The sequence below is a fragment of the Molothrus aeneus genome, chromosome 5 (assembly GCF_037042795.1).
Source record: "Molothrus aeneus isolate 106 chromosome 5, BPBGC_Maene_1.0, whole genome shotgun sequence".
Lineage (NCBI taxonomy): Eukaryota > Metazoa > Chordata > Aves > Passeriformes > Icteridae > Molothrus > Molothrus aeneus.
The window spans coordinates 19,381,473-19,929,995 of NC_089650.1; the positions used below are offsets into that span (position 1 = coordinate 19,381,473).

The 548,523-nt window shown below is 50.1% G+C and overlaps 36 protein-coding genes and 1 non-coding gene across 70 annotated transcripts in view; 14 read left to right on the forward strand and 23 right to left on the reverse strand.

The window, feature by feature from the left end:
• The first annotated feature begins 735 nt into the window (after positions 1–735).
• Positions 736–15,443, forward strand: TRIOBP (TRIO and F-actin binding protein). Its single transcript, XM_066549910.1, has 14 exons — positions 736–762; positions 4,395–4,451; positions 4,799–4,867; positions 5,285–5,374; positions 7,010–7,119; positions 7,500–8,055; positions 8,649–8,759; positions 10,725–10,872; positions 11,372–11,483; positions 11,959–12,118; positions 12,449–12,562; positions 12,856–12,942; positions 13,812–13,969; positions 14,648–15,443. The coding sequence occupies exons 1-13, from the start codon at positions 757–759 to the stop codon at positions 13,965–13,967; spliced, it is 1,776 nt and encodes a 591-aa protein (XP_066406007.1). The 5' UTR covers positions 736–756; the 3' UTR covers positions 13,968–13,969; positions 14,648–15,443.
• A 5,421-nt stretch (positions 15,444–20,864) lies between these two features.
• Positions 20,865–21,813, forward strand: H1-0 (H1.0 linker histone). Its single transcript, XM_066550574.1, has one exon. It carries the CDS (start codon positions 21,025–21,027, stop codon positions 21,646–21,648), a length of 624 nt encoding a protein of 207 aa, XP_066406671.1. The 5' UTR covers positions 20,865–21,024; the 3' UTR covers positions 21,649–21,813.
• A 2,115-nt stretch (positions 21,814–23,928) lies between these two features.
• GCAT (glycine C-acetyltransferase) lies at positions 23,929–28,666 on the forward strand. Its single transcript, XM_066550568.1, has 9 exons — positions 23,929–24,199; positions 24,286–24,416; positions 25,001–25,102; positions 25,623–25,769; positions 26,055–26,209; positions 26,726–26,808; positions 27,187–27,358; positions 27,768–27,889; positions 28,294–28,666. Exons 1-9 carry the CDS (start codon positions 23,929–23,931, stop codon positions 28,443–28,445), a joined length of 1,335 nt encoding a protein of 444 aa, XP_066406665.1. The 3' UTR covers positions 28,446–28,666.
• Positions 28,667–31,285: 2,619 nt separating this feature from the next.
• Positions 31,286–32,849, reverse strand: LOC136557044 (noggin-like). The gene has a single exon (XM_066550573.1). The coding sequence runs from the start codon at positions 32,432–32,434 to the stop codon at positions 31,403–31,405; it is 1,032 nt and encodes a 343-aa protein (XP_066406670.1). The 5' UTR covers positions 32,435–32,849; the 3' UTR covers positions 31,286–31,402.
• Positions 32,850–33,035: 186 nt separating this feature from the next.
• On the forward strand, positions 33,036–36,790 carry GALR3 (galanin receptor 3). 3 transcript variants are annotated; one of them, XM_066550572.1, is made up of 5 exons: positions 33,038–33,432; positions 33,960–34,037; positions 34,654–34,765; positions 34,904–35,025; positions 35,615–36,790. In XM_066550572.1, the coding sequence occupies exons 3-5, from the start codon at positions 34,676–34,678 to the stop codon at positions 36,510–36,512; spliced, it is 1,110 nt and encodes a 369-aa protein (XP_066406669.1). In that variant the 5' UTR covers positions 33,038–33,432; positions 33,960–34,037; positions 34,654–34,675; the 3' UTR covers positions 36,513–36,790. The 3 variants fall into 3 exon arrangements, with proteins under 3 accessions (XP_066406668.1, XP_066406667.1, XP_066406669.1); XM_066550570.1 differs by having other exon boundaries at positions 33,037–33,432; positions 34,654–35,025; XM_066550571.1 differs by lacking the exon at positions 33,960–34,037 and having other exon boundaries at positions 33,036–33,432; positions 34,654–35,025.
• Positions 36,791–41,082: 4,292 nt separating this feature from the next.
• Positions 41,083–50,632, reverse strand: ANKRD54 (ankyrin repeat domain 54). Of its 2 annotated transcripts, none has more exons than XM_066550575.1 (8): positions 50,377–50,632; positions 50,023–50,070; positions 45,619–45,717; positions 45,118–45,189; positions 44,666–44,713; positions 44,427–44,551; positions 43,511–43,618; positions 41,083–42,846 (listed from the first exon to the last, which is right to left on the reverse strand). In XM_066550575.1, the coding sequence occupies exons 1-8, from the start codon at positions 50,630–50,632 to the stop codon at positions 42,772–42,774; spliced, it is 831 nt and encodes a 276-aa protein (XP_066406672.1). In that variant the 3' UTR covers positions 41,083–42,771. The 2 variants fall into 2 exon arrangements, with proteins under 2 accessions (XP_066406672.1, XP_066406673.1); XM_066550576.1 differs by having other exon boundaries at positions 45,619–45,712; positions 50,377–50,488.
• A 312-nt stretch (positions 50,633–50,944) lies between these two features.
• Positions 50,945–60,512, forward strand: EIF3L (eukaryotic translation initiation factor 3 subunit L). The gene is made up of 13 exons (XM_066549648.1): positions 50,945–51,028; positions 51,118–51,166; positions 51,276–51,486; positions 52,075–52,154; positions 52,408–52,469; positions 53,742–53,811; positions 54,515–54,588; positions 55,438–55,609; positions 55,868–56,022; positions 56,799–56,969; positions 57,980–58,477; positions 59,449–59,529; positions 60,270–60,512. The coding sequence occupies exons 1-13, from the start codon at positions 50,996–50,998 to the stop codon at positions 60,306–60,308; spliced, it is 1,695 nt and encodes a 564-aa protein (XP_066405745.1). The 5' UTR covers positions 50,945–50,995; the 3' UTR covers positions 60,309–60,512.
• Positions 60,513–63,497: 2,985 nt separating this feature from the next.
• On the forward strand, positions 63,498–84,112 carry MICALL1 (MICAL like 1). Its single transcript, XM_066551030.1, has 16 exons — positions 63,498–63,666; positions 69,772–69,820; positions 71,836–71,977; positions 73,088–73,191; positions 73,833–73,963; positions 76,172–76,752; positions 77,289–77,352; positions 78,011–78,393; positions 78,670–79,148; positions 79,609–79,743; positions 80,071–80,197; positions 80,554–80,644; positions 81,014–81,087; positions 81,498–81,612; positions 81,947–81,993; positions 82,292–84,112. The coding sequence occupies exons 1-16, from the start codon at positions 63,521–63,523 to the stop codon at positions 82,411–82,413; spliced, it is 2,790 nt and encodes a 929-aa protein (XP_066407127.1). The 5' UTR covers positions 63,498–63,520; the 3' UTR covers positions 82,414–84,112.
• A 674-nt stretch (positions 84,113–84,786) lies between these two features.
• On the reverse strand, positions 84,787–88,430 carry C5H22orf23 (chromosome 5 C22orf23 homolog). The gene is made up of 6 exons (XM_066551031.1): positions 88,299–88,430; positions 88,011–88,073; positions 87,469–87,645; positions 86,861–86,995; positions 85,425–85,525; positions 84,787–85,130 (listed from the first exon to the last, which is right to left on the reverse strand). Exons 1-6 carry the CDS (start codon positions 88,387–88,389, stop codon positions 85,026–85,028), a joined length of 672 nt encoding a protein of 223 aa, XP_066407128.1. The 5' UTR covers positions 88,390–88,430; the 3' UTR covers positions 84,787–85,025.
• A 33-nt stretch (positions 88,431–88,463) lies between these two features.
• Positions 88,464–92,359, forward strand: POLR2F (RNA polymerase II, I and III subunit F). The gene is made up of 5 exons (XM_066551032.1): positions 88,464–88,548; positions 88,686–88,755; positions 88,901–89,031; positions 90,528–90,599; positions 92,172–92,359. The coding sequence occupies exons 1-5, from the start codon at positions 88,529–88,531 to the stop codon at positions 92,260–92,262; spliced, it is 384 nt and encodes a 127-aa protein (XP_066407129.1). The 5' UTR covers positions 88,464–88,528; the 3' UTR covers positions 92,263–92,359.
• Positions 92,360–95,429: 3,070 nt separating this feature from the next.
• Positions 95,430–105,839, reverse strand: SOX10 (SRY-box transcription factor 10). Of its 2 annotated transcripts, XM_066550545.1 has the most exons (4): positions 105,706–105,839; positions 104,043–104,499; positions 98,294–98,559; positions 95,430–97,891 (listed from the first exon to the last, which is right to left on the reverse strand). In XM_066550545.1, exons 2-4 carry the CDS (start codon positions 104,450–104,452, stop codon positions 97,176–97,178), a joined length of 1,392 nt encoding a protein of 463 aa, XP_066406642.1. In that variant the 5' UTR covers positions 104,453–104,499; positions 105,706–105,839; the 3' UTR covers positions 95,430–97,175. The 2 variants fall into 2 exon arrangements, with proteins under 2 accessions (XP_066406642.1, XP_066406644.1); XM_066550547.1 differs by lacking the exon at positions 105,706–105,839 and having other exon boundaries at positions 104,043–104,477.
• Positions 105,840–129,736: 23,897 nt separating this feature from the next.
• Positions 129,737–139,379, forward strand: PICK1 (protein interacting with PRKCA 1). 3 transcript variants are annotated; one of them, XM_066549863.1, is made up of 13 exons: positions 129,737–129,795; positions 130,634–130,725; positions 131,308–131,419; positions 131,892–132,020; positions 132,147–132,213; positions 133,478–133,567; positions 134,000–134,053; positions 134,153–134,215; positions 134,592–134,725; positions 135,479–135,571; positions 136,412–136,462; positions 137,697–137,841; positions 138,093–139,379. In XM_066549863.1, exons 2-13 carry the CDS (start codon positions 130,685–130,687, stop codon positions 138,332–138,334), a joined length of 1,221 nt encoding a protein of 406 aa, XP_066405960.1. In that variant the 5' UTR covers positions 129,737–129,795; positions 130,634–130,684; the 3' UTR covers positions 138,335–139,379. The 3 variants fall into 3 exon arrangements, with proteins under 3 accessions (XP_066405960.1, XP_066405959.1, XP_066405961.1); XM_066549862.1 differs by lacking the exon at positions 129,737–129,795 and adding an exon at positions 129,940–130,157; XM_066549864.1 differs by lacking the exon at positions 129,737–129,795 and adding an exon at positions 130,297–130,398.
• A 2,553-nt stretch (positions 139,380–141,932) lies between these two features.
• SLC16A8 (solute carrier family 16 member 8) lies at positions 141,933–146,756 on the reverse strand. Its single transcript, XM_066550297.1, has 4 exons — positions 146,528–146,756; positions 145,894–146,037; positions 144,492–145,355; positions 141,933–142,324 (listed from the first exon to the last, which is right to left on the reverse strand). Exons 1-4 carry the CDS (start codon positions 146,754–146,756, stop codon positions 141,933–141,935), a joined length of 1,629 nt encoding a protein of 542 aa, XP_066406394.1.
• A 4,905-nt stretch (positions 146,757–151,661) lies between these two features.
• BAIAP2L2 (BAR/IMD domain containing adaptor protein 2 like 2) lies at positions 151,662–163,049 on the reverse strand. Its single transcript, XM_066550318.1, has 14 exons — positions 162,939–163,049; positions 161,903–161,978; positions 161,536–161,622; positions 160,395–160,456; positions 160,019–160,090; positions 159,295–159,411; positions 158,769–158,915; positions 158,146–158,298; positions 157,568–157,709; positions 156,583–156,811; positions 155,590–155,661; positions 155,091–155,271; positions 153,221–153,261; positions 151,662–152,394 (listed from the first exon to the last, which is right to left on the reverse strand). The coding sequence occupies exons 1-14, from the start codon at positions 162,975–162,977 to the stop codon at positions 152,319–152,321; spliced, it is 1,494 nt and encodes a 497-aa protein (XP_066406415.1). The 5' UTR covers positions 162,978–163,049; the 3' UTR covers positions 151,662–152,318.
• A 991-nt stretch (positions 163,050–164,040) lies between these two features.
• PLA2G6 (phospholipase A2 group VI) lies at positions 164,041–179,379 on the reverse strand. 4 transcript variants are annotated; one of them, XM_066550163.1, is made up of 16 exons: positions 179,016–179,379; positions 178,291–178,506; positions 176,874–177,054; positions 175,522–175,709; positions 174,254–174,350; positions 173,105–173,287; positions 172,812–172,920; positions 172,063–172,215; positions 170,473–170,563; positions 169,561–169,724; positions 168,915–169,065; positions 168,602–168,738; positions 167,840–167,994; positions 166,926–167,093; positions 165,771–165,844; positions 164,041–165,271 (listed from the first exon to the last, which is right to left on the reverse strand). In XM_066550163.1, exons 1-16 carry the CDS (start codon positions 179,222–179,224, stop codon positions 165,130–165,132), a joined length of 2,418 nt encoding a protein of 805 aa, XP_066406260.1. In that variant the 5' UTR covers positions 179,225–179,379; the 3' UTR covers positions 164,041–165,129. The 4 variants fall into 4 exon arrangements, 3 of the variants coding, with proteins under 3 accessions (XP_066406260.1, XP_066406262.1, XP_066406261.1); XM_066550165.1 differs by lacking the exon at positions 173,105–173,287; XM_066550164.1 differs by lacking the exon at positions 172,063–172,215.
• Positions 179,380–179,834: 455 nt separating this feature from the next.
• MAFF (MAF bZIP transcription factor F) lies at positions 179,835–183,207 on the forward strand. Of its 5 annotated transcripts, none has more exons than XM_066549850.1 (3): positions 179,835–179,973; positions 181,074–181,119; positions 181,206–183,207. In XM_066549850.1, exons 1-3 carry the CDS (start codon positions 179,858–179,860, stop codon positions 181,617–181,619), a joined length of 576 nt encoding a protein of 191 aa, XP_066405947.1. In that variant the 5' UTR covers positions 179,835–179,857; the 3' UTR covers positions 181,620–183,207. The 5 variants fall into 5 exon arrangements, with proteins under 5 accessions (XP_066405947.1, XP_066405942.1, XP_066405944.1 ...); XM_066549845.1 differs by having other exon boundaries at positions 179,861–179,963; positions 181,063–181,119; XM_066549847.1 differs by having other exon boundaries at positions 179,865–179,963; positions 181,066–181,119.
• Positions 183,208–184,164: 957 nt separating this feature from the next.
• On the reverse strand, positions 184,165–214,427 carry TMEM184B (transmembrane protein 184B). Of its 2 annotated transcripts, XM_066549737.1 has the most exons (10): positions 214,324–214,427; positions 201,685–201,945; positions 199,233–199,398; positions 195,885–195,975; positions 195,279–195,354; positions 192,046–192,137; positions 191,589–191,758; positions 189,441–189,635; positions 188,546–188,569; positions 184,165–187,507 (listed from the first exon to the last, which is right to left on the reverse strand). In XM_066549737.1, exons 2-10 carry the CDS (start codon positions 201,883–201,885, stop codon positions 187,266–187,268), a joined length of 1,257 nt encoding a protein of 418 aa, XP_066405834.1. In that variant the 5' UTR covers positions 201,886–201,945; positions 214,324–214,427; the 3' UTR covers positions 184,165–187,265. The 2 variants fall into 2 exon arrangements, with proteins under 2 accessions (XP_066405834.1, XP_066405835.1); XM_066549738.1 differs by lacking the exon at positions 188,546–188,569.
• A 1,739-nt stretch (positions 214,428–216,166) lies between these two features.
• CSNK1E (casein kinase 1 epsilon) lies at positions 216,167–239,755 on the reverse strand. The gene is made up of 11 exons (XM_066549700.1): positions 239,543–239,755; positions 235,362–235,449; positions 228,929–229,039; positions 228,616–228,764; positions 227,693–227,921; positions 221,270–221,440; positions 219,637–219,785; positions 218,932–219,124; positions 218,688–218,827; positions 218,238–218,303; positions 216,167–217,700 (listed from the first exon to the last, which is right to left on the reverse strand). The coding sequence occupies exons 2-10, from the start codon at positions 235,435–235,437 to the stop codon at positions 218,271–218,273; spliced, it is 1,251 nt and encodes a 416-aa protein (XP_066405797.1). The 5' UTR covers positions 235,438–235,449; positions 239,543–239,755; the 3' UTR covers positions 216,167–217,700; positions 218,238–218,270.
• Positions 239,756–252,265: 12,510 nt separating this feature from the next.
• KCNJ4 (potassium inwardly rectifying channel subfamily J member 4) lies at positions 252,266–271,079 on the reverse strand. 2 transcript variants are annotated; one of them, XM_066550367.1, is made up of 3 exons: positions 270,750–271,079; positions 258,244–258,419; positions 252,266–257,047 (listed from the first exon to the last, which is right to left on the reverse strand). In XM_066550367.1, the coding sequence occupies exons 2-3, from the start codon at positions 258,279–258,281 to the stop codon at positions 255,718–255,720; spliced, it is 1,368 nt and encodes a 455-aa protein (XP_066406464.1). In that variant the 5' UTR covers positions 258,282–258,419; positions 270,750–271,079; the 3' UTR covers positions 252,266–255,717. The 2 variants fall into 2 exon arrangements, with proteins under 2 accessions (XP_066406464.1, XP_066406465.1); XM_066550368.1 differs by lacking the exon at positions 270,750–271,079 and adding an exon at positions 267,442–267,485.
• LOC136556588 (golgin subfamily A member 6-like protein 7) lies at positions 260,887–262,098 on the reverse strand. Its single transcript, XM_066549896.1, has one exon. It carries the CDS (start codon positions 262,096–262,098, stop codon positions 260,887–260,889), a length of 1,212 nt encoding a protein of 403 aa, XP_066405993.1.
• Positions 271,080–276,556: 5,477 nt separating the features above from the next.
• Positions 276,557–282,670, forward strand: KDELR3 (KDEL endoplasmic reticulum protein retention receptor 3). Its single transcript, XM_066550375.1, has 5 exons — positions 276,557–276,647; positions 277,608–277,708; positions 278,216–278,374; positions 278,703–278,955; positions 281,864–282,670. Exons 1-5 carry the CDS (start codon positions 276,557–276,559, stop codon positions 281,902–281,904), a joined length of 645 nt encoding a protein of 214 aa, XP_066406472.1. The 3' UTR covers positions 281,905–282,670.
• Positions 282,671–283,945: 1,275 nt separating this feature from the next.
• Positions 283,946–302,384, reverse strand: DDX17 (DEAD-box helicase 17). The gene is made up of 13 exons (XM_066550374.1): positions 302,049–302,384; positions 297,866–298,016; positions 295,799–295,898; positions 295,527–295,660; positions 294,867–294,932; positions 294,423–294,564; positions 292,690–292,850; positions 292,429–292,601; positions 291,997–292,107; positions 291,480–291,541; positions 290,946–291,005; positions 286,458–286,697; positions 283,946–285,797 (listed from the first exon to the last, which is right to left on the reverse strand). The coding sequence occupies exons 1-13, from the start codon at positions 302,090–302,092 to the stop codon at positions 285,274–285,276; spliced, it is 1,968 nt and encodes a 655-aa protein (XP_066406471.1). The 5' UTR covers positions 302,093–302,384; the 3' UTR covers positions 283,946–285,273.
• A 2,133-nt stretch (positions 302,385–304,517) lies between these two features.
• On the reverse strand, positions 304,518–316,934 carry DMC1 (DNA meiotic recombinase 1). Of its 3 annotated transcripts, none has more exons than XM_066550128.1 (14): positions 316,850–316,934; positions 316,663–316,760; positions 314,939–315,026; positions 314,274–314,318; positions 311,526–311,608; positions 310,864–310,916; positions 309,943–309,984; positions 308,686–308,758; positions 307,954–308,045; positions 307,375–307,448; positions 307,170–307,284; positions 306,291–306,351; positions 305,643–305,759; positions 304,518–305,199 (listed from the first exon to the last, which is right to left on the reverse strand). In XM_066550128.1, exons 3-14 carry the CDS (start codon positions 314,996–314,998, stop codon positions 305,130–305,132), a joined length of 885 nt encoding a protein of 294 aa, XP_066406225.1. In that variant the 5' UTR covers positions 314,999–315,026; positions 316,663–316,760; positions 316,850–316,934; the 3' UTR covers positions 304,518–305,129. The 3 variants fall into 3 exon arrangements, with proteins under 3 accessions (XP_066406225.1, XP_066406226.1, XP_066406224.1); XM_066550129.1 differs by lacking the exon at positions 316,850–316,934 and adding an exon at positions 311,911–312,057 and having other exon boundaries at positions 316,663–316,693; XM_066550127.1 differs by having other exon boundaries at positions 307,170–307,448.
• Positions 316,935–333,516: 16,582 nt separating this feature from the next.
• On the forward strand, positions 333,517–336,793 carry CBY1 (chibby 1, beta catenin antagonist). 3 transcript variants are annotated; one of them, XM_066551155.1, is made up of 5 exons: positions 333,517–333,644; positions 334,292–334,401; positions 335,099–335,204; positions 335,288–335,403; positions 336,232–336,793. In XM_066551155.1, the coding sequence occupies exons 2-5, from the start codon at positions 334,324–334,326 to the stop codon at positions 336,310–336,312; spliced, it is 381 nt and encodes a 126-aa protein (XP_066407252.1). In that variant the 5' UTR covers positions 333,517–333,644; positions 334,292–334,323; the 3' UTR covers positions 336,313–336,793. The 3 variants fall into 3 exon arrangements, with proteins under 3 accessions (XP_066407252.1, XP_066407251.1, XP_066407250.1); XM_066551154.1 differs by lacking the exon at positions 333,517–333,644 and having other exon boundaries at positions 333,673–334,401; positions 335,294–335,403; XM_066551153.1 differs by lacking the exon at positions 333,517–333,644 and having other exon boundaries at positions 333,678–334,401.
• A 137-nt stretch (positions 336,794–336,930) lies between these two features.
• TOMM22 (translocase of outer mitochondrial membrane 22) lies at positions 336,931–338,846 on the forward strand. Its single transcript, XM_066551156.1, has 4 exons — positions 336,931–337,081; positions 337,182–337,300; positions 337,599–337,716; positions 338,120–338,846. Exons 1-4 carry the CDS (start codon positions 336,971–336,973, stop codon positions 338,192–338,194), a joined length of 423 nt encoding a protein of 140 aa, XP_066407253.1. The 5' UTR covers positions 336,931–336,970; the 3' UTR covers positions 338,195–338,846.
• Positions 338,847–339,066: 220 nt separating this feature from the next.
• Positions 339,067–349,571, reverse strand: JOSD1 (Josephin domain containing 1). 2 transcript variants are annotated; one of them, XM_066551151.1, is made up of 5 exons: positions 349,555–349,571; positions 348,348–349,155; positions 343,020–343,148; positions 342,714–342,908; positions 339,067–341,497 (listed from the first exon to the last, which is right to left on the reverse strand). In XM_066551151.1, the coding sequence occupies exons 2-5, from the start codon at positions 348,530–348,532 to the stop codon at positions 341,398–341,400; spliced, it is 609 nt and encodes a 202-aa protein (XP_066407248.1). In that variant the 5' UTR covers positions 348,533–349,155; positions 349,555–349,571; the 3' UTR covers positions 339,067–341,397. The 2 variants fall into 2 exon arrangements, with proteins under 2 accessions (XP_066407248.1, XP_066407249.1); XM_066551152.1 differs by lacking the exon at positions 349,555–349,571 and adding an exon at positions 349,421–349,439.
• A 984-nt stretch (positions 349,572–350,555) lies between these two features.
• GTPBP1 (GTP binding protein 1) lies at positions 350,556–369,606 on the forward strand. Of its 3 annotated transcripts, XM_066550501.1 has the most exons (13): positions 350,556–350,750; positions 355,920–356,031; positions 358,250–358,430; positions 359,495–359,843; positions 360,280–360,403; positions 362,346–362,460; positions 362,917–363,061; positions 363,204–363,386; positions 364,186–364,321; positions 364,881–365,059; positions 365,560–365,757; positions 366,875–366,916; positions 367,348–369,606. In XM_066550501.1, exons 1-13 carry the CDS (start codon positions 350,556–350,558, stop codon positions 367,438–367,440), a joined length of 2,052 nt encoding a protein of 683 aa, XP_066406598.1. In that variant the 3' UTR covers positions 367,441–369,606. The 3 variants fall into 3 exon arrangements, with proteins under 3 accessions (XP_066406598.1, XP_066406599.1, XP_066406601.1); XM_066550502.1 differs by lacking the exon at positions 366,875–366,916; XM_066550504.1 differs by lacking the exon at positions 350,556–350,750 and having other exon boundaries at positions 355,179–356,031.
• Positions 368,929–381,995, reverse strand: SUN2 (Sad1 and UNC84 domain containing 2). Of its 2 annotated transcripts, XM_066550500.1 has the most exons (18): positions 381,892–381,995; positions 381,374–381,530; positions 380,625–380,797; positions 380,343–380,477; positions 380,057–380,152; positions 379,774–379,867; positions 379,539–379,609; positions 379,202–379,329; positions 378,639–378,860; positions 378,482–378,559; positions 378,352–378,395; positions 377,133–377,298; positions 376,821–377,048; positions 375,413–375,497; positions 375,210–375,325; positions 374,896–375,063; positions 374,384–374,476; positions 368,929–374,268 (listed from the first exon to the last, which is right to left on the reverse strand). In XM_066550500.1, the coding sequence occupies exons 2-18, from the start codon at positions 381,499–381,501 to the stop codon at positions 374,155–374,157; spliced, it is 2,139 nt and encodes a 712-aa protein (XP_066406597.1). In that variant the 5' UTR covers positions 381,502–381,530; positions 381,892–381,995; the 3' UTR covers positions 368,929–374,154. The 2 variants fall into 2 exon arrangements, 1 of the variants encoding a protein (XP_066406597.1); XR_010783725.1 differs by lacking the exon at positions 368,929–374,268 and having other exon boundaries at positions 374,896–375,059.
• Positions 381,996–384,111: 2,116 nt separating this feature from the next.
• On the reverse strand, positions 384,112–389,211 carry LOC136556879 (extracellular serine/threonine protein kinase FAM20C-like). Its single transcript, XM_066550295.1, has 10 exons — positions 388,733–389,211; positions 387,092–387,267; positions 386,928–387,006; positions 386,353–386,445; positions 386,051–386,166; positions 385,576–385,756; positions 385,351–385,460; positions 384,600–384,681; positions 384,428–384,487; positions 384,112–384,346 (listed from the first exon to the last, which is right to left on the reverse strand). The coding sequence occupies exons 1-10, from the start codon at positions 389,209–389,211 to the stop codon at positions 384,112–384,114; spliced, it is 1,611 nt and encodes a 536-aa protein (XP_066406392.1).
• Positions 389,212–393,852: 4,641 nt separating this feature from the next.
• DNAL4 (dynein axonemal light chain 4) lies at positions 393,853–398,027 on the reverse strand. 5 transcript variants are annotated; one of them, XM_066549680.1, is made up of 4 exons: positions 397,967–398,027; positions 396,694–396,905; positions 395,904–395,987; positions 393,853–395,019 (listed from the first exon to the last, which is right to left on the reverse strand). In XM_066549680.1, exons 2-4 carry the CDS (start codon positions 396,763–396,765, stop codon positions 394,855–394,857), a joined length of 321 nt encoding a protein of 106 aa, XP_066405777.1. In that variant the 5' UTR covers positions 396,766–396,905; positions 397,967–398,027; the 3' UTR covers positions 393,853–394,854. The 5 variants fall into 5 exon arrangements, with proteins under 5 accessions (XP_066405777.1, XP_066405778.1, XP_066405776.1 ...); XM_066549681.1 differs by having other exon boundaries at positions 396,694–396,908; positions 397,967–398,019; XM_066549679.1 differs by lacking the exon at positions 397,967–398,027 and adding an exon at positions 397,801–397,954.
• Positions 398,028–404,126: 6,099 nt separating this feature from the next.
• Positions 404,127–414,925, reverse strand: NPTXR (neuronal pentraxin receptor). Its single transcript, XM_066549903.1, has 5 exons — positions 414,157–414,925; positions 407,142–407,364; positions 406,757–407,001; positions 406,261–406,440; positions 404,127–405,872 (listed from the first exon to the last, which is right to left on the reverse strand). The coding sequence occupies exons 1-5, from the start codon at positions 414,727–414,729 to the stop codon at positions 405,648–405,650; spliced, it is 1,446 nt and encodes a 481-aa protein (XP_066406000.1). The 5' UTR covers positions 414,730–414,925; the 3' UTR covers positions 404,127–405,647.
• Positions 414,926–424,195: 9,270 nt separating this feature from the next.
• Positions 424,196–436,318, reverse strand: CBX6 (chromobox 6). Of its 2 annotated transcripts, none has more exons than XM_066549902.1 (5): positions 436,211–436,318; positions 436,013–436,056; positions 435,801–435,866; positions 435,526–435,592; positions 424,196–427,488 (listed from the first exon to the last, which is right to left on the reverse strand). In XM_066549902.1, exons 1-5 carry the CDS (start codon positions 436,277–436,279, stop codon positions 426,571–426,573), a joined length of 1,164 nt encoding a protein of 387 aa, XP_066405999.1. In that variant the 5' UTR covers positions 436,280–436,318; the 3' UTR covers positions 424,196–426,570. The 2 variants fall into 2 exon arrangements, with proteins under 2 accessions (XP_066405999.1, XP_066405998.1); XM_066549901.1 differs by having other exon boundaries at positions 424,196–427,542.
• A 473-nt stretch (positions 436,319–436,791) lies between these two features.
• Positions 436,792–456,916, reverse strand: CBX7 (chromobox 7). Of its 4 annotated transcripts, none has more exons than XR_010783746.1 (7): positions 456,776–456,916; positions 455,437–455,480; positions 451,357–451,422; positions 450,765–450,831; positions 449,829–450,168; positions 447,115–447,830; positions 436,792–436,885 (listed from the first exon to the last, which is right to left on the reverse strand). XR_010783746.1 is itself a non-coding variant. In XM_066550902.1 (7 exons), exons 1-6 carry the CDS (start codon positions 456,842–456,844, stop codon positions 447,682–447,684), a joined length of 735 nt encoding a protein of 244 aa, XP_066406999.1. In that variant the 5' UTR covers positions 456,845–456,916; the 3' UTR covers positions 440,982–447,532; positions 447,642–447,681. The 4 variants fall into 4 exon arrangements, 3 of the variants coding, with proteins under 3 accessions (XP_066406999.1, XP_066407000.1, XP_066406998.1); XM_066550902.1 differs by lacking the exon at positions 436,792–436,885 and having other exon boundaries at positions 440,982–447,532; positions 447,642–447,830; XM_066550903.1 differs by lacking the exon at positions 436,792–436,885 and having other exon boundaries at positions 440,982–447,827.
• A 21,191-nt stretch (positions 456,917–478,107) lies between these two features.
• On the reverse strand, positions 478,108–500,531 carry PDGFB (platelet derived growth factor subunit B). Of its 2 annotated transcripts, XM_066549813.1 has the most exons (8): positions 500,464–500,531; positions 494,593–495,468; positions 487,840–487,936; positions 484,551–484,634; positions 483,837–484,042; positions 481,950–482,091; positions 481,375–481,544; positions 478,108–480,168 (listed from the first exon to the last, which is right to left on the reverse strand). In XM_066549813.1, exons 2-7 carry the CDS (start codon positions 494,746–494,748, stop codon positions 481,408–481,410), a joined length of 822 nt encoding a protein of 273 aa, XP_066405910.1. In that variant the 5' UTR covers positions 494,749–495,468; positions 500,464–500,531; the 3' UTR covers positions 478,108–480,168; positions 481,375–481,407. The 2 variants fall into 2 exon arrangements, with proteins under 2 accessions (XP_066405910.1, XP_066405914.1); XM_066549817.1 differs by lacking the exon at positions 500,464–500,531 and having other exon boundaries at positions 481,379–481,544; positions 494,593–495,552.
• Positions 500,532–528,828: 28,297 nt separating this feature from the next.
• On the reverse strand, positions 528,829–535,891 carry RPL3 (ribosomal protein L3). Its single transcript, XM_066550184.1, has 10 exons — positions 535,831–535,891; positions 534,671–534,863; positions 534,014–534,182; positions 533,022–533,157; positions 531,642–531,828; positions 531,098–531,258; positions 530,701–530,802; positions 530,129–530,224; positions 529,570–529,689; positions 528,829–528,938 (listed from the first exon to the last, which is right to left on the reverse strand). Exons 1-10 carry the CDS (start codon positions 535,831–535,833, stop codon positions 528,894–528,896), a joined length of 1,212 nt encoding a protein of 403 aa, XP_066406281.1. The 5' UTR covers positions 535,834–535,891; the 3' UTR covers positions 528,829–528,893.
• Positions 531,432–531,524, reverse strand: LOC136557393 (small nucleolar RNA U83B). Its single transcript, XR_010783766.1, has one exon. It is a non-coding gene; the product is annotated as a small nucleolar RNA U83B (small nucleolar RNA).
• A 2,424-nt stretch (positions 535,892–538,315) lies between the features above and the next one.
• Positions 538,316–548,523, forward strand: part of SYNGR1 (synaptogyrin 1) — an 18,921-nt gene continuing 8,713 nt past the window's right edge. The window contains exon 1 of one of the 2 annotated variants that reach the window (XM_066550294.1): positions 538,316–538,470. In XM_066550294.1, coding sequence (XP_066406391.1) covers positions 538,372–538,470 — 99 coding nt within the window. In that variant the 5' untranslated portion in view covers positions 538,316–538,371. The remainder of the gene's footprint in view (positions 538,471–548,523) is intronic. The other variant, XM_066550293.1, reaches the window with a different exon arrangement.

Genomic DNA, 548,523 nt, shown 5'->3' on the forward strand with positions numbered 1-548,523 from the left:
AGACCCTCTCTAGCATTTTCCTTTCCCGAGGCCAGCTGGCATGGCTTTCCAGGGGCACTAGGAGTTTCCCCATGACCTCCTACCACCCCTGCCACGAGCCCAGAGACGTTCAGTTGGTTGGATAAAACCGAGCAGCCCCAGGATCCAAGGCGAGGACTCCATTGTGTGCACTGCTGAAAATCCCTGCCTTCGAAAAATCCCAGCCTGAGAGCAAATCCTGCCTGGATAAGGGCTGGGCTCCTGGCAGTCCCGTCCCGGGGCAGCAGCGGCTGAACCCGTCCCTCCCAGGGCTTCACCTTTCCCGGGCCATCGGGGCGGGAAAGGGACACAGCTCAGCCCCAGCATCGCCCCCGTCCCGTCCCCAGCGCCGGGGGCCACCGCCCCTTTCCGTGCGGACCGGCGGCCTCGCCCGCCCCGGCGGCTCCATTGGCTGCGGGCGGTCGGGGCGGCGGCGGCGGCTGCCATTGGCCTGCCCGGGTCCTCCCAGGAAGTTCTGGGGGGAGGAAAGAAAAGTTTTTTGGGGTGATTTTCTTTTTCCCCCCTCCTTTCCTTTTCCTTTTCTTTTGAAAAAAAAAAAAAAAAAAAAAGAAAAGAGAGAAGGAAAGCGGCGGGCGGGATCGCGGGGCGGGCGGCGGAGCGGGCATGGTGGGGCCGTGGGAGCCGCCCGGGCGCTGAAGCCGCCCCGCCGCCCTGGCTGCCAGCGCCCGGCCCCGCCGCGACCCCGGCCCCGGCCCCGCCGGCCGCGGCGCCCCCGCCATGACGGTGAGTCGGGACTCGGGGTTCGGGCTTGGCGGGCCGGGGTCGCGGGGACTCCTCCACCGGAACCCGGGGACAGCCCGGGGCTGGGAGGGGGCGGGGGACGCCGGCTGTCAGCCGCCGCCTCCGGGGGTCTTTGGAGCCGCAGTGCCTGGGGCACTCTGGCCCCCTGACTCGCGGATGGCGGTTCTTCCTTGGTTCCCTTCGCCATCCCCGCCGGGGTCCCCCCAGCTCCCCGTGGCCGCTTCGGCCCCGGTGGGCACCACCGCACCGCGATAAACGTGAGCGTGGACCGGGCTGAGGCCAGGCCAGCCCACCGCACCTTTGACCGCAGTCGGATGCGATATTGGTGTCCCCGCGGGCGTGGGGAGCTCCGGCTCCCCGTGGGAAGCAGATGCGGTTTGGGGCAGGGAGCATCCCACCCCTGGGGCGAGCTCTGCTTGGCACAGGCGGCTGCCGGCCGCCAGCGGGGTAATGGAGGTGACAGGCTGGGCTGTGCCCGCCGGCGCTTCGCACGGGGGCGGTGGGAAAGGGAGAGCCCGTCGTCCGCTGGCTCTTCTCGCTGCACGTGTAGATTCGGGAGCTGCATGTGTGCTCCAGGCTGGGAGTGATTTTGCTTTCACCCAGCTGAGCTGGAGCGGTTTTGCTTTGTGTTTTGGCCTGGGGCCCACGCCTTATGAAGTGGGTTCCCTTTTTAGAGGAGAGGAGACATTGTGTTTTCCGGGAGGCTTGAGAGCCCCTTGCACCATTTCCCGGAGGTGGGAGGAAACAGTGCCTCAGAACCTGCATTGCTGAGGATATTTTGGGAGAAGCAGGAGGCAAGGTGATGACAAAGGCTGGTGATGAAAGGACACACCTGACTATCCTGCTTGGACACTGAGCTTTCTCAGCCTCCCGCAGCCTCTTCTCCACTTCTCCATCCTGGCGCCTCAGTACCAGCCGGGAGCAATTCCTTTGCTCCCACCCTGTCCCTTTTCCTTCTTTGGTGTTTACATTCTTTGGATACTTACAGACTGTTATCACCTTCCCTGTAGCCCTTCTTCAACCAGAGCAGGCAGCTGCCGCTCCTTAACCTGCTGTTACAAGCCAGTCTTTCCAGAAATCACTTATGTCCCCAGCTACCTGAGACCCCCTCCAGTGCCTTTACCTGGCCAGCTGTGGGGCTGAAAGTAAAACTCTGATGGGTATGGATGCAACTGGGCAAAATCACTGCCACCACCTCCCAAGCCATCCACGGCCCCGAGCTGCAGGGCCGTGCATTTTGCTGGGGGTGCATCCTGCCACATCATTGCATCTCTGGCACCCGGATCTCTCGCAGCAGCTCGGCTTTCCTGGATGTTTCCTCCTCCCACTGCTGGGCCATTTCCTCTGGATGAGGGGTTCTATTTGAGCCCCACACTCTTCTCTGAGCTTTTTATGCTGAGGGAGGAAACTGGATTTGCTTGTGGGGAAGGGAAGAAAAGTGGCTTTTAGCACTTTGTGTATCGACTGAGGCCTCTACTTATGGTACTGACCCCGCTATGACAAGAATAGTTCCAAGACAATTCTATAGAGCTGCAGCTTCGAGTCTAAGGCTGGCAGGGAAAGCAGAAACCCTGTGCAGTTTGCCTGCTTGGGAAAAGCCCTCCAGGGGAATTTTCTGGCCCCAGCACTGCATTGAGGGCAGCAGTTTTGGCAGCACTTTGTGGCAGTTTTTCCAGCAGCATGCATCCTGTTAATATTAATTATTTTGGCACCTAATGCTTTGGGATTGTAAATCCTCAATAAGATGAGACCCAGCTGATCTGTAAAACAGCCCCACTGTCTTCCTATATTGTTTTTCTGCCTCCATGGAGCCTGCCCATCTCTCTCTCTCTTCTGTTGAGTGCACGTGTGTCCCAGGAGGGGGGTGGTTGTACTTTGATGTTTTGTCTCCTTTCCTTCCCTCTCACCACTCTGAATTCAGAGCTGAAGCTTAAGTCACCAGACTGGAAGGAATAACGGGAAAAAGGGTGGAGCTGCTGCCGCAGAGAAAGAATTAAATTTTGGGGTGCGTTCTCAGGGCAGCAGTGGAGCCACCACAAATCTGGGTTGATGGGGGCGCATTAATCCCCCTTGTCTCCTAGGTGCCAGCAGTGCCTGTCACCTCAGCAGGAGGTGAGGTTTGGGAGCCCTCCCATGTCTTTTTGCTCTGGTTTCCCTCCCTTCCTAGGGAGCCCAGGACTGCCGGATGCTTCTGGCCAGGCCTGAAGCTGAAGTGACCTCCCCTTGGCAGGACTCCTTGCTCCTGCTTGAGCCAATAGCCAGAGCGCCAGGGTGGGCCGGCACATACTCTGCTCCTGCCGCCCCATAACCTTGGGTGTAACCCACGAGCAGCAGCTCAGGGAGATGAAAGCAGGGACAGGCTTGGCCTGACTGGACAGCCAGGGAGCTGGGCTTGTGGGGCAGCTGTGGCTGGCCACTGGGCTTGTTCAGGGCATGTGGAGGGGCCATCGGCTGCTGAGCCACCTCCTTCTCTCCAGCTCCATCTCAGCTGGTGGTTGTGACATGTGGGGACTGCTGGTGGCTTCCACAGGACTGGCAGGTCTGGTGCTGGACCTCTGGGAACTCCAGCTCTGGTACCGTCACTTCTCCAACACTGTCCCTGCCTGCTTCGGCTGTCTGAGAAGGGGCAGGTTGGCAAACTGACTTCCATGGGAGAAGAGGCGTTGGACTGAATTCTTTGATGGTGCAACTTCCTGGGAGCTGGCAGGGGTGGGAGGAGGGACCAGCTCAAGCCTGTTTGGCTGAGGGCAAAGCTAGGGGGAGAGGTTCCCCTGAGTCAGCTCTCTGGTGCTCCACCTTGGGAAGAAGATAAACTGGTTGGGATGCTGCAGCAGCGACATGAGGTTAGGAGGAGGCAGAGAGTGCACAGAAACTTCTTTGTGGCACAGGGTAATCTGGGTGAAATTCTCTTCATCCTTATCTCCTGTAGCTGTGGCTGGGCAGAGGGCAGACTCTGTAGTGGGAGGGAGCAGGCAGAGCTGGGTAAGAGAAAAGCTCAGAATCTCAGAAAGGGTTGAACATTGGAGGGAGAGGGGAGAGGATCAGGCACTGACTTCATCTCTACCCTGGGGCACATCGTTTAAAGTCAACATGTTTTCACAGCTGTTGAATTGCCTCCTGTAGGTTTTTGGTGAGAGCTGAGCTACTATGTTTTTAATAAATGATTGGTGGTGAAGTTACCAGAGGGACGTAGCTCTGGGGCATGGACAGCCAGGGCTGGGACAAGGCGTGTCTGGTTCTTTGTGGCTTTGTCTCCATCTCTGAGGCAAGCCCCATTGGTGGTGGTGGAGCACTTCCTTCTGCCCACTCTCTTTGTCCTTGCCTCCCCCTCTATGAATAAATACCTCTGAGGCACCTTGTGGAAACCTCTTTGCTGCATATTTTCCTTTACTTTTTTTAAACCTCTTCCCTTATCTCCTGCTTCCTCTTACAGGACTGACTGCTGCTGAGAGCTATGCCCAGTTTTCTTTTGCCATAGAGTTGCATAGCCCCAAGAGTTTCCTAAAAGGCTATTCCCATTTTTGTTCTGCCACAGGGTACTCACCTTCCACCCCTGGCACGGAAAACCCTTTTGTGGGTCACTCCAAGACAATAATTCTCTATTTTTTTTCCAGCCGGATCTTCTCAATTTCAAGAAGGGATGGATGTCAATCCTGGACGAGCCCGGAGAGGTAAGCCTCAGATGAGAGTCTTCCTCTTCCCCTATCCCCTGTTGCTGGAGAGCCCTGGTGAGCCAGCTGATTTCCTTCCTCCTTGTTTACTGAGATCTCCCCTGCTGGGAAAGGCAGTGGGAAACTTTTGGGAGGTGCCTTGCTCGGTGTGTGGACACAGAGGTTCATCGAGCACCTCTCTCCCAGCTGAGGGTCACGAGGGGGATCTGGGAGGGAGGAGGGGGAAGAGAAGGCCAAGAGGTCATAGTGCAGAGCGTCCCTCCTTGTTCCTACACTTTCCCTGGTAACTGCCTATCCATTTCCCTCCTGTCTTTTCCCTTCCCTCCCCCTGCCCGACACGCCTGCAGTGGAAGAAACACTGGTTTGTGCTGACCGACTCGAGCCTGAGGTATTACCGGGACTCGAACGCAGAGGAGGTAAGCGTGGCCAGCCTTCACCAGCCCTTTCTTCCTTCCTGGCCAGGGGGCAGAGGAGCACAGCTCTGGTGTGACCAGGGACAAGCAACAACACCCTGTCCTCCTGAGGGATGGCTGAGGTGCCAAGCTGCCCTTTGCCAAGGGGTGATGAAGAGGACGAAGGCAGGGTGGCAAAGTCGGGGGGGGCTGTCAGTGGTGGGAGGTGGGGAGAAGGGCTGGTCCTGTGCTGGGTACGTGGGATGCTCTCCATCCATGCTGCTGGCAGCCCTTGGGTTAGAAGAGGCTGTGCTGTGCTGGGGAACAGCCTGTTCCCAAAGAGCTGAGCCTGCCTCCCAGGGAACTGTGGGGTGAAGGCAGAGGTGGCCTTTTTCAAAGCTGCCTGTGCACTGATGTCCCAGCGGGTGGCTATGCTTGCAGGCTGATGACCTTGATGGAGAAATCGACCTGCGTTCCTGCACGGATGTGACGGAGTTCGCGGTGCAGCGCAACTACGGCTTCCAGATCCACGTGAGTGCCCGGCACCGCGCACGGAGCCACAGCACCCAGGGCCACGGGGGGATGTGTGCTCCCTGCCGGTGCCGAGATGCTGAGAGGCAATTCGTACAGATCCTGTGCCAGCTTGGTGGCCCAAGGTTGTTTTTTTGGCTCATGAGTGACAGTGCTCTGGGGCATCAGGGCTGCCTGCCTGCAAAGGAAGGAAGGAGGAGGAGGAGGCTTTGCAGGGCTGGCTGAAGGCTGTACTGGAGGCAGTCCAGGAGCCAAGCTAAATGCCAGGAGTGTCTGAGTGACATGTTGGCCAAGGCAACTTTTCCACAGCTGCAGGGGGGTGGTGAGCACTGCAGATCTCGATGTAACCTGACTGACCATGCTCTGAGTGACAACCTGCATCCTGGATCCAGCCCCAGTACAGTTCTGTCCTTGGCTATTTGTTGTAGCAGCAGGAGGTGGCTGCTAAGGCAGCATGAGAAATTATATTTCTGTGGGTGTGCAGGGATGGGCACTTCATGGTCTGGGTTTCCCTGTGCCCTGCTGCTGTACACCCATGCTGGCAGCTGACTCCTGGCACCTGAGCATTTATTGTACAAAGCCTCTGGAAGAGCTGGGAGTCTTCAGCCTGGAGAAAGGATCTTGTGTGTATCTCTCTGTCTAAAAATACCCGATGTGGGTTGGGCAAAAGAGAAGGAGCCAGACTTTTCTTAGTGGTCCCCAGTGACAGGACAAAAGGCAATGGACACCAGCTTGAACACAGGGGATTCCACCTCAAAATCTAAAGAACTTTTTTATCTGTGAGGAAGGTAAAACAGTGACCACAGAGACTGTGGAGATCTCCTTAGAAATATAAAACTCTTGCTGAATACAGGCTAAGACCAAGCTGCTGTAGCTGACCCTACTTGCAGGAGTGTTGGACTGCTTGGTCTGCAACTGGATTGCACCAGTGCATGTTTGGCCTAGTATAGTAGATATTTTTGCCCCTGACGAAAGAGGAAGAATGATGAGGAGGAGTCCATCTCATCAGAAGGTTAATTAATTACTTTATTATACTATATTATTCTATACTATATTACGCTATATTACATTGCATCTAAACTGAATCTGCCAAGCACTTAATTGCACTCCACTGCACTGAATCTCATGACTGTCAGCCGACAGTCCCGACACACACACTTGGATTCAATTGGTCAGCGAATCAAAACACTCATGCCAGGATCTAATTATCAATTCCTTTCAGGTAAACAATTTTCTACTTTGTATTCTACTTGTGAACAACACAGGAGTAGTAAATGAGATAAGAATTGTTTTTTTTTTTCTCTGAGGTTCAGAGAATGTGAAACCTAGAAATATTCTTGGGAAGAATTGTGCCTTGCTTTTCTCTGTGAAGAGAAATGTAACTACAGCCCAGTGTGCTAGCAAGGTTTCTTTTGCCTTTGCTTGGAGATGGTCTCATGAAGGATCCCCCTCAAACACCCTTCCCACCTCTCCTCTCTCATCCCTCCACCTGTCCCCGAGAGCCTGAGACAGAGGGTGGCCTTTCTAACAGCCCAGCACTGCTGTATGCGAGTGGCTGTCGGTCTCAGGGAGCAGGAGGGAGCTGCTGCACATCCACTGGGTGATGAGAGGGCCTCTGTCACCTCCCTGTTGCAGACAAAGGATGCCGTCTTCACCCTGTCAGCAATGACCTCTGGCATCCGGCGCAACTGGATCGAGGCCCTGAGGAAGAATGTGCGCCCAGTCAGTGCTCCAGATGTCACCAAGTAAGAGCTGCCCAGTGCTGCTTGTCCTCTTCTCCCTTGCTGTCCCTCTGCTTCTTCTGGAAGTGGTTTGGTTACATCAGCCAGTGACAGGGGTTGAGAACCTGATGTCTCCCTTTCTAGTACCTGCTTTTTGCCTCACCACATAAGTTTAGATTGGTTTCTTCACCAGCCTAGCTGGAAGCAGGGTGGATCCTTGCTGCCCGGTGGAGAAATCCATTTCCCTGGGGGATGGGATGCTACAGGCCCAGCTCTGCACTCAGGGTGGGGTTTTGTAAGGATGGGCTGAGTGAGGGTCTGAGCCTTGAGCAGTTGGCAGTGCCTCTGCTGGCATCCTTTCCCACACGGTGCCTCTCCTTCACCAGTTCTTGCTCTGCTTCCAGGCTCCCTGACTGTGACAAGGAGAACTTCCGGAACTGCGTTCCCCAGAAAGGCTCACTCCGGATGGAGGAGCAGCAGCGGCCGGGCTCGGGCTCCGAGGGGAACTCCAAGGGCAGTCACTGGAAGGCGGATGGGCAGCGCCATGCCTTTGACTATGTGGAGCTGTCTCCCTTGCCACAAGAGCCTGGAAGTCAGGGGTCCCTGCAGAGGACGAAAGGGAGCTTGAAGATCTCGGAGCGAGCTCCCAGGTATGAGGAGCTGGAGCGGGATCTGGCCATCCGTTCGGAGGAGAGGAGGAGGTGGTTTGAGAGCCCCGATGGCAGGGTCCCCAACAACGATGGCCCTGCAGGAGACCCTGCCCGCAGGGCTGGGGAGCAGGACCTCCCTACCCCTCCGCTTTCGGAGGAACAACGGATTCGTCTGAGTGAGGAGATAGAGAAGAAGTGGCTGGAGCTGGAGCACCTGCCCTTGAAGGACTTGCAGCGGGTGCCCTTGACAACACTGCTGAACCAGAGCAAGGGGGGCCAGGGAGACACCAATGAGGCGCTGAAAAAGGAGGTAAGAGCATCCCTCCTCTCTGAAATCTCTGGGATTCTGGTGGCCCCTAATGTGGTACTTGGCTACAGGAGGCTCTGCAGAAGAGCCTCCTGCAGAGGTGCAGGGAGATGTTTGTTCTTTCTGGCTCCTCGAGTGCATGGAAGCTTTTGGAACCTGGTAATGCAAGGCTAGAGGCCAGCTCTCAAGACACCCAGAACATGTTTTAGTCCAGGATAATTTATTTGGTGGCACTACTTGTGTGGAATCTATGCTTCCTGGGAGTACATTCACAGCCTTTCTTCTCTGGCTATTCCCAAGCCTTCAAGCTCTTCACCTGCCAGCCTTTGAAAGGAGCCATGCTGTGGTGGTTTCCTCCAGCATGGATCCACCTCTGAAAACTGGGATGTCTCCTCCCTTCCTTACGGGCACTAACCAGGCTGGGGCTGGCTTTGCCAGCGTGGTCTCTTGGCAGGCTGCTGGGGAAGCAGAGGCCTCCACTGACTGTGTGTTGTCCTCCCCATCCCTAAGCCCAGGGTTTGGATGTGGCACATTGGTCAGGCCATGGCACTTTTCCACCCTTGGCTGAACATCTTTCTCTGTCCTCCCTGGCACAGATCCAGTCACTGCGGGCACAGCTGGAGTCCTGCCGGGCCAGAAACGAGAGCCTTCAGGAGGCAGCAAAATCCCAGGGGGACAGCCATGTGCCCCGAGGCTACATCTCACAGGTGAGCAGAGTGCCAGACCAGGCAGGGCTTGGGGGGTCACTCCCAGTACCAAACTGGGAAATTCTGGCACACAGCTTACTGCCGAGCAGGTATCGCTAATCATTGGGTTGCCATGGTGACCCTAACCAGGCCCATTTGTAATCAATGTTAATTACATAAAGGCTGGTGCATGTTGCCTGGCCTTAAAGGGGCCAGGGTTATAAAGGGAGAGAAGGATAATTTGGGGAGAGGTGCAGGATCTGTGTCCCTCTTTGCGTGTGAGCACAATGCTGTCCTGGGCCATGGGGGTGAGCCATCCCCCAGCTCAGGAGTGGGTCAGCAGCTTCCTGCTGAGCCTCTGGTGGTTGGTGCTCACCACATGTGGTTCTTGCTAACTGGGGCTCCCGCGTGTCTCGTTAAAAGCAGTCAGTCAGTCAGTCCCTGGGGACAGCCTGAGCCCTGAAGGTCACTTTGACAGCACAGCCCATTCGTTTGCTGGGACAGCACGTGGGAGAGCCAGCAAAGCAGAATTTTTTCATGCTTCATCCTCTCACTTCTCTTTGTTTATTTATTTTCCCCTCTCATGGACTGATCCAAAGCAAGCAGGGTCACATCCCGCAGGGATTTCCTGTGTGGAGGCTGCTGTTTGACTGTAGAGTGGGATTTTCAGGATGGGCCTTATGTGTTGGAAGATACTGGGGCAGAGGGGATTGGCAGGGCAGGAAATTGGGGCTGGTGAAGTCTGTTCCAGAGGGTTGGCTGTACCTAGCAGAGATAAAGAAACCCAGAAGCCTTGTAGCACCCAGCCCAAACAGCCCTTACCAGTCTCTGTGTTATCATGATTTAATATTTGCAGCTTACAGGCCTCTTTATGGTCAAAAAAAAGAGCAAAAGCAGTGGGGAGGAACTTCCTTATCTTCCTAATAACTTGGCTCAAAAAGCCAGCATTTCACATCTGAGGCCAAACTTGGCATTTCCCCAAAGGATTCTCTCTCTCTGTCTGCCAAGGGTTGCAGCTGGTCCCTGCATAGATCACCAAATTATTCCTCACCTTTTCCTCTGTTGTTCTGTGAAGCTTCCTAGCTTCCCTCATCACAGTAGAGAGGAGTAGCCAGGAAGGGTTTGCATTCACACAACATGTTCCAGTGTCTTTTGTATGAGCCTTAGTCCTCAGTGGGGAAGTAATGGGATGGCAAGGAGCTGTTGGGGGATGTGATGACGTCTTAGCTCTCTGCTGATGTCCTTGAGGCCCAGGCTATTAATCATCATGGCACAGTTTGTTGGTGAACAAACCCTTCCTGAGAGGCTCAGGGAGACATTGCCAGCATCTCGAGGGGGAGTGAAGGCATAGTGCCAAGGTGGGAACCCCTTTGCTTTGCTTTAATCTGAGTTAATCATAGCACTCAGCATAGAAAGGACCATCCCCTTGGTCTCAGAGCCATCAGAAAGGAGGGAGAGCTGTGTGAGGAGGATTCCTAACCACTAGGCTGTGGGGAAGGCTCTTTGGCAGCCTCCATCATGTCACAGGGTAGTGCAGGGTGTCACTTTTCAGGAGAGGAGGCTCGGTTTTCATTGATTCCAGGGGATGTGCTTCATTTAAAAGGCAGATACTGAGATGCAGTTCCCACTGTTGATCTCTTCCAGCCAGGCAGTGCAGCCTGGTGCAGGGTTGGGACTCTGGTGTCAGGCATGTTATACCCAGCTCCTGGACCAAGAGGGATGTTCCTGTCTTGCTGCATTAATTTTAAGAGCTAGAGGAACATTCTTCCTCTATAAAGCACAAAGGGCTGTTGCAAGATGTGTGTCCCTGTAAAATGGTTGTGTTCATGATTAAAGTGCCACCTCACTTTCAGAAGGGAAAGACCCTCCTGGGAAGTAGTCTCACTTCTTTCAGAATGTCCCTGGACTTGCAGCCAGGTGCCTGTCCTTGCCCAAGCCCTTCCTCCTTCTCTCCTGGTCTCTCACCTCCTTTCCTCCTCTCTCCAGGAGGCCTGTGAGCGCAGCCTGGCTGAGATGGAGTCATCCCACCAGCAAGTGATGGAGGAGCTGCAGAGGCACCACCAGCGGGAGCTGGAGCGGCTGCGGCAGGAGAAGGAGCGGCTCCTGGCAGAGGAGGCAGCAGCAACAGCAGCAGGTAGGAGCAGACACCAAGCTGTGCCTCTGCTCAGCTGGGTCCCTCCTGCCTCTCCCCAAATGCCTTTTGCCAGAAGCCAGACATCCCAGTCATCTGGAGCCACACTGCTGGCTGTACTGGTGTGAGGCTGGCGCTCCTTGGAGCACGAGCTTTGGTGCTTCTTGCTCCTGTGGCACTGGTGGAGATGGGGTGGTAAAGATCCTGAAGGAAGTGGGGTCATGCCTCTGGATGGGTGGGAGAAGACCAGAACTTTATTGTAGATGGGCAAGGCAGAAGTAGTAGAGAGCTCCCAGAGTGCCCTGTGTTAGTCCTCTTGGCAGCATGATTATCCTGGAGTGTGGAGATGGTGAGGAATACCCTGAGGGAAGAAGGGAAGAGGAGGAATCTGCAGAGACGGATCTGGGAACCTGCAGTGGAGAGAGCTTAGCCAGTTCTCCAGTGTGTTTTCCATGAGGGTGGCACAGCCTGATCCCCCATTTCTCACTGTCCCCCTCTGCAGCCATTGAGGCACTGAAGAAAGCCCACCGGGAGGAAATGAATAAGGAGCTGGGCAGGACACGGAGCTTCCAGCAATGTAGCTCGCTCCCAGAAGCCCTCCAGAAGCAGCACCAGTAAGAAAGCATCTCTCTCACTCCCCTTGGCTGATGATGCCGCCTTGTGCCGCTGTCGCCACACTCCATCTGCAGCTCTAGTCCTGAGCTTTTCCTCCTGCCACTTCCCCAGCTCCCTCCTCAGAGCTAGTGGGTGCCCAGTAGTGGGTCCCAGGGCTGCTGCAGCTGTAGGGAAGGGAAGTTTGTCCCCTGCTTGGCTCTTTTCCCTATAGCACCTCCCTCATACCTATAGTTATTTCCCCTCTACTTTCTTTATGGAAAGCTCCTCCATTTCTTCTGCATGGCTTGGAGCTCCAACAAGCACCACGCTCATGTGCAGGAGTGTGGGAACTGAAGCTCGGGTTCACAGCGAACATTGTCTTGTGCTAATGACTGATGTGGGCAGAGGCTGGCCATGGCAGGGGGGAAGGCAGTGCCAGGGGCCAGGAGCTGGCAAGGGGTTTGGGGCAGCAATGAGCTGGTGCCTCTTTGGCAGGTTGGACGTGGAGTCGCTGAAGCGGGAACTGCAGGTGCTCTCTGAGCAGTATTCCCAAAAGTGCCTGGAAATTGGGGAGCTCACCCAGAAGGCGGAAGAGCGGGAGCAGATATTGGAGCGCTGTCAGCAGGAGGGGAAGGACCTCCTCCAGAAAAATCAGGCAAGAGAAGGGCTTTCCTGCCAGCAGAGAGGAGCATCGGAAATGTTCCTCCTTCACACAGCACAGCCCCTCTGTTAAAACTCCCCTATTTGTTCATATTTCTTCCCTTCTGAGATTTTATCATCAGAAATAAAAGGATTAAGAGTTAGAGGCCATCTTAACTGTGGTGTTAAATATGGCGAGTGTACTCTGCTGGATGTAGATGCTGACAGTGCCTGTGGTTACAACATGGTCTCCAGGCTGAACAAGGGCTGCCATGGGGATGGAATGGTCAGGACAGTGAGAGCTCTGTGCCCCGGCTACTCTGACATCTTTTGGCTTTGCCTGCAGGAGCTGCAGACGCGCCTCTCGGATGAGATCGGAAAGCTGCGAAGCTTTATTTCATCGCGGGGCTCTGGGGACCGCGCCTCGCACAACAACGAGCGCAGCTCCTGCGAGCTGGAGGTACGGGATCCCCCTGGCTGCCCCCTGCCTCCATCCCCGCCTGTCCCGGGGCTCTTCTCCTCCTGATGGCTTTGGCTTGGAGCAAGTGGGAGGGGGTGACGGACAGAGCGGTGCAGGAAGCAGATCATGAGGCTCCCCTCTGCTGCTCTCTCTGGCTGCTTGCGCTGTTTCCTGCCCCAGCCCTTCTAGCCCTTCCTTCCTTCCCCACCGCTGCGCTTGCGCCAGGGCCTGCTGGCCTTTCCGAGGCGGTGGCTCTTGAGTCACCTCTGGTTCCTCTCCCCCTCTCTGCCCAGGTGCTGCTGCGGGTGAAGGAGAATGAGCTCCAGTACGTCAAGAAGGAGGTGCAGTGCCTCCGGGAGGAGCTGCAGATGATGCAAAAGGTCAGTGTTTTCCGGGAGCAATTGGGAAAGAGCAGGAGAGGGAAGGCAAGGAAGCAGCAGGGCTGCATATCAGCGGGCTCAGGCTGGGTTTGATGAGACAAACTCTCCTGTTGCCTGTGCTGCTTGTTCTTGCTGACTGCAGAGCACAGAGCAGCTCCAACAGCATGGACTGGCATAGGCTGACCGTGTACAAGGGAAGAGTCACAGAGCTGCTGGTTTTCCCAGGTGTATGCACACATGAGCACGGACAAGACAGGAGGCTGCTTTCTGCAACTGGGAAACCTGGATGAAGGCTGCCTGGCATTCTGCTTCCCCTAGTTGTCCCCTCTCTCAGTGGATGGGTTTCCTTGGGCACTGTTTCTGGGTGTGCTGCTCCCTCCACTGGCAGCAGCTCCTTCAGAGGAATTTTCAAATGCTCCTGCCAGAGGGGAACCTGAAAGAGGCTTTGGACTTCAGTTTATAAACTCCAGGAGTTTATAACTTACTCACATAAGTTTTTGGCCATATAAGCAGCTGCACCCACCTCTCTCAGTGGTCTGCATTCCTGGTGGGGCTATGTTTCCCATGTGGCTGCCCCACACGCACACAAGCTGTGTTAAAGCCCACATTACCTCCTCAACCTGGTGCTGTACATCCCTGCTGCTGTGGGACCAGCGTCTCTGCGTTCTTCCCTGGCCTGGTGTTTGCAAAGTGGTTCCTCCATGCTCCACTTCTGAATGGTTTTTGCCTGGCCCAAATTGGGATGGGCTTCAAATCCGGAGCTAGCTCTCCCTTCCTCACCTGCTGGCTCTTCTGCTGGGCTCACCTTGCTGCCACCCTCCCTAAAATCAGCCCTGCAACCTGCCTGACCCCTCTCCCTCCCCTGGCAGGACAAGAGATTTGCCTCAGGGAAATACCAAGACGTGTATGCAGAGCTGAATCACATTAAGGTGCGCTCGGAGCGAGAGATCGAGCAGCTGAAGGAGCACCTGCGCCTGGCCATGGCGGCTCTGCAGGAGAAGGAGTCACTGTGCAACAGCAAGTAATGGTGAGCCTGGGCATGCTGTGGGGGCAGGTGGCTGAGACAGGCTGCTGCAGGGACATGGAAACTGCCAGTTTCTCCTGCTCCACTCCGTTTTGAAACCTTAGGCTTAAACTCATCCTTCTCTTCTTCTCATGTCCTCTTGGCCTGCACTGCTGGCCCTCCTGCTGCCCCTGATGTTCTCCCGAGGGCTCCAGCCCCCTTTTCATGGTGCTCTTGATGCAGCCAGCACCAATCACTCCTCAGCCAGGCTGCTTGTGGGAGCCAGGCAAATGCTGGCCTTCGCCCTGTGGCTTGGGTGACAGCGTGGGTGGTTACACATTCCCTGTGTAGGCAGTGTTTCTGCTCCCTTCACCTTTGAAGTGGTTTCCCTATCGCAGCACGATAATTTTAGCTCTGCATCAAAGCAGGCCCGACTAGACCCAGCCCTTCTCCCACACTCACCTGCAGGCATCTCTGTCACAGATGGGGGGAGCAGGGGGACAGGAATGAGGGTATCCTGTGTCCAGAGTGCTGCTTCCTGCTTGTATTGGGCGCTGCTCCCCCAGCGCTTGCTGATGGGTGCTGAGATGAGTGGGGGTGCAGCAGGGCACCAGACAGCCACCTCCCCAGGGAGCTGAAGGGATGGCATTTCTGCACTCACTGGACTCTTTCTAAACCATGTCTGGTTTTGTCTCTCTCTAGGTCTGCTCTACATTCGTTATCTGTTCTTGTTTTGTATTTGCTCCATTCCTCACCTGTGGGGAGAGGGAGGTGGAATCCCTATCCATTGCCACCTTGGTGAGGAATCCCACACACCCCCAACCTCCTCACTCCCCTCCCAAAGCTTTTTTGATGAATCCTTTTTGCCTGCATACCTGAGCACGTTGTTTGGACTGGCTCCTTACATGCACCTTCCTCAGGATTTTATATGTGAAAATTATATTTTATAGAGGAATTTTTTTCCCCATGGAAAGGAGGGGAAGAGGAGGAGGAAAACTTTTACTACATCACCAGCATTTTTCTAACCAGAAAAAGAGAACCTGGTTTTTCCCCCTTTCCTAGCTCCATTTCCCCTGGCCACACACAGCCACCTTTGGCACATATTCCCTCTCTTCCAAATGTCTCCACGGTCCCCCTGGGATGTAGGGCAAGGACCGTGCTCCCCCTCCCCGTGCCATCCCCGGGACCTGCGGAGAAGACACACAAGCCATAGGGGGAGCCGCTGGGGCTGTCTGCCGTGGGTGTGCTTGCCCGAGGCGGCTGAAAGAGGACACCTTGGCAAGAATCCACATGACCGAGCTCTCTCTCCGTGGCTGCCCTTTTGGCTCCTGCAAGAACCTGCATTGGCAGGAGCCCAGAGCCCCGGGGCTTCTCCTTTCTGGGGAAGAGGAGCTGTGAGGCTGCTACTGCACCCGCCCGAGCCAACCTCCCCAGGGTGACAGCTGCTGCTGCTCCGCTGTGCCCTTCAACTTTTAACTTAATAAAATCTTCCCCTTTCGCTGAGAAAAATGTTTTCCTTGAGAAGAAGTCTTGCCATGTGGCCCTAATCCAGTGGTGAGGGCTGTGTGTGTGTGTGTGTGTGTGTGTGTGTGTGTGTGTGTGTGTGTAATTTTCTTTGAGGTTTTAGTGTATAGTGACCAGTTGCTTCCTTTCTTCAGGATTTGGTGAGGGAAATCAACAGGAGCACCCCTGGCCAGAGAGTGAGAGGAGCCTTGCAGTGCTGTTATCCAGCAGTTTGCCCCACCTTTGGATTTGAGGGAGAAAATAATATGCTTCACTGCACTGCTCCCAAAATTCCACATGGGCCCTGAGCCTCATGGAGTAAGAGCTAAGCCTGGGCTGCATTAGTAAATCCAGTATTTGAAGGCTACATTGCACTGCAAATTGCTGGCAGAGTGAACAGTATATAGAGATCCTGGGGAGATGACAGAGATCATTAATGCTTTCCTCCTCCTGTTTTTTGGTGAAGCATGTTGCTTTTATGTCAGGATGGAGGACCTGGTGACTACTACTTATTCAGCCCCATCCCAATATAAATAGGAGCTGTTGTTCTACAAAGAGATCTAATTGTGGTCACATGCTGGGGCTGGAGATGGCATCTGATGAAAGAAAGACAAAAGGGGTCAGGAAGGATTCTTGGATGGAGGTGACGTGTATGTGTTGGCTGAGAGACTGGAGTACTGTGAGACCTGGGGATGGAAGCAGGGTGTAAGAATGCAGTGGCAGCTGAAATGAGGAGTATTAGGGTGGCACTCTTTTGCTCTTTTGCCATGGTGTTGGCATCTCCTAGGGCAAGAGGGTGCAGGCCTGCCCTTCCCTTGGGAAGGGCTGCAGGGACTACTTTCCCTAGGAAAGGCAGATCACTTTGTTAGTCACAAATTCTGGTAAAATTGGGTTGCAGATTTTAGTCACGTGCACAAGGCCCTTGGGCAACCCAGTGGATGGTGCAAGAGTCCAAGCAATGAGCTCAGCTCCCTACTACGCCTGTCAAGCACCAGGGCTTGCTGTTGATGGTTTTTGGCTTCCTGCCTCTGGCCTAGAAACCCTTCTGTCCCTGTGCTGCCCAAGGTCCAGGCTTTTCCCTCTGCATCCCAGCAGGACATGGCCATTTGTCATCGAGTTTGGAAAGGGGCGAGCATTTGGGGGATTTGTCCATGGGATGGCAAGAGGTGAAAGAACAGCTCAGGGCAGCTGTTTTCAGGCTGCAGAGCTTGGTCTTGCCATGGGGATTTATAGTAGCCAAAAGAGGAGGAGAAAAAAGGGTTCAGGACACAGTGTGTTTTTTAGAAAAAATAACCACTCAAACAGCAGTCTGCGTAGTTGTACCTACTCCTGGGGGAGGAAACTCCCAGAAGTGGGGACTGGGGGTAAGCAGAGTAAGCAAGGGGTGAACTGGACACTGGTCTTTTCACAGTGCTCAGCAGCCTGCTCACCCCTCTCTTCCCCAAAGAGTTTGGTATCTTGTGTTTGGGTTGGTTTGTTGGGGTGGTGTGTTGTTTTTTTCTGCCTTTCAGATGAGGGCTGCTCAGCCCGATAAGCGCGTGGCGCAAGCACAGGCGAAATGTGCGTGCCCCTGACATGTGGTGGAGCTGCCCTTCCTTGAGGCTCTGTGGCTGCAGATCAGCCCCAGCAGGGCAGAGCCATCCCCACATCCCGGGGCGATGGGGGACGCGCCTCCGAAATTGGCGCGGCGCTAATCGGGCAGAGCCTGTGTCGCCTGCGTCGGGGCGATATGCTCACCCGGCGTCTCCACGTCCTTATCTCCTGGGAGCAGGCAGCCTGGGCACGGGAAGAGTGGCCAGGAGAGGAGATGACCAACATGCCCGCGGGTGACAGGCGTGATGGCTGGCAGGGCCCAAAAACATCCCAAAGCGATGGCTGTGCCCCTTCCGCTTGCTTGCAGTCGGGCTGTGAGGAACATCCCAGCCTCGAGCACAGGGAAAACCCACAGCTGTGCAGCACCGTGGTGGTATGAGAGCCAGCACCCCAGCTCACATAGAGAGCTTGGCCTTAAAAAACAGCCCATAAATCTTTTAAAACAGTAATCAGTTCAGCAGGCAGGGGTGATGCCCCTTTGCCATTTATTTGTATCCTTCAAGCCTGCTCTGCCCCTAGCAATGGCCAGGCTGAGTGGCTTCATGCTGAGCTGACCACACTGCATTGCACACTGGGGGCTCAGAGCTGAAACTCTTATGAGCACAGCTGGAACTTCAGCTAGATTCCCTGTTTTGCTCTTAAAAAAGCACAGAATCACTTGAATCTGACTACCACCAAGACCAAGTTCCACCACTGGGGATTTTGAGTCTCTCTCTGAAATGGAAACTGGGTAAAGTGAAATGTTATCTCTGACATTAATTGCCAGAAGTGCCCTGGTGCTCCCAAAAGCCTATGAACAGCTGTCCTGCCCCTACAAGGCAGGGGCTGTTACCCCATGGATCTGTAGCACAGCCATAGTGGACACGGTTTGACCATTTAAGACGAAATCTGCAGCTGGAAATATGTAAATCCCCATGGCGTCTGGTTGAACTCAGTGCAGGCAGGGAGGAGAAGGTAAACAGGATTACAGGGAGGATTCTTCTGCCAGACTCTGTCCTCTGGGATTTGTTGGAGATGTGGGATTTCCCAATTTCTGCAGAATAATGCCAGAAAGGGAAGGCTTGGGAGGCTTGGAGTGGCTGGGTAACAACTCCTGAGGAGAAAAGTGGATGCACGGAGTAACCCACCCCATCCTGGGCATGGTGGCAGGTACCTGTGGCCAACAATACAGGCATGAACCCAAGATGGCCTTGGTGGCATGGGTGCCTATGGGAAAAACTCTTCCTTCTGGATGAGCCCCCTGTGCTGCCTTGCAGTGGGGTGCCAAAAGCACTGGACCCACTTCCCAGAGGCATCAGGGCTTGCATTGCTTGGCATCTGCCCTCCACCTCCAAGCCTGACATCCTGCCAGGGGCTGGAAAACCCTCTCATCCTCTCAGTCCTGACCAGTTCATGTTAAATATGCATTGTCAAAACAGTGCAAAGTTCAAGGGGTGCATTCCAGTATCAGCTGGGGTGCTTGGGGGTTTGCCTTGACCAGGTTACCTCCATGTGCAAAGCCAGCAGCAGCCTGATGAGCTGTGACCCCTGTGTGCCTTCCCTCCAGTGAGTTGCCTGGGGGCACGGGATCTTCCCTAGTTTGACTGACTGAAAATAGGGATCTAGAGAGTACGAAAGAGCCAGAACCTCCATGCACAGGGGAGAGCATGTTTGTTTGCCAGCAGCGGCACCCGCCGGAGGAGGACGAGCAGCCCGGATCAGCAGCAGGAGCTGCCCAGGTGAGCCAGTGAGATTAGACCCCTAAGGTGGCCAAAGTTAGGTAAAGCATCTGCCCTGTCCCTCCCCATCCCTGCACTGGATTGATAATTGCTGCCTGGCTTTTAGGGCTGGAGGCTCTGCAGGCAGCCCGTGGTGCTGTGCCAACCCCAGGGGCCAGTTCCTAAAACCCCCCTAAACCTCCTGGTGTCCCCTCAGAGCCTGGCGCGGGCAAGCCACGCGCGACGGTTGCAAACTTGGATGCAAATAAAACCAGATGTGCCTTATCTGCATGCCTGGGTTTGCCTACGTGCAGCAGCCAGCGCCCGTGGTTCATTCCCAGATAGGAAAAATGGCAGGTCCCTCGGACGGTCAAAGTGTTGCACAGAGGTCACCAGAGCTCCTGCGCTCCATAGGGGATGGAAAGCCATTTATTTATTACATCCTAAACAAAAACAAACCCCAAGGGAGGCAGGAGGGTGGTTATTCCTCTCCACAATTAGGAGCAGTTTGCTCCTAATTAAATCAAAAAGTTTGCAGGTGCTGAGAACCTTTCCCACTCCCCACATGGAATAGAGCATGTGAAGAAACTCCATCAGGGAGGAAGGCTCAAGGAGATGCACTTGGTCCTTCCATCTGTGGGAAAGCATCAGGGGCCTGAGTGTCTTCTGCCAGGCCAGGTCTTCACATCAAAGATTCCTATTTCTGTTTAAATGTAGTGATGGGACAAGGGGGAATGGCTCTAAACTGAAAGAGGGCAAGTTTAGATTAGATATTAGGAAGAAATTCTTTACTGTGAGTGTGATGAGGCACTGCAACAGGTTGCCCAGAGAAGTTTGGATGCCTGAAAGTGTTTAAGGCCAGGCTTGATGGGGCTCTAAGCAAGTTGGTCTAGTGGAAGGTGTCCTTGCCCATGGCAGGGAAATTGGAACTGGATGATCTTTAAGGTCCCTTCCAACCCAAACAATCTATGATTCTATGATTCTGTTTCTATCATCTCAATTTCTACTATTTCTATTATTTAAATTTCTGTATTTATATTTGGATTTATGTATCTATATTGATGTTTTATTGATGCACACTTCTGTGTGTCCCTGGCTGGCGGTTTTCATGGTCCTGGACACCCAGGGCACTCAGAGGCTATTGAGAGGTGCTCACTGTGTATTTTAATGATAAACTGAAGCACGGGGAGGTTTGGCTCAACTCTGAGCCCAGCATGGCATGTTGGTGGGCACCAGGTGGCTACACCCACATGTTTTTAAAAAATAAGGGGAAAACATCATCTAAATCCTACAGGCAAGATGAAGATAGTGGCTATATTTAATCTCCCAGGAACAGCCGACCGCTCACCCAGCAGGGAAAGGATGTCTGGCTGATTGCCACTATGTCCCTGCTCTGTCCCTGCACTAAGGGCTGTGTGTGTCCCAAAACAAGGGGACAGCCTGTTATTTGTGACCCCTCACCATCCATGTGCAAGGGCTGAGCTGGTGTTCCTAAAGCACCTGGTGGAGGGCAAGGGGGCAGAAGAGGGAGTAGTGGCACTTGGCCATGTGGTATTGCTGCTGAGCTGACTTGTGCCCAGTGCTCCCCGTTTTCTCCTTGGTGCTGTGCCCAGTGTCTTCTCTAGTGTCCCTTCTTGCTCCCTTAATATGTTCCATAGTGTCTTTCCTTGTCCCCTGATATTTTTCCAGCACATCCCTTGTGTTGCCCCTAAATGTCCCTGTGTCTGCCCTAAGTGTCTCTCTGCATCTCTTGATGTTGCTCTGAATATCCCTGACATACCAGTGTCTCCAGTGTCCCCCCCAGTGTCCTTCTTTGTCCCTACACGATATCCTTCCAAATGCACCTTGTACCTAAGTGCCCCACTAAATGTCCCTTACAAGTCCTCGCTGTTCACTGTCCCCCGCTGATCCCGCCGGTGTCCCTCCTGGTCCCCACCACGTATTCCCCCAAATACTGTTATTTATTCCACAGTGTCCCCGCACTGTCCCTGCCGGTGGCTCGGGTCAGGGCGTGGCAGGGGACACGCGGGGACACGGGCGGCGGGCGCGGGGCAGTCCTCCCCGCGGTCCGCACCGCGGCTTTAAAGGGAGCCCGCGGCGGGCGCGGCCGCAGAGGCACCGGCGGGGGCACCGGCGGGGGCAGAGCGGCACCGGCTCTGCTGCGGCTTCGCGCACCCACCGCTCCCTTCCAGCCTCTCCCCGCCCCGGAGCGGGGGTCCCAGGCCGGGCGGGCCACGCTTCCAGCCGCGAGGGCATAGCGGGGCATCGCGGGACGAAGCACTCGCCATGAGCGACAGCCCGATCCCACTGCCACCGGCTCCGGCCACCAAGCCCAAGCGGGCCCGCTCAGCGCGGCGGCCGGCGGCCCACCCTGCGTACTCGGACATGATCAAGGCGGCCATCCGGGCCGACAAGAGCCGCGGTGGCGCATCCCGGCAGTCCATCCAGAAGTACGTGAAGAGCAACTACAAGGTGGGCCAGAACGCCGACGTCCAGATCAGGCTGGCCATTCGGCGCCTGCTGGCCACCGGAGTCCTCAAGCAGACCAAAGGAGTTGGTGCCTCCGGCTCTTTCCGCCTAGCCAAGCGGAAGAGGTCTCCGTCCAGGAAGAGGTCTCCGTCCAGGAAGAGGTCTCCGTCCAGGAAGAGGTCTCCTTCCAGGAAGAGGAAGAAGACAGCCAGGAGATCCACTTCTCCCCGGAAGCCGGCTAGGTCCCGGAAAGCCAGGTCTCCGGCCAAGAAGCCCAAGTCTGCCGCCAGGAAGGCCAGGAAGAAGTCAAGGAGCCCGAAGAAAGCCAAGAAGCCAAAGACTGTTAAGGCCAAATCCCTGAAGGCGTCCAAACCCAAGAAGGCAAGGCGGTCGAAATCCAGAGCCAAGTCCGGTGCCCGCAAGTCGCCCAAGAAGAAGTGAGAAGTCTAGAGGCGTTTCGGTACTCTCCCCATTGGTTCTGTAAATAGCTGTTGCCTTTGTTCTTACTCCTTTCTCCTGCATTTTATAAAGAATTGCTCTATTCATAAATTGAAATAGCTGAAACAAGGCAGTTGATGAATGAAAAAAAACAATTTTAAAGTGTTACTGGTCTGGGTTTTTATTCTTCTATCTCAGAAATTTCTTGTGTGTGTGTCTGTTGGTTTTATTAATGCTGGACTGCTTGCTGTGCATTGGGAGTGATGGTGACTCTGTGTGCCTGTTGGGGTTGTGCAGGATTTCAATTCCTGGTCCTGCCCCAGCTCCTGGGGGGTTATGTGTTTGTTGGGGCTGGACAAAGAAATGGGCAGGGAAGCCAGAAAAAATGGCTGCGAAAGCCCTGGCCTTCCCCCGAGGAGGAAAAGAGGTCCCTGTTCCCTCATCCAATGCTGCAGATCCCCACCATGGGGATGCAGTGAGGAATGTTGGGCTGCTGGGTGTGAGGTCAAGCTGGCGCTGGAGATAACTGGGCTGCCCGCCTGCCTGCGGAGCTGCCTCAGCACAGCTGGGTGGTGGCAGGGACTTTTGGGGCAGGGATGGGACAGAGGAGATGGAGTGGGGCCAGAGTCTGTCCACACTGGCTTTCAAGGAGTTGAAGGTGTCCATGAAGTGGGAAGTGGGATCACCGTGGAGAGAAAGGACAAACACAGCCATAAGCATCTTTGCTCCCCATGGAGGAGCACCCTGAGGCAGTGGACAGCTCTGCAGGTGGGATGTGGTGGGCAGCCAGGGCAGGGTGAGGCAGAGCTGCTGGGCTCAGCCCTGCTGTGACCCGAGGGCTCTGGCTTTGTGCCCAGTGGGGGCTGGCACAACTCCAGGGCCTGTCCCCTGCCAGAGCCCCTCCCTGGGCTGGGCTGGTGATCCTGACAGCCAGGGCTGGCAGGGAGCCTGTGGGCTGGCCTCACTGCTCAGTGAGGTCTGAACCTCAGGCAGGGGCTGCCTAATCCCTCTTGGCTAGAGACAGATAAACTTCTTGATCATCAGATCCCAAACCACCTGGGCCAGGTGCTCCGAAATCCCTGGGGCTCTGGGTGCCCAGAGCCCTTGGACTTTCTATACCTAACTCTCATAAGCCCAGGGTCTTCACCCTCTCCTCATGGCTCCCAAATCCTTTAGCCTGTTCTTCCTAAATCACTTGGGCAAATGGTGCCTGAGTCCTTTAGCCATTAAGGATTCTAAACTCAGTACTGAGATCATTGGCCTGGATGCACCTAATCCCTGTGGGCTCTTGCTCCTAAGACCCTTGGATCAAAGGCTACCAGAACACCTAGACTGAAGCCTCTGAACACCTTTCAAGAGCCTGGTACCTTAGTCTCCTGGAATGAGTGGTCTAAACCACTCTGACCACAGAATTCCCCCGTCAGCTGTAGTAGAGGAAGGAGATACCTAATCCACACAGAGCAGAGAAGTTGTGGATGCCCTATCCCTAAAAATACTCAGGCTGAGTTTTGATGGGGCTCTGACCACCTTGGTCTAGTGAAGGCGTCCCAGCCCATGACATGAGCTTGGAACTAGATGATTTTTAAGGTGCCTTTGAACCCAAACCATTCTATCATTCTATGACCCTTTGTGTCTAAAGCCACTGACCCTATGGTTTACAGACACATTTGGCCAGAGGTGCTCAAATCCCTTGGATCTGGGTATTCTAATTTTCACCTGGTAAATCCTAAACCTCTCTATCCAATGGATTATTGGTCACCTCAACTGGATACACCCACTTACCACAGACCTGTGGCTCATTATCCCCAGTGGTGGGGATAAACCACAAACCACCTATTGCAAGGATCCAGGTCAGCTATGCTGAAGACCCCTAATCCCTAGGCAGAGGCACCTAATCCTCCTGGGTTTGTTGATCCTTGAGGTCCGTGATGCCCTGTTGCTATAAAATCCCTCAGACCCTAGTACATGACCCCATTATGGTTCCTAAATCTCATGGATGGCGTACTCCCAAAACCCCTCAGACTCCGGGCATCACATATCTGGCTCTGCGGTACCTAAACCCCTTGGGACAGATCCTCTCCTCAAAGAGGACGCCGAACGCCTCCTAGAGAAGGCGCCCAAGCGCTCCGAGCCGCTGCAGCTGCGGCGGCGCTCGCCCCGCCCGCGGGGGGCGGTGCCCCGGCGGCCAATGGGCATTGGTCGGTAATTAACGCGTGGTTCATTAGCGGCGATGGGGTGCGGGGGCAGGGGGTCGCGCCCGGGCGTGCGGGGCGGAGCGCCGGGATGTGGCGGGCGGCGGCGGCGGTGCGGGCGCTGCGCGGGGCCGGGGCCGGGGCCCGGGCCCGGGTTCCCCGGGCCGCGTCGGGAGCGGCGGGGGCGCTGCGCGGGGCCGGGGCCGGCGCCCCCCGGGCCGCGTCGGGAGCGGCGGCGGCGCAGCTGCGGCGGCGGCTGGAGAGCGAGCTGGAGGAGATCCGCAGCGCCGGCACCTGGAAGAGCGAGCGCATCATCGCCTCCCGGCAGGGTCCCCACCTCCGCCTGACGGGCGGCGGCGCCGGTGCGTGCGGGGGGCGCGGAGAGGAGGAGGGCTCCCGGTCCCTTCCCTCGGTGCCATGCCCCTGCTTTCTCTTTCTGTTCCCTCAGGGATCATCAATTTCTGTGCCAATAACTACCTGGGGCTCTCCAGCCACCCCGAGGTGATCCGTGCCGCTGTGGAGGCCCTGGAGAAGTTCGGCGCCGGGCTCAGCTCCGTCCGCTTTATCTGCGGTACCCAGGTACCGGGACATCCCCTTCCCCTGCCCCGCGGGCCTTTCGCAGGGTGCCCACGTAGACTCCCCTCTCGGCATGCGTGCACAGCGCTAGCTTACACGTGGCCCTGTGAGAAAAGGAGCCTGCCAAATCCCCACTAGCCCAGCATTTGGAAATACGCTAATTTAAACCAATATAACACCTGAGAGCAAAGAAACTGAACATCCCTCTGAATTCAGAAAATAAATGTCTTTCTCTCTCTCTTTTGGGTCAAAATTACGGTGAACCTGACTTGAAGTGGCTCCATCAGCCCAGTTTATCTGTGCTGGAGCCTTTTTTGAGTGCTGCCTGGTTAAGTGCAAAGAACAAGCAGAGCTTCTCCCTTGTGCATGGGGACCTTGGCGTCTCCCTGCCGAGCTTTGGCGTCCAAACCCGTAATTATACTTTAGGGCTGCATTTGCTGAAAAGAAGTAGCTTCTCCCACGCACACACACTTTTTCTGGATAAAACCTGGCTGTGTCCTCCCCTTTCAAGTCAGCATTTAACAGCAGTGGGCAAGCAAGGACTTGTGCTGCCCCACTGTTGGCTCCTGCTCCTCTCTTCTCTTTAGAGCATACACAAGGACCTGGAGGAGAAGATTGCACGTTTCCACCAGCGGGAAGATGCCATTCTCTATGCCAGCTGCTTTGATGCCAACGCTGGTATCTTTGAGGTTCATGAGGCTCTCCTTGTGTTGTGCATGGAGGAGGGAGGTGACAGCAATGTGGCTGCCATGCCTTCCAGAGGCTCTGCTGTGAGCTCTATGCACCAGAAAGGATGGCAGTGGCTGGTGGTGAGGAGCCTGACTTGAGGCCCTTGCACCAGGGAAGCCATGCAGAGGCATTTAACCACCATCTCCTCTGCTGGCTCCAGCCAGCTCCAGCTCTTGGGAAGGGCTTCCATTTCTCATGAGGTCTGTACTCCCCCTTAAAGTGTAGGTGAGGGGCAGGGGTGATCTCACATGTTAGGAAAGGGGGAGGGAGATTTTGAGCTCAGAAGCCACAAGCAAGAGCCTGGCATAAAGAAATCGGGGATAAGGTGACTAGGAAGGAAATATAAAGTCTAGCAGTGTCAGGAGAGATGTGGCAGCTGGAATCAATCACAGCCTTGTTCTCTGTACTGAGGGAGGCTGGGAGATGTCGGTGAGGTGGCATCCAGAGCAAAGGATGATCCTTTCTGTTTGGCACGGCCAGGCCCTGCTGACCCCAGAGGATGCAGTGCTGTCAGATGAGCTGAACCATGCTTCCATCATCGATGGGATCCGCCTGTGCAAGGCCAACAAGTACCGCTACAAGCACATGGACATGCAGGACCTGGAGGCCAAGCTGAAGGAAGCTCAGGTATGGAGTTCTGCTCCCACCCCAATGCAAGGGCACTTGCTTAGCTGTGCTGCCTGTGCAGCAACCAGTCCTGGGGGTGAGCTCTGCCCTTTCCCATGCCATAGGCATTGTTCTTGCCAACAGGCATGGATAGGCAAGGTGGCAAAGCAGCTGGTTGTGATGCCAATCCCCTCTATCTCAGTTAGGTACATCCTCTCCGTACAAGAGTTTGAGTGTGTCCCTTTGCCAGCCCCTCTCCTCAGGGTGACATCTTCACTCCTGGAGATGCCTTTTTCCCTTCAACAGAAGCATCGGCTGCGGCTGGTGGCCACTGACGGAGCCTTCTCCATGGACGGTGACATTGCGCCCCTGAGGGAGATCTGCCAGCTGGCCCACAAGTACGATGCCCTGGTCTTCATTGATGAATGCCACGCCACAGGATTCCTGGGACCCAACGGGCGGTGAGTGACTGCCTCAGCCCTGCTTCTTCCTCCTACCCTGACTGGTTCTGAAGCAAGGACCAAGGTGCTGATGGCCATCATGTTTTTGTGTGGGGACTCCTTGAAGGCTTTGCACCTCACCTTTGGATTGAAAAGACGTACTTCAGCAGTGATCCATCCCCAAGTGACAGCTGCTTCTTTGTGTGTAACAGATGGTGTGACCATCTCATCTAGGCACCACCTCTCCTGGCAGGTGCTTTGCTTGGATTATTAAACTTCTGTGTGGGAAGTTTGAGCACTTTCCCATCTCTAAGGGATGAAGAACCCATGCTCTTACTTGATGAGGTCCCAGCTTAGGCTTTCTGCAGGAGAGGAAGGTCATCACTTGGGTTGAACTATTAAAGGGGCTGTTCCTCCTTGTCTAGAAGGAGGGATGCCAGAGACCTGGCTGGCAGTGCTTTGTGTTCCTTGAGGTATCTGGCAGCTTCCCTGGTGCATGCTGGCAGAGCTTATAATGTGATGTTCCTTTTCCTACAGGGGTACTGATGAGCTCCTGGGAGTGATGGACAAAGTCACCATCATCAATTCTACCCTGGGAAAAGCTCTTGGAGGAGCTGCAGGTGAAGGCATTTTCCTGTCCAGCATCTTGCATGCCCTAAAGAGCTCTACAGCATCAGTCTTACATTTCCTTCCTCTGCCTAATGATAGAGTAACAAATGCACGTTATCTTTTTCCACTGGTGGCATAAGGCTTGGTTTGTGATGTTGCTGCAGGATTAAGGGAGATCCTGCCATGTGCTCCTTACACTGTCATCTTTTGCATGTATTTGCTTTTGGGGTCAAGGTGGAAGCTCTTGGTCAAAAGCATCAACTGTGATGGTTAGACCTGGTTTATACCTAAATTCCTCCTATGAGTGCCTGGTTGACTTTATCAAGAAGCCTCACTCTAAACAGGTCACCCTGGGCTGCCTTGTCCAATTCTGTCTCCTCTGTCTGCAGGTGGGTACACAACAGGTCCCAAACCCCTCATCGATCTGCTCCGCCAGCGCTCCCGCCCGTACCTCTTCTCCAACAGCCTGCCCCCTGCCGTGGTGGGCTGTGCATCCAAGGCCCTGGACCTGCTCATGGAGAGCAATGCCATTGCACAGTCTATGGCTGCCAAAACCCAACGGTGAGGGGGCTGTATGGGGGTGGGAGCCAGGGGCAGCTTTGTCAGGAGTGAGTTGTCTGTGATTTATTCACCCCTCCTTTCCCAGTGATAACTGTGAAGACAGTTGGCAAATCAGGGCTCAGGGAAAGCTGCAGGATGTGCCTGTCTGTGTCAGGTAGATGTGTCACATCTGGATGCTCCGTGAGCTGGGGCACATTGTCCACTCAAGGCTCTGCAGTCCCATTATGCTGAGCAGGACACGGTAGGAGGTCACTCCAAGAGGAGAGATCTCTTCTTTGCACAAAAGATGAACAGTGGAGCAAACCTTACCCAGTTCTCAGTGGGCAAGGCTCCCAGGGGAAAGAAAGGCAGGGGTCTCCAAGGACAGGGTTGTTGAGGTTTTTACTCATCCTGTTGTTCCCTTCACCAGGTTCAGAAGTAAGATGACGGCGGCTGGCTTCACCATCTCGGGGAAAGACCACCCCATCTGTCCAGTCATGCTGGGGGATGCTCGGCTGGCCTCAGTGATGGCAGAGGACATGCTCAACAGAGGTGATCTGGGGAGGGAGCTCAGTATGCAGACACATTCCCTGAGGGAAGGGACAGTTGGTAGTGGTGCCATGACAAGCCCTCCTTCAGAGGATGTTCGTGTATGAAATCCAGTACTCCTCCACCCTCCAGCTGCAAATGTCCTCATGGTCTCCCTCAGATGTTGCTGGCTGCACCTTCTTTCTCTGTTAGGGAAGGGATTTACATTAATGCTCTTTTCCTTGTCTATGCTGGACTCCATCCCCATTGCTGGCCATTAACCTCATTTCCATGCTTGGGAGCAGATGGCACTTGAAAACCCTGAAGGCTGGCAGTGGTTATTGGGAGGAGAGCCCTTCTGTCACCCCGTGCACCTCAGCCTGCCTCCATCCTAGCCAGCTCTGACTCTGCCTGTGCTTCCTCCCTAGGCATTTATGTGATTGGCTTCAGCTACCCCGTGGTGCCCAAGGGCAAGGCGCGCATCCGGGTGCAGATCTCAGCCGTGCACAGCGACGAGGACATCGACCGCTGCGTGGAAGCCTTCACCCAGGTGGGACGGAAGCACGGAGCACTGCCCTGAGGGGCCAGAACCAGGAAACACCTCTTCAGCACCATCCCTACCCACAACCAAGTGCCTCTGATGGGGGAAAAGGCCTGAGCAGCACACTGCTGAAAGCAGGACTGTTCCTCAAGGCATCACAGCCTACATCATGAGTTAGCCAGCTGCTGTTGCAGTGTGCTGGCAGTAGCACTGGCAACCAGCACGTAAAAGTGTCATTAAAAGTGTCCTGCAGTGCAGCAGATATTTGTCTGCCTCCTATTTCCTCATCCAGGAGCTGCACCCTATCCCCATCGTCTCACTCTGTGACTAGGCTCTCTGCTACGCCTTCCCTGAAGCCTCAGTCCAGATGCTGAAGCGCTGCAGTTCCTGCTGTCTCCTGCTGATGGAAATAACAGCATTGCTGATGTTGCCTGCTTCTTCTGTGCTGTCCTGTGTGTCCAGCACCATCACCCTGACAGATCTGACTGCTGCAGTTCCCCACTGAGGCAGGGGTGTTTCCCAAGCCCTTTGCAACCTGTGTCACCAACAGCTGGTTAGGGGAAGAGGACATAAGCCCACCAAAGCTCCGGTCCTCCTTTCTCTCCTTCTCGCTCTTAGGTGTTAGATGTGAGGCTTGCTTGGTCCCCAGCTACCAGGCTTTGCCAGTTGCTTCAGTGGTCCCAAACTGTCCTGGAAAAGACATTCTTGCCCCAGAGAGGCCATCAGGCAGTGGGCAAGCTGAGGTGGCAGAGGCCACAACAGCATGGTGAGAGGATCTGCATCTGACTAAGGCCAGGGGCAGAGCAGGTGACAGAAACCTTTAATTTTCTTCCATATGGCAGGAATCTCTGGATTTGTTCCTCCAAGCTGTGCTGTAGTATTTCAGCATTCAAAAAGACACAAGTGGGACCTGGGCATCTCTTAGGATTACTTTGTTTGCATCAGTTTTGTTCTAGATTAAAAACTGTGTCCTGCCAGCTGCCCATGTGCTGAATGAGTAGCTGCAGCCAGGGACAGATTCTAGCTGAAATGGAGTGTGCTGTGCCTGAGTGCTGGAGCACTGGGTTGTATCAGCAAGGACCTGCTCTGAAGTCCTTATGTGTCACTGGGCTGTCAGGGAGCAAACTACAGGGCAATAATGTCTGACCTGAGCCAGAGCAACTGCAGAAGAATACAGGTGTTAATCCAGGATTGTAGGGCTTTACAAGGATGCAAAGGACAGGGGAGAAGTGTGTCTTGTAGATTCAACAGCAGTACAACCAAACCCTTTTAGAACAGCTGGTAGTGTAACTGTATGCTGATTTTGTTTAATTTTCCATCCCCACAGGCCCCGAGCTCAGCCTGCTGATAGACTGATATGGAGTTCCCTTTCTGTGGCACCAGGCTCTTGCAGTGCTGCAAACCTTTTTCAACAGGCAGTATTTTGGCATGGGGAAGGCAGGGAGATTGCTCTCAGGCCCCTTGTGCAACCTGGAAGAGATGAAAGTTCAGCCAGATGGGCTCAGGGAGGTTTGAGACCCGAAACTGAATAATTGCTGGTTTGAGCCCAATGCATGTGCATCCCTTGCTCCCCCTACCTGCACAGCTCCATTGCACACCTGTACCACCCTCCCTCACATTTCTCTCCTGCTGGTCCCCAGCCCTGGTCTCCCCCTCTCCCCTGGCCCTCTGCAAGCATCCCTGCTGATGCCTCTGCTCCACTCAGGGCAGACAACCCAAGCAGTTTAACCCTGCTCCAGCTTTCAAGTCCTCCTCATTGGCAGAGCAGCCCTACAGGTCTCTGCTCATCGGCAGGCTGGAGCAGCAAAAGCAGCCTCCCTCCTGTGATGCTCACAGTTGTTTTTGCATGCATGTGTGGGCTTGCCCTTCTGCCCCTCTTCTCACCAGACACACTGACCTCCCTCTCCCCTCCGTATCTCCCGGGTGCCTCAGCAGCCAGCTCCCTGCACTCTGCCTGCCTCAAGGCCAAGCTCAGCAGCAGGCTGGGGAACTGTCTGGGGAACAGACTGTAGTGCTGGAATCCCAGGAAGGCAGGAGGGTCAGATGATGGCACACTGGTAATGAATAATGCCATACTCATTGACTTGGAGGCATCATGTTAACGTTGAATTGAGGCACATCCTCCTGCTCTTTATTGCTTCAAGGCCTTCCAGCCTAGGTCTGATCTACAGCTGTAGGCAGCTTTTAGCCCAGAAAGCAGAGGATTGTTTTGCTGAGTGGAACGTAGAGGCAGATGACAGTTCTTGAGGATGCAGGTCCCACCCTGGGCTCCCTGACCTACCCCATACCCTGTATGCTGCTCAGGCAGTCCTGAGTTTGGAGCTGTCACACTCTGCACTGTGGGATAGGTGGGAGATCCATGTGTTTCACCCATTTTACCTCAAAGTAGGGGACTATCCTATCCCATCCCATTTTCATACACACCTAGTCCCAGAAATGTTTCCAGCCCTGGGCCATGGCCCACGTCCCACTTCTACACTCACTAGGCTGCCTTGTTGCAGTCCCAAAATTCCCCACTGCCCTATGATTCCCTCCAGCCTCTCTCCACATTGCTGTTTCCACCCTGAGCAGTGACCCACCTCTACCTTCTGCTGGCATTCCCTGGCCCTGGCTCCCTGCTTGCAGCCCCACGCAGGCAGGGGAGCCCCAGCTTGGACTGAGCCGGCTGGGGCTGGTGCAAACGGGGGTCTGGACCTGCTGTTCAGTGCCATAATTTTTCCATCCCTCGTCCTTTGCTGGAGATAAAAGCTGTACAAGGGCCGCCGCTGGTGCTAATGCCTCTCAGAACTGGTGGGTGAGGGCAAAGCACCCTCACCCCCACCCAGGGGTTTTGGTGAGACACAGCAACGACCGCAGCCATCCCCGCTTCCTTCCTGGAGGTTTATTTCTGTTTGGGGGATTTTCCCCCAGCTCCGAGGGTGAGTCCAGGCAGATATTTGCCTTTTCAGGCCTTTTGGCTGCAAGAGCAGGCGCCGGGAGGTACATCCGCGGCCCCCTCAGCGGCAGGAGCACTTGCAGGCGGCCACCACGGGGTAGGGGATGTGCCGCCAGGTGCAGCTGGGGGGCGCGGGGGGCTGCGGGCTCCAGCAGTGCCAGGCCAGCAGCTTGATGCGGGTGAGCTGTGCGGGCCGGCAGGCCATGCCGGGGGGCCAGGAGCAGCCGGCGGGGCCGCTCTCGCACGTGGTGTGCCGCACCCAGCGGGGCCAGAACACGGGGCCCAGGTCCACCCAGGCGGAGGTGAGGCGGCAGGCGGCCCGTTCCACCAGCCACTGCCGCAGGCGGCGGGCCAGGGCCCCCGCCAGCTCGGGGGGCAGCGCCGGGGCGGGGGGCAGCAGCGCGGGCAGCTCCAGCCCCTCCACCTCTCGCCACAGCTTGCGACGGTACCGTCCGGCGCCCTCGGCCAGGTCCCTGCTCATGGACTCCAGGTTCTCCTCGAGGATGCTCCCGTTGCGACCGCGGGGCTGCTCGGTCGCCATCCAGAAGGGGTCGAAGGCCGAGCCCAGGAGCCGGCGCAGCCGCCCGGGGCGCAGGTGCCGGGGCCTGGGGGCGTAGCGATAATCCTCGGGGGACAGCGACAGGCTGTAGGGCCGCACCGGCGCCGAGGGATGGCCGCGCAGCAGCTGCGCGGCAGGGTCCGCGGTGCTGGACGGCGGCAGCGGCGGCTCCCGAGGCTCCTCCAGAGGCGGCGGTGAGCCTGGGGTGCCCGGCGGTGGGAGCAGGCAGAGGAGGAGGAGGAGGAGGCAGCTGCGGTGTGCTTCCTCCATGGCGAGCAGCGCTGTGACAGGCTGTGCCCGGCTGCAGGCTTGCACTCTGCCGCATCCCCCTGGGTTATCACCGCGTCCCGAGGCATGGCCTTCCCCTTTTCCCTGGTTACAGAGGCTGATAGGGAGCTGGCGGGGACACCTCGCTCCTTCCCACCAGAGGGGCAGGTGGGGGAGAGAAGCCGCATGGTCCCTCCTGCCACTGAGCCAGTGGGGATAATTTGGGCTGCTGTAGAGGGGAAGGGGCCAGTGCCTCCTTCTCCACATCCTGCACCGTCATTGGAAGAGGAACTCACAACTTTCCCAATGAAGGGAAGCTGGTGGCCTTTGATCTTCTCTCAGCAAGACTCACCAAGCTGTACTCAGTGCAGCGGGAAGTCCTCAGGGCACAGGTCCTGTCACCAGGATGGACATGGCAGTAGGGCTGTATGCGTCACTGTCCTCTTCCGGCACATCAGCCAGCCCCCAGGTGTCTCCAGGCAGCTGTGATGAAGCTGGACCTCTGGAGGTGGCCATCCTGGAGGTTTTGTCCTCCCTCCCATACTGTAGTACTGGTGGAATGGAGACCTGGATTGGATGGAATCCAAAACTGGCTTTCTCCTCCTTCCCCAGGTCAGACATTGTGAGAGAGGCTCAATGTGCTCAGTGCTACTAACAATTAATTAATAACATCTAGTGACAGCAATTAATTGCTCATCCTCCAGAGGGTTTAGTACTCTGTATTTGAGGGACAGAGTAGGGAGGAGGCTCACAGTTGTGGGATATTTACGTTCCCTGGAGGTGTTGGAAAACACATCCTGAACACCCAGCATTGAGAAGTGGCTGCTGAGGTCCAAGGGACCCTTTCCCCCTCCATCCTCCCTTTTCCACCAGAGAGTGGTGAGCTTTCTCTCTGCCACCCCCTTCTCAGCAGGAGGAGCAGGGAGCAGCTGAGCCTGCAGGAAAGCTGGGCAGAGAGGAGTTAACTCCAAACCCAACCTCAGGGAGAGGGGAAAAAAAACAGCAGAGAACTATGGATCAGCAGCAAGAGCAGAGGGAGGGAAAAGGGGGAGTCAGAGAGAGAGGAGAGGAGCTCCAGAAGAAGAGAGAGCAGTGCTGGTGGCGGGCAGGGGGAGGCAGCGAAGCACCAGGCAGGAGTGACTGGGATAACCGAGCTGCCCAGATAAACTCCTCCGTGGTCTGCCTCCTCCCGCTGCCGCTGCGTGGGCTGCACTGGACGTCTCTCCCTAAGCGTGTGGCAAAGCTGCAGGCCCTTCCTCAAAAAGGTGAGTACCGGCTTCCAAAGCTGAAAGGTGGCCTCAGGCTCCCTGAGCAGAGACACCCTGGTGCATTTTGCATGCCCAGAAGGAGACCGGGCTCCTCTGCCTCAATGAGGAGATCCATCCCCCATGGGGCCAGATGGATAAGCGGGAGGGTAGCTATCAGTGGGACAGAGGGGACCAAAGACACAGAGAGGCAGGGACGGTCTCTCGGTGTGGTACACAAAGAAGCTGGGAAGCAGAAGTGGCATGAGCTGAGGGATGGGGGAGCATGGAGTGAAGGAGCTTGCATGACCCAAAACCGAGTTAATTGCTTGTCAACAGTAGCTAGATAAGTGTCTTTCCTTCTCTGTTTTTGCTCAGAGAAGGACAATTTGTTCTAATGATAGCATAACAAGGAGAAGGCTTATTCAGAGATAGGCTGTTGGTGTTCCCTGCCTGAGCACAGTGTTACTCAGGGCTGGAGGAAGTTTTGCAGCAAATCACAATACCTTGAGCTGTCATAATAACAGGCTCATCATGTTGTATTTCAGGTGGCTCCAGGGTCTCCTCCCCATCCTCACCTACCTGCCACCATCCAGCCCTTGATCACCTCTCAGCATCAGGAAAAGGTGCATTTAGTTGCATTTTCTCTGTGGAGCGTAGCTACTGCACAGGGAGCAAGGAGCAGCCAGCTCCAGGGTGGAGGGGTCCCAGCTTAAGGAGTTCCCTTGGGGTGGGAATGCATTGGGGTGCTGCTGCTGTGGGGTGTGATCCAGGCATTGGGTCCCTGCTGCAGGAGGTGGCACAGCCCTGGGCTGAGTGTGCTGGGACCACTTAGAGCCCATGGGAGCCTCCTACCCCCTGGCCCTGTGGCCAGACCCTGTTGAACACTAGCCAGGGTTTAGACTTGCCAAAGCAAGCAATCCCTAGGGGTTCAGCAGATTTGGGAATGTAGGAGGAAGGTGGGTGAGGCCAGGTGGCAGGGCAGGAGGGATCCTTCGGGTGCTGGGAGCACAGATGTTCTGATGGCAATTTGAATCTGGGCAGGAGAAAGATGCTTCAGCTCTGCTCAAGCCAGGCAGCTGTGGGCTGACTGACCACAACTGCGTTCTTGCCAGTGATGTCACAAGGGTCTTGGTGGCACATTTAACCAGCTGGTTGGGACTGGCATCTCTGGGAGAAATGTGAGTGTCAAAGGCTGGGGTCAGGCACCTTGTAGCCTATTATCCTTTTCTCCCAATGCAGGTCCCTGCAGTCTGATAGGAAGATGCCAGGGGGATTGGACATCTCTTCTGACAGCCCAGAGCTACGAGCAGCAGGGATTATTGTGCCCATCATTTTCTCCCTCATCTTCCTTGTGGGTACTGTGGGAAATGGGCTGGTGCTGGCAGTGCTGCTGTGGAATGGCCAAATCAAGTACTCCACCACCAACCTCTTCATCCTCAACCTGGCTGTGGCTGACTTGTGCTTCATCATCTGCTGTGTCCCTTTCCAGGCCACCATTTACACCCTGGATGGGTGGCTCTTTGGGGCCTTTGCCTGCAAGGCTGTGCATTTCCTGATCTACCTCACCATGTATGCCAGCAGCTTTACCCTGGCTGCTGTCTCTGTTGACAGGTAAGTGTCCCCTTCCCTTTGAGTTCTGCAGCTCAGGGACATTGTGTTTGCCACTCTTGAGCTAAGGGTGGGAGAAAGGCCACTACTTACCCTGTTGGGTGTCCTGTAAGAAGCAGGTTGGGTCTCCCCAGAGGTAGGGCCAGCAGAGCCAGTCTCCCTAGCTCCCCATGCCCTCCCCCTCTAACAAGCCAAGCTCTCAGCCTAATTACTCAGTGCTCACTTGGGAAGGAGGGGAGTCCACCATGCATAAGCAAGAACAGCAAAACCCCAGGTCAGCAACACAACTCAGAAGGAACAGGAGAGTCCTGTCCTGCTCCTATCCTTCTCTTACCTGGTTCAAAAGATACACTGCTTGCCCTTCCTGAGCTAGCACAGCAGAGTGGGTGATAGAGATCCCAGGCACACGGTTGGAATGACCCTGATAGTTTTGTGAATTCACTGTAACCCTCCCTCCCAAAAGATTTGGGAGGGAAGAGATGGGTGGCTGCATGGGAAGGGGTATACAGATGGCAGCCCCACAAGGCAGGAGGAATACCTCATCTCACCCATGTTGTGTTTTGTCTCTCCTTCTCCTTCCCCTCCTTGCCAGGTACTTGGCCATTCGCTATCCCCTGAAGTCCCGGGATCTCCGCACATCCCGAAATGCAGGAGTGGCCATTGTGGTGATCTGGTCACTGTCGATGCTCTTCGCAGGGCCTTACCTCAGTTACTACCAGATAATCCATTACCATGGGGTGCCCATCTGTGTCCCCATCTGGGAGGACCAGCGCAGAAAGGTTCTGGACATCCTCACATTTGTGTTTGGGTACCTGCTGCCTGTGACCGTGGTGAGCCTGGCATACTCTAGGACCATCAAGTTCTTGTGGACTTCTGTAGACCCCATAGAAAGAATCTCAGAGTCTCGGAAAGCCAAGCGTAAGGTCACCAAGATGATTGTCACAGTAGCCATCCTGTTCTGCCTCTGCTGGCTGCCCCACCACCTGGTCATTCTCTGCTTCTGGTTTGGCCACTTTCCCTTCAACCGGGCCACTTACGCTTTCCGCCTGGCTTCCCACTGTCTCTCCTACACCAACTCCTGCCTCAACCCCATTGTCTACGCCCTCATCTCCAAGCATTTCCGCAAGCGTTTCAAGCAGGCCTTCACCTGCCTCTTCTTCCAGAACAAGATCAGGAAAAAGAAGAAGAAGAGAGTTGGAAGGAAAGTCCATATGGTCAACGTGGAAGGAGGTTTTGCCAACAGGACAGAAGATTTCTATGGAGGCAACACTGAGGTGACCCAAGCCCCAGAAGGGAACACCAGGAAGAGAGACCATGAAGGTGCCAGTCGTGCCAGAGCATGGACTCAGCAGGTACAAGATGCCATGGTCTCTGTTCAGAAGGAGCTACTGGAGGAGGAAATTTTGGCAACAGCTGGCCATTCCCTAGATGTGACCCCTCTAAGAGAAACTGCTGGACAAGACCAAGAAGAAACCCTAGAAAAGGGCTAGAGAGGCAAGAAAGAAGTCTCTATTTGCATCACATTTTCTGACCACATCACAGTGGTTTTGCTTTCCTCTAGGATTCTAGGATCATCATGCCCACGCCTTATCCCTGCTGAGATGGTTTTATGTTAGCAGTAAGAGATGAGCTCACACATTCAGACCCATTAAGTCTGAGTTCAAGTCCCCCAGAACTCCTCAAACACCTCCTCCATGATCCTGTAGTCATGTCTGAGACCTGCCATCATCCCAGCTCAATATTCACAGTAAACTTTAAGTGACTGCAACAGCTGTCCTTTTCTTTAATTACGTATGGTGTTTTATTAGTGCTGTGTGGGTCCTGAATATGTAATCCTTAATGTGAGGCAGGTCTGCACCTGTAATTTCTTAAGAGAAGGTGAAAATTGGGAAGCTTAGGAGAAAGGGGAAAGCTGTGACACTGTGGGACACCCAGACTTCCACACTGAAGCTGGGAAACAATTACAGGTGGTCATGGCACTTATAGGTGTCCTGAGCCCTGTGTGGGCTACAAAATCCTCTGGTGTCCTCACTTGTCCCCATGCATGGTGCTGGAAGTTGTGTCAAAAGTAAAGGAGTTTTGGCCTCAGCCAGTGCTGTAGGCATTGTACAGTGGGGCTGGGTGGCATCAGGCAGCTCGCAGAGCTGTGATGTTCATGAGCAGAGCCATGATCTCCCCCTTATTTCTCTTTTTCTGTTTGTTCCCTACTTCTGTTTGCGTAAATCTTTCCTTTTTGCTTTGTCCTGCCCACTCTTAATTCCCAGCTGGTATGGTATTTCTTACACTCACTGAAGCTGTTGTTCACCTTGCTAGAGCTCAGCTCCAAGGACATCCCTTTTTCTGTGTGGAGGCTAACTGAAGAGGAAGGCCAACAGTGCTGGGAATTAGTTTTCTTTTTCCATTCAAGTGCTTGATGTTGCTTTCTGCACTTTGAGCCTCCCTTGCCTCTCTCCCTATTTCTGATTTTTCCACCTCTCTCCTTTTGTGGTGGCTGCCACTTCTCTACAGTGAATCTCTTTCAGAAACGTGTCCAGTGTGCCTTCCTGGGAACAGTGAGTTCTGCAGCCACCCTCTGCATGTTGTGCCATGGCTGGTAGCCAGCCCACATGGTCTCATCATTTCTTCAGGTGAAGACTCACTCCACAGCCCAAAGTGTTGGAGGGAGAAGGGAACAGCAATCAGGAGCAATGATGTGGCACATCTGGACACTGCCTGTTCTTGCCTAGAAGCAGCTGGGCTGTTGCTTACCCCTGATCCTGTTCCTCCTGGTCCCAGATTGCAAATGGGGCAGATCAGATCAAGACTGACTGCTGCACATTGAGGTGAAGCCTAAATGAAACAGGACAGAGAGGACAGGGAAGATCTTGGGGAGAAGGTGCATTTAGCATGACAAGTAGCTGCAAGCCCTGGGCCCCTTCACTGTGTTCTGCTTGGTGCTAAGCCCCAATTTTGGGGACCATATAAGCAGGAAGGGCAAGTGCTGAGCCTGGGTTGGGAAGGCTCTGGAGCCAGAAGTGAATTCCTGTCTATTCAGTACCAGTTTATGTGCTCCAACTGGCTTCTCAGCTCAAAAGCAGAGGTTAAACAAAGATGTCACATCCTTGATAGAGAGACAGGTTTAATTAAAACTGAAGGAGTTTGATTACTGCTTTCCACGCAGCCTTCCCTCCAGACTGATTGGCATTCTGCAGTCTCTGCTCCCAGCTTCTTGCCTTAATTAATTACTCTTTTCTCTTATTTTCTATCCTACTTTTCATCACTCAGGCTGACAAGCTCCTCTTTAACCCTGCAGAGACTGGTTTGCCACATCAGTAGAGTGCAGCTGTTCCAAGATCTAGAACAGGGTAGATGAAATGGGAGAGGTGTGAGCAGGTCAGGGTTTTGCATCTAGTGGTAAGCATCAGCTCTTCTCTGTGGAGTAACTTAGTCCTGCCAACTGTGTGCTGATTCTGGTGTCTGGCATCTCCCTGGCATGTGTAACAGGAGCCTGACATACTGGGAAGTGCCAGACCCAGTGCCAAGAAGCTCATCCTGCTTATGACCCTGTGTGTAAATCTGGCAGCCCTGGGAAGGGAATTCTCGTTATTTGCTTTTGGGTTTAGCTGCTGGTTGCTAATCTATGACCAGCACTAGCAAGTTGCCAGGTGATTATTTTAATTCTTCCATGTGCTCTCTTCCCCTCTGAGAGATTTCATTAAAAAAACCCAGAGGAACGTTGTTTGCCATACGTCCTTTATCATCTTCCTAATCAAAACTTGCTGATTCCTTCTCCTAGTCACCCCATGGGCCCTGGCCTGCTCAGGGCTGCTCCCCAGGCTGGTCAGGCACAATGCATGAAGAAGGCATCTTTGTAAGTATCTTTTTCTGTGATGGAAGAGACCTTTGCTCACAGAGTGAGCAAAGGAAATGCATGAAAGGGTGAGAAATTTGCCAAAGACGCTTCATGGGGCTTCCTTAGCAGCACAGATAATTGCTGTGCTGGATTTGAAGTCTGCTAGAAAGGCAAAGAGGGAGAAAGTAAATGAGTTTAGCTGTTGGAGATTAATTATTTTGTCTGCTGAAGAGCTGAACAAATTCTTGATGTTCACACACATTGCAGTGTGTGCTTTGCACTCGATTGTGTGGGTGAAGTGACTGCTCCAGAGAAAGGTCATTTGCTTAGTAACATCCATGCAGCTTTGCTGGGAGGCCTTGTCAGAGCTGCTGCTTCTGCTATGGCACCTCTGTGAGACACAAGCAGGTTCTGAGGATCTGCTTTCGCTTGCTCAAGGCAGATCCTCAGTCTGGCTGGTTTTGGCTGCATCTTACAGTACAGCAGCAGCCTTAGAGCCAGGGAAGTTGCTGCTGGATTCAATGGCTGGGAATTCTGCAGATCCCATGCTTTGAATCAGGAGAGGAGATTGAGTGTATTTGGAGGTCAGGTAGTGGTGAGAGGGAACCAAAGCCTAAAGCCCCAGTTGATATGGCCCTGAGAATGGGGACTTATCATTGCCCAGGAAGAGATCTGGGGGATGCATTTGATGGTGTAGCACAAAGAAAATGAGGAGTTTGGACTGATTCTAATGGCAAAATAAATAGCAGAGGGAAACCTGTGCTGTTGTTTCTATTCTCCATTACTGCAGCAGACATCTCTGGGAGACACAGAGAACTGCCACCAGCCTCACAGGTTGTGCGGGGAAACCTGTGGCACAGGGTGCAAGGACAGAGAAAAGCTGCTGGGAGGAGCTTAAGCCTCTAGGCCAGAAGCAGAAAAAAAAAACAGGCAGTGCCAGTCTACAGCTCCCAGCACAGTGGGAAGCCATGTTTTCTCCTTCCCTGGAACAGCTTCTTTCCTGCCCAGCACCTAATTCTCATTCTGGATACAGCTGCTGAGCATGACAGGGTGGTTAAGGCTCTGGGTATGACTGGCTGATGCAAAGAAACCTAAAACTTTTCTCCATCCAGTGCCAAACACATGATAAGGCTCAGGGCAGCCCACAGCTTCAAGCCCTGAGGCAGGAAAGCAGAACTGACTGTGGTGATTCATAGAATACAATTCCTATGTGATACATTTTTTTTCTCCACTGAAAACCAGATGTGCTTTTCTCTTTCTTACCTGGTGTTACTGCTAAAACAGTGGCAAAACTTCCTATAGCCATTTGGTTTTTATTGCCTCTCCTGCCATGGTGGGAGCAGTGTGGCAAAAGCAGCAAGACAATTGCTCCTGGCTGGCTGCAGCACCCCCACCTTTCCCCTCTGTCAGGAGCTGTTAAGAAAAAACCCAGCACTAGGCAAGAAAAAAACATGAAGATCTGTTGACAACATCACGTGTGCCTAAAGAAGACTAAAAGCTTCACTCAGAGTCTCAGCTAGATGTGTTCCTGGGTTTGAGGAGAGCTTGCAAGAGGTGTCTACTTAGAGACAACATCAGCAACTGAAGTAACTGCAGAGATAAAGAGCATTTTAGCCACGTGCTCTTCAGGCACCTTAATGGTCTCCTCAGCAACAAGGCTGCTGAGGGCAGAAGCGCTGGCAGCTGGGTGTACGTGGACATCAAGGTTGGGCTGTAAAGATGGGAAGAGACAAGGTGAGTAAAGACTGGGCATGAAGGTCACCTGCTCCTCACATAGGGGCCACGCTGGAAGTTCTCTACCCTGCCCAGATGTCCCTCCCCAGCCCCTCATCCTTGCTGTCTCTTCACAGCACAGCCATTTTATTCAGCATGGGGCAAGGCATGACTTCTGCTACTGGGCAAGGCTGCTTTTCCTCTCTGCAAAATATCTCATCTTGCAGCTTGAAGCACCCCTGCTGGGATTCCCTCTCCTCTGTTTGTACGGTTTCACAGCAACTACATAGATTTTAAATTTGGATTTCTTGGCTGTGGAAGTCAGGATCAGAAAAGGTCAGCCAGCAACCCTGTACTTCGATCTGCAAACAGTGGTGATTGAACTCAAACAACTTTGTGTTGTCACTTCTGATTTGAGAGTAGCGTTTAGCAAGTCCAGTGCTGTGCATGGGGCCTGGAACAGACATAAAGAAAGAGGAATGGGTCGCTTTGAAAAAGAGAACTTGGCCAAAGAGTCACAAAAGGCTGACAGGATTTTATTGAAGTTGAATATACAAAAAGGTCAGATTGTCTCCCACCCTCTCGGCATCCTTCCCATCCAGCATATCGTAACGAATATGCACAGTGACAGCTCCAGCCCAGCCATGGGACTGCTGCTCCCAGCTGTGTCCTCCAGCAGCTCACAGAAGAACCCATCTAAAAGCCATGCCTATTTCTGGTATCTCAGCTCTGAACAGAAGTCCACTTAGCCTCCTCCTGGACAAGAGGCAGGTATCAGAGAGCATGCTGACCTAAAGATCTCTGAGGAACTCTGCAAACTGTGGTTGCTGCGTATTTAAGGTGAATCTTAATAAGAACCTCTTTCAAACCAGTGACTCCCAAGCTGTGGGATAGGTGTGGCTACCAGCACACCATGTTGTGGTACACAGGTGGGAACTCAGATCACTATTGACATGTTCCTATCTCCCTGCTGCTGTTGGTGCCCTATCAACGAGATTTCCTGGATCTCTGCTCCACAACAAAGCAACCTAAATCTTCATTGCTAACCACAGTGGGCAGAAGCGAGAGAGCAGCAGGAGCATCTCCCTGCATCCTTCATAGCTGCATCACTTCAGGCTCCCAGCATAAACCATAATTCGTTTCTCACACTGCACTTAAGGTTCTCCATGACAAGCAAGAGATACAGAATGGCTGAGCAATGGGTTTGGTGCTGCTGAGGCAGAGGTAAATCCACCTCCATCCTAGCCCAATACAGCTGAGTGCACAATATCTCCTGTCACAACTGGACCTCTTGCCTGAGACTGCCAGTAACAAGAAATGTTGGTTATGGTGGGGCTTTTTTGCAAGACGTAGGTGTCTGACTAGAACTGCGTTGTCACCCTCCTGTCCTTATTCTCACAACACGGCAGCTCTGACCTGCTAGCTGGGTATTTTTTGGAAGTGTTACACTGTAATATTTTAGCACTAACTTGCAGCAGACTTAAAAATGGGTCCAGTGAAAGGTGTTAGTCTAGCCATGAAAAACTTTGTATCCCATTTGTAACCAGACACATTCTCTGCTGTCTGATAGCAGGCAATGGGGAAGGTGAGGATTAAGCCTCATTAAGCTCTGACAAGGCCTCCCAGCATGTTTCTTAAGGCAGAATGTTTGCTCAGCTTTTAGCATGCAGAATTAAATGTGCGTTCTTCTCACAGCACAAAGCCTTCTGCTGTTCAAGGCATTCACTTTCTCCCTCATGCAATTGAGCAGTATGGAGGGGGCAAAAGATGCCTTTTCCAAGCAGGAATGTTCCAAGCTTTTCTGTGATGCTGGCCAGCTGCTGAGTGCACTAGTAAGAGCTGGTAACTGCACATGGCATTGGTCACCACCTACATTGAGCTGATGTACTTAGGAGAAGGCAAAATATCTCTGGAAAGGGTACCCTATTCATCGCCAGCCCCTCTGGTAAAAAGTAGAGCAGCTCTTTTACCCCAAAGTCACAGCTGCAGCGTTCTTGTCTGTTGCCTTTGTTGTGCAAAGCCTGCTGCCTTCCTATGAGGCAGCTGTGGCAGCACCAACAGGAACAGTGCACCACTGGAGAGTCAGTCTGGGCAGGAATGCCTGCTGGCAGCAATGTTTAGTCAGTGATCTGAGAAGCAAACTTCAGCTTCCTTTTCTCTCTAAGGCTTCTCCTGCTGCTTCAGGAAGATGATTTGGCAGCCCATTACCTGTTGTCCATCTTCTGCATCTGCAGGCTGAGTGACGTGAAGCTGGCCAGGAGGTCTGTAACCTCATCCACCTGACAGAATACATGGCTATCAGGGAGGGGAATGCAGCTGTGCAACCACCCAGCCCCACAGAAGAAACCCCCATGCAGCAGGGACCACCCTTGCACTAGAATTGCCAGTAATGCCCATGCTGAACTTATACTAGGACAGGATCCTTTTGGTGCCAAGAATCATGCAGAAGGGCTACTGTCCTCATCATCAAACAAGCCCTAATCTAAGGCAATAGGAGTTTCTCCCCATTCTTCAAGAGGTGATGCTTGACTTCCCTTCTGTATCATTTGGCCAGTCCTTAAAATACCAGCATGTTGCTACATTACCCAAAATTCAAATATGATATCAGGGCTATTTCCTCTAAGCCTGTTTCTAGGGGCCAGTCTTTTGTAGGAAAAAAACCCCAGGCCCTGCAACCCTGTGCACTTGTGCTGATCCTGGCCTTAAACTGACTGTCCTCAGCCCATCTGATCCTCAGCTTCCCAGCTACTTGGCACTATGATGCTTTCTGCATTTTGAGTTTTCACCTAAAGGAGTACCATGAGTCATCATGTAACTTGCCCACTTGCCCCAGTGTGAGCAATAACCATGTCTGCAATGCCCCACTGCTCATGCAGTTGCATTCTCCCAAATGCAGGAGTCCCAGTGCAAGGAGGTGAGTCAGAGCAGCTCAATGCTGCCTACCTGCTCCTTTGTGCTAGTCATCTGTAGCCTGGAGCAGAGGTCATCCAGCTGTTCCTTTTGCTCATGCCTCCCCAGACGGTCCAGGTATTCCCGCAACATCTGGATAATCTGAAACAAACGGGCATAAGAGGCAAACATCAGAAAGCTGCACCGGGCTGGAGTGTTTCTACAGGAAAAATTAAATTGCCAAACATACAGCCTTAAAGCTGCAAAATACACGACCCCTAGAGACAAACCCAGGCAAAGCAACTACATGGCACTAATGGCAGCATCAGAGTCCAATGAGTCACCAGTCACAGATGGGCTAGCTGTGATCCTTGTGCCGGGTTAAGAACAGGGAAGAGAGATAAGCCCAGCTGAAGCAGCACAAGGTCTAGCCCTGAAAGCACCAAATTTTCTTTATGGCTAGTGAGCTTCCCTCACTGTGAGGAGCAGGGACTTCTAATTCCAGCAGGATCTGCTCATGCACAGAGGATAAAAATACTTGTGTCTATGTGGCTCCTGAAGTGAGGCCCACGCCCCATGCATTTGCAGGCCCAGGAGTGCTTTCCTATTCCATGCCTCTACATACTGGAGCAGGATAGATTGTGTTAGGAATACAGAGAATGTGTACAGCACAGCTACAGCCTCGTGCCTTGTCCCTCTCCAGCCACAAGGCATCTCTTACATCGTGGTTGAAGAAAAGAGTATGCTTCATACAGCCCCAGAATCCACTCAATGCATCCTTAGCTTACCAGAGCCAAGGGAGGCCCTGGAAAAAATTAAAGTAGAGGCTGAGAAAAAGGAAGGTCTCTGAAAATGGAAGTCAAACTTTCCCACAGCAGTTAAGAGCCTACCGACAGGCATTTAAGTAAAGGGGGCAGGAGGCTGCCAGGGGCTGTACCCCATTACCAGAACATGGGGCTGTTTCTTTTACCTGTTTCACTTCAAGGCGTACAGCCTCCAGGCTGTGGGAGAATCCTTCCTGCAGGATATTCAGCTTTGACTTAGCCAGGTGCAGTGGGGTTCTGCCAGCTCGATCCAAGGCATCAACTCTGGCCCCTGCAAGATGCACGAGCAGGGACAGTGAGGTCTGTCACCAGGATTTGGTGTCCCTGGAGAGTTTCAACCGGTCAGGAAGGGAACAGGCTATAACTGTTATAGAGGAAACGTTACCTCCGCGCAGCAGCGTGGTGATGACAGGAACGTGGTTCGTGCAGGCAGCTGGGGAGGGAAAACACAGGACACACAACTCAGAGGTACAAACAAAAATGAGTTTCTGCTCTAGCAAAGAGCTTGCTGCTTCCCAAAGGGCTTCTCTGCCAGAGGAAAGAAGAACGGCCCAAATGCTAAGGTACCCACCCACTCAAGCCTGAGTACTCTATCTGGAACAGATCTTGCACTCCTTGGGGTTGGCAAAGGGAGGGAAATCAATTTTTTCAAGCCTTTTCTTTGACTTTAAATCTTTGTGAGGAGTGAATCTAATGAAATGCAGAGTCCCTCCTAGGTCCTTAAATTTGGGGATGCATTCTATGAGGCACAGGCAAGAGGAAGGTGGAGAGGAAAGGAACAGTAAGGAGGTTCTCACCTCACTTTTCTGCATGCAAAGCTCATTCTGTGGCACTTACCCAAGTGTAAGGGAGTATTGCCCAGCCCATCTCTCTGGTTTGGATCAGCCCCATGGTCCAGAAGCAGTTGGACTAGAAACAAGGAAACAGAGACACATCAGTCCCTTCCCTTTGCCCCACAGGTCCATGTGGCAGCCACCAGGCTGCCCTACAGGTGCTTCTGTTCAGCTCATCAGCTTCCTTACTGAGACAGGGACAGAGGTTTGCACAGCAATGCAGAAGGACCCAGCACAAGGCCATGCAGTGCCACTGCTCCTGGGCTCCCTGATGCGAAGAACTGGGAGGAAGGACACCCTTCCCTCGCCACCAGTACAGTCCTAGATCTGGGACTGCTCCCCTTCCAGCAGGCACACATGGCAAATCCTGAGTCCAGAGTTGGCAACTTTGACACAAAAGGAACAGAAAAGAGCAACCTCTGACAGGTGCTGAAGCAAAATAAAGAGCACCCTTCAAAATTCCCACCACAGAGAGGCTGGAAGACAGAACTCCCCCTCCACTCACCAATGTGATCGTTGCCATTGCAGGAGGCAAAGTGCAGGGCTGTCCGGCCTTTGTCGTCCGCAGCACAGGGGTCAGCTCCATCCTCCAGGAGTTGCTGCACTGACAGAACCAAGGAGAAAAAAAGCAGGTAAGCTGGAGGGGCACCTGATCAGAGAGGTGATGCTATCTGCTCTTTTGGGGGTAGAGAAACATGCTGTCAGCTGCTAAGTCAACTGGACTTGAACCAGTTCCCACTAGTATCCTAGCTCAGCAGAACCAGCAGAACCTCCACCCTGTGATTCAGCCTTCACCACCTTCCACATGTTGCCATGAAAGATAAGCCAACAGCTCTAATGGCTAAAGATCCACCTAGCCACATTTTCAAGTTCCAAGGACAATCAGCAGCAAATACCTAGAGAAGAATACAAAAGGATAGGAAGGACATGGGGCTAACTCTTGGCTTTAGTCAGCTGCATCTCAGGCACTTCCCAAGCTGGAATTAGCATCCTGTGCTTACTACAACCCCTCCATAGGCTTTCCCTGTGGATTTACACAGTTATTTTCTGCACCTGTGTAAACTTTTGATGTCAACGTGGACCCATGGTCAGAAGTTTCACAGTGTAAGCACAGGTAGTGAGAAAAGCCACTTCTTCACACCTGTTCTGATTATGCCCTTTCCTAACCAATGGTGGCTACAGTTTGGGAAGCAGGAAGGGGAATGCACCGACCTGCCAAGAGCCGAGCAAAGAGATCAGTAAAGGGTGGAAAGATTAGGGGCATAAAAATAGCACCTACACAACATGTGTTAGGGGCATCTGTAAGGGCTGTTACTTCTGCTGTTTTGAGATCACCCTGATATACTACCTGGTGTGTAAAATAGAGCTCATTCCATAGCTGTTAAAAATGCTGACAGGTTCACTACATTTTGAGATCTTTAAACAGCATATTCTAGAACAGTCGAGACCGTTTCAGGCCACTGAAAGTCACCATTCATCTCAGCTTCCAGAAAGTGAATTATAGCCACCTTTGAATCTCTTCCAGTACACATCCTACTTCAAGTGGGGTACAGAACTGAAAAGAACACCTAAAAACATGGAAGTGGTGTTAACATTGAATGTTTGATACTTCAGAAGAAAGAATGGGAAACTGACAGTGCCCCAGTGAGAACCATATAGGAACAATTTAGCTACTCTTTCCCTGAACCAAGTAGGAATGACATAACCTCTCCACCCAGTGCCACCACAGGAAACAGCAAAGATGTTTACTTGTTGATGAAAAATAAATTAACCATAGCACACTTCCTCAAGTTGCAGAGTAAACAAGAGACAAGAGGACTGTAAACATGGGAACCTGTCTATCAAATCCAATGTGGATTGAAACCAAGACTTCCATAAAACTGCATTCTTTCATCTTCCTGTTGGAAATTATATAACTTTTTAATAATTTTAGTTAGTGATTTAAATTAACTTTTAAATTAATTGCTTTAGTTAATCATAACCTGTATATGCAATTATAAAGTGTGTGTGATTCCTAAATTATTCTTAGCCAGTATTTAGTAAAGCTGTCATAACGTACTTTTGTAGGAACACAGCCTGGGGAAACTACTGGAACTTTAACTTTTGATAAACTGATTCTGATATGCTTCAATGAACAAAACCAGAGAAAGATGTATGGTTGAGGTTGGACATGTGGAATGTAGAATTTATGGACCACAAGGACCTTGCAGAAACCAGAAGATAAAGAAGGGACTAACAAAGACTCAGTGTATGTGTTGGAAAATCCCTACCAGAGGAAAAAGATACTAAAACAACTGAAAATATGAACTAACTAGCATGAGAAGTGAGAAGTCAATAACCCACAGAGGACAGAGTACTAATTAATAAGAGAGAATTATGTAATTTATAACCAACAAACATTAATTTCTTTGTTTGCTAAAAAGTATAAATAAGTGAAGAAGCTTTATATCCGTGTCTAAGTGGAGGCCAGAATTTGTGAGCCACACAAATCCCTCCTGGCCAACAACAAAGTAACATCTTATACACTAACACTAAAAAGAAAGTTTTAGAGGGGTTTATTTACCCCAACAATTTTGAAGGATTTGGTAACAATTTACTGGTGACCCAGGTGAGACAACACATTTGATGTTCCACAGACTTACAGGAACAAGGACTTTGGTGCACACTGACAGACTTTTTTCAGGGAATTTTTTCAATCCTCTGATCCAGGTGAGTTCAAGGCAAAAACCCCTGGGACTTTATTAAGATATTACTGAAGGTTTTAAAAGGTATACCTAATCATAAGCTTGCACTCTCTAACATATTAAGAGTTAAGAAAGTGATGATATAATTGGCTATTTCCTATTAAAAGTTAGTGTAAAACTCTGTAAGTGAATATTAATGGAATTGTGTTTGAGTCCCACTGCCTAGCTGGAAAACTGTATTTGTAAAACTATATAAGTGACTAACAAAAGGTGTGGTTTGAGTCTTCACCGTCTGCTTTGCCCACAGATTAGTCAGACAGTGCTGCTTGCGCAAAGAGCCACGCTGTGGAAGGGCTTTGCCCAGATATTGCTGTGTTTATTAAAGCCTATGGTATCTGTTAGTGCTGGAAAATGCAAGTGTGTGGTAATGTGAGTGTGTCATAAGTATAAATTGAGTTTGTATGAAAATTCGTTGGCTGTAAGAGTGTTGAAGCCATTGTACGTGAATTTTAGGATATTTGGTGTGTACTAAGTGTTTGGGTTTGGGAAATGTAAATTGTCAAAGCAAGGCTCGTTTGCTCAGAGCTCTCTGCTGGCGTTAGCTCAGCGGCTGCTACTGCTCCAGCGACTGGAATTGGTGTGCACAGAGCGCTCTCTCGTGTCCGTTTTAGTCATTGCTGGAATCCTGATTTACTGTGGGCTTCCCTTCTTCTTCTCGAGCCCAGGAAGAGGGGAACACCCAAATGTTCACCTTTAGGTTGTATTTTGCAGCACTGGAAAGAATTTAAAAGCAATTCTTTAACTTGTACACAGGTAATAGAATATTGTATTCTCTGGTGGCTAGATTATCTATTAGATAATCAAGAAAAATGGCCAGTTCATGGTATTTTACACCAAAATGGTATTTTAGAGTTGATGTTATGTTGCCAAAAGAAAGAGAAATGGAATAGTACTTCAAGCAGTGATGAGACAAGTAGCCAAAGATAAACACAGAGAAACACATTGGGGAGCAGAAGCTATTAGAGATAACTTGAAACATCAAGTAATTAGTGTAAAAAAAACAGGAATCTAAAGTGTAGTCAGCAAGTGTAAAATATATTTGCAACACAATAAACATCCAAGGATGTGCCCTACAGAGCACATCCTTGAGGGACTACAAAAAGAGGAAACTGTCCTGGAGTTTACAGGCAAACAGATTTTTCTGAGTTACCTTGACAAGAGGGATATTGATAACCTATTGGCTTTAGCTGACACATTTTTTGGATAGCTGCTTGCACCAACAAAGCAAGAGAAGTTACCAAGGTATTGTTAAAAGAGATAATACCCCAATTTGGAATGAATGATCTATGATATCTTATTACAAAACACAAACAAAATTTTTGTATTTTAATGGCTTAAGTTTTGCTAGATACTCTATGATTTAAGTGGAAGTAATCTTAAAGGAAAATTAAGATCACTTCCAAAGGGGGGAATTGTCAGAAATGTCAGAACTTTTTAGTAATTTTAGTTAATGGTTTTAATTACCTTTTAAGTTGATTTTTAGTCATTTATTTATTTATTTATTATATATTTATTAATTATAAATAGTGTGTTATTCTTTTATTACTCTCAGCCAGCACCTAGCAAAGTTGTCATTAAGTTATTTTGGTAGGAATACAGATTGCAAAAACTACTAAAACTTTTAAGTTTTTATGAACTAACTCTGATATGCTTCAATTACCAAAGCCTGAGAGAGAAAGATGTAGTGTTGAGATTGGACATCAGGAAAGCAGAATTTATGGACCATAAGGGAATTTTGCAGAAACCAGAAGAGTCCAGCTCTGGCCCTGGTTCTAATCTACTGGGTCATGCTGCCTCATTATACAGGGTATGGCTTAGATAATTGTAACTTTTCCACCTAAATCAAAACATTATTCTCTTGCTGCTAACAACTGGGCAAGAGAACATACCAAAACAGCTGGGACAGTGCAGTGCTGCTTTAGCTCCAAGCAGATAGAAAACTAACACTATGAACCAGGTGCAGTGAAAAAGTGAACACAATAATGAGCCCCACTCTGCTCAGAGAACAAAAGCTGGGCTTTAAAAAAGCATTTTCTAGATCTGAAGCATCTAAAGCATCCTGTCCACAAACCATCTGCACTCACTTCCTCCTCTCCAAAAGTAAGAGTCCGAGAGACACTGCCATTCCAAGAAGAGGTCCCAAGTGGGACTGACAGAAGCCTTACCTGTGTCCAAATCATTGCTATTGGCAGCTTCACGCAGCCTTTTCAGAGCTATGGAGGAAAGAAAGCAATTACTGGAAAGCACCGAGGAAAAAGGCACGTTTCCCTACTGAAACATTCCATCCCGGAGCACAAGTGCGGGGCCAAATCACGCTGGTACCGGCTCCAGAGAACGGGAAGCAGATCAAGGCACCAGGTAAGGATGGTTCTCCCCGTCTCCTCCCGAACCGCCCACTCCTGACGGGCACACTCCCCTGGCAGCGCCAGGGGCTTCCCCAGCCGCGCACCGAACAGAGCCCACCTCCCTCCCGCAGCCCGTGCGGAGCCGGCCGCAGGAGGGGCTGTTCCGCCGCTCACCGTGCGCCTCCTTGCCCGTGGGCCCCAGCCGGCGGTGGAGGCGGGCGGCCCTGCGCAGGCGGCGGGCCGGGATCTTGCCCGCGGGCTCCTCCCGCTGCCACAGGACGTGCAGGTAACCGAGGGGTGCGCCCGGTCCCAGTGGGGGCAGCGCGATGCGCGGCTGTGGCTCCGACTCCGGCCCCGGCCCCGGCTCTGACTTCGGTTCCGGTTCGGGCCCCGCGCCGGGCGCCCCGTCAGCCCCACCGCCGCCCTCCATCCCGTCACGGCCCGGGCCGCGGAGAGGGCAGGGCGTCGCCATGGCAACGGGGCGGGCCGCGTCCTCTCGACCAATGAAAGGCGACACAACCCATGCATGCAGCCAATGGGGAGGAAGCGGATAGGAGAGAGGCGGGGCGGGAAGTGGAGGCTGTGGGCAGGAGAGCCTGACGGGCAGTTGTTTTCTCCAATCAGAAAGAGGAGGAGGCCACGGCCGGCCCGTGGCGGCTCAGCAGGCTGAAGACAGGCAGTTGCTTTAGCCAATAGAAAGGCTCAGCCCCCGCCCGCCCCGCCCCGCCCCTGCGCCCGCGCCGCGCCAGTCCCGCGTTTCCGGCCGGAGCCCTTTCCGTGCCGTGCCGCCGCCATGGCCTACCCGGGGGAGGACTACGACAACGAGGTACGGCCGGGGCGCCGGGGGCGCGGGGGTCGGGTCCGGGTCTGGGTCCGGGCTGTTCGCGGGGACTCACTGCCGCCCTCTCCTCATAGGCTGCCTATGACCCCTACGCGTACTCCAACGACTATGATATGCACACGGGTGAGTGTGAGGGCCCCACGCGCGCCCCGGGCCCGCCTGCGCCCCGCCGGGTCTGTGGGGCCGGGCCGGGCCGTGCGGCCGCTGCCTCACTGCTCCTCTTTCTCCGCAGGAGACCCCAAGCAGGACCTGGCCTACGAACGCCAGTACGAACAGCAGACCTACCAGGTGATCCCCGAAGTGATCAAAAACTTCATCCAGTATTTTCACAAGACGGTGTCAGATCTCATTGACCAGAAGGTGTACGAGCTCCAGGCCAGCCGTGTTTCCAGTGATGTTATTGACCAGAAGGTGTACGAGATCCAGGACATTTATGAGAACAGGTACAATACTATTCTTCAGCAGATGGAAATCGCTATTTTAACTGTGATGCTGTTAAAAAGAAGGGCTCACTACCTCTGCTGTTCCAAATTTGGGCTTTCTCTGAAACAGGTTTGGTTTGTTTACTGTGGGAAAAAAACTCCTAGGTATTTCCAGCCCATGAGGCTAATGTGAGTATACACGAGTTGTGATCTGTCTGAAGGGAGATGTCAGCCCTGGCCTAACAGGAAGGAAGGCTGCAGAGAGGGCAGTGGTGCTAGTCAGGCAGTTTGCAGAAAACTGTCAGGTGTAGCTTTGCTGTCCCTTCCCAACAGCTACTTCCATTCCTGCTTGTAGCTGTGTCAGCTTGACATAAAGGGAATGTGGAAGTAACATAGGTGTTTGTTTTGTGCCTGGGAGATAAATTGAAGTCTCACTGCTTAGTTTGTGATTCTAGTAATTTGCTTCAACATTGGACTTACTAACAGGGGTATGTTGTGCCCTCAGCTTTCACCAAGTCCAAGACCTCTCTCTGTTGTCATCTCTGACTCCAGCACTGTCATACTGAGTGAGATGTGGCTTTTCTTACCACATGTGTGTCTGTTTTTCAGCTGGACAAAACTGACTGAAAGGTTTTTTAAGAACACTCCATGGCCAGAGGCTGAGGCCATTGCTCCTCAGGTTGGAAATGGTGAGTCTTCCACTTTCCCTTGGGTTCTCAGGGAGAGAAGGAACTGAATCCCTCCTGATCCTGAGTTGGCAGGTGCACAGAGTTGTTGCTGCCTGAGTCAGTTGCCTTTGTTCACTGTGGCAGCTCCTTCAGCAGATGCCTGGCAAGAAGTCAGACTTGAGCAAAGTGTCTTTTTGTGCCTCCTTTCATTGTTGTGGCAGGAGGCTCTCACGCCTTGTGGCTTGCTAACGTTCTCCTCTGTGGTCTTTTCCAGATGCAGTTTTCCTGATCCTATACAAGGAGCTGTACTACAGGCACATCTACGCCAAAGTCAGCGTGAGTGTTGGCCCTGTGTCTTCTTGTGGGTTTCGTGCTGGCTTCTCTGTGCCAGCAAACTTGACAAGTCTTGCAGCCACTACAGTATCAGTGGTCCCCTAATCTTTGCAAGGCAAAATTGGGTGGGTTTGTGAGCTCTAAGTCACATTGATTTTGGGGAAGCTTAAAATTCTTGCTTTTGTTAGTTTAGTAAGGATTCACTGATTGCTGAAAAGCAAGAAAGACTTGACTGTCTATTTGAGGCTCATTAGCTGTCCAAGCTTGGCGGTGATGAGTGTACAGGTTTCTCTGGTAGCTCAGATGAATCAGGAGACTGGATCTGAGTGTTCAGGAGGCTCTTTGTTGCTAACAGTAAATGTAATGGTTAGTGAGTAAGGGAAGAAGGGGGTGTTGGAAGGTAATTGAATTTTCCTTTTTATTGCTTGTGTGTGGTTCTTTGTGGCTCCTCTTCAAACGAGCAAGCAGTGAGAAGGGGTGTCACAAGAGGAAGGTGCATTATTTGTCATGAATAACCTCACATGGAATCAGAGTTCCTTGTGAAAAGGGAAATGTGGATAGCATAAAGGATGGAGAAGAAGGAAATGAAAGGAATAATGCTCTGTGAAACAAAACAAGCTGCCTTTTTTAAAGCCTCTTTAATCAGTGAGAAAGTTGTAGTACTTTGTTCTTAAAGAAAAAAATCTCAACAGATGCATGACTTAATGGGTGAATAAGTAATACCTGCAGTTTTACTGTGTACCAGAGGGTGGAGAAATGGGCACTGTTAAAAGGCTGCTGTGTTAACCCAAGCCAGGCTTCAACAGGAGAAACTGGTTTCTCAGGCTGTGCTGTTAGTGGTTCTCAGACTCAGTGTCTCCAGCTGAAACAAGAGCCAGTAGGTCAAGTGTTTAGAAATGATGTCCAGAAACAGAATTGTTGATCTATTAAGAATTCTCATGAGCAGAGAAGGAAGGAAAGCTGGTGAAGGTAATGGGAAGTTCTTGAATCTGAACAGCAGAGGGGAAGGGAAGGTTAAATGCAGAATATTTACAGGAGGTTTGACATCCTGGGAGAAGCTGTCTGTCTAGGAAAAGTCATCCCTGTTTTGTGGGACAACAGTGCTACAATTTCTGGTTTTCTGGGTGATGTTGGTGGGTGTGCTGGTTGAATACTGCCTCTAGCACTCCTGAACTAGACCTTCTGCTACTGTGCTTGTCCTTCTTATGCCGTTGCCCATGAGCTCCCTCCTGCCCTGCTTGATTTGAAGCAGACTCTGCTGACTTCTCTTTGCAGGGGGGCCCCACGCTGGAGCAGAGATTTGAGTCCTATTACAATTACTGCAATCTCTTCAACTACATCCTCAGTGAGTTGCTGCAATTAATTTCTGGTTTGTGAGTTTTGGAGAGAACGATCAGATGGAGAGGGAAGAGCTGAAGAAAGGGTCAGGATAACTGCAACATGTTTGTTTATAAATAATAGAGAGAAAGGTAGTCTGTGAGCTCTCTGCACATTTGAGTTTGTTGAATGAAGAGCAATTTATATCCATGGATTTAAAACCACAAAAAGCAGAAATAGTTTCCAGTGCTTTCTGAAGTACTGTAAAGAATAAAACTTAATTAGCATTCTGTCTTGCTGAGAACTGTTCCATCTATCTTTATTAAAAAGTAAAATGAAACAGTAAGCTAAAGAAAACCTGCAGTGTTTCATGACGGTTTACTGTTGTTCACTCCCCTTGGAGCAAATGTTAGTGTTTGTGACTCCCTGCCAAGCCTCATGTGGAGAATGGATCAGTTAGGATAAACCCCTGCAGTCTCTGTGCAGCTTCTGAGAGCTGATGCTGCTGAACAGTCACACTCCAGTGATTAACCATGTGCATGTTCATAGTCTTTGAAAGTGAAGGCAGTTGAGGCAGTCAAAGCTGCATCTCAGCCCTACTGAAAGCTTCATTCATCTGCTGCTCCATCTCCCATTTCAGGGAAATTCTTATGTCCTTTAATTTGTCTGTTCCTCCAGTTCTGACAATGCTCTTGCTGAAGGTGTTAACCCTCTCATCTGTTCTCCTGCAGATGCTGATGGCCCTGCTCCTCTGGAACTGCCCAACCAGTGGCTCTGGGATATCATTGATGAATTCATATACCAGGTATATGATTATAAAACTGGGCCATTTTGCGGTGGCCTTGCCTTTATTAGTTGTATAAATTTTCCATCTCTTCCCTTGTTGTGGTTTCCGTAACAAGGAAATCCATGGCAGGTTGAAAATCTTTGGTAATCACTGTTACTCTTTTGTTACCAGGTGGATGAAGTAGTTGTAAATGTACAGATTTTTAAGTTACAAGGTGCTCTTTTGGGAGTCCTGAACTTTTGTGCCTATTTCTCTTTCAGAACAAAATTTCTGTCTTTCTTAGTCAGTAGGGCCTTTATGTGTGCACCTGATTTGAAATAAGCTGTGGTCAGAGATCTTGACGTTAAGAAATATTTTTCCACTTACTGTTCTGAGTGCAGCAGTACAGATCTGAAATGCTATTGGTTTTTCTCTTTAGAGAATATATTCCCTTCTCTGTAACTTTTTATTATAGAGCTGCCTGGAATTCTTCGAGTGTTGTCTGGTCAATCTTGAGAACAAAAAGGATGTGTGCATATAAGGGGAAAAGATGCATGTATGCAAACGCGTCTTATAATTTGGTCATTCTTCTTTCTACCAGACAGCAAATTTGTGTTTAGTTGCCTTTCCTAATTGTTTAAGAGATCCTTTACTGCTTCGGTCTGTCTCCTGGCCTTTACCCTCTGTACTGTATAATTCTTTTAGGTGCTTTAAAGGTGGTATAATGTGCCATTTTGATTTCCATGTGATCTCATGTGAAACTTTTTTTTTCCGTGCAACTTGTAATTTCTTGTAATGCATTTGTGTGAGCAAATTGTTAGCTTAGTGCACTTACCTGAGCATCTCTAGACAAGCTGCTCATCACTGAATCTCTGCTTTTTCCTGTAGTTCCAGTCTTTCAGCCAGTACCGCTGTAAAACGGCCAAGAAGTCTGAAGAGGAAATTGATTTCCTTCGTTCCAACCCCAAGATCTGGAATGTCCACAGTGTCCTTAATGTGCTGCACTCTCTGGTTGACAAATCCAACATTAACCGACAGCTGGAGGTCTATACAAGTGGAGGTGAGCTTTGGGAGGTGCCAAGCAGCACTGGTGTCTGTGCTGCCTTGCTTTGATTTGACCCAAGCTCCTTAACTTTGTTTGGGAGCTGGATCAAGCCCATAATCAGTGGATGGATTGGCTGGGAACTGGTTCTGTTGGCCTTAGGTGAGAAGTACCAGTGATTACATTTCAGGCTTTGCTCCCTTTGCTTTAAACAGAAAATACTGAAAGGGAAGCTTGCTTCCTTGAGGATGGCATTGTGGTTCCTTTTTTCCCTAGGTGACCCTGAAAGTGTGGCTGGTGAATATGGGCGCCACTCCCTGTACAAGATGCTGGGCTACTTCAGCCTGGTTGGGCTGCTGCGTCTGCACTCTCTGCTGGGAGATTACTACCAAGCCATCAAGGTGCTGGAGAACATTGAGCTCAACAAGAAGGTAATACAACATGTTTTAACTCTTCTTTTGCAGTCTTCTAAATGCCTATGTTGAAGCATGCTGGTGAAAAATTGCTGTACTGAATCTTCCAGCCGAGGAACTGTTTGTATCTGCTGTAGTTGTCAGGAGTTTGTGGCTGGGCACAGCTGGAGCTTTGGCATTAAATCAAGCCATATGATAATGCCAGATGCTCTTGCAGCACAATTGCCCAGTTTTTTTAGGAGGTTTGCTGTGTTGTGCAATGCAGTGTTGCTACAGAGAATACTGCTGGAACTACAAGTGGTAGTGTAGTGGTAACTACCTGAACACACCATTCTTACTTTTGCCAGTGGCTCTTTCTTGTATTTTTGACTTCTATTCTCACTGTGTCTGCTCCCACCTGGGCTGTTTTTGCCTTAGAATTGAATGCTGGTTGTGGCTAATAAAAGCTCAGCTGCAATGGGTTTGGGCCAAGGCTTGGCACAGATCTACATATGTGCTGTCTGGCACAGGATGTGGAGTGAAACAGGGGGAAAGGGAACTGAGCAGAGCAGTGTTAGGCACAGAGCAGGAGTCCTCTCCTTGCAGGAAGCTGAAACTGGAAAACATAGGAAATGGGATGATCTAATAAAACAGTGAGGAAGCTGCTGCAGGGATGGGTGGAAGGTGAAGTGTACTCAATTAACCCTTTCCTTTCTGTATTTGGGATGGGATTGAAAGCAGAGGTGGCTGAATTGTGGCCAACAAGCAGTGTGGATTGCTTCCCCTAACATAGCATGTTACTCCTTCCTTCTCAGAGCATGTACTCTCGGGTGCCTGAGTGCCAGGTGACCACCTATTACTATGTGGGCTTTGCTTACCTTATGATGCGGCGTTACCAGGATGCAATCCGTGTGTTTGCCAACATCCTCCTCTACATCCAGAGGACAAAGAGCATGTTTCAGAGGACAACCTACAAGTACGAGATGGTAAGAGATAGAATAGACTACACTTCCCCAAAGAAAAAAACACTGTCTTCTTTCCTGTCCCTCCTCTATCACCTGGTAGCTTGTGTCTAATAGTTCAGCTTTATTATCCTGGACTTTGCTAGTGATGATGACTGGGGATCCTCTGAACTCCTTTGCCATGGGTGACAATATTTTCTCTTAGCTATGTTACAGGTTACTTTGGGTGTTCCCCATACTGTTGTCCCAGATCCATCTGCACTCTAGCTCTAGGCAGGGTTGTTAATGAGTATGAGCTGCTGATGATACTCTTGTTGATGCTTCCTTCTTCAGACTTAGTTGTGTTTCTAGTCCAGTGCTGCACTTCAGGTTGCTGCCATTGCCAGATGAATTTCCATGATCTGATAGTCATTCAAAGACATGGCTGTAGCAAAGCTCCTTTCTCTTTTTACCTAAGCTGTCTTACCTCCTGATTTTGGTGCCTGTTTTACCTGCTGTCTCCTTTTTATCCTTATGATTAATTCCTAACTCTTTGTTTAGCCAAATCCTGCCAGTCTTAATTCCACAACACTTCAAAAAGTTGGTTATGTCTGTTTCAGCCACACAGCTGTCCATTTAATCCCTCACTCATATAAATCTTCTTTCTCAGTCTTTTCTTCACTGACCTCCCTGACAACTGTCCCTTGCCAAAAGATGGTTGTTAAACTATCTGTCTTCCCTTCTCTGCATGTTCTTGTACCAAAACAGTCAAACATGTTTCTGGCCCTCTGGGTTCTGTGTGGCTCTGGATGCATTTACTCTGCACCTTCCTCTTGCCCACCCTCTCTTTTATTTCTAAGAGCCTTGGTGTATGGTTCATCCATTTGCTTTGCCCAGAGGCACTGCTTCTTTGTGCTGTCACCCTTGAGCATTAGGACCATCAGTGCTTTGTGTAAAGGATCTTCCTCTACAAAGTGCAGCTGCCAGCTCCCTTGGGCACCCTAAAGCCTGAGCACACTGTGGTGTTGACAGGGTCTCTCTCCTCTCTGTGTCAGATCAACAAGCAGAACGAGCAGATGCATGCGCTGCTGGCCATCGCGCTCACCATGTACCCCATGCGCATCGACGAGAGCATCCACCTGCAGCTGCGCGAGAAGTATGGCGACAAGATGCTGCGCATGCAGAAGGGCGACGCCCAGGTCTATGAGGAGCTCTTCAGTTACGCTTGCCCCAAGTTCCTCTCCCCTGTGGTGCCCAATTACGACAACGTGCACCCCAACTACCACAAGGAGCCCTTCCTGCAGCAGCTCAAGGTCTTCGCTGATGAAGTTCAGCAGCAGGCCCAGCTCTCGACCATCCGTAGCTTCCTCAAGCTCTACACCACCATGCCTGTGGCGAAGCTGGCCGGCTTCTTAGACCTCACAGAGCAGGAGTTCCGTATCCAGCTGCTCGTCTTCAAGCACAAGATGAAGAACCTGGTATGGACCAGTGGCATATCTGCCCTGGATGGAGAGTTCCAGTCTGCCTCTGAGGTTGACTTCTATATTGACAAGGTTGGTATCTGCCACTTACTGGCCGGGACATTCTTTCACCCAGGAAATTTTGGATTGGCAGCACCTAGTTTTGTTCCATTCTGTGGGAGACGTTCCTTCTTCCTTGCCATTTATAGAGCTTGCCTGCCCACAATGCAGTTCTAGCCCTGCATGAAAAGAGTGTTAGTGGAAGAAGAGTGATGGAATATCACAGGCAGCTTTGTCAGTCAACATACCTAGAAAACAAGCACTTCCCCAGGACAGAGGGAGCTGCTTTTCAGTGTTCTGGGAGGTGATAATTGAGTGACAGATAGTGCTGCTATTTGTGTGTCTGGTGGGATTGTCCTTCTGGTGTCCCCCACATCTCTCCTTTGTTTGACAAAGCAGAGATGTTGCTTGGTCATGTTACAGGTCTGCTTTGCACTGGAACAGCATTTAGTTGTGGCTGCTCTAGGAGGAATCTAAACACAAGGTGTGGAGCTGTCACCATCTGCCCTGGAGCTCCAGCAGCAGGAAGCATAGCAAGGAGTGTTGTAGAACTGTAGTCAAAGAAGACAGCAGTAGCCATTAGGTTTCTTGCTAGGAAGGAGATCAGGTTACTCTGTGTTCTTGGTCCTTGTAGCAGACCTCTTCTTGCAAGGTGTCATGCCATGTCTCAGCCCAGCTGTCGTGGCATATAGCATGACTGAAAAGAGGGAAGCATGAACTGGGGTTGGAACTATCAAACTGCTGCAAGGAAGACAAAACCAGTGTGTAAGAATGTGGGAAGCAAATACAACGTGAATGGGGGCCCATCCCAGACAAAGGTATGAGGGAAGGCAGCCCAAGGAGAGCTGGATGGGTACTGTGGGACTAGCACAGGTCAGGCATGTGTGGTGCTGAACTATGGCTGGGGTGAAGCCCCTTAGGTTGATCTTTATGTTTGGCAGTTCTTGCTGTCTCCCTGCTAGTAGCATGGTCCTTTTCCTAATCTCATCCTGTTCTCTTCCCAGGACATGATCCATATTGCAGACACAAAGGTTGCTCGGCGCTACGGGGACTTCTTCATCCGCCAGATCCACAAGTTTGAGGAGGTGAGGCCTGGGCAGGAGAGCTGTGTAGCTCTGTAGGAAACATGGGGCAGTCACTGGGGCTGTGCAGGCCCTCGAGGGTCCATATTTGTGTGAGACAGCTGTGTAATTCCATGCTGGACTTAGCCCTGGCTCTGCAAGGCACTAGGCAAAGGCAGATGTTCTAAGCAGCAGCTGCTGACCTTTGAGGAATGGCATGTTTTTGTGAGAAGTACTTAGTTGAGCCACAGTGGAAAAGGAAGAGAGTTTTACTATTCAGGAATGCTGATTCCATTGTCTCTAGATAAATGTGTCCCTGTCAGTAACACAACCAAAATCATATCTCTAACTTCATAACTATAGCTCTAGAAAATGGCCTCAGAGATTTCTGGAGCATAGATGGCTTCAGCATTGAGCTTGGCCAAGAGGTGACATTCTGTCTCCACTCTCTCCCAGGGGAGGTTGTTCTGCACTGGAAACTCAGAGGGCAAAATTCTGAGATTTGGGGACTTAATTGAGGGTTGTGATACTGCTGCTACAAGTTTGCATCCTCTCTTCTCCCCACATCTTCCTCTGCTAGCTTGGAAAGGAGAGAGTTCTACTTATTCCCCTTTTGCTTGACACACTGTGAGAGCTCAAGAGCTCTCTTGTCAGAGAGTTGGAGAGGAAGGAGTTAAGAGGCCTTGGATAAGGTCTGCTGAGGGGAGCAGCAGTGTGTATCAATCACTGTGTATTTTTCTGACCTTTGCTTTCTCTAATTCCAGCTGAACCGAACATTGAAGAAGATGGGCCAGAGACCCTAATGTGGATGCACTGCAGGCCTGGGCAGAGAAGTGGGTGGGAGAGATTATTCTCTGTGTCGAGGGAGGGGAGCTCAGAGTTCTGGCATTTCTGGAATCTCCTGTGACTCAGAAGGTATTTTGTATTTAAATATGCAGACTTGTTTGGCTCAAACTATCCTACAAAGGACAAGGCATCTAATAAATTAGTGGAATTTTCCTGATGAACATTTGTACTCATTTATTTTTCCTCTGTATAAGAATATAACTGCATCTGGAGACATGGGCAGCTGCTCTTGGCTTGGTGCTCTTGTTGGTCCATGTTGCAGGTAACAACAGGGAGCAGATCTGTTTAGGTGCTCTGTACATTCACCCTGCACAGCAAATGGGAAAGGCTGATTGACAGGAAAAAAATGAGCTGTTCTACAGTGTCTTCACAGGATTTTGGAAAGAGATGTAAGCTAATGCTGTTCCTTTAGCTTTTACCCCATACAGTGAATAGACCTGAGTTGTAGTTACATTCTTAGAAGGTTACCTTTTTGCCTTTCCTCCCCTCTATTTTATTTTAGTTGCTATGGAGTAGAAATGCTCCAAAGTGAATGTTTTTAAAGGAGAGGGGAGAATTTTTGTAAACATTGAACCAATATTAACTAGTCATCTGATGAAATGTCCTTGCTGGAGGATGTGTTTTATTTCAGCAGAAGTGATGCCCAAGACCTGCCCTTAATTTAATTGAGTTCAGTTTCTCTGGAAAACTCCCTAAGGGCCTTTAATTTATTAAAACCCTTTAAATGCAAATTTTCCCCGCTCTCCAGCTGCAAATTTGTAGTGCCTTGAAAAATGGGGAAAAAGGTTGAAAACAAGTCAAGGGCCTGCAAGTATTGGGGAAGAGAATGCAAAGAATGGATCACATCCCTCCACAGCCTCTCTCCTTTTGCCATCTTTAAATAGTTTGGTGTTTGAGTGGTAGAAACAGGTGGAAGAGGAAAACCTGCATGTGTAATAGAAAGCTACACAAAGTGTATTTCAGATACACCATCTGCCTCTTTGTACCTCTCCCTCTCATTCCTTTCCAGAGAGGTGTCCTAGCTGTCCAATTTGGCTCTGTGTATGATTCCGTTTAAACAAAGGGAATAATTAGCCTTTGTTGGATTATATTCTGTGTTTGAATGAGGGTCAGGTTTCCAGTGTCCTAGATACTGCTCAAAAGTAAACTCTGTTTCCCATCACAAAGTAACTCAGGCAGTACAGGCAACACAGTGAAATTAAAAGAGCAATTCCTGTTGGCTGCCTAGCTGCTGGAGTTGGTGTTATGGATGCTAAGAGCTCACTGTCTCCAGTTCTGGAGGGTTTGAGGCAGCCATATCATTAAGAAATTAAAGGATTGAGATGCCACTGCATTGCAGCAGCCCATGGGGAGCTGTGTTCATATCAAGCAGAATCTGTTCCTTTTTGATTTTAGGGCTGGCACTTTTCCTTCTGTGTATTTGCTAACAGCAGCACAGTAAGCATACCTGTCAACAGCAACTGCCCTACTTTCTTTCTATCCAAAGCCCAAATCTTTCCCAGGAAGTGCTCAGGTGAATGTGGTACACAACATGAGAACCCTGGCAGGTATCTCCATGATCAGTTCTAGTTCATAGCATAGCAAAAAAATCCAGCATGTTGCTGGGATTTTAATATCTGCTTGGCATGTCAGAATTACAGATTTTTAATGCATATCTGTATCATCTGAAACACTCCAGTGGTTACAGGCTGTTCTCAGGTCTGTGAATATGCTGCTGCTTTGTTTCCATCTGCCAGAGCAGTTTCCAAAGGGTGCACAGAGCCCATGCACTCATGTCCCTGGCTCCGCGCCTCCTCTGTGGGACTGCCGAAGGTTAACTGAGCAGGACTGGCACTTGGTGGAACAAAGCCAGGAGGAGCTTGCAGCTCTCGCTGGGTGGAAAGATGGGCTCAGTGAGCTGCGGTGCCTGGCACTGCTGGAGGCTGGAGGGTGTTCAGCAGCATCAACAGAGTTCCACTGGTGCTGGGAAGGCACTCCAGAGGGAGGTGGGGGTGGCTAGAGCTCCAGCCTCGCCTGCTGCAGCAGTGTTTGGTGAGTGGAAGTGGTTCTGCACAAAATGGTTTTGTCAGAGGGAACCACAGTACAGGGGCATGTGCTCTGTGTCTGTCTCTGACCTACAGTTGTGAAGGGGTGAGTGTAATTATGGAACTTGGAAAATTCAAGAAAACCTCCCTCATCCTGCTGTCCCTTAGGATACATCAGGAAGACCCTGTCAGGCGGCTTGGGGGATGCTGAATAGCCAGCACAGTAATTACAAGACTGACACAATGTTTCATTTCCTTTTTTGCTTACAGAGTAGTTTTTCTTGTGATTTACGCCACAGCTTATCTCGGGCACGGAGTGGGGAGATTGTACAAACCAGTCAGAGAATTTATTTTTCACTTGTTACAGTTCTGGGACCATAGAATGATAGAATGAACAGCAAAGTAGAGGAAAGAGGGTACTACTAATGAAATCTGAGTGAAGGAAGGAGTGTAGAGCCCATACAAAATAATTGCAGAGAATGGACTCTTTAAGATTTGGAACTGGCAGCAATAAGCTCAACATCAGTGTGATGGTTTGGTCTTCCACAGAGGTAGCTGTTGGAGGTGAAAAGAAAGCTAAGCCCAATAAAGTAGCCTTTAATAGTGTGCTTCCCCGCCTTGTCAAGCCATCGCCCCCGAGCGTGCACACCAGCTCTCGTGACAATCCATCGCCTTGATGTTGTTCCTGAGATTGTATCGCACTCTTCCTCCACGTCTTCCAGGGCTTCCTGTGAAGCACTGCCTGTGACTCCAAGTGTCTTGATCTTCAAAGCTCTCCTTGGCCCTGAGCCTACCCTGGGAGCCACCTACGTCCCAGATGTACTCCACTGCTTGTGCCCCTAGGACTGCTGAGAACTGCTTCTGCCTGGAGCAGCCTCTGTCTAAGCCTGAGAGGGTTTCAGCAATCAGGCTGCCGAGTGGTTTTTAATCTCGTTGAATTTAAGTTGTGTTCAGGCCCAACTCTTTCCCCGAGGTGGGAGAGGGTGCTCTCCCAGCAGGCCGCCCTGCTCCCCGGGAAGCGCCGGGCCTGGGGGCGCGGGAGCTTCCGCGGCGCGTGCGGGCCCCGCCCCCCGAGCCCCGCCCCGGGAGGCCCCGCCCGGCCCGGGCTGGCGGCGGCGGCGGCGGTGCTGGGAGCGGCCGCCCCGATGTCGGGTCCGCGGGGCGCCCTGCAAGCCTGGTGCCGCCGGCAGTGCGAGGGCTACCGCGGCGTGGAGATCCGCGACCTCAGCACCTCGTTCCGCGACGGACTGGCCTTCTGCGCCATCCTGCACCGCCACCGGCCCGACCTCCTGTGAGTGCAGGCCGCGCCTCGCCGCCGCTCGGACGGGGCGCCGCGGGGCCACGGCTGCCGCCCGCGGGCGCTGCTGGCAGGAGGAGCGGGGTCGCGGAGGTTTGGGGCGCGGGACCCCCGGGACCTCCCTTTCTGGAGGGGTTGGGTCGCCTGTGCTCAGGAGCGATCACGGGGGGACTCACGGGGGTTTGGGGGGATGGAGGAGCTGTGGGAAGCGGCTCCAGGCTGGCTGGCAGGGAAGCTCCCTGAGCGGGGACATGAGGGGCTCAGAGAGCGGATGTGTCTCTGTTGCGCTGATGTGCTGGTAGGGGATGCACTGAAGAAGATGCTGTCGAGAAATAGTTGGGTCCTGGGAATGAAGAATTCCACATTCCCAGGCAGTGCTGAAAGCCAGATTGTATGGAGCTCTGAGCATCTTGGTCCAGTGGAAGGTTTCCCTGCCCATGGCAGCAGGGTTGGAATTAGATGATCATTCAGGTCCCTTGCAAGCCAAACTATTCTATCACTCTGTGTTTCAGCAAACGACCTCCTGACCTGGTCCTGCAGACCTGTCAAGGTCAGGGTTAGCAGAAGTCATGCAATATAAGGGTGGTGAGAGCACGGAGGTGGACTAGGTCCATGTGCCCTAATGGGAGCGGTGCCTACCGGAGAAGAGACGTGGTGTTGGTATCTGGGTGTGGGGGTGTTTTGCCTCAGCAAGACGTGAGCTTTCACACTTCAGGAGGGCCAGAGGCCTGTCCTGCACAGGGACATTCCCAGAAGCAGCCACTCTGAAATCTGTAGAGGCCTGGACCAGGTTGCTGCTTGCATTTGCTTCTAGCTTGCTTTCTCTGGATGCCACAGTGAAAGAAGGAGGCAGCAAAAGCCAGCAGAGGTGTTGAGCCTCTCTAGCCTCCCCCAGCTTGGGTATCTCTGGGGGGGAATGTGATTTTCAGGAAGCAGACAGTGAGTTTGGGATTGCTTGGGGGCGCTGTGTCAGGCTGGAGAAACTGGCTGGGCCGCTGGAAGGAATCTGCCCCGACCTGCGCTGTAACCCTGTGTGCCCCGGTGGTGCTGGGAATCCGGCGCCCATCTGCTCTAATCCCTGGAGCCCTTGCAGGGCAGGTAGGCATCGCCCCAGCTCGCTGTGCCTGCGGCATGCACACACTCCTTGGCCTGCCCTAAAGCCGGCCAGGGTGGTGTGTCCGTCACGTTCTGCTCTGGGGTTGGTGGTTCTTCCTCTGAGGCTGCCCATACTGACCAAGTTCTCTTTCCTGAGCTGGCCTCAGGAACGCCTTTTGCCGTGACAGCAACCTCTGTCAGGCAGAGGGTTGGCCGTGACTCCACTGTGGAGCTGTGGTGTCCACGAGAGAGTGGAACAGGCCGGTGTCCTTACAAGCTAAAGCTGAGCAGGTAGGCTGGAAACTGAGCTGCTGCCTGCTGTGTTTCAGGTGGCTGCCCCAAAACCCTCAGCATGGTGTTCTGGAATGATTGAGAGCCAAGGCATACAGTGTCTTTGCATCAGTCTCTGGGTCTTGAAGGAGCTGTGTGGTCTTGTGTCCTGCAGCTCTTGGATGGTATGGCTCACTCTGACTAGCTAGAATGGAACCTCTGAAAATGGTCCCAGTGACAAGGCTGTTGGGTGGGAAGAGGCAAATTAAGGACAAGAACACGTGCAATTATTATATTTTTTTGTAAATGGCACAGCAGCTGGGAACTGAAAAGGAGAGGTTCAGTAAAAGCTTATGATAAACACCACTAAAACCACCTGATGGTTTCCCATGAACCATATTTGCCATCCATTAAGGCAGGGGCCACTGCTCTTAAGTTGTCAGTGGGCTTAAATCTGCTCCTGGCAGATGTCCTAACTATGTGCTTCACAGGTCCTGTGCACGAGCTGCATTGTAGAGACAAGGCCCAGGGCCTTACAAGGACATGGCATGTCGTAGAAGGATTTTCAGACCGTCAGGAGAGCAGCATCATTTCATCTGATTCCAGCTTCTTCAGCCTGTCCCAATTTGGAAGTGGGAAGATTGGATCAGAGGCAGTAAATCTCCTGACGGCAGAGGAAAAGTGGTTGCCCTTCTTTTCTTCTAAAGTGCTTTCAGTCAGTGCAGTAATGGGACTTGGCAGGGATCTGCAGTGCCTTTCTGACCTTGTGTGGTGTTCCTTTGTGCAGGGCTCTCCTGCCTGCGCAGGCAGCTGTGCTGCTCCCCAGGGCTGGAGTTCCTCTGAGCTCCACAGAACTGCCAGTTCCTCTGCTTCCCTGCTTCCTGCTGGCTTTTCCTGGGATTGCAGAGAGGAGGAATGGGCACATCCATAGGAGAGCTGAGCTGAAGCTCTTCTCTACCTGTGTGACACCACTCCTCTGCCACCCTGATTCCCTGGGCAATGCTGCTGTGGTGGCTGTCAGCCTATCCCAGTTTTCTGACCTTGCCTGGGTGCACCCCTGTTGTGCTGCTGTGCTGGGAGGGAGCACGCTGAGGAAGAGGCTGTCATGAAGGACCACATGGGTAAGTGAGACTGAGGACAGTTTTCTGCATGACTCCTGATTTGAACACAATCACCGTGGAATAAGGCAAATTGGCATCAGAGGGATGTGCTGCCCTGGAGAGCTTTGGAGCAGCTCCTGCAGAGCTCTTGGAAACACTATAGATTTGGGCTTTTTGAAAGAAGTAGACTGGAATTCCTCAGTGTCTGCTGAATTCAGCTAAAGGTGTCTTGAAGTGACCACCAAGAACGAGGTGCACACCGCCAGGACCTGTGTGTTGAACCATGCAGATACAAATCCCTGACTCCATTGTTGTAGGCACTTCACTTGGCTTTGTTACCTCGCTGTCTCAGTCAGGGAAATGGGAAACTTGGATTTAGCCTCTGTGCTGCTGGCTGTGTGATCTGGAGATGAGACATTTAATCTCTTCTCTTCCCTTTTCAGTTAAGCTGTCAACAGCCAGACCAACTTGACAGTGGACTGTGGGGATTAATGAGTTTGTTTGCTCAGTGCTCTAGAAATCTGAAGCATGAAATTAGTGTTTACAAGGCATTTGCTACAGATTAATGAAGCAAAGAGCATCTTTCAGCATCTCAAGCTGTACAGCCTCCCTGCCATGCAGGGAAGGATCTTCTCATTCAGGGGTTAGAAGAATAAAAGGAGTATGGCACATGCCTTTGGAGTGTTGGGAGAGATGGAGGCTTGAGGATAACAAGAGATGAGAGCTGTTTTAGAAATGCTGTTTTGTGTCCCTAGAGCCGTGGGTTTGGTTACAGGCAGGATCACAAATCTTGTTTGTTCCTTCCCATGTACTGCCTGCATTTCCCTGACAAGACCTGGAAAGCTGAATGGCTTATTATGTGGCACTGCCTTTAAGTGCTCATGGTTTATATTTGAGGAATCCAGGAATTTGCTCTGGTTTTAGCTGTACAGCACACCCTCCCCCCTTCCCTGGATCTGCTGTACTCCCTGGCAGCTGCCCTAAACCCTGGAGTGCTTAGTGGCTCTGCATGTATCTAATTAGGTAAGTGCTTGGGATGTTATTTGCATAGAAATATTACTCCACGATATGGTACAACACTGGGGTTTGCTGAGTCAAGGCAGTTGTTCAGCTGGGATAGCCAGAGTCTTGCCTGTCCTTACATCCAGTCCCTTGGATGAGTATGTTGGCAGGAGAGGAGCCTGAGCAGAGCTGGATGAAAGACTGCTGAGATCAGGGCAAGGAAATAATGTGACATGCAGCCACATGTCACAGAGCTGCGAGATGGAAAGTTCTGGGCTCGCTGCAGAGGAGTCAGTTTATAGAGGGGAAAGGGGTGTGTCTGGAGTGACTTTTCCCCATTCCTGAGAAGCCATGCTCCTTGCACATTGGTACTGGGAGCTTGCCTGGAGCCACAGGGATGGCACGTGACCAAATGGCATATGGGAGTGCTCATGTCAGGAGCAACACAGGTCAGTGTGGTCCTGTTTGGCTTATCAGAGAGGGAGCTGGAAAATGGAGAGGAACTGAATAAATTGATCCCTGTGACCATGTACTGATGGACTTCAATGTCTCAGATAAAGCTGAGTCTGCAATCCTACATTAATGGAAAAGAATCTTCTATTCCCTTGCTGCTTGGTAACCCCTCGATACCTCTTGAGCTTCACATCCTCTCTGCTGGCATCTGCTTTTCCTAATGGATTTGCCTTGGTATACTAAAACTAAAACAGCTTTGGTTTGCTGGGGCAGAGTGGAATGGACACGATGTTTTGTCTGTCAGAAAATACTCTCCCAGCCCAGCCCACCAAGGAGTCTTCGAGCTTCCAGCTACACCACTCCCATATCCTGAAAGCAAAGGCATTCAAAATGGAGGTCATGAATGTTTAGAGGGCAGTTGATATATAACTTTGCTGTCATTGCTTCTCCTCTGTTCCAAGTTGGCATTTTCTTTAAAAGGAAAAAAAATACTGCAAGGTTAAAGGACTTCTCTTGGCAAAAACAAAACAAAAACTTAGGGAAAAAACATCTCCCAGTGGAGACTAGTTATAATTATAAATATGGCAGTGGTTTTGACATTAAAGCATAGGCTGCAGCTGAAACTTTTGCTGACCAGCATGTAGAGAAGAAAAAGTTGTGGTATTTTGAGCAGTCTGAGCTGTGTACATGTATTCGCATGAGCTTTCAGGATGGTAACAGTGCTGAACATCCAGCTCACCTTTCTGTGTGTCTGCTGCATTTGCTCCTGCAGCAGTGAGTGGCTGCAGCTTCGTTTGTGAGGAAACGGCACCAGCAGCCTCTTGCTTTTGAAGGGAGGAAGTGTAATTTTCTGGTGGTGTAGGCAGCCGGGAAAACCTTCCTGAGCTCATCACAGACTTCCTCTGCAGCTTTGGGAAAGCTGCATGAGGGGCTTTGAGAAGGGGCTGGCTGCTCTGCTGTGTGGCACCAGGACAGGTTGTGTCGGTGTTCCAGGAAAAGGCAGTAAAATCCAGAGGAGGATGGAGAAAGGAGGTTCATGCAGCCCCTCTCTGCAGGTGTGTGGTGCCACCTCACCTGGATCCTGGACAGCACCTTCGGGATGGGGAATGCATTCCCTCCTCTAGTCTGAATTGTCCTTCTGTGTTGGTCTCCCAAGCTTTGGTCTCTGTGGTCCATTGGGGTGGCTTTGCTTGACCCTAGACCTCTCTGGAGCGCATCCTCCCCTGAATCCAGCTAGCAGGCACACCAGGCTGCTGCATGAGGAGATTTTGTAACAAAGCTGAGGTCCTTGGCAGGAAAGAGCTGTAAGCAGTGCAGCGTGATGCTGTTTTCACACGTTGTACCCACACGCACATGCAAAAGGCATAACTAACTCCTTCCTGTATTTCTCCCCCTCTTTTGAAAGCCTGCAGACTTCTCTATCTTTCTGCCCTCTGCTTCCCTGGTGAAGACAGCTAATCAGTCCCTGTGGCCATGTTGAACCCCCAAAGGGCTCCAGGGGAACAAGTGAAATGGGTTGGAACAAATGGATCCCCTGAGTTGGAGACTTCTGAGATTCCTCTGTGTGCCCTGAGCACCTTGCATTCAGCTCCAAGGGCTGCAGCTGAGGACTCTTTCTTGTGCACTGTGAATGTTTGGGGAAAAGCAAGGACAGAAGTGCAGTTGAAGATGTTCTGTGTCACCCCAGATTCCTTAAGGTGGTGCAGGGAGGTTTGTCTAAGGATCCTCATAGAGCCACCTGTATATGTCCCTTCTTTCTCTTGAGGTAAGGGATCTGTCTCCCCATCCACCACTGTTGTGCCAGTGGCCTTGGAAAAGCAAGTCTGGGGTCATGTCGTGCAGTGTTTGGTGCCGCAGTGTGTGGTGCTAATTGAGACATGGCCCTGGTGTTTCTGCAGCCTTTAATCTCCAGGGCAGAAGTGGGTAACGAGAGACAAGAATGACATTTTAATTTCCTGGTCACCACCCATTTGGGACTCGCTTTCTTTTTTTAATTGCAATTTCCCTTTGGTTTTCTGTCCCGTTACAGCCTGAAATCTGCTTTGCCAAGGCTTTGTTTATCTAGGGTCTTAGGTGTTGAGTTGTTGTAAGGTTGACTGTCCTTGGACTCTACATGTGATGGCATAGGGGCACTTTTCTTCTGCACTTCATGTGGCTATTTTGTGCTTTCTCATTTCAGAGACTTTGATTCTCTCTCCAAGGATGACGTCTATGAGAATAATCGCTTGGTAAGTTCCTGTTCTGCAGTGCACAGAAGGAAGAAATGGAGTGAGAATGACTTGATGGAGGTCATGTAGTGTGGGAGGAATTTGTGACAGTGCTGAGGATATAAGAAAAATCTGTGTTTGTAAGTAACAGGCAGGAGCTTCTCTGGAAACGAGGGAATCTGAAACATCAGCTTCCAGCCTGTTTATCCTAATGGTTGCCAAGACAACATCTCAGGTGAAGATTTGAATGGTGCAACATCTTCACTTCAGGTGTTCCAGATTTGCAGGCAATGGAAGCAGGAAGCTAGTTTTACTTCAGGCATCAGCAGAGAGAAAGGTCATGCTAGACCCTGGTCTGCAATGTTCCTTTCCTGCTTGGGACAGCTGGAGCCCATAGCAGAAGCAGGCAGTGTGGAATGGGGAGGTGCCCAGCCCCAGGGGCTAGTGGTAGGACAGAGCAGCAATAGCCCTGCTTTTTTTAAATGACAGAAAGACCTAGTGGCTGCAGGCTCCATCTGATAGTCTGTGGAGAAGCATGGCCCTTCACCTGCTACATACAAATATCTTAAGGGTGGATGTTGAGGATGAGGCCAGACTCTTCAGTGGTGCCCAGCAACAGGAGAAGGGGCAATGGGTACAAACTGAATTACAGGAATTCCTCAGCTGAATATGAGGAAAAACATTTTTTTACTGTGAGGGTGACAGAGGACTGGACTAGGCTGTCCAGAGAGGAAGTGGAGTCTCTTGCTCTGGGAATATTTAAACCCCAACTGGATGTGATTTTGTGCCACCTTCTTTAGCAGGGGTTTGAACTAGGTGATGTCTGAGGTCTCTTTCAACCCCAGCCATTCTGTAATTCTGTGATTTGGGATTTACAGGATTAGGGCTGTCCAGCTGTGTCCTGGCACGTCCTTTCCTACACCAGTTGGCCCCTTTCAGTCATTAGCAGCTTTTTCCATTCAAGACCCATGCAATGGGTATCTTGTCCTATTAGAGACCTCTCAGGTGGGATCTCTCTTCTCTCCTTGCTCCTTGCAGCCTTGTGTTTAGTAAGACTCAGTCTGGACAACTGACTTAAAGCCAGGCTGAGCAAAGCAGGATGTCCATGGGGGGCACTTTTATGCCCCTAATTACTGCAAATATCTATTTTCTTTTGTTTCTCCATTACTTTCCTTTATAACTCACACCCTGCACAGCACCTTATGCCCCAGAGACTAGGCACCTTCAGTCTTTACCCACACCCAGTACCTTTACCTGTGCACCTGGTACCTCACCATTCAGTGCCCAAACCACTCTCATCTCTTCCTGACTTATTTTTCCTCAGTCCCTGCCATAGTCTTGCACCCCTGTGCCTGGGAGACCACTGGGGGTATGCTGCCCTTGGCTCAGCAGAGGGATGGCCAGTGTAGAGACAGTAATCCACACATACTGACAAGTGGGAAACTCTCCAACAGATTTTTTTTCTCTTCCATTCCTTCCTTTTGTAGCTGCGTTTGCAGTTGGAGGAGATGGGTGCTTCTTATCACAGTGTCCTTGTTTCTGCTTACTCAGACACAGAAAAGTACTGGAAGTACTGGCTTGTGCATGGCAGGGTACTGGATGTGGAGCTGGGATGGCTCTGCTGATTGTGGGAGGGGAAGGTGAGGCACCCCAGAGCATGAAAGGATGAGCAGTCAGTGTTTCTGTGGGGTGAGCATTTGGGGTGGCTGGGGACACTGCTCAGTAGAGCTCAGTGTCACTGGAAGTACCTGCCAGCCCTTGGCCCTTTGTGGTGCCAGCCAAGACTCTGCCAGTTCTTGCATGAGGGCACTGCTGGTTGAGCTGAAAAAACACTGGGTTTTTTTCAGTGAAAACTTGAAGGGAACCTTGCTTCTGTTGCTTCTTTTTTTAGTCAAGCAGCATGTCTGGAAGCCTCTGTCCATTAGGGATGCCATAGGCTCAGTATTTAACCTCCCTTGTGGTTCTTCCAATTTGATATTTCTTTTACTTTTCATGAAGCATCAGTTTTCTTCCCTTAGTGCCTCTTGTTCCTGCAGGCCTTTGAGCTGGCAGAGCGGGAGCTGGGCATCCCAGCCCTGCTGGATCCCAATGACATGGTCTCCATGAAGGTGCCCGACTGCCTCAGCATCATGACTTATGTGTCTCAGTACTACAACCATTTCAACAACCCCAGTCAAGGTGAGTGTCCTCCCACCCCTCAGGCTTCCAGTTTGTCCCTGTTTGAGTACAGGAAACCCAGCACAGCCTTGTGCTTCCTCCTTCCTGTGGCAATGGGGAGCTGTGTTTGTGGGGAAGGGGAGAGGAGCAGGTGGTACCTGCCTCTCCTGCATCTTGCTGGTGCCCCTGAGGAGGGCCTGGAAGAGAGAGTGCGGTGGGGTGAGGTTTCACAGGAGGTGTGGGATGATGTAATAGCTCAGGCTGTGGAAAAAGAAACGCCTTTCTCCTCCCTCTGCACTGCATTCCTGCCAACTTGGGTTGGGCCACCACCCCTGATGCTCATCAAAACTCTTTGTGATCTGCTCTAACCCACTAAAATAGGAGAAAGCTAAGTAGGAGCCCATCTCCCACAGCTAATCTTTATGACATGGGTACATGTAAAGTGACTGGAGGACATAGGGAGTGGAGCCAGGCTGGAATGTTTCAAATCAGCTCATCTGTCCCTGCAGCTGCGGCCTGAGCTGAGTGCTTTGAGACAGCTCTTCCCAGGCATCCTTTGGCTGGGTGGAGATGAGAGCTCCATGTCTCCCCTATTTCAGTAGCCACAACATGAGATAAATCTCTTCCACTTGTATATGCTTCTCCAGGGATGCTGGTCTCCCAGACAAGGAATCCTGCTGGGGACTGTTGTGTGAGCTCCAGCCCTGACAGCAAGAGATGCTTCACAGACATGCTGACAGCCTGGAAGCCCTGGAGCCCAGTGGGTCACCACAATACATCAGCAGCTGCCCCAGCTGCTCTGGGCTTTGAGCGTTGCTTAGGGAGGCAATTACAAGGAAGCCAAGTAACACGTGATGAGTAAATAAAATCACAGTGAGAGGCTGGCATCCCTGGGCCACAGAAGGGGATCCAGAGCAGGCCAGGCGCTCTGGCAGCCTCACAGCTGACCCATTATTAGATTGTGTTTGTCTCTTCCACCTAAAATAAGCACTGAAGTTTTGGGAGAGGCAGGTCTCATCCTATGTCACAAGGCTGGATGATTTTATTTTTTTTCCCCTCCCCTTCCCGCACATGGGTGGTGTGAGTCACCGCTGCTCTCCACGCCTGATCCTCCTTCCCTCTTGCCTCCAGCCAGCGTCCCTCCGCCTATGAAGCGACCAACTGCTGCCTCCTCTCCTTCTCTGCTGTCCCACAAGACCCCTGTGGCTGCAGCTGAGAGTCCTTCAGCACCACAGGTACCTGATTTCTTGGTAAAGTTTCCAAGACAGCCTGAGGCAGTGGTACCCCTTGTGCTGCGGGTGAGGAGATGGGGAAAAGCCTGTCACAGAGCCATGTAGGGGCCTGTCTGTGTATTTTGGGAGGGGTGTTTGGGATTTTGTTTCCTTGTGGGATCCAGCTGAGACTGATTTTTCTCTGAGTCTGTGGACTGTAATTTGTCCATAGCAGACAAGAGGTTGGGCAGATTAGTGCTGGGTGTCCTTCCTATGTGGGGATAACCCTGTACATGAGGAAAGAGCAGGAGTGTGGAACTAGAAGGGCAGAAAAGATGCCTTTTATTTCAGTTTTTAGCAGTTGTCTGGGATAGGACCTTTTTCAATATTTCACAGGATCCTGGTGCATGGGGTATAGATAAGTCCCTTCCACCTTAGACCTTTAGCTGTAGATACGGCCAAGGCACCTTTGGAAGTGGCCCCTTCTAATTTGGGAAGAGGCAGCCTGCCTATGCCTGGGCTTGAGGGCAGCTGTTCTGTGCATTGTCAGCCCCTGAGGTCAGGCCCTGAGCCGTGGGCCTTGCCCAGAGAGCAGCTGCTGTGGAGAATGCGTGCTCTGGGGAGCAGGCTGTGGCCCCGTGCTGAGCTCCTGTGCTGTGTCCCAGGAGGAGGCCCCCTCGGAGCAGCGGCCCCAGCGCAGCGCGCTCAGCAGCACCTGCGCAGCCTGCCAGCAGCACGTCCACCTGGTGCAGCGCTACCTGGCCGAGGGCAAGCTCTACCACCGCCAGTGCTTCAGGTAGGTCGTGGCCAGGCCAGCTGGGGCAGCCTCTCCTCGGCACACGGGGCCTGCTGCACCCCATCTTTGAGTGTCTGCATCCCTGGGCAGCATGGAACATGAACAACAGTGCTTGAAATGAGAGTGAAGATGTTCCATTTGCCTGCCAGCCCCCTGTCCCAGAGGTCTGACTAGCCCCTTGTGTCCCTGTGCTCCATTCCTGTCCTGCTCCCTGCCTCCCTTGCTGACTTGTGCTCTCCCACTTCATTTACTTGGAATCCCAGCCTCTTGAGCTTCTCCCACCTCCATAAAAAAGGATGCTCTACCTCTTTGCCACCTGCCTACTCAGGACCACCCCCCATCCCCTTCCATTGAGGTCTAAGCCATGACATCATCCTACAGACCTCCTTCCACCTACACTCCACATCCTCAACTGGATATACAGGCTTCCATGCTGCCTGGGTGGTGCTGAGCTCCCAGGGAGCATGTGGAGAGCTGCAGACTCTTAACAAACTGAGCAATGAGCAGCTCTCTGGTTACTTCCTGAGTACAGGTCCTTACCTGCAGCACCTGTGAAATCATTTCACTCTGCTTTCCCTGCTGTGATGATGAAGAAATGAGATCTCTCCCATGGGCCACAGGACAAGGGTTGGCATCTGGTCAGAAACATGGAGCCACTGGGTAGATGTGGGAGGCCTCATTCACCTGCCTAAGCTAGTTGGCAATGTGCTGTAGAAACAGTGTCACAGGAGGGCAGCTGAGCTGAGGTCCATCAGGCTTCCCATCTGCAGCTGGGACGAAAGCAGGAGTTTTGGGGTTCAGGTGCAACCTGCACTGTCCTCATGGGCCAGGAAAAGGAGAGGTGCCATGTCTGCCGTGGCACAGCTCATAGCCCTTCAGACTGAGCAGGGAGATCCCTGTAATTTAATCCCAAATATTTTGCCTCCTGATTTGTTTTCTTGTCTATTTTCTGTTTCGTTTGTTTGGTTTTTTTTGTTTTTTTTTTCCTGTGCTGATTCATGGACAGTATTTGGTCAGAAATGTCCTGTGGCAGTGGTTCCTGTGGGCTGATGGAGATAAACCCAAAGCAAACCACTTTCTCCCCTTGTCTGAGCTTTCCACCTACTCATTTCATCCTACCCCTTCTCTCTAGAGTCCCTCTGCACTCCATTTTAAAGGAAATCCCTGTCAACTGGATGCCCAGAGCAGAATTCCTTGCCAAAATTATCTGCTGGCAGTGTAGGGCAGCCAGCTGCTGCAAGCACCAGGTATTCAGACAAGAAGGAACAAGCTTGGTTTTCATGGGAGTGCTTGATCAGCCCCTTGCCTTTGGCTGTCTTTCATGTATGCTATCCACCTCTCTTCCCAGGTGGAGAAGGACTGACTTGCTTGCCAGTGTTTGTGCCATCACGCTTGTGCCTGGAGGGATTCATTAGGAAGCATTCAGAGGCTCAGTGGGGGAAGAGTGGATGATCCAGGGAGATGTGGCAGACAGCAAAGGACAGGGAAGCTATTAGCTCAATTTCAACAGGCAAGGCAGAGTGTAAGAATGGCCCTGCTGCCTAAGGCCCTTGTCCTTCCAGCCAAATGCTGTGGCCCAGCTGGATGCCATGGTCAGCATTACTGAGGCTGAGCATGAGACCAGGCCAGGCTCGTGTGTTCCTTCTCCTGAATACTCTGGAAGCCTCCAATGCAGGAATTTCCCGAATAGAAAGTGATGTAATTTTATTTAATAATCAGCATTGGGGACCGGTTGTTTTTACAAACAAATGTGTATGATGGCTCTTTAATGTGCCAGGACCCTTGGCCCCTGCAAGGCAGCCCGTAGCCTCCCTGTGCCAGTTCTGAACCAGTTGCTCCCTAATTCCAGTTGATTCACTGTTTCATGTCTGTGAATGGTTGATCCCTCTCCCCATTCCAAATGTGGAAACCACACCATATCCCAATACCAACTGTCACCCTTGCACATCTGTTAAATCTTTTCTGAGATGAAGGAAGAACTGAAATGTGTGCAGTATTTGAGCTCTGAACTTGCCATGGCTTCCTACAGTGGCCTGCTTACATTTCTCTACTTATTTTCTGAATTACTTCCCCAAGGGCACTCTAGGATTTAATAGCAGAGGTAAGAACTAACTCCGTGTCCCTACAAGGGTCTTCCAGGTGTGTTGCCTTCTGTGAAGGGCAGGATGGCATCCCCCATCTCATGGTGCTCTCTCTTCTCCTTGGCAGGTGTAAGGAATGCTCCAGCACGCTGCTCCCAGGGTCATACAAGCCTGGGTCAGAGGCAGGGACTTTTGTCTGCACGCAGCATCGTGGTAAATTTGCCGTGAGTGGGAAGGCAGAGAGGAGACCCAGCCTAGACCGACAGTCACCAGAGCTAAGAACTGAGACTGGGGCTGACAGCATGGGAGAGAGTGCCCTCCCGGCAGGAGCAGAGGTGGGGAAGGATGATGCTGACTCCCAGGAGAGTGTGGCAGAGACCTCTACGCCTGCAGAGGGCCTTGCTGGCCCGGCAGAGAAGGACAGCACAGCCAGTAAAGCAGAGACACCGACAGCCCCTGCTCATGCTGGCAGTGGGGCACCTGTCTCCCAAACTCCCCCCAGGCCTCCAATCCCCAGCAAGCCTGCAGGGCTCACCCAGGACAAAGCCAGCTCGCTGGATGGACGGCTCAGAGACCCACGTCCCACCCCAGCCCCAAGGAAGGCCACCGATGCGTCTGCCCTGTCCCCTCCAGCCTCCCACCCTGTCCCCCGGCCCAGGTCCACTCTGCAGGGCGAGGGCAGCGAGTGTGGGCCTGGCATGGTGAATGGTAAGAGGGCAGGATGGTGGCAGGGGTTACCCTCCACATCCTCGGTGGCTGAGGTGCTTGACTGCAGGTTGGCTGAGTTCCCTTCCTTCTCTGCAGCCTGACACTCTTTTGCCTCCAAATAAATCTTGGGCTCAGACACCAGGTCTTTGGTTGTCAACAATTGCCAGCCATCCCCATAGCAAGGAGAGCAGAACTAATTTTCCTGCCTGTCTGCTCCCTTGTACTTCTCCAGAGCTCTTCAAAGGCAGCAAGACAGTGTGGAGGGAAGTTGGTAGAGCTGGAGGAGTTTGCGGGTGTGGGAGCAGAGGGGCATGTCAGTTCTCCAGGTGCAGCTCCCAGGGAGAAGTGGGGAGAAAAAGGCAAAGGGGATGTTTGCAGTTAGCTGGCTGCATCGACTGTGGGAGAAGTGCCATGGGGTCTTCAGTGAGTGGGAATAGCCACCTTCCTGTGGGAAGGTATCTAAGGTGCCTCATGTTGGTTTAACCTCTTTCTTCATGTCCTTTTGGTGTTGTGACAGTCTGACTATGTCTTTCTAGGTCGGGTACCTGAAACCAGCCCCCCAGTCCCAAAACCTCGAGGGAGACCCTGCTCCTCTGATCGGTACGTCCCTCTGCTTGCAGATCACCTGAGAACTCCATAGCAAGGCGGGGCTGTGGGGACAGCACAGCTGTGCTCTTCTCTCTCACCTCCATCAGCTCCTGCTCTTAGGAGCATGTAGGCTTTGACCAGGTTCCTTTTGCAATAGGAGCTAGCCCAGCATGGTCAGACCAACAGTGTTCATCCATACCTCCCAGGCATTTTATTGTAAAGAGTTTGAGAGCTTCAGAAAGGTGTTTCTGTGGCACAGGCAGATTGCCAAATGTCTTCTGAAATGGCCCTGCGTGTGGGTGCTGAGAAGGTGACATTTGTCTGCCTTGTGGAGGGTTTGTCCTGGGAAAGGTGGGAAGACTAGCTATGCCCGTAAAGCTCAGCCTTTACCACTGCTTAGCAGATGGAGGCTGTAATATTTAGACACCAAAACACTGGGCCCAGCAGGCAAGTCAGGCAGGCTGTGTTTCCCTAAGGCCTGTGGGTTTGCCCACAGAAAATGAGACACTGTGTCTGGGGAAGCCTAGGGCCATCCTTGGATGAGAAAGCTCCTTCTGCATGGGAGACATCCTGCTCCATCTTTCCTTTCCCCCAAGGGCAAAGTCTCTCTCCAGTGCCTTGCCACCCCACCTTGTCTCTGCCATCTTGATTTCTCTTTCTCTTCTGCCAGTGGTGGAGCTACTGCAAGAGCCAAGGACCCACCATGGATGGCCTTAGTGCAAGCAGAGCCCAAGAAGAAGCCAGCTCCCCCTCCCCCAGGCAACAGCCATGAGACTCCAAGTAGGACTTCAGAGGAGGAGGATGGGGAGGAGGTGGGGAAAGCCAGGAGTGAGGAGAGCAGGTCTGATACCACAGAGCCCAAACCGTACAACCCCTTTGAGGAAGAGGATGAGGAGGAAGTGGAAAGTGCTGATACCCAAAAGAGCACCCCTGAGCAGGAGCAGAGTGAGACTGCTGCCAAACCTCTCCACCCCTGGTATGGCATCACTCCTACCAGCAGTCCAAGGGCAAAGAAGCGGCCAGCTCCACGAGCCCCCAATGCTTCCCCGCTAGGTGAGCTTCCTCCCGCTCCTTTATCCCTCCTCTGCAGTCTCTGTGTATCCCCTTGGAGGTTCCCCCTTCCCAGGTGCCTCTGCATCACCCTGGCAGGCCAAGCCTTTATGCTGTGATGGTTGCATTAGTTTGCATTAGCCATGTCCTCTCTACCCACTGGAGCACAGCATCTGCAGGCAAGATTTTACGCTGACCCTTGTGTCCAGTGTATGCCACCCTCCCCTTCTGTCCTGGCTGTCTCTTCATTCCTCCCTGAGCTCTCCCTTTGCTTTGCAGCCCACCACCCCATCTCCAGGTTGTCACACTCTGAGCCATCATCCTCCACCCCATCTCCAGCCCTCAGCCTCGAGAGCATCAACTCTGAGAGTTCAGCCAAGGTGCTGGGAGACACCGATGAGGCCTCAGTGCCCAAAAGCTCCTCTGAGCCCACTGTGCACGTGCCAGCAGCCGCCAAGAGTTCCAGCGCTGATGTACCGCTGGCCAGCGTCTCCTCCGGGGAAAGCCCTGCTGTCCCAGCCAGCCTCTCCACCAACTCCCCCTTCTCCTCCTCCAGTGAGCTGGCCAGCCTCAGTGGGGAGACACAGCCCAGCACCCTGCACAACAGCAGGAGCATCTCCACTGGCAGCCTAAAGACCAGCCCCAGCCGGCTGCCCCCCAAGCCTCCAGCTGGGGCTAGCCCTACACCAATCCTCTTGGCTTCAGATGGGGGTGCTGGGAGTCCCAAGACATCTTCCTCACCCAAACCACAGCTGAAGGTGAGATGATGACCTTCTCCCCATCCAGATCACAAGGTTTTTCTTCCCCATCCATCACTCGGTCACAGGGGATCTGTGGGTCCAGGCTTGCCCCTTTGCTTGATGTGTGACCCCCTGAAAGCAAACTTCAGGCCTGTGTCAAATAGTGGCTCTGCTTTACTCTGCCTACCCCGTGTGCTAGAGAAGAGGCAGGATGTCATGTAGTCTGAGCAAATAGGAAGGGAACCGTGAAGGAAAATATTTCAGCATGCTTGTGAGAGAGAGGCTGGGAAACTGATGTCAAACAGGAGCACAGCTATTTTTTTGACTAGGTGCTTGTGGAGATGAGTGTTGTGTTCCTCCTTTAGGAGGCTGTGGGGCAGGACAAATGCTAGCACTGCCCTGTCTATTCATTGCTACCTGTTGGGATCACTTCCCTTCCCTGGATGCTCATGTATCTGCTTTTGTCTGCCCTCTCCAGTCTTCCTGCAAAGAGAACCCATTCAATCGAAAGCCATCGCCTGCTGCCTCCCCCTCAGCAAAGAAACCGCCCAAGGGCTCCAAGCCTGTGCGTCCTCCTGCACCAGGCCACGGCTTCCCACTGATCAAACGCAAGGTAAAAGGGCCCTGGGGAGCGAGGAGGGAAAAGCCGGCTCTGTGCTATCCCCCAGGGCTGCAGCAGTCCGCAGGCACCCTGCTGAGGCATGTGTGGGCAGGGATTACAGCAGGTGGCTGGGGCTGGGGAGGAGGGGGTGTAGGCAACACCTTGTTCATGAAAGCACAGTCACCTTCCTTTGCTCCAGAGTGGGGTGGGATTTCAGATCCACACTTCGATGGAATATTCTGTTGTCCCTCTGCCCCTGCTAGTGTTGACCAATCTCTGGATTACCCCTGGAAACTGGAGTCTGGTGGTAATGAAAGTGTCTGATTTATGGTTTGGCAGGTGCAGACAGATCAGTACATCCCTGAGGAAGACATCTATGGGGAGATGGATGCCATTGAGCATCAGCTGGATGAGCTGGAGCACCGTGGGGTGGCCTTGGAGGAAAAACTGCGCAGTGCTGAGAATGGTATGTGGGTTGGGCTGTCTGTGGGTGTGGGGCAGGACAGATCCTAGGGCTGCCCTCTCTCCAGTCGAGGAAATAGCAACAGTAACTTCTTCCCTGCTGATGCTGGGGTTGAAAGAGCACAAGAGGCTGTGCTGGCCTCCAAGATTAGTCACAACCTTACCCTGAACATGGAGATGTCCCTAGAAAGGAAACAGGTGGGAGAAGAGATAGGGTCTCTCTGAGCCTCAGAAATAGCCTGAGGTTGGGTTGGCTCCAGCCCAGTGCCTCTCCCCTGGCTAGGCAGAGCCCAGCCTGTTGCAGGGTGATGGGATCCACCAGGGCTGGGAATGGCTCTGAACTGCCCCTTTGCTTGGCAGACAACCCTGAGGACAACCTGCTTGTGGACTGGTTCAAACTCATCCATGAGAAGCACATGCTGGTGCGCCACGAGTCGGAGCTCATCTACATGTAAGTGTGTGCAGGCGTGTGGAGAGGCACTGACGCTTTCTTGGGGCCCTTTCTCAGCCCTCCTGAAATGGTGCTTCCAGGGGAGATCCTGACCTGGCCTTGCCTAAAAAGGGAGGGAGTAAGGGCAAGCAAATCTGTCCAGATGTGCTGAGACCTGACCCACAGTGTGTCACCAGAGCCTCTGCAGCAGCTACCCCAGGAAGGCCTTGAGCAGTCAGAGCTGGTCCTTACTGGTCCTTGGTTCCCTGGCTATACAGGGCAAGATCAGCATCTTGATGGTTCTTTCCAAGCTCACCCTGTACTTTCGGATGACGTTCCACCTCTCTGGAGCTTTGCAGTGCTTCCCAATATTTCCCCCTTCCTTTGCAGCTTCAAGCAGCAGAACCTGGAGCAGCGGCAGTCAGATGTGGAGTATGAGCTGCGGTGCCTCCTCAACAAGCCAGGTAAAGCACCACTCTGGGTATGCTTGCCCCTTTTTTCATAGAACCATAGACTATATTGAGTTGGAAAGGACCCACAAGGATCATTTTTCCCCTGGGCATCATCTCCCCTCTCTCTAGGTGGATCTCAGGTGAAGAGAGGCAGATCTGTAGGGATGCTAGTGCAATCAGCTGGCTCTAGAGGCTCTGTCCTATCTCAATATATGTCCCAGTCTTGTGCAGGGATGTGCTCTTGTTGTCCCCAGGGAATGCCACATGCAGGGCTCTGTCCCCATAGCACTGCTAGCCCAACTGGCCCTGTAACACGGCAGGGTAGAGGGGATTGTGCTGGAGATCTCTGCCCCAAAGCCCTGAATTTCAGTGCTCCTTCAGCCATCTAACTGCTTGTCCTTCCCTGGGGTTTGGCTGGGTAGAGAAGGACTGGACCGATGAGGACCGAGGGAGGGAGAAGGTGCTGATGCAGGAGCTGGTGACCATCATTGAGCAAAGGAACGCCATTGTGAACTGCCTGGACGAGGACCGGCAGAGGTGAGTGAGGAATGGGGTGAGCTGGGGGAGAGGGGAGAAGCACAGCCTGTCTGACTCAGTGCCACATGAGTGCTTTGTGGGGGTGTCTCAAGATGTCCATGTTGCTGATGTCCTTCCCAGGCTTCCCAATCCTTGTCTCTTTGAATGCTTTGTGTGGGAAAGACAGGACAGCATGTGCAGCCTGAGGGATTTATCCTGCTGGTTGCAAATGCTCACAAGACAGTGATGGATCTGCCCCTCTATGGCTTCTAAGTAGGAGGCTCTCTAGCCTTAAACAATACAGCAGCTGTTTTCAGGGCTGAATTCCTGACCTCTTTCCCATTCTTTCTTTCAGAGAAGAGGAGGAGGATAAAATGTTGGAAGCCATGATTAAAAGAAAAGGTAAGAAACAAATGCTTTTTGGAGTGATGTTTTCACTGCTGACCCCAGTAAGGGGCAGCACGAGCCATTTGTGATATTGTATGCAGGAGAGATTGAATCTATTCTGTATAGACTGGGGAGACTTTCCTGTAGGGCCAATAATGTTAGAGGCACAGTTGTTCTGCACACCTCTGTTATCAGAGAAAGTGTGCATGCAGTGGAGGGCTTTGATTCATGGCTGTCACCCTTGCTTATTGTCATGAGTGTGTCTGTACAACTATTGACATCCCACAGTAACAACCTCCCTTTGCAACCCCAGAATTTCACAAGGAGACGGAGGCAGAGAGCAAGAAGAAAGGCAAATTCAAGCCCATGAAGGTGCTTAAGCTGCTGGGCAACAAGCACGACTCCAAGAGCAAGTCACCCAAGGAGAAAAGCTAGAGCAGGGGAACACCATCAGTGGGAGGGAACCCTGACTCGCCTCTCCCTGGCCCTGGCTCGCCTCTTCCCCTGCTCCCTCCCCAGGCACCTGAGCTGCTGCCCCAGGGAGATGCCAGCCCTCAGCCCAGAGTGGGTGAGAATGACCAAAGCCCTCCTCTTCCCAGGCTGTAGGGGAGCATGGCCATACCCTCTGTGAAGCCTTGTTAACAAAGTGGGGAGAAGACGGATTTGCTTTTCAGATACGTTACCCAATTGTGTGCTCCTGTCAATAACTGAGTTATTGACAAGCAAAGGAATTTTGTATTTGAGGGAAAACTTGCACTAACTGCACACTGTCCCTTCTCCCGCTCTAACTGTGACAGTTCCACGTGCCTCTGACTTCTGCCAGGAGGGGACTGGGCCTCCCTGTCCCTCCCTGCCTACCCACTCTTGTCCCTTTTCTGTTCCATTTTTAACTTCAGGAGAAAACTGACATTAGAATCAGGATCCTTTGGGTTTTACTGGCCTAAACTAAAAGGTTAAGAAAATACTCCTGCATCACAAGGCTCTAGAGCCATAGCCAAAAAAACAACTGGTGCCCTATTTATTTTGAGCCATCCCCTCCCTTGAGCGCCAGGGTGGGTGGCTCTGTCCCAAGGCTGAGAGGACCCAAGGGGATGGCGTGCAGCTGCTAGGATGTAGCTCACATGCCCTACTCAGGAACCCCACTGCTGCTAAACACTGCTGACTCTGCTGCCTTCCTGGGGAGGGAGAACCTGTTCCTTTTCCAGGCAAGGGCAGAAAAGCTCAAGACAGACTGAGTGCTGGTGAGGGGCACCGAGCTTGTGTCCCTGCTCACCAGTGCCACCCTTGAGCGGCAGGGGAGAGAGGCGCGGTCACAACTGACCTTTACCCAGCTTCAGTTGTGTATACTTTAAAAGTGTGCAGATGTGGCTGGTTGTTTTTTACACCTCCTTTACTAGATGAATTCAAACCTATCCTAAAACTTTAAACCTCTTATTTTATTTGTCATGTGTGTGCGTGTGTGTACATCAGAGGAGGGAATGTGGGGGGCAGTGTTTTTCCAACCATCCCTTCTTCCTTCCATTTTTGTTTCCTGCCTTCACTTCCAAGATGATAAGTTATTTATTGAATTATTGGATCAGTCTCAATGAGAGTTTCATGGGTGTTTGGTTGGTCAGCTGTTCATCATGCCTTCTCATTAGCAAATTAGACATAACCAGCCCTGAGCCATCTGCTGCAGTCTCTTCTAAAAACCCAACAGGCTTTAGCCAAAATGCTCTTGGAGCAGTGCCTTGCAGGGTGGCTGGTGTAGCATTCTGGAGAGGGATCCTCATTTCCCAAAACCAGAGGGACCTGAACCTCTCCTCAATCCCAGCATGGCCCCCGTGGCTGGGAGCTGGCCAGCTCAGCCCTGTGCTGGTAATGCCATCTCACCCTTGCCATACCCAGCAGGCTGATGAGGAACAGTGGTAGGGGAGGGGAGATCCCAAAGCACAACTCTTCTCCAAGGAGAAACAAATCTGCTTTAGAGCCTGCTGCCACATCACTGTTGCCAAAGGCCACTGGGATCACTGCAGCCTGACACCCCTTGGCCCTGTGCCTGGCCAGAAGTTTGATTTGTAAATTATACTGTACTAACCCCATGACTTCCATTCACCTGAACAGAAATAAAAGAAACATTGGATTAAAAAAATGATTGTGGATTAGGTTTCTGATTCCTTTGTGCACTTGTGCTGTCCCAGGGCCAGGGCATGTTGCCTGGCTTTGGAAAGTGGCTGAGTATTGCTAAGAAGCAGAGGATGAGATCTTAAGGAAATTGGAAACTGGAGGTTATGCTGGGATTTCCACAGGAAAAGTTGGACATCATGCTTCAGCCTGCTGGAGGACAGAGGGGCGGGTATTTATGAGGTGAGCAAACAGCCATTTCCAGTCTCTGTGGGAATAGAGTGGCTATTCTGCATACCATGCTTTCAGGAACCAAAAAAATCACAGCAAAGAGCAGCAGGCACTGGGGTGAAATCCCCTGTCCCTGCTTGGCACAGCTGTGTTCTGAGCCCCTGCCCACTGGGCTGCCACCAGAGGTTTGCTGATGCTGCAGGTCATAGTCACAGTGACCTGCCACAGTCACGTGCAGCAATGCCAAGGGCTTGTGATTGCACAAGGCTGTGCAGATGCATTTCCTCCAGAGGCATTCCTGGAGTTACAGGGCCAGGAGCCAGCAGGTTACAGGTGTGGTGGCAGTGTGTGTTACCATCATGCTGTCACGAGAAACTTCCATCTCTGGGTAGATGGGAAGGAATGACATTTCTATGGATGGATTGCTCTACTCTGAGGCACTGCAGAGGAAAAAGAAGGCTCTGCTTTGTCATGTTTTGGGAGCCGTTGCTCTGTGTTTTCATGTCTTTAATATTATTGAGCAAGAAGGGATCCAGTGTGTGGGAAGGATTTACAACTTCTGTCGCTGTGTATGTACAAATTGGTCCTGCCTTCTAGTTTCAGGCAACAGATGGTGCTGCCCCCTCTTTGGAAACAGACAGGGACCAGCGTCCGATGCCCAGAGTCTGGGAAGAATAGCTGGGAACAAATTGCACCTGTGTTTTGCCCTTGGCTTAGTCTTGGAGATTGGATTTGTTCCCAACAGGGAAGGCTTTTGTCATGATATTTCTCATTTCCTCACTTCTTTTCTTGTCAATGATCTCCATCTCATGCAATTTCTGCAAAGTAGAAAGAGGGAGAGCTGAGCAGGGAGAAAGCCAGCAGCTTTTTTTTTCTTCTCTTGCCAATCTCAAGAATAAAAACTCTGTTTCCCTGATTAAGTTACATGCAGAGATGGAAAGAAAGCTGGAAAACAGCTATCCACCATTCCCCAAATTCATGCCTGAGCTGTGCCATGAAAGGAAACAGCTCTTTGCCCCCTTCCCTGCTCAGATACTGGAAAAGACTCTGCTTTATGATCCCCGATACACAGGATTCCCTCCATGCACTGTTCAGCCAAGGCCCTTGCATACCTGTGAGATTTCAGTGAGGATGATCCCTTGATACTTCTTACCCTGTCCTAGAGCTTCCATCTCTGTCAGGAATTCCCTCCTCTCTTGAATTTCATTCCTCACTGGTGGATAAGAGAAAAAACTGTGGACACAGCATCCAGCCAAAAGGCAAGAAACCATGTTTCTGTCTAGATCTGAACCCCCCCCCCCCATTTCCTGGTTCTGCTTGAACAGCAGTCCCATCAAGGCAGGGTGATATCTGCTGTAACACTCACCTTGCACAACCTGTCATCACAATACCTCAGCAGTCCCTTACATAATGGGAAATGTTCCCTCTGCCCAACTTCTTACCACTCCCTGACTCCCAGGAACACTAGTTTTGTAGTTTTCTTTATGTAGACAATTCTCTTTTGCTTGTGGGCAATTTAACCAGTCTGTGGATGGAGACAGAACCTGCTGGTGAGGTTCATTAGTTGATATGCATCACCCAGTGACTGCAACCATCCAAGACCAGGCATGGATCATCAGCTGCCGCTTTGCAGCACAAACCTGCAGCCAGCTGATCCAAATCCTGTCACAGATGTGTCAAGGACAACATTCAGCCTGTGACAAGTGTTGGAGGCTACCAAGCACGTGTAAACTCAGCTGCCCTGGCTCCCTGCAGCAGGGATTACCCCTTCTGTACACATGATTCTAGCAATGCCCATCTTTGTGCTGCCCTGGCTGGCAAAGGGCTGGCAGGGCTATACACATACACTGAAGATTCAAGCACAGAGAGGTATTAGGCAGGGTTTTGCTATCCCAGTATACACTGCAGGCCAAAGTCTTTCATTGCTTCAAATTCTGCTCGATATTCAGGTTTTGCTAGTATAACAGCTGTGATCCTGGAGTGGAACAGCCCAAACTGTGGTCAGGGTAACAAGCAACCTGGTCTGTGTTGAGTCATGCTTGCTGGGAAAAGGACCAGCAGTACCTGAGCCTGCTTCCCAGGTATCCCTGCACATCCCATGGCTATTCCCCTGCCAGCAGGGTGCATTTTGTGTGGGCAGCCCAGAGAGCCATCTGCCAGCAAACCTGAGCGGTATAAGCTCTGTGAGGATGGCTGGATCAGAGTGTCACAGCAGCGAGTCCTTTCTCTTGGAAACTGGCCTTTGTGGCTCCTCCTGTCATTGGTTTCAGGTTACTGGCAACACAGCCTGCCACCCCAGCCCCAGGAGGGAGCTGGCTTCCCAGGCTTCCTGCCTGCCACCCCAGCCCTAGGAGGGAGCTGGCTTCTCAGGCTTCCTGCCTGCCACCCCAGCCCTAGGAGGGAGCTGGCTTCTCAGGCTTCCTGCCTGCCACCCCAGCCCTAGGAGGGAGCTGGCTTCTCAGGCTTCCTGCCTGCCACCCCAGCCCTAGGAGGGAGCTGGCTTCCCAGGCTTTCTGGCTGCCTCCCTCCTGGGGACATGCAGACGTACACTCCTCAAACCGGTCAGGCTCAGCTATCTCCTCTTCTTTTTTCCGAACAAACACCTGCTCCACCTTGTCCTCCACCTCATCCTTCCCTAATGCTAAGATCTTCTGAAGTCTTCTCTTCTCCTTTTCCAAATCTCCTGTGAATGCCAAAGGAAAAAAACATTATTATGAGCATGTCTCCTCATGGAGGAGCCTGACCACACTGCTTCCCTGCTAAGTGTGCCAGAGGGAGTGTTTCATTAATGTCAGTCCATCCCTGGACTGTGTGCAAGCACCTTGTACACAGGTGTACAGAGCCCACCAAACCAACACCAGAGGTGTGGTTCACATTTATGTGCTAGAAAATGATGTAGTGCTCCATTCTTACTCAAGGACAGTGCAGGTCCCTATCACCTGCCACCCCCCAGCTGGCAGGCAGAAGTCAGTGAGAACTTGCAGCAGATGTTCCCTCAGAGATCCATTTCTGAAGCGTCTTTGCAGACTGAGGGCGTGAGGACGTGGAGCAATTCAGATACACTGCCACTGCTGGGATTGAGGCAGGGGAGGGACAGAAGGGGAAGAGAGGCTCCAGGCATCACCGTGTATTTATTAGCAATGTTTGCTGACTTACTTGTGGGCTGTGGCTTGAATTTCTCTCGGGTGTAGGCATCTCCTGCCTGGCAGACCTTGGCAGGTCGGAGAAGCGGTCTAGCTGGAAGCCTGCCCGGCTGACAGGCTGCTGCGTGGGGAACAGGCACTGGCTGTTGGCTGGATGGGGGGAATCTCTGAAGGGGCAGGGCATCTCCGCCTGGGGGACGAACCAAAAATAACAGCAAATCAGGCAGCGGGGACTCTGAATGGATGGCTCCGGGCCATTGCCAGCAGATCTACCTGTTGATCTATAGCAGCATCACAAACGAAGACCCCAGTGCCCCAGATGTCTCACTCTGGTCATTGGGCACGGCAGACTGCGGTTCAAGTCACACCGCGTCGCCTTGTTTCCTAGCTTACCCGTGGGGACAGCTCACCCCGTTTGTCCCCATGTGTCAGCAGCTGCTGTGCTGCTGCTTTAAAGCACTCGCCCATCCGAGCAGGCTGTGGGCGAATGCCGAGATGCTAAAGCTCCTCCCCACAGCCCAGCAGCGGGCAGGAGAGCCAGGGGGCCTCACTCACGTGTCACATACGCCATCAGGTATCGCTTCTGGGAATGCGTCATCTGCAACTCCTCCATCATCCCTGAAAAACACAACATGCCGATTAAGAGGCATCCGAGCCGGGCTGGGGAGCCCGCCCTAGGGTCCCCTCCCCTCACAACCCCAGCCCGAAGGGGAAGATGCGGGTTTGGGAGACTCCAGCTGGGGTGGGACCGCGGTAGGACGCTCTGCCTCAGGGAGAGGCACGGTGCGCGGAACCCCGGCGCCGCGAGCAGCTGAGCCCGGCCCCGGCCCGCTCCGCCGTTACCTCTCACTAACTCCCGCGTGCCTGTGCTGTACCGGGCCGGCCTGCCCGCCGCCGAGACCCCGCCGCGGCCCGGGATCCCCGCCGCCTCCATCGCGACGGCGGCGACCGGGCGGGCCGGGGGAAGCGGCGGCGGTCGCCACGGCAACGGCACAGGATCACTTCCGGTGGCGTCACGGTAACGGCCGGAAGTTGGTCCCGGAAGTGCGGGTCAGGAGGCACCGCCGGGCAACATGTCTGACAACGAGGACAAGTGAGAGAGAGAGAGAGAGAGAGAGAGAGAGAGAGAGAGACCGAGGGCAGGCAGGGAGGGAAGGCGGCGGCGTGTGGCGCCTCGGGGCGGGTGGGGGCGGCCCGGCCACAAGTGCGACGCGTGTGTCTCTCTCGCAGCTTTGACGGGGATGACTTCGATGATGTGGAGGAGGATGAGGGCCTGGAGGACCTGGAGAACGCGGAGGAGGTGGGTGCCCCGTGCGCCGCCCGCAGGGCCGCGCCGCAGCCTGGCCGGGCTGCTGCTGTGGCTGGGGACGCCTCAGTGGCTCCCTCCGCACCTCAGGGCCTCCCTCGGTGGCGGCTGAGCAGCGGCGCGGGTCTGTTTCCACCAGGAGGGACAGGAGAACGTGGAGATTCTGCCCTCGGGAGAGCGGCAGCAGGCAAACCAGAAGCGCATCACGACCCCCTACATGACCAAGTACGAGCGAGCCAGAGTCCTGGGCACTCGTGCCCTGCAGATAGCGTGAGTATTGCCCACTGTGCCCCAGCATTGCTGCAGCTGTGCCTCCCTTTACATTGATTAGTGCTTCCCTCTTCCCTTAAAAACTCCCGGGTCTTCTGAATGCTTTGCATGACTGCTGAGCTTGTGTGTCCTCCCCCCCCCCCCCACCCTGGTCAACCTGAAGCTGACTCTATTGCACGTGAAGTCTGTGTGTCTCTCCTTGCCTGAAACTGTGCTACTTGTGCATAAAGAGGGAGCTTTTAGTAGCCACAATGACTTTTCCTAGATCACAGACAAAATTATTAGGAAATGGGACGAGACAGTTCTGGTTTCTGTCTTTCCTAAGAGAGCCAGCATGGACTTGGACGTTCATAACTGGTTTGTGAAAAGTAATGTTGGAGGGAGAGATGCTTCAAATCAGCTTCAGTTGATACCAGAGGGCTGTAGGAATTGGGAGTGAAGAAACCAACCTGAAATTCATTCTAAATGCAGTTGCACTGTGGAAAGCTATAAGTTTTAACAAGTATTTGCAATAATAAGGCCTTATTTTTACTAGACAATTACATTTAGAACTTACTTTAAGTGCTGTCAAGGCTGGCTGCTCTTAATCCATTCACCTTTTTGGACTTGTTTTAATAATAAATATTAAAAATATTGTGCTTTTTGAAAAACTATCTTCTGAGAGAGATTGTTAGACAGTGGCAAGGGTTTGAGTTTCATCTTGGTTAAATCCATTTTCATAATGAGGCTTCTCTTGTGCATCATTTAGAAGCTCACAGGCAGGCAAGCTGTTCTTTGCACAGCCTGTGAAGATGTTTTGTGCATGTTCTTTCAGCTGATGAGAGACAAGAAAAATGGGGGTGATGAGATGGGCCCATGCCAGGCCTCTAATCCAAAACACTCTGGTTCTGCCTCACCTGCATCTTCTACTTCCAGTGCTGAACCCAGGCCAGCAGCAGCTCCCATGGCCTCACCCACACATAGTGTGAGCTTTCTGTGCCACCACTGTCCACTGGATGGGTGTAGTCACAGTCCTTGGCAAAATGCTGATGTTTTTTTTTCTGAGAGGTAAAATGCTCTGTAAATCCAGCCCCTCTCTTCCCCTGATCAAGGCCTGGAAGAATGAGCAAGTCAGAATGTAAGAGATGTGTTGGAGTTGTAGGAGGCCCGCTCATTTTACAGCAGTTGCACCCTTTTCATTGGATTAATGTAGAACCATTCTTTTCTGCATGTTTAAATACAGCAGAGGGCGACTAGGAGAGTGTGGATGTGACCAGTCCTTGAGCACCAGCTGGTTAGCAGAGCCCTAGGGATGGGACAAGAAGAACATGGAAGTAAAAGTTTGGTCTGTAACCATCTGGGGGAATTTTCATCTTGAAGTGCACAACAGAGCAAATCAGTTTTGCCAGGGTGGTGTCCCACCCTCCTACTTTATTGGCTGTTGTAGAGGTGACACAGGTAGGCAGGTGTTGAGCTCTCTGTGTTTTTGCTCAAGTGGCTGTTCATGTTTTTCCTAGGATGTGTGCCCCTGTGATGGTGGAGCTGGAAGGAGAGACAGACCCCTTGCTCATTGCCATGAAAGAACTCAAGTAAGTCACAGATTTTGTACTGATTTCTCTAAAGCCAGCAGTCCCCTCCTCATCCCAGCATTTAGCAGTTTGTTCTAAGACAGCCTTGTTTTCCCTCAATAACAGTGAGCACTGTAGTTGCCTTTTCCTTTTTTCACCTTAGAGTTTCTCCACAGTTGCTCTCTCCCAAACTACCTGCTCCTGCAAAGGCTGATGATTTGGACTGCTCTGGACCTCTTCTACTTCACATTCCCAGTATTCTTTATTTCTATAATGGGATCCCAAGGTCCTCCTCTTTCAGAAATTGATTTAATTCCCCAAATAGAATTATTTCAAAGCAGGCATCTGAACACACCTGTGTTCAAATGAAGTGCTGGCAAAAATTAAAATAAGGGTCAGGCTGGTAAGAATGTTTGTTTCCTGCACCCTTGTGCTTTCCCCTGCTTACAGAAAGGTAAATCCTTTCTGATAGCAGCAGAGGCAGCTTTTGGATGACCACTTGCAGGCCCACCTTTCCACAGCAGAGCTCCCTGCTGTCCCACAGTTTTCCTGCACTGTCCAGGTCACATGCAGATATCCTTCAAGCAGCTGGACTCTATTACTGATTAAGTCCCTGTCCTTGAACAAAATTGTCCCCCTGCTTCCCTGTTTCTCAGTGCACAGAAGCTGCTCTTGCAGATTTTTTATCTGTGACAGCTCCCTTTGCCATTGCTGAAAGCTCTTGAGGGTATATTCCTGTAAGATCTCCAGGCTCAGACTGAGTTGCTTCTGGTCACTGCCTGTGTGTGAGCTCTGGAAAGTAAGTCAGGGTGGTGTGTCCTGTTCTGTGCCAAAATTCAGTTGTAGTTCTTGGCATCGGGGAGTTACTTTACTACTGGAAAAACAACCTCCCTGAATGTAAAGAAGTTGTGTTACATTTCAAGTCTGATACAGTTAAACCTGATGCCCTGGCTAGATTCCAGACTGTCTGATTATGCTTTGCTGACTTCAGTCTACTTTCATGAAGTTAAATTGTATTCAGCATTTTCTTGCTCTCTAATGGGAAGCACTGTGAGCACGTGCTGTGCTCCACCCCAGCTGTAACAGCTTTTGGTACCTGAATAGTCACTGTTTTATGTATCCTTCTTTAAGATGTAACTGATGCTCTCAGGGTGCAAATTTCTCTGTAAATGCCAGTTTGTCCTGGAAGTTCTCAGAATTCTGCCACCTTTTTAATGTTGTGTGGGGAAAAACCTTCTGTCAAACAAAGAGTGGATTTGTTCTTCAAGTCCCTTGATTTATATTTTCCCCCTATATCAGGGTTAGGTGCTTGGTGTTGTCTCTTAGTGGGTTCAGACCGCCAGGCTCATTTCCTGCAGGAGCGTCAGAGGTCTGAGAGTTCTTTGGTGTTTGTAGTCTGAGGGTGCTGAGTGCTTTGCATCTACAAATGAGGGAAGGTTGTTGGGACTTTGCTACATAATATCAAATCACTGGTGCTGCCCTCGCTTAAATCTGATGAGCTTATTGAAGCCGCCAAGCCCCTCACTTCCATGGCCTACTGAAGTGATACAGTGCAGATTCTGACATTTCTGTTCATCTGTCTCTTCCCTTCAGAGCACGCAAGATCCCCATAATCATCCGTCGTTACCTTCCAGATGGGAGCTATGAAGACTGGGGTGTGGATGAGTTAATTATCACAGACTGATCAGATTCCAGCCATTGGTTTTGGTTTTGCATTTCCAGGGATGTTTCTAATTTTGGTTAGTGTTTGTGTAAATAAATTCTAGATCTCCCTATTTTAAGTTAAATGTATTTGGGGTTTTTTGCCCTCTGATTTTTCTCTTTCAGTCCTATGTGTCTGAGAGATTACTTTCTTAGCTGTTTCCACCAGTTTGGGTATTATTTTTTTCTCTGTGTGTCATGTACTGTATTAGTAAGATTAGGGAGCCAAGTGCAATGCTGTTTTTTCAGCTTTCTTGCACTGTTGAAGGCCTCATCTTTTAGCTAGGCCAAAGTCTGCAGTAACTCCCTCCTCTAGCACTGCTCCTCCCTCGTTACAGGACTGATACCCAATTAAACTCCTGCTGTACAGAAATGCTCTGGCAGGTACTTTGGGTTCTGAAAGACTCCAGCCTTCCACCACTGTCCCTTCTTAAAGCGGGAGTGCTGAGACACCTCCATTGCTTCCCCCTAGACAGTTGGGCCTTTGTGCCCTGAACAGGTTGCTGTGGAAACCCCCAATTTCCTCTTTGGCCAGTGCTGACTGTGGGGCTTCTCAGGAGTATCGTAGAGCAGCTCTCATCAAGCCACCTATTGTTTCCCTGCTCCCTTGCTGCTTATCAGAAGTGGGGATCCCCTTTCAGTGGCACTGCCCCAGCCGGAAGCGTGGCCGCCCCTCGCTGTCCCAGCAGCTCAGCAGGTGTGGGTTGTTGTTGCACTTGCTCCTGGTGCAGCTGTTCTCTGACACAGTGGAACTGAGGTCCTGGGGATGGACAAGCCATCTCAGGACTGGTGATTCTTACAGTGGCACAGCTGCAGCTAAATCCTAGAGTTCCTTTGATCTGTATTGTGGTGAAAGATCAGTCATCTGTCCCCTTCAGATACCTGCACTCTCACCTCTGATGTGCTGGGAGGTAATGTGCTCAAGAGTTGGGTGGATGCCTTACAATTTGCAAAGGCTTCCAGCCAGCTGCAGGTTTTCATCAGTTCACCTAGTTTTTGTTTCTTGATCTGTGTACTTCAAGGTTCTTTCTCTGCATGCAGAAGATCTGAGCTTGGGCAGAACACACCAAATCTTTCTCAATTATCTTACTAAAAAGAGCTCTCAGAGGTTTTGGCTTCTATTTTTAAAGAGAAGAAGGAGGAAGGCACACCTCACCTATGGTTTCTGCTTTATATTTTTTTGTAGTCTGGTCCAGAAAGAATATTTCTGATTAGTTTGTGTTAAAGCTTGTGCTTAATATATAAGCAATCATTCTGCATGCTGTATGTGTGGTCAGTGCCTGCACGTGAGCATCCATGTCACAAAGAGAGTTTATACCCACCTGCCTGGGAACTTGGCTCATGTAACAGCCACGAATGTCATTCTCTTACTGCTCCCTGTAAAAGTCTATCCTTCCTCTCTTGGTGTGCACAGGAGGGGCTGGTTTTAGAGGCAATAATGCAAGAGCTGAATGGGTCCCTGGGTGAAATGATAGGTCAAAGGGGATGTGGAGATGTTTGCAGGTGCATGGAGGGGGTTGACTGTGAAGAACCCAAATGCTTCCTGGTCCAGGCCATCCTTCCCAAGAAAAGGTTAATTTGCAGCAGTGTGGCCTTCAGCCTTCTCCCCCCACCCTCCATGGAATCCTTTAATCACGTTGGTGCGGTGAAATTTCAGCCCTGAAATGGTGCCTTTGTGCAATCGTTTTGGCGTCTGCCATGGAGCGCGGGGTCGTTTTCTTGTCCTTTTTTTTATTTTTTTTAAATGGCTTCTTTGTTCCCTGCCGGACTCCCCTCCCCAGCCTTGCATCTGTATCAGATACGATTAAAGGGATAGAGAAGGATGCCAGGCCAGCTCCTGCTAGGCTGCAGGAGGAGTGGTTAACCCCTCTGTTACCAGTGGTATTCTCAGTACTTTACTTGCAACAACCCCCCCTCTGTGAGAGGCAAATGGTTGAGGCAGAGCCCACTCACTTTCCTAATTTGCTTCTTGAAGAGCTGGAGTACTTATGTAAGATTAAGAACTTTCTTCTCCCACTCTTCTGTTCATCCAAGCTCTGTCACTTCTTTTTCCCACCCATGTGATCAGCTGTCATATCTCTAATTCCACCATGGCTTCCCTTCCTCCCTACCTGTGTTCCAGATTTGCTCAGCAGTGCCCTTCTGGGCTCTTCCCACAGCCTGTGATTTGGGGTATAGGTTTCTCCTCCTCTCCATGAATGGTCAGTCCTATTTTGCATGGAACTCTTTAGCTGGCATCACTATTATTAGATTAATTAGGCCATCCTGCTGTGGATGCTCTTGGCCCTATACAGAACTATAGTGCTGTGCTTTTTAAAAAGCTTTGACCATTCCACAGTTCCTAGATGTTCTGCTTACTCTACTCACCCATAAAGTGTTTAGTGAACAGGAGGAACTCACTGCACCTGCTCACAAGCACCAGCATTGAAGCCCTTTGGAATGAACTTGTAATTATTGGGAGTGTCTGTGGTAAATGGGCTCCTACCGTTCTGCCTTGAGAGATGTTCTTAAGCAGAGTGATACCCACTACACTTTTTTCTTTCCAGACAAGTTCAGATACCCTCCCAGGACCTGACTATATACAGAATATCGTCTTCAACAAGTGAGGAAGTGTATACATGTGTTCTGGAATATACTCTGTGTATGAGTGTTTGTGTTTGGGTTCTTGCTTGTGGAAGGCAAGAGGGTGAGGGGTTGAGTTTTTACTGAGAAATTAATGGCTGCTTCCAAAATACACAAATTTGTGTATGTGGGGAAGGTTTTTTTTGAAGGTATGTCACCTGCTACCTGGTCATGAGGACCCAAGATGAGAAACCTCACACTTCTAGAGAGCATTAGCAGTCACACTAAGAAATTTTTGGGTGAGGCAGGTGCAAAATAGTACTCTTGATTGCATGTGCTCTATCTCAGATGAAGCAGTGTTAGTGCTTTTCTCATGGAAGAAATGGCTGCAGGTGAGGTGTACAGAAGGTGAGCCTCATCTCCATGAAGGAGTCTGGACAGCCAGTCAGAATTGCACCCGTGTCCTCTTCCTGAGAGGCAGAGGAAGGCTGTGCACAGGATCTGTGTGGTGACGCGTGTGACCCATCATACATGTACTGGGGGAAAAAAACAGACTTGCAGGGAAGAGGTCAAAGAAACCCAGACATGTGAAAATGAAACTTATAAGTTTATTATTCCATATGTTTAACGCAGAGTTAATGGTGCTAGGATGGCACAGAGACTGAGGAAAGGGAGGTAGGGGAGGAAGGTGCTACTTGCATAAATAAGGGGACAGGGCTGGAAGAGGTTACATGCGTACAGGGAGCAAACATTCTACATGATCTTTTCAGACACCACAAGGATAAGTCATCTGTAGCTAAGGGAGGCAGGAAGGGCATCTGACAGTCATATCAACAGAGGGATACAGCAGCACCCATCACAGTCCACATTTGGTTAAAGTCTCTTTCTAGACTAGCATATGCATTGGGAAGTCCCACAGCATGTCTCTGCAATCACCTGTCAGGAATCATCTTTTCCTGTGGCAGTTTTTGTGCCAGTTCACTCCCTGGCATGACAAACCACCACAGTCCTGGAGGTGACAAAGGAGAAGCAAGCAGACTGTCCTCAGATGTTGGGCTGAAAAAGAGGTTGATCTCTAAGACATGGTTGCTTCTAGTTTGAAACCCAAAGGCAAAGAAGATTACTTTGCACCTAAATAGGCTTCTTTCATCATCCAAGATTGGGTCTGTATCTACCTTGCTTAAAGCCACAGGAGTATCTTTCCATTCTCAGCATAGATGGGAGGGAGGTGTTGGCTGATTGGGAGACATGATGGACGAATGAGTTCAGCCTGGGTTTGGAGTGGGAGCTCAGAGAGTACTGGAATCAACTTGGGATGTTGGCAAGTGCATCATAGCTTTCTTGGTGCCTCTTCATTTCATGCAGGCACTGTCAAATGTGGAAGAGCAAGGGCCAGGTTTGCTCAGAGGTCGTTTGGAGTTCTGAAGAGATTAGAAGAGACTGGGAGGCCAGAAATGCCAGACATAAATGAATGATACAGAGTAATTTAAAAAAAGGAGGATTCACCCATAGCACCGTAATGATTCATTGGTCCTTCGCCACCTCTCCTCCACCTTCATAGATGAACACGCGCATGCACACAGGCTGTGATATGAGTAATGCTAAGGCTGGCCACGCTGTTCCCAAATCCCATGTACTGTTCAGGCAAGCCTTCAAACCTCCATGCTGCGAAGAGTGTGGGATTAAATAGAGACAGGAGGGTGGGGAGAGGTGGGGAGAAAAGCTAGGATGCAGCTGTGGAAATTGGCAGGGAAGCAAGCGTAGGTTGGTCTTCCAAGGGGTTCAAGATTCATGCATGTGTGAATCTTAGGCAGGACTGCTGCACAACGCTGATTGCAAGGAAGCCGGCCATGCCATCCTCCTTGCTGCTCCTCCTGGGACATGTCCACCGAGGCTGAGCGGCCACCCAACACCTGCAGCAGGTGACAAAATGTTGGCCATTGTGGCCTGTTGGAAACACTTGCAAACTCCCTGGAGCAGTGTGGGAGGAGAAGGAAAGGACAGTCTCTCTCATCATACAGTCCAGGGTGTGCACAACAAAACCCACCACAGACCAGTCACTCCATGTCTAGAATCCTCCTCATCTAGAAGGCCAAAAAGGCATTGCAAGCCAGTCATGTGGCCTGTGTGAAATTGGTAAAGGGCAAAAGGATGACAAACCTTCCTCTAGGTGGGTGTGCCAGCGAGAGCTGGGATCAAGAAAGGCACTTCTGTATGCTTGGTGGGTTCTGGTGGCTGGATGGCACTGAGTGACCTTGGAGTTCGGAGGCTCTTCTGCCTGTGCTGATTCTTCGGAGCCTTTCCGTCGCTGCTTCGGTCACTGTTCCCCATTCCCTATGGTCTGGAGAGAGTTGTGTACACGGGCTGTTCCCAATGTGTGGGGCTATGGGACTGTGGCACGGAGGGTGCAGGGTCAGAGATGGCAGTGTAAAGGGGACGTTGAGAAGGTCCCATATAGGAGAAGGCAGAGTAAAGGCCAGAGGCTTGGGTGGAATGGCTGTAGTAGGGTCCCGAGGGCTGGTGGTCCGGGTAGTCAAACTGCGGCCTGGAGATGGAGGGGAAGGCCGAGCCGTAGTGGGGCAGACTCAGGGACGTGTAAGCAATCTGGGAAGTGGAGGGCTGGTCAGTGTAATGGCCTCCAGGGGTGGACCCCTCCGTTTTCACCTGGGCCTTTGAGTCCACCATCGATGAGGTGGCAGTGGACAAGGAGACTCCATGCTGCTTGGAGATCCAGGCAGAGTGTCCGCTGGCCGCAGCCAGGGCACTCCCAAGGCCATAGCCAGCAGCAGCCGCTGCCGCATAGCCCCCGACGTGGCCTGGGTGGCCGGCGTGTCCGTTGGGCGGCAGGTACTGATCGAATTCATTGACATCAAAGGTCTCCATGTTGGACATCACCTCATGGCTGATCTCCCCAATGTCCACATTTCCAAAGTCAATGTGTGGCTTTCCCCCTTCCCCCAGGGAACGCCCTTCTCGTTTGGAATCGGCTTTGCCTGCCTGCATCTCGGTCTTAGGGGTGGTAGGAGGTGTGGGGGGCCCATGGCTCTGACCTGCAATGTGAAGGATATTTTGAAAAGGAAGAAGAGAGAAGAGGTGAGTTACAGCTTTATGACTTGCTCTATACACAATCCATCTCTGTTCTTCCCAGTATGCCAGCAGCTGTCTAGCTGGAGGCTTTGGTGGAGGTAGAAAGAAATAGACAAAACCAAATCTCTTTATGTCATTTTGTGGAAAAAAGGGAGGATGCAACGATACCTTGCCTGACCAGAGAAATGCAAGTGCCTCTGAAACTCAGGCATGTCCCTGCTGGGAGACTCAGGCATGTGTACTGCTGACACCAGCAGTCTGCTGGGTCGTGAGTAAGGTGTGAGCCCCACCACGATGACTTGTCTTTTTTGAGCCTCTGGCTTGGCTGTAGTCTGTCAAGAGATTCACTGAGACCCAAAACTCACCTGAGGAGTGTTCCGGATGACCGTCGGACATGGGTGACCCTTCGCCAGGATGCCTGTGATCCAGGTGGGCATTCTTGTAGTGGGCCTGGATAGCAGCAGCCCCACCAGCATCCCCTTCTACCTGTCCTTCACCCTCGCCCTGTGTGGCCTTGCCATTTTTCCGCCGGCGGGGCTGGTACTTGTAATCAGGATGGTCCTTCTTGTGCTGCATCCTCAGCCGCTCCGCCTCTTCGATAAAGGGCCGCTTGTCGCTTTCATTCAGTAACCTGCAGAGACCAAGGTGGGAAAGAAGAGAAGAGGGAAAGCGTGGGGTAGGTCCATCAGAAAAAAAAACCTATGCTCAATATTGTGGGACAGGGTGTGTAAATCCAAATGCCAGGATGTTGCCCCATGGAGGGTACTCCCCAAAACAACAGGAAGAACTTGGATTGTTTCCATGGAGACAGCAATGCTTTTCTTCTTCTCCTTAGACATTAAGCCCTGCCACTGGTTGGTGCTGGTGCTGGGTCCCCCTTCCCCACTTGTGTGATGCTTCTCACCTCAGTAAATTCAATTTACCCTCTCTTCCATTGCCAAAGGGCGAAGTGCAGCCTTTTGTAGCTGTGTTAAATAAGGGTTGATGAGCTGCTTTTAAAAACTTCGGGCAAATTAAGGGCAGTTGCAATTGTCCTTTGGACAAAGGTGTTGTACTACCTGTAGTGCTGCCTGCCCCATGTCTCTTGCTCTTCCCCAGACTGTATTTATTAACCTCCCCCCTTCTATAGGCTTTGATCCTAGCTTGAGGCTGTATGGAGCACCAATAGGAGCTATTGATATTGGCTCCACAGGAACCATGTAAAGCAACCTTTAGTCATTTTGCAATATTCTAAAAGGGAATTTGGAAGTTCGGAAAGGGCTAGAAACCTTAGCAGAAAGAAAATTTGGAAGGGCTAGAAACTGTATTCTACTATTCCTGGAGCTCCTGCTCACCTCAGACATGGATAATGCGAAAGTCTGAAGCACAAAGGACCAGCCTTCCTTGAACTTGGCCAAGCAGTTGAAAAAATTTAGCTGCTATTTTGCTAGCTTTGTAGAAGTAGATGAGCCGTGGTTTCTGGATGAAAGGCACTGCAGAAATGTAAGCTCCTTGTTTGTATTCCTGCCAGATCATGGGCTGCTCTAGTTAAGGCTCTCTGAGGAAATGGTGAAATGCACAGGCAGGATGCCTCAGAGCACTTGAAGATAAGATCAAACTCATTGCTCAAGCCTTTTGCAGCATTTCAGCTGGAAGCACTTCAATTTCATATTATGATTTTCCTCCTCATATTCTTGTGACTCGAGGTCATCCTGCCTTCAATCAAAACCCAGTACTGTCAGAAGGGACCAGTCTTCTCATGACTGGGAACTCAAAACAGCCATTACGAATGGCAGGGCTTAGAAACAGCCAAAAAAAATTATGTTACGTCCCCACCTTTTTCTCCTCAGCAAAAGAACTACATGGGGATGGGACTGTGCCAGCACCTTAGCACCCCCGAAGCCCTTAGCACTGAAATGTGACCAATTCTGTTTAGCTGTACGCTCTGGGGAAGATATAAAGGCCTGAACTGACCTGAAAAACTGAAAGATGAAGTGGAGGTATGGCTCAAGGAGTACACAGGTAAATCTGGTGGGCAATCAGATTGGTCACCAGCAAGTAATGGGTTGGTCCCTAAACACTCTTTTCCTCCCCTGCTCCTTGTGCATTGCCTCAGCTGGTAGATGGAAGGTGTGTGGCATGTTGCTGACCTGGGTTCACTCCAGTCAGCCTGAGCAGGTTGTGGCCACACACCACATTCCTCCACTGCCTTAATCCTGGAGATTAAAGCAACTGAGCCACCATGAATCCAGCACCAGCTTTCCTGTCTCCCTCCTGACACTGTATACTATGCTCACAAGTCCCAGAGGGTTCTAATCCCTCAGCCTGTGCTGCTCCAGACAGCCCTCTAAGGGTCAGCCCTTGTAGGCCTTGTGGACTGGGAGCTACTTTGCCTTGGCAAAATCTTCATCCTTATGGAGCATGGGATATGGAGAATAGAGACAGAACCTGCAAAGCTCAGCCTTAGAGATCTGCCTTGTGGATGCTGTGAAACAGAGACATTGGAGGCTACACGGGTGTCAGACCCCTGCCCTCTGAGCTATGCTGAAGTGCCTCACCTCCTCTCCTCTTGACAGCAGCTCGTGGGTAGTGCCACCAACAGGACAGAGGCAAGTCCACTCCCCACATCTTCTCTTCTCTCCAAGGCTGCCTGCTCCCTCCTCCCTCCCACTGGGATCAGAATTCAAATCAGCTTTAGCAAAGTGAAACTGGTGCGAGCAGGCAAAGGCCAGGAGATTTGGGGGGATTTGGATTTCACTTGCTTCCTGCCCTCCCCCTCCTGCCCCCCACGCTCTCCAGGCCATAATGCAAAGGAGTCTCGCACGGGCAGAGAAGTTATGGATCACAGAGCAAAGCCCTTCATGGGGCTTATCCAAGCCTGACACCAAATGCTCACTCCTGAGCCAAGGGGAGAGCGACAAGCACCCAGCACCGTGCTTTGGGAGGAGAAAGGAGGGCTAAAACCTTCCTGCTCACCTCTCAGAGCCTCTACTTCTGCCACCTGGCATGGCACAGCTCCGTGTGCCATGCACCTGGCTCAGCAGCCAGAGGCCTGACCCTGGCTGGGGCTCAGCTGCCAATGGGTCAGTGCGGTGATGGGCTTGGGCACTGGGGCTGATGCAAGGCGAGAGCTGTCTGGGAGCAGAAGGCAGCCCTCCTACACGTCCATGGCCCTAGATTTTGTGGGCATGAACCAATTGCCTGGGTGTTGCCACCCTCATGCAAAGATCCGTCCATCGGGGCCCTTTGCTCCTCCCTACCAAGCCTTCCTCCCCTTCTTCCCATGCCTCCCTTGTTTTCAGCCCTGGAGGTGGTGCTGGCATTTTGGCTGGGAGTCATGCTGACATTTTCAGCAGCCAGCCTCCATTTGAGAGCTGCTCCGTGTCCCACCCTGGGAAAGGAAAGCATTCAAGGACAGATTTCATGACTGTCAAGCACAAAAAGTCTCCCTTCTTTTTTAGTATGTCCCATTTGTTGTCTACACCCATCACACACCCTAATGGGTACAGACTGGGGAAGGTGGATGGGGCCGTAAGCCCCATGGCACTGTGTTTGGGGTCAGGCAGGTAAAGTGGCCATCAGGGCATATCCTGCAGCCCCTTCCAATGAGGACTGGTGCCTGTGGAGGACATGGCGATGCAAATTCTGGGCTTAAAAATAAATCCTGCGCTGTTGCATCCTATTTTGCAGGTGCCTCTCAAGATTTCCATCCTCTTCCATCCCCACCCGGTGCCAATTGCTGGAGATGTGCTTGGTTTAATGGTGGTCTGCAGGGAGTCCCTGTGGTCACCAGCCTTTGCCTCTAACCCACCTTTTATCTGTAGAAGCTCAGAACAGCCAACATTTTCCCAAGTGACAAGCCATAGCAGTAGGGTTTTGGTGGCTGCCTTTGCAAGGACATTCATCAAAAGTTTGAGGCTAAGCTGTCCAGAAAAAATCCTGTCTGCTTGCAGCTGTAACCATGTGTAGGAGCTATACCTGGGGGACAGTGTAGATAAGGCAGTGGGAACCTCAGCAGAGCAAGCCCAGCCATACCGTGGCTGGAAGGCAAGGCTCTGGGCTACTATCCTGGTAACATTTGGGCCACCTCCCCTGGAGTTTTGTGGTTGATATTTCCCCACAGCCTCACAGAAATATACACACATATGGCCAGATACTGACTGTACCCATAACCCATCTTGCTGCGTTGTGTGATCTCCATAGGGGCTGGCACAGCTCGGAGATCCTCAGCACGCATGAGGAGAGGAGACATTCAAGAGAAGCACCCAGGTGGCAAACTCAGCAGCTTATAACAACCCCAGGCCTGACCCCGCAAGCTTCTCATCTGAGCAATGCTTCCTGGCTGTATTGTGCCCTAAGAAACACACGGGGACCTTGACCATTGTCTGGCAGCAGTGTCCTGCTGCTCTGAGTCCCGTGTGGCCAGCAGCGGGAGCCATGTCCTGGGAGCGGGGAGGCATTTGGGTACATGACTGTGGCTGTGGGCTGGGGGCTCCGTCTCCCTGCACTCTTAATGCAATTCCTGTGGAGGTTTCACTGCTCTGCTATATTTTCAAGGAAAATACAGTGCCTGGAGGGAGACACCATTGCTCTAAAATCTGGCAAAATTTTGCAGTAAAGGAATGATGTCTTGAAATCAACATTTCGGGAACAAAAAGGATAGGTCCCCCCACACACCCCCTTTTCAACACAGCTTCACAATCCAGAGGCTGGCAGCAGAGTCCCAGGTGAAAGCAAGTGCTGTGGTAAAGGGAAAGCAGAGGAGATCCAAGCAGGAAAGAAGATCAGAGGAGACATTCACAATCAATGCTGTGCCTTTGACTTCCCAAGGAAATCCCTTTGCTGGGGTTACATTAGACACTCAGGAGTAAGGTAAACAGGCTGACATAGCAGAGGGAGAATCTAATGCCCATGGGGTTGGTTCCTTGAGAGCTAGGCTGTTTGAAGCTAGGAATGAATAGCTGCTACAGAGAGTGTGTTTTGAAGCTTCTGCTTCAAAAAATGTGTCTTGGCTCACCCAAAAGGGAGGGCTTTTTCTATGAAATGATGTCAGGGTGTGAGAATGAGAGGGCTGTTTGCATGAGCCTTGGTTTGCCTAGATTGGCATGAGGCAGGGGACTGTGCTGGGGACTTGTGGCAGAAAGTAACAGGTTACTCTCTGGGGTTATCAGCAGAGAGCGTCCGACGGGAAGGATGCGGCACAGCCAGCCTGACACGTTTGGCTTTGGCACAATGGCTCTCTGCACACTCCTGGGCTGGCTGCAGTCAATGAGAGCAGCCTATGGACCTGCTGGAGGAAGGAGGGGAGGCTACCCAAAGGACCCAGGATCTGCACAAAGTGAAAATAGCTGCACAAACTGCAGTGCCGAAGGACAAGTGTATGTGTGCTAGTGAGAAGGGAGGGCATCTCTCTGTTTGCAAAGGAAGATGGGGTTTGTTTGAGCCAGCATATTCCAAGAGAGCCTGCTAAGGCTGGAACTCTTGCAGGTCTCTTCCTCTCTGCTAAGCCTCAACCCCTATTTCTACCTGTGTCTCTCCTTGTCCATCTCACTGCGTCTGCATGGCCTGCCAAAAGTGGGACCATCCTAGGAAGGATGGGTGTCAGGCTCTGACTGCCTGTCTCCTTTCCCCTGACATTCTTCCTCAGCTGTAAATCCCTCTGCTTTGTGGCACTGCCCGGAGAAGAAACCCTGTTGGTGCTGGGATCTGAGTTCAGACAGGCTTGAGGCAGCCACCTGTGACTTAGCTCTTAAAAGACTTGAGCTCAGCCAGTTTACTGCTACTGCACAACTGAGCCCTACAGGGAGGGTGAGCCAAGAAAACAAGATCTCCCTAGGCAGTCAGGCAGGGAGGACCAGATGAGAGTGTCCTCATCAGGAACAATAGGGAAACTTAGTTGGAAACAAATGGAAAGGGCTGCTGCTCAGGACAGAAGTGAGCTCTGCTGAGAAAACTTTCACTACATCCAACCACCTCTCTTGCTCCAGTCAACAACTGCGCATCCTGTGAGGGGGCTCACTGTACAGAAGTCCCCTCAAGGGACACCCCTTCCATCCTTCCACATGACCACACAGTCCTCTAGAGGACACCTGCAGACCTCAGCCCTCCCACCCCACATTCACCGCTCTCCCTTACCTCCAGAGCTTCCCCAAGGTCTTACTGAGCTCGGCATTGTGCAGGTGCGGGTACTGGTCAGCCAGTTTCCTCCGGGCAGCCTGTGCCCACACCATGAAGGCATTCATGGGCCTCTTGACGTGGGGTTTGCTCTTGTTACTTCCATTGACCCGGACGGGCATGGGAACCAGGGTCCAGTCGTAGCCGCTCAGCACCTGGCTGACTGCCTCGCGGATGCACACTGGGAACTTGTCATCGTCCGCCTCCGAGTCCTGCTGCTCCTTCTTCACCTTCCCCATCTCCCCATTCCCAGAGCCAGTGAGGTGCGGGGAGTTGTCTGCTGCCATGGAGGGTCCTGGGGAGAGGCAGTGGTGGTCTTCAGAGCCCACTGGGCTCATCTCCACCTCTGAAAGGTCTTGGTCGTCAGCCATCCTTGCTCTCAAGCTTTCCCTCTTCCTTCTTGCTGTCCTTCTTCTCACTGGGGAGGGAAGGGAGGAAGACAAAAACAAAGGAAAGAAAGGAAAAAAAGGGGAAAAGAGAGAAAATGAGAAGCAACCACCAAATCTGAAAGGGACTCCAAGGTCTCTGAAGAACTGACCACGAGACAGGGGCTGCTCAATTAAAGCGCAAGCAACGCAATTGCCGTGCACACCGCAGAACCCGTGATCAGTGGGGGTGGGGATGGGTCAGGGCCCCTGATTAATTGGGATATTGCTCCCTATCTCTGCAATCGTGTGGAGCTGACATGTGGGGAAGGGCCTGCAGCAAGAGGGATAATGAAAGTTGGGGATCTGAAAGGGGAGAGACATGCACCATTCTGCCTCAGCACAGCATCCCACAGAGGAGGGGAATGTGGAGGAGAGTCACCAAACTTGGGGGGGGAAGTGCCCCTTTATTTCAAAGACATGCAGTGAAATGTCTGGAGGGAGGCATGGGAGGGGAAGCACCAGCAGTCTGGCTTATAGACTGGTAGGGACTGATACCCCAGGTGCCAGGGAACCTGAGCGGGTGGCACCACCATGCAGAGAACCAGCCCAGGCCCGGGATCCACACCCAGATCCCAGCTGTGAGAAAGTGCTTCTGCTGGGACATCTCATCCCTCACTCTCCTTTCACAGCTGATAAACCAAAGGCTTAAAATACATCTATGCTTCGTCCACACACACCCTCCAGTATACGTGTGTGTGTGCATATGCATACTCACAGTCATGTATCTGTATCTATATCTCTATCTGTATCTATATCTATATCTATCCAGACAAAAACACAACCAAGTTTAACTTTGAGACAAGTCATAGCTTTGGGTTGCCTGTCCCACACACTCTGCCTTTCTCCTTCCGTCTGCAGTCACCTCTAAAAGTCCCTGCTGCTGTGCAGCAGTTCCCCCCTAAGAGAAAAAAAAACCACTCTAAAAATAAAGGCCTCTCTATCCTCCCCATCTAGAAATTAAAAAAAAAAAAAAAGAAGAATAAAGAAATTTTAAAAAAAAGTGATGGAAAAGCGTGCCGCTGGCTTAACTGGAAAAAAAAAAAGCCAGTGCATAGCAAGAGCTGCTGTCCCTCTAGTTTCAGAGGGCAACACAGACTCTTGTGTGGAAAAATGAAGAAAGTAAGAGAAAGTAGAGGGGGGAAAAGCGCGAACAAAAACGTGCGCGTGTGCAAGCAAGCTCAGGTAGGAAAACTTACATTGCTGGCCGGTGTGCCGGGCAAATCCTGCAGGGCTGTGATCCCAATAGCCCCCCTGCTCTCTCTCTAGCCCCAGCGGTGTCGGGGCGCGCGGCACAGGGAGGCTCTCAAGCGAGTGCCATTCCTGGAGGGAGGCTTGGTTTTTACTAATACCCCGGCTGCATGTCTCTAGCTGGCTTTGCTGCTTAGCACCGGGGGAGGGAAGGGCGGAAGGTGGAGCCAAGCACTCCTCAGAGCCAGAGTACAGTCGGCCAGGGACGGCGGGGAGGGGACACAGGCAGCCCCCCACCCCACCTCAGCCACCAGTACGTTCCCTGTTTTCCATGGTGCCAGCTTCTTCATGGGAATTATTGGCATTGCTGCTCTCAGTGGCATGGCCAGCCCAGAGATGGTGCTGGAGGATTCAACCCTGGCAGGTTGGGGCGGTGGGATGCTGGAAGGGGTGTGCGTGGTTTGGGGAGAAGGGTGTGCATCCTCAGGATGGGGGTCCCTCTCCTTCTCCCTGATATCATGGTTACTCCTGAAGGATCTAGCACTCCCCATGTGCTAAATGAGTCCCTAGTCCTCATCACACAGTCACATGAGGATTCTTCTATGCTGAAACAAGTTGTCCTGGGACCCTGGGGTCAAGGCACTGTGAAAAGGGCATTATTCAGACCTGTATCTGCAAGGTAGGGAAGGGGATGCAGGGGATCAGAGGTGTTCTGAGAGTGGAGAACATCAGGTCCAGGGAAAATGCCATGCTGCTGGATAGTAGATACCAGCTTGAGCTTTCTTAAAATTTTTGTACTCTAGGGGTGGGCTCTGTGGGATCTTGCCAAGATAAGCAGGCTCTGCTTCCTCCAGCAAGCTGAGCTGCTCCTATAGGCAAATGTGGTCTCACAAGGAAAGTGGGGTTTCCTAATGAGAAGGACTCTCACACTCACCCTCATTCTTGCTGCTTGTGCACTGGGACACGTAATAGATCTCAGCTCTCAATGGTTTAGAATGTTCTCCCTCACATCTTCTGTTTTCCGGCTCACTTTCCTTCCCACATGCCTCTGGTAGTTGGTTTCTTCAATTTCTTTTGTTACCAGGGCTCATATAGACCAACACCAACTCTGTAACCATGAGAAGTCACCCACAAAATTTCTGATGATCTCCTATGGTAGCAATGAGATAAACGAGCTCCTGCCCCAGCTCCCTGCTGCAGATCCAACCTAAAGACATTTCACTGCTAAGTCAGAAAATACAAAGAGATTAATGCCTTTGACCCAGGAAAACAGCCTGGAGGGATTTCAAAAACATTTTCAACTCCTATAACAGATATTCACTCTCCAGAAACTTTGTGTTAGAGAGACCCAGAAAACCACTGGCTGGCACCACATGGACTGTGAGGTGCCACAGGAAACCCCTGCAAACTGGCTGACAGCTTAGGGCTGTTTCCCTGCATGCCTGGTGTTGCCTGGAGTAAATAAAGCTCTGAAACCATAGGGGGCTGCAGGGAAAACCTCACTAAATCCCAGTGAGAAGCCTTTACTGCACAGAGCTGGGAGGGGGAAATGACTACATGCCATTGGGATCAAGCAGGCATCTCTGCTTAAACAGGCTGCTTGCACCCCACAGAAAAGAAAAACTGTCAAGGGATCATCTCATACCTTTCCTCTCTTCAGTATTACCTACTCTGGAAAAGAAGATGGATTCAAATACTTTTCTTCACATGATGCCTTTTTCCCTTTGGAAGAGAGGAATCTGAGTGTCTTTTTGATGACAAGAAAACCCAATGGAGAGTCTCACAAAGTAGCATTAAGGCCCTGCTTTCTTGGCCAAAATAGCAGCTCAAGTCTTGCCATTTGGGATGAGTTCTCTCACCAACAGACACCCCAGTTGTGGCTGGCACAAGAAGAGGACTCACAGCACAGACAGGCAATTTGGCAGCTCACCCTCTGTCTGGCATGCAGATGACCAGCAAAAACAAGTGAGGCAAGGTCAGTTCGTGCACAGTTTTCTGTGGCCCACTGGATCCAGAGTCAGTGGTACTGCGGAGCTCATGGCACCTTCCCCAGCCACTAAGGGTCATCCTTAATCTACAGGGGCCCTGCATAGGAGTGTGGGAGAACTGGAACTGGAAGTTTGGTCTCCTGCCCCTCAAGAAGGCAGCCTCTGCTGAGAAACACTGCCCTGCTTGTTTCCCTGGCTGCAGCCAACCTCCAACCTGGAGCAGGGAGGGAGAATGACACAGAAAATAGCCAGAAAATGGTGTTTATTTGCTCTCCCTTCAGGTAGCTAGTTCCTGTGGATTCCATGGGAAAAAGGGGGTGTGAGTGAGATTTCTTGTTTTCCTCTGGAGTGGGGATACTGGGTGCAGAGCTTCACATGGTATGAAACAAGAGGCCGGGGATCCTCTAGTGCTTTTCTGGAGAGGATCCCCAGTCAGGAGACAAAAACAAGAGCCCCACAAGGCACTGAGTGAAGTTTACAACCTGCTCAGCTCACACCCCGAGTGCAACAGGTAAATTCTGCAGGGAGAACAGCTCCCAGCTGGGCAAGAAAGGAATCAGACCCAGAAGGGATTCCGGTAACCTCCAGGGCACTGGACCAGTGTTTTTCCCACTGCTCACCATCCCTGTCAGAGCCTGCTGCCACCAGCCAGCTCAGCCAGGAGCCAAGTCCAATTTGTGCCTTGCTGCAGAGCTATAGGTGGCTCAGCTGCAGAGAGGGATGTCCTCAAAGGAATGTGTACCAGCCACACAGTGTCTGCTATCTCAGCATCTCCTCGTATTTAAATGTTGAGGAAGGGGCTTTTGCCCTTCAATCAGCTTTTCTCCAGTTCTTGTATTTTGTCTCCTTTGGTCCGGCCTCCACTTTTTGAATTCTCTTTTATTTTGCAGTCTGTTTACTGCTTTTTTCAGCACCCTCTCAAAGCACTGAGTGTTTATATGTCCTTGTCCAAGCCTCTTCCGTCCACGTGTCCTGTGTCCATAGCCTCCCAAGGATGATAGGGAAGACATCCTGCTCCAGGCTGGCTGCTCGGTGCACAAGGAGCATCATCGCAGTGGCACCTGCTTGGTAGGGTTTCAGCAAGGGGACCACATTGATGGGACAACTCCACCAAGGTGGGACCACGGAGGTTTTGGGGGAGGGGTTTTGCTAGGTGACACCTATCCCTTGCACCTGTGACAAGGGAGGAGTCACAGGGAGAGCCTGTCCACAGCAGAGAGCAGCAGGATCCCCAGCACGAGAGCCAGCTTTTGTCCCCTGCCCAACTCGGGGGCACAGCACTGGTATTGTCCCAGAACTGCCTGGGAAAATGGGAGGGGTTCTCTGTGAAATCTTTCCATACAGTAAAACAGCGTCACAGCTGGGGAGCAAGGAGGGGACGATACAGACATTCGAAAAAATACACATACACACCCCCCAGCCAAACAATACCCACAGTGTGCTGAGGGAAAGGGAGACCCATGAATTGGGAGTTTGATAAGGATTTTCTCCAGCGTGCGCCTGCTCTCTCAACGGCCCCTTCAGTTTTCCCAACAACCCCCCCTCCTTTCCTTTTTGGCTTTCTTGTTTGGGCCTTAAACAGTGCACAGTCTTTGTTCAGGATACAGGTGAATGACAATCATGTGATTAACACACACTCGCACACACACACGCACGCACATAAAAAGCTTTTTAAGAGCGTCCAGCTTGCTCCAGACCCAAAGACGGGAGAGGAAGCCTGGTCTAGGAGGAGCTGAGGCGGCGGCAGTGGCCAGGATGGGGACAGCCACTGGGATGGATGAGCGGGCACCACCTCCTCTTTGCAAAATTCCCTTCACGTGGAAGTGGGCACGTGAGACAACGAGGGGCAGGTGGTTGGGGGGGTGGGGGCATGGTCTGGGATTTGGGGGGTGGGAGGGGGTCTTGCCCCTGCTGCCTTCTTGCCTGTGCCAGGTAGGTTGGTGTGGATTTGCTGTGGCTCTATCCCCTCTGTGATGCTGTGGAAGGGACAAGGAATGGGCATACCAATATCATGTTAGGGAGGGAAACTAGATTTCTCACACCAAAGCCAAACCCTTGTCCTACCCTATCTCCAAAGTGGGATTTGCATCTTTGACAGTATGAAGCTTGCTGCTGTTGCCTGACATGGCTGGTGGGCATGGCTTGGTGAGGAAGAGGAGGGGAACAGCCCTCCTACTGGAAAGGGGGTCTGTCTCCCTGCCCATGAGGGAGAAAGAGGGAGGCAGAGGACCAGGCAACCCAGATGGTGATGGGAGGGTTGAAGATGTCAGGTACAGCTGACCCACATTGGAAGTCCCGCTATGCCAGTCAGAAATAGTATACCAAACATCCACAGTGCATGCATGTCCCCTACGGTGTGAAGATGCCACTGGGCCTTATCACACCTCATCATCATGGCCATGGGATAGCTGGGAAGCTTGTTACTGAGTCCTAGGGGCCAGTGGAAGCTAATGGCCAGGTGGCCATTTGACCCTTGGTCAATTTTGACACAGAGGAAGTCATGAGAAAATTGGAAAAACTAGAAAGGTTTCAAAATGTTACCCTTTTTATTTTATGATTGCATAAATGTGATGCTCTGAGAAAAAGCAGGGAGGAGCAAAGGGAAAGACCACTATAATGTCTGGAAAACCTGTGAGTCTGCAGATGGTCTGACTCGTGAGACATCATGGGACATGACTGATGACAGCCTGAGAGAGATCAGGACCAGGTCGTACCCTTTGCTGGAGCATCCAAGCCCAGCCCTGTCTCCACCACTTCCTCATGCCCTTCTCTCCAAATTCCTCTCCCATCCAGTGTCATGACTGCTCTCCCAGGCTCCCAGAGTGCGGGTCATTTTCAAGGCTTGTCCATGAACGAGAGGAAGCTGAGGGTCCCTGAAGGCCATGTTTGTGTCACCCTCTTCAATTCTGTGTCTGCCACACTCTCCAAAGAGCCCTTTGATTTGCCTTCTGCCATAGGCAGCCTTCCAACTGAGAGCTGGGCACAGAAACCACTGCTGGGCTCTGATCTTCACCACCCCTCACTGTTCTTGGCTGAAGCTCCCACTGTTTGTCCTAGACCCTTCCAGGTGCCTCTGAGCTTCCAGTCGTGGGCATTGATGCACTGGTTGTTTGCAATGCAGCCTGAGGAGAAAAGAAGCAGTGTGGGTCAGTCAGGAAATGCAAAGAGTTGCCTGCAGCCCTACCTGGGTTTTGGCAGCACCATACAGCATCCATGTGGTTACAGGACAGCTGCAAGGACTGTGTAGGAAGTTTTGCCATGGATATGAGGGGAAACACAAGGCAAGCAGTGCCTGGAGTTGTTTACTGGTGGACTGGGCTGTTTTGACAATCCAGTGTCCTGTGCAGGCAGCTAAAGAAATGTGACAGTGGCTGCTAATCTCCTCCAGGATTATCATTCTGCATGGGCAACAAAGCCTGGATGGTGCTGGTTGCTGCATAACTCTGCATTCCCATCACCTCGGAAGAGGGTGGGAGTCCTCAGGAAGTTCTCTGGGGACTGGGTCTGGGATGTGGTTGTAGAGTCCTGCCTGGCTCCAGAGCAGGAGTAAAACTTGTTCCCTCTCCAAGGGATGGTGTGGGATGCCACAGGTACAGGATACCACAATGTTGCTGCCACTGGTGTATGGCCTTGATGTGGCCAAGCAGACTTTGCTCAGCTGCATTTTTTGTTCTAAAGCAGTGGATAACAGTGCCAGCTGCTCCAGAGAGGAGGTGTAGGGAAAACCTTGTGGAAAGTAGGGAGGAGAATAATTTCTGAACATTGCAAAGACCCCAGGCAGCTCCTGGCCTGTCATCTTGGCCAGTCTAATGTTTCATTGGCAGGGCAAGGACCTGTGATGGCTAAACAGGACAATTTTCCTGCATTACTCAGGTCTGGGAAGATCAAAGAGGAGTGGGGCAAGCATGTCTGTCTGCTACCTGCTTTGATAGATGGCACAGAGCCTGCCTGGCTGTTAACCCCTGCATCTCCTGCTGGAGACGACAGGTGCACTTCCAAAAGGCTAACCCCAAAAAGCATGCACTGAAGGGGTAGAGCTGGGGGAGAAAGACCAGGTCGCCTGTTCTTGGATGAAGCCTGGCATATCCAGTGTTATGTAATGAAGGGAGCTGGATGCTCTCGGTCTGCACACCACATGAGAGATACCTAGAGGGGAAAAGAAGGGAATTGTACAAGATTGGGCAGAACAACCAGAAAAGGGGATCCTTCCAATGGGACCAGTGTCTGTAGCAGTGCTGAGTGACCCCAGTGGGCTCACTCTGTGGTGGTCAAGGTGGCTCCAGGGTGATCTTCACCTCTGCTAGTCCCCTGGATGCAGGGAAGCTCCTGGGGAGCCGGGGGAAGGGTTAAGTCGGGAAGGCTTCAGCCTGCTGCCTTGGCCCCTGTAATTCCTCCAGAGAGTAGGACTGGGAGAACAAGGAGCCCTTTCTGTTCACAGGAATTAATAGCAAAGAGTCATCTGGGGTGTCATTCAAGCCCTGATCAGCTCCCAGAGGAATGTGAGGGAGAATGAGTGAGGGAGCACGGCCTCAAGGCACCAGAGCTAGGGCAGGAGCAGTTTGGCTGGTGACCAGAGTTACAGCCAGCATTTGGGCAGTGGGGCCGTCTTCCTCTTTACCCCAGCCTCCATGTCCCTTCTGCCCTGTGCAGGGGTTCACCCTGACACCCATATTCAAAGGGCTCCCAAGTTTGTCCCTTGTTACCCATCCCTTCATCTCGGGGAGGGGTGAGATATCCCAGCTCACCAACACAGCCTGCCCTCTGCTGAGCCTGGAGGGATGGGCCAGGCAACCAGGGGCCAGCACAGCCCCATTGCTCTTACAGTAGACATGAACTCCAGCAGGCATCCCCTCTCCAAGGCTCTCTCACCACCCCCAGCCTGTGATGGCAATGTTGTTGTCCTCCCAAGCAAGCTTGCCTATGGAGAGGGTCTCCAGGGAACCCTCAAGCACAGCCAGGAATATGGGGCTGTACCTCAGGGTTCAAAGTTCACTGCTGAAGCCTTTGCCACTGCAATGGCTCACTCAAACTCACCTGGTCAATTTCAGGAGAAAAAGATCAGCCTAAGGATTTGTTATTCTGCTGTTTCACGATGCTGCTTCATGGCTACACAGGAAGGCTTGAAAATATTGCATGATGACACTGCAGCTTTGCCTGTAATGGTAACCAGCTCTGGTGAGCCAAGGAGAGATTTTGGGCACATCTCTACTTTCCTGAGAAGGAGACCTTGGAGTGATCCTCTGCCATGACCCCCGCCTCCTCTGCATCATGGGCAGCCCATGTCACAACACCTGGTAGCACAGGGTGATTAAGGCTCTGGTGGTGCAATGTGGTCAACTCTGCCATGTGAAATACAGAACCTCCAGGTCAGCTCTCAGTGTGTGCATGGACACAGCATGGACAGCAACCTGAGCTCACCAGCCTGGCAGCAAGTGTAGGTGGGGCACAGGGTGACCTGCATGCAGTGCAAACAGAGCTGTGCTGGAGTCATGAGTTGCTTTTGCTGGCCAGAACATATCTCACCAAAACCTCCCCTCCTCCCCCCAGCACCAGGTCAGTGTAAAATCAGGCTTAAGCACCAGCCCATGTCTCAGCATCCTCTGGGAGATGCATGATGCCACTGGGATGGACTCTGCCTGTGCCCCGCTCCCTGTGCCACCACCACTGCCACAATGAGCACGCCTTGTCATAGAGGGGTTAATAAATGATGCAAGAAAGAAGCCCTTTAATGCACAGTGACCTTTGGCCTTTCATAAATCACAGTGTTGGGCTGCAAGTGCGGGGGGCACGAGGCGTTTGGGGGAGAGGATGGGAGGGGGTCCATGCAGCTGCGCCACGGAGTTGACATTGTTCCCACCATCACTAAAGTGCAACAAATCCCTCTATTGTGTTCCTGGTTTATCTGGTTCCTCTTGTTTATTAGCAGAGGTTGTTTGGCTCTGGCTCCAGCCCTGGGCGGGTGGAAAGAGTGTTGGCACGCACCAGAGAAGGGGAGGGAGGGAGTGGGGGGGATCGGGACTGGAGGACGAGAGCAGTTCATCAATGGCTGTATTGTCCCATCTTTTTTGTTGCTCCTGTAATGATATGTTCGAAAAAAGGGGATTAAAAAAAAAAAAGGCGGGGGTGGGGGGAGACGAGAGAGGGAGAGAAAGACAAACTGCACAGAAGGACTGGATAAGAATGGCCGGTCTGGGCCCAGCGGATGCTGTTGCAGCTGGGGAGGATGGGTCGGGACAGAGCCGCGACGGGGCTGCTCTGTGCCTTTATGCTGCTTATTCAGGTCGGGAGCCGTGAGCCCCAGCGGCGCAGCCTGGACCCACCCGTGCCAACTCTATTCATGGCCAGCAGGCCCACGTGCGCATGACAGGGAGGCCGGGGCAGTGGGGGTGAGGAGTTGGGGCTGGTGAGGAAGGGGGAGGAAGGCTAAGCCTCACGTCCCTCGAGACTGAACTTGGCTTTGTACAGAAGAGGGAGTTGGGGGGCACAGCATCTTCTCAAAACACTGTCAGTGTCCTTCGTCCTGCTTGGTTGTTGTCCCCCAACATACCCACCCATTATAAGAAGGAGTAGGGCCACTTTCCAAATTAGCAGGGATTTTCTTGCACCCAGACTTTGCTTATGCTTGCGTTTTTTCCCTGGAGGTGCCTATGGGCACATGCCCATGAAGAGCTCCACTGGTTTGCATGGAGATCAGTGGGACAGTGCTCCCAGAGACTGAAGGAAAATGGTAACATTTTGGTTGCCACTTTGCTTAAAGGTCATTGCCTGTAGAGTAAAACTACCATAGGCACAGGGGCTTTGCTTGTCATTGCTCTGCCTGTTGCTACCAATGGAGCTGAAGGAATGTAAACATCCCTAAGAGGAGCACATCCCTCTGTAAAGAGCCTCATTGAGATCAAAGTGAAATTTATTGATAGGAGAATGAAATTCTGTCCAGGATGCACAGGGACATTTTTTAGTCCATTTCAGGCCACTACTGGCTGGTTTTATCTCAACCAAACTGTCTATTCCTGCTCCAGTGACTCCACCACTTCAGAGGTATCACATAGGGCCATGTTGATCTGAACATGCATAGGAGCTCTGTGGTGATTTTAAATTTTTATTTCAAATGGCATAACTCAGAGATTGAAACATTATTCTGAACTTTAAATAGCAAGTTTTATTTCATTGTTTTAGGGTCTTGTGACTGACCTCTCATCTTTCAGCCTGGGTCAAGTTTTAAATGCAAAATGCTGGCTTGAAACAAAATGTCAGAAATCCACTTTGAAAATGTCCATTCACAGCATTTTGGCATTTAGAAAAGAATAATTCAGGAAGATTGCCTTGAAATGAAATGTTTTGATATTTTAAAAATCTGTCTCCCACACTCACTTTGCACTCAAAAGTGCTTGCTGAATTATGTCTGAATTTGCAACTTCATTCCCTTGAACTCCCATTTCTTAGCAAATTATTTACCAATAAATGCTTCCCTGGTACCAGTCATTCCCACCCAATGATGCCAGATCCTTGCTGTAACTGGGGGGTCTCAGGGTCTCCACAAAGTGGTGGAGCATGCTTGGATTCCTGGTTTCCCTGAGGCCCACCTTGGCACAAATGATCTCAGAACTCACAGCAGGCCTGCCATCAGTCTGTGTCACCCACTCCATGAAGGTCAGCCATGAAACCCAGCACTGGCACTGCCCTTTGTGCCCTTGTGGCCTTAAAAATGTAGCTTAAGTTCATGGAAGGTGGTCACAGAAGTTTGTGTGGTGGCAGCTCAGGGTGTTTCTAGAGAGACATATGAGGAGTGGCAGGGATGTGAAGGTCTGAGAGGATGGAACAGGACAGATCCCCCTCATCACAGGGATATATGTCAGTGCATGCAGAAGAACCTCTTTCACCTGAGTGGAAAATGAAGTGTGTCAAAGCCAAGAAGGATTGCAGACTTGATTAAAGTTAACATTTTTCATCCTCCCTTCTCCCATGCAAACATAAAATGAGAGAGTGAATGGCCATAAAGAAATGTGCAAGATAGTGACAACAGGATTAAACTAGCTGCCAGCAGCTTCTCAACCCTTCATTGAAAGGGTGGTTCAGCTCCCCACCCCCTCCTCTGCTCATCACACCTCTTCAAGAAAAGTTTGATGAGCTTCTCCACTATAGGAAATTCTCAAACTGGATTCTGGCTTCCCTCATCAGATCCTGCTTTGTATCCAGCAGTTACTTCCATATTCAGTGTTAACTAAAGCATCTTCATGAAGCCTCTGAAAGAAAAAATGAGTAAGCGAGATTCAAAGCATGAATAGGCAATTGTCCAAGCAACTGGACCAGAGGGAAGGGGCAGAAACTGATGCACAGGAAGTTCCACCTGAATATGAGGGAGAATTTCTTTACTGTGCAGGAGACCGTGCACTGGAACTGGCTGCCAAGGGAGGCTGTGGAGTTTTCTCACATTCCAGAACTGTCTGGACACAATCCTGTGCCATGTGCTCTGGGATGAGCCTGTGTGAGCAGGGAGGTTGGTGCAGATGACCCACTGTGATCCCTTCCATTCTGATCCATTCTGTGAATCTGTGAATAATTCTCAGCAGCAGTGGATATCACTTCTTGTTCAGATAAATCATCCAGGTCCACTTATCCTTCCCGTCCTCCAGACCCGTGAGAGAGGACTTTGCAGGACTTCTGGATTACAAACCTGAAGAATTCAAGGGTTTTCCTTGAAAATATTTGGTCACATGATGAGTGTTACAGCAACCTGGAAATAGTTTTCCTGGACCAACTTGAGCTGGTGGCAACAACAATCCTACACCTGAGCTGGACAGTTGTGGGAATGTATTGAAACCAAATCCCATCTGACATTCTCATGTCTCTTTTCTCATGGGCAGTCTAAGCTTGGCCTAACCTAAGGCCACCTCCCAGTCTCACCAGCCCTCACAGCAGGTGGCACTGGCAACTTTGAAGTTAGGGTCTGCCCAAAATAGGTCATGACATGTGGCAGAAAGGACAGAGCACTGGGACCTGGATTGATGCAGGCAAGTGCACCCCTGAGTGTCCTCAAAGGCAAAGCTTACCTGAGCTGCTTCTTCTGCAGGCAGCATCTCGATCACTCTGCAGATGTGCCCAGGAGCATTCAGTCAGCAGTGGTGAGGACAGGTCAGGCTGCCTCAAGGCTGTACCTGCAAAGTGCTGTAGTTTGCAGCAGGGACCACCTCTCTGACCACATCGGCAGGTAATGGAAAATAAAATAAATGCATGCACGTGAAGAGGATGTCTCATCCCAGACCATGTGGAAGACACTCCCTGGATTCTGAGGTCTCAGCTGTGCTCAGGGTAGGCCTGACTACCTCCAAGTGGCATCCCTTGGGGCAGGGACAAGACTGTGACACTCACCATGAACTTCACAGTCCAAGCTGTTGTCAAGAATCTTATCACTCGGTTTTCTTTCCCAAACTCCAGGGGAATACAAGGAATCACTTTTCTGCCAGCAATGGTCTGGGAGTTTTTAAATGGGTATCAGCATCAAGCTGGAAATTCTTAACAAGCCCAGATCAATTTCCTAATCAAGAGATACATTTGGGATGTTTTAAACCTAAGTGCCACCTCTTGGGAAGAGCACAGGCTCTGCTCCTCACAGACAGTCGAGCCCTGTGCACTTTGCTCGGGAGCAGGAGAGGAGTCCCAGCCCCAGCACGCATGACACGGTGACTAGAGGAGCATGGCACTGCTGGCACCCCGGCCCAGATGGCCCAGCTGAACCTGCGGGTGGCAGGGGTGGCAGGGCTCCCCGGCACCAGCGCCTGCTCCCACGCTGTCCGCAGCACAGCTGTGGGCTCCCCTCTTCTCCCTGCCCCCCGGGAGACATCGTGGTACCCTGACCACCAACGTAGCCCCTCTCTCAGGAGTCCCCTGGCTCACTGGTCAGCTCTGTTTGAATGGTGGCATGAGAATTTCTCCCTCCTTCGCACAATCATCTTGCCTTGCCCCCCCCCCCCGCCCCCAGCCATCAATATCCTCCTTCCCTGCCTCCCTCCTCCTTCCCCGCCGCCTCCCCCTTCTCTCCCTGGAACTTCCCTGCAGCTGCAGAGCTGGCCAGACAATCGGGTGTTTTAGAGAAATACATTTTTGGGCTAATTTGCCATGCATAAGTGTTTCTCTTACCCTTTAAAGGCAGGGAACAAAGAGCACATTCTCTGGGAGCTCTGCCCTGTTGTGAGCAGCCCTGCAGCTGTACAGCACTGTGCTACCCTCCTCTCTCCTGCTCCACTCCCTGCTAGCTGTGTAAGGAGATGGGGCTCTGCTTCTCCGGGGGGGACCACAACATCTCCTACTCATCACTACACATTTCTTTCTGCTTTGGTTTCTTTTTTTTTTTTTTTTTTTTTTTAAAGCAGAGACAGAACAAGTGCAGAGGGAAAGGATTTGGCAGCACTGTGACCCAGACTAATTTGCCAGATCCTCCAGGTAGAATCTTTTATGTTGAGACATCATTTATTTGGAAACACTCTTAATTTTCCTTTATTTGGGGTTTAATTCTATGTCAAAATATTTTACTCCCTTCATAGGTAAAACTGTGGCAATGTCTTACACACTATATTAGACTGGATGAAATTTTCTTCTATTGAGGAAACCTAGTCAAAGTATAAATCCTGTGAGAGGTTTTCAGGTCCTGTTTTCTCACTTCAATCACTGTTTGCCATCCCTGCCCATCCCTGGAACTGTTTATGGTCAAATTAAGTGGACTTTGAGCAACACGGTCTAGTGGGTGGCATCCCTGCCCATGGCAGGGGAGGTGGAACTAGATGATCTTTAATGTCTCTTCCTGACCACAACTTTCTATGATTCCATGATTCTATTATTCCTGTCTAGGGAATTTCTCAGACAGGATGATTTTTCCATTTTAGGGCTTGTAATTAACAGATTTGGCCTTGTGGATCAAATTGGGAAGAAGATGCAGATGTTCTGCTATGAATCCCTCACAGGTTATGGAGAAGGAGATAGCCTGGAGCAGCTGGACACTGAGGAACTAAAGATTTTTGTCAGCTTTTTGGGAATCCCGTTTCAGCACTTGCTGAATAATCTTTTTCCTGTCCGTGGAAGGCTGGTCCAGCAAACAGCTTGCCAAGAGGTAAGAAAGCTCTGGTATAAGAGAAACAAGGCTTTTAAACCAGGCATAGTGAAATTACTCACACCAGTTCAGCAGCACTGTATGGAGGCAAACTCTTTCCATCAAGCCCACTCCCATCTGCTGTAAATATTAACTCAGTCCAAACCAGTCCCATTTACAGATTCAGATTCAACACACCCTAAGGCAGCTAACAGGGAGAAGAGAAGAGAAGAGAAGAGAAGAGAAGAGAAGAGAAGAGAAGAGAAGAGAAGAGAAGAGAAGAGAAGAGAAGAGAAGAGAAGAGAAGAGAAGAGAAGAGAAGAGAAGAGAAGAGAAGAGAAGAGAAGAGAAGAGAAGAGAAGAGTGCAGGCAGCAGAGGTGCACAGGGAGGAATGCATAATGCAAGAAAAGGTAAAGGTCTTACGAACTCTGGATTCAGATCCTGAGCTTCTAAGCTAGGAAAAGGCAACTAGAGGAAATGATAGCTAGAGGAATATATAGTAGAAGAAAGTGTAATCAACAACAGCACCCAAGTGCTAGGACAATGGGACAGGTTGAGCCTCACCTGGCACAGCTCAATAAATCCCTCAGTTCCTTCCTGGCTCTGAGTTCTTTGCACTCAGCAAGGTTGGTTGGCATATGCACCTAAGACCTCAGTCACAGTAGGAGGCCATGAGTGGAGCCAAGGTTCAAGGACCTGCATGAATTGACAGCGTGTAGCGTTTTTTGTTCACAGAACACCACCTGCTCTTAGCTCAGCTGATAACTCAATATTCTGAAACTCCCACTTTGCTGTGCCATTGTGAATGAGTTAGTTGTATGAGGGAGCAGTGGAGAACTTCAAGTTTTTTAGTTTAAAAAACTCCAGAACTCTCTCTTCTGACCTTAAAAGTAACTCCAGTAAGTGCCCACCAGGTATTAAAACCGTACTGCCAAGAAAAAGACAATTTCTGCCAGACTCTCCTGCAATAGTGAAAATCCCATTGAGCAATGACTTTAATCACATTTAACATCCCCTCTGGGTAAATGTCCTTCAATCCCTTTAGGAGACTGAATTTGCAAATTTCCCTGGTGGGCTTGCAGGGGACATCACACAGCACAGGCGGTCTGAGTAGCACAGGTAGGTTGAATGCCAACACCAAGTGCCAACACATGTACCCCAAAGCCCTGGGTGAGGTTAGTGGGAGCAAAATCTAACTCCAGCTTTTGAGGTTGCCATCTCAGTAAGACAGAGAGAGAGAAGGAAAGGGATCAAGAAGATTAGGGAGTGGGGGAGGGCTGGGAGCCTGCAGACTTCTGTTACCACATGATTTTCCTGGTTTCCAAACTGCTGTTCCAACAGACATGCACGAGTCCCATGTGATGGCCTATTTACGAAAGCACAATTGTATGGCTGTTTGCATCTCATATCCTCTTGGCAGCCCACCTGACCAGGGGCTCCAGGGGCACCCACTGCATCCTCCCCATCTGCACCATCAGGCTCCTGAGCTGGTGAGATGATGAAGCAGAGAGGAGAAATGTCTTTCAACTGCTTTTTGCACCCCTTTGCCTGGCACTGTGTTAGGAGGTTCCAGAGCCAGGGTGCTGTCCCTCCTGCACTTCTATGAGGGAAAGAAGCTTGCTTTGAGATCTATCTCACTCCTTTAGAGCACCCAGAAGGAAGCTTGCAGTCAAACTGACACAGCATATGCTGATATTCCATGTTTATCTTCAAATAGGTGCAGATTCTTTTTCCTTGAGTGAAGCTTTTTCTGGTATCTTCAGCCCAGAGTCTTCTTTCACCCAAAGATCCACTCAATTAAAGAGGAAAATTCCTTATAAATAATGTGGAGGAGGCTAAGGGAGAGAATGATGACAATGAATTAAAGATGGTTGTTTCTTTGGAAATCGATGATTTGGCATACTTTCAATTAGTTTGTACAGAGAACCCCTAACTCCAGTAAAATTGTTTTTCTCAGTCAAAGAGAGGACCTAGACATGAGCAAGAGAGACACAATGTGTGAGGAGAGAGTTTTTGAAGGCCAGCAATGGAACCTGAATTCACAGAGGCTGTGATGGGACAAGATAATGCTGCAGTAAGCCATATATTTTAGGGTGTTTTCCTTACTCCATAGCATCCCTAGGAAAAACATCAACTGAAAAGTCATCACCTCATATGCTGCAAAAACCCCTCTGGTGATCTCTTCCAAAACCAAAGTTCCAATGAAGAAAGGATATCTGACATTTTAAAACTTCAGTATGGTCAAAGCACCCAACATCATCCCTAGCTCCTCTTCCTGGGCAACCAACTGTTTTAAATTGCCCAAGAGCCAAGACTGCTATCTCTCCACACAGATCATATCTCCCGTGGCTATGCCTCTTTCCTTCACATTCAGTAAATCGCCTATATGAAGGGTTAATTCAACCAGGGCCTTTTACTCCAAGTTGTTTTCCAAGTAGCTGAGAGAATAGGTCTCTTGTTACAAACATGGCTTCTGGGCATTTGGTGATGCTTTCCCTTTTCTCTCTCTCTGTACCACAAAAGAATCTTTTGTTCTGTCTCTCTGTCTCATTTACTCTCCCCCACCCTGCTCTCGCCTCTTCCCTCCATTGGCTGCCAAGTGACTAAGGAATGACAAAAAATGACCATAGCTTGGTCATGGCAAATATTTCTTCACCTATTATCTGATAGAGACCTTGAGCATCTATGTGAAGGCCCCTCTGCTTCCACTGGGCTTCTCTTAGAGATGGGGAAGAATGAGTCAGACACAAGGGGCAGGATATAAGTTGAATCAGCCCAACATGCTAATGGAAATATCTTGCAAATTGACTCATGGTGCCTGTTTCAGGAAAATCAAATGATAGGGACCCAGAACTGGCAGGAGTCGAGTGGCAGCTACAATGGGTCTAAATTTTTATGGGAACTCAGCATTTATTAAAAAACACATGGGAGGCACAAAAAAATTCTCTTTCTTGCCTCCACATTTACTGATTCAGTTGATTGTAAGCTGGAGCTGACACTCTCTGTTGGATGGGTTGTAGTGTCACATAGTTTCCCTGAACTGTTGCTGTAAATCTTCTTGTGCATGATCTCCCATCACAGAAAAGTTGTGGCAAATCCCCATGAACATCATGTCTTCCCACACCACATTGAAATTATACTTCAGGCATTCCCACAGGCATGCTTCCAGCTGTAGTCTCCTTGCACATACTGCTCCACTGAGTCACCTTACACGCACACAGATATGTAAAAGATCACATGATGCCAAAGTCACTGCAACTTCTACAATAACCTTTCTGCAACAGAAACAATTCCATAGCCAAATTCCCACCTCCCCTCCTTTCATAGCATTTGAGTATATACTTCACTGATACTGTGTTCTGCAACAAAATAAAATTCTTCATTCTCACCTGATGCAAATCTTTCTGCCTTTTTGCTCACCTTCTTCTCTACTGACCCTCTTCACTGCTCTGACCACCCTTCGTCCTGAGTCAATCTCAGTCCATGTCATGTGTTAGATGAACATGGCATATGCTGCCTGTGTCCCTCTGCCAAGCTTTCTGTACTCTTCTCCCATTTAGTGCCTTCACTATTTTGGAAGGTCCTTGAAGCAATCATTAAATTTCAGCCTTAGCCACATCCCACACACACACACACAAATCTGTGGATGTAAGGCGTTATGCTGAGCATTTTTATGCCTTAGAGAAGGGGAATGGACTACAGATGAAAGGCCCATTATATTCCCATATTAGAAGGACTTCTTGTCTGGTGGATTTTAACCAAGCTGGTTAAAACATCATGAAAACGATGCACTGACCAACTCTTTATATTCATACAGCTCTGCCCACAATAAGGATTTTTGCTTAGTCAACCATACTGTTCCAAAGCAGCATGCAGCCGGGCAGCTTTCACTGGAAAGCCTCAAACTCTCACACAATATGTAACAAGAAAGGAGTATATAATAATCCTTTCTCCTGCCTCCTGGCTTGATAGCATCTAAATGAATCCCAATAAAGATGCAGAGATTCTTCCTGCAATCTCAGCTGTGCTCCACCGCTCCCACAGGAGTTCTATCATAGAGGGTGCTCGCCAGGACACTGATCATCTCCATCACTAAAGACAACCAAAGCACCCTGAAATGAAGAATTTTGCCCTTGTCAAAAAACCAAGTCCCTGGAAGATCCAGAAACTTGTTAATTCCAATGCTGTGCATCTAATGCTGCAAATTTAAACCTCCCCACCACCAAGCAGTGCCCCTGATGAAGCAATGTATTGCTGGATAGTCTTGGAATTGTCCACTAAACAATGGTGAAAGTTTAAGGAAAAAGCTTTGCTTCTCCCTGCTTCAATTCTCCTTCACATGGTGGGATGCCCCACTCCTGATACAAGGTCTCTAATCAAAGGCATTACACTGTCTAGAGAGCCCCATCAGGGTCATCTTTGCACCTTGTGGAGACCAAGAGGTGAGCTGTTGGAGTCCCTTTGGAGAAAAAGAATCTACCACCATCTCTTTCACAAATGAGAAGCCCAAGGATGGATTATGGATTCTTTCTTAGATAATTTTGGATGAATCAAGAAAAGAGAGGAGGGATAGATAGCTGGCTGTCTAAATAAAGCCAATGAGATCACATGTTCCGCCTTTTTATCTGCTTTTCTCTTTCTGCTTTTGGACAACAAAGCTTCCTTTGATACAGAAGAAGAGGGGGGTAGGGACAGTGGGGAGCAGGGGTGCCAGAGTCACCCCAATGGCCCCCGGTCACTTATCCACGCTCCTTAATGTGATGTTCCCACTGACAGGGACAGAAAAAACCAGTGATCTCATGATTCCAGAGACGATTCATGCAAACAGCCCTGGGAGATCAGGGTGAAGGGGAAAGGAAAGAGGGATAAAGGATGAGTGAGGAAAAGCAAGAATGGGAGAGGAAAGGGTAGTAGTGCTAGGGAGAGCGAACATGGGAAGCAGAACCTTGGGGGACAACTATGTGTGGAAGTAGAAACTGAAGGTCAGACTCCAAAAGAGAACATGTGATAGGGGTTGTAGAGAAAAGCAGAAGAAAGAGAAATCTTGAGACCAAGGGTAACAGGACTGGTGGAAGAAGATTGTGTGTGAGGTGTGACACTGTATGGCAGAACTTGAGGGCAGGGTCAGGGATATGAGTTGACTTGAGTTGTCTAAATGTGGGAAAAGGGAGGCTGGGCTCAGAGACAGTATGGTGGGATGAGGAACAAGGGTTTGATATGAAGATGAGAAGGACAGGAGGCAGAATTACCTATGGGATTAGGAGCAGAAGAATTAACACTTGCTGAAATTTGCTTCTTCTGCATATTGCTACACAGAACCAGGTCACCAAATCTGCCAAGAGAATAAAACTGGTCTCTCTCAGTCCCAGACCAAACAGATGCCAGACAGATTTATTACCTTAGGCATTTAGCCATGTCCAAAGGAGCCAGCCTGGTTTGCACTTTTGTTGGGCTGATCTCACTGAAGGAAACTTCACTCCTGCACAGAGTAGCATTATCTGTGTATTACACCTCACCTGCAAGCAGCCATTTCATTCAGCCTTCTTCCTTTCCTTCCCTCATGTGCTTTCATTAGTCCTTCCCTTCTCCCCTCCCTCCATCCTTCCTTGCCACAGGGAGACAAGAGATTGCCACAGCTGGCAGGAGACATCCCTTCTTCTCCATCCCCCCAGGGGACCTGCACCCCAGCAGCATCTTGTCCCTAACCAGCAAAGCAGCCACGGCACAGCAGGAGACTTTTTAGCCCACAGGACTCCTGATGGAGCTGGGACAAATAGTGGGATGAAAGACCAGGGAAACAACTAAAAGAAAAAGTGTCTTTCACAACAAGCTGCCATGTCCATGTCTCACAGCTCTCCTCAGCACTGGCCTGTCCCAGGGGCTCATCACATTTCCCCCCTCCTCTGTCTGCTCTGTGGCAGCTAATCAGTGACCCACTGACAGTCTCTGTCCATCACTCGTCTCTGCATGCAATGGGGTAATTAAACCCTGACCCTGGGCTCCTTTTATCCATTTCCTCTGCACAGTCACTCCCCGAAATGGCAGAGGGGAGGGCCTGCTCTGGAGGCTCCTGCCCCAGTCTCCAGCTCTAATGAAGATGTGAAGCACAGAGGAAGGACTCGTTATGAAAAGAAGATGCTGAGGGGGCAGCCAAAGAGGTATTGAGTGGTACAAGGCTTCCTACATGATTGTGCTGAGCTCTGCTGACCCACCTCCACCAGGCAAGGCTTTGTAACCCTTCAATTCTTTATCATCATGCCCACAGGTTGTCCAGCATCCTTCCCCTGCCCAAGCACACCTACAGAAAACCTACCACTCCTCTGCATGTCTTCAGGGCAGTGCCAGGTGTGGTGCCCAGATCAGATCTTGCAAATAAAAAGCTTTCCAGAAGTCTCAATATATCCAGCCCTAGGCTTGCACACCCACAAGATCAACACAAAGTTTCTGTCCTCCCTGGTGTGAACCCATTGCCTCCACTTGGACTAAGCCAAATGTCTCAGGCCTGACAAAGGACTTTCCTCATTAAGTACCTGTAGAAGGGCAGAGGGAGGTCTCAGTGATGGGGTGAATCCCATGGAACACAGTGGATGGACACAGCAGCTGGCTGGGACAAGGTGATGTTGCTCTTGTCCGCACAGAAGGACAATGGAGGATACATCCAGTGACAGACAAGAGTCACAAAATGTCAGGAAATCCTTTTTTTTAACTTTATTTCTCTTTCTGCTTTCTGGCACTCTGCAAAATTTATGACACAGATTGATAAACAGCCAGAAATTATCCCAAGCAATCCAGGCTCTGCTTCCTTCTCCTTATCCTGAGTGGGGAAGCTGCTTCCCTCCCACGCATGAGCAAGAGGGCTGGGGCCACCCGGGGAAGGGCATGATGGGTAAAGCAGTGCCCCCAAACAATTAAGCACTGTCCCAGGCACTGCACACCCTTGTCCTGGGAACAAAAGAGTCACACACAAGAGACCTGACTGTGAAGCCTCCATCCGCTTTCATCACTGACCCCCAGAGCAGTCAGGGCACAAGGTCAGCCCACTTAAACTCCAAACTCGGCCAGAAATAGAGCTGGGAAGTGGGCAAGGGTGGCCAACTGCAGGGGTCCCCAGCCATTTGAGGGCTTCTTTGACTGAGCCATTTAATTTCATCAAAGACACATTTTTTTTCTGGAAGGAAAATGGAGAGCAGTGGGTGTGAAAGGAGTAAGGGGGAGGCAGGGTGTTCACCATGAGTTATGACCACTCTCAACAACAGTCTTTCACATTGCAGAGGTGAGGAGAGGATGGGGTAATTGGCCATGTTAGACCCATGCATAATGAGGGCAACTCTGCCTGTTTCCCACCCCTCACTCTGCCACTGCTCATGAGATGTGATCCCCCCTATGCCCTGTTGCTATTCCACTGTGGAGCTCAACATAGCTTTGATAGCACCTTGCCAGAGCAGTAGTGCCTCTGGAATGTGCAATAGAGTGTAGTCATGCCTCTGGATTGGAAAGGCTAAAAGCTGCCTTGCAAATAAAAACTGATCAGCCAAGCCAGAGCTCATGCTTTCCACCTGCAGGGTCTCAGAAAACCCATTAGCTTTATGTTCCCTTTAAGGTTTTTCAGGTTGCAAGTACTGATTTTATGAGTAATGCTTTCATAGAGGTAACAGCCCCTGAGCCCCTGAGACCTGTCTCCTGGTCTGGGAGAAGAAATCTGTGGGGACAAAGTGCAAGGGCACTGAAACATGTTTGGTGCACGTGGAAATAAAATGCATCTGCCACAGAGCATTGTCCATTTCCCCCAATTTCCCTCTGGATAAACCTTGGAGAATCCTAAATGCAGGAAATTTCAGAGGAAGGACAATGAAAACACCCAGTGAAAGCAGTCCCCTATTGCACCCCAACAGTCCCACCTGCCCCTATAGAGGCTGCTGCAAGTGTTGGCAGCACCCAGCAGAAGTGGGGTAGGGATAGGGCAGGCAGGCTGTGCAGTGATGGGCAGGAATACAATGCCCACACTCACTCACTGAAAGTTCCCCCCAAAACAGACAACACAGCTCAAGGGACAGCAATCAAGGAGGATGTTAGTGCAGAGTTAGTCATGTTGACACTGAAAACAGTAGCAGAAAAGCAGCCAGAAACATGAGATTCAGCACAGCCCCAGTACACAGAAATACATCTAAGTGCCAAGAAGCTAACCAGTCATGCAACGTGTGATCTGCTAGCAGACTCCTTATTACATGTGGTGAAAGACAAGCAGAAGGGAGTTTTGACTCTCAGAGTCAAACTTTTCATGGGTTGTGTAACTGTGGATAGAAAAATCTCTGTATGTGCAAACTAAGCCCTCTTTATTAAAGCTGTACTGGTAGACTGTAAGCAGTGCACCCAATTTTCAAGAGAAACCTGCATTTCAAATTTTTGATAAAATTAATCAGACCTATTCTTGAAAAGGAACAACTTCCTGGGATTTCTTTAAATGCTGGCTAACCTTACTGTTTTGGATTTTAGGTAACCATTTTCATCAGCAATTAATTACTTCTCCCTTTGGGAGGAGGCGATCAGGCAATGGATTTCTACTATTAGACAGACATGGCTTTAGGGCACACGCAGATTCTTTCTCCATCTCACACAGAGAGAATCCAATCGATCTTGGACACTTTGGGGCAGCTGTGCACAAAAGGCAGGGTCAGCCAGCACACGTTTACAAAGGCTGATGCTTCAGGGATATACTGAAGGACACGCACGACGCGCACACTTCACTGGAGCAGCACAAAACAAGGCTCATCAGACCTACAGGCTTTGGCCTTGTCAGTATCAGCAGGTCCAGTTTTTCACCTCGGGTGAGTTCTGCTTATTGTCTTTCTTTTGAATGGCAGGAACTGCCAGCAAAGGAAACATTCACTGCTTGTTCATCTCCCTTGCAGCTCTAGTAGCAGAAGTGGGCAGCAGGAGAAATGAGGTCCTGCAACTTCTTTTAGCCAGTCTGACACCCAGCCAATGCCCAAGGCTCTAAGCAATCCCGTTGGGCGCAGGCAAATGATTCACGTTATGCAGGTGTTCTCCTGTGTGTGTGAAAAACCTCTTTTTTCCCCTTTGCAGTAAAACAGGAGAAATATCCCAGCTTCGCAAACCCTGAATCCAGGCCCCTCCTGCAGCAGCAGTTCCGGGCACTGACCACACGGCGGCGCTCCACCCTTAGGAATGGAGCCCGGCCGGGGGCGACCCTGCCCGGCCTCGGGCGACAGCGTGGGGACAGCGCGAGACACACGGCCCGACCCTGCACAGCCCCCGGGGACAGCGCTGGGACACACGGCCCGACCCTGCACAGCCCCCGGGGACAGCGCTGGGACACACGGCCCCGACCCTGCACAGCCCCCGGGGACAGCGCGGGACACACGGCCCCGCGGGACGCACGGAGCAGTCCTGCCGGGGCGTGGGGCGGATAGCGGGCTCGAGTTCTGCCTGTGTGACATTTAATTAACCAGCTCTCAGCTTTGGGGCTCAGGAGGGTTCTGCGGGGTGACCTCTTTGCTTGCGTTGCAGGGTCTTTCTTAGGACCGCAGCATCACAGAATCTGTCCAGATAAATTGTCACTGTCTCTAGGGATGGATATTCCACCACTTCTCTGGGCTGATGTAACACTGCTTACCCACCCTCACAGTGATTTTTATTCCTTTTTGTTGCACTGTAATTCCATCCTGCAACTCGCAACCCCTTCCTCTTGTCTTTAGCTGTGCAAAAATGCTCAGAAGAGTCTGGGTCCATTTTCTCTGTATCACCTGCAGCCACAGCCAGGTGCTGTCACACTGCCGAGCCCTAGCAAGCTCTCCGTGCAGAGATCGGGGTCTGGCCCATCAATTCTGGGGCTCCACCGATGTGAATCTCCTGTCAGTGGCCAGGGTCAGGATGTCAGTCTCTTTTCTTCAGAGAGCTCCCACCTGAAGGACTGCATTTCTCATTCAGCATTCCCTCATAAATAAATCACATCTTAGACCCAGGACTATAAAAAGATTATTAACAGCACACTCTTGCCCCTTGTAGTCCAGCATTGTGGGTGGCTTCAGTCAGTGTTTTCATGTATGCAGACAAGAGGCTGCATACTGCAAACACTAACCACCCTCTCAGCCAGCAGCAGAGGTCATCACCATGGCCAGCCCTCATTCCTAGTCACAGAGGAGTTTTCAGTTCAAAGAGCACAATGTTGGGGTTGGGGTTTTTTGATCTGTGTCAGTAATTCAGGTTTGGAAGCCTGGTAGTTGCTCAGACGCCAGGAGCAGCTGGAAAAGATGACACAAAATGCGACAAGGCAACCACATTTCTCTGGGAAATCAAAGCATTCTCCCAGTGGTGGTGCTGTCATGATGGAGGCAGAAAACCATTTGAACAGCCAACCACTGCCCCCACACACATGGCAGAGAAGAACGTGTGGAAGCGTGGCGATCCTGCAGCACACATGGCGGTGCAGTGGCTCTGCACACAGCTGTGCTGACTGGCTCCCATATCCGCTGGCGTCTGATGCTTCCTCAGGTCACTGCTGATCGTGACTGTGCCAAGCAATTTCACAGAATCAGCGAATCAATTAGGTTGGGGAAGACCTCTGAGATCATGGAGTCCAACCTGTGACCGAACTCCACCATGTCAACCACACCATGGCACTGAGTGCCGCATCCAGCCTTTCCTTAAACACCTCCAGGGACTGTGACTCCACCAGCTCCCTGGGCAGCCCATTCCCATGTCTACCACCCTTTCCGTGAAGAAATTCCTCCTGGTATCCCACCTAAACCTCCCTTGCTGCAGCTTGTGACTATGTGCTCTTGTTGCCTGGGACAAGAGGCCGACCCCCACGTGGCTACGGCCTCCTTTCAGGGGTTGCAGAGAGCGATCAGGGCACCCCTGAACCGCCATTTCCCCGGCCGAACCAGGCCCCGCTCCCCCGGTCCCCATGGCAACGCGGCGGGCGCGCGGGGGGCGGCGCTCGGGCGGGCGCTTCCGGGCGGTGACGTGGCCGGCAGGGGCTGACGGCGCCGCGCGGCCGCTTCCGGTGAGCCTGGGGGCCCCTGAGGGACGCCCCCCGGCGGCTGCCCCCGGACGGTCCCGCCGGGCAGGCTGGGGCCGGGGCTGGGGCCGGGGCTGGGGCTGAGGCGGGGGTGGGGGCTGCGCTCGCCCCCTGCCTGCTACCCTTGCCCTGCCCGCAGCCCCTGCCCGGCACTGCCCGCAGCCCCTGCCCGCTGCCCGCTGCCCCTGCCCGGCCCAGCTGAGCTGTGGGTGAAGCGCGGGTCCCTCAGGGTCGGGTGTGGTGGAGGCGCCCACCCTCACGGCGTCGCCGTGCCTTGGGTGCTGCCGAAGGGTGGGCGGAACCCAAACGTGCCAGCTAATTGCTGTCCGAAATTAAATGGAAACGAGGTTTGTGCGTGGGGAAATAATGAGGCTTTCGGTGGGAAGCTTGAGCACGGCCTGCCGAGGCAGGCGGGGAATGTCAGAAAGTGACGTGACTTGCTGTGAAGTCAAGAGCACGGAGATGTGTGATGGATGTCGGGGATAAAACTGAGTGTTTTAGCAGTCGCGGTGCAAGGTCGAGCGTGGAAAGAAGCAGCTGCGGGAAGGGACCACGTTTTGTTCTGTGCTTTGGAAACGCTGCACGTGTGTCAGTGTTGGGTTTGGAACATGCAGCATTCAAATTCGAGGGATCCATCCTCTCGCATGCAGAGCAGAGAACCAGGGACACTTGACTAATATTTCATCTTTTGATATAAGAGCAGAGACCACAATGTGGCATCCTGAAAAAGAAAAAGGAGATTGATAAGGGTGACAGGCTGGTTCTATGTTTTTTTCTATTGCAATCATTCTTTTATTTGGTTTATTCTGTTCTTTCTTCCTAGGGATTTTGGAATAAGCAGCTTCAGACAAACGGACTCCACTGAACCAAAACAATGTTTGCAGATTTGGACTATGATATTGAGGAAGATAAGCTGTGAGTATTTCATTTGTCTTTTCCTGGTGTTTCTTAAAATAGAAGTAGGCCTCGCAAGCAAGACCTAATGAGAGTTGATAAATTTACCTGTGTGTGACACTGTGTGCTGAGCATCAGCCTTCCTGTTCAGTGCTGATTTCTTGCTCCCTCTGGAGAGTGGGGATGAGGCATCGCTGTGCTGACAAGCAGAGAAGAATATTTGTGTTGCTCTGTAGTGACTGCCATGCATTTAACATAGAGCACTTGATTTGCATCACGTTTATGCTGTGCAAGTTGTCCTCTCACCCCAGCACTAAGTCCAGGTGAAACACTGAAGCATGATAGTGTTTCTTCAGTGCCTAGCCATAGATGAGGGTGTCTCTTCCACCTCTAATCCTTGCATGCAATCCCAAGAAAAAGATGGCACAGAAGGTCTCCCTGCTCGCCCATGCTGATAGACCTTGTGGCAGAGGTGAGGAGGTGAGGGAATGACTTCAGACGTGCAGTGCCCATGATGTTTTCCATTTGTACTGACTCAGATACCAGAGTTGTTTCATATGCAGGCAGCTCTGCCTACGTTCAGTTATTCCTTTCTCTTTGTAGGGGCATCCCCACTGTACCTGGTACAGTGACCCTGAAGAAGGACTCTCAGAACCTGATTGGGATCAGCATTGGAGGAGGAGCACAGTACTGCCCCTGCCTCTACATCGTCCAGGTGGGCACCTGGGGAGGAAAAATAAGCCATCTTTTTAAAACAGAGTTGGCCTGAGAGATGGGAAGTGTGGAAAGACAGCACTATGCTGTTTGTTTTTCTCAAAGTGGGAGATGACATCTCACTTTCCCGTGAAAAGATTTCCTTACTCTAGCACCTAGTAGGTGTGGAATAATTAAATTAAGACTGCTGGAATTATCGTTCTCCTTGGAGAGCATGTTAGAATTCACAGGGGAGCAGTGTGACACTCCCAACACCAGGAAATCCTGTGCTTGAGGAGGCACATCCTAGGCGCAAGAACTTCCTGAGAGAACAAGATGGTCAGCCCACCTCTTGGTTTGGAAAGGGGGAAAACTGCAGCTTCACCGTGGACAGAGCAGAAGTGGATTAAGAAGGAGGAGTGCGGCTGTTTGGTGTGTGCTCTTCAGCTCTGCCCTGCCCCTCTCCTGACTGCAGGTGCCTGTCTCTGCCCTAGGTGTTCGATAACACTCCAGCAGCCTTGGACGGCACCGTCGCAGCCGGGGATGAAATCACCGGGGTCAACGGGAAATCCGTCAAAGGGAAGACCAAAGTGGAGGTGGCCAAGATGATACAGATGGTAAAGGTGAGAGGTAGGAGGGGGCCACTGGAGCTTCTGGGTTGTAGTTGGCAGCTTATTGTCCTTGGGTAAAGGGAGCTGCTGCTGCTGCCTGCTTCCAGCACAGCAGTTTGGGGTTTGCTCTCTCTGCAGGGAGAAGTGACAATACACTACAACAAGCTTCAGGCTGACCCAAAGCAGGGCAAGTCTTTGGATATTGGTAAGACTGGTTTCTTTCTCCCTAGAGTGTTAAAATGATGCAGGAGGGTGAAAGATTGGTCCCAGCTAAAACCAAATCTGTTTCCTTTCTTGCTCTTAACTCAGTTGTTTTCAAATGGATGCTATCAAAGAGAGTTACAGGTTTAAAAAAAATCCTTCCCTGACATTTTGAAATAGGCTTGAAAGTTAAATCAAGACTTAATTGTAGTTGTGGGAGGCTTGTTTTTCTGTGCTGTGTTTAGTACAGATGATGAATCTCAACTGCATAATAATTTAATTAATCTATTTTTAATACATGTAAGTTAGGCTGACCTATTTTGAGATGTACACAGAAATGTGTCAATTGAAAGGCATTGGTGGGGATTTGTAACCATGGAGAACAGTGATGAAATACCTATCTACACTGAGTTTTGTACAAACATAAATTTTATGAGAGACAGGAGAGCCTTTATTGCTAAAACAAAGTGTCTGGTTTTGAACTAAGCCTACACAGCTATCTCCTTTATGTGATCTGCCTTTCTCACTTTCAGCAAAATGTATCCATTCTCTTTGCTCTCATTTATTTTCCTGGTGATTATGGTGCTAATAAATTGACAGAAATTCTGGAAAATTGTGAATAGTGAGATGGATTTCTGGGAAAACAGAAGTGTGATGAGAATATGGTATTTTCCAGAACACTGTGGCTTCAGCTGAGTTCTTGGGATCTGCAGGCAAGTCTGCCTGTAAATAAAGGTGACTGAGTCATCTGGTTCCAAGGAGGGCATAGATGTCTCTAGTAATTTGTAGGGTATGACAACCAAAGGCAGAAATTCCATTAAGAGGTGGCAAAAGGGTTTAATTAGGATTCAAAAGGTAAAAGTAAGGAAAGAGACAGCACTGAGCATTAAATCCAGATTGTCATTCAGCCTCATTACTTCAGCTGAAGTAATACAGCAGATAGCATAAGCAAAGTTTAGTTCCAAATATAAGTGCTTTGCTTATAGCAGAGTGATTGATTGGGACAATCTTCCAAAAGAATTGCTGGAGCTCTTATGATTGAAGTATTTAGGATGTGAGATCAGGGCAGATAGGCAAGTTAGAAAACGTGTTAGGCATGGCTGGACCAAAGTGCCCTGTTTTTGCAGTATTCTTTCTTCTTGCTGCCTCAATACTGAGTTAAGTGCAGTTTATCCAGTGCCTGGAAAACCAGTGGAATGTGCTGGTGAGCTTTTCTTGCCCATGGAAGTGACCCTGATGCTGGTTTGTCACTTTGTTTTGGCCTTTAGTATTGAAGAAGGTAAAGCACCGGCTGGTGGAGAACATGAGCTCGGGGACAGCAGATGCCCTGGGGTTAAGCCGAGCCATACTTTGCAATGGTGGGTATTGTCCAGGAGGACATTTTCCTAATGGAATGCTTACTCTCCTGTGTTTGCTTGCTTTTTATTGTTGTTTGCATGGTCCACACTCTTTTCTTCTGCTCTGCCTTGCTGTTGTGATTGTCTCTGCCCTTCCTGAGTGATACAGCCTGTCCCTGTGGCCACTTGAATGTTATCTCAGGTCAGATTAATTTAAAGCAGGGACCATCTTAGTGAATGCCAATAGATGATGACCCCACACTATAAAATAAGTTTGCAGTCATTTTAAACAGGACAGGCATTAAGGGGCGAGGGAAATTTGAACCAAATATATGAAACTGGTATTTTTCCACCAGTTTCTATATTTCATATCCACATGTTTAAGATCAGGTCCTAAACATGTCCTGAATGTGACTGTTATAATTCTTTATTCTGATTCTTGTTTCTATTTAGATGGACTAGTGAAGAGATTAGAGGAGCTGGAGAGGACTGCAGAGTTATACAAAGGTAAACTTGGTATTCCATCAGACAGCAGATGGGAGAGAAGGATACTTTCATTGTGTTTCAGTGAAGTGACTTAAATGTTTTTTCTGGCTTCCATCACAGGCTTGACAGAGCACACCAAGAGTCTTCTCAGGGCTTTCTTTGAGCTATCTCAGACACACAGAGGTAAAGAATCTTAGCAAAGGGAGCACAAATCTTTGACTTCCAGTTTCAGGAGTTTTTGTCAGTACTTAGATATGTGATTCTCTCACTCAAAAAAAAACAAAACAAGGGTTGCAGAAATGAGCTGTGAAGGGCTGCTCTCCTGTATTACCAGTCATAGTGCTAACACAGGCCCTGTCCTTCACATGAGACATTGGGGAAATGCCCTGCCAAACTCTGGTCTTCAGGAAATATGTAGCTTACCTTTACTATTTCCTACATGTAACATCATCCCCCAGCTAATTGTAAGGTTATGGGAGAGACTTCTAATACTGGAGACAAGATTTTTTTCAGGGTTCACCTCTTTATTCATCTGTCTGTATTTATTCTGCTCATGCAGCATTTGGAGATGTTTTCTCTGTCATTGGTGTACGGGAACCACAACCAGCTGCCAGTGAAGCCTTTGTGAAATTTGCTGATGCCCATCGCAACATTGAGAAGTTTGGGATTCACCTTCTGAAAACAATTAAGCCGGTAACAAATTTAACCATAGGAGTAAAGGGTTTGGAGGAGAGGGGAATCTAGAAAGGCAGAAACTGTCTTTAAAGGTGTGGTCTTAAAAGTTCATATATTAAGGGAAGAAGGATCCTTGTCTGCTTTCCTTCAGGGAATTCTCTTCATAATGAAAAGAACCTGAGAGGTAACATAATGAATATATCAACCTTGTCCCTGTGATTTCTGCATATGGGTATATTCCTCTCCTTCTCTTTTGGGAATGAAGGAGTTGTCTCACTGACCAGTGTAGTACCTGATATTGGTACCCATAACTGCATTGTGTCACTAAAAGAGTTCAGACAAGCAACCCAGGAACAATGTAAGAATTTCAGTCATTATATAAGAGTGAGAGTCTCCAGGGGATCTCTGCACTTAGTTTAGCAATTTAGAGAGAATTTAAGTGTTGATTTGGGCACCACTTTCAGTGCTGGGCCATAAAACTTTGAAACAGGGAGAGCTGTTTCCAGAACCAGCTGAAAATAAAATGAGTCAAAAGCAGATGAATCCATGCTATAAGCGAGGCAAGCATTTCTAGCACTGGAACCACTTGCTAGTGACAGTAGAGGAAGCTCTAACCATTCTGAGCCATGGTAAAACATTTTCTTTCAAATGTGCTGGAGTTCAAAGAAGAGTTTTGAGGCATCCTCATGGCCTGTGCTGTGGAAAAGGTTGCACTTGAATTGTAGTCATGTTTTTTAGTCTTAATTCAGCAAGAGGGTGTTTCTGTTGCAGATGCTCACTGACTTGAATACCTATCTGAATAAAGCCATTCCTGACACAAGGCTGACTATCAAAAAATACCTGGATGTCAAGTTTGAATATTTGGTGAGCTGCTTTTTTTTTTTTTTCCTAAGTGTTGGTCAAAATTAAGTTTCCTAGAATCATCCTGAAAGTCACATCTAGCCTCTATGATCACATATCCATCCTTGCATAATCCATGAGAGAATGCCGGTTTTTTTCTAGTTCTTTGTTTACTGACAGATTACTCAGATTCAGATACTTGCTTTTAACTTAACACTTCTCACTGGTAAGAAGGATCTTACAGTACCCATATGACTTATTTCCTACATGATCAGAATTATTTCCTGATTTATTTCTAAAGAGTTTCTCTGCAACTTAGACTCTTGAACTCCTCTAAAGAGCTCCCCCTTACATATTTTTCAGGTAATTTTGGACACTCTTTCTTTAGCCAAAGTAAACAACTGTCAAGTCATATTTGCTCTAATTTAGATCTTGCCTTTTTTACCTCCTTCATTCCATTCAGCCTTCATTTTCTACCCAAAAAGGGTAAGATTGCTCAGTTCTCCTGTTCTCTAATTGTAGGAATCTATTTCCTTTTGCCTGTTGAGAGTAGTACTTGGAGCTGCAGCCCTAAGGCAAGGGAATATGGTAGAATCTCTTCCTACATCAATCCTCCCTCCAATTAATATTTTTGTTTTCCTTCTTATTTATTCCCATCTCATACTTCTCTTGTACTGTCTTTTCCCAAAGAGTAGATGAACACAGGATTTTTTCCCACTGTGCTTTCTTCAGAGTCTGTCCACTGAAGAAAGGCTTGGAATGGTGCAACCTCATGGGTATGGGTGATGATAAAGTTGTTTCTAATTTTTAATAGTTCCTTCTTGTTTTGCTTTTTTTTTTTTTTTTATCTTTAATTCTGCAAAGTCTTACTGCCTGAAAGTCAAAGAGATGGATGATGAAGAGTACAGCTGCATTGTGAGTATCAGTACAATTGCAAAAGCATTCCTGTGCCTGTCAGCACCCAAACAAGTGAATGCATCCTAAGGAATTACATACATTTATTCTTAATGTATTAGAAATAGGGGATCCTTAAAAGCTACCTGGGGAGCACTGCAGCTTGTTTGCTCAGTGGTTGCCTTTCTCAGTGTTTAAGTACTGTTAGGTTATGTAAGGAGGATTAAGGTGTTATCTTCACAGATTCCATTTGTGTGTAGTGTACAGCTTATCATTAAGACTTGTTTCTTAGAAATGGAGATTTAGCTTCTCTGTAGCAAAATGCATGTGAAGCTGCATTTATAAGTGAAGGAAATTGATTAAAGGATATCTGTTAACAATAGGGGGTTTATAGTTTAGAGTTTTAGGACTTTAATCCTTAACAGCTCTGTTTAAAATAGCTAAAGGTATCCCATAAATTCCAGTTTCCCTGCATAAGAGTAACATCTTTTTTTATCCTCGGTATCAACCTCAGAGCAGACATTTGATTTCTTGGAATGTCTAATTCCCAAGTGCCAAGCAGGAATCAAACTCCTAACACAATCTTTCATTATACATTTCCTTCTAAATGGGAAGGAAAGAATCCCAGTCTTGCCCAGCAGAGCAGCACCTTTGGGTTTGGCACACGCAGGGTGTGTTAGGGAGCCGTAGTCTGTAGCACAGATTTTTCTGTATGTTGTGTTCACAGGTGCAAGGGAAGGATGCTTCATTGCTGACAGAGCTAACCCCTTTCCAGACTTTTGCAGGACAATGTATAGGTCCCTCCCTGTTGGTTTCCAGTATTTTGTCTGGATGGTTGTAGATACCAGAGGGTTCCCTTTGTAGATATGTAATTCATTATGCAATCCATACAGGGAAAACCTTACAGAGGAGGGCAGAATTTTTGTGTGCTTGATATAAACTTGTTCTTAATGCCTGTCTTGCTAGTCCAGGTAAGAAGCCATGTCACCTCTCCCTGCTGGGCTGAAAGGTGCCTGTCCTTTTGTATTTGCTTAGTAGTGATGCTTTACCATGGTTGGTGTGTTTGGCCTTCAAAGTGGCCCCACTGACTGCCAGTTTTTGACACGGCTCAGTGTTCCTCCTGCTTCCTGACAGCAGTTCCCATGTGCCTGAGAGGTCCGTAATAACCCAAGGCCATTGTGAGTCCACTCTGGTAGGCAGACTGTGTGCAAGCACTGCTGTGGGAGTCTCTAGCATGGTGCTGTGTTTTTGGCAGGCTCTGGGTGAGCCTCTCTACCGGGTCAGCACTGGGAACTACGAGTACCGCCTCATCCTGCGCTGCCGTCAGGAGGCTCGCACGCGCTTTGCCAAGATGAGGAAGGACGTGCTGGAGAAAATAGAGCTCCTGGACCAGAAACATGGTGAGTGCCACTGCTGAGTTCAGCAGACATGACTTTGGCCTCTCTGTTCCTCCTCTGTCTCAGCTCAGAAGACAGCTCAGTTCTTCTTTGCTGAAGAGCTCCTTTGTGGCTGTACCCGAGACATCAGCTCTGAGGGGCAAAATGTGTAGGTGATGGTATCTAAGACTGGTAAGGGAAGCTTGATCACAGCCTTCACACTGTTCGGAAAGGAAATTTTTACACTTTTTCCCCCCAACATGTCTCCACTGCAGTGCAGGACATTGTGTTCCAGCTCCAGCGTTTTGTCTCCACGATGTCCAAGTACTACGACGACTGCTACGCCGTGCTCCGGGACGCAGATGTCTTTCCTATCGAGGTGGACCTCGCCCGCACCACTCTCAGCTATGGGCAGAAGGATACCTACACAGATGGGGCGGAGGAAGAAGGCGAAAGCGAGAGAGAGGGTAGCGGGAGGGAGGATGCAAATGGAGAGAAGCTCATTGATGATGCCTGAGTGTGTCAGCATGGCCAGAGGGAGGACTCTGCAGACTTATGAAAACATGTATTTCACGTGGCCATTCATCCTCCACCATTTCTCTGTGTGTCCAGCCTGGGATTCCTTCTCTGCTCTGGGTGGGGTAGCTGGTTGGATTGGGACCAGCCTCTGCTTTCGTCTCTTTTCTTTTGCCTGTTTGCCTGGATAATTCTTTTTGCCCCTGGAGACTTCTGGTACCCAACCTGGGTACTGCAGTGTGGGGAGGAAAAGCCACTCCTACACCCCCATGTGCCCCTGTGCAGGCAGGACTCTGCTGAGCACGGGGGCAGCACCACTCCTCTCTGGCACATGGAAGCCAGTTAAGGGTTTGGAGGTGATTACAGATGGTGAGGGCAGCCCCCTTCCATCCTCCCCTTGTGCTATGGGGAAGTGTTGGCATCACTGCTTGCTGTCTTCAAGCTCCTTCTGAGGATCCACCTTAGGACTGTGATGGAAATACCCTATCTTTAAAATAGAAAGGAGACACAAGCCCTTGTGGAGACAGGAAGAGGCTTTGGGTTTTTTTAGTATAAAGAATGACTAGTGTGCTCTCCTCTCTGCACAGCTATTTTGTGCTGCCTCTGGGCCAGCCAGCAGCAGTAGCTATCCTCCCATTCCCTAGCACAAGGGAAGGGGGGGAAGGAAAGCTGAGGTGAGAGTGCTTCTTTCCTCCTTCCTTTTCTCTTCCCCTCCCTCCATCCTTGTGGGCCAATCCCAGATGCAGATGGCACTTCATCTGTTAATGGGCTGCACAACTGCCAGGAGTGGTGGTGTTCTTGGGCCAGGGGTTTTGACTTCTCTGTTGTTACATTCTAGTAGTCATGGGAGAAGTTATTTAAGTGCATTAATTTATGATCAAGATTTTTCTTTTTTTTAGATTTGTGTTTCTCTTTGATTGTTTTTGCAGCTTCTACATCTCTGTGGGTGGCTGGAAAAAAACCATCCATGGTCAAGCTGCTCTGGAGAATTTAAACAGACTGGTGTAGTGACTATTGTCTGTAATAAAGAAATATGTGACATTTAATTTCATGTCCTTCATGCCTTTCTATGAAGGGTTTTTTTTGCTTATCTTCCATTGGTTTTAATTTTAAGGTATAATCTTGGGAAGATGGGTGTCACGTACTAGCCATTTTTGTCTTGTACTGGTGCATAATCTCTATAGCAACCTGTGGTGGTCAGTGCAGTGCAGATTTCCAGAGGAAGAGAGTTCTAAATGCTGTAGCAAGGCCAGTCCTCCAGGAACACCAGCTGCTCTGCATTTTAGCTTCCCAGGGGAGCACCAGCCTTCTAAAGGCCCCCAGGTGCCTTAGTCCCGCCAAGGTGGCATCCCTGTCCCTCTCCAGGCCAGCTTCTCCACACAGCTCAGCTGTTGCATCACAAGCTTCAGCTGATGCTTAAGTCCCTGATCCTCTTTCAGAGTTGTTTGTTGGGCCAAAACACGAAGCAGTTGGGGGGGAACTGAAAATGCTTCAGGGGAGTCTGCCTAAAAGCCATTGAAACCAAGTGTAAAGCAGCATAGCTGGGTTTTTTAGGAAGAGGTCTGGGAATCTTGCAGCACTGTCTGTAGTGAGACCTCGTACCCTGAGGGCTTTTATTTGCTTTTGTGAAAATAATTTAAGAGTGGGAGGCTTAGTGGGAAATGTTGGCTTGTGACAAGGAAACAGAGGGGACCTTGTTCTAGTGACTGGCCTGGCTGACAAGAGCAGTTGTTTTCATGCTGTGGACCTTGGACCTCTGGGAAGCTGTGAGCTCCTTGGAGGGCATACTAGTGAATAAGGGAAACCCAGCCTGGGGTTACTGGGGAAAGAACTGCAGAGCAGCTTGGTTGAGCAGAAACAGCGATCTTTCCTTGTTGGAAAGGGAAAACAAGCTTTGAGAGCACTGGGTGAATGCCTGCAGGGCCCCAGCACCCTTGCTGCTGCTCTTATTCTCCCAGAGCTTTGCATCTGGGGTTTGGTATGGGGTTTAGTCTTGTTTGGGATATTTCTAAGTGAGTTTGAGTAGGAAAAAGCCCAAAGTCACCACTGTGAATAGCTCAGTATGAGATCTAACAGTGGTGTTAGCTATGGTGGGACAGAGTACAGCCTCGTGGGGTTTACCTTCTCTCCTCCAATCTCCAGTTCTTCTGTCTTCTTAAACTGATATTCTTCAACAGCTTTATTTTGCTCATCATTTGCTGCTGTTTTTTGTTTGGGAGCACCTAGAATGAAACCCTTTCCTTTATGTCCCCACTCCCCTGCCTTGTTTAAATGGCTTTATGGATCCTGCCAACTACCCGTTAATTTGTAGTCAGTCTGGTCTGGAATGAAACATAACTTTTCGTGGCCCAACAAGCTGCCTTCCCTGTAGCCCTCTGCTTAGTTTTTGATCCCCTGTTATAGTCACAGGTTCCCCCAGGGTCTCTGAGGTGAAGCAGTTCAGGAAACCGGAAGAAAGAGCTTTGGCCAGGGGTGTTTATAAAAGATCCAGTCCTAAAGCAGATTAGAAGTGCTTTAAGCATGCCAGGGAAGGTTGTCCTCTCTGAATCTAGAAATCCACTACTGCAGCAGGGGGTGAGGGGGTCATGCCTGCTTTACCACGTGCTCCAACACCCTCGTTAGCAGCACTCGGGGACTGGGGCTTGTCCTTCTGCCTTACCTTTGATTCCTTTATGTAAGGAGGTTTTCTCTATTTAAGAGGAAAACACAGGCACGTCTGGTGCCATTCCTGCTCAGTGGATAATCGCTTGGGACACGGTTATTTACCTGCCTTGAAACCCCCGCCCCCACAGGGGCCAAGTTGTTCCCTTCACATGTCAACGGGGCTCACTTGAGCCTAGATAAAGCTGGCTTGGTGCTATTCCTGTCAGCGGGGCTCCGTGCTGCAGCTGCACACCTAATGGCATTAGCCTTTCTTAGGTGTCTTCTTCTTGTACCTCAGCAGCAGCCTCTGAGGCAGCGCTTCCCTACTTGGGGAAGCAGCATCAGGTGTCGCTGCCCCAGCTTTACCGTCCACAAAAGATGTGCCAGGCAGAGGTGCTTGGAGCTGGTGGTCTCCTGGTTCGGCAGTGCCTGAGGGAGGTGTTGCAGAGAGCCTGGTGTCTACCCCCACGCTGGTGCCCCTGGACCTCCTAAACGTGCTGCCAGTGAGACTGACACTGTCCAGACAGGGAAGTGGGGTGAAGGAAACACTGACACCAGAACAGAGCATACCAGATCTGATTACAAAGAGTCTCTAATTGTTTATGTTCGGTGTCGTGACAATGCAGAAGGAAAAGGAGAGTCCTTGGCAGCCTCTTCAGAAGACTTTCTCCGGGGCTGGTTTGAAAGTGAGGAAAGAAGATTATTATTTTTTCTTTTTGGTGTTTGGGCTGCTCTGAGCCTGTGTTGTACCAGCATGGGTGCAGGATGCAAGCAGACGTATCACTGGGTAGGTTGTGGACATATGTACATAGGGACCTGCTATTCTTGTACCTCTCCCTCTTATTTCTTACATCTGCCTTTGTCCCAGCTTTCTGCTCCCCGCATCCCACCTACCCTCCCATGCTGAGGTGCTTGCACACAAGGCCAGTTTTATACATCCCTGTTCTCTGCCCTGGCTAGAAACTGTCCCTCTCCACCATCTGGTCAGCGTTGCAGCCGTCCCGTGCCAGCACCTCCCCGTCCCCTGCGGGACAGCCGCCTCCCTCCCCTCGCTGCTCCTCTGCCACATGGTTGGCCTCCTCGCTGGCCACCACCACGGCGCTGTCGGTGCTGTGGGCCGGCTGGTGGTTGTCGCTGCTGTGCTCCTCGGCTTCCTGCACGTCGGACTCCGCTTCCTCGGTGTCGCTCCCCGCTCCCGCAGTGGGGTTGTTCTCGGGGGGAGGCTCCTTCTTCCCTCGGTTCAGGCAGCAGTAGCTGGCCACACCCAGGAAGAGGGCGGAGAGCACGACCTCTGAGCCCGCCAGGTAGAAGATCACCTCATAGTTCTTGAGAGCATCGACCAGGCGGCCTGATGGTTGGAGAAGACGTGAGATGGTTGGAGAAGATATGAGATGGTTAAATTCAGCCTACGCACTCCTGCATGGACAGCCCAGTGCAGGGGGGCAGCATCTGCATGTGGCTGAGGACCCATTCCTCAAGGGAGCAGCAAGAAGCCTGAATATCTAAAAATCACCCTGGGAAACAGCCACACTGTACTTCCAGGGAAAGTACGGTAACAGTGCATGGTTGGTGTTTTCCCTTGTTTGGACAAGCTTAAAAAATTGTGAGTCTTTCATGGTGGGCCATCTTTTCTACTTGCCAAAGTGGGAAAAGCCTCTCATGATTTGGATTGGCCAGTCTCAGAAAAGAAAGTTTGAGAGGCATTGCTATTTCTTAAGCTATTATGTCAGGAAAACATTCTGTAGGGAAGAACAAATTTTTTCTCATTGCTATTTCTTAAGCTATTATGTCAGGAAAACATTCTGAAGGGAAGAACAAATTTCTCTTTGGCAGACAAATCCCTCTGGTTGGCCCACACCTGATGATTTCTGTGCCAGAGATATTCTCAATATATTTTCTGTATCCACTGGGGCTAGCAATGGAGGAAGAGGTCCCAGTCCTTGGGGAACACAAACAGCTGCCTTGCTGCTGTCAGGATGCAGCCGTGGAACTGTGCTCTCCATCCCGGTCTCGCCTGCTTCCGAATGCACATGTGACCCCAGTCGCTGCTGTGCTACAGAAACCAGCCCCAGGACACGCTGAGGTGCCTCCCGGAGCAGTCATGGGAGGCACGTGGTGCATTCCTGGGCAGGTGAATGTGGCCCTGTTCAGCCAAGCCGGATGGCGAGCAAGGAGCCCCAGCGCGCGTGCGTGTGCGTGTGTGAGTGCAGCTTATCCTGTGCCAAACGCCCTCGGCCCCACAGAGCGGGAAGCAGCTCAGGAGGATTACACCAAACAAAGCCACTTTGTTCACCCCCCTTCTCCCAGCTGAGCGCTGTTCTCCCCGAGTCCGAGCCATCAGGATTGTCAGAGCGCTCGGGCTTCCTGTGCCAGGGGGGTCCTACAGCCCCCAACACGACCTGGCTGCCCCCAGCACGGTTCTTCAGTGACCCTGCACTGTCTGCGTGCCACTGTACGTGCTCACAGCACCAAGGCATAGCTGAGCTGAGGCAGGAGGGCTGAGGGATTCCCGTGTTAGCACCCTACTGGTGGGCCTTGCTCCTTGGGGCAAGGTGCTGTTAAATCCTTCTCTTCCCCAATGATCTCTCTGCAGCTGCCTCCAAAACACATATTTCTTGACCCTCCCTGGCTTGGGACTGCCAACTGCCCCACAGCTTATAAAGTGAAACATGAATTATTGTTAGCATATAAGAGGGTCCTCTCTTGGCTGCCAAATTTTACTTGAGAACTGGTTGGAGTTGCTGAGGGCAGGTTTTACTCATAACCAGTGGTTTGTGTTGAGGAAGAGACTATTCACACAAAGGTCTTCAATGATGGGCTTTAGCCTGTGTGTTACAGCTGAAGGAAGGGAGTGCAAGAAACAACAGAGTGGTTCCTGCCTGGGGATTTTCCATAGTCTTGTCCCTGACTCTTCCTTGCAAATCAGGAAACTGCACTTTGTTTGGAAATGAGCCTTGGGCATGATTTGGCTTTCTCACATGTGATCAGACACTTAACATTAATCTACACCAACCTCCATTCAACAGCCTGTTTTTATGGGCTGTTTGTGGGGCCTGGACCTTACCAGGGGCTGTGACCTAGACTAGACTGGCTGAAAAGCTGTGAGTGTCTTAATCCTCTTAGAAAAATTACCAGCAAATGCCTCAGGGGACTGTGCAAACTGTTTTGACTTGACTGACAGCAAAACACCTGTGCCTTGGAATTGGGATCCGAACAAATTGAGGTCACTTTTCACAGTGCCAATCAAAAGGCCATGGACACCAAGGAGCATTTGAGAGACACTTGCTTTGTCCTAATGAAGACTCTCAAAGGTTTGTCTGCAGCATGTGCCTGACCCTATCCTTAACATGATTCTATGCAACATTCGTAGTGAAGGCTGAGATCAGCTCTCAGCTTCTAGAGCAAACTTAAAGTTGAGAAATAGGGTCTTTCTTCAAGTGGGGTGTCCGTGCCCAGTACCTGCAATTCAGTGGAGCAGTGGCAGCCAAAAGAGGCACCTGCAGCAAGACACCTACCTGCAGAGGGTGGGCCGATGAGCACGGCAAAAGCCTCGATGAGCAGGACCAGCCCGATGGCGCTGGAGAACTTCTGGGAGCCGACGATGGCCATCAGCACCTCGAACTGCAGTGCCCCCACCATGCCGTAGGAGATGCCAAAGAAGACGCAGAAGATGACCAGCCCTGTGTAGTTGCTGGCCCTGGCACTGCAGATGTCTGTCAAGCCGTTGAAGAGCATGGAGAAGCTGAACAGATAGGCCACGTGAGGGCGGACCCACTTCAGCCCTGCCACCATGCCACAGGCTGGGCGGGCAAAGATATCTATGAAGCCGATGATGGAGAGCAAGAACGCGGCCTCGGTGTCCGGGACGCCTGTGTCCTTGGCATAGTTGACCAGCAGTATGGGGGGCACAAAGAGACCCAGGACCAGGATGAACTTTGAAATCGTGTAAATGATAAACCCTCGGTTGGAGAAGATACTAAAATCCAGAAGCTTCTTTCCTTTCTTGGGCTTCTTCTTGGCTTTCTTGCCTTTCTTGGTTCCATCAGTGGTGCTGATTCCCTCCTCTGACTTCCCTCCTATGGGCAGCATCTCCTTGGCTTCATATTTGTCCTGAGCCTTCCCCATCTTCCTCTTCATGCCCATATCCAGGGGTCTCATGACTGCTCCACAAGTGCAGCAGTTAAGCAGAAGGCCCCCCATGATAAGGAACCCTCCTCGCCAGCCAAACTTCTCCAGCAGCACTTGCCCCAGAGGAGAGAGGGAGGAGAGGAAGACAGGGCTCCCAGCAGCAGCCAGTCCATTGGCCAGAGGCCGGCGCTTGTCAAAGTAGGTGCCCAGCATGATCAGTGAGGGCTGGAAGTTCAGTGCCATACCCAGCCCTACATGGAAGTGAGAGCCAGAAGTGCAAAAACATGAGATGTGTTTTGCAACAAGCTGAAAACTCCCCTTAGACTATCCTAGTCCAGAAGTCCCATGATGGGATGAATGTACTCCTCACAAGCCTCTGTGTCTTCATGTTGGTGGATAGCCCCTGCAGGGGATGGGCTAAACCAGCCTGTCCATCTCAAGTGGGTTTGAATCAGGTAATTGTGCTCACACTTAGGCAGGACCTGAGCCTTACACAGGAATTCTGCCTCTTTCCCCTGCCACTCTGTACTGATGCTGCCTACCACAGTCACTGTGATCACTGAGCACCACCTAGGTTTCTTCTGTCTCTCAGCCACAGGCCCCTGCTGTTTAGATCCAGCAGATGCATCCCTCACAGGTGCAACATTCAGGACTAGGTGCTTCCCATAGCATGTGCAAATAGGCTGGGGAGACCTGATACTAGACATGGCAGTGCTAAAGGGAAATACGACATGGTTTTGGCTCTCCCCAGGTAAGCCTGTGTTGCCCTCCAAATCTCAGGGCTCTTACCTGTCAGCACACCAGCTGTCAGATAAAGCTCGATGATGTTGGTGGTGAAAGATGCCAGGATCATCCCAGCAGAAGCTAGCAGCCCGCCAATGAGCATCACGGGCCGGCAGCCAAACTGGTTCACCATGATGCTGCATACTGGTCCTAGGAGGAAGCAGAGGAGACAGAGGAGGTGACCAGGAGGGGACAGGACAGCTGGGAAGGGGCAGGCAGCCCAAGCAGGGCTCTCAGGGAGGATGAAGCTGTAATGATGGAGCTCACTACTTGGCTGCTTAGGTACACATCTGTTGGGCCTGGCCAAGGGAGAGGGGCTGGTGGTGTGGAGGCTTCTGTTCTGCCCTGCCTTTTCCCTGGCGCTTGGTGTGATAGGAACAGCACTTCAGCAGTGGGAGCAAACCCTGTATCAGTTGTCTGGGATGTAGGTGTGGTGACCCCTGAGGTCTCCTGGGGCAGAGGAAACAGGGATATGAGATGCAGCACACTTCCAGAAGAGAAGTGGGAGGACAATTGTATTCTGCATCGTGGTTCATGACCAGGCCAGCGAGCATGAGAGAGTCCATGGGGACATGGTCTGGGCCCATGGCAGAGTGGGAGAGGTGTGAGCTGAGGAGGGGGAAGTGTGTCCAAGCATCACCTGTCCCATAGAGCATGGCCAGCATGATGGAAGAGATCCAGGCTGTGTCACTGTAGCCCACGTGGAAATCTTTCATGAGCTCCTTGAAGTAGACACTGACGGCTTTGGGGAAGGCATAGGAGAAGCCAGTGATCACAAAGCAGCCAAGGAGCACGATCCAGCCCCAGCCACCATCCGGGGGCTTCACAGGAGCCGGGAGCTGCCCTTCTTCTGGGTCAGGTCTCCCCATCTTCTAACCTAGGAATGGAAAGGCAGGCTGGGAGGAAGTAGCGCAACACAGAGAGAGAAAGTCTGCTGGCACTGCAAGAAGAGAAGAGCAGAGCAGAGGAGCAAACATTTACTACAAGATTTCTCTCCATGCCCACCATCTCCAGGCTCTGAGAGGCTCATCAGGGGCCACATCTGCTCTTTGTACCCTGATCCTGCCAGGTGAGGTGACATTGCTTTGGGGTGTGAGGTCATGCCTCAGCTGGGCAGAGGTGGGAAGCTCCCCCTGAGACTGGGGCAGCCCAGAGCTCCATAACCCCTGGCCAAACATATACAAGCATTGTCACAGCTCCCAGCTGAGCCTGGAGTGCTGCAGCATCCATCTGATGCAGCATCAGGATCTGCAGCACCCCCCTTGCTTCATATCCAGCCTTGCCTACAGATGGGGCGAGACAAAGACCAGCAATGTGAACCCTTTTTGCTTCCTAAAATCTGCCTTTGAGCCTCTCCCATGCTGGTCTGCTCCAGTGGGGAGTCCTCCAGGACCTGCCCTGCCACAGAAACCTCCAGCAGTGAAGCAAGGAGATCCATTAAGCCCTCTGTTCTTCTCTCTGGAAGGCCCCAGTGCATGGCACTCTCCTTCTCCCTCCCCTCCCCACCCTCAGGGGCCAGATTTCCGAAATAGGTGAAGGGGGAGAGCACAAAAACCCGGTGGTTATTTGCATGCCAGAGAGATTAGGGCTCTGTATGTACACAGAAGGGCCGGAACAAAGCCTAAGTGGGGAGAAGGAGGGAATTAAAGGGGATGTCTTGTGAGTTGTTCTCAGGGCTCTTAAGCTGCCCAGGAATTTTGCTCCAGCTGACTGCTGTGGGTATGTTTTTCTTTTCTCCCTTAGGTACCAGGTTTCTGCCCCTTCCAGCACCATTGGCCACAGTTTCTTTGTCAGCCAGGATTATTTCCACACCTGCATGCAAAGCCATCACTGGACTTATGCTACAGATGCTCCCAAGTAGATTAGACAGGCATTCTGCATGCCTGAGCTGGGCTTTTTTGGTCTGGTTTGTCTCCTATCACTGTCTGGTGGCAGCACACTCCTGGCAAGGGTCCTCTCTCCTGCCCAGCTCTCCTGGCTGAAGGGCTGCAAGATGGCATCAGCGTCCTCATCCCTTGGCACCAGCAATTGTGGGAAATGCCAGGAGTCACAAATGGACTAGAGAGTGCTGAGGGGACAGGGACTGTCTTATGGATGTGACACACATAGCTACAACCCAGGATCTCTGGATCTGGGTGCATTTCTCAAGGAAGTCCCTGTTCTTGGTGTCCTCCATGCAAAGGGGGTGAGTTGAGCTGATTCCTATAGTTGCTGTTGCTCTGGATGTCAGAGAAGTGCAAATCCTTTAGACAAAAGTGTGGATGGCACGAGCTGGGGCAGACCCCAGGCAGAGGGCCCTTACTTGGCAAGAGTGGTCTTACTCCACAGCCACCCCCAGCTGTAGCCCTCCTTCCCCTCTCCAGGGGAAAAACAGAGTGCAGCACTCAGGTACCTGCCTCCACCATGGGTCCCTGCAGCAGAGTTCCCCAAACTTTCAGGATGCTGTGAGCCATGAAAAAAGGGAGCTGAATCTGGCTCTGAGCATGGACTGGGGCAACTCTTCTGGATGGCTGTTTCCTAGCAGCTCTTGGGTTGATCCACTGGGGCCAGCACAGGCTGCTCTAATCTCTCCCTCCCAGCCCAGATCTCAGGGGCTCAGGGCAAGAGACAGAGAGGCAATGAACTGAAAGCAGGGGGCTATGAAGATATTTTTAAGGCAAGGAATCCCTACAAGGACAAGAAGAATAATGATACCAGCTAGCCATAACTAGCTCCAGCTATCCATACCTCCCCCATCTCGCCCTCACTGGTATTTTCTGGATCACTGGCACCCTGACAGCCAGACTGAATGCCTCGCTCCGTTTCTGCCATTTTGCCCACTGCTCCTGTCCCAGCTCCAGCTGACTGGCAAGCTGGGTCCAGCTGTACAAAAGGTGACCAGCTGCCAAAGCACACTGATTTCTCAATCAGAGCTGGTGCTCCACCACTGCACCATCTGCTGCACGTAGCTACTTCAAGTAAGAGCTGCCACCAAATGTAGCCTGAGAATTGTTGTCCAAGCCCCTCTCCAGCCTTGCTTTTCTTGAGCTCATCCTGCACCGCAAATTAAATGAATCAATCAAACCATTGCAATCCATCTTTCCCTCAACCTTGCTGCTCCCTGCCAGCACTCTAGCAAGAAAATATTTGTCTGTCTCTGACATGCTCTTCAGAGATTTTGTAGCACTGCCTGTCAATGATGAGCCCATGGCATCTGATTTTGAAGAGCACATTAGACAAATGTCTGTGAGTACTTGTTTGAGTCTGGAGCTGGAGGGCACCTCTGCAGGAGCCACTTGCTCCATGCTACAGAGCTGTACAGCAAAGCATGAAAGCACTTTTACCTGCCTGCAGCTAGGTGTGGCTGCAAATGATGGGGTGCACCAGAGGAGCTCACCTGTGGAGATGCCTCCAAGGCCAATATGCCATAGCACACCTTGTAACACCTCTGCTGGAGGTTTATCCCAGCTGTGAGCCCGGCAGCTCAGAGCTGCCTCGTTCCTAACACCATGGCACACATGCTTCTCTGCTCACATCAGTCACACCATGTACCTGCTCCTGCCTTTGCACACTCTACAGCTCACTATCATTTTGTCCCCAGTTAAGGAGCTTTATCCACAGGTAAAAACACAGTTTGTGAGTTCACATGCACCTAAAAGCTCATCAACATGAGCACCTGCCCTTCCCCTTGCATCACAGGAAGGTGGGCCAGAGCAGAACTTGCTGCAGGTGGCTGCAAGAAGACTTGCATTGACCAGGAGGCACAAGCCCAGGCTGGAAGGGTGAAGACCACAGCAGGTTCAGTTGTGGCTGCCAGTCCCTGGACACACACAGAGCACAGTGCAGACAGTGCTGGATAATGCCCAGAAAATCCCCACTGTGCTAGACAAGCTGCACCCAGGAGGGTCCGCATAAATGCTCTTAGTGCCTCCATGCAGTACAGATAGGGTGGGGAGTCTATTTATTGAGTGCCAGGCCCACAGTTCATGCCACCAGCCTCTCCAACCCACAGACAACCCCCAGGAAAGCATTTTTTAGAGAATAAAATGAATGCAGGCCTGGGGTGAGTTGTTCCTCTTGGCTGCTGGAGCGAGGGTGCCAGCATCCCTCCACAGCACTGACCTGTGCAATGCAGCGATGGCCTCCGAGCACAAGCTGAGCCCCCAAGGGTTGAGCAGATCCCTCAGCAGCACTTCCTTCTCCCGCTGGCTGGCACTTCCCGGCTCTGGATGAGGGTGCCTGGTTAGAAGGTCCTGCTGGATCTTTTCTCCATGGTGGGCACAGGACAATGCCTGCAGGAATCTAGCACCTGTCGAGCAGTCTCTTGTGCTCCGTTCCTTCCTTTGGAGCAGCTACGTCCTCACAAGACAGCTAATCCCCCTCTCAGCCTGCTTCCCTCCAGTTCCAGTGGTGCCCAGCAGAGCTGTCTGTGGCAGATCTGGGGGCACACCGTGTGTGGGGCACTCCCTTGCCTCCTGTGGGTGCGAGCAGTGTCCCACAGCACCCCCAGTGTGGATGTGGGTCAGGAGCTGCTTATGGCTTCAGGTCGGCAGAGACTAGTGGGTGCTGAGCGGGCAGAAAGCACTTCTCCACTTTTAAGAGGCTTTTCCAGCCAATGGGGATGAGGTGGCTGCCTGCCACAGCCCGAATCCCCCGGTAATCCCGCTGCCCAGGGGCTCCTTGCATTTTCCCCAGCAGGGCAGGGCAGGCTGGCAGGGATGGATTCAGTCAGAGGGACCAAGAGAGGAAGAAGCAGGGTGGGGGGTGCTGGGGTGGGAGGCAGTGGAGGAGGAGACCATGTGCCCATGGTTCAGTAAGGTACCCAACAGGTAAAGCAGCTGCTTTTGAAGCTTCCTCAGCTGCCAGCCACAATGCAGAAGCGGTGGTGGGGTTTTGCAGGGCATGTGCCCAGCAGAGAAGTGAGACAAGGTGGAGCAGCCAAGGAATCACTGCCAGCTATGGCTCAAACTGCCAGATCCTGCCCACCCAGGGCAGCTCAAGAACCCCCCTCAAAACCAGCCTCCCCAGGGGCTGGCTCACAAGAGGAGGGCTGGCAGGCACTGGGACCAGCCAGTCTCTGGCTGTTTGTGGGGGAACCCTTTTACTTCCAGGGAGGGGGCTGGGGCTCAGCCCAGGTGGGCTTTTGGGGAGGACAAGGCCTGGGCTGTAAAGCCCTGGAGCCCCTCAGCAGCAGGGGGGTGGCGGGGGCCTGGCCCCACTCCCAGCCAGGGTTTAATGTCTATTAATAAGGCTAATCAGCTAAGCCCTGCCATCGCTGGTGCTCCATCCCTCGCTCACGCTGCTGCTCCCGTGAGGGCTCCCCCAGCACACACCAGGTATTCCCAGATTGGTGAGGCCCCCACAAGCCCTAGGGGAATGTTTTTCCCCTGCACTGAGCAGCCCTGGGGTGCCCAGAGCACACATTCCAGCAGTGGGTGAGGAGAAGGGGGACACAGGTCCTTGCTGCCCTCTGGCAACAGGACAGACAGGGGCACGCAGGGGGGCAGCCAGCAATGGGCAGTGCAGCCCTCCTGGTGCCCTCCACATCCACCCCAGACCCCTGGGCAGGTGGCGGCCCCATCTGGACTCACGGCACTGCAGTGTCCAACACCACGAGCGTGGGCATCCACCATGGCCCCAGCGCTGGTGTGGAGTGTCTGTCCTCCTCCCCTTGCATCCCGTGACTGAGGTGATGTCCCAGCCACTGAAATGGACACAGAAGATGCATTCTCCATTTTATTTTAAAAAACCCTATTTTTTAAAAAATCTATTTTCCACAGGACAGTACCTGAAGGAACAGGGCAGTGGTGCTGGACACTGTCACCTGCCCCTGTCTTGCCCCAGCAGTGCCCAGCAAGGTGAGGGGCTGCACCTGGGGTGAGAAGAGGCAGGTGCTGCTGCAAATGGACACAGTTTTCAAAGAGGCCAAGACCAGACCCTGTCAGCTGGACCACTGGATCACTGGAAGCCTTCTTGTAGCCTTCTCTTTTGGAGTTCATTCTTCTGGTGGCAAAGGAACTGTTTGGTGACAGTCCTTCTCTGCCCACAGCAGGGGTAGCAAAGCTTCACCTTCAACATCCCAACAGCACTGTCCTGGCTGCAGATGGCCTTAGCCAGCCCTACCTCCAGCTCCAGCTCCAGCTCCAGCAGCTTCCCCTCTCCCAGGCCACCAGCACCAGTAACAGCAGACTGCTCCCTCCCACTCAAGTACAGTAACACCACAAGGGGAGGGAAGCAGGGATCAATCCAGAAAGGGCAGCAGAGATCTGCTTCTGGCTAAAGCACACCAGGCACCCAGGTGAGATGGGTCCCATTGTCCCAGAGGTATGGGAGGGGAAAAGAGAGTTCACTCCTGGAGTGGTAGCACTAGGTTGCTGCCCAGCTGGAGGTCACAGCATTGTCCCTTCTCCTCCTCTTTCTCTGCTGGAATCCTTCATGCCCACAGCCCTGTTTCACCGGATGATGGGTGCCGAGCGGTCATTGGTCACTGTGGGGCGCAGCTTGACTGTGGCAAAGGGGTTGGTACCTCTGGAATGGGAAAGGAAACAGGCAACCATCAGAAAGCCTGCAAACGCCATGCAGGGATGTCTGTGACCAAGCAAAGGCCACTTAGTCCTGTTGCAGTCGCCTCCATGCCAAGGAGGAGAGCGTGGTAAAGTTAATTCCTGAGTATGTTTTCTTCATCCTTAACACACCCTGCTGCACATTCCCATGTGGTTCCCCTTGGGATCTTCCGAGGGCTACTCACCCTCCTTCTTCCAAAGTTTGAGAAAGGGACACTGGCACATGGCTGTCCCTCAGGACAGCACTCTACACTCATACAGTGCACACTGACCCTCCAAGCAAGGAGTAGGGGAGTGGAAAAAGGCCACGGGACAACACCAGAAACATGGAGACACCAATCCAGCTCCAGGAGGAAGAAAACCAGGGATTTATGGCAAGTCTCACCCCCACAGACCTGACTCATCAGAACCCAAAGCCACGTCCTTTTATGCCTCAGCCCTTTCCAAGCAGGCAGAGATGCACAGTCATGTAGCTCCACACTCAGGATGCAAGCTGCTATTGTGACCCTTCCAGGATGGATGGGAAGGAGCATGTGGGTCTGGACATGTGCTCAGGGTGCTCAGCTCCTACCTCGTTTTATCTGAGTCAGGATAGGACCTTCCCAATCAGCAGAGGCCAGAATGGACCACCTCTGCCTCCTGTCCTGGAAGGTGGGCTGTGCATCGCTTTTCCCTAGACACTTCCTTGTTGCTCCCACATTTGATAATCCAAAAGATTAAATAATAATAGCATTGTAATAATACTCCTCTCTGTCAGATTATTCCAGAGTGGAGTTCCACATCTTACTCACCGTGGGAAGAGTTCAGGAGGCTGGTCAAATACTCCTGATTTCTGCAGTAAAAAGAAAAGCAGCAGTGAGAAATCTGGAGTAGGCAATGTAGAGAGGAGAGTGGGGCAGGAGACACTGCACACATGGAGGAAAATTTCACAAAACACTTAGGTGAGTTAGGAGCCCAAGTCCTCTTAACAGGGCTCTGACTCCTTATTCAGTCAAGCTTTGCAAAAGTCCACAAATTCCCCACTGTAGATAACACCCTGAATTTTGTTGTGGGGGGTTGTCCCTATGCCAGAGGTTCCTTACTCCCCTTGGACATCTTCCTTTGTTTTGGGGAAGAAAGGAGATGACTCAGATCCCCAAAATGTCATATCTGAAGAGCACAGCAAACAGTAACAGTCTGAGCTACATTTCACCCTCCAGCACAGCCAGAGATGCCCCCTCATGTTGCCCACACACCCTGGCAAAAAGTCTGTGGTCCATGCCCTCACGTGCTCCCTGCATCCGTGGGGAGCTCCAGAGCTGTACCTACCTACCCTGCACCAGATATTACTTAAAAGTGGACAAACCTGATGGAGAAAGTTGGACCTAGGCCCTGTGGCTCCTATTCTTGGCCAGTGGATAGTGAAGGATCAGTGACATCTGACCTGCTAGAGTACTCTGGTGGCAGACAAGAAAGCCACACGTGGCTATCTGGCATCCAGTTGGGAAGTCACACCCATTTGTTTGTGGCTCAGCTGGGGGATGCCTTGGGCATACATTTAAAGCAAAGCTGAGCTTTCCAAATTAGTCTTTCCCTCCTTTATAATGAGGTTCCACACTCTGCCATGCTATTCCAAATGCTGCACACTTTTCATGACTCAGTCCCAGGTTTATCCCTACACCCTAGCCCTGGGGCAGGATGAAAACCCAGTGACCCAGAGGGACAGGAAGGCTGCAGAGGCTGTTCCCCTGTGCTGTGCACCCTGAGGCTACCTGAAACCACAGAGCAGGACATAAAGGGGAAAAAAAGAGTAATTAAATGTTGCAGTTTTCAGTTCTTTGAGACATTCAATTGCTTGCAACCTTGTGCTGGCCTGGAACCAGTTACTGTGGAAAAGGTTTTCCAGTGAGACTGAGCAAGTCATGCCCCATGGGCAGCACTGTTCTTTCCTTCCCGAGGTCCTCACCTTTAACTTGGGTCTCCCAGTCAATTCCCTATGGCTGGAAGCAATGCTAAGTGGAGGACTTCCTTCTCAGTATGCCATCCATAAACCATGAGTTGGACACAACTTGTTCTAAGGCTCCTAAATATAGCTGTGCTGTGCCCTCAGCCTCTGCTCCCAGCTTTTCCCTACCCCAGCTGTGAGTTTAAGCCAACCCTCATCTGAATTTAAAAGAGGAGCCCTATGAAACTCCTCTCCATTCTCTGAAGGGAGAAGGATGGCATCTCTGTTAGCTGGTCACCCACTCCCAGACCAGCCTGGTCACTCCATGGTCCTACTATTAGCAGAAAGAAGTGCTGCCCTGGAGCCACCAGAAATCAGGCTGGGAGGTCATGGAGAAAAGGACTGAACTGAAGGGTCCCTGGTGAGCAAAAAGAGAGAGAGATGAGAAGGGCAGGGGCAGAAAAGCAGTCCCTTGGGGGAGCAAAGCCAGGCACTGAGGATCTGCACACAACAGGAAGACTGGCAGGGGTCATCAGACAGCGTGGCATGTGAACAGACTGGGTGAGAAAGACTGGTGCTAGCAAGACTCAGGAAAGCAGCAGGTCCCTTCACCAACATCAGAAAGGTGATTTTCTGTCTCTACTGGCCAAAGCAGAACAGGTGTGCCTTGGAGGATGAAAGTCAGATGGGGCCCCCTTCACACACACCCACCACAGTGTCACTGCTGCTGCACTCACCTTGGAGCCAGAAGTGACTGGGGTGACCACCCCGCTCTGGTGGCTGCTGGCACCCACTGAGAGGGGAGGTGGGGTGGGCACACTGGGCTGGGCAGCAGCAGGCCAGTAACTGCTGGAGGATGGAGTGCTGGGACGGTCCAGGATGTCATCCATGCTGTGACTGCTTCGCAGCAGGAAGGACCTGAGCAAAGCAGAGGACAGTGAGGTGGGAGCCAAAGAGCAGGGATCAGGGAGCAGCACAGGTGCTAGCACAACATGGGATGTCTCTGGAGAAAATGCACGTGTCTTGGACTGGCCCAGTTACAAGAACCTTGAAGATGAGATTGCACAGGTTATGGGAGCTGCCTAGGGAAGCCTGCGAGGTCCCAGGGCACAATGAAGCTCTTGGCAGGTCCTGCAGCATGGGAGCCCTGCAGCTCTCCATGGGGCACACTCAAACAAACCCCACTGGATTTGTGGTGTACCAGAAGCTCTGCCTGGCCAGTTGCCATCCTGTTACCTGGTGTCTGGCTCCTCCATCTCCCTTGTATTCTCCAAAGGCTTGACATAAGCTTCAGGGAACCAGCCACACCTAGGGCACAAGAACAGAGCCAAATGAGGTCCAGGAAACCGTGGTTTGTGGTTCTTCAGATCCGTTTGCCAAACACTTTTGGTCTGCACCCATCTCACACATCAATCAAGCCACGTTTGCCACTACCGTGTGTGACAGGGCTCCTGCACTTCTATCACCCATAGATGGGGCACAGGACTTATCGTGGGACGGACCTTGAGCTTGGAGCAGGACTCGCTTATCTCAGGAGCTGTGCAAAACCTGGGAGTAATGCTGGTGCAATCCAGCAAGAGACACTTCAACCAACCACAATCACAAGGAAGCTGTGGAAAACTCATCCAGGGATTTTACAGCAGCTCCACTCCAGAAACAGCTGCCCAAAGATAGGCACTGCTTTTGTTCATCTCACATCTGTGAGCATTCCTGCAGACCACATCCTCTATGGAACAGGGCAGGCTTTACACACAGATGTTGGCTGGCAGAGCCACAGGGAGTAATTCAGTAAGTGCCGGGTGCAGCAGTTTTCATGCCCTGCCTGTGCTGCAGGCTGCGGCAGCAGTTGCAGCGTGAGCTAAGAAATGCCAGGCCTCTCAGGTAACTCCAGCAGTTCATGGCCCTGAGCTGGATCCCATGACAGGAGTCACTCAGTCATGCAAGCCAGGAGGGTGTCACTGCATCCCCGGCTCTTCCACCCAAAGCCCCTGGAGGTTCCCCAGGCAGCCCATCCACGGCAGCCCATCCATGCACAGTGCATCTCCTTGGCACAGAGAGCCCCCATCCCTGAGGACACAGCGCTGTCCCTCTGCGATGGTGGGTGGGACACCGTGCCACGGCCACACCAGGAGGTGAGGGGGGGGGATAATTTTGGGCTTAACCCTCCTAGCTCCAGGAGGGAAGCAAGCCTGCATCTGTCCACTTTACAGCAGCAGCAGCATCACGTACGTGGATGAGCCCTCCAGCTTGCCGTAGAGCCAGCCATTCTGCGCCTCTGGCCTCAGCACCGCGATGACATCCCCGGGCTCGAACCGCAGCAGGGTCCGGTTGGCCCCCGTCGTGTGGGGCACGATGGCCTGGACCCTCGTGGTGCCACCACTCCTCTTCCTGCCCTCGCTGCCACCGCTGGCCTCGCCAAAGGAACCGGAACGGGATGTGCGGCCCGTGGGCAGCAAACCTGCGGGGAGGCACCCAAGGGTCTGGCTGGAGGCTGGCATCCTCCTGCAGGACCCTGCTGCCTCAAAGGGACCACTGCTTTCCCAGTCTAGGGGAGGAGCAGATGGCCTTTCATACCATGGGAAAAGCAGGGTAAGCATCCTGCAGGAGACAATCCACTCAAGCCCATTTGTTTTGCACTGTGTCCTCTCTGGCCAAATGCCTAGAGCATAAGCACTGCATGCCCTGGCTGATGCCCTCCCTGCCTGACAATCCTCTTCCTGACCAGCTAGAGCTACTGATTATTTGGGTAATTTCTCTCTCTCTCTGTCCTTTTTTTACTTCTTTTACAAACTTTAGGCTGAAATTTCTCAGGAAGGAAAAGCAGGGGTGTCATGGGTTAAATGGCTATGTTTCATAGGGCAAGCTAATATTTAATCTGGTAGTATGAAAGAAGGTGCTTTACTAAAATGGGAATTCTAGCAAGAACCAGCTCTTGTAGTTTGAGGAGCCTTGAAAATTGTACATTCATAGGTTCCCCACCTCACACAGCCTGGCCTTGCCCTGGATGGACTCTGCCCTGAAGGCTGAGCTCACTTTCTACTTCAGCCTTGCCTTCTACAGCTCCCATAGGTGCTGTCCTCTCACCATGCCCGGGAGCGTGGCTGAGGTCTGGTGCTCTGGTAGAGTGGTGGTCCCTTCCCAAACCCAACCCTCTCCCCAGAGAGGTCCAACCCCTGTGTGTCCCCACGGCACTGCTCCCAGGAGTGGGTCATACTGGCTGCTGACGGTGTCCTCCGCATTGGCCGCCTGGGAGACTCTGGCTGAGGAGACATTCTCATTTCTGGAGGGTCTGGAGAGAAGATGCTGGATCTACTCCCAGTCATAGAAGAAGCAAAGTCCCCAAGAGGTCTCTGGGGCTGTTGGAAAGAAAGGGGTTTGAACACACATCCATGAAGGCTGTGTTAGGCAGGAGATGCTCTGAGAGATATTCAGTCCCTCTTGGAAAGCCAAACTCAGCACATTCCTCCTGCAGCCCACACACAGGCTCCTCTTCCTCTTGGCCAGGAAAGGCCACTGGAGCTGGACAAGGCACCATGGCTGGCCAAGGACTGACCTTGCCCTGCAGCCTCACCACCAAAGAGCCATTGAATATTTTGGGTTGGAACAGACCTTTAAAGGCCATCTAGTCCAACAACATGAAATGAGCAAGGATGTCTTCAATTAAATCGGGTTGCTCACAGCTCAGTTCAGCCTGACCTTGAATGTTTCCAGAGATGGGGCATCTACCATCTCTCTGGGCAACCTGTTCCAGTATCTCCCCAAACAAGGTTAAGCTGTCTGTGGGCTCCTCACCATCTCGAGGTGGGTGGGTGTGAGCCGTCCTGGTGGGTAGCTCTGGCTGTGGGAGGCTGAGAGCAGCCCCTGGGAGTGGCTGTTTGAGGGGTTACGGCTGGCTTCCAGCTGCTCCTTCCACCGTGGTGCCTTGCTCTGGATCATGCCCCGAGCCTGGGGAGAAACAGACAAGTGGGGGTGATGGGCAGGGCAGACCAGCTACAGAGGAAGTCTAGGGCTTATACATGCATTAGAGACCAGGTCCTCCCAAAATTAGCCTTGTGGGAATGGCCAAACAGCTCCCTGTAGGCAGGAATTTCCAGGATGGCACCCTCCAGCAGAGATGTCCCGGTCCCAAAGACCCTGCTAATAAACACCTACAGCACCTTTCCCTCCTCCATCACTCACACACCCAACTAACCCCATGCCAGCACCACCCTCAGCCCCAGACATGTTCTCCCAGCCTAGTACAGCCAGCCTGAACCTCACAGCAAGAACCAAAACAGTTTCCTGCCCAGTCCATGCGCAGATGCCTCCTTCATCTGAGGGATGGCTCAGCCCTGGCTCCCTCCTGCCTGCATGCTCCCCCTCCAGCCCTGCTGTCTGCTCCCCCAGCTCTGCTCCCCAGCCTGGCAGGGCTGTACCCTGCTGTAGAACTGGAGGAGAGTGTTGTAGAGCAGCTGGTGCTTTTCAGCCAGGAAGCGGTAGCGGCGTTTCTCCTCCAGCTCCGCCTCCCTCTGGCTCTCAGAGACGAACGCCTGCATCTCCGAGCGCAACCGCATCACGTTCTCCTGTGTCACAGGGAAAGAAGGGAGGAAGGGATCAGTGAAAATCCAGCAGAGTGGACTCAGGGGAAGGGTTGGAAGGGGTCATCACGTCTATCAGCTTCCCAGTCCTCTTGCATTGCTGCAGCAGCAGAGAGGAGCTAGAGCAGAGTGCTGGGGATTAAGTCCTTCCTTCCTGAGGCTTCCTAAATGAGGAAAGGGCTTGGCAGGACTGCCCACAGGTCAGTAACACCCTGTAAAACAGGAGTCTCCTACTTTCCAGATAAGCCTGCTGCCTTTTGAACATTGGGGCAACCCCTTGGCTAAGGCTGCTGAGAATTCAGTCTGGTTCCCGAGAAATCCTCCAGTTCTTATTACCAACTCCCCTTCTGCAATCACTGCTCACCTTCATCTCCCGGGCATTTTTGTCACGAGCCCTCTCCATTCTCCACAGCTCTGCCATGCAGTTATCCAGGTTGGTGGCTCTTCGCTGGTACTCCAGCTCATACTGCTTCTGGCTCTCCTGCCAGGGAGAAAACAGGCTCAGTGAGGAGCCAGAGACCCAGCCACACTGAGAGGCAGCAAGGGTCCTGCTCTGATGGGTGGTTGGGCTTCTGAGTCCACCTGCAATCAGGCTTCACCTGGACCTCTTATAAAATGCCTTTCTTTTAGTTTTAAATGGCTCAAGAGTGCTGATGAACCTCCAGATCTCAGATCTCAGGAGCAAGGACTGGCTCCTAGCTGCCCAGCCCTGGGTCCCAAGGCCTCTGTCTTCCTCTGTGACACCACCCAGCAGCACAGCCAGCTGGGCCATAGCAGCACAGGAGCCACAGACCAGCAGAGCCTGGGATTTAGGGAAGCTGGGAACTCTGCTTCTGGAATGCTGAATCTCTCAGCCCCACTGAAGCATTTGGCAAGTCCCACTGCACAAAGAACAGCCACCTGCCCTCTTTAAGCTCTCCATCATCAGCTGAACAAGGGGAGTTTGTTCCATGGTGGGAGAAGGTAAGACCCCCCATCTCCTGCTGAGAAGAATTACGGAACCACTTCAAGTGTTGAAGCAAAAACCCTTGGGTGAAGGGGAGAGATAAACAAGGAGAGCTGGGGAGGAGATGGGAGTTCACACTTACACTGATAAACTGCACATCCATTTTGCTGTTCTTCTCCATGTGCTGCAGCAGGTCCACGTGGAAGGTCTGAGCCTGAAAGAGGAGAAGGAGCCATCACCCTTATCCCTTCACCATATGGGATATTGCACACACTGTGATAAAGTGCACTGAAATATTCAAGGGGTGGCTCATAAAACTTGCAGAGCAAGTGACTTGCAGGCAGGCTCTGGGCATGCCAGCCCTGTGACCCTCCTCTGCCACGTGCAGCAGGGAGGCAGGCACCTGCCTGCAGGCATGTGCGAGGGCAGCTGATGGGGTCAATGTGGTAAATGCTGATAAGCTGTAGTGAAGGAAATCACTTTATTCTCCACCTCCAGCCCTTGGGAAAACCACTCACCACAACTTCCAAATCAGAGCTCAGTAGTCTCTGCGTGTCAGACATCTGCATCAGAATTTCACCTTGGGGGAGGAAGACAGAAGGTGAAAAAGTCCTGTGGCGATTTTCTCATGTGCCTAAGGAGGCAGACCAGCAGCGTGCAGCTCAGGCTGATGAGCTTTCACGTGGCTGTGAAAGTCCAAGAGATATCACCAAGCACTGCTCTCTGCACCCTGGTAGCCTTCCCTCCCAGGCACTGCCAATGCAGGGTTACCCCAGCCCACGTGATGGCTGGGCCAGTGCTCTGCTGCAGCCCCAGGTGTCAGAGACAACCTCACCTCTGCCATGGGCTCTGGGTGCTGGGTTTCTGCTCTGCCACAGCCCCTACAGGCCTCATTTCTAACCCCAAAGCCTCCCCAGCTGCACTGCACATTTCTGGTGTCCTGTGGAAGGCAGCTCCAGCACCCACTCTGATGCTGTGCATGGTCCCACTTCACTGGGTTAGCCTTATGAAACCAGGAAAGGCAGAGACTGATGACAGGGAGCAGAGGAGCCAGCTGGAAGGTACAGATGACAACAGTCTGCAGAAGGGACACATCTGCTGGAAGCTTTTTGCTGAAACATTTAGCAGTGGAGCAGTTCCCTGACCACGTTTTCAGCAGTTGCCACCAGGTTGCAGAGTTATTTACACTGCTGAGTGGGAGTCCCTCAGCCCCAAGCTGCCATTTCAGCCAGTTGCAGGCTCAGGAGGACAAAAACCCATCAGTTGTTGCCAGTGCATGCTCCCTGGCTTTTCCCTCACACCCTCAAGGAGGAGAAAAATGCTTCCTCTGTGATGAAAATTTCATCTCTGGGGGCAGGATGCCTCAGCAGGGACTATTTTCTGTGAGAGTTCCATCCCTGGAGGTCCATCACAGGAGCTGAGTTCACTCACTGATCTCAGAGAAATACATGGAGGACTGCTGGGACTGTGAGAAATATTCAAGGACACACAATAAATTTGACTGTCACCACCTGGACAGGGTCTGGTACAGAGACACACCATTTAGAGGAGCTGTCTTTCTTGTCCCAGTACCTGGAAGTGGACCAGCTAAAGGGAAGGTCAAAAAAAGGTAACTGTGGCTCACCACAGGAGAGAAGATGATGTGCAGGAGAGCCTTACCTAGCATGTGTGAGGTGGAACTCTGCAGTGCTTGCTCCCCAATCTTCTCAATTGCCTTAAAATACACTTCAGCTGCTTTGGATAGTGCTGTGGGGAGAGGAGAGGGGTGCTAAGGGTCTAGTCTGCCTTCCCACCACCACCAGCTCCAGCAAGCAGCATACAGAACTGCTACCTCCTGGTACTTTGCCTATAGGCCCCCATGTCTCCCCATCAGGAGTGGGTCCTGGAGCTGAACAGTGCTTAAGAGCAGCTCAGGACATGCCAGAGGTGGCAGAGCAGCAACCCTGTCCTGGGTGAGGGGATGGGGGTGCCCAGGCTGGATGCAGCACCGTGGCCTGGAGCCCTGGTCCTGTGGGACCCCACTCACCGTGGAAGGCACGCAGGTAGTTGTTGCCCAGGTACACCAGGTTCTCCAGCGCAGGGTTGAACTGCTCCAGGATACTCTGTGGCCAGGCAGAAGCATGTTAATGCCATTCTTCCTCATGCCCAGAGAGCTCAGCAGGACAAGGCTCCTGTGCTGTGGTTTGGCTGGGTGAGAGCCCCCTCTGGAGCACTGGAACCAGACAATGTAGAGCCAAGCACAGCCAGCTCCCTGCACCGGGGCTGGCCAGCAACCTCAGCTGCCCTGAGCCTTCCCAAGCCAGCCAGGAGAGGGGCAGTGCCAGAGGGCAAGGCAGCCCTCTGCACAGCCAAGTGGTTGCCTAAATGAAGATGGCTTTCTCCCAAGGGCCCACACCCACTGCAGGCAGGGGAGTACCTGCAAGGGGATCTGAGCTGCCTTTTCCTTCACCCTACAGCCAGCCAGAGGGCCACTGCTTATCATCCAGGCATGAACACAACCCTTTCCTGGCCAGGATGTGCTGCACTGTCAGACTCAGCAGCTTAGTAAGAGAAGGGATGGACATCCAGCTTCTCTGCTTTTATTTGCGTTTATCTAAGGTGTCCATTCACTACAGAGAAGACCAGAGACTGGAATATGCAATTCCTCACTTCAGTCAGCTCTCCTCTCTTGGTTCAGCACTGGTGTGTGTAGGGCAGCATTTATGAGATCAAAGACTCTTTCAAGGGAGGGGCAAAACAGCCCATCGATCTTCCTGCCAGCAACCAAGGTGTGCCACCCTCCATGCTCCATGTCCAAACCCCCCTGCCTGCCCAGTTCCTTCCTGAATCTGTCCTTAGGAACCACACCACCCTCTCCTCTGGCTCCCAAACAGGGATGCCTCAACAGGGACTGGTTGAGGCAAACTGGTCCCAAACACAGCCCAGACACCACAGGAGTTCAGCCTGTGAATGGATTCAGCCTTCAGCTGTCCACCCAAGGGAGCCTTTGGCAGAAAACACTCATCTCCCACCCACACATCCCCCATACACAGTCAGGAGCTGCCTTTGATGCCAACACTCACCTTATAGATGGAGATGGTGGATCTGTAGGACAGATCCATCTCTGGAGCCTATTCACTCTCCCACAGAGAAGCAAGGAGCAAAGGAGAGTACAAGGTGCTGTTCTGGCCTGCAGGACTCTGCTTCTGCACAGCCAGCTGGATGCAAAGAGCCTCACCAGCAAGGAAGGACAGCAGGAAGACAGAGATGTGGTACAAAGGGAGCACTGATGGAGTTTAATAATTCACCAGCCGAGAGGCTGGAACTTGATCTCTGGAAGTAACCAGACTCTGGGAGGGAGAGAGGAATCCTGCGACAGCCAGCGAGGACATGTGACCGCCTCTCTGCATTATTGATTGCCAGCCTGGTACCCAGCCCTGCTTGTCCTGACACCTGCAGTGCCAGCCACCTGCCCGAGCACTGCCTTATGGCTCGCTGTCCCAGCCCTGCCACGGCTCCAACGGGGCTCGCTGTGCTGGGCAACTGAGCGAGGCGTGCTCAGGTCCCTCTCACGCAGGCTCCTCGCAGGTCAGGAGATCCTTGTCAGCTGGTGATCACAGGCAGCAAAGAGCAGCAGGCAGGGGGGAACCCAAGGAAAACTCTACACAAATTTCAGCTCTCCCCTGCCCATATTCCCCCACCCCAGGCTTCAGCCCTCTGGCTCTTAGCCTCCCTCCCACTTCCACTCTCAGGGAAACTCTATTAACAGCAGGAACAGGCTTCTGTCTGAACCCTTCCCCAGGTTTCACCTCTGGTGAGCTGGGACCTGCACTGCCATCGTGATTTCTTCTGGGCACGTGCCTGGGAAGAGATGGATCAAGCAAAACCTACTGTTCTATTTTTTTAAGTCTGGACAGCTCCAAGAGGATCCTCATATTGCAGCTGGTCCAAAGCCTCTCCACTCTGATTGCAACTGCTGTGGGGTAATCAGCCACTCATACCACCCACATGCTGCAGGGACAGCTCATTCAACTCTTCAGCCCATACAAAGGGTATAAACCCTGTGTCTCAAGAGCCCTTTCTCTGATTTTCTACCTGTAAGAAATTCAGAGTCTGCAGGCCTAGAACCCCTCTGAGAACTCCTAGGATGGAGAGAAAGACAAGACCACCATGGACTGCACGACATTGGAACGAAATGCAAATCTCTATTTTAGGACATGTTAGTGTCTCACAGAAACAGGCAGCAGCAGTCCATTCACTCAAAAGAAAACCATTAAAAATTCAGTTTTTCAAGTTACTCCTCAAAACACCTCCAAATAGATACATAAATTATTTATAAATATGCAAAAATTACTGCAGGAACAACAACTGGTGTAGCAATCACAGTAGAATTTCCAGTCGTAATAAAACAGTAAATGCAAATTGTCCCAGGGTTGGCTTCTTTGGTGGGAACTGATCTCAGAGCATTTCAGTTTCATGTTAAGAATAAGGAGAAATGATCTTTCTACAAAGCCAAGGCTCTTGTCCCTTCCTCTGAGCTTGCTGTAAAGACAGGCTTTCACATCTCAGCCCCTGAGAAAAGTGTAATATAGCAAATCAGTGGCACAATAAAGTCCTGGGTGGGGGAGACTGCTCCCTCTCCAGGCAGTGTTGCCAGCCCATCTCAGAAGGAACAGGAGAAGCTGTTGCAGAAGACAACTGTCTGAGGAAAGACTTCTCCACTGCCAGTTGCAACTTTCTGCATTATATCCACTGCAAAAAGTTGCAGCATTTCTGCTCCCCTTCAAACTGGGTGTGTTGAGAGAAAACAATCCCTTTTCCCCAAACTATACACTCTGAAATACCTTGGGCCCAGTGGGCCAAGCAATCCCTGAAACTTTATCAGGCCTAGGCCCGTTCTGTGACGTAGGAAGGTGCATGGTGCTTTGTCAGTGGAAGTACTGCACAGACAGGAGACATTCCAGCTGCTACAGCTCAAGACAAGTAGGTGAGGGCTCTGGATTCTGGGTCAGAGAGCAGGGCAGCAGAACCAAGCACAGCAGCAGAGATGGGGTTACAGCACAAAGATAACTGTCAGCATTTCACAGCTATCATACATTCTGTGTCTGGGAATACATGTGTATGTGCACTGGTGTCTATTCAATATTAATTCCTCTCAATTATCACAAGTCTGTCCATCACCTCAACCCCTTGGCTCAAGGGCAAATCTGAACGATGTCAGTGTCTCCTTGCTGCTCCTTGCCATCAGAATGCAGAGTGGGAGCCCCAGGTCAGTCATAGGCAGAGATGCTGCACCAGCTGCTCGAACTGCTCCCGCTGCTGGTAGATGTAGAGCTGAGTGTCCCACAGAGCGTTCACCAGCACGGTGTCGTTCACCTCGTCCAGCATCACCTCCGTGTGCAGCTGAGGGCTGAGCCTGCGGGCAGGAGACAGCATCAGCAGCTGGGCACAGACACAGAGGTGACCAGCACCAGCCTGCCAAGCAGGACACTCCCACCAGGCAGCTCCCACTGCCAGACCCTTGGTCTGTCAGGCTTGCAGAGCAGAGACCTTCCCCCTCCTTCAAGGCCAGCCACACTCAAGGCTGAGCCACAGTGAAGCAGCTGCAGCACACCAGGGACAAGTCTAAAACAGGCTGTGCAGGGTGGAAGGGGGCAGGATGCACATCCCAAAGGGCCGTGCAAGACAACACCTCCCAAAACTCCCTCAACCAGGCCAGATCAGGCGTGCTGGGTGCCTGAGCTCCTGTGGAGGGCCAGGCAGGCTCCATCCTGTCACTGAGGCGTGTGCAGGGGCAGGTCTGGGCAGCCATGCCTCTGGAGGGGATGCCATTTGGGATGACGCACGGCACAGCCAGGTCTGAAGTGAGAGGATAAAAATAGGGCTGTGCAAGAGAGAGGAAAGGAAGCTCCTACCGGAAATAGGGGACATCCGTCATCTCACACCAGGCCCTGGCACGATCCACAGCTGGGCCGTCTGCGTCAGTGCACTGCAGGAGAAACGGCACTCACTTACAGCCTGCCTGCTCTTCCCCTGCCCATCACAGGCTTCCCTGGCACCAAGCCCCAGAGGGAAAATAAAAACCAAGAGCAAGGGCATCCTGGATGGCACTACTCGCCACCAAGAGCTGGGTGGCTCTTCTTTTTCTTTGCTTTTATCATAAGGGCAGCGCTCCTGATCCTTGGGACACAAGAATTGCACCCTACAGACCCTTCATACATCACAGCACAGAGTGGAGTGCCTCATGGAAACTCCCAGGATGATTAGAATGACAGCCTCTTTGGGATTTCATCTGTATCCATTCTGTCCAAGCCCTGTACAGCAGAGCCTGTGATTACTTCAGGCCTACTGGGCTATCCTGGGACAGCTTCCCTAGGTGCCCTGAGATAAAGACAGGAGAAGCAAAAGGACTCGGGGTATTTTCTCACTTCAGGAAGCTAAAAAGGAGATAAAGCAACAACATTAAAATCACAGTCAGAACTTCAGTTCTGATCTTTCTGGCTTTCATCCATTTAGAGTGTTTTCATGAACAACATGTAATGATCATCTTCCTGAAGCATACAAGTGCATATGCCAACTACACACTCCTAAAAACAACTCTCAACTATTGTTTTTAATTAATGACTCTCTCACTTCTCTACTATTTACTAATTTCCTCAGAGGGAAAAACAGAGCTTTTCTAAAGAAAAATGAATTGCTGTTTTCTGAGGGATGATTAATTTTTTCCCCCACGTTGCTCAGATGATAAACAGTTCTTCCTGGAAAGATACCGAGTTTCACAAACTCACACCTGCAAATGTTCCTAAGGGTCACTGACCACCATCCTGTCCTTAGCTCCTTTCAGCTGCAGGAGTATCCCTTGGGGATGAGTGTCCCTTTGGGGCACTCAGAACCCCAAAGAATCAGACAGGTCTTCAGGCCTGCAGTGCTCCTGCAATTTTGAAGTTACCCACTACATCTACAGTCAGAGCAGCATTTACAAAAGGGGGAAGCTGCAAACTGGAAACCTTTTCTCCCTCCCTGCAAGCAGCCCCAGGGGTCTGTTGCCATCCCCTCCTCCCAGTACTCACACAATCCACCACCATCTTGCCAAGCTCCCTGGCCCCAAAGACGGTCTTCGCCAATTCCCAAGGGTTTGAGGGGCGGAAAACATCCACAGAGCTCACTGCGACCTGCGGAGGCTTCCCTGTTCCCAGGGACACCACCAACCCCAATTTCCTCACTTCCTGCTTCCGACCCTGAGGACAAACAAAAGAGCTCTTTGCAATGACCAACAATGAAAGTGAAGCATCTCTTTCACAGCAGCTTCCCAGGGAAGCTCTGAAAGCCAAGGCAAAAGGCTCAGCTGCCTTTTCTTCCCCCATCCTCCCCCAAAATATGGCCTAGTGAGACAGCTGTAACCCACACAACTTCAGCAGTTGCACTGCTCTGTCCCTTCTCCCCTGACCACACCCAAACCCATGGAACCACCCTGGAGATGAGTCCTAGGACCAGATGACCATGAAGCAGTCCAACTCTTCAGTCACTTTGGGAATACATTTCCCCTTTCAGCTATAGGGAGCAATAGCTGCCACTGGTTATTCAACTTTTTGAAGAACTTGCCACACCACACAAGGCACTCACTCTTCAGCCTTGCAGAGTACCATACCCTTGTCTTCTCCATTTCTTTTTGGGCAGAAAAAGGCCCCGCAGAGCCATGTCAAGGGCCACATACAACCATCAGCTCAATCATTCTGGTTCAAAGAAGCAAGGAGAGGCTGATGACACTGTCTCCCCATCTCACAACCTTGTTGGGAGAGGTATCTCACCTCCCAGACACTATTCCCAGCACATATCCCCCTCCATACACTCCATTTTAGGGTGCTGCACTGCTAACTTATTTCTCCACTAAGATGCATCCACTCTCACACCTGCTTCTTCTTCAAGAGAGGCTCAGTGGGGCCTAAACCCTCCAGTTACCAGTCAAGGCTAGGATTTCCCTCACCTTTTTGGTCAGTGTCTTGTTGTACTCGTGGATCTCTGCCATAGCATCAAGGGTGGGGTTGTTGGCCAGCAGCCCTCCATCCAGGAAACGGCCAATGGGCCGGAAATAAGTGGGAGCTGCACCGCTGCAGCGGGCAGCGCGCCACACGAGCTGCTCTGTGAGGGACAGAGAGCAAAAGGCCTCCTGCAGCAACTCTGCTGTGCACAAAAAGCTCCCCAGCTCCATCAACACAAATCAGGATGGCTTGCAATCCCAGGAAATCCTGCCCAACATGGTTGTGCCTCTTTCTACCAACAGCAGGGTGCTTGGATGCATAGGATGACTCCAAGGGACTTTAAAAGATGTTCTCACCACTTCCTACATATCCTGGGTAAAATTCACTCTCTATCCATTTTCTTGCTGCTATTTTGATAGTGAACCAGGTATGTGTGCCAGACCAGGCAGCAAGCTGGAGGGGGCTGCATGCTTCAGTTACATGGCTTTTCCATGTTTTTCTGTAGGAGCCCAGGGAAAGATGCTGATTGTATGCAGGACTCCTCTAGCAGACCCCTTCCCTCATGTACTGGGAACAGGGCCTGGCTAGTGAGGTTCAGGAGAAGCCAAGGGAGGAGGAGAGAGAAAAAATGGGAACCATCACTAGGACCTAGTTACAAGCCAAGACCACGGATGAGACATTGCTGATTTTCAGGGAGGAAGAGCATGAAATCTGAGGGATGAAACTTCCCCAACTAACCAGATGGACTTGTGTGTACCATCATTTACCTTCTGGCTGAGTGAGTGGCTGGAAAGATGCACTTGTCTTGTATTCAGTGGAGCGTTTTGTCTCTGGTACAGGGTAATTCCGGAAAAGGTGGAGCTCAGCTGGCTGTCGGTCACACAATGTCCCTGTCACCATAACCCTGAAGAAGCAGAAATGAGAGAATAAGAATAAGATGGAAAAAAAAAATACTTACGGTTTCAATAGTCTGCATGTCACACTCCTCCAGATCTGCTCTAAGGCTGAGCATCTCTGCTGACACAGGTCTACAGCATGTGTGAGACAGCATCAACCAGCACAGCCTGAGGCAGGACTTACTTGGGTTTTCGGACATCTGTCATTTTGGTGTTCTCCCCAAATTCCTTCTTCAAGAACTCATCCAGGGGCTCGGACTCGTAGGGCCGAGAGCCCCGGAACACCATGTCCTTCATGCGGAAGTACAGGCAGCGCATGTAGTCCATGGACTTCCCTGAGATGGGCAACAGTGTTGGCAGGAGCAGGCAGTGGGAGGAAAGGCAGGCAGAACAAACAGCACATCAGAGCAAGGCTTTCCCAGGACAAGTGGGAGTTTGGAGGCATCACTCCCAATCCAATTCCCTTCCCAAGCTGCCTGTGATCACCTTGGTTCTTAGCAGCATGACTGGGAAGGATTAGAGAGGAAGAGCAAGCTCGGAGCAGCTTCCCGTTACCAGAATGTATCAAACACCTTGCCCTAAGGCCTCTGTGAAGAGCACAGGAAATACAGAACATTGAACTCTGCCACCATGCACTCCCCAAAATCCAGAAAGTTGCTCAAAGCCAGCTGACATGAGAAGCAAGCGCAAAGCCAGGTTGAGGCTTTCCTTCATTAAGGAATATCCCTTCCCTCCTTTGGCAGGACTCAGAGAGGCAGCTCCCACCACACACCTGCTCCCCCAGGAGGAACACTCAGACCAGAGTGAGAAGGGATCCATTATGTCCTCACCATGTACAATAGCCAAGGCCAAGATCCCTCCAGTGCTGGTCCCCGCAATCCAGTCAAAGATCTCACGAATGGGACGGCCTGCAGCCTTTTCAATAGCCAGGAGAAGCTGGATGAGCACAAGGCCACGGATGCCCCCTCCATCCAAGCACAGGAGCCGGTCCTGACTGCAGAGAGACAGACACAGATGACTGGGAGCTGTGGGATAGATTATGAATCACAGAACACTCTGTGGGAACATGGCCCTGGGGACAGGAAGCTATGCCAGCAATTAGATTGCTGCAGACAGTGTAACTGGTGAATAAATAAATCCAGCAGTGCCTTCTCAGGTGCAAATAAGACATATCCAATAAGCCTTGTCAGAGCTGGTGCAACATCCTTTGCTCTTGCATAGCCACCTTGAAACTTTACACCAGAAAGAGTGACCAGCCAAAACCACACCCAAGTCCTTTACTACACAGTAATGGGTATTGGGTCATGAATAAAAAAAGCAGACAGACCTAAATCCTGCCAGCAGCACTTCAGTGCCAACTCCTTCTCCACTCCGCACAAGGTGAGGCGCAGGCACTGCCGAGACAGTGCAGAGGAGCTGAGTGAACATCAGGGCAGTGTGCAGAGATGGGGAAACCACAAAGCCAAAACAGTGTTGGGTGCCCAGTAGCACAGGGAAGCGACAAAGCAGGGTTTCACTTCCTGAGCTCAGGCTCTACTGCAGCTCCAGGCAGGACAGACAGGGGTTATTTATGGAAACAAGAGATTTCTCAAAAGATGCTGGAAAAACTGCAATGTTGATGGACATGAAACAATGTCAGCTCTGAGGATGCCATCCCCATAAGGTGTGGGAGGGGAGAATTCACACACAGATTTCACCTTCAAGTTGCACAGGAGCCTGAACAGAAGCTGTTCCTCACTTACTTTCTTCTAGCCTCACTGGGCATGTCCACAACATCTGGTGCCTTCAACAACTGTCCAAGCGTTGTGGAAATATACAGAAGGTCCTTGTACCCTAGAGGGCCATGAACATGCAAATGGGAAAAAATAAATTAGAGATCACCAATGTGGTAACTGATTTCCACCATAAACAAAAAGAGAATATCCAACTCCCTTCCCCATCGAAAAAAGGTCCCTGCAGGAGACACAAGCCATCTTACCCACAGCCAACAGGTACCCCCCAAATTTAACTCCACACCAAAGGACAGCAACACCACCCTTTGGAGCAGGCAGCTGTAGATGCACTGGAAAAGACAGGATTTGGAGAAGCAGATGATGTGCACAGTGGATGAGAGAAGGCAGAGCCCAGCAGCCACTACGCAGTTTACTGCAAGCTGTTAGGATAAAACCTAAATCTACTCCTCAAAGTAACCTAGGCAGGAGAGCTGTGGGGACAGGGTGACTTGTCATTACCCCTCAGCTGACGTTCACCCAGGCCACCCTGGGTGTGGGGCACCAATCCAAGCTAGGTGAGAAGCCAGCCTGTGAAACCAGAAGAAGAAAGAAGGGGGAAGAGAAGTTACAAACTCCTGCCAGCACCCATGCCAGAAGGAGGCTGTGGACGACAATGAATTGTGGTGAGGAGGTTCTTCAAGGGCAGAGTCCACAATAAAAAAGGGTTTTGCTCTGTCACTGCATCAGAGCTAGAACTGGGTATGGGTTGCTTTCACTGGGCTGTGGTGAGAAGAAAGTCCTGGTGTCAACAGCCACTGAGATTTGTAGTGACACAGACACATTCCAGGCTTGTTCTCTGCCCCCATAGGAGAGCCTTTGCAAAGAAAACCTCCAACCTGAGATGGGAAGTGGTCCACAAGCAGATGTTAGCCACTTTCATGCTCTTCTCATGACCCTCCAAGTCAACTCCCCTGCTGCCTAGTCCACAACCCCTCTTGTTGCCTCCTCCTGAGCTCTGGAGCTCCCTGAAGGCAGAAAGCCCACCACTTAGAATAGACCTACGTCCTTATTCTGGGCAGCATAGACCACAAGGTTCAATACAACCAAATGTCCCACACTAGGCTTTTCCTATGCATAACAAACCCCATGATCAAGGTTGCTTATCCTCAGGCTTCACCCCTTCCCTCTCCCAGGTGCTGGTCTCCAGGATCTGAATAAGTGACACTTCTAAATCTCCTTGTGCCCAACACAACACTTGGAGGTCCTCAAGGCAGACCAGCACCTTCTCTTCTACACATGACCCAGTGGACAAAGTACCTGCAGGCTAAGTGCCCCCTCTTCCAGACATGTGAGGGAATCAGTCTTTCTTTTTACAGAGCTACATTGTGTCAGGTCTATAAAACAAATGTTTTGAGTACAAGAGTTCAGAATACACAGAGAGGAAAAGCAGAGAAAAGAGATGGGATCCTGGAACAGGTGGATGAGGACAGTCACCACAGAGTCAGCAGGCAGTGAGAGCTTTGACAGTTCCCAGAGCACGGCCCATCTGAAGAAGAGGTCTGAGACAGCACTGTGAAGCAAGAAGGGAGAAGAGCGAGAGAGGGCCAGGGAAGGCTTTACCTAAGCTGTTGAGGTTGCTCCGCGGGGAAGGTTGGCCTTCCAGGAAGGAGGCAGCAGATGGTGCCAGGCCTGGGGAGTCAGGGTTGGGTGGTGGGTGGCAGCGTTCGGTCCCTACAGTTTGCAGCAGGTCTAAGAGCACTTTCCGGTTCGCACCTTCGGTGACCAAGGGGGAGTTACAGATCAGAAACAGAATCAGTGCATGTGCACACCAGGGGGGAATGTGCTCTGCCGAATTCACAGCAGGCCTGACCCTCACAAAGCCTCTGGGATGACCTGGGGAAGGGCAAAACACATCCCAGGTATCTCTCCCTAAAGGCCAGGCAGCAGGACTTGTGCACAGCAGGAGTATCCACTGCTGTGCAGCTTCAAGGGTATGTGCCACACACTTCTTTGGCCCTGAAGACCTGCCCATGTCTGCCTGTCCCTGGGCAGTTCAGCAGTGCTACGTCATCCCGTTGTGAGCCTGCAGTGCCTGACATGGTGGCCCGAAAGGGGGGAGTGCATGCCAGCTTTTCTTCTTGCATCTCTGTGCCACAGAAGAGAAATTCATCAAGGGCTATTAATACAAAGCCTGTACTGCTAGCAAAGTAGGTACCTACTATGTGAGCAACTAGAAGCTGGGAAAGCATGTTGGAGAAGCATCACCCATGCATGGCACGTTTTCAGTTCTCCCCAAGACACTGTTTTGGCCACCAAGGGGAGACAGGATGCTGGGCTCACCCTGTAAGGCTGCTGACATGCTCCCTCACCTTTGCTGCTCCTGGCTGCCAACAGTCCTGGTGTCTCTCCAAAATCATTGGGAATCTCAACATCTCCTCCAAAGACAATGATCGCTTTGATCATATCCAGGTGGTCATGCTAGGGGACAAGGGAAAGCTCAGAGCCGCTAGATGATTTCTCATTCCTTCCCTCCCCTTTTCATTAGCCAAAGCACCCACAAGGGAACACCACACGAACAGCCAGAATTTCAAAGGACTCTGTCGCTGTCTCAACCCTTCCAGAGAACCGTCTCTCCTCCCCAGCAGGCCCTGCAGGAGCTCACCTTCATGGCCAGGTGCAGCGGCGTGTTGCCGTCACGGCCGCGGGCGTTGGTGTGGGCGCCGTGGGTCAGCAGCACCATGGCGCAGTCCAGGCGGCCCCTCTGCACGGCGATGTGCAGCGCCATGTCGGCCGTGCCGCTGCTGGCGTTCACCTCCGCGCCGTACTCCAGCAGCAGCCGCGTCAGCTGCCCCCGCGCGCACGGACCGCGGCAGGAACAGATAAAGCAGCCGTGAGCACAACCGGCTGGGCACTCCAACCATCCAGGCCTCATGGCAAACAAAGCAGGGGAACAGGAGGGAGCCTTAGCCTGGATACAGGTGGCTGGCAGATGCCAGCTGAATTGTTCCAAGCACTGGGGTTTCTCTGTCTTCTACCACAGAACTAGATGGTGGCTGCACAATCTGGCTGCAGCTTCTGGATCCTTTGGGACTGATACACAACCATAATGAATGGCTGAGATCAATGGAAAAAAAACCAGTTCCTACTCAGGCCAGGATCCTTGCAGACTGAAATAAAAATTCTTCCTTCTGAGCGGCTCTTTATAAGCCAAGCAAATTCAAGTCTGCTCTGAAACTCCACGGGACATTTCTGAGAGGAATGGGTTATTGCAGGAGGGAAAAGAGCCCTCCTATAGCAACGCCCTCTGCCAGCAACAAGCATCATTCAGGTGCTCCAGCATGGCATATCACCATCCTGCCCAGCTCTGGCAGGAGATGGTCTTTCCTCCACTCACCACCACTCTGTGCCTACCTCACACTTCCCCTGCAGTTTCTGAAGCAGCAATCTGTTTGCTCCCAGGAAACCGGCAGGTAATGAGAAGAGAGCTCCCTCCAGGGGCAACTATGCTTCATGGACACTGCTGCAATTTCTTCAACAAAAGGGAAAAGGGACAAGCTGGCAGCTTCACAGCCATGGATGAAATACTAGGAATGAGCCCACCAATTTATTTCACTGCAAGGCTCCACTGCTCTGTTCCCTGTGGCAAACAGCACCAACTGGCACAGTGCGAAGAGAATCAAACACTGGGCTGCTGGCTGGGCTCTGACACTCCCAGGGCTCTGCACATGCACTCAGACAAGTTAGCCACAGAAGGAATTAACTGGGGGCTGGGTAGCAGCACAGGCCCTCTCCATGGATTGGCTCTACTTACCTCTGCCTTCTTTGCCCAGTGCAGTGGAGTGGCATCATAGCGCGGGTCCTTGGAGCAAACCTGGCTGGCATCTGCCTCGAGAATGGCCTGGGCACACCTGGGAAACACAGTGAGATGACAGGATGGGTGGCTGCTGTCTTGACTCAAGACCTCCACTCACATCACCGCCTGCCTTCTGCCCAGAGGAAAACCAGGAAACCCTGCAGCAGCAGCAGCAGCATCTCTGCAACACCTGCGAGTTCCTCAGCTGCACTTTTGTTTTGCTCTTCACAGAAAGTGTGGGCACAACAGGAAGCATACAAGCCAAGCGGTGTTGGGAGCAGGAGAATCTCTCCAATTACAAATTGTGGAGCAACATCTGGGTGCTTCTCTAATTCAGGAATATGTAATTTCTGGAAACTCTCCAAACCTGAGAAGCAAAATTCTTCTCCTCTCTTTCCATGGAAACATGGGGATAAAACTATAATAGTTAAATACTTGCTGAAATTAAGATTCTGTGTACTTCCCTATGAGTGAAAAATCACACCTGTTGTGAAGAGACCAATATCTGGTGCCTAGAAAACAGGGTAGGTGTGCTCATGAAATTTGGTTATCTTCTCCACTACCACCAAAAAACCCTGTACAAGAGATAGAGCCCCAGTGCAACCTCAGTGACCTATCCCCATTCTGGGCTTCTGAATGTGGGTCTAATGTTGGGAAGTACTTTTCAAAATGCTTAAAAATCAGCTGTCAGCAGGTAGTGTTGTCTTGAAAGCCCTGTTTGTAGAGCCTGGACACTCTTTGAACATTAAGTGTTATAAAGCATATACAAATAGAATTGAATTTCTCTGAAAAAAACAGGGAGTAAATATTGTGCTTCATTGGATTCCCTTCCAGAGTGTGTTATTAAGAGTCAAGAGCACCTCTGGTCTACAGGAGATAGGAAAAACTAAGGTTTGAAATGAAAGCTTATTAGGATCAGAGCACTCAGAGGTACAGCAATTAATACTATCTAAGCATCAGCCAATCATCTTCCTACAGATCATTCTGAAAAAAAGCATTTCACAAACATATCTTTTTAAATCTGTCTTTCTCCTGATGTCTGATACTGAACAAGGTACTAATTCCAGGACAAAAAGGTTTTATTCTGAAAGCCTTTCTTTCCCACACCAGCACTTCCCTTTTTTTTTTTTGCCAGTGACTACACACGAGACTTGTCCTACTGAGCACAGGCCTGGCCAGTGCTGAGCAAGCGCACAAGTCCCCAGGCTGGAGGGGACCCTACATACCCCTTGTGGGAGAACTTCAGAGCTGTGTGGATGGGGTAGCCCAACGTGCCCACGACGCTGCAGCTGGCACGGCACTTCAGCAGGGACCGAACCATGTCCTCCTTGCCCATCTGGCATGCAAGGTGCAGAGCTGTCAGCCCTTCGTGGTTCAGGTGGTCCAAGCCAGTAGTTAGGGGTCTGCCCAGGAGCTGGAAGGAGGAGACAGTAAATAAATAAGTAGACAGACAACATGGAAGAGCACTGTCTCTTCTTGCGCTCTGAGGACAGACTCTGGAGCACGGGACCCCTCACAATGCTCCAGTCTGTCCTCTCCATCCCTGCTCCCTGTAAATTGCAGATCTGTTACGTGCTGACTGCTTTGTTGCAGAAAAGTACCTCATTGCCACACTGGGGAAACCCTGCAAGCCTGGTGCACACATGAGAAATGGGAATTCACTTTCTTTGATTTAGCAAGGAATCAATACAGAAAACAAGCAAACATGAGACAGATCAGACAACAAGCCAAGTTGATGCCACCAGAGAACTAAAGAAGATGATATCTTTTCAATACAAGGTTCCTAACTGCCCACTCCACTGCATGGCAAGCCCTGACCCTCATCCTACCTCATTGTGCATTAGGAAACTCCAACACGGATGGGTGGGCAGACAGAGAGCTGTCACAATAGGTATTGGGCAAATGTGAACGTTGTAGCCGTGGGGAAGAGTCAGTCTCAGGCTCACACCAAGTCTTGGGGAGCTGACAGACCTCAGGAACCATGTGCAAGGCCACCCACGCCTTACAAACCCCGTCGCTCTGCCCAGCATTTCTCAGCAATCAAGAACACCTACAACTTCAGACTGTCTCTGCCTCGAGGCTCTGATCACTGTCCCCCATGCAAGGCCACTCAGTTCAAACAGCAGGTCCTGCAGCTCAGGACAGCCCAGGGCAGCTCCAAACTGTCCTTCACTCTGTGGGCAGCACACAATCCCCCATGGCAGCCTCAGCACACACTTCCCTACAGGAGCACTCTGCCCAAAACCAAACACCCTGCTCACAGGAGAGAGGGAACAGACAGCCACAGGCCTGAGGAAAAGCAGGATGAAGGCCTGAAGCAAATAGCAGCGAAGGATTACTTTCTGAGGAAACTTGCTTAATGTCCTTGTTTGAATGCTGGGTGGAATCTGCATTCTGAATATGGGAAACAGCACCAGTAACGAGGGGATGTAAGAGGCTGAAATCAGGCTCAAGCAATAACTCAACAGAGGGAGCTGACTTTCTCCTCCCCTGTGTGTAGCTGTTTTCCCATCTCTAGCACAGCACAGAGAAGACGCGTTCTAGTCCCACTTTCTCCCAGACTAGAAGTCGCTCCCACCTCAATGATCTGGGGGTTGTTTCCTCGCACAGCGTAATGGAAAACAGTCTCCCCGCTCTTGTCGGTGATGTCCACCCGTGCGTGGCATTCCAGCAGCTCCAGCAGGCACTCCACATCCCCCTTGCGGCACGCCAGGTGCAGCGGGGTGCAGCCGTCCTCGCTGTCAGTGCTGTTCACGCAGCTGCAAGAGAGGGCTCAGCGTCAGGCCTGGGAACGGCCACGGGGAAGAGGAGGGCAGGCAGCTGCTCCAGGAGCTGACACAGAGGTGCCCTCCATCTGGTGTGACCATGAGGTTCAGGAAAGCCCAGCCTCTTGCCAGGGAAGAAGCACAGGGAAGGGACATCAAGCAGCCCTGCCCTGGACTTTCTCCTTGATATGCTGCTTCTTGTCCTGCCCTCCATATGGGATCAGCACCCTCTGCCCAAAGGAAGGCAGACGACAGGTTACACTCAGCAACCTGGCGATGGTGCTGCTATTTGCCCTCCAGTCCCCTAACTCCTCACCAGTCTGCCCTATCCTTGCTATACCTGTGCTGGTTTTCACTCGGGTAGAGTTAATTTTCTTCACAGAGGCTGGTGTGGAACTTTGTTTTGGATTTGTGCTGAACACAAAGTTGACAATACAGAGATGTTTTTGTTATGGCTAAGCAGGGTTTACACAGAGCCAAGGCCTCTTCTGCTTTTCATACTGATCCACTGGTAAGGAAACTGGAGGTTTCCAGAGGAGGCTGGAGGAAACACAGCTGGGACAGGTGACCAAAGGGATTTTCCAGCCCATATGACACCATGTTTATTATATAAAGCGTGGGGAGAAGGAGGAAAGGGGGTACATTTTGAGTGATGGTGTTTGTCTTCCCAAGCCACCACAATATGTGATGGAGCCCTGGAGGTGGCTGAACACCTGCTTGCCCATGGGAAGCAGTGATTCAATTCCTTGTTTTATTCTGCTTGTGTACATGGCTTTTGCTTTCCCTTTCTTTATCTCGACCCAGGTTTTTTACTTTTTGCCCTTTAAATTCTCTCCCCACTTCCTCTTGTGGAAGAATGAGGAGTGGCTGCATGGGGCTCGCCTGCTGGTTGGGGTTAAATCACAGCAGAACTTCCCCATGAAAAAACAAGTCTTTTTGTCCAAAATCTCTTTCCAGACAGTCCTACCATACCTCCACTCTCAGTGCTTACAAAGTGAGCAAAACCTCCTCCAAAAATCTACTCCACCAGGGTTGCAATAACCTAACCCGTGTCTCTAGCAGGACACCTCAATCCTTTACTTCAAACACCAGCGCTGCAGGCCCTGCAGCAGCAGGCTGAAGCCCACCAGCCAGCTTCCACGGCAAAGAAGGGACACTCCAATACAGCCCAGCCTGCCCTCCCAAGCTTCTTCTGAGCAGGGACCCCCTGCAGACAGAGCACTTCCTTGCCTCAGGATGTGGTTGTGCCGGAAGGTCTCGCGGCGGCCGAACTCCACGGCGATGTGTGCCGGGGACCAGCCGGGGTAGCTGCGGATGCAGTCGCTGAGCTGCTGCAGCTCCTCCAGGGACAAGGGCTGGCACGAGCTCTCGTAGAAAGGGCGCAGCTGCCGGGCATATTGCTCAAAGTACACCAGGGCGTCTGCTTCATTGTCCAGCTGGAAGAGCCTGGAGAAAAGGCAAGCATAGGGTTCATCCTGCTTAAAGGAATAACCCCAATCCCGTGTATGAGGGAAACGGCTCTTTTCCAAACGGCAGTGCTGGGAACTTTCTTCTACTTCTCCAACTAGTGTCATCCTTATTCCAAGGGAAGCAGGGAGACTACTTCACTGGAAGAGAGCATCCCTGTTCCTGAACAATGTTAGGTTTTGCTCAGAAGTATCCTGTGGTTGCTGAACACCAACAGAAACTAGCAGCAGAAATGCATAGGGACACATGGATGCCCTGAACCATACCACGGCCGCCTGTAGTCGCGATGTTTGGACCTCGTCCTGATTCCACGAGCTGTTTTGCGGCAAATCCTTCACCAGCACACGCACTGCCTTCCATCCCTCCCAGCCCACCTGCTGCTTCAACATAACACCCCACGCCCACGGCCTCGAAGCAGCCCCGACATCAGCAGTTTGGGGTCTTTGTTTTCCCACGTCGGCAGGGACGGCTAAAGGTCTGTCACTCACCGGAACGCGACCTGCGGGCTCTGCGAATTCACCAGCAAGCAGTCCCAGGAGCGAGAGAGGCTGTTCTTGTAGAGAGCCACCCTGCCCTCCTCCCGCAGGCAGGTGTGACCGGCGTACTCGGCGGCCGGCACCTCCCTCACGCGGTACGGGTTGGAGAAGATCTGCGAGACGCTGCTGAAGGTGTCCAGCAGCCGCCCAAAAAACTGCATCTTCCCGGAGCCTTAGGCGGCTTCTCCCGAGGGAAAGGCGGCCACTGGCTCCGCCGGCCCTGCCCTTACACGCACGGCGTGGCCCGGAGCGCGGCCGGGTGACAGCGAGGCCGGGAACGGGATCGGGCTGGATCCGGGGATGGCGCCGGGCAAAGCACGACGGGCCCCCAGCGCCCCCCGCGCACCGCCCCCCGCGCGCCGCCCGCCGCCCGCCAATCGACGGCACCGCCCCCCGGGACGGGCCAATCAGCGGCGTCGCTTCCGGGGCAGGGCCATGGGGGCGGGATTAAAGCCTCGCCCGCCGCCTGCCGGGGGAGGAGGGCGGAAGGCGCCATCTTTGTGAGGGGCGGGGCGACAGGGGTGGGGCCGCCCTTCTTAAAGCGGTAGCGGCCCGTTTCTGTGGGGCGTTCTGCTCCCGGCACGGCCGGTCATCGGTCCTGCGCCACCGCTGAACTCAAGTTCAAGCCAGTGCTTTTGGAGCGCGGCCGTGTTGACAGCGCGGCGTGCGGTGCGTGCTGGCACCGCGCGGTGTACGCTGGCACGGCCGGGCGCTTTAAGGGCAGCGGCCGCCCCGCGCGGCAGCGGCGGGGAGGGGGCGTGGTGAGGGTGACGTCACCGCATGACTGTGTTTTTATGAATGAAAAGAATCCGCGGGTGAGTAATCGCGGAGAGCGAGGTTGGCGGCGCCGCCCGACGCCCCAGCCCGGCAGCGGCCCCGCGGGAGCAGCGCAGCCGCCAGGTGAGCGCCGGCCGGAGCGGCCCCTCCGCTCCCGCCTTGCCTTTTCCCCTCGAGGGGCGGCCGGGAGAAGGGGGCGGCGGGGTCCGGCACCGGCTGGAGGCCTCTCTGCCGCCGCCGAAGGCGGGGATCGGGGCTGGGACTAGGGCTGGAGGGAACGGGACGGGGGGGCCGGCCGGTCCGCCGCGCTCGGGGCCGTCGGTTCTTCCTTTCCAATTCCCGGCCACCGCCCTGGAGGGATCCGCCGCCGCTCATTCGGCTCCGGCGGCGGATCCCCGGCCCGGATTGCATCAGCTTCCAGCCGGCCCGGCTCCACCTTTCCCGCCGCCCCCCTCCAGCCCCTCATTCCTCTCGGGGCGCTCTCGGCCCCGTCCCGGCCCCCCTCGTCCCTCTGAGGGCTCTCCTACCGAGACCGGGGTTCCCCGAGGCGGGGAGAGGCTGTTGGGCTGCGGTCCGGAATCCCGGACCCCTCCTCACTCTCCGAACCCGGGGCGGGGAGGGCCCGGCCATCGGCGAGGGGCAGGCACCGCTTCCGTGACTTTCACCCTGGGCTGCTGAATCACGGGGCGGCCACTTCACCCGCCTGCGCTTCGTGACCGCGACCCTTCGGCCGCCCCCGGAGCTGGGGACACCCGACCCTCGCGCCGGGACCCGCGAGGCTCTCGCCGGGCGGTGGGGCGGCACCTCCCCGCGGGTCCCGGCTGGGTGACTTCGCCACGGTGTCATTCGGTGGGGCTGCTGCTTTTACTTTCCTTTCAGCCTCGGGCGGATCTCGCCTGTGTTCCCTCCCCGCGGGGAAGGCTTGGCTTCCCAGCAGGCGGCTGGGGCATTTTGGGTCCCCTGGGCAGAGCAGCATCCCAACCCTCTCGCGATGGGATGAAGGAGGGTGGGAGGTCCATCCTTGCCCCATTATTATTATTATTATTATTGCTTGCAGTCATCATTGCTATAAATGTACTTTTTAAAAGGAGTGGGGTGAGTCATGCGGCCCGGGGTGGGGGAGATGTGGGCAGCGGGCAGGGGACCAGCAGGGCCGGTGTCCTCTCTTCTGAGGTGAGGAACACGGGGCTGGCAGTAACCAGCTTTTCTCCTGGCTGCTCAGCAGGGCCGGAGTGAGGAAAGGATGGCTGCAGACGGGCTCTCCAGCAAGGCTTTGAAGGTGAGCACCAGTGGGAACAGGGGCGTGGGAGTCAGTGGGCTGGTTTTGGGGGTCTCAGGCAACCCAACCACCCCTCTCTCCGGCAGGTGAAGCGGGAGCTGGGGGAGAACACTCCGCTGCTGTCAGATGAGGAGCTGATGGGGCTCTCGGTGCGGGAACTCAACCACCACCTGCGGGGCCTCTCCAAGGAGGAGGTGGCGAGGCTGAAGCAGCGTCGTCGGACGCTGAAGAACCGGGGTTATGCTGCCAGCTGCCGAGTGAAGCGTGTCTGCCAGAAGGAAGAGCTGCAGAAGCAGAAGATGGAGCTGGAGTGGGAGGTGGACAAGCTGGCCCGGGAGAACGCTGCCATGCGCCTGGAGCTCGACACCCTGCGTGGCAAGTACGAGGCCCTGCAGGGCTTTGCCCGCACCGTGGCCACTCACGGGCCTCCCGCCAAGGTGGCTACGGCCAGTGTCATCACCATTGTCAAGTCCAGCACCAACCAGGCCACCTACTCCTAGTGCTGGCCTCCATCCCCCGGCTGGACACAGTCCTCCCTGGGGTGCCTAACCCATGAATTGCCTCCCAGCCCTTCCCCAGCCTGTGCCCAAAATCCTCTTTCTCCCATCCCTTGACCTCCAGCTCCCCCAGGTAGGGAGGGCTGCTGCTATGTGGGTGCTTGGATGGAGGACAGGACCTCACTGGTGACCTCCCTAGCCCCCTCCCCTCTTGGGTGTGCAGACAGGAGAGAGTGAACCCACACAGTGGGGAAGCATCCCACAGCTCCAAGCTGGTAGGAAAATGCCAGGTGCCTCATTTTTGTGAGGGCATGGGAGAGCTAAATGTCGGCCAGGCAGTCCCAGGAGCATGTGCCAGAGAGGGAAAAGAGGAGAGAGAGGTCTTGCAGTGTAGGGGAAGAAGGCATGATGGAAGTCTATCGGCATTGGGCAGACAACCTGGGCCACAGCTGGAGCAGGGGAGGAGGTGGCAGCATGTCTGAAATCTCTGGGGATGCAGATGGCAAGGGAAGGTTAGCAGGTCAGAGGGGGAGATAAAGTGGCTGTGTGTTAATGCCTGGTAAGGGTGAATGGAATGGGAAAGCACTGTGGCAGCTTGTGGTGCTGGAGGACCGCAGAGGTGATAGTGAGTGGGCAGGGGTGAGCTGGGAGATGTGAGTGGGTCAGCCCAGGCTGTTGTCCACAAAGGGGAGAAGCAGTAGTGCTGTTTTATCTTTCTCTATCATGCACATCCTTCACGCCTCTTCCTGCTGACGGGACACTCAGCCTGGCCAGGTGTCTGAAATACAGCAGCACTGGCAGGAAGGAAACAGAGGCAGCTGGAGCAGAGATAAACACTGTTTTGCTCAGCACAGGCCAGCTTGTATGGCTCCACCAAACCCTCCCGGGTGCCCCACTGCCTACAAGGCCCATGGAAAGGTGCTCCCGGCCCTCAGAGTCAGATGTGGAGGCAGAGAGAGGGGTAGAGGTGCAGGAGGTGGGAAGTAGGGGTGGAGAGCATCCCTACTCCTTGGAGCTGCCTGGCGGGCAGGTAGGCTCCTCCCTTTGGTTTTCCTCCAGCTTGGACACCGGTGTGGGACAACCGGCTCTTGAGCAGGCTGAAAGGCTGGAGAAGAGCTGGGTTCTCTAAATGCAGGCAGCACAGGGGAGGGAGCGGGAGGCAGGTCCATCTTGGGATCTGCTGCCTACTGTAGATGATTCCCCCGCCCCTCCGTTCTGCCCCTGCCTGGGTATTGCCACGCCAGCCGCCCTCGGCTGCAGCCTCTGTTCTTCCCTGTAGAGAGGTGTCTGCCACTCCCGGATGGGGCACTGTGGTTGGCATCCCCCACCCCGACTCCTCTTGGGTTTATTTATTGCACGAACATAAGTTATTTTCACGTCCTCTTTGCCATTCCGCCTCTCGGCACAGCCAGGATGTTGGTACAGAGCCGTACTTTATATTTTATATATGCAAATCACATTTTATCTTATACTTATATAGAGCAAAAAAAAAACTTATTTATTTTCTGACTTACAGTATGTGTCCTACCCGACTCCTCTGTATTTTGTAGACTTTACAAATAAAGCAAATTCTTTTTTTTTTTTTTCCACAGTGGTAGTGTGTTTGGTCCTTCTTGAACTTGGGGCAGAGCTATGTCTGAGACCAGGTTTTCTGTTTCCCTCTGGCCTTGCTGCAGGACATGCTCAAGAATGTGCCAAAAAAAGATGGGATGGGGGATAGCTCATGGCTTTTTAGGACAAAACCAGATTTATAGTCTCTGAGAGAAAAGGGCTAAAAAAAGCATGCTTAATACACCCCCAAAGCACTTGCTTTCAGGAGCTGTGCAGCTGTGCTGAATCAGTTTTTCCTGGGAAAGATAATGCTTTTCACTACAAAAATTCCCTCCAGGCTGTCCTTGGACCAGGTGCAGGAGAGGCAGGTGCAGGGCATCTGTGCCCAAAAACTTCTGTTGAGTGACCTTATCACCTTACCTGTGAACAGCAAGGAAAAAAGCAGTGAGCTGCCCACAGATGGCAGGAGAAGGGGAAGAAGCGTGGAAGGCACCTTATCAGGAGATGAAGCCAGACCTTGTGGAAAAGCCATCCTTCCTCAGAACTGAGCTGGAAGTGGTGAGCATGTTCCAAATTCCCAGGTGGGCCAGGTCCCCAGCAGGCTGCAGCGCTCGGGATGGTGTGGGGGGTTTGACATTCCCATTCCCTCTGCCACTGCAAATGGTCCAAGCCCCAAACACTGCTCATGGAAGAAAATCCCAAAGCCATTGTTTGCTGAGGCCCCCTCCCTCCCATCAATGCTTCACAGTGAGCACCTAAGGAAGGATTCATCTCTACTCCAGGATTTTGACTCATGGGTTTCACTCCTGCCTTGGGCCAGCAGTGGTGTCTTAGCCCAGGGTGCTGCAGTGATGCTTCGCCATCAGCTCCTACAGACACCTAGAGCTTTCTTTCTGAGAAGAGGACAAGAGATCCTGACCCACCAAGTCTCAGTCCCTGCAAGGAAGAAAAACTCAGAAAAGTCACACAAGACAGCACCACACAGAGGCAGCTTAAGTACAATCTATATTATCTCTATATTTTTTATTTGTCATCATATTTGCTCATTTCTGCAGAGTATAACGTCACAAAGACCAAAATAGAGAGCGGCTTGTCGCTGAGCTCACATCAGTTAAACACGATAGGTACAAAACTAGGTGACTCTGTCTTATTTATCATACTTTTTTCAGTCATTTATATACAAAGAACTACTCTATATGGAAAAATAATAAACAAATCCCATGGGTATGTTACATAGTAAACAAAAAAGGAAGGAAGGAAAGAAGGAGAGCGAAAGCAGGTGAGGGAGAGCAGCTCCAAGGGTCTACTCCTGGAACTGGCACATTTCCTGGGTCCTGGGCTACCATGAGCAGACCAACAAGACCATGGATGCCTTGGCCTTCTTGGTCTCAAGCTCTGGATCTCATATTTGTTCCTCCAACACAAAGTGGCTTCAGAGCCAGTGCGTGCTCTGGCACTTGCTGGTCATGAGGAAGAGCAGGAAGCTCAGTGCTGGATGATTTTGTGTGGTGTTAAAAAACATTTTATATATATATATATATATATATATATATATATATATATATATATATATAAAATTATAAAGTAGGGCAGCTGGCTTGTTGGGTACTAGCTCACCAGGCTCCTCCAAAGGCAGCTGGTGCAAAAGTTATACTTGAAACCATTACACACAGGATGCTTTGAGAATATCCAGATCCTCTGCACAGTGCATATATATATATACACATATATATATGTATGCAGGAGACATTTCAAATTAAGTTCTAAGACGTGCTTCTCTAAGCCTGGACCACCTTCATGCTCAATGTGGCAATCACACAGATTTCAGCCAGCCAAATGCAACAAAGACTGGGGGCAGTCACCAAGTGATACTAGGACATCATCAAGGCCTGCAAATGCAGAGAAAGGGGAGGATGGGAACATATCCCATGCCCCACTTTCCTAAGAGAGAGTAACATGAGTATCTTGCATTAAAGGAATATTATTCAAATCCATAGAAAACAGAAACAAAATCTGTTCAACCTTCAGCCCTGGCTTCCAGGCGCCTTATGCATGAGGAAATTTTACACCAAGCCCACACAAAGCCTGGCAGAGTGTGTTTGCATGTCTAATTAAGCAGTTACAAATTTAGGAAAATTAGTAACCAACAGCATGGCATTGCAGGATGTGTGTGAATGGGGAAATGCAGCAGCAGAGAAGCTGCTGGATCCACTGACCCTGCCTCCAGTTCCCTCAACAGTTCTGTTGATCTCACCTGCTTCACCATCCCTCAGAAACATCACTACAGGAGGAGGCACTATCCTTAAGCTTTTCCCTATCTCATCCTCACAGCAGGGAGCAAACCTGCCTCTGTCTTTAAGCCCTTTTACCCAGCTTGGGCAGAGGTGCTGAATAAATGAGATGCTCTTCACTCACTGTTGCTTCTGAAACACTCAATGAACAAGCAGATGGATTAGGAAACAAATGGAAAGGTAAACTCCAGGCAGCAAACCAGACTCCAGTTCTCCTAGCAGGACAGCAAGGAGCAATCCAGAATCACACAGGTCTGCTCTCAGCAGGGGAGGCATAAAGCAGGAGAGGAACAGAGAAACTACAGCTGAACACAGCAGCTTGTTCCAATCTCTCAATTCTGCTTCCTGCTTGCAAGTAGGAGCATCTGAACTGCAGCACTTGAGTGTGCTGCCTACTTTTCTCCTAGATAATTTTAAGCAAGCAAGAGGCATTTCCTGGTCCCTGGATAGATCTACAAAGGGATCACTTTTGTTTTGGCTCCACTAAGTACTCATGGGTTCATCCAAAACCCAACAGAAGCAAGGGGAAGCTTCTCCACTTCCATGGATGCTGGCTCCACCCTTGATAGCACTGCCGGTGCAGCAGAGCCTGTGAAATGTGCAGCAGCAGCAGCAGCAGCAGCAATTGCTGCCTGAGAAAATAAAAGAGACAAATTCGACCAGCCAGGTCATGTCAGGTTTCAAGTCTGCTCCAGTCTGCCCCAGAAGAGCTACAGAGATAAAAAACAAAGGAGTATGCAACATTCCTTCCTGAATATTCCAGCCTAAGGGTGAAACCTGTGTAGCTCAGGGGAAGTCAGTGATGATGAGCATGGGGAGAGCTACCTGTGAGAGACCAGGACCTGCTCTGGCACCTACCTCTAACAGGGGCAGATGTGATGCTAGGGGACAGGAAACAAGAAGAAAAACTGGTTTTGTGTTTACATATCTTCCCTTCCCAAAGAGGGGTGAAGGGGCCAGAGCTCTACAAACTTCCACCATTTATCATAGCCAGTCCTCAGTCTTGTTAGTAGGAGAAAGATGCTCCAGGGAGGCTTCCTGCCACAGGAACGCCAGGGAGATGGGAAGCTTGGACACCTGGTGATTAAAAAACTCCACCCTTGTGAAAATATAATTCCATCCCCACTGAGCTTTAACAAGCTTTTATAGCAACTTGGGACGCAGGGAGCCAAGGAACATGCAGAAAGCCCTGTCCTTTTCCCCTTCACTCCCTCAAGTGACTCCAGGACTCATAACCAGGTGCTCAGAAGGGTGGGGACAGATGTTCCTTACTTAGCACGCAGGGCAATGGCTATTTAGAAAGACCAGTCTCTGGTGTGGTCCTCAGGAACACTTATGGCTGCATCCCCATCCTATTTCCCAAGGATCACAGAGATGTTAATACCAGTGAGCTGGGGAGAAAACTGTGCCTACATCAACCATTCAGGAAAAGAAATAGAAAGCAGTCAGGTTGTCCTGTCAGAAAAAAACCAAAAACATTTTTGGCTACAACTCCAGGCTCTGGTCAGTCACACTCCACACCAAGCTGGGCAGGTGTGGAAAGCCAGAGCCCCAGACCCTGGAGTTTTGCTTGAATCAATTCAATTTGATTGCTGCCATTGGAATGGGCTCAAGCATGGAGTCCTGGCCATTCTGCGACCTCCGCATTGCTCATTGTGTCCGTACCCACAAAAGCTAATGGGAAGTGCCCACTTCTGCAATTTTTACTCTCTAGGAAGTGATATGACTTGTGTGTTTCTCCATTAATAAATTATTAAAAAAAAAACAAAAAAAGGAAAATGACAGCCTGTGCTGGCAGTTTCCCCCCCTAGAATTCATCATCGGAGCTCAGCAAGAGGGTCTTCTCGTTGTCACGGGCGCCGGAGCAGCTGTGGGAGCGCGAGATCACGTGGCTGCCGTTGCGCCAGGGGGGACCGTGCTCCAGTGTCGACTGCTGCGTGTACTGCTGATAGGCTGGAGAGAAGTTGTGGATCGCATCTTGGACAATGTCATGGGGATTCATGGTCTCCTTGAGGCTGCTGGAGATGCTCTTCATGGGAGCACAGCGACCTGTTTGGATAAGACAGGAAGGGACAAGTAAAGAACACTGCTGCCTTCCCCACACCCTTAATATGAAGGTAAGGAGAACAGGGAACATGCAGTCCTAGATCCCGCAAAAGGTGTGTTACAGACTTCCTTAAGCAGCTGCTGAGGAAATGCCACACAAGTAGTGTTGAGTTTTACCAGTGGTGCTCCTAAACCCAGACACCGTTAGTCAAGTGAATCCACCACAGCACCAAAGGGGGGACATACCATGAGAACGGGACATACCCACAGTGACAACCTCCACTACACACTATTGGTGCTGGCCTGAGTGTGCAATGAACACAGTCAGGTAGGAGGTGCTCCTCTAAACACTTTCAGAAGACAAAAACTAAGTAAATTCTAAAGATATAGGAGAAATGGCATTTGCCATTCCACTCACTGCAAATTAAGACTGCTAGGTGGTATCAAAGTGCCCATGGGAAAGAGATCATACAAGTAAAAAGCAGCACAAAGTAATGAAAAGAGGGAAACAGGCAGTACTAGAGGCAGAACTACCCCATGTGTCATGATGATACCATGAAGAACGCAGCAGATGGAGAATGTACCACCCAAGTGCTAAGCACAGAGGGAAGCGGTGTCTCCTAGGAGCTGCCATGTCTCATGGCTACTAGGTTCCATTTCCAGTGTGGGCTTCTGGCTCTGCTCAGTTCTGGGGATGAGCTCCCTAGAGAACCCAAGTATGCTGATCATCTGTGGCAATTATAAAGTGAAGGGAGGCTGGGGTGAGAGCAGCTCCTTTGAGAGCCTGCACAACTCTTCAGAGAGAAATTACCAGAGCTCTGACACAAATGCTCTAAAGCTCTGCGTTAATGCCCACGCTGCTGTTTTACTACTTGTAATCCAGACAACCCTAAAGCAGCTGTGTGAGGCACTGGAGTCACAGACTTGCAAGGAAAGGGGAGCAAGGGGCAGGGCAGGTTGTAGGCAGGCTAGGAATCAGGAGAGAACAGCATCCCAGTTAAAAACCAACTGAGACAAACACACAAAGCATGCTGTACCTACCGTATGGCCCATATGATGGAACAGCTGCATCAGGGACCAGTGGCCAAAGCAAGGGAGAGATAAAAGGAAGAGGAAAGACAGAGACAGAGAAAGAGGAAATAACAAGAACTGAACAAGGCCCACCGCAGAAACATTCCCCACTGTACTGACCTGTAGTTTACCCTTGCATCACCCACAGATCTCATCTCCCCCCACTGCAACCACTGTTCCTCCAAAACCTCTGGAGCTGGCTGGGATGGAGGGGTCCCTTACATAGACACTGCCCAAGGGCTGCTGTGTTCCAGCACCTCAGCACAGATCTCCTCCAGAAGGAAGGAAGCCCTTTATTTGGAAAACACTGGACAGACTAGGCACAAAACCCCCTTTTCCCAGAGATAACATCCATCTTCCCCAAAATAAGAATTTTCCTTATACCAGCCCAGCCCTCACAAAGTCATTACAGGAAGATCCTCCTCCTCCGTGACAAACATATTGCCAAAGCACAGCCTCATCTTCCCAAGCCAGATTCAAAACAGAGCCTGTTTTAGGCCCTGTCCCTCCTGCCTTCAGTCTGTTACACAATCTGGAGCAATGGAGTTCCCCTTTGGGGAGATAGGAAGAAGGACAAACCCATTCTACCGAAACAATGCAACATCTTACAGCCCTCAGGTCTGCAACAAGTTGTCGTGGGTGGCATACTGGGGAACTGAAAAGGGAACAGTGCAATTCAGTCAAGGTTTCTGCCCTGAAGAGCTGTTGCACAATAAATCTGTTCAGACACCACACAGGAGGGGATGTGGTGTTTTCCAAGCTATCAGGTTGGGAGTCATATCAGTGTGCTGGCTGCCTGAGGGACCAGCCTCCACCCAGTCTCACTACCAAAGAGACAAGCCATATGCACTGGCATGCTTCCTACCTTGGGCATCAATCCTCTTGTCCACATACACCTTGTATGTGAAGGCGTGGCGCAGGGCAATGGCTGCAAAGAACATCTCCACACAAATGATGAAGTCTTGATAGCCAGCAGCTACTGTGCCTTCACCCACAGACACATTAGCAGAGTGGATTTTGGGGATGGCACCACACTTTTCCAAGATGGCCAAGAGCATCCCTAAACAAAGTAATAAGTTCATGTAAATGTGCAGAAAACATGGTCTCACAGTAACTGCAAAGAATGGAAATTTATCCAGCTGTTTGTGCTGTGTATCCTAGACACAAACCCACCCACCACAGGAGCTACAAACAGAGTGGGCTACAAACACGCACCTCTGGTCACTTATACAACAGAGAAAGGAAGAATAAAAGGAGACAAATACATTTAGGCAAAGACTGTTCAAACACCGATCCTCTTCTATCCTCAACTGACACAAACTGTGGAACTAACTGCTGTAGGACTTGATTAAGTCCAAAAGGGTAAGAGGAGTCAGATATTTTTGTAAGCAATCCTGTGATCTCAGTGCTGTCCCAAAATAGGTTCTTTCACACAGTGTGCAAGAGGCCAATCCACACAAAGAGTCAAGGTATTTGGCTTATTTACTTATTTAGTTCTGCACAGAAAGGGGTGCTGGCTGGCAAATCCACAAAGCCAGCATGATGACTACCAAAGCTTTTTGCTATTTATACATTTTACCAAACAAAGCCACTCATATTCCTTGGCTAAAAGTTACCTAATTCTCTTTTTAATTAGTATTCTGTCTTCTATTGGTTAATGGGCCCCTCCCTGCTCATGCTAATTAGTCTGCATGCTCAGTGTCTCTCTCCTTTTGAGCTGGTGGTTTCCTGGGTCAGTGGCCATGATCTCCCCCTGCCAGAATTACCTTTTACTCTGTAGGAGCTGATTCAGCACAGCTGCTGAGCCATCTTTATTAATTTCTTCCTTACCTTGGGGGTTCTGCCAAATGTCTTTGTGGCTTGTAAATTCTGCATTCTTCGTGTCCACTATCTGTGGTACAACCCTCTTCCCAAGCTTTGTTAACCTCCCCTGAGGTCACTGAAGAACGTTGATCCCTAAACCTTAACAAGGCAGTTCTACTGTCAAGTAATTTGTCTTTCTAACACCTGGACATCACTTGGAGCTTGTTTGTTAGCTCCTGTTCCACAGATTAAACCTCTTGTTGATTAGACTTGAAAGCATATAAAGATTAAACACCAAAGAACATAGTTTCTTAAGAAAATTTTGACATATTCCACATTTTTCAACATCAGCACTTGCACTAGCTAGAACAAAAACTGAAGTAACAGAACTTTTCATTTAAGCATATTAGTGTTTTTGACACACCACTGTAAAAAAGAGGTTTCTCCCTGTCCACAGCTTAGTGGCTGAAGAATTTCAGAGAAGACAAAGTGTGTGACCAGATGCTTCAAGATGATAAACCAGACAGCTTATTAGTTTGTCTGTAAACAGGGAGGATGGGCTATACTCCAACAGCCTGAATTCCACCTAAGTTCCTACTCAATTAGTCTTTGAAGTGCAACTCAGTAAACCTAAGTAGGGCATTGAACAGGGAAATGCTTAGAGCCAATTAGTCAGAAGCACTAAGCTTAGGTGGAATTTTGACTTTCCGATGGTGCCTCTGCTTCATGTGTAAGAATTCTGAGTGTCCTTCTCCCAGCAGTGGTTCTGTGGCAGTACACACTGCATCCAACCAGCTTGCTCCTTCACATATACCACAGACATACCATTAAAATTTTATTTTTAGAGCACTAAAAAAGCACTAAAACTTTTTAGATGTGTCACTTTAATCAATAAAATGGTAGCATGCAGATAAAATGTTGGCAGCTTGTGCTTTATGATTGTTTCAGGAATGCAGAGAACTCTTCACCCTATCAGTTGATTTTGCCAAATATAAGTTCTTGTGCACACACACAGGGATTCAGGAGCATATAAATAAAAATTAAACCGTGCAAAACAGCTTTCCCAGAGAAAAGCAATGAATGACTATAAACCAAATGGAATACAAGAAGACATTTTGTCTATTAATCAACATCTGCTCTATCAACTCTTGTGTCTGAGCCCCTGCAGAGAGCTCTTTATGCCTACCAAGGGAAGGGAAAAACAGCTCACCTTGCCAGAAGGACAGGAAGATGACAGATTTCACCATGAAGAACTTGAGGACTGGGCTGTAGGGACTGAGCAGCTCACGTGTGGCAAAGTAGAAAAGGAAGAGGGCATACAGTGCCAGGCTGACAGAGATGTTGTAGATGATCGTCACATAGAGGTAGCCACTGGTTACACTGAAAAGAGAAGATATATATGAATGCCTGAAACTTCAGCATGTTTTCCCCTTGCCACTGTCAATGGAAAGTTCCAAGAGTCCATTTCCTTCCTGCCTCCCTGTCCCATTTCCACCCCTAAACCAAGGTAGAAGAAACATGAAGCTAATAGAGATCTACCTCTGCCTTCTTTTCTCACGCACATCAACCCATGTACTCCCATCTTTTCCCCGCACACACAGAGACAATAAGCAAAGCCAGACAGAGAAAGGGCAGCCAAATCTTGAATGCTAAATAAATACACTTACTCAAAGTCACCATCCTGGTACTTGCCGAAGGCCTGAAGGATGACTGTGCTGATGGCCATGAGGGGCTTCACCACACAGAACTGCAGGGTAGCCTACAGGAATGAGAGGGGAGCAATGAGAAGTCAGGTGGTACAAGAGGACAAGCTGCCAACAGCATCACAATGGAGTATCCACTGGGACCACTCAGCAAGGCAGCGCAATCCAGCCCCAACAAGATGTCTGACCTTGCCACTTGCTAATTGATTGTGTTTGAGGATGCAGCACCCAAGAGGAGATGAAGGAGTTTCAGAAGATGTACATGTGCTATCTACTTGTCCAGAACAGGAAGAAAAACCTCTCTGTACGGTTGTTCCTAGAAGCTGTCAGCCCCACTCTTCCAGAGCTGCTTTTCACAGGCTGTGCTGCAGCACATTTATGCACTGTAACAGTACAAAAAGCAAAAAATCTCACACTGTGCTATGGCACAGACACAGCAATTTTAACAGAGACATACTGGGGAAGGAAAGCAAACTCCAGTCTATAGCTGTCACAAAGTTAGGCAAGAAAGTCCCCTGGATCAGAGGGGAACCCCGCTGTTTGAGGAGGAACTTTTGACAACTGCCACAATATTCAGGCATTTTGTAAACACAGCAATGTGTGTTGCCACACACAAGTTAAGAGCTATTCTGTTGTCATCCACATGACCTTTACTGAATCTCCCCAAAGATTCCATGGCACTTGGGATCAGCTCTATCTGTTCTGCCCGTATAAACTACTGCTCCTATTGGGACTGAGTGTTCTCTCAAAGCCACCACATTCCTCAACTTTCTGCAGATGTTGAACTTCAAAGTCCTAAAAAAAGGAAAGACTTATGGGCCTAAAAATGTCTCCCTGAAGAGATGTGACCTGTGTCTCCCTGAAGGAGGCTACAAGAGCCTGGGTAGGTGCTGACCTGTGTGCCTGTGGGGAGGGCTATGTATGGAAAGAAGGTAAAACCAAACAGTAATAATTGCTTTGGATACGATGCAATTTGTTAGTGGTCATAAGACTTCAAGGAGATTAAAAACCCCAGCACATGCCAGTTAGTGAGTCACTTTAAATATGTGAACTGGAAAAGGTCAAGCTAATTGGTAAACAACTCCATCCTCTGAGCTTCCTCTCCTCCTGATCTGGGGACATTTTAACCATTTCCCTGCAATCCAAACCACCACGTACTATTTTTAGCTGCTTCCCTAGAAGATGCTGTAGCATACGGGAAGCACATGGATGGTGTGTGATCCATGTGTGAGGGTCACCAGACAGAGGCCCAGCAAAGAATCTTGATCAAGACATCTTTAAGGAAACAAGCTTTTTCTATTTCACACCACAGACACCAGCACACCACCTCACAGCTGAAGGTCCACAGGCAACACAGGCAGACTGACTGACCCACAACAGGGACCTGACTGAGAAAACTGAGAGGGGACAGTGTGAAGGTGGTAAGAAAAAAAATTTATAACACACAGATTCCTTCAGGATGAAAGGGACCAGAAAGAGCAGAAAATGGGCAGGTAGTGATGGGAGGCAAAAGAAGTGCTGGAGATACTGAGAACAGGGCTAAAAAGGGCAAGGTGTTCCTTTCAGTACATTTCTCTTCCAGATCATCACTATGGTGGATACTGCACGGGTCAGCACTGACATTTGTTCTGCTGCCCTTTCACACTAGCCTTCCCAGGAATCTACCTTGAAAAGTCTTCCCCAAAAATCCTGAAAGTCTAGAAGTACCAGAAAGTGAACCTTGACATCAATAATTTCTCACCAAGACAATATTTAAGTTCAAGCCAAGAAGGATGGAAGTATTTAGGCATCTCTTTTCAATACACCTCCCTCACAGCATCCACAGCAGACTTAGCAGTTAGCAAAGGGCAGGCATGAGTTGAAAAATTGCTGCGAAATACCAGCAAAAGGAAAGCAAAGTATCTACCAAAGACAGAGTTACCAAAAGAGCTGGGATTTGGGGAGGCCAGCAGAAAAAACACATCTTCCCCATACCCCAAGGTGTGCTTCTAGTCTTCACTGTTGTGAACAAACTTTCCAAACACAGACATGTGCAACCCAGGTAGTGACTGCAAGAGGCTGTGGGACGTGAGAAGCAAGAAGTCGAAGGGAAATTATTTCACCAGCATTCATTCACTTTCATGGGTGCTACATCTGCTTACAATATATTTAAAAAGTAAAAATTAACATTAGTAGCAATAAGAATAGGTAATGCAGTGAATCAACCAAAGGATGTCCAGATGAAACATATGAGAAACAGCTGAAGTAACATACTGGGTTCAGACCAGAAAAGAAATTAAGAAGCAAGAAAACAGAAAAGCTGTAAGGACAAAACATGGGGCAGGGACAAATAGAGCACATAAGCAAAAGAAGCAGTCCTTTGAAAATGGCCACTTGTGCAGCACAGCTTAACACTGGATATTAACATGAGGCTGCACTGTACTTTTGATGTTCCTGCATATTGCTAAAACACAGAAGATGGGCCATGTTGTTCAGGAGAAGCCAGGGCAAATATCTAGACCTGCTGACTGAAATTACAATGACCTGAGCCCTTTCAAAGAACCAGACCTGCTTCACACTGCCTCCTTCTGTGCTCATTTCAGCAAGTGAGCAAAGCCTTGAAATTCACCTGCTGTTTCATGACAGCCAGAGGTGACTGACCTGCAATGAGCAGACAAGGGCTGTATAGAGGTTTAGGCCTCCCCCATCCACCCGCCCTCGACATACCCAGTTCAGCACAGACAGACACACATGGTGAGCAATACTTGGTTCCGCCTACAAACCAATGTGTCATGCTCAACCTCCACCCCTCCTCAGCTCCAAACCACAACAGCAGCACTGGGAATTCAGGAGGCTGTTACACAACTGTGGGGTGTCTGCGACACAACACAGACATCAATTTCTTGGAATTGGGACCTCTGTAACCCAGAAATTAAGAGAGTTTCTTCCTAGGATTAACATCAGTTCCAGGAGATAACTTGTGTCTTAAACTAAGGCCTTCCTGGTGTGGGGTTGAGTAGAAAATGTTAAAATCATTCTTAACATATTTAAATAATTCTTAACACCAAACCAACCCTGAAACACCTCCTCTTCTCAGCAGTCTGCAGGCCTCTCAAAATGCTATTAGAGCCCCGATCAAAGATCTCAGAAATTCAGCAGCAAAAGGCACCATTGCCACCCCCACACACTTAATTTCTGCAGAATGTTCCAGCCCATACCTGTTTGCAGAATCTCAGGAATCCAATTGAATATGTCTTTCCCCACAGGCAGCAAGTCCCGTACACACAGCTGGACCTGAAAGAACCAACACAAGATGACAGAGTTCACAAGCAAGATTTGGGCAAGAGTGCAAGATTCCTACCCTCTTTATCCACCTCTCTGTAGCCAAGTTGCAGGACTGGTGCTTTCTCCAACAATGACTGCAGTTATGGCCATACCGTCTTCTAGAGACGTGTCTAAAACAACATCCTGACTATACACAGCAATTTTTTTTTCCTGTCACTGAATAGCATGGGGAGAAATATAGATCCTAGAGGAGACACACAATCAACTGAAGACAGAAAAGATTCAAAGGAAGAGAAGGGAGTAGGAAAATAAACAAAGGACAGGCAGGTGTCCAGAAAAATTGTGAATCAGTCCAGCTTGCCTAAGAGGATGTGATCAGCCTGATCTGTCTCAGAGCAAGGTAAAATCATCATCATCCATGCTGCCCAGTTCCAGCAGACACTTGCCACCTGACACAGTTTTTCAGGACAGGGATAGAGAAATAGTAGATGGGCACAGAAGGAGGACAGCGTCATGCTGTAAGCACAATAAATACTCACTCAATTGGTTTCCCTCTGATCTCAGACATGATGGAGCTCTCCCCTCCCAAATACTCATAGCAGAGGCTGAGAAAGTTGTATATTACAAAGGCTGCAAAGACATCAATCACAGTAAAATGACAACCAACTTCAAAACAGGTGCAAGGACCAAAAGCACAGGCAATAGACCAAACATTAGCAGGGACTGCTTATGCAGCACCTTTCTCTTCAAAGCACTCCAGATTTTCACTGCATTTATCATCCTACCTCAGCACTCACAAGACCATCTGAATGGGAGTTTGGCCAAGGTCCCAGGCCAGCTCCATGACTCATGCCAAAAGGGTCACAGAACCATATAAAACTGTGGACAGTCTCTGTTTTATTTGGCATCTGTAAGATGCCATTCTTTACAGGGTTCCTGTGCATTATTCCAGGACATTACACTGGTACTAAATAATCTGGAAAAGGTATCTCTGATCCATCAGCCACATGTTATCTCCTGTATTTAACCTTTTAGATGATGAACATAGTTTGTCTCTGCCAGGTAACCAGGCTATAGACATAAGAGTTGGAGAAACAAAGAGTTTATAACAATCAGTGAAACTCTGTTTCCACGTCTTGTGGGGACTTTTGCAAAACAGGCTCTGTTCTTCATTTTCTCAAAAAGATAAAATTTCTTGTGTGCTGAATAAAATTCTCCTTAGACCACCTCTTTTCTGCCTTCCCCAGAAACCTGTTACAGATGACAAACAGACTGACCACTAACACTCTGACCCATTTCAGTTCCCCATAACTACAGATGTATCTCCTTTTCATGGGATCCAAACTCACTTAAATGTGCATGAAGTGAACCTGTATACACCCTGTCTGCCACTCTCTTGACTTGTTGTAATTACTGTTGGACCCTCGAAGTTGTCAGATGTTTTAGGGCAAGGACTGTACTTCTGCATTTGACACAGACAGCCCTGGGGCAAAATGACAGACCAGATGACCCTTCTTGCAACATTATATTCTATGGTCACCTGTGTCTGGACACTCCCTGGAATGACAACACCCAAATCCTGGTTTTTGCCCCAAATAACTGGGATAGAAACAGCAGTCTCAAGGAACTTTAAAATAAGAACAGGAACTTAATAATGTACAACACTGAGAAGCTGATCTCCCCGAGCAGCCAGTTATTAGACCTGAGGTCAATTTTTCCACATGAATGATCTTCCAAAGTCAGACAAATTCTTCTATAAGCATCTAAACTATGCCCTGGCAAAGAGATACTCCACGGTCCCTAAAACACTTACAGTTTCAAAACATTTACTTATGGCTTGTAGATGTGTCTAGCTGGCAAGACTGCTATGGCACATAAAAGCCAGTGGTATACATGCTTCTATGTATGTAATTGGGATATTGTTATTCTATCTGTAATCCTTATTATTGAAGGAAATTCACACAGTAATAATTTTGCCAAAGCTTTAATTAGGACACAAAACACCAACCAGGGAAAAATTATTTAAATAATTGTGGTAACCCCTTTTGCCTTCAATTTTCCTGCAACTTAGCTGACAGCACCCAGAGGAAGAAAAGCTAAGCTTTTCCTATTGTCCTCCAGTGACCCCTGCCCTCTGATGTGGTCATTACAATACCAGCTGCCCATTCCCCAAACACTAGGGAAAAGATGACATCAGAGGAAGAAAACAAAACAAAACAAGAGGGAGAAATATCTGCCCATTCATCCCCAAAAGAAGTGCTAACTAGCAAAGCTCATCACACCAGCAAAGAACTATTCTCCCTTTCCCATCCACATCCATTAGATGGTATTCACGATACCAACATTAAAAAAACCCCAAACAAACCCTACTTGTATCAGTGTTTCTGACACCCTGGTTGGTATAGAAGCAGTGACATGAAAGAGTAAAACTAGAACAGGCTCCTCCTAACACACACTACAAAATACAGTCCATAAATGGCTTAAGACAGCTTTCAAAATGTACTAGTAGGGTCTTCTTCCTCCATTCCCTAATAGCCCACTTTGCAATGTAAAACCTTTCTAAAATATAAAGAAGGTGGGTGGCAAGAGACAAAAAGGCTGTTTTGAAGCAATCCCCAGAAAAAGTGAGGGAGACAACCTGCTTTCCAAAGGTGTCTTCACCCCCACTTGTAGTTTTCTCACACAGGTCAACCTGCCGAAGTGAACCCTGGAGCACTGGCAGCCTCCTGAGCAGATGTTCAAATGCTTGCAAACTCCCAGGGCAAGAGAGGCAGAGGGACAGTGGCTGTTGCTAGGAGAGCAGCAGGCTTCCTGCTAGACTCATACACACGCACAGGGCGGGGAAAGAAAAAACCCAGACCCCAAATAAAGATGCTTTCTTGCATCATGTGTGTGCATTTGCCATCTGCTGCTGCATCCACAGCATTGTTGTGGACGTGAAGGAAGGCCAGCTGGTCTCTTCAGCTGATTAACTTGATCACGTGGCCAAGGGCAACTCTCTGCATCGCAGATCTCACCAAAACAACTGCACCAACGATTTAGAATTTAATGAGGGTATGGTGAGAAATTGTCCTCAAAAAGTCACTGCTAGAGTGCAGTATCTTCTGCTGAGTGGGTAGAGGCTTCTTACAGGATGAGACCAGGAGGGAAGTTACAATGGCATTTACAGGAAAGTAACCATTTCCCTCACATACAGTGCTAGTGGTATTACATCACTGCAGCAGATAACCAAAACTAAGCAGGCGCTCCTCCTGAACATGGCACCCTCTCTTCTACAGGACTCCAAAGCACTTTACCAGCCCCAGCACATGGCCACTGTGCTACCCTGTGCAAGCACACGAGTGGCCCCAGGATGGGACCAGAAGAATACTCTGCTAACAAGCTGCACCAGGAACACAGGACAAAGCAGTGTCTGGCTGCTAAGTGCTGTTAAAAGAGGCAGGAGCTAAACAATACATCACTTTCTAACACCCAGATACCATCAGATTTTTTGGCTTCACCAAAAGTTTTTACCTTCCTGAAGCAAAGGACCCCAGAAAACCATAAACTTAGTCTCTACAGAATCCTGGAGGGAAGGCTCATGCTCAGAGGCCAGTGAGGGAGAGGATCAAGTTGGACAGGGCTTTGAGCAACCTGACCAAGTGAAAGGTGTCCCAGACCGTGGCAAGGGTGCTGCACTAGATGATCTTCAAAGGTCCGCCCTGAGACAAACCATCCTACCATTCTATGATTTTCAGTCACTAAGCAAGCCATGGTCATCCAGTTAGGCACGCTATTCAGTAGGTGACAGCAACACTCTTTCCTGAAATGCTGTTTTCAACCAGAAATAAAGTTCTCTCAGGGCAGAGACTTTCCACCCCCCCATTTTCTGTCTGACCCCTCCTTACCTTCATAGCAGTCCCGCACTGTGCCGAAGTAAACATAGTACTGGTCATTGGTGAAGAAGAGGAGGCTGAGCCATGAGTCAAAGGCATAAATGGGCACAATGAAGAGGATCCGAACGATGTAGCGCTGTTCGTTTGGGCAGCTGTAGCAGCGTAGATGCATGTAGATCTGAGAGACGCACGGGAGAGCGGGATCAGCGATACATGGAGCACAGAGGAGAAAGCAGAACTGGAGAGTCAATTGGGCCAGGAAAAACAAACACACTAAATCACCTCTCGATTGCCTCCAGCAGCCTCAAGGTGATGAACATAAAAGAAAAGATAAATCACTGTTATCGTATGGCATTGATATAGCAACCCTTAGTTTGCAGACAGGGGGAAGGAAAGGGAAGAGAAAATGGAGGCATTTCTAATCTAGTTTCTTATAAGGAATTGGTTTATTTTCACATAACCTTGCCCACATTCTTTTTGGTTTTTTGTGAAACTTTTTTTCCAGTCATTAGTTCTACATTCCTGCTATCCTCTTTTAAGTACCTAAGACTCATTACATTGCAGGCTGCTTTTCTCTGAAAAACACACTTGTTGCGAACACTCTCTCTTTTGGCTGTTTTGGATGCTTTTGAGACTTTCACCTGAAACAACCTAAGAGAGCCCTTTACAGTACATCCCATAGCTGATAAGCCACAGCCCATCTGCTCAAAAGGTGTTACTCTGCACATGGGTGACAGCACAGCCACAAAGAGTCAGCTATCAAGGGAGCACTGAGCTCACGTAGTGTGTTCAAAGGAACCACACAGTTTGTTCTGTCTGACTGCACACATGCCAATCCCTCTAACTCACTGGCTGGGGAGAGCACAGCATCCCCACCCTTCCCGCTCCCACCACTCACAGTTCCTTAGACATCATTAAATCCCACACCTAAGATGCTTTTTTACAGAATACCCACCTCCCCGAAAAGGTACTGACCACAAGCACACCCTGAAGATGAGCACAACCCCTGCAATGCCCTAATAACACAGGCAGAGCTTCAGCACGATTTGTGGGTACACTCTCTTGACCACGGAGTCAGGAGAGGCAAGGCCTCTGTACAGCAATTCTCACTAAGCTGCTGTCCCAGCTGCTGGAATTAGTAACAGCCAGCTGACTACATATGTGCCTCACCACTGACTGATTCTGCTGCCAGAAGAGGTACAAGCATTTGTTTGAAGCTTCACCCTGCATTTTGGGGTGCTATGAGGATTCTCCAGAGACTAAAAAAACATACACTCTCATTTTTCCACTGTAAGGGAGAGGGGCTTGTGCCTCCCCAGCTGTCTGTAGCTTGTTCCTCCCTGGTCAAAACTGACTGAAGGGCTCAAAAATATTTCTGTTTCCTTTCCCTATGAAATGCTCAAAAACACTTCCGATTCCTCTTCTTGACCCATGAGGAGCTCACAAAAAGCTCATTTCCTGAGTAGAATAGGTTGAAAGTAAGCTAACAAACCTCAGAGATATTTTTGCCTTGCGACAATCCCAGTGACACATCTCATCCAGCACAGAGACAGCTGACACCAGAGTTCAGATGACTCCAAGCTTTGCCCTTGGGATATCAGAAGAGCCCAGTGATCCGTGTGCCTGGGAGAGCACAGGACTGCTGCCGTGTAAGAGGACAACAGCGTGTTTCAATCAGCAGTGTCTCTCTGGCACCGACCTCCATGGGTTTCTTCAGAGAAGGCCATTAATGCCTAACTGTGCAATGCTATACTGCACAGGAAAACTTCTTCCTACCCTCAGCAGGTGATCAATTTGACAGGAGGATCCATGGCACTTGTAATTGTTACCCAAGCTGATGGAACTGCAGGTGTTACTCTTATTCATCTGTGACTAATCCATTTTTTACCTTCACTAGCCCCTGTACTCCATCAATAGGCTGTACTTTTCAACATTCTAGTCATCACTCTGGAATCTACAATCCAACAGGTACAAAACATGGGTTGATAAATAACAGGGCTTGTGTTTCCCCACTGTATTTTTCAGTTCACATGACAACTGCATGAAAGAGAGGCAGAGAACAGGATGCAGGGTTTGACTTACTCAGGCTCCCAGGACACCTGCCCCAGAGAGAGGGGAGGAGGAAAAAATTAAAATGAAACATTTCCTGCTACTCCTTTCTGCAGCAGAGTTCAGCCTGTGGAATCCACTGGCACAAGAGATCAAAGGAGGAATGTCAAACAACAGGTGACTAGGATCTTTTAGCTAACAGCTGACACAATAAAAAATGGCAATATTCAGCTAAAGACCTGTGAAAGGATGACCTAAGATAACACACCGTTCTACAAACCTTCAAGAGATGGTCAAATGTTTTACACCTGCTAGTTTTAAAGAGTGTGCTTCCTCTCCATTCACACTATGGAAATGGTCTGTTCTTCATGTGGGGAAAAGGAAAGGATGAGAAGTACAAGTGACAGGGTTTTACCTGATGGCAGGTGATGAGCAAAGCTGTCCATACAAAGAAACCTGAGATAGCCTGAGCAGCAGTGGTCATGAGGAATATTGGCTGCTCCACAGCTGTGGGGCTGCCATCCTCTGGCATCCAGGAGAAGTTAGGAGCCACAGCTGGAGTGGTGGCAGTTGACCCCAGTCTGGGGGCTGCAGTGACATCAGTCATCATAATCATGGTGCCTTTTGGTGTGAGGTTCCAGTTGGGATTGCTAAAGAGCTGCCCACGGGCCAAGACCTGTCAGGGAAGAGAATCACAAAGCAATTGAGCTCAGCTGAAAGGAGTCAGGAATGTAACAGAACTTTGCACCTCTCACATGCCTTCCACCAGGCTGCTCACATGCTTTGTGAACAGGACCTGGGTGTGTCTGCCACAGCCACTCCTTGTGATATAACAGATCATGGGGCACTCAGAAACCTCTGACAGCCCCCCAGAGATCATGAAATCTGGCCACTGCCCTCATCACCCCCATTCTGCAATAAAAACATATAAGATGAATACAGCATTCACCAGAGATCACAGAATCATGGAATGGTTTGGGTTGGAAAAGACCTTTAAGACCATCTAGTTCCAAGCCCTGTGCTATGGGCCAGGGACTCCTTCCACTAGACCAGGTTGGTCAGAGCTCCAACAAACCTGTTCCTGAATACTTCAAAGGATGGAACATCCCTAAGTCCTCTGGGGAACCTGTGCCACTGTCTCACCTCTCTCACAGCAAAGAATTTCTTCCTAACATCTAATTTAACCTACTCACAGTTTAAAGCCATTTCCCTTAGTCCTATCACTACACACCCTTGTAAAAAGATCAGAAGGAAGTATCTAAACCATCCCTACTGGAAGATGACAGGCACACTTAAGTTAACATCTCTGTTTTCCATAAGAGTACAGGCTATTCTGCTGTGTCCTACTGTCATGGTTAGCCTGCCAAGCAGCAACAAGCAACAAGAACACGTGCCACAGTGTCCCTGTGCAGGAAGGGGGCAGAGGAAAGAATATCCTAATTCCTCCAGCAAGCAATACCCACCTCTCCTACAGCCATGCTGAAAACCACACTCAGCCCAAAGCACTCTCATTGAAGGATATGAACTGAAAGCTCTTCTCATTTTGACAGTGTGAACAGCATGAAAGTCACACTTTTACCAAGATTTGTATGGCATAGTACATTTAGCCAGCCTGTTATTAATGTTACTAATTTTGCATTGTTTTCTACGTGATGTGAATTTAACCTGATTGGCTTTTAAAAGCCAGCTGACACATAAAAACACATACAGAACACAAGAATATGCAAGATTTCAAAACAGCATGACCCTTGGCCATTTCCTGGCTAAAAAGCCATCTTCTTTCAATGGAACAAATTCTTGAAGGCCTAAGATCTAAAATAGCTATTATTTTCAATTTGGTCATAAGCAGGCTCTAGTGTGACCTCTGGATTGTAGGAAGATAATCCACTTAAACCAAGATCACAAGCAGGCAGCCATTGGTTCTATCCATTAGAAGAGCTGCTTCTGATCTCCCTATCAAAGGGAACAGCATAATATTGCCTCCTTCTGATAACCTCCTAATATTTTTCAGAAGAGCACTTCTATAAAAGCTCAAGTCATTGCTCCTACACAGGCCTTTATGATCAGTGGATGGAAAGGGCTTTGGAAAGGCCAATGATCCATTGCCAGAGTTTACAGCTGCACCAGGGAAGGACACATCTGTCATCTACTGACAGGTTGTTACAGAACACAAAAGAGAATATATGTTCACAGAGGAACTGCCCCAGCCCTGCTCTACTGAAGCCACAGCACAAACTAGGGAACAGGTACCCACTAAAAGCAGAGTGCCAGTAGCAAGTCCTTTCCACATGCACACTAAGGCACAAAAATGGCCCCTTTAGCACAGGCTTTTCCAAAACACACACTCGTATCACCAGTGTGCAGCAGACTGATGTTACCTTATGTCACACTCCACCTCCTTTCTGCTTTCTTCCATGGGGGAAAAAGAAATGTCCTGGGAAACACTCAGATTTGTTTAAGCATGTCTTACTATAGGTGGAGCTGCACAAGTGTTGTGCTTTAATTTACAAAATAATTGTCAAACCTGGCTTTTCTTTGCTCTTTCTAATAGATCCCTGCTCCAAGTTACAGCTTTCCATAACTGCACTTACAGTAGGACAACTCCTCTCCAGTCCTGATCAGTACAGAAAATGTAACTTAAGTTTTGAGTTTTCTAAGCATACAAACACACACATTTCATCATCTGTACTATATCTAAATATTTGGAGAGATGGAGGCTGGAGGGTGGAGATGTCACAAGTTAGCTAGGCTTTTATTGCTTTTAAAAGAAAGGAATTTCTACCCAAGTAACTTCTGAAGCAACTGAATATGCACAGTGCTGAGAGTGCTTCCACAAAGCTCAAGAAGGGCACATCTAAAATGAAATCAGAGCAGATGCACCTGTGGTTAACGCAACCCTAAATAAAGTCCAGCCAGCTGCAGTCCTGCACATCCCAGTGCACTTTGGGAGCTATGAAAGACAGGAAGCTGCTAAGCCCTTCCAAAAGTTCATGGGGGAGAGGATCTGTACAGCAGACCACAGGTGCCAGGAGAAACAGGGCCTGGACCTCCACACTCCAGCTAATCAAACCACATCAGCAGCAGAGACCCAAATGCAGCAGCAGTAACATCAAGAGAACTGAGGATCTGAAAGGGAATTCTTCTGTGTCTCTGCACTCATTTAAAAATAAGTAAAAACAGCAAAAGGTAATCAACAAGCATTTTGTCATGACAAGGGTTATGTATTCATAAGCAAGGTCAGTCATAAATTGAAGTTGTGTTTGTAATCTTAACACTGCCCCCTTGTGATTATACATCAACAGCCATTAATTACAGGACTGTGCATCATTCTTCACCTAATCTCCTTCAATTCACACAGTCATTGAAATTAATAACTTTTTCCACCACTGTGTTCTGAAAGAAAGTATACAAACACTCTTACAAACAGGGCTTACATCTCCTACCCAAATCACCTCACCCATGAGCACTCAGGGCTGCCCCTGAGGACAGCATTTTATTTCCTTGACACCTTTTATTGGTTCTATGCATCAGTTTGCAGCTCATTCTCCTTGCTAGTGAAACATGAAGGAACGCTGTACTCCAAAATCCACAAAATTAACATAAGCCTTCCAAATTATCCCTTCTAATCTCCTCAAGTCCCACACACCACAGCTACAGTGGCAGGTATAAGTAGTGCACAAAGCTGTTGTTATGAAATTCTACTGTATGCAAGAAGCTGAAGCTGTAAGAGCAATTCCAGTCTATACTTAAGAAACAGGTAATAGCACAGATGACTGGAGCTTTAATCAGGAAAGTGGATTTCAGCTCATTCACTGCCACCAGCTCAGTCTGCTAGCTCCTCTTCTGCCTTGTTAAAAAGAGCATTGTGAGGGTGGGCTGTGGCAACTCGTCTCAACAGGCCTTGCTTCTGAGATGTCTCTTCCCACTGTGCAACAGGACAAAAGCCCAGAAAAGGTACTACCTGGGAACATGTCACAACAAAAATACTGCCTTGATAAGGTACAGATCCAGTACCTTGGTATCAGCAGCTTCCCTCTTACACTGTGAATGTGTTTTGACATTTATTTCTTAGACACCTACCTCCATCACAGCCCAAGCCAGCACCACAACACACTTTCCTGCTTACTCTCATGCCTGGGTAAAAAGGTACTTTCCAACAGCCATAAAGCTATTCCCTATTCACCTCCATCACCTCCTGGCTGTGATCTCTTTCCTGGTGCTCCTCCCAGCTGGCTGTATTTCTCTGTTGTTTCTTGTGCATTTTAAGCTCCCTGGCACAACCATCTTTTTGTTCTCTGTCCAGACAGTTCCCAGCACTGCAAGGTACCAAACCACGAGGAAAGTGCTTGACATTACCATATGTCAAATTAGGGGCATTTGGAAACCCAAATTACCAATGCAATACAAACCAATCTAATGCAAAATAAATTTTGAAGCATTTCTTACTCTTCTGCCATATCCTGTTTTCTCTTCCCACCTGTTTCATCATTGCTTTCAGTTCAAGGAAGAGTAAAGTTCCTTGCACACTTATTCTCCCTCTCTGGAGAGCTCTCCTAACATATCAAAGGAAAATATTTCAACACTTCTAGATTTCACTCTTGGAGCTTTCCCCATCTCCAAGTGACTACCTTGTTCCCCGTGGAGGTAACCTGCAACATTACAGGACCACAACAGACACCTGAAAAGCACCAAACTTTGGAAACTGGAAACAAGCACACATAAAAGTACACCTACATAAACACACGGACTTTTGGACACAGGTTAGGTGTATTCCAGGATGGCCACAAGAAACTTGGATCAGAGCTAGTATGATTCTTCTACATGGGTTACAAGAGTTTCTGGCAGTGCTGAGGTCTATATACAACCACCTCCCAACATGGAAGGCAGGGATCACACTCCCGTCCCCTACAAGCTGTCACCTGCTCCTGCCCAGATGTCATCACAAGTTATGTATATTAGAGCAAGACAATGCCTTGTGCTGCCAGGGCATTAGCTTAAACATCACACTAGCACCTCTTACACTTATCTAACGCATCTTCTGAAAACACTTTAGGAGTATCGGGGGGACTCTCAATGCAAGGAAGGGAAAAGAAAACAAAACAAAGCCTGTGCTATTTCTATCAAGATAACTATCCTGATAAAAACCCAGAGATCCAGAACACTGTTACAAAGATCCTTGATAGAAAAGAAGCTCCAAATGGCATGGGGACCAGTTCTCTTAATGACACCACACAGATGTAAAGTAGCAGGGATGTGTCCACGTGGCCTTCATCCACAGAAAAAACAGCACACTAATTCTCCATCAGGAGCACATTGCCAGTCCTGTATCTTTTGGAAACAGAGACCTCCTGTCTCCAACATTAACATGGCAGCTTCTTCTGCTGAAAATAAACTCAAAACAGAAAACAGACAGGATGTGGCAAAAGTGAAAACAAAAAACTTCATTTTTGGCTTGCATAAAGGCATGGAAAATGTTACCACTGAGGAGGAGCTATTTCTACATAAACAAACATAAATAAGAAAACCTCACTTCTGATGCAACAAAAGTGGTGTAAGAGGAGGGAAGAAAGGTTCAGGCATGGTCCTTTAGTTCCATGGGGTACATCTGAATATTTCAACACAATCTAGTAAAGGAGGAGGTGTTTGCCTGCTCTGATCAAGACCTACCCCAGTGCCAAAAGGAAAAGAACCCCAAACAGCAGGACTCGGAAGCTGTTCTCTCCCATCTGCAAAAACAATCTGTGGTTTTAAAATAGATCATCTCATCCGAGGCTGAAAGTATTTAATTTCTAAACTGCTGAGTGAGCAAAGAATGATACACAAAGCTATCCCATGAAAGAGTCTTAACAGCTAAGCCTCCTTCTGCTGTACAAGACATGAAACAAAAAACACACACACAACCTGGCTTCAAGGTTCTCCTGGAGAGCTACAGGACAAGACAATGTTCTTCCTTAAAACCTACTCCACAGTCACATTGATTTAAATATCCACCATACTGAACTTGGTTAAAATACCACAAAAACATTTCCCATTCCCCTCAAATTCTTATTTCTTCAAGAGTTTCTCCATTAAATTATCTTTATTCTGGATCCAAAAAGGCCAATACAGAAGTGCCATGCAGTAGATAAATCAGAGCCTGAACTTTCTGCATTTATTAGGACACAGAGCAAAACAAACAAGAGCTCTATGTAGCTTAATGTTTTTGACAATGTGCCCTAGACTTACAAGGAATACTAAAACACAGGACAAAATGGTTCAATGTTTATTTTAGATCATTTTAATTATAACAATGCCTAGAATTGCCAACTGGGACCAGCTCTTTCTATTGTGCTAGATATATATGATAAATAATTAATCCAAGGTGTTTTCAACACCCAAAGGGATGGCATCACCAGCTGAAATGGCAAAAGAGAGGAAAAGGAGCAGGTAGATAGGACAAAATAGCACTACACTACACAGTAAGAGAGTCATTGGCACAGCTGAAATCAGTGATAGCAATCCAAGAAAAATCAAATGCTTTCACATTTATTACTTCTTAAATTGCTTTTGCTCTCTGGGGTAGCATCTAGTTTACTTAGCTATGAGACATGAAAAGGTCCCAACAGAGCATTTTTAAGCTCTCCAGTAGCACTTCCAAAACAATCAGAGTTAAGAATGTGACCTGGCATGCAATTTTAACTAGTACAACTCATCTACATTTTACTGCTCATGCTGGGCAAAGCTTTCTTAGCTTCAAGTCGGTCCAAGTCAGGCCACAATACACACCTGACACACAGGCACACATGGGTAACTGTGAACACACACGAGCAATGCTGTGCTCAGTCACAGGACAGGCACTCACCAGGCTCACAAACACACACAGCGCTTGCATCTGCAGCTGCTGCACCCCATGGCAGCTTAACGTGCTTGCCTGTCTGCACAACAAGTGCAGATCCAAATGCAGTTCTCCTCAGTGTTATTTCTTCAGAGGAGTGAGCAGTCTGAAGAGATGCCCCAGTCACAATTTCACAGCTGTCGGTACAGTCAGGGAAACAAGGGAAAGCGTCACTGGGACAGAGGACCAGTAGGGTCAGCAAGAGTGGAGCAGGGAGCCATCAGCTCAGAAGCAGAAGGTAGAGCAGTCAGGCACCTAAGGCAGACCAAACCACATGGCAAGGTACACACCCACTAAGCCATACTCAAGAGATGATCCCATGCCTACATACACATAAGACTGCACTGTACACACAAACAATTTAACCTTCAACAAGGTCACATTCCTGTGTTTCTCATTTTAGGGAAACTAAAATCTGAGAATACCACAAAAATCTTCTGCACATGCAGCTCACACAGCCCCCACCCATTTTGCTAGCCTATAGTCATCCTAAGAGAAGCTTCCCCTCCCCATGCGCCCATTAAAAACCTCACAATCAACAACAAAACCCTTTTACCCTGAGCCATGCACTCTTCTTTCCAGAGTTTTTTTCTGCTCTATTAATTTCTGTTGTCTCACTGTATTTGCACAGCCCTCCTCCCCCCATCCTCCTCCTCTTATTTTTTTTTTTTGTGGACCGACCCACATTGTGATAGGTCAATATCTAACATCTAGTCCCTTTTTTGGAAGGAGACAGGAAAAAGAGAGAAAGGGGGAGGGAGAGGAGGAGAAGGGATGTTCCCCAACCTTTTCTGCTTTGAGAACAGGATCAAATACACTTGGGCCACGCACTGCATCCCTTTCCCATACTCCCAACAGCCCAACTCCACACAAACCAGGCAAGCCCTCTGCTCCCAGGGGAGAAACACAGAAAGAGTGTGAAGATATTCTGCAACTGGCAGAGGGGCAAGAGGCAAGAAGAAAAAAGGATGTGTTGTAAACAATTGTGTCCCACATGACAGAGGATGTTTGCATTTCATTTTCCAAACTCTCAAGAACAAAGTAAAATCAGAACTTATTCCACCGACACTTGCATTCCTTGTTTCCCACCTCTGAGTGCCAAGACAGGGTAGACAACAGTTTTAAAATTACCACAGGATATATGGTTCTTTTAAGAAGAACCAGAACTGAAACTCTACAGCAGCCTGGAAAAGTATTGAACTTGTGGCAGTCACACACAAAGGAAGTTTTTCTAATACATTAGAGTATACTTCTCCATCCAGAAGATGACATATAGAATCTATCAGATCAGATCCACACTTCAATTTAGCAAGTAAATGAGCTGAAAGAACCTAAACATCTTATCAGAGGTCTAGGCAACTGTGTGGTGGTGCATATGAGAGCAATGGCACATCTGACTTCCCCAGCAATCATTCTCTGGTGCAGACATGTAGCAGTGATGAATGCTGCAGGAGTAAAATCAGTGAGTCTCAACAAAGCATGCAAGGCCACACTCACTATAAAGCCATTTTGTTAATAAAAATACTACAAAGTTCTGAAAGCTGAATTAGGACCTTTGTATTCCTGGACTCATGGGAGTCTCTTTATACCAAAAGCCATCAGCAGCAATGCATCTTCTCTACAGAGAAAAAAATCATGCCAAGCATCAACCTGAGAAGGTGCATGCTTAAAAAAAGGACAAAGCTTCAACTCAATGTTTCCAGACGCTCTGACATTAAATTATGCAGTTGCATGAAGTTACTTGAAAGGGAATTTGTATGAATGACTTTTGGCTTCAGACTCCTGTAAAAGCAGTGCCATCACAAAGTCATTGGGAGGGGGGAAAGGAAGTCTGTAAGTCAGAAGAGTTTGGAGGAGAGAAGTCACTCCCAGCTGACAGGACAAATAGCTGCAAATAGCTTCACCCACCACTAACCATTCTTTCATAGCAAAAAGAGCAAGGAAGAGACAAGATATCGTGAGCCAGGAAGAGAAATTCACTCACTTCTAACCTGCCTCTTGAAGTGACTGACTTGTCCACGTTCATTTCAAGTAACCTGGACAGAGACACAGGTACATTACTGCTGCTGAGGCTGTATCTGTGTTGGAGACAACCAGGCAGCTGCAGGCTCCCAAGCAATCAGCTCAGCAGCCTCCAACAGCATCCATGTCATGTTCTGCAGCCTGAGGAGGGAACACTGGGTCCGCAAGGTCAGCTTTTAAGGTATTATTTCATCTCATCTCCTTCTTGAAGCCTTACTGTTGCACTGTGTAACATGTTGCAGTCATTTTCTTTGCTGAATCAGAGGGATTTTTTTTTTTTTACTAGCAAGTTGTTCGGGGGCCACATGTACAAAATACCCAGGCAGAGATGGACGCTTTGGGGCTAGACACAAAAAATGTGAGACCATGACACCAACTCTCTATGCTCTTGGTCACTCTTCATTACACAACGTCCTCAAATAGCTGATCCTTTCAGTATCAGCAGACTCCCAGGCACTGTGACTGTAAGATAATAATAGCAACATTCCCATCCTTTCAATACAGAGACAGACTTGAGGGTGGGGAGACAAATATCCAGGTAGTGTATGGGTTAATACTGCAGGTAGAATGTCAATTATTTCCCTTTTCAGGTTCCTGTGAATTATTCCCCTCAGGGGCTATAAAGATCTGGTCAAAACCAGATACAGCACAGTTCCTGAGCAGCTTGCCTATACACTGTATGTTCCCTGGACACAGCTTGCTCTGTTGCCTTCCCAGACATGTTACTTACACCATCAGAAACAAAAACCCCATGGAGGTTGACCTGATTTTTAAAGAGAACCTAGCTATGAGCAAGTACTCCAGCCCCTGCCTCTTCTTAGAAGAGAGACTCTGAGGTGAGACTCCTGGAGGGTGGTTGCAACTCACAGCTTTATCTGGCAGAATTTCACTTCCAAAACTTTCCTGGGGAATTGATGCTCTGAAAACAAGTCCAGTTGCTCTCCCCCAAAAGTAGTCCATGCAAGGAAAAAAAAAAAGTTGTCCATGCACAGAAAAAAACCACCAAACCCCAGAAAAAAAATACCCCAAATCCCTTACTATAAGGGTGTTTTCAGTTCAAGCACTGTAATATTTTACAGTTGTTTTAGCTAAGTGTTTCAATCCATCTTATCACAGTGTCAAACTGCTTTCAGAGTCCTAAGCACACTGGCAGGGTGTGATGTCTTGACAGGAAACCACTCTTCCACCACAAGAAAGCAAACCCCAGTGAGTCTGGGAAGAAGCGAGAACAGCACACAACAGACACAGCGCTCCAAGCAAACAGCTAGGCAAGCCAGCACACAAAACTCCAACCCAGTGCTATTCCCTACAGCACCTCAAATTTCCAGGACCTTGACAAGCACAATCAATCACAAACTCTAAAGCAGAGAAGAGCTTCTGCCCCCAGCCAGGGCCGCTCAATAACACCCAGCTGCTTTGTTACACAGGCATGTACTAGAAAACTTGACTGTACAAAGGCTAAATGCAATTTCTCTCTGAGGCTGTGCTGTCCTCTTCATATTGTAGACAGATCAACCTGTACATTCACTGCTGCTTTCCTCAGTTTTAGGCTGGAAACACTGAGAAAACGAGTCATAGCAATGGCACTTCAGAATCAGCAAGTCTGATGTGAAACTTCGTGTTTCACTTCAACCTTCATTCAATACAACACTGGGCTCTTGAAGCAGCTAGGACCAAACAACAAACATCTCCTGAGGAATTCACTGCTTCCACCAGACATTCCTACAAGAGCTCAAAGATACCCTTAGAGCTGCTGGAAAATGAAACAGGCACTTCTGCTAGAAGGAGCAGGTAACAACTTATCTCCCTCAATGTAAACATAAGCCAATCAAAAATGAAACCAAAACAGGAAGGGAGAAGGAATGAAGTATAAGTTCCCCATGTGGAAATTAAAAGGTTGTCATCTTACACCAAAACATGATTATTAGATGCTTTAGTTAGTGCAGCAGTAGAACTGGGTAGAAACAGGGACTACCTTTTTTGAGGGGGAAGGAGGTGTTTTAAAAGCTATTTTGTGCTAGGAAAAAACCCCACCCACCCTTCTTTCATCCATGAGAAGAAAAGAATCCTAATCCCCAATTGCAAAAGCTCACCTCCCAGCCTGCTACCAGCTAACAGGCAAAGAAACTGACAGAGAACAAGGCAGATTTCTAGCTGGATTCTGTCAAATGGTTAGAGACCAGACAGCTCAGAATGCTCTTGCCAGAACAGCTAGTCACACCGAACTTCACTTTCTGACCAGTTTATCTAAGAACCTTCCCCTTTTGACTGCCACATGTCCTAAGGAGACAGACAAACTGAAGTCCAAAAGGTGCCCAGTGGCTGGGAGTGGCTGGCTCATCCCCTTGCTCCACCCGTTCAGCACTCTGAATTGACTGCAGAGACCTGAGTGAATCACAAAGCAAAACACCTGCCCGCACCACTGAGCTGGTCAGAAACGCTGACTTCACTGGTAAAGCTTCCCAGCCATTCTGCAGCAAGACCAAATCACTCCTGCTCCAGATACAGAGGCACCCACCTGCTGCTTCCATGCCACCTAAGGTTTACAGCACAACTGTAATAATGACAGCATTAAGGACCTAAAAACCTGCTCCCTTAGACCAGAGCAGCTTTGAAACCAATTTTCTTGGGAACAATGGTGAAAAGAAAGCCTGAAGTAGGCCTTTCTGGGATACCTCCACCATAAGAAAAGCTCTCCCAAAACCTCTATTGTTTAGTACTTAGCCAACATCCTAAAAAGCGTGAGAGTTTATTTTTTTTGACAAATAGTATCACACAAATACAAACCTTTAGTATTAGAAACCTGAATAACACGAACATTTCTAGAGAAATCTGTGTTCCCTTTTAGGGAGGCTGCTAAGCTCTTAGACCAAAGGGTAACTTCCAGCAACACAAGTTCAAAGGCACAGTTAACTGCTGTATTAAAAAAGCCAAGTCTTTGTTAATGCAATGTATGCTCTATTACATTTTCATTGATTGTTTTCTTTTTTTTTTTTGCAGGATAGGAAAGCCATTTCTATTCACCCTATTAGCCTTTGCTCTATTATTGATCAATGTCTTCTATTTTTATTTTTAACAGAGGTAAACAGTCTTCTCTCTGGGGAAACCTGTCTTGCTTGATGTCTTCAATAATTACTCCTGTTCAAGCTCCTTACACGTCAAGAACAATTTCAAACTTTCTGTAAGCAGAACCCATCTTCACTATTTCCTCTAGATTTCCCACTCCTCCTCCTCCACCCACTCTTGACAGCTTCAGAGTGTTCCAGGCAGCTTTCAGAGAGCTGTCCCTGAAATCACTCTAGTCCCTTTCCACAATTCATCAGAACTCAGTCACGCACACGTTCTTCCAAAGCCCTCCTTCCACTACAAGCTGCAGCTGCCGAGGCTGACTTAAGCCTTTACAAAGCAATTTCGAGTTACCATGAGCATCCGAACAAGACCCACCACAACTCACCTACAGTGCAAGAGAACGCAGGCACAGTATCAGCCTCCTCACACACCTACCATACCAGCACATGCACGAGGCGTCTGTCAGTCCATCCAGCGCGAACCAAAGGAAACCCAGCAAACACAAACCTGGTGCCCACCACGTTACTACAGACTACTGAGCTGCCAGCCCACCCCGGACAGACACACCCGTGCAGACAGTGACACCCACCCAAGGGCACCAAGGAGCGTGACAGCGCTGGGAACGAGGGGGCTGTGCTGGGGCGTGTGCGTGCACAGGGAGAGCGGAACAGCTGCAGCAAGGACAGGTTGCGGGGAAGGAGGGAGAGTAAGGAATGGGGTGGGCTGCCCGGGGGTGGGGGCTGCCCTGGGAGCTGCGGGTAGACGCGGGGGTGGGCGGTGTGTGCGCTGGTACGGAGGCCATGCGGGAGGAATGTGCGCGGAGGGGAATGGCGGGGGCAGCCCTGAGGAGAAGGGGGCGCACACCGTGGGAGGGGCGGAGGGTTGAGTGGGGACGGGAGGAGTAGCGCGGGTTACGCCGGGGAACGGGAGGAGCAATGCGGGGGAGCGGGAACAGCGACCACACCGGGCCGAGGCGGGGCGCAAGGCGAATCCGTGGGCGCCTCAACGAGCCACCCCCGCGCCAGCGCGGCCCCTCCGGCCCGGCCCTGCCCGGCCCGCGCTCCCGCAGCCGCCCCCGCCACGTCTTACCGTGCAGCGGGCGGGCGGGCGCGGCCCAGCCCGGTGGGGCGAGGAGGGGTCGGGTCGGGCCCTGCCCGCTGCCCCGCGGGCGGCGCCGGCACCGGCGCGGGGGCGCGGAGGCCTCAGGAGCCCATGGCGACGCCGGGCCCGGCCCGGCCCTCCCTCGGCGCCTGCGCACGGCACCGCGCGCGCCGCCCACTGCCCGCGAAGGAGGGGAAACAGGATGACGTCACCGCTCCTCTCTTAAAGGGGCAGCGCCGCCGGGTGCGGGTGACGCGGCGGCTTTGCGCAGCGGCGGGCGGAGCCGTGCGCGACCCGGGGCCGGGCACACGGGCGGCCGGCCGGCCGTCCAGCGGCTCTTGCCGGACGGCTAAAGGCAGTACTGGCCTCAGGAAGAGCCTCCCCAAGCAGATTTCCCCCGAACCCCGAGTGAAACAAACACGCGGAGAAGTGTTGGAAAGCAAAGCCATGCCTCTACTCAAGTCTGAACAAGGCACTCTGAGTCTCAAAAAAAAAAAAAAAAAACAAACCAAAACCACAAAGCCGAAGGAAGAAAGAAAGCAAACGCACCACACCCTAAAACGTTTAATACGCCTGTGCTAGCAAAAGGAGGCGGCATCCTACCCGCGATAGGGTTGATGATTTTGATGATTTTCTCCTTTCCTCCTGCTGCATTACAAGTCCCCTTGCCCATCTCGAAACAGATACGGAGCTCCTACCACACATGGCCCGAAATGGCAGCGCATTCCCGTCCTGTCCCAGGGCAGAGCTCCTGCCCCAAACACCCCCACAGCTCCTGGACCCTGCCAGATCACGGCTCTGCTGCCTCCCCCACGCTGCAGGGAGGGCAGTGCTGTCCTATACACAAGAAACGTCCGCTTTCCCACAGAAAACAGCATGAGAGTTTATTTTACAACTGAAAAAGTCCAGTTGCATTCTGATCCAGCAAAAACATACTTAAAATGGAGGCAGGGCAAATGCAGGATAGAGGTAACAGCAGAAAACCCCATACCCCTGGAACTACTTTCCTCTTCCCATCCCTCCTACACGCATCCCTGGAGCTGGAAGACCCATGCAGCAGAGAAACAAAGGAACAACTCTTCCTGGCCAGCCGGCAAAGAACAGGCTTGAAAAGAATTTGCAAAGTCACCAAGATCCATCATTTATTCCCAGCAGGTGTTTCTGAAAATAAGTTTCAAGGGTTTGACAGAGCCTGGAAGAAACAGGCCTCTCATCAGGATAATGCAGGGATGTGTAACTACAGGAGCAACAATTTAGAAATAAATTAGTATTAAAATTTAGTATTTTACTGCCAGACTGGTTAGACAAGGAGAGGAGAAACCCAAACAAACCACACCAGCACAGACACGAAAGCAGCAGGTGCCACTCCACAGAGAGCTCAGTCTGTTTGCATCAGGCACTGTGCTGCTGTTAAGTGCTCCACGCCCCTCTCCTTCAGGACTTAAGTTTGAAGAAAGCAAAAACAACAAAATCCGGGGTCCACCTCTGTGGAAGCCAGCGCACACCCAAAGCCAATGGCGTGGAAAGGCCCATCCCTTTCTCCTCCTCAAGGCCAGACACATGGGATGCCAGAGGCTCATATCCAGGAACCAAGAGATCCTGAATCAGATTTCACATAACTCTCGCCTGTTCCAAGGCTGCAACTGCAGAGATCAGCTCTGGTTTATTTTTAGGCACTCCAGTCCTGTGCCTTTTTTTCCAGTAATTCTGATCAAACTTGTTCCTGGAATTCAGAAACAGGTTCAGCTGCAAGACCATGCCTCCTTGTGTAAGATATGACTCCCAGCAAAGATGCCAGGGCCATTAAAGGAAGAAATGACAGATGCTGGCATCACTTTATCATTTTCTACTTTATTACTTCAAATTAACAACCACGATAAAGCTCAAAAAAGTCCAATATTTACACAGGAAAAAAGTACAAAATCCCCCCCAAAGTTCTTCAGGTTTTTTTTTGTTTTTTTAAATTACAAAGTAATAAAAAGTTTTGCTCTTTAATTAAAAAAAAGAGAGAGACAGTAAGAGGGGTAAATAAATTAGGAAAAAAACAGGGAGGAAAAATAAAGTGTTAAATAGAAAGGGTAAAAACAAACAAAACAAAGACTAACCCCACCCTCCCCGCCCTGCCAACAACCCATCGGCTCCACACTACAGTGACAGTGTGTCTGCTACAGGCCATAGGTCGCAGTGGTGATCATTGTGTTTCAAAGCCCCAAGTGCCACAAAGCAGCTTGAGTATTCCTAAATTATATTAAAAAACAACTAAAGTGGGGGGGAAAAGGGGGGGGAGACGGGTGGGAGAGGGCAGGAGGGGATTGTGCATGTATTGGTGGGTCTTACTTGGGGTCGCATGAGGAGAGAGCAAGAACCATCGCTCTGAAAAACTCCAAACTCCAGTTTCTGTGCACCCCTCTCTTCTCCTCAAGTCCCACACTCTCTCCGCAGGAATTAAAACAAGTTTTAATTAAAAAATAAAAATAGAAAAACACGCACAGCCAGACAAAAAAAAAAAAGACCCCACTGCAGGGATGAGAAGTATATTTCTCCCTGTATGTCAGCTCCAACAATCCCATCCTCTGTGGGACCAGGTGCCTCTCCAAAGAGATCCCTCGGTGTGTGAGGACCACTTGGATCAGGGAAGGCTGGCACTTCTCCCAACAGCCAAAAAGGAAACCGCAGAGAAGCCACCCAAGGAAAGGAAGCCCGAGTCAATGATTAGGCTGTTGCCACAATTCCCCCTCACAGCTTAAAATGTGTTTAATGCTTGAGAAAATAAATTCTGTTATAATAATAAAAATCAGACTTCTACCATCAAGTGTGGCTGGAATCTGATTCCCTCCTGGCCCACAAGGCTCCTGAAAAGAACAAAACAAAAAAGACCCAAAAAAATAACTCACCCACCCACCGCCAACCCCTGCCCTCAGAAAAAAAGGAGAGCAAAGTTTAAATTTATACGGCTAGAAACCATATGATTTGAAAACAATATTAAAAAGAAAAATTAAAGCAGGAGAGGATAGCCAAGAAGAAGGAAAAAAAAGAGAGAGAACTCAAAACCAGGAGCAGAGAGTCAGGAGAGGGAACTGAGGGTAGCCAGTGGGGCAGCGGGATGGGGCTGGGAGCAGCGCAGGTGCTCCCACGCAGCTCCCACGTCGTCGCAGCTCCTTGGAGGCGCTCACGCCAGGGACAGGCGGCCCTCTGGAAATGGCTCACACCAGCGCGGGGGCACAGCTCCACTCCTCATCGTTGGCAAAAAGAAATTCTGTTGGGTTTTTTTGTTTGTTTTTTTTTTTTTTTTTGTCTTTTTTTTTTAAGGTTTTTGTTTGTTTTTTGGGTTTTTTGTTTTTTAAAAGAAAAATACAGTGAAGACACTAAAAAGAGAATTCAAAAGAGAGAAAAAGGCAAGAGATGTTAGGAGTAAAGGCTCTTCCCAGCACTTCCATTGCCAGCTGGAGTGTAATAAATCAAATCAGCCCTTTCTTCTACACTCCTGCCTCCCCTCAGAGTTACCTTGCCCAGCTACTGTCGTTTCCTCTACAAGAGGCACTCAGTTGCTGTACAAAGTCTTGCACACTTGATTACCTGCTCAGCACCCTCCACCCCAACACTGTCACACTGCCAGAAAAGCATTCATGAGGAAGTAACGAAATGGCTCCCCAGCCAGCACCTTCTCCACCCTTCCTATCCTCGTGGAGAACTGGAAGCTACCTTTACACCTAAGACAATCTGTTCCCCCAAAGTTTTGGCAGCCAACCTTATTCTTCCCTCTGAAGCCAAAAGACATCTCAAAGTAAGGTGAAAGGAAAGGAAATATACTAATCCCCCATAACAACGAAGTTTTAACTTAAGGCTTTTTTTTTCCCAGCAATTCCCTCCTCAGGGTTTCCCAAGCATGAGTACAGGCTCACCTAAGCAAACACTGGTCCAGTGGCAATTGCTCCTCACTTCCCAAGGTGATCAAATGGCACACTTGTCTACAAAAGAAAAGGAAGAGTTGCTAAGGGCTGGAGAGGAAAAATAAAGCAGAAAAGGCTCCAAAACAGAGAGGCTGCATGTTTCTCTCAGAACACCCTCCCTCTCAAGAGTTTACTGCTTTGCTTCTCCAAACCACTGTGGTCTGGAAGACAGCAAAATGAAGGCTTACTCCAAGCAAAGCAGAGAGCTAAAATGGCAGTACTCAGCATGGCCTCCAGAAAATACATAACAGAAGAGCAAGGGTGTAACTCAGTACCACTCCCCTCACCACACCAGAAGCTTCCAGCTTATGTCGGCTCCAGCAAATCAGGCAAAAACTGCTCTGGGGCCTGTAGACCTGGGACATCCAGGCCAAGGCCAGGAACACTGCAGCAGGAACTCACCTGTGATGCTGAAATCCGTGACACTTCTTGCCGCCCTGTGAGGTCAGATGAGGAGACATTGGCAGGAGCTCCTCGGTGTAACCTCATGCTGACCTTCCGCTCCCTGTCCACTCTTGAGATTGCTCTGGGGGACGTGTTGCCTGTTGGGGCAGAGAAATGTCGAGACAAGAATATCAGTCAATAGCTTTGGTTTCCAGCCAACAACAGGGGTGGCACCCTCCCCCAGCTCTCCCACCCCCCTCACCGGACTGCTGGATTCGGGAGGTGGGGGTGGAGGCCATGGGCTCGGTGACATTGCGGAGACGGTTGGCAGTGGCTCCGGCAGGTGGGCCAGGGGGCAGTGCTCGTGTGGCTGACCCTCGGAGCTGCCCCATCCTCTCCTCCCGCTCGTGCTCTCGCCGCTCCCGATCCATATCCTCAGGGTTCCGGGCTGCTCCCTGAGTAGAGAAACCCCCACACCACACATGGCTATCAGGCAGGAGAGACAGCAGCAGCCCCGGAGAAAAAACACATATTGCTCCATCATGCCGAGGAAGTGGAGCTCCATCCCCAAAACTTCCCCCACCACCTTCCATTGCACCAAGAAGGGACCTCATTCTATTCCAAAACAAAACAGATAAGAAAGCATATGAACTACAGCTGTTATTACAATCCACCTCTGTGTCCCAGCTACAAATATAGCTCTCTCCCGAAAAACTATCTCTACCTACCTCTAGCTATACATTTACTGACACAAGTGCTCCATCAGACACACTCACTAATACCACAGTAACTATGCCCCCAGTTAGTTATACACCAAACAACTCTGCCTCTTTTTCACTCTGCCTGGTCCCTTTGCTCAGGCTGCTCACCAGGGCTAAGCACAGACAGCAGGCAGTTTCCAATCTTCCTCCCCCATCTCCATGATACAAACCAACCCTGGTCCAGCCCTTTTGCCAAACACACTCACAAATTTAAGCATGTTCCAGTCAAAGACGTAGTCATAGGAGAAGCCTTGGCGGTGGAAGAGGTTGCGGAAGAGTTGCCGCAGGTACGAGTAGTCAGGTTTATCGTCAAACCTCAGTGAACGGCAGAAGTTGAGGTATGTTGAGAACTCAGCTGGAAAGAGCAGAGAACAGCTGATGGCTGTGGTTTGCCATCCAACCTCTCTGCTCCCACCATGGAGCTGCTGCAGCCCTTTGGCAGCGGCTTGCTGGACCAGGACAGCACAAACACAGAGCTGTGTAACACAGACTGAGCCTGCTGGTGGCACTGTTTTGGCCACCAAAAGGACCCCATCTCTCTTTTTACCAGAGAAAATGTTATGCATCTCTGTCTGTCGGCTTCTCCAAGCAAGACCTAGCAAGTCACAGTGCCTGCTGAAGGAAGGCAGGCCTAAAGAAGAGCTGGAGACGAGTTTTGGGAAGTTCAACTCTGAACAGAAGTCCTCCTAGCTCAGTAGCCAGTTGTAAACAGTGGTCAGAAGTAGATGAGAGGAGAAAGAGTGGGGCAGACACATCTGACACTTCCACTGACATTAGCCCATCACCTACTTTCAGCTCCAGGAACCTCCTGATCTGGATGTAGTTCCTAACTCTTTAGTAATCCTCACACGATCTCTCTTCCACATACTTGTCCCGTCTCTCCTCCAAGTCCTGTAAGATTTAAGTATCCACAACATCTTCTGGGAAGGAGTTCCACAGGTCTCCACACTGGCTGTGTGAAGAACCACATCCTTTTGTTTTAAAGCTGGCAGAAACCAGCATTGTTTCTCTTCCAATACAAAAACTGGGGCTACCAAATAATCAGCTCCCATCCAAACTTCTGTAGGCATAGCCAGAGAGAAGACTTCTACCATCTCTCTATCCACCTCTTTTTCCAGCAGACTCATTACTTGGACAGAAATCAGCTCACCTCTGGTCACGCTTTTGGCCCTTTCCTCAGTTATACCATATCCTTTGTGAAACAGAGGGATGGACCAGACCTACACAGTGCATGCAAGGAGCAAGTGGGCCATGGGTTTATGCACACTGTTTGGGATCCTTTCCTAGTAATTCCTAATGCTCCCTTTCCTCAGCAGCCACCGAGCACAAAGCTGATGTTTTCACAGAATAGCTCATTGGTGAGTGGCACTGGTCAGCCAGAGCCTACTATTGTGCATGTGACCTGAGGACCAAGACTTCTCTCTGTTCTCACATTCATTACTCCATGTTTACTTACAAAGAACTGCATTTGCCACTTTATGGCGTGGTTATTCCAGGGACTCCCCAATTAACAGTAAAAATTCATCATCAGCAGCATATGTTCTCAGCTCAATGCCCACCCTCCTCCTTTAAAATGCTCACCAGATCCTGAAGATCCCCCCTCTCAGCACTCCCATGCCCTTACTAATGTAAGGTTTGACTGTCCACAAAAACACACTTCCCACTTCAGAACCCAAACTGTACCACGACCACTCTGTTATCCTTCTCATCACCCATGTCAGCAGCACGTCCTGGTCTGGGGCATCGGCACTGCTCTTTAGGATTCAGGATTCCAGGGGTTTTCAGCAGGTGAACAAGCCAAGCAGCAGACAAGACAGCCATCAAGATGAGAGCACTTACAAGGGTACCCTTTGCAGAGCACCTCGATGGGCGTTGACATCTTTTTCTCGCTGATCCTCTCGTACTTTTGGCGCTTGGTGGCAGCCTTGAGGCCCTGCCAGGGCAGCGAGCCCAGGTTGAAATACATGAGCACATAACCAAGGCTCTCCAGGTCATCACGGCGACTTTGTTCTGTGAGAAGTTACAAAGGGGCAAGGAGTGAGCAGCAAACAAAACTGCTTTGGCAATCACATAGCTCTGGCGGTGAACACTGAACGGAAAAACCAACCCTCTCACTTTTCTGGTAGGTTTCTATAGATAGACAAACTTGTAGAAGACATTCCATAGCAAATTCCTGTGATGATGGTCATACTACAAGAGTTAAGGTGCTCCTCTCCCCATACAGCCCAACCCACTTCATAACTAATGACTCTGACTACCTCCTCACTTGGACAAACCCTAATTCACACAAGAATTTCACATCTCAAGAACTGCTGCAGCAACCCTGCCTACTTTGCTCTTCCCAGTCCCAGAGGAAGGGCACCTACACTTCCCGACCCAGAATGATTCTTCAGTCCAGGGATTAGTCATGACAGAGGTAGTCACAGATAGACAAAGCTAACAGAGGTAAGTCCAACACAGCCCTTTCAAACACATCTTCTAATTAAACTGCTGACAGTCTTTAAGCAGGGCAGAAACAAGGAACTAGGGACCCCTTCTTGTAGTAAACAACTTTGTTGATGGTAGAAGCCTAACATGTAATGTGCAAAGATGCCTTTCCAGTTTGGTGACATTTTTCAAGCTGTGGAGGAAAGGGGCACACTTTGAAGAAAAAATTCCCCTCCAAATGAGGAATGACTGTGTAACTGGCATCACTACCAACTCTACTTAGACCAAGGGTTGCCCATAAGATGCCATTGGAAGGACCTATATTTAGATGCTTACTTATAAAACAAAATAAACTGGCTCACAAAAAAAGCCCTCAACATTTCACATTGACCTTGTTCTCTGGAATAGCCAAGCCATTTTAAAGTTTAAAGCTAGCTCAAGAAGGATTTGATGCAGAATCTCAACAACTTCAAATATTGCCTGGTTAACTCCTCCCAACTCCTCCAACATTGCTTGCAAATTCATCTGTAAATCTTGCCAAGATTGTCTTGTTCTTGTTTCCCTCCCAAATAAAATAAACACTTTGGAGAAAGTACTTTACATCTCCAGAAGAACAACTGAAACAGATAACAAGAAGGCAAAATATGGCTTAAGGGAGAGCATAGGGATAGAGGAAAGACTAAAGAGCTCCATCTATTAGATTAATTTACTACAGCACATTTTGCTGGATTCAGTGCCACATCCTGGAAGATGTTGCAGATTATATACCAGTCTGTGAGCTGTCAGTATCAGATACATGCTACCACCTGCCCCATTCAAAGGCCAGTAGGTCACTACAGCTATCTCTGTTTTCAGTTCTCAGTTAGCTGAGCTGAATCATGACAAAAGAGTAGCTGTAGCAGGTCACAGATACACATATCCTCATGTAACAACACAAGCTGTGGGTCACAAGGCTCCTTCCTTGTGAATCTCTCTCACAACCTCCTAGTTGTTTTGAGAACTCAGGGCTAGGCAAGTTAAAACTGTTGAGGGGGGAAAAAAGTACTGTGGTTGCAGAAGGACAGGACGGTCTCATAACTGATAGGAGAGATCATTTGGGTCAAAACACATGAAACACCACAAAAATGCCGCATTCCAAGACAGTAGAGGAGAAAGCAGCCCTGCAGATTCCCAAAGTGTCTTACTTTGAGCATGCAGAAATGACAGCATTTTTTGACCTCACTAACTTACTGTCTCAAGTTGCCCACTTTAAAGGGGCTAATACTTCCTAATCTTATCAGGCTACTGCCAAAGATAATTACATGACTGTCTGGGAGATACTTAGATGCAATGACAGGAACAGAGAAAAGAAACCCAGTTTTGCATTTAGCCTAAGGTTGGGATACGTGTACTCTCAGAGGGCTGTGATTATTCACCATGCATATCAAATAAACAAAACTAAACAATATTGGCTAATGACCTACATCCTTAGACAGGAGGCATGTGGAAATGGAGTCAGAACACACACCCAGGGCTTGAAAGCACAGGAGACAAGGATAACCTCAGTCCTGCAGTCTTGCCAGCCCTTGACATATCCATGCTGAAGCTTTATCACCTCTAGCTGTGGCTGCTTGACTAGAGCGTGGTGGTTCCCCTCAGAGGAGTAGGGAAAGGCAGGGCAGGAACCAGAGAAACCTACTGAACAAGCAAATCAGCCTTTCAGGAATAAATCAGGATGTCGCCTCCAAAATCCTGCTTGAACTCCAAACTGCTTAGGGCAGGCTGAATAACACACCTCCACTTGTGTGAAGCACAGCACTTTTGAGCACAGCCACCAATGCCATCCAGAACCGGATACATTCTGCAAACAGATGCCTGGTCACAGTCCTAGCACTTTAGGGAAGGCCAGAATTAGAGACTTGAGATTAGGGAGCCTGAAGTCAGTGCAGGATGCTATGAGCCCTCACTAAAGGCAATGAGAGGGGTCAAAAACCAAACTGGGAAGCTAACTAGTATCCATTAGGTGCATACAAACACACCTTAACTGTGTCTTAACACAGCAATATGATCAAGGAAAAACAACTGCAAGCACAACACCTAATTATTAAAATGCTGAACAATAAGTGTTTGACTGCACTGCACTCCTGATGTTTAGCACCTCACTTACGTGTGGTCACTGCAGCCCACTCAAACAACTTCAGTGAGACTCATACCCGTGATGAGCTCAAGTACCAAGAGACGGGCCACAGTTGGGCAGCTACCTCAAAACATTGTAGCAGTCTGTTTCCTGTAACCCTATGTACCAGATCCTGAATTAAACCTTGGAGGAGGGTAAAGGACAACAGTTCCTACTTCCCGTTTCTTTGTTTCATCTTCAGTTACTATTACACACCTCCCAAATTTTAATTACTATTTTTGCAGGGTCAGGACACTAGATAACATTAAACAGCAAAGAGTTAGAAATAAAACTTTACACACCAATGAAACGTTATTTAGTGTTACTACTTTCCACTTTTAGAAACCTGACAATCAGTGACTAACTCTCACAGCATCTCTGGGCAGCAGGAAAAAAGTAAGATCTCACCTTTGAGTTTGAAAAGAGAAAGAAAAATACAAGTGACGTGAATGCATCCGCTGAGCAAGTCAGTGCAGAAGCAGGATTATAGTCACGACCTGTGATACCACACTATACTTCCTCTCTCCATTTTATCTTAGCTCTCCTACAATGGGTTTTTTTTTGAAAACCAATTTTATGAAAAATGTATTTTCCTTAAGACATTCATCCTCCTTCCCAAAAGCCCTTCCAATAGAAAACACAAGGTCGCCTTCCCACACAACCTAGCATGACCTCCCAAACCCAACCCACAGTTTCCTCCCACCCCCAGCCAGCCCACACCTTCACTCCCTTCCCAAAGCAGGGTCCTCAGAAGCCAAGTCAGCGGTGAGTGGCAGGACAGGACAAGACATGCTTGGGCAAAGACCGAAGACTGAGGACTGGTTGCCTTGGACACAAAGCTCATGACAAAACGTGTTTCTTTACAGCCTAAACTGTCTCCTGGTCCCCCTGTCCAAAGAGTGTTTTCCTCCACTCTGATCCTACCGAAGTGATGCTGCTCCCATGCAGAACTCCCTAGAAATCAGCTGTCTTCCCTGGAGCCAGCCCAGCTGCAGGCAGGCTTAACCAAGCAATGTTTTCCTGATTACATACTCAGATCTGATCTTGCACATGCTGGACTAGAGTTCCCCTTTCTCTCCTCACTGCATGGCAACAGCCTTTAAAAACACGCAAGAATCTGGAATGGGTGACAGAGGGCAGGATGAGCAGGAGGCCTTATGATCTGCACAGCCTACACCGATACCATCTAGGACGTTCATCTGGGAAGGCACTGCCCCCCCACCCCTCTGTCACCCAGACAGAGACCATCAGATTTCTCCCAAGACTGTCTCATGGGCACCCCCGGCATCTATTTCAGACGTTACAGGCTACAGTGGTGCAAGGGACTCTCATCCCTAGAGCATGTGAAAATTGACTGGAATGCGTGAACTGAAGCCTGCACAGTCCAATGACTCCCCCAACGGCAAGTCTCCAGCTGTGGAACCCTCCCCAGTTTTGCCTCCTACTTTTTTCCCCAGTCACCAGGAAAAGAATGTGTTTCCTCCAGACATCGGAATGCCCAACCCTTAGCTTGCAAATTCAAATAAAGGCACTTATTCATTTGCTATTCCCGTCACACAAATACCCCGGCACCTGGTTCCTTCTCTCTCCCTAGACCACATTAACGTTAACATTAAGACAGAGAATATACTCTCTGAAAAGTCAAAAAATTCTGAGTGATGGTTCCCATGGCAATGCTGCTAACTCATAAATATCTCTGTCATATACCCTGTGGCAAGGTCTTGAGAAACAGGAACTCCAGCTGAAACCTAAACACCCCCACCCCCTTTCCTCCAGGCAAGTCATGTAACCTTTATGCCGTTCAGGGCAACTATCGGCAACGTGGAGATAATACACCCGAGACCTGTTGCACAGAGCAACTCACACCCAGACTCTCCCCAATCAAAGGGCACGGAGAGAGCGGCGGCTGCACTCAGACCCGTGGCATATGCAATTTGCCCTTGGATTACTGTTTAGACATTGTTTGCTCATCCTGACACACAAGCCAAGCAGCAGTAGTAAAGGGCTAAGTTGGGGTGGAATGAATAATGAAGTCGTTCAAAAGCCACAAGCAGATATTTAGCCTCTTGTGATCAGTTCAAGCAGAGCAGGCACACACAAAAGAATCGACAGACATAGTAGTGAGAATTATTTTGTGCATGTCTCCTTGTGGCAGTTACCATGGCTGTGGAAATCTTGACTGAGAATTCAATGGAGAGTCAGTTATATATATGCAGGTCAAGCCAAAATACAGAAGGCCAACTCAGAAAGCTCTACAAGAACTATTTTTATAACATGGAAGAGGTCAGGAGATTACAGCCCACTCTCAATACACAACACTCCCCATTTTGATATAAATAAAGCATTCTTAATCTAAAGTTATATAGTATTAAGCAAGGAAGACAGTGGGAAAAATTGTTTTATTTTCTGCAGGCCAAGTATTGACTTCAGATATCTGAGAAATATCTGCAAGAGGGGAGAATGCAGGAAGAATGAGGACATGAAATCCTGTAAAAGCTGTTAGTTTAAAAGGTTTGAGTGCCTTGCTCTGATTTTCAAATTCCCAGGTTAGGTTATACACTTGAGAAGAAGGGCCTCCCAGAGATATAAACAATCTGCAAGCACAGCAGATACTTCCCTGGGTCCAACAGGCAGGACAACTTCAGTGTTTCTGTTCCTTAAGAGTTGCCAGTCAATAGCAGAACCAAGTCAGCCTGTTCCAAATGGACCCTACAGTAACTAAGGAAGCCTCACACTGTGAACAAAGTTTAGCTTAAATTTAGCAGAGAAAGGAGGTCAAATGCTGGAAAGTTTTTGGGCAGAGAATAGAAGAGAAAACTGCAAGAGGTTTTCAGATATGGTCCTCACAGCCACCAGGGGCTGACTCCCAGGACAAGGGTTTGGGTGACTTCAGGAGGTTTAAGTTGGTGGGTACTAACCTGCACAAGGCCTTTACAAAACCTGGGATGATGGTCATCACCAGTGTAAGACCTGGCTGAACACTCAGCACTCTTTTCCAGCCTAGTTTCATCCCTTCAGTACTAACCACACACGTTAAGGGCAGAACCCTACTTCCCTGAAATTGCCTCACTGGGTTAGTGTAGTTCACAGACACGCATATATTCTGAAGGCCTGTGACAGCCAAGCCTCAATCACAGAACAGAGGTGTTCAGAAGCTGGAAGCCTCCCCTCATTTCAGCTTCTTGTATATTTCCAGCACATCCCCATCCTCAGTGGTGGGTAACACCATATTGCAGTGGGCCTCTATCTTCCAGCTCTGACAGCTACAGAACAATCACTAACCAAGGCACTCAGCAGTCAAAAAGACAGGTTTCAACTGCACATATTCCTAAAGGCTCAGTGCTTGTGAATGTCTCCTTTACACATCTAATCAGCCTGCAAAAATTGTGCAAAGGCAGATTTAGTAGGAGCAGAGTCAGGGAGGTCACAGCCTTCATGCTCAACAGGGCCCCCTGCACTGAGCAGTGCACACACACAGATCAGGAGATGATTTCTGTCTTCAGGAGCTCAGAGTGCCACCACAGCAGCAGAAATAACACAGGTGTAGCATTTAAGTTATTTGCCCACTATCTCAAGGCAGGTCAGCAGCGGAGTCAGGCAAAGAACCCAACCCTCTCCTTCTGGGGACATACCACCTCCCCTGGAAAGGCCCACCAAGAGGCAGCAGCAAGCAGGCTCACCAATTCCCAGGTGGGTGTTGATAGAGGCATAACGGGCTGTGCCAGTCAGGTTCTTGTTTTCCCGATAAGGGATGTGCTGGTGGGTCCGGGCATCCCGGTACTTCTTGGCCAAACCAAAATCAATGATGTATACTAGGTTGCCCTTTTTGCCAAGGCCCATAAGGAAGTTGTCTGGCTTCACATCCCGATGGATGAAGTTCTTGGAATGAATGTACTCAATACGGCTGATCTGGAGGAGGGATAGATAAATAAATAAACAAACAGTGAGACAAGTAAGAAACAAACTTATTTTAACAGCATCTGTTAAAAATAGTACCCTGTCCAAGACACTGGCCCGTCAGAGCAAGAAAAGGACACTTTGCATTGAGTATCAGTGATGACAGCCAAGGAAATGACACCCTCTGGATGCTGCAGAATCTGGAGATGGAATTTAACCCTGCTCACCAGCCCAGTCCTCACTCTGGGAAGGTCACCATTAACATCACAAGGAAAGATGGGAAGCAAGTCTACAGGGACTAAAATTCTGAGCTTCAGCATTGACAGCTCTAACTTTTGAACTTAGCTGAGCCAGGAACAGAACAGGTCTGTCCAGAAAAGTGAAGGGTCTTGAACCCAGGGCATGAGCAGGGGAATTAACATAGGTGCCAATAATTCATCAGGCAGGCAAAGGTATCTATGTGTGCAACACTAACGCGAGGCGAGCAGCAGGCAAAGGAAGGAGGGATAGAGATAAGGAAATGCCACCAGTGCCTAGGTTCCAGGCCCGCAACTTCATCAAGAAATAGAAACCTGGCAGCCACTTGTGCTAAATGAAGAAAGCCTCAGATACAGCAGTTCTCAAGCAGAGGGGATGGGAAGGGAGTGTGTGGGGGGAAAAGGCATGGAAAAGGAGAGTAGGCACAAATGCTTCAGAGGAAACTTACCATCTGGTCTGCCAGCAGCAGAACTGTCTTGAGACTAAATTTGCGGGAACAGAAGTTGAAGAGATCTTCCAGGCTGGGCCCCAAGAGTTCCATCACCATCACATTGTAGTCCCCCTCTGCTCCACACCACTTAATGGAGGGGATACCCACTGGGGAAAGAAAAAGATTTAGCCCAGGGAACAGAAAGAATAGATGTTGAACCCCCTGCTGAGAAGATCATGTGTAACACCAAATCATTTCTTTTCTAAAGCCCTCCAGAATAATTTCCTTCTCCAACCACTCCCCCGGCCCCATCCTTTCCTTCCCATCTCACCTCCTCCCTGCATCATCTTGTAGAACTTGCTTTCAATGTGGAGCTGGGGATGCTTGGTTTTGACACATTCCAGTTTGATGGCCACCTCTTCACCAGTTGCAATATTGGCTCCTGCATAGGAATGAGAGTGAAATGAAGATTGCACAAGCGTCTACTGAAGTTAAACACTTTTAACAAGGCCTGTAAAGATGCCAAGACCTTAAGATTTGCCCTGAAATTTATTCTCTATGACAGAAATGAGATTCAGCCACTTCAACTTCATACGGTTTCCAGCACTGCCATTTGTAAATGCAAGCCCAGAGAGAAGCACATGAATAGGACACCTGGTCTGATCCTGAAGTCAGTCTAGAACAACAATCCTACACGTGAACTGCCTTGTTATCTCAAAAAGTGACTGACTTTGGAAGGTCAATCTGCACATATCAATAGTACCTAAACCGAGTGGAAGTTGTAGCTCCCTCTGATCATAAACCTAGCCCCTGAACCCAAGCAGCCCTCAGGCAGTGATACGGAGTATGTCTTCCTCAGAAAAATTACTGGTTACCTCAGTTACATCATTTCAACACAGCCAATTAGTTCAGGAGGAGACATTACTAACATGTCAGCTCTCTCTGTTTTCTCCACAGCACTGACCTGCTCAATACAGACAATTTCTAAATCCCCAGCTTCTCCCTCTCCTGAGGGTTTAACTAATACCTTTATCTTTTGCCAACACAGAAACATTTGCTGTATCACAAATTAGAAGCATGAAAAAATAAGTGAATCCAGTCCTGAATTAAGCTGCCTGGACACCTTTGTCGAAGGCATTGCTAGATACTTTGCAATGACACTAAAGCACCACCCCACACGCTTCTCTCTGAAAACAACTGAGCTGCCAGCTGCAAAAGCCAGCACTGTGGTCCCAAAGTGCACTGTCAAAGAAGGAACAGGCTGCTCCTTTTCTTGTACTAGCTGAAAGGATTCCAGATGTTTCACATCACCCTAAAATGGAAAGAGGGAATATCTGTACACAGGTCACGGGAATGACACTCAAGACTTGCTTTTCTCCTCCCCCGCCATGCCCGCTTCACACACTCTGACAAGCCCTTCCTTGTATCTGGACTATCAGAAATTGCACTTAAACACAAATCAGAGAGCAGCCCTGATCACAAGCAGCTTATGAACACTGTCATAAAATAAACTTCTCCAGAACATGCGTGCCAAACATGAGCTAGAGTCAAAGGTGATGTTTTGCAGATATCCCATAGCTAGTTTTGGTAGGTCTGGCTAATTTGTGCCTCCTGAACTCTGTGATAAGACTTTGAGAGTCCACAAGGACAAGCTGCAGATAAATCTCTTCATTTATCCTCTTTCACATGCCGCCTACACAGCCAGGGACCAAAGAAAAGAAGGAAATATTCACACAACTGGATTGCTTCCCCCCATGGATCCAAAAGAGATCCATCTCCAGCTGAAGAGTTCTGGCTTGTACACAAAGTTAGCCAAGAGCTGCCTGCTAGCAAAAACACATGATCTGGATGCTGCAGTGCTGGGTTGAGACAGACAAGCTGCTAGGAATTTGTAAGAGAGCAACAAAAACGATCGGGGCCTAAAGGGATTGATTTACTAAGGAAGATTAAAAGAGCTAAATATGTAACATAGACAAGAGATACAACTAAGAAGGGTGGGGAGGAAGAATGGGACATGACAACAGTCTACAAATATTTGAAGGCTGTAAACACTAAGGAGGGAGAGGAATTATTTAGGGTGCTCTGAGGGAGGGGAAGGAGGAGCAATGGGATTAATTTAATACAGATTTTAACGCAGGATCCAGGAGAAGGGAAAGGGGGAAAGCCATCCTGAGAGGCAGAAACATTTGTCCAATGCTTACTTTTGAAAAGATGCTGGCATTTTCCACTTAAAAAGTGGCGGCCAGAAAAACAAGTCCATACATTCCCTTCACTCCACCAGAGGACCATTCTTAAAAGCACCAGGCAGGTGCAAGTAGGAAAAGAGTAAGAAAAGGGACTAGTATCCTTCCACCTTTTAAATTAGTGTTCAACCACCAGCCCTCATCTAGCATGGAAACACCCAGGACATCCAAAAAACCTAAGAGCACTTCCTTGCCTTGTTTCTTTCCCCTGCCTTTGTGAAGACTTTCCTCCAAATCCTCTGAAGCAGCTCCCTTGTCTGCTCCCCAGGGAGAATTTTTCCCTCTCCCAAGACATTTTCTGACACACAAGCAATGATGAGTGTCTCTGACTTTTTGCGGCATTAGCATTTTGAATGAACCAGATTCCCAGAACATGAACAATGGAAACATGAATAAGTTTTCATCTCCACATTACCCTGGGTGTTGAGAAACATGGAGATGCATCCATGACTGGGCTGTCTGCAGGTAGGGAGTGTTATCTGCGGGCACATAAAGCTGGAAAAGGGAAAGCAGGGGTAGGCATCAAGAAGACTCAGATTTCTCAAAATGTGATGATGCAATTCAGATGCCCAGATGGCCTTCAGCCCCACTCTTCATAGCCCAAACACAGCTGTTACTTAGAGAGAGAAGAAAGAACCCTGTGGCCTAGAAGAGCACAAGTAGAGGATGGTTTGGGTTGGAAGAGACCTTAAAAATCACCTAATTCCAACACCCATGCCATGAGGGACACCTTTCACTAGACCAGATTGCTCAGAGCCCCATCCAACCTGGCCTTGAACACTTCTAGGGATGGGGCATCCAGAACTTCTCTGGGGTACCTTTTCCAGTCTCTCACCACCCTCATAGCAAAGAATTTCTTCTTAATATCTTATCTAAACCTTTTTCAGTTTAAATTCATTCCCCTTGTCCTACCACTATGTGCCCTTGCAAAAAGTCTCTCCCAGTCTTTCTTGTAGGCTTCCTTCAGGGAAGGAAGGCTGGAACTAGGTCACCCCAAAGCCTTCTCTTCTCCAAGGCTGAACAATCTCAATTCTCTCAGACTTTCGTCACAATAGAGGTGCTTCATCCCTCTAATCATTATTGTGGTCCTTCTCTGGACCAATCTGACCTATTCTTTGGTCAGGGGGTCACTGTCTGAACTCTTTAGGCTTGTTCCTCTCCAAACCTCATCATACCTACAAGCTGCTCCCTGTACCATTTCTTGGCTAGAGATCCACCGAGATCGAGACCACCACTAGCAAGGAGGGAATTTAAGGGCAGGAGTCTTTCTGATCCTTTGTTCCATGCTTCGACCACCATCTTTTTTAAAGCTACAAGTACAAAAGCAACAGTTCTGTGCTCTCTTTACAGACTGGAAAGCACCGTGTTTCAGACAAATGCAGCAGAGTCTGCTAGCTTCAGCCACTCGAGAGACTGACTGTAGGATGGGGGATAATTCCTAACATCCTCCCCCAGTCTCGCTCCGCTGTGGGGGCTGCACAAATTCAACTCATTCATCACAAGCTCTTTGAAACGGGGCCCCGGGGACAGAGGATGTCACCGGCTGAACAGGATCTTTTCAGAGTGGAATCCTGACTGCATGTCTGATACAATAAACACCGCCCTCCCGGAGCATCAGGGGCAACAGGCAGAGGCCCCGCACTCGCCACCGCCTGTGCCCCTCTCCACAGCCTGCCGAGGGAAGAATGGAGGGCTGGGAACAGATGGATGAAGGCAGATAGGGCGAGAGAGAGTTAACAAGCCAGGAAACAAAGGGAAGGCACTCCCCTCCCAGCAAGGGAGGAGCCTGCCACCAGGAACTGTCCCCAGCCAGCTCAGGTCCCAGCATGCTTTGTCTGCCCAGCTCCTCTCCACCACCAGTGTGCATCCCGGCCAAACGATTCCTACATGTCCAGCAACCCTGCCCTGCCTCTTGGCCAGCACCTCTGACAAAGCACCTCCCCCTCCAGCGGCCCAAAGGTCTCGGCAATTCCTCTGCAAATTGGGTTTTGCTCTTCTAAGCGAGAATTTCTAGAGGTAAATGGGCTAGCCAAGGCCCATGGGCAGCCTGATCTCATTTTCCACCCTCTCAAACCAATGGGGGGGGAGAATATGCCACCTAGCACACGTACCCCTCAAAGTAGGGCATGGAAGGGATGTGCTTCAAGATCCAGCTAAGGATTAACACAGTCCATTCTTTGTGTCTACCCATGTAAAAATCCAAGTTTCCTTTTGACAGACAAAAAACCTAAAACAAACCCCAAAGAGGACAGCACTCAGCACCCACTGGTGCTCTTCACCTACAGAGCAGGTGAAGGCAGTAACACCCTGAAAAAGAGAAGCTGAGGATAAACCATACAGCCCCTGCCAATCCTCAGAGACAGACAAGCCCTGCTGTGTGTCCGCACCATTATCAAAGGAGAGAGCTGTGAGGTGGAGCTGGTGCAGGAGAGAAGTCCTGGTGAATGAGTCCTTCTGTCTGCAGAGCAGGCCGTGAGAGCACAGCACGAGCACCAGCGTCCTCCAGACGCACCACCACAGACTACATGCCCAATCCCTCCAGGCTGGGGAGTCACCCAGGCTCCACCAAGTCTCGCTATCACTGCTTCAAAACATGCTGGCTTGCACCTCAAGGAACATCACAAGGGCTTTGATACTGCATTCAAGTAACCTGGTTGAATCCTGCTGTGCTCACCACACTGGGGCACTGGGCTTCCTGTGTTTGGTGACAGGCAAGGCAGGCACAACCCCCTCACCAGGGGCTATTTTCCATACCCGATTTGCACAGGTGGATGACCTGTTACATGGTACAGAGCAATACAGGATCAGGCCTTTCCATCCAGTACCTCCTCTCTCTCCCCACATATACCCCAGATGTTTAGCAAGATCCTGACAATTTACACTGTCCTAGAGAGGGTCTGGAATGCTTCAAGCCCTAGCATAGGTGGAAAATGCTGTGTCTGAGCTATCACCCTTGAATCCTAGCACCTGGGAATTAAAAGCACTGTCACCCAAGACACTAACTGGTTGGAGGGCCACAGAGGAGCAGGACACAGGAACAGGCTGCAGTAAAGGCAGCACACGGTGGAACTGGGATCCCAGATCCATTATTTATCATCTTTGTTCACGTTCTGGATAAAGGTGGCAACAAAGCCTGTTACTGATGATTCCCACAGGACACTTAATCAAGAGGGGCTGCCAACACCAATCAAGAGAGAATAATAAAGCAAGAGGGAACTGGAGATAAAAACCAGAGGTTGAAAATAGACGGTGATTTACAATCACAGGAAAACGTAATCTGAACTAGAGGTATTCAACAAAAGGGATTTGGGGAGGGATGGGAAGATGTTGGAGATCCTAGAAGAGCTCTCCTACGATACAGCTGACAGTGCATTAAGCCCAATTCTGAAACCTGATCGTGCTGGTGATGGGGAAAGCCAAGGAGACCCAAAGCAGCCTATGCAGAGGCATCACATTACAGATCACTCGAGGGTAGTCCTCCACTGCCAGGCACTGGAAATGCCACACCTCAAAAGCAGTGTTGGCTCCAAGCTGCCCAGCAGATGAAGAAACTAGAAAAAATTGAAGGACCAGCAAAAGTGAGCAGTGGTGGATGTACTGGGAAGCAAAATACAATTCAACTGAACAAATTAATAGTCAAGGAGCACATGACGACCACCTGCAAGTACCCAAAGGGTGCAGACACCAAAGCAGAGGGCAGCCCTTCTGCTGGCCTGCAGGAGCACAGTACAACAGGTAGTGGTGAGAACCAGAGACAGGTAACGCCAGCCCTCATGGAGGGACTGGGCAGGCCGCTGGGTAGTCTCGCCACTCTGGCCCCACATGGTTTGAGCCAATGAAAACATGAGCAGGCAAGCATCAGGGAATATATCTACACATCAGCACACTGGCTTGGAAGAACTTCTACCCAAGTGATCTGCTGTGGTAACAGGAAACCCAGCACCTCATGGGCTCTGTCCACTGAGCTTCCAGCTCAGGTCATTCCAGACATTAATTCTAAATCCCATTACAGATCTAACAGATCTGAGCCCTGGGACTTCCAGGCTCTCTGACCTGTTTTACACCTCCTGTCTCAGACCTTTCTCTTACAGGTCCTGGACCACCTCTTCCACTATCAGTCTTCCCAAAACTGTATTCCTTCTATCCTTGAAGGAATAGCTATTTACTCCCTTTCCACCACAAGCTCTGTGAACAGAGTTTAAACCCACACACACCCAAGCTCAAGAAAGGGAAGTGACAATGCTGGAATAGGGTGTATGACAAATATGCCCCAAACAGTCCAAATCGAAATCAGTCTGATCAACCACCACTGTGTCTTCAGTATGTGGTAATGCAAAGCTGAGCTCATCCCCCTTTCTTTGCCATGAGAATACTGCTACCAGCAGTATTCCATCAGTTTCTTCTCTTGTTCACCCCTTCCAACCTTACATGGTGCCCACAAATACCAACACGCAAGAAAAATAACCCCAAAACAATGATGCAATTGAGAAAACCAACCTTGAGACAGACTCTCACACTCACCTAGGTAAATGTCTCCAAATGAACCACTGCCAATCTTTCTGCCCAGCCGATATTTGTTTCCCACTCGAAGCTCCATGGTTCAGTCGTGCTAAGAAAAGAGACACAAAGAGCAGTGTCAGAGCAGAAACAGGAAGTGAATCATGTAAGACTGCAGAAGAGACCTCCCCACTTCACCCAGAGGCTGAGTAGTTTTAAATCTTTAAATACTTCACTTTTTACATGGCTTCTATCACCTCTCCTGATCTCCTAAACTTCCAGGGACAACATGAACAAGAAACACTGCAGGAACAAAACACCCTCAAGCATGTTTTTCCCATGTTCCCATTATTAGAATGAAGCATGATTGGACCTCTTCCCCACCTTTTTGCTTAGAGACTAGGAAGGGGTTCAGGAAAACCCTTCTAAGAAGGTTTCACTGCATGATCACGCCACACTACTGTAAACAGGTCCTGCTTCTTGTACCTTACAGCACTTGGCATTGGGACAGAAGTACCTTGTGAGACACCAGAAGTGTCAGGCGTAATAAACCCTGTGAGGAGTTTCCCTCTGACCCAGCCCTACTCCAACACCTCGGTGGTGGTGGTGGTGAAGCACAGGACTCAAGGGCTGTGAGGGACAGACAGACTGCCAGGAGAAAGCGACTCTATCTCTCCTAGGCGGGGGCCAGGACAGGGGACAGGGAGGAGACGTCTCACTGAACTGAACCCTGGCTAGAACACCCCTTGCTCACCTCCACACGCATCTGCTGATGTGATCACCACCTCCTTTGGTCTACCTGAGCCTCTCCAACTCTCCTGCCTACCTAGGTGTGCCAGCTGTTTGCTTTGAGTAGTTCAGGCCTTTCCTCATCTCTTTACTTGAGATGATTAGCTAACCCTTTGACCTGATATACCCCATCAACATGCCCAGGCTCAGCCTATTCACCTTCCACAGAAAACCAACTAGGTGGAAGAACCACAGCCACAGAGTTTTGTTCTCTTTGCCAACCTCAACTTCTGCTGCAAAGACCTTGGCCAAACACAGCTCCAGCAGTTCCCATCTTAACAGCCCCCTTTCCCTTGCCTCTTCTATGGCCACCAACTTATTCTAGGAACCACATCTCTTCCTGAGACAGACAATGTGTCTCCTTTTAGAGGGATTTGCCACAGTCCTAATTTATGCAATGCCACATTATTAGCGTACAAAATGCAGACACAGAGCCTGTTGGGGACAGGAAAGGTGAGGAATGATTCATGTTTTTACAAGTGGGAGCGAGGAACTTTCCCTTGCTGGAGCTTGGTGGGAAGGAAGCATCACTGAAGGAAATAAAGGAGAAATGGCCTTGTGAGCAGAAATACAAAAAAATAATCCCAGCCAAAGGATTCTGAGCATACTATAAACCCAGAGCTGCTTCTTCTGCCCCAGGAGATGGGATTACAGAAAGAAGAATGGACAGGCTGCGGAGATGTACAGGGAAATAATCCTATCAAGGCATTCAGGGGACATTGTGAACCCTGAAAGCAGAGCTCCAGTCACCAGAAACCACACACAAAACACTCAGAGGTGGAGTCCCCTCACCTAGCATTTGCTTATGCATGTGGGTTTCTGGGCATCTGAAGTCTACAAAACCCTGTGGCTATTTCTGACTTTCTTACTACCAGGAATGTAGGCAGAGCCTTGGGAACTGAACCAGGAGGCAGGCGTACCTGGGTGAGGGCGCAGCAAACAGACATGATTTTTATCCGCTGCCTGCTGTTCTGTATAACCACATTAACATACATCTGACTTGCTGACACTCCTACTCCAATAAACGATCAAAGGTCTGTGTCCCCGGGAACCCGTCACACCACTGTCAAGAAGACAGCTCTCGATCCTCCTTCCTTCATGGAGTGTTTACCCAGGCCTGGGAACCCCAAACACCTCCACTTGAGTCCAATTCCCAGCTGGGGTGAGCACAGCCAAGCAGAGACTGGGCAAGAGGTCCCGGGGGGAGAGTCTGTGCCGCACTGGGATGCAGCAGGTACCGCTCTGCAACACCACAGTCCCAAACCTAAATTCAGACCCACCCTTCTGGGACAGGCAGGAGCCAGGTTAAGAAGGGATTCTCACACAACGAGGTAGCAGCCCTTGTAGCTGATTAAGCAACAGGCTCCAAAGGGGAATCTAAAAAATGCTCCGGGGCGCGGGGGTGGAAGCGGGAAGCAGGATAATGGAGTAAAAAAAAATCATGGTCTCGCACAGCTGTCATTTTGCCTTATCTCCCCCCCAACACACATACATACACAAGTGTGAGTAGAAAACCTGGGCTGAAGTTAGCCAGAGAGCAAGAGCCTGGATTCCTGGTAAGAGGGCAGGACACACACATCCCACCCCCTCAACAACTGCTCCAGGAGTTCAAACATCTATCCCATTTGCTTCTATTTCACACATGTACCCCCACCACCATCTACAGCTTCCGCCTTTTATCTTCTCATCCTCAGGTCTACTGTTACAAGGAAAAAAATTGTACCCACAAAATATATATTCTTATATGTGAAATCTGTATCACCCCTCTATGTATTATTTATACATGTAATATTTAAAAAGCCATCCCTCCTTCCCACCCCCCCTCTCCAGCCTTAACCCCCCCCCCAGCCCTGACACCCTTCCTGCACTCTACAGCCAAGGCAGCATTCCCAGGGGCTGCAGGGCAATCATTTAGTTAAACCATTTAGTTTTCCATAAGGGATTAACACACATACAACCTCAGAGCGAGAGTGTGCTCTGCATGAGCGTTTGCATACGTGAATATCCAATACTACACAGCCTCAAAAAAATAATAATACTATCCAGCCGCCAGCACTGCTTCCCCACACACACCATTTTGCACCAGCCCCTTTTATATAATATAAAATACCCACGTACAGGCACAAAGGCCATTATATAAACACACGATAAGAGTTGATATCACATTGCTGTGCCAGCAACGATGGCGACCAACGATGCAGGGACCATCGCGGGGGGAGGTGGGGGGGAACCATCAAGAGGGGCTGGGGGACAGGAGGGACACCTCTGTCCCACCCGAGGGGGTCGGGAATGAGAAGATGCCCTGTCTAGCAAAAGCCATACAAAACCAAACCCTCGGCTCCATAATGGAGGCTGCCGATCCCAGCATTGCTCCGGCTTTCAGTGGAAGTGTAGGGAGTGGGGGCTGTTCTACCCATAGACCATATTAAGGCTTTACACGGCTTTTTTTTTTTTTTTTTTTGGGGGGGGGGGGGGGGGATGGTGTTGTCTGAAGGGGAAAAAGGATAGGCTGGGAAAACAGTAATTTGAACTGGCTTAAAAATGTGAAGGAAAAAAGAGAAAAAAATACATTTTGATTGAAATGCAAAACACCAATCCCCTCCGGACCCTTAGACACTTACAGAAAGGAGATCAGCAAATAAGATGGGGGGAGAAAAGAAACCCCAAGCACAGAGCATTTGAACTACATTTGAGGAAGAAATAGCCACAACAGGAAAACAGGAAAGGGGGGACACACACCATAAAATATAATAATAAATGTGTCCCTTACACCCCCACCCCCTACAGGCAAACACTACGCGAAGACAGCCGTACCCGGGCTGTTATTTTTCCGGGTAGGTAACAAAAAGCTGCCACCCCCGGGAACGGCGCTGAACTTCTCCTCGTCCCCCCACTCGCAACCGGCCTCGGCCATTGACCCCCGCCCCTACCGCCCCCCACAAGAGGAAACATCGACCCCACAGTCCCCCCAAACGCAGACACCGCTTCTCCCCCGAAAGAGGCGATGAGGGGGGCCGGGGAGGGAGGCCAGGAGCATCAGCGAACGGAAGGAGTGGGGGGCTCGATCCCCCGGGGGGCGGCCCCCCACCGGAGCCCCGCAGACCCCCGCCGAGAGCACACGGCACCCCCCTCCCCGCCCGGCCCCGCCGGCAGCCAGGCAGGGCCCCGGCAGGCGGAGAAAGGGGAGAAAGGGGAACCCCCCCCCAAAAGTCTGCCGGTGGCGGAGGGGGCGACCCCCTCCCCGCGCCCCCACAAAGGGGCTTTTGTCCCCCGCGCCCCCCCGGCCCGGCGCATCGCGCCCTGCCCTCCCCTCCCCCGCCCCCTCCCCCTCCCTCCGCGCACACAAAGAGCCGGAGGGGCCGCCTTTCCCCCGGGGTTTGCGCCCCAAGATGCGGGCGGGCGCCCCCCATACCCACCCTGACGGGAAGGGGGCCGTGTGGGGATGCTGCTCCGCCGGCTGTCAGGGGGCCAGGCGGCCGCGGCGGGGAGGATGACGGAGGATTGGGGAGGGCTGGTGGCGGCCGTGCCCGGCGCGTCCCTCCTTCGCTCGGCTCGGCGCGGCGCGGCGCTGCCTGCCGCCTCCCGCCCGCTCGCCGTCCCCTCCAGCCGGCGTGTGCTCGGCACAGCCCGGCGCTCACCCAGTTTCCATTGAGCCCCGGAGCCAAACCCACTGATGTCACCCAACGAAGCCCCGGCCCTCCTCCTCCTCCGCCTCCTCCTCCGCCTGCCGTTAAAGGCGCAACCGCCGCCGCTCCCGACGCCTTCCCCGCCGCCGTCCCTCAGCTCCGGCAAGCGGGGCAGGTACACACGGGCTCGGTTTTGGGGGCCGCGACCCCCCTGAAGGTTTCTCCTCAGAATGAGCACAGCCCACCCATGGCAGCCCCCCGCAGCAGGGTGGCCCCGCATGGGGATGATCAAACGAGAGTGCTGGGTCCCATGGCGCTGGCAGCGGATGCCAAGCGGGGGTCCATCGGGAAGGCCCCACACTGTTCAGGGCTCCTCAGCCCACGCCCCTCAGGAGGGGGGATGCCCCTTGGGTGAAGCACCTGCAAATCCACACAAATAACGAAGCACGCACATAAACCCTAATGGGGACAGACAGAGATCCGCAGCGCACCCACCAACAGATGGGTGCAAAGGTGGGACTACCCCCAAGACTCTGGGCTGTTTGCGGGCCAGGTGGGCACAGCAAGTCCCAGAGCACCTCCAAAAGTCAGCTGAGTCAGCGGGAGCAGCCAGGATGTGTCAGACCTATATGGGGCTATAGGAGCAGAGCCCGAGCTGGAGAACTATTTGGGGGCTTCTGGGAGGTGGGGGCTGGATGTGCAAAGGAGCCAGTGGAGGTGCTGTGGAGAGCTCTGGGAGCAGGACTGCAGGAAAGACTGGAGGCCAGTGCAGTGTGAGCTGGAAGGGACAGAGGGTCCTGTGGAGCAAGAGCCAGATGCTGCCCAGCTTTGGAGCCACTGGGATGCTTCACCAGGGTCCAGGAGCTGCTCTGGCACAGGCATCCCAAAATCAAGAACAGCTGGAGATAAGTGTGATGGGGAAGGGCTCAGGAGCCCCCAGAAGAGCCCTTAGGTGCTTCTAAGCCAGGCCCCTGATGTCACCTTCCAAATACAGGATGTAAGCACAGGCTGTCGGCACCAAGAGGCCCAGGCTGCAGCCGTGCTGGCACTGTGTGCTGCAGAGAGCAGTCATTGCTCCAAGTTGTACCAAGATGGGGGGCTGCAGCCTTCTGAGTGCCTCTGCCAGCCGGTGCCTGTGCTGACTTGACAGTCCACTGAGACCTGGGAATTGTTCCTCTTTTATGCAAGCCTTTGGGAACCAGTATTGCTTCCCTCTCCCACTGCTGGGCCTGCTTTATTACAGAACTTTGCCTGCACTTGGAGAATTTAAAATTTAATTGAGTTTTTCGTAGTAATGACATTTCCTTACACATGCTCCATTGAGCCTCTGTTTTTTCACAGCTTATGTAACAGTGAGCAGATGGGAAGGCAGGTAATAGTATGCAGCCACTACTGGACCCAGCTGAGGGTTGCTCTCCTTCCCTGGGTGGGTGCACATCAGCGGAGAAGGGATTTGCCAAAGCCCAGCATCGCTCATGACTTTGCTGCAAGTGGCAGGCTGATAGAGGTACTGAGAGAGGTGGGCTCTGACACAGAGCTGGGAAGGATGGATCTGAATCAGCATCCAGGAGAGGCAGCTCTCAGCATGCCTCATGGGAGCAGAGTTTGGAGTGGCACCGCTTGGCCAGCAGGTGCGAGGTCTGGGAGGACAGTGGCCATACCCTCTCCCCCTGTTGATGACGGAGGCAGTGGGAGAGAATTTGAAGAAATCCCCAACGTAGATGCAGCCCTTGGGGATGAAATTGGAGTGTGTACGGACACTTCAGCTACCTTTATTTTAATCATTGACAGCTTAAAATAAGAACTCTTTAATTAGAAACATTCCCTTAATTGAATTGTAATCAAGCTTTTAGTGCTGGCTAGCCATGTGATCTATTAACACCCACCTCTCTCCAAGCATTGCCTAGTTACACCTCTTCTCTTGGAGTAATTTTTATTAGGGAGCCTGGGCCAGGGGCTGCTGATTTTGACTATGCATGTAGTAGCCAGTACTGCAGGGACCCTGACTCCATCAGGGATGTCATTGCTCCAGCAGTGCAACAGGTAACTTCTGCCCCAGTGTCCGAAAAAGGAAGTTGTTATATATGACACAAACAGCAGGATCCCAAATAGAGAGAGACCAGCTGGGGTTGGGTTGGAGAGGGAATAAATTTGAGGGACAAGCAGAATTCATGCTCACAAACTCTGCTGGGCCATCTCCTTTCCTCCCAGTGATCAGAGTGGTGGGTAGCTGCAGCACCTTTTTTCTTCTCTGCACCTCTCCAAAGAGGAACAACTCCTCAGGTTAGCACTGTATTGGGCACCAACCAAGGTACACTAAGACTCTGTTCAGACAACAACACCTTGAAAGCTGTCTAACCCCCCAGATCCAGCGGTGAGACACAGCTTATACATTCAAAACAACATTCCCAGATGGGGCCCTCCCCTTGTCCTGTCTGCCTGGTTTGCATGGAAGGGATCTTTGGGTACAAGAGCATGGAAGGGGGTCCAAACCCCTCAGCTCAGCAACTGGGGCCCTGCACCTGGGACAGCTCATGTCACCTTTCACAGGATTCAGATGTGGTCAGGGCACCCCTAGATGCTGCAGGGAGTGCTGCTGCTGAAGGCAGGCAAGCAGAAGATGGTCTATGTTTGGCTGCTGTCCTATTCACGCACAAAGGTCCTTGGGCTGTCCCCAGTGCCCTCATTGCAGCGCTGTAGGGGGAACCCACAGCAATGTGTCTTGAGCAGAATCTTGTGGGCTGGTGTATCCAAGGGGGCTACACCTCACTGGGCATCCAGCCAGCCTCTCCACTGCCCATCATGTCATTCCTCAGGTAGGAAAAGAAAAGAAGGGCTAGAGTAGTGATCTTTATTCACAGTGTCATGGCTGGGTGGGTGGCCTTCCAGAGTCACAGTACATGATATTCATAGCACCTAGTAAAACTCATGGGAAAGCTGAGCTCCAGTGACCTAGCAGACCTCAGAGAACTGCCAGGTCACATTTGGCAGTTCTGCCTGATCAACAAAGAGCAGAATCCCATTTCACCCACTCTCTGGAGAAGGACAAACTGCTTTGAAGACCAAGATCAGTTTGCCATAGACACTTGCATGTGCTAGGGAAGTGTGAGCAATCAGGGAAAGAGCAGAGAAAATTTTGACACTGTGCTGAGGTTCTACTTCTCCAAGACCAGTGAAAGTAAGAGCTGAGAAGCGAGAACAAACACATTGCCACCTGCAATTCAAGAGCAAAGGTACCTGAGGAGGAAAGTACCTGTGGCTTGACACGTCCAACAGGGCTGCCAGAGCTCTTCAAAGCACTGACTCACAGCTCATTGAGGACGTGCAGCCCCCACTCCAAAAACAATGATCGATGTTCACAGGGTCTCTTTTACACAGCATACACCTAGTTTCTCAGGACTTTACAAATAATAACAGATTTGCCTTTTCAATACTCATACTGAGCAATACAGCAGCATTTTAGAGAAGATTCAACACTCCTGGAGGGAAGGTCAAATGCAGCCTGCAAGGTGGGGATGCTGATCTGAGCACTTTACCAGAGCGCTCTGCAGTTTAAAGCATTTTCTAGAGTCAGGTGCATGTCCCCCTTCACATGCAGCAGGGAGCAATAAATACTCCTGCAAATGAGACATCAGGATCCCAGGATGGCACAAGGCTTAAAACAAAGCAAAATGCCAGAATAAATAAAACATAGCTAATAGCTACCTCTGAAAAGATTGCTGTGAGTGACTCGCTCCGCATCAGGTAGGAAATCCGCAGCAAGGGCAAGGATCCAGGCCAGCACACAACTGCCTCAGCAATGAGTCACTCTTTTCTCTTCACACTTTTGGGGAAAAATAAAAACCAACCATAACAAAACAAGACAATAACAGAAAGAAGAGATGATGCTGAGTCCCTGCAAAGAGCCTTCTTCATGACACAGCCCAGACTCATCCAGAACACCATCTAACCTATGTGCTGCAGGTGTCCTGTGGAAAATAAATCTGTGGCCACATAATTAAAGACTCAACCGTAATTCATATGCACGAGGACATTGAAGGGCAGCTGTATAGCCAGCCTTGGTGCTGACATTTCTCAGTGATGAGAAATGTGTATTCTGATAGAACAGCGAGCAGCAATTGCCTGTTGTCCTCAACAAGGAGCAGGACTAGCAAAAGGTGACATGTGCTGTCGGGTGGCATTTGGGGTAACAGCACACGAACAATAAGATTTGGCAGAAAGACTTGGGAAAAGACCCTTGTTTGGACACTGGAGAAGTCTCCAGTCCCAGAAACACAAGCTAATATGGCTGTATTGTAGCAATAGCCCCTTTCCCAAACAACCCAGCATTTCCTTGAAGCTCATGGTCTCATCTGCCTCCCAGTTTCATTTGCTGTTCCCCAGATTTTTGGTTCTCTCCCTTGAGTTTCATTCAAATCAGGGAGTTTTATCCACCAGGCTTCCCAGAAGGCAAAAGAGAGGTGACTAGGAGCACAGGGCAGAGGAAAGCATTGAGAGATGCAAACAGTGCATGACACATAACAGCAGCTCTAGAAGGGAGAGCCCTCCCAGTTTCCCCCTGCAGTGCTCCACCCTGGGAAAGCCCATATGCTGTCATGACACCCTCAGAAACCAAAAGGGTTGGGCAGGTTAGCAAAGGTTGAAAAGCTTGTAGCTGTGAAGCTGTGACAAGTCTTCTTTCCATGTTTAACAAAACCGTGTAATTTGTCCGTGCTGGTGGGGGAGAACAGTGGAGCTGGCAAAACAGCCTCCATGACACAAAAACTGGTGTTCTGCCCAAGGCCAAGCCCTTGCTTGAAAGCCCAGAAGTTCCACAGTTTTTGTCCCCTGGGCCACATATACACATAGTCTAGCCCAAGAAAACTAGTGGTGGGTCCACATTTTCAAAAATAACTAAATAGCTGAGACAATCATTTTCTATGGAAAATTTCTGCACCAGTGGTGAAACTTTGACAGTTACAAGCAAGCGAAAACAGGGTCTTGAGAGGGGAAGTGTTGGCAACCTTAATAATAGGAGTTGTTCCTGGCCACACCTGTAATTAAGTGCATTTATTGCTTTTTTCCATATAGCCTTGCTTTTTTTATCCTCGTGCTATTCCCAGCCTCTGTCAGTTTGCAACTGGCTCTCTTTATTATATACCCCTGCTGGCTTGCTTTGGTGAAAAAAAAAAAAGAAAAAGAAAAAACGTGGAGCCAATGGGGAAAAGGGGAAAAGAAACTAACAAACAGGGATATTTAGATGCACTCTCAGAGCTGTGTCAGGCCACGGCAGATGTATCAGAGAACCACAAGACAGGGACAAGGTTCTTTGGGAGGAGCTGGACTCGGGGCTGAATCAGCAGGATCGTACTTGAAGATGTGTAACCTCCTCCTGCTCTCCTGCATGTGGAGGGCTCTCTGGGCACCAAGGCAGCTGAGTGCCTACAGGGTGGTGGGAGAACCTGGCCCAGCAGTCTGGGCAAAATGAAGGGCCACAGGGGAGGCACCATGTCTGCCTGAACAACCCAATCACCTTCTTTGATAAAAAGACTGGTCTTATGGGTGAGGAGAGAGTAGTGGAAATAATTTATTTCCAATCAAGCTGGGCTTTCAACACCGTCTCCCAATGTTCTGATATCCAAGTAAAGATGGTGTTGTCTCAATAGGTGGACAAGCAGAGGGACACAAAAAATATTTGTCTAGTCAGGCACAGGGAGCAGTTGATTGTTAATGGGTTGTACTCTACCTAGAGGCTGGTACCAAGTGGGATGCCCCAGGGGGCTGTCCTGGGACCTCTCCTGTTTAACATGGTTATTGATGACCTGGAGAAGGTGATGGGGTGCACTTCAGGTGACACTTAGTTGGAGGGGAAACAAGTTAACATGCCTGAGGGGACGTCAGAGTGACGGAGGCAGGCTGGAGGGATGGGCCTGCAGGAACCCTGGGAGTTCAGCAAGGGCAAATACACAGCCTTGAACCTGGCAAGGAAGAGGCTCTGGCAACGATGTGGGCTGGGGACCTGATAGATGCACAACAGCTGCGTGGGAAAGGACTTGTGAGTCTTGGTAAAATACAGAGCCAAGCTCTTCACAGTGGTGCTTGGTGGGAGGATGACAGACAAGGAACATAAGTTTAAAGAAGAGAGGTCCAGCTTGAATACAAAGAAGATCTTTCTGTCCTCAAAGGCAGTCAAGTGTGGGAAAAAGTTGCCCAGAGAGGCTGAACAGTCTCCATCCTAGTAGTTTATAAGATCAAATAAAACTCCAAGCAACCTTATTTGACCTCTTTTCTGACCCTGCTTTGAGCAGGAAGTCAGACTAGAGCTGTCCTGGGGTCTCTTTCAAACCGAATTATCCTTCAATGCTCTGATGCCCAGGGCCCCATTTGTGTTTAGCATGTGTCTGGGGAGTGCCAGGTGTGTCTGTGCTGCACACATGTGTGTCCATGCCTGATGCAAGCCTGAATCCCATGGGAGGGGTGAGGCTCAAGGGAGACAAGGTATGCCACAGATGGGATGGACAGCAGGTGAGGAGCACACATTGGCCAGAGAGCAGTAGCTCCCAATGCCTGTGATAACCGTGGCAGTTCTGTGCACCCCAGGGAGCTCGCTGAGCATCACAGCAGCAAAGTGAGCTGGCAAGGAGCCCATGGTGTCCCTGAGGTGGCACTGTGTGTGTGTGTGTGTGCCAGGGGAGCGAGCACATAGCCGTAGTGGTGAGCTGTGTGTGCAGCACACGCAGCAGCAGCAGGCGCTGCGGGCAGCAGGGAGCGGTGTCTGTGTCTGCGTGGGCTCCGTTCACAGCAGCACAAGCCGGCCGTGCTTCAAAAGCCTCCCATGTATGAGCATCTCCCAGGCGGGCTCCGGGGCTGAAGGGACGGGACAGAAGGCAGGCGGTTCTGAAAGCAGCTGGCCCAGTCAGAATAATTCACATAGTGCTGTGGGAGGGGAGGGACAGGAGCAATAAACAATGCACTGGAAGGCGGGAGAGCAGGGAGAATGGCTTAAAATGCGTCTTCCCGACATGCCCTGGTGGATTAGTTCAGCATCTCAGCCCAGCTCCTCTTTAATTCTTATGCAAGGGGTTTCTCTGGAAGGGACAGTCTGTCCTCGCCAGCTGAACACCAGGCACAGGACACCGATTAACAAAAGGCCATCTCACCACCCGTCCCACACAGCAAAGGGTGAGAGGCAGCTGGGACTCATTCCCTATGAGGACTGAGGTTGTGTGTTTTTATTTCTGCCTCAGATCGTGCTGTTGCTCATCAGGGACTGCAAGACTTGCTCATCTGAGCCTCCCATGGCCTCCTATTCACTTCCAGGAGATGATGATTAGTACCTCTAAGGCCCCATCTGTAGGCCATTTTTGGGGAGGCTCTGAGGCCCAACAGCTCCCAGTTCCTACATCTGGATGTCTAGAGGCCAGAAGTGTCTGAGATGGGAATATGCACAGCACCTGGTCTGTCAGAACTACTGCTTGGAATTGTAGGCACTGGTACAAAGGTGATGGGTGTTGTGTGTGTACCTAGGGAAGTGCAATGTCCTGGCAACAACTTTGCTGCAGCTGCGGACACAGGATAGGCAGAGACACTCTAGGAACTGCTCCTGGTTCATTTATCACTTGAAATGTCCTTTAGCTGTACAGGGAGGTGACAGGTTAAACCCACAGTGGAAGGTTAAATCTGTCCTTTTCCCACTGACTGCTTCATGATCCTGGGAAAGTCACTTTGCCTTGCTGCCAGCTGCCTCTGTCCCCCTGTGCTTGCCTTCTCTCTGAGAACAGAAGCCATGCCTTTCTTGTGACTGCAGCAACAAGCAAAATGGAGCCATGAGGACATGAGGACTCTGGAGGCTTCTCCGTGGGACAAGTCATCAAATATTTACAAGGAGTCAGAAAACCCCACACTTTTCACAAATGGCTCTTACATTCTAACAGTTGACAATGCACTTTGAGCTCATGAGACCATCTGACTGCTGCAAGAGAGCTGTCTCAAACAGAGCAGCAGGGAACATGGAGCTCCATCTGGCCAGTGCAGCTCTACCAACACACCTTGTACCTCCTCTGCAGCAACGCCAGCCAGCTGCTCTCACCCTGACTTGCTTCCTCCACTGACCTCATGCCGCTCTGTCCCACTGGCACCCACTGGCACTCACTGCTGGCTCCTTGGACAGTCCAGGTCACCCTGTTATTAATCCCTGCCACCCTGCAGCCAGGCACCCCATGCCTGCAGCTCTCTGCTCCAGAGCTGGTTTACACTGCAGCTCTTCCCTGCTTTTCCTACAGCCTCACACAACACTGGAGGGGTCACATAAGTTTCTCTATTCAAGGCATCCTCATTGCTAGTGAGCACGACACGGTATCCCAGAAAACAATAGGCACATGGTGCAACCCAGCAGCCTGCAGCTAAATGATGGTTCCACTCTGCTTACATTTAGTCAGATCATTCTGTGTGGTACCAAGTGTTCTGCTATAGGTCTGCATTGCCTGTCATGTGCTTGCACCCACTCTCCTACTGATTCATTGTCTTATCCCTGAGAGAACCGTGTGGTGACTGCAGGTCATGTTATAAATACATTCAAAGTCTTCTCTGGAGTTCCTGCATCAGCTTCCTCCTCTCTTCAGCACCCCAGAAGTGGTGTGCAGGCCTGTGCCAGGCCCCTGGTAGACACACAGAGGCTGTTACTGGGTGAGCACCTAATCACCTGTCAGGAGCAATTTCAAGCTCCTTATTCTCTTGTTCTGTAACAAGGCTGTGTGCTCCACAGGCCCTCAGCTGACTCTCAGTGACTGTACCACTGGGACATTCAAACAACTTTGTCAATGCACTACAGCCAGGGACCCAAATATTGCCCAGTCCCAGGCTTCAAGACTTGCTATTTCAAATCTGGGGCCAACACCAAAATAATCTGGCTAATTTCAGAAACCAAAAAAACTTGTAAAGCTCAAATATCTTGTGTCACATAGACTATTTCAGGATAGTGTTTGTGTCCATCCTGAGTTTCTTCACAGACATCAGGGCAGTGGAGTCACATTGCTCCTCTTTACCTCTTTCCAGGCTGACCTGACATGGACAGGGAGTCACTTGGGGTCCCCATGCCCGGGCTGCCCAGGAAGTAGAGGCATTACCCACATTAAATGCTCCTTTCTGGAAGGGATGTGGTCAAAGGTAAGCATTGTACTGGCAGCCCACTGACTGCTTTGCTGGTGTTGCTTTCCTTGGGACCTGGAAGAAGCCCAAGGCCAGAGTCTTCTTACAATTTGCAAGCCAGGCTGTGGTTATCTATTGTCCCAAGGGGATTCAAAATGGTTGTTGTCTGAACAGCTCTCAGGGCATTGCAAGGCTCTTCCTGACAGCCCTGGTGCTGACAAGGACATGTCTTCCATGCAGCTTCACTGCCCCTGTTCTACCATCAGAGCATGCTGCCCTCCTGCCTGTGGCATGGGAGAGGCAGGCTGGACATGTCCCATCAAGGGACTGAATAACAGGGAAAAAAGGGAGAAAATTTTATACACTGAGCACATGCAACCAGGCAGTGCTGAGAAACAGCTGAAGGACAAGCAGACAGCAAGGCAGCAACCAGCAGGACCTGACTCTGAACATAGGTCATCTCTGCCTGACTTCCCAGAGCTGGCATGGCTTTGCAGATTTGTCCCCAACAAGAAATCAAAGTGTTAGCACATATCTGAACTGTTTTCAAAGTCAGTGTCCACTCTGTGAAAGCTGTGGCCTGGCTGTCAGGAGGGCTGACCTTTATTGCAGCATTGGGGGTGGGTGCTGGTCCTCTCAGAGCCTACTTTCACTCCAGATCAAACATTTCCTCCCCCAAACCCCACGTGCGTCCCATGGCACTGCCTGGAGAGTCAGCCTCAGCTTCAGCCCAGCCCCACAGTGTCCCACAAGCACTGGAGCCAGAAGCAGCACTGGGTGAGCCTGGGGAGTCAGGGGCTACAAGGATGCTGGGGTCTGTGGGGATGAGCACAAGTCTTATGGGGAGCATCTGAAGGAGTCAGGGTTGTTTAGCCTGGAGAAAAGGAGGCTCTGGAGTGACCTTTTCACTCTCCACAGCTACCTGAAAGGAGGTGGTAGCAGGGGGAGTTGGCCTTTTCTCCCAAATAACAAGCAATAGGACAAGAGGAAGTGGCCTCAAGTTGCACCAGGGAAGGTTTAGTTTGGATATTAGGAAATTTTTTTTCACCGAAACTGCTGTCAAGCACTGGAGCAGACTTTTCAAGGGAGTGGAGAGGTCACCATCCCCAAAAGTGTTTAGAAGATGTGTCGACATGGAGCTTAGGGACGCGGATTAGTAGTGGACGGGGCAGTGCTGGGTTAAGGGCTGCGCTCGGTGACCTCAGAGGTCTTCTCCAGCCTAAGAGATTCTGTGGTTCGGTGGGGCCGGGCCCCGCGGGGCTGCCAGCCCTGCTCTCATCTCTAGATGGTGCTCTGCGGCCGGCAATAGCCGGGCTTCCCCCGCCCCGCCGCGCCGCTCAGCCTCCCTGCGCCGGCCTCCGGCGGGAGCGGCCGGGGCTGCCGGGGCGGGACCCCCACCCTGGGGAGCACGGCGGGAGGAGAATCCCGTGCAGCCCTTCCGAGAGCCGGCTGCCATCTCAGCTCCTGCCGCTGTGACATCCCCGGCCGGCCGCGGGGTCTGCTGCGAGCAGCGACTGCAGCCCCTGTCTCCATCCTCGGCTGTCCCCTCTGTCTGCCCCGCTGCCCGACACCACCCCACTAATGTTTTCAGCATCCCAGCACGCTGCATTCCCTCCTCTCTCCCTCCCTCCTGCGCATGCAGCTACAGAGCCCATCCCAGCTTTGCGGATCTAGCACAGGGCCGGGCCCTGCGGGCTTTTCCAATAGTGATGCTCCATTAGGGCCCAGCTCTGCTCTTACCACGGGCAATGCCAAAGCCCCATTGACTTCGCGAGGGCAAGCCCTTAATGGCCTGGGAAGATAAGACTTTTTTCCTTTTTTTCTTTCTTTTTTTCTTTTTTTTTTTTTTTTTTTTTTTTTTTTTTTTTTTTTTTTTTTTTTTTTTTTTTTTACACTCAAAGCTGCGGCCACTTAGTATTGCTGGTCCAAAAGCTGCAAGAGGCCCTCCTGCAAAAGCAAAGAAGAGCTGTTAAAGCTCAAAGAACACAGAGGAGGCATTCTTGTGGAGGTCATGAGCCTGTGCACAGCTGCCGTGGCAGTGCCATGTGCCCTATCCAGTCCCGGGCAAAACTTGGACAAAACCAAGCTGTTTGAAACCTAACATGTTTGTTCAGAAGCACAGACATTTCCAGCACCATTTCCTAATCATGGAAATCCAAACCTATTTTCTCCTCAATTGAGATTATTGCTGTGTTTCTTAAAAATATTTTTAGTTGCAGTGTGTATCAAAATGTTTTGCTGAGCAAATTTTGTGTGAGTTGAAAGGTGCCAATGATGATTTCTTTTCAAAAGGGTTGTCCAAAAGTGTCACCAAAAATAAAACATAAAACAAGTTTCTCAAGTGTCATTTCAAACAGCAACATTCATTTGAGAGCTGGCAAGAGTGACAAGAGCATGGTTAGTTGTCATGGGATAGAGGATCTGAACCAGTGCCTGGATCTTATTCATAGGGGAAAAGTCCTTCCTCTCCCCATTATCTTTCTGTTATTTGAGTAGCTTTCAATAATGAGCCAAATAAGATGTTAAGAAATAAGACAGGAAAGAAATATAGATTGTGGTTGAATGAACAAAGAAGCAGTGTCTTCCTCTTGAAAAGCAAGCTGCCAGTCCCTCATGACTAGAGGCAGGTCTTAGGGAAGCAGTCCCTCCATCAGATCCTGGAGGAGGGAAGGACCTCAGGGACATCATGCCCTCTCCTGCATTAAAGGTATCTTCTCTGGAAAGCACAGTGCAAGGAGGTATCACCTACCTAATGCTCCACACACTGTGTGCAAAAGGTAAAATACCTGGTGTGTTTACAGTTATGAATGGCCTGGACAGCTGATTTGCAGAATCCTTAAAAACATCAAGCCTTCTGTGTAGCTAACAGTTTTCCAGGATGGATTCTCCTGGCTTTTCACAGGCTGCATAAAAGAGTCCCCAGCACACAGCCAGAGAGGCACTTGTCGAGACACTTGCTGCATTATGTGGCATTTTTTGTGAATGTGCTTCGTGTTGATGGGATGAAGTTGTGGTGTAGGATGGACCATGCCCCCACGTGTGGCATGCACATGTAGGCACCTGCAGTGTGTACTTGGGCACGAGTCCTCTGGGATTCCAGTGTGCAGGTGCAGAACACCTGTGCAGAAGGATGTCCTGCTGCTGCTGTGTACCAGCAAACCCTGTGGGCACGTGTGCAGCTTGCAGGAACTGACACTGGAGTAGCTACACCATGTTGTTGGAGGGGCTGTGTGTGGGCTGTGTGCAGCACAGCTGCACGAGGAGTGTCTGATAGTCAGAAACTTGCTCACCACCTCTGTTTTCCTGTGCTGGCTGTTCCTATCCTTCCCTCTGCCCCCTCCCCTCAACCCCCTTCTCTCTCCCCTCTCTAATGATCTGACAGCGCTGAAAGCTTTCTTGCAATTTTATTATGAACAGCAGGGGTTTAGCTGGGTATTCTTTAATGCCTCACTGTCTTCTCCACCGTGATGCCAAGCATGACATGAAAACATCCAGCAGGTTCAGACATATGGAGGGGGCTGGAGCCAGTATGGCTGAATGATGCTTGTTCCCTCAGATTGATTGCAATCTTGTCCCATTTTTCCCACAAGAGGCCCCCATGTGAAGGGAGGGGTGGCAGTGCTGACCTGTGTGCTGCCCCAACCACTCCAGCTGTGCATGCCCATGACCCTGAGGCACCACCCCTGCCTGGCACCTCTGCACACTCGCTCCTTGGTGATTGATGGGTCTCCCAAGAGCCAAGGGAACACTTCATCCCCACCAAGCACTGCCACCCACCTCCAAAGGGTGCTGTACATCTGTGAGGGGGTGCCCAACTATGAGGGTTCCCCTTCTCCTGGAGGCCACCACCCCATGGTGGATGCATTCATGTGTCCTGAATGTCCGCGTCCTCGCACGCAAAGTCCTTCTCTCTCGGTCCATTAGTTTGTTTCCATGGCCAGTGGCAGGCACACGACTCTGAAAGCTGTATTAAAAGCCAGGTCAATACCAGCCCCTGCTTATTCCCCCAGGGGAAAATAAGTAAATAATGAAAGGAGGGGGTGACTTCATTTCCTATACCAGCAAACTCTTGAATTTAGTGCGAGAGAGGCACCCCAGTTCCCAAGTGGGTAGCATTGGAGCTCTGAGAAGAGGCAGCTCTGCCTCAGCACCAGCAGAACCAGGAGGGATGGAGGCCTCTCAAAATCCAGTGGATCCATCATTTCAATGTAGGCTTTGAGGCAAACTGCTCTGGCAGATGGGCTCTGGAGCCGAGGATCACTGCAGCAGCGAGGTAGAGGCTGAGGTGCTTAATGCCTTCTCTGCCTCAGTCTTTCACAGTGAGACCAGTTGTCCTTGGGGTACTCCATGCCCTGAGCTGGAAGACAGGGACAGGGAACACAACGAAGCCCCGTAATGCAGGAGGGAATGCTCAGTGACCTCCTACACCACTTAGACACTCCCAAGTCTGCAGAGCTGGATGGGATCCACCCAAGAACATTGAGAAAGCTGGTGGAAGAGCTCACCAAGCCACTTTCCATCATTTATCAGCAGTCCTGGCTGGCCAGAGAGGTCCCAGGTGACTGGAGGTTAGCCAGTGTGAAACCCATCTACAAAAAGGGCTGGAAGGAGGATCTGAGAACTACAGGCCCATCAACCTGACCTCAGTGCCAGGAAAGGTCATGGAGCATTTCACCTTGCCATCATACAGAACATGTGGCACAACCCAGGAATCAGGCCCAGCCAGCATGGGTTTGGGAAAGTCAGGTCCTGCTTGCCCAGCCTGATCTCTCTCTATGACAAAGAGACCTGCCTAGTGGATGAGGGCAAGGCTATGGATGATGTCTACCTGCACTTCAGTAAAGCCTTTGACGCTGTCTCCCAAAGCATTTGTCCTGGAGAAACTGGCTGCCTGGAGAAATGGAATGGGTGCATTGTTCATTGGGTAGAAAACTGGCTCCATGGCTGGGCCCAGAGGGTGTTGGGGAATGGAATTATTCTGGGAATGGAATTATTCCAGTGAATGGAGCACACCCAGGCAGGACAGCTGTTCCCCCACAAAACCTACATCCTAAGATGAGAAATGACCATGTCTGGGCCTAGACACATCTTGTGAATCTATTTATGCTCTTTCTCAAATGCACTTCCATATAACCTCACTTTCTCTTCCTCTTTTCCCCTTCCATCTTCACCATCTGCCCTCTGTGTCTGCTTCTTCCTCTCAGTCCTCCTATTTCTTTCCCTGTCCTTCTGCTTCTTCCCCTCTTCCTTTTGCCTCTTGAACTAATTCCAAGTTGATATGCTTTTTTCTGCTTTGTAGATCAGGGATTAGGTGGGACATAACTTCTTCAGCTATTCCCCACCACAGCACAGCTACTGGGTGCCCACAGCAGCTTCCTGAGCTCCCCGTTTGTTTTTCTGTCCTCATATCATCTGCAGTTTTGAAGGGGTGATTCTGCTACTCCTGAAGGAAAATGCTCATCATGTTTTCACCTCATTTGTAAAATGACAACAAAGTGATGTTAGGGGTCTAGCTTTGGTTGATGTTTTCCCTCATCCTCCCTTCACTTGCCTCTAGCACAAAGAGACACTTTGGATTTTTTCATGGGGTTTTTGAATCTAGAGCAATGCCCAAAGCAAATAGTATTGCTTGGCCAATCCTACTGGCAATTTTAATGCAGATTATTCCCTCCATACACACATTTGTATGACCTTCTCCCTGAGCAAATTCTCTGAGCCTCTTGTTATAGGTCTTTACCAGAGAGGCCCAGAACAAGAGAGCCCTCGTGATGGAGCTTCCAAGGTCCAATGCCATACAAATAGCAAACACCAGCCCTAATAACCCTCATCAGTCTCTATACCAGGCTGCAGCTGTGGAGTCTGTCCTTTGCTTCCAAACCTCCCCTTGGGATATTAGGCTTTATTAAAAATAAATAGTTACAAATTCTGTTTTACAGCGGATGGCATCAGGGAGAAGAATGGAGGAGGCAAAAGGAGCAAGTGGAGGGTCTGCTGTCCAGTCAGGTCACCTGTCTGTCATCCCAGCTGTGCTGTGCCAGGGAGCAGTCTGAGTGTGGTAAGCACAGGGCCCTGCCTCCTCTGCCAGTATCTCAGGAGAGGAGCTGGACATGTTTTTCAAGAGGACTGGGAGAACTGGATCTGAGTCCATGGAGCCGAGCTGCTTCTGGAGGTGACAGACACTGAAAGCCAAGGAGAGTGCAGAGCAGCCTGTGTAGAACGTCCTTGTCTCCTAGCTTGGCATTTGCCGTGGAAAAATCTATTTCAGTTCTCCTTCTCTTTTATATACAAAATCATGTGCAACAAGCAACAAACATGCAAGTAAACTCCTCCCTTGAGATCCTTCCCCGCTCCCTCCAATAGTCCCAAATTCTCCCTTCTATCCTCATCTGGTCAGTGCTTAGGTGTTGCTCCTCTCCCAGTGACGACGATGACCCTTGACAGCCATGGGGCCTACCCACAGTGAGAGGTGACAGAAAGTCTGCTGTTGCCTCAGCAGCAGAAACATTTGCTGTGGGTCCCAGTCTGTCCACCGAAGGCAGGGACTCCTGCCACCTCTCCAGAGACAAGAAACCAGGCCTGCTGCCCTCCTGTCTCGGGGCAGGAGAGGGGTTCTAGCCCAAGCTGCACACCCAGAAAGAGCAGCGTATCCTCACTCCTCTCCCAGGCATTAGAAACTCATGAGAAAGGGAGTGTATCTGAGCAGCTCCAGGCCTTGGTGTATCTGGGGGCTGAGAGGCAATCATGGGAGGCATTATTTGGTGGTGAAAGGACTTATCCAGTGTATGGGTACGGAACAGAGGAGACTGGGCAACGGGTGTGGAACGGGGAGGCTGGAGGAGTTAGATAGCTGACTCCCTGCGGTATGAGATTGTATCTAGAGGCAGAGTTGCCTGGAGCCGCTCCAGGTCCAGGTGGCTTCCAAAATCCATCATCTGGATGATACCTCCCTCCTCCTTGGTGTTGCCCCCTAACACTACACCCACTTCATCATCATCTTCATCTTCATCTTGACTGACAAGTGCCAGCTCATTCTCGTAGCAGAAGGCACTGGGAGGTGGTGGAGAAGGTAGGATGGTCATCTTGCTCTCTTGCAGCTCCCGGGCTGAGCAGCGAGGTGTGCCAGCTACCTCGTATGTCTTGTGAAAGCGCGAGTAATCCACTTTGTAGTGGTTCTTCTCCTCAAACACAACCGGTTCAAAGCGATGACCCCAAAGGATTTCACTAGCAAGGTAAGAGCTTCGTGCCTGTGTGGTCATGGCTGTGGCTTCCACCATCCCCTCCAGAATAACCACAATCTCAAAATTCTCCGTCTCCAGCTCTTCCTTGCCAATCCCATAGAGGGGGCTCTCCTCATCAATCTCATGAACGATAATAATGGGTGAGACCAAAAATATACGATCCAGACCCACATCGTAGCCCACATTTAGGTCCCGCTGGTCCAGGGGGAGGTATTCCCCTTCCTCCGTCATGTAGGGTTTGATGAGCTGGGCTCGGACATGGGCCTCCACAATGTGACTCCTCCTCAGGTTGCCCACCCTCCACATGAGACACAATTTGCCATCCCGCACGGAGATGACGGCATGATGGCTGAAGAGGAGGGTCTGGGCCCGCTTCTTGGGCCTTGCCATCTTGGCCATGATGGTGCCAATCATGAAGGAGTCAATCACGCAGCCCACGATAGACTGCACCACAACTGCCATGATGGCCAGCGGGCACTCCTCAGTCACGCAGCGGAAGCCGTACCCGATGGTTGTCTGTGTCTCCACTGAGAAAAGAAAAGCCCCCAGGAAGCTGTTCACGTGCATGATGCAGGGCTTGAGCAGAGAGGGACTACCTGCCACCGCCGGTGCATTGAGGTCACCGTGGAAGAAGGCGATGCACCAGAAGAGGAAGCCGAAGAAGAGCCAGGAGACCAGGAAGGCGGCAGAGAAGATCATCAGCATGTACCGCCAGCGCGTGTCCACACAGGTGGTGAAGATGTCGGCCATGTAGCGCTGGGATTTGTTGCTCAGGTTGGCAAAGTAAACGTTGCACTGGCCGTTCTTCTTCACGAAGCGGTTGCGGTGCTTCCGCCGGGGAGCATGGCCCTTGCCGTTCCGGCTGTGCCCGTTCATGCTGCCCAGCGTAGAGACCTTGTGTCCATCCTCCTCGGTGGAGACAATGCTGTACCTGGGAACAGAAGAAACAGGCAGTTCCATCAGGAATATACAAAGGGTAACAGCAACCACCGAGACAGCAAGGGCAGGAGGCATGGGTGGTTCGCAGGGGAGCAGTACCACCCTGTAGGATCTCACAACAGCACGTCAGTGATTATTGCACCATGGTGCCAACCTGACCAAGCTGGTAGACATCCGCTGTAATGTTTGCTGAGTGTTGCTGCCTGGAGGATGAATCTAGCAAGGTCCTGACAGGGCAGCAAAGCAGAAGCAGCTTGTAGCTTGAGGTACCTTCCAGCCTTTATGGTGAGGAGGGATACAAGGCTTTGAAACCTGACAGCAGCTGGCACAGCCAGGAAGCCTGGGAGCAAGCACCCGCGGCCTGACCACGTTTTGGCCCTCATATAATACAAGGCTGGGAGTTTCTATTTTCTCCTCTGCTCTGCTCACTGATTTCACGGTGTATGGTGACAATGTTTATACACTTCCTGCCTCAGGACAATTCTGTTGCCACAGCAACATGTGTGTCTTCCAGCATCTCTTATCCAAAGCCAAAGGTGTAATTTGGAAATCAACAGCCAAAGCAGTGGCAGTTTCCTTGGCAGAAGCTACACACACATTTTCTGGGAGACCTTTCCCCCTCTGGCTGCCCTCCCTCACGACACTGCCCCTCATGTGATCCCGTGACACTTGCAGATACTCCTTAAAGATGTGATGGTAGATGGTGCTCTGACCACCGAGGAAACCAAGAGAGTGCACTGAAGCACAGACTGCTCTGCCCTCATGCCTGACCAGCTGCAGCCTCACAGGACCCTGGGAGTCTCTCCTTCCTACCCTGTGGTGTTGACATGTCAGCTGGAGTCCTCCAGAATGGGCCTCCATCTCACAGCAAGGACAGCACTGGTGGCTGGAGTTGTGATTCCTGGGAACATGTGGCTTCTGCAGTGCTGCTGGAATCTGTAATTTCTGGTCCAGCAGCACTGCAGTGCTTTGCTTCTCCTCCATAGTATTCCTGCAAGCACTACCCCTACATATGGCATGTTTTGGGTTGGAGGAGGAGAGAGGAGTCATTCCTTAGAACAGGAAAGCCGCTGACAGGTAATTTGAGAAAAATATATCAAAAGGCAGTCTGAATTTAGGGTCTGAGGGGCCAGATGAGGAGCCAGGTCACTCAGGGAAGCAGCAGGTCTTGAGAGGAGGGTTACTCACCGATTGACTCGGACGCTGCCCATGGCTCGCTCAGTCATCGGGTGTCAGGGGGCCGTGGGAGCTGCCAGGCCGTGGGAGCTCATGCAGCAGCACTCACGTGGGACTGGGCAGCTCCAGGTTTCACCTCTGGTGAGCTGGGACCAGCACTGCCATTGCGATTGCTCCTGGGCACGCACCTGGCAGGGAAGGACAAAGCAAAACCCAGTCAGATTTTTGACTAGCAGCCATTGGAGCAGCGGGCACAGGCTCCCAGCCTTTTGCTCAGGGAGCGTTGGGAGGTGTCCTTGGGGCACCTGCTGCAGCCTGGCTTGGGCAGGTGAGGAGCTGGTGGTGCAGACTGGGTGCACAGCCCACAGACCCCACGTTCCCCAGCCAGCAGAGGAGCAGGGCCGGCCGGTCACCGTCTCCAGACCAAGGGCACAGCAGCTGAGCCGCTCACAGGGCCCTTGCCCTGAGCCATTATATTAATATCAGAGCTTACACGGGGCGAGAGCTGAGCCAGGTTAAGTACCTCTCACACAAGGACTAACAAAGCACAGGAATGCACAGCAGCCCTAAGGGATCCCTGTCAGCCCAGCCTAACTCTGAGGGGATTTTTTCCAGGGTGTGCAGAACACCCTGTTTCAAATAAAAGAAGGGAAGCAATGAGTAGAGCCCAAAAGAACTGACAGAAAGGAAGGGCTCAGGGGTAGCCAAAGAGAAGACAGTTAGAGGAAACAAACCTTGTGACATGCCCTGTGTACAGCATCCAAGGAGCAGCTCAGCAGCAGAGTCCTGGGAGGATGTCCAGCAGATGTCCCAGCCCAGTCCTCCCAGAATGGAAGGATGGTGAAGCCAAAGACTCAAGAGCCAACCTATTCCACCTGCCCAGAGCTGCTGGGAAGGGAAATGCACTGAGGGGGTAATGACTCACAGATTAGGAAGGGCTTTGTACACCCATGCTAATCCTGCACTGTGGCCTTTGGATTACAGCAGCCAGTGCTGAGTGTGAATGCAGACAGAGCCAGCTAATCTATTTCCTCCCAGCCTCACCAATGAACAGCCACTGGTTGCCAGATATGGGAAAAAATACAAGGATTTTGGGATCAAATGTAAGGCTTAGAGCAGCTTCCAAATGGTTGTGCATGGACAGGAGAGAGGAACAGCAAATGATGTTGCCTAGGATGGAAAAGCTGTGAGAACCATCCTTGTCCCATCATCAGTGCCCCAGAATGGGGCTGCACGTGGCCAGAGGTGCCCACCAGCTTTCCCCAGTTAGGACCAGAGCTGGAGAGCAGCAAGAAGGGAGCTCAAGACATCACCTCTGATGGGATGGAGACTACTCAGTTACTGAGGCAGTTAAAGCTCTGCAGCAATGAAAACATGGGTGTTCAGACCAAGGGTATTATGAGACCAGTAGAAGAAAACAACCTTGTAATCCACAACTCACCACACAGAGACAAAAGGGACCAGCTGCCAAAAAATCTCCATCAGGAAAAAGCATTTTAACACTGAACTCTGCCAGCTCCCACCACCTCATTACCCTGCAACATCCAAGTCTTCATGAAGTTGGTTTGGCCAGGAATTTTTGCTGTCCAGATGGGTAAACATATAGCAGACCCTGGGGCTGGTAACCTAAGTTAATCAGAAATGTTGATGTGATGGAGAGAGGTCACTTCATACCCACAGATGGTCCTGCTGGGATAAAGCTGACCAGAGCCATTGCATGTTGAGTTCAGACTGCAGGGTCCCACATGGCTTTGGGAGATGGCAAAGGTGGGCAGTTTAGGTACAACCCTCTGTGCCAGCCCCAGCCAGGAGAGGAAAGGCATCCTTTTCAACTGGCATCATTCTCAGCCAGCCTGGATATGCCAAGCTCATCCTCAGCCTGCACTGACCCCGATAACACAGGGAAGGCCCTGTCACAGCTCACACATATGAGTAATTCACAATTTCCTGAAAGTTTCTACAACCAACAACTCTCTTTCTCCAGCTGCAGAAACAGGTGCACCATTTCTAGAAATTTTGGATTTCTGGCCCAGGCAGCAGCCAGCTCCAAAAGAAAGGGAGGAGGACCTAAGGCCCTCTGCGAAGCCGTGTGCAGCAACACCTGGATCTTTGCTCCTCACCTTTCCCCCCTTCCCAAATAGGGGCAAAGGAGAAAGATGAAATACAAGGGCTTTGTTCATCTCCAGTTCAGGCTGGTACAGCTATGCTATGGGGTGGGATGAGCACACTGTGTAAGAGCACTGCATCCTTTGGTGCTGTGCTTCCTCCTGGCTCCCACATGGAAGCTCATGTCAACCAGAGCTGTGGCAGAGCCTCTTGCAGAGTCCACCATGGCTGGACCGTGCAGCTCAGAGCCTGGGCAGCCTTTGCTCCTAGCTCCACAGTGCCCGAACAGAGTATCAGCAGCTAAAGTCACATCAGTACCTGCAACTGGTACCTAATCACAAGGAAAGTATCTCCATAAAGGATGAAGGCTACCAGTCTGAGCACACATTTGAGAATGGGAAAGTGAATGCTTTTATTTGCAGTAAATGGTTACAAGTGGGAGAACGATGGCTTCGGACTGTGCACAGATCCATAAAACTCACACAGAACTGCGCTCATAGGTCTTTCTCTGATTAAAATTTGAGAATTTTTCTGGTGGATTTGAGGACCTCAGTAACAATGGGCAGCATTTCCGAGGCAGGAACTACATCTTTGCCCATTATGAGCTTGTGGGGGTTTTGCCTGGTGAAGTCTAAATTCTGTTTCACTGCTTCTAGGCCAGCCTGTTCCCAGGTTTTCATTCCCCAGCTTGCATCTCTCCAGCTGTACATGGAGAGTAAAGATCTCCTGCTTCAGGCTCTCTGTGTTTGTTTCGGCATTCAGAGCCCGCTGGGTCATTATCTGAAGATGACACTCAGTCTTCTGGACTAAGGATTGGAGCTCTTGGACTTCCCTCTCTCGCTCAGCCTTGCTGGCCTTCAGCTGATCCTGCAGGCTCGCCACCATGCACACCTGTCTCTTCAAGTTGTTCTGGAAGGTCTGGAACATTCTCCTGACCATGGCATTGTCCTTCCTGAGTGCATCATTCTCACCCCTGAGCCTGTCATAATGTTCCCTGAGCACGTCGTATTCCTCCCTGATCATAATGTCCTCAGCCATGAGCACAGCCCTGTCCTTCCTGAGCTCTTTGAACTCCTGCTTGATTGCGAAGTTCTCCTCTGCAAGCATGATGTTCGCGTTCCTGACCATTTCGTTCTCCGATCTGAGCATGCTGTTCTCCTGCCACAGCGAGTCGTAGGTTGGCTGCATGGGCAGGGACTCTCTGTCCTTGACATCCTCACCATCCTCCCTGCGCAGCACATGGGGCTCCGCTCCCATGGTGCTCTCTGGATGTCCCACAAAATGGTCACTGGCATGGGCCTGTGTGGCAGTGGCCTCTGCCCCCAAGTGCCAGCCTGAGCTCTGCTGGAAAGAGTCATGGAAGCCACTTGGTGCTGTACCGGCCTTTAGGGGGGCAGGCAACCTCTGATGCCCAGGAAGGTGGTAGCTTGGGCTGGGCTCCTCGTCTCCATCCAATCTGCCAGACATTCCCATGTCTTTGTAAAATGGTTCCTGAAGCTCCTGATCTTCCTTCTCAAGCTCCAGCGCATGCTTGGCCCACACCACCTGTTTATCTTTCACCATGTGAGAGTCCCCAGGAGTTACGAAAAATGTGGGTTTTCCCAGATCCTCTGTCTTCTTTTCATCTGTGCTGTTCCTGCTCTTGCACAAGGGTGAAGGTACGTCAGAATGGCAGGAGTTCCCTGATTCTTTACTGTCATCATCACCACCATCATTGCCATCATAACCTTGCAAGCCTTGAGATTCTGGGTAGACCATCATCATTAGCCCAAAGATGCGAAATGACTGCGACGTTTTTCAAGATGCTCTCAGCTGCAGTAAAAAGGAGAATCCAAATTGTGTTCCTGGAGTGCAGGCCATGCAAGCTGTTGACGCTGGCAAGCTGTGTGCCACCTTCTGCAGCCTCAGCAGTGCCTGTTGTGGCCACCAAAATCCCTCTGTTCAGAACATCAGGATCAGGAGGTGTTCAGGAGGGAGAGGAGAGCCACAAACCTCTGCATCTTGGATCTGGGGACACCTGGAACCACCAACATTCCAAGGTCTGTGATGTCATCAAGTTCCATGTGTGCTGAGTTGTCAGAAGCAGGGGAGGGGGAGGAAGCAATCAACTGCTGTCCTGATTCTGTCTAGGACTGAGTTAATTTTCTTCATAGTAGCCAGCACAGTGTTGGACTTAGTATGAGAATAATGCTGATAACACAGATTTGCTGGAGCTGTTGTTAAGTAGTGGCTTACTCCAAGACAAGGACTTTTCTGTTGCTCATGTTCTGCCACTGAGGAGTTGCACAGGAATCCAGGAGGGAGCATGGCCAGAACAGCTGGTCCAAACTAGCCAGAGGGATATTCTATGCCACAGAATATCATGCCCAGAATATAACTGGGAGATTTAACTGGAAGGGGCTGATGAATGCCTGGGGACATGCTGGGCATCAGTCATTGGGTGGTGAGTAATGGGGTTGTGCATCACGTGTTTCTCTTGGATTCTCTTATTCTCTCTCTCTGTGCTTATTATTACTATTATTATTAATAATAATAATAATAATAGTAATAACAATAATAATAACATATTTATTATTGTTATATTTTGTTTCAATTATTAAATTGTTTTTATTTCACCCCACAAAGTTTACCTTTTCTTTTTGATTCCCCTCCCCACTGTGGATGGGGGCAGTGGGAGGGAAAGAGGGGGCTGTGTGATAGTTAAGTTGCCTGCTGGCGTTAAACCACAGCAGCTGCAAAAGGTGATTTTGGCAGCATGAGGATAAGCTGTCCTCCTGGTGTAGAGCTGACCCCAGCTTGGGGATGCTGCCACTGAGCAGCTCATGAAGCCACCTGAGACCTCCAGCATAAAGGAGGGACAGGAACAATCTAGTCTGGGCAGGCAGCATGGCCCAGAGGGGACAGCCCTGTCCCACAGGGTACGGAGACATCTCCACCAAGCCACTGGCACTTGGTTGGGGCTGACCCTGGTCAGGGGCAGGAGACATCACCGGCACTTTGGCCACAGGCATCCGTCTAAGATGAGCGGGCAGTGCAGGGTCCACACTGTGGTGCTGCCAATCTGATTCATCCCTGCTGCCAGCTGGCACAGGGAAGTGTTAGTAATACCCAGTGCCACAAACTCAGAGCGGCACGAGCCAGGAGACGAACAAAAATAAACACGTTTCCCACTTCCACCCCAACACACCCCCACAGCGCGTGGTGCCGCCATGGGAAGGACAGACAGGCAGGCAAGAAACGCCTGGGCTGGGCACTGCTGCCACATTCGGTCACTGTCCCTCCTCAGGGCCACCACCGATGTCCCTGCTGGCAAAATCAATGCCACCAGCTTGGCAAGGCCTGGGGGCTTGCCAGGAGCCCAAACCCTATGCAAACGTAGTTCAAATGGCTGTGAAAAGGTCCCATTGCCACTTGGAAACCTGAAACAGAAATGGAATGAAAGGGGAAGGCTCAGAGGTGTCTCCGGCAGAAGGGGATTATATTCATATCCTGAACAGGCAGCTGCCTGTCACATGGACAAGGAGGAGGAAAGCCTGGCTGAGGACAGAGACACGAGTCCAGAGCATGTCTGAGGGCATTTCTTGGAGCTTGCTCCTGAGACCCACATGTGAAGGAGGAAGCTGCAGAGTCAGTGGCAATTCCTATGGAGTGGTATGAAACAAAGCTGGTGGGTGCAGCAAGAAGAGAGGCTAGGCTGGAGGCTGCAGCCTGGACAGAAGCCTCCCCATCCCTCTGCTGCCTGTCCTGGGTGTACATGAACACACATGAATTTCATGGCCTGCAGAAGCCCCCCAAGCACTTTTGAAAGCTGCTGCAGCATGGATGTCACAGCCACTGCCTTGCAGCATTGAAACAGCCAGCCAAATGGGCCTCCAGGGGCCAGCAGCTGCCTCCAGCCCCAAAGCATGTGCTACCCTTCCCTCTTTCCCAATCCCTCCCGTGTCTTAGATTAAGCAATGCCAGGGACACCACCACGGTGCTGCAGTCATCTCCTCCTTCCCGTGTGACACCGTGCTCCAGCAGCACAAGCCATCACACCAGCCCACGCTGCCACCCCAATTCTGCTCTGGCCCTGAGCAGGCACGTGGGGCTGCACTGCTGCTGTCCCTTTCCAAGGGATCTGCAGCATAATGAGGTCAAGGTGCTTGGTGCCGGGGCAATACCTCCATTGCTCCATCCCCTGTACACAGTGCAGTGCCTCGCACGTCCCAGTCTTTCTCCAGCCCCTGCCAGAGTAGATCATATACTGTCAATCCTTCCTTAAATTTGCAATGGAAGAGTCTCATGAAACAGAACAGAAAAGTCCACGCTAAAGCACTCCCCCACTTCTCTTTTTATAACAACCATATCTGGTGCTCTGGGACATACACTGTGAGCGACAACGATGGAAAAATCCCAGGGTATTTTTACACTCTCAGTCTTTGCTTTATCGGGAGTTGTCTGGCAAATGCTTCTCTCCTGTCTGTGGTCAATATCGCAGCCGCTGGTCGCGCTCCGCTTTGTGCCTTTGTCCCTGCCACCGGCTGGCTCGGGAGCAGCATCCACAGCCCAGGCTGCCAGCTCGGCATGCTGACAGCACGGCAGACCAACTTCTCGCCTCTTGGGGAGTCAGGGCGGAAACATCCGCAGCTGAGGAGGGACCTCTCTGCCTTTTAGCAGAGCCTTGCAGACCCACAGCACTTAGTGTGTCCTCTCCATCCTCTTTGTAACTCCATCTCTTCTCCTATTCCTCAGGAATATTCCCAGGATTCATGCTGGGGCTCAGGGGGCAGCTCTGTGCCGTGAGGGGCTGTCCTGCCACGAGAGCCAGCGGCCGAGCTCTCGCTGCTCCGTGCTGGCAGGGCAGGCTGCCAGGCGCTGCACGGGCACACGCCAAGGCACAGTCACCGTGCAGGAGAGTTTTACCATATTAGAAAAGCAACTGACATATGGAAGGTGAGGGGAGGAAGCTGTAATCAACTCTATACCATTTTTATATACACACTTCTGCCTTTTCGTTCAATAATTATAAATAGATCAGGTGCCAACAGTCCCCATCTGCCCCTCAAGGCATGATCCGCTGACCAGTTTCCCTCTCCAAAAGAGGATTTTATTCATGTGCCTCTGCCCGGTTTATATTTTGGAGTGGAGTGAGAAGGGGGGATATTTTTTCCCCCTGTGAAGCTCTGGAGCCTGAGGATGGGTAATATGAAAACAAAACAAAATGATTTGAAGTTAAACCATCTCAGTGTGTGACTCAGAGCTATTCATAGCTCCCTGAAGCCAGCTGCAGCAACGGAGCCAGAAGGATTCTGCCCGTATTATTATTCCAATTACCATCTGAATTAAAAGTTTGAGCAGTGATCAGCCCACATGCTGATGGGAGGGGGAGAAAAGAAAGCAAGGAGAGAAGGAGAGAAAGAGTGAGAGGGAGAAAAAACAGATAAAAATGGGAACCGCACAAAGGTCCCCAGGATGACAAAGTCAGGAAGAGGCACAGAAAGGTGACAGCATCACCTCCCGCCTGCTCCCACACCGCCCCAGAGATCCCTGCTGCGGCTGCACCGTCCAGACAATGGCGCTGCGAGAGCAGCTGCCTGCCCCCAGGATCTCAGACTAGGTGGGGGATACCCCATGGTGGGGTTGCTGGGACTGGCACCGGCAGTCACCCACTCCTCTCTGGCCAAAATGGGGCTAGGGGTACACGACACAGGGGCTGGGGGCTGGACTGAGCAGGATTGTAAGGAGAGGATGCTGCTGGAGTGGCAGCTGGGGAGAAGCCCCTGCTTTTTCTTGCTGAGTGAGGAAGGTGGCTGTTATTCTCTGTGGCTGGCATCACAGGAAAAATTAAATGCTCAGAAGGGCCCTGGCCTTCCCGGGGTAGTGTAATTGGCCAAAAAGGAACCCAGCTTTTGTAGCAGCCAGGGTGCAGACTGCATTCCACCTGCTCCCGAGGAAACACAGGGACTGACATACCCCCAGCAATCTGCCGCCTAAACTAGACCCCAAAGGGTTGGTGCAAAACCTGCAAAAGCTGAAAAACTGAAGGCTCTGGGGTGTCCCTGAGGTCCCCACATCCCAGGCAGATGCAATGCACTCAGGTCACCTCCTCCAGCTTCCCAGCACAAGTGCACAGTGCAAAGGATGTCTTCACTAATCTCTGCATCTCTGGAACTCCCTTCACGGGGCGTCCTGCCCTGTGGGAGCCCTGATGTAAGGCCATTCCCAGCAGCATCCCTTCAGCATCTCTTCAGCACAAAGTGCCTGGCCATGTGGGATGTCTTGATGGCTTTTGGCTACTCAGGGGACAAGGATAATTATCGGTGTGCAGGAAAAGGGGAGCAGGAGTGGCTTACATCATCTGCCTGCCTGCTGCAGTTCTGGTCTTGACAGGGCAGGGATGGACTGCCGGTGACTCTGCCAAGCACCCAGCAAGGCAGGTGCCTGCAAATAGTTTATGAATGATGATAACAACAGTGTCAGCAGCAAGGATGAGCAATAACCAGGGCAAAGCCTGCTCTGCACCGAGTCCCTGATCGAGAGTGGCTGCAACCACTTCTCCGCACCCAGCTGCTGCAGGACAGCTGGGTTCCCAGCCTGGCCTGGCTGCTAAGCACTAACCCATCAGCGACAGGGAAAAACATTTCCCTTCACCCCCCTTGTCGCCGGGCTAACAGGGAGCTGAGTAGAGCCAGAAGCCTCCTGAAAGGGCCCCAGCTGGTCCCCTTTCAGCCATGCCTGCTAGGCACCAGAAACGGAGCACAGGGAGCACCCCAGGTAAGCTGCAAAACCGCATTCCTACAGAAAGAGGATCAAGTATTTCACTACAGGTTTGCTGACTTCTATTCCTACGGCTTGATCCGTCAGGTTTAACAAGCACATCTGGAGGGTGTCAAGCCTAAGTGCTGCCCAGCTCACGCAGTACGGAGTACATTGCCCGCTCCCTACCCCCAGCTCTCCCACAGGTCTGCCATCGCTGGGGCAGAGCGGTGCTCGGGGGACACGGCGGCTGCATCTGCACACTGCCAGGACTGCGATACCCCCCTGCCATCACCACGGGTGGCTGTCATAGCCCTGCTCCTCCGGGCTGCGACAGTGGCTCCCGCCGGGATCCTGCCTGCTCACCTGCCTGTCGCCTGCTGGCGCTCGGCGCTGCCCGCAACTTCTGCCTGCTCACCGCCGCCCGGACACGAGGCTGTTTCTTGGTGCTGGGAACAACGGGAACGGGAGAGGAGAGGAGTTGTGGGGCCGCTGTGTCTGGTCCCGTGGCAGGCACCGCCTCTTCATAATGCCATCGAGCTTTTCCGAGGGGTGAAGCGCCGGTCTGCCCTGGGATCCCCGGTGCCCTTCAGCCCCGCACTCACCATGCTGCTGGTGGGGCCGATTTATAGAGCTCTCCCGGGGCTCTGCCCTCCTCTAGAGCAGAGTCACTTTCGACATCCACCTGCTCTAAGGCTCCTTTCAGCTGGTCAGTCTGCGCGGGTGCTTTAGCAGGCTGCCGGCAGAAAGGGAGCCGGCGAGAGGAGAGGGGAGAGCGAAGCTGAAGGCAGGGAAAGGAGAACAGGAAGCAGAGAGGCAGCTGGGACCAGGCCAGCAGCTCTTTGTACCAGCGCTGGTACCGCTTGCCAGGGAGGGAAGGAGGTGGGGAGATGTGTCAGGGTCGTTTCTCTGAGCCTTTTGCAGGGGACAGAATGGGGGACGCTGCTTCCCTCATTATAGAACAGCACCAGGCTTCCTCTGAAGTGTTTCAGGAGAAATGTTGCCATAGAAATAAAACAGCCGTCCAGATTGTGAGGGGCAGACCCACTGCCATGGTGGCAGGGGCGTGGGCAGGGTGGCGGCAGGAGCCCCTGGCTGGCGGCGTGGGGAGGTGCCGGGCTGGAGGGCGCCTTGTTCTCCACCCTCCAGTCCCTGATTTCCAGTAAGAGCAGCGGTGGGGCTGCTGGGCCAGCATGGCTGGTGCCAGGAGATGGTGGGCATCTCCTCCCCAGATAAAACAGGGGGTGAATGCCAGAACTGTCCCTGAAGCAAGCTGCCTGCTGCCAGGCTCCCAGGAAGACAGGCACGGAGGTGCATGGATCTCTGGGGCAACGGGAACAGGGTCACATTGCAGCCAACTCCCATCCCTCAGCAGCCCGTGCCACGGCACCACCTTCACTGCTGCAGAACGAGCCTCAGAGCTCTGAGAGCGAGAACCAGCTCAAAAGCAGCCCTTGCCTGTCCCAAGCTCCCCACTGCCAGAGAATCAGCATCTCTCCCAAGAAGGGGCTCCAATCCCAACCATCACCGTTAAAACCACCTTGTCTGGCGAGGACAACCGGTGCCGGTGCCTCTGGGGGTTCCCCGTGAGGCCCCTCCGCCCTGGTAAGGGGCACAGGAGCACTGACGTCAAGGAGCAGGAATTCAGCCTGACTCAGTTTCGCAGCGTTGCGGGGCAAGCGCAGACGGCTTCACTCAGCTCGTGCCATTCACAGAAAAGCGAGCGCCAGCGGGAGGCTGGGAGCCGCGTGGATGAGTAAGGGATCGATTGCTGAGACGCCAGCATCCATCCATCGATCGCGGGCCGCGCTGCCGGGCTGAGCCAGCCCAGTGCAATAGCGGGGCGGGCCGGCGGGGCGTGCCGAGGGCACAGGGACACTCACTGCTGCGCTCTGCTCCGCACCGGTGTCAGCGGGCGCAGGTATCCATCACCGTGCCCTCCTGCCCCTTGCTGGCACCCTCCCGCCACTGACACCACCCCAGGGACGCGGCTGCTTCCCGGGCGTGGCCGATGGCTGAGCTTGGGGTGGCCGAGAGGCTGGAAGGGCCGGTGGGGACCGGTCCTGCCAAGAAACTCCATCCCTCCCCAGCCACCTCCTGGCTTTCCGGTTTTCCTTGCAAACCATGGCGGGGGGCTTCAAGGGACAAGGACCACTGCCAGCACCACACGTCGGGGCACTTGCTCTTAGCACCCAAACAGGGAGAGATGGAAGAAAAAAAAGGTGGAGGAGAGGGAACCCACTTTCCTCCAGATCAGCCCTCTCTAGCTTATCCTTTCTGTGGCCATCCTCCCCATTTGTCCTTTCCTCACCACTCCCTGTCCCCAGCAGATTCATGCTTCCCCCTAAGGCACATATTTGCCCTGTATTGATTGTTATTTTCAGTGGCTGCAAACACTGCCGGGGTGTCTCAGGCTTCTGTGGGTGCCACTTCTGGTGGTGAATGGAGAAGGGGCACATTCCCACGTCTCTGCCAAGATGTATTCCCCATGCACCTGCCTGATCCCTCCCAGGCTCTGGGTAACCCCAAGCCCTGGGCTCATCTCCACACCTCCCACCTCCTGTGGGAGGAGGTGGATGCTCCTCCTGAGAAGCCAGGGGGGGCACAGAGCAGGGTTAGAGGTAGCCTTGGAGCTACGTCACCTCTGCCACGCGTTCCTGTGCGCACTGTCACTGTCTGCCCCTCACAGCACCCCCCAAGGGGAGGCAGGGGAGAAGGGAGAGGCCCCAGAGCTGCTGTTTGCTGTGCCATCCATCGAAGGAGCCAGGGCTGGGCAGCAGGGATAGGTAACTCCAGGCTCTTCCCAGAAGGGTTTGGATGACTCCAGGCTATTTGCCCAGGAGGGAGGGCCATGGGGGCTGAGGGGCCAGGGATGTCCGAGGTGATCTGCCAGCATCATGCAAACCTGCCTGCCCACTCCTGCCCTGGTGGGGAAGCTGACCTTGCCAACAGGGAGCACAGGCAGAGTTTCTCTGGTAGTTTGCTCATGGCTTCCTCCTGAGCTCCTTCACCCAAAGCCACCAGCCAGAAGACCCTTTGCACCGTGCCTGTCTGGGGGGGTGTTGGACCACCACTGGCATGATCAGCCATGCCGGGACTAGGAGAGGTGGAAGGCAAGGGAAAGGGGGGCAAATCTGGAGCCCAAAAAGCTCCACAGGCAGCAGGAGAACAAACACATCCACTTCAGCCCCATTTGCACCTGAGGGCTTGGAGAGCAGGCCTCCAGCTGCCTTTTTCTGTGTGAACTGGCCAGGACCAGCACAGAGAAGAATCCACAGAGCAGGAGAAGCAAAAGGTGAGCAACACCCAGCCCAGGGCTAGAAGACACTAAGAAAACACGGGGAACTGAAAAAATGAAGTTACCTGCAAAGGGACCGAAGTCAGGGTGGCAAGGGGGCGGGGAGGGAAGTCGGGGAGGTTTCCAGGCAGGAGCCACCCCTGCCCCTCGGCCCGCGGCCGCCCCGGGAGCTGTGCGTGCATACGCCATGCACACCAGGCAACTTTATTATTCACTGGCACGCTCACACGAAGCCACGCATCTCTCCCCAAGTTATATTTATAGCTGTTCCTCAGAGCGAACGCAAATGAAACAATACATTATTTTCCTAAGGGAGAAAAGCCCTTCCCGCTCTCCTGCCGGAGAGGAGAGCAGCGCGCCCGGCACCGCCTCTTACCCGGGTCCTGCCGAGGGCTGCCGCCGGCTCCAGCCGTGCCGAGCCAGCATCAGAGGAACGGGAAAGCGGCCGCTCTCTCCATCTCACCATGAAATGCCTCAGCCGGACCGGAGGAATCAGGGAAGTCTCTCTGCAGTCCTCGCTCGCCTCCAGCCTAGGTTTATTTTTTTCCCCTCCGAAGAGCTACTTCTCCGCTGCGACCTGCTCCTCTCCTAACTCTGCCCTGCCCACGCCAGCGCTCTCCTTCTGCCTCTGCCTCTCAGAATTTTTTTGCTCCCAGGAGCGTCCATCCCACGGAGTGCTGATGTGCCTTCGTGGCTCAGCGACGGGTTTAGGTCTCCCCCTCCTGCCTGGCTCCCTCCTTCTCTGGCATTATGTGCCCGTGCCCCTTGCTGCCCCCCTGCTCTAGTCCCCAGATCCCCCCTCTCCCTGACACTCTTCCTCCCCGTGCGCTCCGCTCCCTTTCCCTGGCTGCCTCTCCCCCTCGCTGATTGCTATGCAGTCTGTAGCTGAGAAGTCAGTAACTCCGTGGTAGGATCCAACAGCTTTCCCTACTTTAGCCCATCCTCGCATGTGAGCTCAGAGCTGCGGAGCCGCCATGGGGGAGACAGAGCAGCCATCGGCAGCGGGAAAGGGATGCTGGGGCCGCCAGGTGCCCCCGAGGAGGTGGATCCTCCTCCTAGGCTGCTGCACAGAGATTAAATAACTACCGTCAGAGGGTTCTTTCCCACCTGGATTTGGGGTGCTGGGCTAACACCTCGCCCTGAGGAAGGACCAGGCTCTCCCAGCTGGTGCAGCATGTTTGCTGTGGGGCATTGCCTCCCCACTCTACAGAGCAGGTGATTTCCTGCCGGGATGAGTGATGCTGGGACAGGAGCTGGACACGGAGGGACCTGGACACAGGGCTCCAGGATAATGCACAGGCATCCTGGGAAACCTGTCCAAGAAACCTCTTTTGGGTCTCCATGGCCAGCAGCATCTCAGAGGCTTTAAGAAGGTCCCTTCTTAGTGACAGGGAGAGAAGGAGGGGACTCTGCTGCAGCAAAGACAGAGGCTGAAGAGGCCCCTGACCACACAAAACACAAACAGTGGCTGTAGGCACAGGGTCCTGGACAGCCCTGCTCCAGGACAGCATCTTTGAGGACATGGTTTCCCTCTTGGTGTCTCATATGCTGTCCCCAGTGTTAAGGCCTGTGCTGAGAAGTCAAAAAAGATTTTAAAACCCCATCTTTTTGAATCTCCTGTGAGCCCCAATCCTGCAAGGACCATGACTCTCCCTTCCAAAATCCTCCTAAGATGCGGCACATGGGATGACCCCTGCACAACATGTTGTGGAGCCTGCTGTGCCCTGCCAGTACCAGTGAACACTGGCATGGTGAGCACAGCTTCCTCCCAAAGCCAGGACACATCAGCCTCCTGAATGGGTCAGTTCACCTCAGTGCACCCACGGCTGCTCCCTGCTGCTCCTGGGGAGCTGCTGCACCTGGATGGAGCAGGGACAGCCTGTCCATCCCCTCTGCAGCCATCCCTATGAGGACCTCTTTCAGGTTCAGAGGGCTTACTTTCCCAAAAGCTCTGTCTCTAGGGCCTGTTGTGGGGCTGCTTCCCAAGAGCTGTATCTGCTCTGTATCTGACCAGTATCTGCCCGGCTGCTCTTTGGCAGAGTGTACCATCCCTCTGGCACCACGACAGGCCTTTCCTCTTCATGTGGTGAAGGGATGAAGATGGAGCTGAGACATCTTGCTCCTTCCCACAGCGGGCAGAGCCATCAAGTGCCCTGTGGCCACCTCAGCTTCAGGTCGGGTTTCACCCTCTCTGCCTTTTGCTCCTCATTGCCGGCTGCTCCCAAGGCCTCACCACATTTCCCTCTGCCTTTGTGGCAGTAGGATGGATAGCTGCACCTTGTGCATGGTGTGGCAGCCTGGCACTGCCAAGAGACAGGTGGCACTTCCAGAGCCAGCGAGAGGGGCATGGGGATGCCACACTGAGGACGTCACAGGCCCCTCGGTGTCCTTGTGCCCCCCAAGTTTTGTGGCCTGACCGCCCCATGGCCGCCGGCCCCAGCAGCGGGGTGGCTCACACTCGCCGCCCCCGCCCGTCTCCACCAGCACCGTCTTTAATAAGAAGTGTGGAATATTTTAGCACCTATGTAAAAGCCACCACAGACGGTGGTGGCAGCCGTTGCCAGGGAGACGCTCCCAAAAATAGCCCCACTCCGCCAACCTTTCCCAGCGCCGCTGGGGGGACTGAGGGATGGAGGGATGGAGGGATGGAAGGGTGGGACGAGGGATAAAGGGAAAGAGTCATAGAGATGGACAGAGGAATCTTTGGAGGGATGAATGGAGAGGAGTGAAGGGTGGTTGAAAAGACGGAGGGAAGAATGGAGAGAGAGAGAGAGAAGGAGAGAGGGATGGCTGGAGATGGATGGAGAGATGGGTGCAGCGGAAAGCAAGAGCTCCTGGGAAGGGGAGCAAACACTGCCTGCCCCTTCTCCTGCCTGGGCATGAAGAGAAGAGCTGCCTCTATGCCAGCAGGCCCTACTTGGACACCATTGGTCCTACACTCCTGTGATACCAGCTAAGCCAGCACAAACCCTCAAGCCTCTCTGCGCTGAGCAGGTCTGGCTTTGGGAGTTTAAACCAGAGAACAAAGTTTTGGGCTCCTTAGCACCTGCCACGCTCCCTGTGTGATCTTCTACCAACCATCCCATCTCTGTCCCCAGTGTTCCAGAGCTGCCCAGCCAACCTGACCTGCTCATGGGGGCAGAGATGGTGAGACACGGAGGTGACCCATGGTGCTCAACCCCACCATGTTCCCCAGCCCCTCTGGGAATGCAGAATCATTTCCCTCTCTTAGACAAACCCCTGAGGCTGCCCACTCTCCCAGGAGTCTGGATGCAGCCTCAGATACATCCTGCAGTAGAAATGGAAGGAGACACCTGGAGCACCACCAGGGGCAAAACCAGAGAATCCTTCCTGATAGAAGGAAACAAGCATTTTAGTGATAAGGAAATGCCCTTGTCCCTCTTCTCATCCCATAGCTATCACCTGACAGGCAGAGGTGGAGAAGGGCCCTGGATGAAGCTGCTGCTGCCTGGCCCAGGGGCTCTGCAGGAGGAGCCTTCCAGACCAGCTGAGGCAGAGAGGGAAACCCCAAAAATAGAACTAAAGGAGGAGGGGTTGGGGGGGGGGGAGAAAAATAAATCAAACAACCCCAAAATCTCATTTTTAATATCAAATCCCAGCTCACTTGCCTCCTTGTCACCCTGGCGACATTCCTTGTGGTCACCATGGAAACGGGAGGCATGGAGAGAGCATCACCATGCGGGGTGGTGGCAGCACCCGGCATTATTTTGGGAGGCAGGGAGACACCCGGCGCAAGGCGCTTTGCATGGTGGCAGGGCGGGAGGAGGCAAGGTTTATTTTTACTTGGTCCCACTCCATGTGCCAATTTTTCCTTCTCTGAGAGCCTGGGTGTCCCTTGCCCTGCAGCAGCTTTCCTGTGGCACTCATGAGGCACACAGGGATGGTGTTCCATGGGGACAGCCCAGCCCTACCACCCTGTTCCAGCTGGGTGAGCTTGATTGGGCTGCTCCCATGAAATGCCTCTAATGGTCACCTCAGCTGTTGGCTCCTGGTGCCAGAGCAGGAGATAATGCTGGGAGCTGGGCCCATCAATTCTTCTTGGGAAGGTGCAAGATGAGGAGAATAAACCTTTGCCACTCCTCTGCAGGGGCTTCTTCCCTTGGCTGGGACAAGAAGCTGCAAAGAGGTGTGCAGGGACAAGACAAGGACGAGGACTCTCTGGCATTGCACACCAGGGGATTGGAAGGGGATCTCTTGGAAGAGAGGACCCCGAATCTGTTCCTTCCCCCCATCCCTGCTCCATGGATGGATCCCACCTGCAAAAGGGTTTGCAGGGCCACCAGGGCTGGGGCTTGGCTTCCACCAGCACCCACATGGCCTTGTGAAGCCCTGCTGAAATCCCAGGCAGCTCCACTCTGATGTCTGAAAACCCAGTTCAAGCAGTCCCTGCCCTTTGCCAGGCGTCTCCTTTGCTCTAACCCGCCCTTGTCTCACTACAGTAATCCCTGCCTCACTGCCCTGGCTGGGAACAGGCAGGGCTGTCTCCAGTTTTGTGGGGCTGAGCAGGTGCTTTCCTGGCCTGTGAATCCATCTGGAAAAGCCCTGTGATGCAGGTGCTGGAGCGTCAGAGAGGGAAAACACAACCGCCAACCTAATGGGCAGGGAGGAAATGTATGCAAATATATTCAGAAAGGGAGCGGTGATGCTAATAGGCTTGTTAATCCTCTCGGAAAGCACCAGGAATAATATTTTTACACTTTGGTTGTTAAGGATGTTACTCCAAGCAAGCCCATAAGGACAGAGAGAGATGTGTAGGGGATGGCCACATGTTGTGGCTGGGGACAGAGGAGGGCTGGGGCTGGGGCAGCAGCCAGAGCCAGCTTTGGGACAGGAGCAGGCAGGATCACACAATCCAAGAGTAACCAAATCAGACCCACAGCCGTGATCACACTCACAGATGTGATTTGCTCAGGGGCAAGGAGACAAATTACAACTTCCATTAGGTTGTACTAAAGCAACCTTAAATTAGTGATTAGATATTGACTATCTAATTGGTGGATCTTGATGCAGAGGTGCCCCTGCTGCTGCCATGAGAACTCCCTGCATAACTGCTGCTCCGAGGACAAGGTTCATCCAACACAAGCTGGTCACCCAGCTTAATATATTTTCAAATGTATTAAAACTTTTTACAGTCACTGCAGAGCTCCTTTCTGTGAAATCTATAAAACCAGCAGCAACCACGTGCTTCTTTCACTCAACACATTTCCCATGTTATTTGTAACCCTCTTGAAGGAATCCAGGATTAATATTTTCAGTGAAGTTTGTTTCAAACCAGCCCTTGGGAGGATCTTTTCTGTGCTCAGGGATCCACACTGCTCCAGACAGGGCACCTGAAGGAAGGGGTGCCTGGTGGGGCAGACACCAGGGAATGGCTTTCAATGAACAGCTGTGGAAGAGCCTTTATCAATGGCTGGATAATTCCAATATCTCTCCACTTCTTTGGCTGCAGGAGCCAAGGCAGAGAACTGGTGAGAAGGTGCTGCAGGTGGGATGGGGCCGGGAAGGGCAGGGAGCAGAAGGCTGCCGATGGAAGCAGGACAGAGGTTACTGCGCCCGTGGCGAATATCCCTGGAAAGCCTGGCCCTCCTCTGGCCGGAGGGTGTGTCCTCAAGGCCAGAGGATGGGAATCCTGTTCCCTCTGCCTTTTCCCCTTTAACCACACTTCCGTGTGTAACTTGAGACAAGCAGGGGAAGAAAAAAGAGGATGGAAAAAAAAAAGAGAAAGGGAAAAATAGCGCAGTTATTCCCGCCTCTGCCTCCTCCTCTCTCTCCTCCCCGGCCAGCCAGGAGCCACGTCACCGTCACCCAGCGCTGCTTCGGGGCTGCTCAGCCTGGAGAGTGCTCCGGGAGACAAACTCCAACTTCAGCCCAAAGCAGAGAGAGGAAGGCCCTGGGCTGGGAGAGCGAGAATCCACCTCAGTGGAAAAGTAAACAAGGGAGACATCCGCCTGGCAGGGGAAAGGCATCTGCAGCCACGGGGCAGGGGAGACTGAACTTTGTGCTACGAGGAGGAAGGGCTCCGTGCTCAGGGAAAAAGGAAAGTTGAGCCGAAGGAAATCTTTCATTCAGTCGAGGCTCGGCGGCGAAAAACTTCCCGCCCTCGCCCTCCCTGCCTGCAGAAAGAGCCCCACTCCCTCCACCCCAGAGGAGTCCCCCGGCACCATGAACATCTTCCGCATCCTGGGGGATGTCTCCCACTTGTTGGCCATCATTATTCTCCTGCTGAAGATTGTGAAGTCCAAGTCCTGTGCTGGTGAGTGCTCCCATGTCCCAGGGAAGGAGGGTGGCCCTTCTCGGAGGGCAGTTCGGTGAAGGGTATAACAAAATGGGAGCTGGGAAGGCCAGTGATAGCCCATAGGAACTGGCAGCCCTCCCCCCTGGGTTCTCAGAGGGAAGTCATCCTCTTTCTCTGGGAGGTCTCTTCTCCGGCCAGGAGAGGGCTGTGCTGGAAGGATGTGATGTGGCAAGGCGCACAGCCTCAGGCAGGTGCTGGTCTCAGGACAGTGAGGCAAAGAAGAGGGCGGCAAGGCTGGAGTGAGGTGGAAAAGGAGAGCAAGAGGTTGTGGCAGCACCAACACCAACAACCTGGAGAGGAAGCTGCTTTAGGTTGGAGGTTCTGCCAGTGGTGGGCAGGTGCCAGAGGCTGCCCCATCCCAGGGCGAGGAAATCAGGACAGCAGCTTCCTGCAGGAGAGTTTTGCTCATAGTTCACTTCTCATGAGATTTTGGGGCTGGGCTGCTGGGGCTGTGGCCATTATCACAGGTACAGGAGTTGGTGGGCCTGACTGCATCTCTCTGCCAGCAGTGGCCAAGTTCCATCAGTGCCCCTGGGCTGCTCCTGCAGCTCTTGCCTCCTGTGGCAGATGTCCCATCACACAGTCCCCTGCTGAGGTGGGCGGGCAAAGGGGGAAGGGAGGCAAGAGAAAGGCCTTTTGACAACAGCAAGGATTGAACTGGCCGAAGTGGTGAACATGCCCACTGAGCACCAGCTCCTACAGGCAGCACTCAGGGGCATCAGCAGGAGCTTGCCCTGTTGCTTGGGAGACTCTGGCCACTCTGGGGTGGAGCTACCTCAGCACCCACACACCAGCCCTGGCTCACAAAACAACACACTTACACATCAATGCTTCCAAAGGAGGCGTAAGGGGAAGCCACCACCCCACAGACCCTTCCCTTCATCTGCTTTACTTTCCTTTCATCTCCCTGCCACGCAGGAATCTCTGGGAAGAGCCAGATACTTTTTGCCCTCGTCTTCACAACCCGCTACCTGGACCTGTTCACGAATTTCATCTCTGTCTATAACACTGTGATGAAGGTAAGGAGAGGGCAGTGAAGCAGGAGAGGTTCCCCTCAGCTTGTTGTGGTTTCCTGGGGAGGTGAGGGTACACTGTCACTGAGTTTTTCAGTGAGTTTTTCAGCCAGGATGGGATAAGGATGCTTCCTTTGGTGCCACTGTCCCTCCATTGACCAAAAAACCCCCTTGCCATAGTCAGTGAGTGAGCTGAGCCATATTTAGTACCACTAAAACCAGAACAAGATGCCATGAACCCAGCCTGGGTGTCCTTGTACAGCAGGAGCATTAACATAAAGCTGCCACTGAGCCAACCTCTTCAAAGAGTGCCCCAGAGGGACTCAAACGTGAGATTCCCATGGTGCAGCAAGCTTTACCTGGCCACTGGAATATCTCCAGCAGAAGTCAATCTGTAAGGCAACACAGCCAAAGCATTCACCACTATCTTGATGTCTGGGAAAGCCAGCCTCTCTTTAAGCACAGAAAGTGCAATTGCAGGTAAGGTCTTGCCATCTCCCTTCTCTCCCACAGGTCATTTTTTTGATTTGTGCCTACGTCACCGTGTATATGATCTACGTGAAATTCCGGAAAACATTTGACAGCGAGAACGACTCCTTCCGCCTCGAGTTCCTGCTGGTCCCTGTCACAGGCCTGTCATTTCTGGAGAACCACAGCTTCACCCCCTTGGAGGTAAGGAAAAGCTGAGGCAGGAAAAGGGAAGGGAAGCAGCAGCAGCCTTACACCAGGCAGCAGAGTGAGCAGCATGTTGAATAGCCGAGATTTTTAACAGCAAAAGCAGGCAGGAAAGGCAAAGTTGGCAGGCCTTGAAGACAGTACCATCTAAAGAGGAGCTCAGCGCTGTCTCCTCTCACTCCCAGCACAGCGAGCTCATTTTCCCCAACTTCAGCAGCACTACTCATCCCCCTCACACATCAGTGATTTGCCAAATGAAAAGCTTCAGGTCTTAACACATACTAACCAGCACTGACTCCCCACTGCCTTCATTTTGCACTCACAGATACTCTGGACCTTCTCCATCTACCTGGAGTCCGTGGCTATCCTTCCTCAGCTCTTCATGATCAGCAAGACAGGGGAAGCAGAGACCATCACGACACACTACCTTTTCTTCCTGGGCCTCTACCGTGCCCTCTACATTGCCAACTGGGTCTGGCGCTACCACACAGAGAATTTCTACGACCAGATCGCTGTTGTCTCCGGGGTGGTACAAACCATCTTCTACTGCGACTTCTTCTATCTCTACGTCACCAAAGGTAGGTTGCTGTAATACTGAAAAGTTCATTCATTCTTGCAGTACAGGGTGGAGCTGCAGCTTGCCATGTGTTAATCCTTACAGGACTTTATTTTTTGCTGGGTTTGTGGTGCATATTGTGCCCCTGAAGTCCAGTTTAGAAAACGTATCTATTGACAGAGAGTGGGCACCACTGCTCGCAAGGCTCTGGATGTGTGTGTGTGAAACACAGCAAGAATTAAACCAGAGTTAAGCCTGGTTTAACCTCCCCTCAGAAGTTAACAACTGAAGTACATTCAATTCTACATATATTTTGAAAGATTATGAATCACACACAAAAAAAAAAACCAAAAAAAAAAAAAAAAACCAAAACCAAAAAAAACTTTGAAGGGGAAAAAATAGCTGCAGGCAGACAATGTACCTGAGAAAGCAACTGCAGACATACGGAGATATTGTTAAACCTTCTTTTCCTTTAATAGAGAAGATCAAGTTCTTGATTGTGAAGAACTGATTCTGTAGGAAGATGGGCACCTGCACAGACAAGACACTCCTCTTCCAAAATCAGATGCCCCTTCCATTTCAGTGCCATGCTTTGGTAAATGGCCACCAGAGCTTAAAAGTGCACCAAGGGCATAAATCCCAATAGAATATGCTGCAGTTTGCGAGGCTGAAGGACACTTCAAAACATCTTTCTGTTGAGAAGGATGGAATTAGATTAAATTAGTCAAGGGGACAACTGTTTTCCTCCTTCTTCACTTTCCCCAACAAGTCTGCCAAAAGCAGTAATGGTGGCCCTTGTTTGAAGTTTCAAGGGATGGATATTTGGTAGCTTCATGCAATACACCTGCTGATAGAAAGGTGACAGGAGCACTGAGCAGGTGGCTGGCCTTGGCAGATTAAGACTTCCTTCTGTCATTAAATATTTTTGTAGCCAGAAAAATACCTTCTAAAACTGCCATCAAGGTGCTCCACGTCAATTCCATTATTTTTTCCTTTTCTAAACGAATTCCCATTTTAGCTCCGCTCAATTCATGTGTCCTGTATTTTGTGAGAAATCCATACCCTTTGTAGCTGTGATGGTGGAACAAAAGGGGGAAAAAACACAACTGCTGGCTTCCAATCTCACACTGCTAGTGGCAGAGCTGCAAAATTTAGGTGATACAGGAGGCAGAAGAAAAAACATTTGTAAATGGGACATCACAGCAGGAAAAGAATTGCTTTTTTGCTCGTTTCTTTTACACAAATGATCATGGGAGAGAAACGGTGTCTGAAGACATGCAAATACTTTGCAATCATTTATGAGAGCCAGCAATATTTTAGTAGGTTGCACCTCTTACATTCTTTCAAAAAAACGAAACTTTTCAAAACATTTCTAACACTGAAGAGCTCAGAAAAAAGGGCAGCAGTGATGAAAAAAGAAAGCAAAAATATGTTATATAAAGAAATGGATTTAGTAAGACTTCTGAGCCTATACCAAAGCACTGCAAAGGGATTTTTATAGAAAGCTACTTCTTTTTATCTTGTTTTCAAAACTAGATGAGCTCCCTTCTGTTTAACACAAGGACATGAAAGATATCCTGAGGAGGCTTTCAGCTCCCCAAAGAGCTTGTATTTCACAGAATGGCCAGGGGTGTGGGCAGTCAGGGTGGAGGGGGGAAAATCACCTAATCCATGCTCCTGCTCACATTTTTCAGGGTCTTGTCCAGTAAGAGTTTGACTATCTCCAGGGTGAAGCCTCTCTGGGCAATCTGTGCCACTGTCTGGCCACCCTCACTATAAAATACTATTTTCAGATGTTTAAGTGGAATTTCCCGTTGTCCATTGCTCTGTCACTAGGCACCACTCAGGGTCTGGGGCTGTCTCCATTCCTCCCATCCAACACTTGTGCACATGGGTAAGGTGCCCCTCAGCCTTCTCAATGCTGAACAGCCTCAGCTCACAGCCTGTGCTCCTACATCAAGATGCTCTTGGGGCCCTTCTTGACTCCCCATCTCTTGTGCTGAGCCCAGAGCTGAGCCCACCACTCCAGCTGTAGCCTCCCAAGGCTCAGTGGAGAGGAAGAACTCCTTGCTCACGCTGCTGGCAATGCAGCTCCAGAGGCTCTTTGCTTCACCACAAGGGCACACTGATGGCTTGTGTTCAATTTGGTGTCCACCAGTACACCAAGGCCCTTTCTGGCAAAGCCGCCTTCCAGCTGGGCAGACCCCAGCACAAACTGGTGCCTGGGGTTGTTCCACCCCAGGGCGGGACATGCATTGGCTTTGTTGACCTTCACAAGGCCTCCAGCTCTGCACCCTGGCACAGCTCCTCCAGCCTCACCCGGTCCATCAGGCCCTCCCTTGTGGTGCATCCTCAGCATATCACAGCCCTGCCCTTTGGCACCCAAGAGACACAGCCCCAGGGCCCACCCCGGTACCACCCTGTGCCAGGCACGGCCACTCTGCACCACTGCCCATTGCACACCCAGGACAGTCCCCAATCCAGCCACCCCCTCTAAGCCTAGGGGTCTCTGGCATTTCCCAGAGGCATCCCTGCCATCCCAAGGTTCAGCTCAGATGGGCTGGGAGGGGCTCAGCAGGGATCTGGCCACAGACATGGATTCAGGCCATGCTCTGTATCAAAGGGAAAGGAAAGCCCTAGGAATAGCAGCACATCATCGAGAAAAATGTTTAAGATGGTCCACCCATGAGAACAAGTAACCATGAAAGTCAAACAAGAACCTTTTCCTTTAACATAAAGGAGGATAAATAGGTTGTGCTTTTCCCTCTTAGCAGCATTTCATAGTGGTTCTGTCCCACTGGCAGTCTGCAAACCCAGCACCCCACTATCTCGCACTCTAAATTGCAAGTCAGAAAACATAAAATCGTGGAAGAAATAAAACAGTTTAATTTCATTAAATTTACTCATTACCTTGTCTTTCTCTTTGACAGTCCTAAAAGGAAAGAAGCTAAGTCTTCCCATGCCTGTTTGAAGACATCCCACAGGCAGCGCAAGAAATTCCAAAGACGAAGCTGTTTAAGATCACAGCTTTCCTTCCCTGGCCCTTTTTGACTAATGGATGGCTCAGCAGAGTTTCAACCCAACGCCAGGAAGACAGGGCTTGGAATGCTTTTCATGCATCAGACTCTTCCCCTCCATGGTTTTACTTCTTCTCACTTGAATTTGGTGCTAGTGCTGGCCAATACTGGCCAAAACTGAAGTAGTGCAATTTCTTCTCTCCCAGCTCTTCCCAGCATCTACTCTCAAAACACACCTCCACCCTGACCCTGAGGCAGCACAAGGGAAAATGTCACTCCCAGTAGTCCTTCAGTAAGTGCCCATGGTAAAGGGAACATGTAACACACTTCATTAAAGTGTGCTAACTTAACTGACCCATTTCACAGGTTGCCATGTCTGACACAGCAGATGCTACAAACTGTTACTTTAACTCTGTATGAACTAACACCCTCTTGAAAATTAGTTCCGCCTGACCCTCTCTCTATTCACGTCCTGTAACATTTAAGAAAAACACATTGCCTTTGAATAACAGGAATCTTCTAATTCCACAAGAATTCAAACATCCTCCCTGCTCACTTATTTTCAGTTTCCTTATGTTTTACAAACACGGACAATTTCAATTACAGTTCAGGAGGTTGCCAAGAAGTGTTGCCACCTCCTTGAATTTGACTTCTAAGACCTGGGAAGAACAGGGGCAAAGACAGCTTTACATTCCAAAAATAAAGACAAAGTTCACAGTTTATTGACAACAGTGTTTTTATTTATACCTACAAAAGAAAACAAGATGGTATCAAAAGGACCATTTACCAACTAAGAATAGTAACATAGCTCTTAGTATCCTGTGCCTCAACACCACAGATCTATGAATCTCTCAATTCAAGTCTTCAGTAATACAACAGGAATGTGTTCAGAGACCAGCAGGTGTGTGAAACAAGATGCTGATCCCACACAAAGCTAGTAACTCTTCCATTCTTCAGAGAAATCCAAACAGTAAATTGCTTCAGGAAGTGGGAGGGGAGGAGACACCCAGCTCAGATTATCTGACACCCCCACAAACTTTTTACAGATTGAAAACAATGCAAACAACACTAGAGGCTACTGCTTTATCAACAAGGGCCCTCCAGCTGGTATATGGAGCAGAGCAGAGAGCACCCGGTGGGACAGGGGCAGCACATGCCACAGTGCATTCAGCGGTCCGGTTGACACTCTGAACTGAACCGAGAACCTGGACTTCAGCTGACCTCAATGGCAACAAAGCACTGCAAGACTTGGCATTGATGTTTACACATGCACAAGTCACCCCAAAAGTGAAAGCTATAACGGACTATAAGGCAGCTTTGGCAGTCCAGAGACCCTTTTTCAAGCCAGTCAGTGAGATGTCCTACTTCTACAACCCTCAAATGCATTTCTGCATTCTACTCTCAAAAAAAAAAGCTCTACATTTGCTTGCGAGGGAGGCCAAAGACCTATCAGTCAGTGCCTGGATAAACAAAATATTTCTGGCTTTCACTTAACACAAGCAAAGGAACTCCCTGTCCATGCACTGGAAATATAAAATGGAACCAGGGAACTGAGGTTCTGGAAGGAATCTCCCTTCTCCCTGTCAGCAACCTACCTGTGTACTGCACAAAAAAAAAAAAAAAAAAAAAAAAGAAAAAAAAGCGCATCCATCCCCCAAAATTTTACTCTGGGAAGAAATTAAATGTTAAAAGAAATAATTTCTGTATAAGCAAGCTCTTTTTCAGGGCTATAAGAAGTTCCACTCTGCTACAGAAGGAGTGGGCTGCCTTGTTCATCCATATGCAAGAACGCCAACAGAAGAAACCCACAAGCCCCCTGCACTCTCCTAATGCAAAGAGCGTGCCTCAAACCAGGAGATGGATCCATCCTTTTGTCATCTTATCAGACCAAGAGCAGCCAACTCCTGTTATCATCTACTGTCTCTGAACCGTCTGGTATTAGAAATAACAAGTCAACATGCTTTACTAAAGGGGGAAACCCCCCTCACACCCACCTTAGCCTGTAAAATAAACAAGTTTTATTTACGTATGTACTAAAATTTCACTCTTCTCTAACATTGTCTAAAATACTACCTACCTGCAAGAGCTCAGCCCAAAGGGACCAGTGGAGCAGGGAAATGCACTCAAAAGCCAGAGAAAGTGATAGTCAGTGCAAGGTACAAAAGAAACAAAGCTTCAGAATCAAGATGCACTAACCAGCTCACCGCTTACCTCATGAAAAGGAGACCCCAGGCAATCTCCTCCTACGTTCCTCCCCCCGCCCTCCCCCAGCCCACCCTATTCAAACCTCTGAAATTTAAGTGTGGAAAACTCTGTCACATTTTATCGAGCGTAGCGGCACTCAGAACATTCCCCATGGCAAAAGGGAGTTTGTTTGTGAAGGACAGACAAACAAAATAACACTGTTCATCGTTTCAGTTCTGCATAATTTCTAGGCTCTCAAGGAAGACTTCTTTCAATAAACCAAACAGAAATTTGAGAGCAGTAACCAATTTAATGATGATCAGGCTCCACGCATTTGCAATGCTGCAATTTAACAACTGTAAGGAAAGAACTTACTTAGCTGAACATTTCAGCAGTGGTACATACAGCAACTGTGGGTAGATGGTTTTCAGATAGTGAATGCAAGACAGGTTTGGTCTCTGACACTAAACCCAAGCTCCCTACTGCAGGCTGTTACAGTAGCAGAAAATGGAGCTTCCAGAGCTACAGAAATTGTCAATAATATACCCAAGGCTTTACTCTGAACACCACCCAGCTCAGACAAATGAGAAGAGTTTTCCTATGGAAAGTCACCTACAGTAAGACTACAAGCAGTACTAGTGAGCTATTAAAAAAAAAAAAGATTAGGAGAAGTGAGCATCTCTCTTGCATTTATATTTTAAATGAAGTGCTTTTTGGCTCCCCCAGAGTTTCCATCTCTCTTTATACTTCCTGAAATTAAGTTAATGTGTTACAGAATAGAAACTTCTTTCCCTCAAAAGCAAATTTTCCCACAAACCTTAGACACCAAGATGATCCAGCTGGAACCTATCTGCCTTATACCCTTTTGTTTTAGAAAAAATAAGATTTCCGAATTCCTCAACATGCAAGACAAAAATAATAAAATTTCCAGTCAACTATACATATATCTTAAAAAAAAAAAGAAAAAAAAAAGAGGACAGGGTCATTAATGTGGGCTGGGGGCCATTTTTGATAGGCTCAAGGGATTTGGATAGTGAATTCTAAGTCTAACTTGCATGAGAGACATCACAATGGGAAAGAAGAGAAAGAAAAGGTTCCTTTAAATGTAAGAGGTCTACACTGGTCACCAGCAGGTGGTTTCATTTGCGGGAGGGGGGCGGGGGCGGGGGAGGGGGCGGGTACTGGTAGGTGGCAGTCTGTCCCATATAGCCCATCACGTTAGTGGCAGGGGGCTGCGGAAACTGTTGTGACATGAGCGGCTGTGGCTGCTGGCCCGAGCGCCCCACCATCCCTGCATACTGCTGTTGGGTAGTGCTCTGTGAGGTTCTCCCAGCCGTGGCAGCTGTGGTGCTGGCACCATAGCCACTAGCACTGTACTCTGCAGTGCCATAGCCACTCGTGCCATAGGCAGCTGCTCCATAGCTCCCTTGAGCGTAACCATACTGGCTCTGTGCTGCCCCAAAAGCAGAATTTGGGCTCCCGTAGGCACTGCCATAGGTCTTGTTGGCTCCGTTGGCAAAACTTTCACCACGCTCACGGTCTCTGAAGCCACCTGAGTCTCTGCGGCCCTCTTTCACTCCCCGGAGCCTCCTGTCACACTCTTCCTGGTACATCAGGTTAGGGTTGTTTACCGAACTGCTCGTTCGGTAACGAGAACGACCTCCTGGCGATGGATACATTAAGATTTAGTGCCGTGAACAAGTCTTAAACAATGATCTCTGGTACACTTAGGCCACCCTTTCTCCCCCTTCTACATCTCCAATTTTGCTCCCAAGGAGCACCTTCTTCTGACTGACTGTAACTTTTCTGCACAGCTGTGTACAGGCCTCCTTATTTTGTTCAAGGTGTAAACATGAAGTACAACAAGGGTTCTTTATGCATGTGCTGGGAGACAAAGAAACAGAAGACATTCAGGACTAATTTGGAAGTATAAGAAAACTTCTTATTCCTTCAGGGAATGGGAAGAAAAAGTGTGTCAGCTCCTGAAATTCAGTGTATTCCTTTACTGATTTCAATTTTGGATGTGCACCTTGTTGCCTGTCTTTAACAGGAGCTGTGAGGAAGTAATTACTTCAAGCAAAATCAGCTCCCTGATGACCTTATGAGAGAAAAAAATTCTACAGCTAAAGTAAAACAGGGACTGCCTCTCTCTTGGGACAGAAGTACTATTCTACATCAAGTGTTGGGACCTAAAGTACAGAACAGCTTTATTACTAATGTGTTATCTCAGACCTATACTTAGTACTTCCCTACCCTCTTAACATTCCCTCCCTCAAAATGGGGAATGGATCCCCTGTGTAGCCCTTTTCCCTTGTGCCATTACCTCCACCACCACCTCCTCCTCCTCTGTGGTCCACAAGCTGCATCAGCTTTGGATTGATGGCTTGATTGGCTTCTTCCAAGACTTTGATAAGCTCCCTGGCTTGTTTCAGGTTTCCGGGTGTGAAGAAGGTGTAGGCAGTACCTTTGTTGGTACTACGCGCGGTACGGCCAATACGGTGCACATAATCTTCGGAGCTGTTCGGATAGTCGTAGTTTATCACAAATTTAACATCTTCCACATCTTGTGAAGTGCCCAGGAGCGAAGCACAGTGAAAGGGTGGGGTTGAGGAAAGGGGAGAAGAAGAGAGGACGTGCCAACGAAAGGTGGGGAGCACGAATGCAGGTGACAGTAATAAGAAAAAAAAATACAAAGTTAGTAATTGCACGGAATAAATACAAGACAGACTCATCCCAAAAGAGTACAAGACTGAAATTTAAGATCATCAGGAACAAAGGTCAGTGTCCTGAAAAAGAATGGCAATTTTAAAGCAGCTTTGCCCTGCACTCAAAGTCATCCTCCCCGGAATGCATTTCTCTGTCTTCTTGTGTCAAAGACACTGATGTTTGTGAATAAGTTAACTGAATTTCATATTTCTTTTTAACACAATCTGTAAAGTGAAAATGTCACCATCAGACAGAGCAAACTGGGGTGGAGGAAGGGCAGAACTGCCACTGTAAAGCTTTTACTCTGTTGGGAGAAGTCTAACAAAAAATAACAGTAATGAGATCACTTACCTTCCACTCGGCAACATGAAATAAAAGACAGTCTTAAAAATATTTACTTTTACAGTACTAATAAAATACAGTGAACTAACTCCCCTAAACTAAAGCTTTAGGCATTCAAATTACATTAGTTTTATTCAGCCAACTCATTAAAAATTATTCAGACCTAAAGTATCTTAACTCAGCTTTGTAGTTATCATTAGAACGCATTGCACTAACATTTCTATGCTGCTCTGTCCAGTTCTGGCAAGCTTGCACAATTTGGACAATCTGAGTTCCGCAAGCAATTCCCTACTTCCAGTTCAGATGGAAGCAGGAAATAAAATTATCAAAATGGCTTTGTATGCAAAACAGTTTTAAAATTTACGAGTTTCGAATTGTGTTTTAAGACAAGACTTTGTAAACTTATGCGACAGAAACCAAGTAAATGTTAGTGCAGTGCTTCAGTGAAAGCACCTTAAGTACCAAGAGCACCTATTTGCTGTATTATACAGTATTTTCAAATGCACCATTCTACAGTAAGAGCCCTAACAGCTCATAAAAAAAAAAATTTAAAATCTGCATTTTAACAAGAATATTTTGAAAATATCCAAGATAAAACACAGATTTTTGTGATTTCCTTTCCTCTTTTTGTTTTGTTTTAAAGAGAGAAACATTCTCTGTTTGTTACCAGACCGATGCACACTCCCTCCTCCTGTGGGAAACCGCTGCAGCCGATCCCGTCTCTTTGCCTTTTATTTTTGGCGGCCTCCTTTCGAAAACTCCGCCCTCTGACACGGGACCACTGGAGCGCGGGGAGCATGCATCAAGGGTCCGTGGCAGCGAGAAGTCCCCACACACGCTCGCTCTGTGAACTGGCTTAGACGCTTCTCTGTAGCCCCTTTTGGTTGGGAAGCGCCGGAGAACCTGGGTTCAGGTAAAAGTTTCAGGTCCTCCAACGCTTTTTGTCCCCTATTTGGGGCTCTTAGGGGCAATTGTCAAAAAAATGAAGATACAAAAATTACATCCAAAGGGTCAGACTGCATCTATTGCCCAGACTGCATCAATTTCAAAAGGGTTGTAGGAAAAATAAAAACATTGTGGGTTGTTGTGACAAGAGGGGGACTTTATGTCTGTTTCTTATTACAGCAAAGGGGGGGCTCCTCAGTCTTTGCTGACTCCAAAGTCCTGAATCACACCAAAAAAAGGGAGTGAGAAGGCAGGTTTCACAGGGGGCTGCGCGAGTCTCCAGCTAGGGTCCTTGATGCAACAGTTTTTTTAAAAAGGGAAAATGGAGAATAGAGAGGAGTACGTGTGACAGATTGCATCTTCACAGCCAGGGTGTTAGCTAGACTGACAAGCTCCAGGCTACATGGTCCTCAGCCAGTCCCGTTTTGCACATCCAGTAGCAAGTGACTTGAATTACCAGAGAGGATACAAGGATGTGCTTTCCCATCAGAAAGCACAAGGAATTGTAGCTGCCAATGCAGACAGAACTGACTTGACTGGGGAGGAGCAGAAAGAATGGGACAGCAGGAAGAGGAAGATGCAAGGGTGTTTTCCAGACTAGAAAGTGGTCCTGGTAGAGCACGCAGCTTGCTGAAGACCAGAGTGTGCACAAGACTCAGCTTCTCCAGTCTAGCGTGCTCCAAAGTGTTTGTGCACACTTGCAATCCTCCTGCACTTTTAGAAAATAATGTAGCAGGATCAGGAATGGAGACTGTAAATCATTTTTGACAGCTACCTGGGAAACATTCCCTTTGTCAGACCATCAGAACACGCTATGGCACAGACAGTCTCCAATTATTAAACGGGACAGATATAAACTAGCAAACATGCTAGTCTACAGAGCTGTTTAGACCATCATTGTAGATGTATCCCCACCCCTGCACTGAGAATTATCTGCAGCTGGTATCAAAGCTTCTGTTAAACAAAACAAAACAAATCCAATGTTTTTAGTTTAATAGACTGAACAAAAAAAAAAAAAAAAAAAAAAAAAAAAAAAAAAAAAAAAAAAAAAAAAGTAAAAAAAAAAAAAATAAAAATCAGTGCAGAGAGAGGACCTCACTCCAGGGAATTATCACAAAGAAGTCATTACGGGACTCAGAACTTACCTGCAAGAAGCTTTTTTGAAACCAATGTTCCATTAGGAAGAGGGAAAGCCCTGGTGACTCAGCCAAAAGGCGCGCGCCCCTGTTTTATGTTATTTAGGTAGAAGCCTTCACTTTCCAGGATCTTGGAGGAAGTCGTCCAGAAGTTTGCCAGTTAAGTGACTTACTTTAAGCAGCAAACTCAGGGCCCCAAAACAAGTAGAGATGTTGTTCAGTAACAAGAAACAGACTCTGATACCTTTCCCCCTTAGCTTGGGTGAAGTGGAGGATGGAAAGTGAGGAGACTGTTTTCTGAAGTGTTATCCAATTGAGTAGTTTTGGGGGAGAGTGTTGGTTTTTGTTGATTTTTTTTTTGAGGGGGTTGAGGCTGTTTTAAATGTCTAGGCAAGATGCACAAAGAAGCTACCAGCACATAGCAAGCCTGTTTAAAAAATGCTGCTAGACAAAGCAGCTCTCTTTCATATAAACTGGTTTCAGGCCTCAGTCCCTTCTCCCAACAGGCCCAAGCTCTAACTGCACAGGTCCAGACATGACCCTAGAGGGCAGAGACTGAAGTCCATATAATCACTTCCTGAGGAAGTGCTGGACATTTTTTGAGGGGGGAGGGGAAGGAGGGGTGAAGGTTGTGTGAACAGAGGCTGCCACGTCTGTTAATGCTGTTAATGGTCTGCCTGTATTAAAGTGACCGTATGATGCACAGCACAGCCACCCTTTCAGCATACAAAGAGAGCTCAGCTAACTGAGGCTTTTAACAAACTAGATTCTCTGAGTTAAATCTCCACCCATTTGCAGTCATTTTGTCTAGAATTTACTACAATGAGACATTGACTCTCAAGCAGTTTATCGTCTACCACACTCAGGGTGGGCAGAGTATTCAACATCTGTTATTAAACTCAGAGCACTTCAGCAGCCATCCTCCTCTTCTAGGGTGGGCAGATGCATAAGGACTGTGCTCAGCACATGGTGTTTCACAACACAAATATGCTTATTATAAAAGGGGGCACAACTGATGCATCCAGACAGATCATTTTCATGCCACCAGAACACAGCTGTGTGATTTTGATTCAATTACACATCTGGGTAACAAGATGTTTAAGGCCATATATCATCTCAGTGGTCCTGCCTAGAAGGAACACAGAGGAGGAGGGAAGGTTACATGTCAAGAGCAAAGATCTGGAGCAGTGCTTTCTCAGATGTGAATACATCTGCAGGGTAAACATGCATGTACACTGGGGTTGGTATGTTCAAATCTGTGGTGTGCCATACAGGGAGAATATTCGCTATTTGCTGTCGAAATGCTCTCCCACAGCTTCCTACTTGAACTTTATCTAACACGCTCTGAACTGAGAGCAATCCATCCCTAGCATCCAGCAACAAAAGCTGGATTTGGGGAAGAAGTGAGTGTGGTGGAAGGGTTGGGTTGCATAATTGGACGTCTCTTCTCCCTCTTGGCGATCGATTGGTCATGCCTAGGCCTTGCTGCAGACCAAAGCCTGTTCATTAGGAGCAGGAAGAGACTTTGAATATGAAAGAAAAAAAAAAGATTAATGTTAAAAAACGTATTTCACATGTGGGGGAAAATCACGCTTTGAATTTTTTTTTTTTTTAAGAAACGTTTTTCAGTCCAAAGAAGAAAAATATGCAGCAGTAGGCAAGAGTGGTCTATGTGTACAAACCTAGCCCACGAGATGCAACGTCGGTAGCAATGAGGATAGGAGCCTTTCCAGAACGAAACTCTGTAAAACAAAGCACGCTATGAAATAAGATTTTCCAAAATGATAAAAGTTACCTGAATTTGATTTACATTAAATGCTCATTTTCCAGAAGATAGATAAGGTGGGTCAATTCCAGAAACACCCACAAGTCAGGATATAATGCCTCACCGATTTTTCAAAATCCAGCTGTGTTAAGCAATTTTCCCACTTGTTTTATCAAAACAAACAAAAAAAGGAACAAGTACTGAAATTAAGAGCACAAAGGCAAGAGAAGTCCTTTTACAGGTGTCTATTTGGTCTAGAGATAAAAACCAAAACAAACCAAACCAATTAAAAAACCAAAAAACCCCAACCAAACAAAAAAAATCCAAAACAAAACAATGAACCAAAAAAAAAACCTCCACCAAAAAAAAAAAAATCCACACCAGAGAAAAACATGTCTAGGTAAATTAAGTACAGCAGCCCAAGTTATTCTCCTGTCAGTGATGGACTCACCATTAAGCACCCAATCTCTTTCTGGCTGACTCTTGTCTCCATGGATACACATAGCTGGCCAACTGCCAAACAGAGATGTACATTAGTATAGATAGAAAGTACATACATTAAAGGAAACAGGAAGCTTTACTGGCATTTTGTTTAAAAGGGAAAAACTGTAAGATTTGAGAAATATTTTGTTCTTTGGCCTCTAGCCACCCAGCATGTGTACTGTAAACCCACTACCTACATAAACAACCATTTAAACAAAATCACGTTTGCTATATTGACACAGTCTCCATCAGCATATCAGGATTCTGATACACTAAAAAAGCTGCACCACTTAGAAACACTCTCTCTTGTACTAATGCTTTGATGAAGTGGAATCTTTTGAGAAACAATGACTGAATTCAGCCCAGAAAATAATGGATAGGTTGCTCCCAACAAGAGCATGGTAAACATTTAAATCTTACTGCTTTTGATTACAATTTTTGTTTCCCACTAGGAAAAAAGTGGAGGAAGGGGAGAAGCTAATCACCCATCTCTGCGCATCCTTCGAGTGAGATCATCACATCGCCTCTTTGTCTCCACAAAGATGATAGTCTTGTTTTCCTTCTCTGCCATGATTTCTTCCATCAGCTGTATAAGTCTAAAACAGACATGAGAGCCAAGATGTTTAGCCACACATACCAGAATACAGGATCTCTCTCCCAAGAGACATTGAGGACATACACAACACACATCCATGTAAGTTAGTCAGTATCACACACAATTTCTGCTGGTTTACAGAGGTATGGTCAAAATATACACCAGAAAATAGTTAATTACAGGACTGACTTACTTTGTAACACTCAAAGGTTAAATAGTAGTACAAATAACTTCACTATTTAGAATTCCTAGAAGTCTTACAAAGCATTGCAGACTTTGAAGGACAACCAAAGAAAGCAAAATGGTGGGAACACCAGCTTACTTATGGTCTTTCTCGCTTTCCATGCATACATCCACTATCTGCAGGATATTGTGGTTGGCACTCAGCTCCAAGTTTCCCACGTTGATCTGAACATAGTCCTGCAGGAAGTCCTCAGCAAGCTGGCGCACTTCTTTAGGCCAGGTGGCACTCCACATCAGAGTCTGGCGGTCAGGCTAAGGAGAAGGGAAAACAGATCTGTTTACAGTACTAGATTTCAAACAGGAAAACAAAGGAGACTGTCCCTCTAAAAGAATCACGCACTCTTATCTGGTCAACAATTTTACGAATTTGTGGTTCAAATCCCATGTCCAACATTCTGTCAGCTTCATCCAGCACCAGATATGTACAGCGACGAAGGTTGGTCTTCCCAGCCTCAAGGAAGTCAATCAAGCGACCTGGTGTAGCAATGCAGATCTCCACACCTTCAGAAGAGAATAAGGAAAAAGAGTAAGGCTCTTCATTTGAATGTCAACTGGTATTTTTAGTCAGAATGAATCACCTTCCAAAGCAAAATTGTTTTAAAAAAAAAAAAGCACCACCCTCATTCGTACCCAAGACTGAGTCATTTCAGTAGAAGCCCTAGTTCTGTTTAATATGTTTTCCATTCTGAAATTACTGTTACAGTGCCATTAGAATAATAAATGCAGTACAGAAACTAAAAGGTTACTACCAGAGAACACCTGTGAAGAGCTGTTCAAAAATCACAAATGAAGTAAGCTTCTACTCAAGCCTGAACCACCTTCATCCAGATTTACACAGTCTAGAGACATGTCATTTTCAAACACGAAGTGCTCTTCTTGCTGTATGGGTCAAATTACCTTCACTTTTTTTTTTTAATATATAAAGCCAAAGCATGGACTTTAATACTGAGCAATTATGCACCAACAGTGAGAGACAACGGTCTTACCAACATTTGTGGGATAAGAAGAGAGTTCAAATATTCCTAACTAACACCAAGTTGGGTGATTTACACACTCCTTAAAAGAAAGGCCTGGTTTCCACCAATTCCCAAATTTTACAGGTGAGTATTCCAGTGTCACTGAAATGTCCACAGAAGGTTAAGTTTCAGGAAGAGGCATGAAAAGGATTTTCTTCTTACGCAGAATATCTATTTTACAGCACTCCAGAAAGGTGTGCAAAAACCCAGCACGCTGATCCTTCCAAGGATTCTTTATGAAACCTTGGACTCTGCCACTGAAGATGCTGGGCTTGAGCTGGAAAGCAACTCTTTTCTTGAACAGAGATATCCCACAGACTTCCACCATACATGCTTTTCTCCCACTACTGCAGTTTGCAATAAGGACCCTGTGAACTGCAGTGGTAAGCCAAATTTTCTGATTTCTTGAATAGATCTGTTTGTGTATCTGCCTTGATAACAATTCTTCCATTTTTTCACATAACACCATTACATTTTATATCTGGTGAAGATGAAAGCCATCAGCAGATTGCTGAATTTGAAATTATGGATCACTAAAGCACTACCACATTAGAGTGGTTGCTTACAGCGTACATAGTGCTTAGTGCTTAAGAACAATTTAAAAAAAACAAACAACAAAAACTACAAACAAAACCTGTGACCAAAGCAAAACCACTCACTGTTCCTGCTGTCCAAAGAAGCATCTATATATTCAGAAACAAAGTTTGATTATTTGAATGAATATAGGCAGAAAACTTGAAATCTGCTTTAAGAAAAAATCTTTCCTTAAACACGCTGGTATTGCATTTCCTTAAAATAACCTGTTTTCTTTCTGTGAAGTTTTCTCTTTCTACACCCTGATGATCTTCAAAAGTAGAATGTTCAAAGAGCAAACAAAAAGAAAATCTAATATCCAAGTCACTATACAGCAAATAGAACTACCTCATGAACTATCACTGTAACTGGAAAATGAGGCACTCATTCACTCTCACCCCCTTCCAGACAGGTTTTGAGAAGTTTTATTTTTACAGAGACTTTACAATACCGCTCCTCCTGCAAGCACCCGTTTTAAAATTACCTCTTTCTAAATCTCTGATCTGGGGGCCTTTGGGTGCTCCTCCATATATGCAGGTACTCTTCAGCCTTGAACATTTGCCATAATCATCAGCCACCTGCTGCACTTGCTGGGCCAACTCTCTAGTAGGTGCCAGAACCAGACACTGCAAAAGGAAATGATTCAGGAAGAGTCAAGCTGCATCCACATCCCTAACATAAAACCATAAGCAAAGTTGGACCATCTGCTCTTTATTAGTTAAAACATTTAAACATCTTTAGACAACGTCAGCATTTGCACAGAATTTCAACTGAGTGGGATGCTCACATTGTGATAGTAAAAATTCCTATTCTGATAGGAACAGGATAGGAAAAACTACTATTCTAATACATCAATTAAATAAAGCACCATCTCATTAACAATGTCATGCCACACATGCAAAAAGGAAGAGAATCAACAAGCACTTACAATTGGGCCATCCCCCCTCTCCAAATATGGCTGGTGGTTGATGTGAACAATTGCAGGCAACAAGTACTAAAACAGAAGAAAACAGTATTTTTTTTGTGATTCTGCAAAACCAAATACCTGCATTTATCAAGCAGAACAGAAGATTTTCAGAGCTGCATCCACTTCGGCATGAGCACAAAAATTGGCTGCTCAGCACCTCTGAAAGGAAGGCTCACTTAAATTTGGAGTGTAAGTTAGCAGAATTGAGTATAAGAATGATTATCTTAGCCAATGTTTTCCATAAAGGATAAAAATACTTTTTAACTCTGCAGTTAAAACTAATGTCTGTGCTTAAATTCAACCATTTTTTATTTTAACCTGTGTAGTTTATAAAACAAGTGTGCTAAAGAGAACATCCTGGTTTTTAAATCATAATGTAAGCATAGACCAAAGAGAACTGACTTAGCATCCAAATAGGAAGATGCACAAAACACACACCTGTGAATACAACAAGCTTGTAGCTGAGCTGAAACTCAAGTGTCCCCCATAATGCAATACAAGAAGCTTTAAAAATGTAATCATCCCACTGCTAGTACTGGGAAGGCAAAAGCTAACTCATAGGTAATTTCTACCAGGTAACCAGGAAAGCTAGCTGAAGAAATAAAAGGGAAAGGTACGCACTGCTAGTGTCTTCCCAGAGCCGGTCTGTGCAATGCCCACCATGTCACGGCCACTGAGGGCTAGTGGAAAGCCTTGGCACTGAATCGGAGTGGGCTCTGTGAAGTTCTGGTCCATCAAGGCATCCATCACATACTCTTCAGAATTCAAGAAAAGAATAAATTTTTTTAAAGGATAACTGAGGTTTTGGAGAACCTTTTAGAGAACAGAATCAGTAACTGTTTAGGTATTTTCTGAGCAATCTTCATGATGTTAAAGATGGCAAAACTACTTACGCGGAAAGCTACACTGGTGGAAGGCAAACACCGGCTTGGGGCAGCCCTCCATCCCCCGAATTGTTATCTCCTTCTTCCTTCGCAACTCTTCAACTTCATACTATTTATGAAAAAAAGAAAAAAAAAAAAGTCAGATATCAGCAGGGACTTAAAGTGCATGTTTCTAACTACTATCTATCTTCTCACCTCTGGACAACAGCTTTGTTAGAGAACTAAATTCAAACAGAGTTCTAGAAAACACTGCTTTCCTAAAGACTTAAAGTCTGAGTTATTGTACAGATTCTCTGATATTCAGAGGTATGAGCTCTCTACATAGCCTAGAAGGACAAATGTCAATCTCTTCTTACAACCAATCCTTCTAAATGAAAGGTATGTTAAAGGAATATTTTCAGAAATTGCACTTTTTCCGGAAGCTAGAAATGACCAACAGCTTGAGAAATGATTAGAAACAGAGGATAAGAAATATGCTTTACGTGACAGTGCTAAGAATTAAGCAAACTAAATAGGTCCTAATATACCATGAACAGAAGGCCAGGCAGTCCTTCTCCTTCAATTAACACATTCCAGAGGCAGATAAATACAGAGTTCTTGCTGGATAACTTGCAACTCAAATGTTGCTTGGAATGTTTCAGATAATGAAAGAAGCTCTGACGACATCAAAATGATACCCTAGGACCTCACCACTCTTATAAGGAACTTCTTGTAATATTTCTGAAATATGTAGACAAGCACAATTTCAGGATTAGAAAAAGTGTTTTATTTTTGTCTAGGTTATCTTGCAAATCCAACTGCCCTTTGCAACATTCTTCTGACAATTCATGACCTTATTGTGATGCTTATTAGAAATCAATAGAGACATATGAATACCAAATATGCACTTTATCCAAAGCAATAGATTCAGTATTTCTGAGAATCCCTTGAGCTTGAATTAAAAGGGAAAAAAAGAAAATAACTTCCGGGGAAAACGTGAAAATCCTTTTAGCTGGCTAAGCCAAAGGCAGCTACAGCAGCTGATGCAAACCATGGTTCAGTAGCTCAAGTTGTGGTATCTTCAGGAAGTTAATACCCCTTTCAATTTCTTTATGCCATATCCATATTTCACACAAGAATTTGTAAGTCTATGCAATCAGATAATGACATTTTGTTTGTTTGCTGCCGCATGTTAAGAACAAAATCTTTAATTTCTAATTATAAAAATACATTGCACTAGAGAGTAGAAGACTAGACTCAAGTTCAGTAGGAAAGGAAGATTTCTTATCTACAGAGTGAACACAGAGTACTGCACCTGGCTTTGAGCCCCCTGTGTGAGAAGGACATGGTTTTAACAAGGCATGTCCAATTATGGGGGAAAGCTGGAGGCTACACTACAGGCCATATGAAGACATACTGGGAGGAGCACTGGATTTGTTTAGCTTGGGAAAGATTGGGCTAACAGTGACCTTTAACTGCTACTTTAACTACTTGATGGGTCACTAGAGGAAAGATGTTCAAAATCTCAGAGGAGAAACATTAAGCCCTGAGACAGCCACCCAGAGAGGATATAAATTCTCCTCATCTCTGGGGATATTCAAACTCAAAAGGACAAGGCACTAAGCAACCTGCTCTAGTTCTACCATTAGTGCTGCTCTAAGCAGAGGATTAGACTAGAGATGCCCCCAAGGCCTCTTTCAGCTCAAATTACTCTTATGACAAAATATTACTTTCAAACCTTTTTCATGTATTTTTGTCACTTTTAGTTCATTATCTTACATTTTTCCAGGGCTTCTCCAGGACTGTAATTCTCTAAGTTTTATCTCCACTGACAAATCACTAGACCAGACAAGCATTATAAAAAAGACACATTACAAATGACAAAACATAAACTATCTCATATAAAAGGAACCAAGAAGAGAAGCATATCTTTTGCTAATGTTAAATAGTAAAGGCAACTAGAACCAGTATCCAGCAGAGTACACATGCCAAATAAGCTTAATGAAGAGTCAGCTCTACTTTACATGCTGTCCCAGACTTCCTAGGACAAGTTTTTCAGCTTGTGACATTTTCTGCTGTAGACAACATAGCACTTACTGGAGTAAGCCTGGCCACTTCCGGATGTTCCACATAAAAATTCTTCTCAAACTTGGGCAGTTCATTTAAATCCCATTTTTTCTTACGCAAACGTTCCCCTGGATTACCAAATTTCTTTGGAGGGAGAGGACCTCCACGACTTGCTCCAAACCTGTGAATGTGAATGTTAGTTACTTAAAAAAAATACTACCAGTACTTAAAAACTATTCTAGAATTATTCTGGAATTTTCGTAACCATTTGTGTTTTCCCCAAGCTGACATATGAGCACAATATTCTAGCAAGTCACCTCCCTTCAATCAGTATGATGGTGTAAAACTTCTTGAAATAACATAAACCTGCTTTGGGTTGGTTCTGAACATAAACCCATGTTATTGTAAATCCCCCCTTTAAAGCTCCTGCCTCTAGGACACGGCTGCTGTACACCCATAGCATTTGTCTTGAAACTGACAGCGCACTTCCAACACGGTTACATAAAAGGGATGAGAAAAATCTCTCCTTGCAAATTCCTTCTCTGTCTCTCAAGGTTAGTTTTACACTAGACAGCTATTTCACTATCTCCCCCTCCATATCTTCTTTCCCTTCCTATCAAGAAGCATGCCTCAAATGAAAAACAGCAGACTGAAGAATAGAAAGTAAACAAGCCTAGCCAAGCCTGCAAGTCCATCTGTAATTCTGTAATCAACATTAAAAAAAAACCCCTTATTTTTAAAACACAGCCTAACAGGAAAAAAACTGCAAAAACAACCTGAGAAAAATCATATCCTCTCTGAAATGCATTGTGATGAAGACTGAAGAGAGTAAGAAGCTCATGTTCACAAAAAAATTCTGTTCTAGCAGAACAATTCAAAAGTAATTGCTCTTTCTCTCTAAGTTTTCTTTATCCAGTTAATTCTATATACATTTCAGAAGGTAAGAACTAACTGTAATGACTGGCTAATGAAATAGTCAAAACATGAGCTTCTGGCAGTAAGCTGTAAGAGTAACTAAAAACCATATGTTTATTTACTGTAAATACCATGAATTGCACTATAAAATAACACACCCCAAAAAAAAGTTACAGCACTTTCATCAATATCCTACAAACTCAGCAGAAAGAACTTTTCAAAATGCTATCAAGTCCATTTTTGTCCTAAAGGTACAGCTTTATGCAAAAACATGAATTCATGAGACATGAGACATTTCAAACAACTTTTAGACAGCAAAACCATAGTGTCTGCACCCTACCCAGGTAGTCCACTAGTAAACAAAAAACTGGTAATGAAATAAACTGAAAGCAACAAAAATCTCTAAGCAACATTGTTACAGAGTAACCTGTGGAGGAAATAAGGTGTAGAAAAGTTTCCAAAAAATAAACAACAGCTGAAAAAAAATTCTGAATTATCTTAAGTACAACACTACCTGCTCAAACATTAAGTACATTTGTTCTTTAAATCACTTCCCAATGGAAACTATAAATTATAGTGACTAAGAGACCAAAGAAACAGACCTCAAATCAACATTTTAACAGGAAGAAGATATAATTTAATTTAAAACCTGCTAAGTTAGTTTTAAAATGTTTGCTGTGTTGCAACTGTGCATTAGGCTTCTTCCTTTTCCTATAAATATCCCTTATTTTCTCATCTGTGTGTCTATCAGATCCTCTAGAGAGCTTGCAGAGTCATCAAGTTTTCTCTTATGAAAAAGACTGTGAAACACAACTTCAAAAATGCACTTAAGCATTATGCTTCCTTTCAGGACAAAGGAAAAAAAAAGACACAGACTTTCACTTACAGGGACATTCACCTTTAGTGATGATGCTTGTAACCTATCATGCTAAACTGAGGTCAAAATGTCTAAAATGACAGTACCCAAGCAGTTCCTACAAAACCCATAACCTCACTCAAGTCCACCAGAGGTTCAAAGGGTTGATGAGTTCCCTTAGAAAAGGAAACATAGGAAGGACGGGGCTGCCTGAAAGGCTGGACACTGCAACAGCTGGGCACTATGAATACCTGCTCCAAGCTATCCAGAGGGAGAAAATGACATATACTACACAGAAGGCACATAGTTTCAGTTCTCCGCTCTTACACACGATCTGCCTGGATACTGACCTGAGAGGAAGGAGCCCTACAGCAGCCCTTGAATGCTGCTGCTTCTGTGGGGGTTCAGCTGCTAAACTGGCAGTAACTGACACTTCACATTCTGACTCCAAGGAAAATGAGATTCCAACTCCAATTAAACTGACTTCAATCTATTATTTCCCTGGTTTGCCAAGAGCCTTCTTTTCAAAGGTAAATTCAGGCTGGCTCAAAATATTCTTCCCTAATATTACTGGTACCATCACTTCTGGGACAGAACTGAGTAAATCTGATACATTCCAGAGCAAAACATAACAATTTTCCATCCTAAGAAGTCACCTACAGCTCGTTCCTGAAAGAGAAAACTAGAACCCTTTTATGTAATTAGACTACAAAAGAAGTGGTGATAAAGTTTCAAAAGGTGCTGAACCAGCAGCACACTGGGTGGCCCAATATTTTACACAGGTTATTTATGAAGTAAGATAGTTGTTAGTGGTTACAAATATTTTCACACCTTAAAAGGATGTATGTAGCAAATTGAATGCACTAAAGCTTCCAGGGTAATATGCAAAAAAAAAAAAAAAAAAAAAATCATGCAAATGTCCACAAACTTCACAAAGAAGCATGTGGGCACTCTTTTTACTCATCAAAACCCTGATCTAAAAGAGAAGCATCCACTATAATTAAAGACTTTACAGAAAATGAAATAACACTAATTTTAAGGCACGTCAAGTGTTGTGGCAACGCTTTGGCCGGTGCTCTTTTAACTGTATATAAATCTGCATACTCAAACTCACTCACTAAACTCCAAAACCAGCTGTGGTCTGATTTATCTCAGACTTGCCAAAGCGCTTACTCCAATGTCCTTGTGTTAAACTGAGCTGGAAATCTCTTAGCAGAAAAACACCAGAACCCTCCTCTCTGTGAAAAAAAATGAAAGTATCTTTTAATTTCAGAATGTTAAATGTGGGTGTAAGATAAAGCAATGACACAACTATCTCCCTCCACAGACAAGAAACTGAATGTCAAAGTGCATGGCAATGTATAGCAAAATATTCCTTAATCTCCAAGTGGCAAGGGAAAACAAGAGGAAAATGAAGTGGGGGAGAAAAAAAAGGAAAAAAAATGGAGAGAAGACTCTTTAATTGAGATCTAGCCTACCATATAGCAGAAATCACACTATGTTTTTTGCTAATCCTTGAGAGCTACTCATGATCTGAAAATGCCACTCTCAGAAATAAGTTTTAACTTTCTCTTTAAAAAGGCCTGGCACAAAAGCATTATTACTTTCAACACTTAAAAACCTCGAGACTCAATCTAGTCACGCAGTATAACGCCACTGTATTTACTGCTGTCATTGTCGAAAGAAAAAAATCACATCAAATCAAACCTGCAAAAGCCTTTTGCAAGCCAAACCTCCTTTAAATAACAGATTCAAGAGTATCAAGCACTAGGCCTTTACAGAAGCAGACAAACAATTTCTGTAGCACTACGCAAGCTTGGCAAGTGTGGTCCAGCACCACGGTTCACTGATCACCCTCCCGAGTGCCCAAGTCCCCCGCAAGGCAGCGTTTCCAATCCCATTTCCTATCACGGCAAGCCTGGGAGCGCAGCTGAGAGAGATCTTCCCCCCACTGCCATCTTTCCAGTAAGTCCATAAGGAGCAATGACAACCAGAAGGGCAGACAGAAGGACAACGAGCCCTGCCAGGGCCACCGAGACCTCCGTGGCTGGCAGGGGGGAGGGTGCCACGGATCTCGCGGGGTAAATAAAGAGGCTGGTAGAAAAAAATTAAGGGGGCAGGGTGGATGCAGGCCTTAAAATTTCACGCAAGGCTCAGAATTAGTTACACATGAACGGTGCAAAAGCTAAATAAAAAAAAAATTAAAAACCCCACAAAACACCCAAAACCCGCCACCCCGCCTTGGGAACCGATAAGCCTCCAACTACCCCCGCCCCCACACGAGAATCTATGGGGGGAAATCTCCACAGATGGGATTATGGCTCCCCCAATACCGCCACTCCAACACACGCCCCCCAACCCCGCGGCCTTCCCCCGCCCCACAACGCAAGCGTTCGGCTTCCCCACCGCCCCCCCGCCGCGCCGACCCCCCCTCCCCCTTACCCGCCGCGGTCTCGGTCGCGGCCCCGGTCCCCGAAGCCTCTCATCGCCCCCGGAGGGGTGGGTGAGAGGCAGCGGAACGCCGGCCGTGGGGACGGCGAGGGGCTGGGGGTACGGGGAGAGGGTCCAGCCAGGGGCGGCTGCGCCTCGGAGGCCTCGCTTTGCGCCACCTCGCCTCTTTGCTGGGACACAAAAGGAGAAGAGGTGGTCAGTGGGTCCGAGACCCGCTGGGCATCAGCGGCCGGAACGGCGGGACTCTCGGTCGGCTCCAGGGCCCGGGCAGTGTGGAGACACCAGCGTCTTCTTCCTCCGCGCTCCCGGCACAAAATGGCCGCCGCCGCCCCGGCCCGCTCCGCTTACGTTACGGGCAGCCTGGCGCTGCGCAAACTGCGGCCCTCCGAAACACCTACGCCTATTCACGGAGCTCAACTACGCACTAAGCGCGCTCGGCGAAACACCGCCCCGTGCAGTAGCAGGTGGGCTACGAAAAGTGCGTAACGTTCTTTACTCAGAGCCGGGGCCCTGTGTGAGGAAGGCGAAGGGGAGGAGTAACGCTATTCCCCAAAGTCAGCTGCACAAGGAGCGCTCTCGTAACCCCTTCTGCAGGGCAGGGAATACCTGGGCCGAGGCGCACGTTACGTAAGCGCACGGCGTACGCAAGGTGCGTAACTCAGGCTGGCGTAGAGCCCGGTGTGCACGGCGTAACATTCTTATGCGGACCATGCAGACCGGGCGGGAGGGTTACGCTGGATTCGCAGACGGTTTGAAGAATACGGCCCGTCTCCTACTCGCCCATGGGCTCCGCCGAGGTGGCGGCGCGGCTGAGGGCACGGTGATGGGACAATGGCGGAACAATAACGGGACGCTGGGCCACGGGGCAGGAGCGGCCCTTTGGACCTTTGTGGCGGCTCCGGCGGGCCGAGGTTATTCCCTGTCAGATTAGGGGGGGCAGGAGCAGAGTGACAGCGGCCATGATGTTTGCTGTCGCCTGAGCGCCAGCAGGCCGGGAGAGAATTCCCCACGAGCCAGCGACTCCTCGCTGAAAGGCAGAATCATCCACGAAGCGATTACGTGGCACAGACCATAAATCCTTTTGTGCCGTGTATGTGCTATCGCCAGGTCAATGTGTCCTGGCACAAGGAGCAGTGTCCCGTGGATGGTGGGGTTCGACCAGCCAAACACAGCCCTGGCCCACACCGTGTTATCGCTATCAGCAGTAATTTCTGGGCTGTCAGGTTATCAAACGCTGGTTTTACTGGCAGAAAGGAAAGCGAGTCGCCTTTACTTTCAGACCCTTGGATAAAAATAACAGCCTAGAACAACATGCAAATTACCATTTTAGCTTCACATGCCATATATATATACACACACGTATATATATATATGTATGTATGTATCACATGTGTGAGAAAACAAAAAGCAATCCGAGTGCTTAAAATAAAATGGAAGAATGTTTCTGTAAGAAAACTGGGTCTTTCAAGTGGGTGGCAGGGAGTCAAGTGACACTTCACACTCTCGCTGGCACTGGGTACTTGGCCACTGGATATACAAATGCCTAGTGTGGGAAAGCCTGGCACGTGCAAAGGACTGGACATTGCATTAAATGACAACGGCTGATCCATTCCTGGCTCTCTCAGGTGAACCGGCTTCCCAGCCTTCAGCTCTCTAGTCTTTTCTCCACTGTGAAAAATAGTGCTTTACTTCAGGAAAAATATCAACTATCTGTTAAGAAACCACTTAAAAAGGCAAGCCCTCTAGGTATGTCACAAGGAAAAGCCTGGCTAAAATGTCAAGCTTCTCTTCCATGAATTTCTGGTCATTGCTGCCTTTTTATTTGATGTTATCTTACATGCATTTGGTAACCTAAACAAAAAAATTATTTTTCCAGTGAGGATGAGTACTTCGACCAGATACCAAAATTAGACTCATTGTAATTACCAGAGGACCAAGTAAGACTTCCCCATTATATCCATGTGTGTGTGTATGTATTGTTTAATTTATTTAAAACAAGCAATTCCATGAGCATTGGATGTATTGTAAAAGGAACTGTTATTTTGGCCCCAATGCCTGTTTCTCTCTTTATTCCCAGCTTCTTCTTTTGCCCCCTGTGACCTACACCTCCTGCTAGTTCAGAGCTGTGCCTGTGCTGGCTGCTCCCTCAGCAAGCTGAATCCTAAGTGCCTTTTCCTTGGTATAAGTGCTGGTGCCAGCCCCTCCTATCTAGCCACAGGATTTGTTTTATTCTTTTTTATAGTAACAATATTTAATATTACTTAAAGTAATATTTAATAGTCTTACTTATACTAGAAGAATGACAAGTCAATTATATCAAGTTTGTTTCTTTAGAGAACTAGAAAAAAGGTTTTAAGGTATTGGATTGCACCCAGATTATTTTTCTCATGAAAGATCAATGAGATTTTTGAGAGGGGAGTTTTATTCAAAGCACCCAAACATAGTCAGACTTATGTTCTAATTCACAGTCTTTATTTTTAACTTTAATAAGAACAGGTTTTCTGTCCAAAAAGTAGAAAATGCTAAATAAAAACATGAACATTATCTAGTCAAGATAAAAATGTTTAAAAACGTATTCTTAAAACTATTTGTTCCTCTACAGTACATGAAAATCCATCAAGTTCTTGAGCTGTTGTTCCTCCCACTGCCTTTTCCATCTATATATGTCAATTTTATAACTGAGTTTATTCCAGTTCTGTTACATTTCACACTGTTAAATTCTACCACTTAGACACTCTCTTTGAAATAAATTAAGAAAGAGTATATTCACTCCCATGTGAAAGGACAGGTTTGATTTTTACAAAAGATAGGAAAAAGATTCTAAGAACAATTCACAATCTAATGGCTTAAATCTTTGTGTGCTAAAAGTTCCATTGAAAAACAAAAATCCTAAATGACCAAAATTTTAGTTCAGTAAAACTGAACTGTACAAAGTCCATCCTATTTTCTCCCAAAATATCTTAAATATCTCCCAAAAGCTACAAATGCAGCCAGGTAGTTGTCAACCTTTCACAAATCTTCATCCCAACTGCCCAGCTGGTTTTTAGCTGTACATTTACATCATTTTTTTACCTATTCTTTGGCATCCCCAATCCCTCCAGCAGTTATTGCAAATGTGGCTTCATTTTCAGGCATCTCAGGGCTGGGAGAAAAAGAAACAAGAAACTTGTGAGTTTCTCCATGTAAAATGCAGTTGTGAAACAGTCTCCAAAATGTTGTGGGTGTGAGCAACCTGGAATTCCTCAGTGCCTTTATACCTCTGTGCACACTGTAGAACATGATTGATATGATCAGGATCAGAAAATGTGAAATTACTGTGTCAGGAAAACTTAGGAATTTAACATGTCCAAAATTTTCCTGCCAAAGGACCACCAGTCCTACCAAAGTATTTGATGGTCTTCATTAAGAGCTGAGCATCTAGTAGGATTTATGATGAAAGATGATGTTATTTAATGTATGCAATGTGCAAGACAACTTTAGTTAGTTGTTTAATCTGTTAATTAGTTTGTCCTTTCAGATTTTCTCCCAGTGTACCATCCAGAAAGTTTCAATACCTTGAAATTTGTCACCTTCCCTCCTGTTTACCTGTCGTAGATCTTTGCAATACGTAGCTCCCCTCTCCCTTTCCTCAAACTGATCCTGGTAGTTGAAGCATGAGCAAGGATGTGGCCCCCGATGGGCTTTTTTGGGTCTGCCTGAAAGCTGAATTAGCAAGAAAATTGTGGTGATTCACTGGGTAAATTCCAGAGGTTAATACTGTGATTAACTGTCAGACTGAGCCCTATTCAACTCAGTAACGAATAATCAATAGGGAAATACATTAGAAACCTGACTTTTGCACACTTGTCTCAAATGTTCAATGCTGGCATCATTTTCCTGCCATTAAATTCAAGAGGCTCAAGAAATACACACCTTAAATATCACATATAAGCTGCTCCAGAGGAAAATGTGGTGCTTTTTCAATATTTTTTATAGCTCATTTTCTTTGTAAAAGTCACAGTGAAATCACACCATCACAGCAGGCAGCAGATAAACATAAAAAAGCTCATTCCAAAACCAGAGAAACTTCCAGAGGTCATTTATGTAGGAATTCCTAATATCACAGGGATCAATGACCAATCTGATCTTTCATTTCAGTGCCTCTTGCACCTTACTATCTCAGTTCTCATTTCTGTTAAATACATAATACAAAATACAGGAATTTTTTTAAAAGAGAGAGAAAAAGTATCTTACGTCATAGTTGCTCCTGGGTCAGCAGTCATCTGGTTGGTCACAAACACAGCCACATTATATTCTGCAAGAGAAGACATTGCAAAGAAGGTAGACTTCTTCCAATTAGAATTCTAAAATATTCTCTCATCCATGGTAAAAGCAAGGTTTCTGCTGAAGCACTTCAAATTTCAAATGAATGAAAAGAAAACATTCTTTATGACTGATGGCTGCAGTTAATCAGGACACAGCCTAGATTTGCTCTTGCGTGGCTTCAGCTGTAATACACCAAAAATTAGTCCTTTTCACAATTGCAGTGAACAAGTCTTTCTCAGTTCCCATCTATTCTCTGTTGGCTCCCTGCCCTAAGCTCCCTCTCCTTCCCTTCTCTGTTTGCTTTTTTTTTTTTTTTCACTTCAGGAAAAAAGCATTTATTCATTCCTCATCAACATTTCTGAGACATTCCAAAGAGAAAGAACTGTATTTATCCTGTCATCATCCCTCAAAGCATTTCAAAGTACTGAGAGAGTGGCAAGAGGCATGGCTTTTTAATTCTCTATGCCTTCATTCTCTTTTCTCTGTCTTTCTTTTGTTGAAATTTGGGGAAGACAATTACTGAGTATTTGTCCAGTTCTGCAACTTATTATCTCATTTAGGGCCTGACAGTATTTCTAGAAAAACTCTAAATGTTGGAAAGTCCATAAGTTTTCTCAATCTGTCATCTTGAAATAATATATTATCAGTTTGCTCTTTTTGGTAACTGACAGAGGTGTAAAGTGAGGAAAGATCCCTGGGCTAGAGCCTGATTGATAATACACCTGGACTACTAAGTGGTTGTGCTACCAACAGCTACTGATAGTGACTCCAGTCCATGTTTTCCAAATCTTGCCATGTTTCCCATACCTTCTGATATTTTTTGGAGCCTTGACAACATCTGAGCCAGTTTCTGTTGTCGTTCGGCCAACTCTCCGCGACCACTGAAATCCACACGGAAAAGTGCCATTATGGAGTCAATGATCTGCATTGTAATCATGCTGGGTAAGTAAATATAGTGAAAGAAAACAGGAACACTTATTCTGAGAACAGTAAGCATACAGAAGTCTTGTACCAATAACTTGAAGATACCAGCTTCCTCATGGAACTTGGCTGCTACATAGTCAAGCAATTCCATCTGATGCTCACCTAGTGGGAAGCAGTTACCAAGAGAAATTAGGATTAGGAAGAACTCTGAAAGAACAGAAGCCTGAATTTCAAAATTCCACTTTAAATGTCTGCACTGGTTATTTGTTCATTGCCAGCAGTTTTAAATCCAGTGCCCAGTAACAATCTACTGTGCAGGTTCCAGTTTTTTCTCACCCATCTCACAAAACTTCTTTGTGAAAATCTTCACTCTGCATGAAGACAACTTTTTGTTAAGAACTGAAAATTAATATATACATTTTAATTTAATTTGAATTAAATGACACACAGAAAATGTTTTAATCATTTATGTTTATATTGCATTCTTAAAGAAGTCTTATTTCAAAATTTCTTGAAGTTTTAAAGCGGTGTCTTGTGATAGTGTGTTGAGCTGTAAATAAACTGAGAAGTGTTAATAAACTGAGAACTATTAAAATGGAAAGAGAGAGAGAAAAAACCTGAGAGGAAAAAACCCTAGCTATGATGCCAATTGCAATAATGGTCTTACTGGTATATGCACGTGCATACAGCACGTTGTCAAGCACTGCCTCGTGGTCCACATTGAAGCGATCCGCAATGTCACGCAGGCGGTCTGGTCGGCTGGCATGAGTCAGGGGTTAAGGGTTTCTCCTAGTGCAAACCATGCTCTGAAAATAATAAACTCCATTCCAAAATAGGACTATGGGAGGAAAAAAAGAAGAATATTTATTTTAGTCCTAGAGAAGACTGACTTTTTGTCTTCAGGCTGTCCCACGTACCCTAAAGATAGTTTAGGGCTCACGATGCTAATTGTTTTGTGTTTAGGGTTTGAGGCGGGGGGGGGGTTGACATATGGATATCTGTGCTCCAGGATTTTAGCAAAACCTGTTTATACACAGTCTACTGCAAATGTGAAGTGTTAAAAATAGTGTTTAGTACTTAGATAAATTTATCTTGAAGAGAAAAGCTGCTATAACCTGTAGGAGGCCTACTAGATCGCAAAAACACAAAACCCCCAAAAACAAACAAACAAACAAAAAGCCCAGTTAAAATAAAATCCAGTTCCTAACTAATTTTTCCAGGTTGGATTACATCAAATGACAAAAGAAAAACTCACTTCCTTGTGGGCCACTACACACTGTGCTCTCCACGATTTCTGTGCCACTCATGTTTTACATGTATGAAGCTTCCTTATGACTAACTAAAATGCATTAACTTTCCAGTTCATCACGCCTGTAGCTTTTAACAGTCAAAAAGATACAAAGTGTTTTCAGTATCAATGAAGATAGTCTTTCCACCTGTGTAGCCATTTGGTCCTGGGAGCTGAGCTGTCACTACAGAGAAGCATATAAGATTAAAATGAAAAAGCAGGAAAAATATTTTCTTACTCCATCTATAATTATTTTTTAAATAAAATACAACTGTTTATCCATATCACAAAGAACTGTCAGTTTTAATCAATGTGAAAATCAGGAGTATCTTGTCTGCCATCTTGAGAATAAGCTCAACCCACTTTTCTCAAATGCAGATCAGATGAGATTTAATTAATGGTGTCAAAACTGTTTTACTCAGTACCATCACTAAATCTGTGTATTTTAGGGATATTATTAGTGAGTTCTTACACACAAAGTCTCCTCTTAATCCTCTGCCCAAATTAATTCTATTGACTTAGTAGGCACTTTTTCCAGCTATAGCTCCTATGATCAAAAATTCCTTGGATATGAGTTTTTCCTGACATGCAAATAGTTGCTGATTGTGGATTGGAGTGAGTAACTAAAATACTCAATCCAGTTGTAATCATTCACGCAAAAGGGTATGACTCTGCTGACCATTACACTGTACTAACCAGAAGAGGCCTTGTTTTTCCAGAACATGCCATATTTCACTTTAGAATATAGGGGGTTAATTTAATAGAGATTGCCTACCCAGTGTCTGGTAATTCCAGCAGCATTAACAGTTATATAAGTTATTGTTTACTTCTCTTTACACATTGAGAGATATCTCTGGGAAATCAGCGTCCTGCTGTTTTTGGCACTGCCCAAATATGGTGACTGCCAAAGTCTGTTTATCCAGTTGCTGACAGCCAGTAGTACCCTTTCAGTGCCCCTTCAGAATGTCATATTCAGCAAAACCTCTTGAAACCAGGACAGTCAAAGAATTGCTGAGAAAAGTATTTTGCCTCGGCCCTTTTCTGAGCAATGCCCCATCTACATGTGACACATATTTGTGCTCTGCTTTTCCAGATGGTGTGTTTCATTGGTTTATCTAAGACAGCCTATTAACTTCCCTCTCCTTATGGCAAAACCTTCATGGATGTGAATAATATTAAAAAGTAACAATTTGTATGAATTCTCTACTCAAACATGGTTTATGGAGGTAAGAGTCACCAAGGTCTGTTTAACTGTATTTGTAAAAATAAAAGATTCTGACTTTTCTCTGTGTGTTTAATTCTGATACAGTGGTAAAGAATGGATTCACTGAGAAGAAACATCATTCTATTTTAAGGTGTTATACCTACCACAAAGAGTGTGAGATAGCTGGGTTTTGCCTGTCCGGAACTCTGTTAAATAAAGAGAAGGGAAAAAAAGAGTCAGGGTTTATTTTTCCAAGTTTGACAGATTCAGGAATTACTGCAGTTAGAAACTCTTACTTACAAAATTCACCTCAATCCCTACCTTTTAAAATCATTTAACCTCAATTTCTAAATCATATTCTGTGCAGGAGAAATGTGTTACATGAAAAGCAAAATCTGAAATGCTTTAATTTGATCGTGCTTGACTGCTGAAGTCATTCTCTTGTGTGTGGAAGTTAAAACCATATGGCACCTGTGGAAAAGTGATAATGGGGGGGCGGGGTGGGAAAGAAATGGTTGATTCCATTAACCTAGCCCAGTTTCATTTCCAGTAAAATGATCAAGGAGAAGCTTAAAAGGTTGTTAATCTCATTCTACCAAAACACATTAGCCCCCAGTTTATATCTTCTAAAGGGAAGAGTACTTTGTTTTATGAACTCTTGTTGCTGAAGTGTCAAGCACCAACTAATTAGGTGTACTGTTACAGTAGCTTAATTGTAATTTCAAAATCTATATAAAGTGCAGTGTACCTTAAGTGTGCATAACTAAAATACCTTTTGTGGCAATTTTGTTACACTGCATCAGGGAGAACTCTGGCATGTTAATAATAGCCTTAGTAATGCTATGTTGTGCTGAACCAGCATGCCCAGTAATGATTACTCAGCTCAAACTTAGTCTGCAAGCAAATGAAGAGGAAAAATGGGAAAACATAAAGAGAAGTGGATTATTTCTTCTTGCACACATGCAGATACTCATCTTTATAACTACAATGTGGTAAACTTGATAGAAATAATCCAAGTTGAATTAAAATCTAAATTAAGTTGCAATTCTTTGTTTGGTAATACTCATTTAATGTGGTTCTCTCACCTCCAAAGGCCTCAGTGATTGCCATGCTTTCAATTCCACCACCCAGAAGCTTACTACAGAAAGGGAGAGATTATGATCAAAAAAATCACAAGAGGAAAATAAAACAGGGACATTTTTACTACTTTAAGGAAAGTAATTTCTGCCCCAAAGCCCCTCACTTGATGCATTAAGTGCAGGGTACTAAATGATCATTGATTCATAAAGAATTAACTCTGTCTTTACCTCCCTTTTTGTGTGCAAGGAAAGATCTATACAAACTATTACGGGAAAGAAAGAAAGAAAGAAGAGAAAATAATATTGAAAATAATATTTCAAAATAACATCCCATGAAAATATCTCAAGGGAGGACTTGAAGACTTGTAATTTTGACCTGAAACCTGCAGATTATTTTGATAGGCAAAAAAATTATACAGTCAAGATTTCTAGATGCCAAATATTTATTTACAGTGACTGTACAAAGTCCAGTTTCCTCTCAGAAAAGGAGTTGGTTTTGGTGCTTATTGATGTAGACTTCTTTAAGGCAGCACTAACTCCAAATGCAAGGGGAATTTATGCATCATAGCTGAGTATTTATTCCCTTATATTTCTGTATCTCATTAAAGACAATTAAGATGATTATTGGGAACATTTGGATGAAGGAAGGATATAAAAGATAAGCTTACTCAAATTCTTGGCTGCCAGTGGAAATATGAAATACCATCTTCCGTTTTTCACTGTACTCAAAGGCAGTGAGGAAGCCTGGTTCCTAGGGAAGACCAAAGAGAACATGAGAGGTTTATTTTAGCTTTGACCTGAAGTTAAAAGTGCAATATCCCACCCAAATATCTTCTTTTCCCCCTAGCCTCATGCCCATGGTTTGGGTATAAAAAACACCACAGCATTCGTCTGGTTGTTGTGGAGTATAAAGTATTATGCCTTAGAGTAACAGGCAGAATAATTTTCAAAATTATTTTGATGATGCAGTGGGAAATCTGCTAAGAGAAATCTTGGACAGCATTTTGGAGAGGCCAGCATAACTTCAAACTCTCAGGAAAGTGACTGGCTTACAACAAGCTTGTTTGCAGCTTCTTTAATCTTGTCCACTTTGGCCTCTGAGAGCCCCTTCACGTTGCACAGTGCCCTTCTTGTGGTCATCTGGATTCCTTTGATTGTGCAAATCCCAACTGCCTTCAGCTTTTTAATATCTGCTACATTCTGCAAAGAAATTTCCCTTCTGTGAGTACTCAGGACAGTTAACAACTAGAAGGTGAAATAAACCTTAGCGAAATATTTTAAGTTTATGTTCATATGCCTGTGTTTTCACCAGGAAAGAAACAGATTTACAGTCAACTCTTCATTGTGTAGTTTGTGACACCAACAAAACTAAATTTTGAGTAACATTGGTGTGAGGGATCATGGTGCAGAGAGCAGCTTCTGGTGGTTTTGAGAGAAAGAAAGATGCCTGGGTATTTACTTCTCCCCATTCAGTGTCAGTTTTTCTAGATCAATGCTGATAGTAAAGAAACAGTACAGAATTATTTCAGATAGTGTGGACCTTGGACACCCTATAACACTCAGTCTGTCCTTGGTGCCTCAGCACAGATAATCTGTAAACCAGATAATCTGGAGAGTTGGGAGCTGATTCACAAGGATCACTGGAAACTGAGTCTAACTGCTGTGCTGTTTCAGCATGTCCAGTTTAAAACACATGTGTCCTGCAGATCTGAGGGACACTTTGGGCTGGAGTGAGCTACTCCTTTTTCATAAATTGGGAACAGCACAACTTCAGACATCACCCTACTGATATATTTTACCTTCCCTCACCTCATTTTATGCCTCTGACATCACTGGAAATGTAAAAGCAAGAACAGATTACTCACAAGAAAACATACTATGTGAAAGGTGTGGGATAATACATCAATTTGCCATTTCTGGCCAAGATTTTTCTTTGAAAAAAACCTATGAACTGGACATATAATCTATTTATTTAGAGTGTGTGGGTACATTGAGCATAAGAAGGGAGGGGGGGTTGTGTGAGAAATTAGTCATGTTTATTTCAAAGCTTATTTCTCATCCTGTGATACGTGTGTGACACTCAGCAGAGGCTGAGGGGTAACAGCACCTTAAATCCTACCAAACACTTTGGATCACCAAATCACAGTCTCAGTTGTTCTAATTCTGATTCTCTTTCTGGGCACACTGGCATATCCAGTAAATATTTTTCTCTCTACTCCTTGAAAAAAAATTCTAAACCCACAAAAATTGTTCCTCCAGGTAAATGAATTTAACATATAGCAGTCATCCTGTTTGCACAAAGCTTTTAGCTGGCACAGCCGAGACCAAAAACTTCCTCTGAGGTGAGGGAATAACAACTTGCAAGAAAGAAAAAAATTGATGGAAAGGAGCAGAAAACCTTTACAACCCCAGAAGAACAGCCTAAGTCGTTATTCTTAGTTTTCAAACTTTCATACATTTGTATCCTTCTGTGAATGGCATGCCTTGTTTCATACTGATAGGGTAGTACAGCTCCCTTGCAGCTCAGGTCACACTCTTTGATCACCTTGCTACATTTTTTAAGCAATAATTTGTTTATATTTCCTAAGTTGACCCATAGTTTGAGCTCCCAACCATGTGATCCTTCTTCAGAACTATCTTTAAAACTGCCAGTGAACTGCCAATAAAAAAAAAATTGCCAACAATTGCACTGCTGACATGGTCAGCACAGTAACTGCAGTGCTGACTAATGATGAGTCACTGTGATACATCCTTCCCATCTTTATCTGTCTGTAGTCACTTTTATTAAATCTCACATTACTTCACACAAATCAAACTTTTTATTCTGCTTCTATAACTCTGATTATAACAGGATTCCAATCCATGAGCCAGTCTCCTAGATAAACATACAATAATTGCAATTAAAATAAACAGTCAATGTTTATGTGATGATGGTAGCAATGATAGAAATTCACATTTGATGAAGAAAACTAACCACTTATTTCTCTAGCTACTAATATTTTCCACACTCCTACTCTACCCCCTGTGCTAGCATGCTGAAAATAGTATAGTAACAATTGTCACAGTGTAATTTCACAGGCACCAACAATGCAGGAGTAATTACAAAGATTGGCAGGAACAGGAAATAATCTATCATACAGTTTTCAAATAAATTAGCAAGCAGTTGGTTTTTCAAGAGTGCTAGGTGCTAAATACTTTGAGTATCTTGACACTTTATTTAGAAATCTGATGTGAATGAGATTTTCTAAAAATCTGTCTTATCACCAAAGGCAAAATTTGTCTCCACTGACTGAGTTAGAACTTACTGCAAGGAGGAATTTCAGTTATTTGCATAAATGTGTATACAATTTTGGAAATAATCTTAGAGTAGCTTTTGAGGGACAATTCTGTGTCATCAAGGGATTGCTAATACTTACAATTCCATGCTTCTGCAGCAGGTCAATATCCTGAAAAAAGGACTCCTAAACAAAATAGCAGAAAAAAAATAGATGTTGCTTTTTCTTGTTATTACATCTATCTCAATACATGACTGTTTCAGATTTGTAAACATTTATTGATTTTTCACAAATAATATATAACTTGTTGGACAACTGAAATAAGCAAAGCCATAGTGAGCCAAAAAGGTCAACATGTTTCCTATCATTTTCTCCATAAAGTGTATCTTCACAGGCAATTAATCCTCTGCTGTGCTAATAAAACTTGTGTTAGCACCATCATAATTGCAGCTTTTCTACCATAATTTCTCACACTTTTCGTGCTGATGATCATTCTTCAGAAGCAGAAAATTAACTGATAGTCCCCTTGGATTTAATATAGAAGTGTAAAATATGATGAAATAATGATAATCCCATTAAAAACTGTGCACAGCTTTTGAAAGGTTAATGAAGATTACTTGAAGAGCCAGGCTGTACAGGGACATGGGGAATGAGATTTTCTTGGTAGTAGACTGGATCAAAATTTTAAATGCTTTGAACTCCCTGATGGTTTTTGGGGACCTCCTGTCCCTCCACGGGTTTCTTAAGACTATCAAAATACCTTTGAACATTTGCTGTGTATAGTCTTCAATCAATAACAAATTTACCTCATCATCCTGGTATCCTGGTTCTTCTTGGACTACTTGATCCTCCATGGCCTTCATCATGAAAGAGCACGCAATAAAGTATTGATCACTAATGGGAAATGCAAACAAAGAGAGTCATGAGGAGGCAATAAATGAGTAAATGTCTGTAAAAGGACTTTTAAGAAGTCCTTGAACTACAGAAATCATATATGGATTTAAATTTGGATTCTGCTTCCAACTCTTCATTATCTGACCTACCAGGCCAAAAGGAGAAAATCTATGGATTTACATTCAGACAAACCAGTTTGGCTAGAAAGGGCTTCATAGGTATTAGGAAAAGAGATCTCATTCCCTTGTGAGAATCTTGGGTCAGAGACAAGTTTTGGAGGTGGGAACATTTAAAATGAATTAACACTAGTGGAATTTATTCTGGTAAGAATGCTAAAGGCAGTCTGTGTTTTTATAACAAAAGTCAGCATAGTTGCAGACAGAATGGGCAATGGAAAGGCAATGCAACAGCTCAGCTCAGCCTCTCCATCTTTATGTGACAAAAAACCCACAAAACAGTGCTGAGAAGGCTACAACGTCTTAGTGATGTATCTTGAGAGCAGATTTTTAAAGCTGTATTTGTTTTGAAGTTCTTGCTGAGGTTCAAAATGACCAATAAATGCTGAACACGTGCAGGTAATGGCTGTAAGGAGTATGTTTGCATGGAGAGAACAAAAGAAGGGTAAATAAAAACCTGGAACTTTTATTGTGAAAACCTATATACAGAGAGCTCATTTCATGTTTTTTCATGGTTAACTTGCCATGTACTCCAGCACAGCTTCACTGCCCTCTCTATGTGACTTGCTATAAGCAAGGCCTAGAACTAGAATAGACACTTAGTGACGCCGTGGTTAAATGAGCAAAGTGTGACCTCCTTAAATTTTATGAATGCAAGAATAGTGAATACAAACTAGTTCCTTAGAAACATTATCTTATAACCAAACTACTCTATCATTTTTGTGGCTTCGTAAATGGGTTAAATTGCTTCTGTTTAAATTGTGAGCTTGCACTTGGTGTTCTAGCTCTGGATGATCAAAAGTCTTGTAAACCACCACATCAAAATATGTGCATATATTTATTTGCTCATTTGTTAACAAAATCCACAAACTATAAGATGGGCTATGTCTAACAGAGGTTGGGATAGTTTAGGCTAAATATCTGCAAAAGGCCTTTTTTTCAGCTTGTAAATGGATACTAATTTGCTTGCAAGAATCTCGTGTATATAGAGGCTGGGTAAGAAAGGAACAGGATATCAGAATTTCAGAATTATCTTATTCTGTTAGCATTTAATGGAAACATTCTTATAAAATCAGTTGTTTCTGATGGTATATTTAATTTCTATTTCAGAACTCTGACAATTATGGAGTGACAAATCACGCCCTTGCATAATTACAGCAAAACATTAATTTAAAAAAATACTTTGGGAGATTTGAAAAATCCTCTAGCTTCAAATACCGAAGGAAGAAAAACAAGTAGTGCAAGAGGCATTAAAACTATATTACAATCTCCTTCTTCATTAGAAACATCCTCACAAAATGCACATAAATCTGCCCCTCAGTCACCACTGAGCAGGTTATGGGATTGTTCTCCTACTCCCCATCCTTAGGCATTTGGCATCGCACAGCAGAAAAACGAGGCAGACCCAGACCTGCGCCTTCCTGCAGGCTATTAGGGAAAATGGAGAAATTATACCTCACCCTATTAAAAGCTTTAGGTACGAAAAAAATCCTCCTGCTTAGTGTTGTCCTGCTGCTGGTGTGTGTTGGCTCACCTGAAGGATTCCAGTCACCACTGCCTGCAGTGAAGCAGATAAAAGGGTGAAAGTCTGAGACAACAGATCAAATCTATGAAAAACCACCAACAATCTTGTGCCATCTCAAGTACCCAAGGGCAGGTGAGCAAGACCTGGATACCGCGGTGTCCTTCCAGGCTGCGGGTGTGACAGGGACTCCGTAATTCTCCCTGGCCTTGGGCTGGCAGAAAATGGCAGCAGAGCTCGGCTCCCCGGGCCGGGGCCGATCCGACCTGCCCCAAGGAACCTCACGGCGCGACCTTATATCTGTTGCCTCAGAGGAAAATAACTGATTAATCGTCAACAACACACAGATTTATTCGGCTTTTCTTTGCCAGCTGCCTCCTCATGAGATGTACATTTCTGTTCCCAAAGGGCGAGGAAACGCTGAATCTCCCTCCCCCCGCAAAGCACCGTAATTCCCCATCAAAATTAGAACAGTAATTAAATCCCCAGCTCATGTCCGGGCAGCTCCCGGGGAGAAGGAGGGTGCAGTACCCGGGGCGGAGGCTCCGAGCCCGCCACGGCCGCCCGCCTCGCTCCTCCTGAGGGCACGGCCCGGCCGCCTTCCCGCCGGAGGCGCGGGGGGGGCCCTGGGGCGCCATGAGGGGGGCGCGGGCCCTTCCCTCACCCGCCCCGCGCTGAAAGACGCCTCAGTGTCCGTCTTCAGTCGTGGTTTATCGCCTACTGTAATCGCTGTCTACCCGGAATATCTGTCTCATTGCCCTCACTCCACAGCTGGGAAAGGCAGCGTTAGTTAACACCGCCTTGGTTTGGAAGGCATTTAGTTCAACGCAGCTCTGCCTTTTGTTTTTTCAGGGTGCCGCTCACGCATCTCCCTCAACAAGGCACACACGGCGGTTTTGGATTGGATGGCCAAAATCTGTCAGGGAGCTGGAAGAGAAGTGACTTGACTGGAGTCACAGGACAAGAAAATGAGCCTGAGTCATACACATGACTTAATCTGCCATTTTAAAAGGATGGAAAAGGTGCTTTTTAGGATATGAACACTTGTGTGAGACATCTGCAGGCTTCTTGGAGGCAGTATTTGGAAAGCAGTCGCCCGTTTTAGCTCGCCTCTGGTGGTACAGTTGGTACGGGACTACATGTCAAGGAGACATCGCATCTCCTGCGAGCAGCAGGAGTTCCTGGCTGCCCCTTGTGTGGGCTTGGAATGGCAGAAGGGATTGGAGCAGCATCTCAGCCTGTTCCAAGGGGCTTGTGAAAACTTCCCCACCCTCTGCCTGTGGGAGGTTAAGGGCACCTTTTCCAAGCCACTTCTTAGCCAAGTTAGGAAACCAAGGAATGAAACCCAGGGCCCTGTGCCATCATCATCAGCACACCACGGGAGTGCTCGCAGGGTCTCCATTTGAAACATCGAGCAATTTCTATAAGTACCAAAAAGTCCAATCCTAGAAGCCCAAGGCTTTGTCTGTACAGAGGAAGTGACTGGCACAGCTTTTGAAAACCACATTATTCCACAAGAGCTATTCCAGAAGAGCACTTAGGCAGACAGCCCTTTAAAGGTGAATTCCTTCACAAAGTACGTTTTTATTCCAGAACAGAATGAAAAGGGTGACCCTTCTGGTGCTGCTGAGCGGCTCTGCAGCAGAAAATACCTCACTCTGTAAACAGCCTTCCCTTCATTATCCTTTTAGTTTGTAAAATGGTTCTCAGAAAGGTCAATGAATGCACAGAATCTTAAGACCATTTCCCATTCCAAAGAGCTACTTTGGGCAATAAATTACATTCTACACCTTCAAAGTGTTGTGTGATCATTAACTGCTCATTTGGCTTCCACCTGGTGTTGTACAATAACCCCACAGAACCCATACTGTAGAGGCATCCCTCCGTCTTCTTCCGTTTTACAGGTTCTGCTGCTGACCAATGCATCTCCATCCCTGAGGGGCGTACTGGAATGAGACACACCACTGTGATATGCATTTCCTCTCACTCGAGATCTTGTACCTGTTTGGACAAGAACCAAATCAAACCATTACCATAAAATATTAAGTATCCAGCTGATTTTTTTTTTCATCCTCACAAACTTCATCCATAGTTGCAATAGGGAAATCGTGAGGGGTTTTGTTGTTGTTGGGGTTTTGTTTTCTGTCTCTGGTCAGAGTTAAGATGAGCTGCAAAAGCTCTGTGCATGCAATGGGTCTCAGGGTAGGAGTGGCAAAGTATCAGATCAGCCAAGCTTTGAAATTCAGACTGAAGCAACAGTAGAGCTCTATTGTTAAAATGGAATCACCGGAAGGAATAGAGACTGTACTGGGGGACTGCATTATGTCTCCATTGTAGTCTTGAGATCCTTAGGCTAAGCCTTGACAAAAATATTCAGTGCTACAATATTGGGAATGATCCTGCATGAAAAAGACACATTAAAAGGTAGATTTTCTACCTCTAATTTATTTTGAGTTAATCACTAAGGATATATTATAGGATTAGAGACCTCCCTTCTGTCTATCAAGATGTCCTGTCTAGTCCATGGTTCAGCATTGCAGCTATGAAGGAAGTGATGAATTAGAGGGCTGTGCCCACTGATATTAAAGAGATGTCAAGTCAAGTCAGGAACACGACAGATTGTATGTGACTGGAAAAGAAGGTAACAGTAACGTCAAAACACCAACTAGAGAATTCAGGAACGGATATTTTTCTAAATGAGAAATAAATAATCTGTATGTCAACTGTACAAAACCAGTAAATGATAGCAGTCCAAGCCCCAAAAGATTCACTATTTTTATAGGTGATTGTGAAATTAGAATTTCTTTATACATATAATTAAGAATTACATGATAAAATAGAAAATTTTTTTAAAAAAGCAAACTGGAAACAACACGGCCATTGCAATTGTTGCAAAACCTAAACCAAGTTAGAGGATTTATGGAGACATACATCAGTATATCACATGTGATCTATCAAAAAGAAAAAGGAGATAAGAAAAACTGTCCATTTTGGGAATGAATGAGACAATTTCAGTCCTTACCTATCCTTGCCATTACCCTTGTTGTCTACCCTTCACTGTACCATGCAATTTTATCTGTAAAAAATATGCAATATTTGAGCTAACTTCTACTTTTAAAAGTTTAGGTAACAGAGACTCTAATTCTTGCATGCTTTTTTCTACCCCAAAAGAGAAAAAAATGCCAGCATGACCAGTTCTAAAAAAATGCCCAAACATGATGGATTATGTCATAGTGTGTGCAGCTTGCTCTTACCTGCTCATGACCTTTGGAGCTGAAACATGCAACCCTGGAATATGATATTGCCACTCTCAGTAATTTGCCATAAGCTTTGTACTGAATGTGCAAGGCCTTAGGACTGAGATTTGTCAGGTTTGCTTGCTTTGAACTTCTCTCGACCCTTCTGCATCTTTTTTTCCTTGGTTAGCTGTGACAGCAGTTTCCATAATTAACCAGGTCTGTGGCTAGTTTGTTTTACTTCTGTTTATCTGTGTGTGGTACAACCATCATTTTATATAAACAAAAGTAACAAACAGTTATTCTGTGTAGAAAAAGAGACTTATGACTAGCACAGCGATGCAGTGCAGAGAAATGCAGGCATGGAGCAATAGCAAAAGCCTCAAGAAATGGGGGCACGAGATTTGCTGAGAAATAAAGGGATATAAAGACAACAGGCAAGGCACAGGCTTGGCAAGGCTTGCCTGATGGCTGTGAACATCTTACCAGTGATCAGCCAAAGAAAACCTGATCTGAAGATGGATTTAGGGGTAACAAAGAGAAAAAAAAAAAAAAGGGAAAAAAAGGTAATATTCATAATAGGCACTACATAAAATCAGATGTAGTGTGCTGCTGGCAGGTGTAGGTGCAGCAGAGTTGAGGTCCTGCCAGGATCACCTTGCAATGCCTTTTCCAGCCCCAGTATTCCTGGAGCTATAGGCTCTTTGGCTCTCTCAACCCTAAACCTAACCCTAGCCACTACCCTAACCCTTTGAGCACATTTCTAATTTATGCTAATAGATATTTTTTAAATATATCTTTTTAAAGCAGCTTTCTCATTTTTAACACTTCTTTCTGCTTGAGCAACTGGTGCTGCAACCTTTTACAGTTTATCAGTCTCTGCACAAAAAAAAAAAAAGAATCTCTATTTTAATCGCTATTGAAAAAAAACCCAAAATGCAGTTGGTAAAATACATTACTCTGAATCATGAAATGTATACTTTGGGAAGTGCAGGTCTTTTTTTAAACTGTGAGAGCTTTCTAAACAGCTGTTGCAAATTCCAAAATAACTGTTCTTTACTAACTCCACATATATAGATTTTTGTTCTGGAATAACTGCACCTTGTTCTACTTCAGCTTAATATTAACTTTATGATAAACAGAAGTAACAGACTAATTATGAAATAAGACTGCCTACATATATAGCTAAGTGGGAGTAGTAATTGCAATTGCATATATCTTTGTTCATTTGAATTACCTCCAAGATCAGATAAAAGTAGGATGAAGAAAGCAATAATAAAATTTATTTTATGTGAAACTGTTATCAGTCTTTAGATTTGGTGACAATGCCTCTGACAAGCTTGCATTTGAATCAAAGCTCAGTCACAGCCCTGGTTAAAGTCCATGGGTGAATATCTTCATTTTGCTAAGTAAACCAGAAGAATTGACTAACCAATCCTCTGCTCACAGATTAAAGGGGAAGCCATTCCCCAAGGGAATGAAGTACAGCACATGGCCAGTCCCTGGCATCAGGGGCCTGTTCAGAGTACAGAGCATGGCCAGGCTCCTACACTGCCCTAACTAATGCCCCATGTTCCTGCTCTCAGAGTGAGCCTGAGCTTAGCCTTAACCCAGCAAGGCATTATGATTTGCTTTTCTCCTATCTGCATTCCCTCTGGTGCTTATCTGAGCAGTAAAACAGGAAAGATGGAATCAGGCAGTTGGAATCCTGGGAGTTGAGGGAGAGAGACAGGGAAACACTGCCTCGGCACGATGTTGGATCAGTTTGGCCATTTGCTGGACTGTCACCATTCCTGTAGACAGAGGGATTTCTCTGGGACTGAATACAAATACAGGAGGTAGAATTTGTCTGGCAGCAGCTGAACACATTGGTGCCTAATAAGTGAGAGAGAAGCAACAAGGATTTCTTGCAGGAAGCTGAGTCAGAAAACTTGATTTAACTGCAATAACTCATGAGAAAGGGAGTAAAAACAATAAAATGTTTCAGTGCTGCAGAACATAGGCCTCTGTGTGTGTATTCTTCACAGAGAGATCCTGACTCCTAATGCAAACAAAGTTGGAAGTACTGCAAATACTGTCTTAACTGTTATGGCCAAAAGAGTCAATGCTTCTTTAACTTATTCACACACTAGCACTGAAAATTAGTCTGAAAAAGACACGAAGCAAAGCAGCTTTATGCACCAAACATAGGACAGCAGAGTTTTCAGTGTTACAGCTGAAAAAAGCATGATTCATTGAAGGTCTTTTTCTCCCCTTTAATGCATTCCAGCTCAAAGAAGCTGAGTGCTTCTGTTGTCAAGTAGGGTGAATAACGATTTTGAGTACACTGCTCTGTTTTGTACTCAGGACAACATTTTCATTAGCATGGCTCAGAAAGAAGAATGTATTTAAAGTGCAGCTGATAGAAAAAATTAAATTTCTAGGTCATGGCAGATTTCACTGGTCACATAAAAGAATTATGTATTACAGGAAAAACATTTTAAAATTCACATTTGGAAGAAATTCGCTGGTATTTGAGACACTTCTTCATTTAAAAAAAAAAAAAAAAAACAAGCCAAATTTTGAAGAGCCTCTGCTTGAAAAACTAATAAATTTAACAGTCTTTCTACATTCTTTATCAGTTTGGAAAAGCTCAGGTTAGCCTCTCAGTTGGTATCAGCTTTCCTTTTAAACCAACCATGCTGCAGAACTTAACATGCTCCTCCTTTGGTCAGTTTTTTTACTCTTGGCTTTGCTTGCTGCTTCCAATTGAGTTTGTATGTAAACCATAGATAAAAACCCCAATCATGCTCCATTTGTATTCCATATGTTTGCCAGGCTATTGGCCACAAGAGATCATAAGTAGTTTGTTTTTCAAACCTCAGAACTTGGATAGTCATTGAGTGCATCATCATACAGTTATTTTTACATTAGAATAATATTTAAAGGCCTTAGGAATTGTAATTGGCTTTAAAATTCTGCATCCTTGATTTTGCTACAATAGAGCCTTATTTTTCAGTAATGATCTGGCTAATAATTTTCTTCAATCTCTTAGAGAAACTTCACAGATTCATTAGCCTGATTATTTTTTTTTTTTAATCCATTGGTCTGCTTTCCATGGATTACCATGGTTTCTTTACCAGCATAAATGGAAGTGAGTTCTTTATTAAACACTTCTCTGTCCATATCTGAAAAAAAACCTGTTAATCTCTCCTTCTCATGTTTTTGCTGAATTGGTGATTATAAGTGACATATCTGTGTTTCTGAAACTCTGTGAAGCTGCACAACTCCTACTCAATAACAACTCCCACTGGGGTTCAATATACCCCAGTACTTTCTACTGCAGTCTTTCTTCCTATTTTGTCTGTCCTCCACTGTTCTTCCACTGGATTATTAAGGCAGCACTTCCTGTTTTAACAGTCAGGCAATCCAAGACAGAGGAATAAGTCAGAGTTTCTGAGACCAGAGTTCACACATGACCTCTGTCCTTTGGGCAGTGAGCATCAAACAAGAAGGAAGTTATAAGACACTCAAATATTTGATTTCAAAATTGTATTCAGTATTGAACTGCAGCCATGAACTGACCAGCCACAGTACCCCAGCCTCAGCTATCACATGCTGCTGATGCAGCAAAAGCAAACTGAAGAGAAGAAGCTGAAGAGAACAACAACCATCTTTCATCCTGGGCATTTGTTAGAAATGACTGAGTGGTCTTGAAGAACCTTTTCTAAAGTAAAAGCATCTGCAGATCATCTCAGGATTCTGAATTGTCTGGGTGAAGGACATTCCTGGGTATCACTTCAGGAGGAATTCAAGTATATTTGAGAGGATAGGGGACCTGCTTCCAAAGAAAGGAGTATTATCTTCTCACCCATTCTTCTCAGGAAGACAAAAGGGTTTAAGTGGTAGTGGGTATGGACCTTACTGGCTTAGGGGCAGAACCTGTGAGAAAAACTGACAAAAAAGCAACACTAAAATGTACTAAAACTGACAAAAAAGCAGCACTAAAAGCAATCCCACTTCCACACTGCCTTTACATGAGCAACTGCCCTTAAGATTTTTTTTTTTGTATGACAGGGTATATATGGGTGCCAACAAATCAGCTATGTCAGCAGGAGAGAGAAAAATTAACTCAATCTATGACATCATGGCCTATCCTTCTCAAACACTGCCTCACCTCTCTAGGATGAGGTACTATTTTTAGTCCTTTCAAATATATGTTGAGACTGCTTCCAAATGCTTTCCTTCTTATCCTTTTCAAGCTTTGCATCTTGGGTGTGGGGGTCTGAAATACTAAATATTAGCAGTCCGGATTCTCTGTGCTTAGCACATGTCAAATGTGCTAAGCACAGAGAATCCAAAACCTGTTTTGGATTGAAACTATTTGCACTACTTAGGCACACAAAGGAGCACACACACACACACACAAGCAGTTTTGATGGGTTCCAGCTGTCTGGGATCGACAAACATACACATCTGTGGATACATGCTCTCCTGGTTCACATATGGGGAGCACATATCATAGTATAGTAAGGATCTTCACAACAACAAGCCTGAAAATTCTTAGTAAAACAAATAGTGTTTAACCTTTTCTTCTCTGTTATATACCTGGAAAAGTCACTAGCTTATATTTTACTTGTTTGGACTTAGAAGATTTGCTTGTTTGATGAGGATGGTACTTGTTAGAAGCTTGTCCAAGTCTTATTTCCTTCAAGAGAAATGAAGGCCAGAAAAAAAATCAGTAATTTACCATATTGTTAGGATTAATGCATTAATTCTCATGTATTCCCTTTAAAAAGTCTGGCCCATTCCCAGGTGAAACATAGCTTTCTCTAGGGCAAAATACAGCAGCACTAGTGTAGCAGCACCACGCTGCAGTCATGGGAAAAGGAATAAAAGCATCCTCTCCTGTTGAAATGGCAGGAGAAATTTCGGCGTCATAGGAGGCAATTGTAGTCTTGCAAAATAGCTATCACACCAGGGAATGTCCTTATCTAGTGAAAAGCAACTGGTGGAATTATTCCATAAAGCTCAGAGCTGAGTCAGCTGCCTCCAGGAGAAATGAGTTTGGAATATTTCTTCCTTCGAGATTTATTGACTCCATAAACTGCTTTCACAAAATTAACAAATCACAACACACTTGTGTGTTTCAGTCTGCCAGCCTGGATAGAAAATGACACTAGCATCACATGGTTACTGTATTTTTCTAAGACCATTTTATAAGCCAACTAATTTCTCCCAAATTCCACTCCCTGCATAATTCCTTAGTGAAATATGTTTCTGTTGAAGATTGCAATGCAAGTTGTTTTCCATGACCATCTGTATAGCAGATTATCTTTTGTCAAGTGGGCAGTTTGCCTTATCTCTCTCTTTGAGTGACCACATTCACACCTCCCCCGGGAGGGGGCATCTGCTGATAACAGACTATTGACTGTCACTGCATGACTGATAAGAACTGTAACATCCCATTGTGAGATCCTCCGCCCAGAGGGAGGAGCCAAGCATTGCTACCCAGATATAATCCAGAGGTTTTTGAAACACCGGCACGGCTTTCTCCACTGGCTTCCCCAGAGGAACAGCAGCTGTCTCTCCTCCCACTGGAACTTCAGAGGAAGAATACATCCTTCTCTACAAGTCCTCCTTGCTCCAACAGAACCACACCTGACACTGCAGGAGGACTGCAGCCACATTTCCAATTGGACTGCCACCAACATCCTGACCCACAGGGTGTCATGTTGGGTTTCTGACTCTGTCAGTGTTGTTCTAGTGTACTGCATTCTTTATTTTATCCTTTATTTTTATTTTTTTCCCTTTCCCTATTAAAGAACTGTTATTCCCTGCTCCCATATTTTTGCCTGAGAGCCCCTTAATTTAAAATTTATTTGGAGGAGTGAAGAAGGGTTTACATTCTCCATTTCAGGAGAGGCTCTTGCCTTCCTTTGCAGACACCTGTCTTTCCAAACTGAGACAGTTTCCCCCTTGCCACTCCACGGTGACAAAGCAGCACCAGTTAAAGGGCTTTTTCTAACATGCGGTAATGGCAATGCCCTGCCTGTGGCAAGAAGAATGTGGCTGGCAGCATGGCAATATCACTGGGATGATACTTAAACATAAACAAGGACAGGGATTCCAAAAGATAAAAAGTGACCTGGATTCCATCAGCATTGCTCTAATAGTGACTATTAAAAGAAAATAATAAACCAAACTCAGTTCAGCTTGGTCAAGAGAAGCCAAAGATTTTGCTTCCACTTGTTGACAGACATGTGGCAGCACAAACTTTCATTACAGAAATATGTAGAAGTCAGCAAGTTGCAAACTGAGTAAATTGTGTGTAACGCTGAGAGAAGTCATTGGCAGCATGAGTAAATATAAAAGAAAATGTTTACTATACCTAATTTCAGATTTTAAGGAGAATAGCTTGCCCTCCTGCCAGCTCTCTTTGCCCCCTGTTCTTAGAGCTTTTCCCTTTTTTGTGTGACAAATAAGCATTTTCCCTTTTTCCTAAAACACTAACTAAAAACATGTCAAAAATTCCTGTGGTTTTCTATTACATCTTTGAAAGCAATTTGCTACTCTCTACCTAGCTACAGTGGTCACGCTGTTGCATTATACTCCATCATCCAGATTATTCAGATCTCAAGATATCAAACCTGGAATTAAATCAAGGGCTCATAATTAAGTAGTTAAATTTTAGTGCAATGGGAACTGCAGTTCCCATTGACTGCAAAGTAAGTGCTTATTATTGCAGCATTTTGGAAAGTGTCACTACCTACCTAGGTGACTAAATACCAGATTAAGACATTTGTTTTGGATACTGCAGTCCCCATTTTTTACTGGCAGATTATCCTTTTTTGCAGCCCACTGCACACTGGCTCACCTGTCCCAATTTAGATTACAAGCTTTCCCGTGTTCTACACCAGGCTTGACATCCTTAACATGATCCCTGGCAACAAGTTATCACTACCAGTTTTTTAATCTTGTAACTGAAGTAGCACATTACTTCAACTGTAAATGAATGAATGAATTGTGAGAACAGCTTGTCTGCTGACCCATGAAAACAATTTCCCTTTCAGAGTGACAAGATTTAAATCTTCAGAGACTCAGATTTTCATTTGCTTTTATTTCCAAAATGAATCAAATTACACAGATGTGTGAGCTAGGAACTGGTTTCTAAATATGACATGCCTTCCCTCCCATTAAAAAGATTAGATTCTTTACAATATTTAAGCACTTGGTGTGAAAGTCAAAGTTAAGTATCATTTTCCCTGAACCACATTCTTCCCTTACTTCTTTTCTAAAGGAAATATCTGCTGTATCTTGGATCTTGGCGAGTGGGTACAATATAGGCAGTGAATGTTGCCTGGGGAATGATGACCTGCAACAAATAACAACCCTTGAACAGCAGAGAAAGTGCAAAAGGTGCTTGTGGGCATGTGTTTGAAATGAGGGAGATAGAACATCTGCCAAGGACTTCAAGGAAGTCTTTCTGAATGGTTCATGTCATCTGACAAATTGATAAAAAAAAAAAAAACAAAAACAAAAAAACCCACCCCAAAAATCCAACAATCTCAAACTGACAACGTTTTCAGTTATAGTGACAAGATGAAGAGCATTGAGGAACACATTCAGTGCTGGCAGCTCGGTGTGCAGCTGCAGTGCCAGCCGCAGGTTGGGCTCTGGGCTGTGAGAGCCCCAGGCAGGAGGCCAGGAACTGGCGCTGACCCTTGGCACAGCAGAGGGCACAGGACCTGTGGCACAGCCAGGTGACCGGACACTGAGACACAGCAGGAGCCGAGGACTCAGCAGGAAGAGCCAGGACTTTGTCACACAGAGATTGGGAGGGTATAAAAACCCAGGGCTTTCTTTGGGGTCCTTTCTTGGAGGCATCCAGCTTGAGCTGCTATTTTTGCTGCCCCATGGTTACATTACTTTAAAGATCCAGATGTCTGAGACTCAGGGAAATCCCAAATCAAGCCAATAAGGAAACCTGGTCTGACTGTGGGAGTGTGGGGGTGTAGAGAGTCAAATGAGGTCCTGCTGGGTCACTGGAGCTGCCCACTGAGGAAGGGCCTCAGTCCCAGGGTGACTGACAGAGTGGCTTCTGGATGGTCAGACAAGGTAAGTTTCTTTAAGAGCAATGAATACTTCTAATGAAAGCCTGAGCTCCTGTGACACATCCACTTGCTGGCTGCACTTATTTGTGAATATATTTTTATCCTGCATTCCTACCAGTCTTACCAGTCTTCTCTGAACTCCTTGTTATCTTGAACGAATCCAGGGAAGGAAGGCAGAACGAAAAACACAGTTCCTAAGTTTAGAATCCAAGACTTAGTTGATGTTTTATTTTCAGTTTCTGAGAGAGAGCAGCCTCCATTATGGCTCATTTTGCTTGGGCATGTAATGCAAATTCAAAATTTATACTTTCAGGGTTCACTTTACCTTGTGAACCAATGAGCTTTAGTGCTGCTGAACACACTTGACCCTGTGCAGCTACTTGTGTGACGGTTGTTGACCTACCAAGATCCTTTCTGCCTGGTCCTACTATGTCTCATATTTGCATCCCTTGCTACCCCAGGGAACAACACAGAACAGGAAACCAAAACCAACCTGATCTCCCATTTATGGCTGTAAATACTCCTGTACCTTGCTTTTACAGGTCTCATAAGAATGGCTTCTAAATTGGCATCCTGGAGTAGTGCAGACCATTGGTGAGCTGTCATCTGCATTCCTCAAAAGCCTGAAAAGCAATGTCATCTGCACAGGAGCTAGCAGCAGATACCCAAAAGGACTTTCTGGGCCACACAGTCCATTGTCATGTTGTTGCAGACTCCACATCATCTAAAGACCATGTTACTTCCAATTTTTTGCATTTGATAAGAGACCATCCACAGGCACACCTTTCTAACACAAAGGATTAGTGTAGAGTAAGACCTATAGATCAAGGAATCCTGGGAGGAAAAAAGACCACCCAGGCTAGATACAAAATTCTTATTTTGATTAGCAAGGTCTAGGGAGAATGCTTACTTTAGTGTTCTTATGACTTTCTATGGTGACAGCAATTTATTAATCTTGATTTTTTCTGGTTCCAGCTGGGAATAGTCCCAGTCAGTGTAGCTTCTTGGAGCTTTTTGGAGTGTGTCTAAGTGAAGGTATAGAAGGAATGGTGAAAGAACATGGAAGAGGAAAGAATACTCAGCACTTCTCTCCCACCTTCATAGCATGCTATACACACTGAGCTTCACAGAATCTCCTGATGCAGTCCATGATACACAAGTGTGCTTGTTTGTACAGGCAAAGCACAGCTGATGCTCTTCTGAGGCCTGAGATAGAACTGCCTTGGCAGGGAATTTAGAATCCAGGCCCTCTTTGCTCTCCCTTATAAACATCACAGCAGCACAGTCCAAAGGACAAACATCTTGTCTCCAGCAGCTGCCAGTGGTGAAGGGTTACAGCAGCACCAAACACCAACCCACACAGAGAGATGCTTGAGACCCGTTCCCTGGTATTCCCTTTTCCTGAATCTGCTCATCAGGAATGTACAGACTGAAGGCTTCAATTTCATCATTTCCTGGAAAGGACATCTTAAGTGAGCCATGGAAACAGATGACTGTGAAAGTAAGAGGCAAGGAAAAGAATGAAATACAGATGTGGAAGCAAGCAAAGAGTAGCCAGGTAATAGGAACAGAGTGAAATAAAGCTTAACACAAGCTTTCACTGCTGTGTGGGCTGCGCATGCTCTCTGAACCTTTGGTCTCCCAGTCACCAAGGACAGCCTCGTGGCAAACTCTGTCAGGAAGCAAAGGATTCTCTCCAGAGCATGTGAGTGGCTCAACTGCTTGTGTATTTGTGTAAACTCCTTCAAGTGAACAGTGTGGCCAGAATGGTGAGCAATGACTGGAAAACCTTCTCAAAGGCCTGGGAACTTTGCATATTTCATGCATGGCTTCATTTACCCTTGTTTTTCTTCTTAGAGCAGAGGATATATGTTTTCCACGTTAGTACATATTAGAGAGGCCAAAGTACACAAATGTAAACGTGTTGTATGTATGTGTGAATTCAGGGAAGGAGGGCAGGAACTAAGTTTGAAAGACAAGGGGTAATTCAGTTAGCAACTGAGGGTAACTTACAACTTGCAGGAGCTGCATTTCCTGACAGGAGCAAAACTGTTCTCACCTATCATCCATTCTGAAATTGCATTGCAAATCTGTGTCTTGGACTCATCAGTACTGAAACATGACTGTGGGAAACAAGCAAGACAAGGCTTGACTCAGCAGTGAAGAGAAAAATAAATAGGGTTTAAGGAAAAAATAATGACAACTCCACATACTTTTTAGTCCAGAGATCATGTACACAGTGTTCTTTTGAATAACAAAGTCTACATTTCAGCCAAGGTAATGACTGCAGCTTTGAAAAGCCAGTAGGGAAAAAGTACGTGATTTGGTAAAACAATAAGGATAAAAACATTTCTCCTTCCACGTTTCTTTAAGGTCTGGTTAGCAAAATAGAACAATCAGAAAGAGTGTTAGTGCAGATATTTAGAACTTTTAGGACACTATAAAAGCCAGCTGTGAACAGTGAAAGAGAATTAAGAATCATTAAGAATCTGTGAATAAGTAAGTAGCTAAAAGAGAGAAGGCAGAGGCGAAGTAGGTGAGGGCATATTTGTTGGCTGATAGAAGACACACATGAGGGATGAGAAATATAACCTGTGCTTTACTGCATTTTATTATTTTTTTAGGTTACTAAGATCCATCCAGCAGACAGAGGCATGAACTTTCCTGGCTATCACTCAGCTATTAAATGAAGGGTACCACCTGTGACAGACACGCCATTATCTCCAAAAGTCACAGCATCCATAATAGTTGGATATTAGGATGCTTGCAATAATTAATTAATAGATGCTTGCACAATACTCTGAAAATCTCAATTTCAGCATTAATAAGCATTAATTTCAGATTATTTTTGTGAGGATGGGTTTCTCCACTTCACTCTGCTTGTGTTTTCATTGCCTAGCTATAAGCACTGGAATGAGGGCCTCCTGGTGGTGGAATCTGAGACAGTCAAGCGGGAAGAGAGCACGTTTCTTAACAAAGCAGTGAAATGGTTGTTCTTTTATCTCCCGAGTTAGCTATAATGAAATAAAGAAACAGAGAGAGAAAAAGAAGTGTCGGCTTTGACAACAAAATATAGGTGAGGTATTTAGGAATCTAAAAGATGGGACATCTTTAACTGCACAGCATTGAGGCAACAAGAATTACCTCACTGCAGAAAAATTTAATTGGGTAGGGAATTAATTTCAATATGCAAAAAAAGTTTTAGTTTACAGGTTTTTAATTCAGGATAGGTAAGGCTTTATAAAGCCTTACCTATCTGTAACAACCCGGCAATGTAGCAACTTTCAATACAGTAACTAAAATAAATACTCAGAGTAAGCCTAGAGTAAATCTACTGAATTCACCAGTCAATGGGGTTTCCCTGTAATTATTGATATAACAGAGAACAATAATAATCCTGCAGCATATATTAGAAAAAGCAAGTGACACACTATGGAGTTAAAGGCAGCTCTGAGAACGTCTAAGCTATAGATTCTCTATCACTTTTGAGCCAAAAAAGCTGAAGAAGATGCTCCAAATTAGGCTACCAAGAACAGCTTGGATCTATTCCAAAATTTCCACACTGCCATGTGCTACAGCCCTATCTCCATCCTGTCAATCTCTCAGCCTTCCACCAGTGTTCTCAAAGATGTCCTCCCGCGAACATAGGCAGCTTCCTTACACAATGACTGTGACATACAGGTTCTTCACCATTTAACAGGCTTTTGCAGTTCCTAAGTGATCTCTGTAGGTATTGTCCTGGAGAAAGAGTGTGTGCTAGGTGTTCTTTTTCCCACAGAGTGACAGGAACAGAAGGATGCAACTACTGCACCATAATGCTCTTAACATAGCTGAAAATCGTATGTCAAACTATATATAAATATATATGTATGTATGTATTTGCAATATACTGAGAGACAATGCTAGAAACAGCAACAGCCAGTTCTTGTCTTGGTATCTACCTGATGTAGGTGGAGAAACAATGACGAAAAGCTGCTGCCAAAATACTCTGGGAGGTTGGTGTAGTGAGGAAATTCTGTAGCATTTTTCAAGGAAATGGAGTTCTGGTGAGAAATGAAATTTTGTCAAACCATGCAGAAAAAGAAAGATTCCTGAAGCAGATCACAGCAGAAATCAACTACCAACTCTGAGACCATTCACACAGGGATTATTCACTGTGGGCACAGCAACCAGGCACAGGAGGAAACATTCACCTCCCATGCCAAGGCAGTGGGGATGAGCTGCCCGGCTTTTTCCAAGTCTCTGCTCCACAGAAAGAGGCAGTAAGAGAATCACTCTGTGACCCCCAAATGCATGAGACAGTGTAGTTTTATAATAATTACAGTGTATTTTTACAACACTCATCCTGCTCAGCACAAGGAGACCTCAAGCAACAGCTGTGCTGAAACATACAGGTTTGTTCTAGGAAAAAACCTGAAAAAATCACCCCAACCAAACTGAGCTCAGTCCTTCACTCTCCTGTATGGTCTTTGGCTCTTATAAGCACCCAGGTGAGCTGCCTTTGTGTTCTCATTTCAAAATTGTAATTCTACATGCTCTCAGCTTTTCTTCCAAAGTTCTTGCCTTCATTTATCTGGACCTTCCTTTCATCTTTCTTACCCAATATATGCACACACGTGTGGGTATTAAATGGTGATAGAAGCCACAGCTACTTCACAAAGGCCTTGCTCTGAACAGTGAGTTTTTATTCTACTTTTAAGGGTGTTGACTTCCCCCCACACCTCATTATAATCACTTCTCTTATTGCAGAAATCACAGCTTTCCAGTGCACAGACTCTGCTATACTGGGTCTGAAAGCAACTGTTTTTATAGTATGTGTCCTGCAAGAACCAGATATTGGTTAGCAGGACTACCAAAAGGTACAGCATCACCAGAAATTTTTCTTCTCTCAAGTCACCGGATTTAACTGTGCTATTTTTCCAATTCTCATTCCAAGTGAGCAATTTTCTGGTTCACTTAAGGCAGGGTGCCAATTAAGCACTCTGGGAATGAAAGTCTGTTAGATAATTTTTTTTTCCTGGAGTACTGGCACTTAGTGTCACAGTCATGTTCACATGGTTGTGATGTTCGGCCAAAGACAGGACTTGATAATCTCGGAGATCTTTTCCAACCGAACTGATTCTGTGATTTCTGTGATTCTGTACCATTCTGCACTGTCCAGGTCCCCATCCATCATCCCCTAAACCCGTGCAGATGGAACGCCAGACCTCCTCCACTTCTTCTTCAACGCTCCCAAGCAAGGGAGGGTTCTCTGCCTAATGGCGTTTAGTTATTTAGCTGAATGAATAAACAAACAATCCCCATCAAAAACATTTTTAACAACTCTTTCAGGCGATTCGAGCATTTTAGGGAAGGTGTTAAGGAAAGCGCCGTCAGCACAGCACTAGTTTGACGCAGCCCGTGAGCAGGGCCGACCCCCGAGCCCGCTGCCCGGCACTCCGCCCCCGTCTGCCTCCAGTACGGGAGGCGGAGCGGAGCCGCGGATCCCATCGCCACGGCAACGCGGCGGCCGCAAACCGCTCCCGGGACACGCGGCGGATCCCACCGGCGGCGGACGCGAGCGCCGGGAGCGGGCGCGGCCCGAAGGAGAGGTGCCCCCCTTCCCCCCCCCCCCCCCCCCCCGGAATTAAGGCGAAGCCCGATGGAACAACCCGGCCCAACCGCTCCCGCACCGCGGGGCTGACCCTACCACTGCGGCGCGGGGGGGATGGGGGCTGGGGGGCATTCTTCATCGGCTCCGCTCTTGCCGAGCCCGCTGCTTTCGCCAGTGAGATGCCGGGAGGGAAAACAGAACAAAGGAGCATCCCGGTGGTGGCCCGTGCGGGGAATAGCGCCCCGCGGGGCTCCCCTTCCAGCTGTTCGGCGTGCCCCTGGGGTGGTACGGCCCGTGCTCCCCCGAGGTGCCGGGCCGCGCGGTACTGGGGGTACCGGCCGGGGGCCGGGCGGGGGGGGGGCACCGCGCACCGTCGTCCTCCGCCCCCCGCCCGGCTCGGTCACGTGGCGGTGGAGGTGCGAGGGACGTGGCCGTGGAGGGCCGGTGCTGCCGGGTGGCAGTGGCGGGGTGGCGGCCCGGACCCCCCCCCAAATCGCTGTCTTGCCCTGAGAGCTGGGGACTCTGCCTGGGGAGAAGCTCACTGGAGAGAATGAGGGGTTCTGCCTGGGGAGAACATGCCTGGGGAGAACATCACTGCTCTTGGCCCACAGCCTCAGAGCTGTTGTGTCTCTCCCGCTCCTTCAGGAGCCCGCCATAGGCCTGGCCAGCAGCGTGCAATGCCTCTCTTTGGGAACTCCTTCAGCCCGAAGAAGACCCCCCCCAGGAAATGGGCCTCGCTGTCCAACCTGCACCTGGTGAGTCCCCGCACCTGCGGTTTGCTGCAGGAGCCATGTCTTGGTGCCAGGGGTGGGTGGCTCCTGCTGTCAGTGCCATAACCCTTACAAGGGCTCCCAACTGCTTCTGGGGCAGGAAAAAGTTCTTCACCCAGAGAGTGGTTGGGCTCTGGAATAGACTTCCTAGGGCAGTGGTCACAGCAGCAAGCCTGACAGTTCAGGGAGTGTTTGAACAATACTCTCAGGCACACGGTGCAGCTCTTGTGGACAGTTCTCTGCAGGGCCAGGAGTTGGACCCAATGATCCTTGTGGGTTCTTTCCACATCAATTTATTCTATTATTCCAACTATGCTGCTTTCTTCCTGCAGTGCAGCACCATTCCTGATCACTGTGACTGTACATGAAGCTAGAAATGGAATAGCTCAGGGAAGAATCATCATCACCACACCTGCAGCCCAGAACTGTCACTGAAAAATTCTCACCTGTGGTCTCCAAGTGCAGGGAGATGAGTTTGTAGGTGTGAGAAAGTGCAGAGATGGCAGTGAGAGGAACCAGTCCTCTACTGCACCAGTACATGACCAAAGTAGTACATGCCCAAAGGTTCCAGGGGCCATTTGGACCAGCATCTTCCACTGGAATGCCAGTCACTAAGAAATGGGAGATCAGGGGGTGGCTCTGGCATTCTGTGAAACTCTTGAGTGTGATCTTCTCCCTGCAGCTGGATAGATCCACCCGTGAGGTTGAGCTGGGCCTGGAATACGGCACCCCCACAATGAACCTTGCTGGCCAGAGCCTGAAGTTCGAAAATGGCCACTGGGTTTCAGGTAGAGTACAGCCCAGCTTGTCTGGTCTGAAGTAGCCATGGTTGGCTGACAATCTGTATTTTGACCTCCTTCTTTCCTCCAAGAATCAGGAGGCTTCCTGGGGGATCGCAGGGAACTGCAGCGCTTGCGCAAACGAAACCAGCAGCTCGAGGAAGAAAACAACCTACTTCGGCTGAAAGTGGACATTCTGCTGGACATGGTGAGCCTTTGCCCAGCTCCTACCTGTCCATAGCAGTGGGGATGCCCGGGCAAAGGGTGCTGGGTTCCCTGAAGAAGGCTGCTCTCAGTGCACCCCACTTTCTGCTTTACCCTGTTGTGCAACATGGGTGTAACGGCAAAGTGACTGTGGGAGTAAAGCCTGATCCCCTCTGTGGAAAGAGGGAAAGGCTCCCCCCACATCAGAGCTTGTTGTGAACACTGTGTCTGAGAAGACAGAAGTCCCTGCTGTCTCCTGTTTCCCTTTCTGCACAGAATATGACATTTTTCTTGCCACTCTGTTCTCTTCCCTAACTATGAAACTGAGTTACAGCCACTGTTTCTGGTCACGGAAGATTAAAGCTTCCATCTGCTGTCATGAGGGGCGAGACATCTATCCTATGTGTAAAACTGTGAATGAAAGAATTTCCAGTAAATAAACCGAAATTCAGCCTTACCCAGAGATCACAGCTTTCATGCTTAAAATCTGGAGAGACATTCAGGGAAATAGAACACACATCTGTTTGCAGTTAATAAGTGATTTAGCCTCTATGTCACTCTAAACAAATATTTTATTTCCTTACTCTTCATGTGTTTTAAAACTGGAAAATGGCTTTTGTGGCTGGAGCACTCAGCAGAAGCACTATCTGCTCTTCAGGTTTTCCAGACGATCTCAGTGAAACATGACATGGCAGCTTCCCCCTTGCTCAACAGGAACAAATTACCTCCTGCAGGACCTGGCTTGTGGCTGTAAATCTTGTTTGTACGGTGAAGTTGGAAAAGCCTCACCAGCTTTTAACTCCCTCCTGTTGTTGTTTGCTGTGCGTTCCAGCTCTCTGAGACCACTGCCGAGTCCCACCTCATGGAGAAGGAGCTGGAGGAGCTGAAGCAGCACAGCCGGAGGAAGAAGTGAACAAGAGATGGCCAGCTGGTTCTGGGTCTTGGCCCACGGGATGCTGGGGCTGGCTCGGGCCTCCCAGCCATGATGGTACTGTGTGAGGTACTTTGTTTCACGGGACCACGAGTGCCGAGATGCCTCCAGTGCTGTGTGGTGCTGTGGGTACTGCTAATGGCTGGTTTGGCACCACAGCGCTGTTAATTAACACGATTTTCCTCAGAGCACTTTACCTTGCTACGTTTGCTCAGCGCAGCCCAGCACAGGTACCCTCCTCTCTGAGGCAGCCGGACAGCCGGTGGTCGGGCAGATCTATTTCCGAGAGGGCTCCTACTCGCCTTCTCTGGTCACCGAAGAGAGGAGACCTCTGCCTCTCCCCCACCGCGGGGAGCCCGTGGGTGCTTGTACAAACCTCACCGTCTGCCTTGGGCGAGCAGGATGCTGGAGTTGCCCGTTCTCGAGAATTTTGCATATTTGTTATAAAATCTTGCAATTAAAACCCGTTTCTGAGGGTGTTTGTAACACGTCGCGCTGTGCTGCGGGGGCCGGGGCGGGGGGCGACCGCTGCTCCTCCGGGCCGCCAGGGGCCGCTGCCTGGCCCGGGCTGGGTGGCGGAGGGGCGGCCGCGCTTCCGGCGGCGCTCTGGCCGCCGCTCCTTCCGTCCTGTCTGGTGGCGATGGCGGCCGCGGCGTCCCTGTCCCCGGAGGAGCTGCTGCCCAAGGGCGGCGCGGGCAAGGCCGAGGAGCTGGAGGACGAGCTCGACGAGGAGGAGGAGGACGACGAGGAGGTATCGGGGCAGGCGGCGGGGAAGGCCGGGCGGGCGCGGTGACCCCGCGGGGCGCGCAGGGCCGTGCGGCGGGGCCTGACATGGTTGGTGCCGCCCGCAGCTGGACGAGACGCTGGCGGAGCGGCTGTGGGGACTCACGGAGATGTTCCCCGAGAGCGTCCGGTCGGCGGCCGGGGCTACGTTCGACCTGTCGCTGACGGTAGCGCAGAAGATGTACAGGTGAGGGGGCGGCGGGCCGGGCCGGAGCCCCTCGGAGCGGGCTCGGCGGGCAGAGCGGGGGCGCGGGCGGCTCTGCCGGCTTTCGCTGCGGCTTTGGCCGCTGGTAGCGCAGTGCGGGGCCTGCGAGGAGCGGCAGAATCACGGGTTTTGTTTATGGCCGGCTTGGGAAGGGCGGGGATAAGGGGACACCCCGCAGCTCGGGGTTGGATTTGGAGGCAGGCTTATGTTTGAGGCACGGAAGGGAAACGCGGCATTGTGCCAATAAGAACTGATTCCTAGGGTTCTTTATCCTTGATAGATTCTCTAGGGCAGCTCTGTGGATTGGGACCACCTCCTTCATGATTCTGGTTCTTCCTGTCGTCTTTGAAACCGAAAAACTGCAGATGGAGCAACAGCAGCAGCTGCAGCAACGACAGGTGAGGCAGGAAGGCCCAGCCATCTGTCCTGGCCCTGCAGAGTTGGCCGGGAGTGCCTGCACCTCCTGCTGTGAGCAGTGCTGGGGGTGCTGGGGCAGAAGGGTGCACTCTGTTGTATGCTGTGGCCTCACTCATCCCACCAGATTCCCCGACTGGGTGTTCTAATTGGACAATCCTGCTGATTCCCAGTGGTGGCAATGCCTGGCAAGCCCAACCTGGCTTTTACCAGCTAAAATTTGCTGTGAGGGGCTGCAGTAGGGGCAGTGGTTGGGCACTGACCTTGGTTGTTGCAGCAGGCATGGGGCTGGTGCTGCAAAGTGCCACCAATAGCTGTGGGAGGGGGGACAGCATGGCAAGACATCTTGTGTCCTTGAAACCCCTCAATGAATGGTTTTCTTTCCAGATCCTCCTCGGACCCAACACAGGGCTCTCAGGGGGAATGCCAGGGGCCCTGCCTCCGCTGTCTGGAAAAATCTAATTTGCGGAAGCTGAGTTGGATTCATATCAAGTGGGAAGACCTTGCGATTATGATATATTGAACTGTTGATTTGTTGGGCCAGGGCATTTTTTCTTTTTATTTTCGGTTATCCTTTGGGACATTGACCTGTTCATAACGAGGGAGGGAAGCCCCCCTATGGACCTGATGATGGCTCCTGTCTGCATCCCCCTCTCCTTTAGAAATCATGAGTATTTCCTTTTATTCAATCACTATGCCATAACCAGTTACAGACTTGGACCGGGGGAGCTCCTCTGCCAGCTTCTTGCCCCCACAAAACACCCTGGGGCACAGGTCAGGCTTTGAATGCAGCAGGCAGACACAACAAGTGCTTTCCTGCCTGATTTGGAGCTGAAGGACAGTGGTGGCAGGAAGCGTGACTTTCCCAGCAGAGGAAGGAGGGGTGCCGGTGGCAATCAATACCCCATGGAAAATACTCTTTGGGAAGATGCATCTGCAGAAACACTTTCACTGCAGCTGTGTGTGTGTGAGAACCGAGGGAGCAGCAGGCCAGGTTTGAGACGATCACATCCACGCAGATTCTCTGCCTCATAAAGTAGAACAGACATCAGCTGCGTATTTTTTTGTATGGAATATTAAATAAATCCAACCTGAGCAGTGTGGTTTTAATAGATGTCCTTGAGGGAGGCTCAGTTCTTTCAGAGCTGCTGGGGGATTTCTGGGTAGGGATTTCTCCATTTCATGCTCAGCCTGGCAGTGTGGAAGGGACTGATGTGGCCTTGTCACCTTCAGATAGGTGGGGAAGCCATGTTTGGCTTAAGGGAATTCTGGGAGGTGATCCTACCTCAGCACCAGTGTCCAGTGTTCAAGTTTCTTAATGCACAGAAACGTGGTGGTTTTATAACCAAAGAAAAAAATTTATTTATCCTTTACATACTTTGTTACAGAACAATTCAATTGAACATACAGAAGTGATAGGACATTTATATGGAAACTTTTTTTCCCCATTTTTAATATTTGGTTAAACAAAATACATCTCTGTAAACAAACCCAAGACAAGGCTCTAACAAAACCAAACAAGCAAGAAAACAAAGAGGGGCTTCCCCGCTCCCGAGCAGTGGGACTGAACCAGCTCACCCACCCCCAGGCACAGCAGCCTCACCTCCCACAGGGATGTGATCACACACTTTCCCTTTACCTGAGCAGCTGGATCACACTGTTTCTCCCCCGGGAAAGCAGCTGACATACAAGGAGAGGAAAGCAGCCCCAAAGTATTTTAAAACATCTTTGCATATTGTGCACTGATCCATTGGCTTGCAGTTTCCATGCAAACAGGGTTTTTCTCCAAAGTGCAACTTCAATCAGCATAGAAAATGTTGCTGTTGAGATTTATATTTTCCCCTCTTGAAGAAATGGCTTCAAGTCAGGAGCAGAATGCCTGCAGGCTGAACATCCTGCCTGGAAAGTGTTTAAAAACTCTGCCAGCTGGTATTGGTCATTGGAATGTGTTACGAAATAGGACTTTTTAAAATGTAAGAGCCATTTGCCCTTGACTGTGGGAGGCTGTGCTCAAAGGACTGCAAAAGTGCTTGCCAGATGTCCGGGGGTCAGCAAACACCATCGTCCTGTCGTCATGTGGCCTCTGTTCTCTGTTGGGACGGTGCCACTTTGGTGGTCTCTGAGGTTCGAGCACCTGCTCATGCATTTGCAGAGCTCTGAAGAGAGAAATAACTGAGAAAAGGTCATTACAATCCCTCCTTTCACCAGCTCAAACAACAGTAATGAGAGTTTCCTGCATGGTGGAACAGGATCCTTTGAGCTCCATCAGTCCCAGAGGTTGCTGTTCAACCAAGACATGTAAAGATGGAAGCAACCAGCAGCTCAGCCAGGAAGCGCTAAACACAACAAAGTGAGTTCCAGATTCAGCATTTCCTCCTCCTGCCATGGAAGGCATGGCTGAGCTACAGCTCTCCTGGGTGATTGGGAAACAGCTGGTGGAGATTCCTCTTAGTGTCTCCGTGTCTAGTTTCTCTTCCCCATGGAAGGCAGAAAAAAGCAATTCACCCATTAATGGAATGTTTGTTGGCCAATGCTAAAGGAGAGGTTGGTTCAACTACCAAGCCAGGGTGTCTCCAATGCCTGGAAGTTCTGGTGGACCCTCTGCAGCTCCCAGACCAGCAGATGGTAGCAATAAAAGAGCAAAACTGACTGCTATAAAGGCTTCCCTCCTCAGCCCATTTTTATTTTATAACTTGATCTCTTTCATTTCACATTACATCTGTGACTGTGGGCTGGACTTCTGGAGAGTGGAAAATAAAAGGGAATTAATTTCTTTGAAAACCTCTTCAGCTTTATTCCTCTCTCCAAGGAGCCCCTAAACTACTGGGTGACCATGCAGAAAACCAAAATAACTGTTAAAAAATAGTAAAAAAAAACCCCACCATAGCACAAAGAAACCCAAGCAGACTGTGGCCTCTCTCCAGTCCAGAAACTTGATACTCCTCAGTCATCCTGTGCTTGCTGTTTCCATGTCACCTTAGCCAGACACATACTGCCAAACAACCACTCACCACATACATAAATCCTTGGAGACCCTGGGGAAGAATCCTCTAGCTACCCAAAGAATTTCTTGGAAGATGACTCTGGTTTTATTACTGTTTCTTAATTCCTGGCACAAACCAGCCCTAAGAAGCAGAGGGTCGTGCTGAGCACCGTACCATTCCTAGTGTTCTGAGTGTCCTGAGAGACCCTTAGGAATTGCAAATGTCTTCACAACAATTTGTTTTGGAGGGAGAGAACTGTAAAGAGGTGGCAGCATGCTCAGTCCCTGCTCCTTCCTGACAAGCCCTGGAGGGAGCAGTGTCCCACCACACACAGCCTTGAACCACGTGGGGAAATGGAAGCCGGGGGTTTCCAGGCATTCTTTCTCCCCAGCCCAGTTTTTCAAGAGTGCAATGCCTTCCAGCTGGCCGGGGGGCACTGCAGCTCATCCATCTTGCAATTAAAGTGATTGGCTTCCAGTTTCCTCTGCTCTGCCCTCAGTTCTTCCCCACCCACCACCCCAATGTCCTCTGCTGTTGCCCTATTGCACCAAGGAAGGAAGAGAAGAGCCTAACAAAGGAAATTCCAGACGAAGAGAGTCGGGGCACCCATTATGCAGGTTTTAGGACATCAGGAGTTTGGTAAAGGGAAGAACTGGAGTGGGAGGACAGAGCTGGCCCGGGTCACACGTCAGCTCTCCAGGTCTGATGTGCTTCCACCTCCTCTGGCACCACCAATAGGAGTTCACAGTTCTTTCCTCTCAGCTGGTGTTTCAAAAATTTCCTATCATAAAGAGAAATAGAAACAAGTGCTACTGAATGTAGAACTTCATCATCTACAACAACAATTAAATATTATCTTAACTTCAGCAGAGATGAGTGTATATAGATGCCACTTTATTACTTTCCAAGGCAAGAAAAACAGAATTAAAACCAAATTTAGTTTCTTCATATTTTCAAGATCAAGAATCCCATCTTAACATTAAATAATTCCAACAAATCTGGGAGAAAAAAAATCTTTTTATTCTAAAAATAGAACACCCCATCACACAGATGTCCTTAGCAGCAGTGTACCGCTTGGTCATTTGACATGTTTTTTTAGCCCTTTTCTGCACATAAGCTTTTTCTAATACCAAACTTGGATTACTTCCAATAAATATGAAAAATCAACATTTCCTCCAATATCTTTTGGTCCAGATTTCCAAAACTCCCAGAAAAGAAAGCCCTAATTTATTGCTGAAGAACAATACACCTAGGATAAAATCCACCAGAACCTCTGCACAGTAGTTTCGCAAGACTTACTTTACCCCAGAAATTTACCAAAACTTCAGTGGCACGGCTGGCTCTGCAAACACTGCACGTGTGCAATCCCCAGTCCCTATCTCAGAACAAGACTAGTCAAGGAAGCAAAGCTGCTAGTAGGATTTATAGCATGATGGAATGGAAGCTAAACAGCAATCAAGAGCAGGTGAAATTTTACAAAGTATTTACAATGACCTTCTTGTGTTAAGATTGAAGAGGGAAGGGAAGCCAAGCCAAAGGGCAGCGTATGCTTACATAGGAAAAGTGATTCCTAACAACTCTTAGTGCTCTCAGGGATAAGGCTGCACTTTTAGTCTGGAAAGCCTTTTGCTGGAGACATGAAGATTGTTACTAAATAGGCAAAGAATGCTGATACTGTCATGTTCAAGGAGGGAGCAGGGCACAGCACATCGTGTTGCAGGCGTCCCCCACTAATACCAGAGAAGGCCTCTACCTTTGCCACAGACAGAGCCAGACATGTAAGAGGCCAAGTCAAGCTCTCCTGAGCTGATAGAGAGACCACTGCCAAAAGCACTTCCCTGGCTTTACACAAACGGGCCATAAATCCAAGTGGAGGCAGAAGAACCTTATTACTCTCAAATTTTTACAATTGAAAGTCAGCCATACACGTTTCAATCACCAACTGTTTAAGGACAGACTTCTTACCTCCAACAGGGACGGATTAGAGGAAATCCTACCTGAGCTCACTTTCACCTCCAATCCACTCGGGCACCTTGAGCTTGGAATCGAGGTTGTAGTAGGTGCCTCCCACCTCCCGGACACAGATCCAGTGCTGTCGCTTGAGGGGGAGCTTCAAGGGGCCCCAGCAAAGGCTGGAGGGCAGATTCATGATGAAGCCCATCACGTTAGACAGGGCAATGGCGTTAACATCCCTGAAAGAGTGCACAATATCAACCAGATTATGTTCTGGTGCTTTCACTTCAACCTCTTTCTCAAGTTTTACAAAGAGCAGCCACCTCCAGAATGACACAGCTTCTCAGTACCTGCGCTTATCCCACCAAACTGCCTCGTAGCCTTTGGTCTGCAGTGCTGCCATAATCACGTTCACATCATAGTTCCCATTCCCCAGCATGCTCTTCTTGTGGGGGGTCACCATGGTGTTGGGAGACAGCCTGCAAACAGAAGAGGAGACTGCTTAGCAGATGTTTGTTGAACCTGTATTCCACAACCTGATATATAACTTGAAGTCCATTTCCAGGGGTCTTGTGTTTAAACACAAACTATTCCGTGCCCCCCTTATCCCTCATCAAATGGGCTGAGGAAACTAAGTAATGCATTAAGAATAACTCTGATGTACAAAGCCTCCAAAAATCCTGCCTTTAATGCAAAAGAAATCACAAAGCTCTCTCTCCCTGACCCCTTGAACTGGTACTTCTGAAAGATGCTTCAATTATGATTTTTCCTCAATTTACAGTCAGAGTAAATGCCAGTTTGCTATTCAGGACAGCGGCTATTACAATTTCAAGAGTCCAACAGTCAACAGCAGTCTTGAAGACTGGATGAGAAAAAGAGGCATGGGAGGTTGGCTGCAGGAAAGGTTGTTCTTCCTCCTCCTCCACTGGAAAATGAAAGAAGTATTCAGACACAAAGCTGTGAAGATACTTGGGGTTGGGAGCTTTCCAAAGCTGTTGTGGTTGCTAGATGGTAAAAAAATATCTGTTGCTGTAGGTAACTAAACAGATAATCCTGATGCAAACAAATCTCTTCAGCTTCAACCTGTAAGTTTGTTTAGACATCACTTGCATTACTACAGCATCTAAAAATGCAGAACCACAGTCCATCACATTCATACAATTGCAGAATATCCTGAGTTGGAAAGGATCCACATGGAGTTCACTCCTGGTCCCAGACAGGACAGCCCCAAGGATCACACCATGTGCTTGACAGCATTCATTCAGTCCTAACTCCTCTTCAACTCTGTCAGGCTTGGTGCTGTGACCACTTCCCCGGGGAGCTTGTTCCAGTGCCCAACTACCCTCTGGGTGAAGAACCTTTTCCTAATATCCAAAATAAACCTCCTCTGACAGTGCCTCATGCAATTCCTTCAGGTCCTGTTACTGGTCACCAGAGAGGAGAGATCAATGCCTGCCCCTCCACCTCCTCTTGTGAGGAAGCTGTGGGCTGCTATGAGGTTACATGCCAAAAATATATAACAGCTTTTGCACAAGTTCAGATAATGGATGTGAGACACAACATGGAGATGTGGCAAAAAAGCCTGTTAGCCACTTTTATGGTTTTATGTTTCCCCCCTCTGCCTAAGAAATTTTGTAAGGAGGGAAAACAACAGGATGTACTATTATGAAGATGACAGCAGGAAAAGCAAGCACGGAGGAAACTGGGAGCAGAGAACAACAACGTCACATAACGCCAATCCAAAGAAAGTCAAGCCTCAGATGAGTTCTGTTGTGATGGGTCGACCTTTCTATTGATAAGGACTCTATTAATTCTGCTAGCGCAAAGTTCAGATTTCCTATCATCCAAACATCTGTATTTTACCTGCCTCCTCCTCCTGTCAACTGTATCCTCAAAAATTCTAATATTTCTGCACATATTTCGATCAGCCTTTACCACACTGAATATTCTGCAGGCATATTTCATCACTGGAAATCCTTCAGCCCTTCTTCATTCCTGCCCTTCTTACCCAACAAATTATATTTCTTTAAAAAGGTGTCCATGCAGCAGTGGTGGAAGATGTGGAAAATTATTTTTAACTTTAACACAATAGTGTTTAATCCCCATCTGTAATTAATGCTTAGTTTTGTACCATACAGTACCTTGTACAAATTCCAGAGATTAATGTGGCTTTATGTTAACTCCCTACATCTGTGACTAACAGTCTTGTATCAGCTAGTGCTTCCTTATTTACCTATATCAGCCACTAGGATGTACTAGCGGATGTCTTAGTTTTGAGAACAAAGATAGAATGCCAGGGCAAAGAATGATAAGAGAAGTGCATCATGACCTGACAACATACTTGAGATAGTCTCAAGGTGAAAAGATTCATTAGAAGATCCAGAACCATAAATGTAAACTTTGGGGAATGGGATGTTCCCAAATGACCACCAAAGACTCTCAAAAGACCCCTACTGATATCCAAATAAATCCATGGAAACAATTAACATATATGCATGTATTCAGGAAATATAATGCACCTGTAATAGAAATGCAGTGCATATATACTGGTTTCATGCATATAACCAGGTCTGATTATATGACTAGTAGACTGCTGGGTGCACACGTTAGGTGGAGCGATCCCCGTGCATGCTGAATGAAGTAATCTCAACTTTCTTACTTATCCAGCTGTGGAGAGTTCACTTCCCAGTTTTCAGTGACACCCTGACAGCATAAGGCATTTTACAAGAAAGCAGTGGACTGAGTAGAAAGTTTCAGAGCAACCAAGGCTGGAGAGGCTAGAGACAGGCAGCCTTTGTTTTGTTTTTTTTTTTCAGCTGGAAGTTTTTCTGCAGTGGAGCAGTCTGCAGCAGAACAGTCTGGGAAGCGTGTTCACTACAGAAGGGAGAGGAGTCCACAATACCATGCTAAGAGGAAAAGCTGTTAATATCCACTATGGGGCATATTTTAGGGTGTATTTTACTAATCACAGAGATAGAACCTGCAGCTTGTCACAGCTCTTCCAGCATCTCTATAAAGTAAGATCACTTGGCTATGTCTAAATCAAGATCATTGCTTCAACCTACCAACTCTCCTAATCCCCACAAGCAAAGAAAACCTTACAATCCAGAGAGCCCTTTGGGCTGCAGAAGCACCCTCTTATGGCTCCACTTTCCAGACAAGTTTATTCAAGAGCTGAAAGAACACATTTATCTTTGTTCCTTCACATAACTTCCAGAGCCCCAGAAATGTGATGAGGTGACCAGCATGGGCAACAAGAAACTGGCATGTGTGAGCAAACTTGGCCCAAAAACCACCTCAACATCTTGACCCACATATACCTAAGGAGGGTCCACAATCATCAGCTGAAGGATTCTGACCAGTAAAGGAATTAAACTGTTGTTTTGGTATTTTTTATCTAGCCACTGAGCTGAGGAAGACTGACAAAGCTGGACAGAAATCCAGGTAAATAATCCTCCTGATCTTTCTATCAGAAACTTTCATCAACATGTTGTCTTAACACAAGGGGCTCCAAGATTCCTGCAGCTGTCTTTCCTAATCAGGTCCCAATATGCAGGCTCCAGTGAAGCAAAGAGATTTTGTTTCTATCTCCATGCAACACTTGGAACATGCAATCATACTTCCTGCAACAAAAGCCAGAGGAACATCAAAAATGTATTTCTTGTTTTAGAGGAAAGAAGAGGGAAAGACTACACAATCAGAGGGGGTGTCCAGACCAAGTTTCAGCACATGCTCAAGATGATAATCAGACTACCCTGGCCTTACACAATAAGATGCAGCAAAAGGGAAGCTAATGATTAAGCAATGTGGTTCAATCATTCTCCAAGGAATGTGGTAAAAGCTAGAGAGCTTAAGTTTATTTGTGATTTTGTTACCTTATCAACACCAGGTTTAAAAATCAGACCTCAACATTTTTGCAGGTTATTAAAAATATTCATCCATCCTTTATCAATGCATAGAATGTGAGTAGACACAGGAAAAGACAAGTGACATAAAAAGGGCAACTAAATTCACACTTCTTCAAGGCAAGTCAAAGAGCTACACACAAGTAACCACCCAACAGAAACAGAAAGGCAGTGGCAATTCTTTTGTAAACTTATATAACTTATTATAACTCATCCATTTCCAAGAGGAATATCCATGTGTATTTCCATACTACCATGGGGCTGAATCAATCTGTGTATCTTGATCTGAATATTAGGATGGAACAACTCCAGGTTGGAATAAAAGACAAACTCTACCTTCTAGGGAAAGAGGTCCAACAAGATTAATATCCAGTCTTTTTCTGAGAGGTTTCATGCTGCACACTAATTCTGTCTCACCAAATGCAATGAAAACCAACTAATTAGATCATCACACTCCTTCTACCACATGAACTGCCTTTGTTTGCTTCAGGCCAAGAGCAATCCAGCTGTGATTAAGATTCTGACAATTGCTGCTCTGGAACAAAACCACAGTGTGTTTACACTGGACAAAGAGTGCCTTGAGCCTGCCATGGGCCAGCTCCACTCCACCAGCAGGATTTTTATCTGCAACACTACAATAAATAGCATTTCAATCCGATACTTGTTATTGTACTTCACCACATTCTCTGCCAAAGACAGGCATGAGTTTGATGAGTCAAGCACCAGTTTCATAAAATTGCCAGTTTTCAGGAGAGCTGCAACAGGCCCACAGCTCCCTGTCATCAGCACAGGGTACCATGACTGCCTCATCCCACAGCACGCGCTGCCGTGATGTGGGCTCTCCTGCTTGTCACAAACACAAGATGCTGGCAGCTGCTGGCAACAGGTATTCAACCAAAACTTACACCATGTTTACAACATCTGCAGGTTGACTATCAGAGGAGAGCCCCTTTCCATCATTTCCTTTATCATCACTTAGATTCATCAGCAGTGGGTCACCAGAACTCATAAAGGCTCACACAGGAGAATTTCCATAAAGCATCAAAACACCATAAAATAAACACTGAGCAAAATATGAGCTATTGCACAGGCCACATTAATCATTTATACTCATCCCTGTAAAACTCAAACCTACTTTATTAATTATCTGAAGCTCCTGGGAAACATTTAGCAATGCCACAGGAAACAGGCATCCAGCTACTGAAATTAAAGCCAGTTTGAGAGAGTACAGAGAGTCTTGCTGCATGGAAAAAAAAGCCCATAATATTTGAAGAACTTCACTGAACCTCTTGAATAAGAATCGCTCATTTGGCAAAACTCCTAATTTCTAAAAAACTTACAAATGTTGCAGTACTAAGTCAGTAAGTTATTTCTGCTACCTTCATTCCCCCAAGGCAACCCCCAAATCCATTATTAAATCTAGGTAACTTATGAACTCAAGTGAGGGGCAAAAATATGGAAGACAGGTAGAAGAGGCATTAAGGTGAGTAGAGAGGAAGATAACACTCCAACCATGAAGCATCTACAATAAAACCCTTGGACCCAAAGCTGGCAGCCAGAACAGGTTAAGAAACAAGTAAAATGAGAAAGCATTTCTGCATGGAGGGGCAAAAAAAAAAAAAAAGGCTGGGGTTAAAAAACCAAGATACATTCAGTTCAAAGCAGTGGCACAGTCGGAATCCCTCCTTTCTACTTCCCCCAGACAACACCCAAAAATCCCTCCAATCAACTGAGGACAAGGGGAAGCTAATGCCAGTACAGAGAGCATCCTACCTCTGGAAAATCTCCTGCAGGGTTTCCCTAGTGAAGGCGTTGCTGTCCTGGAAGACATTGTTGAGGGCATGGAGGGCACACAGCTCCCTGCGTTGCTTTTCATGGTAAATGTGCTGTGGCAGTTGCTGGGATGGCTCTGGCGATTCCGATTTTGTCTTGTCACCTTTCCATGGCACACAACTCATTTTCTCGATGGGTGGATGGGGAGGAGGTGGTGAAAAATGAAGGAGGCTGAAGTTTCTGCCCCCACAGTCACAACAGCAGCCCACTGCCCCTTTCTTTTGTGGGCTTTTTGAGGTGCTTCCAGCTTACGAATCCTCCTCTTGTGCTTCAGTTTACTCAGTAATTGCCTCTGACAGCTGGTTTTAAAAACCACATGAAGATCTGCAACCTCCCTCCTCCCATACCCCATAAAATGTAGTATTTCCCTCCCCTCCACAGAAAAAAAAATTAAAATGTCAAAATATATAATTCTCCTTAGTCTCAAAGTACCAGCTGCAATTTATCACATCGTTCCTTTTCTTCCATCTCGTTTGGTCAACAGTGCCACTAAAAAAAGTACCCAGACCAGGTAACAGGAGAGGCCTACCCCCAAAGTGCCAAAGGGAAGAAGATGAAGCCAGCACCGGGTACTGCCTATAGGAGCACAGGGTGGTTAAGCACTTATCAGCTGCATTCCTCCATTCCTTTGGGAACGACTGAATCCCGGCAGGAAGATGCCAACAGCTCGGGAAAGGAAACCACTTCTTGCTAGGCCACGAGAAACCCAAGTCCAGGCTGCGGGGAAGGCGACTCCTCACAGGTCACCCTGCGCTCCGACAAAGGGAAGTCTCCGTTAGCAACCAGAGGCAGCCCCAAGTCCGTGGGAGCGAGGGTAGGGCAGACGGGACCAGCCCCACGGCCTGCCTCGCACCTCTCCACCCCGCCCCTCCCCACCCTACGCCCTCACAACCACCACCACCAAAACAACAACAACAGCAACAGCAACCCAGACGGGAGCCGCTTCCCACGACCGAGGCCCAGCGACCCCCGCAGCCCACCGCGCTCAGGAGAGGCCCCCGTTTAACCCCCACCCAGCCCTTCGGGGCTCGCCGCTGGGCCGAGGCGCCCGCCCTTGCCCTCGGGAGGGTTGGAGGGGCCCCGCCGGGCCGGGCCGGGCCGGGCCGGGCCAGGCCAGGCCGGTCGGGTCCTGCCGACGGCTCCTCACCGCCCGCTCGGCCCCCGGGGCCGCCCCGCGCCGGCGCACGCGCGCGCCGGGCCCCGCTCGCGCCACTCTCGCGCACGCACGCACACACGCGCGCGCCCCCCCGCCCCCCGCACGCGCCGACGTCGGCCCCGCCCCCTCGACGTCAGCGGCAACACAAGCCAGGACAGAAGCGAAAGCAGCCTCTGAATAAACAAACGTAAATCCCCTCCGGCTTCTTTCTGTGCCACTGGTTGGCGCCTGTGGCAGTGGTGCCACAAGCGTGCGTGTGGCTAGGCGGAGGAGCAGGACAGGCAGCTTTCCCCGCCGCTCTGCAGGGGTCACCTGCCCGTCCGCAGAGCCCCTCAGCCAGAGGGGTTTCCTCCTTGGCGCTGGCGTCCTGGTTGGAGGCCCCCGCCGGCGGTCTGAACACTGTGGGCTCGCATGGCCAGCGGGCGTAGGGGTTTTCTGTAGGGAGCCCGAGGCAGTAGGGGCGGCGGGGTCCTTTGCGAACCCCGGGAGCTGGCGGCACGACGCGCCGGGACAGGAGGTCCCGCGGACTGCAGGAGCAGGCGCACTCCCACCCTGCTCCATTGGTTGACACAGTTATCAGTAAAAAATCTCCTCTTTCTCATTGGCTAGTCCGAGAGAATGCCCTCCTACCAGGGCGGGCTCTGTTGCAGCACTTAGTCCCACCCACGCATTTGGGATCCCTTATTCGATTGGCTGTCGAGGTTGTTTGTCAGGAAGCCCAGGTCTCCTATTGGACAGCGGACCCCGGACACGTCGAGAGGGCTCTGTTGTGTGTGTGTATGTGTAGAAAACAAGCCGAGCTGGCAGTGCGTCTCCCATTGGCTTCGCGCGCTTCGAGGAGGCGTGGCCTCTCCTCATGAATAACCACTACTCCACCCACTCTCGTCATGGCAACATGCAAATTTAGCCGCTGCGCCGCTGGTGATTGGCGGGCGCCGCCTTGGCGGGCCCGGGGGCGGTGTCGGGGCGGAGAGCCGGGCAGGGAAGGGAAGATGGCGGCGGCGGAGCGGAGCAGATCCCCGGTTCCCGGGGGGTCCCCGGTGCCGGCCTGTATGTTCGCCCCGGAGCCCGGCTCCCCGGGCGGCCGGCCTCGCGTGGCGGCGGCCGCCTGTCCTCTCCGCGCAGCCTTCGACGGCGAGGACGGCGAGGCGCTCAACGGCGAGCCCGAGATCGACCTCACCAGTAAGGTAGGCCCGGCGGGGGGGCGGGCGGCGGCGAGCGCCATCACCCCGCCAGGCCCCCGCCGCTCTCCTCCTTGCCGGTCGGCCGTGAGCGGGGGGGCTGCCCCCGAGCCTGACCGCTCCCCTGCACCCCTCGCAGGAGAGCGGGAGCCCGCCTGCCTCCGCCGGGACGGGAGGCTCCCCTGAGCGCTCCGCCGGCCCCAGCATCACCTGGGCGGGCGGCAGAGCCAGAGGTGCCGTGTGGAGGCGGTCGGGAGAGGCGCAGCAAAGTTGTCCCGTACCCCGGCCGGGACTGGACGGGGCTGGCAGGCTGCTCCGCCCTGCGCCTTCCCCGCCTGGGCTGCTCGGGGGGAACGCCAGCCCGCAGCCGGTGTAGCAGCCTCAGGAAGCGCAGGGTTTGGAGCTGTCAGCTGCTGCAACGTCCCGCTGACGTTTGCTCTCCGCGCTGGGTCTCTGTAGTTATCTCTGCTGCCAGTTGTACTAGTTCCTGGGACTTTCTCCACAATCTTAAAAGGAGGTCAGAGCTTGTAACTTTTGAGCGCAAGAGCCCAGCGACAAGGATGCTTTGATCTTGCAAACAGGGTTAAGTCAACGCAGAAAAGGCTTGTTCACCTTTTGCAGCTCCTTTCTAGAATCCCAGTGACAAAACTGTGTGGTGGTCTTATTTCTGTCAGAACCATTCTCGCTTCCATCCTGCAGGAAGGTACATTGTAGTAATATGTGTGTGCCAGAGCCTGCCACAGACTTAATTGCCTTCTGTCACTGTCTTCTATTTTTTTTCCCAGTTGGCTGATCTCTTTAACTGTATGCCTTTTGCTGCCACAGGTTTGGTGTACTGTGGTGCTATCTCCCACTCTAAAGTCTCCTGAAAACTTCATTTGATCCACTTGTAATTATGTGATCCAGAAGTCAGCATAGCTGTTATTTCCTCCTAGTTTTCTGTCATGCCTCCTCTTCATGCTTCCAGCTTAAGTTGTTCCAGAGTCCTGGACTTTCTTGCCCTCTATGCACAGAGAAGGAAAGAGGAATTGTGTCTGTGGACATGGAAACCTTTTTCTTTTTAATGGCTATTTTACAGTATGGTACTGTATTAAAACAAATGTTACAAAGATGTCTTGTAAGATAGTAAAGAACAGAAATCAAACCTGTAGTATCTATTGATCGTGCCTTAATGAGCTGGACAAGATTTTTATACAGGATGCCAATATTGATCTGTGCTTTGTCTTGGACGTGATTGCTGTGGAAGAGAGCCAAGGAGGATGCCAAGGACTGCATCATTGATTCTTGACAGCCAGGAACCTGACCAAAACTCCAGCAAAGAGAGAAGAGTGCTTTTCTCCCACAAACTCCCATTTGTGGTGTCAGTCTGTCTTCCATTCCTAGAAATCTGGAGGTGCTGTGGAAGTCGTAGGTAAGCATTTTTTTGACCTTTATTAGAATTTACTTTTCCAGACAGCACTGTGCATCTGCTGTCTTTTCCCTGGACTTTTCATTCATCCCCACCTTGGATGAGAGCTGAAACTGTGAACTCTGCTCCATCTTTCTGAGTTAATCTACCACTGTGTGCTCAAAACAGCAATCCCATATGGTGAGAATGCAGTAGCTAACCTGACTGCCCCCCCAAGTCTTTTCTGTCCTCCCAGTTGAATTGTTCCACTCCAGTCCCTACTTAAAACGGGGACTCCCACTGCAATCAGTTTGTTTGATAGTTGCTAGTTCTGTCCTGGTCCTTCTGACCTACCTCTGGCTGTGTTAATACTTTTCCCTGGTCCTTTCCCTGTGTGTAAGGTGAACTCTTTTTAGAGAGGAACACTTTGGGATTCTGTTATCAAGTGCACCTTGTCAGCTGGTCAGGGGAACAGTTCTATTCATCAGCACAAATTCATTACCATGTTGATCTTAATGGATGTTTGTTTTTCCTTCAGTGCCAGCACACTGCAACAGCAATCAACTTTCAGGTCAAAAACCATAGCACACAAGGCTATTAGTGAGGCTGATACTTACTTTAGATCTACATTGACAACAGAACATAATGGCACCTGAACAATGTATGACTACAGGGCATAGAAAACAAAATATGACACTACAGAAGGTGCCTTTCCCCCAGCTCCTCGATGGCTGATGATGGCTTTCCAGCTGTGCAAAATGACAGGCTCCCTTTTTCCAGTAAAGGGCAGCACTGTGTACCAAACATAGGGTTTGCCCCTAATACTTACAGTTTGTCTGCCTCATGGAGGCAGGCAAAGCCACCTCTCCCCAGAGACTGGGAAGGGATTTGAGAGATGGCATTTCGACCTTGTGAGATGTTTCCTTCTGCTGTCTTAAGAATAAAACAATAACTGGTTGTCACTTTTTTGCCCTATAGGAAACCATGAGGTTGCTAGACTTGCATGGCTCCTACTGATAACTGCTCAGTGCCTGACAAAGTGGAAAGAACAAAAGTGGACATTTTTGACTTTGTGAAAGCCTCTTCAAAACATGCATTCATAGTGCAGGCATGGAGGGGTTGCTCAGAGGTGAAAAGCAATAAAAAAGCAGAGGAACCAAAATGGAGGGCTTCTCTTCAACCAAGGAGATGACCAAGGACAGGCTCTCTCCATCCAGGAAGCTAAAGAGATCTTCAAAACAGCACATCATGTGTTGCAGTGACCCAGGAAACCACACAGCTGGCTGGGGCTGTGACTGCAGAAATAGTTGTCAGAAATGCTGAGTGTCATTGGAAGGTGTGATCCATGAAAGCTCCTGTTTTATGTCCAGATACTTCTCTTGGTGTCCTACTGTGTCATACAAGCTGTTGACTTCATGGGCTGCAGAGTAAACTTTGGAGGCAGTCTGCTGCTGGAACACCCTTCAAGAGCCTGTGCATGGCAGTGAAAGCAGCAGTGTGGGGGAACAGTGTTGTGGGCTGATATCAGTGAGCCTGTGCTGTTTGAGGCCCCCAGCCCTCCTGCCTGGCTGAGGAAAGGGTACAATGAGCTGCTGTGTGCCTTGGTACTTGCTACAGCACCCTGCCTGCTCACACTGCTGAAGCACTTGGACTCAGAAGAACAAAGCTGGTGATGAGACTTGAAGAAACTGAAGTTAGTTTGCCCTGCTCTGGTGGCCCCAGCTATTTTATTGATCTTTGTGTGTGTTACAGCCTGTTTAATAGATCTTTCTGAGTCTCTGGCTTGTGCTAGTGCACTGGCCTAAAGAGTGAGATTGTCTGCTGTGCATCCAGGTATTCCTGAAAGTACTTGCAGGGCAAAATGAGCCCTACACATCAAAACCCAGCCTTCCCTTCCTGCCCAGATTGAGCCTCTCAACAGTTGCTGATTTCTCTCTCAGTGCATTTACATCCAGTGGTTTCCCTCAAGAAGAAAATGAAACTAAAAGGAAAACAGAACTGAAAGAAAATTTAATAAAAGCAAAACTCATTCTTTTATAGCATGAAATAGAAAGACTGTGACCTTGCTGAGCAGAGTGCTTTGGTACACTTTGCAGACCACGCCAAGTAGTTGAAAGGCTTAGGTAGGGCATGTGTCCAAAAGGGGCACGTGAAGGTGATTGTATCTCTTGTAGCTGTCTGGCTCTTGCAGACACATGCCTGCTGTCTGGGACCCTTAACATCTGTGGAAAAAGTTGCTTTGGCAGCCTTAAACCTTCTAACCAGCACCTGCTGTCTGTGCTTCTGTCTCCAAGCATCATCACTATGGTTTTGGAAATCTGCTTCAACATTATTTGTGAGGGGTTGGGTTCCTTCACATTCTAGATTTCCAAAAAGGCCTTCATCAAGGGTGTAATAGCGGTGGTAAAGGCAGTTTCTCCTTGAAAACACATTGTGTTAACTCTGCTAAGCAAGTCAGGCTGTTTTGGGGCACATTAGGCAGACTTGAGGATGTTATTGTCAACTGCTCTAAACCATATGTTTTAGGCAAACATCTAATTTAGCACAGCTTTCAGTCTCAGTGCATAGTGAAGGGAAGTGCTTCTTTCTGGGTGTGATTTTTGGGACGTGTATGTAGGGACAGCTGTGGATGTCACTGAGTGTTGGCACAGGTATGCCTACCCTTAGGGCTCTTGGTGGGTGTCAGCCTTTAATAACTTACTAAAAGTGCCTTTTTCACAGAAATCTGTATCAATTGCTACAGCTATCAGGCTACTGCCCTGGGATGCTCAGCCAGCAACAGATTTGTAACCATGGAGGCAGCCAGAGAGCAGGTAGAGTGGCTGATGGAGAGGTCTCCTTGGTCTGTCACTGCCATGCCACCATTGTGGCTGCTCTGTGCAAGTGTCCTCTGCTGTACTGTGTGAGCAGTGCAGGTTTCTGCCAGAAATGGTGCTGTTCCATTCTAGGAAAAATCATTCCTGAAGCATTCTCTTGTCCTCATTTCCTGCTTTGTTTCTGTTTTATTTTTTCATTCCCTTGATGTTCCTGCAGGGAAGGGCAAAGGAAGTTTGATTATTGCAATAGCTGCAGTCAAAGTTTGTTGGTAGCACAGCTGCTGGCCTACAAAACTGCAGCTCTCCACTGCTGAAACCTGCAGATGTGCTCATACAAATTGCTTTTGCATGTCTGCCCCTCAGCACCGTTGTGTAAAGTACCTAAAATTTGAAAATAATGCTTATTTGTGTTCTCTTCTTTCCTTCTGCCCCCTCAGAAAACAGAAGGGGACATCAAATATGTGAAAGACTTAAAAGATGCCCTGGATTTTGGTGCCCAAGTATTATCTGCAGTGAGGTCTGGTTGACTTTCTCTGGCTGTCCAGTCATGCTTCAGGGGAGCAGCAGCACTCTTTGCAGCAGAGATTGTGGTACCCAGCTAAGGAATTTCTGTGGAGAAAATATCTGCTCCCCTTTCTGTTTTCCTTGAATGAAAACATATTGGAGTGTTCACTTAAATGTGGCTTTTAAACACTGGTTACATCAAAATGAGATGCTTGGTATTCTTACTTGCTTTGAAGTGTATTTTCCTGCATAAATGAACTCTGAGCTCAGACAAACAACCTTATGCAGTCTCACAAGGAAGTAGCCGTCAGCAAAACTGGTTTAAAAAACAAAACCAAACCACCACAAAGTGGTCCTGGGAAAAGAGTCCTTATCTTTCAATAAAGCACATAGATTGATTGTAACTGAAGCTGGTTTTGAAATTGTTAGCCTGACATCTGCAAATAGGTATTCTTTTTTTTATTCCAGCTGGTGATGGTGAGTCCAACTTCAGAGCAGTATGACAGTTTGCTCCAGCAGATGTCAGAGAGGATTGATGAGGGATGTGGGGAGACCATCTATGTCATTGGACAAGGATCAGGTGAGTATAGCTTCCTCAGCAAAACAACAAAAAATTATTAAAATTATAAGAAAAACATGGTTCATCTAACTAGACTGCTGCTAAAGTTAATGCTTACTTTTCCAGAATGACTTGAAAATGTTCATAAAATATAGCAGAATATGTGGGACAGATTATTTTGTTTTATCCCTGCCGACAACTGTCTCATGTAGTGGAGCTAAATATATTTTTTTTATAAAATCATGCAAGTTCTTTTTTGGAAATAATGCACATCTTGTCTGAGCACACCAGGAAAAGACAAAGAATCTAAAATTATAACAACAGCTTTAGTACAGGTGTCTACAATGTCTGTGAAGGTCTTGTTCTGTCTGATTTTGTTCACTGCTCTGTTGGAAATAACATATTTTTACCCCACAGGAATTTATGATAGATACTTCACATAGCCAAAATATATGCTGCTGACTTTCTGTGGTAGTATGTGTCTGCTATGGAGGGAAAGGTTTTCCTTTGCTCAGCATGAGACCTTTACTGTCACATTAATTTGCGTGTGACTGCAGTCATTTGTCTTTGCAGATTTTAGCAGTTAGCATGGATTACATTTCTGTTCTTTTTGACAATTCGAGTATTTGCATCTGATGCTGGTAAAGGGCAAAGCATGCCCTTGCTTTGAAATAGAAATTTCTGAATATCAAATAAATGTCTATGGTTATCATAAGGCAAAAGACATGTTTCAAGAACACTGGATATCTACTGAATATGAAGTTGTCATGATCAGACATTTGCTGTGTTTGAGGAGGAGTATGAAACCATGCCAGGATTGGCTGAAATAATGGAGAGAGGTAGCTGTGTAACCCCAGAACTGTGTGATTTTTGGGTTTTCTTGGAGTTTTGTGAAGCAGCCAACATAGAGGAGAAGCCAGAATTAGATGGCCAGTGTTCATGCAGCCAGGGATTATTCTCTTCCCTCCAAGCAAGCTTCCCACATGTAGACTATATCCTTGGTGTTTGGGATAAGCACATCTGCAGTGGAGATCTAGCTAGTCAGGCTAGTACCTGCTTTCTTTTCTAGGATACCTTGTGAGAGTGTTAGCTGGCAGTTGTTGCAGTGATTCACTTAGAAATAGGCGTTTGTTTCTTAAAACATGCGGTTAAACTTCTGACTTCATTTTGGGTTGCAGTGTAGTAGAGGAAGATGGGGATATTTTCAACAGAGAAAGGATCTCGGTATCCCTACCACTGTCACTCCTTCTCATTCCCTTTTAGCATGTGTGATTTTGATCATCCCAGATACCCAACTCAGCTGACTGAGAAGCAATTGAAGACTGCCATAGGAAGATTATTAGTTCAGCAGTAGTGACCTTTCCCTTTCTCCCCTGGGTTTTGCTATCTCCTGTCCCCTACTTCTCGTTCCCCTTCTATAATCCAAGGCTTGTTTTAGTTTTCCTCAGTCTCAGCCAGGTTGGAAATTGCCCAGTAACTCAGCTAGTTTCAGAGCTGGGCAGTAATTAAAATGCTGATAAGTTCATGCAAACTGCAGTTCCTGCTTACCAGCCAATGAGTCAGCCATGCATGTGAACATGTACACATGGCAATAACTTTGGTCATCCGGGTGCAGTGTGGCTCTCCACCTTTGTTTGTTGTTTTGTGGGCTTTTTTTACCCACAGAGGAGATTCTGGGGTCAAATCTGTGCACCTTCACAGCACCTGGATTGGGAAAGAGATAGTGATGGCCTTGACCCTGTCTAGATAGTTGCCACTGGCATGCTCTGTCAGCTCTTTGGCTTGGGTGAGCTGCTCAGAGGAAGCAGTGCCACATTTACTGGCTAATTGTGGTGATGCTTGACTCAGAGCTTTCCTTTTGTTAATGCTTTACCTCTTCTTGCAATGTGAGAGGAGATACTTTATCTGACTGAAGGACACAAAGTACCTTCAGTCGGTGAAGTAAGGGAATTAGACAGAAATGTGTTTTTGTTGCCAATTCCTACATATTTGCTTGTAAAGATTGTGAAGAAAGCTCCTCTAGATTAAAGATGGTGGTTTTCTAGTGTCTTTTAGGACTTAGAGTGAAGACCATCCCTTTTTATTTTGGGCCAAGGGTGTTTATTCTGTGTACATGGCTGACACCTCCGGTCCACATATAAATCCCGATGGGTATGAAGGTCGCAGGCAGGATGACAATGCTCTGCCTGTTGCAAGGTGGTGCTCACTGCCTGCCTTTGTCTCCCCCACACCACACCAGATGGGACTGAGTACGGGCTGAGCGAGGCAGACATGGAGGCGTCCTATGCCACGTTGAAGAGCATGGCAGAGCAGATCGAGGCAGACGTGATCCTCCTGAGGGAGCACCAGGAGGCCGGGGGCAAGGTGCGCGACTACCTGGTTCGGAAACGTGTGGGTGACAACGACTTCCTGGAGGTCAGGTGAGGAGCCGGGTGGAGACAGGGTTAGTCAGCAACTCAGCTGCATTTTTACCCTGTGAACAGTGCGTGCTGCTGAGCCAGCAACGCCGCTTCAGGTCTGGGTGTTGGAGCTACCCAACAAAGGGAGTCGAGCTTGACCACTCCTTGCTGATGAAATTGCCTTTTTGTTGTTGTTGCTGTCTCTTTCGTGAGCAAACTGTTGGTGGAAATTTGCCTGTGTTCAGCAGAGGGCTGGGTGACAGCTGGCTGGCTCTCTGGGTGACAACCTCACAGCTGGGGGCATCTTTTAGTATGCTGGGTTGCCAGAGGACGTGTGCACGTGTGGCTGGTATGTATGTGTATATATGCACACTGCTGGAACACAATACTTTTGACAAAGGATTAAGTTTGTTGCTAGGCTGTGATGATCCAAGTCACATTTTAATGGACTATACTATCTTTATGTAACATGACTTGAGAGTCTGCCCAGACCTAGATGGAGAGGATTTCCAACATTTGCCAACAGCCATAATAGCCACATTGATCAAAGAAGGAGCTTGCTGTAGGACATGGCTTTCTCCTAAAATATTTCACTTTTTTTTTTAGCTTATCCTTTTCTGGGAACAACGATTTTAATTTTTTTGTGCTCTTCTTAGCGGTTGGTGCTGTTGCAACATAAGAAATGTGAGAAAGGCAGAGGTGTTCTATACCAAGTTGGGATTTAGTTTTCCTTTTGAATTGCCACACTGTTTATGTTGGATTGCAGAGACAAAGAGTTGGAATAGAGACTCTGTGTGGCATCAAGCAATGTCACATTCAGTTGACTATGTTATGGACACCCGTGACAGTGTTTCCACAATCTTCCACATCTCAGTCCCCAGAGTCTGGGATCTCTGCTGTTAGTTAATAACTGTAAAAGAATCTCTGCTCTGCTTGTGAGGCTCTAACGTTTTTTAATCCCTGTTTGAAGGATGGGGAGCAAAAGCCAGTTATTTGCAGGAGCAGTGATGTTTGGGTTTTTTGGCTCACTTGTTCATTTGTTCAGGTACCATATTTTATCAGGCTCCTTCTCCTTTCCCCTGCAGGGTAGCAGTAGTTGGCAATGTGGACGCAGGGAAGAGCACCTTGCTGGGTGTCTTGACTCACGGCGAGTTAGACAACGGCCGGGGCTTTGCTCGGCAGAAGCTCTTCCGCCACAAGCACGAGATCGAGTCAGGCCGCACCAGCAGCGTGGGCAACGACATTCTGGGCTTCGACAGCGAGGGCAATGTGGTGAACAAACCTGACAGCCACGGTGGCAGCTTGGAATGGACAAAGATCTGTGAGAAATCCACCAAGGTCATTACTTTCATTGACCTGGCTGGTCACGAAAAATACCTGAAAACCACCGTCTTTGGCATGACCGGCCACTTGCCTGACTTCTGCATGCTTATGGTAGGTAGCAAGAAAGATGGACCATAGCAGCTGGAGTGGGGCTGTTCACAGCTTTAACAGTCTCGACTTCTTTCCTGTTGCAAAGTGTCTGTGGGTTTTGGAGGGAGGCAGCATCTCACAGGAAAGCAGAAGCCTCTGTGGCTATCTGTCCTGTACTGTGAGGCAAGTGCCCCAGAAATGTCAGTCCCAGACAGGCCCAAGGTTTGTGATTCTTGAAAATGGAAAGATTTCTGAATTTGAAAACTGAGGAGAAATGAGTCAGTCCTCTGCCAGTGTCCAGCAACATCTGAGATGAGCTGAGTCTGGTCATATGGCCCCAGTGGCGCATCTATAACTTAACCACAGTCTACTGCATGTCTGACACAAGGCCTTCTTGGTAATCCAGCTTACTGCAGCAGGAACGTTGACTTCCCTGTATTTTATATCCCTGGTGTAGGTTGGGAGTAATGCTGGGATTGTTGGAATGACCAAGGAGCACTTAGGCCTGGCGCTTGCACTTAACGTTCCTGTCTTTGTTGTGGTGACCAAGATTGACATGTGCCCTGCCAATATCCTGCAAGGTGAGTCTTACAGGCTCTCTCCAGGCCTGTTTCTTACCTTTGTGTGTTGCTGTCCTCTGCTTGGGTTCAGCAACTACTGATGGAAGAGAGCTGCTTAATCTGGTTCTGACTGCATTCTAAACACCTTCCAGAAATCTATCCTTTTCCCTTGCTCATTTTGCAGGTGGTTGACTTACACTCACCATGTCAAACTTACCCACTCTGGGGACTCAGCTTAGCAGCCCAAAAGTGTTTGCTACAAGGTTTTGCTTAATTGAGCTCTAAGAAAAGCAGCATACAGTTGGGGTTTGGGCTTTGCTTTCTCTCTGGATATTTAAACCTGGAGGGAAAGTCTGGAAGTTCTTTTGAAAGCTGCTTTCCTCCCTGCCCACAGTTTGAATATGATCTTAAGCTGTGATCGCGCTTGATCTCCCCCTGCTGTTGGTGAAGGGGCAGCTGCTTGTTACCTCCTGCTCACCTGGGCACTTCTCAGGTATCCTGGCATAACTACAGCAGCTCCTTCCTCTTGTCTGAACAGCCAACTAACACTTAATAAATCATGGTTTAAAGCAGCTACATATGCAGGCTGTGGTAGCAGGATGGGAGGCAGGACTAGACACAAGCAGGGATGGCAATAAGTAGCTTGGGCTAGTGATTTTTTTCTCAGCAGAATTAAAAAAGTAACTCTAACCCCAGCAGTATCCCATTAACCCATGCATGATGCTTTTTGTGGGCTGTGACCTATTCTCACTTTTAAAATTCTCTTTAAGCATTTCTCATGCCTTCAGAAACATGCTGTGGTTAATTGGAGCAATGGGTTTTTTTGATAATCAGTCCTAAGAATCAGAGAAGTGAATGCTCCTGGTACTATCTGTAGTTCAGTGTATTATAAAAATCCTAAATATGTTTCAGGCAAATAGATGCATGTGATCAGAAGATAATCTGTTTATCTCTATAATAGATGTTTGGCAAAAGAAATGTAAGGCCTGACCATAAGATAATAACTGGGAAGCAAGGAGAACCTTTGGCTCAGCATGAGGAGAGAAGAGCTGCTATTGGGAGAAGCTACTCCTATGACATGCTCTGTTTAAAGTAAATAGACTCAAGATTTGACTCAAGTATGTCTGTGAAGAGCAGATGGCCTGATTAGATGTTTGTGTTTCTATATCCAAAACATTACTTTCCCATAGGCAATCATTTGTTTACAAAAACCCATCTAATTGGATGACAATTGTAGAACATAAATGGTTTGCTCTTTTAAGCCCTTAGTACTTTTTTTTCTGTTTTTTCTTTATTTATTGTCAGGCACTTTGTAGGAGGTTGATACTAGTGCATCAGGTAATGCCCCTGCAGGCTGCTGGATATGAGGCTTAGAAAATAAGTTAAAAAGAGGCAAAAGCTGAAAATTTGGAGCCACGAGATTTGTCCCAAAACACTAATTTCTGAATGTGGTCCACCCACATTGTCCTAATCTGTGATGATAATCTTTACCTCTTTCATGCTTCTCCAGCCTCCTATGGCAAGTTGACTCCCAGGGAAAATGTATTGAGGTTTGTTTGGTCAAAATTGATTTGCAATTAGCATATTCTCAAATATTTCTGTTACTGAGTCGTGATTTTCAATTAATACACTGTGAAAAATCCTTTCTAGAAAGAGGAAATACCTTGTAACTGCTTAAAGCTACTAATAGACAGCTACAAAATGTCTACTTCACAGCACTGCAAACTTGTCTGTCTGTTCATGTGTGGCGTCGCTTGGCAGCGGGCTAGCTGGCATGAAATAGAGGATGGAATGGCTCCTAAGTCCTGCCTGGGCTGCAGCAAACTCACAGTCTCACCTTTAGCCATCTTCTCCTGTCTTATCTGTGGCCAGAGCACCTGTCTCCCTGTGGGGAGAGACCCCACAAAGGTGATTTGTAAAGAGGGGAGATGCTGCCCTAACAATATTCATTTCACCCTTTAAGAAACCCTGAAGCTGTTACAGCGACTGCTGAAGTCCCCAGGGTGCAGGAAGATTCCCGTGCTGGTTCAGAGCAAGGATGATGTCATTGTAACAGCCTCCAACTTCAGCTCAGAGAGGTAACTGGAGTAGAGGAGAATGATTCTCTTTCAATCCTATGTGGAGACTGGGTGAGGAGATTCAGAGAATGCCATTGTCTAGATGTGTGAAGGTTGCATTTGCCATGTGGAGTGTGTTCATAAGAGTGTGTTGATTTTGAGGTTGACCTGCTTGTGTTCCCCTCTCTGAGGCAGAAATGAGAGGCTGCTTCTGGGCAGTCTGCAGAAGACAGCAGGGCATTTGGCTTCCTTCAGTCCTTTCTTCAGAACCTTACACCTTTTCCCAAATGTCTTTGGAAGGCAGAGGCAGTGTTGCAGGTTTTCAAACATGGGGTGTTGTGCATCTGACTGCTTGCCAGGCTCTCCCTTCCTAGCACAGAATATTGAATTAGTCCCAAGATTTTGGATGTCTCCCTACATGTGGAAAGCCAGGTAGGAAAGTGAACTAACTCCATTTTCATCAATTTTCCTTTACAGGATGTGCCCAATTTTCCAGATTTCAAATGTTACTGGGGAGAATCTAGATTTGCTGAAGATGTTTCTTAATCTCTTGTCTCCACGGACCAGTTACAGGGAAGAAGAGCCAGCAGAATTCCAGATAGATGATACTTACTCTGTCCCGGTAAGGATCCTGGTGTTTGGAAGAATATTGTGTTCCCTTTTTTAGGCTGAAGCAGGTATCTTCTCTAGAGAGGAGAGTTCTAGAGCTCTTCTGCTGGCCTGGTAGAGTAGCCACAATTACTTTTTTTTCTTTTTTGGCATAGGGTGTAGGAACAGTTGTCTCTGGGACGACGCTGAGAGGCCTAATCAAGCTAAATGACACCCTGCTGCTGGGGCCAGATCCCCTTGGCAACTTCCTCCCTATTGCTGTCAAGTCCATCCACCGCAAGAGGATGCCCGTCAAGGAGGTGCGGGGAGGCCAGACTGCCTCCTTTGCCTTGAAGAAGGTGAGGTGATCCCCTCCAGACCCCCAGAGCAGGAACTGTCCTCCTAATTTTAGACTGTTCTAGAAGATCAGCTGCAGTAAGGCTGTTTCTGCAAACATCAGCTGCCTCATGTTGCAGTGGAATGGAATCCCATTAGAACCTCTGTGGTTCCACATCCTGGTTTTTCCTCTTAGCAGCTGCCAGGGGATAGCAATGCCACTAGATAATGATGTTGGAGATATCTAAGAAAGTGGAGGAATTGCAAGAAAAGCCTCCTTTTGTTCTGGAACTGCATTAGTCGCCTGCACAGTGTATTTACACTACTCCACTTGGCTTGTAGGGTCAACTGCATGATTTGGGATTTAAAAATCAGCAAAATTTGATATGACTCCTCTTGCAAAAGGTTTCTGTCAATCTTCACTGATTTTAAGGGGATATAGTTTAACCTACACCATACTTCATGTGATCAGGCTTACAATGTTATATTAACAAACATCATGATTTATGAGAGATTTCCTTGGATAATTTGCAACCAGGATGTATGTTTTGCTTTTCAAGGATCAATGAGGTAAATGTGTCAAGTGTCCAGCATTTCCAGTACTCTAAAGCTTCCTTTAAACTTCAGCTGAATTTGATTTTTGCAACCTTTACATGATATCCAATACACAACATACAGTTCTGCAGCTCTTGCTTTGCCTTTTACTGGGCATGAGGTAGTATCTGTGAAATCCCTTAGGATTCTGCTGGATGCAGTCAGCCAGAGCGGCAGATTTCTTCCCCAGAGAATCATGCTAAGCTTTTTTGTGTCTCTGCTTTTCAGATCAAGCGTTCTTCCATCCGGAAAGGCATGGTAATGGTGTCACCCCGCCTGAATCCACAAGCGTCGTGGGAGTTTGAAGCAGAGATTCTGGTGCTCCATCACCCCACCACCATCAGCCCACGATACCAGGCCATGGGTACGTGTGTCAGTTTTGGATTGTCTTTGTTTCCCAGTGGTAGCATTTTGTATCTGATCTAGCCTAAGACAATTTTGCTCCTGATGTCTCTGCCAACCTGAATATATGCTGTAGTTCCTGGTTTTGCCTTTCCCAGCATTGTAGAAGTGAGAGGGAAGGGAGCTTACAGAGGAGAGTGGGGTGGCTATAAGGTAAAAAGGAGATGTGTGCTCTCAAATGTATCTGGAGCCTACCTGTGCTGTATCTCCATGGTGCAAAGATTCTTCACTTTCAAATGCTGATGGAAAGTGCTGATGGAAGTGCTGATGCTCATTTTGGGTCCTGTCCTCCAGCCCAGCTCCTTGGTGTGTAGGATTCTGTTGAGGGTGCTTCAGGAAAGGCAGGATTTGAAAGCAGCTGTTCTAGCTGATGTGCATGTTCTTTTTGGGGATGGAACAAAGGCAGCTGCATGACCCATACAGTCTTTGCTGTAGGGTGAGGAGCTGCCTCAGATGTGTCTCTGAAGCACGTTCCACTAATGGGCCTGGCTGCTGAAAGCCTGCGTGCTTTACATTCACAGTGCATTGTGGCAGCATCCGTCAGACAGCCACGATTCTCAGCATGGACAAGGACTGCCTGCGCACAGGGGACAAGGCCACCGTGCACTTCCGCTTCATCAAAACCCCAGAGTATTTACACATAGACCAGCGGCTCGTCTTCCGGGAAGGCCGCACCAAAGCCGTGGGTACCATCACTAAGGTAAGGGCTCCCACGTCCCACCTGCTTCTGCCCATTAGTGACTTCTTGCACTCAGAAGCCAGCAGGAGAATCCAGATAGCTCTGGAAGATTGAGGGAAGAGGTTGTTCTTCAACCACAAGCATCAGGCCTGACATGGGTCGAGGATGACTGATGTGCTTTGTCGTGTGGTGGGTCTTTAGCTGGTGTGAATGAGGGAAGGTAAAGGGAGAGGCTGGGCCATATGCTGCTGATTCTTAAGGCTCAGTCTCTTTCTGACATCTTGTAGCTGCTCCATTTGAGTTATGTTGTGGAGGTTAGAGTGTCACCTCAGCCAAGTGGCCCTTTCCAAGGGTGGAAGATCAGTGGTCTAGGTTTCTTTGAATAGCTGCTGCTGCTGCATCCTTCTCTTTGTGGTTATTTTTACAAATTCTCCAGAGGCTTTTTGTTAAAAAGCAGCATTGAACCTTGCCAGATCATCCTGGCTATTTTAATGCTGAGTTTGGCGATTTGCAATATGCAGCTACTCCAGACCACCAATAACTCACCAATGAACTCCAAGCCACAGCAGATCAAGATGCAGTCAACAAAGAAGGGAGCTGTTACGAAACGAGAGGATGGTGTTCCCGCTGCTGGGATGGCAGCTGGAGGCCCAGCAGCTGTGGATGAGGCCCCCTCAACAGCTGCAGCACCACTAACACCTACTGCCCTGCAACCATTGGTAAGTGAGGAAAATACCATCTCTGTCTTAGCTGTTTATGTCATGGTTTCATCTGTTGGAGGAAGGGTGCTCTAAAGCAGAACTATTATCCCCTCATACCTCGAACTCACCTTGCCACGGGAACAAATAGAAATATAAATAGTCTCACAGCAGGAATCATAATTCTCTGATGTCTGGATGATTCCATGGCTGACCTTCCAGCAGACAGCAGCTCAGGGTACTGGGACAATTCAGGTTGGACCTCAGAAAGTGTCTAGTCTAACCTCCTGCTCTAAATAGGATTAGCTGTGAGGTCAGACCAGGTTGCTCAGGGTTTTATCCAGTCATGTCTTAAAAACCTCCCAAGGAGGAAGACTGTACAACGTCCCTTGGCAGTGTGTTTCACTGCTTTCACTGCTTTGCATGTGCACAGTGAAGAGGTGTCTCTATATACCCAGTAGCTGAACTAATGAAACACATAACAACCAGTCACAGAACAAGTCTTCGATGTCTGAATGAGAGGTAGAATATCCCTACACTAGAGAAATTACAACCTAAGTATTAGATACAGGTCATCTGCCCTGTTGAAAAATAAGGATGGGGACATCCAAGAAGAAGGAAAGGCTTTAAATTTCTCTTTAGAGAAATTTATCCAGGTTGTTTTGTTGGTTAGAACTTCAGTTCAGCTTGTCCCTGGAGGATACCTAGTCTTTTACCTGGCCTGAAAGGAATGGAAACTCAATTCTCACTGCAGGCCTACTGATCAGCTTTATTACTGATAGAAGACAGGTCCTTTCCTTGGAGGGTACTTCCTCAGGAAGTGAAGGGTTCAGGAACCCACTCTGTCAAGTGACAGGGTGTTCCCCTTCTTAATTCTAGCTAGATTAGTTGCCATGGTCAAATCTCACCCTCTTGAGCCAGACTGCTCATCAAAGGGGGCCCCTAGCAGGGGTTCTCTCCCTCTGCATATGCCTGGGGCTTCACACCAGTCCTCACCTTATCCTTGTCTTTCTGTGGTGTCACTGTGGTTTTAAGTAGTGGTCCCAGCTTGCTCTTTGTTTCATCCCTCCCCCTGAGACTCTGAGTTGCTTTTGTTCTTGCTTATGTCTTCCTCTCTCTCCTTGCTGCGTCCCCTCAGCCTGCCCTGGATGAAGAGCCCCACAGCCGTGAGGGCAATAAGGTATTTGGCTGCTCAGAGAGAAACAGTGGGTTTCCTGAGGTTGGGAAAAGTCAGGTAGAGAGCCATGGTAGGGGGTGGGGGGCTCTCCTTCAATTCTGTACAAAGTCAAGGGAGCCTGAGGCCTTGATTTCCTGTATCCTGAGCCCCATGGCAGTTGCTGGCTCTCATGGGAGTGAAGCATTTAGAAATTTGGGAAATCAAAGTCTTCCCAGCTTGAGGGGCAAAACTTCCTGGTGCATCTGTCTCTCCTCCTTATCTCATGGTGTGTCTGTGTCCCTCCTGCCTTATCTCCTTCTTGCAGTGGTAGAAAGCTGTTCAGTCACAACTGCCCTGCTGCTGTCTGAATGTGTGTGTGATCCATCTGAATTCCTGCTGTGTTGATATCCCATCTGAGGGGTTGCTTTGCACTAAAGTCAGTCTTGTTTTTCCAGTCAAAAGTTGGAGGCGGAGGCCGTCGACGTGGGGGTCAGCGCCATAAAGTGAAATCTCAGGGAGCCTGTGTGACTCCTGCCAGTGGCTGCTGAATTTCTTATTCCTCCTCTCTCTGAAGAATTCCTCCCCATCCCTTCATTTCTTATCCAAAAGATCCAGAGCAGCGTAAACCAAAACCCATCCCAGCTGATTGGCTGCAGAAGAATCGTCCCTCCTCCCTGCAGGAAGCGATGGAGAGGAGCATAATTTATAAGCTAATGAAGGTGATAAGACAGAGAACTGAGTAACTGACACCTTCCTCCTCCCCCTGTCGACACATTTTTGTACATCATGGGCTTAGTTTTTATTCTTATTAGTTTTTATTATATTTTGTGTGCATGAAGATGAGAGGGGAGTCTGGATAGAGCTGCAAAGAGCCAGTTAGTTGCCTCCCTCCTCCCTCACCCCTTTCTGTCCACAGGACTTGCTGCTCTCCCCTATTTGCTGTCTCAGATCCAGGGGTTATCAGATGCCAGAAATTTCAGACTTGCAAAGGTTAAAACAGGTTGTTTAGGATGGCTCCATGGAGCATCATTTCATCACCACTGTGGCCTTGTGCCAAATATGTTTTGGATTCCCTCCCTCTTAAACTATTTCTAAGTGGATTTAATTTAATGTTGTAATGACTGAAGTTTGAAGGAGATGGTGAGAAAGTTCCTTAGTTGGAGATCTAAGAGGGAAACAAATTGGAAAGCAGTTGTTGATGTTAAGTTCAGGGATCCTATGCTCAATATTCTCAAATAATGTTGAAAGCACTTAAAATTTTAACTAGCGACAGAGTTAAATGGGCAGACATTTATCCACCCAGTTCCCCTTCCCATTGTGCTGCTTTTCCTAGTGTTTGTTCAGTGCACATAGGAGCAAATCTTCCCTGCCTCCCAAGGCTGCAGCAGCTCCACTGACAGTATTAACAACACTCAGTCCGTCCTTGAGCCAGAGAAAGCCTTCTCACCTCGGCGGACGGAGCTCACAGGTGGTAAGATACCTTTGGAACAGAGACACCAGGCTAACGTGACCTACCCTTGATTTTGTTTACTCCAAGATTTCCAAAACCTTTTTGGAACTCACTGGCTAAACTTTGCCATGGCAGAAGTAGGATTTGTCTTCTCCCCTCTTGGCCAAAGAGGGCAGTGACAAATTGGTACCAAATTTATAGAAGTGCTTTCAAGGTTGGAAGTACATGGTAATTTTTCTGATTTTCACTGAATTTTTTTAAAGATATTATTTTTCTTAATGAGAAATTCTGGCTTCTCCAAGAAGGCCCTGCAAGCACAGTTTACAAATTACTGTTAGAATGGTTTTTTAAACCATTTAATGAGTTTTTCAAGTGATTGATTCCCTGCTTATTTTGATCTCTTTTCTTCTAACCCTACCTCCTCCCTTGGCTCTGGTGAGGACAGGAATTATCCTCTGCCAGCTTGTGGTGAGCTCTGGGAGCGGGGTAGCATTTTGAGGAGGAGGTGGCATCCTCAGCAAATCATGGTTCCCCCCAGCAGGCGCGGTCAGGCTCGGTTTCTCTGAGGGATTCCTCCTCCAATGAAGGACTTTTATTTTAATCAGAGAGAGACTGCAAAGTTTCTGTCCCTCCTTAGCAGGTTGTTCCTGTTCCTCACTCTGTGTCACCTGTGTGGAGTTCATTCCAGCTCACCTTGTGGCTTGGGGTGGGCTTCCAGGCGGGCTGAGTGGCAGAGCGCATCTCCCGCTGCCAACACCAGCACTCCAAGAGCATTAAGCGGCACGGGAGAGGCAAGAAAGGTGGTTTGGAGAGCAGGATCCTTTGCCTTAGAGACTGCAATCGGTGGAAGGGGAGGTCAGACAGTCCTTTTCCAAGCTATGTGCCTAAATACCAGCACTCTCCTGGCGAGGGAGGAACTATAGGCGGCTACAACACTAATAGCACCCGCATTGTGAGGGGGTGTGAGGTGTGGCTAAGCAGGGCACCAGGGCCTGGCTTGTTTGTCTTCTGGCCCTGTAGCAGCATCAAACTGCACCTGATTTCACTGCCCTCTGCTTCTGAAGGGAGCAGGGAGCTCCAGGAGGTTTTCTCTTTCTCCATTCCTTGTGCTCCAAATGAAGGAGACTGCCGAGACTGAAAGAAGGTTCACTTCAATTTGTGCAAAGGAGGTGGTGTGATCTCTCTTTTGTGACCAGCATTTACAGATCACTCAGGCTGGTGTGATCTATAAAATAAATTTTAAAAAAGTTTGTTCCAAGTAAAAGTGTGTCTTCTTGATTTTTGTCCCTCTGGAAAACCAGGCTGAAATCCAGAGGAAGCAGGTTTGCCTGGCTCCAGATTCTTTTGCTGGCTACAAGAGGAGGCTGTGCTCATAGTGACAGCAGGGCAGGGCATGGCACAGCACAGGAGAGCTGCTGCTGAGCTTCTGCACAGCCCTGACAGGTTTTACTCTGGCCAAAATGAAGTGCACCTCAGTGGCAGAGTGGTAAAATGAGAACACGGGTGTGGTGTGAGCTGTGAGTGGGTGTGAAGAGCAGATCTAGCAAATCACTTGGGGCCAGCCCCACCAGAGAAACTCTGCTAAAGGATGCAGCATTAGCACAGCACTTTCAGTGCCTGCCTACTGTGCTTCCTGGGACATGCACCGCACCTGTTTCTGCAAATACAGTGGGACTCTCCAGGGTTTGCAAGGAGCCTTTTTCTTTCTCCTCAGTTGATCTCAGAGGGTCACAAAGGCTTTTTCTGCTCTGCACAGCCCTTGCATAGGTAAGTGTTGGGCTGTGGTAGCCAGAGCCGAGGCCCACACAGGCCTTCTCCTCCTGGAGAGGGCTGGTCCAGGGCCAGCAGAGAGCAAGCCTGGCCCTAGCATGGCCTTCTGGGGGAAGCTGCATGGGTATTCCTCAACATAAACCTTCCTCCAAGCCCAGGTTAGGCAGACAAGGTTGTGACCCTCCTCAAGCCAGTTCAGTTTCCCATTTTTCAGCCTTTTTTATGCACCAAGTTAACTTCCTCATGCTAAGGAAAATGAAGTATTTCCTTTCTGCTTGCTTTGTAGCTGATGAGTAGTTAACAGCCCATGTGAAGGAAAAGAGAAGCAGATTCCCTGAATTGGGCTTTGTGTCAGGCTTTTTCCCTGCTAACCCAGCCTCCCTTACTGCTCCTTGGGGCCAGCTGGGCTCTGCTCATGGTAAGGCAGAGGATGGGAAGGCTTTGGGAGGTGACTGCAGAATAAGGACAGCCATGATATCACAGACTGAAGTCTCGTAGAAGTTTTTAGTCCCAAGGAATTGGAGTTTTTAGGAGAAAGTCTTGTTCTCAGCATTGTTTCAAGCAGTTTTTGCATCCTCAAGCCTGCTCAATGACAAGGTGATGACTTTGTTAATGGCCCTAGAGTTAGTACATCAGGCTGGAAAATAAGGATTTGCCATAAAACTGTGTAGAAGAAGAGCTCCAAGAACAGCTTTGTCTACTAGCTGTGCATCATTCCCAACAGCAGATTCAGTTACAAAACATCCAAACCACTATGGGCAGTTTTGATATAATTTATGTCTTGGTCTTTTTTTTTTTTTTTTCTTGCATAGGCATAAATTACAATCTGTTGATTAAAAAATAAAAGGAACAAAACAGTGCAGCATTTGCAACAGGCTACAGCATCAAACACAAACTCCTGTCTGTAACCATCTGTTTCTGCAGGACTAATTCATAACATGTGTGTAGGGCAAACTGAGAAGGAGGGAGAATAGAGGAGGGAAATGGAGTAAATAAGAGAACTCTGCTCCCACAGCTGTTCTACATTTCTCCTGCCTCACCAGGCTCATCTTCAGCATCAGCTCTAGGATTAAACACCCCTGGGCAGAGAAGCACATGCTGAAGCAGCAGTTTTCTGTGCCCTCTTCTTTGGCAGCTCTGGGCAGTGCTGCAGAAAAGCTGCAAGCTACAATCTCAAGAGCCGGTGGCTTCTGGCACTTGGCACAGGGGCTTGGGCTGCAGCCCAGCACTGATGCTGAATTTGGGGGCTGAAAACCCACATGGAGCCTCAGCATATGTTCCTGGGGATCCTCACACATATGGCATGGTGAGGCCTCTAAAACCAGCTAGAAAAGAGCATGAAGCCCCAGGAGGAGCTCCCACTGGTAGCTCCAGAGAGTTTTACTTCGAACAGCAAAGATTTTCATGTCCAAAGGACAGGGCAAGCTTGCACTGTAAAGCCAAATGCTCCCTAACCCAGACACAGCAATTAACACCCACTGGAAGGAGCAGAGATCCCACTACGACTCCATTTTCAGGGGAAGAGGTCACCTTTCCTGCCTCTCATCAGCATGCCTTGATTTACCACAAAATCATTTTTTTCTTGGGCAATGACCTTGTCTGTTCTTGCAGTCCAAGCCAGAGACCAGGGATCCAGAAGGAACATAGGAAAAGGGGTTTTCCCAGGCTCATGGTTATAGCTTTTGCTCCAGGAGCCAGAGAAAGGTGAGAAAAGGGAGAGCTTCATCTCTGCTTTCTCTTTATGATTCAAATAAATACAGGAGCTGGTCTGCCAAGCCCAGAACAGGTCTAGGCATTCATAAAAGCACAGCTCCATGTGCTCAGTGCACTCATGGACAGGACTCCAAGGCAAACGGGCAGCTGTAGACAAGTTTAAAATAACTTTGGCTGTGCCTGCCAAGAATTAAGACTAAGCTCAATATAGGAGAGAATTTATAGTCCCTGTCTCTGGCTCCAGGTCAGCTTTCTCCCTGCAGCAGGGCCTCCCAGCTCTGCAAGAGGCTCCACAGGGTAATTTTAACCTGCTGGAGACAGGACTGTGCCCTCTGAGCTTGCTCCCCCTGCTTGGAGCAAGGAGACCCCTGCAGAAGGGATGTGCTGCCACCACCCTCACCCTCCCAGGCTGGGAGGGGGGGGGAGTCAAGGCTCAGCAGCTCTGCCTGATGCCCATCAGGGGATGCTGAAAGGAGACACTTCTTCAGCCCCTCATCCTCCTCTATGCCTACAGTGCTTCAAGCAGAGACCACCAGAGTGGGAATCAATACATGGTGCTCTCACAGTGTCAGGGGAAGGATGGTACCAGCACTGGACAGGGCTGAAACAGTGACCATGAGCCCTTAAGGTTTTCTTTCAATGAAACACAACACAAACCTGGAGGCTGTTAACACCACCCAAGAACATAAGCCAAGCTGTGTGATGCAGGCCAGGACGTGGAGGGGCCAGATGGCCCTAGCATCCCTCAGCCTGGGGAAGGTCCCTGTGCATCCTTCCTGCAAGCCCCTGCTGTGCCTCCACCATCCCAACAGTACAGGCAAGATTTACATGCCCACTGCAGAGAGAACTCCCCTCCTGCTCCAGCCCAGTCCTCCCACAGCCAGGGCTCAGAGAACAGTGCAATGCCAGTAAGGAGAGGTAGGAGGAAAAGGGAGCCCTTCCAGGAGAAAGGAGGTCAGCCTGCACAGCCATCTGCCATCGAGGACCCGAGAGCTGAGGGAGCCCTGCAGGGGGAGGTGGCTCTGCATGCTGGCACCTGCAAGCCCCCCCAGGAGCCCTGCAGAGCCCTGGGGCAGCAGCTCCCCTTGCTGCCAACAGTCAAGTATACACAGATGCAGCCACGGGCAAGAGGCCACGGCCACATGTTGCAGTCTCAGAGCACATCCAGAGCAGGGAGGGCAGGAATGCCTCCAGCACCCCACCAGCAGCAGTGCACACAGGACCCCAGCTTCCAAGTCTAGCTACCAAGCCACCAACAACGTGAGGCCCATATTTTAAACAGCTCTGCTCATCTTATTCTAGCTTATCCTACTATGTATGCTATTCTACTAAACAAAGCTCTAGCCCTCTCCACATCTAAGCCACTCATCCAAGTGGCACCATGTAACATTCTCTGGTTAAGTACAAATTGCATGGAAAAAGTATTTTTTTCCCTTTGTTACTACAAACACCCCCCCTCACAAAAAAAACAACCCCAACACCCCAACTGGAAAATAGCCCCCCTCCCCTCTTTAAAAAAAAATATCAGAACAAACCCCAAAGGAAAAGCAGGCAACAGGAATTTTCAATAGCATCACCAAGCTTAACACTGGGGAGGCAGCCAGCCAGGGAGGCCAACAGCTTCAGTAAGACCCAACTCAGCTACTGTCAGCAGGAGGGCTTGAGTGGATGGATGGCAGCACCAAGGTGGGCTCTGCCACCAATGTGTGCCACACTCCTCTCCTCCCGCTGCCCCAAACCATTAGTTTTATGTTAATACTTCATTAATACTGTCTTATTTCCTCTCTGCCGGCCCAGCATTGGAGGGCTGGAGATCTTTACCCAAACCAACACCAAGGCAAGAGAAGTGACCCTGTGTAGAGGGGACTTGGTGGCCATAACCAGTGGCTCCCACCTACTGTGGCAGCACCAAGTCAGGCACCGTGGTCCCACACTCCCATCTCCTGCACCCAAGCCCACATGAAGCACATCACAAAATGACACACCCCTTTCCCGAGCCCTGGCCATGCTAGAAAGGAGTGGGACAACAGGGAAGAGGGGCAGCGCAAACCCGATACAAAGTTAGCTTAAAAAGTTAAAATGTCCCATATGCACTGAAAACAAGCCAGGCTGCGCTAGGACCCACGTGGGATGCTCTTGCCTCACCACGCTGGTCCTTGGAAGAGTGAAAGCCTCACCCCTTCAACACCAGCTCTTCTCCTCCCCCCAGGGGAGCAGCTTCCAGGGGCGGCTGCTGGCACGTGCCAGGGTTTCTAGGTGCGAAGCAGTGAAGCAGCCACGTCCCCTCCTGCTGCCAGCCCGGCAGCATCCTCATCCCGCCGGGCCGGGGTCAGTGCGCCGGCTCCCCGTGCACGCGGAAGCGGTAGATGCACGTGTATTCGGGGTGGCCCCAGTTGCTCAGCACCCGCAGCTCCACCAGCTGGTATGTGCCCATGGAGTCACCCTTGGGGAGGAGGGAAAAGAAAAACCCGAGACCTTGAGGGCTCTCTGCGGCTCAGAGAGCCCAGAGGCCCCATTTTCTTCTTAGGGGTCAGGTGGTCCAGGGGCAAAGCATTTACCTCCAAGTAAAATGTTTGGATGGGGTCGCCATCATGGTTGTAGGTGAATTGTCCAAGGAGAAGGCCCTCCTCCTCTCTTTCTTCCTTTAAGCCCTATGGAAGGGCAGGGAGGCAGAAAGGGAGAACCAGGGGTCATCAGAGAGGGAGACCAGAGGTGATGCATACATCCAGGGCAGAAGAGGGAGAGGGAGACACAAGCGTGCTTGGCCCCCGCTCCTGCTCTTCCAGGTCAAAATAGACAAATGGGAACAGGGACCAGTGGGGAAGGATGAAGGGGGGCAAGACCAAAAGTTACACCTACTCAAGCCCCTTTGTCCCTGTGTCCCCCCCAAACTCTTTCTGAAACCCAGTGCTGCCCCTCTCCCCACCAGTATTGCTTCTTCCTCTTCTTCAGGATAAGACCAACCCCCCAGAGCAGCGCACAGCCAGGTATGGGGTTTGTTAGCCATCCCTTCCAGCACCCTCCCCCTGTGCTCCCCCCACCTCCCTCAGGTGTTGGTGAGGGCACTCACATAGACAGCAAAGTCCTTGGGGGCACTGGGGATGGTCCCCTGCGGTGAGAGGGCTTTCGGGATGTGCTCCAGCGTCACGGCCGTGGGGCGGATAATGCCAGAGAGGCGGATGACAGCAAAGCCCTCGGAGCCACGAAACGCCCAGCAGTTCCCAGGGTTGACGTCTGGCTACGAGCATGGAAGGGAGACGCCAGCAATGTTACCACCATCAGAGTCATTTTTCTCCCACCAGCCTGCCTGCTGGCTTGGAGCAACAGCAAGAGCCCAACAAAAGCCCCATGAGCAGCAACCCAGCCCTCCCAGTCAGCACCCACCTGCAGGATGGCACGGGGGGACTGCGAGTGGTACCACAGGGGGATGCCAAACAAGCTCAGCAGCGCCGTCCGCATCTCGTAGGTCTCTGAGCAGCGAGTGTTGATGACACTGGCCCCTGGCATGAGGAGATGGCAGCAGGTGAGCTGCAGGACAGCCCCTCTGGTCACCTCCCCAGGACAGCTGGCTCGTCCTGACCACCTACCTGCTGACTCGAGGGCATAGTCAACCATCCCTACACGGTCCTCGCTGTAGCGCTTCAGGGCCTGGCCCACGATGAGATGTACTTGCTGCAGTGGGAGCAGAGGGCACAGGAGGGTGACAAACTGGGGCAGGCATCCTGCCCCCCACCCGCCTGCCCCTGCAGGGACAGAGGGTGCGAGGACCTTCCCGCAAAACAGCCACGGGACAGAACAGCCGGAGGATGAATCATCGTGGCAAAAATAAGAGGACGTGCATTTGGCTGGGAAGCCTCGTTAGAGGCTGCTAAAAATACCCCAGGGGAGAGGAGCTGTGCAGTGAAGGGGCAGCACCCAGGCACGCTGCACTCGCCTGTCCCCAGGAGGGGCTGGCCCAGAGGGAGGATATGTAGCACCAGACACAACCTGACAGACCACCCAGAATCATCTGCTCGTCCCTCCTGCCCTGTCCCACAGGATTGATGGGAGCTCTCCCTGTCCAGAAAAGGAGGAGATGGCTGGAGCATCCATCTGGAGCCAAAGCCAGCCTAAGGAGCTAGGACCCTGCAGCACCACTTTGGGTCTAAACTTTATGGAGTGCATAAAGCTCACACATACTATGGGGACTGCTAATCCCAGCTTGATCCCTCCCCTCCACTACCTCCACAGGGAATTTCCAGCAACTCTTTCCAAAGCAAGCAGGCTCATTTTTTCCCCTTGGTGTCATTCTGCTGAAATGCTTTGCAGCAAACAACTCCGCAGCACTGCTGAAAAATGGGGATAAGCAAGATGCTCCACCCCTGGAAGCCTTGATGGCACCTCTCCCACGTTCTGGGTGAAGGATGCACGAGCAGAAGCTTGGATTTTAAGACAGTAAGTGTGAATGCTGAGAACTGGTCAGAGAAGAAAGTCAGATAAACTTTCCCAGACATTCCTCTGGGAAGTTTTGAGAAAGTTCAGAGAAAGAATTAAAACAATCCTGCAGTTGGTGTTTTGAACTTGTTAATTGTAAGATGTTTACAAGAAGGGTGCTGTTCCTAATTACCCAAGGGTGTGAGGGTTATTAACTAAGGACCAATCAGTCCTTAGTGAAGGACTCTCTATAAAAAGAATGTGTGGTTTCTAATAAACTTGGCTTTTGCCTTTTGAGAAGACACAGGAGTCGTGTCCCTTTATTCACCCATCCTCAATAGAACAGCAACAAGTAAGAGCCTTGCAGGGCTGCAGGTATCAGCACCTGTGACCCCTTCCAGAGCACAAAGCAAGCACAAACTGAGAAGGGAGTGGCAGAGAAGGAGTTTCAAGGGTGCTCTTGCTGTCCCAATGCCTCTGCCATCTGCCAGGCACACATGCCAGCCCCCTGCACACACGAAGGGGGCACAGTCCCCAACCCCGTGGTCACCTCATGTCCCTGGGGCTCAGGCCAGTACTCACCTCCTCTGTCACTCCTGCAGCCCCTCCTTGCCGCAGGGCCACTCCAATGCCAGCCTGAGCATCCTGTGCTGACAGTCTCCGGTCCTCCAGGACTTTTGCAAGGATCTTTTGCTCCAGAGCCCGAAGCTCTGCTTGCAAGTCTTCCCGCTGGAGGATGAAGGCAGCAGCACCATCCTGCTGGGACTGTGACAGGAACCTACTGATCCACACTGGGAACTGTGCTTCCACCTGGAACGGTGCAGACAGAGCTCAGCCTGGAGCAGGGACCCCTGCTTGCCTTTCTGCCAAACAGGCTGGGGACCGGGGACTCACATCTGACCGCACTGTCTTCAGCTGCTCCAGTATCCCCTTCACGTGCTTCCCCATCACCTCCTGGTCTGACTTGAGGCTTGCCAGCTCCCTCCTCAGCACTGCCACCTCCTGCTCCAGCTTGCCCACCTCCTGCTGGAAGGTCCCTCGCAGGCTCTCCTGCACCGAGCTGTGCCGAGAGAAAGGTAACAAAACCTTGTGCCAATAGCCCCAGTTTCCCCTCTGCAAACTGGGGGAAGAGGTTCATCCCACATCACCTATGCTCAACCCCATCTCCAGACCCAGTTTTAATCCCAGTGGCAGTGACCTCTTCTACTGCATCCCATGGGAAAGCATCCTCAGCTCACCCCTCAGCTGAAGGACCACATTCACATTGATGCAGAGCGACAGTGGCAAAGGTCATTGCTGCCATTGCTCTTGGGGCCCTGCTGCCAGCCACAGAATGGCAGGATGGGTCAGGCTGGAACAGACCACAGTGGGTCATTTGGTCCAACCTCCCTGCTCTAGCAGGGTCATCCCAGAGCACATGGCACAGGACTGCAACCAGACAGTTCTGGACTATCTCCAGTGAGGGAGACTCCACAGCCTCTCTGGGTAATCTGCTCCAGTGTGTGGTCACAGCACAGTAAAGAAGCTCTTCCTCATATTCAGGTGGAACTTCCTGTGCATCAGTTTCTGCCCATTGACTCTTATCCTATTGCTTGGCACACTGAGAAGAGCGTGGCTCCAGCCTCTTATCACTCTCCCTTCAGCCACTGACACTGATGAGGTCCCTTCTCAGTTGTCTCTTCTCAAGGCTGAACAGGCCCAGCTCCTTCAGCCTTTCCTCCTAAGAGAGATTCCCCTGTCCCTCCATCATCTCCATAGCTCTCTGCTGGACCCACTCCAGGAGCTCCATGGCTCCCTTGTACTAGTGAGGAGCCCAGAACTGGACACAGCACTCCAGAGGTGGCCTCACTAGGGCTGGGTAAAGGGACAAGATCACCTCCCTCAACCTACTGACAATGCTCTTCTTAATGCACCGTAGGATACCACTGGCCATTTTGGCCAGAAGGGCACAGTGCTGGCTCCCACAGACCCCACTTATGTATCCTTCCTTCCTTTCCCCCCCAGACTACACCTCTTGATCTCTCCTTTGTCCCCAGCCAGGCCTGCAAATCCCTCCTAAGCCTGGCTGAGGGGAATTCACCCAGCTACCTGCCTGCCCTACAGCCAGCGTTACCTCTGCCACTCCGAGTTCAGCTCCAGCAAGCGCGCTTCCATCTCCTGCCGGGAAAAGGGAAGGGGTGAGACCTGTGACGCCACTGCTGAGGGTGTCCTGTCCAGGTACCACCACACCTTCCTCTGCTTACCCGGGAAGCTTGTGCCATCTTGCCCAGGCGCCCGTCTAAATCCCTTTGCACCTGGGCCCGGAGCACATCCAGCTCGCCCTGAAGGATGGGGAACAGGGTGGAATATCAGAGCCTGGTCCTGCCCACGCCCATCTCCCTGCAGTGCCATGTCACTCACCTGGAGCTGGTTGGCCATGTCGGAGCGGAGATGGTCCTTCAGCCCCGCATCCCGGCGGCTCACCAGCCCCTCCAGCAGCGCAAGGATGTCCCCTGGGGGGGGCTCTCCCCCTGCTGTCACTGCTGCCGCCCCATGACGCAGCTCCCACCGCGACAGCTCGGCCTCCAGTGCCTCAAAGCGCTTCTCCAGGGACTGGAAGCGAGCCAGGAGTCGGTGTCCCCCCTGCAGTGACAGAAACAGGGTGTGATGCAGCCCCCCAGGGAAGTGACTGCTCCACAGGACCCCTGGGAAAGGGGACCCTGACCACCCATTCCCTAGAGTCAGTGGCATCTTATTCATCTGTTGCTTCCCAGGAGAAGGCAGATGGTCCCCCTGCTCCATCCCAGGGACACCCCAAGAGTGAGATGGCCACAAGCTGGGGGAGCCAGTGTGGAGCCATCATCTGCCCCGTTCTCCACCATTCCTCACACCCTGGAAGCAATTGTTCAGCCATGGATCACACCGTCCCAGCTCTCCCTGCAAGGCACTCATCCCACCTGGACCACCATAGTGCCTTTGCTTACCTGGTCCAGCGTGGTCAGGTCCCCTGCCCCAGGAAGGTCAGAGGAGGAAGAAAGCTTTCCAGCTCCCCACCACGGGAAGGAAGGCAGGCTGAGTGTCGACAGCCCGTATGGGTAGAAGTACCAAGCTCCTGAGCACAGAAGGATGAGATGGTCAAAACCACAGGCTGGTAATGGGCCACAGTAGTGGACAGGGTGGACATGCAGAGGCTCAGCCATCAGCATCTCCAGGGACTACCAGGAGACACTGGCTCCAGGCCAGCCCATCCCCTAGCCATGGCAGTGGGATGCTCTGCACTGCCCTAGATCTCAGGGCAACACATCAGGGGAGGTGGCTCACCGTAGGCGGCAGCAGCGAGGAGCAGGAGGAGCAGCAGCAGCAGCAGGGACCTCTTCAGACGTGGGTAGCGCCTGGAGCATGGAGAAAAGAGAGGTGCCTTAGGACTGCAGCCACCTTCCATCACCTTTGGATGGGAGCCAGGGGGAAAGCAAAGACACCCACCACCCTCAAGGTGCCTCCCATTTCCAGGGTCCTGCAGGTTTTCCCCATGCTGGTGTCCCCCCAGCACACTCACCTGGAGAAGGGGACGCTGTCCAGGTGGGAAGCTGTGCCGGTGAGGCGGCGCCAGGCCCCTACCAGCCCTGAGAACAGCCACCCCACAAACCGAACTGCCAGGAGAAAAAACAAGCCTCAGGAAGAGTCCTGAGAGATGTCCCCTCCATGCCCAAGGGTGGCACCACAAGGGGATAAAACCCCTCCACCCAAACAGGGGATAGCAGACACAGCAGCTGGAGAGTAGAAATGCTGACTGGGAGGAACACTGCTGCGAGAAGTGCCCCTGTCAGCCCTCCACTCACCTGGGGAGGTGAACACCTGCCAGAGGAAGGAGCCCACCCGGGAGGCTGCAGTTCTCAGACCTGACCCGGAGCTACTCTGGCCTGAGTAACAGTGACCTGGAAAGGAAGCAGCAAGTCACCAATGCAGACAGCATCTCGGTGCATTGCCCACAGCAAAGGCTTTGCACTGGGGGTGGCATCTAGAGGAAATTGGCAGCACACTGGCTGTAGCCAGGCCCTGGGCTGGTCCCCCTGGGGATGCCTCCCCTGCATTCCTGCCACTACAGACAGACTAGTGCATCCCTACCAGCGTAGTCGTCCTCCGAGGAGTACCCAGATGAAGATGTGTAGGTGTCGTATGTCTTGCTCTCCAGCACCCCATTGATCTTACTGGACTCGGTGTCCCCTGTGCCTCTTCTCCTCCTGGTGGAGAGCTCTCCACCTGCCCCAAAACACAGAGTTCCAATGAGAAATCGCCCACCATCACTTCCACAAGGGGAAACCCAGTCAGCCAGCCTGGGCAGTTGCCCCAACACTCTCCAGTGTCCAGGGAGGTCCCGAGCTGCCCTAGGAGCGCGGGAAGGCTCACCCCAGTACGTGCTGCTGTCCAGGTCATCATCCAGCATGGAGCTGCCCAGGGCAGCGAGGCCCCGGCTGCCCCCCAGGTAGGATTCGCTCATCATGGACTCGCTATAGTAGGAGGTTTGGGTGCTGGGGGCGGGAGAGAGGCGCTTTGTGCTACTGGATTTCCTCCTGATCGTCCTGCGGGAGGCGAGAACAGGCTCATCACACATGTGTTCTTACAAGGTGGGGGGGGGGGGGGGAGTCACAGTGCACTCATGGGGGGAAATGGGGAATTCACCCCAATCCCTCGACCAGCATCGCTTCCCTCCACACCGGATGGCGGCAGCTTTCGGAGGCTGCAGCCTGTGCTTCACAGAGGCCTCCCGCCCGTCCCGGGCATCGCTTCCGTTCGCACCGCTGCGGTTTTCCGGCCGGCACTCGCAGCGCACCTCCCTCCTCCCTCCCTCCTCCCTGTCGCCATCCAGCTGCGGCTGGGGCTGGCACCCGGCCACCCACGGCGGGCTCCCGTGCCGGGCCCGGGGACGCAGAGGAGCCTGCGCCGGGAGCGCGGGGCTTTGGCCGGAGCAGGGGCACGGCCAGTGCCACAGTGCCGAGGCGGCCATGCCGGAGCGCGCCGGGCTCACCGTCACGCTCCTTTCGCGAGCTATCCCCACAGCCCACGCAGGAAGGTGCCCGGTCCCTGGTGTGGGATGGAATGCCCCGCCCGTGTCAGATTTGGGCAGGGGGAAGCCCCCACTCGTGCCCCCCACTAACCTGCCGGTGGTCTCCTTGAAGGGGAGCTGTGTCCCACCCAGCAGAGATGTGCTGCTGCCGCTGGTCGTGGCATCATCGTCCCCGGGGTAATAGCGGCTGGTGACAAGGCGCTGGCTGCGGCGGGACATGGCGGCAACAGGAGGGGAGCTCGGCTCACCTGGGGGTGGGGAGAGGGCGGGCGGGAGAGGGAAGTGTCAGTGGCAGGGTCCCCGGAGGGACGCACCCAGCGGGATCCCACTGGCGGGGACCCCGCCCCTGAGGCAGGGCTCCCGCCCCACACCGAACGCCGTCCCGAGCTGGCGGCCGTGGGGTGTCCCGGGATGGAGCCGCTCCCGTACAGGCCGAAAAACCCCTTCGCCTCCTTTCCCGCGCGTGGAGCGGCTGCCCCCGGCCCCTCCGCGCCCCCGGCCCGACACATTACCCCCCGAGGCCCGGTACGGAGCCAGCCGGCCGGCCCGCAAGCTCCCGCCTTTGCCCCCGCCTTTGCCCCAGCCGCGCCGTCCCCGTCGCAAACGCACCGGCCCGTGCCGCGCAGCGGGGAACGATCCCCTCCGTCCTTCCCGGCCGCTCTCGCCGCCGCCGCCGCCGCTCCCTTTTGTTTTGCGGGGGAAGGCGGCACCCGCCTCCCGCCCTCCCCCCGGACACCCCCGCCGCCGCCCCGCCCCGCCCGCCGCCGCCGCGGAGAGGGGGGCAGCCACCGCTCCCCCGGCCTCTGGGGACCTCTTCTTTATCATCATCGCTGTTGCCTATTTATTATTATCACCGCCACAGGCATATTCTTTTAATTTCATTTATTTTCATCATTTTGTGGGGGCCGATGATGAGGGCCCAGCCGCACTCTGCTGCCCACGGGGACCTGGTCCCCAAACACCTCAGCCCTGGGGCTCCTCCGCCGTGCCCAGCACGGGCAGCAGCCAGCCCACGCTGCCGGCCAAGGGCGTGGGTGATGCCCGCCGAAAATGGGAGCTCGCAGGTGCAGGGCTGCACCCCAGCCCCGTTTGGGCTTTTCTGGGGTGGCTGGTTTGCTGGTCCCGGTGGGGGTGAGAAATCCCCGCACCCCACGCACCACCCGTCCCGGCGACACGGCCGAACCTATCCCTGGGGCGTGGGCAGCCCCGCTCGACACCCGTGTGCCCACGCCGCCCCGACTGGGCGGGCGTGTTCTGCTGCTCCCCGGGCCGCAGACACCCCGCTGCCGCCGCTCTTCCCCACGGGCGGCTGGGCAGCCTCGTCAGGGGCGTGCGAGCCAAACCGGGCTGCTCCCATGGGACCTTGAACGGACCTTGTGCAAACTCAGCCGGTTGGAAAAAACAGCCACCCCCCCCACACACACACACCTCGCGTTTCAAATCTGACGGCGCCTCGGAAAAAGATTTGCCTGGGGGAGCTCTGAGAGTCAGGGCAACTGGCCACCTGTGCGTGGACGTGGATGTTCAGACTATTTCTGTGGGCAGGAATGGTCCCCCTGGGCTTGGATATGGAGCACAAAAGTATTTATAGAAAGAGTTAAAATACTACAAAGCCGGCAGAAGAGAAGTAACCTATTGCAAAACAGCCCTGAAACCTTTTCCTCTGTGTGCTGGGCTTTGGGGCACAAGCCAGGGCAGTAGCAGGAGGACGTGCTGTCAGCACTGGGGGGGCACACCGCAACAAACCCCGATTCAGCATCCTCAGCCCCGTTGTGTAACGCAGACAGATCCTCTTTGTCTCCCTTTTCTTTTTTTTTTCCCTGCCTTTTGAGCCCATTTTTTGTTCCAGCCAAAATCTCTGCTTAGCTTTTCCAGCTCCATCTCCCACTGTGCCAGCTGCCCTTTTTCACCCCCTCTCGTGGCTTCCCATCCCTTTGCAAGTGTCTGGCTGGGACAGAGGACATCTCCCCGCCCCAGTGGCACCTTTATCTCTGGCCATGCAGATGGCAATCCCGTGTCCCAACCTGGGTACGCTGGCAGTGGCTGTCACAATGGCACCTGCTCCAGCTGACGTAACCCTGCGTGGATTAACCCCCCTGGGAGGCTCAGGGGATAAGCTGGGTGCTGAGCCACCAGGCACTAAGTAGGGTGCACAGCCCCAGGTCAATCCGTCCCCTCCTCAGGAGCCACATTTTTGGGTGTGAAGGGAGTCAGTGGCAGTTCCTGGGGAATTTGGGAAGATGTTCAGGGGAGTGGGGTTTGTCCTTGCTGCATCCCTGGTCTTGTGGAGGAGGTGGTGATGTCAGAGCCATGGGAGTTTTTGAGTGGGTGTGGGAAGACTGGGGCAAAGATAAGTGGTGTGTAGCTGGGAGCTTCTGCCTCATTTTCACCACAGCAGCAGTGGGGAGTGTCAGCTCCCTTTTTGGGGGTTACCAGGGCATCACTGTGCTGGGGGTGGGGCAGAAGGGGGGGGGGCAGCTGTTCCAGTTTGGCAGTTCTTGCTGGGGAAAGGCAGGAAAAATCCCTACCCTTTCCTAAAAGGCTTTGGAGGGCTGAAGTGACATGTCCAGGCATGCAAGGACAGGCCAGGGCTGGGAAAGCAGCCTTGGTGGGGAAGATCACTGCTCGTGTCTTCTCCACTAGGCCAACCTTTTTATTTAAATTCCCTGTCCCACTTATCCTTACAACCTGCTTTCCTGGTTCATCACGCCACCAGCTCCGGCACCACCAAAAGCTGAGGCTGCCCAGAATCAGAGCTGCACATTGATCCCCACATCACCCTCGGCAGCACCCCACAACAGCCCAATCCAGCACGGTACTCAGCCCCCCTCACACCCACGACCCCACATCATCCACCAGCACCTTTTCCTGGTGGGCTGCCCTGGCCAGGCAGTGTCCCACCGCCAGCAGCACCTTCCCCAGGCGCCGGTCCAGCGCCTGCAGGTGAGGCTCAGCCAGGACGGGGGCCAGCGGATCTGCGGCCAGCGCCTCCCGCAGCACGTCACTCAGCCGGTAGGGCTGGGTGGCCAGCAGCTGCAGCCGCAGGTAAGTCGACTTCTTGATGCTGCCGGAGATGAGGAGGGAGAGCTCTCAATAGGAGGAGCCTCTCCCCAGCAGCAGATCCGGGATGGGGGCAGCCCCTTACCTGCAGCATTGCTGGAGGGGGGCCAGGATGGACGGTTCATCGCGGGAGTGTGTGCCGAAGCTGGACGGGGAGAGAAGCCCATAAGGATGTGTCAGGGTGGCATTTTGGCAAGACTGGAGGGTCTCCCCCCACCTCTTTGCTGTGATTGTTCGCCCCTACTCTCCAGCTTTACCCGCGACCATTGTCCAGGTGGAGCAGGAAAGTGTCATTCCCAAATTTCTCAAAGGTCTCATAGTGGTGCCGGTCCATGTTTCCTGTGGCAGGCCAACAAATTTGGCATCAGGTTGTGGGCTGGAAGATGGGAGCAAAGACACGGAGCACTCTTCTGGTGAGACTGAAATCCAGAGCCCGGGGAAAAGGGTTGGAGGCACCTCTAACTTGTCCATCTGGTGGCCATGGCCACGCAGGGGAACTGAGTAGAGACCTCACAGCCTCCCCTTCTCATCCCAGCAGCCCCACAGAGGGACTACAGTGGCAAATGGAGCAGAAGTAATGGCAAAGGCATGGTTGGGTGGTCAGGAATGAGGAGATGGGAAACTCTCCCTGTCAGATGCTGGTGAGGGGACAGCGCAGGGAGGAAGAAGTGGCCCAGGGACAGGAGAGGCAGCAAGAGCCCTGGACAGCACCATCTCCACCTCTGGCTCTCCAGGGGCTGCATGTGAGAGCATGCTGGAAGGTGCTTCTCATGTCCAGGGTATTCAGCTGGGATCTCCCTGGAATCTCTTGACTTTCAGCTTCTGCCTGGGAAATGCCCTAGTGGCACAGCCCTGTGCTCTCATTGTAAGACTGCGGCTCACTGCAGCCTGAACAACAGTTTGGCCAACAAATCTCGCAGGGCACAGTACCACGGGACATGGAGCCATTTGGGCCTCTAGGTCCTGAGGGACCTCCAGAGCCCTCAGCAGAGGCACGGAGGGGCTCACCCATGAGGAAATCGAGGATTGCCATGTCGATGAGGTCGAGGAGGCGATGGCCCCTGTCGTAGGGCGGCGTCTCTCGCACTTGAGCGCAGTAGTTGGGGTTCAGCTCCCACCTGGTGGCAGAGGCCAGGGAGGCCAATGGGGCCATGAGGGTGGCTGTGGATAAGCCCACTCCCATCCCACGGCTCTGCTGGCCCATGTCCTCACACCCCCCATGCCCCATCTCACTCAGCCTTCTTGCTCTTGTGGTAGGAGCGGCGCCAGGGGCTACGCCAGGAGCGGCGCTTGGCCAGGGTCTTGTCGGGGAGTAGGGCAGCCATGGAGCCCTCCAGCCGGTCGGGTTTGCCACAGAGGGCGTGCTCCGTGGAGCAGTAGTAGGAGCACTCCCCGTAGAAGCAGATGTTTCCCGCTGGCCAGGAGACAAAACAAAGGTTGACAAAGAACGGGAAGGCACCCCTGGGCAGAGCGGTCCAGCAAACAGCCAGGGAAGGATGCTCCATGCACTCTGGCCATGTGCCACCAGCAAAGCAATGGCAAGGGAGGCTGTGAGGAGCCTGCCTGTGGCAGGGCACCCATGGGAGCTGGAACAGTCCCCAGTAGGATAGTTTGTCTGAGTGTGGAGGAAGCCAGGGCAGCAGCAGCCAGCACCAGGTGAACTCCATCCAGGTGGCCACAGGAGAGGACAGAGAGCATGAAAGCTCACCTGGGGAGATGAAGAAAGTCTTGGCCAGTTTCTTGTCTGTGGTGATATCCCGAATTTCCTTTGTTATATTGACCAAACGGCCAGAAACTGGGGGGATTCGCCGGAAATCCAGGATCCTGAAACATAGAACTTGAAACTATTTCTTACTGACCTCAGCTGGTTTAATAACAGCGAGTTATTAAAACTGACAGGAGACACAGGTATCCCTCACAACCGAGGAATGAGAGGTGGGAGGAAGGAGGAGTTTCTCTGGTGCTTTACCAGTATGGGAGGGCAGGCTTGGATGCAAAGCTTATGCTCACCTGTCGAGGTGGAAGGCGGCAATCTCTGCATTGTGCCGCTCAAAGTCTGAGAAGTAGAAGAAATCAATGGGGGTCTCCTGGTCCCGGGTCTGCCTGGAGAGACAGGGGGACAGTGGGGGCAATCATCGTGGGTGGGGTCACTCCAAGCATGGGATTAGTTCCAAACCACCTTGTGTTCCCTTGTGACACTGGAGACACAGCCAAACCCAGTCTCCTCCAGTCACTTCCTGATGGGTGCGTGGCTCCAAGCCCCCTATCCAGGCTCCCAGCTCAAGGAGTGGGGAAGCCCTCATGGACTGGAGGCTCCTGGATGGTCCTCATGGACCACTTTCTTCTTTCCACCACTGGAGGTCACTACCCCATCACAAGCTGCATCCAGTTTGCAGCGAGCTCTGTCAGGGAAGGCAAGGGAAACGGGACCATTCTGCTCGCCTCAGTTTTGGGACAGAGGAGCTGAACTGAGGCAGCACATGAAGCATTTCTCCATTTCTCCCTCCACGGTCCCTTCTGACCACTTCTTGCTACCTAAGGGGACCGTGTGGGTGAGGTATAGGGTTGTTCCAGGCTCTACTCACTTCATGGGCTTGAAGAGGGCCTGCCCATAGTTTGGGAACGTCATGATGAGCTTGAGCTGGGTCCCGCCGGACTTCTGGACTGAAAGGAGGCACACGGGGATGAGGGAGGCGGGCAGCAGGCCGCGGGGCAGGGTGCGGGCAGGGGTGGGGCAGGTAGGTGGTACCCGAGCTGACGATCCTCTGTGTGGCCAGATCCCGGAGCAGCGTGGGCAGCAAGGGGTCCCGGCGGGGGTACAGCTCATAGCGGTTGATGCCGATGTGGAATTTGAGCCACGTGGGGTAGGTGTCATAGGCTGTCTTCCCTGTCGGGAGGAGCGCCTCGGCTTTACTGCTGCTGACCCTGCAGCCCGACAGCCACCACCAGCCCAACAACAATGACAGATTTTAGTTGGGACAGGATGGCTCCCGTGTCCCCGGGCCCTTCCTGAGAGCCAGTGCATGGAGGGTGAGGTGGGGAGAAAGGCCAGAGCAAGGCCTGGATTGGTTCCAGGTTTCATGGTGGCAGAACTCCCTGCCCCATATGGCCTTCATGGGGCTCTTGGCATCTGGTAGATCCCACCCAAAGTTGGTGGCCAGCAAGACCCACCAGCATGGCTGGATTGGAAACAGTGTCTTCCCTCCATCCCCCATGGAAAATCCCTGGGTTGATCCTGTTTCCCTCATCCATGCATTTATTTCCCCAGTGGAACTGATCATCTCATAGTTTTTCCCTAAGGGATTGGCTCCCAGGAGTACAGTCTGCTACACTCCTCCATGTGCTTCCTGGGGACACACGTGTGTACACTGAACAAGGGTGGAGAAGCATGGGCTTCCCAGCCATCCCCAGCACTGACCTGAACTCCCATCCTCAACAGCCCATTCCCCTTGGGTGGGTTTCCCCAGGGAGATAAGTTTGGGTTAGCACTATCCCTGCCTGTGTGCATCCTGGAAATTTGCAGTTTGCTGGCATTCAAGGGAGCCCCAGGGGTAGTCTGCCCCACCTCTGTGCTAGCACACACTGGCACTCCAATGGGACAGTTAGCCCAAGGCATCTGTTACCCAAATCCATGTCTCTCTCTAGGGAAACACAGACTGTGCACTGATTTCATCAAACCAGACCCAAGGTGGTCCTCAGAGATAAGGCAAATGCCCATTTGTGGAAACCAGCTCTTAAGCTAGGTTTTATTCTCTCCCAGTTCTGGCAGGCGCCACTTTTGGAAGGTGCACTTTCTGTAAGGAAGCTGCTATGTGTTACAATGCTAAAGCTTTTAATATCTTCCCTTCTAATTAGAGGTTAGTAGTCCAAAGATAAAAATAGACAGCTGTCAGCAGTGAGCTCACCATACGGCCGAGCCTAACAAGGTCAGGAAATATCCTGCAAAATGCAGGACAGGAATGGTCTCGTGGTTAGAGGTAACCTAAATTGCAAGCTTTGTATCTCCAACATCCCAAGAGAGGGGGATAAAACTGGTAAGAAATCTGGAGTGGAGACTTCCTCGTATACAGAGTGAGATACTAAGGACTAGTCTGCATTGGGAAAGGGAAGGAGCTGAGGAGATCACCAAATAGATATCCGTAATACAATGAATAATTCAAGAGTCTCCTTCAGCTTTGCTTCGTGCTACAAGCTTATGGGTAGCAGCCCAACAATTCAGGGCTAGGAGAGGATTTGAGATATGAGAAGAGCATGCTCAGTAAGGGGAGCCCCTCCAGGGTAGGATGTTGATCTACAGAAGGAAACTACTTTGGTAGTTTGGTCCCTGCTGCTTGTTCCCTGAAACTCACATATCCCCCAAATGCAAGATAGGGCTGAGTTTGCTCCTCACCATTCGTCACTCCCACTGTTGTGCAGGCTGAACTTCTCCATGGGGTTGACGACAAACAGCTTGTCTTTCTCAGTCACCTCTGGGACTGGGGTGTTGTAAAGAGGATGCTCGAAGAGTGCTGCCAGCTTTGATCCCTTGGTCCACCCTGCATTCACCTCTTCATGCTGCTGTTGGACCCCTGGCTCTCCAGCCCTTACGTGCAGCCCCGCTCTCTCTGGCTGGGAACTTTTCTCCAAGGAGCCGTTGCTTCCACTGAAATCCTGAAGGATACGCAGGCTCAGCTTTTTGAGGCCAGCCGGCATGGGGCTGCCTGACAGGACACCCACAGCTTTTGATGCTTTAGTATTGCAGCCACAGGACCTGTGGGTTGTGGGGAAAGCAAAATCCACCACCAGGTGCACGAGAAGGGCCAAGAACAGAAGAAAGAGAAAGCTGATTTTAAGTTTCCTCTGGAGAAACATTTGCAGCCGCCACCGCATCCTTCCACACAAAACACTCAGCAAGGATGGACACAAACACAAGGTTAAAAATGCTGGTGTGGCTGCAGCCTCTGTGCAAAAATAGAAGAGAGGTTTCCTGGATTCAGAGCATCCCAGCAAAAGACCAACTGGTGCACGGGCAGAGTGGCAGGAAAGATATGCCACCACGGCACCTCACAGTGTGACACCACCAGGATGGGACAGGAGGTTGTGGCAGGGTTTATCAGAGCTGATAAGGGTCAAGCTGGCACTGCCAAGGTTAGAGTGAACGGGGCAAGTTCCAAATCAATAGCTGCAATGCTGGCTCAGGGACAGCAATGGCTGCAGATGACTCCCCACTGTCCTGTCTTTCTGTGCTGTCACCTGCACAGGGCTGCAGAACGTTTCTTTGAATACAGGGCATTAAAATGGTTCTGCCCCTCTGCAGCTCACACCCTGCCAAGTACTATGTAGTCCCATTCTCAATGTTCATCATAGCTGCACTCTCAGGATCCAGAATTTTTTTCCCACTGCTTGGCCATATCAATTTTATCACCCTCCCTCATCTATTGAAAATCAGTTGCACTCAAGCCCCCTTTCAAAACTCACTCAAATTGGATAAATGAAGCGGATGTGAGTATCAACATTGCTGCAAGGGGAAATGCTGGACTGGCAGTGTAAGGAAGGGCTACCAGGTGAGTTTCAGGAGCAAGGATGTTCCCAGGGCCTCTAAAGGAGGTAGGGGAGGCAGGCAAGCAGGAGTGGGGACACTGCCTTGGGCATTGGCACAGAGGAGCAGTGGGACCCACCAAGTGCTGGGGAGATCTGGCAGCTTGTGGAAGGGAAGAGCATTTCTTTTTACAAGAAATTCACTTTTGCAGAGCCACCCAGGGACACAGAGCTGGGATGCGTGCACAAAAATGGTTCATGACTTTGATAAGGGACAGACAAGCACAGGACCACCTGCAATAAGTCTGGGGGCTGTGCTACAGTCTGGCACGATGTTTATTTTCTCTTTGCTCTTGCAAAGGATGCAGAAGGCATGTGAAATCCCGTACATCATGTAATTCTTCCTTGTCGCGAGATGGACCAGCAGCCAGCTTGGAAATGCTCACTCCCAGCCAGGGAGGGTACGATGATCAGGGGGCTATTCTGGAGACCCCCTCCTCTGCTGCCATGCCAGCGCTGCCCTCTCCGCACGGTGCTGTGCCGGCCCCTTCCGTGCGTGTCCCGGTCCCCTCCCAGGCGGCGCGCTGGGAACGCGCTGTCCCCGGTGTTCCTGGCTCGCGTGTCCCACGGCGCGACAGTTGCCTGGAAACCGCCTCCGGCTGACACCATCGCCGCCCCAGATTCAGCCAGCCCCGCGTTCCCCAGCCTTCTGCTGGCAAGATGGCCGAGGAGAGCCGGGGCAAGCGAGGAGGAGGAGAGATTTCCAGCCCGGCTGGCGAGCTCGAAGCCCCGCAGAAGGAGCTGGTGGAGGGGAGCAGATGGCTTCCCTGCGTGGAGGAACACAGCGTCTTGCTCCGGGAAGTTTGCTGAATTCAGTCCGGACACACGTTTCAGAGAGAAGGCCCCTAGGAGGGGCTGTAGCTGGAACACGGGATCATTAGGTCATGGCTCAGAAAAACAGCAACCAACCAACAAAAACACCAACTCCCTGTACTAACTGATCGCATCAAAGGAGCTGGGCTCGGCTCCCAGAGCAGGGCCACAGGTTTCATTAATCCAGAGCCAGCCCTGAAGAGAAGCAGACTCCTCATTCCAGTGCTCCAAACCAGCTCCAAACTGTGCTGGAGGGGACAGAAACATCCTTCTCATGTCCTGGAGTCAGATGAGCATAGGGATCTTATGGGCTGAAGCCACCCTACTGACTGTTAGTCCCATTCCCAGATAATGAAACTTGCAATCCTGCCTCCTCACCCTGATTTAGCATCCCATTGAAAAGCAAAGGCAGGGGGCTTAGGTGAGACATTTGCCACCCTTAGCACTTGAATGCTGGCATTAAATATTGACCAAAAGATTTTTCAGCGAGTCAGACGTGAGCCTGCAGCAACAGAGAAGGGCTGGAGACCTTCAAAGTCTGCCCTGATCACCTGACTTGTTGCCATGACATCATCATAGAGATGGGGCTGAATTTGCACCTCTTTCTTCTCATCTCCCCCCTTCAGTTCTTCCTCCATCTTCTCAGCAGGTTCAAGTCACCCTTGGGGCGGAGGAGGAGCCCTACATCCGAGGACATTTTCACTGCTGGCTCCAAATCAGGACTCATCGGCAGCTGATAATGATGTTCCCATCTCCCCTCAGCAGGGAGGGATGAAGTCATGAGGCACAGCCTCTGAGCCGCTATCGCAGCTTTAGGGGACGGGTGGATAGAAAGTGTCATTTTGGCTGCCACCCATCCATCACCCTGCGTTTTTCATCTCATTTTCTACATCTGACTCAGCCTGATGCTTTGACAGGAAATGGCAGCAATATGCAGGGGGGCAAGAAATGAGAGGGAAACAATAGCAAGCAAACCGTTGCCAACTTTCCCAGCTTTCCTCTGAAAATCCATAAGGGAAAAAATCCTCCAGCAACTGAGAGCAGTTTTATAGTAAAAAGTAGAGAGGCCTTAGAGGCTCCAAAGCCTCATAGAATGATAGTTTGGGTTGGAAGGGACCTTTAGAGGTCATCCAGTCCAAAGTCCTTGCAATGACCAGGGGCACCTTGAACTAGATGGTATTGCTCAGAGCCTCATCCAACCTATCCCTGAATGCTTCCAGGGGTTGGGCACCCATCACCTCTCTAGGCAACCTGTTCCAGTGTTTCACCACCCCTATTCTAAAAGACTTCTTCTCTTCCCTATATCCAATCTAGAACAAGCCTCTTTTAGTTTCCAACCTCTAACCCTTGTCCTATCACAACAGGCCCTGCCAAAAAGTCCCTCTCCAGCTTTCCTGTTGACATCCTTTAGGTCCTGGTATAAGGGCACTCCAGAGCCTTCTCCAGGCTGAACAACTCCAACCCTCTCAGCCTGTCTTCATCACAAAGGTTCTTCAGCCCTCTGATCATCTTCATGGCCTCCTTTGGACTGGATCCAGCAGGTTCATCAGCCACAGAGGGGTCTCTTGTGGGAAAACACAGGACAAGGTTCCACTTCTCATCCATAAACCTTACTCCTGTGAAAATTACAGGTATGCCCAAAGATGTTCCAGCTCCACAACAAAAGGAAGATGAAAATCTTTTTTCTAACACACAAGGGCCAGCAAAGCATGGCTCAATGTGCAACAGGCAGGACAATGGATCTGATTGAACACTTGCCTCAGGGCTGGGGCTCTGACACACAGCCACATTTTGGGAGGCTGAGGCTTGTGCTTTCAGGTACAATGCCAATGACAAGAATGCAAATCAGCTAACAAGGGTTTGCCTCAAGGTGACTTCCTGTAGGAAAGCTGTTACCCTTATGAATAAAAATAGCCTGCCACTCTCCTGTGAGCCACCTTGCACTTACCTGGTGAGAATGGCAGTGTGGGAGCTGACTTGCTGCACATTCACACCTAGCTCACCTCAATCTGTTTGCACACTCAGGCTTTGAGAAGGCTGGGGAGCATTTACCCTTCCCTTGTTGCCAATGCAGGTCACGGAGACATCAGCTTTGATCAGCTGGTGGCCAAGAAGATAAACAGGCAGCAAGTCCAAGAGACTGTGTGCTGATGTCAGCAGCTCCCTGTGGTCATCTGCAGGTCACCACAACCCTGCAGAGATGCCCATGACCAGTGTGCCTGTGCATATGCACAGAGCAGTTAATTATTCATTAGCGTGAAAGAGGCACAATTAAAGTGACCGTGGTACGGCTGAAGGGATCATCCCACTCCAGCATGGGGCATTTCAAAGACTTTACCTGTTGATCTGGATTTAGAAGAGACAGAAAGTTGCAGAAGAGGAAATAATCTTTTCTACCTGCCAGCTGTAGAAAGTATTGTCAATAGCACTATCTTCACATAAAAGCAGCCAACTGGAGAGACACAGAGCAACCGCACGATGAGACAGCTCAGAGGATTTCACACAGCACAGCAATCCTGATCATGGGGCAGGAATCATGGTACCAACCTACCCTGGCCCAGCCAAGCACAGATGGTCCAAATTTGAAATAATTCTTAGTTGTCTTCATATTACTCCAGTTCCTGGCCCCCTGACACAATGAAATTGAGAAAGGACATCTCCAGCATAACACTTGAGGTTCAGAAAAAAGAACAAAAGGAATTGTAAGACCAAGTTGATCAACCACAGGCATTAATGCAGAAAGATCCTTCAGACTTAACTATGGACTAGAGATGTCAGCTTGCAACATTCTGAGGGGAAATCTGAAAATTAAGGAAGCTACAAATATGAGACTCCAAAAGTCAGAGCTGAGGCAGCAGACAGAGTTACATTCCCTTGCTGCTACTGCTTAGACAGCTGCCTGTCAAACAGGACAGAGGGACATGGCCAGCAGCACCACAGGCCCAGCAACCCTCCTCACCATGGTGGCTTGCACTGGTAAAAGGAATTGAACAGGGAGGATGAGAGTCACACAGGAAACCAGCAGGATGGAACTCTGTCACTGGCCTCTGCCTGTGCTACACCATGGCTTACTCATTTCCATGTTTCTTGAACTACTTTGCCAACATAAACGCACGCAAAGACATTTTACTAAACTTTTATTGTAAAAACACAGTTCCCCAGGTTTTATAAATACGCCATACATGTAACATAGTTACGCTCATTCAATCCTCCAACACCAACAGCTTTCAAAAATGAAACAGGCTAAAAGAATGCAAGTCCAGAAAGACATTAGGCTTCTGATGACCAAGTTATATTTCACATGGAGCCTCCTTTCTCTGTCAGCCTCCAAACAAGATGCTGAAAGTACACAGCACTTGCAACACCCCCAGGAACTGACAGGGAGACATCTGAGCCTTAAAAAGAGCTCTCACCCACTCCCCAGGCATCGTCAGCCGCCTGTGTTTTCATGCTGTCTCAGTTGCTGTGGGTGAGAAAGGAGGGGGCAGTTTGCATAGCAACCTCCTACACCCCAGCAGCTCAGCTGTTGTACCCTCCCAAGACAGCAGGGAAGGGCAAGCTGGGACTGCTTCCCTGCGGCTCACACCTCCACAGATAGCCTGAAGGGAGACCCTTGGTGCTGTCAGGTCTGAGCAGACATCTCAGAAGAAAGGAAGAATGTACAAGCAGCATCCAGAGAGAGGAAAGACAGGTGCTGGTCAGAGCCATACTGCATGGTAGTTGAGAAAGCAGAGAGGAAAACTATGTGGAATAAAGGGGAGTTAAAAGAAACATAGGGCTAGATGGCACCTTCTTGCTTTTGCTTCCCCCTGCTAGTGCTGCTGTGCAGTGTGTTGTGAGATTACCTATTCCTCACTTCCCTCCTGCTCCAGCTCAAACACCAAGGAAAGAGCCAGACAGATGAGAAATCCCACAAGCAAGGATAGGACAGTTTAGCAAGATTATACACACACACACACGCACCAGCTTTACGTATCCCACAGAACTGTTACATCAGTATGAAAAAAAGAAATCTTGACATTTAAGTATTAAAAATAAAGCCCCACCTCCAGATCATACAAAACTTGTCAAAAGCAGGAAGAAATCTCTTGTATTCAAGCAAGTCTGGGACCTGGCCAGGGGTCAGGAGCACTTCCAGACGCACACGGCCAGGCTGCCACCAAAGAACATGTACAGCAGGTTCTTCACCTCGTGAGTGATCTCAAAGCCAAAACCTTCCCCAATCACCACATGCCAGGAGGACCCAAATTTCTTGTCCATGGTCTCTTTGATCATCTTGGCAGCGCTCTGGAGAATGTTAAGGAAGACAGCATAGGGTGAGACAAAGCAACCAGAGAGGTTTTATGCAAACATCCCCCTAATCTTCTCCTCCCTTTAAGACTACTCATGCCATGGGCAACAGGTATAGCAGCCGCACCGCAGGACTTGGGAGCTCCCCAGAGGTAAACCCAAGGGTAGAACTGGTCTCAGCAGCCTCCAGCCCAGCAGCTAGAACTGCATCACTTCTCTAGTTCACAGTCTGAAGCAAGATCTCTGCTTCAGATGCTGCTGGAGTTATACTGGTTGCAGTGACCATGAGAGCAGATTCAGGTCACTAAGCTGCAGCTATTTTTACAGGAGTCCTTTTTTTTTTCTCCAGCTAATTACCAAAACACTGAAAGTAGGCTGGCTTTTAAAAGGCTTGCTTCTCCCAGATCACACCCTGCTTGATCCTAAAAAAGGTGAGAGGAAAATTGTTCAGTGACAGGCGGTGCCCTGCCCATGAAGCAAGGTATGTATTCCCTTGATCGTTGGTCCTAAAGCCAAGAGGGAATACTTAACAGACTTCCATGTACTCATCCCCAAAACAGGAGACTCCAAGCAGTTCTGAACCAAGCCCTCAGGACACAGGGCATTTTATGAACAGAGTGGAAGCATGTCCCAGGAAGGCAGGATAAGCAAGGAGGCAAGGTCTGGGAGCCAGCACCACTACTTATCTCTGCAAAGTGCTATTCTAGATCTTGCAGAGCAAGGGAACTGAATCTGAGATCTAGCCAAGCTCTTTGCCTCCTTCTACCCCAGCTCAGTGCAGAGAGTAACAGGATGCCAGGACCTGACTCTGCTCTGCCCTACACCCCTATCCCTGCCCCTGCAGCATCAGCAGGCTGCCCGTTCTGGGAGGTGGCTGGTACCTCATTGTTGGTGGCGTGCTTCTCACAGGCTGTGACGCACAGCTCCATGGTCTCCACGCGCATCTCCTCCGGCATGTCCGAGTGCTGCCAAGGGCAATGAGACAGACAGACAGCTAAGCACAACAATCAGAGCTGCACACACAACAGCAGTAAGTTGCTCTAACTTCTGCACTGGCTCTATCAGGGGCTTAGATGGAGTAAACCTGAAAAGGTTTATTGCACTGTAAGTGAACCATTCCTCCAGCCAGTGAGGAATTCTTCTTGACCTACATGAAAATTAGCACTGTGTAAGCACAGCTTAAAGAAGGAAATCAAGACATTTGCCAGTTTTTCTGCTATAAGATAAAGGGGAAGCACACTAACACTGTTTCCACTACAGTTCTTAATTATTGCTATATGAGTAACAAAGAAATCTAAATTACACAGCCTTTTCTTCTGCTGCTGCTATCTGGCTGGCTAGCAAGATCTTTTGCTCCAGCTTCTCCAGGACAAAAAGCAAGCTGCATCCAAAACACAAGAGAGGGCTCCAAAGGTGGTATGCTCTCAATCTGTTTGATGGATCACTTTGCCCCAGGCTTCCTCGGGCTGTCATGGGGAACACTGGAGCTATTAGATTTCCCCAGGAGAGATCAAGGACAGGGAGAAAGCAGCAGTGACAACCAGGATCTCTCCACAGGACCAGCACTACATGTTCTCACAATAGCTAGACAGCAGGAGAAGGACAGTTAGAATGAAGACAGATTTTCACATCTCTGACACTGGTAAATGTACAATCCATCTCCCTCCATACCCTAATCAGAGGAAAACTGTGAAGCCTTTTATAATCAGCCTCGTCCTTTTTTTCCTCCTCAGCTTCTTCCATGGTCCTTCCACAGAGACTCCAGGAAGGGGCAGAGGGGCTACCTGGAGTTCAGCAAAGTGCTGTGGCACAGCCAGCTGAGAGGAACAGGGCTTTGTGTTCCTCTCTTCAGCAGGAGGAGTCGCTTCTTGGCCTAGAGGACACTGCTTCAACAAAAACAAACATGGGCAAGAGACAGATGGCTTTCAATTAAAACACAAGGCAAATGAAACTGTTACGAGAACATAATGCTATCTCACTCACTTGCCATTTCCTCAACAGCACCTTCACACCCCCCCTGAGAGTCTCAGCTCATAGACCATTAATGCAAACAAATTATTAAACTGTATCTTTTTCCATAAGTGAGGAGCACAGCACTTCCCAGAAGCACCAGTGGAGCTTGAGGGAAGAGCTGAGCCAAGGTACAGCTTTCAGGAGAGGACAAGAGAACACTATATCAGCTGCTACCACTCTTGATTAATTCCAAAAGGATTTCCCAGGACACTATTATCTGCAGTAATTTCAAACTGCACATGACAAGAGAAGGGTAGGAGTATTTTAGGCACAGAATCTGCGCACTCGTCTGGACAGAAATGTTTAACAGGAACATCTCGGTCTCGTTTGTGCACTTGCTCCTCAGATCCCGGAGCATGTGTCAGCTGGGGAGGGCCATATGGGAAAACTCTGGACGTGCCTCAGGGCCTCATTACCAGCCTACCTCCACCCGGGCAACGCAGAGGCACAGTACTGACCGACAGATTCAGAGCATTTCACAGCCGTCCTCCCTCTGGCTCTTTCCCTCTTTCCCCCAGAACAAAGCATCTTCCTCTCCTACCCAGGGGAGCAAGGGTGAGCTGATATTAAAAGGAAAACGAAACCAGCACGGTGCCAGGCGACACACCAATCACGTATGACACATACAGAGAGCTGTTGGCTAAAGCACCGAGTCAGACCACCAGCCGTCAGACGGGGGCCGTAGCACCCAAACCCCGACCTCCGCAGGACAGAGCCCCCGCCCGCCCGGCCGGCGCCACCCCCGAGAGCCCCTTCAATACCCACCCCCAGCCCAGGGCGTGCCCGCGGCCACAGTCCGAGGGTGCGAGGCAGCGGAACGCGGCCCGAGCGGGCCGCACGCCCGAAGGGGCCCCGCCACCCTCGTCCCGGCGGAGGCAGAGCTCGGCCAGCGGCACGGAGCGGGCCCGCGGAGCTGCGGGCGCGGCCTCACCTGCGCGGCCGCCGCGGCCCAGCGCCGTTGCTAAGGAAGAGCCGCGCTTGTCATAGCAACCGGCGCGGGAAGTCCCGCCCCCTCTGCCTCCATTGGACGGGCTGTGCTGCTCGGCGCGTCTGATTGGCTGTCTCCCTGCCGGCCGCCGCGCGGGGCCTTGGGGCGCTGGCGGCGGAGGGGTGGCCGCGGAGCGCCTGTGCTGTGCCGCGCCCCCGGCCCCCCGCTGGCGTCTGGCAGCTTCGTGTCTTTCTGACTTAAAACCCCTGAGGGACCTAGTTCTAGGTATTTTTTCTTTTAAAAAACTAGGATAAATATAAGAACAAGGAGCGATTTGGGGAAATTTTCGTTGTTTTGTTGTTTTTTTTTTTAACCACAGATCAGGTTAGGAAGCCCTCTGAGATCATGGTCCGGCCTGTGACCGAACGCTGCCATGTCAGCCACACCCTGGCACTGAATGCCACCTCCAGCCTTTCCTTAAACACCTCCAGGGACGGAGGAGGCTCCACCACCTCCCTGGGCAGCCCATTCCCATGTCTAATCACTTTCTGTGAAAAATTTCCTGCCAATGTCCAGCCTGAACCTCCCTGGTGCAGCTTGTGACTGTGTGCTCTTGTCCTGTCTGGTTGCTTGGAGAAGAGGCTGACCCCCATTTGGCCACAGCGTCCTTCAGGGAACTGGGGAGTGATCAGGTGCCTGAGCCTCCTCCTCTCCAGGCTGAGCAATCCCAGCTCTCTCAGCTGCCCCTCGCAGGATTTGTGCTCCAGACCCTTCACCAGCTCCCTTGCCCTTCTCTGGACATGCCCCAGCACCTCAAAGTCCTTCCTGAGCTGGGGGTTCCAGAACTGGATGCAGTTCTCATTGTGTGGGAGTGGCAACAGCTCATGTTTGCATGTCAACAGGAGTGTAAAGAAGGAGAAAGTGATGCTGTGGGGATGAATCATGAGTTTGCAAACAGCTCCTGTAGCACCAGCCTCCATCCCCCACGGAGAAAATTGCCTCCCTCCCGCCCTTTGTAGCTTTATGCTTGTAATATCTATTTGTTTTGAGGTTTTTCTTGGCTCTGGGCTTGCTACAAAACCTCTGCTGTCTCTGCACCCTGCTAGCCAAACATGGATTGCCTCTAAACCAGGTCTTAAACAGTTTTCAGGGAGGTCTAGGGTTGCATTCGTCTGAAATTAACAAGGATGGAGAAGCAGCAAGCTCCAGGATAATACCAAGGGAAAGACTTCTCCTGTGCAAAGCCCCAGCTGCTGGGTGTGATGCTTGGTTTTCCATCAGTGGCCATCCTGGTCTTGCAGAGTGGCTCATGGGTCTGATTTTTCATGTGGTGCTTGTGGCTGGTATGTGCTTGAAACGTTCTTGCTGCTCGCTGCCTGCTGAAGGAAGAATTTGCTTTCCAGCTGTTTGAGAAGGAAAAGAGTGAGAGAGGAACAATCTGGGCACTTTCCTGCCCCTGCCAGCTCAGGAGTCCTCTTCCCTCCCTGTAGCACCAAGCTCTGCCCTGTGATCAGGGGAGAACAGCACCTTGTTAATCTCTTCCACAGGTTCAGCAGTGAATCCGACCTCCTGGCTGTCCTTTGCCTGACAGAGCAGTGCTGGGGGCAGGGAAGCTGCCTTTGGGCTTGGGAAGACAAAGCTGCAGTAATCATTTATATTTTCCTTTTCTGTCACTGCTGGTGGTGACAAAAATGAAGCACTGCCTCCTGTGTCACTCGTTCTCCTACCATTTCTGCCTCCTGGGCTAATTCCTTCTCCTTCCTCTTTTGGGCCTCTTGCAACAGAGCTAAAATTGTCAAGAGACAGATAAAAGCTGGGAGATCATCATTTTTTCTTTTCAGACAAGATAATTAGGAAGAGAATCTCTGTGAGGAAGAAGATCTTTCCATCATCATTACTTTATCTCCAGGCAGCTACTCTAATCTCTCCAGGGACACGGCTCTTTCAAGCACCGTATTCTTGCTGTGGTTTTTTTAATGCTTTAATCCCTGTGTAGTTCACCCACTTTTACTACCAAGCAGCAAGTGAGTGTGAGCTGGGGTGTTTGTGTGCATGTGCAGGGCAGAGCACGCTTGTCTGTGTGATTCTGGGTTCAATTAAACCTGTTTTGGTTCTGATCAGTGTGACCCCCAGGAGTGTTGCCCTCAGGGAATGTGGGGACTGCTTGTGAGGGTTATTCATCAGTGGCTCCTAGGTGAGAAGCTAAAGGAAAACGGCCAAACAAAAACTGCACTGGGCCAAAGATAGGAAAAGCCATGTCTTTGTGATTGTGGTGGGTGATACAGTGGGGCTGCAAGACAGAGATGCCTCCTGAGAAAGGAGAGCGTTCTGCTGGCCTGCCTCCACCTACCGTGGCTTAACAAAATGTGAGCAGTTGGTTTCTGGACCCCCAAGTGCAGGGTTTCCACAGGCTGCCTCTGTATAACTGCAAGCCAGTGGGAGCCTTGTTGAGCCAACAAAGGTTACATGTACTGCTCTTTTTGCTGCTGGCTCTGATGGCACAGACAGCACGTCACCTGATCTTTAACTTCCAGTACTAGTGGAGGAGGTACCCTTCTGTAGGTGAAAGCAAGTCCAGAGCAAGGGTTCAATTCACCCCTGTGGGTCTGTAGGGAGCTGGAATTGTTGCTTTGCTCTGGCTGGTCATGCCTTATTTGCCACTAATCAGAGGTGGAAACTCTTTCAATCCCTTTGCTTTCAGCAGCCACAGTGAAATGCATTGAAACAAAGTACCTTTACTTTTTACCTTCTGACATGAGGGTGTGTTGTACTCCTTAGCTGAGCACAGAAAAGTAACCATTGGCTGCAAAATATACATATATGTAGTAAATATACAGCCTCATGCTTTCTTTTAGTCATCTTCATTAACCAGACAGCAGGCTGGCTCTTCATCAGGTGGAGGACAGCCTTCTTTTCTTTCTTTTCTGACCTGTTTCCAGCCAGGTTTGGGGACTTCCCCATTGTCCCTGTGGGCACAGGCTCTGCCATGCCCCACCTCCTCTGTGTGGTAAAGCAGGGGGGCTGGAGCTTGCTGTCCAGCCTGCCAGCACAGCCCAGGGACTGGGCACTGCTCCACAGCACCTTGGAAAATAACTGAGGGCCAAGGCTGGGGGCAGCTGCCCCAGGATGGGGTGGAGGCAGCTCTCAGGAGGCTCTGTGGGAATGCTGAAACCACATTTTGCTAGGATCAGAACCGCCAGCATGCTGAGCTGAGGGAAGGCAGAGATGGGGACACTGGTGTGCAGGACTGGGTGGCAGCTTCTGTGCCAGAGGACAGAGCAGCTCGCTTTGGGACAGCCTGATCCCCTGGTCTGCTGGAAAACACAGTGCCCCACGTGTTCCCGTAGCTACTACCTCTAGTAACATCAGCTACTGTTAGTAAGGTCTGTTGCTGCAGCACTAGCAGCCGTGTGGGGGCTGTTCCTGTGCCAGATGCTCCGGAATTGTGGCGCATTCCCTGTGCGAGCACTGCACAAGTCTTAATGAGCCTTCCTGGCTCTGGGAGGGAGCAAGGGAGGCTCCCAGCAGGACAGGAAGGTGAAAGGAGGCAATTAGGCAGCACCCCATTGCTGAGCAGGTAGTGGGGACTTTGGAAGTCACCTCCTGGGGACAAGTATTGGCTGGCTTGGCCTCGTTTGAGGGCACCAGGAGGTTGACACACTGCAGGGAGCTGTGACATGCAAACTCAGCTGAGGTTGCAGGTATTGGGGAGCACAGGAGATCCCCAAAGCCCACTCACGTGGGGGGTTCCAGGATTGCCCATGTCCCTGGGAATGGCCAGTGGTGCCCTCTGGAAAGAGGGGCAGGGGCTAGAGGGGTTCATAAATGCCAGCATTTTCTTTCCAAACACAGTTTTCAAACACCATCAGGCCTGAAGGTTTCCCATTGCCATGTTCAACTTGGACTTCTTCACTGCCAGACAAACCCCTTTGGGAGTATGGGCTGGGTGGTATATGAGTCTGGCTGAGTCCCTGGCTAGCAGAAAGCCCTGCAGCAGCGAGTTCTGCAGTTTAGGAAAGGAAATGGCAGTTCCTTTCCTCTCCTTGAAACGTGCTTACAGCCCCTTGGCAGGGAGATAGAGGACAGCACGTGGGCGGCATCCATCACACCTGCCTGTCTCCCACACCGTCTCCTCTTGTGCCAGCTCCTGCTGAGCTGCCACAGCCCAGCTGTGCCCCTGCCCTGCACTGCCCAGCTCTTGGTGCCCTCCTCCTTTCCCCCCTATCCTGGATGTCTGGGTATAACACAGCCAACCAGCTGAAGTATCTGCCTTCTCCACACCACTGTTAAATATTTCCTTCCTTACCCTCCTCTTTCCCTCAAGGCTGACTTTGTTGTTCCTCATCTCTTCTGTGCACAACATGTTGTTTTCCAGCCAGCTGCCCTTAGAGAGACATGGGGCTACTCCTGAGTGCTCCTGGTTAATTTAGAAGCAAGCAATATGTGTAAGTCATTGTAATTACTTCTTGCAGCCAGCAAAGCTATTGATTTGTCATCTCCTCTACCTTTTAAGCCCTGTTGCAGGTTTGTAGCTCTTGCAAGGCTCAGCTTACTGAAAAGAAATGGTCTCATCTTGCTTTCGTCCTCCTCAGACGGGTAAGAAGCAGACATTGCTTCCTGCAGAGAGCCAGGGCAGGATGGAAATCAAATATTTATTTCTGCTCTTCATTTGTGTCTCCCATCCAGTTTCTAATCTCTCCATAATGCCTTTGTTTCCTGAAGAGCCTTATAGTGGAGGCATTTGCTGGAAGATTTTAAAAGGTTTGGGAAAATTCTACCAAGTTTTCCTGTGTGCCCCCAGGTCTGCCTAACTGGCTGTGAACCTCTGGGAGAGAGGAGTTCACCCTGCAGAAGCTCTGCCACTGGGATCCCCTCATTCTCCTGTTCCAGAAGTGACAGATCCACATCCTGGGGACATGCACATGGCTGGGATTAGGATCATGCCAGCATCATTTGGCAGAGATGAGGAGGGCAGCACCGAAGGCCCTGATCAAGCATCTCCTGGTGTCCCCTTTGTTCCTGCTTTTCTGGAGAGGATTTACACACAGTTTCAACGTGGGCTGGGTTTCCGGGCTCCGGAGGAGATGGGTGTTTTGCCAATAGCCTACATCAGCGGCCAGGCTGTTTCCATCCTTGTTCATCCTCTCACGTTTCTCCTGCCTTGGCCAGCAGCCCCAAGACCCCTCTCACAGTGCTTCTGCAGTTTTGATAGCAGGGTGTTTTGGACCAGTTTCCCTCCCCCTTTAAACCTCTTTCTGAGTTTATGATCCCATCAGTGGTTTTTGACATTTCCTCCTCTAGAAAATGTTGTGCTCTTTAATTATGCTGTGTTATTTGGCACACGAGCAGATGGCACCTGTTGAACCCTCTCCTCTTAGTGATGGGTGTGAGCCTCCAGCTCGGCAAAGGCCCTTGAACCAGTGTTCCAGTTGAAGTACATACTTTTTCTTCAAAACCAGCCCTCAGCTTTGTGAAGATGTGCTGAAGGTGAGAGTGCCAGCCTTTCTTTTATGGCATTAAACACCTTCCAGAAGGAGAAGTGGGGGAGAGGGGGCAGCTCTGACTCAGAGAGGAGATCCCACCAGCATGCCAGCAATGGGAAAACTCAGTCCTCTGGCTTTGTGCTCCATTTCCCCCAAATATTGGTGAAGCTGTGCCTTTTGTAGGAGGAGCAGGACCCACTGAGAGGCAAAAGCGCCATGCAGACCTGGTCATGAATTGTTCTACAACAGGAGGTCCAAGAGTCATGCCTGAACCATCTTGTGCCTAGCTAGGTCAGAAACTCATTACTGGTACTTAATTAGATTTACACGCAATATGAGTTCCTTGCTATCATGCTCTGACTTAGAGGCCAGGATTTCTCACTTGTTTCTGCTTCCCTCCATGGAGAGTGTTTCCCTCAGCCCACATGCCCCACCAGCAGCAGCCTGTACCCCATACTGCTCTGCAGTGGGGTAGAGCAAAGGTGGCCAGACCGTGACACCATCTCCTGCCCCTCTGTGGCAACAATACCAAACCCCTGTGCTGATATTCCTGTAATGCCAGCAGTGGGACCAGCCAACTCCCTTCAGTGATGCAACTCTAAGCACCCTGGGGAGGTCACCCCATCTTGGGCTGACCTGTCCCGTCCATCCCCCCAGCAACCTCGCACTCTGCAGGAGGCTGGAACAGAAAACATCACGTTTATTGTTTACGATCAGCTTTACAAAAGAAACGTCCCAACACGGGCACGCGTCAGGGCCCTTTTCACAAACGTGCATTGGAGAAAGCGCGCGAGCGAGCGAGGCAGGGAGGGCGGGAGAGGGGGCAGCTCCTCAGGGTGCACGAAGGTCGCAGTGTTCCCACTTGGCACACGGGCTGCTCCCCATCCCCACCGTGTCATTCCCAGCGGGCTGAGCCACCCCAGCACTGGCACAGACCCTGGGCAGGGGGATGGGGGTGGCAGGGCTGTCCCTTCTGCCAGCTTTGTCTCCCCCAGGGGAGGGGGCAGCTGTCACCCAAAGTGGGACTTGGGGTAGGGGGAACACTGGAAGCTGAACACTGCATTGAGCAACCATGAGAGCCCCGAAATAACCCTCCCACCCCCAGACACACACACACACACACACACACACACACACACACACACACACACACACACACGTGTGCACATACACACACTCACATATCGAGATGTTGGTGACCACACAATGTGGAAACAGTGGATTCTCAGGCACTCCACAGGGAAAACACCAGCCTGCTCTTTCACCCTCCCAGTTTCAAGGCCAGTGGCAGCCCTGTTCCTGGCAAGGAGCAGGTAAAGAAGGGGACTGGGTGGAACCAAGGGCAGTAGCCCAATCCAGTACCAAAAGACAGGGGGATGGATGGCAGGGCTCCTCTGACTGCCACCATCCTCCATCTCTCTTTTTCTTGCTTTTGCTCCCTTCAATGCCAGTGCTGCACTCTTTCCCCCTCGGCCAGCGCTGGGGGAGATGCTTTGCCCCTTTCCCCCCATTCCCTTGGTGGCTGACCCATTTCCCAGCTTGGAGGCAGTGGGGAGTGCTCTCTCCCCTCTGCCTTAAAAGCCTGGCTCCCCTCGGGGAGTCCTGCCCAAACAGGCAGCAGAGGCAGGGAAAGAGGTGCAGGGGGGTAAGTGCTGTGCCACTGATTCTCTGCCATTCTCCTTCAGCTTCCCTGGGGCCACATTTGAAAAACCAGGGCAGCAGGAGAAGGATGGGGTTAGAGGTGAGATCCTGGAATGCAGGCTCATAAAACTGGACAGTGAGGTTGCTAGAAATAAATAAGGAAAGGGGGTGTGTTCAGGTGATGCCTGCACCTTGGCATCCCACTGAGGCTGGACTGCACTCAAAGTGGATGGAGTTCTCCTTCCCACTTCCTGTTAGGTGTGACAAGGTGATGACCCTCACCATACCAGGGACACTTGCAGGTACAGCGAATTCCACCCAAAACAGAAGTGGGGCAAGATGAGACTCAGGAGCCAGCCTGCCAGGAATGAGGACAAGTCACAGCACCAGCACAGGGACAACAGGGAGGCTTCCAGGGGCCCCTCTCCCTCCTGGGACACCAGCACGGGGGGCTCAAGCATTGCCCCAGCAAGGCTTACTGGTCTGGAAGGGGAGAAAGGGGCTCCCTGCTCCAGGGCTGCCAGCAGGCTCCTCGGCGCTGGGGACAGGGCTGGGGCCACTCATGCCTTCCTCCCTTCCTCGCAGGCGGCAAAGCCTGCCTTGCTGGCACCTCCAAAGACCTCCACCGCCTGGTCATCCCACTGGATCACATTCCCTTGGAGGTGGGAGGTGCAGTTAGCCAAGGCCAGGATCTCTGCTGGTGCCAGCATGTGGTCCCACACGCCAAACTGCGCCAGCTCTCCCACGAAGGCCTGTGTGGCATCAAAGCGTCCCCCCAGGGTGTCCTGGGAAAGAGCAGGAGAGGTCATTGGACAGGGATGAAGAGAAGAGGAGGAACATGCATCCAGTGGGAAATGGCAAGGGAGAGAGGGAGAGGTTTGGGGAGAAGCAGAGCAAGGTGCTTGATGGCAAGGAGGAAAGGGGATGGATGCATGGAAGAGATTCAAGAAGACGAGGCAGGGAGGCCAAAGGGATAGGGAGAGGGAAGAGAAGACAATGACGGCACATGGCCAGCCTGGAGGCGGGATGAACCGGCAGGAGAGCCAACTGCCCTGCTGAGCACTCCTGCCCACGCTGCCCCCTCCCCTCACCCCATTTGGGGGCTTTTCCCCCCAGCCAATTCCCACTAGAGCAATGCTAACAGGCAGCTCTTGGTGTTGAACTGGTACCTACCTGCTCCTGACCCAGGATGATGACGCCCTGGGGCCTGATGGAATGCCAGGAGGCCAGGTTCTCACCGGCACCCCGCTGCTCCCCATCCTGGTACGCTGACCACTTGCCGTCCCGGGTGGTCCATGCCACACAAACGTGGTGCCAGGCCTTGTCCTTCAGACTCAGCGGCAGCTGGGCAACCTGTGAGAGAAGAGCGAGATCCTGGTGATCGGTAGGACTGCTGGGGAAGTCCCCTGGCAGAGCAAGCAGTGCACCCCTGTGGTGGTGGTGGCGGCATCCCAAAATCTACAGACATCCAGATGTGCTGCTTCTCCCTCTCAGAACTAACCCCAATGAGCCCTTCTCCCAATCCTCCTGCCTCCCGCCATAAACCTAGGGCCCCTTCCTCCCAGCTCCCCCACACCAGTGCCCTTAAGAATATAATTTCCTAGGGGGACTGAAGCAGGGAAGACGAGGGCAGGGTTTCCTCTCCTGCCCCTCCTGCAACTGGGCTGACCTTGTCATTGATGAGCAGCTCCAGGGGGTTAGAGCCCCACTCCAACAGCACAATCTCGTTGGCTTGGCTCGGGACAGAGTAGGAGAAGGGGGTGCCAATGCCTGCCAGGGCCTTGGACTTCAGCCACATGCAGATGGTGAAGGCGTACAGCTCTGGCAGGCTCTTCTTCACACGAGCATACATGTAGTTGTTCTGCACAGGGATGGTCACCTTGAAGGCATCAGGAGGGCTGTAGCCCAGTGGTCCTACATATCAGGGGTGAGGAGAGGAGGAAGGTCAGCACCTGTAATTGGGATGAAGGTGACCTGTCCTGGGGCTCTCCTGGTGATGTACCTCAGGGTAGGAACCCTGTGCCCCATCTCCTTCCCCGCAGGGCAGGACTCACCATGCTCCAGCTCCGTCACCCGGTTCTGGAGGGAGCTCAGCTCCTTCTCGATGTTGTGCTGCTGCTGGCTACGGTCAGTGCTGGCGGCCTGGCGCTCCTTCTGCAGGGTCAGGATCTTGGAAAGGAGCTGCTCCTCCAGCTGCTCCATCTTGGTGTGGAGGGCATCACGGGCAAGGGCCGGGGCAGTGGGTGCTGAGCCATTGGTGCGGGCTGGCAGCTCCTGCTGCATTTGCGGCAGCCACGACAGAGGGAATGGGAGGGACAAAAGAGAAAATTCAGCACAGTGTCACCATAAGAGTTAAAATAAGGACATGCCCAGCCTGCAGCACTACAGGTAGTGCTGGGATGACAGTCCCATATCCGCACTGGGGTCTTCTCCAAGAGCCTCCAGCTGACTTTGTACCTCCCCTCTTAGAGCCCCCATTGAGCTCATTCCTGCAAAACGAAGCTTGGCTGCTCTTAATGACTTTCTCCTGCTTCAGAGACAGAGCAAGGATGGGATGTTTGGGTCATCCCTTGGCTCTGCTCCTGCAGGCAGCCTCCCATGATGAGGAAATGATGCAGGCAGGACCTTGGAGCTCCTGGCCACTCCTGCTGCTCGTGAGGCTGCTTACCTATAGCCAGCACGTTAACATCACTTAATGGGGCTGTAATCCTCTTAGCCGAGCTCAGCTGGCGTGCGGGGGTGTGTGCACATGTGCCAGGTAGCTCTCCATAAGCCAACCTCTCCCGGTCCACCAGGATGGCAGGGACAAGTGGGACTGGTGCCAGGCTGTCGTGTCTCTGGCCCTCAAGGCATGAGCCGTCACCTGGGGACATCGAGCCTGTCTTGTCCAATCAGGGTTAACGCTCAGACCAAAACTCTTTCCATGGCAAATCCAACACGGCAGATGGTGAAGATGCTCCCAGCTGCTACTGCACTCTGCAAAGACCCCAGATCCCACCTTACTGGGAGACGCCATCCCAGCTGGAAGAAAAGCAGTCCGGAAGGGAGAAAGTGACCCTTCACCATGCTCCTGGAGTTTCTCAGTAAATAGGAGCCCTCTTCTTTCCCCATGCCCTTAGTGCATTAGTGTCTCTGCCGTGGGCTCTGAAAGATGACAACCACCTTCTCTGTGTTGCCAGACTTTCCCAGAGGTGCTGGAGCAGCCATGGAGACCCTTGCCTTGTCTCCTCTGGCACCAAGGGATCTGCATGCCCACTTCAGCCCTGGACATTCACAGGGTGCTGGCAGGACATGGGGGATACCATCCCTGTCGATCTGAACAGCCTCCCTCCTGCCCCAGAGTGGCCTGGGGGAGGTCAGCACTCACCTGTGGTTATGGTTCCCTGTTTTTTCTTACTTCTTATATCCAGCTTCTCCAGGCTGGACAGGATCTGATAATCACACACATAAAGCTGAAGGAGAGGGATGCCTGCCCACCTCACCCCTAATCTTTGCTATCCATCAGGAACAACAGAGGGGAGGGGAAGGCTGGAGGAAAGTCAGGTTTGGCTGGGCAGGATGCAGCCTTGGCGGATGGGAACAGCAGGAGAGGAAAAGTGAGAAGATGGTGTTGGTGTGGGCACAAATGTACCCACTCTGGGCAACAACATGCTCAGGCTACAAACAAAATGGAAGTTATGATGCCCCAAGGTTGGCAAGAGCTGCCAGTAGGGTCTGCCAGGGCAAACCCACAAGTTCTGTGAGGAAAACCAACCTGGAAAAGCAAAACCCAGTACAAAAAGAGAGGTTGTGCAGGGGATATCTGCCAGCCCTGACCAAATGCCAGCTCTCACTGCCAGCTTGCTCCGGGCAGCACTAAGGATGCTCTTGCAGTGAGAACAAAACCTCTCTGGTAAGTGAAAAGTGCCCAGCAAAGAGCATCCTGCCTTTGGTCTTTGCAAAATTGAATGATTAGCTGATGGGAAAGGAGCTTTAACTATTTTGCTGGGGTTTGCTGGTGGTTTTTTTGTGGGGTTTTTGGTGGGGTTGTTTTTGGTGTTTTGGGTTTTTTGTTGTTTTTTTTTTTTTTTTTTTTGCGGGGTGGGTTCTTTAAAGGGGTCTTGGGCACTGCATGAAAGGCAGGGTAGAGACGGGAGGAGGGAAGGGAAGTACAAAGTTTAATTCTCATCCTCGTGGCAGGGATAGTTCCCACCTGAGCTGTCAGCATTTGTACCCAAGCTGAGCTGGCTGCATGGGCAGGAGGCAGCACAGGTGGGATGGGGCTGCCTTTGCCTCTATGGCCACATCCCGTGGGCTCCAGGAGCTTTTCTTGTCCTTTCAGGCTGCCTGGCTAGAGCGGGGGCTGGCACGCTCCTGTCTGCCGCACGCTTTGATTGCTCGAGCTGCGGGTTTGGAGCCTACGTCCCTGCTTTCATGCATGGCTCCATCTGTTAATGATGAAAAAAGAAAAAGCTGGGAGATTTTGTCACTCTCACTAGCCCCCGATAGCCTGCCCTACATTATTCAGTAGTGACTGAGTACTTTTTTTTACCTCCCTCTTCCTCCAGCTTTTCTTCCTGCTGCTATTTTCTTCCCTCTGTAACTTTTCTCCCTATGGCTTTTTCATTTCTCTGGCTTTGGAGCATTTCTTCCTGTTGCTCCTCTCCATGCTCACACTCCGTGTCTTTCCCTTTTTGCTCACTTTCTTCCCCCCTCCTGAGTTTTTCCCCATCCAGCCCTCTTTCCAGCTCTTGCTGGTCCTTCCCAGTTGGCAGCCAGGGTACCACAGCCGGAGCCACATGGCCGACTGAACCATTGCTGCCCCATGTTCCTTCTGGAAAGGGATTATAGCCTGCACCCTCATCTGGCAGGGTTTCAGGGCCATCCCAGCAAACACCATCCATATCCCTGCAGACAGATGATGGCTGGACAGGAGCCTGGACTCCCCATTCTACCCCGTGCAGCTGAGTAGTGCTGGGTGATCCCCCCGATGCCAGGCTGGGCTGCATCCCTGAGCCATGATCCTCATCTCCGAGCTGCTGCTCGAGCATCTTTCTCACAAGGCAAATTATTTGCAAAATTATTAATGGTTGATGTGCAGCTGTTTACTGGTGACCTTTGGGGAGGGGAAGGGGGGGAAGCGCCTTCTCCTGGCTGTTCAGCAGGCACCCGGCTTCCCATCTGCCGCCGCACAGGCAGCAGGGGAGTGGGCAGTGCCTGTGGGGGAGGCTCCTTCCATGCTTTTTGGCCACCAGAACCGGCAAAAAAGATTGAAAGATGCCAGGTAATATTAATCACGTTAAATGTCAGCGGCTGGCAGGGGGTGGGGAGGGGGAGGTGGGGGCAGGGGGCTGCGGCAGCCACGCCGGCGTGCGCTCTCTGGGGCTGCAGCCCTCCGCCAGCAAGCGCACTTTGATTTACATAAGGAGATCAGAGCCTCATTTACTAATGCACCGGCAAAACTGGGCGCCGCTGCTCCCCCTCGGCCCCCAGCACACCAGTGCCCACCTTGGCTGCTGGGACAGGGCAGGCAGGAGCACAGGAGGATGCCTGCTGGACAGAGCCCTGGCACATCCCAGGGATCAGGATGCACACACACAGCAGACCCATTCCGCTCCTTGGACCCATGAATCCTTACAGGCTGCACAAAACTCCTCAGCAGCTGCTACCTTGGGACACTCCCTGCTGCAGGACAGCACACCTGCTGCACCAGGGCTTTTTGGACACTGCCACCTCTTTGGACCCAGGCAGGACCTTGGGGATCATTAAACTCCAAAAGGGACTGCATGGAGTAGAAGAAAAACAGGGATGCATCAGCCTTTCCCTCTTCCTCACAAGAGAAGGGCTCACTGTTGATCCTGTCTCCCTAAAATCTCGCTCGGAGGAGGGAGGCTGGGACTGCACAATTTGGGTGCTTACATCCCTGCACTGCTGGAGATTGAGACAAGAGGGAAGCAGCTTGGTCACTACCATTCCCATTCCCTTACCCGAGGGTTTCCTGCCAGCAGCCAGGTCCCCAGCTGCAATGGCACAGCCAGGAACCAGCTGAGGAGCAAACAGGCTGTTGCAATTCCACCAGGTCCCCACGGAGCCCATCAGGCCATCCCCTCTCCCCTGCAAGGGATGATGGGGAAAAGGGGGGCATCTGCATCTCGGCACAGCCCAGGCAGCCAAGGTGATTCTCTCCCCGATCCCTTTCCATTTGCAGCAATAAGTAAAAGCATGGAGAAGGAGCACCTGGGTCCCTCAGCTCTGTGTTCCAAGATGCAACAGAGTGTACAGACATGAGCATGTGCTGAGCCAAAGGAGGGGAACCCTCATAAACAGGATGAAAAAGCCTAACTAGGCTGCTGTGCATGAGGAAAGGATGATCAGTGCCGGGGTGGTGTTAGGAAGAGGTGCGGGAAGATGTGTGAATGCTGTGCTGATGCTAGCCCAGCCCCACAGAAATGGCAGGGGACAAAGAACGAGACAGTGGAGGCCCTCCCTGCATCCTGGGAAATCCTTCTGCCATGCTGACAAAATTAAGGAACAAATGCCTTAATAGGTTTTTCAGTGCATGAATAAATCTTGTTATGCCTTACAGAAAGGGCTGAGAGTGCCCAGATTAGATCAGCAATCTTCCACCAGCCCCCTCCTTGCAGTCCCAGCTCTGAAGCATCCAGCAGTAATCCCTGCTGGCAAACCTGCCTGGAGACTCCCTGGGACGCAGCCTTCCCAGAGCGGCTCATGGCATTTTGTGTCATCTCTCTTCTGAGACTAAGCCACCACAGACTTGGCAGCATTTCCTCTCCTTCCCAATGGGTTTTGCAGTCTTCAGCACATGGGGGCCACCCCAGGACTGTCCCCATCCAGGTCACCTTTTGGGACAGTCATTGCCATCATCCAGGACAGCTGTGGAGGCTGAGAGTGCCTCCCATGCCACGGGTATCCCAGGAAGGCTCCCAGGGCTGACAGCCAAAGCCATGTGGGACAGAAGATGCAGGTGCTCCACCAGGAAGTTTTAGCTGTCTGCTCCTGGGGTGGGAGGCCATTTTGAGAGGGATGCCACAGGCAACTGTCCCTGGATAGCTGAGGTGTTACCACAAGGCTCAGCTGGCTGGGCTGCAGCCCTCACAGGGGTGTGGTGCCCACTGGTAACACTTTTCACCAGGACAAAGACCAGCCCACCTGTAACACGCTGCTCTTTTTCCTCACCTGGTAGGGCTCACTAAGCCTCAGGATGCTGTGTCTCCCCTGCAGAGTGTACCTGGGACCATCAGGACCCTGGCAGCACAAACCCGAACAGTTTTGGTCCTGTGCCACTTGGCTTCCTCATCACTGTGTGCCTGAGCCTCGTCCCAGCACCGCTTCAGGCTCCCTGGGCACATGTGACAGCTTGCTCCAACCCTGGTGAGCTTCACCCTCCCCCTCCTCCACCCCAAACCTCCCACCACCCTCAGAAACCCCGGGAGAGGGGCCAGGGCAGCTCATGGGTGATGCTGCCCCACAGAGGAGAGGGAGAGCATGGCTCTATGGCCTGATGCTCCCCAAGGTCCAAACTGATGTGCTGGGCACCATCCCACCGTGCATCGTCTGGGATATGTGTGCAGAGACCTATTTCCCCAATTTATCATTGCGTGAGCATACCTGCTGTGTTATTCCATTGATGGAAAATCATTTGATTAGGGCTTAGGGGTTTTTTGTGGGGTCTGTCCCTCCCTTTGGCTGCATTTTGCCCTGGGCAACATGTCAGACAGGCTGCACATCCCACCCTCCCTGCATGTGCCTGGCGTGCCTCTGTGTTTCTTCTTGTGCCTGTGTGTGCATTACCCTGGCAGCACACAGGTGCTTCCTCTCTGGTCTTCCAGCTCTTTTCCTTCTTGTGTTTGTGTGTTTATTTGCCTTTCTCTGTCTTTTTATTCCTGTTCATATCTCCATTGCTTACAATAACCCTCTCTCCCAGTCTCATTTCTCAGCCAGTGACCTTAGTGGCTCTGAATTTCCCATTTCCATTGCCTGTTGTTGTGCCCACATGTCTGTAGTGAGGGGGCCAGAGGGGCAAGGAGAAAGTGGTTGTCTGAGGAGAGGGACCCCAAAGAGTGCTGGATGGCCCCCCTCCCAGCTGCACACTCCAGGGAAGAGTGGAGAGGGCAACAGGAAACTGAACAGGAAGATGAGAAGGTTGAGGACTTGCAGGAGGCTCCTTGCAGGTGGCTCTGACACCTGACAGACCTCAGGGAATAACTCCTACCTGGAGCAATTCCTACAGGGAAAACAGACATCTCTCCTCTTGCAGCTCTCACGTGCCACAGCCATATCCTGCAAAGTCTGCCAAGTTCCGTGGGACTGCTGAGTCCAAATCAGCCCAAATAAATCAACACTCACATGCACTCTGTGATGTGCCCCATGACAGGCATCATGGCAGAGCCTCTGGTGCCACTGGATTGTGGCTGGGCCAGGGCTGAGCCTGCCAGGCACATGCTGCACAGCTGCTACAGAATGGGGACCAGGGGTCTGATCCCAAGTGCCAACAGCCCAATGCCACAGGAATGGGCACAGTGAAGGACTCCAGCTGTGCCCCTCTCTCTCCAGCTCCTAAGGACCATGTGGGAAAGGGTGCCAGGCTCATGGTGGGGGGCACTGCACTTTGCTTTGTGAGATGTCCCATTCATAACCATGATGGCATCAGATGGGATTTACCTTTTTGCTAAAGGGCAGAGTCTGGCTGCCAGAGCTGCCAACCTGCTCTGGAGGAGTCCTTAACAGGTGCTATGGGGCAAGCAAGGGGCAAGCAAGGTGTCCTACCTGGGTGCAGACTGTGGGGAAACTGGGGCAGCCCTGGTGCTTTGGGACAACCCTGCATGGAAAGGAGAGAGGAGGGCTCAAGCTGAGTCCCTTGCCCCTGGGCAGAGATCTCAGGAAAGAGGGAGGCAGGGACAACCTTCCTGAAGTCTCACGAAGGGGACGAGCTAGTTCGCGGTGCATGTGGCTGCAGGCCTGGGGAACGGCACGTGTGGGAGCATCTTTCCCTGGGAGCATCCCCCCAGACCCCCAGGAGCATCATCCCCTGCGAGCATCCCGCCCAGTCCCCAGGAGCATCCCTCGCACCTCTATCCGGTCGATTCGGTCCTGGAGGGTGCGGACAGCCTCCTCCAGCTCCCGCACGGCGGGCGGCTCGTCGGGAGGGTGGCCCATGGTGCCGGGGCGCGGGGCGGCGCGGAGCCCGGCGGCGGCGGGGGGAGCGGCACCCGGGGGGCTCCGCAGGCCGCCCTCGCAGCGGCTGAGCTTGCCCGTGAGCTCCCGGATGGTCTCCTGGTCCATGCGGATCCGCTCCTTCTGCTCCAGCGCCGTGCGGCGCAGCTGGGCCGCCGCGCTCCGCAGCGCCAGCAGCTCCTCGGGGCCGGCGGCGCTGCCGGCGGAGGTGCCGGTGCCGGTGGCCGGGCACTCGGTGCTCAGCGGGGTGCAGACGAAGCGGCTGAAGAGCGGCGGCCCCCCCGGCAGGCGCGGCCCGGCGCTGGCCAGCGCCTCGGCGGGGCCGTGCAGCGCTCCCAGCCCCTTGTCGGCGGCGGGCAGGAGGGCGGCGGCGGCCGAGTCATTGTCGGCGGCGGCGGCGGGCGCGGCGGTGCCGGCCGGGTGGACGCTGGCGATGATGCAGATGATGGCCCCGAGGAAAGCCAGCATGCCCGCCGCCAGCAGCACCGCCAGAAACTTCAGGGTGGCAGCGGCGTGGGGGGCCCGAGCCCGCGGACGGCGAGAAAACAAAGCGGGCGGGGATGGAGAGGGGGACGGACGGCCGGAGGGATGGACGGGCAGCCCGGAGGGAGCTGGCGGGGAAGGACGGTACCGGCAGCAGCACCGGCGCCGGGGCCCCGCCGCGCCGCGCCGCGCTTATATGTGCCGGGCGGCGCCGCCCGCACCGCACCGCGCCGCCCCCGCCGCCGCCCCCGGCCCGGCCCCGGCCGTGCCCCCGGCCGTGCCCCTCTTAGTGATCCCCCCCTTCCCGCTGAGCACCCTCCCCGGGCTGCAAGGGCGACGGTCCGAGCGCAGGGAAGCGAGCGGCTGAGGGAACGGGAAGGGCAGGGAGGGCGCCCCGGGGGCACCCGGGGACGGGGCCAGCCCTGCCGCGGGCTCGCTGAAGTCAGCCCGGAGGGAGCCTCTGGTGAGAGGATGCTGCTCCGGCACAGCCCAAGGGATGATTTTTGCCCTGTGAGATGCCTAGGCTGGCAGTAAAGAGCCGCTTGATACCCCGAGGGTGAGAGCCTCGTAATCACTCATTCCCTGTGGTGGTCTTTCGGGTCTTTTCCTCCTTTCTCCTAAAAATTAAACTACAAACTTCCTAGCTGTCTTGCTCTCCCACCTCAGACAGGACTATTGCAGAGAGCTGCCGTGGGCTGCCTCACCCTCTGCCCCACACGCCCCTGTTATCCATTTGGGAAACAAAGACACACGTTTAATCTTCCCCCACCATCACTCTAGTCTGCACTGCTCATGAACGAGCTGTTCCAGACAACCACTTTCTCCTTGCTCCAACAGCAGCTGTGCTGTGCCCTCTCCTGCTCCCAGGCACACTGGGGCCTTGGTGACACAGCCCTGCCCAGAAAAGAGGAGCAGAAGAGGGAAAACAAACAAAATCAATTTCAAGCTCTACTCAGTAATGGCAGGAAATCCTTCCTAGCAGGCAGGGAAGCAGGAGCATGTGTGTTTAAAACAGCTCCAGTGCTGGGTATGAAACAACGGTAAAGATTACCTCTTCTTTTCCCCCAGACATATTTGAGGGGATAGCAAGGGAGCCAGAGCTACAAGACTCCTCAAATTTGGCTGTTGACAGCGTACAGTCACCCTCTCTCCCCACAGAGAGCATTGTACCCCAGCCCCCCAAAATCATCACCCTGGAGCCAACAAGAGACCTGCCTGACTTGTGGTGCTGCAAGGCTGTGGGGAGGAGGAGAGGAAGACAGATGGGGAGGTTCAAGGAAGAGTAGAGATGAAGGGAATGCTGAGGAGGAAAAGTGGAGCTGGACATGGAGCAGTCTGGGCAGGGGGATGTGAAGGAAGCCCAAGAAACAGCATCTGGCCCTGGTGGCGAGACCGGTGAGCGCTGTGGGATGGTGAGTGCTCAGTGTGATGGGACAAGTGGGCACTGGTGCAGGATGCAAAGGAAACAGAAGCCTGCACCCTATGACACAAGTGGAGGCTCCCACCCTCCAACCTGTCCCTTGCTAATAATAGTGGCAGAGCTTTGCACCCTGCTCTGTCACCCCCTGCTTGCTGCATGCCCACCCTGGCAGTGCCCAGGCAGGAGTGGGACTGAAAGGAACCCATCTGAGAGCTGCACCAGGCCACCCTACCCACAGTGCAGGTGCAGTGTGAGAGCTGCACCAGGCCACCCCACCCCACAGTGTGCAGATCGGGGTGGGAGGGGTATTCTTCATCTACTACCCTGCGGGGAAAAGTGCCATAGGCTTCTACATAGCTTCTTGCCAGGGGAAGTGATGCTTTCTTTGCACTGTCCAGATTTTATTAGCAAAGGTTGCAGGATCATGGTGACAAGGTTTGTGCCTCTGGCTGATGCTGCTCTGGCAGTGAGGGGAAGGGTGAGCCCCTCTGCACCAGCCTGGCCCCACTCACGCAGACTGGGATGGGGAAGAGTTGGGTATCGCAGCAGGGCAGGGCTCACCTCTCCCACGGTCCAGACCTGTCCCTCAGCAGGCACCACAACTTCTTCCCAGAGACAAAGAGGTGACAAAAATAGATTTTCACAGGGAGTGATGACTCAGACCGGTGAGTGGCCAGAGCAGCCTCCCTGTCCCATGAATAACAATTCAGAGATGCTCGGTGGGCAGCCGGCCCTCACAAGGATGGTGCGTGACAGGGTGGGGAAGGCAACGTGGGGCTCTTTTGGTTCCTGTTTTGAGCAGGATTGGTGACAGAAGCTGGATTTAACAAGAGCTCATGGATTCAGCCCAGAGGGACACTGGGAGAGAGCAATTAAGGGATTTTCTTCCATTAAATTAACACCAAAATGGTGTCTGGGACTAGCAGCTGTCCCCAAGGGGTGGCTGCAGACAGGGTCAAGGCAGGACAAGGGGTCACCCTGCTGTGCCCCCTGGGTGAGAGGGACGTTTGGGAATGGACTGCTGACTTAAGGGGAAGGAAGGATACCTGCTGCTCCAAGGCTGCCCTGCATCCAATCTTCCCCACAGGAACCAGGCAGCTCCATCCTGGCCAGCATGAAACCCTGGCCCATTCATGATGCTGAGGCCAGCAGGGTGGTGGGGTGAGGGAAGGGGGGAAACCATTTCTCAGGGGAGTGTAAGCTGATGCCTCTGAGGTGGGGGATTCCCTCCTCCCATAGTCATCACCCAGTACAGGAACATCCCCAGGGCCACCCTAAGGAGACCAAAGGGCTCCTCTGCCACTCACTCCATGGACTTGGCTCCACCATCTCCTTAGATCAGGAGCCTTCAGACCCTGGGGATCTGCAGGTTCCCAGATCTACACAGCATGGAAATCCTGGCTTCTTTATTTCCAGGTTTCTCAGCCCTGCAGATGTGACTTGCATCACCTTGCCCCGGTTACTGGGTCTGCCTACACGAGGGCACTGCTGCAGGACCTCATTGGGTTTGTTCAGTCAGGCTGGGGTCTGTCTCTCCAGCCTTCCTCCTGGTCCAGAAAGCATTGGGTGAGAGTTGGCTTCATTTGGTGCCCTCAAATTCAACAAAAAGCCCATCGGGTTCTGGGCAGAACCAGGGAGCAAGGGAGGAGGGAGTGCTGGCTTTGTGAGTGTTTTCTGCAGAAGAGGCAAGGTGAGCCTGGTGCCATGACATGAATGACACCTGGAGTGTGCTTGGCTTGGGTGGGCAGCATTCCCTGCTGCCAGCCATGCCACCACTGGAGCAGGCCCTGCTGTGGCTTCCCAAAACTCAGACACTGCAGAAATATCTCAAGGCAGCAACTCTGTCCAAGGAACACCCAGCTCAGCCCAATCTCCCCTCGGGGTGAGACTTCAGCACAGGCTCCTGAAGGGCAGTCCTGAGGGTGTTTTGGTTGGAGCTGTGCCCAGACACTGCCCTTTCCCAGCACCCAGAAGTGCTGCCTTCCTGCCTGCCCTCTCTGTCCAAAAGCAACTGGCTTGTCCCACCACATCTCCCACCACCAGCACTTCCCACTGAGTTCAGCTGAGCCTTTTTATGCAGCTGCTCTGGGCTGGAGAGTGATGGAGTGAATCTGGGGCTTCAATTACATACAGGGAGATTTTTCACCCTATTTCTTAGATCAGCTTGTGAGAAAGTACACTTAAGCATGTGTTCTGGATTTGGGAAGCCTAAAGCATTTTTCAGCCACCAAGTGCTAGGTTGTACCCTGATCTAAATTCATTATTAAAAGGATATGGGAGACCCATGGGAGACTCCAAAGCACTTGGGTAGAGGGTGTTCAGGTTCCACTTGCTACAGCTTGGCCTTCCCAAATGTTCCCTCTTCCCTTAACATTCCAGAATACTCCTTTGTCTTTTTTCAGAGCTTCTCTGTCCAGAAAGGTCCAAAGCCCAAAGCAGGGCTGATCCATGGTGCCCAAGAAGGGTGCAGGTGCTTGGGTTTGACTGCAGAGCTGATGTGTGCTGGCTCAGGGCAGCCATTTCCATAGCCCTCCCTCCAAGCTCCACAAGGCAGAGCCCACCCAAGGAAAACAACAACAGGTTTTGGAATGTAACAATTTATTGGGGTTAATTTTTTGTTTTAATTTTTAACTCCCCATTTCTGGCATTGATACAATATTCAAGAGCAGCAGAAAGAACAAAATGTACAAGAATACAAGAGTAATTAGCACAACCCCCACCCCCAAACCTGGAGCAAACCAGTTTCTTGTAGGAAGCACCAAGGGAAGGAGTGATTCAATCACCCTTCCAGTGGCTCTGCCTCCCACCCATCCACTCTAGACAGAGTTTAGCCAGCTGGGAACTGGATTAAAAAACAAAACAAAACTGAACAAACACTATATTTAAAATGAAAATTGCAAGACAAAAAAATAATATATAGATATACAATTCATCCGTGCACAATCCTTAAATGCTTTTTTTTCAAAATAAAAAAAAAATTACAAGATACATATTTAGGTTTATTTTAAATTAAAAAAAATTACCACCTTCACTCTGTATGCCAAGTGAGGGGAAATGAAGAGACAGATGGGTTGCACCAGAACTATCAGCACTTGGAGTTAGGGCTGACCTTCTCCAAGAGGAAGGAAGGGCTCTGATGCTGCCAAAGCTCAAGCACAGGCAGAATCTGAAGCACCCAAGTACCACAGAACGCAGTGGGGTCATTCGCCTGCTCCAAGTTCAGTGTTTGCAGGAATCTGCAGCATTTGAGCCTAAGCTTGGCACAGGGGAAGGTGAAAGGAAGGAACAGATGAAGCAGGCCCCTGTCCTCCACCACCAGCAGACAACTTTCTATGCAAAAATAAAACAAATGGGGGAAAAAAATCCCAAAGCAGAGAGTCTCCTCTATTCTTAGGGAGTGTACAAGGCTTAATGGCACAAGGGAGAAGAGGAAAGAGGACAGCACACACTGAGTTGATTTGCTTGGGGGAGGTGCAGGCATGACAACTCTTTTCTAAAAAAAGTCATCACAACGATTAATTTTTTTGTTCCATTTGAGAACTTGACCTAAGATTCTGCCCCCGCTTTGCAGCTGGGGGCTGGAAGCAGCAGGCTCCCTCCAGGGCAGCTGAAGAGCCACCTACCTGTGCAAGAGCACCTACCTGCTGCTCTGCCCAGAGGAAAACCCTCAGTCCCCCTAGAGAGCAGGGGCCAGCTGGGGGGCTGCTTGGGAGCATGGGAAAGCCCCATTAGTCCTACGAGGCCCTGAAGCCCCACGAAGTGCTTTGACCCACCCAGCCGTGTTCTGGAGGTTTGATGTGAGCTCCAAGTGCTCAGCTGAACAAGGAATGAAGTAAAGAACCAGGGCCCTGCAATGGGAATGAACACTTTGCCTGCATGTCCCACCATGCTCCTCTCCTCCCAGCAGACACATTTTCTGAACCATTGCAGAAGCTGGCACCTCTCTGACTGCACCTTGCTGCAGTTCTGTCACCTGACTTTTCCCTGTGGCCCAGCATGCTGCTGGCTGCCCACTTCCCAGCTCCACCCAGCCCCGTGGCACAGAGGGCATCCCACTCCTCCATCCCAGGGCCATCTGCCAGTGCCTGGAGGGTGTGGGCTCAAAGCACAGAGCTCAGCTGGAGTGGAAGGACCCTCCCTCCAAGGACTGTGCTTTTGGATGGCCCTGGAGTCATTGTTTCCCACCACACAGAAGCTGCAATGGACAGAAGAGCTGCCAGAGGCAGCCAACCACCACAGGACTCTATCTCCCTTCACTTCTGGAGGGAGAAATTTACAGAAGGGAAGAAAGAACTCAGGGCCCTGCTGCATCCTTATAGGTGAGGCAGGTGGGGACACAGGGCACCTCAGAATCACCACACAACACAGGAGAAGCTCCTGGTGCCAAGACTGACCCTGCTCAGAAAAGGGTGCAAATACCTTCAACCACATCCATCTGACACAGGGCAATGGCAAAATGTGAGAGGAGCAGAGGATGGAAAGGCAAAGGTGAGGATGGAGACAGACTCCAACATCTGCCATCTACACTGCCAAAAAGAAACCATACACATTGCACTCTGGGGAAGGATCTCAAAAATAGAAGACACTTATTTTCTCAACCTCAGAGCACTGGTGAAATGAAGATACTTCCTGGAATTAGCTGGGGAAGGAAGCACAGACAGGGAGCAGGGGATTTCTGAAGCAACACTGAGCACTCCATCTCTGTGCAAACACCTCGAGAGCTGGGCTGCCAGCACCCTCAGCAGGATGGTCCCCTCCACCCCCACCCCCTTTGCATGAGGAAGACAGAGGCACAGGGCAGTGACACAGCTGGCAAGCCAAGAAGGAACAGAACTAGGAGGCACCAAATCCCCAACCCCAAATTAACCCTCTACAGCAGATCACCTTCAGAGCGGAGATCAGGGAGGCTGCGCATGGGGTGGTGGGTGAGATGGGGAGAAAGGGGGAAGGAGGCTTTTTATATTCATATATTTATATATAAGAAGTAAATAAGATCCCAGCTCTTGCATGATTATTGGGCAATTGAAAAATGCAGCAAAAGCAAGCGACATTGGAGTAAAAGGATGTGCCAGGCAAGGAGGAAAAAGTCTTGTCAGAAGGTGGGGAAGGAAGCAAAAGGGAAAATAAGCACTTAGCCAAACACACACTCCAGGTTTGTTACAGCTCCCTGGGAAGAAGGACCTGCTCCTGAGCAGCCCCACTAATGCCATGGCCTGGGGTGGGCAGAAGTATGGGGAACTCAGGACACCATCCTTCAAGCATGGCAACCTCTTTCTGCCAGGGAATCCCCAGGGAAGTGGTAATCTCCAAACACTGGGAGCTGCTGAAGCCTCCTCTACAAAGAGGGGCTGGAGAAGGGAGTGATATCCCTAGGAAGACTCAGCTCAGAGACAGCTCCTACCTGGTAAAAAGCATTATTGTGGTTTTGATTTTTTTTTTTTTCCTTGATTTCTTTATTTCACAAAATCTCCCTGGGAACTTCAGTAAGGGGAGACACAGAGAAATGCTCCCATTCTCTTTTGAAAACAGAATTTAAGCAGTGGCTCACCACAGCTGGGCCTGCTCACCACACTAATTCTGTTTTTCATCCCCAAAGGAGCTTGTATCTCATTAGCTTCATGCCCCTCCAGTCCCGTGCTGCTCATTGAGAGGAGAGCCTGAGACAGGAGGTTTCTGTTCCAAGTTGAAAGCCAAGGGAAGCACCGACAGTTTGATGGGCAGACAGAGAAGTTCCCAAGTGCAGCCCAGGCTATGGGAAGCATCGAGACATCAGTCATCTGCCACTGCAAAGCCACTGCAAAGGGCACCAGAGAAGTCCAGACAAGAAAAGCCATTCAAGCGTCCCTGCCTACCATCTTCTGTTCAGACACCAACGCCTGGTGGTTTCCCTCTTCCCTGCAGTCACTCCCACGTGCCAGATGAACACCAGGGACATCTTGGACAGGGAAACCAGAGCTTCCAGCACACAAGAGCTGCCTGCTCGCTCTGAAGGAACATTCAGGCAACTCTTCCCCAGCACCCCAAAGGAAGCTGGAGAAGAAGGCTGCCCTACTTGAGCAGTCCTGTCAGAGATTTCCTCTCCCCTCTCCACTCTAAAAACTTCCAGCATTTGCTGGCCTCGAGAAGAGGGTGTACTTCCCTCAGCAACACAATCAGAGCACACAAGGCAGTGCTCTCATCTGCCTCTAGAGATCTGGCCACTGTCGGAGAAGGGGTGCTGGAATACACAACAATGGGATTCAGTTTTCTGTCCTGATGTGGTGAATTCTATACAGAAAAATGTCACCCCCCACACAGTATTCGAAGGGGTTTAAGAAACCTTACAGAGGAGAGGCATATCTGCTTCCCAGGAAATAAGCCCACCATGATTAATTCTGTTTGGATATAGGGGATGGAAAAGAGACAGCAACTTGGCAGGAAAGGTACATGCCAACCCAAAACGTTAGTGGCTTGCTGTGCATGCAAAGTAAGTCAACTGTTTCCATGTTGATGGCCTGATCCACGTTCTGTCAGAACGTGACCGGCCATCTCTGAGGGCTGCTCAGCCAGAAAACCACTTGGAGACTCCACCTTAGCTCACAGGAAAGGTATGGGAGGGAAGGGAACTCACTCCAACACTTGGCAGGCAAGGACGGGAAAGGTTTGTAGACAGGGTTCCTCCAACATGCAACTTGCCTTTCAGCTCAGAGATCGCTGCTTAGTCCTAGAATGCCTTTCCCTCCAGTTCAAGCAAGCCAAACACCATCCCAGACACACATGCTTTGATACTACAAAATACTCTTTTCTCTAAGGACCATCTAATACCACTACAGTTTGTGCAATCACTGCATTTATTATTCATTTTTAAACTCTCTCTCGCTCTCTCCCTGTAGAAATTTTTTTTAAAACTTTTCTTTTTTTATGCAAAACTAATCATTTCACTTTTTCCACTCCATCATAAAATCTCCTCTAAAAACACAACAACGAGAACAAACATGGCACAGACACAGAGAATATTTCCCTGTTTTTGTTGATTTTTTTTCCTAAGGGTTACGGGGAAAGGAAGGGGATACTTTCAAATAAACTCCTCCCTCAATTCCATGCCCATTTCAAAAGGCACGGATGAATCTTCTTTCCTATCTCCATTAAGGAGCAAAGGCAAAAATTCAGAAGGAGGAGCACAGCCCACGTGAATACGAAGGTAGGTTAGCTAGCCTCAAGTGTCTTGTCCACCTGAGGGAACTCGAGGCTACTGCTGCATTCAAGTTAGCAAACCTCTAACTCAAACCAGCACGGGATCCTCATTTCGGATCCAGAGGTTCAGGGTTTGGTTCCCACCTGGTGACCCACCCAGGGAGAGATTTGTCACACAAGCAGGTGAGCTGTGTCTGCAAGCCGGATCATACTCCTTTCTTCCTCCACAATGAGGATCTACCACATGAGTTTCTCTGCTGCAACAAGTCCCCTCATCTCCTCACCGCAGGAAGGAGGTCCTTGCGGAGCATCCCTACAATGACCCACTGTTTTACTCTTCACAGACAGTTCCCTTGCTTGCCACTCTGGAGAAAGGCAAAACCCCTTCAATTAAACAATTCCTGCCCCTTGCCCCCAAAGAACACCATACAAGAGACACTGGGGAAAAGAACTCTGCCAAGCAACACATCTTGGCCAAAACACATCAAGAGTTTCCTATTAAAGTTCCCTTTTATCTCCCACTTAAACGCTTCAACACTTTTTTCAGAATCTCGATACCACAAAACAAAACACAGCACCACATACACACCTAACAGTAACTTAACAACCTAAAGTGACTGGCCGGTTTGCATCCACCCCATAAAGCAGCTCCTCTTATCTCACAGCCACAGATTAGTTCTTATTCAGAAGGGGGAGGAAAAAGAGAAGAATCTCCTCGCTATTTTCCTAAGAAAGAGCTTTTCCCTATGCCTACAAACTGCTCATCTTTGAAGCTGCAGTCAAATGGATAGGCTATGCTAACATAAGGGATCCCTGGGTGTGCCAGGCACAGGAAAGATGCGCAAAAGAAAACCCAAACCAAAAAAAAAAAAAAACCAACACCCACAAAAAATACAAGCAGGTATTAACACAGACACGCACACAAGTCCAACAAGTTATAGAAAGCCTTAGCTTGGTGAATGGATCAGGGAAGTCTCTTTCTCCCTGCCCCTAGCTTCAGTTGTGAATGAAAGCACATCCCTGAAGAGTCCACTAAGCTCTTTAACCAAGGAAAGAAAAAGAAAGAGGTGTACCAAGGGTGGTGCTAACAGCACCTGGAATCCCCCTCAGACTGTCTGCACAGACACCCAACCACAACTGGTGTGAATTCACCGTTCTCCACAGCTTGGAATGCCACCCACTGCAAGGCAAGGTTTGTGGGGAGGGCAGCAAAGATTTTATTACACCAACCCAGGCGCTGGAGGCAGAGAATAGACACACTCTGGGCACAAAAGCCCTAATTAAGGTCAGAAGCTGGTCTATCCCTCTACCACCCTGACAACGTCCCTTGGGCAGACAAATATTACTTCCCTCCCACAAATTGCCTCCCTTCTATCCTCAGATCACTACAACCACAAAATCACTACTGCAGGAGAGCAGGTCTCAGAGCCAGCAGCTCCTGAACATCCTTGTGTGAAAGCACCAGAGGGGCCAATTCCACTTGTCTTCACCCGCCCAGGGCAGGCTTATAAGCAAATGAGCCCTGGCATGAGGAATTTTTTCCACCCTTTTCACCTCTGCAGCATGTTATGTAGAAGTGACACCCCTCTGCCCCATCCAGGGACAGGGCTGAGAGGGTGAGGCTCTCCCACCAGTTCATCAGCATCTCTTTTCCTTGCCTCTAAGAGCTCAGTCCTGTGCAAGTAGAGGAAGAAAGGAGAGCAAAGGAACGGCTTCTCACCATGAAGCTTAGGACCCACACAGAAACAGAGCAAGCCAGAAATGGCAGGCAAAAAATAGAGCTTATCTTGGATGTGAACAAAGCTGGTCAGGGAAAGAGGGAGCTGTGGAATAAACAGCAAGCTGTGGTCTTGCTCCCTCCTACTTGCTAGGGGTGAAGAAGAAGGAATTTCTAGATCAGCTTTAGGGGAAGAGATCCAGTGCACATGCATGCGATGTGAGAGACAGGTATTTCTTATGAGCACCTTTGGTTGACAGTTGTAAGGGCTGTTTCAGATGCTGAAAAGACACAGGGGAAACCTCTTCCAGGCCACCCACCAGAGGGAGGGGAGAGCAGGAGGGACACAACCGAGCAGGAGGGGCAAAAACAAGCAGGAAGAACAACCAACCTGCCTTGGCATCCACCCCTCCTTCCTTTGGAAGGAGCAAGAGGAAGCAAAGAGGGCCGGGGGAAGCTTAAGGGAGGTGGGAGAGCAGCCTCATGCGGCTGGACAGCGTCACGCTGCTGCCATCATCCTCCCACAGACTGAAGGATGGAGGCACAGCCCCCTCCTGCTTCCACCACGGAAAGGCCAGAGAAAGGCATTTCATGTCCCTCTCTCACAAACAAGTGCAACTGATGAACATCAGGAGGAAGATATGGGCTGGAAGCAGATTCCTCTTTTCTTCCCTTTCTCCTGAGGAGCTGAACAGGTTGGAAGATGAGGGAGAAGAGGAGGGATCAGGGCACCTGAAAGCACCCATACAACTGCCAAGGTAGCACCAACAGTCAAAGGAAAGGGGAAGCCAATATGAGGCATAGGCTGCATGGGGCACGCCCCAGCACCCCAGCTTTGTCTCAAGCACCTTCCAGGCATGACATTTAACCTGTCCTTCTCCCCCTCACTCTGAGGGCATCTGGATCAGCAACTGCCACAAGGACAGTAGAGGAGAGGGCAGATCCAGGCCACAGGCCAAGAGGGGAAGGATGGCAGGATGGTAGTCACGGCAAGAGGGAAACAAGAATGGAAGAGTCTGCATGCACGTTGTGGGAGAAGGTCTGGAGGACATGGGCAAGGGCTCCAATCCTCTTACATCCTCCCCTCACGGGTTTGGAGCTCCTCTTCAGTTTTTGTCAAAGATAGAAGGGGAATGAGGAAGAGCAGCACCTTCCTCACCACCTGCACAGGCACACAGACACATGCTCACTCATCCCTCAGCCTCAAAGGCTCCACCGCCTGTTGGACAACACCACATTCAAGGACAAACAACCACTCCCCAGCCCCACCATAACCCTCCCTGCCTCCTCCTAGCAGTACCAACACCCAGCAACAGTGAGTGCTCCCACACCCCCACTGACACACTCCAGCCTCCAGGCAAGAGGAATTGGGCAGGAGGAAAGGAGGAGGAAGGGTGGCAGTGAGGGTAGAGGGACAGCCAAGGGGAGAAGGAGAGAACTAAGGACAGCCATTCGCACCACGACTTCTCTCAGGTAGAGCTCCCCCCACACCCCTGGAGTGGGGGGACCTGGTTGCTCACTTGCTGCCTCCTCCACCACTGCCTGCCGCCACCTTCTCAAAATCCTCTGCATTGCAGAACTCCTTGATGGTTACAGTGAGGAGGTTGCTGGTGACATCTGTGACCACCACATTAGAGCAAGGGGACATCTCAGGACGCCAGTCGCCAGCCTCCTGCTCCGGGTCAGAAGAGGAGAGGGACAAGGAGGGAGTCTGCCCCCCACTACACCCTCCCGAGGGAGAACGCTTGCTGGTGGCAGCTGACTCAGGTGGGATTGAGAGGTCGAGGACCTCTGACTCACGCCAGTCGGGGATGGCTGGGCTGAGGGTCTCAGGGAGCAGCTTTGGAGGGGAATCATCTGGGTCAGAGGAGGAGTGGGGAGCAGGTGATGGGCAGCCAGAGGAGCTGGAGCTGGGGGCATCATAGGGGGTGGAGCCCATAATGAGCCCACAGGAGGCTGCCTGGGAGCCTTCGGCCTCCCCCTTGCCCTCCAGAGAGGGGGTAGGTGCAGCAGACGGCTTATTGTAGAGCGAAAAGGTACCAAACTTCATGTGGCGGATCTGAGTGCGCAGGACGCTCTCGCTGAACTTTTTGCTCTTGCCAATGACCCGGTTTCGGGAAGGGATCTTGGGCCGAGCCAGGCCCCCGGCCCCATTGGCTGGCTTCCCACCTTTGTCAATGACTTTGAGGTTGAGGATGATGCGGCTGCGTTTGGGCTCGCGGGGTTTCACCTTACGGTTGATGATGCGCACGGTCTCTGAGAAGGGCGAGACAGGAGGACGAATGCCAGCCCCGCCACCCACACTGCCGCCGTTCTGGGGATCCGGACGGGGCAGGGGGCGCCGGGACATGCGGTGGCATCGCCGGATGTCTTTCTTGAGCCGGTGCACCGCGGCGCTGGAGTGGAGTTTGGGAGAGGAGGTACTGGAACCAGGCTTGACAGAAAAGTGTACATCCCCAATGTGGAGGGCCTCCGCTTGGGCCCGAGCCTGCGGTGGTGGGGAGAAAGAAAACAAACAGGGTCAGAGAGGCAGCCTAGCTGCAGCCAGATCTCCGGTCGGGCACTGCTCACTTCAGGCCAAGCACTCGCCGGCAGCACCATGACACATTTATACCCAACATCAATGACAAGCACAGGTACACACCTACAAACTATTGATAGCTCCAGCACAGCCCCCAGAGAGACACAGGGCACTGTCTGTATCATTTTTGGGCAGGTGATGTCTCCCTAGGCTGTACCTCTATTGACACATGCTTTCCCCAGGGAGAAACTGCGACTTCCCAGGCAGGTGTCAGGGTTAAAGTTAATGGTCACCAAAGCCCCCCTTGGTCGTCATCAGTCAAAGTGCACAACCCTCCACTGTCAGCCAAAGAAGCCAGCATCATCCTAGGCCTTTGAGGCTGTCAGTGCTGAGACAGCACCCAAACTTACAAAGGGATTGTAAAGGTTCTCTACAAATGCAACATGAGATAAGAGGGAAGAGGCAGAATAACGCCTAATGAGAACTGCCTCTAAAAAGCATGGTAGACGGGAATCTTGAGGAACACAGATGGAGGCTGGTGAGAATGGTCTGATGGAGCTGTCTTCATTAAACACAACATTTAGAAGTCTGATTTATAACTAGGATCACATGAAAGTCATTCATTCTTACTGTGTTGTGGGAGCAAAGTCCAGTGTTTAAAGCCAGAGATGAGGCCAGCTGGAATTCAAGTAAACTTTAACTGCACCTCCAAAGAAGAGATTGACTTGTCCTTTTGAGCACCACACTTGTTTGAAACCTAGCAGTGGACCAGAGCACGAATAGTACCTGTTCAACTGCTCTGTGCCAGCCCTCCTCAAGAGCCAGGCCAGGGGAACAATATTTTTAAGCTCTTCTGGTGCCAAAAACTGCCCTGGTTCATCCAGCAGAGACAGGAACATTTCCTGGCAGCAGGAACAACAGTTTCATTGATAAGCTGGTGCTGTATGACCTGTGGGCATGGAAACCCAGAGTCTATTCTTACACCACATCTCATCAGAGCACTGTTGCTTCTATAGCTCATCCTTCCACCTGCACCCCAGGACTTGCCCAAGCCAACCCCCTTCCATATTCCCTTCTCAGCAGTGGTGATGGGCAGAAGTCACGCAGGCCTGGAGGGGACAGGCAAGCACCCACCCGGTGACGGCCCATCCCTCGAGCAGCTTCCCCCACCTCGTGGGCACAGAAAGAACTGCAGTGCTACAAGAGGACAGCTGCTTTTCCTCCCCAACTTTTCCATCCCGTTGCCCCTTGCACACGCCAAGATCGGGATGGCTTCTTGCCAGCTAAGAGCTTAGCGCTCAACTCCATCTCCTTTGTCACCCTGCAGGCTGTGCCTCCTACCAGAGAAATGCCTGGGGAAAAAATGTGCGTGTAAAGGCAGGGATCTAGCAGATCTAAGCAAGGGGCCCAGCCAGCCCCTGCACAAAAAGCTCAAAATCCTGGCCCTACAGCTCCAGAGCTTTGCTGTTAGCCAGAGCCCCTCTTCTCCCACAGAGATACCCATGGGAACCACAGAAGATCCTGAATGAGCACAGAATGGAGACGTGAAGACATTTTGTTCCTCTCTCTACTAACACTGGATGATCACAGCCTTCAGTACTACTTGTATTCTGGCTTTAAAAGAACTGCAAAAATGAGGCCTCCTTCTCTGACTGTACAAGAACACACAAACTGAAGGCTCACCCTGTCTGGGGACCTAGACTCCGTGTCAGCCAAATGACAAAGAAACAGACACAAGTTAGCACAACCCCAAGGCAAGCACAGCCGCTCTGCACATTAACACATAGGGCTGTTCCCACCTAGCTAAAGGGAAGTGCTCCCAGCACACACAAACCCCAACACTTTTTCCGCTGCAGCAGAAAGCATCCCAATGTCCACCTAGTTACTCCTTGCTCAGCCTCCTGTGTTACTCCATGCCCCAAACTGTTGAGAAAATAAGACACAGTTCCTGTCACAGGCATAGTACAGGCCTGAGCCCAGCAACAGTTCCAGATGAACTCCCTGCACCACACACCAACTCTCCCCCTCACATCAATACACAATCACAACTTGGAGACACTGCAGACCCAGTCAGGAGGTCACAGGCAAATGCACATTTGGGCTGTGCTTACTCCATCTCTTCACGGGTCCCTCTGAAGCAGATGGCAGGCACAAGGACAAGCTAAAGTTTGCTTTCTGACATTACATACCAGCACAACCTGAATTAACAAATTTGCTCCTTTTCATCCTGCTCCACACCACAGCCAGCCCTTCCAGCATTGCTGCCCTTGTGCTTTGGGTTTCTTACCAATTTACCACTGCTGAGCCAAGAGCAAAATGCAACACAACATCCCATTCCAAAACCCAGGACAGGGAAGCCAGGCAGAGGCTACACAGATGCATCACTGAAAATCCTTCTACAGCTTCAGTGGATGGACACATGTATCCTTCAGGGCCTCTCCCGCTGCCAACACTGCACACATCTTTCAGATTAATTGCCTAGCCCATAATCATGCCTTCGAGTGAGGAGTTCTGCACCCTCTGTGCCATTCTGCTCCAAGTCAAATCTAATTGCCACCTTCCACCAGCACCGCCTCCATCACCCAGGAGAGAAAGAAGGCAGCTTCCCAGAAGTGTGGGGGAAGCAGTCACAAACACCCTCAGTTTCCTTATACACCCCAAAAATTCCTGAGCAAAGCTTCCCATCAGCCACATGAAACAAAGTGATAATGCTGGGATGGTTACTACCTGGCCACTCCCACAGCCCTGTTCTTTTACTTTCTGCATACGTTAATCAGCTCCTGTCCTGTTTTCACAGAGAGACCTGTCCTGGTTTTGTGCTTGCTCAGCAGCTACTGCAGGGCCCTGGTACATGGCTTGGACTTTTCCAGTGTGCCAGAACCAGTAGGTCTCATTTATGTGCCATGTGTCTGCGTTTCCAGTTACTTCTGTGGCACTTTCTCACGGCTGAAGCTGTTTCTAACTCATGTTTCAGCTATCTGCCTTTATTGAATTCCAGCTTCAGTAGTGTCCAGGTGGTCTACACTACTTTGGTCAGATTATTAAGAGAGAGGGTTAAATTAGGGCCCAACAGTCCTCCCCTGCTGCTACACTATTATCTCCAGTGACCAGCTTCAATGCAAGTTCCAAAGAGCATTATGCAAATATTCAGCTTACCTTGAGATTGTTTTTCCAGGTAAGGTTTCAAGAAAAATCGTATCAGATGCTTTATCTAAGACCAGCCCCCAGAGCTTTCTCACTTGGGAAGCTCAGTATTCCTACCACAGGATCAGGTTTATTCAGGCATCACCTACATGAACTCATCCCTTCACTGCAGAGGACAGCACAGAGGCTCTCCTTCCCCTGCTTCCAACTTTGGAATAAGTAACTTGCTACCTTTGGTTTGGAGAAGACTCAACATTCAGTTTTATCTGCTGGAAATGCACTTCTCCCTGCTCTGGGCCCATTCCTCGATCATTCCCAAGACATATGAGGATAATGTCTTTGAAAAACAAACCCCTGAATCCTTTCAGCTGTGTCACCACAGTTTGCTCCTTGGCTCGCAAGTTCTCCACACGGAAATCACCTCTCTAGGTTTTGCTGCTTTCACCAGCAGGATGTGCTCACTGCTGAAGAGGTACTCAGCATGTATACGAAGTAATTCACTCTGCTTACAGCTCAGCCTACATCAGGATGCAGTTTCTGGAAGCTTGCTGCAGTGCTCTGTCATGAGAGCAAGGCAATTGCTGGGATTGCTTCCCTTCCCCCTCTTCCCGTCTGGGATATGTATCACCTTTATTTATCTTGTACAGCTCTCCCTCACTGCCCCTGGGAACTAGTGTATCTCCCCCATTCCCTACTATTTCTGAATAAGTGTCCCTCGAGGCCCAGCAAGCATATTTGTTCATTCATTCCCTTAAGGCACCGAGGCACACAAGCACGTACACAGACACGTGCTTAGAAAGGCCTCTCCTACCTGATTTGTATCAAAATCTCTACAATATGGAAGAAAAAAATAAACCAAAGACCTTGTAAAGCAATAGATTTCTAGTGAATTATTTTAAAATCTCGCCAATTCCAGTAGTGCTGCTGCACCATAGTAGCACTACTCTCATAAATTACTGGCTCTGCTTTTTATTCTCCACCTGCATTCCCACAGTCTTCGCTCCCAACAGCATTTGCAAGAGCTCTTCTTTCCCCTTTTTGGCTGCCATTCTGCCTTTTTATCACCCTCTTTCTTCTGCAGTCTTCCAAGTGACAAGGCAAAAGCAAGCCAGTTCATAGCACAGTTCTCCCAAGCAACACTGCCATAAACTAAAGTTTCCCTCTGGATTGGGAACAAAATACTACAAAAGGGGAACAGTCTGTTTTCAAATTACTCGGGATAATTTACGAACAGGGAGGAGATCAAAAGAAACCCAATTCCAGCTTTGGAGTTCAAGAGAGGGCGAAAGGACAGAGCACCATGCTGCTCAGCCCCTTCTTCCCCCACTCTCCTACTAAGAATCCCTTTACCCTTGTTCTCCCTTACTTCTTCCTTCCCATTAACCTTCTTCGCTCCTGTCACCTTAGTATTTATGGCCACCCCAGCTAGGGGTCTTTGCCAGCCACCCACTGAGCTTGCAGACTGGGCTCTGTCTCTGAATAGCACTTGCTAGACTTTATTAAATGAGTTGGTGAGGTTTGCATTCCACACATTGGAGCGCCTAGAGAAAAAAGTTAAATAAAAAGAGCAAATCGAGCAGGAGAAAAAGAGGAAGATCACTACAGCACATGCTATGTCTCTCTCTAACCTCACACCAGCATCCATGCCTGCTCTCAAGGATCACTTCTGCCAGACACCTGAAGAGCCTTACATACAGTGCTGCCTGTTTCAGACTAAGAACTTCGTTTCCCATCTGCTCAGCAAAGGGCTGCAGCACACCAGCAGCCTCCCAAGAATCACAGCCTCCTGCCAAGCCAGAGCTCAGCTGTGGGAGTTTGCCCCTAGCATGCAAAGGATAAAGACCCATTTCCTGCCCAAAACTTTGCAGTTGAAGTTTGCAGGGGTCGCTTTCAACACCGGCCATCTTGATAGTGATATTATAAAGCCTGGACTGTGATGTGCCTCTGCAGTCTGATGGAAAGAGCAAGTGTTAGACAGCTCTCAGAAACAGGAGCCTGGCTTACAAAGCAGCAGGTGGTCAAAGATGCAGCTTTTCAAAGCTTTTCCAAAGGCGTGGGCCACTAACCTGCTGGAATGCTTTCTGCAAATCCCCCTGGGTGCCTATCTGCAACTTTTGAGTACTAATCCCAGGATAAACCTAGTCCCAAGTGCAAGCTAAAACACCCACACAAGCCAAGGGACTGAGTGCCATATCAGGGCACTTCTTTTGATGCCATTCTGGAGACTCAGAAGCCTAGGTTAAAGCACCAATACACATGAAAAATCCTAGCAAGCCACCCAGTCAAGGGCAGACTACTCCATCAAAGCAGTCCTAGGCCAGATTTCTGCTTAAACATCATTGCATCCAGGCCTAATCTGTTCAGTTAACAGATCAAAAAGAATATTGTTCTAACTGCCAACTCCAAATACTCCCTCTGGGATACAAGAATCAAATTTCTTCCCCTGCTTCCGAAATTCTCACTGGCAAGAGATTCTGCAGCTGAAAGAACTGAAAATACTGTTAGCAATACCCAAGGCGGAACCCAATCCCACTCCTCCCCCAGCAGAACCGGTGCTGCAGGGCTGGAAGAGGTGAAATGTGCATCTTCAGGGGTCAGAAAAGCTGAGTTACAAACCATCTCACTGTCTCTGCCGTAACTCTAGCCGCAGTTGTGTCGATTGTGGTTTGCCTGAACAGAGCTCAAACAAGTTCAGATGGGGCTGGCTCAGACAGAGTTACTTCTCACTGCCTGGTCTGGGGTGTTATTTTTAGGGTAGGATCCAAAGTCACAGAGGAACAGCAAGTCAGAGCTGCTCTGTTTCCCAGAGGTGCAAACCCAGCAGCAGTGGTAGTGCTCTGCCCTGCCAGCCTCTCCCACAACGTGGCACCAGCCCTCAGGAGAGCTGATCTTGCTCTCTATCACAAGTCATCTTCTACAAAGTACCAAGCCAGTTCTGCAAACCTACAGGTTTCCAGTACCATTTGAGGAGCTGGCAGAAGGAAGATGTGCCACAGAAACGTGTCACGGATGTGATTCAAAGGATGCTGCTGAATAATTCACGTTAAGTTTAGGGGAGTTTTAAAGGGTAATGGGAAAAGAGAAGCAATGAGTGGGTTTTGAGTTCGGGGGTTGGTTTTGGTTTTTAAATGAGTGAGAATGAGTAATTTTTTTTAAATGAGTGATATGGCAATAGATGTGGCCATATCACATTCAGAATCAAAAATAAAAGAAAGTGATTACACATAGCATAGTCACCGCTCCACAGCTCTGAACAGTGTCAGGTGTTACAAATACCAGTATTTTTTAATGCAGGCAGAGGACTATTTCAAGCTGGTGATTTTCCCTTCAAGTGTTCCTTTGCATTGTTGGAAATTTAAACACAAGAGTTACATTTAATGCATGACTGCCAAAAAGAGGAAATCCAACTAGTCTGTGTTTCCTCAATACAGCACAAGAGGTAGTACATTATCAGATATGTTTGTAATTCTCAGGCTACAGATACAGAACACTGTTAGCAGAAAAACAGGCGACCGGGGAGGACAGTTCCATCAGCAGGACTTCCCAAGGATTACCATGGTCCCCTGGGTTTCACGCAGAGCATCAGAATACGCCTGCTCCTGCATTTCTTCTGTGTGCTTCATTAAGCCCTCTCAAAGCAGAGAAGAGGTGACACCCTACCCCTCACTGTGCTTTCTGGTGCTCATGCAGTTAAAAGTGCTGTGCTGACTTGAGTAAAGCTCCTACTGCTGCCAGGCAAAGGGAAGTATTAACCTGTTTCACAGATGGGGAAACACACACAAAGCCTAAGTGACTTGCCCAAAGCCACAGGATGACTTGGTGATAGTGATGCCTTACTACAGGGTCCACACTGGCTGTTCCAGGGCTTCCTATCAGAATAAAACCAGGGGAATTCCAGACTTGCTCATCTCTCTAAACTGTACAAAGGTGTGTTCTTTCTATGCTCATTTGAAGCCAGAGATTGTGACAGCTGGAGAGGAAGGGGAGGGAAGAGGGGAGTAGAGCAAGGCATTTAATCTGTAAACTAATAAATTCACAGAGCTCACATAACAGTCATGCAACTACCAGAGTTCTTAATTAAAAAAAAAGGTAAAAATACAGAGCAATTAGGCCTGCACTAGGGACTACCTTCCTTGCTCGTCTCTGCAAGCAAACAGAGATGCTACGACATCTTGCAGAGACGCTGAGTCTATCAGAAAGGAACTGGAAACTTCAGCTGCCTTCCTATGCAGAGGTGAAACACCCCTCCTTCTCCTCCCAGCTACCCCTCACACTCTGCAAAAGCAAAACAAGCCTGCAGTTTATAGATCAAAGCATGAACCCTTCATGAAACTCCCGTGGAGCACCCACATCCTTAAATACAATCAGAGGAGCACAAGTGGCAGTGGGATTCCCGCCTCTGCTGCCTGACCGCTCAGCACGCTGCTAAGTTGCAGGGCACGGGTTGGATGGAACAGCCTGCTGAAGGAAGAGGGAACGAGACTGGCTGGCTCTCCACTGCGGCAACAGAAGGCCACGAGAAGGAGAGGATATTGGAAGAAGAGACTGCAGGCTCACCACGCACATCTGCGTGTGCTGACCGTCCTGCTGAGGCCCCCGTGGCACGCACACCGCCCTCCCCTCACACGCTCCTGCGCCTCTGCCCACCCCCCCTTTCCTGTCGGGTTTTCCCCGCGCTCCCAGAGCCAGGCATCAGGCACAAGTCACTTGAAAGTCCAATCCTTCCAAGGGCACACACCAGCAAGGTTTGTGAAGCTTTTTTTTTTTTTTTTTTTGCTAGGCCTAAGTTATTTAGTTAAGAGTTACCTTCAGCAGAAAAGTTTTAGGTTTAGGTCCTCTCTTCTTGGGCCCGTACAGCTCACGTTCTCGTTCCCTTTAGGGAATCAAATTTTTCAAGAAGTTAAAACTTTTCCCAAAGGGAAAAACAGAAGCATACAAGTTAAAGGGAAAAAAAAAAAAAAAAAAAGGAAAAAAAGAAAAAAAAAGAAAAGGAACGTCTGGACGCTGTTTCCCGCTCGCCCACCCAAAGTCAAACCTGCTGCTGCAGCCCCCCCAGCCCAGGGTGGGGGATGAACACTCACTTCTGCTCGAAGGCGGCGATGAGGCGGGAGTCTAGGATGTTCTCCTCGGGTTCCCAGGTGCTGTACCTGCCGGGCGGGAGCAGCGGAGGGGACAAGCGAAGCGGTTAGCGCCCAAATCCCCCCGCAGCCGCGCACACGGATACCTCCCCCTCCATCCCACTCCGCCCCATCCCAAGCCCCCCATCCCCGCAGCCCGGGCGGGATACACTCACTTGATGGCCCAGCCTTTCCATTTCACCAGGTACTCGATGCGCCCCTGCAACACACGGGGGAGAAGACGGGGGGGAGGGGGAGGGGGGGGTGTGTGAGGCGGGGGCCCGGCGGGAGGGCCAGCGGCGCGGCCGGGGCCCGGCAGCGAGGACCGAGGTTGGGGGGGAGTCCCGGAATCCCAGTGGGGGGCGGCCCCTCACCTTTCGGATGCGGCGCTTGATGATGGACTCGGCGGCGAAGACGCGCTCCCCCACTGCAGACAGCTCCATCTTGCTGCTCCCCCTCGGCGGCGGCGGCGGCGGCGCCCACAGCCCATAATAATCCCGCCCGCCCGCGCGCGCCGCCCCGCCCCCTGCCCGCGGCCCCGCCCTCCTCGTGCCGCCGCCGGCTCGCGCACGCCCGCGCGCCCCCTCCCGCCGCGGCCGCGCGTGACCCGCCCCCCCCCGTGGGTGAGGGCCCTTAAAGGGGCCGCGCCCGGGCGGGGCGGGGGGCTCGGAGCCCCGGGCCCGCGGGACGGCCGCGCAGCGGGGAGAGGAGCGAACGGAAGGGAAGCGAATCCCGCCCGGCAGATCCCCGGCATGGCGGCAGTATTGCCCCTTCCCGCCCGAACGGGGCCTTTTTTTTTACTTAAAACAATGGCGGCAGCCTCTTCTCCCGCTGCAGATGCACCGTCACCCCCTCTCGCCAGCGAGGAAGCAGGCAGCCTTGAAGCACGTACCAAGGCAAAAACTAGCAATAAAGGCGCTTAAATATTTTCTTTCCTTTTTCTGTGTTTTATTCTGTTTAGCAGGTGTGAGTGTGTGCCAGTATAAGGTACAATTTTTGAGCCAGTGCAAGGTACTGCGAGGTAAATGGGCCAACCACGCTACATAAACCTGTAAGGAAACCAGAAAAATGTTAAGTCACTTAGAAGAATTCCCTGCCCTGACTATTGCTGCAAACCCCTCATTAATTTGCAGCATACTTTACACTCTCTTTCAGGTGCTAAAACGACAAAAATCTCAGTCAAAAATCGTTCTCTGTGATTCAAAGTGGAAGCTCATGGCCCTGCAGCTGTATTTGTGTGGAACGCAGGGTCCACCCTTACCTGGAGGACCTTGTCTGGCCCGTTCTGCTTTCTCACCTGTTTTTTGGGCGAGGAGGCTGTGCATTTCAGATACACTCTGGAAAAAGTGGGAGCTGTGATGAGGGCTAGAGGGAATGGTTGTTGTCCTGCATTTGCTGCTCTTTCTAAACCCAGCGTGACCAGCAAGGTACCTGCAGAGCACTGGAATCCTTCTGTTACCTGCTCCTCAGCTGGGCTGGCAGGGACCCCTCACAGCCCCTGTGGCTCTTGCTAACCCTTTCTACATTTGCATTCACATTCCCTTTCCACCTCTTGCTCAGGGGTTTCACCCAGAAGGAGGAAATTCTGGAAACGGTTATATTATGGCTATAATATCAGTTCTAGTAGGGATGGATTTCCCAAAGTCAAGGCAGGCAAATAACATTCAAAAATGAATGTTTTCCTCACTGCCTGTGATTCAGGCAAGATCTGTTCAGAGTGTTTTTTCTTTTTCACTTTAGCAGCTGAAATATTGCAGCCAGCACAAGCTCTCTGCCTGGAGGAAAAGTGACTCAGGAGAGGATGTGCTCCCCACTGCCATGTCCCCATTGGCAGTGAGGTTGGTGGAGAGGTTGCTGGATGCTGATGGAGACAATCATACAGACCCTGGTTCAGGACATGTGACCAGTTCGGAGAAGGACGTGTTTCCCAGTCAGGGACTGAAACACAGCGTGCTTCATCACTGCTAATTCCGCATTTAGGTCATACCCCTCACTTGGAGAATAGGCTCTAAGAGGCCCTTTCTCAGGTGTTTGGCATCACAGGCCAGGCAAGAACAAAAGTCCAAGACTCTCACTTAGAGTGGATCAAGTCCTTCTGGAGCGCCCCTTTTTTTAATCTCAGTTCTTCATATGCTTAAAGGTGATTCCAAAAGAACAAGTCTATCACACCCATTGCATTTTGCTTTTCACTTTTTTAACTTTGCACATTAAGTGTTCATTAACACCATCCACGTTTAAATTAGTGTTTGTTACTGTTCACTTTGTTTAAACAACTGCTTTTACATTTGTAGCTGAGTGTCAAGCAACTGAGCTTTCAACCACCAACATCATCCACCCCCAAAAGCAGGCACCCTTAAATCAAAAGGGGAAAAAGTCTTTACATGGCTGCACAAACACATGTGCAGCAACCAAGACTGGTGGCCTTGTCACAAAACAGATGTGTGGGTCACAAATAGCACAGCCCACCTCAGGACAGGAGCAAAAGGAACCGTGATCCACAGACCAGAAGGGGCAGCAGCTTTTCAGAGAGCTTCATGTGCTCTTTCTAGTTATTTTCTCATTCCACCTGTCAGCAGAACCTTCCTTCCAGCCACAGCCACTGCTCAAATCACTGCGACCTGCCATTGCACAGGTATGGCCTAACACTTTCATCTACCTTGTACTCTCACAAAGCAAAATAGTAGAGGAATATCCAGCTGTTCAGGACATTGTTGGGCATTTCCTTTGTTTCATTCACATTTCTAGTAAAACACTTAAAAAAAACCCCAACCCAACTGGGAAGCCAGCCCTCCCTGAATAAGCTATTGTTCACTACAGACACTGAAATAAAATATTTTTCTTGCAATTCGCTGCCTGCAAAACCCTGGTGCCATAGAATACACTGTAGCACTTCTTACTAGGAAGTCAGTGCCTGGAAGCAATAAGCTTTAGGAGAGCAACAACATCTTTCACATCAAAACCCCTAGTCAACGGTGCAGGGGCATGGGGGACAGCAGCAGGTGTGAGAGAATTTTTATGTGTTTTTGAAATGACAATAATGGGAAACTCACGTGCTCAAAGTCAGTAGCTGCCTCCAAGCTCATTTTTTGTGGACCTGGCAGGAGCAGCAGCATTTATCTCCAGGAGAAAAGCTCCAAGGGTTCATTTAGTGACTCTGCTGCTTTTCACTCCAGCGAGGTCACTGTTAGGAGCAGCAGACTTTGGAAAGCAAATGGTCAGTCCCTCACCTATACTGGGAACAGCTGCACACAGCCCAGCCCCTCAAGCCAATGCTGTGTACATTTCCAACCAAACCCTTGCCACTATGGGCATCCAGGTGAATGTGTGCTGGGATTTCCCTGCTGCAGCTCTGGAACACACAGAGGTAAAGGCAGGTCCCTTGGAGCTGACCCTGCACACCAGGTACAGGTGGCTCAGCATGGCCCAAGCAGTGGCCAGAACAACCAGCCCTCCAGCCCAGTAACTTTTTGATGCAGCAGAGAGAGAAGGCCCATGGGGTTTGTGCTGTGCCTACACCAGTGGGATACTATGACATCCCTGGGGCCTGCCTAGGAGATCCCAAAGCAGGCCCAGCTGCCCAGGCTGCCACTGGCTCAGGATGATTACACAAGTCCTCCAGATTTCTTCATTCTCATTTCAAAAGCAGTCGCTCGGCAAGCAAAATGCTGTGAAGGGCAGGGAAGCTGTATAGCACTGAACAGACAGGAAGAGACTGTCCTCACAGGGGTCACACAGGCTGCATTTCACTTTCTGCTTCTCAGAGAACATCCAACTGCTCAACCCTTGTGGTTTCACCTTTTGCCAAGTGCCCTTGTTCTCAGGCATCCAATGGAGAGAGCTGTGCAAGGCAAGTCAGCTGCACTGCAGAGAACAGAGGGGTGGCATAGCAACAGATTATTAAAAAAAGGACTGCCCAGATTAACCTTTAATCCAGCCAACACATGCATGCAAAAGGACAAGCTGTTTCTAGTAGCAGCCAGCCTCTGCAGCTTTGGCAGAGGTAGGAAGACACAATCTCCAGAGCAGGCTTTCCCGTAACTCTGCACTGCAGTTTCTTACAGCTTCACCTGACCCTCTAGCTGCTGCCAGAAAGTAAGTGGCTGGCTGGAGTTCTGCTCTGATGCCATCACTCAGCTCAGCTTCCCTGGCTCAAGGCAAGCATGCTGACAGCCCTTTGGTAACACAGGCAAGACCTAACCATGCTGCCTTGAGCCATGACTGAGTCAGGAAACACACCCCATCCCCCTCTGCTTTTGCTCCACTTGCTTCTGTGATTGATGCCATAGATGCATTCAGGTGCAGGGCTCACCCCCACATTACATCTACTAGAGCTATCTCAGACAGCCCCATTCTCTTGGCCAGATACCTCTATAAACACCTGGCCTCTCTCTCCACAGGGGATGGAGTGGGACACACCTTGAAGGAGCAAGCCAGGCATCCAAGTGGACTAGATGACATTTGGGATTTTCTCCATGGAGCATCAGCAGTTCCAGGACTCGAGCTCCTTGGCTAAGTCCTGGGGTGAACCAGGGGCCACACTGTACCCAGGAGCAGCTGTGTTCCTGAAGAGGTCTCTGGAAGCCTTGCTGGCCAAACCATTGGAGGCTTTGGCTTGGAGGAGAACTGCTATCCTGCTGGCAAGCACAGCACAGCATGCCTGGCAGCCCAGGCCTCACCTCAGACTTTCTCCATTCCAATGAGATGCAGGATGTGGGGCATGCCAGCACTCTCCTGGTGCTGGCAGAGCTGTCCTGGCACTACAGCCTCATGAAGGATGTAGAGAACTCCTAAACCCAGAGCACCAGCCACCCTGCCATCAGTGTTCTCCTCTTAAAATTATAATCCATCAAAGACCAATCATCCCAGGTCAGCCCTAGACAGCTCTAACTTACCCAGTGGGTTAAAAATTAATAAAAACTTGACCTCCTCTAATCAAAGTAACGAGTAATGTCAGAAGCAGCCTTTTGCAGGCTCCATTCTTCATCAATCCTTTACTGATCGTCCTCATGCACACATGCATGTTCTCCATTCTTTTTCCAGCTGCACTGCATGTTTATACACCAATAATTGTGACTGTTGGAAAATAATTCAGCTGTAGAATTAAAGCAAGGAGGGGGTAAATGACCACACAAACATACCATAAGGTAAATGTCAGTTCTCATATTTAATATTTTAATAATTTTGTTTGCAACATTTACCACATAAATCATCTAAATAAATAGATGCTGTACAGTCTCTTATCCATATCAGTACAAAAATAAAACCACGCTTTGTGTCAAATTATACTTGAGCCTGCCCTCCCTTTGCTATTACAATCTCCTTTTACAGCACATACTCGCTCAGAAAAGGCATTATACTCTGATTGGTTTGTTTGGAATTGGTTTACTCCCTATTTCCCCCCCTCCCCAAATACATTCAATTAGTCTGTACAAAAGCTAGAAGCTCATTCTGTGCAAAAGGAAGCTTTCTGTGTGCAAAGACTCCAATACTCTAGCGTGCTTACAGGAACAACAGCAACAACTGAAGAGACAGGAACAAAAGTAATCAGGGACCCTCCCCTCTAACTGAGCCCACTGTCCCCCATCTTCCCCCTGCAACAGAAAGGAGCACACCAAATGAGGTGAGCCAGTGTGCAAAAGCGCTCTAACGATGTGCGTACGCTGAGGGAAAAGGCTGGTGCTGAAAACCTAGCAAGGGAATTGGGGTGTTGTCCCCCATGCTGTAGAGCTGACTAGGTAAGGGAAAAGGGCTCTCTGCCCTAAACCTGCTCAAAAGGTTCTTGAGACACACAGAACAAAAGCTTCATCTAAATTATTTTAGGTCTTTTGTTGCTGTTCTGTTGGAGATGAGGTGTGGAAACAGCCTCTGGAAAAATCAACAGCTACTGAAGACAGCTCCTGGCTCACCCTCCTTTCCTCTTCCCCACTCCCTGAAGAAGGACAGACATCTCCTCATTCCTCAATTAAGCTAATAAGGTGCAATTTTTTCAGACAGAAAACTCTATGAAGATGTCTCCAGAGCTGGAAGAAACAGTCAGAGTTCCAGATAAGGACCACTCAAACTGAAACTCAACTTTGTTTTTCCCTTTCCTCGATCAAAGTAGGTGGGAAGGGAGGAAGCCAACCTGCGCCCCAAAGGCGAGTGAGGGATTTCGCAGGTCTCCTCCCTTAGGGAACCCTCTGCTCCCAGCATGGTGGAGTACACTCTCCCCCATGGGAGGGAGGCAAAGGGCTGGATGGCAGCTCTGGAGAAGGAGCAGCCAGCGGCCTGAAACAGATACATCTTTTGCTTTTCAAATGCCACTTTCAGACAGATGATAAAGAGTACTTAGCACTCCTAGTGCTTTGCATTTCCAAAGTGCTTCAAAACATACTTCAGATTTAAAAGCAAAAAAAAGCTGCTTAACATTTTGACAGATTTGCAAAAAGCTTCTTTGTGCTGACACTACATTTTCTGGTTAAAAACCAACAACAATAATAAAAAAAGGTTTTCCACCTCCTCCTCCTCCTCCTCCAAAATTCCCCTCCCAGCCAAAACTTTGATACCCCACTAATGAGATAAGCTGTGATGGAGGTTCCAATTCTTAGGAATTCTACCCCATTCCAACTTTATAGCAATCCACAGCAGCCCTCATGCTCTCATGGAGCCCTGCACCTCAACCATTCATTAATTAGGGATCATCTCCTGCACACTCCCTGCATTTCAAGAAGTTAAGGAGGAAAGAGAAAGAAGTGGAAGAGAAAATGGGGTCATCTCTACAGCAAGTTCTAGTTACAGGAAAGGATTTGAAGTGTCTGAATTCCATTTTAAGTGATTGCTTCTCTCTCCTTCCAGTTGTCCTGGGGCTCTTTTATAAGCCTTCCTATCTTGACCACCTTTGTGTGTGGAATCCAGATGGTTTGACACCCAGAAGCTCACACTTTCTCTGTGAAGACAGTAAGTTCAGACACAGGACATTGTGGCCTGTTGATCATAAGCTATTTTCTCAAAACAAGTTTATCATGCCCTTGGGGAAAACCTTTACAACAGGCATGGGAAAAGCAACGTGTTCCAATGCTATACATTTTTATGTAGAAATTGCCCTATGCAAGTTCTCAATGTACAGATCTCCCTCGCATTCCCAAATAGCAGAAGACTGATACATAAATGCAGCACTCACCTCTCTGCAGGCCCATTCAGAACTCCACTCACAGACGCAAGGGATCAGTTTCACTACAAGTTCTTTGCTTACAACAAACCTTCTCTCTCAACTGCCAGCTGACCCAAAGGCCCTTCCTCAACCACCGAGTGAGAGCAGTTCCAAGGCAACTCTGTCCCTCCATTCCCTGACCAGCATTTGTCCCTATTATTTTCCTAGAAAGGCCCACCACCCTCTTCTTCCTAGGCTGCAGGTAAGCCAGGGAGGAACAGAAGATGGGTAGATACCAATTCACTTTAGAAAAGGAGTTTTTTGTACTTTCCCTACTTCTGAAAACAAAAGCTCAAAGCTTGAGAGGAGAGGAAGAGGTGGAGAGGTGGTGGTAGACTTTGCTTTGCTTAATACATAGATGTGGCTGGCAGCCCCCACTGTCTTCCACACCCCAGCCTCTGTTGTGGCTACCTTGGAGGGACTTGCCTGAGCTACCCTGCCTACATTTTGACCTGTGTGAGACCTCCCTTCTCTATTCCAGTGAAACCATCAAGCAGCACTAGCTGGCGTACAGCATGAAACAGTACTGGGACCGAGGGCCCCCTGTGAGGTGAACAAACAATTTTATACATCCAGTCACAAAACACCAGAAGAACAATTCTGGACAGTTTCACAACACTAATAACAAAAAAAGCCATTCATTTCTCAATAAGCTTCTCTATGTCTGAGCTCTGACATAAACAAGAGTCAATTCACTAACAAATTTGGGCTTATTTTGGCAAATGGAACTGCTTTTGAGTGTTCTCACAATAATATCCTGGTCTTGCTTGGAAAAAAATAAGATAAAGAGAAAAAAAAAAATCACCTTAGTCTGACTTCACAAGCAGAAGGGCCCCCAAGCAAACGCAAGACAATAAGGAGCATGCAGGAGGCTACTTAATGCCACTATTAACGTGTTAAAACTTGCTGTTCCAAGGCATCACTTGTATATCAGAGCAATAATATCTAGTTTATAACCATCCAGGAACAGAGGCAGTTCTTTCCACATAGATTTTTTTTTTAAACACAGTGTTAACAAAAAAGGCTTTCCAGTCTCATGAAGTCCCTCAGGTCTATCACACGTACAGTGAGCTCACTGCAAGATCTATAAAATAAACACTTCTGTCCCCCAACACTGCTGGTAAATTTTCACATGGAAACAGTTCTAACAATGACTATTAGAGCAGTTCTCTGAGAAGGTTGTTTCTTGTGTACAGTTCAATAATTTCCACTGGCTGAAGTTTATTTTTCTTGTTTACAGCCATGGAGCCAAACAAGGTATGGGAGAGTTAGCCCATTTCTATTCTCGGCTTGTGCTTCAAATAGAATTATTAAACTCAGCTTCAGCTGGATGCTATTCTGGCTCCTCTAATCAAACGGAATGCTTAACAAAGATCCAAACACAGCATCTGATTTTCATGATATGTTAGCACAGGAGGTCCCAATTCAACTGCCAGGTTTTGGGTTGAACTGGCAGATGGACAGTACTGGGAGAAGAGACAAACCCAGACAACCTGTCTTTCCATCACTAGTAAAACCCTCTCTACACCTGCAGAGGTGGAATAAAGCTAATTTTAAAGTCCCTGAAGACCAGCTCTACGAAGGAAGTTTACAGTGATATGTCCGCAGACAATGTGGAACAGAGCCACATTTTAAAAAGATCAGGAGAAAGATCTTCTTGAAAAGTTCTTTGAGATAAATAAGAATTCATGAATGTCAAAAAAAAGTCCACGCCAACAAAGTAACTGCTTAGTTTCCTACCACAAACTCCTCTTCACACCCTCCCCTCAAACCCACGCACATGCAGCTTATTGTGTCTTAACCCCATTATGGTTAGCTCCTCGTTGACACAAAGCAGCATGGCAGCCAGGTACTTTGTTCCACACTTTGTGTAGCAAGATGATTAGTCACCAGCAGAACACTAGATAGTCTGATCCAAAAAATGATTAAGATATGGAACTGTGGGTGGATCCTCTTTGAAAGACCACCACAGGTCTTTGAAAACTCCATTGCAAGAGAAAGAAAATACTCTTAAAGAAAAATGCCAAAACAAAGTGTTGAGAAGTGTCAGGTAGAGAGTGGAAAGCAGAGGATGGAAATCTAGTTTATTAGGACAAGCTCTTTCCTGCTGCAGGATTGATATTGCTTCCAATGTCAGCCAAAGCCAGGAACTTAGTAAATAGGAAGCTTTTTTTGGTGCATTTGTACACTGAGATGAAGACATGACAAAGGCAGCAGTTGCTGCATTAGAATAAAGAAAACAGATCCTATAAATGCCATGAAGATTTAGCAGGATGAGCTGCAGTTTAAGACTTTTTTTAAAATAAGCTCAAACACTACGCTTCTGCAACCATCACTACCTGACCTGCTCCAGCCCACAAGAGTGGACTGGGCCACGTGGTGTGTCCACTGGTCACAACAGAAGAGAGATGCAGGTATTCAGCATATTTGGCAGGTGTCAGGAAGAGGGGGTGTGTGGGTGATGGTAACAACACCGTCTGACCCCACATCCTGCAAAAAAGGGTGCAACTCCAGACACAGAAGCCTCGCTCTGGACACCCACGTTCAACAAACATCCTGCGCCTGCATGCTTACCTCATCAGCTTGCCCTTGCTAGCTATTGCAAGCTTCTTTCCCACTCACTCTTCCTCCCACCACATAATTCCCCCCCAGCTTCCACTTCTCACCCTCTCAGATTTCTCCATAATAAAACTCCCATCTTACTTCTTTGACAGACAAAAGGTCAGTCCAGAAATTCAAGATCTTCCCAGCAATCCTGAAACTGTTCTGATGGCATGAAAGTCAGACCTGCTCCAACAGCTCTGAGATGGAAGGGGAAATCCTAAATCTACACCGAGCTGCCATATCCCAAAATGAGGTAAAAATTGCTTCTAGTAAAAACCCACAGTGGCAGTCCAAGCACTTTATAATAAGTAAATGTTTGGAGGACCAGAAACCCTAGAGCTCCCAAATTCTGCAAGCCAGGAGCCAAGCCCCTCAAACAAACACATTGAGGATTTCCACAGGAGTCTTTATCTCAGAGCTAAGAAGGCTCCTGGCTTCATTTTGAATAAATACAGCAGATAAGAGATGCTTCAGATGGGGTGGAGTAAGGAAACATAGTATTTGAGGACAGTAATCATGACAGTAGCCAATGTCACCCTGCAGCACTCTGTCCCGCAGTTCCCACTTTAGACTACCTTACTTTTCTTGCTTTCCGTTGGAAAAGGTCTATATTTAAAAAATTAAGTTATTTAAATAAAATTTGCTTTTAAAAATGGAAGAGAACATGCATGTGCAAGAACAGATGCTATGCTAATCTACAAACTCAAAATACAGCAATTCTTCAAAAACCTCAAAGTCTCACAGGCAGTCCAGCACAAGGCATTTTTGAGTGCAAGATCAGGCGGGTCTATTGAAATGCAGACCTCTTTCCTTGGCAAAGATTTTTAAGCCTTCCAAGGGGAAGTTCCTATCAGTAAAGTAGTACAGGATCACAGATACTGTGAGGATACTGGAGTCATGGAAGAGTATCACTCAGGCAGCACAATCCAAGAATTCTCATTGCTAAGAATTAGGAATTTTTCCCCTCCTCAGATGTAATACATGCCTTCCCCACATGTTGTTTATTTTGGATCTCTCTATGGGATCCAAGAACAGAATTTGCTGCTAATCAAGGTCCATTTCTAGCTCAGTTCTGTCCAATTCCCGAGTCCTGGGCCTGTGCCAGTATCTCTGCAGAGCCAGGCAATGCTTCAGTTGTCCTATTAGTCCCTCCTCCCAGGGGAGAGGAGTCAGTTTTCAATGAACTTATTACCACAGATTCAGGGCAGGATTTGTTATTAATACTGAATTTGGCAAAGGGTAAGAAGACCCCGCTTTCCATAACGCATTCCTCATGCAGCAGAGCCAAGCCTGCAAATCCTGTTTAGCATATAGAGAATGGTATGTCTCAACTATGCTGGCTTTCTGAGCTTTTAATGAGGGCAAATTGAATTTATGTTGCCAGTTTGGATTTCAGAGATGCATTGCAGTCTTTCCGCATGATCAACAATCAAAGGGAGAAAGCTCTGCTGTCTATATGGACCCACACTGCAAAGACTGACTTACCACAGACAGGCAAATACGCTGCTGAAGTCCTGACAGCAGGCCACAGGGAAAACAGCACTGGAGAGAAAGTCTTAACAGGCTGGAGTTATCTACACAGGTAGGATCCATCGCCTCTCACTGCTGCAGGAAGAGAGGGAGGAGGAAGGTGGGAAGAGCAATGTACAGAGATGTATCTTTATCCAAGGGATATCAATTGCAGAACAAGGCGGCAGGCTAGAGATCCAGCTCTCTTTCCACCTCCACATGCCCTCTCCCCACAAATGCAGCTGCCGCCACTTAACAGGATAAAAGACGAATTGTTCAGCTTGCTGCTTTCACATCAAGGAGGGGAGTCTTTGCCAGGGAAAGGGCTGTCAGTTTTTCAGCTGGACAAAGCAATGACAAATACACACCCCCTACACTGCCCTTTTTTGCGTATCTGAAAGAGGAAAAAGGAGAAAAAAAAAGGGTCTCTGTAAACATTTTAAGAGGAGACATTTTGAATTTTTTTTCTCTTAAGGGATAACGTAAGCCTCCCCTAGCCCCACCCTAAAAGCACTGGTTTTGGGGAGCACTGCAAACAGAGATTCAGAACTGCGCGCTCCGGTCTCGAAAGAAGCCCTCAGCCACTTGTGCTTCTCTGAAAGTGACGGTGATGGAGTTTGCCGTGATGTCTGTCACTGTCACTTCGCTGGGGGGCACAGTGGGGATCCAAGGGAGACTGGCATCCACATCTGCTGCAGGAAGAAAGGCACATAAGAGCATGTTAGTGAAACAAAGAAGGTGAGGGAGAAGAAAAGAGGAAGGGGAGAGGGAAGGAAAGATGGAAAAAGGGTCTCCTTTCTGAAAAACCGTAGGTGAAATCAGCCTGTACTGACTCAGCATGTACAGAGCAAGAAGGAACATGTGCAAGCCCTACCCTCAGAGGCTGAAGGAAAATGGAGGCTCAGGTGTCCAGACACATAGTAGTACCAGAGCAGCCGACGCAGAGGCCAAAAGACCCTGTAAAACCACTGAGTTCATCTAGCCATCCACAATTCCCCCATATCCCTCATCCCCCCTCAGCCCCTAATTCGGTTTTGTGTCTGCAAAGCACACTCACCCTGGTTTGAACTCACTGTCTTCTAAACACCCTACCCTGCTGAAAAGGCAAAAATTAAAATCTCTTACACACAACTCTTCAGATACTCCTAGGGGAGTCAAAGGGAGACAAAATGGAGTAAAAATGCCTTGTACTGCACCTGCAATGCAGCCTGGGTGTGATGCTCTCAAAAATCCCTCAGTAGTGCTCCACAGAGAAGCTGCTCTTCCTTTCTCATATGTCTCCTTTGCTCCCAGACAGCTCCATAAAGAAACCCAAGCACCCCTGCACTTTCTCACTATAAGAATAATTATTAGCCCCTCTGCCACCCAAAGACTAATTTCCCCACAGCTCCCAGTGATTGCCATGTAAAAAGAGAGGAAGGAAAACAAACACACTCCCTGTTGCTCTACCTGTCCACTATGTACCTTGTTGTCCTGACCTGGGCAAAGAACGAGACCTCCTTTAGAGTGTATTTCCTGGCTTCTGTCTCAAACACCAGGAGTATCTACTTTCCCCCCAGAAAGAGTCCAATTCCCCCTAACAGTAACTGGGATTCCACACAGGCTGTGTGTCAAGGGGAGAACAAAAACAGTTTTACAATTCTGTAGTGCCACTCACTCTTCTGATCCCCAAGTGCTTTAGTGCCACACACTTCTGGGGAGAACAGCCCCACACATTTCCTCACTGTCAGGATGTAACACTGGGCTCCTCTGTGCTACTCCCATTGCTGCCTCCCTGGATTCTGAGCACCATTCCAGTCTCTCTCAGAAAGGAGAGAATAGAGTTGATTCCCAGAACACAGCCCTATCCCTAAGATCCTGCCTAATCCAGCCTGGCTAACAGCTACTCCTAGCAAGGAGTAACAGGATTCCCTTAGCTACTACAAGCAGCACAAGCCCCAGTTTTCCACTCCTCAGGAAAGCTACGCCTTCAGAAGCTCTAATAATGCAGGGATAGAGTTTCCCTGGTAACTGAGAGCAACACACACATCCCACAACCCTCCTGTACAAGATACTGGTATCCTTCCCCAAAATGCCAAATGTGCTTGGACATCTCCCATGCCTTCACTCATACTGCCTACTCAGTGGGATCAGGCAGGAGTTACCATCCTTATTTCATCTCTCTCTCTCCCTTTCTCACGTAGCTATATAGCAAGAGGCTTTAGAGGGGTGTGGAGAGGAGAGGGAAGGAGGGGGCAGGGAGTATATTGTGAGTTCCTAGCAGCATTTCTGTATGCTTCTTAAAGCAGTACTATGAGAGGAGTGCCGCTGCCCAAGCTTGTCCACGGCCAGCCAAAGTCCTTTGAGCCAAGCAGCAGGCGGAGCACATGTGGATAATGTGGACAGAGGCAGAGTCCATCTGTCACACTTGTGTGTCACCTCTGCTGGGAGGAAATTTTAAGAGGAGGAAAACTTGTAGTATCTTCTGCACATTTTCTAACACTGAGAGGGGTATCTGGGATGTAAGACTACATAGAGCCAACAGGACCAAAAAAAATTAATCTCCTCAAACGAGAAAGAAACCTGCAAACAAGAGGGACATAATACGGGCCTGACCTAAACCACAATCCCAGGAGGATCTAACCAAGGTGGAAGTATGCAGAACATCCTTCACATGCCTCAGAACTTCACCAAAGGGTGACTAGCCTTACCTTCTTTGCTGGTGTGCTGTGTGGCCTCCCAGTCCTCAGGGCTCTGCCTGGCCTCTAGGCCCACTGCATCATTCAGGAAGAACTCGTGCCTGCAGTTTCGGTTCTCCAGGCTCGCCATGCGCGGGAACTTCTTCCTTGACAGCCGTAGGTACTTCTGGTTTTTGCGTTGCTTCCGGAGAGAGAATGGCAGGACTGCACCCCCAGTCTTCTCGGGGAACTCTGCCTGCCCTGTCTTGGCCCCTGGCAGGCTACTGTCTCCTCCTCCAAACCTCCGTGCAAGAGAGAAGCAGAGCTTCTCCTTTCCCTTGTGAGCACTCCTCAAGTCCATGCCATACAGCCGCTGCCAAGACACCAACGCAGCAAGGGTCAGAGCAGACATCTGATCATGCAGTGAGGGCTCCCCACCGGGAACCAGGAAAATATTCTTTGTTTGGTCTCTGAACCTCTAGATGAGCTAGGATAAAGTGTGCTGCTTCTACAAGACCATTTCTCTCCCCTCTTCAACTGCCTTCTAAGCTCTTCCTAATATCTGCTTCCTAGGATTGGCTGCTTTGCTTGGCAACAGTAAAAGCATGCTGAAACTCCGCTTCCAGCTATAGGATATCTTTGACTTGAAGGAAAATCCAAGCTCAACATGAAATTAAAAGAGCACACAAACCAGGTAACCTGCAAGTACCCAGGCTCACACTTTATAAAATCCTAGTTCAGAGAGAAAGAGCTGTTGTTTTATTTTGTTTTGCTTTTTTAAAGACAAATTAGAGATCTCTTCAGCTAACAAGTTAAAACTATCTGCCTAAACACTGATTTCATGTTATGATGTTAACTTGTTACCTCCAGTTTTGTCCATGCAACATCAAACAGTTTCCACCTCACTGAGAGCAGAGGAGCAGCAGAGCAGCTAAGGAGTTAGAAATACACAGAAGAGCAAGAAGCTACCTGCAGTAGGAGGCGCTTTGGTTTGGGGCCTCTTTTCCTGTACCCTGATGCACGGTCTCTCTCTTCCCTGTGAAAGAGGAATACAAATCAAACTGAGTACTAAATACAACAGCATAAAACCTAGTTGGGACTTCAATCTTTTGCAGCATAGCTCCCTCAATTTCCTTCAATAAAATCCAATGGTGACCAGTGTGAGCTTGGAAAACATTCCAGAATTGCTTCCTGTTAGAAGTGAAAACCTTGCAATAGGGGAATTTCTCTGACACAGCTAATCAAGGATGGGTTAGAGAAACTTCCCACCTCACATAACTCCAGTCCAGCTCTGGACCCAATCAAAACCTGAGTCTGATTGTTCTATGGCTCAGTGCTGCCCGTTCTTGGCCTCATTTCCTGAAGAGTGCCAATCAAAGCTGCTTTAACCCTGTCTTCTCCATCTCAATCAACACCAGGGTACAAAAATCAAGCAGGATTCATTGCTATACATCTCATCTTTGACTGAAGTAGGGATAACAGAGGCACTTTATATATACAATGAAATAAAGACACTATTTCTTTTCCTGTGTCCAGGGAGAGAAAGAACATGTGTCCTTACTTTTCTTCATAAGCCACTACCAGGCGAGGATCCAAGATATGGTCCTCTGGCTCCCATGTGCTGTATCTGAAGAAAAACATAAGGAATAAAAAGTAAACAACATTTTAATGAAACATTCTCTCTGCAGGCCTGCTACCAGTGTGCTGCAGCCCTGGATACTGTCTTCACAAGGGTCGGTGGGGCCTGCCACAACATTGCGAGAGCTCTGAGGAATCCCAGCCATTCCCTCCCCAGCTTCCCACAGACACCACCTCCCCTTCCCACAACAGGCAGGGCCATGCATCAAGTGGCTCTTTGTACGAAAACGGGGAAGACTTTCCTCCCCAGGGCCCCCTCCACAGTGTCTGCAAAGCCTGTGCAGACACTCACAAACTGTTTTTAAGTCCGTGCCTAAACAGGTCTCATCTGCAGCACTCCCTCAAATCTCAAAAAACCCCACGGAACAATGAGGCACATTCTGATGCATCTTTCTGAAAAATAGGTCTCTCTTAATTTAGAGTGCTTGAAGAGTAAGTACGCTTTCTCACCTGCATTATTAATTACTTCTAATCACTGAACCTGAAAGGATTCATTTAAGAATTTAATTTTTTCCACTGATGCCGTTCAACCAAACATGTTGGGAGCTGGGCCCTGGGGCAAGCTGATGGCCTCTTGCCAACGGCTCCTGCTCCTGCTCGGCTCCCCCTACAGGCTGTTCCTATCGAGCGGAACTCATGGATACAAAGTACCCCAACCGCACTGCTGGCAGGGCACCGACACTGCCCCGAACAGGCTTCACGCTCCCCAAGTAGCCTGGGAACAGCGTCACTCACTGCCCCAGATCCCTCCTCCACAGCCAGACAGCTGCGACAGGAATCAGATGCTCAGGAAAGGACTGAACCCACCTAGCAGGCAACTCCAAAACTAGTTCCCAAAGAGCACAGATGCATTTAACACTAGGGAGAAGAAGGCAAAATTCTCCCACTGTGGAAGCTGAAAGAATCATGAATTGGTCCTTGGGGCATGTTTACTTCTTAGAGGTCATGCTTGCCCAGAAAAGATGGGTGTTGTGTCTCTACCATAGAAACTCTAAGGCAAGAAAGCAAATCTGAATCCTCAAATGTCTCAGAACCCCAACTTTTCCTGAAATGTGAGATCCAGGCCTGGAGGCAGAGCTCATCCCAGGCACCCAGGAGGAGGACCAGAGAGGAGTCACATGCAGGTGCAAAAGGGTGCATTTGTATCAGTGCTTTTAAACAGCAAGAAAGCATTTTAGGATGTTTACATTTCTGGATGAAGCACAGACTGCATGTGAGGACATGGGGTACACAGGGTACACAAGGGAGGTGGTTTGGGAATGCTTTTCCCTTTTATCTCTCCATTAGAGAGAAAAAAAATACTGTAATACAGGAACAATACTGGAGGATGGGTCTGGAAATGAAAATAAAATTTTTTTACAAAAGGGAGAAATAAAAATATGACATTCAGATATCCCAAGGTGCACAGTACATCAGAGAGTTAAGAACAGCCATGTCTTCATAAGGAGCTGATCCCTCCCTCTCTCCCTCCCTCCTTTGCTCATGCCTCCCGCAGCAACCTGACTGTGAGCTGTCAAAGCCAAGATACTGTTTGAAAAGAGGAAGGTTTCCTCCCAGCTGCAGGAATTCTGGCACTCATCCTACAAATTTAAGAAAAATAACACCACGAGGGGGAAAAAAGTCATTGCATTGCTTTTCATAGGCAGGAGAAGAAAAGGGACTTGCTTAAAAAAAACACCCTGGTGGGTGTTGCCCTCTTCTCTGCAGCTCAGATTCTGGCTTCGCTGCAGTGGCAAAACACTGCATATAAAAAACATGGTTGAGTTTGCCACGCGCGCGCGCACACGGAGCTTTATATATGGATACACACAGCCCGGGCTGCAGCAAACCGCAGAGAGCAGGCACTCTGGAAAACACAGATCATATGATCTTCCTTCCCCCTCCTTCTACTCCTCCTCTTCCCCCTCCTTTTAACTCCAACTCAAGTTGTAAACAAGCTTGTAGATAGAATCAGATTGTCACTCCTCCATTCCCTGACTCCTGCAGTGCAATCCATAAATCTGAGGTGTAGGCCATGAATAAGAATTTTTTATTAAGAAGAGGGGGGAAAAAAAGTGAAATGTGAATTGCATGTGAAAGCAGTAAACTACTGACCTATCCTTATTCCCTTTCATGATACTTCCAGTGGTAATGATGGGATAATAGGTACAGAGATTACAAAAAGCAATGCAACAAGGCTGGTAATTAAGGAAGGGAATGATGTGGAATGAGGAAACAGACACAAAGATACAAACAGCTTGTGGTGCTGCATGCCATCACGGGCATTTGTATGTTTAGAAACAAGGAACAGAGACTGCTAGTGGGATGAAAGTGACTCCAATGCTCTGAGCATCTTGAGTTTAAGTAATTCAAACCACTGAGGCCACAGTTAAAGTGGAGGCAGGCAGGAGGAAGGAAAAAAAATAAACAACAGTCTTCAGATTTGGAGTTTGGGGGAAGAAGGAAGATGCATGGACATGCCATACATCAAAACAAGAGAACTCCGACATCACCTTGCACCCAGGGGAACTGTGCTTTAAATTCCCAAAAGTGTTCTGTCTCTCCCAATATTCCAAGGCACAGGACAAGGACAGGCAGCAGTTAAGAATAAGGCCTGCTCTGTCCAAGAAACATTACGCCATGCCTCAGCCCACCTTCTTGGCAAGGAGCTTTACAAGAGAAGGACTTCAATGCGTTTGTTGAAGGGAGAATGGGATAAACATCAGTATTCTGGCCAAGAGGGGATGAGGTCTTGCAGACTCCAAATACATTACCCATCCTCTATCAGTGATTAAGTAAGACTCGGCTATTTGAGGCTGAAGCAGTCCAGCAAGTGACCCACGCTACAGGGCAGCTGGTGCTCAACAAATGCACAAGGTTACACTCTGACAGCAGAACTCCCAAGAATAAAGTCACCCTCTCCCACCACCACCAGAGAGGGGAAGCTGCTTATCTTCACAGATGGCCGGTATTCACAAGGATTAGATATGACAGGCACCCAAGAACACATTCCAGCTTCTTGGACACCAGGTACAGCCTGACAGAACCACCCTGGCAGGCCCCACTTTGCAGCTGCAAGGACGAACCCGTAACAAGCGGCTCCCTTTGCTTAGCAACACACGGAGCAACTGCATGTGTAACACTGCTGTACCCACACACATCGCCTGTGTACACACACAGGCGCAAACAGAAAAGCAGAGACACGGCCCCATATGGGTTGGCCAGGAGGCTGTTCCACTAGACTGCTAGCTGACATAGTAATATTCTCCAGTTGCCTAATCCTTTTAATCTCAAAGCATTTCACAGACTGCTTAAGCACAGAGAAATCGCTCTTCTTCAGGAGCAGCTGCATTTTAATGAGAGAAGTGTCTGTAAACAGTGCACAGCAATGCTGAAAAAAACCCTAACTTTTCTTCATTTTTGCAATGGAGCAACCAAAACAAAAGCAGAAAAGGCACTCAAAGTAACAGGAGGTTTCAGACAAGGAAATGAAGGCATGGCGGGAATTTTCAAGGGACAAAGATCACCTGCATTTGGCTACAATCAATAAATCTGAAACATTGCCCCTTTCCGTTGGTGAATTGCAGAGGGGAAGCAGTAGAAGAGGAAGACAAGACCATCAACACGTTTTCTATTTTAAAAGACTGCAGACAGCTCTAAAAATAAAGTGGGGTCCTCTTGGTGCTGACTAAGAAAAGCAGGAGCTATTCCAAGTTCAGAAGAATCTGGGTTCTTTGTTAAACTCATAAGGAATTTAAAAACATTTGTATCTAGAAAGCATCTCAATGAAATATTTCAGTGGTGGCAAAACCCAGTCAGAATAGACTGGCGCGCAGTTTGTATTCCTTAGCTGCCAATTCACAAACAGAGTTGGGTTTGGTTTGTGGCTCTTTGATTTTGTTTATTGTTGTTGAAATGAGGGACAAACCATTACCCATTATGAATGAAATGCTCAATTGCAGAGACACAGTGCAAGCTATTATGGACTATTAAAAAAAAAACCAGACAAGTAAACACAACTTACTTTGGGGGCCATCCTTTCCACTTCACCAGGTATTCTACTTTACCCTGAGGGTGAAAAAAGGCAGAAGAAAACAGGTGAACTATGGAACCAAATATGGGCTACAGCACGAGATGCAACCAATCAACACACTGAACTCTGCAACCAAAAAGCTTGTTTCCCATCACTTTATTTTCAAAACATAGCCACTTTCCCATTCAACTACACTTGCTATACATTTTTCTCCAAAATTGGGCACACAGCTCAATTTTTTAAGCATGCTTGTACTACCATCAGCTTGGAACATAGCTTTGCAGAAGGCTTGCAGGCAGAACACTAAAAGCCAACCAGAGAGCAAGACCGAGCCATCCACACATTCACAGGCAAACCTACAAGAAGTCAGCACACATAAATGCAGGAAGGAGATGTGTGCCAGGAGCAAATGTCAGATGAATTGTTTTTTTAAGCAGAGAGAAGAAATACAGTATATCAGAACCTATGAAGCGTCTCTGGCATGTTCTTTTCCATTTGCTACACATTCTACTCAAACACTGTTCCATCCATCACAGGCACTCATCCTTTTGACCCAAGCAACCAGCAGCTCACAGCTGAAGTTCAGAGCTATCTTTTTTTTTTTCACTCTAAGTACAAGATTAAAAAAAAAAAAGTGCTGTGGTTGGAAGCTGCATTCAAGGACTCTGCAAGCAATCAAAATATTTAATGTTATACTGAGGGGTTTGTTAAGCACTGCCCAAAGCATGGCAAAGGCCTTTGTACATGCAGGACGACCACTCTCCAAGAGCCGCTGCTGCAGCCACAGACACCTTTACAGGAGAGCAGAGCAAGGGAAGCACTCGGGCACTTGAGGCAGAGAACCAGTTTCATTTTCCCCTTGGGGGGCTCATCAGCTTCCCAAGCTTGGAAAACACTGCCCTATAAGGAACTTTCCACCGGAGGATCTCTACACACTGCATGCTTACAGGTTAATCCTTGCAACTCGGCGGGGACGGGAGCGCTCCACGGCTGGGGAAACTGAGTCACGGGAGCTTTCCCAAACCCTCTCCGGTTTGGGCTCTCCCGTTCGGTGTCACCAGCACTCATCCTGCAGAGAGGCTGAACCCCAGCAGCGGCGGCAGCCGCCCCTCCGCCCCGCACCACCTCACGGGCAACACGTGTGTCCCCCGCCCGCCAGCCTCGGGCAGGTGCCGGTGACGCCCGCGGGTGTGAGGGGACGGGGACCGGGAACCGGGCGGCCGCGCGCGCGCCCACCACGCCTCCCCGCTCCCGGTGCGCGGCGGGAGGGGCCGGAGGTGTCCCGGTGCGCTCCCCCCGCCCCGCCCCGCCCCGCTCCGCCGCTGCCCACCTTCCGCACGCGCTTCTTGCGGATGCTCTCCACGGCGAACACCTGCTCGCCGATGGCCGACAGCTCCATGCGGCGGGCGGGCGAGCGGGCGGGCGGGCCGAGGCTGTGCCGGTGGCGGCCGTTCCCCGCCGTTCCCCGCCGCTCCCCCTCACACGCCCCCTCGCGCGCGGCCGCGCCCCCGCCGCCGCTTTAGAACCTGCGCAACGTTTTCCCCGGCGCGCGCGCGAGGGGGCGGGAGCGGGGGGTGAGGAGCGGAGGGAGGGAGCGAAGGAGGCGGGAGCGGCGCTTCAGGCGGTTCCCGCCCCGGCCGCGCCGCCTCCGGCCCGCCTCCCGCCGGGGGCAGCGCCGTGAGGGAGCGCTGCCCGCCGCCGCCGAGCCGCGGCGTTTGCGGGCGTTTTCCGCAGGAACGCGGCCCCCGGCAGTCGCGTGCCGTCGGCGGCGGCTCGGGAAGCGGCGAGCGGTAGAGCCAGGAGGCGGGAGCGGCGCTGCGGCAGGAACCCGGAGTGCCTGCGCCGCCGCAGGTGCCTCAGCGCCAGCTGCCTCAGCGCAGGTGCCCGCCGCGGCCCAGCTTCAGGGGGAAGGAAGCAGCCGGGATTCGTCAGTGCTCGCGGTGGAAAGCGGCGACGAAAGTCTGAGGACCCGCAAACGATCAGAAAGTTTTACTAGTAAATTAAACACTTAGCGTGGTAGTTGCTATGTTAGTCCCTGACCACTATACAAGCACATGGCAGCGTGTTTTAGAAAAAGGGTAAGATGAGAAAGAAGAGAGAAAAGATGTATTAAGGGGCATGGAGGGATGCAGGGCAGGGGAGAAAGAAAGAAAGTGAGAAATATAAAAACGGGATAAAAGAGAGAAAAAGGGATCACCAGTCCTGGTCCCAGTGTCAATCCAGCTGATGGGGTGTCAGTCCTGGTTTCAGCATTGATCCAGTTGATAATCCTGGTTTCAGCGTCGATCCAGCTGCACCCACCCAGCCGATGAGATGTCCTGGGTCCTGGGGGTGCCTCTGTGCCTCTGCCAGCGCAAAGGGGCTCTGTGAACGTAGCACATGTGTAGCTATCAGTCATCGTGGAGCAAGCAGGACCTCAGGCCACCTCTTCAAGGCAACTAAGGCTTTCTTGGGTGAGGCATGAGAAAACAGGGACATCATGAGCAGGCATTCAGGTATCCAGGCTCCCTCGCACACCAGTCTGCAGAAACGTGCTTTTGCTTCCCCACCAGTGCTTCAAACAACAGACTGGGGGGTTTTTCTTTGAAGTCTCCTAGGAAACTTTTTACATCAGAGCAGGGACTTATTTCTACATATGCGACTACCTACTCTCCCACAAGTGTGCTCAGTTGCTCCTCTGCTGTGACTGAATGTCACTGGCTGCTGTTTGCACTCAAAGTCTGAGACAGGACAAACCTTACTGTAGAAATGGCAAATACACAGTGTGAATGTGTTAATCTGAGTCGTTTATTCTGCATGTGCTCATCTGCACACTACATACTGTGTCCACAGGTATGGATTGGGTAACTGGCAGAGTGTTTACCCTTGCTGAAGCCGTCTAAGAACTCAAAGTCCACTGTCAGGGGATAGTGACCCTTTGGATAATCATTAGGCAGAACTAGCAGTTTGTAACGGGGTTTTGGTATTTAATAGCATAGCTGTTGCATATTCAAAATGCTTACACTATATTACAAAATAGTGGTTAATAATAAAAGCTTTGATCTGCTTTTTAATTCTTCCTTTCTTGTATTCTGTGTCTGTGTTTTAGACAGAATAGGGAAAATATTTAAGGTAAAATTTTCTTTGTTTCTCAAAATTAAGACTTGCAGAAAAAGTAGATACCAAAAGAACAGAACATTTCTCTGAATTGCAAGGATCTGCTTGTATTCCTTTCCCTCACATTGGAATCCACTTGCTGAGGTGTCAGACTGGAAAAAGGAAGAAAATGTGCTCCAATGACCACATTAGGATAAAATAAAATAAAAGAAAGAAACCCCCTAGTCACAACAAACTTTCAGTTATTATTATTCCAATTCTTGATAAGCTTTTGTACTTCTTAGTCCAGGATGTTTACAACCTGTTATTTAATATATGTCTCCTTAAGGCAAATAATACATATAGATATATTAACTTTGCTAATGGATACCAAAGGGGTTCTCATAAACAAATTGACCTGCATTTTGATCAAAGCTCTAATATTCTTCTTACAAACAGAGATAGATAGTAAGAATCCATATGCTTGGTATTATCAGTGTAATCTCCATGTGATTATTCCCTTCTTTCTTTCTGCTTTTCCCACACCAGCTACTGACCCAAGTGAAGTTTAAGCAATAATTGCACCAGTTATGTCACTGCTTTCAGAAAAGCCCTCCTTTGCCCTAAAGTACTTGTCACAAAATGCTAGAGTGCCTCACTGCAGTCTGGTCAGGGGGTTGCGATGGCTTGGCGTTTACTTTGCGACATTTTGGACAAAACATTACCTTTAAAAGCTGTTCCACCACAGTTACTTTACCTTCTACTAATGGTTATAATGTCATTTCAGTAGGGTTTTTTTTTCTTTCTCTTTGCTTTGGCAGCCAAAATCCGAGTGCTGAAGGCAATTTCCCATCCTCCCACCCCATCCAAGTTCTGAATTACCAAATTAAGTGAATTTTGCTAAGCCATTCGTTTAGGCTAGAAATAATTAAGACAAACAATTTAATCAATCAAGGTTTTCAGATCTTACAGCCTGTTTTAGCAGTACTTTAAAAGCCATTCTGTGATAAAAGACCTTTTCTGAAGTATATCAAGAACTAGATTACAGAAATCTTTATTGGAGTTGTTCTTGTTACCACTAATTGTACAGTCGTGCTAATATATAGCAGTGAACTTCATGTGCAGAAAACCAAAGCAAATATTGAACCTTCCTTAGTACAAATTCAGAGCCCCAGATCCAGGAGGCTTTAATCAAAATTCCAATTAACTTCAAAGAGTTTTACTTGAGTAAAAATTGCAAGCAGAATCTAGTACAGAAAAAAATTACCATTTTAATTGCTGCTAGCCTGATTAAGCTATTCAGCTTTCAGTTGATACAAGCACTTACATTAACACTAAAAATTTATTAATGGTCATTTATATTCTACAAAGCCTAATCCTGCCAAAGATTTTTTTTTTGTCCCCCAGAAGACTGCAGCAAAGATCAGCATAGCTTCAAAACCACCCAGCACATCTCGAAGAAACGCTGCTTGGTGAAGCTTCAAGAGGCGACCTTGCAGCAGAAGGCAGCCCTGGCAGCCCCCGTGATGTCCCGGAGCTGGCAGCCCTGAGGAGGGGCTGGCGGTGCCGGGTGCAAGGCACCGCCGGGCCGGGGGGTGAGCCGGCCTCTCTCACTGCGGGGCTGCGCGTCTGATTAGCAGCAGATGGCTCTCGGCCTGCTGCCCTGCGAGCACAGGTCCGGTTGGTTTGCACACTGCGGGTTGGGCAGGCAGCCTGCGAGCACATCGCCGGAGTACAGAGCAGTGAATAGGCACGGTCGGTGCTGCCCTGGCCCCGGGGAGCAGCCCCGTCCGCCCCATGGAAGCACGGAAGGCACACGCAGGATGCACCGGGTATCAGGGCAGTCAAGCCCAAGGGCACCAGAACTCTACCCTGTCGGTATGCTCACATCAATTAGCATTTTTAATGTTAGTTTCTTAAAACGCGTGGAAGGAATGCAGCCGCCCCCTGCTGCCAGTTGGCAGCTCCTCGGCTTACCCGGAGCCCTTGGCACCAGCAGCCAGCGAACAGTGTGTTTAAATCTGTGCTGCTGTGTGTTCAAATCTGTGCTGCCGTGTGTTCCTCACCTGGCTCTGATCTGCTCCCAGCACCAGGACTGCCCCACACTGGATGGCCAGTGAGCCCCAGCCCAAAGCAGTGCTCTACCTCCAGGTGTTACACAGCAGACACAAGGGAAAAAAACGTGGAAATCCTCCAACCTTGCCAAAGGAGAAGGTCCTAGAGGGTAGAGGAAAGATCATCTGGCCCAAGCAGAGGACCCCCTGAGAGCTATGGCTGTGGTCTGTCACGGTTTCCGTGTAATTTTCTTCCCATCCGTAACCACTTTTTGCCCAGCGTGGGGTTTCTGCACTCCTTACACAGCATACACAGCTGTTAACTGCAGCCTTCCATCCTCTTTAGATGTGAGCACCCAGCACTTCTCTTGAAATGTGGCCATGCCTTGGATGCACATCTAAGGCCCTTAGAGGACCATTTTAGTGGGATGGTAAGCCAGAATCCCAGACTGTGTTCCTCTCAATCCAACACAGCTGGCACTTGTCCTTCAGTCTTAGATCAACCTGGAGGGCAGCTGTTTTCCTCTGCACCTTGTCTCACTGCCAGGTGTGGCTGGGAACCAGCAGGTAGGTGTTTCCTCCCAGACTTCCTTGAAGAGTTCATCTACTTCCCAGAGCAGGATCAGTGCAAAAAATAGCAGCTACATTTGCAAATGCCACTGGAAAAGGGTTTGTGGTTTTCCTACCTTTTAAATAATAGCTCAGCAATTGTTGCACAAACCCAGTAGTGTTGGTGATCAAGGTCCTGTCCCTCCTGTCCCCTCCCCTTCAGAGCCATAAAATCCCACCTTCTGGGAGACTGCCCCTGAACACCAGGTTATTCTCTTTTTCAAGAGCAAGGGCAATACATGTTCACCTACTGAATCACTTGCTCAGTGCAAGACAAATTCAGAGTTCACTGGGCCATGAAGCAGCTATGGCATGGTGCTTTTCCTGGGCAAGATGAGATTCGTGTGCCGACCACAACTCCTGGCTGTGTGTACATGTCATCCAGTGCCTGACTCATGCAAAATTCCTAAACATGTCCTAGGGAAGGTGCTGAAACACTGATTTCTGCTTTCCAAGATAAACACTTAGCTAGAGATCAGTCTTCCTCCTCTCCAGGCCACTTCGACTGTCACAGCAAGAGTGAACCTTGCTGGTTTGGTACACAAAACACACACTTCAGATAAATTCCTCTACAGGAAGTTGTAGTAGGATTTTCATTACTCTGAAGCCTAGACTAGAAGTGTGGGTGGGCAAGAGAAAATAAGTGCTTTTGTGGTTTGTTTTCTTTAAAAATATTTTTGTGGTTTCAATGAAATTGAGTTTTGTTGTTTCAATTAATTTGAGTTTTGTTGTTTTAGTGAAAGCCTGCCCATCTGTGGACATATGATATGTCTTTGAAAAGCCTTGGCTCCCACATGCTCTGTGGAAACTTCTTCAGCTGTTCATTGCTTAAAACTTCCAAAGACTCCCACTCTCACGTATGATCTTCTCCTGGAACCGCCTGTTTGTAGAGCATCCAGCCCTAAAAATGTTTCTTTTCACGGAGGACTATTTGCATGTGAGACCGTGTTCTGTCCCCTGTTCCTTCTGGCCAGAGTGGCAGTACTCACTTTCTTTACCCCTGAAGCACTTTGAAAAATTTGAAAGATTTCCAAACCAGCTATGGGGCTAGAGCCTGTTTCACACTTAGCTGAGGGTTCAGCGTCTGTGCTGTCACAACATGATTGGTGTTTGTGGCCAGGTCTGCTGCTTTGGTGCCAGAATCAGGCTCCCAGCCTTCACACCAGGACATGTCTGGGTTATGCCCTTGGGATGCTGAACCTGGGAGCTGCTCTCCACCTGTGCTACAGACCTACCACATTAAACCATGCCCTGCCATGCCATGGTGTGTGGGATACAGCAGACTGGTCTGCTGGAAAGAGTCTGTTACAGTCCCTGCAGGCTGAGGAGAGCGCTCATCTCAGAGCCTCCATTTCTGGGCAAGGGCTCTGACCACACGGCTGCCATTCACACTCTGTGACAGAACCTTTACAGAGACCTCTGCTCTGGTGGGGGCCTGACCTGACATCATGGCAGAAAAGGTAAAGGGAGAAGGAAGGATGCAGAGCCCTAACTCCTAAGCTCCAGGGAGAGACTGAACTCCCCACACTGCCTGCCTGCTGCCTCAAGGCAGCTCCCTGTCCTGGGTGGTGGTTTGTCCCCTGGGATGCCTCCTTGTTTCAGCAGTAGTCAGAAACCAGAACACAAACCTGGGAAGCACCTCAGTGTTTTGCTCTCTGGATCTGAGAAGGCAGTTGCTGTGACCAGCTGAAGCTTACACTTTGTGTGGAATATTTGTTCTCCTTGACAATGTCCTATGGAAAAGCCAACCAGCAGCTGGTTTCTTGCTGAGGGAATGTCCTTTAGCACCTCATGCCTGACCACCATCCTCACAAACCAAAAAGAACCAAGCTTCTACCTCCTGAAAGATGGGAGTTCATGGCTCACCATCCAGGTGGGTCCTATTGGTGCATGATGAACAAGCCAGTAAGTCCCAGGACAAGGGTGCAAATTGCACAATGCACCACGTCAGTGCTTTGCCCTGTCCCTTGGAAACACTATTTCCAAAAATGACATGGAACAAGGAGTTAACTCTCATTTGTCACTCAACTACTCTCAGCTTGTTTTGAGTATTTGGGTTTGTGTATTTGGGCTCAGCAAAAAGCTGCTCCTCAACTTGTTCACAGAACAGGGTTATTATTATCTGCTGCCTGACAGCAGGGTTGTGAGGATCAAATATGTAGTTTTTTGAAGCACTGGGAGGCATGAAAGGCATTCGAGAGTAATGGATGAAAGGCATTCAAGCCCTACCAAGTGCCTTTGCCTGGTTTCCCTGCACACAGCAGCATCCATGCGGGCTCTGCACGGCGCCTGTTCATTAGGTGGCACTACAGGCCCAAGATTCCACGTGTGAGAGCGGTCTCCAGAGGGCTCTGCTGGGTCTGGACAGGGGTTTGTAGGCTCTGATACTTCGCTGCCCTATTGGCGTGTATTTTTCCTGGGAAAACATGCTGTCCTGACAAATAGTGGAAGAACACAGGCTTGGTATTGCAAGTGCAAAGCAGCAGCCACCAAGACTTCTGATATAGCTGTCTGGGATTGAAGTCTCCAAGAATTGCAGGAGGAGCCTGTAATTGCTTGGGTAAATCCCCTACCAGGGACCTGCAGCCCACCCTGCTCACCCTGCTTGCACTAAGGCAGTGCAATGGGGCTGCTGCTTTCCTCTGAACTGGGAGACAGCACAGTCAGTCCTCTCAAAGACCTCATCCATTCTCCACTGGGCTGTGGAGAGGCCTCAAAGACGATCCAGAGACACACGATCTTCAAGGAGAGGGCATCGTGCCACTGTACCTGCTCCTTTTGCCTCTGCTGCAGGGCTGGCAGTGGTGCCTGGCACCTGCCCCAGGGCCTGGAGCCTCCTGTGCTTTTGAGTAAAAGATACACAACACATCTCAGGTTGTGCCTTTTCCCCTGAAACATCCAGAGCTGAACTCAAATTAGGAAAGTGCCTATGTTCTCTTACAACCCTTCCAGCCACCTTCTTCCTTACCTTGATTTCCTTGGCATTTCCCCGGTTAAATGTTTACACAAGTTTTCAAAGCCAGGGAGTGTGTGGGCAAGATCTGGGAGTGCTTCCCTTGAACAATTTGGTTTGAGGTGTTTTAACTCCCTCCTCCCATGTTCCCAGTTTTTCCTGGCCTGGTGTAGTCCTGGCTCTGTTAGGGCACACCTGACTTGGCTGACAGCTGACACAGCTGTTCCCATCCCAGTGCTCCACTAGAGCTGAGCCTGGGCTCCTCCATTCCAGCTGGCAGCTTAGTCATTCTCTAGCCCTGGGTCAGTAACCTGCAGTCTACTCAGTGCCCCTCTGTCTGAAGCTGAAAGATAAATGCCCTTGAAATCTGAAGTAACCACGATAATTTTATTTTGAACAGGAAAATGGACTGTTTTTTCCCCTTATCTAATTGATTAGGAATGTCAAATATTCTTTTCTGTACACTGTGCATGCCTCTTACTTATGTAGGAAGCAGCTGGTCTAGGGAAGGAGCCAAATGCTTTTTTTAACTAGAAAAAAATTGAGCTTTCTTTTGGGACTTGGGGGGCTGTCACTGTATTTCATCGTGAGTTGACAGATAGAATCCATCCCTCTGCTTTTCCTTCTGCGTCCTGACATGTCTCTGGGAAATGCCTGCCACGTCCCTGCTTCAAAGAAAACTGCAGGTGTCTGGGAGAATGGAGGCGAGGAGGGGTCACTGGGGCAGTCAGGCCAGTGGGATGTTCACAGCTCAGGAGCCACGTCTGGGCACCTGATTGACATTAGAAAAAAATCTTGGCTTTTGTCTGGGTGGATTTCTGCTTACTTCTATTTTTGCACATTGCTGAGAAGGACTAGATGCAGCAGTTACTATCTAGAGGATGATATTAGCTTTGCATCCGCGTGACTTTCTAATTCTTTCTGTAATGGGCTTAAAATGGAGTGTATGTTCCCGTTTTTCTCAGTAGACAGTTATGCTTCCCATCTGAAATTATTCAGCCTTACACTGCACTTCAGAAAAACCTTTCTTAGGAAGAGCCTGAAACTGCAGCGTAGGTAGATTTGTTTCTGAGGAAAACTGTTGCTTCAGCAAGATTGACAGGTACAGCACTGTCTACTTGCTGGTAGAAAAACCCAATAGAAAGATGGTTCTTGGCACAGTTTGGCCAAATGGGTGTTTTAACCCCCTTAAAAGATGCAGGACTCTGTAGGACCACTAGTCACTGTAACCCCTGGAAATTCAGGTTGAGAAAGTTGCCAACGAATACAATTATTTTGTAGGATAACTTGTAAAAAATAAAGGAAAAGTAGATAGTCAGTGTTAGAGATGTCACTGTAAAGCTGTCACTATGCATGTGCCTCATCCCAAAGCAGACTGCTGCAGCTCCTCATGACCATGACCATGGTATTCATAGAATTCTAGAATGGCTTGGGTTGGAAGGGACCTTTAAAGATCATCTAGTCCAACCCCCTTGCAATGAGCAGGGACATCTTCAATTAAATGAACCTCCTCAGAGACCTGTCCAAGCTAATTGTGAATGTTTCCAAGGATATGTCGTGTACCACCTCGCTAGGCAACTTTTGCCAGTGTTTCACCACCTCACAAAGCCTTCTATCTAATCTGAATAGATCCTCTTTTAGTGTTGGGAGTTGGTAGTTTGTTAGGAGGGGATGTGCAGAAGACATGGTAATGAAAACATTAAGTAATTTTATCTCTGTTCACCAAAGGAGAGAGGAGCAAGGGGTCATGCACTGGTGGATCATTGAGCTACTGGGGTTGGCATCAGCTGCAGGAGGTTTATACCTGAGTGAAGGGAGTAGGGAGATACCAAAGAGATGGGGTAGTGTCCTACATCTCCTTTTATAAATGTTCATGTGACTTCTCAGCGCTCAGCCGTGGCTGAGGTCACCACCATTGCTTCCCACTTTCTGTGATACAGATGAACTTGGCATCCAGATGAACATCACACATCCCAGATGTGTACCTGGTGCAAGTGGGGGACAAAATAGAGCTAGGGATAGACTTTCCCAGTCAAAATAGCACACATTCCAGGTTGCTATGGGAAGTGATCATTCTGATAGTCACCTTGAAAATACCTCAGTTTGGTGAGCTGGCATGGCACTGACAAAGCCCTGAACAGGCTCACATGTGAGCTGACCAGCAAAACCCACCACTTTTCTACACAGGCCTCCAAGACTGAGTCCTGAGGAACATTAAAAATGGTTTAAAGAGCACATACACAGCCTGATCTGAATATACTCCTTTCATATTCTTGTTGTCTGGTGCTTCCAAGTGCCATTTGAAATGTGGATTCATGGTTGTTAGGGCTATGGCCAGAATGACACTCTTAAAGCCAAATATTCAGCAGTAACTGAGCTGCTGAATGCTGTTTGATGATCTTGTAAGGACCAGGGAGCTGAAAATCTTGATTTCACCTGGTCTGGCAGAAAACACTGGGATTTATTTAATCAGCTAGCCAAACAACCTTCAGCATCTGCTCCCTTAATCAAAGAGGCCAAGCAACAAACATTTGCTGGCTAAAAGTTTCCACCACGGTCTCACTGGCAGGAGGGAGATCTGCCAGCAGTGTTGCTCTTTGTTACTGAGACCTGGTGTCCAGGGGCTGCCCTGTACACAGGGGCAAGTATGGACAACCTGGTTGTTCTCACCAGGCACGAGGACCCCTGTAGGTAAACAAAAATCTGGCCTAAGTATTTGGATTTGTCTTTTCCAGGTTTTTACTTGCATTATCTGGAGCTGGTGAATTGCCAAAGGTTTGGCAGCTGATAAAAACAAGTGCCATGCCAGATCCAGGGAAAACCCCACTCTCAGATGTGAGTTGCTAGCCCCAGCAACTCTTTCCTGTGTTTTGAGGTCCCTGAGGGACATATTCTTTGACAGCACTGTTGAAGGACAAGGCATACTCTGCATGTTGAGCAAGACAGATTTTGCTGAGACAGTGGTTCCCATGATCAAGTTTAAGCAATAACTGTAGCTGTTAAATAAATCAAGAGAGGAGCTGCGCTCCTGGACTTGCTGCTGCTTGTCATACACTGGTACATTGTACTCCTGAGGTGGGATTCACTGTTCTTGGCATTTGCCAGCTAAAATTTAAGCACCTTAAATTGAACCGAGTGAAAATGAAGCAGTCAAACACTAACAGCCTTTGTCTTCTTCTCTAGACAATAGGGAGTGTTGAGCACTGCCACAGCATGATTCATCCCAAACTTTAAAAGTTTAAGCCAGGGCATCAAGTTCTTTTTCTGGACATGCCCATCTCACTCTGTAGATTATTGAGGGAGATGAGACAGCTGGCTGAGACTTCAGAGCCAGTGGTTAGACTTCTGCTGTAAGGTGAATCCCACTGATGTCCGCCACACAGATTTGGGAATGCATGGAGGGCACAGCAAACACAGGGGCAGTACAAACACTCTGACTTCTGCAGGGCTGCATGCTATGTTCTAGCTCTGCCCCAATTTCCTTCCTAATTCCCACTAATTAGGGAATTAGGCACCTCTTTGGCACGGTTAACTTTGTTCAGAAACCATCTTTCACTGACCAACCTCTTGCTGATGTGACTGACCACATACACCCTTGTAGCAGTGGACAGGCTCATCTTCTGATGGGAGAAGAACAGACCAAAACAGCACCAAGAAGATCTCACCTTCACAAAGCCTTTGTTTTTGCCCAGAACACAAATCCTTACTCAGAGGCAGGAACTGACATTTGAGCCCAGACAATGCAGGTAGGTGGGACCTTGGATCTGTCTCTTGTGGGTTGCCTCAGGAACGCCAGTGCGCGAAGTCAGTCCTTGGAACAAATGAGTTTGCTCAACTTCAGGTGTCAGTGGGCAAGTACACCAAATACCTACTAGACCTGCCACCTGCTGCTCCACTGCTGCATCTGGCCCTCTTTCCTTGTGCCAGGACAAGGCTGGCTAGCTGAGAGAGCTGTTGACTGAGCGTTGAGCCACTGGATCCATTTTGCCCAGCAGCCTGTGTCGTCATGTAAGAAAGCAGAAATCTGAGGACACAGATATACAGCTGAAGTGATGTCATTTTGTGTACAAAGGCCTCAGTTTGGTTTAAAGAAGGACAACTCCTTTCTTTCTTGCACCTGTTATTTAATCAGCAATCCCAACAATCCTCAGACAAAAGAGATATGGATCTGATCAGCCCCTTGGAGACTGTTGATTGACACTGCCAACAAAGAGAGGTGTGGTATCTCAGATGTTACATTTTTCAGGAAAGAAGTTAGAATAAACAAACCTAGTTTTACTTGGATTCTTCCACAACACAGACATTTAAATACAGTCAGTTGGGTGCCAGTGACACTTTCATTGGGAAGAGAAATCCTGAAGGAAAGAAAACTGACCACAAACCAAATGGGAATTGAAGAGCCAAGGTGCGAGTAACAGAGGTTCCCCTCATCCCAGTCTGGAAGCCTGAAATGTCATGAAGTTGTTCATCCCCCATGTAATATGCATTGTTCTCTTACTCTGTTATATTTAATCTGGCAATAAATCAGCGTGTGCGATATGGCTGCTGTGATTAGCTGGTATGGATGCCTTCGTAGCCTGAGAATGGTTACACAGCAGTGTTTTGGGATGGCTGCCTAGCTTCCCTGGAGATGTCATCCTGCAAAGTGGTGGGAGAGGTCAGAAGTGCTCAAGGGCCTGCTGCTCCCCACCAGAAAGCTGAGGGGGAGGCGAGCAGCCCAGCCCCAGGCCCTCACTCCTCTGCAGTGCTGGGAATGGGCAATCCATGGCAGTGGGGATGAGCAGCAGCCCTGCAGGGCCGATGCTCCCGGGAGCCATGTGCGCTCACCGACCCCTACACGGCAGGGGAGAAAAACAAAAAACCAGCCCAGGAGGGCCTTGTTGTGAGAAGGAAGTATTATTTAACGTGCATTGTGTTGGGAAAGGAAAACAAGGGTCCTGGCACTGAGCCAGGTCCATTGGCCTCTTTTTTTTTTTCTCTTTTCTATTCTTCTGGGCAATTGTTCTAGTGAGGACAATTTTTTTTTTTGGTTGTTTTTTTGCTTTGTTTTGTTTTCTTTGGTGTTTTTGGAGTTGACAATGCACGGGGTAATTTCTTGGTGCTTTTCCTGTGTTTTGGCACAGGGACTGCCCTAATGCTTGGCCATGTTTCCTGTGGCAGAGCTGCCACTGCCAGATCCACTGGCACCAGCACCAGCATTGGTCCGTGGGTTGCATCATCAGTTAAACAGGGGCTTCTCGACTGCCCCAGAGCTGGGGGGCAGGAGGGAAAAGCAGAAGTGTGGGCAGAGAGGTGAGTCAGTGTGGAAAGGCAGCACACATTTCTGCAGGGTGACTCACCAGCCCTTAGGAAGAAAAAAAATAATAAAAAAAAATTCCAGCCAAATTCTTTCAGGGAGGTAAACAAGGTCACACAGCGCGGCGAGATCCTGTTTACCTGAGACAGGACGTCTTTGCAGAGCCTGTGCTGGAAGCAGGGACACGTTGACATGACTGAGGGTGGCCAACGCAGGGAAATGGGGCTGGGGACAGCTCTCAGCCTGAACACCCCAACTTCACCACAGCAAGGAGGAGGTGCAACTTGCACTGGGGTGGATGCTCTGCTCTGCAGAGGCTCTCCCTGCCACCCTGTGGCTCTGCCAGGAAGGAGAGCAGGAGGAAAGGGACCACTGGGGGTGATGGCAGGGCTATGCTGGCACTCAGTGCTCACCTCCAGCCTTTGCCATGCTGGTGGCCTTGGAAGATCTGACCCACTGCTGCCCACTTGCCTGTATCCCATCATGAGTGAGTGCTTTCCCCACGGCCCCACAGGGACGTCCTGGTGGCCACAGAGTTAATGAGAGCCCATTCCAGACGCTGACTGAGTGTTTTTTCCTGATAACAAGACGTGTGTGAGTGTGTGTCGCTCGTCGCTCGGGTGAATATCCTGTTCTTGCGACGGGCCAGGGAAGCGGGGGGCAGCCGGGGGGGACAGACGGATGGGACACAGGGCAGTGCGACGGGATTTCACATTCCTGGCATTCCTGTCTTGGCCTGCAACTGCAAAACAGCCCAGTGAGAAGAACAGGGCACCCAATGGATGAGAAAGCCCAGCTCTCTTTCCCAGTGGAATGTGTGCATGGGGAGGATGGGTATATACAGGAGCAGAAGTTCCCCTGGTGTGAGCACTTGAATTCAGCTCACAATAATCATGTTTCTGATGCTCTTCCACAACCTGCAACTCATCAGCCAGACTGCACTTCTCACTGTACCCAGACAAGTGGAGGATGCTTGGCATTTCCCCTACTCCCAAGTGGCTGTTGGGAACCAACAGGATGATGGAGGACACCACTCTCTTTCTCTCAGCATTGCTTCAGCTCTTGGGGGTGCAGAAAAACCCCCACAGTCCTGCTTCATTCCCAAAGAAAGCACAGACCCCAAGAGTGCCCCTTCGTTGGCTGCCTCAACCTGCTCCCAGCTCCTCCACCCTTGCAGAGGTGAGCCAGGATCAGCAATTCAGGTATTTCAAGACCTCTTTTCTTTCTTTCTTTCTTTCTGGCTTTTTTTTTTTTTTTTTGCCTTTTTTTCACTGACACGCCAAACCAAACAAGGCAAGTGCTGACCTTCGGCCAAAGCTATGTCATGATGGTTTTGTCCCACAGTCAAATCACAATCCTCAGGTCTTGCACAACCAGGTACTTGGTAAAAAGAAAGAGTTCTTTCTTCTTTTAAAGCACACCCCTGTTCCACCTACTCCAGCTTCCCACTTTCCCCTTTCACAGCCTTCTGTGGTTTGGTACCTTTCTCAATGAAACAGGCACATGTCATAGCCCCATTGACTACTGAAAGAGAAGGAGAAGGAGACTCCCTGGCTCCCACCACCAGCTGCACACACATGTGTTATGGGAAGGGGAAGGGACCCCAGGGAGGACAGAGGACAGTGCCTTTGGTCACATGCAGAACATTGTTTTTGAGGAATTGAAAGCATGTTATGTCTGCAAGATTGCAAAAAACACCCCAAGGATGCTTCTACATTTTAGGAAGTGGCCAGCACAGCCATTCCTAGGCCTGCCTGGACAGGCTTTTGGGAAGCTCTCAGGGGAGTCCTGGTGACAGACCTCCCTGCAGCCATTGGGAAGAAAACCTGCCGTGTGCAGTTTCCATACCCATGGCTGGGCACGCAGCAGGGGTCTCAGCCTCACCCCAGAGCCTGGTGCCTCTGCCCTGGCACTGGTGGGGTGTGGAGCTGAAGAGGTTTGGGGTTTGCTTGTTGCTTGGTTGGGGCTGGACACTTGCCACAAGCACTGAGATTTTGGTCTGTGTGTTTCTTTGCTGCATGGCTGGTGGAGGAATCCCTGCAATACCAGGTCAGGGAATCTGTGGGCACTGCAATCACACCAACTAAGGTGCCTTTGCTTAGCAGGGAGGCAGGTCCTTGCTGTCTCAGGGCCTGTTTCTGTAGGGAAGAGCTGCTCTGCACCAATCCCAATTTCTTCCCAGCATGGAAGGCCTTTTTACTCCTCCCTGGGAGGGGACTAAGCCCTTCTGCAGAACAGTGCTGAGCGCAGGACAAGGCAAAGGGGGCTTCTGCACTTAGAACTCAGCCCCCAGTGCTGCACAGAGCCTCCCTCCAGAGTTGTTTATTCCTAAATTCATTACATTCAACTTCTTTGAAAAATGCCTTTCACACCTGCAGCTGAGGAAGCCCTGTTATTGGGGAAAGGCAGGAAGATTTTGGACAACGTGTTGACAAGTGCCTTAAAGATATTTTTGGGTCTGTAGGAGAAACGGTGTCAAGGTGTGACACTTGCTGGCAAAGTGTCCCATCCTTAGGTTGCTTGGGAAGGGGAGTGCATGTGTCCTGTACCGCCCAGAGAAAAGGTCCAAAGATCAGGAGCTTAATCAGAGGCACAAAAGCTCCAGGAACTCAAGGATTTCAGCCCAGCCCAGAGCTCCCAGGCAGTCCAGCTCCTTGGGAATGGGAAAACCCCAGGGGGGATTCAATGGACTCCCAGAGGATTACAGTGTGAATGACTAAACCTGTTAGGTCACTCGAATGATCTGATTCCTTTTATGGTCAAAATCAAGCATCAGAAACACAGATTTCCTCTTTCCTTAGAACTGGGTTTTCTCAGTACCACAAATCAGAGGATGCAATGCTAAAATTAAGTGTCTGAAAGCACATGCATAGTGTTGCAATCGTGCTGCCTTGCCCACTGGTCTGTGTAATGCTTGAGTTGGGTAACAAACAATAGAGGTTGGAAATAGCCAGGACGGAGATTTCCTCTTTCAGCTGGAGAATTGTTTCCTTGACTGGTGCGTGCATAAGCCAGGTGGCAAAATGCTTGCCCCGACCAAGTTTCCTGGCAAGCAGGAGGGGTCTTTGGGTGAGGGGTGGAAAGGAGTGAAAGAAAAAATTCCCAAAAAGCAAATCCTTCCTTTGGGCTTTACCTTCATCCTCCCACTCCTTTACTAGTTCACTGTGTCTCTCCATAACTGGTTCTGGCAGCTCCCCACAAACTCCTCAGGTCCTTTCTAAACCTGTGGATGGGAACTCTGGGCATCCCATTCCAGCCATGGAGAGCTGAGGTGCAGATGCCCATATCCAAGGACCTCTGCTAACTGCCCAAACCTGGCACTGTGACCTCTCCCATGCAGTGACATGGACCCCAGGGAGCCAGGTCCTGCCAGCACTGGGGAGCAGCAGACCTTGCTGCTCTCCCCAGTTCAAGCAGTGCAGTGACCACCTCTCCTCTCTTAGCCTGCAGAAGGGCCAGATGGAACCTGCTCTGGCTGGGCACAGGCATCCAGGTCTCACGAGGCCCTTGTTTCCCTCTACTGCAGTTCCCTGAGGACTGATCACATCTGAAGTGCAGGACCCACCCACCTTACTCCCAGCTCGCACTGGTGACACTTTGGATTTGTGGCCACAAGTGTTCCCAATGCCAGGGACACTGCCAGCAGCGATGACATCCTTCCCCATCTGCACCAGACAATGCACCACAGTGGGCACAGCAGCACCGTGCCAGATCCCAGCTGCCTGAGGGCCTCCATTTCCTGGGTGGGTGTGCACATGCACCCAGATTCCTTGCAGGATTTTTTAATCCAAGCTTGTAAATGTTCACATTTTCCAACTAGGGAAAAAAAATTCCCCTGTTGCTGGCTGTCCTTCTTCAGGGATTAGTGGTGTCTGTCACCAGGAAATCTCCAAGCACCCAAAGCTTCTCCTACACCCTTCCACCCAACCCTGGTCCTTCCTTCCTTAAGCAGCTCCTTAATCAAAACCACTCCAATCAGCTAACCTCTTGCTTGGGAAAAACCACACAGGATGAACTTCCAATGAAATATTCCACTTTCTAGGTTAGAGCAAGGAGGGAAGGGAACAGGGTTCAGTCCTGGGTTTGGGGGTTGCACCTGGCTTCTCATCTGTGTTCAAAGTGGGAAACCGGAGCAGATTTTGTGTCCCACATGGCAACAGCATCTGGCTGCTCCTTCCTGGCCATGAGCTTTGAAATCATCTACAAGACCTGAGTAAATAAATAAGTACAACAATAGGTCACACCATACCCGGTGGGACTATCCATGGAAAAGGGAAAATACGTATCATGGGGAAAAAACTGCGGATCCTGTTCAGCTGCTCCTTTCTGTTTCATTTAACACACTTGAAGGTGGCCATGCTGGGAAAATGCCTTGTTCAATTACTGGGCTGTTCACACCTCCCTCAGTGGAGCCAGGAGAGCCTCATCCCAGCCAAACCTGAACGCAAGGAACACCTATTTCAGTCCTTTGACTGCATGTCACTGCAGCTGGAGAGATGCTCTGCTCTGATGTGTAAAGCATCCCCCATCCCTCCCAGGGGACAACCTGCACCACTGGCTGTCACCTCGCTGCTCTTCACGGTCCTGCCCTTCACCAAGCAAGAGCCTCATCTGGATTTGTGCATCCTTCTGGGAGGGAGCTGCTCCTCATCCAGCCTGGGATGCTGCAAAGCAGGGTCCCCTGTGAGTGAGAGGTGTGCTCCTGCTTCGCTCCACTGGCCAGAACTGTCTCAAACTTTCCAGGGCAAGGCTGTGCTGTGATTGTGGTGTTTTGTCCATAGCTACCAGGTTTATGGGACACCAGGGAGACCCCCTTTTCCTCCCATCACCCTCCCAGTGCAAGCATTTTGTTTTTCTTCTTAATTAGTGGAAAAAATTCCTGAACCTGTTAGAGGGAAGGAAGGTCTTTCCCTCGCTCTCTCTCTCTCTCTCTCTCTCTGTGTCTCTTCTCGGTCAATTACTGAAATACAAACAATATCCATGGTCATGGTGAAACATTTTTTCCACCTAAATGTCACCTCTGCAGATTTTAAAGGCACAGGCCACTTTGCACAGCCCCTCAGCATGAGAGATGCCCAGGAGGCATTGAAGGCACTCTGCAGAAATGCAGGCACTTCCCAGAACTTTTCCTCACAGACATCAAGCACACATGTGCAGTGTCATGGCAAACCCCTCTGCCCTCCTTTCTGGGAGAAGCTAACACCCCAGCATGCCCAAATATCAGTTCTCCTGAGCACCCTCCCAACCTGCTGGCATCCATGAAGCCTGCTGACATCCCCACCCAAGGCCTGGGGAGTCCTGAAATCCCCTCCGTGGGGGGGATGCAGGTGTGAGGAAGGGCTCCTTTCTGGGAGCACACTTCGGTTCAGTCATCAGCACTTTTCCTGTGCTGACCTCATTTGCTTTTGTCTCTGATGTCGTTGCTCACAGCTGAAGAGACCAACAGTAGCTGATGCCATCTCCTCTGCTCTTCCCTGGGTCTGTGCTGAGACTCCTGCTGAAAAATCATTTCTTTTCATGCAGAAAAGAGCCAAGCAGGGCCTGGGTTTGGGGACCAGAGCCTGCCTTCACTGACTGCATAGGTCAGCTTTGGCCAGGGCCAAAGTTCGGGACATTTGGGAACTTGGGAGTTTCCAAAGCTGGTGGGACGAGACCTAAGGCCAAGCTGCTTGCCTGGTGTTTCTGCACCATCCATTGAATTTTTGCAGCATGTGCAAAAAAAATTCACAGCAAACATTTTGAAAAGTGCATCGACTGTCAAACCACAAACTCCCTGCTGCCTGGGTCCCTGCTGTGCTTGGGTTGCTGCTTAATCCCTTGCAAACAGCTTTATTGAGATAGTAATAACAAAGTAATAAAAAAAGAGGCTTGTTTCCCTTGAGGCTGCCTTTACTCCAGACTTTGCTGTGAATCCAAGGCAGTCCATCATGCCAGAGTCCTATGTGGATTCTGCCTGACTGGGGGAGGAAAAATAGTAGGTGAGCCCTGCCATAATTTTATATTTTGGTATCTTTAATCTCCTAGCTCCTCTGCCAAGAGCTTCATGGATCCACTGCTGTGCCTGTTAACTCCTTGTGTTAACCCTTGTCTGCACTCCCTGCAGGGAGGCCTCAGCATTTGGGGTTACCTCCTGTTCCTCTTAGCACTCAGTTTTTCACTCTGCCCTGTCACAAAATCCACAAACAGCTGAGGCTGCCTGGCTTCCCTGCAGTGTCTTTTAAGATGGGAAATTCCCAAGCCTGCAAAAAGTTGACTTGGTCACGGGCAGCTCGTGGATCAGGGAGGGGCAGCACCCTTTGGTCACGGGCTGGCTGAAGGCGAGTGAGGAACAGCTGCATGCTCAGGCAACAAGGTTTTGTTGTGGGGTTTTTTCCAAAATAGCTTTCAATTCTTCCTATTTTCCTCCTTCTTTGTATCCTGCTTTTCCCTTGGCATAGCTGGCTTCTCCATCCCTGGGGCCTGCCAGATATTGGTGCATGGACAATGAGATGGAGCCACACTCCAAGGCATCCCTATCCCACCCTGGATAAAGAGGGAAAGCACTGGTCTCCACTGAGCTGTCTCCAGCCAGGTCTGGATCCTGGGCAGGCAGGACACAGTGTCTGTCATGGTGGAGGCACAGCTTGTGCCAGGGAGGCAGGAGCTGAGCACAGGGAGGAGAACACCTGTATGGGCTTTGTGCCACATGGCTGGGCTGGAGAAGGCTCTTCCTTCAAGCCACAGCCAGGTGTGGGGAGAGTTTAAGCTCTTTGTATTCCTGAGTACCAACAAAATAAGCAGTCAAGGGTTTTCCCAGGTCTGTTCTTGCAAAGAGATTTTTCACTTCATTTAACCATGAGACAGATTTAGTGTTGCAAACTGTCCATCTAAAAACCAGGAAGTCTGGCTCTAGAACACAGGGGTTTGCTTCTTGTGCCTGAATACCCCCAGCCTTGCTCTCCCATCTCTGTGCTGCTTTCAGGAGCTGTGCTATCACAGGGGGATCCACTGCTGCAGCCTCTCTCCCCTGCCTGGAAGGATGGATGTGTCTTCTCCACCAAAAGATGAACCTCCTGTTGAATGATATATCCAAGACTGGGCCTTTAGGTAAAGTAGCAGTTGAGCAATTAAACCAGAGACAGTTGCCAAAACTCCCTGGCACATCTGAGATCACCTGTAGCACTGGGTTCACCAAGCTGCAGGAGACAGTTTCCAGCAGATGCTGCCAGGATTTATTTCCTGGCTTTATTAAAATTTATTTCCAGGATTGATTAAAGCCTGGCTTTGTGGGGTGGGTGTAAACCACCTGCTCCAGCCTTGAGAAGTGGCACAGGTCCCTCCTTCCTGTGCTCCACGCTGAGCTGTGCTGGATGTGCACCAGGCTGCTGTGGTGAGCAAGAAGCACCTCAGCAAGCCCCTGGACAAGTCCCTGGACAAGCCCCAGGACAGACACCAGGGGTGACAGACACCAGGCAGAGCGTGGCTTCAGGTGCCAGGGCTCACAGCCTTTCAGCACCAGTTCCAAGCTGTTAAAAGCACAGGCTGCACTTGCAAATGGGGCTGCCTGGGGACCTCCATGGACAGGCAGTGTGCTGGACCCTGGGACACCAAGCCCTTCCTCCCACTCCCCAGTCCAGGATGGTGCTCCCATGTTTCCTTTGCCTTGTACCCCTCCTTGCACCCTTTTTTTCTCAAAGTCCCTGCTGACAAGCCCTCAAGCCCAAAGAAGTCTCCTGACAAAAATCTTTCTTTTCCCTGAATTATCCTCTGAAAATCAAAGTGGGGATTGCGATTTTGCCCGTATTTTCATTCTTTGGGGTAGATAGAGCTCACCGTTACTCCCTCTCTTTGGGGGATCTGAGAAAACAGGCCATCACCCCAAAATGAACCATGTCCAGCAAGGTGCACACCTGTGAGCATTGAGCTTGTCCTTTAAGGACATCCTGGATTACTCCTACACACTGCTGTCCCCAGGTTCACCACTGCAGCACAAGTCTCTGCTGGGGTCTGTGCTCCTCACGATGAGCCATGGACTGAGGGTGCTGTGCCTGTGCTGGGGGATGCCAAAATCGAGGCACAGGGGAGGACCTGCCTTTGCTCCCCACAACATGGCCCCCAAATGCAGATGTGTGAGACCTCCCTTGCTGGGAGGAAAGGGAAATGCAGCGGCCTCTCTGACCAAGGGAAGGACTGCTGTTGTCTAGACAAAGTGACTAAGGAGGGAAGGGGCCAAATGTTTGTACAGCTTTGGGAAGTGTAAACAGCACCCACTGTCCCAAGCCCTTCAAAGCAGAGGAATCCGGAGATGGGATGAAAGCACAGGGAAATTCTGGCCGGGTGTCCTAGCAGAGCAGCTGAGGAGAAGGGGACCTCTCCAAGACAAAAATCCCAGCACCTGAGTCATTTCAAACCAGCCCAAGTGAGGAAGGAGGAGCACAGCATGGCTGGCCATGGGCAGGGCTGTGCATGGGCTCTCAGGACTTTCCCAGCTTTGGTTGCTTCTCTCTGCAATCTCAGAACAAGTGTCCTGGAAAGGAACCTGGAGAGGCCCTGGAAATCCTGCTGTGCCCTGCAGTGAGCTGGTTTGGCCTCTGCTTTTCATTCAGCTCACAAAAGAAAGAGAAAATGCTGTTCAAGAGGTGATTTCCTTTTTTTTTTTTTGTTTTTTTTTTTTTTTTACAACTTTAAATACAGTACTGAGTATAAATTAACCTTACATTAAAAAAAAAGCAAAAAAATTTAAAATAAGATAAAACCTTGACTTACAAACCAAAAGAAACAGATTTTGGAACAGGGTAAGAAAGTGTCTTAAGACTTGAGGGCTTTGGGCTGGAGGGAGGGAGCAACGTGCTGCCTTGGCAGTGGTATGAGAAGTGCTCTGGGCTTGCAGGAGGTGAGGACTGGCTCCCTCCACAACTTGTAACAGCTCCCAGTCTGTGGCTTTGGCTACTTTCCCCATCGCCCTCCAAAGTTCTACCCCACAACAGGGGTGTGTGTGTGAGGGGAGAAGTGCCATGTGATTGCTCTGGGCAGGCATTTTCTTCATGTATGCAGCACCCAGCACAGCACAACCCAAGACCCTGACTCCAAGGTGATGCTGGGAATTCCCATCATATGGAACAATTCTGCTAATGGTTACTGACTATTACCTGTGCAAAACCAGCCCTTGCCCACACAGTCCTCCTCCCTCCTCGAAGACAGGCAGTGGCCCAGGAGGAACTCTGCAACTGACCCTCCAGCTGTTCTCTGAGTCCTCCTCACTTAGAAGAGCTCATTTCTGTCTCAGACGGCTGCTGCCAGCTGTGAAGACCATCCTCATTTCTTTCTCTATACCTACACAGAGCTGTCCACATCGTGGATCAACTCCCAAGCTAAGTGGGTTGGGAACATTGGCAGGGAAAGATTAGTGGAGGCATAGAGTGCAGGACATCCAGGAAGGGGTTAAAGACCTTATGGGAATGACATGATTCTGCTTTCAAGACTACAGAGCAGGCAAGGACAGCTCACTGAGATTGTCATGCTTCTAAGTTTGACTGTCCTTGGTCTTGTTGTGGTGCCACTTCACCTCCTGCAAGGAAGTTGTGCTGGGGAGGGGGAGTTGGTGCAGAGTGAGAGAAAAGGGTAACAAGAAAGAGAGAGATCAGATGATGCCTCTGCTTGCCCTGGCCCTGGCCCTGGCCTCGCAGGCACGTTGCAGTAACAGTGTGCTTTTCTGCCATCCCAGCGAGGCCGATGCACCCACGTGCCTCTGAGCTTCCTGCCACTGGGGAATGAAACCCATTTAAGAACATATATATATATATTTATATATGTATGTATAAATACACATACACACGCACACACATGCACACGTACATATCTATATACACACACACACACACACATGTACACACGCACACATCCAGAGTGAATTTAAAAATAATTTGAATCCGAGCCTGGAACGTTGATTTCTCCACCAGCATGTGCAAAGGTGGCTCTCCTTGGCAGGGGCCGAGGGCATGGAGACGATTCTGCCACCTCTTGCTCCTTCCCCACGATCCAAACACCTTCCAGTCAGCACCAGGAACAGGGAAAAGAGGGAATGGGGGAATGCATTTGGCTTTGTTTTTTGTTCTGTTCCCCGAGATGTTATATACCATAGTCATTTTGGTTTTTCTTTTTAAAAATAAAATATACACACGCACGTTAAAAATATAGATCTGTCCAGGTAGGGCGATGAACGTCCTTAGTGCATTTTCCATCATTGGTCGCCGCTCGCAGTCTGAGATTTGCCTGCTGCCAAAAGGTAGGTCCAACGCAAGAGTAAATCTCAGCTGGGCCCTCCCAGCCTTACCAGAAGCGTGAAGGAAAGGGAGAATATTCCCCTTCTGGCCTCTGTCCATCTGTTTTTCTCCTTTTCTCGGAAGAAATTGGACCCGCTTTCCTTTTCACATTTTCCATCCTGTCCTCCATAGCAGGGAAGGAATTGTCCTGTTCTCATCCCAAGTTGTGGCTGTCGGCATTCACGGTTTTATTTGTACTTTGTTCTTTACTCATATATATATGTAGGTCATCCTTGTCCTTTAGTGTGTGTGTGTGTGTTAAACTTTAAAATTATGCTAATAAATGAGAGGGAGGCTTTGATGGGAGAAGGTCCACTGATGGAAAGGGAAGCACCAATTGCCGTCTGAATCAGACGTCGAGGCAGATGGACAAAGAGGAAAAGTTATCATTCCAAGGACCCCATGGGGGCTATACAGCAAATATATTAAATAAACCTGGAAGTGAAACAAAACCAGACACAGCATTAGAAAATGTAACCTTTTGCCCCCTGCAACTCCCCTCCTATCCCCTTTTCTCCTCTGGAAATATTTATGCCAAAGAGCCAGATTAGAAGCCTGGGAGGACTTTTGACCTCCTCTATTTTTTTCCCCTGAACAGCTTGAGCAAGAGCTGAAATTTGCATGGGTATGCATCATTTCTACCCTGGGAACTTTAGGCTGCCCAGGAGAATCTTGGGACAATCAGAGCCCTCATAGTGCTAAGCGTGGGAATCCCAGTCTCAAGTCACTGCTCGGTGCCCCTTGTCCCCTGCTCCTGATTTGCCACATACGGAAGCCTGCTGTCCCCTCTCCTGGGGTGAGGGGAAGTGAATGTGAAGTGGTGGCCCAGGCTTATTCAAGTGGCTGTAGCAGAGCTGGAACTGCTGAGCTGTGGGCCAGGGCTCTCCCTGTTAAGCTGTGTCACAATCCAGCTCCCACCATTCTGCACCCTGACTACTCTTTCCCTCTTTTCTGCACCTCTTCCTCTCATGGGGAACCAAGGCTTAGCCTCCTTTCACTTGTACCAGTCAAATTCTTCTGGTGATGAGGGAATTACTCCTGTTTACATAAGTCATGGAGAGAAGAATCAGATGCTGGCCTGACAAAGTCCAGATCTCTTGCCAGAGATTCCAGTTCTCCTTTTCCCTGGTATGACCTTTCTCATGCACACAGGCTTCCCTGTAGGAGAGTGATGAACCAAAAGTGTTGCTGCTTTTGGGCCTTTCTGCCAACTCAAGTAAGGAAATAAAAGGAAAAGGGCTCCCTAGAGCAACATTAATTCTCTGTTTTCAATGGAGAACCAATAGAGAAACTAGAACAGGAGTTGCTCCACAGAGGAGATGAATTACCTGGACCCCGAGGGGATTTAGGTGTAGGGAGAAGCCAGGCTTGTTCTCTGCCTGAAAGGGAGGCAGAGAAAGGAGAGGGCGGGGCCTGGGAGCAAGGATGGCTGCAGCATGATCATTCCAACTTTGCAAAGAGACTTAATTCCATAAATAGAATGCACATGTTGGCACCCAACCTAGTTCTGCCTCCTCCTTCAACCCAGGTTTTGTCCTGCAGCAGCCCCACACAGAACGAATGGCCAGTGGTGTGGAAGGGTCCAAGATGCCATGTCCCAGGAGGACATCTCTCCTGGATGGAAAAGCAGCTCGCTGTTACCTGCCTTGTGCTCTCTCTCCCCTGCCAGCACTTCTATGCTATGAGGATTTCTTTCAGCACTTTCTTATCGTTGACATGCTTGTACTTCTTATGTTTCCTCTTCTGTGCCGGCGGCCGGCGTACTCGCCGCCTCTGTGAGACAGCGGCTGTGGTGAATGCCGGGGACAAGCCTGCCAAAACAGAGGGGAGAGTGTCTGTACAGCCAGGGGCAGACTGCTCCTGTTGAAATATCCTTCTCCACACACTGTCAACAAAGAGCTCTGCAACAGCAGGACCACAAGGCCTCTTTCTGTTCTTCTGTTCCTTGTCCTCTGTTCTCCACAATCTTTGCCCTCTCCCTTTTCCCACCATGCCCTTCCCCTCACCTCTCACCTTCCCCTCCTTCTTTCCCCTCTGTTTCAGCCCCTTCCAGGCAGGCAGACATCCTGGGATACGTCCCTCAGCTGGTATAAACCAGTGAAGGCCCTTGGGATTTACTGGAGCTAAGCAGATTGAAACCAGTGGAGGTCTCTTTTCTCTCTCCCCAGCCCCTCTTCTCACACCTCCCTTCATTCTACCAATGCCAAGATCCTTACGTCTCTGTTCCCGTGGCCCTGGACGGATATTCCTGGGGGGCGGTCGGAACACAGCTTCACACCGACACTGCACATGGTCCTCCAAAGGCACAACGACTTTTGTGAATTTTGGCTTCCTCTGGACAAACTCGATCTTGTTCACCTATTTGCAAGAGGAAGGCCAGCAGGAGATTAGTACAGCCACGGCTCCCACTCTGTAAAATTAGTCAGTGTCAGTGCACTTTACTCCTAGCTTTCTTCCTAAAGGGTCAGAAGGTTGCTCACAGAGCCCTGTTCAAGCTGAAAACTCAAACTCAAAACTCAAACACAGACTCAGAGGTGGTGTATATGGGAGATAATTCTGAACATGGCAGCAGAACAGACCCAGACCAGGCAAGTTTGGATGTCTCTGGTTGGTTCCCCTGATCCTAACCATTGCCAGAGATTAAGCAGGATGACTGGTTGATCAGAGACAGAAACATGGAACATGCAGGACATGCCAGCCTGTTTCTGACAGATGCAATGGTGGAGACCTGGGACAACCAGGATAATTCCCACAGAACCTACAGGAAGGGCAAAAGGAGAAGAACTCAGGTCTGAAGCAAGCTAACACAGCCTCACCAGCCCTGCTGAGGCCTGCCTGAATTTGTCTCAAGCTCTTTAATAACTCGCAGGGCTGAAGCCCTCGGCTCTTCATAGGAAAGGCAGTGCTCTGGAAATTCCCCCGGACTCTCCACCAGTGCTGACTCAGAGGGAAGACTCATTGCTCCACATCCCACCACAGGGCACAAGCTTTCTAGGGGGTCCTCCCACTTCATCATCAACCAGGCCTGACCCCACTCAGCTTATCTAACAAGTCTGCGGTGCCTGAAGTGCTCCATAAGCTATAAATACTCACTCTGCTGTGCATCTGGGATGGAATTCCTCTAAACCCACTGCCCCCAGCAGCATCTCTCAGCCAGCGCCAAAGCAGCCAGGCTGTTTATCTTTCCTTGAAAGCCCACTCCACACGCTTCAGACCACACGCTGCCTGCTAGACAAACACTTCCAGCCAAACAATAGAGAGACCTCTGTCCTCAAAGAAACCATTTCCAGGTCACTTTTTCAGGCTGGCTTTTGACCTCTCACTTGTTTTTTTCCAGAAAAACAACTCCTGCTCCCCCCCATTTTTTCCTCATTCAGCCTGGCTTTTCTGAGAAAGGAATTTCCTGATGAAAAGGGCTGTGTGTGAATACAATCTCTCCCAGCCAACCTCTGCTGCCTGCCTGGGGGAGTCTCTTATGGCTCAGGCAGAGGATTAGTATGGGATGAATATTATTTTTAAACAAGCTGTCTAGGAGGAAGCTGTGAGGAGATCACTGGTAGCTGTGAGGGGAGGATCAGAGCAAGAGGTTAGCTGTCAGGTGTCTGCTGGCTGATGGAGCAGGTCAGGAGGCAACTGTGGGCTGAGAAAGAGAAGCTGTTCCAGCGCACATCTTGGAAAGAAGCTGCTGCAGCAGCAGTGGGGGGATGGAGACTGACACTGCAAACCCTCCTCTTTTTGCATCCAAACCAGTTCCCACGATGAAAGCACCCTGTTTCTTCTGCTCTAACACAGCAGACAGGCCTCCTCGAGCCACAGGAAGGCATGGAGCTGCAGATGGGGACAGTGCCCTGCAGCTCTGCCTGGTGACAGTCCCCAGCTGCTGGACAGCACCAGCCCTTCCAGCAGCTGGCAAGGAGGTCACCCACGCTTCTGCATGGCCACACAGAGGGCGCAGATGGCTGCATGAGCCCCGCACCTGAGCCCTGCCCGCGTGTGGTTTTGGGGCACAGGGATGGCCGCGGCGTGGAGCTGCAGATGGGGACAATGCCCTGTAGCTCTGCTGGGCGGCAGGAGGAGGGAGCAGCGGCGGGCGGGTGCCTCACCTGCACGGGCCGGACGCGGATCTGCGTGGGGCGGCACTGCACGTTGCGGTTGTTGCAGCAGCCGGAGCAGCGCTGCACCTCCACGCAGGGCGGCCACACCACGAAGTTGGCGTTGGTGCTGTCCACCATGGTGCGGGAGATTTCGAAGACCACCTCCCGTGTCTTGCACTCTGCCAGGACAGCCGTCTCTGCTGCTGCCAGAGCATCTACACAGGGACAAGAGAGAAACGGGGTGAAATGGGCTTTGCAGCTGCCACCACCCTGCCACAGCCACCTCTGCTGCAAGTGAAGGGCCCCAGATGGCTCTCACGTGCACAAGCACACACGAATGTTCTTTCTCTTTCTCCCACCCCTCTGGCTCTCTCCCTGTACAGAGCCATGCCCTGTGGAGGAAGCCCCAGTAAGTGATGCTTCTCACTGCAGCCCAGACAGCAGATGACACTTTAGAGCAAACAAGCACCATCAGGATTTAAGACAGAGCAGTGCACAGAAGTCCAGACTCCCTCTCCTGCCCTCCCAGGGTGAAACACCCTGCTCCCACTCCAGGCCCAGACCCTCATTTTTTTATAGTGCACCTGTGTGTGTCTCCACACACACAGGTGCACTATAACCTCCACCCCTACATCTGTATCTCAGACAGATATCTGGAGCACCCATAGCTGCTCACCCACGGCTGCTCCCCAACAATCACAAGGTGCAAGACCCCCAGCTCACCTAGGCTTCGTCGCTCTCGAGACAGGACCACAGGGTTTTGATCAGGCTGAGATGCATTCAGGTTCAGGCTCGAGCTGTCCTGCTCTGCAGAGGGGAAGACATGACTTAATAGCACCAGGTAGAGGCAGGAGAAGACAGCAGGCACTTGTGCTCAGATCACCACGCAAAGTGCAGGGACATGGGATAAGCCAGGGACCCAGGACGTCATGCTAGGTGTAAATCCACAAGCAAGGTCACAGCTGTTCTGGGGCACAGACACTCTTTGCTCAGACTAGGCAGCTCAGAGCAACAAGCCTATCATGACTGAGGGGACCCTAGTCAGATCTGGGAGAGGAAAACTCCAGCTCAAGAAAGATAAGGCTTGTGTCAGGAATTTCTGGTGTCAGAGAGGAGTTGAAGAGGGATTCAGATCGGCCAGCTGAGACCAGGATAACACCAAAGGGGATCAAAGACCAGATGGGACAAGCAGAACACTTGGTATTAAACACTGAGGTGCCTTGCTGGGATGGCTTGGGACTGGGAGAGTTGGGAGCTGAGAGGGCAAGTGAAGGGGGGAATGGGTGGTAGGTGGGGTGCTTCCTTTCTCTCTCCTAGCTCACCTCAGGTGCTCTAGGTTAGAGAAGTTTTGTGACAGAAAAACAGAAAAATAAAGTTAAAATTACTTTTCCTCCAGATTACTCTAAGGTAAGAGGCAGGATCTGGAGGTGGTTCAGTCGGCGATGGGAGAGGAAGACCGATAGCATTCAGGCCAGCCCTGAGCGGTTCCCTCCCACCCCACTGCTTTTTCCCATAGGAAGTGCTGAATAGAGAAATGCCCATAATCCCCATGGAGCACTCCAACACGCAGCCCCTCCTGAGCTCGGGACAATGGCTGCGCTCGGAGATAGCTCCCACCCAGCCACAGCTCTTTCCTTCTCTAACCTGCTTTAGCAGCTGAAGGAAACTGAATGGACGTCAGCATCCAGGGAGCAATTTTCTTAAAGGGAATTAGGGGCCAGTGGAAGATCTCTGTTTATCAGATGTGTGGTGGAGCAGACTTCCCTTACCTATCATGTCCCATTCCTCTTCCTCAGCCCTGCCCTAGTGCAGCCCTCTCATAAAGGGAAGCAGGGACTTTGCTCCCTGCTCAGGTCTCAAGCAGTTGCTGACAGATTTGGGGTGGGTGCACAGAGGCTGCATTCAAAAGGCAGGAATCATCTGCCTGTCAATGAGCAGTCAACATCTACATGTGAGGTGGATGGACAGACACCCTTTAAAGTGGCTGGAAAGGTGTGATCAATTCTAGGCACCATTGGTCTTGCCCTCAGGCAAACTCCCAAAATGAGAACTGGTGGATCACACTTTAGAATGGCCTGTGGTTCTCTTTGGACTAGGGAAGGTGTCTGTATGACTGGTTTACATGGGCAGCCACTGCTTTGTGGGCAGCCACAGTCAAGGAGACAACTCCCACTGTACACACTTCTGTTGCTGGGTCTGCAGTAGTGCCCAAGGTCAGGAGAGCACTATCTCAGCCCATCTGCCTCCTGGAACTGCCTCATCCTGGCTCCTTGTGCAGTGACTGGAGGGAAGCAGCTGTGACACACACAGGGTGCACAGACAGCACAGAGAATAGCTCCAGCCACTTTGGGATTATTTTGCTCACACACTAATTTGCTAATTCCTCACAGGGCAAGAGAATGTCAATGCTCCTCAGTGAGTACCTGGGAACAGATGAGAGCCACGGGGTGAAACAAAGAAACAGCTTCACAGCACTTTTTGTTTCCCTGACCACTCTTTCCTATCTGGCACCTGAAGTGAAACCAGTGACTCAAAGCTCTGCAGCCTTCTCTCATCCCCTGTGCTTCTGGAGCCAACCAGATAAGCCCATTTTATTTCTTAATCATGAGGCTGGTTAATAGCTACGATAGAGAGGTATCTGTTCCTTAGACACTGGGCCATGACAGATTGGATGCATCTTCTCAGCTGCTCCTTGCCCACCCCTCCATCCTGTGGCATTTCATCAAATGAAGGTGGGGGCTGCCTTTGGTGCACAAATTGAGTTGATGAGAGGAGAGAAACGGGGGCAAAAAATAGCAACAACTGTTGACACAAAACAAATCTGTTGAGAACCACGTCCCTCCCTCCTCCAGGTTGTCCTTCTACACTCTGGATCAGTACTGAAGACATTTGGAGGTGGGGGGACCAGCCTGGGACAATCCAGCAGGGCTAATTTTGGAAGTTGCCCCATTGTGTGGCTCGTGGACAAGGAGGAGGGAGCTGGTGAGGGCAGGGAGTGGCCCTGGCAGTGGTGGGGAGCCTGGTCGCCTCTTTCTAAGACAAACAATAGCTGAACGCAGCTGGTGCCCTCCCCCTTGCTTTCCCCCCTGCCCCTCCAGGGCCGTTTTGAAAGGCAGCGGGAATGCTTTTGAGACTGCGCCAGTGGTTGGACTGGCATAGGAAACAAAAGCAGGAAATTCTGTTCCCCCGTAGATAGTGTCTCGGCAAGGATTACAAAGCTCAAAACAGACAAAACACGAGAGAGAAGTCGAGCTGGGGGGGCTGGGGGACGACGGGCGGGAGCAGGGTTAGAATAGAAAGGAATTTGCTCTGAAGAGACCGTTTATAAATAAATTCCTGGGCCAGCCCAGCCGCCGTGGCGCGTGCTCCAGTTCCCACACGTGCCGACCCCTCCACGCTTCGCTGCTCCTGCTGCTCCCTGCAGCCAGCCCTGGCCAAGTGACCCCGAGGCCCTGCAGCCCCCGGAGCTCTTATCTACGGGCAGGAGGTGAAGCGACGCTACCCTGACTTAGCCCCTGCCCCGTAGCTCACCCATGGACACGTGCTCTGCTGCTCTTATCCTAAGGGCCTCTGGGAGCCCAGGGCCTTTTGTGGATGCCAAACCTGGAAGCCCACTCAGCCTATTCCTCTTCTGTCACCCTATTTCCACCTCCCATTTTGCAGCCTCCTAAACTGATCCTTGTCCAATTCAAGCCCCGCTGACTGAGCATCTCTCAGGGTGAAGAATGGGGATCTCAGTTCCTTGCACTCACCTTGCCCATCTCCTAACATTTTTGGAAGCCAGTGTCCAGACAGGAGATCTAAAAAAGCATCTAGTTGCCTCTAACTCCCATAAGTTTCAGGGGGACTAAGTCTGTAAACAGGCAGGTCTTGGCTCTTGAGTGATTCCTACATTTATAATGAAATCTGTTGATAGTGTGCCTGCTGAAAAACAGACTATCCCCTCCCAGCCCCTCCCCCCCACAAAGACTTAATTAAAAATAGAGGAGTGTTTGGTGAAGAGGAGATTTACCTACGGAGTCTATCCGCAGGGCACGCTGGAGGTCACTGATGGAGCGCACTGAGCTGCCACCCAAAATCTCATAAATATCTTCGGGTATGGGGTCCCCCTGCCAGACAACAAAAACAAAAGAAGGGGAGAAACAAGCATTAGAGAGATGATCTGCAAGTCCTGGCTGTATCACGGAGCAGGAGCAGGGAATCAAGCATGGGGAAGACACGACAGAACCAGCAAAATGCAAAGATGTGCGTTGTCTTGCACTGGCTTTGAAACCTCAAGAGCTTTATTCCTCATGAAAACATGAACCTGAAACCTAAGCAAAAGCAAGAGAGACCCTCTTGCTGCCTCTTACAAAGCTGTCGGGACACTAAAAAAGCCCAAAAATACCCAGGCTGTGCAGCAGAGCCCTGGACACTCTGCAAGCAGCCAGCAAGGCTTCCTTCTCCGGTGGTGTATGACTTCTCCAGGTGGCTTCTCATTCCTGCTGCCTGCAGTAAAGGCGTTTTAACAGACTTCCCTTACACTATCAGATAAAACCTTCCTAATATTTCCCTCCGTTATGAAACTCCTTCACGGGCTTTGTCAGTTATCGTGTGTGTGTGCGTGTGCGAGCGCGTGTGTTTTCAAACCACAGAGGCCCAATAATATAAATCATTTGCATACTCTTTTTTAAGGAAAAAAAAAAGGCAGGGGTGGAGATGAAGATTGACCTTGGCGGCTGAGGCTGCCCCAGCGTGAGCCCGTGGTGAAATGACAAAAGCTGCGGGGAGGTGATGGGCTGAGGAGCTGATTTGGAGGAAGAAACATATAGGAGTTTGGATGTCCTTGCACACCAGCACAAAAAAACCTTAAGTAAGCAGGGGTAGCAACATCAGACAATGGGCCAAATACAGAGTTTGAGCAGGCAGGTGCAATGTCATCAGTCTCCTGGGAATTTTACTCTGGCACTAGGCTAGAGCGGGCCCCAGTGACAGCACTTAATAAGAGTACAAAGGAGGGGTGTGGGAAAGTAAGTGCTGATTAAAACATACTTCCGAAAGACTGGAAAAAGAGACAGAGGAAAGGACTGGCCAAAGTGTTTGCTTAGCTCCCAGCTCTCTTCATTCAGGGCTACTCAAGCGGAAAAGCTGCTCTTTCAGCCGGGTGCTGGACGATGTCTGAGGCACAGCCCTCCACATGTCCCTGTAACTGAGAGGAGAGCTTGGCTTGTGTGCCTGTGAAGCGCAGGGATTTTCGTGCGGGTTTTTATGGACAGTTGGTGGCATGTGTGTGGTCCTCCTACTGTACAGCTATTCCCTCCCTGCCTGCGTTCAGTGCAGAACATTTTCCTTCCGTTTGCAGCAGAGAAAAGCCACCAGGCAGGTGGCTAAACGTTGGCTTTAAACCTTGAGGGCTTTGGCTCAAACCTGCAGCCACTTTTGGATGGCTGCTTGAGCCTGGCACTCTCTCACACGTGCCTGTCCTTGGCCACCCACTGTTTGCTTCCATAGTAGGACAACAGGAGTGCCCCCTCCTCAGCCCTGCCAGACCACCCTCTAATACTATAACTTTAACTGGGATGCAGTGATGTGAAGGTTGCTGCAGCCCAAGGAGGTTCAGAAACCTCCTGAAGAGAGCTGCAGAGCAGACAACACCCATGTCCTAAACCTCTCACAGCCAGATCCACCAGACAGCTTCAGTCAGACCGAGCTTTCCTGCCCCGCTCCATCCCTGTCACTGCCACATCTCACCACAGATCTGGCTGTCTGCCTGCAGCAAAAAGCAGATATTACATCCCCAGGCATTACTTCCTCAGTCTCTGAGGGAGGGGGAAGCAGCATCAGTGATGAATGCACAGCGAGAGAGAGACTTGTATAATTCAGGGATCACTGAATAGCTGTGAAATGAAGATGCCTTCTGACATCTCCTGCTGTGTGAGGAAGAGAGGGACCAACAGCTCGGTGCTGGAGAGGCTCTGCAGCACTTCCCTGCCTTGTGCCACACACATTTACTGGAAGAAGGATGATTTGCAATTCCCAGTACTTGCAGTCAGAGCTCAGTGCTGGGTGGTGAAATTGCAGGCTTTCAATGTTTGCACCTGTCAGCCAAATGCGTTTGTGTACAAATGCTGCTCTGCACGGATGCCTCTGGACCTTCCTGACACTTAATACATGTAGGAAATGGAACTTTATTTTAAACTCTGGCACTTGCTGGGGGGAGAGCGTGGGCAGGTGTTACGAGACTCAGACTCGGCAACTTTGGAAGCGAGCTGGGAGGTGTCACCTTGCTAACTGAGCAGGAGGAACAGATATGAATCAGGGCTTGAAAATGCAGGCCCTCAGGAGCCGTGCTTCTGGTGACTGCCTGTAGCAATAAGCTCCACTCCCTGCTCACGGCAGCAATTTTAGATGCCAATTTTGTCTTGTTGCAGATACTACCAGCCTGGCTATGGTGTAACACCAGCCCACACGGCTCATAATCCTGTCCTCCTCCCCCATCACTGTAAGGCAACTCTGCCAGTGACAACTGCAAGCCTGTGAAGCTCCTTACCTTACCCTTGTAAACCAAGGCCAAGGCTGGCCTAAGAGTAGCAGCAAACCTGAGCTGCATGCCTTGTCCTTGCTCCCTCTGAGGTCTGTCACAGGGAACAGCCATGCCTCCGGCCCCTGCCCCAGCCCTGTGCCTGGGAGGCTCTGAGAGGGAGCACTGCACACACCCGGGCTGGGGCACTTGTGGGATGAGACACAGGGAAGCAGAGGTCCATCAATCACCTCCACCTAATCCCATGGGGTCAGAAGGTAGAGGAGCATTGGGAGAGGTGGGATCCCCAAGAGACCAGCCCAAGCAGCTGGTGCTTTTCCTGCTCAGCAGCTCCTCTGGAGTTATTTGTCTAACACAGGTTAACAATCTCCTTTTTTAACTGTGCGGCAGATCAAAGAAGACTTTTGTCTCAATGGACTCTTGGCTGGCTGTCAAGTGCCCCAAGGCCTGGCCTTGTATTCTTGCGAGGCCCTGAATTCTTAGAAGAAAGTTTGCTCTTCCCTCCCTCCTTCTGCTCCCCAGTTCCTGACTCTGACTCTCCCCTGAGTCGCAAGGGCACCCCCCAATCTGCCGATCCCCTGGCGGGGACGTTCCCTTTCTTGTGCTGGTTGCTGGTGCTTGAGGGGCCATGGCACATCTGACAAAGGCAGCAGAGCAGCTGCTTGCCTGCACTATGGCTGTTGCACTGGGGCCTCTCAGCACATCAGCTTTGCTCCCCTCCTCCCAGATGTCCAGCAGCACTGTTTGGTCACTGCAAATAAGTGCAGGTGCAGCAGTTCCCCTGTTCCTGCTCCCCACACATTCACTTTCCCAAAATCTGTCTCCTCCCTAGCCCCACCACCTCTTGCTCTGGAGTTTTTTTCCTAGCTTATGCTTTTGAGCACCAGGGATGCTGAAAGGTCCCCTTGCCATCAGAAGCTGCCCAGCTGGTGCAGGGAATAGGCAGTGTTGTGGTCTGCACCCTCTGGGGAGGGTTTCTCAGTCTTGCCTGAAGGTGTGTCTCCTGCTGGGTACAGAGGAGGAGGAGGGAGCAAAGATTGTGCAACCGGCAGGGAAGGCAGCCCCTCAGGGCTCAAAGAAATCAGACAAGGATACTTGTCTGAGGTGAGGACTCCTCCAGTTCCTTTTTCCAAGCTGGTGTGACTGCACACAGAAGGACAGAATGGTGTCAGCAGCACCAGTTTGTGAGGGGCAGGGAAGTACCCACCTATTCGTTCCTCTGCCCAGGAGAGGAGAACTTTCTGAGCACCTCCACACCAAGCATGGCAAGGGATTTTGGCAGCAGGGTCACGAGTGATCAGCCAGGCAAAAACCCCAAACAAACAGCATTTTTTAATTCCCTCTGAAGCTGATGTTTGGACCCTGAGGGGAGACTCCACCGCATTCCCTGGCAGAGGGCAAGACCAGCAGCACCTGCCACCAGCACTCCCCCGGCACAGGGCTTCCACCCTTCCAGCACCACTCCTGGCTACAGGGGAACCCTGACAAACGCCTGCCAGAGCACTCTGCAGCAGGTACAGCCCTCTTCACATGAACCCCTTCCACCTGGAGTCACGGCTTATGGTTTCCCCTCTTAAAATAATCAAACAACGCTTGATCTAGTCTGTGTTCCTAAAATACAGCCGGACCTACCCACACTTTTTCCATTTCAAGGGGGACTCCACTGCTCCTCCACACTCCCCCCACACCTCCCCTGCGAGGGCTGGAGACATTTCCACCCCCGGGGCCGGTTGTGTACCAGCAGCACTGGAAGGAGCACAGGAGCCCTGTCATTCCCTCCTGCTGCTGCACATCAGCTGACAGTGAGAGGGAGGCAGGGACGCTCGCCTGGCTCCTTCCACAAGCTCACCCCAGACGTGTCATCCATCCCAGCTTCCACTGCTTTGTCCTTGTCACTGCCTCGTGCTAGGAAGACTAGGGAAGAACGCGGGAGCCTTGCAGCAGGAAGACGCAGTGGGGAGCTGGGTCGAGGCTATAAGCAAGCGGCCAGCCGCACCCCATTCCTTGGGAATTCCAGAAAGCGCTGCCAGTGGGGCTTCACCCCGGCACAACCACGGCTGGCTCAGCCTAGCTCTGTAAATGTTGCAAGGCAACTATTACAGCCCCTGGGGCAAATGCAAATGGGTTTAGCATCCTCGCTTCCCAACTGGCAAATACCTTCCCGCTGAGGCTTGTACTCCCTCCGGCTGGAAGAGCTCCAGGGCCCTCCAGCTCCAGATGGGTGTGATCAAAGCAGGAGAGGGACTCAGGAGGCTCCATCTCTTTGCTCAGGGCCTCTGCTGATCTGGGGAGCTACAGCTCCTCATGCACTTTCTGTGGCATGGCTGGGGAGGAGCTGCAAGCCCCTTTCTGAGGATGACTCTGGTTCAGCAGCCTGGTGGGAGCTGTGCTGTCTGTGCCTGGTGCAGAGGGTGCAACACACTGCCCTCAGAGTAACTGTGAGCACTGGCTGCAGCCTGAAGCATCTACTCAAGCAGAAACGTTCTTGCTCCTCCTGTCATACAGTGACAAATATCACAATTCCTCCCATGAAACCTCAGGCCAGAATTACCAAACCATTCTAAGCTGTCATAGAGCTGTACAGTATTTCAATCTGATTATGGCAACTGAGGAACAGCTCCTTGGGATCAGACACTTCCATCTTCACCCTTCCCCAGTGCCAACCCTAGCTGATGTTTTATGCTGCATGGGAGAAAGAGATCTGAGCCATCCATAGAGGAAATACCATCCTCTGCTCGAAACAAGCATGACCAGAGCTGGGTAGCCCACAGCTCAAACTGCTTCCTTTTGTGGCTGGGGCAAGGGCAAAATGGACCCACAGCGAGGTGACGTGATGCTTTGCACCCAACCTCTTCTTTGCCATCTCACGAGGGGTGCACCCACTTACCCTGCCCAAAAATGAGGAAGGAAAAGAGAAAAATGATACAAAGAAGGGAAAGTTTTGGTGGAAGGATATTTCCTGCCCCTGACAATCAAGCTGCAGATCCAACCCACAGTTTTGCCATCTTGGGTAGAGCTAAAGTGGGAACTGAGTGCTGTGTGGGAATGTCAGGGGCTTTCTGATCCCCTCAATCTGCATGCAATCAGATGATGAAATGTGACAGCAGAGGTCAAAGGATTTGGGAGTTTGGGGCTCCTTTTCCTCAATCAGGGCTGGGGATGAAGCTTCAATTTCCACATAGGGAACCCAAAGTGGGTTGGGGTGTTTGTTCAAATCTACCACCTGGCCCTTAACCTCTGCTCAGCTTCTTCCTGAGCAGCACATTCAGGACTGCTGGGCACGATGCTTGTGTGACTGGGGAAGCTCAGCAGACACTCACCTCTCACCCCTTCCCCCAGCCGAGCACACACCTTGCTGAATAACCCTGCCACTCGGTGTCGGTGTCGGTGCCGTGCCTCTGCTCACACGGTCCCCTTCCTTCCCCTTTCCAAAGCCCCACGCCCTTTCTCCACTGCCTCCCTGGCAATGCCAGGGTGGATTTCACACTGTGCGTTATTCCAGAGGCGTCAAGAGGACCCCGGTCCCTGCTGTACCCGCACTGCCGTGATGCCAAAATCACGGGATGGGGTGAGAGGCTGGAAGGAGGGCACCTGCCCTGGGGTGACAGCCCTGGGCAAGGCAGGGCAGGAAGCTGCGAGTTCCCCGGGGCTCGCCAGCAGTATTCCTGCTCCCACATTAACCGGGGCCGCTTCAGCCTGGTCCCCCCTGCCCCTGCACCCGGGGGTGGGTGGATTCCCAGGCGAGCCCCCCTTGGCGGGCCTGTCCCGACGGGAGTGCCCGCTCCAGAGGGGTGTTCACTCCAGAGCAGGGTGCACGCTCCAGAGGGGTGCCCGCTCCAGAGGGGGTGTTCACTCCAGAGGGGTGCCCGCTCCAGGGGGGTGCCTGCTCCAGGGGGGTGTTCACTCCAGAGGGGTGCCCGCTCCAGAGGGGCGCCCGCTCCAGAGGGGTGCCCGCTCCAGAGGGGCGCCCGCTCCAGAGAGGTGCCCGCTGCAGTGGGCGCTGCCCTCCGGAGGGGCGGCGGTCGCTGCCCGCCATTAGCGCGGCCGGTTCCCGCCGCAGCCCTTCCCGCGGAGCGGGGCCGGGACCGCGCCCCCGGGCTCCGCGCCCCCGGGCTCCGCGCCGCTCCCCGGCCGCCCCCGGCTGCGCCCGCCGCACCTGCGGGCCGGAGCCGCCGCCGCCGGCGCTCGCCCAGCGCGGGGCTGGCAGCTCGGCAGCACCGCCCGCTGCCCGCGGCGGAAACTCACCTCCATGCGGGCCAGGGGCAGCGAGAGGATGAACGCGAAGACCACGCCGAAATTCATCCCGACTCCAGGCCCCGCCGGCTGCGGGCACATGGACGGCGAGCCCCGGCAGGGAAGCGCTTCCCGCAGACAGCCCTGCGGCCGCCCGGCCTCAGGCATCGAGGGCGCTGCGCGTTCCCATGTCCCCTGCGAGCCGGGAGGAGGTGGGAGAGCCGCGGGAGCCCTTGGAGGAGGACGTGGAGGTGCTGGTGGTGGTGGTGGTGAGGGGAGACAGAAGTAATTCTCGGTGACTCGCTTGCCTCTGCGCTATCTCATAAGCCCGGTGGGAAAAAAATGCAGTCCCTCGGAATTATACACATCCAGAGTCTGGGTCCCCCTCGGCGCAAGGGATGCTTCAGTGGTGGCTTTGGCTAGGTGGTCCACATGCTATTCTTCCTCTTGGTTTTCTTCCCTTTTAAAAAAAATGTATATCTGTAAAAGCTTTTACATGCAGGTAACAATGTCTCAATGTTCTTAGAAGAAGGTGCACAGAATAGTAACTAAAAGGAAAAAAAAACTTTTCCAAAGTTTGGAGTGAAATCCAAAATATGAAATCTTCTTCCTTAAGTTGTCCTCTTCTTAAAATGCTCCTTTTCTTCCTTTTTGCCACTTGTTTTTTAGAGAAAAGTTGCCAGTGTGCATTGAATTTCTTCCCCTTACATTAGATTCTGGCTCGGGTGCCTTCTCGTTCCAAGAGTTGGCTTGGACAGGAGGTTTGCTTTGGGTTTGGAGACAGGTGAGAGCAAATGTTTTTGCTCTGGGTTGTGAGTGTGTGTTTGTGTGCGTGCGCTGAGCCTTGACAAGCCTCAAAGTGGAGCCACTGGTGCTGCCTCCCGCACTCTGTTGCAACAAGAAAGGAAAAACAAAAAAAAAGGCAGAAAAGGTAAAATTGCAGGAGGGCCGAGTGAGCCGATGGGTCTTTATTTTCTGCGAGCTGCAAGAGAGACTAAGCTGGCACTCGGGGCTGCTCCTTTTATGAAGGAGAGGAGATGGGTGGAGCATAACTTGCCATCCTCCTCTTTGGCTGGGTATCAAGGAACAAATCTAGTGAGGGATTACTGACAAAATAAAATACTGTATTACTGACAAAATAAAAAGTGTATTAATTTAAATGATAAATTAATTAAAAATGACTAATGCTGCAGCAACCTGTGTAATGTGGCTTTAATATCGCGTGAGGAATGGGGACAGAAATTCCTGCCTCCTCGGCAAGAGATAAGAAGAGAGGAGTTCCCGGCACGGTAGTTTGTTATTTTTTTTGGCCCCAGGTTCTCGCTGTTTCAGTCTGGAGCCCATTCCTCTAAGCTCCACTCGCTGCCTTCCCTGCCCTGCTACACCACTAGCTCCAGGGAGAGAGATGACTTTAATATCTCACATCTCTTTGTGTGCAGGGGAAAAAAAAGAAGCCAGAGAAATTTACACGTTGCTATAAGACAATCTGGTGTTGCTCGTGGCACCCGGAGGTATTTTGCTGCATGATTATCTCCACGATGTAATAAACATCTGAAGGGAAATTAAGCCAGCAGATATTTGCTGTGGGGGGAGAGGGATGGGGAGGGTAAGGCTGCTAACAGGTGAGTTCAAGAAAGAGTCATATCCTATTGAAAAAACACCCTCTCACGTACATAGGAGCGCTCTCCCGGCGCCGACTCGCACACTCCAGGCACGAGCAGGAGGGATCTCTGCTCTGCACCATCTTTGTGCAGGCTCGTATCCACCGAGACATTCCTGCACCGTCATGCACCGCAGGCGCTCGGCAGGCGCTCGCTCTGAATCCCAAGCATCCCCCCTGCCTTTCCTATGCTACGCACACGCTTCTGCTCGAGCCGCTCGCATGCACAGCTACGTGCAAATTTTGTCTCATTCACACATCCCTGGGCATCCATGTGTTCTCCTTCACTCTCCCCCTCTCTCTTCCCTTCTCACATACATACACCCACTGGCATACCGGTGGCCTCATCTCACAGCATCACACATGCTCCCTCAGCCTCTCTGGGTGCCTGTAAGTCTCCTGCAGCCAACCCTCCCTAAAACACACGGTCTCGCACCAGCACTCCAAAGTGCCCGGGTGCAGGAGGGGCAGACCCTGGAACTGAGCAGCAGGCAGCCCCCCAAATGCTCCTCTGCAGCAGGCACCTGACAGCACACCCCAGCTTGGCCAGCTATGCCCCTGAACCTGGTTTTGGTCTCATGGATGTGGGTGTTGGTCAGGAAGCACAGGGACACAAGGAATACTGGGGTCCTCCATAAATAGCCTGGGTCCTCTGGGGCAGCATGTCAAGGTGCCCTTGGGTCACAAGGATTACCTTCATTCACCCTAACCCAGAAGAAGAGTGGGCAGATTTCTCCTCAGTTGGAGAGGTGGTCAGAGCCATGTCAGCTCCAAAGCCCAGGCCATCTGAGGTGCCTGAGTGCAGGGATAAGGAGGGTCCTGGGAGTCCCTCAAACTGAGTCTCAAGTGGTTCAGTTCCAATATTGGAGCTCAAGAGGGAGGAAGTAGAAATGCAAGGCATACCTTTGCTCATTTCCACCACCAGAGACCTTAACAAGACTTTATCTTAGATGCTCCAGCCATGATAGCCCTGTCCCACCCCAAATTCCTCAGGACACTCTTAGAATTCCCCTCATTCTCCATCCTGGCCTGCCAGCAGCGTACCAGCCATTTCAAGTGATCATAATTTGGCTCTAACCCCCAGTGATGTGGAGCTGCAACCCTGATGTCCACCTGGGTGCTGAAACACCTTTTCAAATCTGTGGAGGGCTTCAAAAAAAGAGTTTTAAAAGGGCCTCGGTCCATTTCACCTCTTTCCAAATGGCACTAGCCAAAGAAACGCTGCAGCCTTGGGGTCCTTGGCAGTCAGCAGGGGAAAAGGTGAGGATTTGAGAAGTCCTTCTATGTCTGTAGAGGGCTCCGGGGACAGCTGGGTCCTGAATGTCCATGACCCCGTTAGGTATTTCAGGTTCCCAAGGGGTCACTGGAGGCCCAGGTACCTTTTAAGGATCTCTGCCCTCAAATAAGCTGGGGTGACTCCACCACCCTGGTGCCGCCTGTGTGGGGAGTCCCCCACGCTGTAGTGGCTTCCTGGCCAGGACAGAACAGCCTGTGTGTGGGAGAGCTGATCAAATTCCTCGGCAGGGAGAGATATTGCTGCCAGAGAGGAGAAGGTCTCAGCAGAAAGCCAGCAGGGAGTGCTGCAAATTTCTTGCTTGGTAGCAACAAGAGCTGCTGCAGGGCCTGATTTTGGGGGAGATATGGTGTGCTTTTTTTTTTTTTTTTTTGAATATCCGGCTCTATTACATGCTAGATGGGATAGAAATAGAGTTATTTATTTTCATGTGGATGATGCTGGGCAGTTTTTAGAAGCTCAACATCAGAAACAAAAAGCTAATCCCTGTAGAACCTCCAGACAGCAAGGAAGAGGATGTTTGGAATTTGACTAATCATCTATCTATGACCCTGCCTGGAAATAGAGCAAAGTGATACTCAAGCTGCTCAGGCTTCACCAGTTTTTCTGTTTTTAAGACAGGGAGAGACTTTTCTGTAGCGATGTCTTTAGACTGAGGGGGTCGGTCTCACGGGCACTGAGTTTGATAGGGGTGCTTGCACCTAAAACTGTGCCTTGAGCCTGCTGGGGGCTCCCTTGATTCTCTTACTTCTGTGGAATTAGTTTGAGATGTGTCCCACAAACCCCTAAAACTAATGGGGATAACTGGATCTCCCTCTCACCTGGCCTGTGGGTTAGGCGTGGAGGCCTGTGGGGCTATTGGTGTCCCAGATATCACAGGTTAAGAGTTTGAAGCCACCATGGCATATATTGGGAAGGTATTTTGAGGCTACATGAAGCATCTGGACCATAAAAATGTCCCATTAGAGAACCATGACTTGACAAGATATGGTTGCAACTGTGCTAGCTGGCAATGGCCCCGCAGACAAACCGCAACAAAACAAGATTTCCTAAGAGCCTGCACCAGGATATTAAAACACTTTCTTATTAAAACACTTTCAACACCACTACAGCACTCAAACCTGCAAACAGCTGAACTAATCTCCCTGGTTATTCTGTTATCACCAGGGAGGAGAGCCACACGTGTCTGAGGACAATAGGCAGTTCCTTGCTGCAAGGCTGCTCTCCCCTCATCTCGTGTTGATGGAAAAAAATGATCGTGCTAACCACCATCCACAGCAGCATGGAGTGAGGGGTGATTTTTTTTTTTAATTTATTACCTTTTTTTTCGGAGGGGGCAGGTAGAGAATTATGAAACAACAGGAAGAAAAACAGGGCTTACAATGGAAAGCAAGACTCAGTCTGAACAGCTGAGGTGTCTCAGCCTCTCCATGATGAGTCCTATTTTGAAAACAATCAATGGAAAGAAATTAGGAGGTGTTGACAGCCAACGTGAAGTCAGCCCGCCCACTCAAGGTATCTGACTTAGGTGCTGCTGCTGCTCCGGTCCCGGGGTTCGGGAGGAGGATGAGCAATCCCTGCGCCCACGCCCTGGGACTGCCGCAGCCGTCAATGGAGGGGAGACGCTGCGGCAGCGAAAGGAGGCACCTGGAGTGAGTTTTACACCTCGTTTACACCCGGAGATCCGCTCTGTGGGCGAGTTGGTGTTACACGCAGCCCCCGGCCGAGTGGGGTTTATCCCGGCTGTCCCAGGGGATAAGGACGGGGTTACTGTGCCCTGCTCACGCTGTGTTACTCAGCGTTTGCCCCAGAGGGGCTGACACGAGAGCTGCCCCGACTTCCCTGAGTAAGGACTGAGCTTGGTTTAGTGGAGGAAGAAGGAGGAAAGGAGAAGAGAGGCCAAAGGAAGGAGACAGAGGCAGGCACGGAGCTTGGTGCTTGTATTTGGGGCTGGAGAAAGGCAGAGCCTCAGGGTACCCAGGGCTTGCATAATTTGCCTTCCCGCCCCTGGCACTGGCAGGGAAAATGCTTTCCAAGGATGAGTAAAACCCTGACAGAGCCAGCGGCTCCAGCGGAAAGGGAAGGTGTCACCTGGGGAGCAGGCGTTCGATGGGACCTGCCAGGCTTTCCCTGGGAACCACCCCCTCTGCCTGTCTCTCCGTCAGAGGGATTCCCCCAGCCCCTCACCACCTCCCTCATCTCACCCATTCCTGGCAGGAACCTGGCAGAGAGGAGAGGATGGGGACGGGGACGAGCATGCAGACAGATGCAGAGGGCAGAGCCCAGCCCCTGACAACGGCAGAGGGGAGAGAGAGAGGGCTCCTGTCGGCTGTGCCTTCCTGCCCCGTGCTTTGAGATGAAGGAGAAGGCAAAGGCATTTCACATCTCTGCGGATGTGTAGCTCGAGCAGGATTCAAAGAGAAAAGGCAAGGCTGGGGGGCACTGATTTCCCAGCACTTTCCCGTGTGCACACACGTTCCTGCATCAAGTGGGGAGGAGGGGATGCAGCCTTTTCTGATCATGCTGCCATATATTTCTCCCCCACCCCAACCCCCAAGTTTAGGGTAGAAGGGAACAATTTCCTTACACTGGCAACCATCCATTATGTCTATGGATCTGCTCCCCACCCCATTCCCCCTCTCTTTCCTGTTTTGATGAAAGGAAAAAATGTTCTGCTTTCCTTCTTTATTTTTCCAGACTGGTGAATAGCACTCGAAAGGAATTTCTCTCCCTCCCCCCTTCCCCTCTCCCAGTATAATAAATACATACGTATGTGTGTGTGAATATGCCACACATTGCAGGTCATCTGTTGTTTTTCAAAAGGCATACACTATTTTTGTTTCCAAATTGATTAGGTGAGCAGCGGTCCCCCTTTCCACTGACACCACCCCAAACACTGCTTCCCCTGCCCTCGCCCTCTGCCACTCACCATGTCCCCATCCTTTGCCCCCGGCTCCGCAGCGAGCGGCGGTGGCGGTGGCAGCAGCGAGAAGGAAGCTTTGCTGAGCTGGAGTAAAAATAGCCCCAGCAGTTACTCAGCTCAGAACGTAACATGACTCATGTGAAACGAAGATGAGGGTCGAAAACCAAAAGCAAGCAGCTCTCCCCGCCCCGGCCCCTGCCACCTGCTGCTGCTGCTCACGTCACAGAGCAAAACCCACTCAGAGTGCTCCTGGCTGGGGGTCAGGGCATCAGCCAGGATGGAAAGCCCCGCTCGTGCTACCTGCAAGAACTGGTCCTCTTGCCTGCACCCATCTGGTGGTGCTGACACCAGCAGCAGGCGAGTTTGGTGATGCTGCAGCCGACTCTCAGCTCATTTAACCTCCCTTAAGCTGCAGGCCCTGAGCAAAGCTGACATCCCACAGACACAGTGGGACCAAACACCCTGCAGCAGTACCCTTGTACCAGCAGCACAAGTGCAGCCAGACACCCCAGTTTGCTGTGCCTGCCGTGGCCTGAGCCTGGAGAGAGCAGTGAGGTCATGCCCACCCACAGCCCACCCCTGGCACTGGCAGGGTGCCCCCATGCCCTGTGGGGGACAGCTTGCCCCCAGTTTTGGGTGGGTGGGAGAGCAGCACGCCTGGCCTGGCAGGAGGTAGGCCGCGCTATCTTCTGGCCTGTGTAATAAAGGAGGGAGTTTAAAAATAGCCCTTGAGCTGCAGTGCCGGAAAGGCAGTGAGACGTATAGAGAGGGTGTGTGTTTATCCTACACACCCTGGGGCTGCCGCCCGCTGCCACGGGACCTGCCCCAAAGCACAGGCACCATTCACTGCTCATGGCTGCCTGCCTGGCCTGGCAGTGCGGGGCTGAGGGCAGCCCTGAGCTCTGCCTCACAGGTGCCAGGGCTGCTCAGAGGTGCCCACCCACCAGCCCATCCCAAAGCCATTTGGAAATGTGGGACATGCACCTCTCCCCCATGCCAGACCAGCCTGATGTGTGGCTCCTCCACCCCCCTACATCCAGACAAAGTGGCATCTCTCAGGACAAAGCCTTTCAATAGATCCCCTGCCCTCTGCCCTCTCCTGAACAATGAGAAATCAAGGAATATTGTCCGAGCTGAATAAAAAGATCTAAATTTAGAGTGTCTGATGTGTTCTTGGTTTCCTGCCATAACTCCCCTCCTCCCCGTCCTCCCTCTTCATTGCTTGCTTAGCCTTATGCACAGAAAGGTTTCTGATGGGTGAGATCACCACCAGGACCCTGTCTCCCCAGTGATGAGACAGAGGGGGAATTCCAAGTTTGACTCTAGTCTCTGTTTTTGTAAGACAGGGAGGAGGGGAGCACACTGGTTTTTTCCTCACCAGCTTAGATGTGCAGAAAAGGGAGGGAAACCTAAGATCAGGAGAGAGGAAATTTTCTCTCCCACTTCAGCCTCCTCGTGTCATGGCCCTGACCTGCCCCAAGCACTGTCCATATGTTTCCATCTGCTCATGGCATCCCCTCCTACAGCTCTGCCACAGCAAGTCCCCAGAGCAGCGCTGCTCCTGTGCTGTTCCAGCCCAGAAGCTCAAGCCTGTAGGACCCTCACTGTCCTCCCACTTCCTCCAGGTGGGCCCAGCCAGAAGCAAGAAGCTCAGAAAGTACAAATAAAAACAGAAAAAAGCCTGACACACCCCCCAAAAATGCCCAGGGGGGAGGGAGAGGAGGGGTGTTATCCAGCAATGTACTCCCGATGTTTAAACAAGGGACTCCCTTGGGTTCCTGCCTGATAAGTCTGGGTGTCAGGGGAATCTATTCATTTGTTTTCTTTTTTAAACAAAAAGGCCTTCCCACAACCACAGCGAGGAGGGAGCCAACACTTCTTGACAAACAGACAAGTCTAAAGTGCACACATGGGAATCCTCTCAGCCTTGCTCCTGGAGAGGAAAAAAGCCTAGACTGCTCCTGACCACATTGCTCAGTGTCAATGGAAAGGGAAGCATGGGCCAGCAGCATTATCTGCACAAAGATGGACACCAGCAGATAACTCCAGCTTGCCAGCATGTCTGTGGGGTGTCTGGAGGTGCAGAGATCTTTTCCAATAGTGGAATCCAGGCAGGTGGGCTGGGACACTGACTCAAAAGCGAGGAAAACTTTTCTCACTCTCCTTTGGCTTCAAACAGTGTCTCCCAAGAGCTTCCTCTGACCTTCTCCAGCTTGGTCACTGAGTTGACAAGCAGGTGGAACAGGACTTTGAGGCCAGCCAGGCCCTCCCTGCTTTGCTCTCTTTCCCTGGCTGCATAATGTGTCTGGGAGGATTATGAGTCTTTTTTATTATTATTGCTAATTTCCCTTTTGCCAAGTATTCAGGGACAGGGTCTTCAGAATGACAGCACAGCAAGTGTGCCAGGGTCATTGCTGGGACAGGAGAGGGGAAGGAGCAGCACTTGGGGCTCACAGGGAAGGGGAGGCAGCCATAGCCCACCAACACAGTGAGAGCCTGCAGAGAAGAGAAGCAGGGCTGCACCCACTGGGGCAGAGAGAAATGCTCCCCTTCCTTCCCTCTCAGAAAGAGGGAACAGCACAGGGGGCTCAGCAAGTGAGAGGGAGAGCTGGGACCCCTTTGCTGCTGGAGACTGAGTTTAGTGCCCATTCCCAGCTCGGAGGGATTGGCAGGGCTGGAGGCTGGGGAATGGAAAAGTTCAGGTCTCCAGTTCCATGTGCAGCTGCTGCCAGAAAGCATCAGACTAATGGATAGAGCAGGGTGGGAAGGGAAAATCCAGCACCAAGGCTCCTGGAGAGGAGGCTTCCTACCGTGGTCTGGCTTGTCACCTGCAAGGAGAGGGCTGTTCCACAAGAGGGGACACTGCAGGTGTGACTCCAGCCCAGGTGTGACCCCCCTGGTCCAGATGTAGTTCCTCAGTACCTAAGCAGAGACAGAGATGAGGCTGGAGATGAAGTGACCCACAAAGCAGGTGTCAGGTCTGTCTAGGAAAACTGGTCAGGAAGCCAGGACAGCCAGGACAGGAGCAGGCACAGATGTGCCTCCAGCACAGCTGGGCTAAATGGAGTGTAACATCAAGGTGTGTTCTCACACCTCATGGCGGTCTGGGCTCCGTGGATGGCTCCTTGGGAAATGCTGGATAACACACGGCAGGGTCATGGAACTGGGTGAGGATGGTGGCACAGGACCAGTTTAAGGTCACAGTGCAGGGACAGGGAATTTGGAGCCAGGTTGGGATCATAACTTGGAAGCAGTGCAGGCACATGAATGTGCATCAGAGACACAGAGATGAAAAAAGGCTCCCAGAGGCAGGCAGACATGGGGAGGGGTGCCAAGGCCCTGCTGTGGAGAGCCAGGGAGTGGAAAGGGACATGGGAAAGCCAGTGTTGAGAAGGCACAGGGACAGAAAAAGAGATGCAATAGTACCCTAAGGTCACTAGGGAAGTAGTGGGGTGCAAGGTCCATGGCCTGCCCCCAAGGAGGTGCGGGTCTGGGTCACACATAACCCAGTTGCAGGCTCCAGCACAGCTCAGGACTGAGGAGAGCTCAGCTCAGGCCAAGCACAAGCCCAGCATGGTCCAACAGGTGATCAGCACCACCAAGGTGACAACAGGGAGAAATTCCAGTCCCAGCCTTAGGCAAGTGAAGATACTGTCAGGAGCAGCAGGAGACAAGGCTGCAGACAAGGCTGCAGCACAGGTCCAAGGGGCATCCTGGACACCCAGCTACCACCAGCTAAAGACTGGAGTCCACTTGGAACAACCAGTCAGGATCCAGGACAGCTGAGGAGGAGGCTGGGCACAAATACACCTACAACAGAGCTCAGGAGCAGGTACCTGGACCTGAGCTGAAATGGAGCTTATATGGGGGCATGCTTGGCAATGCCATGAGCCTGCCTGTGCTCATGGCACTGCCAAGCATGAGCCGTCCCCACAGCAGGATATTTCCAGCCTCTTTAGGGTGTGGGACCTGTAAATCTGTCCCTGGTGAGGCTCACCATCTGGGCAGGATGTTGATTACCTAAACCAGCCAGAGGGAAAAGAGGCTCAAAAGCCAAGACACACCTGAGCAACACGTAATCATGCTGAACTATCCTTGCCTGGCCTCATTCTTCATTCCCTCACTCTCCCTTACTCTCTGGAATGACAATGCAAGATACTGCCTCCATCTCTGAAACCTATGCCAAGAAACTTTTATTTTTAAATTCACAAACAATGACCTAGCAGCTGGTCCAAGGCTTTTTTTTCCCCTTGCTAACAGAGTGGAAATTATATATATATTTAATTAGCTCATCGGAGCTAAATTTCCCTTCCCACCATTCTTCATTAAAGGCAGATGTAAAATGACCCCCGACTCCAATCTCTATTGAAGGGGGTGTGACCCCTCTCCATCTAACAGAAGTTTCCAGAAAGCCAGTTTCTCCCATCCTGCCTCTTTGCTTTGTCCAATTGTTGGTAGAGGGAGCCAGGAGTTTAAAATGCCAGTTTGGCTGCCTCTCCATTATCTTGGGCAGACGGAGGGTTGAGATACCTCAGAGAATGGAAAAATCCTGATAAAGGGCTGTGGTACAGATATACCCTCACGTCTCACCAGCCCTTGGACCTAGCTGGGATTCAAAGATGCTTTCTTGCTGTTAAAAAAAAGAAAAACAAAACTAATTTTTTTTAAATACCAGCCATCTCAGGTTCTGGCTGGACTTGAAATAAAGGCCAGCCTACAGGTCTTTAGCTTCTGCACCCAAATATTAGCCCTTCCCTATGCACTCACTGGCCATGTGCCATTCCAGAGCATCCCTCCTGACCTCAGGAGAGGGGCCTGCCTGCCACCTTCATGCACACCACGCTGCCACCAGTGCCACCAATGCTACCAGTGCCAGCAGAGGACCATGGTCACTGCACGAGCACTGTCTAACATAGGTGCATGCCTTCCACCACCTGAGGCACAGCAAGGGGATTCAGTAGTCTCTTCACACCTCTGAAAATTGTGCTGAAACCTGTAAAACCCTTGTTTTCTTCATGTTCCCCCTGAAGATATTCCCTGAAGGCATTGCTTTTCTTCTCCTGGCTCCTTTTTTAGGAAAGGTACTGGGCTGACTGCCCTGGTCCCTAAAGTCCGAAAGTGGCGAAAGGAGCACACGTCCCCTTTTTTCTGCCCTTTCCAACCTGCCCAGATATTTGTGTGATTATCAGGAGACAGAGTCCATGGCACAGACATCCCATACAGCCACTGCTCCTCACCTTGTGAAGGACCTTGTGCTCCAAGGTTCAACAAGACCTCCTCTTTCCACTGAAAGCAGCCAGCCAGAGCTACCTGAAACATGGATTTTGGTACCTTTGCTACATCTCAATCTTTCTGCCATCCTTCTTCTCGTTGCCTCCCCTCTCCCCACAATTATTTATGACCTGGATCTGGACTTGTCTTAACTAAGCAGAAAAAAATAGCATGATGGATGCTTCTGGCATGTTTGGGTGCCACAGTGGCCTGGACTTCACTCCCAGCTATTGGTGGTGGTTGGCTATTGCTTGGAAAGCGTCCTCCAGGATTTTGAGATGAGCAGTCCCTAGATGCATACAGTGTGGGTTAGACCCCCCCACATGGCCCGGATCCCCCAGTCAGGGGGGTCTGGCCAGGGCTAGGCCAGGACATTCCAGATGGGCTGTTTTGGGCCTAGCAGCAAGTCTGGGCTTCTCTGCATGGCTGTGGACCCATACTGGGAATGTCTCAAAGTCTGGGAGTTGTTTGATCACTGCCATAATCTCCCTCAATGTTTGAGCCACAATAGAAGGTCAAGACAGACGTAAAGGCTGGCTCCTGCTGCTGCTCTGGAGTGACTGCGAATAGGTCAGACTTATCTCAAGAAAACACAGCTCCAGGAATGGCACAGATCCTCTTGTCCACCTGTCTGGCCTCTCCTTCTCCTTCTCCCTCACGCACCCCCTGCAGGACTCTCTGCAGGGCTGCCAGGGATGCAGGAATCTCAGCAATGCTGGTCACACAAAGCCCTCTCCAGTGACAATAGCTCCTTCCTTCCTTCCTTCCTTCCTTCCTTCCTTCCTTCCTTCCTTCCTTCCTTCCTTCCTTCCTTCCTTCCTTCCTTCCTTCCTTCCTTCCTTCCTTCCTTCCTTCCTTCCTTCCTTCCTTCCTTCCTTCCTTCCTTCCTTCCTTCCTTCCTTCCTTCCTTCCTTCCTTCCTTCCTTCCTTCCTTCCTTCCTTCCTTCCTTCCTTCCTTCCTTCCTTCCTTCCTTCCTTCCTTCCTTCCTTCCTTCCTTCCTTCCTTCCTTCCTTCCTTCCTTCCTTCCTTCCTTCCTTCCTTCCTTCCTTCCTTCCTTCCTTCCTTCCTTCCCCCGTTCCTCCTTCCTTACCCTATTCCTTCTTGCACCTCTGCAGCTCTCACACATTCCCAAAGTTGCTCCCAGGGGTTTCCAGAAGCTCCTGAGCAAAGCCCATTCCTGGCCTCCTCCCCCAGCATGTCAGGCCACAGCCGTGCAGGGCAGCCAAGGGGGTGCTTTTGGGGAGGAGGGGTGTCCCCACCAAGCAGCTCTGCTTGGGAACAGACATATTTACATCTCTGTCTGTGACTGAGGGTGTGGTTTCAAAAACTGGCACAAGTCACTTGGAAAAAAGCTTCTGGAGAAAGCAGCTCTCCTGCCTTCTCCCCTCTCCTTCCAGCTGTGCATTCTCTTTTTTTAAAATGTTTTCCCCCCTGGTTCATCCATTTTGCAGGGATTGTTTTCAGCCTGATCAGCTCCAGCTTGCCACCCTGCCACCTGTTCACTCACATTGAGATAGGAAGGTGCAGAAGGCATGGCCAGGCTGGAGGAACCAGCCCCTCTGCTGCCAGCAGAAGCCAAGACCAGCAGAAACCAATCCTAAACCCACTGGCTCCCAGTCCCTCTCTCTTCATACTGGGAAGTATCCCCACAGCTATGTGGGATACACGTACCTGTGGCTGTGCCTCTGAGTTGAAGGTGCTCCACACATCTCCAGAAGGCCACATAAGTGTGTGCAGGGAGAATTTTGATGTATAATTTCTTACATGGGAATGGATGCCATGCAAGTGGCCCGAAGGTTCTCTGTGGACTCACATGTGTCCCTGTATGGGACACATGGCCTGTGGGATTATCTGTGTTCCTTGTGTGAGGCAGCCATACACAACTTTGCCTTTTCCTTACCCCCATAGAGCTGGATGGGGCTGGAGCTGGGAATCAAACCCACACAAGCTGCTTTGTTCTTCTGGGACTCGGCTGAGGGAAGCCAGTCTGGAAGAAGCAGCAGGGTTGCTATAACCCACTCTCTTCTCCCCCTCCTCCTCTGCCTGTTTCCTGACACAGTTCCTATATAGGACAAGTTGCTGTTGCAATCAACTCTTAGGTTAATGAAACCCTGAATTAACCCCCATTTTCTCCCACCTCTTCAGGGAAACTGCCCAGCAGGCCAAACAAATCCTGGGTATCTGTTCCCTGCTCTGAGGGAGGTACATTGCCAAGGACATGTGTGGGAACTCAGGCTGGAGTGGCCTGCAGGTCGAGGACCAGTTGATAAGGACCTTTAAACCTTTAAACCCCACTGCACACAAGAGCATAGGGACATTTACCACTCTCATGGAGGATGGTAGGAAGAGAGAGAGGGAAAGGTTTTTGGGATTCCTCCATCCAACAGACGGGGCAGCAGCAGATAAGGGGCAGTGAGATCTTCCAGACATTGCCAGCAAGGTGTTTGCTGGCCCCAGACACGCTGGTTCACTGGTGGTCTGAAGGGCAGCCTGGCTGACTGGCTTGGAATAAACCACTGGATTGGGAGAGAGGATAGTCCCTTCCTTCTTGAGCTTTTCTGTCAGGTGCAGGGGGACTCCAGCTGCTGGCTTAGCCAGGGGTGGTGGGCACATTTAAAACCTCTCTATGCTGGACTGATCAGTCCATTTTTCCAATATGGTGTCTTTCCTCATTTAAAGTTTGCACTGAGGTTCCTGCCTGACTCTACATGTTTCCAGAGCTATTTTTTACCTTTAGCACTGATGGAAATTACCAATCTAGAGATTTCAGTACATTAATACTATGTATGTGTTTTCCTGCCTCTTCTTCTGGATTGAAAGGTTGCAGTTAGCTTGTGGTGGGGCTAGCAAAGTGCCTCTGCCTGTGATGTTCATGCTAGGACACCGAGGGAGCAGGCCTTCCTCTCATTTGCACCTTTACTGCAGCCTAGATCTGGAGTGGTGCTGACCTCCTTCTGCTGAGGGACTGGGCTTGTCAGGAGCCAGGTTCTCTGGTGCTGCTTCAGCTCCAGGCAGGGAATTAGCAATGGGTTCTGAATCATAAAGACCTGTGATTTTTGCTGAGAGGTGGTGCTGGGTAGAAATGTCAAACTTGGACTGATGTTTCTGTAAAAATGCAGGGAAGCTGGAAGGGGCCTGGGGGAGGGATCATGAGTTATACAGAACAGATCCTTTGGTCCTGCATGGCATTAGCACTTTTAGCAACAATGGTAATATTCATCATCATCACAGCATTCAGATAGCAATTTCCATCTTGTAACTGCTGTGTGTGCACTGATTCATTTCTTTCCCTTGGTGAGACAGGGAGGAATTGTTATCCCATGGCTAAGATGTGGGGAAGCAGACATCCCAAGCCCTGCAGAGAGGGTCAGTCCTGGGGTGCAGTTGGTAAAATGGTCCCTGCCTTCTAGCTCCACATCCAAAAGACTCTGTGTGAAAAGTGCCCTCTAAAACACAGCTACACAGTCACGGCACCCCAGCCACAAAGGATTTGATGAATCAAAGTGTGCATCTCTCCCAAACTATGCAAGATTTTTTTCCTAGCAAAGCTGTTTTGGTGCGTGGGCACATGGGAAGGATTTTACCACCACTGTAAGCTCCTAAAGTCCTGTTATGGGCTTTAATTTGCAGTGCTGGGGTTCTGGCACCTTGCAGTGGGACTAAAGGGGCTAAGAAGCGTGTCTGAGCCCGGAGCCACCCGTGTGACGCACAGGCCACCGAGTGCCATGGAAGGCTGGAGCCTTTTCCCAGGCTGCCTCCCCCACTCCCAGCTGTGCCGGCCGGACCCTCTCTGACGGGATGGGACCGCTGTGTCCGTGGCTCTGTGTCACCGCCGGCTCTGTGTCACCGCCGGCCGAGCCTGCCCCCGTCAATAGCAGCCTTTGTCCCGGGAAAGGTCACCCGAGCCAGGCACGCAGAGTGCAGCGAGCGGGGAAGCTGCTGCTGGAACAGCTGAGCGTGGGGAAGGGAAGAGGGGCAGAGGGCACAGGGGATGAGGGGATGGAAGGGGCAAGGACGTCGGAGAAGGTCTGGGTTGCTCCTGCTTGGGGGAGGTGTGGTGTCCGCACGCAGCGAGGAACTGGCCGATTTCCACAGAGTTACGCTTGAATTTGTGTGGGCAGCACCTGGGCCCTTGTTGGGAAAGATCTGACACCATAAAGCTCAGTGCTTTCCTTGGCAATCTGCTTTTCCCATAGCTGGCTGTGCTTTTCTCTTCCCATCCTGAGCGCAGCGCTTGCAGGGCTTTAATGGCTTTAGCACCGCACCTACAGCCGACAGCACCTGATCTCCGCTTACACTCTCCAGTCCCCAGACAAGGGCCGTGATTTACTCTGTCTGACCTCCTGCTGTGCCACACAGGTGAAGGAATGTCCTCTGCACGGGATCCCATCACCTTTATCGCCTTCATCATCCCAATGAAGTGCCACGTTCATAGTGCCAAGGATTTTTATGCCCGTTGAGCAAGACCTTTGCTCCCTGGCCTGTTAGCATTGGGTCATTTGTGCTTTTTTCTGAAGCTTCACAAAGAAAGTGGGGCTGGAGCCATTCTGGCAGTCATTTCCTTTCCCCTCATCCCAGCTCTCTGGAAAACACACTGGAATTTCAGTAACAAATATTCCTCCAATTTCACGTTCAGATGTCTGGGTCGTGAGTCCCACCCTGGTTTCTGAAACACAGGCTTTACCAGTCCAGAATGGGTGTCTGCCTCACCAATTCCTTCGAGGATATCCATGAAACCACTCACAAAGTCAAAGCGATTGCCAGCATTTTTTCCTAATCTATTCATAGTTCTGTAGGGTTTTAGTCAATGCTCTGGAAGCATATGCCATTGGGTGATCATCTTGCATTTGAACAGCTGCTAATCTCTGCAAATTTGCATTCACCGGGTTTTTTTAGCCTCCTCGTTAATCTCAAGGCACTTGGTTTTGGGGTTTCTGTAACAAGTATTTTTTAATTTTCCAAAGCAGTTCTCATTATCAGAGGGATCACCCTGGGACAACCATTCTCCAGGGAGAACAGAATGGAGATAAATTAGAGATGCGTTTAATTTTAATTCATTTAACATGCCCAGGATGAGCTGGAGGGTGGGCAGGGCAGCAGGCAGGGAGAGAGAAGAGTGAGAGCAGTTTGCCCCTGGGTACCTCTTGAGAGAGCTTGGCTCATTACATTATGAGACATCCTCATTTAGGAAAGATCACAGACCTGGGTTTGCCCCAGACCCTGTGGAACCTCGCTGCGCCCCTGGATACGCCTGCAAATCTCCACAGGGCTTTGGGATCCTTCTTTACAAACTACAGCCTCACAACACTCTCCAAACCCTTCTTTTGCAAGCCAGGGGAATAAAGACTAAGGGGGGAGGCAGAGCTGCTCTTCCAAGCTCTGCCTGCAGAAGGAGGTCAGCAAAGCATGCTGCCAGCAGGAGACCCCGGGCATGCAGAGCTCTCTGCTTGCAGGAGCTGGTAAAGCCTCCAGAGCCCCACTGCCCCTGGCTGAATCTGCTCTAACCTGCCCCTGTGCTCTGCCAGGCTTCTCTACATTGGCACCATCTCCTGCTCAACGGAGAAATAAGGGGACTTTCCCAGGCATTCATTCTCCTGTAAGGGTACCAAAAGGAGGCAGCTCTGAGAGCAGGCTGCTCTCAGCTAGGAGATTCCCTCTGCAAGGAGCCCTGGTGGCTGCAGCGATCGGGGCCAGAGTCACTCTCTTTGGCTGGTATCTTCTTCAGGCTCCAGCTGTGACTTCTGATCAATTTGATTCCAAATCAGCCTATCAGCCACGGGCATTTCTCAGCTCTCAAGTCATTCAGACACGTGTTTCTTTGAGACACCTCAATTACCAACAAAAGGGTCAATCACAACATCCAGCATGGAAAAACAGAGTGGAAATATTTGCACTTTCTTTGACTTTGTCTCTCCAAAGATTTTCTCCCCCAACCCTGTGCAGAACAGACTCTTTTATTTTGATTGATTTATGATCACTTCATTGGAGGTTTGCCTACCTCAAATCCCAAAGGTGCCATCAGAAAAGGGCAAAAATTATGCAAAATTAAATAGTTTCTTCAGTGTATTCATAATCCTGGGATCCTGTTGCCAAAATGAAGTGGTTTAGAGTCATATGAGATGTCTTAGAGTATCTGAGACACATGAAGGAGGCTGGCAGATCTGCCATGGAAGTTACTGGAGCCCAAGACCGTCTGGAGTAGCAGCTGGAGGCCAGGCAGGATACACTACTGCATCTAAAATGAAACTGGAAACCAATATTTGGGCAACTGCATCAAACCACAGCTGAGTGAGCTGTGAGTGTATCCCCAACCCAAGAGAAACAACCTCAGGATGAAGACAAATCTGAGAACTGAACAAATGTGGCACTACCAAGCCTTGCAAGCACCCTGTCTTCTCTGCCAAATCAAATCCGGTTCTTGCACTAACACTGAATTGAGCTGCTTGTCAGATCTGCTACAAAATAATTTCATCCCCGCTCAGGCTGGCCATCTGTTCACTCTTTGGATTCACATGATTTTATGCCACCACTCTGTAACCTGATGATCAATAGCTTCACCATTTCTGGCAGCTGCTGTGCTGCGTAAAATCTTTCCCAAGCGCTCTGCTTACAGGCATGGGTGTAAGGGGCCTTGAGATTCCATGGTGATGTTGACCAGCATTTTTCCCTGCCTCTGCCAGGATGGAGCATGGGTGTCCTTCATGTCTGCCTCCCCCCCATGCGGTGTCAGGGACTATTTCAGCTCTTCGGCCTGCCCTGAGGACCTCTCTGCTACAGGGGCATCCAACCACCTGCCCTCAGCCCGCCAGCCTGACCCGCTCTGCTTCTGTGGAGGGTTAATTGGGAGGGTTAATTGCTTTAGGCCATGTGGAAGCACCCTGCCACTCGCTGCAGGGCTGATAAGAGCCCGAGCTTTATTCCTCGGCCTCAGTTACCTGTTGCTGATCGAGGGTTGTGTGGCTGGGGCCAGCAGGCATTGTGTGTTCTGCCACCTGAGTGTGTGCTGGGAGCAGCATGAAACCACCACGGTGCTCCCAAGGCAAAGCAAAAGGCTCTCAGTTACCTGGGACTCGTTGGTGTGTTGGATGAGGCTTGCAAAGCCCAGACGTGCTGTGGTGGACACTAGGTAGACACAAAGGTTCAGATATGAAAGGGAATGTGTCCCCAAGGGTGTCTGGAGAGCTGCGGGGCCGGGAGCTCCCATCACATCCCCACGGGGATGGGAGTAGGGAAGGAGAGGCCCCCTGAGGAACAACGGAGCATTGAGCTGCTGCCCTATCTCTCCAGGGGGAGGGAAGCGGAAAGGTGATAAGAGCCCTCTCAGATGAGGAATTCCTTCTCACTTTCCCCTTTTTGTTTGCCTTTCTTCAGAGATAATGTGGTTTTGGGCAGCTTACCTGGATGCTGAGCTGCAGCAGAAGGGGCAGCCACAGCCACCCCAGACCCATCCCCCTGGGTACCCCTGGACCCAGGGCTGCCACTGTCCCTGGTGGGTTCCCACAGGAGCAGTCCAGCCATGGCCCCTCTCCTTCCCCACGCTCTGACCTGTGTCCGCCAGCCTGCTTGCATGACACCCCATTGATTTACATCAGTAGCTGTAACCTGAGGAGCAATTCGGAAAAAGGGAGCAAGATAATGGGCAGTAAAGCCGAGGCTGATAGAGGTGGCAGAATATTTGGGTAGCATTTCACAGCACAGGCACTAACCTCCTGAGAGGGAGCAGGAAGCACCAGAGTGCCTGCCCATGCCGTCCCCAGCCTGGGCTGTGCAGGCTTTGCATGGCCAGGACATGACCTCAGTTCTCAGAGGCCCTGAATCTATCTCCTGCCCCCACAGATGGGATGGGTTTGAACTGAGCAGAGCTCTGGGAAGAGGGGCACAGAGAAGCAGCACTACCAAACTGTAAGTCCCTTCTGTGACTGTGTGAACAATCTCCAGAAGGAGAGGCTGATTTCCAGCTGCCTTTTCTAAACCAAACCACTCTGACTGCTTAGTCCAATCCCCTTGTCCTCTGCATGACACAGCCCAGAAAATCTTGCTTGCCAAGCCTTTTCCCCAGCCCATGTTTTTGTGGCTGTGGTGCCTCCAGTGACCAATCCTTGCAATGTGGCACAGCGAGGTACAAGTGTGTTACAGGATTCTTGGGAAGTGGGAAGAAGATGGGAGACTTGCAAGCAGTCAGACTCAGTGTCCTCTTTTCTGCAGAGAGGCTCAGCTGCACAGTGCTTGGGAACCCCAGAGCAAGACTGGACTTGTCTCCGCAGCAGATGTGACTGACAAGGTTTGTCTGGAGATCTGGGCTGTGGTGGTGTCCCAGCTCCACACCTTGCTGCCTACACCCCCTTGACAAGAGCTGGGACATGGATCATTGGGTATGGCAGCTCGAGAGGGACACCCTGTCAGCTCAAGGTGGGCACATCCAGGCCAGGGTCTACCCATTGGTGTGAAGAAGAAAATGAGAGGGAAAGAAACAATGAGAAAAGTATGGGTAATGGAGAAAGACCAAAGCATGAAGCTGGTGTTTTATCCTTGGCCTGGGCTCAAACCTTTGGAGCAGGAGAGGGATCCTTACTCTGTCCAGAGGAAGTTCTGGGAGTGTCCCTTTGGTGCTGGAAGGGATCACAATTTGAATTCAGTGCTTTTAGGAAGGGACTTAAGCACAGCTTCCAGTGAAATGGCTTGGAGATTTCTCTGCTGCTGGGATCACCAGTCCTTGTCACTCAGTGATGGGTAATGTCCCCTGTGGTGCTGCAGCTGGGACACATATTCTGGGATGCCCAGGGATGGCCTTCTGGTCCCTCAGTCACCCTGGGCTCTGATTCATTCCTGCTGTTTGTTGCCAGTCCTTGCCAAAGGGAAGGCTGAGGAGAACATGGGAAGAGAGGGTGACTCATCCTTAATGCCCAGGTGGCTGTTCTAGCTGAGGGACACCTGAAGGCTTCCGGCATCACAGGAAAGCAGTAGGACGGGCAAACATTGCCAGAGAAGCCATGCAGGAGAACAGGGTTTCCCTGCTGCATTGTGTGCCGGTGCATCTGGGAATCTCATCAAGCCCACACGGCAGAGTGAACTCAGAGCCAGCGTGGGAAGGCAAACCCAGAGCCTTTGTCTGCCCTCAAATCCCATCCAGCCATTGCTCTGGCTCCCTGTTGTGCTGCCAGGATTGGCAACCACTAAGTGGCATCCCCAATCCACTCGTGGCGAGGTGGGGAGGGAGGAAGATCCTCAGGAAATATGTTCCTGAAGGTGTAGCCGTACCTCCACCAGGATCTGTCACCTCCCTGCCACTGCCACCCCCCTGCCAGCACCTCCAGAGACCAAATGCTCAGGGGAAGAGGGAAAGACACATAATTTGGGAGAGCAGAAAAAAGGGAGGAGGGACAAGAAGGTATGGATGAGGGCAGTGGAGATGGTGGTGCAGCCGAGGGAAGCTGGAGCCAGTCAGGGATAGCTCAGGGCTGGGTTTTGGAGAAGTAGATGAGATGGAGGTGGAACCACTGCTAATGAATACTGTATTCGACCTGGCAATTGAGACAGATCGTACACAAGATTAGAGGTCATGGAAAGTGTATTACAAGCTCTGCGTTGCTTTTATTCACTGGAGACTTTTGGAAAAACAAGCAGGAAGGCAGCACAATGGGTCCCCCAGCTACGGACATCTCAGCACACATTTGAAAGACAATGGAGAAAACTATTAACTCTAAGAGTCCTCTATCCTGTCTCCAGTAAGATGCATTCCTTGTTTGGCCTGGATAGGAACTAGGGATCAAACAGACAAAGCCAATTAAAAAAAAAATCTGGTAGAAATTTCTTCAGGGGAAAAAGGGGGTTGGGTAGAGGGGAAGGATGACGCAGCTGCCAGGATCAAGCACAGCCTGAGTAAGGGCCTTCAGCAGATGTTGACTGGCAAAGGAAGGCAGGTTTGCACACAGCCTGCTGCTGTGGGGTGTCTCTGTCCTGGATATGGAATACCTTGTTTTGGTCTGGCTGCTGGTTCCCAGCATCCCCAGCCAGGCCAGCAGAACGATCCCATCCAGCCCCAGAGGGGTTCAGGCTCTGGGGAGCAGCAGGGAGGGTCCTGGGAACCCTCAGCTTCTCTTCTCACTCTGGCACTTGGCCTTGACTGGAAGGACAAGGTCAGAAGCATCCTTGCTTGAGGTGTCCACAAAGGTCTCTCCAGGAGGGAAATCTGTATCCTGTCACCTGTCTTCATTAGAGAGATTATCTAATGAAATTGCTCTTCCATCAGCATTCCTCTTTCTGATGACAGATGGTGGCTTCCTTTCCCAGGAACCAGCAAAGCTGTGCATCTCTCCAGTTCTGCCACATTCTTGCTCATGACCACAGCCCCCTCTCTTTGGATAACCACCAGCATTCCCCAGGGCTCTACTGCAGATTTTAAGGTTCAAAGAGTCCCATTTGTCCATAGGGTGACTGAGGGGACCCTAAGGGGCTGCACCACCTTCCCTGCCTGAGATGACCTGAGTCCTTCAGCCATAACTTCTCTGCTAGACAGAGGCAGGCCAAGAAGCACAGGCACAGCCCCTCAGGAGTTCTGATCCCTATGCTGGCAGGGCTTCCTCCATCTCCCTGGGAAATTCCTGCTGGAGTTCACAGTTACTTCAGCAATGGCAAACTCTTGCTCAGATGGGCAGTGGAATTGGACAGGCTATCCTGTTTGAAGGGTCCAGCAGGATGTTCAGGCTGGCTCCTGCTTCCTCTGCTGCTGCAGCACAAGCCTGTTTGCTCTTCCAAACCCCAAAACCCATCCCATTGTCTCTTTGGCTTCTCGCAGGTCAGCAATCTCATGACTCTGCCGTTACACCACCCCCTGCTCAGTCTTGACCCAAGTTTATCCTATTTGTTTGGGCTTAGAAGGTTTCACTTGCAGCTTCTCATGTTGAAATGAAAGAAAAAGGGGCGGGGGGAAACCAGTAGTGTAGTCAGAGGAAGGCCAGGAAAAGTGATGGAGCTGGGGAGAGGTTTGGGGCAACCTCTCCTGCTGCAAGTGACCCTCTCACCCCTGCTCCCCACAGAGCCCTGGGGAGCTACTGTCACATCTTGGCTCTGGAGGAGAGGGGATATCCTTAACATAATTTCTTGAGGTATTTTGGCCAAGCATCCTGTCCCCTCTTCCTCTCCCTGAGTTCCTGTCATCTGCAATGGCCAGTGACCTCAGCAGCACAACGGGTTGTTGAATTCAGTGGTATGAGACCATGAAACATCCCCATGGCTCCTTCGGGGCCTGTGGGCTACTTGGTTCATTTCCTAAGTCTAGAAATAACCTGTTATTTCAAAAGATCCATCCCAACCTTGAAATTAGCCTCCTCAAGAGTGCTGTTTTTGTTGTTTTGACTCACATTCCCCCCTTCCTGCCCCAACCTGGAAGGTCACAGACCCTAATTTAACCATGGGTTGGTGGGGTGCTCTGAGGCTGCAAAGCACTGGGGAGTCTCTTGTTGAACAGATTCTCCCTGGAGAAAAACCAAAGTTTTGCCATTCCCTACCTTCCCAGCTTTCCATCACATACCTCAGCAATCCATTTGCCCTCTGTCCCTCAGTCTCGCTTTTGGGGGTACCTCTGTCCCAGGAGGTACTCTGAGCACCTACTCAATTCCCAGCATGGTCACTGGAAGTCTCCCTAAAAAGACCCCTGCTCTAACCCCCCTTTAGCACATTCCACTGCTGATCTCCCCTTCCCTGCACGCCCTTCCATGTGTCCTTTCCCAGCCCTGCTCCTGGACACACGTGACAGTCCCAGGTTTGTTCTGCAGTAAAATGTGCCTCCGTCCCTGCTCTCCAAGACACCCAGCCCCTGACTACATCCCTGGGAGCACCTCATCTTCATGATTCCCAGCCCTCCTGAGCTCGGCAGCCTCACCCCTCCTCCACCACTTGCCCCAGGAAACGCTGTTCAACACGAGGAGCAGCAGTGCTGGATCCTGCTTCCAATCAGCATTTATCCCATGCTGGGCTCCATCCCTCAGAATCCAACACACATCCTTAAACCTTTTGTATTCTGCATAAACATCTTTGCCCAGACCTCCTAAAGGCCCAGGCAGGAGAGGAAGCAATAGTCTCCAAGAGCGTGGAGCCTTTGCGTCATGGCCGTATCCCCCCATCCCTCACGGATGCAGAGAAGTCCAGCTGTGCAATGCTGCATGGGGCTGTACAGGGAGCAACACGAGGTAGGTAGGGTTGGAATGTGTGTGAAAGGCCAAGATGTGCCAGTGATGGATGCACAGCATCAATTTCCTACATCCTGAGTCCCCAGTTTCCCACCTGGGTCCCTCAGAGCATCCCACAGGACACCCCACACCTGCAGCATCCTCCCTGTGACTGGGAGCTCAGGAACCACCCACTCACCATGGCTTTCCCTGCCTTCCCTGCCTGCCTGGCAGAGCTGGGCCTCTGGATTCACACATGCAGAGGAATGTGGCCCATCCAGGAGGAAAAGCAGGTGTGGATAAATTTGGAGCATAAGGAGGCGGAAGGGTCCTCGCAGCCTGGAGGAAACCAGCTGCCAGTGCTGGGGTAGCTCAGGGGAGGCAGCAGCAGCAGAGCACAGGGCAAGATTGCAGGAGCTGGGGGAGGCTCAAATGAGGAAGTTAGTGAAAAGCATCTGGAGATTTGAGGTCAGGTAATTCCTCATATAGCAGTTCCTGCACCGCTCTGGGAACGGACAAACAAGGCCTTCCTTCCTCCCAGCTTCCTCCTCCTCAGCAGCTCTCCTTTTCAGGAGAGGCAGGCAGCCAGCCCTCTCCTCCCACATGGCTGGCTGCATCCCTAGGGGTGACTCACCTGGGCCTTGCTGCGCTCTAGGGCTGAGCACACCTCCCTGCCCGCCGTGGGACGTGGGACGTGTCAGTGTGGGCACAGGGACGTGCCCAGGGCCACACAGGGCAGCAAAGGGTGGTGTCCTGCCATGGCACAGGCAGCAGCTGGCACTGCTCTGGGCAAAAGTAGGAAACCACCTGCCAGCCTCCCAGTGCAGTGAGGTGTGGCTGCTATTTTAGGCTGGGAAAGCACAGGAGGATGGATCTGAAATCTCCCTGCAAAGCTGCGGAGGGCACTCAACCAGGTGTCAGCTCCAGCACTGGTGAGCCCAAGTGGTGCTGCTATTTTAGGAATGTATTCTTTTTCCCTGTTAGGCTATTTTTGGAGGCTGAGTAGGTACCAAAAGGACCCAGATAGGTTGCAGATAAGGGACTGATGACATTTTGACGCTTATGTTCCAGCCACAAACACTGCTCACAAAGGCAGACCCTGGGGATTGGAGGCACTCCTGGCAGCAGCAGCAGCATCCTGGCTGTGCTGCCATTTCTGCAGGCAGCAGGGAAGGAGTGCTGTAAGCTTCCCCCCAGCAGTGCTGCCCCAAATGGTTCCGTGGTCCCCAGTGTCCCACAGCACCACTCAGCTTCATTGCATCACTGGTGGGGAAAACCCTTCTCCCTTACTCTGGAGCAGGCAGTGCACGTGCCGTAGGGATGGGGTCATGGAAGGGAGGAGGTTCTACATCTGATGGAGCTGGAATGGGCTCTCACTCCTGAGCCACAGAAGGATCTGAGATGTGAACACTGCCCCTTATAACAGAAAATGTGTCTACATTACTTACAGGTACATATGCTCTTCTTGGAATTAGGGATATGGGAGCTGGATGGGGCGAATAACCTTGGCACAAGTGTGTTGAGGAGAAGGCTGTGTCCACTGTCATCACACTCCACTGCCACAGGCAAGGCCAGGACTTAGAGAGCACCCCAGCCCAGCCTGGCTGAGGCACTTGCACCCCATAGGGCCAGCAGCTAGGAAACCCAAGGTCTCTGTTCTGGGAGAGTGGATTTCCTGCCCCAGAGCCACATGAAAGATCCCTTGGCACTTGGGATGCAGCACTCCTGACCTGCACCATCCAGAGAGGAAGCACATGGGGGCTTCCCTAGGACCTGGAAGGTGCCATGGATGGGGATGAGGACAGGGGCAGCTAAGCAGAGGTTTGCATGCTCCTCCTGGCCCTGGGTGAGATGGATGCCAGGCCCTCTGACCTTCTTACTCAGAGTTTCCTTTTGTGCCTGTGGGACAGAGGGCCTGTTGTATGTGCAAGGCGTGGGGACAGCCCCCTGGCACTCGGGGGGATGGAGGGGAGAGCTCTGAGGCAATGGTGAGGCAGGCGCCCACGCTGCCAGCGAGTGTTGTGCTGTTCCCATGGCCACCATACCAGCCAAAGCTTTTGCAGCAGCTGGGGATAGAGTAGGGGACATCCCCCCAGGTCATCTCCTCCAGGGCTTCTCCATGGCAAGAACATCAGGCAGCGTTAGTTCACAGCTGCTTCCTCTCCTCACCCGGGGATCCCCCGAGGTCTCTTTGCAGCCCAGAACTCAGTGCAGGAGGCTGGGCTGGGGGAGATGGAGGTGCAGCCTGCTGCAGGAATGTGAGGTGTGCCATAAGCTGGGACTGAGACTACTTGTCTGGGCTGTCTCCAGCACAAGCCCATGTCTAACTCCTTCTGAATGTCTTTGTTCCCCTCAGTGGCGTCAGCAGCTCTTCGCTCCCTCCAGGAGATGATTCTGCTTCCGTCGCTAGCGTTTCCTGTGTTTCTCCCCCCTCACTCCCGTAGAGCCAGGCAACACCAGCACAAAAACAGGATTTGAGTGGCTGGAGAATTATCCTGATAACAATGACCAAGGAGACAGTCCTCTGGAGGGGACCCTCCCTAGAGTCAGCCCTCCAAACAGCTCACACCAACCTTTGGCACCCCCTTCTTCCCTGCTCCCGTGGCTACTTGTGCACAGGGGGGATTTTAGGCAGGGGAGTGAGCAGCCAGAAAGGGGAACTGCTCCATGCTGGCAGGTCCTTCCATCCCCACACCTTGGCCATGGTGGCCAGGCAAAGCAGCTCTGACACTGTTCCCATTGTCCCGAGCTGCTGTCCCATCACTGGTCAGCAGAGCAACAAGTTACTATGCCATGCTCTCCCCTTGCCATTCCAGTTCCATTTCCCAGGGAACAGAGCATTTTTGGGGAGCAGGCAAGGGTAATTGCAATGTGTCTTCATCCATGAATAGAGCTGGAGGCAGCTCTGGCTTACAGGTGGGAACAAGGGAGATAATGCCTGCAGACATGCTCCATGCAGCAGCAGTCCTGGGCCTTTGTGTCCACCTTTCCACCCAGCCATGCCCAAAGGAGAGCTGGGATTGCTTAGCATCCCACATGGAGATCTGAAATTCAGGGAGCCCTCACTCATGGCCCAAAATGTTTGCCTGAATCTCCTGAAGGAGGTCCCATCCCCAGCTGCTGGCCACCCCTTCCTGACGAGGAGCTGCCACCCTCCCTGTGTGCTGCCGGCACAGCTGGGGCAAGGAACAAGGGGCCCGAGCGAGCGGCTGATGGTGCCTGGAGCGAGCAAAGGAGCACATGCACAGACTGATCTGCTGGCAGGGCTGGAGGCAGCAACAAGCACTGGGAAGGAGCTGCAGAGCTGCAGAGCAGCTGGAGCCTGAAGAAGGTGCATCTGCAGCCACGCTCCAGCTTGTTGAACAAGCCGGGTCCGTGTCTGTGCCGCCCTCCCCCTCCCAGGTGCTGGGCTTGTCCTTGACTGAGTGCTCCCTTTGCCGTGCACGGCAGGGACCTGCAGACTGACAGGGGGACAGCCAAAATTGACTCAATGTGCACCCAAGGGACACGCCCCTGGCGGTATGGCCTGGAAACCTTTCCACTAACATGGCATCTGCTTCCCACCAGGTCTCTGGGTAGCTTGGAGGTGATACAACCCAAGAGAAATTGAGGAAATCCTGCCTGCTGCAACATCCAGCAAACACCAGACTTGCAGAGCTGATGGAGGGAGCAGGACAGTGCCTCCAGCCTTACTGCTTCCTCCAGCCTTATTGGACCTTCCAGCCTCAGCCCGGCCTTGCTGTTCCTCCACTGCCCTGCTCTGTAGATGCCCAGCAGATGTGCTGGGCCTTTGGAGCAACTGGTGGGACTGAGGCCAAGTGTAGACAGGAGTTTGTCCTGTCAGGGCCGGGGGGTTGTGATTCCCTTGTTACCATCAGTGCTGCTGATCCATAAATTCCTGGCAAGGGAGGAAATCTGATTTTTGGCCAACACAGGAGGTCTCTGACCAACAGAGGCAGGAAATAGCTACGGTGAGCGAATAAATAAATGGTGCAACTGTAGCTCTGCCTTACATGGTCTTCATGGGGAGTTTTCCTTTGTTTTTCAGGTTGGCTATTTATACTGCAGAGTGTGAAAACGATGTCAGCAAAGCCTCTGCTCCTCGCCACAAAGAAAACCAGACTTGAGAATTTTTGCAGGGCTGACACACCTCCTTGAGCAGAAAGGTTCAGAGGCTGTTCACAAGGCTGGTGGACCTGGCAGAAAATACCATCTGCCATGCAGCTCCTGAGAAGTCCCCTTTACTTCCACACATCCAGCTCAGGGGAACAGTGGTCCCAAACCCATCTAGAATGTGGCTCTGCCCTGTAAAAGTCCATCTTGCCTAAAATGTACTCACAACCCCCTCCCAGTACCCCTTCACAGCATCCCTTTTCTCACTGTCTCTCTTTTGCTCCCTTTTTTTCCTATCCCATTCTCCATTGCAGCCTTTAAGAGTTTTGGCTCCTGCCTGCTCATCCTGGCAATGTTTGTCCAAGTCTACCCTGGAGGATAGGAGAAGAAGGAATGGGGAGTTTTCTTTGTGGAATGTTGCTGCTCCCCTGGGAAATCCCAGGAGATATTTTGGAGAAAATAAACCCCAAGATGGGTCATCCCCATGCTCACAGGAGGTAGGAAAGAACAGACTCAGCCCAGAAGAGGAAAGTCCACCAAGTCCAAGCTGAGCTTGTTCAGCTGTGGATGGTGAGCAGCAGCGGCCATGCTTTGGGAAAGGAAAGGAGGAATAAAACTTTCCTTCCTCCACGTCTGTCCCCTGCAGTTAGGAGTGGCTACAACAAGCCCACACGAGTTGGAGTCGCTTGGGTGCCAGCAGAGCCTTGGTGGTGCCCATGGGCAGGGGCGGCCGAGGGCTGGGAAGGGAAAAGCCAACACGAGTTCAAGGATTGCCGGTGTACTTGAGACAAGAAAAACTCTTTCTGGTGACACATGCATCAGGTGTTTCCAGACGATAACAAAACCTGCCTGAGGTCATCGATATTTAATTAGCAATGAGCTCGTTAAACATTATCCCGGGGGCAGGAGGGAGGGGAAAAGGTGCCGAATTGGAGAGAGATTTAACTCTTTGCAGAGAAAGAGACGGAGGAGGGAAGGTTGCCTGCAAGGAGAAAGGGTCTCCGTGGTTGGACCCCATCAGATTTGAGCACTAGACTGGGCCCAGGGGTAGAAAATCTTTGGGGTACGTGTGTCTCTTGGGTCTCCAGGGGAAAGAGAGGCTTTTTCCCGTAGAAATGAAAAGTACTAAATGTGAAAGCTCAGTGCTTCTGCACCCCAGCAGCGCCAGGGCAGGAGGAGCAAAAGGCTGGTGAGTGTGAGGCCAGTGCCGTGCCTGGTTTCCCCTGCGGAGCCCTCCCGGGCCGGCCGTGCCAGAGCCGGGGCAACGCGGCGCTTGCTCTCGGCTGGCTGAGTCACGGCCCCGCTACCTGGGTGCCTTCACACCTGGGCCCCTGCCCCGCCGCCGTCTCCACTGCTTCCTCTGGCACGCATCCCACGCTCCGCACCGCACAGACCCGGCTCAGCACCCTGGGGGCGAGGAGGAGGAGCAGGAAGGCATGGGGGGGACAGTCCTGAGGGTTGCCTTTGGGGTGAAGAAGAGGGGATACCAAAGGCTCAAAGTGGGGGTGACATGCATTTTGGCCCTCCAAACCCTGACATGCTCCACGAGGAGATGCTGTAAAGGTACCAAAATCCAGCTATGGACCACCCTGCTCTGTCCTTCCCCAGCCACTCACACGTGCTGCTCCCTGCTACCTCCCCCCTCCAAAATCCCCTCTTGGCTGCCCCAAACCTGACACCCATAATTTACCCCTAGATCACAGGGACCTGCTGAAAGATTGAGCATGAGCTGTGCTGTGAGGGCAGACATGAAAAGCAGCTGTGTCTCCTGCCCACAGCCAGGCTCCCCTGCCACGCCAGCAGCCCCTCAACACCAGGGACACCTGGGAAGGCTCCTGCTTGGAGAGGGAAATGGAAACCTCCTTGGGAGGTGGACAGGACAGCACAGCATGGCTTGGGGTATGGTCAGCCACAGCTTCCATCAGCTGGCTGGAATCCCTGGGGCCTGTTCCTGCTGGCAGGAAAACCCCTCTTGGAGAGGAGGCAGGTGAATCTGGGCTGGTATTTGCCAGTGGCTCAGTGCCAGGGGATGGTTCCACTCTGCCTCAAGCACAACCTCAAGCAGTCAGCTTTTGTCAATGTTCAGTGTCACCTCTCTGGAGATGCTGCATGCTGTCTTTCCTGCATCCCTGGCTGCAGTGGTGGTGGGAGGGTCTCCCCTTGCTGAGCACCTGGGAGGGATCCCCAGAACAAAATCGCCTTTGTGGAAGGATCTGATGAGATCCCCAAAACGGCTGCATAGTGAGGGCCTTGGGCTGGGATAAGGCCAGCAGCAAGAGGTTCCAGCAGCAAGGATGTACATGCTGTCTCCACATCATCTGTGATGCAGACAACCTGCCCAGCACAGGTGTACTGCCTTCCTAGAACCTCATCCTCTCCTTATCCCTGTTTGTCACCAGGGCCAGGCACCAAAGAGGAGGATGGATGCGTGGGACAGATACAAACTCCTGCCAGGCACCTTGCCCTTGGGTAAGGTGCCAGCTCCTGCTTTCCTGCTCCATTTGCTGTGACATCCATGGGCAAAGTTCACATGTGACCCATCAAGCACAGCTGAGGTCCTTCAGAAGTGGGAGAGGGAAGGAAGCTGAGGTGGGGAAGGTGCCACAGTCCTAGTCCTCTACCCCTTGCCCACAAGCTCTGAAAATGGTGGGGAATGGGGTGGGAAAAATGAGCAAATCCCTAGTTTAGGGGCAGAGTAAACAGCAGCAGCAACCCTCCAGGTCTTGGAGCGAAGGAAGAGGCTGCAGCCCCAGGCAGGGCGGAGCAGGTCGGCAGATGCAAGAATTTCATCTGCAAGGAGCAAGGAAATGTCCCGGAGCTGTTTGATCTCATTGTATGAAGGGAAGCGGGAGTGGGCGTCCAGCCTTGCTGGAACCAAACAAAGATTATAAATACCTCTACCATCAACAGCTTCTCGCTGACCTGGCCTGCCAGAGCCCGGCTGCTGGCTGATTCCCAAGGGGAATAATGAGCTTTGCTTTCCATCTACCCCTCGAGACAGTGGCAGAGAGGAGCAGAGCACACAGCAGACAGCTCCAGCCACAAAGGTGAGGGGGGAATTATCTATGGAATGATACATGTGGGGGTAGCTCCTCTCACTGACTGCCTGCAGGGCTGTCCCCAGCAGCAACAGCCGCTGTTGGCTTAATTCAGTCTCTACCGCCACTGGTGTCAATAAAGAAGTTTAAAAATACATGTTTTAAAAGGCCTGCGATGTGGCATTTGGGTGTGAAGTGATGCCTGGGCCCGGTGGACAGTCTCAGGGAGGTGTCCCTTAGATCTCCCAGCCAGATCTAGGTGTATGTCTTTCCCTGATTCAATCCTTGGGTTTGAATTTGATGCCACGCATGCTACCAAGAATGCTGCCTGACATCGGAGTGCTTTGGGGCTTGTAGGGAGCTGGGTGGCACCTGGGCATCCAGGGCTTGTAGGGAGCTGGGTGGCACCCTGGCACAGGAGCTGTCCCTACCAGGGAGGGAGGAGAGCCCCACACAGTTTTGGGGAAGTTGGGAGGCTGTAGAAGACAAATTTAGCCTTCCCCCATGTGCCCATTGGTCGCCACAGAAACATTCGATTCCTTCCCCAGCACCGTGCTGAGGGAAGGAATGAAAAGACTTCCCAAAACTCACATGAGCTCCCCTAAGTCCCGTGCCCAGCCAGGGAACAGTACTGTACCGGGACTACTGACATCTCCCTGGCAAGAAGGCCTGGTGGCCATGGGAATGGGGAAACTTCAGCTTTGGCTTTCCTTTGGCACAGGGGAGCAGCAGTCCTGGAGCAGGGCTGCCTCCCACCCCCCTGGCCCACGCTGGGAGTGCCTCTGTGGGGAACCGCTCCTCACCACATCCATGCCCCCAGGTCCCACAGGCAACTTCTAAGGGTTGGTGAGAAGCCAGCAAGTTGTCAGGTACAACAGGAGTCCTCGGGCCGGGGGTGGGGGGGGCTGCAAATCAAACGCAGCACGCCACCCTCAGAGCAGCGCCCTCGGAGGAGCTGCTCTGGCAGAAAAGCCGCCGCGGTGCAGTGCGTGAACCCGGCCGCCGCTCCCCCGGGGCACCTTCGTCAGCCCTGCTCCCCCAGCGAGCATACTTGAAGCTCCCTGCTTGTCACTGGGATCAAAGGCAGGGGCCGGGCTGGGAAGGCAGGGTGTCAGCTGGGCCACTTGTGAAGCTCACTGCGGGAGCCAAGACCTCCAACTTGAACCCAATTTTTTTTTCCCCCCCAGGCATCCTTACACACTTCTAAGGTCTCCGCTCCAGCATCACAGCTGCATCTCGTTTCATCTTCGGCGAGGAAGAGAGGCGGCAGTGCTGGCTGGGGCCAGATGCCGCTGGAGGAGCAGCCCCCGGCCGGGAGCACCGGGTCCCAGCCTCGCTCCGCCGGCAGCTGGGCTGGGGAGCACCGGCTGCTGGGGGAGAAACCCAGCCCCGCTTCCCAGCCACAGCCCTCCCACCACCAGCTGGGACAGGGCACGTTCCCACGGCTTTTGGTGTTATTTCAGCAGGGCCAGGGCTGTCCCTCTCCTCCTGTGGCTCCCGAGTTGGTCTGAGCATCACCAGAGTGTGGGATCTTTTCTGACTGGACTGGGATGTTGTTGGACATTTTGGAGCAGGGAAGATGCAGTCATGGAGCTGTGGGATATGAGATGACACTGCCAAAATGAAAAACTCAAAGTAATTAAATATAAATGTAAGTCACCCTAAAAATGTTGGCTCTCAGGAGCTGCTGGACCAATGTGCGATGTGCAACAATTGCTGCCTGTTGCACTGGGGATTGTCCCCAAAACAGAGGACGCATGCATTGCAGGAGCAGGAAGGCTGGGAGATGAGAGTTGCAGGGTGGGCCCAGGCTTTAGGAGTGGGAGGCTTTGCCAAAGCCAGTTTGGCATCCCATGGCTTCACTCCCCAGGCACCCGGCTTGGCAGGGACCTCTCACAGCAGGTTCCCAGGAGCTGCCCAGCAAGGCAGCCAGGAGTTATCGTGGGGTTTCAGGGAGCCCTAAGGGAGGCTGAGGGGACTCACACAGCCCGGGTGCTCCGGCTAAGCAGGGCTTTTCCCCAGGCCAGTCCCACCAGCAAGCCCTCGGTGACAAGTGTCTACAGAGGAAGGAGCGCCACCTCCTGACGCTGGATGTCCCTAGGATTCCAAGAAACCGCTTTTGTGGGGTTTTTCCCCCCCCCCACTATCCACTGTTTTATCAGTCAGCAACAATCGCTTCAAAAATAAACAAATCCAAGTCTGGCACTGGGTTCCAAGACAAAGAAACTCCTCCTGCCAGACACACGCCGAGCATCTTCAACAATGACACTCCTCCAGGACTGCTTCCACCTACTTAGGTGCCAATTTAACTAAAAATTCCCTCTGCTATCATTGTCACTTAAAATCAGCAACATCCCAGAGCTCCCACCACAAGGTATGGTACAATTAGGTGCTTTTAGAGATTTTCATCAAGGTAGTCCACAGATTGTCATGGATGCTCAACCCCAGCGCACCCATTTATCCTGATAATCCCAATTCCCTTGGATGCATCTTGACTGGTGAGATGGAAGCAGCAGCAGGCAGGGCTGGCTCAGAGCCATGCCCTCCCTAGCCAGCTAGTACATACCAGCTTTAAAAAGTGAAAAGCCCACCTAAGGTTAACAGGTGGAGGGGAAAAAACCTCACTCCTCAGAGCTGCCATTAAACTGCAGGCTCAAGCTGGACAGAGATTGGGAATTCCACTTTTCTGCACCAGAGGAATACTAATTTAAGGATCTTCTCCACCTACCTGCCAACTTCAGACTTGTGACAAGGGAAAAAGAATTACTTATTATTTCTCTCTTATTTCACTTGGCTGAAATCAGCTAGCAGGTTCATGTGTTAAATGAGGCTGACAGCAAGCCAGGCAGCTCATTCAGTCACCCAGTCTGGTTTCTAGGGAAACAAGGTAAATGTTTTTCCTCCTTCTTGCCACCTTTTAACTCTTAGAAGGCTCTCGTTCGCCACATGAAAAAATCTCTACATCCCATTTTTCTCCACTTTACATAAGAGCAAATAGGGCCAACCCAGGTCTGTTTCAGGGCAGTGCTACACTTTGGTGTGAAGGTCTGCAGTTACTGCCTCAATTGCTGCCACGTCTCCAATTATGGTCACACCAAACCATCTCCCCGGGAGCCAGCAGGGTATTTTAGGCCAGGCAGTAACACAACACCAGCAGCACTCACAGCTCTCCCACCTCTCAGAGGGTGGGATGCAAATCACCCCCCTCCCTGCCCAGGCAGGGCTGCCTCCTGTCACCCTTAATCAGGGAAACTGCATGCAATTCAGAAAAATCCAGCTGCTGTGAGGCTGGGATTTTTTAGTGTATCTGCTGCCTTCTGCTGCTCTCAGAGACAGCAACAAACTGTATTTGCAAAGTGTGCAGGCTACAGCCCCTGCCATACAGACACTGGAAGGTTTCCATGGCAACAACCAGCACCCACCAGCTACCCAAAATTTAGTGGTTTGAATGTCTGGGTTATTGCAAAACCCATTTGACTCAAAGCTCTCTGTCCACCCAGCTGGGGCTTGACAGGTGGACTAGTATCTCAGCAACTGCAAACCCATTTAGGGCCCCTGCTGCTTCAGTATTTCACACACCCAGAGACATCCTGCTCTGACCCACAATCTTTTCTCTGCAAAACCAGCAACAGCAGCTTAATTTTTTTTAGAGCAACCCTGCTGCTATAAGGCAGATGCTCAAGAGCTAAACCTTTACATGCTTCTTTGGTTTGATCCACACATAGAACCTGCAGTCAGAGTACCAGGCTTGACATAGTGATATATATAATAAGAGGCAAAATTAATTTCTTTAAAATATTTATTTTTTGGTCTGAGAGCACACAGGCCATAGGACCATTCCACCCATTAGGCTGCCTCCTCTTTTGCAATGCGATCCTTCTTGAGTGGTCCCTGAAAAAAACCCACAAAACAAGCTATGTGAATAGCAGCCTGCACAAAAGACATAACATTCCAGTCACAAAAGCTGTAAAGAAATCAAGGCAAAAAAAGCCCTCCATGCTGCAACCCACTGGAAACCCCATGCCCCAATCCCACAGTTTTGGGAAAGCTGAACTGGGCTGGCCAGGTGACTCCGGGTGCTCCTGAGCACAACGCTGGTGCCACCTGGTGGGGAAGCTCCTGCTGGGCCCCGAGCACAGCACCACTCTGACCCTGCCAGGGCCTTCAGAGCTCCTGGCTGCCCTCGCCAGCCAGCGACAAACTGGGAACGCCACCACTGTGAGCACCCTCCTCATGAGCTGCTCTTAGAGAAAATGGAGTAGTGCTTGTTCCATGCTTCAACACTGAACAACTTGTGCCCCAAAGTGGCATCACCCCTCAGACACAGAGCTGTCACTGGGGAACAGAGACCCCAGGCCCCCCTGCAGTTATATCCAAGCTGGCAGGAGGAGGTCTCTCAAGTGAAGTTTCTGTTTCACAGGAACTTTGGCCACATGACAGCCCAAAGGCCAAGCTATCAGCTGCCATGAGCTCCAAGACAAACCAGTGGTACAGCAATAGATGTGCCAGGAAGAGCCCTTACCATGAAAGCCTTCTTCTCCTCAGCTGTCTGGAAGCGGCCATGACCAAATTTGGAGGTTGTGTCAATGAACTTCAAGTCAATCTTCTCCAGGGCCCGGCGCTTGGTCTGCACAAGCAGGGACTAAAAAGAGACATGCCAGGTGAGTATGCAGCAGCAGCAGCGCCCTTTTAGCCTCCAGTACACTGGCTACTTCTTGTCCCCTCCATGGCTAATGCCTCCTCAGTCCCCCTCTGACCTCAGCTGCTACCATGTGCAAGAACACCTGATCATGAGCCATCTACCCTGCACCCCTGGCCTCCCAGGCTGAAGACTGGCCAGCTCCCTGCAGCACAAGCCCCACTCCATCAGTGTCCTTCTGCTCACAAGACTTCTCAAGCCATAACCACGTCCATCACTACACCTGCAGAAATGACCTCATGCCACTCCCAAGGCCATTACTACGAGGTGGGTTGTGTGGAAGGCTTTTCTTTCTAGCAAGCCACATGATTCCCAGAACAGCACACACACCATCTGCACCAGAGGCAGCACAGCTCCCTCACTGTTCCAGCCCATCACTCACCTTGCGCAGGGTCAGGACCCTCTTCTTGGTGCCCACAACGCAGCCCTTCACCATGATGAAGTCATTGGTCACCTCACCATAGTGGACAAAGCCTCCCTGAGCAAGGAGAGAACAGTCAGTGCTCTGTACCAAGCAGGACCAGTGATCACATCTGCCTACAGATTTGCACCATTTCTGTGCCTTGACCATTCCCACATCCACTGAAATCCTGTTTCCAGTATTGCCTTTCACTGGTCAAGTTTCTTATGCAGATGTTTACTTGATGCTGTAGGGCTTTTATTAAGAACAGCAGAAGAGGCTGACAAAACAGCAAAAGCTCTTCCTCTTAAGTTATTCCTTGTACAAGTACCATTCAAGGTTTGCAACATCTCTGTCTTATTGCCACATAACAAATTCAATTTCCATGTTATACAAGTCAGTACTGAAGCTGACTAAACACCACCACCTTCAACAGCAGCTGACTTATCTAAGAGCTCTTCATTTAATCATTTTGTGTCTTATACCAGGGCCCATTTGCCTCTCAGGATTGCAACTCACAAGCAGACTCTTGGCACAGAGCTGCAGCAACTCACCAGAGGGTTAATGCTCTTGTCAGACAAGTCATAATCAGTCGATGCATTGTTTTTGATCAGCTTTCCATCCTTGATTTGGTAACCTTGGCCAATCTTGTAAATCTAAAAACATAAAGAAAGTCTACTTAGCAAAAAGTAGGAAAAAGAGCCTGTCATCAGATAAAATGTAAGGAATTCTCCAAAGCCTCAGAGGAAACAGTCTGCCGCACTTGGGAAACATGTGGCCATCCAAGAATTTTAGTTATCCAACATAACTAACCATGACCACTATCCCCAAGACAACATTCTAACACAGCAAAACACCCCAAGCAGAACTCCCCACTCTGTCTGTTCACTGTCACAGAGCAAGTGACACCAGGCAGATCTCGCTCCTGGCTAGCAGCTGAGGGACACCAACCTTCTTGTTGATCTCGGTGCGGTGGTGGTAGCCCTTCTGGCCCGCCCGGGCCACGGAGAAGGCCACGCGGGCGGGGTGCCAGGCGCCGATGCACGCCACCTTGCGCAGGCCACGGTGAGTCTTGCGCGGCAGCTTCTTGGTGTGCCAGCGGCTGGTGACGCCTGCAAGGGACCAAAGCAGCCTGCTGTCAAGCTGAGATGTCACTTCAGTCTTCAATCACAGTTTAAGCCACCTTTTCAAGCTGCAGTCCCCAGGCAACAAAAGGGATGCACAGACCCAGCATCCCAGGAATCACCATTTCCTGGCGAAGGTCCCTCCCTGGCTGTCCCTGGGCTGTGTTCTCAGAAGGAAGGCAGCATGGAATGACTCCTCACAGATGTCAGGCGCTGTGCCCAGCGCTCATTCCATGGTCTCATCATTGAACTGTGACAGCAGTACAGATTTACCTACCCAGCTCTTGGTACATGCACTTATGAAAACACAAGGCCAGCATTTCATTAAAAACTGTATCCTATCACAAAGAGAAGGACTTCCATGTGTTTACCTTTGTACCCCTTGCCCTTGGTGACTCCAATGACATCTATCATCTCATCCTGGCCAAAGACCGTTGACACAGGCACCTGCTGCTCCAGCTTCTCCCGGGCCCAATCCACCTTCTCAGCAACAGTGCCACCATTCACCTGGATCTCCATCAGGTGAGACTTCTTCTGCCTCAGGGGGAGCAAACGCATCTAGAACACAGAAAACATGACATTCAGCTCCTGCTCTTCTGAAATGAACCCTGTATTAATAAGCCCAGCATCCTTTCAGCCCTGGCCTAATATATTTCTCTAGTATCCTTTTTCCAAAATACAGAACTTAAAGAAGTCCCTACAACAAGGGGGAAAGTTGTAAAGTGGCTTGCAAGTCATTGTACCTGGAAGTTATATGACACCCACAGGAGCAGAGTTCTCTAACCCCACAGCCATCAGCAAAATTCCACTGAGGAATAACAAGAAACAAGAGGCAATAGTTTTAAACTGAAACAGGAACAGAGTGGATTTAAACTGGACCTAAGGATTACTTTTATGATGAGAGTGTGAATCACTGGCACAGGTTGCCCAGAAAAGCTCTGGATGCCCCTCGACCCCTACAACTGTTCAGGCAGGTTTGTCAGGGGCCTGAGCAACCTGGTATAGTGGAAGGTGCCCCTGCCCATAGCATGGGGGTTGGAACTGGATGATCCTCTTAAGGTCCCCTTCAACTCAAACTGTTCAATTGTTTGATAAAAGCCTGCTACACTTAAGGCCACTTTGGGCTGGATCGCATTTACAGTTACTTCTGCTGTATTTAGGAGAGGGAACCAGTGAGAGAATCAATAGAGGTTGCAACACTACTGTCTACTACAGGAAATTAATTCTATTAAAATTTGCCATCTTACTGCACTAAGAGCCAACTCAAAAGATTCAATCCATCTCCCAAGAAAGTCAGAGCACTGACAGCTGGGGAGACACCACATCACTCAGCAGAAGATCTCCTCCAGCTGAGCAAGAGAAGCTGCCGAAAGTCTGAGTGCTCACAATTCCAACAGAATGCACCCTGAAACGTTGCTAAGCACACAAACCTCTGAGTTTAATGTTCAGTCTGGTTTTATATGTATCTGAAATTAAGAGACTAGGTCTACACAGTATAAGCAAAGGACTGTTCCTTTGCAAAAAGTTCTTACTATAGCTCAGAGTCTTTTGGACATTCCTTCAAAACCAGCCAGTGGTTGCCAAGGCTCCTTAAACATCCAGTGAGCACAGTTCTGTAGAGAATGAGTGTGCTGAATAGACAGCATCAAGCTGCAGGGGAGGGCAGAAACCTCCCTACAGAGACAGATCAAGTTTCAAGCCGGCCTGCTCTCTCAGCAGTTTCCAGCATACCTGAGCCCACAGGCACTTACCTGAGTGTGAGCCATGACTCTAATAACCTGGCAGTACTTCTTCATGCTATTGAAATCTTTCTCCAACTGCTTTTTGCCCTCCTCATCTTGCCACTTCTTGCAGTATTTGGTGAAGGCCTTCTTCTTGGATTTGTGCCTTCAGGAGCAGAGCAGAGACAAGGTTTGGCTAAGCCCTTCATCAATCCCCAGGGAAGTGGGGTGAGCGGAAGGAGTTGCCACCTCAGTTGGCTTTGGCTCATTGCCAGCTTCTAATGACTCTTTTCCACTGGCAAGCGGAGCCTGGAGCTCATCAGACAGTGGCAAAATTGCCAAAGCTGAGTGGAGCTGCCATGAATTCCAAAGCACATTAACATTCACGCTACAGAAAACAAAAGACTGTAAGGAGATGTCAAACAATAACAGAAAAAAACAGATCTTTAAAGCAATTGTGAGATGACCGTGATCTGTTTCAAAATACCCTAATTCAACCCCCCCGACTTGTGTGCCCGACAGCAAGGTTGTTACTAAAACACCCTTGAGAACCTTATTGCTCCACTCTGACGTCTTTTCAGCCTGCCAAGTTCATAAACAGGCTGGAAGCTCCAGACACACTGGAGCCACACTTGGGCAAATGCACATTTTCAATCACAACAACAGCGCCTGGAATGGCAATCACAAGTGACACTTGTCTTCCCCTTTCCTGAGAGAACAGGGCTACAGTCAGGACTCGACACTCATCAACAAGCACCAGAGGCGATTTCCTTATGTCCGCCCGTCGAAGTATCATCACGTGTAGCCTGTTAGGGAGCGCCTGGGCAGAGCCAAAGCCACCACACTCACACCAGCACCACCTAAAGTAATGTGCCACCCTCACAGAGCCACTCCTACAGCCTAACCCATTATTAGTGTCAAAGCTAAACACTAACTACTAAAAATCCGTGCTAGGATCATTGCAGCCCAACAGTAAAAACACAAATCATGGCCTGAGAGCAGGCAAGGCCCTGCAGTCTCACCAGTTCTTGTAGAAGCGGCGCTTGCACTCATCGCTGATATGCTCGGCAAAGATGGTCTTGAAGCTACGGAGACCACGAGGAGTCTGCACGTACCCCACGATGCCCACGATGACCATGGGAGGGGTCTCTATAATAGTGACTGCCTCCACCACCTCCTTCTTGTTCACCTCTGCATGGAAACAGAAACACAGCACAATTAATTCCAGCAGCAACTCTTTTAACACCACCTGTTTTTCCTCACTCTCAAGTCCTCCGTGTGAAAGATTAAATGACTCAAACTCTTTTCACAGAGATGATGCAGGGTAAAGCAACCAACTCTGAAGTCATTACTTAATGTCTTGCAAAACTTTGAGGCTGGCTCATGAGGAGAAAGGTCAGCCAAGCTGGATAGGCAAAATGGATGGCAGCAAGGACTGGACAATCTCCAAAAAAACACCGAATGCAGATGACTGATGTCCCCCCCCCCCATCCAGAATAGCCATCCCAAGGTGCAGCTAAACCAAACCAGTGGTTACAGCAGAAATACACCTCCTACTTGGACGTGGAACAGGGTGAAGTCAAGCTAGGACTAGAACCCAGAGCTGCTGCTGAAGGGGCCACATGTCACCATTCCTGATCAACCCCACCTCCTGTTCCAAGAGGAACACTAATACCTACTGGATCCAGGTCTGTCCACCTCGCGGACAATGTGGGTCATGCCAGCTTTGTAGCCCAGGAAGGCAGTGAGATGGACAGGCTTGCTGGGGTCATCTTTGGGAAAGCTCTTGACCTTGCCCCGGTGCCTGCTGCTGCGCTTGCGGGGCAGGAAGCCCAGGGAGCCGTGCCTCGGGGCCGAGAACTTGCGGTGAGACTGCGGAGAGACAACCAGCACTCAGTGCTTGCTGCAGAGGCTTGCTTGCGCCCACTCGGGGCCAAGGCCAGCTCTGTCCTTGCCTGAGAATAGGAGTATTACACATATCCAAGACATTTTGCATTCTAGAAATTCTCACTATCACCTGCTAGGCTTCTGTATTCTATTATGTTACAGGACTGTAATCCCCACGCAATAACTATGTACTTCTCAGATTTCTTTAATGCCCCTTCCAAGCTTATTCTTATCTAAGATGCCACCAAGTCCCCCTCTGGCGAGGGAACTACAGAAGCTGTAATTTGGCCACAGCGTGCCACTACAAGTTCAGTCCACCCCACAAGTCTAAAAAATACAGCTTCACATTTTTCAATGAATCGGTACCAAAATAAGCATTACAGAGACAATTTCAGTTTGAAAAACTGCAGTAAAGCAGCATCTCAACACCCGCCTTTGAGCCAGTTGCTCTGGGTGGAAAAGCAGTATTTTTTCCCAAGATTTTCTCCTTGATTACCACTCGGAGAACTCTCAGGCCCAAGAAAGATCTACCCATCCAATCTCGCACGCAAATTAAAGAAAAATACCATGCAGCTGCACACGGAACTAAAAATAGCATGCATTTATTTAAGGAAAAAAAATACTCCACAAGAGTTACCCTAAACGAAGTTTAAATCCCCAAAAAGGCCATAACCACAGGATCTCTTTAGAGAGAAGCCGTTCCCCCCTCCTACAAAAAAGCACCCCAAATGCCCCCACAGCTGCCCGCGCCACCCACACCCCGCTCCCCGCCCGGCATCGCACTGGCCCGCCCGGCCTCCCGGCGCAAGGCCTCGCCCTCGCCCCGACATGAGCCCCGCACGGCGTCCCGCAGGTGCCGGGGGCGGCGGGCGCGGGGCCGCGCGGCAGACGGGGCCGGGATGGCAGCGATGCCCGCGGGATGCGCGGCCAGGCCGGAGGCCTCCGCACCCACCATCTTGTCCACGCGCCGGGCCGGAAGGGCCGCTAGCGCCGCGCGCAGCCTTTATAAGCACCCCGCCCTCGGTCTCGCGAGAGGGCGCGCGGCGCTACGGGTGGCGAGCGCATCCAAAAAGGTGCGCGGGCACCGATGCGCAGAAAAATAACACCGCGTAAACCATCTAGCCGGGCTTGTGGGGAACTTCGGTCATAACAGATAATGTTTATTTCACTTCATCCCATTTCATTCAACTACATTTCATTTAATGTCATGAAAACTTGACGTGTCGTTTCGTTTCATTTCATCAAGCTTCATTTCATTTTTCTATTTCATTTCATTTAATTAAATTTTATTTCATAATGTTAATTTCATTTCATGAAATTTCAAAATGTCACTCAGTTTCATGAAATTTTTAAATTTAATTTCATGAATTTTCATTTTTTTTTTTCTTGAAATGGAGTTTCAAAATGTATTTATTTATTTATTTATTTATTTTAATTTTGTGAAATTTCATCTGTGTTATTATAATGAACACGGGCCTTAATCCACTATTGCTCGTGGTACAGAAGAGGATGCAAACCCAAGACAATGGTATCAGTGGAAGCCAGAGCTGGGTGGTTTGGAGCCTCCCACACATGGGGCACCCTCAGGACCTCCTGGGGCTGACAAATAAGGATGTGTTTGACACAACACAGCGGGGAGATTCCTGCACCCAGAATGAACTGGAGAGCTAAGGATGCAGCTGTGCTGGCACTGCAGCTCATCTTCCTAAAACAGAGATGGCCCATCTCCGGAAAGATCCAAAGTCAGGTGGGACAGAGCTCTGAGCAGACTGATCTAGTTGAAGATGTCCCTGCTCATTGCAGGGAGTTTTGGACCAGATAACCTTTAAGGCCCCTTCCAGCCCAAACCATTCTAGAATTCTGTAGCTGGATGTGATGGAGGAATGTCCATCTTCTACCACCAACCCGCCCCTCAAAAGGAGCCCCACAAAAGGTGAGGAATGGCTGCTCACTCTTTGGAACTCCCAATGGGAGTCCATGGCTTGGCTATAAATGCTCCTCCATCTCCCTTGTACATGCGTCTTTTACTCTTGTACATTTTTGGCTTCCACTGCTGAGCTTAGGGAACCATGTCACAACCCAAGGGCTTGCTTTCCATTTCAGATTATTAGGGACTCTGCAGCAGCCAGCAGACCACTGGTGTGCAGCTACTCTGCCCAACAGGCACAGGTCAAGGAGCTGGAATTGCCCCTAAAGCTGGAGGGCTTCTCCCCACACATCCCTTTCGGGCTGTGCCAGTGGCCGCGGTGGTAATGTGAGAAATGGAGAAGTCCAAGTTACTGTCAAGGCTGCAGCCTCTGGAGTGCAAGGTGTGTATCTTGCAGTCTCTGCCTCCTAGAGTCAGTGAGTCTCCCCAAAATCTGGACACCCCATGTTCACAGAGGGCCTTTTCCCACCCTCTCCTAGGACGCAGTGCGGGTGGGGTGGTGGATGCTGGAAATGAGAGCCCCAGGCTTTGCTGCAGAGTGATCCTGAGGCTCACTGAGCATCTTTGTCCAGGGCAGGCACCTGGTGAGGGATAATGGGCTGTGCCCAAGGGCCCAGCCTTATCCCTCTGTGGGGCAGCATCCCAGAATGACAGGACTAACTGCTAAAAAGTCCCTTTTAAAAGTCCCTAAAGAGGTCCCTTTTCTCCAGGGACCTCTGGAGATCACCTCGTCCTGAGGCAGGGACACCTAGGGCAGGTGACATGGGAAGGCATGAGGTGTCTCCAGAGAGGGAGGCTCCATGACCTCCCTGGGCAGCCTGTTCCAGTTGCCTCTGCCACCTCGAACGTAAAGAAGTTCTTCCTCCTGTTGAAGTGAAATTTGTCGTATTTTAGCTTATTGCTCTGCTGGGCACCACTGAAAAGTGTCTGGCACATCCACCCACCTTTGAGATATTTATATGCATTAATGAGATCCCTCTTAGTGTTCTGTTCTCCAGAATAAAAAGGCCCAGCTCCTGCAGTCTCTCCTCCTAAGAGACGCTCCAGACCCCAAATCATCTTTGCGGCCTCTGCGGGACCCCCTCCGGCGGCTCCTTGTCCCCTACTTGGGAGTCCAGAGCTGGGCACAGCTCCCTGGGGCCGAGCAGAGGCTGTGGGCGGGCGGGGGGCTGGCCCTGCTGGGCCCCACGGCAGAACCCAGGGGTGGCATCGCCCCCATCCCTGCCTCGGGGTCTGGGTGTCCTGCCCTGGTACCGGAGGTGTTCCCCGCCCCGCAGTGCCCGCACCCCGGACACTCGGCACCCTGCGGTCCCAGGACCCCGCGTTTGTTCCCGCAATGTGCCGCGGGCGGCCACGGCGGCGGCGGGGCGGGGGAAGGGGAGGCTGCGCGCTCCCGGCGCGGCGCGTCCCCGTGGGCGGGCGCGCGCGGCTCGTCGCCGCCGGGCTGCCAGGCACGGCTCGGCTCGGCGCGGCTCGGCGCGGCTCGGCGCAGCCCGGCTCGGCTCGGCGCAGCCCGGCACCGCCCGCCGAGCCCCCCGCCTGCCTCCCGCCCACCCCCGCGCCGCCATGGACGGGGGCGCCTTCGGAGCGGGGAAAGCCGGCGGCGCCTTCGACCCGCAGGCCTTCATCCGGCAGCCGCAGACCATCCTGCGGTTCGTCTCCTGGGTAAGGCCCCGCCGCCCCCACGGGCAGCACCGGCACCGGCACCGGGGCGGGGGGCGGCCCGCCGGGCTGCGGGGGTCACGGGGCTCCCTCACGGGCGGGCGGCCGCCACCGACCCTGACCTTCCCGCACACCTGCATACACACTCACACACTCACATACTCACACACATAAAATCATTACGCTGTATATTATATAGCATTATATGTTATCGTATGTTATCATCATATGCTGTTATGTATTACATATTTATTGTTATATGCTTTATATATGCATGTGTATGCGCATGTATCCACATATATATATAATATGCATGTGTCCATCAATATGTCTCCACACAGACTAGGTCTGTACACAGAGATATGTACATATATGCTTCCATAGCATTTATGGCTATGCCTCTGTTATAGATATGTTTGTAGGGATCTGTCTCTGGTTTTATATATATATATTTGTATGTATAAATGTCCAGGCATATCCACACGTATGCATGCACACAGATGTACAGCTGTATGCACATGTATCTGTGTGTGTGAGTACAGGCCCATATAGGGTGAGAACAGGCGGGTTTGGGGTTTCTCCCGTGGGGAGGGACAGGGTGAGTCAGGTTGGACCATGACCCTGTCTCTGTCTCTGGCGCTTTCCAGGGTGGGCTGTCTTCTCACTCTTGCATGCCTATCTGTTTATGGTAGACGCAGGGAGACGGCAGGATGTGGGGTGACAAGGGGAGCCTGGGAGGGGGATGCTGCAGTCCTGGAATTGCTTCCCTGTGGGTCAGAGGGTGCTGGGCTCAGGCCGTGCTGGGGGAGTTGAAGGGGCTGTGGGGGCTGGATGTTGCTCTGCCTTTTACTCCTATCCTCTCAGCCCCCCAACCTGCTTCCCTTAGTGTTTTCCTCTTGGTAATTCGCGGGGAAGGGGGCAGGGGGAAAGAGGAGCCTAACGGGGGTGTCACGGGAAGGTTTCTCCCTCTTCCCGTGACGCTGATCCATGGCTGCCCATGGGGCTGGCGCGTTTGTTCAAGAAGGTCATTGGGATTAAGGGAGCAGAGCTGCAGCAGCGAGCTGGCGGGGGAGAGATTGAGGTCTGAGCCGGGAGAGGAGAAGGGAGGGCAGGCAGAGCGTCGGGGAGACACATGCGCACGGGAGCTGGGAGGCAAAGCGGCAGGCTGGCTTTGGGAAAATAAAATAAAATAAAAGCAGTGCCAGGTGCAATCAGGGAGGGAAAGGGAAGGTAGCCTGGCTTGCTGGTGGTGGTGGAGAGGCAGCCCTTGCCTTCCCAACCGGGTGGGTGTGTGATATCTCCTCCGGGCGACTTGGAGGGTGGCTGGAGAGTGCCAGGACAGCTGAGGACTTGATTAATGCGGGCATTCTGTCTGTCTGTCCATCTGCCTGAGCTTGTTTACAGTACAGCACATCACACTGGCAGGGGAGAGCTGCTGCTGGGCGCCAGGCGAGGGGGTACACGTGCCCCCCGCCCCTGGGAGGCTGGACTGGAGCCAGCCTGTGTGCCCAGGGATGATGGACGTGATGTGACCTACAAAGGCTCTCCCGTTGCTAATCTCTGTGGCAGAATTTTATGTTTTCTCTATCTGCCTTTCAGTCTGGTGGGTTTTTTTCATCCAAGCACTGCAGGATTTTGGCTTCCCAGAGGCGCCAGGTGAGGGAGAGAGAACAAGAAATAAATTTGTTTTTTAATTAGGCACCTAATCTGCTTCAGAGTATCTCAGACACTGTTGGCTTGATTGCTGAGCTCATTTCTGTGCCCTGCAAGGTCTCCCCTGGCAAGAGGCACTTTCTACAGAGCAGCATCTCCTTGGGACCTCATGCTATTTCTCCTTGCCCATCTGACCTTGACAGAGGACAGGATGGGATTTACCCCAGGCACTTCACTTGGCCCTGGAAATTGAGGTTCTTTTGCAGAAACTGGAGGTCCAGGTCAGCAGTTCAGCAAGGGAGGATGGCATGGCCATCATGGTGCAAGGCTATGCCTTCCTTCTCCTGCTTTTCCACTGGCTTGGTCTTGTGTGTTGTCCTGAGCATCTCTTCTTTAACAAAGCAGGGAAACCAAAAGCTCACCCCAAATATTTAGTTGTAGTTTTGGTCTTTTCTTTAAACTTGACACCAAGAGAGTTCCCTGTGGGCAGTGAAACCCTCTCTCAGGCTGTCGCAAGCATCCGACCCTTTATGGCCCCTTCCATAAATTGCATGAGCTTTTCTGAAAAAAGACTAGTTTGTGGTTTTCTTCCCTTCTCACTTCCTCTGAGAGAGGCTTCCATGGCTCCAGTGGTCAGAGGTTTTCCATTGTAAATCTGTTTGGTATCTGTTTACTTTTGTGATCTTTTGCCCTTCAGTTTAAATGGTGCTTTTCCATCCCTGGTGTTTTCCCCTGTGTATTTATAAACTGATTGCATCCATACTTAGACTTTGCAGTGCCAGGCTCTATGAACCAAACTCTTCTGGTGGCCAAGGGCTCTCCCTCCTCGTGGTCTCCCTGAGAATCCTTCCTCTCACATGCTTTTGCATGCACTGAAAGTATTTTGCCTGCCATCTCCAAGATCTCATTTGCCTTTATCCTGCTCACGGCATGAATGGTGCATTGTCCCTCCAGGGCAAGCTGGAGGCTCCTTTTGCCCTGTTTCACGTGATGAGCTTTCACTGAGCAGAAATTCTCATGATTGCTTCCTTAGGCAGTGACCTTGTGCTTGGGTCAGGCTGCCTTTTAGGACACTTCATGATGGCACAGAGGTGCACATGACTTTTTACTAAGAGGCACCAAAACTGGCTCCTGCCCATGGAGTTTGCAGCCCAATTGAGGCAGCAGCAAATCTCCAGGGAGAACTGCAGGATCAGGAACAGATGGGATGACCAAAGATTATTTCTGTTGCTCCTTGCTGAAGAGGAGATAGGATAAATTTGACAAGGGGAATGCTAAACTGTGGAAAGAGTTTAGCAATTCTGGAACATCTGTCCACCACGACAGTGTTGTGAGACAGCTCAGGTTTCATGGGTGCTTTGGAGGTCAGCAGGCACAGCAGAGTGAGTGTCTCCTTCCAGAAAGGTTGCCTGGTGTGTGTGCTGGTGATAGTGGTGGCTCTGTGGGGTTCCTGTGTCAGGTTTGGATGTTTAGGTGACCCAGAAGCTGCAGCTATTGGTGCTACAGCTGGAGCTAGTGGCATTGGGTGACCCACACCGAGCTGGGGCTGCACAGCTCCAGGATTCTTCTTGAAATAAAGCAGGCAAGTGTGAGCACATCCCTACATATTCCCACTGTGTCCTGACCCACAGGGCAATGCAGCAGTGCTCTCCACAGCTGGTGCAGGGGAGCTGGTGGCTCCTCTGCAACCCACAGGCGTTGGATATAGCGCTGGCGCCATAAATAAGTAAAATGCTAATTGAAACAGGTTGTTCCAGGTGCTCCTGTCTGCTTGGAAACCTGCTTGCTGGAGAAACTGAAGTGCTGCTTGATGTAAAAGCCTAACAAGGCAAAAGTAACTCAGTTTTTGGAAGCAGGCCCAGCTTGTTTTGACGTGGGCTTGAGTAAGAGTATTTCTAACCAGAGCTGCACGGACAAAGCAGCCCGTTAAAACTTGTCACATAGGTTGAGGTGCCAAGTCTCCCTCTGACACCAAGGACACTGCCTCTCTGAAGGGAGGTTCAGTGAGGAGAGGCACTCAGTCTCCTTTTCCATCACTTGCTGCTGGTGCTACCATGTCCTTTGGCTGATAGGAGCATCCAGAACATTTGAACTGGTACAGGAAGGGCTGTCCCCTGTGTCTACAGGCACAGCACATCCCAAGCAGCTCCAGCTGAGCAGACAAGGCAGGTGAAGGACAGGAACCACATTCCTGGCTTCTCCCTGAGAGGCTGGCACCTGAAAGCTGGAGGATGGGAGCTAGTCACAGCATGGCAGAGAGCCCCATCTCCTGCCTTGCCAGCAGGTCCCTGGCTTGCCACACTCATGCTTGGCTTACAACACCACTAGTCTCTTCCCAAGGACACATAGTATGGGCTTGCAATGGCAGTTAAACTGAGCCTTAGAGCCTGGAGGCCTTGTTAGTCTAAAACCAGCTGCAACTGGGCTCCCACCTTCCTTCTGTCCCCAGCTAATTTAGCTGAGACCTTGCCCATGTTCCTGACCCATGGCTCATGCTTTCTGCCTCTGCTCCTCCACTCCATTTTGCTGCAGCCCCTATGCTCGCTGGCTGCATGCTTGTGAGATAAATTGGTGCAGATGAAAGGAACATGGAGGTTCAAAGCATGTGCTCTCAGTCAAGCCCTAGGGACAGTTCTTCATGGGATGCCCTTGCCTAGGTCAGCTTCAAAAGGAATTTTGGGGTTTTGCTGTCATTAAGATTGGGTGAAAGGCTATGTCACAAGATGAACAACAGATATGCGCAGTTGCTCAGTGATTCAGGTTTGATATAGCAGGTTGTGTTGTTTCCAGCACAGCATTTCCAGGAAGGATCTTGGAGCAGAAACAAATCTCTCATTAATGATATTTCCAGATAAAAATCTGAGAAGTAGCAATAGGGACCAAAGACAGTCAGAAACATGAGCAAAAAATAACCATATGTTGTCTGATGTTTGAAAACATGAGAGGCATACAGGGGAGAAGCAGAGGAGCTGCGTGGTGATGGGACATGGCTAATGCAAATATTTGTGTGAAACAAGGCAGCAGAGAGGACCTGTGTGGCTGCAAGAGGAGCAGGCACTGCAGGTGGCACGGCATGCCGTTCTCTGCCTAGAGAGAGAACACAGCCAAGCCAAGGAGGGGGAGATGTGCTAGAAAGAAAACTGAGCTTTTCATCAGGGAAAAAAAAGCAACTTTTGGGCAGCCACTTTGCTGACCAGTGGCACAGCAATGTAGGGACCATCTAGAAAGTACAGAAGAACTTGGATACCACCATGGATATGGAATTGTGGAGGGCTGTCACCAGCAGTGGTGGGACAGAAGATGCTGTTTAACCATGGGAAGTGCATGAGACATGAGCACAGATCTGGTGGGAGGCAGAAGGGTTAATGGCCAGGCAGTCAGCTGCCAAACCATGTGTAAAAAAAAGGCTGGCTGGCCAGGAAAGTGTGTCCCAGATCCCATGGCAGGCATTAGGGATGCGGAGCCTTTCTGCCTTTAGTCACCTGCTCCGGCTCAGCCCTGGCTGGGGAGCTGGTGCCACATGGCTGATGGCCAGGGAGGGTGAGCTGGGAGGGAAGTACTGGCACACCCGTGCTTTTCCCCTCTGCCATGTTCAGGGAAATGGGGTCCAGGGAGACTGGCCTCCTCCAGCAGCTGCACAAGGCTCAGACGGTCGAGACTGTGGGCAGGAGTTGTTTGCTGCCTGCGTGGTGCTGGCTGGGGGGAATAAATAGAGGCCGCCTGTTTCCAAGCTGCCAGTCCCATGCATCTCAAAAGCTGCATGTGTTTTCTTCAAAATGAACTAAATACCAGTAAATTTAATGACAATAATAATAATAATTATTATATTCCATGTCTGTGCAGGGCACTCCAAAGCTTTCCAGAGACTCCATTTGCAAGTGGCTGAATGAAAATGAAAGCCAGATCATCTCTGCCAGTTTATCATTTGCACCGTCTCCTGCTCTTGCTTTCTTTTTAAACAGAAAAATTTCATTCCTGGTCATTACCAGATCAAACTCAGAAGAGGTTATGGCTTCGTTCTGCCGGAGGGGGATTTGATTTAAAGCCCCACGAGGAATATTATGTCATTAAACTATTTCCTCTCTATAACAGAATAAAAAAAGGGGTATGTGAGAGGGAGAGGCAGCACGCAGTGCGACAGAGGCTCTGACTGGAGGGCATTGCAGCCAGCCCAAGCAGGCAGCTCGGCAGAAACCCTCTTCAGCCTCATCCCAACCACAGCCACCATGGGGATCTTGGGGATGAAATCAGGAAGGCAGCCTGACAAAGTGCTGGGATGAGGTACAGGAAAATCCTAATGCACTGCCAGAGGCTGGCCGTGCTTTGCATCCATCACATGATGCTCAGGAGCGTCTGATGCACGGCTGGGGATGGGCAGCATGGTGGAAAGCACCTCACATGATGCTCAGGAGGTTTTGCCTGGCTTTCTGCAGGGTTGAGCCTGCAGTGGGGAGGGACTGGAGAGCCTCTCTTCTCATGTCTCACCTCTGCCTTTGGCAAAACCAGATCACCTAGTTTGCCAAAGGGGAAAAAAAAAGGTGTTTTATGACAAGAGGCAGAATTTTGCCTGGTTTGCACTTTTCTCACTGTAATGAGCCTTTACATGCTTGTAATGGCCAGCATGAGCCCCTTGAGAAACAAGGAAAGGAAAACTCTCAGCTTCTCTGTCTCCTCCCTGCAGTGCTAAGCATTAAGTTCATTTTGCTGCGTCTCTTGGCACAGTGCTCTGCCTGTGTCAGCTTTGCAATGCACCTGGCTCTGGCTGCACTTGGTGTCCTCAAAACTCTTGGATGGAAACAGGAATCGAGGAAAATGATTGCAACAACCTATATGGACATGGTGTGTAAGGAGCAGTGAAGTGGAGCAAAGCCCAGTCCCAGTAGCAGGGCTGAGTTGGTCAGATCTTTTCCACGTGCTCTTTTCTATCCCTTTTTTGAGTGTAGCTAAATATATTACTGCTTATTAAATGAGTACCTCCAGACAGGCCACACATCTGCCCAATTGATGTTGTTCTTGGAGGCTTAAAGAAACCCTCTCAACCTAAAAATCTAGTTAGTTCAAGTCTGTTAACTGACTTAAGTAGCCTTGCTGAAGAAATGAGGCCGCTTAAGAGCACAAAGCTGGAGATGGTTGGCTGGTTTTCATTACCAAGCATAGGAAAGTGGCCAGTGATCTCCCTCTGCAGAGTGGAAGTATGGGCTGCATTTGGGAGCCTCGGGAGACCTCCTGTTGGCTTGAGCACAAGCCACTTGTCTGCATCTCACTTCTCAGTCAGGAGAAGACTTCTGCCATCTTCTCCTTGCCTCCTCTTTGCAGTTGGATGTGTATTTTGGGCCACTTTATCAATGGCTGTAGGCAAGGCTTTGTGCAGCAAGTGTCAAATGGGGGGAGAAGACACAAGCAGCAGTAACACAGAGCAGTAAGAGGCTTGTGCCAGTGCTGTTGGTCACTGGTGTTTCCTTACAAGTCCTGCAGATGTGCCAGGAACAGTAAACACTTCATCCTTGAAACTTGGTGCTTTGTTTATAATCTAAGCAGTCATTCATTCTGCATCTGCTGTTTGGATCATCTTTCAGGGCATGGATTGTGAAATCAAGGAAATAAAATATATTTGCTCTTTCTAAGATGACTTGCCACATCAGTGAGCTTCCACCCAGCTGCTCTCTTACCAACAAGGAATAGCTGCCATGGATGAAGTGTGCAACTGTTTCTCCTAAAGGCTGCAAGATCTAAGCTCATAACTATGATTTTTTTTAGAAAATTGTTTGTCACAACAGTTTCCAGGGATGGACATCATGGCAATGAAAGAGGTGATGTTGCCTGGCAGCAGCAGCAGCAGCAGCAGTTGGTTCTTTTGCTGTCCAGGTCTGCCTGGAATCTCTGGTTTGAGCCTGCCCATTCTTGCCCAGTCAGTGTAACCCAGCCCAGCTCAAGGCTTCTGTGCACAGTGGGCATTTTGCTGTGCCACCAGGGTGGTGACAGGCTGGCAAAGGAAGCACACCCTCTCTTTGCCCTCTCTGCAGTGCCAGGGAGTGGAGCATGGATCAGAGCTGATGCCAATGGTGTGGAAAACACAGAGAGAAGGAGACATCTTGTAAGCTAGTGTGCTTTGGTCCATAGAAAGCTTTCCTAAGGACAAAGAGTACTTTGGGATGGCTGTTTCAGGACAGAGAGGATAAGCATCCACAGTGTCTTATTCTGCTCACAAGTGAGAACATGCTTAGTGCAATCTCCCTAGAAAACTCCTAAGATCATCTGAACCCAGATGCTTGCCTGTAAATATCCCTTGGGCACCTCCAGGCTAGGAAACAGGTTTCTCTTCATAGGAGAGAAGTCTGGCATCTTGGCTGACTGCAGGTGGAGAAAGGAAGTTAGAAATGCCACCTCTGCTTGAAAATTAGGGAGAGGGAGATGTTCCTCTAGTCTTGTGACTCTAAGCTGTGCCTTTATGATGTGCCAGCATAAAAAGGTATGAAAGAGCAAATGCAAAAAGAAATTCTTCTGTCCAGCCCAGCAGCAAACCCAAAGGTAGGAGCAGAGAGGAGATGTGTATCAGGATGTATCTCCACAGATGTGTCTCTGGGGAGAGACCATTGCAAAAGTTCATTCATCCCAAATGATTAAGCAGAGACTCGCAATAAATCTCATTGCAAGGGTTTGTCTGACTCAGGGAGTCAACATTTTACTAGTTTTGAGTCCTAAACCAAAACTGAACAGCAGACTATGCTACTTTAGAGGCTGTTCCTCATCTTCCAAAGAGAAGATAGGCCTTCTGTGTGATGCTGCAGAAAACAGGGCACCCACTTTGTAAGCTCAATATATGGAGATTGGTACTTCAGGTGTCAGCATCAGTGCTGGTCACAGCCTCACATTGGGATGTCACTTCAGGAGTCTGTCAGCTCTCCCTTGGGTCAGAAGAGCAGGGTGTTATATTCAATGACCCTAGCAGACCTGCCAGCCCAGCCTGTTGTGAAGGTGTGTGAGACATCCTACTGAAAGAGCCTAGCTGTAATTTTCTGCAATTTTGCTGCTTTCCAAACCATTCAGGCTGAAATTTTGAGGACTAAATCTTTGCTTCTAACAGAATAGATTCTTATTTAATTTTCACAGGCAATTTCTGCAAAATGTGATCAATCTTGATTTGCAAGAAGAAGGAGGAGGAGGAGGAGGAGGAGGACAAATCAGTTATTTTACTTCTAAACTTAAAAAGCTCTTATGATTTTCAGAGAACCCATATAGCTCCTACGCTTAGGAACACCAGCTTCCAGCTTTTTTTAGTTTGCTCTAGTGTGATACACCCAGTTTCAACAACCCAAGTGTGACCCAATTACAAGACTTGAGGTGAAAAACTAATATTGGTTGTCAGTGGATATTTGTTGGAGTTTTGCAGGTGAAACGTGGTTGATGTTGAGTGTCTGCCCAAGGGCTGTAGAGGGACTCTGAGTAAGGCTTTTCCTCTGGATCTTGATGGCACAGGCCAAGCAGCAGAGGTCTGTGCTTTGGATCTCAGGTATCCGACCTCACTGATAATAGGTGGTGTATTGGGTTGGCATTAATCAGCCATTTTCCCTGCAGTCACAAAGCTGCTTCTCTGCTTTCTGGGTTGTCTTCTGGTGCTGGGTTGGGTTAAGTGGAACTGGGATCCTGACCAGGCAAACACTCAGACCAAGCTCCACTTCTTACAGGAGACTTGACCTCCTCATCTTCTTGTGTGCTGCTTTTCCTTGGGGATGGGAGGGTGGTTTCAAAGGTGCCAAGTCTTGTTGTGCAGACATCTCCCAGGCTGGCAGAGTACCCTGGTGATGCCCTAGTGCACTTCATATGTAATTTCATCCCATGCTTGAGGTCCCATTCCCATTTCCCTGAGGCTCTTCTTGCAGGCAGCATCCAGTCAGCTGTTCCTAGTGAGGGTCTCCAGATGACTTGCCAGGAAAAATCTGTACATGCTGCCTTAATATTCCCCTCTTTCTTCTGTGGGGAAGGGGAAGCTGTTTATTTGAGATGCAAGGTGCAGGACTGGGGCTGCTGTAAATAGCTCTGTGCTTTGGTGAACCTGCTGTGTCAAAGAGGGACAGCCTTGTGGCAGGCGGTGGAGGCTAAGCCCATGAGCAAAGATTAGACCAGCAACTGCGGATTAGGGCATTTCTACCTGGACTCATCCTTAATTCTGCCTGATTTAAAATAACATGCAGTGGCAGTGGTGGTGACAGGTAGGGAGGACTCAAAGTGGCCCCTTACAAGTGGACCTGGAGTGGGGATGTTTGGCCCCTGAAATCTATGGGGAGGGTTGGAGGGTGTTGGCATATGGGTGAGTGGACAGGATAGGTGGTGTCATGGAGTGGGCTGATGGAAAACTGGTGGAGAGAGGTGTGTAGTGTGGGGAAATGGGGAGAACAGAAGCCC

What these genes read in the sequence shown, in the direction of transcription:
- PICK1 (XM_066549863.1), top strand. Translation starts at nt 130,685, where the DNA reads ATGTTTGCAGATTTGGACTATGATATTGAGGAAGATAAGCT. An exon ending in GATATTGAGGAAGATAAGCT is followed by an intron (nt 130,726 to 131,307) that starts GTGAGTATTTCA and finishes TTCTCTTTGTAG; the next exon opens with GGGCATCCCCACTGTACCTG. An exon ending in GGGCAAGTCTTTGGATATTG is followed by an intron (nt 132,214 to 133,477) that starts GTAAGACTGGTT and finishes TTTGGCCTTTAG; the next exon opens with TATTGAAGAAGGTAAAGCAC.
- BAIAP2L2 (XM_066550318.1), bottom strand. Translation starts at nt 162,977, where the DNA reads ATGGATCTGTCCTACAGATCCACCATCTCCATCTATAAG. An exon ending in CCACCATCTCCATCTATAAG is followed by an intron (nt 161,979 to 162,938) that starts GTGAGTGTTGGC and finishes GCCTGGCCACAG; the next exon opens with AGTATCCTGGAGCAGTTCAA. An exon ending in CACCCACCCACCTCGAGATG is followed by an intron (nt 157,710 to 158,145) that starts GTGAGGAGCCCA and finishes TCTTTCCAACAG; the next exon opens with CCCCAGAGACCTCTTGGGGA.
- PLA2G6 (XM_066550163.1), bottom strand. Translation starts at nt 179,224, where the DNA reads ATGCAGTTTTTTGGGCGGCTGCTGGACACCTTCAGCAGCGTCTCGCAG. An exon ending in CTGAAGTTCTCCCACAAGGG is followed by an intron (nt 174,351 to 175,521) that starts GTATGTAGGGTC and finishes TGTGTTTCCCAG; the next exon opens with GTGTGCCCAGGCCATTCTCG. An exon ending in ACAAGACACTGACCAAAAAG is followed by an intron (nt 167,094 to 167,839) that starts GTGAGGGAAATC and finishes GTTTGTCCTCAG; the next exon opens with GGTCGGAAGCAGGAAGTGAG.
- DMC1 (XM_066550129.1), bottom strand. Translation starts at nt 314,998, where the DNA reads ATGATGAAGGCCATGGAGGATCAAGTAGTCCAAGAAGAACCAGGATAC. An exon ending in TGCTGCAGAAGCATGGAATT is followed by an intron (nt 312,058 to 314,273) that starts GTAAGTATTAGC and finishes ATTTCTTTGCAG; the next exon opens with AATGTAGCAGATATTAAAAA. An exon ending in GCTCCAAAAAATATCAGAAG is followed by an intron (nt 306,352 to 307,169) that starts GTATGGGAAACA and finishes CTTCTCTTGCAG; the next exon opens with AATATAATGTGGCTGTGTTT.
- NPTXR (XM_066549903.1), bottom strand. Translation starts at nt 414,729, where the DNA reads ATGCTGGCTTTCCTCGGGGCCATCATCTGCATCATCGCCAGCGTCCAC. An exon ending in AGCTGCTCATCAATGACAAG is followed by an intron (nt 406,441 to 406,756) that starts GTCAGCCCAGTT and finishes CTTCTCTCACAG; the next exon opens with GTTGCCCAGCTGCCGCTGAG. An exon ending in TCATCCTGGGTCAGGAGCAG is followed by an intron (nt 405,873 to 406,260) that starts GTAGGTACCAGT and finishes GCTCTTTCCCAG; the next exon opens with GACACCCTGGGGGGACGCTT.
- EIF3L (XM_066549648.1), top strand. Translation starts at nt 50,996, where the DNA reads ATGGCCTACCCGGGGGAGGACTACGACAACGAG. An exon ending in ACATCTACGCCAAAGTCAGC is followed by an intron (nt 52,470 to 53,741) that starts GTGAGTGTTGGC and finishes TTCTCTTTGCAG; the next exon opens with GGGGGCCCCACGCTGGAGCA. An exon ending in GGAGGTCTATACAAGTGGAG is followed by an intron (nt 55,610 to 55,867) that starts GTGAGCTTTGGG and finishes TTTTTTCCCTAG; the next exon opens with GTGACCCTGAAAGTGTGGCT.
- CBY1 (XM_066551153.1), top strand. Translation starts at nt 334,222, where the DNA reads ATGCCTGGGGAGAACATCACTGCTCTTGGCCCACAGCCTCAGAGCTGT. An exon ending in CGCTGTCCAACCTGCACCTG is followed by an intron (nt 334,402 to 335,098) that starts GTGAGTCCCCGC and finishes TTCTCCCTGCAG; the next exon opens with CTGGATAGATCCACCCGTGA. An exon ending in TGGACATTCTGCTGGACATG is followed by an intron (nt 335,404 to 336,231) that starts GTGAGCCTTTGC and finishes TGTGCGTTCCAG; the next exon opens with CTCTCTGAGACCACTGCCGA.
- TRIOBP (XM_066549910.1), top strand. An exon ending in GGGACTCGAACGCAGAGGAG is followed by an intron (nt 4,868 to 5,284) that starts GTAAGCGTGGCC and finishes CTATGCTTGCAG; the next exon opens with GCTGATGACCTTGATGGAGA. An exon ending in CCCGAGGCTACATCTCACAG is followed by an intron (nt 8,760 to 10,724) that starts GTGAGCAGAGTG and finishes TCCTCTCTCCAG; the next exon opens with GAGGCCTGTGAGCGCAGCCT.
- PDGFB (XM_066549813.1), bottom strand. Translation starts at nt 494,748, where the DNA reads ATGCCTGAGGCCGGGCGGCCGCAGGGCTGTCTGCGGGAAGCGCTTCCC. An exon ending in TGCCCCTGGCCCGCATGGAG is followed by an intron (nt 487,937 to 494,592) that starts GTGAGTTTCCGC and finishes GTTGTCTGGCAG; the next exon opens with GGGGACCCCATACCCGAAGA. An exon ending in TCGAGAGCGACGAAGCCTAG is followed by an intron (nt 484,043 to 484,550) that starts GTGAGCTGGGGG and finishes GTCCCTGTGTAG; the next exon opens with ATGCTCTGGCAGCAGCAGAG.
- LOC136556588 (XM_066549896.1), bottom strand. Translation starts at nt 262,098, where the DNA reads ATGATGGTCTACCCAGAATCTCAAGGCTTGCAAGGTTATGATGGCAAT.
- LOC136556879 (XM_066550295.1), bottom strand. Translation starts at nt 389,211, where the DNA reads ATGCGGTGGCGGCTGCAAATGTTTCTCCAGAGGAAACTTAAAATCAGC. An exon ending in AACAGTGGGAGTGACGAATG is followed by an intron (nt 387,268 to 388,732) that starts GTGAGGAGCAAA and finishes GTCGGGCTGCAG; the next exon opens with GGTCAGCAGCAGTAAAGCCG. An exon ending in CACAAGAGCAAGAAGGCTGA is followed by an intron (nt 385,461 to 385,575) that starts GTGAGATGGGGC and finishes CTCTGCCACCAG; the next exon opens with GTGGGAGCTGAACCCCAACT.
- SOX10 (XM_066550545.1), bottom strand. Translation starts at nt 104,452, where the DNA reads ATGGCTGACGACCAAGACCTTTCAGAGGTGGAGATGAGCCCAGTGGGC. An exon ending in ACCTTGGGGAAGCTCTGGAG is followed by an intron (nt 98,560 to 104,042) that starts GTAAGGGAGAGC and finishes TGGTCTCTGCAG; the next exon opens with GTTACTGAATGAAAGCGACA. An exon ending in TCATCCGGAACACTCCTCAG is followed by an intron (nt 97,892 to 98,293) that starts GTGAGTTTTGGG and finishes TTCACATTGCAG; the next exon opens with GTCAGAGCCATGGGCCCCCC.
- TOMM22 (XM_066551156.1), top strand. Translation starts at nt 336,971, where the DNA reads ATGGCGGCCGCGGCGTCCCTGTCCCCGGAGGAGCTGCTGCCCAAGGGC. An exon ending in AGGAGGAGGACGACGAGGAG is followed by an intron (nt 337,082 to 337,181) that starts GTATCGGGGCAG and finishes TGCCGCCCGCAG; the next exon opens with CTGGACGAGACGCTGGCGGA. An exon ending in GTAGCGCAGAAGATGTACAG is followed by an intron (nt 337,301 to 337,598) that starts GTGAGGGGGCGG and finishes TATCCTTGATAG; the next exon opens with ATTCTCTAGGGCAGCTCTGT.
- C5H22orf23 (XM_066551031.1), bottom strand. Translation starts at nt 88,389, where the DNA reads ATGGAGGCGGCGGGGATCCCGGGCCGCGGCGGGGTCTCGGCGGCGGGC. An exon ending in CCTGATGGCGTATGTGACAC is followed by an intron (nt 87,646 to 88,010) that starts GTGAGTGAGGCC and finishes TTCGTCCCCCAG; the next exon opens with GCGGAGATGCCCTGCCCCTT. An exon ending in TCCTCACTGAAATCTCACAG is followed by an intron (nt 85,131 to 85,424) that starts GTATGCAAGGGC and finishes TCTACTTTGCAG; the next exon opens with AAATTGCATGAGATGGAGAT.
- SLC16A8 (XM_066550297.1), bottom strand. Translation starts at nt 146,756, where the DNA reads ATGGGGAGACCTGACCCAGAAGAAGGGCAGCTCCCGGCTCCTGTGAAG. An exon ending in GGCCATGCTCTATGGGACAG is followed by an intron (nt 146,038 to 146,527) that starts GTGATGCTTGGA and finishes GCTTCCTCCTAG; the next exon opens with GACCAGTATGCAGCATCATG. An exon ending in GACAGCTGGTGTGCTGACAG is followed by an intron (nt 145,356 to 145,893) that starts GTAAGAGCCCTG and finishes ACTTCCATGTAG; the next exon opens with GGCTGGGTATGGCACTGAAC.
- POLR2F (XM_066551032.1), top strand. Translation starts at nt 88,529, where the DNA reads ATGTCTGACAACGAGGACAA. An exon ending in ACCTGGAGAACGCGGAGGAG is followed by an intron (nt 88,756 to 88,900) that starts GTGGGTGCCCCG and finishes TGTTTCCACCAG; the next exon opens with GAGGGACAGGAGAACGTGGA. An exon ending in ATTGCCATGAAAGAACTCAA is followed by an intron (nt 90,600 to 92,171) that starts GTAAGTCACAGA and finishes TCTTCCCTTCAG; the next exon opens with AGCACGCAAGATCCCCATAA.
- RPL3 (XM_066550184.1), bottom strand. An exon ending in ACAAGAGCATTAACCCTCTG is followed by an intron (nt 530,225 to 530,700) that starts GTGAGTTGCTGC and finishes CTCCTTGCTCAG; the next exon opens with GGAGGCTTTGTCCACTATGG. An exon ending in GGGTCCTGACCCTGCGCAAG is followed by an intron (nt 529,690 to 530,128) that starts GTGAGTGATGGG and finishes GTCTCTTTTTAG; the next exon opens with TCCCTGCTTGTGCAGACCAA.
- CBX6 (XM_066549901.1), bottom strand. Translation starts at nt 436,279, where the DNA reads ATGGAGCTGTCTGCAGTGGGGGAGCGCGTCTTCGCCGCCGAGTCCATC. An exon ending in ATCGCCGCCTTCGAGCAGAA is followed by an intron (nt 435,593 to 435,800) that starts GTGAGTGTTCAT and finishes GATTCCCTAAAG; the next exon opens with GGAACGAGAACGTGAGCTGT. An exon ending in CTAAAACTTTTCTGCTGAAG is followed by an intron (nt 427,543 to 435,525) that starts GTAACTCTTAAC and finishes CCACCACCGCAG; the next exon opens with GCTCGGGCCCAAGCGGAGGC.
- DDX17 (XM_066550374.1), bottom strand. Translation starts at nt 302,092, where the DNA reads ATGAGAGGCTTCGGGGACCGGGGCCGCGACCGAGACCGCGGCGG. An exon ending in CGAAGGATGCGCAGAGATGG is followed by an intron (nt 291,542 to 291,996) that starts GTGATTAGCTTC and finishes TCTGTTTGGCAG; the next exon opens with TTGGCCAGCTATGTGTATCC. An exon ending in CGTTGCATCTCGTGGGCTAG is followed by an intron (nt 286,698 to 290,945) that starts GTTTGTACACAT and finishes GCACTTCACAAG; the next exon opens with ATGTGGAAGATGTTAAATTT.
- ANKRD54 (XM_066550575.1), bottom strand. Translation starts at nt 50,632, where the DNA reads ATGGAGGGCGGCGGTGGGGCTGACGGGGCGCCCGGCGCGGGGCCCGAA. An exon ending in TAGCAATGATTTGGACACAG is followed by an intron (nt 45,718 to 50,022) that starts GTAAGGCTTCTG and finishes TGGTTCTGTCAG; the next exon opens with TGCAGCAACTCCTGGAGGAT. An exon ending in CAATACTCCCTTACACTTGG is followed by an intron (nt 44,714 to 45,117) that starts GTAAGTGCCACA and finishes TTCCCTCCCCAG; the next exon opens with CTGCCTGCACGAACCACGTT.
- GTPBP1 (XM_066550501.1), top strand. Translation starts at nt 350,556, where the DNA reads ATGGCGGCGGCGGAGCGGAGCAGATCCCCGGTTCCCGGGGGGTCCCCG. An exon ending in CTGACTTCTGCATGCTTATG is followed by an intron (nt 359,844 to 360,279) that starts GTAGGTAGCAAG and finishes TCCCTGGTGTAG; the next exon opens with GTTGGGAGTAATGCTGGGAT. An exon ending in ACAGCCGTGAGGGCAATAAG is followed by an intron (nt 366,917 to 367,347) that starts GTATTTGGCTGC and finishes TTGTTTTTCCAG; the next exon opens with TCAAAAGTTGGAGGCGGAGG.
- KCNJ4 (XM_066550367.1), bottom strand. Translation starts at nt 258,281, where the DNA reads ATGACTGAGCGAGCCATGGGCAGCGTCCGAGTCAATCG. An exon ending in GGCAGCGTCCGAGTCAATCG is followed by an intron (nt 257,048 to 258,243) that starts GTGAGTAACCCT and finishes TTCTGTTCCCAG; the next exon opens with GTACAGCATTGTCTCCACCG.
- GCAT (XM_066550568.1), top strand. Translation starts at nt 23,929, where the DNA reads ATGTGGCGGGCGGCGGCGGCGGTGCGGGCGCTGCGCGGGGCCGGGGCC. An exon ending in CCAACGCTGGTATCTTTGAG is followed by an intron (nt 25,103 to 25,622) that starts GTTCATGAGGCT and finishes TGGCACGGCCAG; the next exon opens with GCCCTGCTGACCCCAGAGGA. An exon ending in AGAGGACATGCTCAACAGAG is followed by an intron (nt 27,890 to 28,293) that starts GTGATCTGGGGA and finishes CTTCCTCCCTAG; the next exon opens with GCATTTATGTGATTGGCTTC.
- JOSD1 (XM_066551151.1), bottom strand. Translation starts at nt 348,532, where the DNA reads ATGAGTTGTGTGCCATGGAAAGGTGACAAGACAAAATCGGAATCGCCA. An exon ending in CTGCAGGAGATTTTCCAGAG is followed by an intron (nt 343,149 to 348,347) that starts GTAGGATGCTCT and finishes TTCTGTTTGCAG; the next exon opens with GCTGTCTCCCAACACCATGG. An exon ending in GTTTGGTGGGATAAGCGCAG is followed by an intron (nt 342,909 to 343,019) that starts GTACTGAGAAGC and finishes GCACTCTTTCAG; the next exon opens with GGATGTTAACGCCATTGCCC.
- MICALL1 (XM_066551030.1), top strand. Translation starts at nt 63,521, where the DNA reads ATGTCGGGTCCGCGGGGCGCCCTGCAAGCCTGGTGCCGCCGGCAGTGC. An exon ending in AGAGTCCTTCAGCACCACAG is followed by an intron (nt 73,192 to 73,832) that starts GTACCTGATTTC and finishes GCTGTGTCCCAG; the next exon opens with GAGGAGGCCCCCTCGGAGCA. An exon ending in AGCCATGATTAAAAGAAAAG is followed by an intron (nt 81,994 to 82,291) that starts GTAAGAAACAAA and finishes TTGCAACCCCAG; the next exon opens with AATTTCACAAGGAGACGGAG.
- H1-0 (XM_066550574.1), top strand. Translation starts at nt 21,025, where the DNA reads ATGAGCGACAGCCCGATCCCACTGCCACCGGCTCCGGCCACCAAGCCC.
- CBX7 (XM_066550902.1), bottom strand. Translation starts at nt 456,844, where the DNA reads ATGGAGCTGTCGGCCATCGGCGAGCAGGTGTTCGCCGTGGAGAGCATC. An exon ending in GTAGTGGCTTATGAAGAAAA is followed by an intron (nt 450,832 to 451,356) that starts GTAAGGACACAT and finishes CCTCTTTCACAG; the next exon opens with GGAAGAGAGAGACCGTGCAT. An exon ending in CAAAGCGCCTCCTACTGCAG is followed by an intron (nt 450,169 to 450,764) that starts GTAGCTTCTTGC and finishes GTGTCTTGGCAG; the next exon opens with CGGCTGTATGGCATGGACTT.
- LOC136557044 (XM_066550573.1), bottom strand. Translation starts at nt 32,434, where the DNA reads ATGTGGAGAAGGAGGCACTGGCCCCTTCCCCTCTACAGCAGCCCAAAT.
- GALR3 (XM_066550571.1), top strand. Translation starts at nt 34,676, where the DNA reads ATGCCAGGGGGATTGGACATCTCTTCTGACAGCCCAGAGCTACGAGCA. An exon ending in GCTGCTGTCTCTGTTGACAG is followed by an intron (nt 35,026 to 35,614) that starts GTAAGTGTCCCC and finishes CCTCCTTGCCAG; the next exon opens with GTACTTGGCCATTCGCTATC.
- TMEM184B (XM_066549737.1), bottom strand. Translation starts at nt 201,885, where the DNA reads ATGATTATGATGACTGATGTCACTGCAGCCCCCAGACTGGGGTCAACT. An exon ending in AGTGCGGGACTGCTATGAAG is followed by an intron (nt 195,976 to 199,232) that starts GTAAGGAGGGGT and finishes ATGTCTTTGCAG; the next exon opens with CCTTTGTAATATACAACTTT. An exon ending in CTTCCTGTCCTTCTGGCAAG is followed by an intron (nt 189,636 to 191,588) that starts GTGAGCTGTTTT and finishes TACTTTGTTTAG; the next exon opens with GGATGCTCTTGGCCATCTTG.
- CSNK1E (XM_066549700.1), bottom strand. Translation starts at nt 235,437, where the DNA reads ATGGAGCTTCGAGTGGGAAACAAATATCGGCTGGGCAGAAAGATTGGC. An exon ending in CAAGATGATGCAGGGAGGAG is followed by an intron (nt 228,765 to 228,928) that starts GTGAGATGGGAA and finishes TTCTTTCCCCAG; the next exon opens with TGGGTATCCCCTCCATTAAG. An exon ending in GCTCTGCAAAGGGTACCCTT is followed by an intron (nt 219,786 to 221,269) that starts GTAAGTGCTCTC and finishes TGCTCTTTCCAG; the next exon opens with CTGAGTTCTCAACATACCTC.
- DNAL4 (XM_066549680.1), bottom strand. Translation starts at nt 396,765, where the DNA reads ATGGAAGAAGCTGAGGAGGAAAAAAAGGACGAGGCTGATTATAAAAGG. An exon ending in ACAGTTTTCCTCTGATTAGG is followed by an intron (nt 395,988 to 396,693) that starts GTATGGAGGGAG and finishes TGCCCTTGGCAG; the next exon opens with CACTCGGACATGCCGGAGGA. An exon ending in AGCACGCCACCAACAATGAG is followed by an intron (nt 395,020 to 395,903) that starts GTACCAGCCACC and finishes AACATTCTCCAG; the next exon opens with AGCGCTGCCAAGATGATCAA.
- MAFF (XM_066549850.1), top strand. Translation starts at nt 179,858, where the DNA reads ATGAATGAAAAGAATCCGCGGGTGAGTAATCGCGGAGAGCGAGGTTGG. An exon ending in CAGCCGCCAGGTGAGCGCCG is followed by an intron (nt 179,974 to 181,073) that starts GCCGGAGCGGCC and finishes GCAGGGCCGGAG; the next exon opens with TGAGGAAAGGATGGCTGCAG. An exon ending in TCTCCAGCAAGGCTTTGAAG is followed by an intron (nt 181,120 to 181,205) that starts GTGAGCACCAGT and finishes TCTCTCCGGCAG; the next exon opens with GTGAAGCGGGAGCTGGGGGA.
- KDELR3 (XM_066550375.1), top strand. Translation starts at nt 276,557, where the DNA reads ATGAACATCTTCCGCATCCTGGGGGATGTCTCCCACTTGTTGGCCATC. An exon ending in TCTATAACACTGTGATGAAG is followed by an intron (nt 277,709 to 278,215) that starts GTAAGGAGAGGG and finishes TCTCTCCCACAG; the next exon opens with GTCATTTTTTTGATTTGTGC. An exon ending in CTATCTCTACGTCACCAAAG is followed by an intron (nt 278,956 to 281,863) that starts GTAGGTTGCTGT and finishes TCTCTTTGACAG; the next exon opens with TCCTAAAAGGAAAGAAGCTA.
- SUN2 (XM_066550500.1), bottom strand. Translation starts at nt 381,501, where the DNA reads ATGTCCCGCCGCAGCCAGCGCCTTGTCACCAGCCGCTATTACCCCGGG. An exon ending in CCTCGCTGCTGCCGCCTACG is followed by an intron (nt 379,330 to 379,538) that starts GTGAGCCACCTC and finishes TTCTGTGCTCAG; the next exon opens with GAGCTTGGTACTTCTACCCA. An exon ending in CCCCCCGTGCCATCCTGCAG is followed by an intron (nt 375,064 to 375,209) that starts GTGGGTGCTGAC and finishes CCATGCTCGTAG; the next exon opens with CCAGACGTCAACCCTGGGAA.